This window comes from Pristis pectinata, chromosome 7, assembly GCF_009764475.1.
Source record: "Pristis pectinata isolate sPriPec2 chromosome 7, sPriPec2.1.pri, whole genome shotgun sequence".
Classification (NCBI taxonomy): Eukaryota; Metazoa; Chordata; class Chondrichthyes; order Rhinopristiformes; family Pristidae; genus Pristis; species Pristis pectinata.
The window spans coordinates 18,940,008-19,516,723 of record NC_067411.1 but is presented as its reverse complement, the minus strand read 5'-3'; the positions used below and the strand labels follow the sequence as shown (position 1 = coordinate 19,516,723).

The window sequence follows — 576,716 nt, the reverse complement described above, 5'->3', positions numbered from 1 at the left end:
TCCTCCTGCATTCCAAAGACATTCTGGTAGGTTAATTGACTACTGTAAATTGTCCCTGGTGTGTAGGTGAGTGGAAGAATCTGGAAGGAATGGATAGGGTGTAGGGAGTATAAAATGGGGTTAGTGTAGGATTGGTGTAAATGGGTGCTTAATGATTGGCACAGACTCGCTGTCTGACTCCATGACTCAGATCCACGCCAGCTTTACGGCTTGGTATGGCAACTGCTCTGCCCAGGACCGCAAGAAACTGCAGAGCTGTGGACACAGCCCAGCGCATCACGGACACCAGCCTCCCCTCCTTGGACTCTGTCTTTACCTCTTGTTGTCTTGGTGAAGCAGCCAGCATAATCAAAGACCCCACCCACCCGACACATCCTCTCTTCTCTCCTCTTCCATCGGGTAGAAGATACAGGTGCCTGAGGGCACGTACCACCAGACTTAAGGACAGCTTCTACCCCACTGTGATAAGACTATTGAACGGTTCCTTTATACAATGAGATGGACTATGACCTCACGATCTACCTTGTTGTGACCTTGCACCTTACTGCACTGCATTTTCTCTGTAGCTGTGACACTTTACTCTGTACTGTTACTGTTTTTACCTGTACTACATTAATGCACTCTGTACTAACTCAATGTAACTGCACTGTGTAATGAATTGACCTGTACGATCGGCTTGTAAGACAAGCTTTTCACTGTACCTCGGTACAAGTGACAATAATAAACCGATACCAACACCTGTCCATGTGATAGCTAATGCTGTTGCTCATTATTGTTTCTGGAAGTTTCTCCAGTAACATTACAATGTTGCAATTCTCAGACTGATGGGTGGAAGAAGCCTGGGCCCAATTTCCTCCATTATGTCTCTCAGCAACCTGGAATGTATCTTCCTGAACCATGTGACTCTATCCTTTATAGTACCTTCCCTTTAGCAATTTTTAATCCATTCACAATCTCAATTCTATATCTGTTGCCAAGACTCCTGCAGCATCTTTGTTCTTGCTAAAGAACTGATGTAATATACCCAGCCATGTCTTCTGCCTCCATGAACACATTGAGGCTGGATTAATGGCCTGGAGACTTGAGTTCAAATTCCCACAGCTAGGGAATTCAAATTCAATTAATTTCATGCAAAAAAAAAGCTAGTATTGGTAACGATGAACATGTAACCATTGGATCTTCACACAAAAGGTTCACTAAAGCCCTTTGGGAAAGGAAATCCTTGTGAAACGCTATGATGGTGGAGGAACTCAGCAGGCCAGGCAGCATCCGTGGAGGAAAGCAGGCGGTCCTGACCCGAAACGTTGACCGCCTGCTTTCCTCCACGGATGCTGCCTGGCCTGCTGAGTTCCTCCACCATCATAGTGTTTTTCATCCATTTTCCAGCATCTGCAGTCCTTTGTTTCTCCGGTATTGCCGCCATCCTTGCCCTGGGCTTTGCAATATTCTGTCCCCATAAGACTGTTGATGACTTGTATCTCCTCTATTGGATGGTCTAGCAAGGTATTCCCTTCAAAGGGCCATTTTGGAATAGGCACTGGACCTTGCGAGTGATACCCACGAAAGAGTCGAAGAAGCAAGATAGGCATGCAGTGGAGATGTATGTGAAATGGCACAGCAACTATACGTAGTTCTGCATCGCAAATTACCAGCGATTCCGGGACAGAGTTCTGAAATTCAGCACCTGTTGCTGAAGTCTTCATTAGTTTGCAAATGTCATGCAACAAGAAACAATTGTGTTGGAGTGAAGAGGTGCTGTAAACCTTGCTCCACTGGGGCGGAGACGCGCAGAGACACCGGCCTTCGGTTAAGAAGCCAATCTGTGCCCGCGGTTAGCAATTCAAGGAGCCGCAGAGAAACTACAGCTGATGCGGGTGGGTTTCTATTTTAAGAAAAGTCCTTCTCTGTGCTAACAAGTCAGTCTGTGCCATAGAATGCAGTTCCCATCCATTCGCCACTTAATTTTACATTTCAATTTAACAGAGTTCTGCAGTTTGTTGAAATTTTTTAAAAAATCTGCTAAGCATATGAAACTAAAACTTTAAACCCTGTCTCCTTAAAACATTTATTTCAAGGAAGCCATACGTTACTTTCTTTTCCTCTAAGGGAGCAATACATAGCAAGCGTCCATAGTATTTGACAACTGCGCCCAGCTGAGTGGGCGCAAGGTGGCTGGGCTCGGCGGAGCCGAAACTGACATGGACACTGACTCATTCGCTCGCTGCCGGGCGAACAGGGAAGTGAAAACTGAAAATGAATTTCCGAGGAAACGATGCGGCCAATGAAAGTTTGCGAAAGACTTCCGCAGTCGGCGATCGGGTCCCGCCCAGGCGATGTTGTAAATTCTGAGGAACAAACACGAAAACAAATCGCAAGGGGGGAATTTCCAGTCTTCCGGCCTCTTCTTTTACTTTCGATCTAATTCTGCAACTGGCAGGACGGGGGACTTGTGTTTGCCTCTGGACTGTTTTTTTTTCCTGCATCAACGTGACCGTCCCGCTGTCAGCCACTTTGGAAAAAAAAGCCCAGGACTCATTTGGAAGTGGGGATCTGGAGGTAATGAGCGGGTTTTCTCAAAGATTCCGAATGCATTAAACTTGATTTGGGGGAAAAAAATAGATGCAGGGGATATGGAAGACTTTGGTGCCTTTAAAAAAACACGAGCCGGCCCGCTGCAAAAGGAAAACGAAAAGTGTTTCCAACTTTTGCGCGAAGCTTTTTGTAGTTTTAGTTTCGTTTTTAGCATAAACACTTCTGCAAAACAACTAATGTTAATTTAATTAATGTGGGATTTGGACCACTGCCGATCACGCAATATGTTTGCTTAATTTATATTTCCCTACAAATTAATGCTAGGGAGGTTTTGGATTAAACTGGCACTATATATCATCAGCAATTAAACTGGCACAGTACATCGTCGGGTTCGTTTCTTGAGATTGTAGGACAACTGTAAAAAGCCAAGAGCTGATCGTTGCCCCTTTTCACAGTCTGCGGATTGAAACATGGAGGAGCGAAATTACACTTTCGGTTTATTGGTTCTCAGTTTATAAAGACACCAGATAGAAAGAATCTGAAAAACAGTAAGACATTATAAATGGAGCCGCATTAAAAGATAAAATGTGAAGGAGTTCAGTGTGCAATATTTTGCATAACACTACAATTGCGTCAAGGTATATTTATAGGACAACATTCCCTTGAAGCTGCATTAAATATAGAAATAGCATTGCCATTCATATAAGGTGTACAGATTGACTTAAGATTCTAGCAAAAAGAGATTAGGTTGCAGTAATATGTTTTGGAAGCTTTACTTTTATTTATTTTAATATGTTTTTAGTGAGTAACTCACTTCCGCCTTCTGAGCCTCTCGAGATCTGGGCGCGCCATGGTCCAGGCTGCACTTTGATTGACTCCTCCGACGACTAATGAGACGCTAGGACTATGATTGACACTTGCAGCAGGCAATGATATGGCACCGATTCGTTGATTGATGGCTCTTACAGCCAATGAGTGCGTTCTTTTAATGCACAGTTCTGAGGTGACGTAAGCCGCGGTTGCGTTACATAATTCGAGAATTATAGTTCCAGCAAAAAGAATGTTAGCAGAGGGTCGGTTAGGGAGATGTCAGCATGGAAGGATATGTTTTTTGAAAAACTAAATTTAAGTATTTTAAGTCCAAAAATATTAAGGACTCTTGTTTAGTCTGCAGTTAAGAGTACAGTACACAGTGCTGATCTCCATATTAGAAAAGGATGTAAAAACACTGAACAAAGTGCAAAACAGATATGCCAGGATGATAGTTGTTTTGACAGGCTATAACTGTTAACGGAGGCCGAGGTGGCTGAGGCTGCAGAAAGAGGAGACTGAGAGGTGACCCAATAAGAAATTTGTAAAATTATTAAGGGTTTAAAAAGGTCATTCCTCATATTGGAGACTCCAATCTAAGTGGCTATCAATGTAAGAGAGTATAAATCCAGTAAGGAGCTCGGTAGAAACAGTTTTACTCAGAGAGTGGTAAGAACGTGTAGCACCATGCAGTATGGAATAGTTGAGACAAATGACACTCAAGGCAGAGTTGGATAGCTGCTTGACAGTGAAATGGAAGGGTAGAGTGAAGTAGGGCGGGAGCATAAACATCAGTGTTGGTAAAATAATCTGTTTCTGCACTGTAAAGTCTTAGGTAATCTTAAATGCACAATGTAAGATTGCTATAAAAGGATTTTAAAAAATGAAAACAAACCTTTTTCAAGGAGAATGATTGCATATGGGATGAAGATTTTGAAAGGCATGGAAAACACATTTTAAAGGAATGGAGGTTAAATAGAAGATGAGGATTGTGTGGATAAAGACAACCTGGCGGGTGGAATAATCTTTTATTTGTGTTATTAGGGGAGTAATGTGGTGGGGATTGGAGGTAGGGGCAGAGCTGGGATTGGTTCTACCACTCTTTCACCGCAATTTCAGCAGAACGCTGGAGTTATTGTGGAGGGATCGGAAAGAGTTCTTTGAGATGTGGGTCACAATGTTACGCCCCAAATTAGGCAGATTCATTCAGCCATTGTGTCAAAATCCAATATTCCTGCCACTTTGAATCATATAATTATGACATAAATGTGTGCATATATTAGTGTAAACAATTGTGGCTTAAGGATAGGGCGGGCCTCATGTAGTATATTAGAGTTTCTAGCTATCTATCATTCATAACATGGTTTAAAAGGATACAGTTGTGTCAGTTCTTCAGGTCTGAATGTGAATCCTACCAGAGCCATAAAATGCATAAAATATACAGTGCAGAATCCAGTAAAAAATTAAAATGAAATTGCTCCAAAAATAATGAGAACATATGATGTTGATTCCCAAAATAGTGGGATTGGCTTCGCACCAACTTTGAATCAATGTAATTGCAAAACATTGCATGTGCAATTCTCGATTCTAGAAAACGATAGGGTCTTTCAAGAGACTGTAAGATAGGTACATGGAGCTGAGTAAAATAGAGGTCTATGGGTAAGCCTAGTAATTTCTAGGGTAGGGACAGGTTCGGCACAGCTTTGTGGGCCAAAGGCCCTGAATTGTGCTGTAGTTTTTCTATGTTCTATAACAATTTTTAGGGTAAAAGTATTGATAGACAGCAACAACTTGATCTTGTATTTATATAGCAGCTTTTAAGTGAAGCTTCATAGGTGTGTCATCAAGCAAAACGTGACCCAGAGCCATTTAAGACATATTGGAAGAGGATAAGTTTTCAAAGAACATCGTAAATTGGGAAAGACACTCAGAAGTTTAGGGAAGGAGTTCTAGAACTTGGAATATTGGTAAGGAGGAGCTTTTGAAATCTGGAATGCTTGAGGAGCCAGAAATGGAGAAGTTGGAATAGTCGGGTGATTATAAACAACAGATTGCTGAAGTTGGAGCCTGTGAGGGGTTTTGGAGCACAGTGAACGTGACTTGGTGTGAGTTTGGACAAGGGCAACATTTGAATTATGGCTTTGGGAGGTATTATTGAAGGAGTGTTGGCATATTAAAAATCAAAAAAACTGCAGATGCTCAAAATCTAAAGTAAAACATACTATAGGTCAGGCAGCATCTGTGAACAGAGAGATATTTAAGTCAAAGACTCTTCATCAGAACTCTGGATCATCCATGAATAGATCCAAGCAGGAATGGAACTCCATGCATCTGCTGAAACCACAGTGAGAGATTGGCAGAACCACTCCCATTTCCCATTTCCACCACATGGAAGCATTACTTCCTATGTTACACTGCAGTGACAGGTATTCCACCCATCAGGTCCATGTTGTTGTCTTTATTCACACAGCCTATGCTGTTTAGGAGGGTTGATAGTTGGAGTTAGGTCAAGATTACATCTAGAGTGAACAGAAACACAGAAGAGAAGCAAGTAGGGAATAACCAGGATTGTAATGATTGCAAAACAGTTGTTAAATCCCCTTAAAAAGGCAGTGAACTTAATACCTTCTCAGTAATTGACATCCATGATAATGATAGATGGTTAGCTTCACTTACCCAGTATGGGAACTATCTGAATGCTACTGGTGTTAGTAGTATTAGAATTAAAAGTTGTTTCCATTTTGCAAGCATATGATTTTAAGAGTGTCATCATTTTAGTAGGAAAATATGTAATATATAGCAGCTTTCAGTGCAATCAGTCTGAGAATAACTAGTTTTCCATATATCAGGCCATCTTCCTATATAATACAATACACAAAAAGTGCTGGAGGAACTCAGCAGGTCAGGCAGCATCCATGGAGGGAAATAAACAGTCGGTGTTTCAGGCCGAGACCCATCATCAGGACTGGAAAGGAATAGGGCAGAAGCCAGAATAAGAAGGTCAGGGCAGGGGGAGGACCACACGCAGGCAGGTAATAGGTGAGTTCAGGTGATAGGCGAGTCCAGGTGATGGGGGGAAGGTAGGTGGGTGGGAGAGGGGGAGAAGACGTAATAAGCTGAGAGGTGATAGGTAAAGGAGGCAAAGGGTTGAAGAAGAAGGAAACCGGTAGGAGAGGGCCTCTACAGTATATGTGCTGTAAAAACCACAGGGAAAATTATTGAAAATAATGTTGAATGCACACACTTCTTGAATATGTTAACCTTTTCTTGCTGGAAAATTCCAGTACACCTATGAGATGTACAGCAATGCAGCATCAACCATTGTTTTGGTGATTGGTTCTCTGCTGAGGGCATTGTATATTTTTGGTATTAGCCAGTACTATTTTTGGAGACTTTTTTTGGCAAGGTTGAAGGCCATGGGTACAATTGTACAATTGGTGGTAGGAGAAAGGGTATTGGAAGAAGGTGGAAAGGGTATATCAGGACCATTATTAATAGAGGCACAGTCCTGATGCAGGGTTTTGACCCAAAATGTCATCAGTTCCTTTCCTCCCACAGATGACACTCGACCTGCTGAGTTCCTCCAGCAAATTGTTTGTTGCTTCAAGATTATCAATGTTGTTGGGGGATTGAGGAGGGGTTGCAATCAAGGTTGGCAGAATGGATGTTGTTGGGGTTGGGGGGTTTAACTATTGGGATCAGATCTGGCTGAACAGACAAGGGTGGGGTGGTGAGGTGTGTCTCAAGACTGGGAGAAGCAGAATAGATGTTATGCAGGGAGGGGTATGTGAAGTGAGGTCAAGCCATAGGAATGGGTGTCCTGGGGAGTGGGGGAATCGGGGCCAGCAAACTGGATGTGAGTTGAGGGGGCAGAATTGAGAATGGGACCAGTGGGTTGGAGATTGGCTGCAACAATGGAGGTGAGTCAGTTGGGTGGCAGATTAGAGGGCTGGACTCAGGAGGTTCTGGGTGTGTGCTGTAGGCTGGAGATCAGGGAGAGGTGGAAGGATTAATGCAGTGCAGGAGAGAGCACTCTGAAGCATGCAGCTGGGTAATTAACTTACCTGGCTTGTGTTGTCATCCAGAAATGTAATAGCAAAGCTTAATTATCCCAGGCTGCCTGACCACAGGCAGAAAAATGTGGTCCAAGTTCCCCTGCAATACCTCAAAAGAAGTGTTAAATGGGGCATGATGTCTTCCTGGTGAAAATTGTGTTGGGGAACAAGGATAATTCATACCCACAGGCTCCTGTTTGAATTTCTGATGTGACCTAGTAAAATGATTTTCAATTGGTCAAGGCTAACAAATATTAGCATTATATGTTTGAGTTTACAGGCAGCTGATATTTAAAAGTGACTTGTGCAAACAGCTGCATTTTTAAACTAAAGTAAATGGTGGCATTTAATAAGTGACACCATGGTTGGTGTACTTCAGTTGTTGCATGAAAACTAGAAATTAGTGTAGACAAGACATTCTGCAGCTGAAAATTTGGAGATAAATATTATTTCTTTATTTTATGTCATCTAAATATTAAGACAAAAGTATAACCCTGCCTCAGTTTTTGGACAGTTTCATGTACAATGTTACAGAAAAGACTTGGAAACACTTCAAAAATATGTTCACTATAACATCAACATGCCTGTAGAATTGCTTCAGAAGTTCTTTTGTCTTGAGCATTGTAAGCTCAGTAGTGGCAATATTATGGATCTTATTGCAAGATTTTAAAACGCAGCATGGCATTTCTAATGTTTTATTTATTAGTTCACAGGTTGTTAAAGCTGCTGACAATGCTGGCATTTATGGTCCATCCTTATTTGCCACTGAGCAGTTAACAATCAACTATTTTATATGTCCATGCTTACATTAGAGCCCAGACTGGGTGGGCATAACAGATCTGCTTCTCTGACGGACATCAGTGAACAAGATGGGCTTTAATGACAATCCGATGGTTTCATAGTTGCCATTACTATTAATAACTATTTTTTTTAATATTCTAGATTTATTTAATTACTTTAAATCTCTGATGATATTCAAACTTGTGTTTCTAGATAAGTGGTTAGACCTCTGGCAGCTTGTCCAGAAACTTATGTTGCTGTTGACTAAGTCCAGGTCTACAGTGAGCTGAGATTTGTAAATTTTATCTGTGATGGTTGAAGAGGATCAGCCATAAGACTGCCTCTAGCTTTTTAGCTTTTTAGCCCGTTGCTGGCTGTATCTTACTTTTCTGACCTTCCATTTTCTCAAGAAGTTGTAAATATTATTAATTAAGCATGTAATTTAAGTTTAGTTCTTTTTTAATTCATGGCTTCCCTAATTTTAATGTCAGCTCAATGTAAGTTTTTCGTTGATAAATATGTCTCCTTCCACATATGTTGGGTGTATGGTGGGGCATTGGGGAGGAGATTATCTTGCTACTTAATGCCGTCATTTGGTAGGAAACACCATTTACTGGATGCATTTCTGTATAAACTACAGTGCAAACTTTTAAACTAGAATAATGTTAGAATCTTTGAATCAGATTTGCACTTGATAAAAAACAAGTTTCTTAACAGAAAGTCTTTCAAACAAATCATTCAGCCCACATTTCCTTTTTCCTTTCAGTTAGATGGTTGATAATCACCTTGAACATACTCAACCACAGTGTTTATATTTAGGGTTTGAATTTTTTGATTTTAACCAACATAAAAAATAAATTACCTCCTTAGAGAAAATAGAATTTTCTTCTTGTATAAAATTCCATGCCAGCAATAAATATTAGCCTTGCAGATTTTACGTTTTGCTTTCAGCATACTATACGTGGCTTTTAAAAGATATTTATAGACTACTGACCATTACCATTTCTCAGTGATATGCAGAAGTCTGTGGTCTGCATAGTGTAAGAAGTTGGAAGAGTAAAAACATAGATGGAAATATAGCCAGGAAGAAAATGTGTAAGCAATTATATGGCAAAATGAAAAAAAAATTAATGGGAAATCCAAATTAGTCTATATTCTGAAATTGTCATTTCATAGAATCATATTGTACAATGGCTACAGCTCAGAAGGAGCCCATTCAGCCCATTATATCCATGCTGGCTTTCTACCAGAGTAACTCACTATTTTTGTGGTTACTGGCAAAACTGCTGGTCAGATTTCAGAACACGTAAAGAGTGCGTCACCCATAAAATTAAAAAATGTACTCTCAACCTCTGGAGAAGCACAGATGTCATTAATAGAAACTAACTGAAATGATAGGAAAGGGTAAGAAGAGAAGAATGATCTTCATTAGTATTTTTGGGCATTGGTGCAGTTGGGAATAATGTGAATGGACCCTTTGATCAGTTTTCTCGTAAAAGAACCAGAGTGAATACTGTCACCTGCACACTGGCTTCATGGCAAGTAATTGCCAGGAGCTTTTGCAATACCAACTGTGAAATCTGTGAATTAAAAGGAATGACAGTTACCCTTGCTAAAAGCTTGTAGACATATGGGAAGCAAGCTATAAGTGTCCCAATTATATGATATGCAGATGAGAATTAAATTGGAAGAATAATGCAATGACTGATGTGAAAATAGTGCAAGAATGTACACATGTTCACACTTGCAAACTGAAATTGTACATTATCTTCAATGAACAAATCTTAATCCATTTCTATTTCCTTTGGATGTACTCTTTTACAAACAGTTAATTTCATTTAACTGTGTGCATTCAAATTAATGTCATGACAGCTGGTGCAGTGCACTACAGTGTCTCAACATATGTTAGCAGGTTTTGATCATGGAGCAAAATATCCTTCCCCCTCTCCCCAACAGCCCCCCACCCCCACCCCTGAGAGTTGAACCATTTTACCATATTCCTACCATCATTTTGATAGTGGTTTCATTTGTCATTTAATGCATTTTTAAGATGCTGTAATGATTTCTTTTGCTGATGGTTATGGTTGTATGAAGTTAGATAAATCACCAGATGATGTGGTGGTGGTGTTGCTGTGGCTAAATTACCAGACTTGTAATCTAAAGAGCTAGACTAATAATCCAGAGACCTATGTTCAAAATGTTTGAATTACAAAGGAGTCAGGGTCAGGGAGAGCACAGTAAAGTGCTTTTGAGGCCAAGACTGGATCAACTATGATCTTATTGATGGTGGAGCATGCCTAAAGGGCTGATTTGCCTACTCTTGCTTCAGTTCTATATCTCTAGACAGGATTACATATTTTAGGTTATATTTAGTGGTGAGGCAAACAATCTGGAAAGTAAAGAACACCTACTTCTAACTTACTCATGTTCTGAAAAGTTGATATTGTTTCTATCTCCATAGATGCTGCCTGACTTGCTGGATATTACTGGAATTTTCTGTTGTGTTTTAAATTTAAGCAAATTTTAAACCTGCAGCAAAAGAATGAGGCAAAACAAAATTTCCTACAAAAACACAACACTCTAAAGTGTGCATCATTTTGTGCCATGCATCAGATAATACTTTTCATGTAAAAGATATTCAATAAATGTATTGGATTGTATAAATCAAACTTTTCAAATCCTTAAGGATTGACATGCTGTGGATTCTTACTTTCATTTATCTAACGAATGTTGGAATTTCAACATTTCTGGGGCCTGGAAGGAATGCCTTTGTCTGTGGTGCTTGTGCATTAATAACATATGTCAAAGGTAAAATTTTAAAAGGTGTTTAAAAATAAATAATTAGAAGTATATGGAACTGCATGATATAACACAAATTTCAGGCAAGATTCAGGTTGTTGCAAATGTTTAGGACAAGCCAGAGTTAAAATGCACTGCTGAGTACAGGTCAAATCCACCTGTACTCAATCCTTCTCACCCCACAGCCGCCAAGCCTTTAAGTGCATGTTGTGATGTTCAGGTGCTTGAGTTTGAAACCAAAGTTCAAAAGCTTGAATGAAAATATTTCAGATATACTGTAACTTTCAATACTGAAAATGAAAAATAAAATAATTTTAAATTTAAATTTTTATTTTTACATTATTAAAAATTTTTATATTTTTTAAATTTAAATTTTATTTACAGCGTCGTAACAGGCCCTTTTGGCCCAACGAGTCCGCGCTGCCCATTTTAAACCCCCAAATTAACCTACCCATACGTCTTTCGAATGTGGGAGGAAACCGGAGCACCCGGAGGAAACCCACGCAGACATGGGAGAACGTACAAACTCCTTACAGACAACGACGGGAATCGAACCCCGGTCGCTGGTGCTGTAATAGCGTCGCGCTAACCGCTATGCTACCGTGCCGCAATGCAGTAAAATAAAACTCTGACATTTGTTATTAATTTGGGATAAATTGTAATTTCTATGATTAGGTTGGTGACAAGAATCCGTTTTTATTTTCAGCAGTTCTATGTGCACTTATTATGTGGCTCATTAGGTAGTGTAGCGGTTAGCGTAACATTATTACAACGCCGGTGACCCGCTTTCAATTCTGGCTGCTGTCTGTAACGAGTTTGTATGTTCTCCCCGTGACTGCATTGGGTTATCCTCTGGGTGCTCTGGTTTCCTCCCACAATCCAAAGACATACAGGTTAGGAAGTTGTGGGCATGCTATGTTGGCGCCAGAAGCGTGGCGACACTTGTGGACTGTCCCCGAAACATTCTACGCAAAGATGCATTTCACTGTGTGTTTCAATGTACATGTGACTAATAAAGAAACCTTATTCTTAAATCTTAAAATCAGGTTTTCCTTCCATACAAAAAAAAAGTTTGATTTTAATTCCTATCCTTTATTCCTGTATGTGACTCTCTCCACCATTCTTATTTCTTTCAGTGACACTCCAGACCACATACCCACCCCCCATATCTGACAGGAAGGTCATCCTTATTCCGCATGCCACCCTCTCCAAGTCAGAGACTGTTCTGACTGCACAGTCACATTTAATTTGCAGGTAAGGAAAATATCTGTCTTAGGTTGACTGACCAGTTCATTTTTTTTTTGGGGGAGCTCTTTCTGAATTTGGAATATTTACGGTTCATAGTTCTGGATTGGATTAATGTAACGAATTGGGTGAGGAGCAAAACTGCCTCAACATATTTGTTAGATATCAGTTTCAAAAGAACATTGTCTTAGTGCATCAGTAGCATTTCCATTTCCCACAAAGGCAATTCTAAATGGATCTGCCAATTTAGAACAAAGTTATGACCTCTAGTTTGCTATGGAATCAAGGTTACTGAGGGCTAGATTGACTTAATTCAAAATTGGCAGAATGCATTTGAAAAATAATTTGGAGTTTATTAGCCTACTAGTGAGCAAGACCACATGTCACGAATGCTGTCCATCACTTTGAAAAGACTTGCAGGCGTGGTTGTTGCGATAGTTTTCTGAATAATTTAATTAGAGCTTGTAATCGGCACACTTTGTTGGGGCATTGTTTGGAGGGTTCTTCCTTTCATTTAATCAATGTGGTTGACCATTAAATACAGTCTAACATGACCGAGCATGCCACTCAGTTCAAGGAGGATATTTGGGGATGGCTCCCCAGATCCTGAAAGATGAACAAAAAAAATAAAGTTACTTTTTTTTTATAAATAGCAAAAAACCTGTTTCTCACTTCCATGATTTTTCCACTTATGCAAGATGGATTATATCTGATTTGCAGTGGCTCATACAAACAGCAGGCACAACAAATATAATGCAACACACACAAAATGGTGGAGGAACTCAGCAGATCAGGCAGCATTCATGGAGAGAAATAAATAGTCAACGTTTCAGGTCGAGACCTTTCAAAGTCTCTACCCAAAATGTTGACTGTTTATTTCTCTCCATAGATGCTGCCTGACCTGCTGAGTTCCTCCGGCATTTTGTGTGTGTTGCTCCAGATTCCAGCATCTGCAGAATCTCTTGTGTCTACAGAAAGTATAATGCTACTATTTTCAACATTGACATCATTCTGCTTCAGGAACTCAACCTATATCTTTCCTCAAACGGTATATTTGAGATGCAAATTAGATGCTGTCTTACTTAAGCTCTAACTAATTTTTGTGCCATTTCTTTCATTGTGTTGCTTTATCAGCACCTATTATAAATCAAAAGAGATCAAGTCATCCCAGCCATTAGTAGTATCCTCAGAATATTTAACATATCATGTGGATTAATATTTTTCTGCTGATATAATATTCACCAGGTTACAATACTATTAAATTGCTTGAGCATCTGTAGGAAGGACTTTTGCATTAGATAATAAACAAGTTTGCTATGAAACAGTTTTTGGGTGCTGTAACTATCGTGGAACAGCATGGTCAGAGGCCAGCTATTTCTGGAGTGCAAGTATTCATTGCTATAGCTGGGATGTTGTCTGGTCCTTCATCTGTTGCTATATCTAATGCTCTCATCCATAGCATGATGTCACATGGAATGAATCGAATTGGCTGAAGACTAGCTTCTGTGATGGAGTTGCTCTTGGGAGAAGCTGAGTTACATTATCCACTTGGTGTCTCCAACTGGATACAGTTGCAAATATGATGCAAATAAGCCTCCATGATTAAAGATGAGGATGTACTTGGAGCTGTTTCCACCCAAGAACTGTATATTTGTCCACTACCATTCAAGATCCAATGTGGCAGGATTGTGGAGGTTTGATTTATCCATTGGCCATGGAATTGCTTGACTCTGTCTGTTTCATGCTGCTTTTGAGGTTAATATGCACGTTGCAGCTTCACCAGGTTGGCACCTCATTTTTAAATGTGACAGGTGCTCTGTTCCTGTTGTGTCTCATTGACTGTTGCTGTCAAGGACCATGTCTGAATCATGGTTATTTGGACTAACACCAGCAAGGTAATAACAACACCAAGCACAGTTATTTATAACCTCTGACACAAGGAACTCAGTTTTACTTCCTCTGTTTGAAATGTGCATGGAGAAGCAGCGTCTGTGTACAATGGCTGGTATACCTCTGTGTAGTCACCACTTGAGATTTTCACAGTTGTTATTAAAATGTCACCTATCTTCTAATTCCCTGTATTCTCCGTTTCTTTTCCTCTTGAAGTAACATTGTTTTTCCCAGATTCCCACTCTGAATGAAGAAGTCGATGAATTACCATTGCTTGAAACAGAAAAACGATTATATAAGTCATTTGTTTGAAATTGTCACATTTCAAGGAAGCTTAAGTTAACCATGTGTGTTAATCAAGCTTACAGCTTATATTATGTAGTACTTAATATTAATAGCAATGTTTATAATGTCTTATGCTTTAGGAAGGATGGATCTGAAAAATGTTGTGTAGGGTCATCAGATCTGTAGGAGGATAGTTTTCCAATAACCCCCTCAGTCTGCAGCAAGGTTGATTTCCGTCTTTAAATTTATAGACCTTGGTGTTACTTGCTGAATACTTGAGTTTTGGTGGCATTGAAATATAAATACGTTACATAATAAGAGAGTATGCAATGTATAGTTCTTTACTGTGCATATCGGGCAAATGAGCTCCTAGAGGGGTAACAGTGAGGGAGTATGTATGGGATGGAAGAGTAAGAAGACCACACACCTAGGGGTAAAAAAAGGTCTAAATGGGGTGGGGAGCAAAATGATTGGTGGTTGCAAATACAAGATACATGTGGCAGTATAATGCAGGTTAATAAAGCAATTAATAAAATCAAAATACTATGATTCATTTCTAGAGGAATGGAATTAAAAGTAGAGTATTTGCTCACAACTCTGGTAAGATCACTTATTTACTTATTATAACACAGAAGGAAGCTATCTGGCCCATCGAGCCCATGCCATCTCCCTGCAGAGTAATCCCATTAGTCCCATTCTGCCTCTCCTTATTTTCCATGCAGCCCTGCAACTTTTTCTCACAGGTGCATCAATCCTGGTTCTTGTACTAAAAGGTAATTTACAATAGCCAACCTACCAGCTCACCTCACATTATAGTAGAAGGACACGTTGTCCATCGAGGTTGTCAGAGCGATCCTGTCAGTCCCACTCTCCCACTTATTTACATGTACCTATTGTCACTCGCATAGCGATCAGTCCCCCCCTCATTTTCCTTCTACGCACCTACACCAGGTGTGATTTACAGTAGCCAGTTAAAATACCATCACGTCTTTGGGATCTGGGGCAACCTGGCCAAAACCCATGGAGTCATGGGGAGAACATAAAGTCTTGGAGTTATACAGCATGGAAACAGGCCCTTCGGCCCAACTCTTCACAAAGGACATTTCACTACATTATTTTCATAACAATAATTCTGTTTTATAGAATTGACGGAGTTTAAAGTTTATTAAAATCTTTACTGATTTTCCAAAGTTTGTAGATTAACTGCAACCGATGACTGATACAGATATACTTAAAGCAATTAGTACAGGAAATACCTTCATAGAGCAAGGTCATTTCTAATGAGTCACCCAATCCATGGATAAGCCTTGCTGGGCAACCATGGTCCCTCAATGTTTGAAAGCAGCCTTGGCATTTTAATCAGCTATTTCATGAAGCATGTAAGACGTCAGCAATACCCACATTTCTTAGAAAAAGAAAAAGAATAGATAGAGTTGGAAATTGCCACGTAATTTCCAGCATCAAGACAGAAAATGAGAATTTGGAAGAAAATTTCTAGAAAAAAAGACCTGAACTGAAATATCTTTTTAAAAGACAGAAAATGAAGAGGCAGCAGTCAAGATAAATAAAAAGACAGAAAATGAAAGTCAAAATGCAAAATGGATTGGGAATGGGGAGTGGGAAACAATCTGTTGGGCTGGATTCTCCTCGTGAGGGGATCTAGAACAGGTTCAGGATAAGGACTCTTTCAGTTAGTCTGGAGATGCGGAGGAATTTCTTCTTTCAGATCATGAATCTCTGGAACTGCCTAGCTCAGAGAGCTGAGTCATTGAATGTATTCAAGGCTGTAGGGGAATTGAGGGTTATGGGGAACAAGCAAAAAAGTGTTGAGGCCAAAATCAGATCAGCCATGAAATTGAAAAATAGAGTGAGATTAAGGGGCTGTATTTTTCATATTTTCTCATTTCTTATATTCCCTTATGTCACAGGAGGTCATTCAGTCCATCAGACCTATACTGGCTCCCACAGCATACCCATTGGTCTCATTCCCCCACTTATATGCCTGAAACTTATTCACGCTCACATGCCTGTCAACTCTCTCTGATGCTCCTGTCACTAGGGATATTCTACAGTACTATCATGTCTTTGGGATGTTAGAGGAAACTGGAGCATTGAGGGAAACCCATACAGTGTACTTTTGCTCCTGTATTTAATATATTCTCATATTACGAAAGGGACAAATTTGCAGAGGGGAGAATTCAAGATATCTGTAACACCTATCTTAATACTGGGCAAAAAAAATAATCTTACATGTTTAATTTTAGGTTCTGTAGCTTAAAACATTGAACTACTGCATTGGTTGAAACTTGACATCATGCTTTTTGGATGATATTCCCCTTGTGATATTAAGTACTGTTTACGCTGAGATATTAGTCATAGAGTTTTACAGAACGGAAACAGGCCCTTCTGCCCAACTCATCCATGCCGACCAAGACGCCCATCAAAGCTAGTCCCATTTGACCCATATCGCTCTAAGCCATTCCTATCCATGTACCTGTCCAAGTGTCTTTTAAATGTTATTATTGTAGCTGCCTCAACCACTTCCTCTGGCAGCTCATTCCATATTCGCGCCACCCTCTGCGTGAAGGAGTTGCCCTTCAGGTATCTTTTAAATCTTTCCCCTCTCACCTTAAACCTATGCGTTTTATTTTTTGATTTCCTTTCCCTGGGAAAAAAGACTTGGTGTATTCACCCTATCTGTGCCCTTCATGATTTTATACACCTCTATAAGGTCACCTCTACAGTCTCCTGTGCTCCAAAAAATGAAGTCTTAGCTAGCCCAACCTCTCCCTATAACTAGCCTCCCTATAACTTAAAAATGACTAATGAGAAACCTTGGTGAATATGTACATTGTCTTTTATTTGTTTGCAGTTATTTTGCAATATTCAACAGGACTGGAATATTTTGTTAGTTTTGCATTACAAAGTGGATGTTAAGAGATCAATCAAAATTCTAGTTTTAATACCATCACCATGGCATTAAGTAAACACGGCCCTGTTCCAATGAAAAGATTAAATAAACACAAGGTGTTGACTGTTTAACCTACAATAGCACCTACAATATATGGCAATGGATCCAGATTTAAACCATAAGAGCTATTTTAAAGCTAACGTGGATCAGGATGTTTGAATACTGAAAACTTGACAATGTTGTCTTTTGTTGGATCGGAAAAGAGGTTGTTGTAACAGCTTTGTTTTGATTCTGTTTAATTTCCATCATAGTGACAATTGATAGCTTGTGTTTGTCAGAGGTAAATTTTCCAGATAGTAAAGGTGAATGCTGAAAAACTGTAACAACGTTCAGGGTTTTATGGCACGCAGGGAATGTTTTCCTACTGCATTGGTTACAAGTGAACTTTTATAAAAAGTGAACTTTAGTCCATGTTAAGGCAAGGGACATGAGTGCTAGCCAATGATACATTCACTTTAGGTCTAAATTAGCTTCAAACCAAAGTCCCTTGCTACACTGCCCCTAAAGCAAGTTTTAACATTAACCTCAAATTCGTACTTCATGTTTCATTAACGTTACACTATCGGTTTGCAATGCCAGCTGTCGCAGTGGCCTCCAGCCGGGATTCAGCATGTTATGATGCAGCTGGGTGATTAGTGCTCTGAAGTGAAATGGTGTTAGACAACCGGTGGTCATTTTGTATTTGACACCTCATGGATGATAACTTAGGTGTCACATAAAACATAGAACAGTACAGCACAGGAACAGGCCCTTATGCTGATCTAATTTAAACTAATGACACCTAATTAAACTAATCCCTTCTGTCTGCACATGGTCCATATCCCTTCATTCTTTGCATATTCATGTACCTATCTAAAAGCCTTTTAAATGTCCCTATCATATTTGCCTCCACTACCACCACTGGCAGTGCATTCCAGGCACCCACCACTCTGTGTAAAACAAAACCTGCCCTGCACATCTCCTTTGAACTTTCTCCCTCTCTCTTTAAATGCATGCCCTTTAGTCAATGTAAGAAGAAATGTTGGACTTGCAATGTATGCCTAGAAACTGGCCATATTTTGAAAATTTTATGCATAAATTGCTCTAGTGATCATTTCCAGATTAATTAGTAGCCATACAGAAATTGCACTTTACCTTATCATGTCTGTGATGCCATCCAATCCCTAACACCCATTCTGCTAGAGGTGTGATCTATTGACTTGCATTTATAATTCATAAAAATCACGGAGCAAATCCTGCAGGAGATCGACTAGGAGGTGTGACTTAAAGGGCCCACATTCTTCCATTGGTCTCTGCATCTGTCAGTCTCAAATTTAATTCATCAGCAAATTTCTAACAGTGTTGCTGGTTGTTTCATAACATATAGCAGCACTTCTGCACAGTTCAGTGCACAGTCACCATGGTGCTATCTCTGCCATGCATGAGCACAGCGCCACTTTGCAACAAGACTCAATTTGGTTTAAGATGAGGGGTGGGAGGTTTAGAAGGTTTCTGAGGAGGATTTTTTCCCCACAAAGAGTGGTTAGAGTCTGAAATGCTCTGCCTGAAAGTGGTGGGGGCAGATAATGGCAAGACATTTAAAAAGCATCTAGACAAGTACTTGAGTTGCCAAGGCATAGAAGGCTATGGACCTGATGCAAGTAAATGGAGTAGTGTAGATAGATACAACGACCAGCAAGGACATGGTGGGCCAATGGGCCTGTTTCTATGTGGTACAACAACTCTGTATCTATGAATCTATTTTCATGGGGTGGGTATGTGGTGAGTGGCCAATCAAACTGAAGGCACTTGCAACCTCCTTGCCACCACCCATCCCCCTCATTTTCCCTCATTGCAGCCTTTCCTGCAGCTGCTCAGTGCCTGCAATAGAGAGAGGCTCTTTGACACCCTTCCTGTGCGTTGTAGTGAAGTGCTATGATCTCTGCCGGTAGCTGACATCAAGAATCGTGTAGACAAGGTTTCAATGCATGCGTCAGGGTGAAAAGCATCCTAATGGTCAGTCCGCAGATTGATCAGCATCTGTCAGCAGTTAGAGTTGGCATCAGGGGCCAGAGTCGACTGCAGGAAGAGCGAGGCTGTGCTCTTCACCAACCAGTTCATCGTCCCTTCACCATCGTCTAAATACCTGAAGGTACTGGGAAGCTGGTGTGAGGTGCTCTTGGTGTTGCTGTACTTGCTGTAGGTATGGCCCATACCCTGCTCCTCCGTCCTGGCAGAAACCTGAGCCATTTTTGTTTCATCTGGGGATCCAAGGTGAAGCGTGTCCGATGGGTCACGATCCACGAGTCCCAAGACAACATGGGGAAAGACATATCCAACATCACCCTCATCCTGATGGCCACTTTTGTGTGTGGCTGCATGAAGCAGTGCGTAGAACTGAAGTGCACAGGCACCAAGTGCTGCTACATGCTGAGGTTCTACCTGTCAACCTGGTGTTGCGAAGGATGTGCCTGACTTCATTGCTGCACCATGTCCCATTCAGTTGGATATTGCTGCACTACCTGTCCTTCAGGAAAACAACATGGATCACAAGTCATCAGGCAGTGGTCTGCTTGGAACATCCTGCAGGCCCTGTTGGAGAATGACATGGTGGAACCTGTGGGATGGTTCCCCCAGCAGACTGTCCAAACCATTTGGCAGAACACCTCATCATCAGAACTCACCAATAAGCACAAGAACTCGCTTGGCTGGCAGTGAGAGGGTGCCTCTCCATCAGATCCTTCCTGCATGGTCGGTCTCGCTCCCAACGCACGCTGCCCTTGCAGCAGCTGTGATGAGAACGAGAAGATCGCCCATCTCTGTGGACTGTGCATTTGCAAAGAAGGTCTGTAAAAGGATGCAAGGGTCCTTGTTGAAGTTCATCCTGAGCAGCTGTGTATCAGAGGACAAGTTGATCTGCAGGCTGTTCTTAGAGATGTACATGAAACAAACATCAAGTGCTCTTGGAAGATCACCAACTTGGTGAAAGACGCACTTTGGTCTGCCATAAACTTGTTGAGTTTCCAGTACAACGAGATGTCTGTAAGTGAATGCTGCCTGCTGGCACGTTCCAGCTTGCAGGAGTATGTGCTGAGGGATGCACTGAAGCTTGGTGCAGCTAGTGCAAAGGCTCTGTGGGGAAGGACTGCAATCTAAGGTCCTTCTGCCACTAGATATAGTGGGGCTAAGGTATGTGTAAAAACCTGTCAAACACTAAAAGTTTTGTATCACCCAAAGAGCGCCACATGGGTGACAATGGTTCTCTGTATACAGATTGTGCTCACACAATAAATATATAGAACTGATAACACTATGAATGTGAAGAAGACTATGCACTTTTATTTGTATTTCTTGTATCTATTTTCACGAGATTTTTAAAACTTGTTTTGCCACTTTGCAGATTTTGTTTTGCTTTTGGTTACCTGATTGCGCTCCAACGCCACATGCAACATTTAGTGCACCAAAAGAGGGTGAATTCCAATTTTCAGGCATTCGAGTTAAAAGTATTTTGAGCATCAGCTTGCATGTGATTCGCATGGAGTTGCAGACCTCTTCTGGCTAAGAGAATCTGATTCAGAGGTGATTGGCACAGAGAAGAATGCAGTGACTTGCAACAATTTGCAGAAAATGGTTTCACAATGGTAGCTCTACAGGATCCTCAGTACAAAATGGGGTAGCTTTGTGTTCTTATAAACCGTGTTTTATTTCATGTAGAATAGATAGATCAATTTTAATTTTTGTAGCAAATTAATGAAGAATTTTGCATCCTATTTTATCATTACAAGAACATAAAACGGTAGGAGCAGGAGAAGGCCACTTGGCCCCTCAAGCCTGCCTCACCATTCAATATGATCATGGCTGATATACCCCAGGCCTCAACTCCTTTTCTGTGCCAGTTCTCCATAGCCCTCAATTCCCCGATCTTTCAAAAAAAATTATCTACTTCCTCTTTAAATTCCCCCATTATCTAGCCTCCACAACTCTCTGGAGTAGGGAATTCTAGAGATTCACCACCCTCTGTTATACATATCATATGGAGAATGCGTACAAAGGTCAGTCCCATGAGCAGCAAGTGATTATGTCCATATGACTTGTTTTAGTGATTTTGGTTGAGGGATAAACATGGGCTCGGACACTATGAGAAATCCCTGGCTCTTCGTCAAAAAGTGTAATGGGTTGAGTTACATCCACTTGAAAGGGCAGACTGGTCATTGGTTTCGCACCTCACTTGAAAGACAACAGCACTAAGTGTGCGATACTCCCTCGACACTGCACTAAATTGGCAACCTAGATCACAAGATCAATTCTGTTAAGTTGGTTTTGAACGTACAACCTTTTGACTTGCAGACAATTGTGCAGACAACTGACCCAAAACTGACATTTGATAGTATGTGATACCTGAGACACAGAATGTTGGGAAGCATCAAAGAGCTAGACTGTTTTGTTGCATGAATCTGCAGACTTGGGGTGAAACCCTGATCATAAAGTGAAAAGATTGTACAGTATGCCATTGAATCAGCCAGTTCCTTCTCTCTCCCTCGCATTAAATCACTGTCTCTTCAGTGTCTGGAATAGTTTGCTTTAACCGTAAATATTATTCAAAGCATATTTATTCAAAATTTATTCATATATATTCTTAGGTTTTTTTTGTAATAAATAGTACTAAAAATAGTGCCAGCTGGTAATATTTAGGATGCACCCTAAACCTCTGAGGGTTTGATGCTGCCGTAGACCAGTTGCTGGTTGCATTGTGTGGTTTTGGATTTGATTCTCTTTACACCTCTAGAGATCAGCATCTCTTTTCTCATTTGTTGTAGAGATCCCCATTGTACCAGCAACTTTACAAATACAAATAAGTTTTAATTACAGTTTACAATAAGTCTGCTATTGTGCACCTGGATGTTTTTGCCTTCCTTCTGTCAACCCAGATGGGATCTTTGACTATTGTAGAATGAGAGATTAATTTCCATTGTAATCAGCAGGAGTCTAATTGTGAAGGTGCTTTTGAACAACCAGTTGATGCATTTTACATGTAGTCCCAGGACACCACTTTAAGTTTTATAATTTTCAAATTTAATCTGGTTGTTCTAGTCTTCAAAGTTAAATAAACATTCCTTATTCCAGGTAATGTTAGGCCGCCATGTATCTTGTCATTCAACCTCAATGAGATATATCAAAGAGAGATAGTTGAAAGCTGAGGAAAATGAATCTTGGTTTCTCTAAACCGCATCCAAACATGTCTTGTCATATTATGCTGCTTGTAGTTGTGGTGCAAGTTATATTTAAGAAGTTTAGGCATCCTGTCCATGCAGTGTACTGTTTCATTTATCAAGAAAATCTTACTTTCTAAATCTATAGAGTGAATTAGAAAATGGGTAAAAATGGAGAGCAATTAAGGGAAACTTGAGAGTGGTTACAAAAGCAAAATATTACACTGGAAATTTGAAATAAAATCAAAAAATTTAGGAAATTCTCAGCAGATCAGGCAGCAGCTGTGGAGGAGTAACTCTAATGTTTCATGTTGATGATTATTCATCAAAACATAAAGAAGAAATGATCTTTGAATACTTGTACTTAAAACTTCTGGGAGTTTTGACTTTCAATTGTACTCACTACTGAAAGTTTGGTTCTATTGAAGCCAATAGTCCCACAACCATTTTACTGCTGGAGATTGAAGTCAAATTTCTCCCATGCCCACACCCACTCCAGTGTTGCCAATAGTGAAAACAAGTGCTAAGTGGGTGCTGTGCTAATAAACCGTGCCATTTTAATGTTTGGAAAACCAAACTCAATGTATTTCTATAATTTTGATATGTGCACCTGATGGGTGAAGCTTCCCACTGAAGTGAAAGGTCAGACAACGTATTTCAACCCCATGTCACCTTTATCCTCTTCTTGGCACCTACGGATACTACCGATGGCAGAGAGTGATGTGCTCGTGATCTATTGGGCTACTCTCTGCAGCTTCTTGCGTTCTTGCACATTCGAATTGCTGTAGCAGACCATGATGCAACCAGTCAGGATACTTTCAGCAGTACATCTGTAGAAATTTGTTTGAGTGTTCGGTGACAAGCACCAGAAAATCCGGGAAATATAAAAAGGAATTTCCAAGGGTGAGCAGAACAAAAGAAAATCCCTCTTCATATTTCCTGGATTTTCTTTTGCTAGAGTGAAAGTAAGAGATTACAGAGGTTAACTTTGCTATTTCTTATTGTAGGTGGCGATGCCTGTGGAGAGAATGCGTATGCGCCCATGGCTAGAAGAGCAAATAAATTCAAACAAAATACCTGGTTTGAAATGGCTAAACAAGGTAAGGTCTCTGCTATGTTCTGAAAGCTACTATGTGAATTGATGATATGGATTAATTTCTTTTAATTTTCCTGCATATAATTTTGGGTTTGAAGCTTCCAGCAGTAACCTCTGGCTTTAATGCAAATCCATTCATGTAGTTCCTGGGTAAATTCTGCTGCTGCTCACTAGAGTGCCAGAATGAGGGATTATATTATGAATTGTTTATCAGGTAAACATTGTCTGATACCCACATATGCACTACAGCTGCCATTCCAATGCCCAATTGCTCTGATTTCTGCCTGTGTGCATTGTCTCACTTTCTCTACCCCGTACGTTTTTGGAACTTTCTCCATAAAGATTTTAGTCTTACCTCCTTTAAAAATCACCTCCTTAACAGGGTCTCATCCCATCCTTTTCTTCCCCAATCTGTACAATTTTGGCTCAAAGTCTGTTGGCTTCAAATTCCCTTGGGCTGTTTCTCTGGATTAAGCCAGTCATTGTTTGCTTTCTCTGCAAAAAATTTGCCAGGAACAGCATAAGTGGCTGAGGGACAGAATTCTGTTCTTCTGCATTGTTTTGCCGGTGTGCTCTGTAGCTGCAAAGTTGCTTCGACTGTGATCCCAGCGGTTACACTGGATCTCACCTGCTTGTGCTTTTGGATGCTGACTTATTACCAGGGTCACCAAGACAGCAAAACACCTGAACAAGAAGCTGCCTGAAACTCCACAGGTGCATTTTAAATCCTGTCAGTCCCACGCTAGTGCTTGCACAGCAGATACTTGGCTCACAGAGTCATAGAGAGATACAGCACAGAAACAGACCCTTCAGCCCACGAGTCTGCACTGGGCATTAACATACAGGATGGCCTGTCCTGGGCCCAGCACATAGATGCAATCACAAGGAAGGCACGCCAGCATCTTTACTTTCTTCGGAGGTTAAGGAAGTTCAGCATGTCACTGAACACTCTAACAAACTTCTACAGATGCATTGTTGAATGTATCCTGACTGATTGCATCATGATCTGGTGCAGTAGTTCGAATGTGCAGGAACATAAGAAGCTGTAGAGAGTAGCCCAATACATCACGGGCACATCCCTTCCCACCATTGGTAGTATCTACAGGAGGTGCTGCCTCAAGAGGACAACATCCATCATCAAAGATCCCCACCATCTGGGCCATGACACCTTCTCGCAGCTACCATCGGGCAGAAGGTACAGAAGCCTGAAGTCCCACACCACTAGGTTCAAAAACAGCTACTTCCCTTCAAACATTTGGTTCTTGAATCAATCAGCACAACCTGAATCACTGCAGTTTAGCAACACTATTACCACTTTGATCACTTTGCACTAAAGTGGAGTTTGTTTTTTTTTTCAAATCGTTTTTTCTTTTAAAAATTGTGTATCATTTATGTTTAATTTGTTTTTCTTGTGAATGCTGCCTATATGATACTATGTGCCTGTGAATCTGCTGCAAGTTATTCATTGCACCTGTGCATACACGTACTTGTGCATTTGACAATAAACTTGACTTTGACATCAACCACCCACTTCCTCTAATCCTAGATTAATCACATTTTTTATTCTCCCCACAATCTCATCAATTTCCCCCAAATACTATCATTCACCTATGCACTAGGAGCAATTCACAGTGGCCATTTGGCCTACCCAATCACTCATCTTTGGAATGTGGGAGGAAACTGGAGCACCCAGAGGAAACCCTTAGTTATAGCGAGAATGTGCAAACTCCACGCAGACAGCAGGCAAGGTCAGGATTGAACCTGGGTCTCTGGCACAGTGAGGCTTCGGCTCTATAGATGTGCCAGTATTTCTTTGGATCTGATGGAGAACATGTATTGCCATTAGGATTCCAGTCCCCCTTGTTTGCTTGAACCCCTGAGATGGCCTTTTTTTTGCACAATTCATGGGGCACACCTTGTTTACCAGGGTGTGTCACCCTTGAAGTTACTCTAGGGGAGACTGAGGCCATGGAGAAGCTGAGACAATTGTACTTGTATTCTCCACCTCACTGCCTGACTATTTATTCCTTAACTTTGTTAGAGAAGATGTGACCGCACCTAACACAACAGCACTTTAAAAAGGCTGGGATGGAAAGGGTTAGCGAGGGAAGCCTAGAAGCTATGATCGTCAAGCACAGTGGAAGCAAGCAATAAGCATTCCTAAGATTACGTAGTCATGATCATTGTAATAGAGTCATCGAGATACATCTTGGAAACAGGCCCTTCGGCTCATTGAACTCATGCTGACCATCAACCACACATTTATACTAATCGTACATTAATCCCATCTTTTTATTCTCCCCACATTTGTCATCACTCATCTACACATTAGGGCCAATTAACCTACCAAGTCTTTGGGATGTGGGAGTTAAGTGGAGCATGGTCACAGGGAAACAGTGCAAACTTCACACAGGCAACACCCAAGGTCGGAATTGAACCTGGGTCATGGTAGAAGCTCTACTCGCTGTGCCACTGTGCTGGCAACTGTTGGTGTTTGTTGGAGCATGATGCATATAAACTTATTGTCACATTCCTTACAACAGTGGCTATACTTCAATAGTGTGTCATTGGCAGTAAAACACTTTGAGACACTCTGAAAAGGATATGAGAGGTGCTATATAAATGTAGGTCTTTCTTCTTTCATAAATTTAACTTTTGGCATTTAAAGCATCCCAGTATTTATTTCTGTGTGAACTAATTTAGCTGCATAACAATGTTGGGAGTAATTTCAAAATAAATAGCCATTGTGGAACCTACAACAGCTGTGAGTTCGGTAGTGAGGAGGTGGGAGAGGTTGTGGTTATGATAGTACATTGTTTCTGGCTAATGTGTTGCTGCAGAGATGCCAGGGTTTGTGAGCATTGATAATTGCAACTTAAAAGAGACTACTTGAAAACATGTGCATATCTATAAAAGAAGACCTGGCCTACTAAGCTGCACTCCTAGTAATCATTTCCACAGTGGTCCAAATGTTGATGAGATCTAGTTGCAAACTGCACTGGGGCAGCAACAAACGTCTCCTGAAAAGTAAAGTAAACTGGGAATTGAGGGGGAAGACTCTCCAGGAGGGGGTAGTCAATCATCTCAGCACAAGGCATCACGGTATGAGTTCCTCAGGACAGTGTCCTATGCCCAACCACCTTCAGCTTTCTCATCGATGGATTTTGCTCCATCACTAGGTCAGAAGTGAAGCTAGTCACTAATGACTGCATGGTATTTGTTTCCATTTTTCAGGGAATGACATAGTGTGTATCCACAGGCAGTAAGACCGAGGCAACATTTAGATATGGGCCAATGACATTCATTACAGGCATTGAGTATTTCCAATGTGGGAGACTCTAAGCCATTCATTTGACTTTTCTATGGAAAATTTTCCCACCATCAATGGCAGGGGTTCAATGTTGACAAAATGTTCCATTGGACCAGCACATAACTGCCACTGTGACTGGAGCAGGTTAGGGGCTGGGTATTTTGTGGCAGGAAAGTTGCCTCCTGACTCCTGCAATGCATTTCAGGACTGTGATGGAATATTTTCCACTTGCGTAGATGGATATTGGTGCAGCAAGAAGCACCCTCCTGCCATTGATATGTTATGGCTACTCGGCATATTACCGATAGGATCCACTCAGCAAAATTTCTTCAGCAGCATTTACCAAACTGGGCATTAGCTGGAGTAGATGGTGCATGGTAATGTCATTGAATCCAATTTCTCCTTCCAGTCTCATGCTGGGATGGAGGAATCTCATCAGTCTTTCATTATCATTGGGTGAGAACCCTGAAATTCCATGTCCAACAGCACAAGGACTATACTTGTTTCAGAAAGTATTATTTACTTAACAATGATTGGCAATTAGGTTGCCAGCAATTGTCAGATGCTGAGGGTAATGGGAGTTTATCAAATGACATGGCTTTCTTGTCCTTAAACCAATGATGGTATTACTTTTTCAGGAAAAGAAGATTTTTCAGATTCCATGGATGCATGCTGCTCGACATGGATGGGATGTAGAGAAGGATGCTCCATTGTTTAAAAACTGGGCAGTTCACACAGGTAGATGAACAACAGGAGTGAGAGAGTTAATTCAAATTTTGATTATTTTTGTTGTAATACTTTATAATGGATTTCTTTAAGTAGTTCAGGTGCCACCAGATATCCTTCTGGTGGGATGCTGGGATTGTTGAGGCAACAGGATTCTTCCAATCTTTCCTGATTTTCTGGCAGGCAGCATGAACTGAAACATGTTCCCCTCATTACACCAAAACTGTCCTGTACAGTGAGCCTGGCTGAGAATTGTTCAAGCTCTCTCAACAAAAAGACTAATATTTAAGTGATGGGTACTTGATGAGGAGCTGTTCCAAGTGGCCACAGTTTGGTAAAATCAGAAAGAATGAAATGTCAACATTCTTTATAGGGAATGTGTATGGAAATGATAGGGAACAGAGCTCTGGGAATTTATCGAACATAATAAACTGGAAATTATATTTTGGAATAAAAATGATGTGGGAAACATTCAGCAGGTCAGGCAGCATCTGTGGAAAGAGAAGCAATTAATGCTTTGGGTCTGGAATTCTTTATCAGAACTGGGAAAGAGAGAAAAACAAGTTTTACACAATTATTTTTGGCACTTAATGAACAGATGTTGAAATACAGCTTAATAACTTCATTAAATCACCAATAGGAGAAATTTGTATTTACAATATTGTTGAATTTAGTCATTTTAGGCTTATATGTAGTAAAAGGCAGTTCATTATCTGCACATTTTAATCATCATGGCTTGAATGACATATCTGCAACAGACTTTTAAAAAAAATCACAGATGCTAAAAGGCTATTCCATTTATTTTTTTTATGTGTTGACAGGAAAATATCACCATGGTGTAGATAAACCTGATCCCAAGACATGGAAAGCCAATTTCCGCTGTGCTATGAACTCATTACCTGACATAGAAGAAGTAAAGGACAAGAGTATCAAAAAGGGGAGTAATGCATACAGGGTGTATAGAATGTTACCGGCTACGGAAAAGCCCAATAAAAAAGGTACTAGAATAAAGTAACAGTTTTCAAAACAAGTATATAATGGTTACTGGAGTGATGATAAAACAGTGAGATCAGGGGATTCAGATAAGATTGTACACTTCAAGCTTGACATTTTAATGGTTTATAACTTTCATCTGGATTCTGAGATTGATTACAGCCTCACAGTCACTGCTTAATATGAGGTCATAAATAAACCTATTTTCAACAAGATAGGTTAAATAGACCACAACAAGCTATCCTTTGTTAACTAATCAGTGTTTACCTGCTTTCTTATCAAATGTTTCAATCACTTCTCTCTTCTGGAAAACATTCTCTTTTCTCTTGAATATGTTTGCATTATCTGTTTAATGTCCCTGGGTAACTTGGTTCAGCAGGCGTTGTAAAGGGCAGTAGGTTGGGGAGGGGTGGTAGGGAGAGGAGTGCTACAGGTCTTTCTTTCAATAATCTTAGCATAAATTTCAACATGGACTCAAACTTTTTTTTAGTGGCTGAGTGCAATAGATAAGTGCAGCTGGTACAAATCTGTGATAAGTTGCAAAGCAAAACAGGGTAGGCTGTTTTGTTATCTGAAAATAACTGAGGAAAGGGTAGATTGGTGCTAAGAAGAAATTCAACACATTTCATATGGCAGCTGAAAAACCAGGAAGAAAATAATAAATCGAAAATGAAAATGATGTGGGACTGTGACAACAAATGATATCAGTTGCCACATTGCTCGGTGGCCTGAGTAAAGCAGATCAGATGCTGGGATGTTATAGGGTCAACAATGAGTTGGAATAGTGAGATAATCCTGGATTTTGTCTATCATCAACTGTAGTTATACATACAGCATTTAATTGTATTCATGAACTTTAGCTGTACCCATACTCTTCACCTTTATTCACATATTTTAGCAGAACCCATGTACTTTGGCTGTACACAACTTTTTAAATTATATCTGCAGATCTTTGTTTCATTGATCTTTAAACTTACTTGTGATCTTTAGACCTTCAATCACAGTTTAATGTCAGTCTGTTTACATCAGTAGTCTGTGTGCATTCCTGCATATAATAATTTGGATAAAATCCCTTTCAATATTTTGCATGAAAAAACTTCCGTTCTCTGAGTCTGGAAATAATTTAAGAAGCAATATTATCTTTGTGTTCCAACTCTGACATCATAAGAACATAATGATAGAGACAGGAGTAGGTGATTTGGCTCTTTGAGCCTTCTCTAGCATTCATCAAAATCATGGCTGATCTTTTACCTCAGTGCCACTCTCCTGTGCTATCTCCATGTCCCTTGATTCTGTAAGTATCCAGAAATTTATTGATCTGTATTTAAATGAACTCATTGACTGAGCCTCCACAGCCCTCCAGGGTAAAGAATTCCAAAAATTTACCAACTACTGAGTGAGGCAATTTCTCTTAATTTCAATTCTAAATATCCTACCCCTTACTCTGAGACTGTGATTCCACAGCCAGGGAGAACACTCTCCCTGTATCCAGCCTGTCAAGTCCTATATTTCAATAAGATCTCATCCTTCTAAACTCTAGAGAATTGGGGCTACTGTACTCAATCCCTCCTCACAAGGTAAATCTGCTATCCCTGGATCCACACACAAAGGCATTGGAGGAACTCAGCAGGCCAGGCATCATCTATGGAGGGAACTGGACAGTTGACATTTCATCGACTCCTTCCGTGGAGGGTATTGGACAGTTGACTGTCCATTTCCCTCCATAGATGCTGCCTGGGCTGTGGTGTTGCACTAGATTTCCAGCATCTGCAGTCTCTCTTGTATCCCTGGATCCAGTTCTAGTGTATCTTTGCTGCACTCTATGTGTACCAAAATTGTACACAGTAACCAGGTGGGTGTGGTCTCACCAAAGCCCTATGTAATGCTGGCAATGATTAAACTAAAGACAACCGAGAACAATTATCCAATTCAAATTGTTTATTATATTTGGCAAATGAAAGCACTGCTATTTTTAAAAAATATTTTTAGATCCTTTAACAACTTCCCTTGGTGTTGAATTTTCTAATTCCTGCAGTATACATTTTATGAAAGTTGGATGTTCTGCATCTATCTTCAGTTGCCAGAACACATCCAAACTGTATATGTCAATGGACCTTCAACGGTCAGGTTGTGACAGAAATGATGTCCTCCATCACTGTGCATTTTTGTTCAAAAACATAAAATTTTTCTTCACAGGAAAGAAAGCAAAAGTGGAAAAGGAAGAACAATGCAAAACAGCTAAGGTGAATAATGTTCCCTTTTCCTTTCCTTATAACTTGGTAGAACCTGTATGTGAGTCCATGAAGAGATTGGGAAACTAATCTTAAGGTCATGACATTGCAGTCTTCAGGAAAAACTATAGCAAGCATGCCTCCTCCCCCCCATTACATAGTTCCGGCACTAAATAATTTTTATTATCTTGCTAACAACAACTCATCCAGTGTCTGTTATTAACTGTTGATGGTTTTGGTGAGGTGGCTAACAGCACTGGCTTTGTTAATATTCCAGAGCAAGAACTCCTAATTTCAGGAGTTTATAAGTATACCAAAAAGAGCAAATAAATCACTATTTTGAATTAATCTTGGATGCAATTCTCTTGTCAGAGCATTATGCCAGAAGAGAATGGTCATTTTTGTCTTCAACATATATAATGGCTTCAGGCCTCGTAACAATCAAAAATGTTTATAAAATCTCAGAGGTTGTGGCAATCAGCAGGATATCTTGCTGTTTAATTTTCTTGTACTATCCCAATACTGCTACTGCCTGGAATGGGAAAATATAGGGCAGGAATATCCAGATCGTACTTTTCACTTTATTAGTAATGGTATTAGTTTATTATTGTCACGTACCGAGGTACAGTGAAAAACTTGTCTTGCATACCTTTCGTACAGATTGATTCATTACACAGTGCAGATATATCGAGTTAGTACAGAGTGCATTGAGGTAGTACAGGTAAAAACAATAACAGAGTACAGAGTCTATAGAGGGAGTCGATGAAACATCAACTGTCACAGCTACAGGGAAGTGCATTGCAGGTAGATAATAAGGTGCAAGGTCATAACAAGGTAGATTGTGAGGTCAAGAGTCCATCTCATCGTATAAGGGAACCATTCAATAGTCTTGTCACAGAGGGATAGAAGCTGTCCTTGAGCCTGGTGGTATGTGCCCTCAGGCTCCTGTATCTTCTGCCTGATGGGAGAGAGAAGAGAGAACTGACAACCACTGTCATTTGTCAACTGAAGTCTTTTTGCTTTTACATCATGATATTTGATCTTCAGAGACGGTAAAAGTGTACAAAATAGTTTATAGGAGATTAGGTGCATATTTATAAAAGTAGCTCTTTATAGAGACAGTTCATAAATTGCCTCAAATGTTTAATGAAAGAGAGATTGCCTCATTGAGGAATTAAGGAGGAGTTTGCTGCTGAATTAAGACATCTTTTTTTTGCAGTGGAAAGCACCAAAATTTCCTTTTGAAGAAAATGAAGTATTGCTAAACAATCATGATCTCTACACAAAGCCCAATATTGTGGTGAAAGAGGATGTACAAGTTCACAGCACTGTGGACAACTTTGTAGGTAAGTCTCATGTATCCAGGTGCACAATAATGGGCCATTGTTTAAATACTGATTATTTTCCATCATATTCTATGTTTTTATAAACTTTTGACAAATATACCTCACAAAACAAGACTTTTTTTCATTTAGAGAGGATATGGTGGTCTGTAACAGTTAAGCTATTTTTACCATAACTCAACAGCTTTTATCAGTCATTTGTTCCAGTGTCCTTTGGTGTTTTCTGTCTGTCATATGAAGTGACAGACACTGTTGATTCACCTGAAGGATAGGAGTTATCTGTTATCTATAGAATGATTCATATATTTAGTGTTAAGCTGTGAAAGGGCAGAAAAGATGTTTTCTGATATCTCCCCATGCATTTAAAATTAGATGACTACCTCTAATATGCTTCTAGAATGAAGTTCAGCACAGAATTGACCTCATTGTTTTGCAGGTGTTTACAGACTGCCATTTTGGACACAGTGGCTATGTAGATAAACATACAAATAATATATTGGGACGACTTCAGCTGTTAATTCTAGTAATACATTGAGGACTTCAAATCTTATTTTTGAATACTACCTTAAAAAGCATTCATATTTGCTATCTCAATGTATGCTTCTGCAGTTCACCAATCTTTATCATATTATCTTTGTTATGGATATGGTTCAGAGGCAGTTAGAAACTGATAAATAGCATGCCTAGCAATAATTTGGTTTTCTTATGTCTAATGCATCTGGTAGTTCTGGTTAGCATGAATAAGCTGATTTTGTTTTCAGCATGATTTGCAGAAGCGATAAAATACGAAAGACTTTGATAATGTAATGGTGGGGAAACCACAGTTAGTTTGCTGTTGTTACCAGACACAGATGAATGGTTTCCTAGAATATGGAAAGTCAGATTATATACTGCTTCAGTCCAAAATGATTGCCTTGAAATGTAGCCACTTTATAGTTTTTACAATACTTTATGAAAACCTGCAGTTTCAGTTTGAAGAAAAGTTTTCCCACAAATATTATAAAATTAGGAAGGCAAACCTGGTGTTGGGGAGTAGGTGGTCATTACTAACTGAAGCAGTGTTGGATATCATTCATACCTTTGCATATTTTTTTTGTGTAAATGTATAATTTTCTTATGAAGTATTTAATTTTGTAAAAAAAATCATGATTGTGTCCGCTGCTCTCTGGGCTTTATCCTTTGGAGGAGGGAGTGTTAGAGGAGTCTGGTGATTTTCTTTTGCCAAGTATTTCAGCATGTCCTATACATATGTTGCACAAGAGCTTTCCCTGCAACCGTATCCAAGCTGATACAATGTGATTCCTTTTAAGAGCTTGGGTATTCTCCAAGTCATGGTATAATAGAAGAACCCATGATTGTCAGCAATCCACCAGATGTCTGCCAAGTGATAGAAGTGACCACAGAATGTGATGACCAACCTGTCAGCACCAGCCAACTATACCCATTACAGATCTCCCCAGTCTCCTCTTATGCAGGTCAGTGTTGCAGTTATAAACCATTTGATGTTATTACCTACTGGCCTCATATATTTCACTCTAAAGGTTTGTGCTCCTTGAATACAAATGTTATAACATATTTCTACCTCTGTGATCATTGTAATACCTCAACATTCTGCTGATAACCCAGATGGAACTATACCAAGAAAAGATAGAAGCACTGACAGGATGCTAAAAGAACAAGAAGAACGTTGGTTGATCTGGTGGGCAGTTTTCCTGAAGTCAGGGTAGGGAGACACATTGAGGTTTAATCATCAGCCAGTCCTGAGTTAGTTAATCACAACCAAACCTCCAGTGTAAAGATGTTACCATTTTCTTGCATTTGAACTAAGGAGGGAAAGTGACAGCTCCTGTCAGGGCCCTCACTACCATTCCTTCGGAGGGAAATTGAGAGCAGGGGTCAGGTGGGGGTAGGGAGAATTGAAATTGGTTGAGGGTAGGGTTGCAGAAGTCAAGAGAAGGGGCAGCAGTGGGGAAGGGACAGCTTTGAGAGAAGCAGTTGCATTTGGGGGAAGAGGTAAGATCAGTCCAGATCCAGAGTCAAGAGGGAGGATTCCAGAGGCGTGAACTGGAGCCCCATCAACATCTCATGAGGTGGACAACAACCAAAATTTCTAGAGAACCAACCTGCAATATCTGGGACTTCCCATCCTTCTCGGATAAGGCTGGATCCTTCGTATAAGGCCTGCTATGGAGTTCATGGCCAGCACAGTTCGCAGTCAAGTCAATTTGGCGCAAGTGAAATCAAGGTGCTTTTGCTCTTGTTGAATAGGCTCTCTAGCATCCACTCTCTAAAAGTTCCACCATGTGATTGAGCTTCTAGCCTAACGACACACACAAAATGGTGGAGGAACTCAGCAAGTCAGGCAGCATCTATGGAGGGAAATAAGCAGTTGACGTTTCGGGTTGACACCCTTAATCAGGACTGGAAAGAAAGAGGGCATAAGTCGTAATAAGAAGGTTGGGGAAGGGGGAGGAGCACAGGCTGGCAGGTGATAGGTGAGTCCAGGTGAGGGGGGGGAAAGGTAGGTGAGTGGGGGAGGGGGTATGAAAGGGAGTGTTGTGAAAGGTGATAGATAGAAGAGGCAAAGGGCTGAAGAAGAAGGAATCTGGTAGAAGAGGGCAGTAGATCATAGAATAAAGGGAAGGAGGTGGGGAATAGATAGGCAGGTCATGAGGGCGGGGGAGGGGAAAGGGAAGGGTTGAGGGGGCCACAGGAATGAGGGAGAACAAAGGGAGTGAGGGACAGGGGAAGGGGGGAGGAAAAAAAGAAAGGGGGGAGAGGGGAGGGGTTACTGGAAGTTAGAGAAATCAATGTTGAGGCCGTCAGGTTGGAGACTCCCAAGGTGGAATATGAGGCGTTGTTCCTCCAACCTGCATCTGGCCTCAATGTGGCGGTAGAGGAGGCCGTGGATAGACATGTCAGTATGGGAGTGGGATGTGGAATTGAAGTGGCTGACCACTGGGAAATCCTTCCTTTTCTGGCAGACAGAGCAAAGGTGCTCAATGAAGTGGTCTCCCAATCTGTGTCGGGTCTCACCGATGTAGAGGAGGCCGCACTGGGTGCAATAAATGACACCCTCAGATTCATAGGTGAAGCGCTGCCTCACCTGGAAGGACTGTGTAGGGCCCTGAATGGTGGTGAGGGAGGAGGTGTAGGGACAGATGTGACACTTTGTATTGTTGCAGGGATAAACGCTGTGAGGGTCATCAGTGGGGAAGGAGAAGTGGGAGAAGGGGATAGCATCCTTGCAAGTGACAAGGTGGGAAGAGATACAGTCAAGGTAACTGTGGGAGTCAGTGGGTTTGTAAAAGCTTCTAGCCTGGTGTGTTTTGACGTTGATGGAAAGGACACTGAAGGGCTGGGATCAATTCTAAAGGAAGAAGGAGGCAGAGTCACTTTTAAAAAAAACAATTATACAGCATTAAAAGCAGCCATTTGCTTCACTATACCTTTGCTACCCTGAAAATAAACTATCTAAAAAGGCAAATGCTCCCGCTCTGTCTCTCTGCAAGTGTTTTCTAGTATTTATCCAGTTCCTTTCTGAATGTTAGAGGCAGTGCATAGAAACACACAGAGTAAAATAAAACATGTACAGTTGCCTTGAGAACTCTGATTCTCATATGTGATGGGTGTGGAGAACTTTTGTATGGTGAACTAAGGTGGTTTGGTAAGCCACAGGAATGTTGACTTAAACTTAAGGAGTAAGTATTTTGCATGCAGAGTTACTGAACTATGAATAGATTGCTATCAAGTAAAGAACCTTAGGCTTCAAACTAATATTTGATATAACCTTGGTGAAAGTAGTCAAAATAGAAATGGTTCCTCCTTCAGCAAGAATGTGGGTGGTATCAAATCAGGAGGGACAAGATGTGTTTTGAGTGGACCTTATGACTTGGTGTAATCGCAGATTCATAGAATGATACAGCATAAAAGGGTACCGTGTCTATCTGGCCTCTTCGAATGAGCTGCGTGATTAGACCTCTGCTCCTGTTCTTACCCCATTGTTTTTCCTCTTCAAATATTAATCTGATTCCTTCTTGAAGGGTATTATTGAATTTGTTTTCATTACTCTTTTAAGCAGTTCGCTCCTAACCGTAAGCAATGGCTTGAATTTATAATAAACCTTTAACATGGCAGGCATCCTGACAGACCAAATTTAGCACTGTGCCACGTAAGAGAATATTATGGAAATGACCCAAAGCTTAGTCAAACAGGTTCATTTTAAGGAATTTCCTAAAGAAGTAGAGCGGTAGAGGTTTAGGGAGCGAATTCCAGAGTTGAGGGCCTTGGAAGCTGAAGCCACAGCCACCTGTGGTGGAGCAATTAAACTAAGGAAGATCAGGAAGCCAGAAATGTAGGAATGGAGATACTTCGGAGAGATTATGGAAATAGGGTGAGGAGAGACCTTGGATAGTTCTATTCAATGATAGAAGAAGGCCATTCAGCCCATCATCTCTGCCAGCTCCTAGAAGAGCAATCCTGTCAGGCCCCTTCCTTTGCTCTTTTCCCAATGCCCTGCAAACTATTCTTTTTCAAGTGCCAATTCAATTCTCTTTAGAAGGCACTGATTTGATTCTGCTTTCATCATCCTTACTGATACTAAATTCCAGATTATAACTGCTCTCCAAGTAACTTTTAGCCTCATATTCCCCACCTTTTGTCTGAAATTCAAAATCCTTGCCTCCTGGCACCTGAACTATCCCCTGATGGAAACAACTTCCCATATTAACCCTCTTTCAACCAGTCATGCTTTAAATCATGGATGAAAAGTTTAAAATCAGGACATTCATTAACCATTTAATTTTCTCTGCCAGTTATCTTATATTTGTGCCCTCTGGTTTCACAGCCTTTATGTGGACAAGAAACAGATTTTCCTTATTTATCTTAATAAATCTACATCAGATTTCCCTTTACGCTCCCTGCTGTAAGGAGAACAAACCCAATCTTTTTAGTGCAAATGCAAAATACTACAGATGAAAAGATATTCACATAATGTGGTTAGAATGCAAAATTCCTTCTCACAAATGATTGCTGAATCATTTAAAAAATGAATTAGATATTTGAGGGAAAGGAATATCATTAGATACCCCAAATGTATCAATTGCCCAAGAAAACATTCTGGTAGAAAATGGTTGAACAGTCATGTGTTGGAATTTAAATAGCATTGTGAGGTGCTTTGCAATGTGTGGTTACATCATTAATCTTCTTCACAGCAACAGGCATAAGATTAACTTCTGCAAATTGGAAAGAGTGACCCATTGCAGGTTGGCCAAGTTTGACAGGACACTTTTTAATGGAGGCAAACGATAGCAGTAGGTGAGCTCTGACTGCAAGCAGATGTTGCAAAGGATGGAGAATAAAAGAGATCAATGTTACTTTAATGGAAATGAAACACTTTTACAAAATGGTGACTCTCCCTTTGAACTAATTTTCACTTTTGTTTGTCCAATAGAAAGTGAAACGGATAGTGTTGCAACCGATGCAGAACATGATGAGGTCAGTAAATAACATGCTGCTTTGTAGTTTAAATAAAAGGGAGTTTATTTATTTGGGAATACTGATTGAGCTTGCCAGAGCTTCTAAAGTTCTCGCAAAAATACGTCCTAATATCCCCTCCAGTGCTGAACCCTGAGCCCTCTGAAGCAGTGATATTTCTAATGCCATCTTTGGCTTTTCCATCACCAGCCTCTCTCCAGGACTCAATGCCTTGCATAGGTTTGATCATTTTTACCAGAAGAAGCGTAATTTGTGTCCTCACTGATTATTTTTTCACTGTGTTATCAATGGTGGATAACATCTTCAGTGGGGGTTGAGATTAAGCTAGCTAGAGGAGTGAAAAGGGGAAGGTAATCAACTGTGAAGTGTTTTGCCCCAGCCTCTCAATATTTTCATCACTTCAGTACTAATGTTCCAATTCTGAATCACAGGTCTCAGCACAGAACAGGATCACTGAATGTAGCCGTGCATTTGTACGTTAAAATCTATAGTGAGCTCCACTTAAAATTAAAGGAGATATTTTCCTTGTTAGTGCCTGGGTGCAGTTGATGAAGAGAAGTTTCAAAAACTACGTGGGTTGTGAAGTCCAGCCCTATGTGATATCTATCTGGTGATTGAAATGATGGAAAATTCAGGCACATTTCATTTACAGACCAGTGCCCTGTCTATACCTGCCATTTGAACTGAACCTAAACAGAGATCAGGACAAATCTGCCTTCTAAGGATCAATGTTGGGTTCGATAGCTTTGACAAAGATTGTTTGTTACAGTATAGAAACTGATTGCCCATCCCGACAGGAATATACTATTTGTTAATGCTTTGCACAAGCCTTCTCCCACCCTACTTTATCTCATCCTTTTAGCATATCCTTCTCCTTTCTCCCTCAAGAACCTACCTGATGTCACCATAAATTTGTCTTCAAGGAGTTTTTGTGGTGGCAGGTTCCATTTTCTCACCAGTGTCCATGAGAAGAGGTTTATCCTAAATTACCAGCTGGGTTCATGAGTGATGATCTTATAGACAGGGGTCACAGTTTTGGAAGCCTCCCAAAAATGGAAACAGTTTTGCCTTCCTTAAGGTCACATGTCAGCTTTCTCTTTACCACAAAAAAGAGCCCCAGCCTGTTTTATCTTTTGTGATAGTTATAGCATCAGGTTTAGAAAGTCTGTTGGAGATATTTTTCTTTGGCTGCCACTACTAAATTAGTGTGAGACAATTGGCCATTGGGTTGAGCTTAGCTCTCACTACTTGTTTTCTCAGTGGAACAGGGCATGTGGAACTGTACAGTCCTACCCCACACATCAAGTGCAGAGACCAAAGGTGAACTTCTACATCTTTGCAGAAGGCAAGTTCACTTTTATTCCTTTCTGTTTATTCAGATGACTGAGAGCACAAACCAAGACCAGACACAATGGCAACAGAGCAACATTGAAGGGAAGGAGTTTCTGAGCAACGTGGGAGTGAACAGTGTATTTTACCCGACCACAGTGCCTTCTGTGACTCCCAATATCAGCAGTATCCAATTTCTAACCAACGGATGTGAGGGATCACCCGCTTACACCTCTGCCACATGCACCAGCCCATCAGTGAAGATTTCCACATCACCTGTACCATCACAGCAATCTTCTTTAAAACATCGCATGGCCGAGAACCGTGCAACTGTAATCATGAAGACATCAGACTTGACCAGAGGCAAGAATTGCTGAACCCCTTTTTGTTCTGAGTAATGTCTCCTTGATCTGATGAGGCTATTACTGGGCTAAAGCTGCACTGTAACATGGATGGACCTTACAGGCCTTAAACATAACTAAAATGTAAATGTGCTGGAGAACTGGAAATCAACTTCAACTGCCATCTCCAGTTCATCAATTTTAACTCAGGACTAGAAGTTTATGAACTATTTTATTTCTTTGAGTTTTCCTGTCGCACTTGTTTATCAAAACAAAAGAAGAAAGCGGCTGGGCTTTGCCTTGGCCACGGACACATATCTGAGCACTCAAAACGGGACCAGTATGGAAAAAAAAACTCATTGTGCCTATCAAACCTGACTGCAGCAGGGGAAGAAATGTGAACTGCTTTGACAGTGTGTAAATTTTTTAACTTTTTGAATGTGAATATGTAAGTAGCGCAGGAAGAATGGAATTTTATGGCCTGCTTTTTGCACCTTAAATCTAGTTTAGCACTTAATGCTGTCACATTAATGGCAAATACATGCATTTAGAATTTAAAGATTATTGTGGTTCAGAGTTTACGGCCTAATCTAATGCCTGCTTTCATTGGTCTCCTTTGCTCAAGCACAGAATTACAATAAGCAGTGTGCAGAAGAAATTGCCTAGATAAAAAGGATTTAGCCTTTTTCTAAAGCAAGCTTTTTATTTTTTTTATCATATGTAAAGGGATTATTTTATTCAGGGTAATTGAATTCTGAAGTGAACATAAATCTTTATCTTTTTTACCAAAGTATGTTTGTTGTTTCTGTTCTGGTTTTATCAGCATAAATATCTGTGGTAAATTGTTAATTTTTTTTTACAAATTTGTAGCAATTACAAACTATCCAATAAAATGTAGCCTCTACATCATTGACTAGAAATAATGACTCTTGTCATCGTGCTCCCTACCTGATTAATGTATCGTGATCTCATTAAATATATAACTTAGTTCATATTTTTAAGGACACCTGGGGAACTCGGCTGACTATTAATGCACTCTTGCGAACCTTCTGATAGTCCCAGGATCTCCTGCAAAAATTACATTTACAAGAATACTCCTGAAAATATCCATACACTCACAAAGACTTCCTAAAGGTATCTGTAAACTCCTGAGGACCTTCTGCACATTGCTGTTGACTTTCTGCAGATATTGACTTATTCCCAGGGACCTCTTACAAATGTTCTCAAGTCTCCAAGGAACTCCTGCAAATACTGGTGCCTGGCAAAGGAACTCCTGGAAGTATTAATGCAATCCCAGCAATTTTGTTCCTGTATTGATGCACTCTGCGCTCCCTGCTACTTCCTGGAGTACCAGAGAGTTAACGGGACTCCCAAGCACACTTCTAGGTACCTCCAGCAAATATTGACACACTTCTACACACCTCCTCAAATTATCAATTTGCACTCTCAGGGATCTTTTGCAACCATTGCCAAATTCTTGAGGACCTGTCACTTGCTAGCACTTTCAGCTCTGAATCAAGGTACTGAGTTCATCCCACACTAAAGCATTGAGTACAAAAATCCTTGATTAGACTCTTACTGAGGGAATGCTGCATTGTCAATGTATTCAGAAAGTTCTATATGTCAGGCAAGGCAAGCAGCAGAAAAATGCAATAATACTCAAAAGAGTATGATAGAGGGAGAGTGCTATATACTGTAGACTTAAAAGTAATTTTATTTCTGTGACTACTGGCTAGGGCATAAACTTTAAGCTATAGGAATGCTCGATATAGTCCTGTTTGAAAAAATGCTTTGAAATATGCATTAGTAAAGTTAACAATGGCACACTGACAGACATACACATACAAACCCTCTAACAATAATATGTTAGTTCCATTGTTTGGGTACTTTATTTGAAAGTGGTACAGATGACTCTAGGTCTTCTAATTTGTTTATTTAAAAAGTTCTTTCAGCTGTTCTATTCCTAGGTTTTGTTTTCTTTGTATTAAATGTGCAAAGGCTACAATCCTTATTCACCATTTGGCCTGAGGACATACACAAATTACACATTGAGTAAAGCACATCAGGCAGCTGGTTAGCTACTTCCCATAACTGGGTATTTAATGAGTTGAATAGGACTCCAACTTACTTGGGCTAAAAGTATAAAAGACAGAAATTACCAACCAGTGTCTTTTTAATATATTTGTTTGTAGGATAAGAGCATCATATCCTCATCGTGCTCATCCCTTGAGTAGCTACTTATATACAGGCACAGGCCGGGTTGGGACCACTGACTTCTATTGCCCGAAGAAAGTTAGTGAATCAACTGGGGTTTCAAATAACAGTGATGACACGACCATCATTGTCGATGAAATTATTTTAATTCCAGATTTTGTTTAATTGAACTCAAGTTCCCCATTGCTAGAAGGGGATTTAAACCCCGTGTATATTTAATCTATTAGCCTAACCATCACACAATGCTTGTTCACAGCTTTCAAATATTGATGGAAGAGATGACCAATATAATGGCAATATATAAAGCTACTCAAATATCAAGAGTATTTATTCTTTGCCTCATCCTCTGTCAAATTTTAATTTAAAAACTTTATTCTTAATTATGTTCTATATAATTTACCCTGAAATATCTTGCTCAACTTTTGCTTACCCTAAATATAATCTTCTCCTTTGTCCTCTAGCTTTACTCTCCAACTGCCATTGGCTGTCTTGGAGACAGGAACAAGTTTTGAAAGCTTGGTTTACATTGGTCAAAAACGAGCTTTCAAAGGTACTTGTCATACCCAGTCAAGAACTCTCACTCTGAAAACTTGGCACTTGGGTCTCTTTCTCCAAGCCAGGACAATGGCTATGAGGCCAGTTTAACAGGCACTGGAATCTGTTGGCTTTCCATCAGACCTTGGTTCCCCACACCTACTCCACCATTCAATAGGAGCATGGCTGATCTTTTTACTTCAGTGTCACTTTCCTGCACTAACCCCATATCCTTTGATTCCCCTAATATCTAAATATCTATCAATTTTCTTCAAATACACTCAGCAACCAAGCCTTTAGTAGAGAATTCCAAAGATATAGCATCTGAGTGAAAAAAAAAATTCTTCTCACCTTTCTTCTGAATGGCTGACCTGTAACTTTCAGACCGTGAGCCCTGGTACAAGATATAACATCAGCTTCACATCTACCTCATAAAGCCCTGTAAGAAATTTGTTCATTTCATTGAGATCACCGCTCATTCTTCCTAGCTCTAGACTATTATCTGCTTAATCACTTCTCATGTGACACACTGTTATTTCAATCTGGTGAATCATTGCTGCACTGTCTCCATTGTAGGTATATCCTTCCACAGGTAGGTAAACCAGATCTGTACACAATATTCCAGATGCAGTCTTAGCAGGACTCTATATAATTGGAGCAAGGCTTATTTAGTCTTGTATTCAAATCATCTAGCAATAAAGGCCAACATACAATTTGCCTTCCTAATTGCTTGCTGAATATAATTATTAACTTTCAGTGATTTGTGTACAAGAACATCGTTTCCTCTCATCTCCAAAACCTTTCAATCTCTTGCCATTTAGACAACGCTAATTTATTTTTACCGAAGTGATGACCTCAGATTTTTCCACATTATATTCCATCTGTCTGGTCCTTGCCCATTCATTTAGCCTGTTTATGTCCCCCTGAGCCTCTCTTTATCCTTCTCACAGCCCATGTTGTATCATCAGCATCAGATTAATATTGCAGGTCAATTCTACCTCATCTATTATACCCCTACAAACAGGAACCTGTTTTTTCACAGGCAGCCATGACATATCCTCCAGGCGTTTGTTGTGTGTCTCAGTGCAGCAGTTAGTCCCACTGCCACACAGCTTCAGGTTCGATCCTGACCTTGGGTGCTGTCAGTGTTTGCACATTTCTTTCCGTGACCATGTGGGTTTCCTTGGGTGTTCCAATTTCTTCTTAATCCCAGAGAAATGTTGGTAAGTAAATTAGCTACTGTAAATTACTCCTAGTATGGTTGGATGGAAAGACAATCAGAAGGGAGTTAATGAGCATATGAGAGAGAACAGGTTAAAGGGAAATAGATGAGGGAATTGGGACTGATAGGAATACTCTGAGAACCAGCATAAACTTGAGGGGCTGAATGGGGCCTTCTATGTTATGAGCAATATGAGTTTCAAGCAGTGTCTTGAGTTCAAAATCTGTGGGTTCAAAGGATCATGAAATGAACTTGGTAGCTTGCAGAAAGTCACCCATGCTACACAAGCAGAACACAGTTTTTGACAGCTTAAATAAACTATATCTGGTATGTGAGAAATCATAACTGCAAAATGGAAACTTGCCAATCCACAGCTATCAGTTGAAAGTGCAGAAAGGAGTGGTCAGATGTGCAAACATTAACAAATACTTAGTGCAATACAGCACTGGCATTTGCAGATTATTTGTTCACAGAAGTCACTGACTTCCAAAATCTTAAAGAAAATAAATTTTTTATGAACTCATTACTTAAATGTGGAAAGTACAGACTTGAGTCATTAGGATTCAGCTATGGATTTTCATTGCTGTGATTTAAAAGCTTAAAACCTGAGTAAATTTTTCATTGGTTAGGGAAAGCTAGACGAGCATTTCCCAAGAAAGTCAGAAATGAACACAGAAAATGCTGCAAACACTTAGCAGTTCAGGCAGCATTTGTGGAAAGAGAAACAGAACTAACTTTTCTGGTGAAAAACCTTTCAGAGTAATAGAGAGTCGTAAAGCCATACAGCATGGAAACAGGCCCTTTGAACTAATGGGTCCATGCCAATGCCCATGGACGGGTAAGAAGTCCATCCAAGCTAGTCCCATTTGCCAACAATTGGCCCATAGCCTTCTAAACCTTTCCTATCCATATACTTGTCCAACTTGCTTTTAAAAGTCATTCTGTTAGAATAATCAAGTGAAGCACCTTGATTTTCACAGCCTAAGGGTTTGAGTGCACTATAAACAAAACCCAGTTCCCGTGTCTAAATGAATACACCGGAGGTGTGCACAGTAATTGTCCTCATAATATTTGAGCCAGTGTGAACCCTCTAATATCCCCAGACAAGTCTCAGAGAAGAGGACAGAAAGATTATGCTCCTTTAACACCTACAGCAACTTTTGGATATGACCTTTAAAAGGCCAGTGGGAGCTGTAGTGAAAACAACTACTAGAAGTCACAGAGGTAGACCAGAACTGCAGCCAGCTACAGGGGCACCGGCTTCTTCGGTTGATATATGCATTGGGCTTTGGTAGGCATGAAGCTGGCCAGCGTAACTGGAAGGTTTAACAGATCTGAAAACCAAAACTAAGAATTCTCACATGATGTTCTTTATCCTGTAAGCTCTAAGTATCAAGAGCAATAGTTTACATTTATATGGCATCTTTACTAAAGTGTTCCATGGGATTTCACAGGAATGCTGCAAAACAAAAATGACACTGAACCGTAAAGGGAGGTCACTCAAAAACCTGTTCAAAGAGGTAGGTTTTAAGAAGCTTCTTAAAGAAAAGGAGAGAGAGAGAGAGAGAGAGCGAGCGAGCGAGATTGTGTGTGTGTGTGGGGGGGGGGGCGCGGGGTGTTGGTTTGGAGAGAGGGAGGTGCAGAGAAGTTTAAGGAGGGTATTTCAGATCCATGAGTCTCGGCAGCTGAAGGCACGTCTGTCAGTTGTGGATAGATTACGATCAGGAATTGATTAGAGATCAGAATGGGAAGAGTACAGAGATTTCTGGAGGACAATATGGAGCTAAGTAGGGACATGGAGGAGGAGGGATTTGAAAATGAGGATAAGAATCTTAGAATGGAGGCATTGCCAGACCAGTATAGGTCAGTGGTCATGTTCGGTGGGTGAATGGAGCCTGATGTGAGTTATGAGGGGAAGTAGAACTATTGATCACCTCCACACAGGAGCAAGTGAAGCCTGAGGCTCAGCCTCATTGTTCACATACCTGAATTTTATTCGCCTTTGGTGGCCAGTGAGACTTACATCAGTGACAGGGAAATTATTGGAGAAGTTACTTAGGGATAGGATTTACTTACATCTGGAAAAGCATGAATGTATTAGGGATGGTCAGCATGGCTTTGTGTGAGGGAGGTCATGTCTTAAAAACTTGATTGAATTTTTTGAGGAGGTGAGCAAGATGATTGATGAGGGTAGGGCGGTGAATGTTGTCTACATGGACTTTAGTGAAGCAGTTGACAAGATCCCTCATGATAGGCTGATCCAGAAGGTTAAGATACATAGGATCTACTGAGACCTGTTAGGTTGGATTCAGAATCGGCTTGGCCATAGAGGACAGAGGGTAGGGGTGGAGGGGTGTGATTCTGACTGGAGGTCTATGACCAATGATATTCTGCACGGATCAGTGCTGGGACCTCTGTTGTTTGTGATATATATAAATGATTTGGATAAAAAATATAGGTGGACTAATTAGTAAGTTTGCAAAATGAAACAGAAATTAGCAGAATTGAGGATAGTGAGGAAGGTTGTCAAAGGATACACCAGGGTATAGATCTGTTGAAATATGGGCAGAGAAGTGGCAGATGGAGTTTAATACGGATAAATGTGAGGTGTGGTGCTTTGGGAGGTCAAATGTAAAAGGACTGTGTATAGTAAATGGCAAGACCCTTAGGAGCACTGATGTACAGAGGGATCTTGGGATGCTCCCTGAAAGTGACAACAGGAGTGGATAGAGTGACAAAGTAGGCCCACAGCATACTTGCCATCGGTTGGAGCATTGAGCATAAAAGTTGGGAAGTCATGTTGCAACTGCATAAAACTTTGTTTCGGCCACATTTTGAGTATATTATGGAGTTCTGGTCACCGCACTGTAGGAAGGACGTGGAGGCTTTGGAGAGGGTGCAAAAGAGGTTCACCAGATGTGAACAACACCTCATATTCGGCCTGGGTTGTCTACAACCCAATGACATGAACAGTGAGTTTTCCAGTTTTAGGTTACCCTCCCCTCCAGTGGGTTCTTTCCCCCTTTGTGTTCCTCTTATCTCCCTCCAGCAGCTGTCTCCACCCTCACACTCCCCTCTCCACACATTGTTCCACTTGCCTCTCAATTTTTTTTTCCCTCTCTTTGTCTGTCTCCATCTATCATTCACCTGCTAACCGTCTCCCAGCTCCAACCCCGCTCCCCTCTCCTACCTGGTGCAACTTGCCTGTCATCTTACACCCCCCCTTCAGTCCACCAATCACCTCAGAGTCCTGTCTCACCACTCCCCTCCTCCTCTTTATTCAGGCCATCTTGCCTCTCCACCCTCAGTCCTGATGCAGGGTTTCACAATTCCTTTCCTCCCACAGATGCTGCTCAACCCATTGAGTTCCTCCAGCAGATTGTTTATTGTTTCACCAGGATGTTGCCTGTATGAGAGAGTATTAGCTCTATGGAGAGGTTGGACCAAATTGGATTGTTTTCTCCAGAGCGTCAGAGGCTGAGGGGCAAACTGATTGAAGTATATAAAATTATGAGAGGCATAGATTGGTAAATAGAGTCTTTCTCCCAGGGTGGAAACATCAAATACTAGCGAGCACAGGTTTAAAGTAAGAGGGGTGCAAGTTTAAAGGAAATTTGCAAGTCAAGCTTTTTTACACAGAGGGTGGTAGGTGCCTCGGGGGGAATTCCAGGGGAGGTGGTGAAAGAAGATACCATAGCAACATTTAAGAGTCATTTAGATTGACACATAAACAGGCAGGGGATGGAGGGACATAGACCATGTGCAGATAGATGGGATTAACTAGATTGGTATCATGGTTGTTACAGACATCTTGGGCCAAAGGCCCTGTTTCTGGCTGTACTGTTCTATGTTCCATGTAACGTTTGTGTTACGCATTTGGATACAGCACTTCTGTGTGACATATTGGCAGAAAATGTGCAACAAAGGCAACTATTTGTAAACAAGAAAATATAATTTAAGTGCATATCAAAAGAACTCTGTTCTTTGAAAAGGAAAATCTCTCAGCATCTGCCCAGCATCTGGCTAGACAATTGCAGCCTTGGTTTCAAAAGTGATCAGAGTTTTCTGCTAGATATTTGGATTTTTGCCACAGTGGATGGAGAGCCAAGTGCACAGAACAAGGTGTCACTAAAAGAAGGAATATGGGACCTTTATACATTTTGGGTTCTCATGATGCCTTCAGAACAATGCAAAGGTAATTAGAAAGAACTTTCATGTACACAAAGTTGTCCATAATCCTAAAATGCAATGTTTCCCAATGTTTTACAGCCCAGGGCACATGTATATTAGTAAAACAATTCTTGAACACACAATTCCCTCTTCAACCAGCATCTTATGCATGAGTAATCAACAACCAACGCAAATCATTTTTTTAATGTGTGACTTATTTTTACAATTCTGCCTATTGTATGTTACTAGTAATAAACTACTGTCACTAATGCCACACCATTGTGCTGTGGGAAACATGCCCCACAAGCTTAATTGCTGTAAACCATTGTAAAGGCAAGGCAAAACATTGAAGTGCTGTCACTGTATTGGAAACACAACAGTCACACAACCAAAATTTCCATTTCCACTGAATTCTAAGAGCCAGCATCATGAGCTGAATGGCCTCCTTCAGTGCTGTATGATCCTGTGGTAAAATGTATGGCATGAAGGACAATTTTTAGCTTCTTAAACTAATGTCTGTTTCATTTCAACGTTGGATTAGAATTGGCAATGATAGGGCAGATCATCTTTCAAGCACTAAGATAAACATGAATTTTCAACTAAATTAATTTTGAAGGTTGGATAGCACTTGCTAAATCTTTCCAGAATCAATTATTTCATACCATTAGCTTGTTCTGCTAATAATTATTTTCTTCCAAGGAATAACATTAAACCATCAACAAATGAACAGAAGATTCAGATTGACTTCCCATTGCATGAAAAAGTATTATTTAATATACTTAAGAGTGTAGTTAGGTTTATTATTTCTGGTGAAAATTAACGTATCAAACACAGCAAACATTCTCAATGATCATCAATTGCAAATTTAAATAAAGTTACTTAAAAATATTATCCACTAAAATTTACTCCTTTCTTTAATGAACACTGGCTTCTCAGTAAATTAGATATATTTCCAATATTTGAGCATTTTTAGAACCTTGTTGTTAAAACCCTTGTTGTCCACCTCCAATTTCCCTTGAGAAGTTGGTAGTGAGTTGTCTCTTTGAACCACTGTAATTCTTGTGATGAAGGTCCTCCCACAATGCTATTGGGGAGGGAGTTCCAGGACTTAGACCTGGCGATGATGAAAGATTGGCAATATATTTCTGAGATGGGTGAATTGGAGGGGGACCTACAGGTGCTGGTGTTCCACACATCTGCTATCCTCTTCATTGGTGGTAGAGGTCACAGGTTTGGGAGGTGCTGTTGGAACAGCCTAGGCAAGCAACAGCAGTGCATTTTGTAGATGATGCACACGGTGTGTACCTGTGGTCCAGGGAATGAATGTTTAGGGTGGTGAATGGTGTGTGTATCAGGTGGGATGCTTTATCCTGGTTTCAAACAAGGCTGAATCATTGACCCAACATTTTTCTCAACCTTTCTTGCCATAAAGTTTCATCTCCCTTCCAACAAACTTACTGTGGAAGTGGAGCTAATCATCAGATTTAATGAGTTGAAGTCATGGAGTCATAGAGCAATACAGCATGGATACAGGCCCTTCAGCCCAACAAGTCCATGCTGACTAGGGTGCCCACTTCCTGCATTCGGCCTATATCCCTCTAAGCCCTGCCCCTCCATGTACCTATCCAAGTGCTTCTTAAATGATATGATTGCACTTGCCTCAACCACTTCCTCTGGCAGCTCGTTCCATATACTCACCACTTTGCGTGTGAAAAATTTGCCCCTCAGGTCCCTTTTAAATCTTTCCCCTCTCACCCTAAATCTATGCCACTTAGTTTTGGACTCCTCTACCCTGAGGAAAAAAAATTAATCATCCACCTTATTTATGCCTCTCATAATTTTAAGCATTTCTATAAGGTTGCCCCTTATTCTCTTATGTCCCAAGGAATAAAGATCTCGCCTGGCCAACCGCTCCTGGCAACATCCTCATAAATCTTTTCTGCACTCTCTCCAGTTTAACCACATCCTTCCTTTCACAGGGTGACCAAAACTGTACACGGTACTCCAAGTGCGGCCTCACCAACGACTTATACGACTGCAACATAATGTCCCAACTCCTATACTCAGTGCCCTGACTGATAAAGGCCAGCATGCGAAACATCTTTTTCATCACCCTGTCTACCTGTGACACAACTTGAACTATATGCTTGCACACCACTAGTCACTGGCCTCCATTCCAAGAAACAATCTTCAACCACCGCCCTCTGCTTCCTACCTCTGAGCTAATTTTGAATCCACCTAACTAGCTCTCCCGGGAATCCATGGGGCCTAACCTTCCAGACCAGTCTACCATACGGGACCTTGTTGAAGGCCTTGCTAAAGTCCAAATAGACAACATCCACTGCCCTACCCTCATCTACCTCTTTGGTTACCTCTTCAAAAACTCTAAAAGGTTCATCAAGCATGACTTTCCATGAGTTATAGATTCATAGAGAAATACATCATGGAAACAGGTTCTTTGGCCCATCAAGTTTGTTCTAGCCATGAAGGACCCACTCAGCTACACTAATCCCATTTTATTCTCCCCACATTCACATCAGCTCCCTGAAGATCCTGCCACTCACCTACACACTAGCAGCAATTTATGGTGGTTAATTAACCTTCCAACTGCATGCCTTTGAGATGTGGAAGGAAGCTGGAACACCTGGGGGGAAACCCATGTGGTTACCGGGAGAACGTGCAGACTCCACACAGACAATATGGGAGGTCAGGATTGAATCCATGTTGCTGGAGCTGTGAAGCTGCACTTCTACTAGCTGCATCACTACGTTGCCCCAAATGAGAAGATGTTCAACCTTTGGTGACAGTGCTTCTGAACTAAGGTTACCCAGACCTCAGTAGTTGTGCTGCAGTATGCAGGCGACAGTATGTTTGTGCATGCTCAGGGACCAAGCTCCAGGCCATTGTTGACCCAGGTACTGAAGCATGCGAGGTGGTGGGCCTTCCACTCAACACCCACAAGACAAAGATTGTCTTCCAACCTGCCCCTACTGCAGCACACTGCCCTCCAATAACACAGGTTCACAATGTGACCCTGGAAACTTGGAGCACTTCCCCTCTTTCAGAAGTTATCTCTCAGTGAAGGCAGATATTGATGCTGAAATTTAACATCACCATCAATATACCAGCAAAGCCTGTGGTCACCTGAGGATAAGGATTTTCAAGGTAAAGATATCAGACCTGGCACAAAACTCTCTGTCTATCAGACAGCAGTGATCCCTGCCCTCCCTTATGCTTCTGAAACCAGGACTACCTTCAGCAGGCATCTCAAGGCACTGGAAATACATCATCAATACTATTTCTGCAAAATGTTCCAAATCCACTGGAAGGACAAACAAACCAATGTCATTGTCCCCCCTGAGGCCAACATCCCCAGTGTTGAGGCCCTAGCTACACTCTGTCAGTTACATTGGGCAGGCCATGTCATTCAGAGGCCTGACACCACACTCCTGAAATGAACACTCTATTCCAAGCATTGTCAATGGGAAATGATTACAAAGTGGACAGAGCAAAAGATTCAAGGATATGCTCGAAACTTCCTTGAAGAAATGCAATGACCCCACTGATTCCTGGGAATCTGTGGCCCATAACAACTCAAAGTAGGAGAAGAAACATTCCAGATGGAATTAAGAACCTGGAGATATGAATTGGGATCACACAGAGACCCTGAATAAGTGGTGGAAAGAGCCAACCACTTCACATATAACCCACTCTTCCACTCTGCTGGCCACTGTCTGCCCCATCTCCCATTTGTGGAAGTGTCAGCAGTTCCCATTTTGACCTCACTAGCCACCATAGAACCCACAAAGCCAATAGTAAGTCATCCTCGATCCCACAGGACTTTAAGAAGAAGGAGAAAGATCTAACAGTTGAATTATATGGTGTATTAAATGGCAATTTTAAAGGCTGACTGAGCATTCTGCTTCAGTTATTGTCCTGGTTCCCACCCATGTCCTGACATTGGCTGTTGCACACAGATAACCTGAAAACCCTGTTCTGAGGAATGATAGGAATTTTGCAGTTTGGAGGAGGGACTTTCATTGTCATATAACAGGGTGCAGAATCAATACTGTTACCATCCTGACTCTTTCACATTTCACAGTCTCTATAGCCAAAAGATAGATGAAAACATTTCACAGCACTTTCTACCAAGCAGCATAGTGTTATCTCAAGTCATGTCAAGTTGAGTTTATTGTCATATGCACAGTATGTGTATGCACAGGTGCAATGAAAAACTTACTTGCAGCAGCATCACAGGCACATAGCAAGGAGCTGTTCACTTCCCAAGTAGCTTTAAATATATGTATTTGCAACAGTGTCCCATGGAACACCCTGCCTCAAGTGCCTATCAAAGATGACTCCTCACTTCTACAGTTGTACCTCCACAGCTGCTCTGTAAAGTCAATGGCTGTTTCCAGCTTCCAACATCCCAGACTGGAAGCAGCTCTGACCGCTATTCTTTCTGTTCTTGTACTGCTCTTTGTTGGCTGCAGAAGTGTAATTTTCCCATGGAAAGTAAATGAATGGCTTTCTGAATTTGGTGGTTTTGCAAAAGGGGAATCGGATTATTGGAGTTCTTTGAAGAAATCACATGTGCTGTGGAAAGAGGGAATCTGGCTGAATGTACGACACTTAGAATTACAGAAGGCATTTGGTAAGTTTCTGCATCAAAGGTTATTGTGAAAAATAAAAGCTCAGGTTGTAGAAGCTGACAAGTGGATAGAGTTTGGCTGGCTGATAGGAAACAGAGAGACAGCATAAGTGTATCTGTACCTGGCTGTTAAGATGGAATGAGTGGTGTACCACAGGGATCAGCGCAGTGGCCTCGACTTCTAACAATTTATATATATGTATAAAATAAGCAAATTTGCTGATGTCACCAAGATAGATAAGAAAGTATGTAGTGAAGACTATGAAAGGATATGTTGTGCAAGTGGTCAACGACCTGGCAAATGGAATATAATGTGGGAAAATGTGAAGTGGTCTATTTTGGCAGGAAAATATTTTTTTAAAAAAGAAGCATATTATCTCAATGGTGAGAGATTGCAGAGCCATGAGATGCAGCAGGATCTTGATGTCCTAATACATCATTCATAAAGGGCTAGCCTGCGGGTACAAGAAGTAATTAGGAAAGCTAACAGAATGTTATTGTTGACTGTGAGTGGAATTGAATAAAAAGTAGAAAGGTTAGGTATTGGTGAGACCACATTTGAGTATTGTGTACAGTATTGGTTTATTGTATTAGTTGGTTTATTGTATTAGCTTATTTTTTAAAAATGTTAATGCATCTGAAGCAGTTCAGAGAAAGTTTATTAGGCTGATTTGTGGAATGGATAGATTGTTTTATGGGGAAGGGTGGAGAGGTTAGGCTCATATTCTCTGGGGTTTGGAAGAGTGAGAGGGTTCTTGATTGAAACGTGCAAGATCCTAAGAGTCTTGATAAGATGAACATGGAGAGTGAGTTTCCTTGTGTGGGGGAACCTAGAATTAGGGATTACTGTTTAAAAATAAGGGGTTCCCCACTTAAGACAAAGATGAGGTGAATTTTGTTTTTCTCAGAGTGGGTCACGAGTTTTTTGTACTTTCTTCCTCAAAGAGTGTGAAAGAAGCAGGATCTTTGAATATTTTTAAGGCAAAAGCAGACAGAGACTTGACAAGCAAGCGGTTGAAAGATTACCATTGGTAGACAAGAATGCAGAGCCATGGTCTTATTCAATCAATCTTGGGGCTGAAATACAGCAGAGAGTGCTGGGAATACTCAGCAAGTCAGGCCACAACAATGGAGAGATAAAGAGGGTTAATGTTTCAGGTCAATAACATTTTATTAGCTTGAGGGACTGAATGGATGACCCTTGTTTCTATGATACATAAATCATCTTCTGAGGTTTACTTGGCTTTTTGATCACATTATTTGACAAGTGTAGAGATGGATCCTCTCCCTGGTCTTGTTCTTTCCTTATCCCCATAATAATCTCCATAATAGTCCCACAACTCACCAAATTCTCTGTAGTTCTCCAATTCCAGTCTCTTGCCAATCCCATTTTTAATCGCTCTACCACCGGTGCCAATGCTTTCAAATGCCTTAACCCTAATCTCTGGAATTTCCTCCCTAAACCATTCTGTCTCTCCAACTCTCTTTCCATCTTTAAGACATTCCTTAAACCTATCTCTTTGACCATGTTTGGCCATTTCTCCCACTAATTACTGATATGACTTGGTGCCAGACTGTGTTTGACAAAGCCTTTGTGCCTCCTCACCTTTTATTATGTTAAGTGGACTATGTAAACGAAAGCTGTTATTGCTGTTGCTGGAAGTACATTAAAAAGGTTAAAACCAATCAGTTAAACCAATGGTGGATTTTTATCAAGTTTCATGTAAGGTGTGGCAGGTATTACTTCCTTGTGCCAAAGGCTGGTTTGCAAAAAAATCTGAAGCAAACTGACTTAACCCACATCATGTTTTTAACAAGCTAAAACAAAGCTAAGTTGGATAGCTTAATAACTTTAACTATCTTTTTTTAATGGATTCACTGTAATTGAGACAGTTTCAACTTCAATACATATATAAATGTCTACCTCAACTGAGATTATTGTCAAAATATCTTTAAAACTATTCTGGCAACTGTTTTAAATTTTATTTATAATTCTCAAGAGCAGAATTGATGAATAGAGCAACATAACCTTGTAATTTCATGATTAATTATTATATGAACAAAACAGCACAGAAGGAGGCCATTTGGCCCATTGTGAGTGCCAAATGTTAGTAAGAGTTTTCCAGCCTTGCTCTGCCAATCTTTTTCCACAGCACTGCAGTTTTATCCCCTCAAATTTTCATTATATTAAATTAAAATTTTAAAATGTTAGAATTTGCAGTATCAGAGGGCATCACGAAAATTAATAATAATGTATAAAGGCAAAATAAATGCTAAGAACCATGGATTTCTTTGGTCTGTATGCATTAGATTATTTTTCTGTTGATCATATGTCCTACTTTACTGGAAGAATGCAGACTCTCAACTGAATAAAGCAAAGGATAATAATATTGCTAAAACCGCATCCCTTTGTGTAACTTCAATACAACAGGTCATCAATTCAGACTATTATTTCTCTCTGCTTCTGGATCATTGGTCTACTTCTGAATTTTTTACCTCATTTTGTCACCATACTTAACTGTGTTGACATGATGCAGTTTCAAGTATGTGTCATTGCAAGAATGGCAATCAGAGTTGTGAATATATGAATACCAAGAAATGTGAATGTGTTTGGCTCTATTTGTGATTTACACCATGCACTGTATAACTACAATCATGATTGAAAATGCTTCATAATGGCTGGAAGAGGACATATTTCCAGAATTTTATTGTACCTGATAATTTGTTTTAGATGTTAATATTTAACTGGATGGTGAGCAATGAATTGAATTTATCTTTTTTTTGCCACTGAGCAGAGTGCAAGGTGCAATCAACAAGATAGCTTTGGTCCTTCAGCTGCACTTTACGTTTTATATTTACTGGTCTAGGACAAGCATGTTACTTAACAATAATCTTACACTTCTGCTATACTTCATCAGTCAGTTATTCCCATTTCCCTCTGGTTTTGTAATTTTGTGAAGAAATGCACATGGGCTGGAATGGTAAACTCCTGAACAAAGTGAATCAAAGCAAAGTACATGAAGAATTTAAAGTTCTGAGAGGCACAATGGTGGGGGTGGGACTAAGGTACCCAACAGATTCATACATAGGAAAAAGAGCACCACATTAAGGAAAAATGCTCACGGCAATACTGTGCACACTGATAGGCATACTGGAGAAACTCTGATATTGTGGACATCCTCACCTCTACTTCCTGTTGCATAATCATCTTGAGTATACAGTCTACTTCTATTGAAAACCACGATCACTAATTATTTCCCTTTACTCTTGTTATTACAGAGAACCATTTCTGGTAGGTCAATCAATGAGACTTCATTAGGATCCTGAGGTGGAATTGAGTGACAAAGCGGAATTTCATTGTGTCTGTGTTGGTTGAAATAGAACTACCCAATCTTATCTGACCTTCCGGTACTTGGTATCTAACCCTGTAGGTCATGGCTCTTTGGTTATACACCCCCCAGGCACTTTTTAAATATGTTGAGGGCTTCTGATTCTATCACCCTCTCAACAAATGAATTCCACACCCTTATTGCATTCTGTGTAAAATGATTTTCTTCCCTCATGACCCATCTAATCCTTCTACTGGTTAATTTAAATCAATACCCTCTGATTTCTGACCCTTCTGCTAAGGGAAATAGGTTCTTTCTATTTATTCTCTCCAAGCCCCTCAATTTTATATACCTTAATTAGACTTCCTCTGTTCCAAAGTATGTAATTCAAGCTAATCCAACCTTTTCTCGGAGTTACAATCTCCCAGTCCTGGCAACATGCTTGTAACTCTCTCCACCAACTCCAGTGTAGTCACACATTTCCTGTAAAGTGGAGACCAGAACTGAACACAGTACTCAAACTGCGATCTAATAAGTTTGCATGCAATGTTAGCATAACCCATGTGCTCTCATATGACAGCAGAAAACCACAGAGATTCTCAGCAGGCAGCATCTGTGGAGAAAAAAGAAAAGTTAAAGTTAGAGATGCATGACCTTACATCAGAATTGAACAGTTCTGACACAAACAGGAAAGGCTGGTTATCTGAAACTGTTAAATTCAGTATTGAGTTTCAAAGGCTGCAGAGTACCTACTCAGAAGATGAGGTGCTGTTCTTCAAGCTTACTTTGGGCTTCATTGGAACAGTGTAAGCACCCAAAGGCAGGATCACCCTTGTGGATCAAATGGAGATTTGCTGCAAAGGAATCCCCCAATCTGTGCTTGGCTTCTCAAATACCGAGTTGATCACATTGCGGGTATTGAATGCAATATACTAATATTTGAAGAAGTACAAGTGAATCACTGCTTCAACTGGAAGGACTATTTGGATCTTTGGATGGTGGCAAGGACAAGGTAAAAATACAAGTGTTGCACATCACCTCCTGCGGTTGCATGGAAAAGTGCAATAAGGAGAGCCGTGGTTGGTGGAGATGGAAGATTGATCCAGGCAGTCGTGATGGGAATGGTCCCACTGGGATGCTGAAAGGGGAGCGGAGGGGAATATATGTGTGTGGCGCTGGAATCTCATTAAAGGTGGTGACAAAGACAGAGATTGCTCCTTTGAATGTGGAGGCTGGTGGAGTTGAAGGAGAAGGGAACACTAACCTGGTTCTGGTTGGGAAGGGAGAAGAGCAAGAAATAGAGGAGACATGTTTGTGACCTGGTTAACTGTGGTAGAGGGGGAAGCCATAGTTAGGGAAATCTGCTTTTATATTCCATGCCTTGGCTAAAAAATGGAAAGCCAAAAAATGGCCTTTTTAACCGACTTATCTTTAGAATCTATCAACATACACACCAAGGTCCCTCTGTTCTTCCACACTTCGCAATGTCCTCACGTTTATTGTATACTCCTTGCTGGTTTGCACCTCACAAAATGTAAAATGCGTAACATAGCATTCTGTCAGGAGGGGATAACAAACTGTCTTGTATATTAAACCAGCTGAGCTGTTGTTTGTAGGTTACACTTAAGTCTTGTTAGCACTCTGATTTGGTGCCATCTGTGAACCATTTGAATCTTTCCACCTTCCATGCACCTGAGGCTCAGTGCCTCCCACTCCATGGGTTCAAGCACCAGCACAGGCCCCAAGCGCATAACCTAGGATGAAACTTGGTCTCGTTTTCTAGCTGTGCAGAGTTTATATGTTCTCTCCGTAACTGCTTTAGTTTCCTCCAAGTGATCTGGTTTCCATCCAAATCCCAAAGATGTGCTGGCGGGTTAATTGGATCCTGTAAATTCCCTCATAGGTAGGTAACTGGGGAAAAAAAAATCAAAAGGGGAGTTGATGAAGAGTAAGTTACAGTGTTACAGGGAAATAAGGAGAAGGGGAACGGAACTAATGGGATTGCTCCCCTGGCATGGATCTGATAGGCTCAACGGCTTCCTATTTTCATTGTTATAAGTATAAGATAAAATAGAAGAAACCTCTGTGTGCCAAGTGACATCTTTAACTGAACATGAAGTACTAGATAAAACAAACCAAAGATAGTTTCATCTCACAGGAACTGTTTAATAAAAGAAATATATGTGATGTTGACTGAAGTAGCGGCGATGATCTAAATCCAAAGGCCTTCCTACATTCTACTGATAATCAAAGGACCTTGACCCTAACTGCAGAGTTTTGCAAATCATTTCTCCTGAGCGTGACTGAAAGTGACTAACTCTGTGCTCCCAAGTTTTGCCTTACTCAATAAACATGAAAACCATGTGGAATTAATCCAGCAGATTCAAATTACACTAATATTCACTACCTTATTGACACTTCTTTGTAGAATAGGAACTAATTGTTGAAGGTGACGATATGTTTGACTGTGTGGTAAGTTGTATAAGTGGCTACCTCATTTCTTTTGATTGCCATTTGTAATTAATCAGTTCCAATAATATCCCAAATTGCTTTACAGCCAGAAATGTCACCTCTGTAGGAAATGTGACAGTCTATTTGCACATAGCAAGGCCTCCCAACCAGCAGTGTTTTAACTACTAGGTGCACTTTACCAAGAATGGTTTGGTAGCACCACCAGTGACTGAACTAAATGCCAGACGGGGCTAATGGTGAGAGAACCAGTACAAGCAAAAAGCTCCTGGACCTTACTCCCCACTGCTGAGCCTGATACAGATGGATCTGTGCAGAAAATACACAACTTTCACACTCAGCTCACTCTTCCTCATGTTGGGTGGTATCACTATAGTGTGGAATAGGAACAGATCTCGTAGCTCAAATAAAAACAGAAAATGCTGGAAATGGGCGTTTACATTGTGGATGACCTGCCCTGTCCCAGCACATAGGTGCAATCATGCCAGCAGCTCTACTTTCTTAGAAACATTAGGAGATTCAGCATGTCACCAAATACTATAACAAACTTCTACAGATGCACTCCAGGAAGTATCCTGACTAGCCTGGTATGGTATGATGGCCTGGTACGGCAATTCCAATGCAAAGGTATTGGTATTGGTATTGGTTTATTATTGTCACTTGTACCGAGGTACAGTGAAAAACTTGTCTTGCATACTGATCATACAGGTCAATTCATTACACAGTGCAGTTGCATTGAGTTAGTACAGAGTGCATTGAGGTAGTACAGGTAAAAACAATAACAATACAGAGTAAAGTGTCACAGCTACAGAGAAAGTGCAGTGTAGGTAGACAATAAGGTGCAAGTTCACAACAAGGTAGATTGTAAGGTCAGAGTCCATCTCACTGTATAAGGGAACCATTCAATAGTCTTATCACATTGGGATAGAAGCTGTCCTTGAGCCTGGTGGTACATGCCCTCAGGCTCCTTTATCTTCTACCTGATGGAAGGGGAGAGGAGAGAGAATGACCCAGGTAAAAGGTTGCAGAGAGCAGTGGACCCAGCCTGGTCTATCATGAACACAACCCTCCCCAACATTAACAGCAACTACAGGAGGCTCCATCTAGAAGATAGCATCTATCACCAACAATACCCACCATCTGGGCCATGTGCCCTTTTCTCGCTGCCACCATTGGGCAGGAGATACAGAAGCCTGAAGTCCCCCACCACCAGGTTCTGGAACAGTAACTTTCCTACAAACATAAAGTTCTTGAACTGACCTGCACAACCCTAATCTTACCTCAACAACAGAACACTACAGACCACCTCTTGCACTACCATGGACTTGTTTCTGGTACTTGTTTTTTTGAACTGATGTCTTGTTTTGCACAGTTCTTTTTCTTCTCTGCCTTGTATAATTTATGTATAATTTATGTTGCCTCAATCTACGTGCCTGCAAGCAAGTTTTTCATTGTATCTGTACCTCACCGGACTTGTGTATATGACAATAAGCTCAACTTGGCTTGACTTGGATTCTCATAGTCTCCACCCTATCACAGACATTCCCTTTTTTCTCTCCATCTTCCCCCTTTTCTGCAACTTAAAACACACTTATTTTCTCACTTTTCCTTATGTTGACGAAAGGTCAATGACCTGAAACATTAATTCTCTTTCTCTCTCCAGAGATGCTGCCACACTTGCTTCATTCAGCATTTTCTGTTTTATTTCAGATTTCCAGCATTTGGATTTTTTTTGCTTCTAATAGCTCAAAACAACATGAGGTGCCATGGGGTATCAGCGGCATTAGAACTGTACTCCAACACAACTTGTAATGTCATGATTTGTCATATTTGTCATTTCAACATTATCGGCAGACCAAGGGTCCAATCTGGAGCAACATCAGGCGTCATAAAGATGAGATGCAGTCTGATGAAGCTACAAAACTGAACTGCACACATACTAAACAGTGACAGCATGAGGGAATAAAAAGTGGAATGAAACCCTACAATCAAGGTCTGTGGTGCTACATCCAGTCATGAATGGCGGTAAACTAGCAAACAGCTATTAAGAAGTATGAAGGGAGAAGGGTTGTCATCGGACCCGTGTCTCTTACTTCATTGGGAAACTGTCTGCCCTGCCTGACATCAATACAGGAAGCCCACTTTCCCATGTAATCTTCCTGACTTCTACGCCTGACTTACGAAGGTCGAGTCCCTGATGGTACTGAACTGAATAACTTCAGCACACTATCTGTCCTGGAGTAACCTGACAAACACAGGAGGCTGGGACTTTGGGGTTAGTGGTGAGCACTGTTAGGCACTTGGATCTGGCCAGGGATTGCTAGAATCTGTGGTGAGACGCATTGATGGGGACTCTATCCTTCAATGAGATGGCCATGATAGAGGTTGTAGGACAAATAGCTATGGAGGCCATGGTGGATAGCAAAGTAGCAGGAAGTTTTCCAGATCAAGGTTTATATTAATACACTCAGTTCTTGCAACATTGCCAATAAGTGGAATATTAACCAGAGTAAACACAGCAACTGACATCACATGGTACAACTTTTCTGCTTGTGCACTCAAAAGAATTATTGAGCCAAGATATTTAAAGCAACACATTGTTATTTTCACAGAAAGAAAGGCTTCATTCTCCCAGAAAACTCTCATATTACAACAAGTTGGTGATCCAAATGCAGAACAGCCTTACTTTCAAGGTGGAAAATTGAACAAAGGACAAGGGCTGTTGACAATGACGTATCAAACCGTTGCTGGGTGAAGGTTAACAACTGCCATTATCTACATTGTCACACTACAACAAGATCCTAACTTCCTACAATCACAGGGATCACAGCACAGAATAAATCTGCTCGTGCCTGAATTGTTTTTAAATTATGGGAGAACATGGAAGGGTCCTTTTTTTAATCATACTCAGGCCCAATCCTTCACTTATTTTTCCAATATATTGATGCTTTTTCCTCTTGTATAGAAATCAAAAATGTCATCACCTTTGCTGTCAATATCCACTCAGCTTTCACTTTCATATGGTCTATACCCAAGTCTTCCCTTCCATTTCTCAACTTCTTTAAACCATGTGCAGGCAGATGGGATTAATTTAGATTGGCATTGTGGTGGGTGCAGACATTGTGGGCTGAAGGGCCTGTTCCTGTGCTGTACTGTTCTATGTTCCATGTTCTCTACTACCATCTCAGGAGATAGGCTAGAGTCAATAATTATTACAGTCTCCCACAACTATTATGACTGTGCCTCCTCCTAGTCTGTTTCCATTCCATTCTCTTGGTTTCTCTGTCATTGCTGTATCTGCAAGTCTTCCTACATCAGTTCTTTTGAGATGTCTTCTTTTCCTTTAAACCTCTCTTCCTTTCCACTGTAGTTGACCATGCTCCATTTCCTGGACTCAACCCCTCACCCCTTAGCCAGAACAAAGATAGGGTTCTCCATGAGGCTGACTGTTCTGGTGGCTCTGAAATGTCCTCCTCCTTCCTGAAACATGGCTTCCCCTCTGCCCTAGTGGAATGGAGCTCTCAATTGCATTTCCCCTATTTCCTGCAAGTCTGGTCTCACCTCCTCTCCTCCAAGATTGAACAAAGATAGAGCTCCCCTGATACTCACCTTCCACCACACCAGCCTTTGCATTCAATTCATTATCCCCTTTTGCAGTTTCCACCAGCTCCAATGTGATCCCACCACCAGTCACATCTTCCCCTCTCCTCCCCTTTCTGCGTTTTGCATGGACCGTTCACTTCATGACTCCATGCTCCACCCTGCTGCCCACACCCACCACTCTCTATCCGTGGCACCTTCTCGTGCAACTGTAGGAGATGTAACATGTGCCCATTCACCTCTTCCCTTCCCACAATCCAGGTGCCAAGTTGAGGCTAGACACAGATTAAAGGAACAGCACCTTGTGTTCCGCCTTGGTTGTCTCCAACCTGATGGCACGAACATCGATTTCTCTAACTTCCAGTAACTACTCCCCTCCACCCTTTGTTTTCCCTTCTCCCACCAGCCCCCATCACCCCATCTGTTTCCCCTCCCCTGCCCTCTCAATCTGCCCATCACCCACACATTCCTCCCACTGGTTCCCCTCCTCACCTCCTTCCCTTCGTTTCATGGCCCACCATCCTCTCCTATCGGATTCCATCTTCTTCAGCCCTTTGTCACTTCCACCTATCACCTCTCAGATTCTTAAATCATTCCCACTCTCCCCCTCCCTCACCTGCCTCTCACCCGTCCTCACCTGGATCCACCTATCACCTGCCAGCTCTCGCTCCACCCCTTCCCCCCACCTTTTTATGCTGGCTATCTCCCCTCTTTCTTTCCAGTCCTGATGAAGAAATTGACCTGAAATGTCAACTGTTCATTTCCCTCCATAGATGCTGCCTGACCTGCTGAGTTGCTTCAGCTTTTTGTGTGTTGCCCAAACAATGATTTCAGGTGAAGCAGCGATTCACTTGCACTTCTCCCATTTACTGCATTCAATGTTTACAATGTGGTCTCCTATGCAATGCAGAAACCAAATGTAGATTAGGTGATTGCTTTGTGGAGCACCTGCACTCAGTTCACAGTGGTGATTGAGTGCTTCTTGTTGTATGTCATTTTAATTCTCTATCCCACTCCTATTCTGATCTGCCTGTCAGTCTGTGGTATCCATCAATGACATAGTGAGGGCCAATGTAAATATCTTTGACTTGGGCACTTTGCAACCTTAGAGAAAGAACATTGGATTACCCAACTTCAGGTAAACTGTTCGCTTATTGTTTCCCATTATCATGCGTAGGTTCCTTTCTCACTGTTTCCATAACATTTTCCCTAACATTTAGTACTCAGGCTCCTTATCACCTGGTCTATCATAACCAATCTCCATATGGTCTTTTGTCTTACACCTCACTTCTCCGCCAGATCTGTTTTGAAAACTGTAAACCCAACACCCTTCCCCCAGTTCCAAGAAGGGTTCCTGACCTGAAATGTTAACTGGTTTTTCTTTCCACAGATGTTTTTTACTGGTTGAGTTCTTCCAGTGTTTGCTGTTTTCATTTTCCTTGTTGTCCTTGTCCTTACCTTCCATCCCACCAGCGTTCGCATTCCCCAGATCAATCTCCATGAGCTCTCTCACCTTCAATGTGATGCCATCACCATACATATTTTTCCTTTCTTACTCCTTTTTACATTCTGAAATGATTCTTCCTCATCACCCTCCAGCCTCTGTCTCCACTTTTATCCTCCAATTCCTCCCACTTGGCTCCATCTGCCCCCCCCCCTTTTCCTTTTCTCTCCCTTGTCTATCTCCATTTATCAGCCACCTGCCTCTGTGTTCCAACCCCACCCTCCTCGTCCCCCACCTGGCAACATTTGTTCATCATTCCTCCACTTCCTCAGTCCACTTATCACCTTCCTGCCCTGGCTCACCCCTCTCTCTCTCCTCTTTACACTGGCTCTCTTCCCTCTCCACTCTCACTCCTGATGCAAGGTCTCGATCCGAAAGGTCTCACCTCCACAGATGCTGCCTGGCCCGCTGAGTTCCTCCAGCAGTTTGTTTCTTTGCACCAGATTACAGCATCTGCAGTCTCTTGTGTTAATCAACTAACCTAACATTATGTCTTTGGAATGTGGGAGGAAACCAGAGCACACAGTGAAAACCCACATGGTCATAGGCAGAACATACAAACTCCACTTGGAAGCAATGAAGATCAAGGTTGAACTTGGGTCGATGGAGCTGTGAGACAATTGTATTTCCTGTGTCACCATTATGGTATACAAGCCTAGACAAAGGTTACTTGATTTCTAACAGTTCCTTATCCTGACGTTAGGCCATGAACCTGAAACATTAATATTGAGTATAAAAGTTGGCAAGTCATGTTGCAGCTGTATAAAAAAATTGATTAGGCTGCGTTTTGGTGTGTTGTGTGCACTTCTGATCATGATATTATAGGCAGAATATGCAGGCTTTGGGGATGGTGTAAAAGAAGTTCACCAGGGTGCTGCCTGGATTAGAGAGTATTAGCTATAAGGAGAGGTTGAACAAACTTGGATTGCTTTCTCTGGAGCGTTGGAGGCTGAGAAGTATATAAAATTATGACAGGCATAGATAGTGTGGATAATCAGAGACTTTTTCCTAGGGTGGAAGAGTCAAATTCCAGATGGTATAGCTTTATGGTGAGAGGGAGAAAATTTAAAGGAGATGTGCGAGGCAAGTTTTTATACACAGAGTTCATAGGTGCTTGGAACTCGATATGATAGCAACGTTTAAGAGGCATTTAGACAGGCATGAACAGGCAGGGAATGGAGAGATATAGACCATATGTAGGTAGATGTTCAGATTAATTTGGCATCATGTTCGGCATAGACATTGTGGGCAGAAGGGCCTGTTCCTGTGTTGTACTGTTCTATGTTTCTGTTTCTTTCTCCACAGGTGCAGCCATATCAGCAGCTGTATGATTTTCAATTATTGATTTTTACTTTTTTCTCTCAATTAAGGCCTGAAAATAGTTTCTGCAATCTTACATCCATCCACAGGTAGTGGTCACACTCTTTGTATCGGCATGAGGGTCTGAATGATCTTTGGTGCTAACAGAGTCTATGATTCACACTGCAGTAAACCACATTTTTCATCTCTCCCTCCCAGTTCTGATGAAGGGTCTGTGACCTGAAAGGTTGACTCCTCAGACGCTGCCTGATCTGCTGAGTGTTTCCAGCATTTTCTGTTTTTGTTTCAGATTTCCAGCATCTGCAGTTTTTTTAGATTGTCAAGCACTCACTGTGCCATCTGCCATTGGGTGGCCAAAGCATTTACCCGTTTGAGGTGGCAAACCCATTTAACATGTAAATCAAGATTGAATGATACGTGTTTGTTCTTTGCTATGGGTGGAACTGAGTATGCCACCCTGGTATAACAGCTTTCGTGAAAATATTTGTGGTTCTGTGGGAAATGGTGAATTTGGAGATGGATATAACGGAAATTCCATGCCCCCGAATCTCTCACCAACATTTACTTTGAATCGGATCGCCAGTTAGGAGCATGGGATTGGCCAGCTCACTCTTTGAAGATGGGATGAGGCAGTGACACCACTGAAGGTATGGGAGTTGTTGATAAAATGCCTAATGAAGAAAGTAATGAAAGATTTAATGGGACCATTCAAACGGAGAATGTCAGGAGAAAGTTTGTATGAACAGGTTGGCTGGTAGAACACAGATCTGAGATATTTGGCAGAAGAAAACAAAGTTGTGATAAGAATGATAGATGCCATCGACCACCATTGTCGGATAATTGGCCACTGTAAATTACTACTAATGTGACTAATGTGTAGGTGAGCAGTAGAATCTTGTTGGGGGGGGGGGGGGCTGGGGTGAGTTGATGGGAAAGTGGGGAAAATAAAACGGGATTAGAAAAGGATTAGTGCAAATTGGTTATTGATGTTTGTCCGGGATTCAATGAGACAAGGGTCCTGTTTCCATGCTGTATGAATCTACAAGAATTTTTTTTGCAGTGAGTGGTTATCAAAGGATAGGGATACCTATTTTATTGTCATTTTAAAATGGGAATTGGATTAATACTTCAAAGGTAATATTTGCATAGCCATGGGGAAAGAGCTGGGAGATGATCTAATTAGATAATAGGCATAGACATGAAGGTCTGAATGATCTTTGGTGCTATCAGAGTCTATGATTTACACTGTAGTAAAGTGCACTGAAGTACTTCACCAAGACTTGGCACTGAAGCACTGTCCTGTTTTAGACTGACTCGCCAGTTAAATTTATATGCTTATTGCTCTTATCCAATCAATTTGATGTTAACAGCTCACTTACCGTGAGCAGGTTAAACCAGTTTTTCAAAAGCCTTTTTCATACAGGCAATCTGATGGTCTTCTCATATTTCAATTGATTGCCTTCTTGATTCCAAGATGATTGCCATTGCCTAATTTGATTGGTTTAGAAGGTTTTTAAAAAGTTCTTCTCAGAGCAGAAGTGGGAAACAATGTTGTAAATTCTGTGTACCTGATCCAACTGCTATAATAGTAATGGTAGAGTTAACTCTAATTGGTATCTCAGCAGAAACTTAATGAGTACAAAGTTTAAAATCCCAGCTACCCAAAGATGCCCTTTGCCCAGTTGTCAATTTTTAAGCAGAAAAGCAGCGTGTAAGGCTGATCTGGATATTAAAATAACCCAGGCCTCAAATTTAGGCCAGTGAGTGAGTTTGCCACTTGCCCCTTCCAGATAAGCAGCTTTCTTGAAACCTTTCTTGTGAACTATAGACGCAAGAGACTGCAGACACTGGAATATGGAGCAAAGAATAAACTGCCGGAGGAAATCAACAGGTCAAGCAGCATCTGTGGAGGCAGAGAAATGTTCAATGCTTCAGGTCAGGACCCTGCATCAGGAGTTCAATTTTAATTTGAACTGTGATGTCTTGTGAAAAGAATTAGGTGGAATTACCTATGGTATCCTGTTAAAACCTCTCAAATGCAGGTAACAACCCAAAGTATAGGGCTGCAGGTTGTGAAAGTGCATGTTTTGTTTGCACTTATTTACTACAAATTCAACACTCTTTGATTGCATTCTCTTCACATAATCAAATCTCATTATTCTTCCCTTCTAAATTCCCATGAAAGCTTTTACTATTTCACATCTACTTGGATGTCAGGCAAAATAAGAGCAAAAAATGATGAAAATACTCGTTCCCCTTTCTGTTCATTTTCTCAAATTACACTCTGATTACACTCCCTCCGTCTTCTCATTCCTCCCCCTACTCTTCCTCACATGTCCTTCTGGACATCCTATTTTGCCAATCATTACCTCAGCATTCTCAGTCATCTCTACCACCCTTAGCTCTGTTCTACTGCATAGGACACATTGGACCTTGTGTGTTGCAGAATATCGCAACATGAAGGCTTCATTCAAAGTTGGTACTGGAAAGCCATGGAGCAACATTTTAATCAGCAGCTTATGTGCTTTAGATTTTTCAGACCATAAGCTGTCAGTATCAGCTGATGTTGAGTTTAATGTAGTGCATTCTGTGCTCACGACATTGTCTCCTCAACAGTGAAGAAACCAAATGAAGATTGGGTGCCTGCTATGCAGAAAACCTCCATTCTGTCCACAGGGGAGGCCCTGAGCTTCTTCCATTTGCCAGTCACTTTAATTCTCCAGGAGACGTTCTGTTTTATTTTTCTTGTAATGCTTACAATTATGTTGTTTGGCTCTTCATCAAAGCAATTTGCCTCGTGGTAGCTTATCTCAAATATTTAATGCTGTGATCCTTTAAAAGGCAAATTCAGCTCATTCCTCTGAAACAGGGCAGCATTTTGATTAATTTTCATCACTTTCCCATAACTCTAGAATTTAAAGAAAGATGGGAACAGAATGGAAATGCAAACTTTTTAATTTGTTTCCTTTATTTAGAAGATAGAATTTTAACAAAGTTATGCAATATACATTTACCTCTAAATGGTTGTCAGTATTCACAGTTGTTGCTTAATAATCCATTTGGCACAAGGAAAAAAAATGGAGAATATACAAAAAAAGTTAAGTGAATTTTTGGATTCATATTTCCAGTTAATGATGGTGGAGGGGGTCTCTGTCTCTCTGTCTTCCAGTCTGCCTGAAAGATATCTTCGCTGGTCAAGCCTTTTCTCAGGTGTCTGGCGAAGCAGGTGGAAATGGGAAATATTGATGATGGTAATCATGAAGGGTGAAAGACTGGAGCTGGAAGAAAATGACTCATTGATGATTCATTGAGCAGTGGATCACAGGAAGGTAGTTAACGGATCAGGGCCTGAGTGCATAAGGGACTGAAGACTCTAGGAGAGACTTTCAAATCTTCTCAAAAATCCTCATTCTTCAGAAGTAGTGCTAATGATTTTCCATCTCAGCTACAGGTCAGCCTATCAGCTTAGTTTACTGCTGGGTGAGAAACAGAAAAATAATATTAGAATGAATGGGCAACACTTCACGTCCCAGTGCAGCTGACCTCTTTGGCTACTTTCAACCTTCCCACTCCCCAGTTCAAAATTGTGAGGATGGTTTGATGTAAAACAAAACACATTTCTGAACTTAAAATGTATAACTAATTATCTGGAATGGGATTTTATCCACATGGCACACTTCCACAAGTAAAGTCACATACAAATTCTCATGAATAAATAAAGGACTATAACATGGTTGGTGCATTTATTTCCTGAGTAACTTTCTGTAAAACTTTAAGTTTTAATTAGATGGCTGAGTTGAACAATTAGCAAGCAACTTGGGAATCTATATTGAAAATATTTCTAAAATAGGTCAAGGGTAGTCATCTACTTCTGATCTCTGCTGAAGTTTTATTTTTGTAGACCAAGGAATGTGGCTGATTAGACTGTAAAACTAGATCTAAATATACTTCAGGATGATATTATTTCCTCCTAAGATACTGGCAGAGCAGAAGTTTTCTTGCTTGCAATGTAATGTGTTAAATGTACACACACACACACACACACACACACACACACACACACACACACACACACACACACACTCAAACACACACAGTTTGCATTTTGTGGTTGGGGGCTGATATTCAAATTACCATTGTAAGGTTGTGTGACTCTTTTCTCCAAGCTGAGATCAATTTTAAGAAAATTTATTATCAGCAAAAGATTCATATAACCAGATGCAAAGAGGTCTATTGATGGAAGAACTGCATTTGCGATTAGGGAATTAGAAAACTAATATGCAAATGATGCACTCACCCGTGATATCTTAGATTCCATAATATGCCTTTGCAGAGAATTATCATAGTGCAATGATTAAGATATTATCAAGTAGTCTACGATTTCACTAAAACTCACTGGGGCATGCAGACAGTTTGCAGAGAGTGAGTAATAACAGGCTCATTGTGGAGGGCAGAAGAAATGCAGGAACAGGGAACTCAGTAACAGAACATAAAACCACAGCAACTGAAAATAAAAAAAAACTGCCAGTTCAGTTTCTCAAAGAAAACCAGGGATGAGCTATAAATGCTGTCCTTATTACATTCCAAACTCTTTCACGTCATTGCTTTGATCCTGATCTCCTTTTATGAAAAGAGTCCTGATGCAGGATTTCAACCTGAAACATCGACAATTCCTGTATGCTGCTCGACCCCCTGAGTTCCTTCAGCAGATTGTTTGTTGCTCCTTTTATTAAATTTAGTTACAGGAAACCCCCAATACATTCCCCATGATTTAAAACTCAATTGACTTTCTAAAGTTTGGTCAAGTTCAGCTTTAAGAAATTCTTGCATCTAAGCCAGAATGCAACTGAAATCCAACCCACAAAGGCTGATCATAACTTTATCCATGGCAAGAAATAGCTAGCAGTTGAGCAGAACCAATCCTCTTAAATTCCATGCCTGACTTACACAACACCTGGTTGAAATTTAGCCTCTTATTTGTATGCAGTGGGCACAACTATTGAACATCATAAGCATTAGCATTCATCAAATGGCTACTTAAATAGGGCTTCATTTGTTTACTGTCTTTTTCTCTCCACAGATGCTGTCTGATCTGCTGAGTTCCTCCAGCATCATGTTTGATGCTCCAGATTCCAGCATCTGCAGTCTCTTATGTCTTCATTTGTCTAAAGTTTAGCTGCTGAATAACGGCCTGAGTGAGAGCGAGGAGAACTCGTGGACAACAAAACCAACGCATCTTTAACAAATAAAACATCTTGAAATGAAGTTCACAGTCCAGTTCATTTGAACGAAGATCCAAGGATGGCACAGTGGTGCAACTAGTAGAGCTGCTGGGTTCAATCCTGACCTCGGGTGTTGTCTGTGTGGAGTTTGCACATTCTCCCTGTAACTGCGTGGGTTTCCTCTGACTGCTGTGGTGTATCTCCCACATCCCAAAGATGTGCTGGTTGATAGGTTAGTTGGCAGCTGTAAATTGCCTCAGTGTGTAGGTGAGTGGTAGAACGTAGGGAGAATTGATGAGAACATAGGGAAAATAAAAATATGGTAATTATATAGGATTAGTATAACTTGGGTGGTTGGCTGGTGCAGATTTGGTGGGTCATAGGGCCAGTTTCTGTATTGTATCTGTGACTTCTAAAGTCTGGTAATGTCTTTGTGAACCAAATACTTGTCTATAATAAATCCTTTCTCACCCAGAGGGTGGTCCGAATATGGAATGAGCTGCCAGAAGAAGTGGTTGAAGCAGGTAAATTAACAATATTTAAAGGGAACTTGGATAGGAATATGAATCGGAAAAGTTTAGAGGGATGTGGGCCAAATATGGGCAAATGAGACGAGCTTAGATGGGCATCTTGCTCGGTAAGGATCGGTTGGGTCAAAGGGTGCTGTTTGACTCTTTGACTCTAAATCCATTTCCATTAGCTAAGATTATAATGATGTTTTCTGATTCTCACCTCTCCAAGCAAGTAATTAATGCTGAATGCAGCCTGCAAATATCCAAAATTGCTCATCTTTCACAAAGATATGGTGCAGTCCAGAAAAGCAATGTTTCTGCTTAACCTTTAGAGTATTAGGTAATATATTGTTGATTTGTCCAGAGGTTGAGTAATTTGCATTTTAATTAACTTGTTGTATAATATCTTTGCCCTTTGACTGAGTCATTAAATCATTGCTGCGAGATATCATTTCAGAAAACGACACCCCCAACAGCAGAAGTACAGAGAATGAAAATATCCTTATGTTCAGCATTATCTGGCACTAATCCAATATTTTTGCCACTAGCATCAAAACAAAGGCACAGGTCGCTGTAACCTCATTGTTTAGGTTGGAAATTTGCAACATAATTGTGCATTTATTTATTGAAGTGACTTGGCCATTAGGCATCTGTACAGAAGTTTTAAGGACTGGATTTACAAAGAAAAGATTCAAATCTGATGCAATTGGATAATATTCACAAATAACTCATCATTCAGTCATCATTGTTTTCTCATGATTGAGCTCTTGAATTTACAGGAAAAATCTGACTTGTGAGCCTCATACACCAGAAATTCCATCAGCACTTTCCCCACTTTCCTGGTATAACTTTGGTGAACCATCTATAAACAAGGTTCCAGTTGACTCTTTGCCAGTGTTACACTGGAAGAGCAGGAGGCAGCCTTAAGGAAATATCTGTTTTGTTTCGTCCTGTTGCTTGTTACTATTCACAGTATCTTATTTCAGTTAGCAACCCTGGCTGTAAATCATTGCCATGGTTGGGTTTGTTTACACTAGATGAAAGTAGGCTAACCTAGTTTGTTGAAACAAATCAACCAGGCAGCCTTGTGTGCTGGTGACATTTTTTTAAAAAAATTTATTTATACAGCATGGTAACAGGCCCTTCCGGCCCAACAGGCCTGCACCAGCCAATTACACCCATGTTAACCTACTAACCCGTACACCTTTGGAATGTGGGAGGAGACCGGAGCACCTGGAGGAAACCCACGCAATCACGGGGAGGACGTACAAACTCCTTACAGACAATGGTGGAGACTGAACCCTGACCATTGGCGCTGTAATAGCATCACACTAACCACTACTCTACCGTGCTGCCCTTTGAGGCAAATGTTCGTCTTAAATCATTGGATGCATTCAATGGGACAAAAGCTGGACTAACCATATTGATAATCTGATTGAAATAAATTAATAAAAAACAAGGACAAAGATTGATATAATGTGGAGAGGTCTGATGAAGGGAAGTATTGGTAGACAAACTAGGTAAGCCTACTTTCATCTAGTGTAAACAAACCCCACCATGGCGATGATTTACAGCCAGGGTGACTAATCCTGGTACATACACCTAGATTATACACCCATAAAGAATTAATTGCTTACTTTTCTCACATTTTTGGGGTTTCCTGCACTAAGACAGTACACAACCCTCATGGGCACATTCATAGATTCTGCTAATACTTCCCTTCATCAGATAATGGGAGCTTTACTGCGAGATTGGATGTGTGCTTTGCCTAATTTTCTTTTCTAAATCACAGTGCTGTAATCCTCTTAAACATGTGCTTAAACCGTTGACCAAAACACATTCTGTTTTGGCTGGCTCAGTGTAAGGGGCAGCTGCAGTAGGAGCAAGACACTTCTTTTCTCTCTATCATTTGGCCAAATAAGCGGTTCCTTCCCCCCTCCCCTCCCCTTCACCTACCTCCAGCATTCAAGGCATATATTCCAGATATCCTGGGATCCTAGGCCACACTGCAGAAGTGTGGCAGGATAGGCAGGATCAACTGTTTTGTTCTATGCCGGGAATGAGTCCTGCCTGCAGCAAGCCTGATGTACCAGGAGCTGGAGGAGATGTGAGAAATGAGCAGTGCGACTTTCTCATTTGAGTGAGTGAAAAGGAATGCAGTGGTAGCTGCGGAATTATGCGTAAAAGGAAGCAAGATCTTTTTGAGACGAATATTGGGATCTACTGACACAAGTCACAGAAAGGAGGAGCACTGTTATTAGAATATTGGAATACTAAGGTAGCAAGATAGGTCATTTGAGAAGATGTAGCAAAATGCTGGGAATTCCACCTCTAAATTCCCAGGCCCCACTTACATATGAAGGAAAAAATCTGATGATTTCACAAGATCAGGAAACACAAGTCTGCTGAACAGGAAGGCATGGTAAGCACAGAGGAGCAAAGGGATAGTTCCCATCCTTAGTCATGTTAGAACTTTTCATTGCAATTAACTATGATTTAATTCTTACACCAAAATCTTTCCCTCCAAATAAACTTATACATTTTTTTCCTGCCTATTGTTTGAACTTTACCTCCTGTTGTCTTGCTAATTCCCTAACTTCCACCATAGGTATTGCTGTCTCCACCTACTTCTTTATCACCTTACAAGCTACATACCCCACCTCTTCCAATGGTACTTCCTTTTTCATCTGCTAATGGAGAGCTGTTGTTGTCGTTTTGCCCCATAATTTGTAAGCAATCCAATCGAGGTTACTCACGTCAACCGTTGTGCACCATGTAATGTATTCTAAAGATGTAGAATTTTCATTTCCTGGATCTGTTTTCCTCTTTTACCTACTACTGTTACAATTCCAAAGTTGGGGTATTGGGTACCATCACCCAGGGTATAGCAACTCTGAATGAGAAAGTGCAGCATTCTACACTTAGTATTCATGAATGAAAAATAGATACTTGCTGGAATCAATGGACCATTGTGGAACAGAATTGGGTGAGTCATTTGTTATTGTGTCAGAAGGTTTATGAGTCAATGCCCCAGTTTGTCTGTAATGTTTCAATCTATTCTTCACCAGTTAGCAAATTTTTCATAAAGATCTTCCAAGAGTGTATTCCAGCAAGGAATCCCCGCTGGGTGCAGTGATTCAGAGTGCAAACTTCAAGAAATAAAAGAGAAAATGTTGGAAACATTCAGCAGGTCAGACAGCACATGTGGAAAGGGAAGCATAATGGGGCACCTCCAATGCTGTCTGTGCAGAATTTGCACATTCTTTCCATGACTGCATGGGTTTCATAGAACATAGTACAACACAGGAACAGGACCTTCGGCCCACGATGTCTGTGCCGACCGTGAAGCCAAATTAAACTTTACCCAACTGCTTGTGCATGATCCATAATGTGCTATTCTCTGCATGTTCATGTGCCTGTCTAAATGCCTCTTAAATGTCACTATCATATCTGCTTCCACCAAACCCTCTGGCAGCATGTTCCAGGCACCTGCCACTCTCTGTGTAAAAAAACTTGCCTTGCATATCTCCTTTAAACTTTTCCACCTCTCATCTTAAACCTATGCCCACTAGTATCTGACATTGCCACCCTGGGAAAAAGACTGTCTACCCTATCTATGCCTCTTATAATTTTAGATACCTCTATCAGGTCTTCTCTCAGCGTCCGATGCTCTAGAGAAAACAATCCAAGTTTGTCCAACCTCTCCTTATAGCTAATATGCTCTAATCCAGGCAATGGCCTGGTGAACCTCTTCTGCAACTTCTCCAAAGCCTCCACATCCTTCCTGTAATGGGATGACCAGAACTATACATGATCTGGGTTTCCCCTGGATGCTCTGGTTTCCTCCCACATGCTGGTAGGTTAATTAGCTACTGTATACATTTGGTATAGGTGGTTGGTGGAAGGATCATTTGGTGGGAGAGGGTGGGGAAAAGGAAGAGAATTGCTGGGCACATATGAGAGGATAGTTTACAGGAGAACGAAGGGGAATAGGATTGATGGGATTATCTGTTGGGAACCAGCATGGATCTGATGGGCCAAATAGCCTCCTCCTACATCATGAAGGGAAACTGAGCACACCTTTCAAGTTGAAGACCATTCATTAGAACTGGAAAAGTGAAAACGGGCTATCTTTATGTTACAGAAAGGCTGCCGCAGAGATAGATAGGACAAACTGAACACCTCTGATAGGGCAAAGCCGGGGTTGCCATAGTGACAATCTTTTTATGAAGCCATCTGGTTGATAAATTAATAATACAAGGAAAACAAACAAAGGGACATGTAAAAGCTGCCTCATGTCCTTTTATAACTTAGTTGTTAATTTGTAGCTTAAAACAAACTTGTTTTCTCTTTTTTTTCTGGTTGTGATAAAGGGTCTTTGACTTGAAATGTTACCTCTGTTCCCCTTTCTGTGAATGCTGCCTGACTTGAGTGTTTCTAGCCTTTTTTGTTGTATTTCAGATTTCCAACTTTTGCTTTCTGTTGGAGGAACTCACTGGTCCGAGCTGCATCTGTGGGGGGAAAGGAATTGTCAACATTTCGTGTCGAAACCCTGCATCAGGATGGTCCTTTCCCCCCACCCACAGCTGCTGCTCAACCTCCAGAGTTCCTCCAGCAGATTGTTTGCTGCTCAAGATTCCAGAATCTGCAGTCTCTTGTGTTCTTTTTGTTTTATTTTCAGTTTTTTGGTAACAAGAATTAGCAAGTTGCCTGCTAACCTCCTAGTTATTTAGGTAACCAGATAGAATCAGTGAACTAAAGTTAATGTCAGCTGACTCAGAAGCTGTGGAGATATGAATGTGTGGGTTCTGCTGAAGCATTTGCTGTTCCAGCACAGCATGCAGTATCCACGAAATGGCATGTCTACAGATTATGGACTTTGGGCTGTAGGTTATAAATAGGTGTTTTCAATTTAAAAATGTATTTGCTTAATTCAGTTTTGCTATTAGATTTTCCCAATCTTGTAATTTTTATTTGCAGTAGTAAACAAGTGGTAACAAATGGTAAACAAGTTGCCTGCTCGTCTTCTAGTTCATTAGGGACTTGTTAACTGAAGTTATGGTCAGCCGACACAGAATCTGTGAAAGCTAAAACGTAAATCTGTGGGTTCTGCCAAAGCACTGCATGCAGTGCCCACTGACTGCAGCTTCTATAAGGTGAGGGCTTTGGTGAGGCAAGAACACAAAATAGGAGCAGGAGAAGGCCATTCAGCCCCTTAAACCTGCCCCACTGTTCAATATGATCATTGCTGATCTGCCCCAGGCCTTAGCTCCTCTTCTCTGCTGGTTCCCCATAACCTTCAGTCTTTCAAATGTTTTTCTCTCTCCACCTAAAATATGATCTGGCCGCCACCATCCTCAGGGCCAGAGCATTAGAGGTTCACTACCCCCAGAGAAGGAAGGACTTTATGTTAAAGAAAATGCAGTAGAATTAAATATAACTTGTTCTGAGATAATCTGGATGGTGAGATTGTAGCGCTCTTCTCCCTCTTAAAGGGTTTGTTCTAAATTGTAATCTGCTGCATACGTTTAACTAAAACTGTTATAAAGATATGGAGATGCTAGAAATACTTAGTAGGTCAGGCAGCATCTGTGGAAGGAGGAATAGAATTAACATTTCAGGTTGATGGCCTTTCATCAGAACATGGATAATCTTTCCTCACTGGATTGATATTATTCTCTGCAGCCATAAAAGAGAATCTTGAAGGCTATGTTGCCTGCCCAGTTCCAGGGTTAAGGACTGGAATTAGGGGCATGAAGGAAAATATCCGGTTGTTATCCATGGTGGAAACCAATGCAATATATGTGACTAAAAAGGAGGTTCTGCCAAAAGAATACAAGTAGCTGGTGTTCAAATTAAAAAGCTGAACCACATATGTAATAATCTCTGGATTATTCTCAAACTACCTTGAAATTGATATAGGGTCAATAGAATCAGAGAGCTGAATCCATAACTCAAAGACTGAAGTTGGAGAACTGTATTTCAATCCATGGGGCATTGGCACTGGTACTGTGGAAAGAGAAAGCTGTTCTGTTGAGCAGGCTTCGACTGAACCAAGGACGAGTTAGTATATAACTAGAATTGTGGATAAGGCTTTAAATGACAGTGGAGGAAGAAGGATGGTATTCCAGTGTGTAGAAAGTTAAGGAAATAGGACAAGGCAGTAATGATAGATGGAGAAGGGGGTAAATGATAACCAGAGTGTGAAAGGAAGGGACAGTGCATACAACATAAAATGCATTTCCAAATGGGATCAGAGTGGAAAATATGGTACAAAAAACAAAATATAACTACTCTTGATTTGGATGCATGCATTTGTCAAAATAAGATTGTTGAATTGATGGTACAAATAGAAAACAAAACTGTTCTGATAGGCATTACAGAGCATAGTAACAAAGTAGCCAAGGTTGGGAAGTAAATATTCCAGGATAGTTAGCTTTTAGAGGAGATGGGCAAAATGGAGATGAAAATGCAGCCTAAGTAACAAAGGATGTGATAATAGTGGCAGAGAGAAGATCTTAGCTCAGGACAATTCAGCACAGCTCAAGCATTGCCCAATTCTTCAAGCTTCCTTCTGTCCCTTTTTCTGCAAAAAAAAAGTCATGCAGTTCCCGGTGGTGGGGGGGGGGGGGGGGGGGGGGGAAGGTGAGGGCTCAGTTTACAGCTACTGTCCAATTCCCTTTAGCTCATGGCTAACAGGGACATTGAAGACCTCTTGAGTACAATTTCCCACCATCCCCTCCCCCTGATCCCCTGACTCCCCTTGACCCCAAAGACTTCTGATAAATCCCAAGAAATGATCAACTATTTGCAAAATAATCTAAACTTCAGTACCTATAAGGTAAAACTCTGATAATCAAGTATCCCTTGGACTCTGGTTGTGCCAGACTAGCAGATTTTCCACACTATTGGATGTTACTCTTATTAATACCCAAATGCACTTTTATTTATTTATTTTTCATTATTACACATAATACAGTGTATAAATTTTCCAGTGAATCCAGCAAGTTTAAAGGAGTGGGAAATGTACAAGTACTCCAGACCCCGGCTCCAACCACAAACCTACCTGCACTCCTGACTCCTGAAGGTTTGGACCCCAATCCCAGCCCTAGCCTCACTATGCACCTCAGGCTTTGCTCAGACATCTCACTTGCACTCTGCACCCATAGCTCACATTCTGGACTAATGAGCAAGCCAGACCATCAGGATTTCAGAACAATTGGTTGCCGGATTATTGAAATGTTACTGTATCTGCACAATTCTGCCTCAAAATCAACCCAATGACTGAACCTGTTAAGCACTGGCATGCCTATAGGTGCACGGGAGGATGGAAGTGAATGAATTTGGGATGCTTGACTGCAAGCCATTAAAAACTCCATTATTTACCAATACAGTAAAACTCAAATAATCCATGACCTAATTGTTCCGAAATTTTGATGGTTCATGGTTTCTTGATCAACCCTGATCGTTTCTTGTCTTATGAGGATAGGTTGGGTGAGTTAGGGCTTTTCTCTTTGGAGAGAAGGAGGATGAGAGGTGACTTGATAGAGGTGTACAAGATGATAAGAGGCATAGATTGAGTGGACAGTCAGACACTTTTTCCCAGGGTGAAAATGGCTAACACGAGGGGGCATAATTTTAAGGTGATTGGAGGAAGATAAAAGGGGATGTCGGAGGTAAGTTTTTTTACACAGAGAGTGGTGGGTGCGTGGAATGCACTGCTGGCAGAGGTTGTGGGGGCAGATACATTAGGGACATTTAAGAGACTCTTAGACACATGAATGATAGAGAAATGGGGGGCTATGTGGGAGGGAAGGGTTAGATAGATCTGAGGGCAGGATAAAATGTCAGCACAACATTGTGGGCTGAAGGGCCTGTACTGTGCTGTAATGTTCTATGCTCTATGTTCTATGTTGAGCATCTGGCTCACTGGGTACTGATTCCTGTGCTCCTTTTGACACATCAGGCCCCAATTTTCACACTCTCTTTAAAAGCTTACCAAAAAATATACTTCTGTGTAACATCCAAAACAGTGAATTAAAAGTATGTTGTAGTATTATTTGGAAATAAAATCCAGCTCTGTACACCTGCCAGTCGAGTACCACCAAAATATCGAGCGTGGTGGTTTAACGGCGTTTCACTGTATCAGCCCTTTCTGTCCACTTCCTCTCTCCTCTTCAATCCTTTCTCCCCTCTCCCCATTCTTCTACCTGCCCTTACAAATGCATACATTCGCTAATCCTAACATTTTCAACAAATTGAGGTAGCCAGAAGCTGATGGTCAAAGAAATTTGTTGGGAAACAGGCAGGTAAAAACTAGGCATTGTTTGTACAGAAGCTGAACACAATAAATCACTTGAACAATCCCAGTCCTGTTTTTCCTCATGATTATATATTCCACTTATGACTGAAAGGTGATGTTTGCTGTGGTCACTCTCTGAATTTGGAGACCAGCCTCAATGCTGAACTAATGGTCCCCATTTTAGGTAGTTTTGTAAGCTCTTTGCAACAAAAATCTTTGCTAAATTTGACATTATTAAACATAAGCACGTTATAAAAACCCTGGGCAAAGACAGGCTGCAAAAGATATAAAATTTATATAGTTGTCTGAAGAGTTGTGAGCTTTTGCTACAATAATATTAGGTACAATCATTAACTCAAATTTCCAAGCAAATGACCTGTTTACTTTCATCTCCATGCAAGAAGAAAGCTAAGGGGGCTACTTACCATCTAGCTTGTACTTTACGAAGAACTTTACTGCTGTACTTTGCTCCATAATTGCTGACAAGAATGTTTACACTGCAGAGAAACCTTAACTCAGATCAATTATAAATGTAACTTTGTTGCCTATCATTAAAGCAGGGTGCACCCAAAGTTCACAAAGCTACATATTAAATAAAGAAAAAGACTTGCATTTATATTATGCCTATCAGAATGTCCAACATCCCAAAGTTCTTCACAGGTAATGAAGTACAGTCAGTGTCATAATCATAGGATGATACACCTCAAAGAGAGCTTTTGGCCCATTGGACATTGCTGGCTCTCTGAAAGCAGTGTTCAATTATTTTATGAGTAAGACAATTGCAGGAGTATCTTAAAGCACTGTTGTCATTTATTTTTGATGCCATGCAATTATTTACCTCCGATAAGTAGTCAAATTCCTTTTGAATCGTCTTCCACTACCATTTTGGGCAATTCATTCTAGGCCATAATAACTTGCTGAGCGAAATCTTTTGCCCCACCTTTGCCTTTATTCTTTTACTAATTGTCTTCTCTTATTACAAATTCTTCTGCCAGTGGAAGCAGCTTCTCTCCATCTATTCCATCAAAACCTTGTAGACTATTGTATTCCTCTAAATTTTGGCTTAACCCTCTCTGTTTCAAGAAGAACAATCCCAGTTTTCATATGACTGAAGTCCCTGATCCCTTGCATTCCAGGATTGTGCAATCTCCAAAATTTTAACACCTTCCCTAAAGTGTAGTGCTCACCATTCACAGCAGTATTCCTGCTGACACTCAACCCGTGATTTGTATAAAGTAATCTTGTTTTTCTACTCTGTGCTTCAGTACATAAAGTTAAATATCCTAAATGATTTTTTTTCCCAAATAAAATGGACTTGTCCTGCTGCCTTCTAAAGGCTCTGTACTTGAGCCCAGGCTCCTTTAAAATGTACCATTTAGAATAAAGCTGTTTCTGAATAAGGATGTTTTGATAATATCTTTAACCAGATGGGCTTAACTTGTGGGGCAATTGCATGCAAGTTACTCATAGGAAACACCTGTAACCATGAGTATTAGCTTACAGTGTAGAATGTAGAAATCTGCATATGCCTCTTGTGCAATGTCTTGATTTATAAACCTTTTCACGCAATCATACCTCTGGCTTCATACAATAGCTGACACAAGTACTGTTGTTTCGTTGTTAGCCTTGGCTTAGTAAATAGCACTCTTGAATCTGAGCCAAATGTTTCAAATTCCCTCCTGAGATATGAGCACTAAAATCTAACACTCTGGTGCAGTGCTGATAGGGTGTCTTTTGGATAAAGCGAGAACCCATCCGCTCACTCAGGCAGATATAGATGACACCATTTCGAAGTAGTGCTGGTGATTTTCTATTGTATTGCTCTTTGTAAAAACTTCCTGTTCATTATTGACTGCTATATTTCCTACTCTACAAGTGTGACTGACCTTGAAAAGCACATCATTGACTATGAATCACAGTTGGACATTTCAAATTCATTAAAAAAAATGTTTTCTTATTTTTTTTGCAATAGTCACTGTTACCTTGTTGCAATCCATTTACAAGTTGTATTTATATATACACTCATGCATTGACTACAATGGCTGTACAACAATTACTTGGTTTCATATTGTCTGGTGAAAACCCCAGTTTCTTTCTTCAATAGGCTTGCCACTTTGCTTCCTCCCCACCCAAGTTAAATCAATAATATCCTTGTTGCACTGTTGATTGTTTACCTTTCTTGAATTGGATATGTCAGCCACTGCTCACACAGTGGATTATTTTTCTAAGTGTAAGAGCAAGGCAGGTGCATGAAGCACTGACATCTTATGGGCTACCGAGAAGAGCAAATTAATTGAAGTCCATGTCACAACACAAGACACAGCTGTGTGGCAAAATACAAAATCACAGGGTATCAGATATGCTTTATACATTACAAAAAATGAAAATTTTTAACTTTTATTCAAATAATATTGGTAGAGATTATTCTCATAAAGATTGTATCAAAATGAACCAACATACTAATTCTTCAATGCTTCCTCAGAAGCACTTTGATGACTGAAGAGCATTTTGGGCCAAAACAACAGGCACAAAGCTTATTTTTAGTTCAAAAAAGCTGCAGAAGCTGGAAATACAAAACAAAAAACGGGAAGTGCCAGAAAAACTCAGCAAGTTGGGCAGCATCTATGGAGAGAGAGAAAAAGTCAACATTTAGGGTCTGTGACCCTTTGTTAGAACTGGGAAATAGAAATGCAAATAGGTTTTCCATAGGAGGGAAGGTGGGGGAGGAATGTGTAGAGTAAAGGGAGTGTCTGTGATAAGAATAAACTACTTATTTGTTGTTATTGTAAATAGTCCTATAAATGAGAACACCATTCTGTAGCGCTTCATTTTGTGATAAAGGAGACAAGTTAGAATGGTGTTTATCTAGTGCCCTTCAAGTTACTCGCAGAATACATTAAAGCATTCTACAGCCAATGATTTATGCACAGCAGGCTCCCACAGACAGAAATGTGATTTTTTTTATTAATTAGTAATTTGTGTTTGATTAGTTTTAAGAGTTTAACATCTTGTCTGAAAGACATCAAATGTTAAATACCAAAGCTTAGGTTAACATTCTAGTCCAGTGCCAGAGATATCATTTGTGGATATCTGACTCAGAGAGTAAAGCACACCTTCAATACTGAACTGAAGTGTCATCCTAGATTAGCTAGTGCAAAATGGGTGATAGCCAAATAACAGCGTGTCATACATATTTCTTGATCTTTATTTTGGTTCAAGTCATGACAGTGGATGCAAAATGAACTGCAGACACATTAAAACTTGTTTTAAACTACTGGGAAGAGCAGAGATCCACTCCAAGGTGTTTCAGATAACTGAAGGGATCAAGGTTGCAAGTACCCAGGAGCCACAATTTATTTTCTATAAGTGGAGTCGAGCCATGATCCTTTCCAGCAGGAATGTGGATTTCAGAAAGCTTCATCTGTTGGAAGGAGAATTCTTGGTTACTTTTGTTTGTTTTTTCCTCCACAGCTGATTGAGGAACCTTGAAAACTAAAGTGAAACCACAAGGAAAATTAGGCATGGGAACTTCCTTGACTGGAGAGAAAAGGGAAATTAGTTTATCCGTCCCACTGCCAAAATAGCTCTGGTTTGCAGGTCTGGGCTTCTTGCCAGTTTAAACCACCACATTCAGCCATTTTCCACAGCATATCCTTCCCTGCTTTACTAGTGCTTTCTTTGTGCATCCTAACACCAAAGCCAATTTTTCATATCTGTATTCAAAACAAATCACACTGGAGTTTCACAGAATGTGAAATACAGTTGCTGGTTATACAAATCCCCAAACAAATTCTTTATCATTATGGAAAATAAGGACTATGTTCTCATGGTTCTTTACCCAGATTAAATTCCTTGTTTTGTTTTAAAGATACATATATGCAACAGGGCTTTAAAATCATTTGTTACTGCTTTTTGACAATGCTTTATTAAGTAGTTGATCTTCAGATCTGCACCACAATTTCAGGTCTAGCTGTTTCTTGTATGATAAACTGTGCCAATTTACATGTTCTTATGGCTGTCTGTCCATATCCCACTGTCATTATCCAGCTTGAAATAAAAGAGTATCCTGACTGGTAGTCCTAAAGCCATTGATGTGTTAAAGTTTCCTACTGTCACATCAAAGGAAATGTGGCAGCTGATTTACACACAGCATGTTCCCACAAATGTGCTAATCAACAGATGACAGCAGAGAACAGCTTAAAAAAAAGTTCTGAATGTCCGAGACTTCAGAGCAGAGGACAGCTTAAAAAGAACAGGAGGTTCGTGACTTGTGAAGAGGAAGGCAGAATTCAGTTTAAAGGAACAGAAAGACACTTACATGATCACAATTATGCCAAAGACTGACCTGACAAAGTCAAAGTTGAGCTTATTGTCATATGCACAAGTACATGTGCGCACAGGTGCACTGAAAAACTTACTTGCAGCAGCACCACAGGCACATAGCATCAGATACACAACATTCACAAGAAAAAAAGCATATAATAAACATAAATTATACACAATTTTTACAAGGAAGAACACAATTAGAACAAAAAAAAGACAAAGTCCATTGTAGTGCAAAGTGGTCATAGTGTTGCTCTACTGAGGCAGTGATTAGGGTTGTGCAGGTTGGTTCAAGAAACGAATGGTTGAAGGGAAGTAGCTGTTCTTGAACCTGGTGGTGTGGGACTTTAGGCTCCTGTACCTCCTGCATAATAGTAGCTATGAGAAGATGGCATGGCCTGGATGTTGGAGACCTTTGATGATAGATGTTGCCTTCTTGAAGCAGTGCCTCATGTAGATACCAGGTGGGGAGGGATGTGCCAGTGATGTATTGTAGAAGAAGTGAATCAAAGGGTCCTTTCTAATTGGCCAAGTGCATTAGCCCCGGGGTGTAGCAGGTTAAAAAAAATAAATCCAATTCAAATTAATCTATTCTAATCTAATCTAACCTAATTAATTAGAACCGAAATGGCTAGGCAGGTGATGTGGTGCAGCTGCTAAATATGGAAACTGGTGGGTTGTATTGTGGTTCACGGTGATCATATCTGCAGCAAGTGTTGATTACTTGAGAAACTTTGGCTCAGGATTGAAGAGCTGGATTTCAAGCTTCAGACGCTGATGCATTAGGTAGAGGGAGGGTTACCTGGATGCTGCATCCAGGAGGCAGTCACACGTCTTGGATTACTTTCCTCAAATTTGATCAGTGGTCAAGGACAGAAGGGTGTGACTGCAAAAAGGGCAAGCAGAGGGATCCAGAGGGTAGTTCTGGAGAAGTCTCAGCCCTTAATCTTATCTAACAGGTCTGCTCCCTTTCGGATGAGTGTGGGGATTGTAAAGAGGCCATGTGAACTATCCATGCCTCTATTCAAGTAGGGGGAGAGAAGAGAAACATACTGGTCATAGGAGATGGCATAGTTAGGGAACAGATATGGTTCTTTACAACAAAGAAAGAGTCCCAAAGGTCGTGTTGCTTGTCCATGCCAGGGTTAGGATATCTCTTCTGGGCTAGAGTGGGAGTGGGATGATCCAGTTGTCATGGTCCATGTGGACACTGACAACATAAATTGGACAAGGAAGGAAGTTCTGCTGAGGGATTATGAGTAATTCAGGGTAAAACTGAAAAACAGAACCATTGTGGCTCTGGATTTTTACCTGAGCCACATGCAAATTGGCAGAGGATAAATAAGATTTAAGCCTTCCTTAGTAATGTACTTCAGTGTCAATCTAGGTTTTTGTGTTTGATTCTCTGGGGTGGGATTTGAATTTAAGAGACAATAGCACCACCATTTGAGCCACAGCTGACACTGAACATTAGGTGCCTGAGAGCTCTGAATGTAAACCTCACTTCAATTTAAAAGCCCTGAATCAGGTCTCTTTGAAGCTTCCATTTCCTTAAAGGAACTATTCCTACATCTTTGAGATTCTCCTTGTAACAAATAGCTCAATGTTTGGTTTGAAGCTCGTAGTCTTCAGCTGCACCTTTGAAAAGAATCTAGATTAAAGGTGAGAGAGTAGAAATTGTACAAATCCAGCTAAACCTCCATGCAGTGGCATACTCCGAGATTATGTGGGCTCTATCAGGTGGGGCTATACCTGTAGCGCTGCATCATAGGTGCCATGGTCACCCTGATTACACCCTATCAGAGACATCCCTCCTTCCCCACCCTTCCTGCAGCTTAACAAGCTTCTCTTGTCTCCTTGCCAGTTCTGACAAAAGGTCTTCAAGCTGAGCATTAACTCTGTTTCTCTTCCGACTGATGCGGTCTAACCGGCTCAATTTCCAGCATTTTCTGATTTTCTTTTAGATTTCTAGCATCTGCATTTTTTTGATATTTAGATAGGTGCCCAACCTTCGATATGGGACAGGTTTATAGCTAGGTCAACACAAAGACCTTGCATTCTTCCATTTCAGTCCTGGCTTGGTTCATTCCACAGACTATAAAATCTCTCTGTTTGATCTCCTTTTCATCCTCAATCTCATTGAGCAGCAAGCTCATCTTCCAAGTTGCAAGTTGAGAATGGAACTATTAACAGAATATGATGGAAGTTTCAAATTAGTACAGAAAAAGCATCACCTTTCAAAAAGAATAGTTGGGTATGTGAGAAATGTTGTAAGGTGGGAGGAATTCCTTCAACAAATGACTGTAAAAGGAAACGGGGCTTGATTTGCAGCAACAGAATATGGGTTAATAGTGACCCCTCTAGATATAGCCTGGATCCTTATGTCAAGCAGCAGTCAGGAAAGTGTGCGATAAGCAAGCTGGTCAGGAGTTGCTAAGAAAGATAGGCATTGGTCTGGCTCAATTAAAACTAATCTTTGAGCTGTAGAAACAAAGTAATTGTGAACAATGCAAAACAAAGTAAAAATCTGATTAGCTGATTAATTGTTTTAATATAATATCACTGGAAGTAAAATAAATATTCTAAAATTAAAAACATCCGAGTTTTGACATTTTAATTGTCAAGCTGGGTCCTGTTGCTTATGTACATCTGGAGCTGACCTGTTGTAATTAGTGAAGTTGAAGATGTTTTTTATGTTATAAGATAAGATATCTTTATTAGTCACATGTACATTGAAACACACAGTGAAAGGCATCTTTTGCGTGGAGTGCTCTGGGGGCATAACCACATGCCATTGTAATTGTTATATGAGCTCAATTACTTTCCTTCAGCAGTACTGAGGGCCTTTGCTCCCTCTGAGATAAGACAAGAGGAATATAATTGGCCTTGGCTCAGTCTGAAGTTGGGAGTACAACCATTGATCTCATTTTGGTTGATCCCTGGGCCAGGGAGAGGAGAATCTGTCTTGGTTCTTCCCCTGATCACAGAGGAGGAGGAGGTTAGGATTGGGGTAATCAGTGGTGCCATCCATAACGGAACTGTCTGCTGACACTCGCTGTCTAATCTAGCAATCGGTGAGTCGCTTGGAAGGGGATCTGGAGAGCTCTCAGTGCTTGTGGAATCAGTAAATACAGATTGAACCAGACAATAGATAGTTGGTAATGATTGCATTAACTGTATTATACCTTTATTATAATATAATATAAAATAATATATCTTTATTATATCTGTATTATAACTGATTTCCGCTTAATGTCAGTAGCTTTTTGTGTGGGCTATTTAATGCAATGGGCAGTTAAAGAAACTTGTAAAAATGATGGGAAAGTACACCCATAAATTAATAAAGAAATATCAAAGAATAGCAAATGAATCTTTTATTCCCTTGCTTCAATTTCATATCAAAGATCTAAACTGGAGATTTAGCATATGCACCTAAGTTTATAAGATGCGGGGATGGGTCTTGCCTTTGAACTCTCTTGCATTACTCCAGTCCAAAGTATATTAACTATTGTGAAGCTGAATTAATCACATCAGGAGGATAGTGAACTGCTAAGTGAATTAGTTAACCCAAAACATTAAAGCTGAGATTGGCCACACAAGGACAGGAGGCATCAATATTTTTCTTGACACATCGATGAAAACATTATTAATAGCATTTTAAAGTTAAGCTTGCATAATATATTGGGGGACATTTGAAAGATGTTGTTGTATTTCAGTGTCAAATGGGTTTTAGTATATTTTGCTTGCACCTTGTATCTGAAATTGCACACAGCTTTGTTAGAATGTAGAGGAGTCTGCGGGGATGTTGCATTTTTCTGAAGGAGGCTTTGAGTACATCCTTTCACCTTTTCCTCTATCTGTCTGGTAATCTCTTACTGTGATAGAACTTGCAATAGAGTGTCTGTTTTGGGAGTTTGATGTCAGGGATGTGATGTTATGAATGATGTAGCCTTCTGGAGGATTTTGAGAAGACGGAATTGGTAGCATTTTTTGAGGGCCCTGAGGTGCCGGCTGTATATGAAGATCACTGGTGCCCTGGAGACCATGAGTTTTGCGGCAGGTCTGAGGTCTTGATCTTCAGTTACGCATTTGACCAAAGATTGTGCTGGTACATTGGTGGTGAATTTCATCATCAATGTCTGCCTTCTCTGAGAGGTGGCTCCCAAAATATGGGAAGTTGGCTACTTCAACAGAGGTAAGTGGTCATTTATTTATGGGCTCTGTGGGATCTTATTATTTCCAAGGTCTCACTGTGAACTTTCATTGTTGGAGGGCTGTTGGTAGCCAACCTTTGTCTTATAGACTTTGAGTGTGGGGTTCATCTTCTTGGATGCTTCAATGAAGTTTGCAGTACATATTCAGTATATCACTGCCAGTTTCAAACACAGACAAATAATATTCTGAATCTTCAGGTGTATGAATAGAGCTGAATGGTTCTGTCTTTGTCTGGAACACAGATTCCCTCTGGGGAATCCTGCAACATTCATGTCTTGTTTCCTGAGTAATCTTTTCTCATCCTAGTTTAGCTGCTCTTGCATGTAAATGAACTCTACAATTGGCAGCCTTGGTTCAGTGATAGATGTCTTGCCTCTCAGCTTGAAGGTTATGGAGTTGAGCTCCATCCTTAGGCTTGAGCAGATAAGGTAGGTTGAGACTATGATGTGGCACTTGGGCAGTTTTGGATTGACGGAGGTACTGCTTTGAATCAGTGGACTGGACCATATTCAGGGATTCATCTTTGGATCTGAATGAGTATGCCACAGCTGGTCACTGACTTCATCAAGAACTGCATAGATGAGTGTGTGCTGTCGAGAACATACTGAATTTTCCCGATTTGCAGTCTGCTGAGGGCTAGATCTGTAGTGTTCAAGACCAGCGATCTCAAACCCTACGAGAAGTCCAGGTACAACCTACGGAAGGCCATCATGAGAGTGAAAAGGCAATTCCGTGTGAAGTTAGAGACACAATTGGATGCATGATAGTTGTGGCAGGGTTTGCATGCCATTGCTTCCTACAAGGTGAAACCTAACAGCATAAATGGCAGTGATGCTTCACTCTTTAGCAAGCTCAACGCCTTTTATGCACGCTTTGAAAGGGAGAATTACACTACACCTGTGTGAATCCCCACAGCATCCAGCGACCCTGTCATCTCTGTCTCAGAGGCCGATGTCAGAACATCCTTCAAGAGGGTGAACCTTCATAAGGTGTCAGACCCGGACGGTGTACCTGGCTGGGTACCGAAAACCTGTGCCGACCAACTGGTTGGAGTGTTCAAGGACATCGTCAACCTCTCACTGCTGCAGTTGGAGGTTCCCACCTGCTTCAAGAGGGCAGCAATCATACTGGTGCCCAAGAAAAGCAGGGTGAGCCTCCTCAATGACTATTGTCCAGTAGAATTCACATCTATGGCGATGAAGTGCTTTGAGAGGTTGGTCATGGCTAGAAGTAACTCCTGTCTGAGCAAGGACCTGGACCTGCTGCAACTTGCCTACCACCATAACAGGTCTACAACGGACGCAATCTCACTTGGTCTCCACTCGGCTTTGGAGCACCTAGACAACAGCAATACATACATCAGGCTGCTGTTTATCAATTACAGCTCGGCATTCAACACCATCAGTCCCTCAGTGCTAATCAACAAGTTTCAAAACTTGAGCCTCTGTACCTCCCTCTGCAATTGGATCCTCGACTTCCTTATTGGGAGACCACAGTCAGTGCGGATCGGTAGTGACACCTCTTCCTCGCTTAGCCCACTGCTCTGCTCTCTCTGCACTCATGACTGTGAGGTGAAGCACAGCTCGAACGTCATCTATAAATTTGCAGATGACATCAGTGTTGTTGGTAACATCTCAGACGGTGACAAGGAGGCGTACAGGAGTGAGATAGATCAGCTGGTTGAGTGGTGTCACAACAACAACATCACACTCAATGTCAGCAAGACCAAGGAATTGATTGTGGACTTCAGGAAGGGGAGGTCAAGAGAACACACACCAGTCCTCATTGAGGGATCAGTGGTGGAAAGGGTGAGCAGCTTCAAGTTCCTGGGCGTCAACATCTCAGAGGATCTACTGTATACCGGGCCCGACACATTGATGCAATCACAAAGAAGGCATGCCAGTGAATGTACTTAGGAGTTTGAGGAGATTTGGTATGTCACCAAAGACTCTTGCAAATTTCTATAGATGTACAGTGGAGAGCATTCTGACTGGTTGCATCACAGCCTGGTATGGAGGCTCCAAAGCACAGGATCGCAAGAAGCTGCAGAGGGATGTAGACTCAGTGAGCTCCATCATGGCACAACCCTCCCTGCCATTGAGGACATCTTCAAGAGGCGGTGCCTCAAGAAGGCGGCATCCATCACTAAGGACCCTCACCATCCGGGACATGCTCTCTTCTCGTTACTACCAACAGGGTGGGTACCTGAAGACCCACACTCAACGATTTAGGAACAGCTTCTTCCCCTCCACCATCAGATTTCTGAGCAGTCTGTGAACCCATGAACACTACTTCGTTATACCTTTTGTTTGCGCTATTTATTTATTTTGTAACTTATAGTAATTTTTATGTCTTTGCACTGTACTGCTGCTGCAAAACAGTAAAAATTTCACAACATGCAAGTCAATGATAATAAACCTGATTCTGATTCTTTTGACAAGTGGAGGCCTTCTCAGTTTATAGGGGAGATATGGCACAGCTTTGTCTGAAGAAGAGAAGGTTAAATGTCATGGCCGACCCTCAACCAACGGTGATAAAGCAGCCATTGATTTGTGTGTTCTGCAGGATCTTACTGTGTGAAAAATGCTTCCTTGTTGGCCGACAAAAAACAGTGAACTAAGTAAAGCCCTTTCAGAAATCCTGAGCATTGAATAAAACCTTCTCACTCTGCCCTCCAAAACTTGTAAAAAGTGTTGTGATGTATTTCACAAATTAATGTTCGACTTTAGCTAACCTGCCAGGTTTCACATAGGAGACCTATTTTTGAAGATCTCTTCAACTTCCTATGGAAATAAAAAAAACTCACAATTCTGGAAATCTGAAATAAAAACAGAAACTGCTGAAAACTCAGCATCTGTGGATGGAGACACAGAGGTAGCATTTAAGGTTAAAGATCCTTCATCAGAACAGTCTGAAACCTGAAATGTTAACCCTGTTTCTCTTTCCACTGGTGATGTCTGATTTTCAACTTCTTAAACCTTTGAAGACTTGTTAGACTTTGAAGACTTGAACACTTCTACCTTGATTTGAATGTCAAAGCCAATATTTTCCGTGTGTTAGGTATCGATTTTCCAGAGCGCCTAAAGCTTTTTTCATGTACTTCTACTGGGGTACCGGTGGAACCTGAAGAGAAATGGAGGAAACTTACTTTCAGCTGCTTATGCTGCTTCCTCCCTGTAGCTGTCTTCTGCTGACATACTAACAAAGGCAGAGATACTCCATATGGAATTCTGAACGGCAGATGCATTTTAATCAAATTAGGTGTCACATGAATCATGGATGTCACACATTTTCAACTGGCATGGATCAGGGAGTTTATTATCAAGTTTTAAACAGCCAACTGGCAGGCAGCTTATGAAATGCTAACCTTTTCTTTCTCCAGTCTTAAATGTTGATAACAAGACAGTGAATCATTCAGCTCACCTTTCGTAAGTACTCCTTGTTCATTCAGGTAGTTTGCAATTCATTCGGGTGGTCCTGAAAAGCCTTAAACAACCACCGATGGAAACAAATGAGAATTCCAAGGCTGGTTTGTTTCACTCATCTCCTTAATGGCCTCTGTTAATCTCCCAGCATTCCAGCACTAACCCTTCCAGTTTTCACAGAATTTAGTGCTATGATTTAAATGGCTTTTTTATACCATGTTTCATCCAAGCTCCACCAGATTATGTCCCAACGACAACAGATCTTCTCCTAATCAGGCCACCAGATGAATTCACAAAACCAAACATGTCAAGTGTGAGCAATTCCTTTCTTCCCTTTATTAGCAAGGCTCAGACTATGAGAAGCATGTTTGAAGCATGTGTGGGAAGGTAAAGGAATTGTCAATGTTTTGGCAATGCTCCAGCATCTGCAGTCTCTTGTGTCTCAGAATTAGAGAGGACATTTACAAACATGGTACTCAGGGCTAGAGAAGCTTGCTAGCAACTGACCACACTGGGATGGTTTCCCCTGAAACAGAGGAGGTGTGAGGGAGATTTAATTGATGTTATGAGAGGCTCAGGTGGCTGATCAGTTAAAGCCTATTTCCCTTATGAAGGAAGTTAATACCTAGGAGGCAAAGACTAGAAAATGTAGAAGCTTAGAACTGAGAAGAGATTTTTCATCCAATATGTGGTGGGGGTCTAGAACTCAGTGCCTGAAAGCGTGCAGGAGGCAGAAGTTCTCATCATGTTTAAAACATATTTGGATGATCAGATGAAGTAACTTACACATCTAAGGACCAAGTGCTGGAAAATGGTATGAGTCTCAAGAGACTTTTATCAGCCAGCAGGAATATTATGGGCTGAATGCTCCGTGCAGTAAATTTCTATGGTTCTAGGATTTACAGGTATTTACATGTAAACACACACACGCATACTTATGTGCACGAACATGTACATGTTCGTACATGTGCACGAACAAACAGAAATGCACAGACATGTACACACACTGCTGAGGCAGCTGAAGCTTTGTCATTGTTGAGGAGTGCACAGCGAGGGCTACTTTGGATCCGGCAGTCACTTTCAGTTTCTATATTCACCAGGCTCCCATCCCAGTTCTTAGGAAATTCATTATACATTCCAGCAAACATGTATTTCACATGTTGATGCATTGCAAATGAAATAATGTTTAGATTAGTATGTGAATTGCACACATATTTAGAACCAATGGATATTTGTTGTGTGTTTCAACTCTGCGCTGTTTCATGTGAAGTGTGTAACCTACTCTCTCCCTTGGCTGCATTCCCTGAATATGCAGCAACTTGCTCCATCTCTATTCATATGCCAGAAAATGAAAAAGTTTGCAAAATGCTTAAAGCTGCACTATCTCACCAGACTATGGTTCTGAATTTAAGATCTCAGACCTCCTCCAGTTCAAATCTTTTGTACATCCCCCATTCTAATTAATTAACTACTCATGTCTGTGCCTTCAGCCTGAAATTCCCTTACTGGAGCTCTCTGTGCCTCCCTCTTTAATCCAAGTTTAAGGTGCTAGCTTTTGGTCGGTCCCAATGTTTCCTTATGTGGTAGTGTCAAATATGGTTTTATAATGTGAAAGAGACCTGAGCAAATTTAACTCCTGAAACTCACTACATGCCGTTGGATATCTTCCCACCTATCCGAGGAGGAGGGTAGTTGTTGTTGGGGAGGGGAATGAAGGGTTGGTGGAATCATGTGACAGACTTGTGAGGTTCAGAGATTACCTGCCACCATCTGGTAACTCCACAGTACAGACCGTCTCACAGGAACCCGTGGCACCTGCTGATGCCAATGAAACAGTAGAGGCCTACCAGTGTATTGTGAGATCGAGAAGATTACCTTCAGTCTTGTTCTGGCCCTGATCAGCTCCCTCAAGGGATGGTCTGGCAGGAACTAACTGCCATTTCTTACTCAATCTTATCAATAAAGATTCCATTAGGGTCCTAGTGATGTTAACCTGAGCCAACATAATTAAAAAGGCCCCTTCTGGTTTTGGGTGGGTGCTCTTGTAGCCTGCAGTGAATATCCTTGTGGGTCATATCTCAGTGGCTCCGTGTTTTGGGTGTCTTAAAGGCCCATCCTCCTGACGTCTAATGTTTAGTCCACAGCTCTGCAGATTTCTTTCTCCCCTACATAACCCATTCACTTGATCTAATCCAATCTCCTGCTTACTCCCAACAGGCTTCAGTTATCATTTTCAAGCTACTATTTAATTCCAGGTACTGGTAAATTGTTCCTTGGGTCCAAAGCAAAAAGTAATCTCTTTTGCTGCTATTTCCAAAATTGTTTCCTCAGTCAAAAGATGTAACTTGCATCTCTGCAAAAGCTTTTCTAACGCTATATAAAAAAGTCTCCTTTTGCAATAATGGCTTTGTTAGGTAGGAAACTGCTCTTGGTTTTCCATTATAGCTACACTTGAGGATGTGTGAGTTCCGTATTTCTCTATTAAGTGGTGACTTAAAGAAGCTGGGCCAAAGCCAATGGACAGTGTACAACAGTGTCAGAATGACATGCAGGCTAAATTCTTTCCTTTGATAAGTCCAAAACTTTCCTTTTGAAGTTTCCTTAATGTGAATCTGATGAAGGAATTTGCTTTCCTACCACTGCCCCAGCCAAGTTTGGCTTTGGTCCTCTGGTGTAATAGCGACACCAGCTGTGCATTCATGCCCATTACCTTGCATGGGGGAAAAGAATTTTGGCCACAGGGGCAGAACCCAGGAAAACTGTAAACAAGTGTGTGACCCAGAGTGGTCCAGTCAGGGTGCAGAAATAGAAAAGCTCAATGCTGTTTTGCCTACAATTGCATAAAATAATAAAAGGATGTTGTTCATAGAAGTTAGACCAGTGTATTTTGTGTTTGAGATAAATTTATTAAACACTTTTTCTTAAAGGAACAAAGAAAGCTCAGCTCATGCCCCTTTGGGAACACTGCAAATCACTTTACAGTCAGTTTGAAGAGTAGCCACTGTGTAAGGTATGATGTGTAGCAGTTAACTTGTAATCAGCAAGCAAATGGCAATGTTATAATGACTAAATTATTTCTTTTGGTAATATTGATACAGGAATGTATTGGCTGGAAAGTAGAGAAGCAGTGAAACTGAATTCTTTAGAGACCAGAACTGAGAGACCAGAACTGAACACATTGCTCCAAGTTTTGATTGACCGTCATTTTATACAACAGTAACATGACATCCCAACTCTTGTACTCAATGTCTCGGCCGATGAAGGCAAGCATGCCATACGCCTTCTTCACCATCCTGCCAGGTTATTTCTCATCAACTTCCCAGGGATCACCATTGACTAGAACTCAACTGGACAAGCCACACAGATGAGAGCAGGTCAGAGGCTGGGTATTCTATGGCGAGTGATTCATCTCCTGGCATTGAAAAGCCTTTTCACAGCTGCAAGGCACAAGTCAGAAGCATAGGCACAAAGCACACATTCCCCTCTTCCCATTTCCCTGCAGCCCTGCAACTTATACTCCTCCACAAGCCCATCAACTCCCCTTTAGTGTTTTTTTTTGCCGCATAACTACTTTAAGGGGAAATGTAGAGCGACCAATTAACCTATCAGCACATCATTGGGATGTGAGAAGAAATTGGAGCACCCATCAAAAACCCACACAGTTCAGGGAGAACATGCAAATTCCACACAGACAGTACCCAAGGTCAGGATCGAACCTGGGTTACTGGAGCTGTGCAGCAGCAGCACTAACTGCTAGCTTGGACATTATAGCCAAATGGCTGCTGAATGCTGGACTACCTGGTGCAAGCAGGACTGGAAATGGGCCCAGGGTCCCATTGAAACTAGATGCCCAAATTTTACTCACACAGAATGTGATTGGGTCAACTCTGTAGTCATCGGTCCCTGCCTAACACTGGATTTTGGGACCTGGGAGTACCATAGAACATGGAACATTACAGCACAGTCCAGGCCCTTCAGCCCACAATGTTGTGCCTGTCACAGTGACACAGTTGAATGGTGATTCCTGTCACAGTATGTTGACAGGCCGACTAGAGGGAATGCCGTATTAGATCTAGTATTGGGTAATGAACCGGGTCAGGTGACGATCTTTCGGTGGGTGAGCATTTGGGAGACAGTGACCACTGCTCCATAACCTTTAGCATTGTCATGGACAAGGATAGGAGCAGAGAGGATGGGAAGATATTTAATTGGGGAAGGGCAAATTATGAGGCTATAAGGCTAGAACTTGAGAGTGTAAATTGGGATGACATTTTTGAAGGGAAATGTACAATAGAGATGTGGTCGGTGTTCAGGGATCTCTTGCAGTATGTTAGGGATAAATTTGTCCCGGTGAAGCAGAGAAAGAATGGCAGGGTGAAGGAACCATGGCTGACAAGAGAGGTGGAACAACTAGTTAGGAAGAAGGCAGCATACATAAGGTGTAAGCAGCAAGGATCAGATAGGGCTCGTGAGGAATATAGGGTAGCAAGGAGGAACTTAAGAAGGGGCTGAAGAGAGCAAGAAGGGGACATGAAAAGGCTTTGGCGAGGAGGGTTAATGAGAATCCCAAGGCTTTTTTCACGTACGTGAAGGGCAGAAGGATGACGAGAGTAAAGGTAGGTCCGATTAGAGACAAAGGTGGGAAGATGTGCCTGGAAACTGTGGAAGTGGGTGAGGTTCTCAATGAATACTTCTCCAGTATTCACCAAGGAGAGGGGCCTTGATGACGCTGAGGACAGTGTTGGTAAGGTTAATGTTGTGGAGCATGTAGATATCAAGAGGGTGGATGTGTTGAAGCTGTTAGAAAATATTAGGACAGATGAGTCCCTGGGGCCTGACGGAATATTCCCCAGGCTGCTTCATGAGGCGAGGGAGGAGATTGCTGAACCGTTGGCTAGGACCTTTGAGTCCTCGTTGTCCATGGGAATGGTACCGGAAGATTGGACAGTGGCAAATGTTGTCCCCTTATTCAAAAAAGGTAGTAGGGATAGTCCAGGGAATTACAGACCAGTGAGCCTTACGTCTGTGGTGGGCAAGCTGTTGGAAAGGATTCTAGGAGATAGGATCTATCAGCATTTAGAGAATCATGGACTGATTAGGGACAGTCAGCATGGCTTTGTGAAGGGAAGATCTTGCCTCACAAGCCTGATAGGGTTCTTTGAGGACATGACCAGGAAGATTGATGAGGGTAGTGCAGTAGATGTGGTCTACATGGATTTTAGTAAGGCATTTGACAAGGTTCCACATGGAAGGCTTCTTCAGAAGGTCAGAGGGCAAGGGATCCAGGGAGGCTTGGCCGTGTGGATTCAGAATTGGCTTGCTTGTAGAAAGCAGAGGGTTGTGGTGGAGGGAGTGCATTCAGATTGCAGGGCTGTGACTAGTGGTGTCCCACAAGGATCGGTTCTGGGACCTATACTTTTCATGATATTTATTAATGACTTGGATGAGGGGGTAGAAGGGTGGGTTAGCAAGTTTGCAGACGACACAAAGGTTGGTGGTGTTATGGATAGTTTGGAGGACTGTCGAAACTTGCAGAGGGATATTGATAGGATGCAGAGCTGGGCTGAGAAGTGGCAGATGGAGTTCAATCCAGAGAAGTGTGAGGTGGTACACTTCGGAAGGACAAACTCCAAGGTGGAGTACAAGGATAATGGCAGGATTCTGGGTAGTGTGGAGGAGCAGAGGGATCTGGGTGTTCATATCCACAGATCCCTGAAAGTTGTCTCACAGGTGGATAGGGTAGTTAAGAAAGCTTATGGGATTTTAGCATTCATAAATCGTGGGATCGAGTTTAAGAGCCGTGAGGTAATGATGCAGCTCTACAAAACTCTGGTTAGACCACATTTGGAGTACTGTGTCCAGTTCTGGTCACCTCATTATAGGAAGGATGTGGAAGCATTGAAAAGGGTGCAGAGGAGATTTACCAGGATGCTACCTGGATTGGAGAGTATGGATTATGAGGAGAGACTAAGGGAGCTAGGGTTTTACTCTTTGGAGAGAAGGAGGATGAGAGGAGACTTGATAGAGGTATACAAAATACTAATAGGAATAGATAGAGTAGACAGCCAGCACCTCTTTCCCAGGGCACCAATGCTCAATACAAGAGGGCATGGATTTAAAGTAATGGGTGGGAAGTTCAAGGGTGATGTCAGAGGAAGGTTTTTCACCCAGAGAGTGGTTGGTGCTTGGAATGCACTGCCTGGGGTAGTGGTGGAGGCTGATATGTTGGTCAAGTTCAAGAGATTGTTAGATAAGCACATGGAGGAATTTAAAATAGGGGGATATGTGGGAGGAAGGGGTTAGATAATCTTAGTCGTGGTTTAAAAGTCGGCACAACATGGTGGGCCGAAGGGCCTTTATTGTGCTGTATTGTTCTACGGTTCTATGGTTCTAACATTTTATCCTGCTCTAAGATCTATCTAACCCTTCCCTCCCACATAGCCCTCCATTTCTCTATCATTCATGTGTCTAAGAGTCTTTTAAATGTCCCTAATGTATCTACCTCCACAACCTCTGTCAGCAGTGCGTTCCATGCACCTGCCATTCTCTGTGTAAAAAACTTACCCCCTTATATCTTCCTCCAATCACCTTAAAATTATGCCCCCTCATGTTAGCCATTGTCGCCCTGGGAAAAAGTCTCTGACAGTCCACTCGATCTATGCCTCTTATCATCTTGTACACCTCTATCAAGTCACCTCTCATGCTTCTTCTCTCCAAAGAGAAAAGCCCTAGCTAGTAAGACAGATCGATGAAACAATTATAATGTTTTTAAAAGCAAGGAATGATATTATAGAAAATATTACTTGCACCTTGTGGGTACTGGTTTACATGATAAATGGGGGATCAGGAGCACCACATGAATGTGTGGCAACTGACAGGTGAGTTCCCGAGTCCACAATGCTTGATGGCACCAACAGAGAGGAAGCCCTTTCCTCATCACAGATGACAAGCAAACAGGGAAAGGTCAGAGTGTAGCCAGCCTTGACCAATGGGATCTGCACCATTGTAACCATGGCAAAACACCGAATGTATGACCCATTGCTTGCTAAGTTCAGTGTCGGACTGCAAGTTCACATGGCCACGAAGGGACATTATTGCATGGCTCGGCTGTTATGCTAATGAACCAATCAGCGAAGTCATTGGAATGTCAGAATCAGAATCAGAATCAGATTTATTATCACTGACTTGAAATTTGTTGCTTTACAGCAGCAGTACAGTGCAAAAACATAAAATTACTATAAATTACAACAATAAATAAGTAGTGTAAAAAATAAGGAATTACGAGGTAGTGTTCATGGGTTCATGGACTGTTCAGAAATCTGATGGCAGAGGGGAAGAAGCTGTTTCTGAATCAGTGAGTGTGGGTCTTCAGGCTCCTGTACCTCCTCCCCGATGGTAGTAACGAGAAGAGGTAAAACCTCCATTTCAAAGCATACAGGTCTCCCCAAGGAAACATGCCAGCAATACACAACAAGTGTTGGAGGAACTCAGCAGGTCAGGCAGCATCTATGGAAGGAAATAAACAGCTGACGTTTCGGGCCGAGACCCTTCATCAGGACTGGAAAGGAAGAGGGCAGAAGCCAGAATAAGAAAGTGGGGGGAGGGGTAGGAATACACGCAGGCAGGGGATAGGTGAGTTCAGGTGAGGGGGGAAGGGAGGTGGGAGGGGGAGAAGATGTAATAAGCTGAGAGGTGATAGGTAGAAGAGGCAAAGAGCTGAAGAAGAAGGAATCCGGTAGAAGAGGACAGTGGACCATGGAATAGAGGAGGGAAGGAGAGGAGATGGGCAGGTTGTCAAGGCGAGGGAAGGGAGCCACAAGAATAAGGGAAGACAAAGGAGTGGGGGGGGGGGAAGAAAAAGAAGAGGTGGTGTTACCGGAAGTTAGAGAAATCGATGTTAAGGCCATCAGGTTGGAGACTCCCAAGGCAGAATATGAGATGTTGTTCCTCCAACTTGCACCTGGCCTGAACGTGGCAGTCGAGGAGGCCATGGATAGACATGACAATATGAGAGCGGGATGTGGAATTGAAGTGGCTGGCCACCAGAAGGTCCTGGCTGTTGTGGCGGACGGAGCGAAGGTTCTCGATGAAGTGGTCACCCGATCTGTGTCGGGTCTCACCAATGTACGGGAGGCTGCACTGGGAGCACCAGATGTAATAAATGACACCCTCGGACTCACAGGTGAAGCTCTGCTTCACCTGGAAGGACTGTCTAGAACCCTGACTGGTGGTGAGGGAAGAGGTGGAGGGACAGGTGTAGCAGTTGGTGTGGTTGCAGGCATAAGTGCCAGGGGGTTTATCAGTGGGGAGGGACGAGTGGACAAGGGAGTTGCGGAAAGCAGAGAGGGGGGTGAGAGGAAGATGTGCCTGGTGGTGGGATCCTGTTGGAGGTGGAGGAAGTTGTGGAGAATGATGTGTTGGATGCGGAGGCTCATGGGGTGGTAGGTGAGGACAAGGGAGTGGTCCTGTCACTTGTAAGGATGCCATCCCCTTCTCCCAGTTCCTCTGCCTCCACCACATCTGTTCCCATGATGAGACTTTCCATTCTAGGACATCAGAGATGTCCTCCTTTTTCAGTAAGCGGGGTTTCCCTTCAACCACCATCAATGCTGCCCTCACCCACATCTCTTCCACTTCCCACACATTTGCCCTTACCCCCTCCCCCCACCAACATAACAGGGACAGGGTTCTTCTTGTCCTTACCCACAACCCCATGAGATTCCGCATCCAACACATCATTCTCCACAACTTCTGCCACCTCCAACGGGATCCCACCACCAAGCACATCTTCCCCTCACTCCCTCTCTCTGCTTTCCGCAGGGACTGCTCTCTCTGCAACTCCCTTGTCCACTCGTCCATCCCCACCGATAACCCCCTGGCACTGTAACCACACCAAGTGCTACACCTGTCCCTACACCTCCTCCCTCACCACTAGTCAGGGTCCCAGTTAATCCTTCCAGGTAAGGCAGAGCTTCACCTGTGAGTTCGAGGGTGTCATTTATTGCATCCAGTGCTCCCGGTGCGGCCTCCTCTACATCGGTGAGACCCGACGCAGATTGGGTGACTGCTACATCGAGCACCTTCACTCCATCCGCCACATTAGGAAGGATCTCCCAGTGGCCACCCACTTCAATTCCACATCCCACTCCCATATTGACATGTCTATCCACGCCCTCCTCTACTGCCATGTTGAGGCCAGGTGCAGATTGGAGGAACAACACCTCATATTCCACCTTGGGAGTCTCCAACCTGATGGCCTCAACATTGATTTCTCTAACTTCCGGTAACCACACCCCTTCTTCATCCCCTCCCCTCCCCAGACTCTTCCCTTAGTCCTGTGGCTCCCTTTCCTTGCCTTGATGACCTGCCCATCTCCTCTCCTTCCCTCCTCTATTCCATGGTCCACTGCCCTCTCCTACCGGATTCCTTCTTCGTCAGCCCTTTGCCTCTTCTACCTATCACCTCTCAGCTAATTACATCTTCTCGCCCTCCCCCACCCACCTCCCTTTCCCCCTCACCTGGACTTGCCTATCACCTGATCTCACCTATCCCCTGCCTGCGTGTGCCCCTCCCCCTCCCCCCACTTCCTTATTCTGGCTTCTGCCCTCTTCCTTTCCAGTCCTGATGAAGGGTCTTGGCCCAAAGTGTCGACTGTTTATTTCCCTCCATAGATGCTGCCTGATCTGCTGAGTTCCTCCAGCACTTTTTGTGTATTGTTCCAGATTCCAGCATCTGCAGAATTTCTTATGTCTCCGAAAACATGCCAGCAATTGTGGGAAAAACAGGCATCTGAACACTGCCATTGGACCGGCCATTACATTGATTTCTTGGGCTATGTACCTGTAGCTTTTATCACAAAGGGAGTGATACCAACAGGGTTCATATGGCTTAAGTACTGCCTGACCCTCGTCTACTACATTCTATGGTGGTCCACTGTAATAATGGTAATTAATTTTACTTCCAAAACATAGCAGCTCCTGAGAAGCCTTCATTCATGTGGAGCAGCTGAAAATCTCCCAGTGGTCCCACAGTTTTGGGAGGAGAGGGAAGCAAGTCCTGGCCTGTTCTGGTAGAATAAACAGAGCTATAAAAAGAGGTATTTTTTTGGCAGTTGCATGTATCACAACTGGAAGTCACTGGACACTTCAGATTCAGACAGTACTTGTGTGTTCGGTTCCAGGTGATCTCAGGAACACTGCACTTCCTCATCTAAGTTATCCTGAATGCAGTGCTGCTAGTCCACGCTAATAAAACAAAGTTGTTTTGCGTTGGTTAAGGGCACAACAGGTGCAAGTGGAGTGAGTAATTCAGGCAGAGCAAGTTCTTGGGCTGAGGGCTAGCAGATCACTCCTATTGTATTTTTGCCCCAAAATGTCCCAAATCAAATTCTGTGCTGGTACAGTCTTCTCTGAAGACAGTCTGGAATAATTAGATACATTGCATTGCAGGGCTTCATCAAGATAACACAGATGTTCTACAGATGTTGGAGCTCAAGGCAATTTGTGCCTTGTGCCTATGCTCTAACTTTTCCTAATGAAATGAAATGTCATCATTTTGAAAAGTTAACTCTGTTCCTCTCTCCACAGATGCTGCCTGACCTGCTGAGTGTTTCCAGCATTCTCTGTTTTTTTTAACCTGTAATACAGTTGGGTAAGTAAACTGAACATCTATGCAAATTTACCCACTCACCTGATGTGGAATGTTACTGGCAAGGCCTGTATTTATTGGTCAAACCCAATTTCCCTTGGGAATACAGGTGATCTGCCCTTTTAGCCACTGAAGTAGTGTCTACCTGCACTGCACTTTCTCTGTAGCTGTTACACTTTATTCTGCATTCCATATTGTTTTCCCTTGTACTACCTCAATGAACTGTGTAATGAATTGATTTGTATAAACGGTATGCAAGACAAGCTCTTCACTGTACCTTGGTACAATAATAAACCAATTCCAAGGTTCTCCCTTAATGTTGTTAAGTTGTCAACCACTATGAAAGAACACTTATACATTTCCAAGTTATGATAATGTGTGATCTTTTGCCTTTGCCCTTCATTGCAGCAGTTAAGTATTTTTTAGAGGTGCTATTGAAAAAAATCTTGGTGAATTGATGTAGCCTGCCTTGTAGGTAGTACACCTTCCAAAATCATCCCAGGTTCCAGTAAATATATCTGATTTAGTTGGACTTTTATATGTGGAAGGCAACAGACAAAATATCCTTGAAGAAACCCTAAAATCTTCCTCAGTGGTGCTGCAATTAATGTTAATTATTCCTGTTACTGCAGCTGCTGTAATTAATAGAAATTATTCTTATTAGTCTGGGCTGTGGAAAATTGAAAATCATCTCCTGCTGGGAAGATAATTGCATTAAAACAGAGACATGATCATTTCATGTCTGGGCAGGTTACGTCTTTTTAGAGTCTGCCTATTCAATGTTCCCTATGGATTTTTCAGTAGATCTTCAATTGGAAAAGATGGGAACATCTGTAGAGATATACAAAAAAGGGGTAATGTTTTGCAGAATATCTCGGTTTCTAGGTCCACAGATGGTGCCTGAGCAGCTGAATGTAATGTAGGAAATCCATTAATATTGTGCAGGGAATCTACAATCGCCAGAACATTAATATGGTTGTTTTAAATGTTTTGTTTGAAGTCACTTTTACAAGGAGAGGCAGTGCATGAATTAGAGTTATTTATTTAGGCAACATACATTTATTCAGGTAGCCACATGTTGATTCCAAGAATCTTTTCCCTAGACAATCACTTCTCTAATTCCTTCTCAGGACAATGACTCATGCTTGTCATTATGCCCTTTGTGTTGGTTAAGCTTCGGATGCTGCCTCCTTTGACCCTATGCATTCAGACTTACCTGATCAGCAATTTACTGTATTATTGCTTTGCCCCAAGACTCACATTAGTCTGTGGACATGGAACCTGTAGACACCCTCCTTCACTCATGATCATAGAGCCATAGAATTGTTAAAGCACAGATGGCCTTTCACCATATTGTTTATGCAGGTTCCTGGTAGAGAAATCTCATCAGTCCCATTCCCCACTCTTTCCCAAAACCCTGTAAATTATTTTTCTCAAGTGCCTTTCCAAGTCCCATTTGAAGATTTTGATTTATTATGTTTCCTCTATCCTTATAGACAGCGAGTTCTTTGATAACCAGCCTCTGGATAACAAAAACTTTTCCTTCACATCCCCCATGAAGCTTTGCTAAAATTTTAAAACTGTATCCTTTGGTCCTTGAACATTCTGCCCATGGGAGCAGCTGCTTTCTGTTTATCCTACCCAAACTAGCCATGACCATGTACTCCCCTCTCACATCTCCTTTCCACATACACTGCTCTGAGGATAACATCCCCAGCTTCTCCAGAAGAGCTTAAATCTCTCATCCCTAGAACTATTCCAGCAAAGCTCTTCAGCAGCTTCTGTAGTACATTCACATTACTCACATCCATCCTAAAGTTTGGTGACCATAATTAGTCACAATTAATTACCAACTCTCCACATTTATAGAATAAGATTTATTTATGTCACAGGGGTATATGAGGTAAAGACAATTATTTCTTTGCTTAACCGGTGGAAAATAGAGATGGCGATATAATTTTATTTTCCCAACCAGAAAACAATCTACTTTACCGTTGCTGGATATATCTTTGAATAACTTCCCTGCAAATGTCATCAGCAGAATTATATTCATCTCTACATTCCAAATTCTCCTGAGTTGTAACTGTGTTATCTCTAACTTACTGTGAGCAATGTGACTGTCCAAATTAAGCTTCAAACAACTGTGAATAATAAGCATCTATTACCTTTCAGCGGTACAAGATTTTAGCAAGCCCTCACTAGAGGGCGCTGGAGAACACAAATACTTCATCTTTTCTAAATATAAGACACAGAATTACAAGAAATTTCAGTCCAACTAATCAGTGCTACTCCCATTCAAACACCGAGCACACCCTACAATTCTTTCCTTCCTCGTGTTTATCTAGCTTTCACTTAAAATAAATAACATTGATATACTTAACTCCATTGTTTGTGAGCTCCTCTTCCCTGGGTAAAGACACTTCCCTTGAATTTCCTACTGGATTTCTTTAAGTGTCCAGAATTGATTTGATTGACGTATTAAGGGGAGCTGGTAGACAAACTATTTCTGTTCTTTGAGGAGTCCAAGACTAGGGTACATAGCCCTAAATTTAGTGCCTGACCTCTCATGAGTAAAGTTTGGAAACACTTCTACACACAAAAGATGCTGGAAATGTAGGGAATGGCTAAGTCAGCTGCCCACAACACCTGTTCAAGACTATGTCCCTTCCATCTAATGGAGATGCACAAGCCAGATCAGTCAGCATGAAAGAGAGTTGTATTTTAGTGAAGATTAGGGCATCAAAGGTAAAGGTGAGCCAAAAGCAAGCTGCTGGAGGAGTTCAGTGGGTTGAGCAGTATCTGTGGAGGCAAAGGGATGGTTGACGTTTTGGGTCAAGACCCCTGCATTCTGAAATGTCAACCATCCCTTTGCCTCCACAGATGTTGCCTGACCTGCTCAGTTTCTCCAGCAGTTTGTGTTTCTTGCTTCAGATTCCAGCATCTGCCGTCTCTTGTGTCTCCAAAGGTGAAAGTGATATGTGCAGGAGGGTTGGGGGCTTGATGGGGTAGAGACAGGGATGATAGTTCCCAAGCTGGAATTCCTAAAAGCAGGGGTTACAGTCACAGAATAAGGGGTTGGCCATTTGGGACAGAGATGAGAAGGGAGTGAATCTTTGAAATCCTCTACCCAAGAGGTCCAAGGAGGCTCAGTCACTGAGTAGTTTCAAGATGAAGATCAGTAGATATTGAGACAAGGAATATGGGGTTAGTGCAGGAAAGTGACACAAAGGTAATAGATTATCTGCAAACTTACTGAATGACAGAGCAGGCTTGACGGGAGGGGTGGTGGTGAATAGAATACCCCTGCTTTCAGTTCTTATGTTCTTATGTTGAAAGTCACAGTAGATGATGAATTCAAGGCAATAATCATGCAGAATTTACACGGAGATAAAGGTCAGGGGAACTTGGTCGGGCAATAAACTTACAGGAGAGAGAGCATGAACTGAGTTGGTGCTTGAAATTGTTGAGCAGAAGTGCTGAAGCTGAGCTGGAAGTGATGAAGATACCTGGGTAGAAAATGTTTATCATTCTTGGGTGACTGCAGAGACTAAGGATTTTAAATGAGAGATGAAAGAGGGGAAGCAAAGCATGATACTCAAAGGAAGAGAAAGTGTCAGAAGAGTTGGGGGAAAGGCTAAATTATGGGCAGTTCGCTCTGCAGGAAGGGAAAGAAGGAATAACCAGGTGGATGGTTTCACTTGAGGATAGGTGTCGTTAACCTCAGCTAGGTTTTCATCCAGGATAGTTTGTCCAAGGGTTTAGCCACAATAAGCTCATGAATGGCAAGAATCTTGTTCACAAGTAAATAGGCAATTTGGAAATATGGAGAGGTGTGCTTAAAGCTGATCAACTGATTGATCAACTGAGATGGGATGGGAGGAAATGGAAGGGCAAAAGTTTTCCAAGATTAATCCCTAGTGGGTGTGCTGAGCAGGGAGGGAAGTCACCTTGCAAAGCTGCAGCGATGGGTGCAGGGGTGGCACAGTGGTTACATTATCAGTCCGGTAACAACCAGAGACTACATTCTTTACCCATGGCAACTGTGGAAGTTAATAATCTGGAATTGAAAATAAACAATCATAGGAAATGATGACCCCAAAATTAATGGATTGTCATAAAAAAATCTATCCGGTTCACTAATACTTTTCAAGGGATGAAATCAATCATTCTTACCTGGTCTGGCCTATATGTGACTCCAGACCCACCAATATAGTTGATTCATAAATGCCGTATGAAATGGCCCTGTAAGTAATTGAGTATGATAGTCCCTAGGAGATACAAGAAACTGCAGATGCTGGAATCTGGAACAAAAAACACATTTCTGGAGGAACTCAGTGGGTCAGGCAGCATCTGTGGAGGGAAAGGGATAGTCAAAAATTTCAGGTTAAAGACCCTGCATTGTTTGTTTTTTTCATGCTGATATGGAAAAAGAAATAAATGAGGTGGGCCACTCAGCATCAAGATAGACACTGAATTTTGACAGAGTAAAACTGGTCCCAGCAAAGTCAACATTGTAAAGTCCTCACAATCATCTAAGCAGTGGAGACTCAAATGGTTAAGCCTCCCCAAAGACTATTCAAGCAAAAGCCTGATAGGTTCATACCATACAGACTACCTGGACAGACTCCTTCATCACAGTCCCTGGAAGGTGTGGTACAATGGTACAGTATATAGGCAGGAGGGCTTTTCTTTGCGATTCCTCAGCATTGACTCCAGACTCCATGAGTCTCATGTCATACGGTCAACACAGGCAAGGAAGCCTCTTACCTTCTTCCTTCAGCTGACAAATCAGTGCTCTCCATGTTGAACGCCACTTGGAAGAAGCACTGAAAGTAGCAAGGGCACTGACTATACTCTGGATTGAGGACTTTCAATGTCCATCATCAAGACTTGGCTTGATAGCATCACTAGTGCCCAAGCTGGCCAAATCCTGAAGGGCATATTACTGGACTGAGTCTGTGGTAGGTGGTGAGGCATTTGGTGAAGGATAAATCTACTTGACCTCATCCTTCATCAAGCTAACTGTGGCAGATCTCCATGACAGCACCGGTAGATGTGACCATTGCACACTCCTTATGGATACAAAGTCTTACCTTTACACCGAGTTCACCCTTCATCGTGTAATGTGGTGCTGGAATCATGTGATGTGGCATAGATTTAGAAAGATCTCTCAGCTCAAGGTGGGGCATCTGTAAGGTGTTGTGGACCATCATCAGCAGCAGCAGACATGTGCGTCACCACAGTCTGTAACATTATGGCCCACTATATCCCCCTTACTATCTGAACATACGAATAAATGTATTAAGCAGGATACACCTCTCTGACATTAAAGTCTGTTCCACCATTTAATAAGATCACGGATGATCTAACTGTAATGTCAACTCTGCCCTTCCATCTATCCACAGTAACCTTTCACTCCTTTGCTTATCAAGCATCTATTTACTTCTGCCTTAAAAATATTCAAAGATTCTGCTTCCACCGCCTTTTGACAACTCTCTGACAGAAAGAAAATTCACCTCACCACCATCTTAAATGGTGACCCTATTTTTAAATAGTGACCCCTGGTCTTAGATTCTTCTACAAGAAGAAATGTACTGGATGGAGCCATAGAGCTGGGAAACAGGTCCTTCAGCCCATCATGTCCATGCCAACCATCAAGCATCCATCTACACTAATTCCAATTATTCCCTTTCGTGCCCCCATCAACTCTGCAACTTGGATTGTCTGGGCACAGAAGGCTATATTCTGAAAGATGGGATTAATACGTGTGGGCGCTCATTGGACGGCATGGACGTGGTGGGCTGAATGGCCTGATTCCATTCTCTATGACTCTTTGACACCTGGGGGAAAGCCACACCATTGGATCACAGGGAGAATGTGCAAACTCCACACAGGCAGCACCAGAGGTCGGGATTTTAACCCAGGGCACTAGAGCTGTGTGGGAGCAGCTCTTACCAAAGCACCCAAGGGGAACCCACACAATCGCAGGGAGAACTTGCAAATTCCAAACAGGCAGCACCCAAGTCAGGATTAAACCTGAACCTCTGGAGTTGTGAGGCAGCAGCACTAACCATTGTGTTACTGTGCCACCCCGATAATGCATTGGGAAGAGAGTGGAGACAATAGGACAGAGCTCCAGAATTAGAGATTCCATACTGTGGAGTTGTCACAGAACATTGAGCAGTTCTCCAAGTTTGAAAACAGGTGTCTGGGTGAGTGAGGACCAAACTTAATGTAACCCATATTTCCATTGGCTGAAGGACCAGGATAATGAGAATTGGCCATGGGGTATAAAAAATGGCGAGGAAGTTGAATGTCGAAGGTAATCCAAATAGGATCTAGAAGTGGCAGCAAAATGATGCATATTAGGTATCACACCCATGGAGAACCTCTTACCTGGACCCACTTGTCAAATAGAGAATGCCGGAGTGTTAGGATAAGATGGGTTCCATTTAGAAGGGCTAAATGTAGAGAAACATAAGAAAGCCCTTAGTTGTAACTTATGAAGAAAATACTGTGCATTAAAAAAATTCTTTCTGTCACATGGTTTTAATAGAGCCTGTCATTTCAGGTCAAACGTATATCAAAAAAATACTCTGAATTTTGATGTAAATTGGATAATGCCTTTTCTGCACAATGAAAATTTGAAAGATGACACAAAATTGGAGAATTTTCATTAAAGGAATAAAATACAAGGATGCTGGTTAAAGTGAAGGAAAATATTGTTTCAGTTACATGAGTCCTGCTGTTTTTGGCTCGAGCAGAAGCAGCAGTGACAGCTGCCTGGCTGAAAACATTCACCAGCTGCACTCCTGGATGGAGGAATATAAATCTCCTCCATTCCAACAATCACATTTCCACAAAGCAGGACACAAGTCACAGAAGGGGGGCGCATTCCACTGGCACATTGGAGAGAACAGCCTGACTGAATAGAGTGGCACCTGCTTGAGAAAAAATATATAATGCTTGACAAGTTATTTTTGTTTAACAGAAAGAACTATGACCCTTTTTGGAGAGTGATATGTCAATAGTTACATATAAACATATGAATTAGGCAAAGGAGTCGGCTCCTCAGCCCCTTAAGCCTACTCCATCATGAAGTCATGGCTGATCTCACTGTAACTACAGAATTCTCCAGTTTCAAGTAACCTGCTCCCCCCTTGACCCTTTCTCTTTCCTCCTGTTCTAAGAGACATAAGAGGCATAGACCGAGCGGACAGTCAGAGACTTTTTCCCAGGGCGAAAATGGCTAACACAAGGGGGCATAATTTTAAGGTGACTTGAGGAAGATATTGGGGGGGATGTCAGAGGTAAGTTTGTTACACAGAGAATGGTGGGTGTGTGGAACGCACTGCCAGCAGGAGGTTGTGGGGCAGATAACATTAGGGACATTTAGGAGATAGACACATGAATGATAGAGAAATGGAGGGCTATGTGGGAAGGAAGGGTTAGATAGATATTAGAGCAGGATAAAATGTCGGCACAACATTGTGGGCTGCAGGACTGTAATGTTCTATGTTCTATTTAGTTCCTCCTACACACACCCAACTCCCTGCTCCTCTTCAGCTCCTTATCATTCAGTTTTTTCCCCTTCCACCACCTATCCCATCTGCCCATCACCCATATACTCCTTCCGTTGGGTCCCCTCTCCCCTGCTGTTCCCATCTGCCCACAACCACCTCCCTTACTTGGTCCCACGCTCCACCTTCCTTTCCTATCAGATTTCATCGCCTGCAGCTCTTTGTCACCTCCACCTATCACCTCCCAGCCTCTGTCGCTGTTTCCGCTCTTCCCTCCTCCATTTCTTATCAGCCCCCCCCTTACCTGGATCCACCCATCACCTGCCCACTCTTGCTCCACCCTTTCCCCTCACCTTTTTATACTGGCTATCTCTCCTCTATCATTCAGTCCAGATGAAGTGTCTCAACCTGAAACGTCAACTGTCTATTTCCCTCCATAGATGCTGCCTGACCTGCTGAGTTCCACCAGTGTTTTGTTTGTTGATGAGGAAGGAACATTGTTTTCAATACACATCGTTTTTCAGTTGCAGACTGCTATGAAGGAATTGAATGGGTAGGTTAACCACATACTGGGTCATGAACCACCTTTAGTTCAGACAGGTGAACAAAAAATGCCATTTGTGAGTCTCAAAAACAGACTGTCAGCAAAGACTACTTAAAGACCATTATCTTCCAACAGGCCGGGTAATAAATAAGGATAGAAGGGAATTGCAGGGTATTTGTGGATGTGGGCACCCACTTCTGTCCTGGAAATGATGGGCTCCAGACTTCACCTTGAGCCATGTGCAAGCTTGCAGCTGGATTCCCATCTGCTGCTTGATATCTAGTGTATCAAGCTTCTCGTTACTACCATTGGGGAGGAGGTACATGAGCCTGAAGACCCACACTCAACGATTCAGGAAACAGCTTCTTCACTTCCTCCATCAGATTTCTGAACGGTCCATTGAACCCATGATCACTACCTCATTATTCCTTTTTTTTTTTGCACTATTGATTTACTTTTGTGATTTATAGTAATTTTATATTTTACACTGTACTACCGGAAAACAACAAATTTCAGGTCATAAAGGTCAGTGATAATAAAGCTGATTCTGATTCTGATTCTGATTTGGAAGCTTTCAGCAATCCTGCCAATCAATAAGGCCTCTTACTACAGACTACCACCTCCTCTATGGACTGCCATTGAACTCCTAATCTGAATTGTCTGGAGCTGAACCCAGCCGTACCCTAGTATTTATTGGTCTACCATTTTTCCTCTACCTGGCTCCAATTCACTGGGTGTAGTAGTCAGTCGCTACAGGAAGATACTGCCTCTAGATTAAGTTCACAGTACATGGTTAAGTACATGCTCATACTGCCTCTAGGTTAAGTTCACAGTACTGAGAGATGGCTGTGAACACTGGAGTTGGTGAGGTGCTCCCACTTTTATATCTGTCCTCATGCTCACAGTCACTTCTGGCCCTGGTCCTGGCTTTCTAAACAAAGCAAGGCAAAGAATGGGGTCACTATGAGAGGAGGTATGCAAGTAAAGGGTGAATGGTTACACCATCAGCAGCTTGCAAATATGGGAAGAAGTGGGTGCAGATGTGAGAAGGAGGTATCTCAGTGAGCACACTGAGGGAGCTCTGAGCACACTGAGGGAGCACAGTACATTGAGGGAGCTCTGAATACACTGAGGGAGCTCTGAGCACACAGAGGATCAACTGCGAATCACTGTACGGTTATAGCACAGATGGAGGCCATTCAGCCTATTGAGAATGTACCAGCTCTATGTAAGAACAATCCAGCTCATCTTCCTCACCTGCCTTCTCCCCATAGCTCTACAATTTCTTTCCTTTCAGATACTTACCCAGCTCTCTCGCAGAATGCCTCCACTATCCCTGGCAATGCACTCCAAGTGTCAACCACTAGCTTGGTAAAAAAATGTTTCTTCATAGCACCTTCATTCATTTTGACCCTTCCACCAACAACACTTGCCTCCACCCACTCTACCTGTCCTCTTTGTTATTTTAAACAAATCTACCAGGTGTTCTTCAAACACCTTGGTTCCATGGAGAACAATTGCAGCTTCTTCAGTCTCTCCATATAACTAAAGTTTCCCATTTTGGTAAATCTTTTCTGCACCCATCCTAAAGCCTTTACATCTTTCTAAAAGTATGTCACCCAGAAATGGACTGAATACTCCAATTATAGCTGAAGCAGTGTTCTATAAATGCTCATCGTGACTTCCTGGCTCCATTACTGTGCCTCTATTTTTAAAGCCCAGAATCTGGCAGCACCTTTAACCATTTTTTTCAACCTGTCCTATTACTTTTATTGAACTAAGCACACATTATCTTCAGTTGTCCCTGTTCTTGGGCCCCGTTTAGAATTGTGCTTCTAGTTTTTATTTCCTCTTCTCATTCTTCCTACCAAAACTTAACACTTCATATTTCTCAGCATTAAATTCCATCTATCCACCCATTCCACCAGCCTGTCTAAATCTTTTTGACGTCTATTACTATCCTCCTCACAGTTCACGATGCCTCCAGATTTGGTGTCATCTGCAGATTTAGAAAATATACCTCGTGAAAATGTATCACGTTCAAATCATTAATATATATTAAGCAAAACAGTGGTTCTGATACTGACTCCTGGGAACTTCCGTCCAGTTCAATAAACAACCTTTCATCACTACACTCTGTTTCCTTTCACACAGCCAATTTTCTATCCATGCTGCTATACATTCTCTTGTGCCTTGCCCTTCAATCTTGATGACAATTATGTGGCAGCTTATCGAATGTCTCTTAGAGTCCATATATAATACATCATCAAACTTCCTTCATCGAACCTCTCCGTTATTTCATCAAAAAACTCTATCAAGTCAGTTAGATACAATTTATTTTTAACACATCCATGCTGGCTTTTTCTAATCAATCCACACTTGTCCAAGAGATGGTTAATTCTGTATTTGATTATTGTTTCTGAAACTTTCCCTCCCACTGAGGTTAAACTGACTGGTATCTAGTTACTGGATTTATCCCTAGTCCTTTTTATGAACTACGGTGTAAATATTTCCAGTTCTCGAGCATCTCCTCTGAATCTATGTATGTTTGGAAGATTATGGCTAGGCTCTCTGCAATTTCTTTCTTTGTGACCATCAACAACTTAAGCTGAATTCCAGCCAGACCAGACAATTTATTCACTTCAATTATAACTTTCTCGTACATACTCTATTAAGCTACATTTCCTTTTGCTGTGACTCTAGCAGCATTTTCATTTGGTATCTCAGCCATGCACTCTCCTACCATGAATATATTTCTTTTTGGTTGAAGAAAAGACCCACTTACACCCCTTTTCCTCTTCACATGTCTATTGAAAATTTTGGGCCTCCCTTTTATGTTTGCTGCCAGTCTTTTCTCATTCTTTCTCTTGCCTCTCTTATTTTCTTTATCACTTCCCCTGAACTTGTTATAGCTTTGTTCTCATTTCATTTAAAAATTTGACCTCTGTTGTAAGCTCTTTTTTCTTGCTCTGTTTCACTCTGGATCTTTTTGGTCATTCATTGAACTCTGGGTTTAATTTCTCCCCCAAGGAAACAAAGGTAGAATGTAGCTTTAAAGGCCTCACATTGTTCAATTAGATTTTTGCCTGTCTGTTATTCCTTAAAGAATGAAGCGGTCCATTTCCCTGTGCAAAAGGTTCTGGTAAACATTTAGTAACGCGATGATAAGTGATCAATACTATTTACCAATATGTGTGAGGTGACAACCATCTGCAACAAGAAAGGTTATAACCATGCCAACCTGATATTTAATGGGAATCCTCCACCATCAATATTCTAACCAATAAATTGACTGGAACAGCCAGATTAAATACTTTGCCTACAAGGGTAGGTTCGAGACAATTCAGCAGCAATTCTTCATCACTCTAGGGAGTCTCTCCCCACCATCTACATGTCACATCATTAGCTTGATGGAACATTCCACTGGATGAATGCAGCTCTAATAACACCCAAGAAGCTTGACACCAATTAGGACAAAGTAACCTGAGAATTATTGCTCTGCCTCCACCATAAACATTCATTTGCATCACCACCTCAGCACGTGGCTGAAGTCTGCACCATCTACGGAATGCACTGCTGCAACATGCCAAGGTTTCCTCCACAAACCATACCATACATGTGACCTCTACCAAGGAGGGCAAAGGCACCAAATACATGTGAGCATCTGTAAGATCACATCCAAATATTCTATATATTACACTGACATTGAAATATGTTTCTCCATTACAGCTGAGTCTAATACTGGAATTCTCACACTGTGACAGTATATTCAACATCGGGACTGTAGCGGGTCTATAAAGCAGCTTCATACCAAGGGTGAGTAGGAGTGACTATTAAGTGCTGACCTTACAAGAACTGACCATACCCCAAGAGTGGGGGCCAGGCCTTGAGGCATTGACAACTTCTGGTTCCAACTGCCTTTCACCCACACCCTACACCTTCTGCTTCTCCTGTCATTCTCCCAACTGGTTCCACCTGACCCTCATCCCTCCCTTCTCCTGTTTCACTGATCATCTTCTTTACTCATCAGATTCCAGCATCTGCAGCCTCTTGTCTCCACTTATCACCTTCCACTTTGCACTTTCCAGCTGCTGTCTCTACCTCCACCCTCCCCTCCCACCAACTTGGCTCCATCTGGCCTCTCTTTTTTCTTACCTGTCTCTACCTGTCACCCACCAGCTGCTGTCTCCCAACTCCACTCCTACCCCTCCCCCACCTGGCAACACCTGCCCATCATCTCCCTCCTCACCTGGTTCCACCTATCACCTGCCAGCCCCTGCATCACCCCTCCCTCTCACCTCTTCATACTGGCTATGTCCCCTCTACGTTCTCAGTCCTGATGTAGGGTCTCGACCCAAAGCATCAACTGTTCCTTTGCTTCCACAGATGCTGCCTGACCTGCTGAGTTCCTCCAGCAGTTTGTTTTTTTGTGTGAAGGGTTTGGATTGACCATCAACATCAAGAAGACAAATGTGCTTAGGATAAGCTCAGGATGTGCTTACTGATAGATGTCAAACCCATTTTCAGAATATAAAACAGTCTTGCTCGAAATGGAACATGTTTTTCCATACTTTGCTTTCTTCATTTGTTGACATCAAACCTACGAATTTGCTTATTTATCTTCTCTCCTGTACAGTATTCCCCAGTGAGATGATGGGGCAGTTATTGGGATTTCATCCTATAGTTTAAAATGAAGCAAAATTAACTGGATGAATTAACCAAGTGAGAGATGGGTTAAGAAATAATACATTGCAGAATGTACTCCCACACACCATTTACTGGAGCTTGCTGATTACTTCAAATCATGGCTCAATAACCAACAGCAGTTTGTTACCTGATGCTGAATTCAACACACCATTGCAGAGCTGCAGCTGTTAAATACAGATTAAGCAAGAGAGTATGAACTTAGTAGAGGACACCATGCTGCAAGTATACCAAGCCTACATCCTGAGTTCACTCCTCAACCATAGTGAGGCCTGGACCATATATGTTAGGCATGAGAAAAGGTGTTTGGAAATCTCACTGATGTGGGAAATTGTTCTCTCTTGACAGTTTCAACAGAAAAGTTCTTCTCTGGTGTTTATTTTCTTCTCTGACTCTATTCATAGTGGTATGTTGTGGCCTATTGGAATCAACTGCTCTCTTCTCTGAAAGTGACAAGGATGTTTCTATTTCAAGCAGCTTGGACAGTTTGATATCCCTTCCAAGGGCTTTTCATTGAAGTTGTTTTGCTATTCACCCTTCAATGATCTGCTTCTTCAGCTCTCATTCAAGACCAACATACGACAATTTAATTTATGGCAATTTAGGACAAGTTGTTTCAGACGTGCACAATATTGATCAATTCAACCTTTTCCTTCCTGCTTTGAGTAATAGAACACAATTGTCTCATATACCACATACTGCTATGGTGTGAAGCAGTTTTTGTTCCTACAGAATCATTAATTGTAGATGACCATGTTTCATTAGTATCCTGTAATTCTTCACCATTACAGATTAAGAAGAATGCTTTTATTCTTACATTATCTATGAGTCCAAATCTTGTTTTACCTGCAAAACCATTCTTCTCCATAGGATAAGGTTGAGGATGGTTTGGAATGCACATCAAATGGCTTGAGGTTAGACATGGTTCTTAATATCTTAGTGGTTTATTAATGCAGTATAGGGTGCAGTGAAAGTATGGAGCATTGCTGTTCATTTAAATGTATATTCTCAGTGTTGGTTGACTTACAGAGACTTGATTTAACATGATTAAGTGTGAGAAGTTGCCTCCTTGGCAGCTGCAGAGTTAAGTGGTAGGCTGATTCAGTTACAGACACAGCTGCAAGAAATACTACACACCGAATCAAAAAAGAATGACAGTAAAAGTTCATTTTGGGTGGTACCACACACACATGTTCAAGCTGACAGCAATTAAATTCCCAGGTCCTTCATCCTTGTTGCCAGTGTAAACTGTGAATGAGTTGACCTTTGTATCTGATTAATTTCTATGTAAAACAATATTTTTCTATGGAGCACCTGAGACAATTGAAATGCTCAGGTGTTGCTCAGGATACACACAATCTTACCGAGGAAATAGACACTCGTCTCTTATTAAGGAAATGTATAACATAACCTTACATCATTAGCATTAATTAATAACATTACAACAGTACATTCCAAAGTCTAAGTCATTAATATAAATTGTGAATAAAAATAGTTCCAGTACTGACTCTCGTGAGACTCCATTTCTCACCTACATCACACTGAATAGCAACCCTTCACCTTATTCTCTGCAATTTCTCTTGAAGCCAGCTAGCTATCCAATCTGAGATATATCGCCTGATTTTGTAGGCTCTCACCTGATTTATTTTATATAACATGGCAACTTATCAAAGGTCTATTGAAAATCCATTGTGTTTATCTTGCCTACTTCTTAATAAAAATTGGCACATACTTATTTAAGGGATAAGCTGGCTCTATTGACTGCTACAGCTGAAAATTAATTTACCACAAAAAATAAGCATTTCTATCAGTGTCTGGTTCTCCGTTTTCATGTAACCCAATTTTAAATAACTGAAAATAACGTTAACATCTCCACACAACTGTATCCCAGTTACTTTGATGTAACGATGCTGCCTGTATAATTGGTTTACTGACTGGATCTGTGTGAGGCAAGGTAGTTTTAGAGTGGCCACTGAAATATATGTAGAAACAATGACCCAAACCTTCTACCATGTGAAACTGACAATATTTATCTCTGTAAATCTGTGAAAGTTCAGGATTCTTGCAAGTATTGAATTTCCTTTATTAAGTTTTTTATTAATATCTTTAACATAGAATGTAGAATATAGAAAACCTACAGCACAATTCAGGTCCTTTGGCCCACAAAGCTGTGCTGAACATGTCCCTACCTGAGAAATTACTAGGCTTAACTATAGCACTCTATTTTTTCTCAGCTCCATGTACCTTATCCAAAAGTTTCTTAAAAGACCCTATCGTTTCCGTTTCCACAACCGTTGCTGGCAGCCCACTCCACGCACTCACCACTCTCTGAGTAAAAAACTTACTCCTGACATCTCCTCTATACCTCCTCCCCAGCACCTTAAACCTGTGTCCTCTTGTGGCAACCATTTCAGCCCTGGGGAAAAGCCTCTGACTATCTACCCGATCAATGCCTCTCATCATCTTATATACCTCTATCAGGTCCCCCCTCATCCTCCGTCGCTCCAAGGAGAAAAGGCTGAGTTCCCTCAACCTGCTTTTCATAAGGCATGCTCTGCAATCCAGGCAGCATCCTTGTAAATCTCCTCTGCACTCTTTCTATGGCTTCCACATCCTTCCCTGTAGTGAGGTGACCAGACTGAGCAGAGTACTCCAAGTGGGGCCTGACCAGGGTCCTATATAGCTGCAACAATACCTCTCGGCTCCTAAATTCAATTCCCCGATTGATGAAGGACAATACACCATATGCCTTCTTAACCACAGAGTCAAACCTGTGCAGCTGCTTTGAGTGTCCTATGGACTCGGACCCCAAGATCCCTCTGATCCTCCACACTGCCAAGAGTCCTACCATTAATACTGCACTCTGCCATCATATTTGACCTACCAAAATGAACCACTTCACACTTATCTGGGTTGAACTCCATCTGCCACTTCTCAGCCCAACTTGCGTCCTATCTATGGTCCCACTGTAACCTCTGACAGCCCTCTATACTACCCACTACACAACCAACCTTTGTGTCATCCGCAAACTTACTAACCCATCCCTCCACTTCCTCATCCAGGTCGTTTATAAAAATCACAAAGAGTAAGGGTCCCAGCACAGATCCCTGAGGTACACCACTGGTCACTGACCTCCATGAAGAATACAACCCTTCAACAACCACTATTTGCCTTCTGTGGGCCAGCCAGTTCTAGATCCACATTGCAAGGTCTCCTTGGATCCCATGTCTCCTTACTTTCTCAATAAGCCTTGCTTGGGGTACCTTATCAAATGCCTTGCTGAAATCCATATACACTACATCTACTGCTCTCCCTTCATCGATGTGTTTAGTCACATCCTCAAAAAATTCAATCAGGCTCGTAAGGCAGGACCTGCCCGTGACAAAGCCATACTGATTATTCCTAATCATAGTTATACCTCTCCAAATGTTCATAAATCCTGCCTCTCAGGATCTTCTCCATCAGCTATACCAACCACTGATGTAAGACTCACTGGTCTATAATTTTCCTGGGCTATCTCTACTCCCTTTCCTGAATAAGGGAACAACATCCACAACCCTCCAATCTTCTGGGACCTCTCCCGTCTCCATTGATGATGCAAAGATCATCGCTAGAGGCTCCGCAATCTCCACCCTCGCCTCCCACAGCAGCCTGGGGTACACCTCATCCAGTCCCGGTGACTTATCCAACTTGATGCTTTCCAAAAGTTCTAGCACCTCCTCTTTCTTAATATCTACATGCTCAAGCTTTTCAGCCTGCTGCAAGTCCACACTACAATCCCCCAGATCTTTTTCCATAGTGAATACTGATGTAAAGTATTCATTAAGTACCTCCGCTATTTCTTCCAGATCCATACACACTTTCCCACTGCTGCACTTGATAGGCTCTATTCTTTCACACCTTATCCTCTTGCTCTTCACATACTTGTAGAATGCCTTGGGGTTTTCCTTAATCCTGCCTGCCAAGGCCTTCTCATGTCTCCTTCTGGCTCTCCTAATTTCCTTCTTAAGCTCCTTCCTGTTATCCTTATACTCTTCCAGATCTCTAACATTACCTAGCTCTCTGTACCTTTTGTAAGCTTTTCTTTTCCTTTTGTCTAGATTTATTACAGCCTTTGTACACCATGGTTCCTGTATCCTCTCGTGACTCCCCTGTCTCATTGGAACATGCCTATGCAGAACTCCACACAAATATCCCCTGAATATTTGCCACATTTCTTCTGTACTTTTCTCTGAGAAAATCTGTTCCCAATTTAAGCTTCCAATCTCCTGCCTGAGAGCCTCATAATTCCCTTTACTCCAAGTAAACACCTTTCTAGTCCATCTGTTCCTATCTCTCTCCAATGCTATCGTAAAGGCGATAGAATTATGATCACTATCTCCAAAATGCTCTCCCACTGAGACATCTTACACCTGACCAGGTTCATTTCCCAATACCAAATCAAGCACAGCCTCTCCTCTTGTAGGCTTATCTACATATTGTGTCAAGAATCCTTCCTGAACACACTTAACAAACTCCAACCCATCTACACCCCTCACTGTATGGAGATGCCAATTGACGTTTGGGAAATTAAAATCTCCCATCACAACAACTCTGTTATTCTCACACCTTTCTAGGATCAGCTTCCCTATCTGCTCCTTGATATCCCTGTTACTATTGGGCGGCCTATAATAAACACCCAGCAAAGTTATTGACCCCTTCCTGTTCATAACCTCCACCCACAGAGACTCCGTAGACAGTCCCTCCATGACGTCCACCTTTTCTGCAGCTGTCACACTATCTTTGATCAACAGTGCCACTCCCCCACCTCTTTTGCCTCCCTCCCTGTCCTTTCTGAAACATTTAAAACCCAGCACTTGAAGTAACCATTCCAGTCCCTGGGCCATCCAAGTCTCTGTAGTGTCCACCACATCGTATCTCCAAGTATTTATCCAAGCTCTAAGCTCATCCGTCTTGTTCACAATACTCCTTGTGTTAAAATAGACACATCTCAAACCGGTCTAAGCACGTCCCTTCTCTGTCACCTGCCTATCCTCCCTCACGTACCTACTACTAGCTTTCTCTATTTGACAGCCAAGCACCTCTTCCCCAGTCTCTCCCGTTCGGATCCCACTCCACAACAATTCTAGTTTAAACTCTCCCCAGTAGCCTTAGCAAACCTCCCCGCCAGGATATTGGTCCCCCTGGGATTCAAGTGCAACCCGTCCTCTTTGTACAGGTCATACCTGCCCCAAAAGAGGCCCCAATGATCCAGAAATCTGAAGCCCTGCCCCTTACTCCAATCCCTCAGCCACGCATTTAACCTCCACCTCATTCTATTCCTATACCCACTGTCACGTAGCACCGGCAGTAATCCAGAAATTACTACCTTTGAGGTCCTGCTTCTCAACTTCCTTCCTAACTCCCTATAGTCTTTTATCAGGACCTCATCCCTTTTCCTACCTATGTCGTTGGTACCAATATGTACCACGACCTCTGGCTGTTCTCCCTCCCTCTGCAGGATATCTTGGACGCGATCTGAAACATCACGGACCCTGGCACTTGGGAGGCAAACTATCTTCCGAGTTTCTTTCCTGCGTCCACAGAATCGCCTGTCTGCCCACCTAACTATAGAGTCCCCTATCACTACTGCCCTCCTCTCTCCTTCCCTACCCTTCTGAGCCACAGGCCGGACTCTGTGCCAGAGACGCTGCCACTGTTGCTTCCCCCAGGTAGGCTGTCTCCCCCAACAGTACTCAAGCAGGAGTACTTATTGTCAAGGCGTACAGCCACAGGGGTACTCTCTAGTACCTGACTCTTTCCCTTCCCTCCCTGACTGTAACCCACTTGCCTGACTCCCGTGGTCCCGGTGTGACCACCTGCCTATAACTCCTGTCTATCACCTCCTCATTCTCCCTGACCATAGGAAGGTCATCAAGCTGCATCTCCAGTTCCCTACATTTAATAATAAACATTTAATAAATTTTGAATCTTTGTGAATGTCAGAGACATTCAATCTCTCTTACAACTTTGGCAGCCAGACAAGCCTGGCTGTGGTGTAAGCATGTAACAATGCAGGCAGCATCCAGGTAACGACAAGGTCCCATTCCTGAGAACTGTTCGCAAGTCGGAAATGGACAAAAAACAGTGTGTGGGAGAGGATCACAGAAACATCTGTGACAGGAGCATGAGCAGGCGCGGGGAGGGCGAGCAGGTGTGCTCTGCTCGGCTGGACCCAGCCGCCCCTAATTGTTGCAGCTTGGCACGGGGGGAAGGTAGCCACTCTAAAACTACCTTATCTCACACAGATCCAGTCAGTAATTACATCAAAGTATCACAGCATCATTACATCAAAGTAACTGAAATATAGTTGTGTGGAGATTTTAAAGTTATTTTCAGTTTTTTAAAATTGGGTTATGTAGAAACGGAGACACTGATAGAAATGCTTATTTATTGTGGTAAATTCATTTTCAGCTGTAGAGTCAATAGAACCAGCTGATCCCTTAAGTAAATATTTGTCAATTTTTATTAAGAAGTAGGCAAGATAAACACAATAGATTTCCAACAGACCTTTGCCATATTATATGTAATAAATCAGGTGAGAGCCTACAAAATCAGGCGATATATCACAGGTTGGATAGCTAGCTGGCTTCAAGAGAAATTGCAGAGAATAAGGTGAAGGGTTGCTATTCAGTGTGGTGTAGGTGGGAAATGGTCTCCCAATTGCTTGTCCCTTATGTACGGGGTGCCCATAAGTCAGGAGATCGTAATCCATGGAGGACCTTTATAACTTGCTTGTCACTTTCCATCAGAATGTTGCTCGGGTCCTGGCCGATCATCTGAGCGCTCAGCTTACCTGGAGAGGTTCACATCCAGGGGGCCCACTCCAGATAAGAGCAGGATTGGTGGGCAGGTGGCTGGTGAGTTCTGGCAGCTCACCCTTAGGTGGAAGGTCAGTATAGAACTAAATTGCAAATTGTGTTCCAGGATGAGATGAAGCAGGATGGGAGGACACTTGTGTAGAACATAAACACCACCAAGGAGCTGTTAGTCAGAATAGCCTGTTTCTGTGCAGTATATTCTGTCTATTCTATTGTAAAGTAAAGCTGAAAAGCCATCTGCTCAGTCTATCAACCGCACTGTGAGATGGACTGTAAGTAGGTCAAAATTACCTTAGAATCTTTGTAACTAAAAGCAGCTCAGCCACAATAGCTATCTTAATGTGTATTCCAGTGGGGTTCCATAGTCTTCAGATAATTCCAGGAATTCCAAATTCCATCCTGGCTTCCAAAGATAAGAACAGCCATGGTCAGAGAATGGACTGTGGCAACATATGAGTGGAGTCACTGGCATGTACTACTGGGGTGAAAACTGACCAGGGATTTTTGTTCCATTAAATTTGTGACTTTATGGATTATCAAGGTCATTTGCAAGAGCGTACTTGAAAGCTTATGAACACATGCAATAATCATTGCACTGGAACCCTGCCTGGCACTCAGGATGCATTGCCAGGAATTAGAGTGCAAGTAGAATCAGAGGTTTAAAGGGTCATTAGAGCAGTATATTTAAATAGATATGTGTTACTGTGAGTGTTGCTGGCACAATTTCCCAGTCCACCACTTTCCTGGCACATTGTCTCTTCTTGTTTATGATGGAAGCTGCTCTCCCTCCCTCACTTTGTTTGCACAGCTCTCCCCAACCCAGAGATTTCTCCATGGTAACTGGGGAGCAACCTCACACAAGGAGCAGCCACTAATAGCCCCCAGCAACAGCCCACACTCACCATGCTGGCCTGAACTCGACATCTCAGTGCTGAGTGGCCACACCGCTCACTTCAGCCTGCCTAAAACCAATCACCACAGGCAACCTCTGACATTGTCTCACTCCACAGTGAGCGGTGTGGCATTGTTTCATTGCTCTGGGGGCACCAGTGGAGGGCAAGGGTTTGTGACAGATTCCGGAATGGTCAGAGTGGGTGTCTTTCTTCAAGTAAATTGGTAAATCGGTTTACTATTGTCACATATACCGAGGTACAGTGAAAAACTTGTCTTGCATACTGATCGTACAGGTCAATTCATTACACAGTGCATCGAGGTAGTACAGGGTAAAACAAAACAGAATGCAGAATAAAGTGTTACAGTTACATAGAAAGTGCAGAGCAGGCAGACAGTAAGGTGCAAGGTCATAACGAGGTAGATTGTGAGGTTAAGAGTCCATCTTATCGTACAAGGAACTGTTCAATAGTATTATAACAGCAGGATAGAAGCTGTCCTTGAGTCTGGCGGTACGTGCTTTTAGGCTTTTGTACCTTCTGCCTGCAAGAGGGGAGAAGAGAGAAGGTCCGTGGTGGGTGGGGTCTTTGACTATGCTGGTTGCTTTACTGAGGCAGCGAGGGGTCTAGACAGAGTCCATGGAGGGGAAGCTGGTTTCTGTGATGTGCTGAGCTGTGTCCACAACTCTCTGCAATTTCTTGCAGTCACAGGCAGAGCAGTTGCCATGCCAAGCTGTGATGCATCCGGATAGGATGCTTTCTATGGTGCATTGATAAAAGTAGGTGAAGGTCAAAGGGGACATGCCAAATTTCTTTAGCCTCCTGAGGAAGTAGAGGCACTGGTGAGCTTTCTTGGCTGTGGCATCAATGTGGTTAGACCAGGACAGGCTATTGGTGATGTTCCCTCCTAGGAACTTGAAGCTCTCAACCCCCTTGACCTCAGCACCATTGAAGTAGACAGGAGCATGTGCACTTCATCCCCCTTCCTGAAGTCAATGACCGGCTCTTTTGTTTTGCTGACATCGAGGGAAAGACTGTTATCATGACACCATGTCACTGGGCTCTCTATCTCCTTTCTGTTCTCTGACTCATCATTATTTTGAGATATGGCCCGCTATAGTGGTATCATCTGAAAACCTGTAGATGGAGTTAGAGCAGAATCTGGCCACACAGTCGTGGGTGTATAGGGAGTAGAGTAGGGGTCTGAGGATGTAGCCTTGTGGGGCACCAGTGTTGAGTATGGTCGTGCCGCAGGTGTTGCTGCCTATCCTTACTGATTGCAATCTGTTGGTCAGAATGTCAAGGATCCAGTTGCAGAGGGAGGTGTTGAGTCCCAGGTCTCGGAGTTTGGTGATGAGCTTGCTTGGAATTAGAGTACTGAAGGCGGAGCTGTAGTCAATAAACAATAGTCTAACGTAGGTGTCTTTAATGTCCAGATGCTCCAGAGATGAGTGTAGGACCAGGGAGATGTCGTCTGCTGTAGACCTGTTGCGGCAGTAGGCGAATTGCAGTGGGTTTAGGTTGTTGGGAGGCTAGAGTTGATGCGTGCCATGATCAGCCTCTCAAAGCACTTCATAATGGTGGATGTCAGAGCCGGTAGTCATTAAGGCACGTTACCTTGTTTTAGGTACCAGGATGACAGTAGTTTTCTTAAAGCAGGTGGGAACCTCAGACTGAAGCAGGGAGAGGTTAAAAATGTCTGCAAATACCCCTGCCAGCTGATCTGCACAGGATCTAAGGACACAGCCAAGGACAGCATCTGGACCAGATTGTTTCTCTGGGTTCACTCTCCAGAAGACTGATCTCACACCCACAATGGTGATGGTGGGTTCAGGTGCATTGGAGACTGTTGGGCTGGGTGGTGACATTCCAAGCTCCCTTCTGTTCAAAATGTGCATAGAATGCATTAAGCCCATTGGGAAGGGATGCGCAGTTGTCGGCAATGCTGTCCGACTTTGTTTTGTAGCCTGTTATAGCATGCAAGCCCTGCCTCAACTGACCTCTGATTTGGGACTTGATTTTAGATTGTATTGTCTCTTGGCATCCCTGATAGCTTTACGGAGGTTATTTCTCGATTTCTCGTATAGGTCATGTTCACTTGATTTGAATGCCACAGTCCTAGACTTCAGTAAGGAGTGGATCTCCCGGTTCATCCATCGTTTCCGGTTTGGGAACATCCAGATTTTCCTCTTTGGTACACAGTCCTCAACACACTTGCTGATAAAGTCCGTGATGGTGGTGACATACTCACCTAGGCTGGCAGCTGAATCTTTGAATGTGGACCAGTCCACTGACTCAAAGCAGTTGTGTAGAAGCTCATCTATTTCCTCAGATCAGCACTGTATGACTTTCTGTATTGGATCCTGCTGTTTCAGTTTCTGTTTGTATGCAGGGAGAAGGAGCACAGCCAGGTGGTCTGACTTAGCAAAGTGAGGGTTAGGGGGTGGCTTGGTAGGCATCCTTGATAGTTGTGTAGCAATGGCCAAGGGTGTTTGGGCTCCTGGTGGGACAGGAGACATGCTGGTAGTATTTTGGTAACACGGTCTTGCAGTTGGCCAAGTTGAAGTCACCGGCAATAATGAAGAGGGCCTTTTCAAGGGTATCCCTTTCCAAGGCTGTTGACCACAGAGTACAGTACATTGAGTGCAGGCTTCATGTCCGTCTGGGGTGGGATGTAGACTGTCATCAGGATAGCTGAAGTGAATTTCCATGGCAGGTAGTATGGGTGACACTTCACTATTAGATATTCCAAGCTTGGTGAACAGGAACCCGCCAGGACAGTCATGTCCGAGCACCATTAGAAAGCAGACCCCTCTGGCTCTAACTTTGCCTGAGGATGCCGTACAGTCTATCTGGTTAATTGAGAAGCCCTCAGGTTGTATGGTGCAGTCAGATGAAGCAGGGGTGAACCACATTTTGGTGAGACATAGCACTCAGCAGTCCCTCAGTTTTCTTTGGTAGGTCAGTCTCGCGCTTAGTATGTCAACTTTCTTCTTAATGGCCTGGATATTCGCTAGTAGTATGCAGTTGAGGGGGAGTCTTGAACCCACTCTGTTTCAGTCTCACCTGCAGCTCAGCCCTTTTACCACGTAAGTACAGAGGGGTATGTACCTGTGCATGCTTGGGCTCTTGGGCTAAGAACATGATGACATGGACTCTGACCTCATGATCTACCTTGTTGTGACCTTGCACCTTATTGTACTGCACTTTCTCTGTAGCTGTGACACCTTACTCTGCACTGTTATTGTTTTTACCTGTACTACCTCAATGTGCTCTGTACTAATCAAAGTAACTGCACTGTGTAATGAATTGACCTGCACGAGCGGTATGCAAGACATGTTTTTCACTGTACCTTGGTACAAGTGACAATAATAAACCAATACCAATTATAACAAATTGGAGAAGTAGATTGGGAAGCAGATTTTGGAAAGATGTAAAAATAACAGGGTTATTATCATGAGTGATTTCAACTTCCCTAATATTGACTGGCACCTCCTTAATGTAAAGGGGATAGATGGGGCAGAGTTTTTTAGGAGTATCCAGGAAGGATTGCTGACACAGTATGTGGACGGGCTGACTAGAGGAGAGGCCATACTGGACCTAGTACCAGGCAATAAGCCTGATGAGGTTTCAGATCTCTTGGTGGGAGAGCATTTTGGATACAGTGACCATAACTCCTTGACCTTTACCATAGCCTTGGAGAGGGATAGGTGAAGATTATATGGGAAGGTATTTAATTGGGGAAAGGGGAATTATGATGCTATTAGGCAGGAACTTGGGAGCGTAAATTGGGAACAGATTTTCTTGGGGAAGTGCATAACAGAAGTGTGGAGGTTGTTTAGGGAGTATTTGCATGGGGTTCTGGATAGGTTTGTCCCATTGAGATAGGGTAAGGATGGTAGAGTGAAGGAACCACAGTTGACAAGAGACGTAGAATATCTTGTCAAGAGGAAGAAAGAAGCTTACCTAAGGTTTAGAAAGCAAGGATCAGACAGGGCTCTTGAGAGTTACAAGGTAGCCAGGAGGGAGCTTAAGAATGGACTTAGGAGAGCTAGAAGGGGGCATGAGAAGGCCTTGGTGAGTAGGATTAAGGAAAATCCCAAGGCGTTCCACACGTATGTGAAGAATAGGAGGATGACTAGATTGAGGGTAGGGTCAGGGATAAAAGAGGAAACATGTGCCTGGAGTTGGAAGAGATAAGGGAGGTCCTTAACGAATACTTTGCTTCAGTATTCACCAGGGAGAGAGACTTTGACATTTGTGAGGATGGTGTACAACAGATCAATGTGCTAGAGCATGTCGACGTGAAGAAAGAAGATGTCCTGGAACTTTTGAAAAACATTAGGATAGATAAGTCACTGGGGCCATACAGGATATATCCAAGGTTATTACAGGAAGAGAGGGAAGAGATTGCTGCACTTTTGGCAATGATCTTTGTGTCCTCACTGGCCACAGGAGTAGTGCCAGATGATTGGAGGATGGCAAATATTGTTCCTTCATTCAAGAAAGGGAGTAGGGATAACCCTGGGAATTATAGACCAGTCAGTCTTACTTCAGTGGTGGGCAAATTACAGGAGAAGATTCTTAGAGACAGGATTTATGGCCATTTGGAGAAGCATAGGCTGATTAGGGACACTCAGCATGGCTTTGTGAGGGGCAGGTCATGCCTCATGAGCCTGATTGAATTCTTTGAGGATGTGACAAAGCACATTGATGAAGGCAGAGCAGTGGATGTGCTGTACATGGATTTCAGGATCCAGGGAAACTTGGCTGTGTGGATTCAGAATTGGCTTGCCCATAGAAGACAGAGGGTGGTTGTAGATGGAGTGTATTCTGCCTGGAGGTTGGTGACCAGTGGTGTTCCACAGCAATCTGTTTTGGGACCCCTGCTCTTTGTGATTTTTATAAATGACTTGGATGAGGATGTGGAAGGTTGAGTTAGTAAGTCTGCAGATGACACGAAGGTTGGTGGTGTTGTGGATAATGTAGAAGGTTTCTGTAGGTTACAACAGGACATTGATAGGATGCAGAGCTAGGCTGAGGAGTGGCAGATGGAGTTCAACCCGGAAAAATGTGAAGTGATACACTTTGAAAGATTGAATTTGAAGGTAGAATACAAGGTTAAGAGGGATCTTGGGGTCCACGTCCATAGATCCCTCAAGGTTGCCCTGCAGGTTGGTAGGGTTGTTAGGAGGTGTGTGGTGTGTTGGCCTTCATTAGTCAGAGTATTAAGTTCAAGAGCCGTGAGGTAATGTTGCAGCTCTATAGAACTCTGGTTAGACCACACTTGGAGTATTGTGTTCAGTTCTGGTGGCCTCATTATAGGAAGGATGTTGAAGCTTTAGAGAAGGTGCAGAGAAGACTTATCAGGATGCTGCCCAGATCGGAGAATACGTCTTACGAGGGTACATTGAGTGAGCTAGGACTTTTCTCTTTGGAGAGAAGGAGGATGAGACGTGACTTGATAGAGGTGTACAAGATGATAAGAGGCATAGATCGAGTGGACAGTCAGAGACTTTTTCCCAGAACATCAATGGCTAACTCGAGGGCGCATAATTTTAAGGTGATTAGAGGAAGGTATAACGGGGATGTCAGAGATAGGTCTTTTATACAGAGAGTGGTGGGTGCGTGGAACACACTGCTGGCAGAGGTTGTGGGGGCAGATATATTAGGGGCATTTAAGAGACTCTTAGATAGCCACATGAATGATAGAGAAATGGGGGGCTATGTGGGAGGGAAGGGTTAGATAGATCTTAGAGCAGGATAAAATGTCAGCACAACATTCCTGGGCTGAAGGGCCTGTACTGTGCTGTAGTGTTCTACCTAAATTAGCTCTCTGTGGGAAAGCACTGTGGGGGTGCCACTGTAAGCATATTAGGAATGAATGCATATGCATGCATGTGTATGATATGCAGTTGCTTATAGAGCCCCTTTCAAAAGTGATCCAGTTTAAAGAGAAACGAAGGACTGAAGATGCTGGCATCTAGATGAAAAACACTATGATGCTGGAGGAACTCAGCAGGCCAGGCAGCAGCCGCGGAGAAAAGCAGGCGGTCAACGTTTCGGGTCAGGACCCTTCTTCAGGAGAAGAAAAGTCCCTGAAGAAGGGTCCTGACCCGAAACGTTGACCGCCTGCTTTTCTCCACGGCCTTGTGATCCAATTTAAATCTCTGTGCAGATTATTAATTTTTTATTCTTTATCCTTTTATTCATTTTTTATTCTCTCCCATGAATCTTTTCCTGGCAAAGCCTGCATTTACTTTCTTTGAAAAGAATGGATTGCAAGGACGGGGGTTTGGAATCATTAAACAAGCCAACACCAGACATGTGGTACCAGATTTCCTTCTTCAAAAGGCATTGATGAGCCAGATGAATATTTTTAAACGGAGCAGTAGTTACGGATAGTATCTTTAAATTCAATATTAATTAATTTGAATGTAACTATACCAGCTGCCCCAGCAGGTTTTGCATTCAGATATCCGGACCGATAAGCCTCTGGATCCCTGGTCCAGTAAAAAAATATGAAATGTCACCGTCCCCTTTGGGGTATATCTTAAGTAGAAAATACTGCATCCAAAATAATTGTTTTCATTTTTCCGACAGTTTAATTTTACCACTCCAGCAGTTTAATTGCAGTATAATGCAACTGCGCATCTTTATTCAGTAGAAGTTAACCCATTTCGCAATGAGTTTTGGTTAAGATAGTGTAACTTCGTGTGCACGTCTTTTTTTTTCTCTGTGCTCTGGTATGTTTCACGGAGCTTCCCTTTACAGATAGTTGAACTGTCGGCTCGTTTCACATCAGTAGCCTACATCGACCCAGTGCCAACACCACTGCGGCACAGTTTGGGATTACCATGGGCAGGCACACGGCTCTTGGCGACATCATTTTGATTGCTCTTCTCGCTACTCCGTGCCTCACAAACCGAAAACTACTCGTTTTCCTGATTGATGGATTTCGCTATGATTACATCGGTGAAAAGGAGCTGGACAATTTACCGGGGTTCCGGGAGATCATTGAAATGGGCGTCAAAGCTCAGTACTTAACTCCAGACTTTCCCAGCAATTCATATCCTAATTATTACTCCCTGATGACTGGTAAGTGATTTGCAAAATGGAGATGGCGTTAATTTTTCGACAGTGAAACACGCTCGGGTTATCAAAACCTCCAGAACAGAAATATTAAATGACCACCTGTGAAAAACAAAAAAAATCCATGCAATTAGTTACAAACTGTGTAAAGTGGTATATTCACTTTTGAATGTTGAACAGTATGTAGTGTAAATTTAATTACAGATAAATTACACTAATAATTGACACTTATACAAGTGTTATTTATAAATGATGATTGTGTTGACTGTTCACGCTCCGTGCTAACCCATGACTGGCTATTTTAGCCAAAGTAATCGGCTGAGTCGCCGATTAAAATGACCACATGTTGAATTAGCTTTACACTGATTGTGAATCTTGTTGTTGGGGGTTGTTTCCTTTCACAATAGCGTAGAATGGGGTTCATTAAAGGCGCCAGCAACATTAGCTGACCCGGGATTTATACAAACCCAGTGCGGAGAAGACGGAGAGGAACCGGCCTCCGTTAGTCCCAATTGTTGAAAGAAGCAACTGCTGGGAGAGTGGATTTCTGTGAGGTTTAATTAAGCAAACATTTCCTTTCTTTCGGTTCTTTTAATTTCGAAAAGGCCGTGCTAATCAGGTATAGGAAGATATCAAGGTTCAGAGCACAACAGATGTGTGTTGACTTTGTCCCAGTGGGCAAAGGGGACTTGAGGAGGCAGCAGTGAACATTGGAAACAGGAGCAAGAGGAGGTTATTTGGCCCTTTGAGCCTGTTGTGCTACTCCTCAAGATCATGGCTGAACTTTACCTCAGTGCAGTTTACCAACACTATCCTCGTAACCCTTGATTCCCTTAATGTTGGAGGCTGAGGGAGTGACCTTATAGAAGTATATAAAATCATGAGGGTTATAGATAAGGTGGATGGTCACGGTCTTTTTTCTAGGGTAGGGGAATCTAAGACTAGGGGGCATAGGTTTAAGATGAGAGGGAAAGATTTAAAGGGGACATGGGGGCAAATTTTTCACACAGAGGGTGTATAACCATCAGTGGGTACAGTTATGACATGTAATAGACACTTGGATAGGTACATGAATAGAACAAAGATTAGAGAGATATGGGGCAAATGGAGGAAAATAGGGCTAGCTCAGGTAGGCAACTTGGTTAGCATGGACAAGTTGGGCTGAAGGACCTGTTTCTGTGCTGTATGACTCTACTGAAATCCATCAATCTCTGTTTTTAAATGAACTCAATGGGAGGGCCTCCTCAGTCCTCCAGGGTAGAGAATCCCAAAGACTTCTTCTCATCTCAGTCTAGTCTTTATATAACCCCGAAGTTCTAGACTCCTCAGCTAGGGGAACCTGCATCCAGCCTGTAAAGCCCTGTTAAAAATTTTATAAGTTTTGATGAGATCTCCTCTTGTTTCTCTAAACTTTGGAGAATACAGACCTAGTCTACTCAATCTCTCCTTGTGTGGCAAACACAGTGTCCCATGAACCAGACTTTGCTGCACTCCCTCTTACGGCAAGTATTTCCTGAAGATACTAAGGTTGTGCACAATAGTCCAAGTGTGGTCTCACAGAGCCGTATATTCTACTCAACTACTCCTGTATTTAAACCTTCTGTAGTAAAGGCCAACATACCATTAGCCTTCCCGATCATTTGTTGCACCTACATTGGGCTTTCAGTGACTTGAGTACAAGATCCCCTGGTCCCTTGAACAGCAACAGTACCCAATCTCTCACCACTTAAAAGACATATTCTGCTTTTTTTGGTGCTCCCAAGTGGATAACTTCATATTTTTCCACTTTATCTGTCATGTTCTTGTCCATTCAATCAGCCTGTACATGTTTTTTACATGTTTTTTCATTCTTTTCATGGGATGTGGAATTTTCGGCCCAACTCATCCATTTCAACCAAGATGTCCACCTAAGCTGGACCCATTTGACTGTGTTTGACCCACATCCCTCTAAACTTTTCCTATCCATGTACCTGTCCATATGTCTTTTAAATGCTATTATTGTAGCTGCCTCAATCACTTCTTCTGGCAGCTCGTTCCATATTCGCACTGCCCTCTGTGGGAAGAAGTTGCCCCTCAAGTCCCCTTTAAATCTTTCCCCTCTCACTTTAAGCCAATGACCTCTAGCTCTTGATTCCCTTTCCCTGGGAAAAAGACTGTGTGCACTCACCCTATCTGTGCCCTTCATGATTTTATACACCTCTACAAGGTCAGAAGACTCTAAGAAGATATGACTTTGTCTTAAGTGCAGGAAAGAACTTTTTTTTTTTACTTGGCTTTTTTGGTGGTGGTCATTGATATGTGGAGAACTTGTATGGAGCATGTGCCATTGCTCAGAACTGTAGCTATGCTCAGGTAAGCTGATTCACACAGGATCATTCGACAGATGTGAAGCATATAACCAACATGCCCAAGACATCAACTGTCCATTTTAGATGCTGCTCAGAATGCCAAACTAAAGGGGGCTTGACAGTTTAGCTGTAGATTGATCTCCTTCATAAACTGGGTGCTGACCATCCCTCTGTTATATTAGTTGTCATTATGCCCTTCTAAAAAAAAATTTTGAAGCATGTTGCGATTATCACCCTATGTAAATTCTCACCATTCAACATAATGGCTGCATTAAGGAGCCAGCATATGTACTAAAAAAATAACAATCAGAGACACAAAGGCTTGATTTGATGATAAATCATTCAGTACATGTATTGATTGAGGCTGGTACTTGTTTGTGAGTGATGCAGAGCCAGCAGATCTGAGTTATACTGCCAATCCTGCATTGCTGTGCAGGCATGCATACTGTACACGTCTGTAGAGTTCAGAGTGTGCAGGAAGTATATAGCAAGTCAACCAATATCCATTAACAAAATAAAAGTAAAAATAACACCTAGATACTGATCCTGACACCCTTCCCTATCAGAGATCATCAATTGGTCTTTCTTTCTTTCAAGTCAAATTTATTTTCATGTACACAAGCACGTTGAGGAACAGGTGCAATGAAAAACTTGCTTGTAGCAGCATCACAGGCAGGTAGGTACAGACAACACACAGAATATAAATTATATATATTATACATAACATTATACCATACAGTGAAAAAAAGACTGTGCAAAAGCAAGAAAAAACAAAGACGCAATTGAAGACAAGTCCATGGTAATGCAAGAGGTAGTCCTTAGGATTCCATTGCTGAGATAGGATTATACCTGTGCAGGTATGTTCAAGAACCTGATGGTTGTAGGAAGATCGCTGTTCCTGAACCTGATGGTGTGGGATTTCAGATGCTGGTGAAATCGGCATACATTTTCGGAGATCCCTATCTCTAAGAAAGTAGAAGACACAGTTAGAAACCAAAGTTGCAGATATCTTCAATGGATTCTTTCCACTAGTCTTAATTAAAAAAAATAACCAACTTGCATATATATAGTACCTTTCATGACCTCAATACCCCAAAGAACTTTACAACCAATTAAGTTCTTTTGAAGTGTAGCAATTGTTGAATGTCAAAAACACAGCAAGCACATTGCGATAATGACCAAATAATCTATTTTCGTGATGTTGTTTTTAAAGGGTAGTTATTGGCCCAGACACCAGCGAACGCCCTCCTGCTCTCCTACAGGATAACATCCTGAGATTTTTTACATCCACCTGAGAAAACACTCAGCTTAGCATGTCATTTAAAAAGCAGTACCTCTGTCAATGCAGCATTCTTACAACTGCAGGATTTTATTTTCCCTTTCAAATTTTCAGAGTGAAACTTGAACCCACAAGCTTTTCACTCAATGTTACCAACTGAGCCACAGCTGACACCCATTAATGTGGCAACTTCTAGTTAGGGTTAATAGGTTAAGTGGGAATGAATAAAGGATGTGTTATGCAGAAAGTAAAAATATTAAATATCCGCAAGGCTCCTGGGATGAAGGGAGGAAATTAGTAATGCTTAGTTGATATTTTTACAGAGTCCACAGGTTTGGTTCCTGAACAGTGCTGAGTTAACTGATCTTAGTTAGGGTCATAATAAAGTTCCACAATTGACTTTAACAAAAGTCAGTGAGTTCAGCAAGTGCTTAAGTAGAGAAACCTCTTCTAAGTAATTCTTTTTATTTACTTTACTAAGTCTCGCATGCAGTGGATCAATTTTCTTCTCTCTATTAGAATAGACTTCAGAGCCTATGATGAGTGAACATGTTGGCAAAGTACCTTTATATTTTTACACACTGCAAATTGATATAATTGGCTAAAAGGTATCAAAACTAATGGAGACAGATTACATAAAGCCATAATCGGTAAATCTCATGGCTATTAATATTTTTTTATTAATTGTTGCTCTTGGATAAGCATAAACTGATGGATATATTACGGTCTATTTAGTGAACTGTACATCAAGAACAATTCCTGTTTATTATGGTTTGTCTGTGCTCCTTGCAGGACATCATTGTGATGTGCACCAGATGGTTGGAAATTTTATGTGGGATGAGAAAACGAACAAGTCCTTCCTGATTGGTGAGAATGAAGACAGTAGACTGCCTATGTGGTGGAATGCATCAGAACCAATCTGGGTTACCATGATGAAGAATAAGAGAAATGTTTACATGTATTACTGGCCAGGTTAGTATTTCAAATCACACCAGCCTTTCCACCCCTCTTCATGGGTAATCTAACACAGCTGATGTACACTGAATTGTTACAAGCAACCGACTATAGCAACAAAAGCACTGAATGTGTACAGCTGGAACACAATCTTTATGAATGATTTGGACAAGAAAATCAAGTGTAGTAAATCCAATTTTACTGATGGCACACGCTTAGATGACAGTGGGGTTGTGAGGAAGTTGTGGAGATTTCAGGGGGATACGGATGGGCTAAGTGAATGCGTGAAGAGGTGGCAGATGGAATAAAAAGTGGAGAAATTTGGCATCATCCAGATTGGCAGAAAAACTAGAGAGGAAGAGTATGTTTTAAATGGTGAGGAATTAAAAGGTGTATTCAGAGAACTTCAGTCACTTTGCACACAAATCAACTGTAAGTTAACATATAGGTTCAGCCAGCAATTAGCAAGGCAAATGGTATGTTGGCCTTTATTGCAAGAGGATATGGGTACAGGAATAGAGACCTCTTATATAGAGCCCTGGTGAGACCACATCTGAATGATCATGCATAAGTCTGGTCTCCCTTTCTAAGGAAGGATATACTTGCAACTGAGAGAATGCAGTAAAGATTCCCCAGCTTGATTCCTGGGATGGCAGGTTTGTTGTATGGAGCAATTAGACAGACTGAGCACAAGTAGCTGAGCTGCAAGTAGATTGTAGTTCTATAATCGAGTGTGGGAATTGGGTAGAAACAAAAATAAAGCCAAAGTCGAGTTTATTGTCATATGCACAAGTACATGTACACACAGGTACAGTGAAAAAATTAGTTGCAGCAGCGTCACAGGCACGTAACATCAGATAAGCAGCATTCACAAGAATTAAATTAAATAAATTATACACAATTTTTACAAGAAAGAACACAATTAAAACAAAAATTCCATTTTAGTGCAAAATAATCAAAGGCCATAGTGTTGCTAAACTGTAGTGATTAGGGTTGTGTCGATTGGTTCAAGAACCAAGTGGTTGAAGGGAAGTAGCTGTTCTTGAACCTGATGGTGTGGGACTTCAGGCTTCTGTACCTCCTGCCCGATGGTAGCTGCGAGAAGACGGCATGGCTCGGATGGTGGGAATATTCAATGTTGCCTTCTTGAGGCAGTGCCTCATGTAGATACTAGGTAGGGAGGGTTGTGCCCGTGATGCATTGGGCTGAGTTCACTTCTTGCATTCCTGCGCATTCGAATTGCTGTATCAGACCATGATGCAACCAATCAGGATACTGTACATCTGTAGAAGTTTGTTAGGAAGGGTAGCATGAGAGGATGGGGTACTGTGCATTGCAGAGCCTGGAAGAATGAGAGGTATCCTCATTGAAACACACAGAATTCTGATAGGTAGATGCAGATCTGGTGTTTCGGTGGGTGGGACTTTTTGATTCAGGGTCACAGTAAGGATCTGGCCTATCAGAACAGAAAGGAGAAAAAATTCCTTCACCTGTGTGGTGGTAAATCTTTAGAGTCCTTTATCCAAGAGGGCTGTGGAGGCTAAGTTACTGAATATATGCAAGATAGATATCAATAGATTTTCAGATATAAAGGGAATCGAGGGATATGGGTTAGGACAGGAAAGTGGTGCTGAGGTAAATGATCAGCTGTGATCTTATTGACTGGTGGAGCAGGAATGAGAAGCTGCATGGCCTACTCCTGCTTCTTGTTCTTTCTGTTCTCGTACAAGTATCTCAAATAGATTTCTTTTCATCTGCTCTTTCCCTTCAGCCTTCCCTTTTCCCTCTTCTTGAGGATTGTAAGGACAGGAGCAGGAGCAAGCTAATTACCCCTCAACTATAAAATAAGATCTTGGTTGACCCAAATCCATATACCAGCTTTACCTCCATGTCTTGTACCTGGATTATCAAAAATCTCTCAACTTTAGATTTGAAATTCAGTGTAAGTGGCAATTGTCTGACCATCAATTGCCATTCGCGAAGAAAGTTCCAAATTTCTTCTATGATAAGACAAGATAAGATATCGTTATTAGTCACATGTACATCGAAACACAAAATGAAGTACATCTTTTGCGTAGAGTGTTCTGGGTGCAGCCCGCAAGTGTCGCCACGCTTCCGGCGCCAACATAGCATGCCCATAACTTCCTAACCCGTACGTCTTTTGGAATGTGGGAGGAAACTGGAGAACCAGGAGGAAACCCATGCAGACACGGGGAGAACGTACAAACTCCTTACAGACAGCGGTGGGAATTGAACCCAGGTTGCTGGCGCTGTAATAGCGTTACGCTAACCGGATAGGAAGGTTGTGACTGCCCTGGAGATTCACCAGAATGTTGCCCAAGACGGAATGTTTCACCTGTGATGAGAGACTAGATGAGCTGGGATTTTTCTTTGGCGGGGGGAAGGCTGATTGTGACCATTATGAGAGGCGTTGATCGGGTAGAGAGTCTTTTTTCCTATAGTGGAAATGTCAAATGCTAGAGGGCATAGGTTTAAGGTGCGAGGGGGTAAGTTTAAAGGAGATGTACGAGGCAAGTTTTTTGCTCATAGAGTGGAACGTGCCTGGAACATGCTGCCAGGGAAGGTGGTGGAAGCAGATATAATAGCAATGTTGAAGAGGCATTTGGACAGGCACGTTAACAGGCAGGGAATGGAGGGATATAGACCATGAGATTAGTTAGATTGGCATCATGGTCAGTACAGAAGATGGGCTGGCGGGCCTGTTCTTGTGCTGTACTGTTCCATGTTTCTTATAAAATGATGAGGTTCATAGATAGGGTAGTTTGTGGAAAATGTTTGCCATAGCATAAATGTGTATGACTAGATGTCAGGGGTAAGAGTTTTAGAGGGGGTTGAAGAAGAATTTTTTCATCCAGAGAGTGGTTGAAATCTGGAAGGTGATGCCTAAAGGGTTGGTGGAGGCAGGTACTCTCACAACATTTAAAAAGTATTAGATGAGCTCTTGAATCACTGTGGCACAGAAGGTTAGAGACCAAATTCTGGAGAATGATTTTAATCCACCTAGGTACTTGATGGTCGGCATGAATGCTGAAAGGCCTTTTTCTGTGCTCTAAGTCCATGACTCTATGACTTTCCCCAGAGCCTTCAGTCACATTTTCTAGTTTTAAGTTTCTCTGCTGATCACAGTCTGTTAAATTGGAACCTTCTATGGTACATTAAGCAAACCACTATGGTTCCTTCAGCAACAGCTCCTGATGCAGGGTTTCGACCCAAAATGTCGACAGTTCCTTTCCTTTTATAGATGCTGTTCCACCCACTGAGTTTCTCCAGCAAATTGGTTGCTGCTCCAGATTCCAGCATCTGCAGTCTCTTGTGTCTCTGTAATACATTACCTTCCTGTCTGGAACTGATACCAGTGTCCCCTGAAATGGAACCCCTCTTCCCCACCCCACGTGCATCTCTCTAATCAGCTTGTTCCTACATTTTTGTTTTGCACCTGGATTGGGGCATAATTTCATGATTCTAAGCCCTGAGGCTCTATTCTTTAATTCTCTAACTCGACCTGCTGAGAATTTCCACTATTCTCTGTTTATATTGCTGATTTCCAGCATCTGCAGTGTCTTCTCCAGTTTGAATTTCCCAGTTCCAATGTTTTTATTACTCTTTTTTTGTCATTCTATTTTGATTTGTCTCATTTACATTTCCTCCCGACAGGTCACCCGTATTTATCCAGCCTTCACTCATTCAGCACCACCGCTTGTGTCCTTCAGTCTCCCCTGGTCTCCACCCTACCGCAGACATCCCCTTTGTGCTTTCCGCCCCTCTCCCCTCTTTGCAACTTGATCTTTAATTTTCTTAGTTTTGATGAAAGGTTGATAATCAGAAATGATAACTCTGTTTCTTTGCATCTGACCTGCTAAATACTTACAGTAATTTGTTTTTATTTATATTTCATTTTGCATTAAGATCTTTTTTTTAATGATACCTAATATTTTGGACTTTGCAGTTAAACAATGGGCAAAAAGTCAAATCAGTGCCTCAAGACTGGATGAACCAGCACAAATATTGAAGGCAGGGGGCAGCACCTCCTTTGCACTCTGACCAAATTCTTAACTTCACACTCTATTTAAGGATCAGTTCACCTCAGAGCACTCTGTGCAACCATTCTGTTAGACTTTTGAGCTACACATAACTCCAACAGACAGCAGAAGCATGAAGATACAAGGGGATGAAGGGAGAATAAGTGAAGCAGTTGTGTACCAACAAAAGTAAGACACAGAATATTCAGCAGGTCAGGCAACATCTGTGGAGAGAGAAAAAGGCTGGTGACATTTCATCAGACTTCTAATAATAGAAACATTCTGGAGCTTTACTTTTGAAACTTACGTGGTAAATTGGTTTATTATTGTCACATGTACAGAGGTACAGTGAAAAACTTCGTTTTGCATGTTGTCCATACAGATCATTTCACTACAACAGTGCATTGAGGGAGTACAAGAGAAAACAATACCAGAATACAGAATGAAGTGTTACAGTTACAGAGAAAGTGCAGTGCAGGCAGACAATCAGGTGCAAGGCCATAATGAGGTAGATTGTGAGGTCAAGAGTCCATCTTATCGTACTAGGGAACCATTCAATAGTCCTATAACAATGGGATAGAAGCTGTCCTTGACCCTGGTGGTACGTGCTTTCATTCTTTTGTATCTTCTGCCCGATGGGAGAGGGGAGAAGAGAGAATGACCGGGTGTTTGGAGAGTTATTTAATCACAAGTTATTTTTGTGCTCCTGAGTCATAATGTGCAACTCTGAGTCTGTGGCTGAACTGGCAATGGGCAAAGTCATCTGTGGCTCATGTCCATATTTCCTTTACGTCCAGCATGTGGGCTGGTTCTCCAGCTATTAGTGCCAGTTCACTAAACTACTCACTTCAGTTTGGAAAACAAAATCACAGCCATTCTGATGTACTTCTTATCACAAGCTTTGGCATGAGTTGGAGATCATACCCAGACCCAGTTAGGTCCGATCCTAGGTGAACATTGAACTTTCTGGGTGGTTGTGCCATGTCATTCACAATAGAGGACAAAATTTGGGGCAAGAATTACAGAGAGACCCTGTGGGGTTATATCATGTGCACCTTTTGTATCAGTGAACACCAAGCAAGGCTAGAGACCCTGGGCTCCTGAAAAATTGGGCACAAAGTTTAGTTCTTTCTTTTAAGCCCCATGTTGGGGTTGTCAATCAATTACAAATGCTTGCTAGGGGACCTGGTTTGCCATCCTCCCCTGGAGCTCACCCTTACAGCTTCCTGGAGTTTCTGCTCCATTTACTTATATTTAATGTATCACTAAGAGAGATTACTTAATTTTTCTGCTGTTGCCTATTACATGTTCTTACTTCTAACATCATAGAAGAGTCTATTATTTTTCAGATTGTCGATGATCACAAAATAATTGCATTAAGATCTCCATGTTTCACATGTTTGGAACCCTATTTTAGTGATTTATTTACTTATTGTTGCAGTTGCTGTCTCAAAAGCATTTGACAGTGTCTGTATTTGTCTAGTTCCAGGTACTTTCCCAATAAAGTGGATTATGCTGAGAAGTTACTTACTTATTACAATGAAGAAGGACCATTTAGTCCATCAGTTCCATGCCAACCCTCAATAGAGCAATCCTATCCATCCCATTCCTGCTCTCCTTATTTCCCTGTAGTCCTTTAACTTATTCCCTCTTGCCTTCCCATCAACACCCCTTTGATCCTTTTTCCATTGCCTACTCTAGGGGTAACTTGCAGAACCAATTAAGCTAACAATATCTTTGGGATTCAACAAGGGATCACCGTGGATGGATTGATGAAACAGACTAAAAGCCTATGGCAGTTTTAAGTTGGTACCCAGTTACTACACTCTTAATTCATGGCTTTCCATCAAAGCTATTCTTTCAAATTACTCTATGGCATAATTAGACATCCAATCTGTAGCAGTTAGCATAACACTATTACAACACCAGTGACCCGGGTTCAATTCCGGCCGTTGTAAGGAGTTTGTATGTTCTCCCCATGACTGTGTGGGTTTCCTCTGGGTGCTCTGGTTTCCTCCCACATTCCAAAGACGTTCAGGTTAGGAGTTGTGGGCATGTTATGTTGGCGCCGGACAAGTGGCGACACTTGTGGGCTGCCCCCCAGCACATTCTCAGTAACGCAAAAAGATGCATTTCACTGTATGTTTTGATGTAGAGGTGACTATAAATAAATATCTTACCTGTGCTTCCCAACCTTCAACCATTCAGCCAAGAGACTTCAAAAGCTCTTTTGAACATCTTACAACTCTGTCCCATCCTGTTGATAATTTGATTTTACCTTCTACTTTACTCAGTGCACACCAGGAACACTTGCTACAATGTTGAAGCAGTTCCCCCATTAAATCTTATCTCTTCAGGCAGTAGGTGAACAGCTTAAATCTTTTTCTTTGCAGGCTGAAGCAATGTGGGTTACCTTTGAAAGTCCAGTATTATTTCTTAATATGACATCATCTGATCCAAGATTAAACACTGCTCCCTTTTGGAAAATCTCTTCCTGGCTTTCTGTCTTGCATTCCTTGGTAGAATCTCATTTTTCTTAGCATGGATAGGATGGGCTGAATGGTCTCATTCCTGCATTGTAACTTTCTATGATTGTAAGCATCTCCTCTTTGTCTTTTACCTCAATCTCTCTTTAACCTTAAAGGTAATGTCTGGAGTGCCCTCCTTAAATTTCTCTGTCTCTGCATCTTAAACATGCTCCACAAAGCTTTCTTTTTGAACAGGCTCTGAGTAATCTGTCCTAATAATTTCTTTTTACCTCAGTGTCAAAATTCCTTTGCTAGCTTCCTCTGAAGAGTCTGGGGATGCTCCACTGTGTTAAAGGTGCTATGTTGTTAACGGTTACGAAACTATTGGGTTTGGCTTCCACAACAACTTATAATGCCTTTAACAAAAAAAACCCAAGAGATTTATCAAAGAACGTTTAACTCCAAAACGCAATAACAAATGCTAGGTTTAGTGACTGATTGCTTAGTTGAAGAGAGATCTAGAAAGCTGGAGTGGTTTAGGAAGGGAAATCCAGAACTGAGGTGCTTTGCAACAAAAGGTACAGCTGTCATTGGTAAGGGGATTAAAATGGGATGCTCAACAGGCCTGAACTGAGAGACAAAAATAACATGCAAGGCTGAAGGAGTCTGTAGAGATAGAGGTAAGACCTTGGGGGCTTTGAAAGACAAGAATAAGAATTATAAAATATATACAGAAAATTGAGATGTTGTGAATTTAAACACTTGACATGACATTGAACACAGGATGAATAGAGTGCAGAGTGAATAGAGAACAGTGTGATATCAACAGCATAGGTTACGATGAGCTCAGGTTTACTGGGGTTAGAAAATGGATGGCTGGCAAGAAGAACATTTGAGTCATTACATCTAGAGGCAGCAAGGGCAGAGACGAGGCTTTCTGAGCTGAGCCGGGGAGATTTATAGTCAGGGATTCAATGTGATCAGTAAAGGTGTTAGGTTCATGTTCCAGTTTTCCTTGTGTTGAGACGTACCCAGTTCGACTCAACTTTTGACCTTGTGAAGCTGACAGGGAAAGAAATATTCAGGCTGAGCAGTATTTTCAAAATCACTAGGCCATTAAATCTGGTGAAACAAAATTGAAATTTCCCAAATGGTCGAAACCTTGCTCTGAGAAATGGAAAGAAAACTAAAATTCTCCAGGCAGTAAGTTGAACAGCTCATTAAAAAAACAGTGCATCAGATTAACATTAAACTTAAGCTTCCCATTCCAAGTCACTCCAGGAAAATGTCAAGAAGAATTTTACAGGATGATGACTCTTTAAATGCAGGTACGTCTCTGAGGAAAGGGGTGAATGATTAATGGTAGAGGTTAGCAGACTACGAAAAATGTGTTGGTAAAATAATAATATATGGATCTTGCCTCAAACACGCTGATGGAAAAGACCTGGAAAACTCTTTACCAAATTGATTCTGAAGTTTCATTATCCTGTCTAAACTGAAAATAGAGGGCTTATGGATAATCAGTAATGTAGCCTAAATTACCTAACAGTCTGGAAGATTAGGGGTTTAGATTTCAGAACTGAGTTAAAGGTGTGGCTGTGAATTCCATCCAATTTGTGTCCTTATGAGAAATTATGGTGGTGGTTTGGGTGACCAGTCCTTTGCTATTTGGTTAGGATTGTCCTGACCTATGATGATCACGTCTCCATCCCATTCTGAGTGACGCTGAGACAGCAATTGTGCTGGAGACACTTTAGGCCCAGGATTTGTGGTCACTGGTGAGCTGCCCGTGGTCACTGGTGAGCTGCCCAAGTTCACTGTACAACTCAGAAGAAACAGAAGAAAGCTTACCCTTGGTTCTCAGAACTCAGAAGAAAGCCAGCCCCTGTGGTCCTTCCGCCCAAACTTGTGACTAGGTGCTGACTCCAAGGGTCACAGTGAGTCCTTGTGCATCAGCAAGGCCTTTTATGACATCAAAATTGGTGGTGTAGTGGACAGTGAAGAGGGTTATCTAAATTTACAAGGCAGTCGAGACCAACTTAAGAAGTGGGCCAGAGAATGGCAAATGGAATTTAACTCAGTGAGTGCAAAGTGTTGCACTTTGGTAAGTTAAACGAGGGCAGGACTTACACAGTAAATGGAAGGGCCCTGGACAGTGTTGCAGAACAGAGGAATCGAATGGCACACATACATATTTCCCTGGAAGTAGAGAGACAGGTAGAGAGGGTGGTGAGGAAGGCGTTTGGTATGCCTGCTTTCATTGGTCAGAGCATTGAGTACAAGAGTGGGGAAGTCATGTTACAGCTGTAAAAGATGTTGATGAGACTGCACTTGGAATACTGTGTGCAGTTCTGGTCGCTTGGGTACAGAAAGGATGTCAATAAGCTGGAAAGGGTGAAGAAAAGATTCACGAGAATATTACTGGGACTGCAGGGCTTGAACTACAAGGAGGGAGTGGATAGGCTGGGACTTTTCCCCCTGGACTGTAGGAGGCTAAGGGGTGATTTTGTAGAAGTTTATAAAATTAGGAGGGGCATAGATAAGGTGGATGATCACAGACCTTTTCCCAGGGTAGGGGAATCTAAAACTAGAGGACATAGGCTTAAGGTGAGAGGGGAAAGTTTTAAAGGTGACCTGAGGGGCAAATTTTTCACACAGAGCATGGTGGTAATATGGAATGAGCTGCCAGAGGAAGTGAGAGACATGGGTACAATTAAAACATTTGAAAGAAATTTAGGCAGGTTCATGGATAGGAAAGATTTGGAGGCATATGGGCTGAATGTGGAGAAATAGGACTAGTTCAAGAAGACGATTTGGTTGGCATGGATGAGATAGGCTGAAGGGCCTTTTTCCATACTACATAAGTCTATAACTCTATGACTCAAAAGGCTGGAGCCAGAACAAATCCCATTGATAACTGCTGATAAAAACTCTGATGGCTCAGGGTAAGCCATACTCTTTGGCCTAGAGAGCACTGTTAAAACTGACAAAACATTGAAGAAATTGTACTTAATGGTAATAGATGTACATAATGGTTGGGTGCCTACAACTGTCTCAGATATGAGCTTGTTGCAAATTTCAGGACCCTCTAATGTCACTGAACTGATGTTACAGGTTTTGTTTGCATATCACTGTGTGCAAAAGAAAATAAGTTATTCGAATCTGAGTCTGGCAGACCAAGAGCTATGTGCTGGATCTGAGCTCTCGATTTTTAAATACTCTTTTCCTCATTGGCTGTGCCGGCACACTGAAGGCAATGCTATGTTTTCTCATTGATATTTCTCTTCATTAAGAGGTGGCCCAGTATCTGTGGCAGGATCATGGTTACTGGGTGACACAGAGCAGAGAAATCTGCCAGAACCTACTTTCACCAACTCTGCAATGTGACTACCTGCTTTTACAATGCCAGCTTCAAGCAACATTGAAACAGTGTTTAAGAAAAAAAATGTTATTTGGAAAAATAAGTCAGCACTTGTTAAAAGTGGAACTTATGTTCTGTATGGGTGTGACTACTGTGACCCAGTTTTTAAACGCAATGCACCTGACTTTATCAGTCTGAAAGATTGGTCAGCTGTGGGTTTGCGAGGAGGGTGTGGCGAAAGATGCAGGGGTCCTTGTCACGTTTCATCCCCGGCAGCAGCGTAACAGAGGATTCTCTGATCTACGGGCTCTTCCCGGGGACACACACAGAGACGGACATCAACTGCTGCTGGAAGGTCATCAACTCGGTGAAAGATGCCCTTTGGTCTGCCAGAAAATTGTTGGTCTCCCGGCACTGCGAGATGTCCGTAGGGGAATGCTGCGGACTGGCACATTCCAGGTTGCAGGAGTACGTGCTGAGGGACACACTGGAGCTGGGTGCAGCCAGCGTGAGGGCTCGGTGGGGAAGGATGACAGTTTAGGGTTCTTCTGCCACAGGAGAAGGAGGGGCGAGGTCAAGCGAAGAAGCCGCTCAAATGTTGTAAATATGGGATTGGGGTATCACCCCAGGGAGCCACACGTGTGGCATTGGTGCTGTGTTTTTTATATATAAAAAGGTAACACTAAGAATTGAACTGTACACGAATGTAAAGGTTTGAACAGTTTTATTATTGTATATAGTTTCTTTTATTATGAATAAAGTTTATTTTGATAAAAAAAAATTGGTCAGCCTGTGGGGGAGAGATGTGAGCAGACCTACTCTTTCCCACTATTTGTGAGACTTCTCTGGCTACAGGAGCACGTTCAGCCACATGAAGTTAAGAGGGGGTATTTGCTGGTTAGCAGTGGTCTGATTTGGCTGTACTGGCATCAGATTGTCATTGCATTCTGTCTGGTGTCACAATCTACCTGTTCTGTATATATCTGACAGACATTCACAGCATGTGCTACTGGTCTAGTGAGGGTGACTCTCATGACAAACAATTCGGCTTCCTTTTCATCCAAATAGGTGTATTGAGCCCCTGAAATTTCACCAAGGAAAATAGTTAATTTACAAGCAATGCAATTCTTTGAACTTTTTCTTTGTTAGTGGTGATCATGGTGCATGTGGTAACAGCATGGAGGTAGCCAGCTGGCTCAACTGGTCTCAGCAGACATTTGTGTTCCACATCAACCTCCTCTCATCCACTTTGATCTCTGGAAACCACATCATGAAGAATATATTCTTTGTAGAAATTCAAGTCCCTTCTCACTGGTTCTTACCTGCCCCATTGAAATCTATTTTTTTTTCATTCATTCAGTAGATAATCTACTTTCATGCAAGTGTACATTTTATTGCAATATTGTAAAATAATGATCTAATTTCTCACCCACGTGTCTCAATGAATTTATTGTTTGTTGGCTCTCATTGGAAACTCAGGCTCATACAGCGTGGAAACTGGCCCCCTAGCCCACTGAGTCTGTATCAAATCAGTGCCCCAAAACTGTAGTTCTACCTCCAATGTCTCTCTCTCTGCTGGGAGATGAGTTTTGGTGAATATGTCCAAATGTTTTTTTATAGGGAGCAAGGGCTAGAAATTTGGTTAAATTCAATCTTTTAGCATTCTGTGTATACAAATATATTTTTTCCCGGAGTGTAATGTGTTTATGGTGAATTCGGGGTTGAACTCAGGTGTCCTGAGCAGCTCCTGGCCCAGCAATGGGAACCAGACTTGTATAAGTCTCCTTTATTTATTTACCTCTGTTCCTTCTGCAACTTGACCCCCCCCCCCCCCTTTCCTGCAAGGTCCCATTCCCAACTTCTCAAACTCACAACCCCCACTTGAGACCCTTCAGTTATTGATCCCTTGGCTCTGATCACCTGCATTGATTGTTTCACAATGCCCGCCACCTACCCCCAGTTAACATCCACCCTGCACAAACCCTGACCTCTGAGTCCCAAATCGCCTTTGGTTACTGTCCAATTTTTCCCTGGCACTCTTTCCAATTCATTCTTCTTTCCCCTGCGACTGCCCTAACTCAGCCCCAGCCCCAGCCCCAGGCTTGCCTGTTTTCCTCCGTGTGCTCTGCACTGGTGCAACATGTGAAGGAACGGCCTTACCCTTGTGCCCAGGAGCTCAGCACCACTGAACTTCAAAGTGGTGGGCCCACGACCGAAAGGTTTGTTGGTGAGACATGCTGCTTCTAATTAATGCAACTCAGATGGGCAGCAGTGGATTTCTAAAGCTAAAGTCAACAAGGAAGGCTATTGAATCATTGTTTTTGCTTTATCAGGTTGTGAGGTTGAGATTCGGAATGTGAAGCCAACATACTGCCGGGAATACCACTACGACCTATCCGACAGCAACTTTGAGGCTGCCGTTTCAGATGCTATTGATGTGCTGAGGTAGGACATCTTGATATACCACTCCGGGATCCACTGTTACTTTGATTTTGCTGTCCTATTTTGGGTGGCCTTCTGGAGGATGGGCATAGAGAACCTCCCTTCCTATTTTTTTATCATCTCTGAAGTTAGTTCTGCCAGATGTGCTCTTCCCACAGTGCTAACATAGTGACATCAGGAGGCTTAATATTTTGTCATTTCTGCTCCATTTATATTAAGCTGACTGCCATCTGTATAAACAGGCTTTCTACTTGATGCTGTAGGAAGTGAATGTGAATTTAAATAGCCACTGGTGACTCAAACTGTAAGTTTTCCCACCATTCTGTGGATGTTATTTTCTTAATTTATCACTGCTGAATGCTTCATTCCCACTCTCACTTTTAGTCTAGTTCTTCTGCTGCCTTTTTCATTCCACATCGCCAATCACAAGAACAAACAATCTGCTGGAGGAAAGGCGGATAGAGCAGCTGAAGGAGCACAGTCCTGATGCAGGGTTTCGACCCGAAACGTCAACAATTCCTTTCCTCCCACAGATGCTGCTCGACCCGCTGAGTTCCTCCAGCAGGTTGTTTGTTGCTCCAGATTCCAGCACCTCCAGTCTCTTGTGTTGCCAGCTTGCTCTTATGCTGTGAAACGAGCTCATCCAAAATGTTGGTATTAGCTTTGGGAAAAGTATTCTGCTGTTGCCTGTCATTACCTTCCTGTTGAGATTTGCCTTCAGCTTGTTCCTGGCAGCAGGGAGCCCACCATGCATATTCCATGAGCCATGGGATGATTCCATTGGTATCGGCGGTACTGTATAACATACTCCACTGTATAAAGACTGTCTTACCCATTTTCTGAGTCTTACATGCACTTCAAAATTTCCCCAGGTAATACCAGTGAACCTCAGCTGACTATGCCAATGCTTCCCAAATCTCTTAAATATCAATTGACTAAACCAGAATTTGAGTTCTTGCACAAGGTGTGTTGTGGCTACTTTTAACCCTTGCTTTGAGTAGGTGCAGTATTTGTGCTTATGGACTGCACTGTTGTCATTTCAAGCAGTTCTGTCTTGGAAGTGCCTTCCTCTAATAGGCGAGTTGGTGAAGATATGGCTGTGTAAGTTACCTCATGATCTGATGGAGGTTCAATAAGTCCTCGAATCAGCTGTTTTGGTCACCCTTGCCAGTGGACATGTAACTTGGTAATCCACATTGCTATTTGTGTCTCCAGCTCTCGTAAAAGGAAGGACAGCTTATCGGTTGGAGGGAAATGGTGATTTCCTTGTATTTTTTTGATCCAAAGCCCTGAAACTTTCATCAATTTTTATGGACTCCTAGAACCACTTCCATTGGATTAGACATTCCTGTTTGGGGTGTAAAGTATAGTGATTATATTACTGGATTTGTGATCCTGATACCTAGATTTTTATGAACACAAGCGCAAAGCTTGTCATTGCATTTGGACAATTTGAGTTCTCTTTGAATCCTCCATGTAGTCAATGTTATTCAATGCACATTAGCATGGGAATTGCTATCACAGGATATTCTGTATCATGCGATGTTGCTCTGTTACTGTGCATAACATGGTTAATATTTTTTCACGAATTTATTCATGGGAAGAGACATTGTGGGCAATGCCAACATTTAATATGTACCTCAAATTCCCCTGAACTGAGGAAGCAGGTAAGAGTCAACCACACTGCTGGGTCGAGAGTCACATATGGAGCAGAGGACGATGACAGATTTCCTTCTCTGAAAGATACGAATAGTGCAGATAGGTTACAAAATCTAATAGTTTTACAATCACCATTACTTTTTTCTTACTCCCTGCCCCTCCCTGGTTTATTTAATTACTTGCATTTAATTTTTGTACTTGCTGTAGGGAGAATTGAAATTGTGTCTGTGGATGAATGGTTGCAGCTTCTGGATTTTAATCTGTTAATTTACCCACCATGCTGTCATCTTCTTTTCACTTAGTGATAATGTAGAATAAAATTATTATACTAAAGCTGGTACGGTTTTTGTTTAAAGAGCATGAACTCTTGTGCTCAAAGACCATTAGAAAATTCCCTGTTGTAATTACTTTTGAATTTGTGTATATATTGGAACTTACCTACAAATATTTCAGTTTTCTTCAGTCAACTTTGTGTTGCAAGACAGAGGAATGCCGCAAGTCTTAAAACAAACAGCTATAACCGCGCACTAGAGAAAAATGCTCTATGTCATAGAATAGTGAGGTGTAGATCCTCCATGCAGATCACTGTGGAGGTGAGAGGAGACAATACTAAGCAGGGGCCATGCATGGCGGAAGGAGAGTCCAAATGGAGCTTAAGTTTTGCACCTGCCAGTTTCATAAGGCCAATGGCTGAAGCCTAAAACCAGGCCTTACTTGTGAGCTGCACAAGGCCACCAAAGAAGATGTTGCAAGTATGCAGTAGTCAAAACCCCAGTCAGAGAAGAAATAAAATATAGCAGTAATATGACTTCTGAGTAGTGGATGAAAATTGAACTCTTGTGAATTGAATAATTCACACTGTTTGATCTACTTCTGTTCTTTTTGTACATTTTTTTCTTACAAATACTGAGTGCATTTTCTCTTTGGGACAGTGTATAGTTCTGAATGCACCCTGCGTATTCGGTGTGATAATAAAGCAAGCAAGCAATTATTCTGTCATGGAGCAGTGAAATTCTATCATTAATCATACAAATAACTGGTTACAATTTAAACTGGTGACCAGGATAAACAACCCGGCAGTGCATTTGCTGATTTGTGTACCACTCAGAATGTACTATTGCTGCTGATTTTAATCTAGTGTGTCATATTTCTTGCTGCTTTCTTTGTAACTAACCTGCGAGTTAACCCTTCAGCTGTTGAGTAGGCTGTGAATTCCAACAGTTAATCTAATGATTCGGTCTGTGCAAGCCAATTAATATTGAAAATGTATCCTGTGGACCAAAGCTGTTTACTTGCATATTATTAAGATTGCCACAGTGATAACTACACCCATGCCATTTGATGTGCACTCTGGGTCATCCTTGATCCATGAACCATTGAGAAAAGTGGATTTGCAGGTTTGAAATGGCAGTGACAGGATCTGGAACCACAGATTGCACAAGAAAACATTTGGGTTATACTAAATTATTGAAGAATTACTAGGCATTTCTAAACCATGATTATCTAGCATACCGATCAAGATAACTGTATAGAAACAAAGGCTGCACTGACTGCACATTGCGCTCCACAGCTGAATGTGCTTTTTGAGACAAATGTGTTCCAAGAGCAGAAACTACAGATTATTGAAAGATCCGTATCACAACAACTTCAAAGAGCCTCTGAAAAGGATATCAAACTGCTCTAAATTGCTTGGGTTAGCAAGATCAGTGTCAATTTCAGAGATTAAAGCAATTGAGGAAGAAAAACCACAAAATACAATTGTGAATTTGATTATATTTACATGGTAGAACATATTGCTTGAACCTATCCACAGAGAACCACACTGAGATAAGCAGAACTCAGAACAGTGCTATTATGCTGGTGACTGCTATCCTTGCAAAGCAGGATGACCTGCTAGGGAGAAATGGTATAAGTGGTTTGGAAAATTCAACCATTTTGTGGCAGTTTGATGCTCAGTAAACTCAGTGCATCAGACCTCATCAGACCATGTAGTAAGTATTGAAGCCAGTGTAGAAGTTAGCAACAATGCTGATTATCCTCAGCAATATACAAAAAGTGCTGGAGGGACTCAGCAGGTCAGGCAGCATCTATGGAAGGAAATAAACAGTCAATGTTTCGGGCCGAGTCCCTTCATCAAGACTGGAAAGGAAGAGGGCAGAAGCCAGAATAAGAAGGTGGGGGGAGGGGGAGGAGCACAGGCTGGCAGGTGATAGATGAGTTCAGGTGATAGGCGAGTCCAGGTGAGGGCGGATGGGAAGTGGGTGGGGGAGGGGGGAAGGAAGATGTAATAAGCTGAGAGGTGATAGGTATCCTCAGTATGCATTTGTTATTCACCACATTTATCAGAGCACTTGGCCATGGGTGGCAACTTGTGAATCATATAACAGATGATGAGTAGAGAAATCTTCAACAGTTTTCACTGTTGTCCTTCTCTGAAGAAGTACCAGGATATTTCCTTATAAATGCACACCTTTGACAGTTCATATCTGGTTTCATTGCAAATGGCAATCAAGCCCAAATGTTGACACAACATTCTATGTAATTGCAGTAACTGTGATACTCAGGTGCAGACACAGTGTTATATCATAAGATCACAGAAGCAGTACCTATGACAGACCCCATGGTCAGAAAGTAAACATTGCAGAAAAGCGTATGATTTATGTGAAGATGAATGTCATGTCCAAAGCACTGACAATGAAGTTGCAGTGAAGCATGATGTTTAATACTTGTGTATTACAGCAAAGCCAAAAAGGATGGAAACTGGTCATATAATATGCATCTTCTAGTGATGTTGCACATACTTTGCATGACTTGAACAAAGTTTGCGATGAACTCACCATTGCGCCTACTTCACATCTTATGCTATGAGGTTGTAGATCGATAGAGAGTTGTGACTGTGAGCCACATGTAGACTGGGGCTATTAATATAAAAGATCTTTATTCAAAATGACAAGCAGGCATTCCAGAGAATTTCTCTTGTGAGAATCCCAAATATTGAAGTTTTATAGTCTCTAAGCACAAGGATATAAACAGCCCAAACATTGATTGACAGAACAAATGTCTTTAACCATGCATTAAGTGACAGGATGGCCACTTAATCCCTTCCCTGATCTCATCCTGGGAGTTTCAGTGAGGGCCAATTAACATAAACACTCATTTGTTGTATTTCCCTACTTAGCTTGCAATAGTGCAGACCTGGATTGTCGCACCCAATGGGTGTTTTCAATGTCCTTAACCTATCAATGGATGCTACATTGTTTAATAAAGTACCTTTGTACAAATGTCAATAGAAGAGATTGTCTTAAGTTTCTAAACTATTTCTCTTAAGTGATAGTGTCGGTTTGATTCCTGCTTGTAAATTACATATGAACGGGGTTTTTTTTTGTAGCTTGTTTTCCATGTGTATTAATGGCTGATATCCATGTAACTCCTGATTAGAATTGACATTCAACCCCTAACAGTGTGAGAGGGTTATAGAATGATACAGCACAGAATTGGGCCCTTCAGCCCACCATGTCCATGCCGACCTTTTTGCCCATCTACTCTAATCCCATTTGCCCACATCACATTTGTCCATCACATTTGTCCATCTCGACTAATCAAGCACTTGTCTAAATGTCTCTTAAATGTAGTGATTGTATCTGAGTCCACCACCTCCTTTGGCAGCACATTCCAGATATCAATCATTCTCTGTGTAAAAAAAAACTTTCCCCTCAGATCCCCTTTAAAACCCTTTCTCTCACCTTAAATCTATGCCCTCTTGTTTTAGGTACCCCCATCATGGGGAAAAAATTCTGATTATCTACCCTATCTAAGCCGCTTCTAATTCTATATAGCTCTAACAGGTCACCCCTCAGCCTTCTTTGCTCCAAGGAAAACAAGCCCAGCATATCCAATCTATCCCCATAACTAAAGTCCTCCATTCAGGCAACATCCTGGTGAATGTCCTTGCAGTCTTTCCAGTGCACCACATCCTTTTTTTCTAGACTCTGACCTCACGATCTACCTTGTTGTGACCTCGCACCTTATTGCACTGCACTTTCTCTGTAGCTGTGACACTTTACTCTGTACTGTTATTGTTTTTACCTGTACTACGTCAATGCACTCTGTACTAACTCAATGTAACTGCACCGTGTAATGAATTGACCAGTACGATCGGTATGCAAGACAAGTTTTTCACTGTACCTCGGTACAAGTGACAATAATAAACCAATACCAATATAGGTGTGGTGAACAGAATGGCACACAATACTCCAAATACAGTCTAACCAGTGTTTTGTAAAGTTGCAACATAATGTCCCAACTTTTATATTCTATTCCTTCTTCATCACCCTTTCTACCTGTGTTGCTACTTTCAGGGTACTATGGACTTGAACCCCAAAGTCCCTCTGTTCAATAACATTCCTAGTGCTCCACCATTTACTGTGTATATCTTACCCTGTTTGATTTCCCAAAATCCATCATCTTGCACTTGTCCTGCCCAGTTTTCCATCTGATTTGTATGCTGCTGTAGCCTTAGACTGCCTTCTTCATTATCCACAACACCACCAACTTTCATGTCATTGGCAAACTTACTAAACATACCTCTTACATTCATATCCAAGTCATTAATACATCCCAAACAACGAATGTCCCAGCACTGAACTCTGCAGTACACCATTGGTTGCAGGTTTCTAATCAGAAATGCATTTCTGCATCACCACCCCCTGCTTCCTATCACCAAGCCAGTTAGCCAGCTCACCTTGGATCCCATGTGAAGGAATTGTGTTATCATGCCACTGCACTAATGCAATGTGCTACTGACGTCAGTCAAAAAATGCCATCGTGAAATTGCAAAAAACATTCATTGTTAAGTGAGAAGTCATGATTTCAAGGAATGTGGGAAATAGGAACAGGAATATGCTGTGTAGCCCCATGACCCTGCTCTGCCATTCAATGTGATCGTGGCTGTTCTGAACTAGCTCTGAGCTCCACTTTACTGGCTCAACTCCCCACTGAACCAAGAATTTATCCATCATGACCTTGAATATATTTGACCTGCACTGGTCTCATGATTCTTTGAGAAAATAAATTTCTACTCTTCATCGTCTTAAAAAGTAGGCTCCATACTTTGAAACTGTGACCCCTGGTTCTAGGTTCCCCAGCCAGGGAAAACCTCCTTAGAGCATCTATCTCATCAATCCCCCTCAGAATCTAATTGTCTAACCTGTAATGACTATAGGTCCAAACTGGTCAACCTTTGATCATAAGACAATCCCTTTATTACAGGAGCCAATCTGGTGAATTGAATTGAATTTGCCTCCAATGCAAATAATAAGACCAAAACTATACACAATAGTCCAGGTGTGGTCTCCCCAGCACCTTGTGCAGTTGTAGGAAGGCTCCGTCCTTTTCTTGCATTTGGAGTCTTGGAGTTATAGAGAATGTAAACAAGCCCTTTGGCCCAACTGCAAATAATGAGGATGGATAATGGACTGCCATTCAACAGTGATAACATCCTTCACTGTCAGTGAATCTGAAATGGATAACCACAAAACTGGCATAAAAACTAAGTCATTTCAGTTGATGCAACAGCCAATGACTTTGCATCCTGAAATCCTTAGTTGCTATTCATCAAGTAAGCAGAAATGTTCTTCATATTAGATAGACTTTGTAACAAATTGATATATAGAATGAGAATTAGATTTCTTTTTCAATTTATGTGGCAGAGACAGTAGTTTAGTTATTGCTGTTCTATGTTAGTGCATTTCATTTTTAAGAGTGTGTAGTTCTGAGCATGCCCAGTATGTTGGGTGTCATAATAAAGGAAGGAGCCACTTATTCTACATCAGGTAGCAGAGAGTTTGTTGAATTAATCACATATATCAAAGGCTTATCAGTTCCAGTTTGGAATGACCATACTGATTTTACAATGGTGGCAAGGGAAAGGTGGTGGAACATTGCAGCTGTATTGTGAAACTGAAAATTTCATCTAATTTTCCATTCTGAGGTTTGTCAGATCAGCATTGTGATGACATGTCCGTATACTACCAGATGTTAAATCAGAAGTGGCATCAGATTTTTTTTATCATATACAAAAATTGATATGGTGTGAAAATAGATGCTATAAATATAAGGCATAAATAGCAATTAGAAGAAGCCATCAGGAAAATTACATAATGTCTTGGAAACATCTGTACATTGTGCGGATGATTAATTTAGTGTTGTGTGATGACCTAGTTTGGGATTTACTTGCTTCAAGACTTGGGCAACTCAGCTCAATGAGATCGATTGCTGTTCAAATACAATCTAAAACAGCTGTAGAAGTCCAAGAAAAGATGAGAAATTGGCATTTCTTTCACATACACGTACTCAGAATTAACATCCTGCAATTGTACCGGCATTGCTAGCTGGAGAGTTCAATTTTATTTAATCTTAAGCTTCAACTTCCAAAGTCATGTGATTGTACATTCACATACAGAGAATTTGATTTATATTTGACTACTGGTGTTCACATCCAGGAACAAGAAAGATTGTTCCAGAAACTCAGTGCCCACCAGAGAAAGCTGGATTTGCTGTATACTCTATTTTTTTAATTAATACATGGAATATTGGCAAAAACATATCCCTAATTGCCCCTGTGATTGTGGTATCATATTGACACTCCATATGAACCTACTTCCATGGTGTTATTGAGTACTTTTTATGTGCTCTGATAGTAATGTGTGGTTTCTTGGCTATTTTAAAGAGTCAACCATTACTTTGGATCTGGAATCACATAAAGCCAGAATGGTTACAGGCAGTACAGTTCTTTCCCTAAAGGATCATACAGATTTTTAAACAAACTGACAGCTTCAGAAACACTGTTACTGATGGTCGGTTTATTAGTTAACTGAAATTAATTTCCCCGGCTGTAGTGGACTTGAAATTGCATATCTAGATCATTAATTCAGACCACTGGATTACTAGTCCAATAATTTAACTACTATAAAACTGCAGCCCCTTTTTTGTATAGCTGAAGATACAGGAAAATAAGGCAGTTTTCCTTGGCATACCATTGTACCAGTCTGTTATTATTTAAAATGTTATGAGCAAAGTTAAATACTTTAGATTAAAGCTATGCTCTATCATAGATTACTGACCACTTTGTGTCTTTTATTTTCACTAAATATTCTCAGGGTATGGATAGCAAAGGAAAAGGCAGTTATTACAGACTGTGGTCACATTCCACCATTGATGGAAGAATTGAAAACTTAAACTGGTAGATGAGGTGTCACTTTACTTTGTCCTGGAATTTTTGTGTTCTTGTAGCTGGTCCCATATAGGCAATGGATTACGTTTTGTCCCATTGCTATCTTGTTCCTTTATAGACAGTGGAGAGATTTTGGAAGCGAGAAGGTGAGCCATTTGTATAGACTACCAGTCTCTGCTCTGTTCCAGAAACTACAGTATTTCTATGGTTGGGTCCATATAGAGGGAATGGGATAAATTGGATGGCATTGTATCTGATCAAGGTTGTCAGATTTACCCTGGTTAGGGACAATGGCCAAAATCAACAATCTGCATACTGTTTCCTGGACATAAGTGGAAAATTAGTCAGGAATTCTGCTCCTGCTCTTTATCTGGTGATCCTCAGTAGAAACTTCTTTTGTAAGGGTGCCAAGTGATTACAAGGTTTCTGTCTTATTGTATTAATATGACAGAGAACTGATTAAGATGCTGGAGTTATCACTGCATTTCTGTTAGTATGAGTCATTGCCTTTGGGACAGCTGATATCATTGGACCCTATTTGGATTGCCAAAACCTTTTTTTCACACGGACGCTTTTCACATCAAACTGTGTTCTGATATACTATGGAGGAAAGCAGATCACCTATAACAAGTACACAGTGTCTTCTTGTTTTTGACTGTATGGTTTTTGAAAATGATTGTCCAGCTGTAGCTGATGGCTTTCTCAAGAGTAGTGTTTAACAGTTAATTATTGGCTTTGTTTTTGCAAAAAAGATTTTTCAGGGAATTACACTGCCAAGCACCCTTGGAAAACTTTAGCTTGAACACAGCCAATGAGTGTTGGCTTGCATGCAAGACTCCAAAGCCCAGCAATTCTGTTCTGGGTATCAGCAACAGCCTTTGTTTGTTTCTCTTCTCAGCTGGCAAGCTCTTCCCATGCACACAAATGGATAATTGTGCACCAGTTAGCTCACAGTTAGTAGTAGTCATCTGCACAGCTTTCCTGCTGATTTTCTGAATTCTATAGCTTAATGGGGATCATTGTTCTTTTTGCTGAGTATCACAAGAAGAGGAGGCCTTGTCAAATGTATGCGGGGGGGGGGGGGGGGGGTGGGGGACGTGGAAATGATGCTAAGCTCAACCAAGAAGCCAAGATCAGTTTATATAGAAAAAAACATACTTTTTTAAAAGGACAATTTAGGTTTAACTGTCTTCTTTGCACCGTGTGCTCTGTTCCCTTGTACAAAGAAGAGGCTCCCACCACACCCAGGCCATGAAGTAACTAGGGACATATACCAAACTCCCACTGTAAATCTTCCTTCACTAAGCCTTTACTGATGGGTAGTCTCTATGTGGTCTGAGCCATGACCGTTAACCATTGCCAAACTTGATTCAAGGCTATGCTCAAAGTCTCATTAAAGAAATGCAACATCCTTGCTGACTCCTGGGAATCTCAGACCCATAACTGCTCAAAGTGGAGAAGCAGCATTCAAGAAGGTATTGAGAATCGAGTCCATGCATTGGGAGCATACTGAAGCCCTGCGTAAATGGCAGAAAGAGTGCACCATGTCACAAACTATCCACCCTCTCCTCTTGTCAGGCACCCCTTGCCCATCTGTGGTAGAATTTGTCCTTCCCACATTGGCCTCGTTAGTCACTTCAGAATTTACAAAATGTAGGCAAATCATCCTTAATCCCCAGGGGCTGCTTGAAGATTAGAGATTATACAGAGTTTATTCCTCCAGCCATAAGAGGGTGCCATTACACTTCTCTTTCCTCAATGAAATGTTACAGATCATTATTCATATAGATATTCATACAATTCATTTGAAATTATATCTGTTTACGATTATTATGTTGCATTTTGGTAGCAAAAATTGATAGCAAGAAAGTCATGATTTGAATTTCGAGCCCATTGTGAAATATTCCTTCTCTTCTTTATCTTGCACATATATTTCACGCTCTATAGCAAGGACCCTTGGTAACTTTGATCCTCCCTTGTCCACCCACTGATGTGGGTGCTCCCTCAACATTAACAATGGGATAACAAGATGTGAGAGGCACTTGGGGTGCATTCATCCACAGGAAGAAGGCCTGATGTGCCAAAACTTCAGTGGTCATGTAAACAGGATAAGCACAATTGAGATATTTTAATAATTCTAAACAGGAAATAGCAAATTCTAAAATCACAATGACCCAGTTCAGAAAATTATGCCAGATTTATGAAAAGCTTTGCTTCTCTGTCATTTATGTGTGATTTGGTCATTTCACTCATTTTTGCCTTCACAATTCCAAATCGGTCATGGTTAGATCAAGTCTGTGCCTCTTTCTACAGTATAAAATTTTGATACAGGCCAGCTTGCTGCACTGTTGTAATTTTTTGTAATAAGTAACAATGGGAACTGGTGTCCCTTCCCATTCTTCAAGCATTTCAAAATTGCCATTTAAAATTTTAAGATTGTAGCAAAATGACATGATACGTGATCCTGGAATATGAACTGTACATGTTAAAGATGAGGTTGCCATTATTTAATGGTGATTTGTTATCTGATTAGACAGGGGAAAGCAGATATGGCTGCAGTGTACTATGAGCGCAACGATGTTGAAGGTCACCATTTTGGCCCGTGGTCGAAGCAGAGGATTGAAGCCACCAAAGCATTGGACGAGACTTTAAGAAAAATGAACATGAAAATTAAGGTCAGAAAAATGTGTGGCTGCTTCATTAATACACCTCGTCCTTCTTGTGAGACTCACTTCTTCCTCAGCAGAAGCATCGCTCAATTTTAGATTCCTTGCGGGTAATGTTGAGTTTGTGTATCATTGAATCATAGAAAGTTATGGCTTTTTAAGTATTCACCCTTGTACTTTTTAATGTAATGAGAGCTCCATCTTCACCTGTGACATTCCAGACCTCCATCACAAATTTAATGAATTTATCTTTTCCTCAAATCCTCTCTACCAATAAACTTAAATCCATTTCCCCAGTTAGCATCCTTCCTGCTATCGAAAAATGGTGATACTTGTTCACCCTGTCTAGGCCTTCCATAATTTTATGCTTCTCAATAGAGTCATACAGCATGGAAACAGGCCCTTCTGCCCAAATCGTCCATGCCGATCAATGGAAGTTGGGAGAATACACACCAGTCTTCATTGAGGGGTTAGCGATGGAAAGGGTGAGCAGCTTCAAGTTCCTGGGCGTCAACATCTCAGGGGATCTATGTTGGACCCAACACTTTGATGCAATCATGAAGAAGGCACGCCAGTGGCTCTACTTCATTAGGAATTTGAAGAGATTTGGTATGGTCACCAAAGGCTCTGGCAAATTTCTACAGATGTACGGTGGAGAGCATTCTGACTGGTTGCATCACTGCCTGGTATGGAGGTTCCAATGCACAGGATCGAAAGAGGCTGCAGAGGGTTGTAGACTCAGCCAGCTCCATCACGGACACAACCCTTCCCACCATCGAGGACATCTTCAAGAAGCAGTGCCTCAAGAAGGCGACATCCATCATTAAGGACCCTTACCACCCAGGACATGCTCTCTTCACATTACTACCATCGGGGAGGAGGTACAGGAGCCTAAAGACCCGCACTCAATGTTTTAGGAACAGCTTCTTTCCCTCCACCATCAGATTTCTGAATAGTAAATGAACCCATTAACACTACCTCGTTATTCCTCTTTTGCACTATTTATTTTTGTAACTTATAGTAACTTTGATGTCTTGCACTGCACTGCTGCCACAAAACAATAAATTTCATGACATATGTCAACGATAATAAACCTGATTCGATTCTGATTCTGGTACCTCTCACCAGATTTCTTGTTCCAAAGAAATCAGCCCAGCCAAGACAGTCTCTTCTCATAACTTTAATTTTCTAGCTTTGGCAAAATCCTCATAATTCTCTGCTGCCCCTTCTCTAGTGCTGTCATATCCTTCCCATCATGTTGGGAGCAGAACTGTACACAATACTAGGTTGATTTTGTGCCTCCTATAGTTAAGGAAGTATCCTTTGTGCCTTCTTATCAGTCCATCATGCCGCTATTCAGGGATCTGTGGATATGCACTCCAAGACCCCCATAGTTCCCTTACATTTAATAGTATCCCATTGTTTTCCCTCATCCTGTTTTTCCTCAAATGCTTTAGCACACACTTCTCCAATTGAATTAAATTTATCAATTGTGTGCTCGCCAAACCAGTCCATTGAAAGCTTCCTACAGCTGAGAACATTCTGCTTCAAGATAACCACTCTGCCAATTTTGATAACATCAACACACTCCTTAATCATGGTGCTGGTATTTAAGTCCAAATATATATTTTACAGAAAGCAAGCAGCCTAGAACTGAACCCAGTGGAGTTCCAATGTATAGTGTTCACCCTCCAGGCACTAAAACTGAATTGACCATTGTACTTTGCTTTCTACCTCTGAGCCAGTTTTTAATCCAATTTGCCATTTTTCTCTGGATCCTGTGGGATTTTATTTTCATGATCTATCTGCCATGTTTGTCAAAATCCAAGTATACTACATCAAATGTACTACTCTCATTAGTACTGCTTCTTAATAGCTCAAAAAATGCAGTTTAGTCTGTCATCACCAATTAACTGGACTCTGACAACTTGCACTCATTTCTCAATCACACTTTATTTACTTTGTGCACAAGGAAAACAGTCCAGCCCCTATCACCAAACTATTCTAAAGTTTAAACAAAGAGTTGACTTTTTAAGCAGATGTTGACCAATTGAAATCTTTGGTCACCTTGGAATCTTTCATTTGCATATAAAAATACCAATCACGTTCCATTAATAAAGGTGTTAGTAATCAATAGAAACTATGTTAATGGCCAATAATACCTTAGCGTTAGTAAAGTAATTGTCTAATAGTTAGTGTGTGCCTCGCATCTTTCCTTTGCATCCTTATCTTGTCTTGGTATGCCAGATGGCTTCGGGTCCCAGGCTGTGCAAAGGGGAGTTATGCTCTCAAGGACTTTTCTTGCCTCAGTTGACTGCACACTGTCAGCAAACTATCTCTGCCTGCACATCATTTTAACCCTCGCTTTGCCACCCCATCCATAGTCAGACACAACCTTTCCTTCACAATTTCATGCCAACTGTCTTTGCTTAACCTGTGCATCTCTAAATACTAATCTATGTCTATGCTATTGCTTCCCAAACTTTACTATTCATTTACATCTTTTCTCATGACCACAGGCACTGAAAGTCTGAAATAAAATCAAAAAATACTCAGGCTAGACAGCATCTGTGGAGTGAGAACATAACGTTAATGTGTTAGATTGATGAACTTTCATCAGATGATTATAAATTTATAGTCTCAACATCCATTGCACATTTGTTGATTAGGGTGGATAATTATTAATCAGTGTAATCTTAGGAAGGATGAGAAGGTGCAGAGAAGAATTACTCAAATGATTCAAGCAGTAAGAAGTTTCAGCTACAAGTTTAGAATGAAGAAGTTGGGGTTGTTCTCCTTGGAGGAATGGTTGAGAGGTATTTGATAGAGGTGTACATGATCATGGTGAGTTTTGATAGGCTAAATAGAGCAATATTGTTCCTAATGATTCAAGGATTTGGGGTACTCATTTAAAATTTTGACTAAAAATTACTTGGAGGTTGTGCAGGAAATACCTTTTTAGCTGGTTGTCAGGAATATACTGCCTATAAGGATGTTGAAAACCGAATCAATTCTTGCCTTCACATGGAAATAGGATAGGTAACTGAGAGAGAATAATTTGTAGAGCTGTGGGGAAAGAGCAGGGGAATGGAACTGATGGGATTGTTCCGTTGGATCAGTGGGCTGAATGGTCTCTTCTGCTATAACAATTCTATACTTCTATTAGATATTGAATTACACCAACGTTGGTTATTAGGAACAAAACCAAGTAGGTCCCAGGAATGAAATGGTGATACAAGCCTTCTGTTATACCGCTGAGATAATTTTGAGACTGCCCCATAAAACGAAGTGGTACCCATTGACCCCTGATGATCTCAGTGCCACATCGTCCTATGGTCAAGCAAGTGGAAGGTCTACACTTGAGTCGAAATGTGGGTTGCATTTTCAGTACAAAGAGCTGAAGGAAAACTGTTTAAATTTTGCTTTGCATCATTTGCAGTTGTACTGCTGCCAGCACTGAGTCAAAGCTGTGTGAGGCTGTCCCCGAATGTGGCCTCACACTGGTTACCTAAATACAATGTGCTGTCAGCTTGACAATGTCATTCAATGTAAAGCCTGCGTGTTGTGCACATGCTGTTGATGCCACTGCAATTCCTTTGTGAAGAGTTGTATTTTGTTAGACTGCAGGAGTTCAGCCACCTGATTAATATTAAGTTGGACAGTGAATGTGGGAGAATAGGCAACAAACTAAATCTCCTTCCCATTATTGTGAACCTACATAGATCTGTACCACTCTCAGATGGCTGAGCAGAATAATTTCTTTTGGATGTTCACCCTAATCCCTGCCATGAAGTAAGTGTTAGTTTGGAAAGTAAGGCTATTTTTATGTCCTTTTCATTTTTTAACCTGTGCTGAGCTTTAAACCAAGATTGCTTACTTCCACCTCTGTCCTGTTGTCCACTTTCAACTCTACCTTAAGCCTACCACTGGTAAATTATTTTTACATGTACCTTTATAATCTCCAAATTCAACTACTCTAATGGTCTCCTTACTAAATCTCTCTAGAAACTCCAACTTGGTCAAAGCCCCACTGCATACTTCCTGCCTGAATCAAGCACAGTCCTTCCCTGACGTACACTGGCTCCCTGTCTCTAACACCTTCACTTCAGAATCCTCCATTTTCTTTGTAAATCCCTTTGAGGGTTTTACCCACATATCTGCCACTTAGGGACATGGGATCAGGAGGATGCCATATAGTTTCTTGAGTCTGATCTGCCATGAGAAGAAATGTGTTGCAAGCAGTTCAGAGATATCTGTAATAGAGAAGTTGTCTTATGAGGAAAAGTTGGACAGGTTAACTTGTGTCTGCAGGAGTTCAGAAGAATGAGAGGGAACTTGAGTGAGACTTATAAAATCCTAAGGGGTCTTGACAGTTCGGATGTGGAAGAATAATTCCTCTTGTGGGAGAATCTAGAACTAGATGTCACTGTTTAAAACAGAAGCAGAGAGAGGAAGTATTTTTCTCTCAGTGAGTCATGAATCTTTGGATCAGTATTCCTCAAAGCACAATGGAAGGAGAATCCTTGGATGTCTTTAAGGTGTATTTGGATAGATTCTTGGTAAGCATGGGAGTGAAAGGCTACTGGGGTAGGTAGTACTGGGAGTTGAAAGGTTATGATCAGATCAGCCATGACCTTATTAAATAGTGGAACAGACTCCAAGGGCTGAGTAGCCTGCTTCTGCAAATATCTGTATAAAATCTTGGCTGGCCTGAGAACTAACTATATACAATTGAAACTTTGTCCTATATCTCTTAATGACTTTGATCAACATAATTCTATCAATTTCAAATTTAAAATTAACATTTGCTGTCGATTGACATCTTCAAAAGGGAATTCAACAATTCTGACATTTTTTCCCTATCTTTACCAATGATACCACCCCCTCTCCTCCATCCCCACCCCACCAGCTTCTTTGAAAACCTTGGGTCTAAATAGCCCAAAATTTTTGATTAAATCATTACTTAACCTCCCAAGTTCCTGGGAATATATCCCTGATTTGCATCATCACCTCTTATTTAACCCTTACTTAATGATACCTTCCTCTGACCTTTGCTTACATTGCAATCTCTTAGCCTAACCTGACTTCTCCCTACTCTCTGGAATTTCTGCCCACTTTTCTCTTCACTTTAAAAAAAAATTCTCAATTCCTGTCTATCATCACCAAAAGATCAGTCACCATTCCTGTACTTATTGTTCAAATTTTGTGAAGGACCTTGGGATTTGTTTTATGTTAGGCTGAGAAAATGCTGAGAATAATATCAGTTCACATATTCCAATATAAGTTCAACATGATGGTAATTTTTTTGCCACTGCACCAATAATAGCTCTTGAACCGATCATGTGCTGGAACCGAGCTTGTGAACTTGAGTCACACTGCTTGTTTTAATTAGAGAAATGGTTTGTTATTGGTGAAAGTTGGATCAGACTGCAACCATTGTTGACAGACTAAAATCGGTATGACTTAAGTTCTTGTTTTTTACATATCTCTTGCAATATTTATATTGTGACCGCAGGTTCCAGAGCATTGCTCAATATATTACTAAAATGTGTCCATTCAAAGTGACACATTATTTTATAGTGCAACAGTGTGAACCACTGTACTACTTCTTGTACTAGAATCATTGAATCAGAGAATAGTACAGCACAGAAGGAGGCCATTCAGCCCATCGTGCATATATTGGCTTTCTATCAAAGTACTTTGCTAGTTTCACCCACTGGCCCATTCTCTGCAGTCTTCCAAATTTTTTCACCCCTCTATATTAATCTAATTCCTTCTTGAGGTCCACATGGAAACTGCCTCTACCACACCTGCAGGCAATGCTTTCCAGATTCCAACAACAAGCTGTGTGGAAAAGTTTTTCCTCACGACACTCTTAAATTCTCTTCCCCTTTATTTTATACCTGTGACCTCTAATTCTTGACCGCATTAGCAAAGGGAACACCCTCCCATTATCCAATCCATCCAGACCTTTGATAAGTTTATATACTTCTAACAGTTCTCCCCTCAGCCTTCTATTCTCCAGAGAAAAGAGTCTTAGCCTCGCTAATCTATTCTTGTATCTGTAGTCCCTCATTCTACAATCCATTCTCATTAATCTTTTTTGAACCAGAAATGAATATTTTAATTGAAGCTGGACCAGTGTTTTATAAAGATTCAGCCTGACTTCCCTGGTTTTGTACTTTAGGTTTTTATTGATGAAGTTCAGAATTTTTATGTCTGATTCACTGCTTTCTCAACCTGCCCTGCCACTGTCAATGATTTGTACATGTATGCGCCAGATCTCTCTGCTCCTGTACCCCTTTTAGAGCAGTATCCTTTATTCTATATTGTTTCTCATTCTTCCTACCAAAAGGCAGCACCTCACATTACCCCTCATTAAACTACATCTGCTATGTGTCTATAAATTCCACTAGACTGTTTATATATTGCTGTAATCTATCGTTATTCTCTCCGCAGTTAACAATAATGCCAAGTTTTATATCATCTGCAGATTTGGAAACTGTGGCTTGTATCCCAAGTTTAGGTCATCTAATACAGATTAGAAAAAAGCAATTGTCCTATTACCAATACCTGGGGATTGCCACTATTCACCTTCAAAATAAAAATTCACCGAGTGAGGGTAAATGTTAAAACCAACTTTCTTTGCACTTGAGCATACCTCTTTTGAGCTCTGAAATGTCTCCATTATCTTCAGTGCGTATCAGATTCAGCTAAATGAAATGTCGCTCCTTGAGTTGATGAAGGGCAAAGAGGAGTCTGAATCCAGTGTTTCCACATCCTTGCTCCAATATTTTCAGATGCATTTCTAAAGGAGGAAGTGTATTCCCTCTTCTCCCTCCTCCCAACGGGCAAAAGATACAAAAGCCTGAAAGCATGTACCACCAGGCTCAAGGACAGCTTCTGTTCCGCTGTTATCGGACTCTTGAATGGACCCCTAGAATAATAAAATGGACTCTTGATCTCACAATCTACTTCATTATGGTCTTGCCCTTATTGTCTGCCTGCACCGCACTTTCTCTGTAACTGTAACACTTTATTCTGCATTCTGTTATTGTTTTCCCTTGTACTACCTTAACGCACTGATGTGATGAAATGATCTGTATGGATGGCATGCAAAACAAAGTTTTTCACTGTACCTTGGTACATTTGACAATAATAAATCAAATGCCAATTATTTGTTTTAAGATCTCCATATATGGAAAGTTAAACAGAACACAAAACTTACTCTTTTGTACTTTAACAGGAGGTGGGACTCCAAAATGACTTGAACGTTATTCTGTTTTCGGATCATGGAATGACAGACATTTTCTGGATGGAGCAGGTTATCGAACTTGATAGACATATAGACATGACAGATATATTGGTCATAATGGATCGAGGATCTGTGGTGAGCATATGGCCTCAAGAAGGAAAACTGAACCAGGTAGGCATTAAACAATTGTAGCACATAATCACAAGGAATTTGAGGATAAATTTTAATGTTAGCTAGTTTAGTGCATGTTGGGTAAATTTGCCAATCCCATGCTCTCAGCAGGGACATGCACTAGAAATGCTGGAATATTATGGAACTAATACATAGATTTGTCATGTATGGCTCCTTATCAAATTGTCTATGGCAACTTCATTGACACATCCCTCCCACTTTTTTGGCTTTATGTTAATCTTGTTTGTTCACTGTAAGTATGTGAAATGTCCACCTCCACCTCAGTGTATTAGCCTGTTGTCCTCTCAAGGGACTGTCATCCTATTTGCTGATTTGACCATTATCATACAAGTGTAGTGTCACGAACCAGCAACAAAAGAAACACACTGAGCAGAATTCAGTGTTAAAAACTATTTTATTAATCACTACTTATGATAATACGTAAAATAAAAGTAAAAATGTTAGTATGTTAGAATTCAAAAATGTTAAACTTTGAACGTTAACCCCAAAACTAAACTCGTCGTGTGTGTGTGTGACAAAGTCCAAAACTCCCAGTTCAGGAATGGTTCTTAAAGTTCAGTTCTGCAAGCCAAAAGGTGAAACATGAGCAAGGGCTTCTTCAACAACCACCGTTGTCAGAAGATATGACGTAGACGTAGAGAAACGTAGAGAGTAAATACGAAATCCAAATGTTCCACGATGGAACCCAAACGACACTTCAGTGTTTACTCGGTAGTGACTCCCTCACCCTGAAAAGCATCCGAATCGTGGTCGTCCACACACAAATACCTGTTTCCTTCTACAGGTCAGCAACAAAGTGAACTCCACCGGATTACTTCTAACTTCCATACATGGATTTCAGTGGCAAACACAGTTATTGTTTCTCATCCATTGATAGAGAAAACAAGCAGGCTGATGTCTCTCTCCCTTCTCTCTCTCTCTCTCTTCTTCTTCTTCTGACTTCTTCAACAACGTCATTATGTCCTTTATCTTCTATTGACGTAAGCACGCCCCACACACACATACACACACACTCTCTATCTTAAAGGGACTTTCACTGAGTCCGTAACAGTAGCGGTTAGCAAAACGCTTTACAGTGCCAGCGACCCAGGTTCAAATCTGGCCGCTGCCTGTAAGGAGTTTGTACGTTCTCCCTGTGTCTGCGTGGGTTTCCTCCGGGTGCTCCAGTTTCCTCCCACATTCCGAAGACGTACGGGTTAGGAAATTGTGGGCATGCTATGTTGGTGCTGGAAGTGTGGCAACACTTGCGGGCTGCCCCCAGAACACTATGCAAAAAGATGTATTTCACTGTGTGTTTCGATGTACATGTGACTAATAAAGGTATCTTATCTTATCTTACTTTGATAGGAACAGTTGATCAGTATTTTGAAAGGTTAATGAATGGGTTCCACTCCTGTAATGATCTGAGCATCAACACATAAGACTTTGGGGATGAATCCAGACTTGGTGGTCTCATGGTTGTTACTTCTCCAGCAATTTATATGTCTTGTGGACAGCCATACCATAGAGGTTCAGTGACAGAAACCGTTAAATTCCAACAAAAACATGGTCAGATTAGTGTGATGACCATCCTGTTTGCATTTGTTTTAAAATGTTGTTTAAAAAGCCTTTTGGTTTCTCACAGCATGGATATGAAACTTGGTACATTTTTGTGTGTGAAGGTCACAAAAATGCCTTCACAGTACAGCTGCATTACCCCTTAAACATTTGTTTATTTTAAATATGTTCTTGCTGCAGGTTCAGCTACAGGTTCCAGTAATCAACTTAGTGAAACTTGTGGAATCCTCTCTAAGACAAATACGTTCTTCCTTAAAGAAGCCAAATCTGTAAATAGTTCTTCAAGTATACACTATTCCAAAGTAGTAGGTAGTTGTAACTTTGTCAGTCTTAATTGAAAGACTGGTTCTTATAACTGAAAATAGATTACCCCACAATTAAAACAGCTTTGAATTGAAACTGTTAATTTTGTTACTCATTTAACATGATTTTTAAAAACAGTGATAGCTTGTTGAAGGTGTACCAAAGTTAACCAATTGTATATCATCTCTTTGATCTTGCCAGGTGTACAGCAGCTTGAAAAAAGTAAAGAAAATGAGCGTGTACAAGAAAAATGAAATTCCAGACCGATATCATTATAAAGGTGGAAAGTTTGTAGCACCACTTACTCTAGTTGCTCAACAAGGATGGTTTATTATTGAGGTACAGTGAAGTAAGCTCATGATTATTGTTATTCATTCACAGGATGTGATCATTTGTGGCAGTTAAGGGTCAACCATATTGATGGGTCTGGAGCCACTTAGAGCCTAGCTTGGGAAGGATGACAGATTTTTTTTCTCTGAAGGACATGAGTGAGCCAGATGGGATTTTATGACAATACAATAGTTTCATGGTTTCTGTTACTGAGCTGGCTTCTATAAAAATTCCAGCTCATTTTATGACATGACTTTGTATCCCACCATGGTACTCGGGGAATTTAATCTCTTGTCTCTGGATCACTGGTATGGACTACTTAAGTCCAGTAACTTAACCACTACACTACTCTTCCCTACGATGAAGGCAGTGCAATACTTACTTCATAAACTGACAGATTTGCATTCAGTCTTTGTGTTCCACCTATTGGGATTATTTTCCTCAGAGCATTAAAAGTGCAATATCATCGAGTTCTTGAGAAGTTTTGATGAGTAAATTGGGAGAAATCCTTCTCAGATCCAGAATGCATTACCTGAATGAATGGAGGATGCAGATTTCAATAGCGGCTTTCCAAAGGAAATCAGAAAACTAATTGTGTGGTAAAAACTTTCAGAGTTGTAGGGTCAGAGTCTCTTTGAAATACTGGCTGGAGAACAGAGGTTGAATGGTCCTTTTCTAGTTCTGTTCATTCTATGAACGTATGAAATGTTTGATTTTGTAAATGAGTTGGTGTGTTGTGTATCAGAACTAGCTTTATATTTAATTCATAGAATTCATCAACTTGCAAGAGGTTTCATCTTATCATCAACTGTTGTGCATTCCTTCAGTTGATATTGCCACTGCCATATCAAACAGTAGGAAGCTGTATTAACAGAAGATGAAAATGAGACTAGAAGTGATTTCTTTTTGCATCAAGAAATGGCAGATACTGGAAATCTGAAACAAAACCAGAAAATGCCAGAAGCACTCAGTAAGTTAGCATTATTTGCATTCTTATGCAGCCCTTCATAAGAAGAGAATTTCTATAGGTGGTTTATTGGGCTCCTACAACTTATCGGAGATGTTTGACTGCCTTAATCACAAAGCTTAATCGGTTATTTAAGCAGAGATATTTTTAACACTTGTTAGCTTTTCCATAGTTATATTCAATTGTACTGGTTCAACATTAAAGTTCCACCACTATCCATTTGAAGGTCTTCATGGTCCTGCAGCTGTTAGTGCCATTGCCTAACAGATCCAGGACCTGGATTTGATCTTGACTTGGGTGTTACCTGTGTGGAATTTGCACATTTTCCCTGAGAACATGTGGGTTTCCCCAGGGTGCTTGGGTTTCCTCCCATGACCCAAAGAATTGCTGGTAGTTAATTGGCTGTGGAACCTTACCATTTATTTTAGGGAAGAAGCATCAAAGGGCAATTGATGGACATGTGCAAGAGAGAATGTGGCTGGGGTACAGGGAAATAGGAGAGGAGGGATGAGAATCCTTTCCTAAGAGCTGGCATGAACTTAATGGGTCAAATGGCCTTCTTTATCATTATAAATATGAAAAGTGTAGCTAAAGTGAAAGTAGATCCCTTGGAAGGTGAGAAAGGGGCATTAATATTGGGTAATGTGGAAATGGCTGAAGCCTTGAATGACTACTTTGTGTCTGTCTTAATGGTGGAGGACATGTTTAACATGCCAAATAGAGATGTTACGGATGCGATGGGAGGTGAGGACCTCAATACAATCGCTGTCACTAAAGAGGTAGTGATGAGCAAACTAGTGGGCCTAAAGATAGATGTCCTCTGGTCCTGATGGGATGCATCCCAGGATACTGAAAGAAATGGCAGAGGTTATAGAAGACGCACTTGTGATAATTTACCAAAATTCTCTGGACTCTGGGCACATCTCGGCAGATTGGAAGACAGCAAATTTTATGCCACTGTTTAAAAAAGGATGTAGGCAAAAGGCAATTAACGAAAGGCCAGTTAGCTTAACGTCTGTAGTCAGGAAAATGCTTGAAGCTATCATTAAGGAAGAAATAGCGAGACATCTGGATAGAAATGGTTCCATCAGGCAGACGAAGCATGGATTCAGGATGGGCAGATCTTGTTTGACAAACTTATTGGAGTTCTTTGAGGACATAATGAGTGCAGTGGATAGAGGGGACCAGGTGGATGTTGTATACTTGAATTTCCAGAAGGCGTTCAATAAGGTGCCACATAATAGACTTAACATAAGATAAGGATGCATGGAGTTAGAGGTAGCATGGATAGAGGATTGGTTAACCAATAGAAGGCAGAGAGTTGGGGTAAATAGGTGTTTCTCTAGTTGGCAATCAGTGGTGAACAGGGTGTTGCAGGGATCGGTGCTGGGCCCACAACTGTTCACGATATACATTAACGATTTGGAAGAGGGGACTGAGTGTAGTGTATCTAAGTTTGCTGATCACACTAAATTGTGCAGTGGATGCGTAGAGTCTGCAGAGAGATATAGATAGTTTAACTAAGTGGGCAAGGGTCTGGCAGATAGAGTACAATGTTGGTAAATGTGAGGTCATCCACTTTGGAAGAAAAAATAGAAGAAAAAATTATTATTTAAATGGTGAAAGATTGCAGCATGCTGTTGTGCAGAGGGACTTGGGAGTGCTTATGCATGAATTGCAATAGGTTGGTTTGCAGTTGCAATAGGTTATCAAGAATGCTGGTCTTCATTGCTGGAGGGATTGAATTTAAGAGCAGGGAGGCTGTGCTGCAACTGTACAGGGTACTGGTGAGGCTGCACCTGGAGTACTGCATGCAGTTCTGGTCTCCTTACTTGAGGAAAGATATACTAGTTTTGGAGGTGGTGCAGAGGAAGTTCACCAGGTTGATTCTGGAGATGAGGGGGTTAGCCTATGTGGAGAAATTGAGTTGCCTGGGACTATACTTGCTGGAATTCAGAAGAATGAGAGGAGATCTTATAGAAACATATAAAGTTATGAAAGTGATAGACAAGATAGAGGCAGGAAGGTTGTTTCCACTGGTAGGTGAAACTAGAACTAGGGTACATAGCCTCAAGACTAGGGGGAGTAGATTTAGGATGGAGATGAGGAGAAACTGCTTTTCCCAGAGAGTAGTGAATCCGTGGAATTCTCTGCCCAGGGAAGCAGTAGAGACTACCTCATTAAATATATTTATGACACAGTTAGGTAGATTTTTGTATAGTAGGGGAATTAAGGGTTATGAGGAAAAATGTGGATAACGAGAGAGGTTAAGGCTAAAATAAAAGCAAAAGGAAGGACATACAAGGAAGCAAAAATTAGTGGGAAAACAGAAGACTGGGAAACTTTTAAGAACGTACAGAAAGAAACTAAGAAGGTCATTAGGAAAGAAAAGATGAATTATGAAAGGAAGTTAGCAGATACCATTCAAAAGGATACTAAGAGTTTTTTTAAATATATGAAGAGTAAAAGAGAGACACTAGTTGATATAGGACCAATTGAAAATGGTGCGGGAGAGATTATAATGGATAACAAAAGAGATGGCAGAGGAACTAACTGAGTATTTTGCATCGGTCTTCACTGTGGAGGACATCACCTGATAGGGGTCTCAGGGGATAGAACTGAGTTCAGTCAAGATTACTAGAGAGAAGGTGCTCGGGAAGCAAAATGGACTAACGTCAGATAAGTCTCCCAGACCTGATGAAGTGCACCCTCGGTTTCTGAAGGAGGTGGCTTTAGAGATTGTGGAGGCATTGGTGATAATTCTCCAGGTATCAATAAACTCTGTCATGGTTCCGGATGACTGGAGGGTTGCAAATGTAGTTCCACTGTATAAGAAAAGAGTGAGGCAGCATAGAGGAAATTACAGACCTATTAGTCTTACATCAGTGGTTGGAAAGTTATTGGAATCGATCCTCAAGGATGAGGTTATGGAATATCTAGAGGTGCAAGACAAGATAGGTCCAAGCCAGCATGGTTTCATGAAGGGAAGATCCTGCCTGACCAACCTATTGGAGTTTTTTGAGGAAATCTCAGGTAGGGTGGATAAGGGAGAGGCTGTGGATGTTGTGCATTTAGACTTTCTAAAGGCCTTCAACAAGGTGCCGCACAAGAGGCTGATTAATAAGATGAGAGCTCATGGAATTACAGGAAGGATATTAAAATAGGTGGAGCATTGGCTGATTGGCAGAAAGCAAAGGTTGGCAATAAAGGGATCCTGTTCTGGTTGGCTGCCAGTTACCAGTGGTGTTCTGCAAGGGTCGGTATTGGGGCCCTTCTTTTTACATTGTACGTCAATGATTTAGATTATGGAGTAAATGTTTTGTGGCTAAGTTTGCAGATGACACCAAGATAGGTAGAGGAGTAGGGAGTATTGAAGAAACAGGAAGGTTGCAGAGAGACTTAGATAGTTTAGGAGTATGGGCAAGGAAATGGCAGATGAGATTCAATGTTAAGAAATGTGCAGTTGTACACTTTGGAAGAAGAAATAAACGGCAGATTATTATCTAGATAGGGAGAAAATTCAAAGTACAGAAGTGCAAAGGGACTTGGGGGTCCTCGTACAGGATACCCTAAAGGTTAACCATCAGGTCGGATCGGCGGTAAAAAAAGCGAATGCTATGTTGGCATTCATTTCGAGAGGTATAGTGTATAAAAGTAAGGAAGTGTTGATGACGCTCCATGGGGCAATAGTGAGACCTCATTTGGAATACTGTGTGCAGTTTTGGGCCCCTTATTTTAGGAAGGATGTACTGATGCTGGAGAGGGTTCAGAAAAGATATACAAGGATGATTCCCAGAATGAAAGGGCTTACATACGGCTCTTGGACTGTACTCACTGGAGTACAGAAGAATGAGAGGGGACCTCATAGAAACATTTCGAATGTTGAAAGGAGTGGATCGAGCAGATGTGGCTAAGCTGTTTCCCTTGGTGGGTGAGTCCAGGACTAGAGGGCACAGTCTTAGAATTAGAGGGTACCCGTTTAGAATAGAAATAAGGAGAAATTTCTTTAGTCAGAGGGTAGTGAACTTATGGAATTCTTTGCCACATACAGCCCGATCATTGGGGATGTTTAAGGAGGAGATTGATAGGTACCTATTTAGTCAAGGTATCAAGGGATATGAGGAAAAGGCCGGAAACTGGGGCTAGATAGGAATAGTTTAGTTTAGCTCATGGAGCAGACTCAATAGTATGGTATTGGTATTGATATTGGTTTATTATTGTCACTTGTACCGAAGTACAGTGAAAAGCTTGTCTTACAAACCGATCGTACAGGTCAATTCATTACACAGTGCAGTTACATTGAGTTAGTACAGAGTGCATTGAGGTAGTACAGGTAAAAACAATAACAGTACATAGTAAAGTGTCACAGCTACAGAGAAAGTACAGTGCAATAAGGTGCAAGGTCTCAACAAAGTAGATCGTGAGGTCATAGTCCATCTCATTGTATAAGGGAACCGTTCCATAGTCTTATCACGGTGGGGTAGAAGCTGTCCTTAAGTCTGGTGGTACGTGCCCTCAGGCACCTGTATCTTCTACCTGATGGAAGAAGAGAGAATGTCCCGGGTGGGTAGGGTTTTTGATTATGCTGGCTGCTACACCTGGACAACGAGAGGTAAAGACAGAGTCCAAGGAGGGGAGACTGGTGTCTGTGATGCACAGGGCTGTTTCCACAACTCTCTGTAGCTTCTTGAGGTCCTGGGCAGAGCAGTTGCCATAGCAAGCCATGACACATCCAGATAGGATGCTTTCTATGGTGCATCGGTAAAAGTTGGTGAGAGTCAAAGGGGACAAACCAAATTTCTTTAGCTTCCTGAGGAAGTAGAGGCGCTGGTGAGCTTTCTTGGCTGTGGCATCTATGTGATTTGACCAGGACAGGCTGTTGGTGATGTTCACTCCCAGGAACTTGAAGCTCTCAACCCTCTCGACCTGAGCACCATTGATGTAGACAGGTGCATGTATACCGCCCCCTTTCCTGAAGTCAATGACCAGCTCTTTAGTTTTGTTGACATTGAGGGCAAGGTTGTTGTCATGACACCATTCCACTAAGCTCTCTATCTCCTTCCTGTATTCTGACTCATCGCTGTTTGAGATACGGCCTACAACGGTGGTATCATCTGCAAACTTGTAGATAGAGTTAGAGCAGAATCTGGCCACACAGTCATGAGTGTATAGGGAGTAGAATAGAGGGCTGAGGACACAGCCTTGTGGGGCACCAATGTTGAGAATAATCGTGCTGGAGGTATTGCTGCCTATCCTCACTGATTGTGGTCTGTTTGTTAGAAAGTCAAGGATCCAGTTACAGAGGGAGGTGTTGAGTCCTAGGTCTCGGAGTTTGGTGACAAGCTTGCTTGGAATTATTGTATTGAAGGCAGAGCTGTAGTCAATAAACAATAGTCTAACATATGTGTCTTTACTGTCCAGATGCTCCAGAGCTGAGTGTAATGCCAGGGATATGGCATCTGCTGTAAACCTGTTTCGCTGATAGGCGAATTGCAATGGGTCCAGGTTGTCTGGTAGGCTGGAGCTGATGAGTGCCATGACCAACCTCTCAAAGCACTTCATGATGGTGGATGTCAGAGCCACTGGTCTGTAGTCATTGAGGCATGTTACCTTGCCTTTCTTTGGTACCAGAATGACAGTGGTCTTCTTAAAACAGGAGGGAACCTGAGATTGAAGCAGGGAGAGGTTGAATATGTCTGCAAATACTTCTGCCAGCTGATCAGCACTAGATTTGAGCACATGGCCCGGGACACCATCTGGGCCAGGTGCTTTCCTTGTGTTCACTCTCCGGAAGACTGATCTTACGTCCTCCACCGTGATCACAGGTTCAGCTGCATTGGTGGCTGTCAGGGTGGATGGTGACAATCCACTTCCCTTTTGTTCAAAACGTGCATAGAATGCATTAGGTTCATCAGGAAGGGATGCGCTGTTGTTAGCTATGCAGCCCGACTTCGTCTTGTAGCCTGTTATGACATGTAAGCCCTGCCATAACTGGCGGCTGGTCAGGGACTCTATTTTGAGTTAGTATTGCCTCTTGGCATCCCTGATAGCTTTTCGAAGGTCATACCTCGATTTCTTGTACAGATCAGGATCACCAGATTTGTGTGCAGCAGTCCTCTCCTTCAGTAGGGAGTGGATCTCCTGGGATGGGCGTGAATGGGAGTGGATGGGCCAAATAGCCTACTTCTGCTCCTTTGTCTTGTGATCTTGTGAAAAGGCAGGTAGGTGGAGCTGAGTCCATGGCCAGATCAGCCATGATCTTAGTGAATGGTGGAGCAGGCTCGACGGGCCAAATGACATACTCCTGCTCCTATTTCTTATGTTCTTTTAAGGTATAAAGAGACTAATATGGAAGTAAGGAGGACCAATAATTTTGATTTGTGAAGCTATAGACAAATGGACTTTGGACAGCTGGATGCAGCATATGAAAGACAGTTATAAACTGTTAGCCACATATATCCCAGTACATTGTGAGTGCTCAGTTTTTAACCAGCCTGTGCACATACATGCCAAAGCACTAACTCAAACAGCAATGCATTTGTCATTGCCTTGCCAGGTCTAAACAGTCTGCAGGCTGTAGCATTGACTGATCTACATTCTGAATAAAAAAAAGGCTGTAGATTTTCTACTGGCATCCTAGAGGTAGAATTCTTGATGGGAGAAAGGATTGCCAGTTGTAAGATTTAACGGATCCGCTGAATGATTGCCTGTGACTAATTTCTTTCAGTTCTTCTCCTTTCTTTGTATTTGTCAAATATGTTTTCATTTAAGTTGCTTTAAATTCCTGGGTGTTAACATATCAGATGATCTGTCCTGGGCCCAGCACATAGATGCAATCATAAGGAAAGTGTCTTTCTTAGAAGGTTAAGGAGGTTTGGCTTGTCACCAAACACTCTTAGCAAACTTCTACAGAGTATCCTGACTGGTTGCATCGTGGTCTGGTACGGCAGTTCGAATATGCAGGAACGTAAGAAGCTGCAGAGAATAGTGGACTCTGCCCAATACATCATGGGCACATTCCTCCCCACCATTGGCTAGAATCTATAGAAGGCGTTGTCTCAAGAAAGCAACATCCATCATCAAAGATCCCCACCACCATTGGCCCATGTCATCTTCTCGTAGCTACCATTAGGCAGGAGGTACAGAAGCCTGAAGTACCACACCATCAGGTTCAAGAACGGCTATTTCTCTCCAACCATTCGGTTCTTGAACCGACCAGCAAAACCCTAATCACCACTACAGTTTAGCAACACCATGACCATTCTGATCACTTGTACTAAAATCGACTTTGATTTTTCTTGTTCTAATTGTGTTTTTTTGTCTTGTAAAAGTTGTGTATAATTTATGTTTAATTTATATTTTTCTTGTAAATGCTGCTTATACAATGCTGTGTGCCTGTGATGCTGCTGCAAGTAAGTTTTTCATTGCACCTGTGCATACATGTACTTGTGCATATGACAATAAACGTGACTTTGTCTTTGATTTATATCCCCTATTTTATGGGCTGGTAAAGCTTCCTGTCCAGCATTGAATTACTTACATCCACCTGCTCAGCTGTCTAGTTACAGAGGGAACACATACACAAGCCAGGCTCCTCCTACATGCAATCTCATCCCAAGAAAACGCTCCCTTACTTATCTTTGGATACATGTGCATTCCCCCTTTTCCACAATCCTGCTTCCTGGCTCTGCTATGACTCAGCTGTGTTTTTTTGTGTGGTTGAGTTTGCTAGCAGCACTGAATTGCCTCATGTTTATAATTCAAGAATATACAACTGAGGGTGACATGACACATCTGATAAGACAGTCTTCACTTTGTGGTTCAATGGTTTTAATGTAGCTTCACTTGCATTTTTTATCTGTCCTAAGTCCACAATTTTTCTTTCAATCAAGCTCAGCTCGCCTACATTCACAATCCGTTGTTTGTGCATGCGTATGTATATCAGAGTATAATAATATTTCTCACAATAGAAGGAGACTGTCATGACCTATGACACCAACAACTTTCCATCCAAAAGGTGCCCAGCCTGTCAGTCAGGCTGTCTATGGGTGGGAACATTCTGCAGACAATTCAGGAATCATATTCTTCAGGATTTTTCCAATCTCACAACCACCCGTTGCACAGAACTCACCGCCAGCCTAAAATGCAGGCCAGTGTTTGCTGGAGACAAAAAAAATCTTTATGTATCTTTCAACTGTGCTGAAATAATTAGAGCTTCAGTTATATATGTGTTGATGCAATGAAAATCACAGTAAAACGATCTTTTCCAGCAGCTCAAGGTCACAGGTGTTTATTTTCTTTCAGAATATACAAAAACTGCCTTATTGGAGAAACGAAACAGGGAGCAAAAACGGTTGGCAGCATGGATGGCATGGCTATGACAATGAGCTGATGGACATGAAAGGATTCTTTCTGGCATACGGACCAGGTAACATCACATGCAATGCCCTGGTTGTCATCTGATATCCAAAACTGAATTCTACATCGCAACATTTAAATCCAGCAAAAGAACTTACATTTATCTGATAATTCCATGACAAATAGTGGAATGGAATGCATTTTAGCAAAGGAAGGGGGGGTCAACATAGAGCAATGTGTGAAGGAACTTTGAAGGTCAGAGAGAAGGATTTTTAAGGTGTAGCGACTCACCGCACCGGCATCGAACCGGCTCCTGACATCGCGACGTTGTCGGAGGCCCCGATCCAAGATGGCGCGGGGCCCTCCTTCTTCCCCAGCGTTGGGCTGGGAAAGCCCGCAGGCGGGAAGGTCAGGTGACCCGCACATGATGTCAGCGCGGGAACTGTAGCGCGGGAAGTTTTCGGCTATTAAAGGCGCACTGCGCCCCAGTCGGCATTCGACCTCTGATTTCGAAACCAGCGACTCTCTGTCTTCATTTTGTAGTGTGTTTCTAGCCGCTACAAAGGATACTTTTGAAAAATTGGAGATTGTGAAGCAAAGCAGATTTGAAAGGGAATTCTACAAGATGGAATGTCATGCCAGATAGATTTATTAGTTCCAGTCATAACACTCTCTCAAACTGCCAACCGTTTAGCTATTTTTCTGGATTTCTGCTGCAGTTACTGATCTGTTCACCTTGTCTCTACTTTTGATGTCCTTGTCCCAATTTAAACTTTGGTCTCCTCCTCCTTGGTCACCATCATTGTTTTTGATGTTAAAAAGAGAGCTAGAACCAGAAATAATTCTATTCTGTGGTTAATCACTCTGAAGCTGCTTACTGACAACATCAGGAGAAAACAACTAGTTTCAGTGAAACAAAAATGCTTGAAACAGAGACCTTCAGTATTTTGGCCATGTTATTTTCATTCTCTGCCTTAGGAAGCATTTAAAACCCATTCTTAATTTATCAAGTAGGGGTGAACTTCCTTCCTGACGCACTGCAGTGTCAGTGGTGTCAGTACCCACAGTACTGCTGAGGGTAGGAGCTTCAGTAAGGAATAGCAATGTATTTAAAAGTCAGGAGGGTGTGTGACTTGGCCATGGTATTCTCATGTACCTGATTCCCTTGTAAATGTATAGAGGTCCTCTCCAGCTTACAAATGCTCGATTTATGTACAGTCGGTACATATGAACGAGCCTTTGGGAGACCGGTGGAGTGGATTTGCCGGCTGCTGTGGGGCTGCAGGTGACTGTTCTTGACACCAGCTGGAATTTTGTCACATCGAACCAAAGAAGAATACTTTCTAGTTAACATGTTGATGTCCACTTTGTGAATCCTGTTCAGAGACACACTGTCTGGGCCAGTAGAAGTGTCCTTTTTAAAACACTCAATAGCATTTAAAGCCTTGTCTTTTAAAAAAATATCATTAATAGCCTGAGATAGGCTCGGGCTAAATTTGTTACTATCAGCTTTATTATTAAGAATGGCAAAACGAGATTTAAAATGCTTCTGCAGGCTACCTGTTCCTATGGGACAACCCATCTCCACAGGCATCTTCCACCATGTGGGAACTTGGTTCACAGCCACACTTCTGACTTACGAACTGTTAGGGTTGCAAACAATTCTCAGGAATGGAACCCTGCCATAATCTGGAGAGGATCTGTATGGTAGAGGCCTTGGTTTGGGAGGACTATTTAAGAAGACTTGGTGTGTTGCTGCGGTTCATTTTGTAGATGGAACATACTCTGAAAATGTTTTACCAGTGGAGGGAGGGGCAAATATTTTGGGTGGTGCCAATCTAGCAGCCTATTTTGTACTGGATGGAGTCACTCTCCTTTAAGTGTGCTGGAGTTACATAAATCCAGGAAAGTGGAGAATATTCCATCATTCTCCTGATATAGTTTGTAGATGTTTGAAATGGTTTGGGTGTCGGGAGATGAAAGTGAAATACTTAACAGCCTCGATCAATATAACAGAAGGGCTAACCCTTTACTGGAACATAATTTTTTTTAATATTACATAATATTTTGACAATGGTCAATGCTTCAAAATAAGTTTTAAACTAAATCTGTGTTATGTGTTGTTCAGATTTCAGAATGAATCACAAGGTTCCTCCGATTAGGGTGGTTGACGTGTATAATGTCATGTGTCACGTTGCTGGAATGAAGCCATTGCCAAACAATGGTTCCTGGCCCCAAGTGGAGTTAATGCTGAAAAACAAGGACATTGTGACCTTCAGGGCAGAAGCTAGTATCACCATGATGACAGTAATGCTCGCCTGGATCCTTTTCTAAAGTGTTTTAAAGTCCTTTCTAATTTTTTAATTTTAATCAAAATTTTTGAATTTTGGCAAGATTGTTGTATTTGGTTATTTTTCCATTTGCTTCTAACATTGAATTATGTAATGAAACCTTGCACTTGTGTTTCTTTTAAATTATATTTTTGGGGAAAGATATATTCTAAGACTTTGAATTTCAACACAACAATTGCTTAAGTAGCATTAGTGAAAATGACTTAAATGATAATTTATTGCTTACAAGGAGGAAGATGGCTACCTTCAGGTAAAGGGTTCCCTTTCAAGGTTGAACATTTGCATTGTGTTTATACCCCAAATACACTTACTGTGAAGGTTACACCTCTCTTGATAACTGTTCACATGGAGTGGATCATGATAATGGTTCAGCTGTATCTCAGTTGGATTGCACTCACCTCTAAGACTGCTGGTTCAAGTCCTACTCCAGAGACTTGAGCACAAAGTTTTTAAACCTGCACTTCAGAGCAGGGCTGAGGGAGTGTGTTACCCTTGCTATCCTTTGGATGAGACATTAAACTGAGGCCCTGTCTGCTTTCAAATAAAAGATCCCAAAATATCCTTTTGAACTGAGGAGTTGTCCCTCATGTCTTGCACAATGTTTAGAATCAGAATCAGAATGATGGAGCTGGCTGAGTCTACAATGCTTTGCAGCCTCTTGCGATCCTGTGCATTGGAGCCTCCATAACAGGCTTTGATGCAACCAGTCAGTATGGTCTCCACTGTACATCTATAGAAATTTGCAAGAGTCTTTGGTGACATACCAAATCTCCTCAAACTCCTAACGAAGTAGAGCTGCTGGCATGCCTTCTTCATGATTGCATCAATGTGTTGGGCCCAGGATAGATCCTCTGAGATATTGACGCCCAGGAACTTGAAGCTGCTCACCCTTTCCACCATTGACCCCTCAATGAGGACGGGTGTGTGTTCTCCTGATTTCCCCTTCCTGAGTCCACAATCAGTTCCTTGGTCTTGCTGATGTTGAGTGCGACACATTGTTGTGACACCACTCAACCAGCTGACCTATCTCACTCCTGTACGCCTCCTTGTCACTATCTGAGATTCTGCCAACAAGAGTAGTGTCATTGGCAAATTTATAGATGGCATTTGAGCTGTGCCTTGCCACACAGTCATAAGTGTAGAGACAGTAGAGCAGTGGGCTAAGCATGCATCCTTGAAGTGCACCTGTGTTGACTGTCAGTGAGGAGATGTTGTTACTGATCTGCACTGACTGTGGTCTCCCAATAAGGAAGTCAAGGATCTAGTTGCAGAGGGAGGTACGGAGGCCCAGGTTTTGAAGCTTGTTGATTAGTACTGAGGGGATGATTGTTTTGAATCAACATGACAAAAACATTTTCTACTCATTATTGCAGTGTTGTTCTTGGGAACACTACCGACCCATGTTCCCGACATTGTGCTAACAGTCCCAATCCCTGATCCAGGCCAAACACTGGGCCAACATTCTACAGCTGCACGCCTTTCTCACATACCTGACCTCCAGCTCCCAGCCACATACCCGGACCATGCTCCTGACTCGTGGCTCCAGCCACATACATGGCCCACGCTCCTGACCACACACCTAGCCCACATTCCTAATACCTGGCTCAAGCTGCATGCACATCTCATGATCCTGATCCCTAGCTCCAGCCACACACTGGGGCCCACGCTCTTGGTCCCTGGCTCCCAGCCTTTGTATCTGGGCACACACCCAGCCCACGCTCCCCACCCTCGCCTCCGGCTGTGTACCCAGCCCACATTCCTGATCCCAAATACCAGCTGCCCACCAGGTCCACGTTCCCAACCTATGGCTCCGGCCACACAGCCAGCCCATGTTCCTGACCACTGGCTTCAGATGCACACACGGCCCACCTTCCTAACCCCCGGCTTAGCCAATGCCCAAGGTTAAGTTAGTACACAAGATTATGTGAGCTAGCGCTGTGGTGGGAACTGGGAGCTTGTGAGAAATGAGTAACTTCAGGACCTGGAATGTCAGGACCCTTGTGGACAATTCCAACAGAGACAGATCTAAACACCCTTCTGCTCTCATAGCACAGGTACTCAGATGCTTTGGATTGATATCACCATACTGAGCAAGCAGCTATGGCCAGAGGGGGCCAGTTTAAAGAATGAGGTGACAGGCACACCTTATTCTGGATGGGCAAACTAGAAAAGGAACGCTGTCTTCACAGAGTAAGTTCACCAAAAAAAAACGAGCTGTCCATTATCTCCCTGCAGAGTTATCAAGTGTTTTATCCCCTTTCTGCTCACTCGAAATACATTGGGTTGGCCATATCGTTTGCATGACCACCAGACTCCTGAAACACACTCTATTCTGAGCTCTGTTATTGGAGAAGGTTACCAGGCAGACAGAGAAAATAAATTCAAGGATGTGCTCGAAGTTTCCTTGAAGAAGTGCAACATCCCGACCAACTGCTGAGAACCTCTGGCCCAAGACCACTCAGTGAGAAGAAGGAGCATTAGGGAAGTTAATGAGAAGCTATCCAGCTGCCTGCTCCTTCAGCCACCTCCTGCTCCATCTGTGAAAGGCTTTGCTGTTCCCATAATGGCCTTATTACCTCAGAAGCCACAAAACCGAGTGAACGCAAGTCAGCCTCGATCCTGAGAGACTGCCGAAGATGGAGAAGAAGTTGTTCACGAGATCTTCTTGTGCATAAATAGGCAGTCATGTTTCCTAAATTGCACCACTGCATTGAAATTACATCATTGGCTCAGCTAACCGAAGGCCATGAAAGTTGCTATGTAAATGCAAATATTTCTCCTTTTTGGTGGGGACTCCGGCAGAATTTTTCCCCAGCAAGCCAGATCCTTGGCCAGCACAGGGTGACAACCTTGGCCTTTTATTCTATTCCAAGTAAGTTGTACGTGAGGATCAATTTTGTCTTGATGAAAGGTGAAAAATTGCAAGATACATCATCCCAGAGCATGCACCAGTCACAGGACAGCTTTCATTGATGCTGCCTGCCTTGCTGATGCAAAATTCCCGACTGTGCTGTAGGTAAGTTTGTTCATTGTTAAAAAAAGGATGCTTCAAGAGTGTCTCCAGTGTGTCTGTGGAGAACAATGAGGCATGGGGAAATGTTCCAGAGCCACTGGGAGGTGGAGAGCAAAATAATGGAAAAGACACCCAAGGAAAAACAAAACAGAGGGAAACAAATCAAAGAAAGAGGCCTGTTCCAGGCTGGTTCAACAATCCGATGACTATGAGTGCAGAGAAGCTCATCGCAGTTACCCTGATGAAGGGTTGTCAGAGAAACCTGGAATCTTTCTAATTTATGTCCCTTCAAATGAACCTGTGCATTAGGAAAGCAACTTCATCTTAAAGAAGCTGACAGGTGTTTTTGAAATTGAATACTCCACTGAATACTTAAATTATCAGACCATTCAATAGAAAATGAACATCACCCTTCCTGAACAGTGCCTCATTGATCTCGGCTCTCCAAATCAGACCTCGGAAATTGTAACAACAATAAATGGATTGAATGCTGCCAAAGCACTGATTGGTTTCTTGCTGAATTCTATAAAGTTTTTCATTCCAAGCTAAACGTCATTGTTGTTGGAACAACTCCTCCATGCGCAATAACCGAGTGAAGTGGCAATCGTGTACCTCTGGTCCTCTGGTTCGGCTTCCCAGTCCAGCTCTCAGGAGCTGCACGTTGAGCATTTTGAGCATTGTTGCACTTTGGCCTTGAATGAGAGGTTCCTCATGCTCTAAAGCATCTTCTTATGAGGAGAAAATTTTCTTGGTCCCAGAGTCTAACCATAAACCTTGACACTTTGAAACTTATGTAAAACACACACAGCATCTATATTCATTTGATCTGGACAGAGAGGGCAGTTTACTTTTGCCATTTCCCACATGGACAAGTGTCATTGAATGTTCTGCTTTAGCTCATCCAATCATTCCAGCTGACCATGAACAAGCCCAGGCTGCCAACATTCAAAGCTGGCTATAACTGCAAAAAGCTTGGATGCTTCTGCTAAGACTGTCAGCTCTTGGGCCTGGAAATTCCCAACCCATTCCCTCACTTATTAACCCTAGATAACCTGTCCTGTGTAAGCTGCATATAATTACTGTCATGTTAGTAATCTGAAAGGATGCCTAACCCTAGCTGGCCTTCCAGCCTTCTCCCCAGTCTAGTGAAACAAAGAACCTGTGGAAAGAACATCAACACTGGCAATCAACTTCTTCACTCTTGTATTATCCTGTCCTTCTGATAAATTGAAAGCGAACGCTCCTTCCAGGAGCCAGTAACTTATTGCTAACTTCAGCAAGTTCTGTCCTCTCAACATCTGTTGGTGCTCAGCCTGCAGACACCTTTGGTGACACAACAGTGGTGCAGCAGGTAGAGCTGCTGCCTCACAGCTCCAGAGACCCAGTTTCAGTTCTGACCTCTGGTGCCGTCTGCATGGAGCTTGCATGTTCTCCCTGTTACTGCGTTGGTTTTAAGATGGTGCAGCAGCACAGCTGCTTCACAAATTCAGCAATCCAGGTTCAATCCTGTGTGGAGTTTGCTGTGGAACGATTTTTACTAAATTGGGCATTGCAGCCGGCCAGTCCCCCACCAGGGAGAGAGTATGACGTGCTCCCTGTGTCTGCGTGAGTTTCCTCTGGGTGCTCCAGTTTCCTCCCACATTCAAAGACTTGCAGGTTGAAAGGTTAACTGACCACTGTAAATGGTCCCAACTATGTGCATGAGTGGGTAGAATTTGGGGGCAGTTGATGGGAATGTGGCAAGAATAAACTGGGATTAGTATAGGATTAGCGTAAATGGATGGTCCTCTGATTCTGAATGAATGTGTCCACTCAAACTTACCTACTGACTCAGACTTCAAGTTCCAACCAACCATCAGGGATTGACACACAGGCCACACGGACGTTCATCTGATCTACTCACCTGTGGTCTCAGACACAAGGAACATCTGAAATTTAAAGGCCAGTACAACTGGGGTGTTCCTGTATTGTGGTGAAACTCTCCTTCTCCCAGCATACGTGGTGGGACAAGTGCTAATCAGAACACTTAATGTATAGATTCTCTCTGAAATTGGGAAGAGTTGCTGAGTAAAGGCATGAAGGCTCCTACATCCCCTCTACCACTCTCTCATCATGTCCTCTCTGGTCCTGAATTGTTAAGAATATACAAGACTGCTTCATCAATGTGAAATGTGTTTTATTCTTTTGATAGATAAAAATTAATTAAATTAGTGGAATCTGGATTGTTATCATTACAACTGTCTCTGTTTTACCAATCAAACTTACAAGATGCTGGTTTGTAGTGATTAACTTATCGAAAAATGAACTTCTTAAATTAAAAACAAGTTGCTAGAAAGAATGGATAATTTGTCACAGAATTTATCATAAAACTGTTTCATTGTTCAATTTGAATTAAATGCAAATATTTACACAAGTTAATCTGATAATTTTGATTTCATATTCTCCGTTGATTTTATATTTACTGACATCACTTCCTATCAAAATTAAAAGGAACAGAAGCCTAGAAACTGGGTTTCACCCTTTTATGGTGCTTTATGCTGTAATTGCATTTCACACTGACATAATTTTTTTGTTTATTTTTTTGGTCTATATTTTAGATCTGGTGTTATGTAATGAGAAAAGGTCAATTGATGACTCAGTAGTAGTTAAGGCTCTTTTAAAGAACAAAAATCATGATTGAATTTTATAAAAACATTGAAAGTGATTTAGTTCAAGAAATAAAGCAAACTATGAAGTCATGAGATGTAAGTTGGCTTTAGTAGTTTGAAAATTACATTAAAAGGTGTGGCAGTAAATCAGCAATAGCTAACATTTAAAAAAAACTAAAACATAGTTTCAAGTTAATGTATATACCTTTAAGACATAAAAAGCAAAAGTGGTGCAGCTGTGGTTATCAAGAGAAGGTAAATAAAGTATTAGACCAAAGGATAAGACTTAAAACATTGCTAAAACAAACAAATAAACTTGTGAATTGGGAAAGTTTCAGAATTCAGCAAAGGAGGACCTTGATAAAGAAAGGGAAAGTAGAAATGAGACAGATGTACTTGGTCAAAATCCAGATCAGATAATTGAAGCGTAGATTTTGGAAATTATTCCTTTCATGTACCCAGAATGGAATTTCCATTCTTGATGATGAGATTGTCACAGTGGAACACTCGGAACTTTCAAGTCCTGTTTATATCTTCTGGAGTCATATTTAGTTTGTGTGCAGTTCAAACTCTAGCCCAGATTAAATGAACAGATGTGAGCTGGCTGTGATGGTTTGGTCAGTGGGACAGATTAGCAAATGGAATTTAATCCAAAGAAGTGTGAGGCACACCAAGGTGAGGGAATGTACAACAAGTGGCAGTATATCGAGTGGTGCAATTTCTTTATTATTGAGCTGAGCTAAAGGATCTTTGATCCCACTCTTTGCTTGAGCATACTTTGTGGGCATTGGAAGGTGTCTGAGAAGTCTCCAGACAGTTGTGAAAGAAACAGTTGACTGTTTCTTTTTCCACAGAAGCTGTCTGAGTAATTAATATCAAATGAGTCTTGGAGTCTATGTCCACAGATCTTTCAAGGTAGCAGGACTGCTCAATAAGATGGTTTAAAAAGTATATATGACACTTTACTGTATCAACTGAGGGACAGAATATAAGAGTTGGTGTCAGGGGTATGCTAAAACCTCATATAACACTGGTTCAACCACAGCTTGTGTACTTCCTCCAGTTCTGTTCCCATATTGCAGGAAAGAAGTGATTGTACTGAGAAGGCATAGAGAAAATACATGAGGATGGTTTCAGGACTGCATAATTGTAGCTATGAGGAGAATTTGGCTAGGCTAAGGTTGTGTTCTTTAGACCAGAGGAGGTTTAGGGGAGACTTAATTGAGAAGTACAAAATTATGAGAGATGTAGGTAGAGTAAATAGCAGAGAGGTCAAAAACCTAGGTCATAGATTTAAAGTTAATGGCAGAAGGATTCAAGGGAAGAAAAGAAAACAAGCCAACCAGAGGGTGAAGGAGGTCTGAAACTCACTGGTTGAGGGAGTGGTAGAGACAGAAACTCTCACCACATTTGGGAAGTACTTGAAGGGCTATGACCTGCAGGGCTACAGACTTAATGTGGCAAAGTGAAACTAGGCTGGGTGGTTTCTTTTGGATAAGATGGGATGAATGGCCTCCTTCTCATCCATAAACTTTCTCTGATTCTATGCTGGGGAAGAAGTTTAGCATTTCATTAATCTTTAAAGAAAGGGATTCAGGACTAAAAGGAATGCTCTCTATTTGAGGTAAATGATCAGAAATGGTGAATGTCAATTTGTGTATGTATCCAAGCAATTGGAGAGGCAGCTAATGGACTCTCTGGGATGGTAATGGACCTCCTTAATGCAATAAAGGTGATGCCACAAGGGTGTAAAAAGGACTGTACTCGGGATACTGACATGGGATCCAGACACATATTGATTTTTTGTGCCACAGGAAATACATTTTGGGTGATAACATAAATCAGACATTATTGCACTGGCTAATTCATCTCTTTGAATCATACACCTTCGAACCATCCGCCCCACTCCTTGCCTCCAAAGCTGAATCCCACCAATCGGCTCCTCCATCCCCCAATGATTTCCACAGGGGAATTCTCTCCCCCATGGATAGTTTCTGCAAGTGATCCCCCACCACACCATGGTACAAAGATTGGTGGAGTCATTGATAGGGTGGAGGGTAGTCTCACACTACAGGTGATATTACTGAGCTGGTGCAATGAGCTGACAAGTGACAGATGGAGTTTGATCTGGATAAATGTGAGGTAATGCATTTTGGGAGCACTACTCAGTCTGGGATATACACCATGAATGGTAAGGTCATAGGTAGTATTGAGGAACAAAAGGTCTTTGGAGTGTAAGATCATAGATCCTTGAAGGTGGCAGTGCAGGTTAATAAGGCATATGGGATATTGGCCTTCATTAGTTGGGGCATTGAGTACAAGAGCAGGGAGATTATGCTCCAACTTGATAAAACATTGGTCGCACCTAAACTGGAGTTCTGCATGTAGTTCTGGTCACCATGCTATAGGGAGGAGGGTGGAGAAGGTGCAGAGGGGATTCACCAGGTTGTTGCCTGGGATGGAGTATTTCAGTAGTGAGGAGAGACTGGTGAGGCTAGGTTCGTTTTCTCTGGTGTGGAGGAGGTTAAGAAGTGGCATGATTGAGATAAATAAAATTATGAGGGGTATAGATAAGGTAGACTGAAGGAAACTTTTCCCTATATCAAAGGTAGATAAAACTAGAGGACACAGATTTAGGGTTTGGGGTAAGAGATTTAGAGGAGATCTGAGGGGGAGCTTTTCCACCCAGAGAATGCTGAGTATCTGGAGGTACTGCTGGAGAAAGTGGTGAAAGCAGTGTCGCTATCAGTATTAAAGAAGTGTCTGGACGGTCACTCGAATTGCACGGGCATAGAAGGCTATGGGCCAAGTGCTGGAAGATGGCACTAATACGGATGGGTGCCCATTGTTTAGTGTGGATGTTTTGGGCTGAATAGCCTGTTTCCAGGCTGTATAGCTCTTTAATTCTATGACCATTCCACTCAGCAGGATCACCTTACCCCCCCCCCCCCCCCCCCCATCTCCCTACCACCCTTGGTCTCTTTCTGCTCAATCCTCTCCCCACCAATTCTGGTCTTCACTCCACTCCACATCTACAACCATCTCCCCTATCTCATCTTGATTCAGTACCCAACTGGTCTATTCCTCCAACCAAAAGATTCTGGGCTGTGTAGGCAATAGAATTTTTGCCTTGCTTCCCTTGAATGAAGCTGGTGTAGACTCCCAGTGCTGCTTATTTGGGGAACTGCAATTTCTAGGAAAAAATTCTTTAAAATTTTTCTCAGCATCTCCAGTGGTCTCTTCAAAGACCACTGTTTAGGACTCACTAGAACTGGCAAAACTAGGCTCTTACGGCTTCTGGTCAATTGCACTTGAATTTTGCATTAGGATTTGTCCTCACTTACCTTGTCTATTTACACATTGCTGAATATGTCATCAGAAGGGTCCTGGTTGTTAATGAGGTGGCTGAGATTTGTTCACCTGCACATTCAGATCATTCATCAGGAGCAAAACAGATGAGTTGAATTTCTATTCCCCAGGATGTTAAAATGTTGGATTTGCTGTAGCCTCAGTCCTGCTGAGTAAGCAGCAAAATGCACAGCTGTTCAGTTGTTGGCTGTGACAAGACTGAAACGACTGGCTAGGCAGTGCAGGGTGAAGTCCCCTTCCTCCGATGAAATTAGTTTATAAAGGCCATCCACATATGCAGCATCATTGAGCAGCTGTTCCAACATTCACTGAGATGGATCATTATCATAGCCTGTTGGACTGGAAACTAATCCAGCATGTGTGCTCAGAGACCTTAATAGTGTGCTTATAGCATTGATGGAAACCATCAGGCTTGTAAGTCATTCCTACTTGCCAAAAGAAGCCCTTTTAACCATGCTCAGCAATGGGCTTTAACTAGTGGCTATTTTTGTATGAACATTAGTCCTTGTGCTGAATGAAATCCAGTAACCTTACATCATTCCTAAAATAAATTTACATGCCTAGATCTCACAATGCATCATAATCTATCTTTGGCACAGTCTCCACCTGTTCCAAACATCACATTAAGGATTGTCTGGTTTTGTGGTCTGGAATTGGGTTTGTGTCTGGAAATACTTGGCCAGACGGACGAGCCCAAAATGCTCCTAATATTGGACTTCAGGACTCATTGGATTGGCAAGTTGCTATCAATAAAGTGACCAGGCAGCTGTTGAACTGTCATAAAAACTTAATTGACTTACTCTAAGTGGGTGAAGCAGCCAACCTATAGGTTACTGCAGTCCCACCACGACTTAATTAACTGCCCACTGAACGGGTCAGCAAACCATTGAGTTGCCAACATGCAGTATTCTGACATGGAAAACATTGCAAGGAACATTACAGGTGCAAACAAAACTTGATATGAAGCCATATTAGTTGATATTAGCACAAGTGAGGTAGGCTATAATAAAGAGCATCTCATTGGAAGAGCGGGCAGTAATGGGTATTCCAGAGCTTAGGAATAAGGCAGCTCAAGGCACAAACCTTGATGATGAAGTGATAAATACTGGCAGTGTGCAGGAAGCTGGAATTAGACAATTACAGAGATCTTGAAGGATTAGAGAGCTGGAGAAGATCAACCAGATGCATCACTGTTTGGTATGGCAACTGCTCTGCCCAAGACTGCAAGAAATTGCGGAGAGTCATGAACGCTGCCCAGTCCATCATGAAAACCAGCCTCTCTTTCAGTGACTCTGTCTACACTTCCTGCTGCCTCAGCAAAGCAGCCAACATAATCAAGGACGCCTCCTACCCTGGTCATTCTCTCTTCTGCCCCTCCCATTGGGCAGAAGATACAAAAGCTTGAGAATGTGTACCACCAGGCTCAAGGACAGCTTCTATCCTGCTGTTATAAGATTCTTGAATGGACCTTTTATATTATAACAGTAAACTCTTGATCTCTCAATCTACCTCATCATGGCCGTTGAACTTTATTTGTCTACCTGCACTGCACTTTCTCTGTAACTGTAACATTATATTCCACATTTTGTTTTTTTTTCTTTTGTACAATCTCAATGTACTTATGTACAGAATGATCTGTCTGGATGGCATGCAAACAAAAGCTTTTCACTGTATCTCGGTATATGTGACAACAATGAACCAATTCCCGACTACCAAAGATTAAAGAGAATATAACCAGGCTCACAGACTCCAGTGATTCAGGAAGATCCTCTGCCTTCTCAGTTCCAAGAAGACTAATGAATATCTAACATCCCAGGAACCACCACATCCCAAAAAGTTAAGAAAACTCTGTTATAGAACATTCATGTCCAGAAGATGATTAAGTGCAGTCTCGTTGTGCCTGGCAGCCAAATGGAGAGTGCCACTTTTGCAAATGCTAATTCCTTGACAGCTTCCTCAATACAAATCAGCAGAGCATGGACCCAGCATTGCGTTAAAAACAAAAGCAACAGCTAGACTATTTAATGCTCCAGCTCAGAGACAAAGGGTCAGTTTCCATATTTCCTTACCACATGGAGGGAGGCCATTTCAGTCCATCAAGTCTATGCCAGTTCACAGAACAATTCTGTTCCCCTATTAATTTTTTCCCCCTGAAACATGTTCTCCATCCCTTCCCATCAAACGCCTCCAGATTCCACCACTCACCCTAGGGGCAACTTACAGTGGCCAATTAACCTACCGACCTACACATCTTTGATATGTGGAAGAAAACTGGAGCACCTGGAGGAAACCCATGCAGTCACAAGGAGAATGAGTAAACTCCATACAGACAGCATCTGAGGTTAGGATTGAACCCGGGTTGCTGTAGCTGTGAGGAAGCAGCTCTATTAGCTGCACCACCTCTTCACAAGGAGCTCTTACTGACACTCAGGAACCAGATACTTCACTTCTTCCCGTCACGGGGCAATACTTAGAAGGTTAAAATTGTAGAGCACTCAATTGCAGGGCCTGTTTAAGTGAGCCAGCTGTATAAGTCTAATCATAGCAATGTTTCAGCAAGGATATCTCCTGCATGATTGGAACGTCTTCTTCTGCTCTCACAAGAAGATATTAATAACCACTACAATTCCCATGTATACACTTTTTAGCTGTGGTAATGAAAAATCTTCCTGCCAAAAATCTGGAACAAAAACCTTAAAAAAAATAAACAAACTGCCAAAAAAAGCACAGTATATCTTCAACTTTCACAAGGCCACTTTCAACCATGTTCAATATAAAGTACAGCTTCTTTCCTTTAAAACACTGACTTCCTGTCAGAATGGACCCTCCTGATCCTCCTCAGCTGTTTTATATAGATGAACACTTCATTACAGCTTTATAATATTCTGGTTAGGCCACATTTAGAGTACTGCATTCAATTCTGGTTGCCTCATATTGGAGGGATGTGGAGGCTTTGGAGAGGGTGCGGAGGAGGTTTACCAGTATGCTCCCTGATTTGGAGGACATGTGCTATGAGGAGAGGTTCTGTTTTCTTTACAGCGGCAGAGGCTGAGGGAAGATTTGATAGAAGTTTATAAAATTATGGAAGGCATAGATAGACAGCCAGTATCTTTTTCCCAGGATTGAAATGTTTAGTACTAGAGGGCATGTATTTAAGATGAGAGGGGGAAAGTATAAAGGAGATGTGCGAGGCAAATTTTTTACACAGAGAGTGGTGGGGGGCTGGTATGTCACTGCCAGGGGTGGTGGTAGAGGCATAGGAGCGTTTAAGAGACTCTTAGATAGGCACATAAATATGCAGAGAAGGGAGGGATATGGTCAATGTGCGGGGAAGAGAGATTAGATAAATTAGGAGTCATTGGTTTAATTAGTTTGACACAACATCGTGGGACTGAAGGGCCTATCCTGTGCTATACTGTTCTATGTTCTAACACCATAACTCCTGCAGGGAAATTTTTATTCTGCATTCATTTAGATTTTATTTCTAAACATTATTGGATAAACAAAAAACTGTCCGGTTTTGTAACCCATGATAATCTTCTCTTTGATACTGCTGCAAGGTACTTAGTGCGGCATATTGGCTCAGCTAGTAGAGCTGGTGCCTCACAGCTCCAGCTATCTTGGTTCAACCCTGACCTTCATCACTGTCTGTCTGGAGTTGCAAGGTCCTCCTGCACTCAGTTTCTTCCCACACCCCATTGTCATGTGGGTTGGTAGGTTGATTGGCCTAATTATTTAGGTGAGGGGGGTAGATTCTGGAGGGAATTGATGGGAATGTGTGAAGAATAACATGGGATTAGAATAGGATTAGTGTAAATGGGTGTCTGATGGTTAGTGCAGATTCAGTGGGCTGAAGGGCTGGTTTCCTTTCTGTATGACTGCATGACTTTGGGATGTGTAAGGTGTTTGACCCTTCTTCATATGTTCAACAAAGACACTGAAAGTGCCCTTTACCATCAACTTGAATGGTTGCAGGGATTTTGCTTCCACCCCATTCACCAGAAGTCCTATCCAAGTGCAGATCCCATGTTGTGAGAATAAATATTTCTTGGTATCAGTTCTAACTTGACAGTAGATCCAGATCAACAAATTCTTGGCCACGATTTTAACTGAAGATATGCATGTGGTTGTTGGATGCTGAGGCAGGCGACAACCATCTTCCCCAAACCCATGTGGATCAGGAGGATTTAAACTCCAGGCATCATTTAAACTATCTGAATTCAGACACCTGCCCAAATCTGGTGGGGATGATAAGGAGAACCGAAGCAGAATTTCAGGTGATCAGGGACTAGAGACAACAAGCCTTTGCTCTAAATAGTTTTGGGAAGGCCCTAGGTTTCCTTTTGGATCTTGAAGGAGCAATCTTGCTCCTACTCTGTGAGAAATTAAAATAATATACTTAACTGGATCTTTTCTCGCCATACTTCTTGCTACTGGGTTTAACTGGAGGCTCCAGTTTGAAGGTCAATGCAGAAACCAGCAGATAAAATCGATAAGACTGTATTGGGATGATGTTTACATATTAAGGCAATCTCCAGTTAATTGAGCCTCTGCCCCACAGCAACAGCAGCCTGAGTTCAATCGTGACCTCAGGTGCTGTCTGTATGGAGTTTACTCATTCTCCTTGTGTCTGCGTGAGTTTCCTCCAGGTGCTCCAAGAGTTAAAATGGTATTGGATGCAACTATAATTGTCCTCACTTCAATTAATCTAAATCCATATTTGCCCCCTCCACAGATGGTGAGTGTGGACTTGCTGCAAATTTTTAAAAAAGCTGTAGGCTAAGTTATGATTACAGGAGAGAGTTAGGGTGGAGGGCACTGAGCCTCAGGGTCATTACTCATTCTTACCTTGTAAGAACGTCTTCAGTAACCAGGAATGTATCTCCCAGTTTGTTGCGGTGCTGAATTAACTCATGGTTTTCAAGAAGCCACAGAATCATACAGCACTGGAGAAAGCCACTTGCCAGCTACTTAAAGGAATTATCCAATGAGCCCCAATTCCCTGCTGGCCCATAACTCTGCAATTGTTCCTCCTTCTTCCGTTTTTTAATTATTTTCACTCTGACAGGTGGGATGCGGTGGATGATATTCAGTTACATCCTGACAGTAGGGACTGGCTTGATGAGTCAGCAGAACACCTGCCCTCTATTTGTGTGCAGCACATTGCTACGGACCCCTACTATCTCCTCCTTTCCATTACTGGTCCAGATATAGCAATGCAGGAGAACTGGACAAAGTAACAAGCACTGACCCTTCATTGAATGGGGCAGTGGTCACATCAGTGGTAGTGAAGAGAAAGATATTGGCAGCTCAGAAAAGAGCCAGAAATAGGATGGTGGATCTTGTCTTTAAAATTTTCCTCTCAACTATTTTCTAACTTGAAATCCAACAGATTTATAAAGGAAAATTAAGTCTACCTAGCATCGTCTCCTATGTACTTCTCAATTTTATGTCGCCCTAATTGATAAGATACTTGAGATTTTTCTAAATGAGCTGCTTTGGCCATTGTGTCTGGACAATTTACACTAAAGGCTATTACTACTTAAAGGAAGATATACACATACATATATATATTATGTACTGGACCGGAAATCCGAACAATGGGAATTCAAATCCCACAATAGTAGTTTGATAATGTGATGTCAGTTTATAAGAAATTATTATAATTTACAATGCCATTGAAACCATCAGATTTTTATAAAAACCCAAATCTTTCTTTAAGGTCTTCTAGGTAAAGTAACCTCTGTCTTTGCCTGGCTTGGCCTGAATTTGATCTCACACCAAAGAGATTTGCTTTCTGAAGTAGCCTAGCAAAGAACTTTTATATTGCCACCCACTCATGGGAGCCAGCAATTTGTGCTTCCAATTCCTTCATGGCCTTGACCCTCACATCCTCCATACTTGCAACCTTACGAAATCCCTGGGTTCCCCTAATTTTGAGATATTCCTGCACACTCCCAATATTCATCTCTTCACCACCACCTGCTGTGTCTTTGGCTTGGTGTTAAATTTAGCTTGGTAATTGCTTCTGTGAAGTGCCTTTGGGATGTTTTTACTTAAAAAAAAGGTGCTGAATAAATAAAAACTGCTTTTGTCAGTAACATCTTCAGCCTGAAAATAAATGTATAAAACTGCATGGAGCACAATACTGCAAGAAACATGATGTAAATTTCAAATGTTTTAATTTTGTGAACAAATATTTTCACAACAGTCAAATTAAAATATATCAGAAAGAGCTCCCTCACGATGGTTAGCACAGCCTTTGAGGGGCGACCCGATCAAACAGTCCATACATACCATAGGTCTGAGTGAACTCATCTCAGCCAGGGTACTGCAACTGGCTTCCGTAATCCCGGGCTCCCAAACAGCACAATCACTATTCACTGTCCAGTACTTGTTCATAAATGTCACCAGTAATAAGAAGCTGGATAATAATTAAATATCACTTGGCATTTAGAAATGAAGTTAATCACCCAAGTCTTCTATTTCTTTCATACAAATAGTTTGGAAAAAAATATAAATCTAGTTTGAGGTTAGTTAGTGAATTCAATGCTATGGAGAGTGAGATTACCTCAGTAAAGTCATAATCTACTTTATGTAGACGACAGAGTGTTGTTAAGAGTGGATGGTTTGATCAGGGTGCAACAGAACTTCTTATAAGCCACCTGTGTATCAAATGAACTTAGTGACCAAGTCACGTTTAGATCCCAAAACCAGGTAGCTTTCCTACTGACCTAGAGAACTTGGATGTTTATTCTGGATGGTGACTTCATCTCACAATTTTCTCCAGGCCTCTGCACTGTCAATCAGAAGTTAAAACTCCAAATGGTAAGGCTAATTTTTACATTTGCAGTTAAGACTCTACATCAACCCAGAAAGTCACAAAATATTTAACAGTTTAAAATTCTTCTTTCACAGATCGGTACCATTCAGTCTTCTGTTATTGAGTAAATTAATCATTTTTCCAGATTTCGGCTTTCCTACACATTTTCTTTCTTCATGTGATGCTAAAGCAATGGAAAGGAAGTTGTGGGCTGTAGCCTCGTGAGAATTTTCGGAATCACTTTTTTGTGCACTTATGAAAAATACATTGCCTCTTTTTTCCTGTTTGAAGTTACAAGGAGAAACAAAAGATTACTAGCATGAAATGAAAACTCATACGATGCCACTAAGTAAAAGCACTGGATTTGCAAAGTTTCTGTTTGAAAATTCTATAAATACAATCAATTTAAACATATAAATACAAGTTAAAAATATTTGTAAGGCTCCTAGGTGGAATTTTCCAGTCATTGGTAGGACCTCCTACATATTGAACAGTCTGTCATAAAACTGCAATTTTCTGTCCAAATTCCAAGGCTAAGTATTAATGGGAGGAAAACTGTGGGCAAGGCATCTTTGATTTTCCAGTGAAGTGCCATTATATATGGGAATTTTCCAGTTATGTTGGGTCTTGTAAAATTCCAATTATTCAATCAATACGCTTGCCTGGAACAGTTACACTCTAGGAATCTTTGCAGTGGCAATATTTCTACATAACTGTGGTAATTGCTTATGTAGTTCCCACCTGGAATGTTCTCTACTAAAACATGGATATTTTCTTTATTGATCCACCTTTCCCTAGTTCATTGTTGACTGAGTATCAGCAGTTCATTGACTATTGGAACCAGTGCGATGTCTAACAAGCCATTTGTTATGGAGGAGAGGAAAAGAAATCAAAATACCAAATTTGCTTTACGTGAATAGTACCAGCACATAGAGTGATAGTGACCTTTCAGTTTGGCTCGCTGACCAACCCTTCTGTGTTTAAGGGCTGTGGAGACTTAGAGGCCATTTGTGATGGTAGAGATTTCAATTGGCCTGGTTCATGTATAAACACTTAAATACTTGATTGTGAACAAATGACAACAGAGAGGATTTTAAACACTTTTTAAAGGGATATCACATTTCACTTTTTACATGTTGAGGGAGCCTTGATATTAGGCCATGAGACTTTCTGAGACACTTAGTGAAGACTTCACTATCAATCTTATTCTCAAAATTCTCTGAGGACTTTAAGTGACAAAAAGGTGCTGTCTACTCTACCTTATTGCAGTTACCAGGCTTTTAGTGGGGATTCCTCCTTGCTCTGCAGGAGGATAGGAAGCCAGGCAGAGAAGCGCTTGTTGCTGCAAGAAAGAGGGACAGAGGGCAGGAAGATTCCCTTCCCAGTGCTGAAGGATATCTGTCCTTCTCTGGATCAACTCTGGTGCTATGTTCAAGAACCCTGTGCACCCTCCTTCAGCACACTCCACACCTTCGGTGGAATTGAGTGCATGCAGTCCACTCACTCAGCTCCACAAATTAGCCCTTGAACACCAAACCTCACGTGTTGTGGTGGCAACAGGAATACACAAATTATGGAAATCAGAAAATTGAACTGAAAAACTAATATTTAAACAGGCAGTCTTTGTAGCTCAGTAGAGGTTTACTTCCTGCTTCAGTCTTTTCACCAGCATTTGGACAGACAGAGTCTGATCAGGGAGAGTCCGCATGGCTTTGTGCATGGAAAATCATGCTTGACAAACCTTTTAGAGTTTTTTGAAGAGGTAACTGGAAAGGTAGACGAGGGTAGGGCAGTGAATGTTGTCTATTTGGACTTTAGCAAGGCCTTCGACAAGGTCCAGCATGGTAGGCTGGTCTGGAAGGTTAGATCCCATGGAATCCAGGGAGAGCTAGTTAGGTGGATTCAAAATTGGCTCAGAGGTAGGAAGCAGAGGGTGGTGTTTGAAGGTTGTTTCTCGGAATGGAGACCAGTGACTAGTGGTGTGCTGCAGGGTTGGTGTTGGGATCCTTGTTATTCGTTATTTATATAAATGATTTGGATGTGAATGCACAAGGTTTGATCAGTAAGTTTGCGGAGGACACAAAATTAGGAGGTGTTGTTGATAGTGAAGAAGGTTATCATAGATTACAGGGGCATCTTGATCAGTTAGGGAAGTGGGCTGAGGAGTGGCAAATGGATTTCAATACATATAAGTGTGAGGCGATTCCATTTGGAAAGTCAAACCAGTGTAAGACTTATACTATGAATGGTAGGGCACTAGGGAGCATAATGGAACAGAGGGATCTAGGAGTACAAGCACACAGTTCATTGAAAACAGCGTAACAGGTAGACAGGGTGGTGAAAAAGGTGTTTAGCACTCTGGCTTTCATCAGTCAGGGCACTGAGTATAGGAAGTTTGGGACATTATATTGCAGTTGTAAAAGTCGTTGGTGAGGCTGTACTTGGAGTACTGTGTACAGTTTTGGTCACCCTGTTGTAGGAAAGATGTGGTTAAACTGGAAAGAGTGCAGAAAAGAGTTACAAGGATATTGCCAGGACTAGAAGGCCTGAGTTACAGGGAGAGGTTGGCCAGGCTAGGTTGGAACGTTCCTTGGAACATAGGAGAATGAGGGGTGATCTTATAGAAATGTTTAAAATTATGAGAAGTGTAGATAAGGTGGACGGTAACAGTCTTTTCCCCGGGGTAGAGGAGTCCAAAACTAGGGGGCATAGGTTTAGGGTGAGAGGGGAAAGATTTAAAAGGAACCTGAGGGGCAACTTTTTCATGTAGAGGATGGTGAGTGTATGGAACGAGCTGCCAGAGGAAGTGGTTGAGGCAGGTACAACAGTATCATTTAAGAAGCACTTGGATAGGTACATGGGGGGGCAGGGCTTAGAGGGATATGGGCCAAACACAGGAAATTGGGACTAGCTGGATGGGCACAGTGGTTGGCATGGGCTGGTTGGGCCAAAGGATCTGTGTCTGTGCTGTATTGCTCTATGACTCTATGACCAAAATAACCCCCATTGGGTTAACATCTGCATAAACAAAATGTAGTGAGAGCACATTCAACATTGCTAGATGAACTGTACCAAACAGAATGCCTACCACATGACACATCAGAATTTCCCTAGTTGACATACATCTCTAACTTGCATTTATCAATTTTTATTCCTAATTTAAGGCTTTTCTAAAGTTGTTACTGTTTGGAAAAATGGTGTATTTTGTATTTAGTAAACAAAAACTTAAGACAATTGCATTAACTTTTAATATCTAGAGTGAAGTGCAACTAAATTGGTAATGACAAAAATCACACCTGCACAATAAACATCACCCTTTTCACCCATGGTTTTACAATTCTGCATACTTTCCCCACTCCCTCTCCCTTTCCCTACCCTCTACCAAGTTACCTGATCATGCCATTGGTCAACGTGTTCTATTATTTCTCCAAAAACAAATGCAATTAGTCAATAATTCATGCAGAATACCTCTATTATTTAAGTTGCATTCTTAAAGCAAATGCATTGTTGACATATAACATATATTTCTAACAGTATATTTTATTAGTGTTAAAAATAATCAATGCCTACAAATATCTCAAGTTTGTAGTGTTGTGATTTGGGAAATACGACAGGCCTCCCGTTCCATACTTCCAGCAGATGGGAAGATAGGTACAAATGAGACCAATGCTTGATTTGGTAAGATTGGATTGGCAGTAGTTGGCACTTATACTTGAGTCAAAGTCAATATTCTGATTTCATGGATTGTAGCTTAAGACGATGTGGGATGCTTAACAAAGGAAATGATGTCAATTCCACAATGTAGCCAAAGATAGTGGAAAATGTATTCGAAGAAAAAGGAGCCAGAGCATTAATTTTAATAAGAATTTGGTCACAATACTACATCCAGTGCTTCTGTTCTCCCTATGTTGATCCTGACTCACAGAAAGCTCAGGTCAAAGAATAACAGCCATTGTTTGAGTCTTAACTCTAACCATCGTTCCTTTCGAGGGCACAATTCATTCCTGGAGAGGTAGGATGACTGAATTTGTTTGATCCCATGTTGAATGCATTGCTCTACCTCCATATTAATGTACAAATTTTCTTCTTTGGCAATTGATGTGCTGCCATTGGACAGCCATTAAAAGCGATATTGGTTTGGAAAATCACCTGCAGCCTCACATGATGTGGCTGTAAATACTCGTCCCAGTGTGATTAGAAATAAAATTCTTTTGACTTTTACTTATAAAACTTGAAATGTATGCTTTTTGAAATATATAGGTTGATACTGAGCTGTGTCATGTCTATTAGAAGAAAGCCATTCAGCCCATCAGGTCCATGACAGCTGTCAGCAGAGCCATCCCATCTGGGTCAATCCACTGTAGCCTTGCAACATATTCTTTCTCTCATGTCCATCAATTCTTCTTTGATCCTTTTTGCTGTTTGGGCTAAGCTACAGTATCCAGTTCATCTACCAGCACATCTTTGGAATCAACAACTGGAGGGCATAGGTTTAAGGTGAGAGAGGAAAGATTTAAAAGGGACCTGAGGGGCAAATTCTTCACACAGAGGGTGGTTGAGGCAGGTACAATAACAACAATTAAAAGATATTTGGATAGGTACATGGACAGGAAAGGTTTAGGGGGATATGGACCAAACACAGATAATTGGGATGAACTTAGATGGGGACTTTGGCCGGCATGGACAAATTGGGCCGTAGGGCCAGTTTCCATGCTGTAACACACTATGACTCTATGGGAGGAAACCAGAGCACCCGGCAGAAACCACACAGTCTGGGGAGAATGTACAAACTCCACATAGGCAGCACCAAAGGTCAAGATTGAACCTAGGTCCCTGGAGTTGTGGGCTGTCACCACTGTGCATAGTAACTGTTGTGTCAAATTCCATAACCTACCATTCTGTTATTGGGTTTAATTTTGTTCTTCAATGGGTTAATGCCTTTAAAACATTTGGCAAAGGAATTCCCATTTAATGTGTTTTCTGTTATTATCACTCGGAATGACTTAACACAATAATAAAACGATCAATGATTTTTTTAAAAAAATTACCTGATATTTGTAGGTGTTTGGCTCCCGGATATTAAAGTAATCCTTCTCATCAGCAATGGGATTATCGTCAAGAGAGTTCAAACTGTATTTCAGAGTATATTACATAGTCATCAGTTTCAGCAATGTAATGAATTAAACTATTTTACAGGTAGGTTTCAACTTCTGATTTCCACAGAAATGAGATTACAAACCTTTGCTGGTCAGAACAAGTATCTTCATTAAAACAGCTGGTCACTTCAATGAACTGAGTTTTATTCCAAATTGGGTTTGATCTGGAGGTCAAAATTTAAAAGAACACAAGAATGTACAAAAAGCTATTCAGCCTTTTTGGTTTGTTTTACCAATAATGAGATCATGTGACTTGATTCTATAATACCTGCCAGTTCCTCATGTCTCTTAATAACCTCAGTTAACAAAAATCTATCAGTCTTTAGGATTTAAAATTAACTATTCACCAAACACCAATTGCCATTTACTGTGAAAGTTCCAAATCACATGGGACTCAGAAGGAGGGAATGTTGGGCTCAGGGGAGGGAGACCAGATATTGGGGTTTTAGGGAGATTAAGTACTAGGCTCACATCAGCAGTTTGGAACTTTGTCCTATCACAGGTTGCTCACTGGTTTACCCATTAGTAAACGATGTCACATTCAGATGCCATTAATTTTTCAGCAATATCTGGCCCATCAATCCATAACCTAGTGCAAAAGAAGTTTACCAGGATGCTGCCTGGATTAGAGGGCCTGTGCTATAAAGAGAGGTTGGACAAACTTGGGTTGTTTTCTCTGGAGCGTCAGAGGCTGAGGGGAGACCTTACAGAAGTTTATAGGTTTTGAGAGGTATAGATAGAGTAGACAGCTGGGATCTTTTTAATCAGGTCAAAATGTCTAATATTAGAGGGCATGCATTTAAGGTGAGGGGGGTAAGTTCAGAGGAGATGTGTGGAACACGTTTTTTTACACAGAGAGTGGTGAGTTCCTGGAATGCGCTGCCAGGGATGGTGATGGAGGTGAATACAATAGAGGCATTTAAGAGGCTCTTAGATAGGCATGTGAATGTGCAGAGAATGGAGGGATATGGACGTTATGTAGGCAAAAGGGATTAGTTTAGTTAGGCATTTAATTACTAATTTAATTAATTTGGCACAGCATCATGGGCTAAAGGGCCATGTTCCTGTGCTCTACTGTTCCATGTTCTATGTAACCTACTTGCTGGTATTTGCCAGTGGTATAGCATCTCAAAATACTTTGCTCAAAAAATCTAGGAAATTCATGTTTGACTTCACCCTTCTGTGGTATACATGTTTGTTCCAGGTACATCAAAAACCATGGGGTTCCTTTTCACAGAGGTCAGCTGTGCCACACTTATTGATGAAGCAGCTTTCAATTTTCGTTGATACCTTGAGAAAAGATATTGATGTTAAGTATTTGCAGAGGTACTTTCTCAACCATCTTAAACTGATCCTCGTAAGGTTACTGAAGACCCTCATAAAAAATTATTTTTAGTTCTGATTTTAGACCAAAATTGCATTTATATTACTTTTGCTAAAACAGCATGTTTTCTCATTTTTAGCATACATGGCTAGTACTATTATCCTTTATAAATGTAACAAATATTTACCTCATGGCTGCCTGCCAATTAAACAATGGTCTGTTTTGGGTCATTTTCTTCACTGAGTATAAATTGGAAGGCTAAAAACAGGCAATAAAATTCCTCCAGGAATAGAATGCTTAAATGATGCCCCATCGGGGGAAACCCACAGAACAGTCTTGAAAGCTTTCCTGGATAATTCCTTCACCAAGCTCAGGCAACTGTCTAGCTCCATTGTGTCACTGGACAATGTATTATACATATACAACATTGAGTGTGTTACTTATTTAATTTTGAGCCTGTGTCCCTGTTTAAAAGCATCTTAAACTTCTGCATAAAAATATTTTAAAAGAGTGGTTGAAGGGGAAAGGAGAGATTTAGAAGAAAGTGCACCTGCAGAGAGTATCAAACTCAAGCAGATTTCAGGCCCATTCAATGTGTTCTACCTTGATCCAGATGCACTTAACAAAGCTGTAATTGAAAAACTATGGATTAAACTAAATTCATGGGAATCCAGAGTAATTCTTTAAAGTAGTCAATAAATTGACTATAAGTTAGAGAGTAAAGGTGTTATTAGTGAGCTGGGTGCAGCAGGAGTCAGCGCTGGTATCGCTGCTGCTTATAAATTACTTCAGTGATTTGGATTCACACACCCAATTCAGACCAATGCAACAGATAGTGAACAAGGTAGGTAATTTAGATCTGGCGTCAGAATGCTGTACATGTGACAACAAATTAGTGGCTTTATATCTCTTGTGATTTCTATTTCCATTGAAGGCATTTGAATCTCAGCTTGATTGTCCAAGCCACCTAATGCCTTTTACACATGGCACCCTACACACCTGGAAGATCAAGGTTTCCAAATTGTCAACCATTGTACTTATTTCGGAGATTGGGCTGAGGACATTGTTACTAGAAGTTTGGTCCCCTCATTGCGAATTTAATCCCATAAAGATTGGTGCCACAGGGCTGATTTCCTTCCCTCTCATTGTGTAGAGCCAGATATTGAGCCTGGATATGTGGGAAAAGAAGAGCAATCCGTGCTAACAGAATCATATTCCATATTGACTCAGCAGCTCAGCGAGGGGTGAGAAATTTTAAGGGTAACTACATTTAACATATTGCAGCAGTGTTCCTTCCACCATTTACTAAAAAAAGGTTTTGAAATTACAACATACAATTTTATTGTGTGAATACTTGAGTCATCCATTTCAAAGTTCACTCTCCTATGATAGTTGTGAGTCAAACATAGAGGTATAAAAAAGAGGCAGGACTACACTGTTTGGCCCTTCAGGTCTACAATCAGGGCTATCCTCTATCTCAATACTTTATTCCCATTCCCTCCCATACTCCCTTTTTTGAATCTAAATGAAATCTCCATAAAGAGAGGAACTTAGTATTATAGGATATTACTGCACATTGTTATCTTTAAGCTAAAATTTATTCCTAGTTCAGCAACTAGTAGCCAACTAATGACACCTCCCTGCCACCTCGCCAGCAGAGCAACTAACCTTTGTCTAATATACACAGGGAGAAGTACAGCCAAAGCAACAGAAGTTATGTTGGCAACAGCTAATATAGAAATCACTCGGTGCAGGTTTGCTTTGTTATCAGATTTGAGATGAGATGAGAGAGAACCCTGGAATGAAAGGGAAACCAAATTACTCAATTTGATTAGAAGAACTAAAAGCAAGGCCATTAACAATGTAGTGAGGTATGAAATTAAGACCAGTTAAATTCACTTACCACCGCTCTCAAACCTAGGTCAATAAGGCTGGTAAGAGCAGAAACATTTTTTTCTATCTCTCTAAAAATAAAGATATCTCTGTTACTCCCAAGAAAGCAAAACATATCCTGTTGATCTATATTACTTTTTGTAATTTAAAGAAAACTTAACAGAGACAATAAAGGCTAAAACAAATGCTTATGTCATAAATTTCAAATAAAATTATTAATCAAGATGATTGCATGATTTTTTTTCAGCCTCTTTATTTATCTTAGGAGTACAAAGTCTTTTAAGGACCTAAGAAATAGAGATTTCAAGTTAGTTACTCCATCTAGGCCTGATTATACAACAGGTATTCCTTAAAAGCATGAGAAGCTGTTATCCCAGACCTTAGTAAATGCTCTTATTAAGGCATAAACATGCCACATCCTTTTATATTTATGTGTAGTGCCCTGATGGATATTAGAAGAAGACAAGAAGTTGCTCAGTAATCCAGATTTCACCAATTTAAAGATGTCCCCAGGAGTTTGGAAAGTTTGGTAAATAGATTTTGACAGGAAAAGGGGACCCTTCTCTTTGGACAGTGGAGAAAAGTAAGGAAATATTTCTGGTGTTCTAACCAACATATAAAACACCCAACATCCATTCATTACCTCAGAGCTGCTTGTGGGACCTTGCTGAGTGCATGCTGATTGCTGGGTTTACTAGAAAAGTCAGTGGCTATCTGTCAAAACATGTTAATTGTTTATAAAGTGCACGGTATGGTGTGACAGGCACTGTAATGTATCGGTTAGCGTAACACTATTACAGTGGCAGCGACCCAGGTTCAATCCCGGCCGCTGTCTGTAAGGAGTTTGTACGTTCTCCCCGTCTGTCTGCATGGGTTTCCTCCGGGTGCTCCAGTTTCCTCTCACATTCCAAATACGTAAGGGTTAGGAAGTTGTGGGCATGCTACGTTGGTGCCGGAAGCGTGGTGACACTTGCGGGCTACCCCCATAGCACTCTTGGCAAAAGATGCATTTCACTGTGTGTTTTGATGTACATGTGACTAATAAAGATATCTTATCTTATTTAAAGTGCTCTGAGATGTCCTGTGGTCATGAATCGTGCTGTATAAATATAAATCATTCATTCTACCTTTTCATTTGAGTACCAGAATGAGTCAATCATTTTCTTTATTACATTGCAAAAGATGTCATCTTTATGTATTCCTTTAGGGACACGGCTGTTGTTGTTGTTGTTATTATTATTATTATTAACTGAAGTTTTTAATTAAAGATGAGCATTGAGCTCTTCTGATGTATATGGAACAGCCTGAGCAGGTTCCTCTTTGAAATTAATGTACAAATACAAAGGGATTCAAAGTAAGTCATGAGAAATACCCTCTCCCTTTTTTTAAGCAGTAGAACTAATCATGGAAATAATGTTCTGATGTCTATCTTTGGCTGTTTTAACTTTTTCTGGAATTAGTAGAAGATTCTCTCTGTTTCCTTTGCAAGAATATTTGTCAACTCAAGTGATGGCTTGGGTTTCCTCCTGGGTGCTAAAGTTTCCTCCCACAACCTGAAAACATGCTAGTTGGTAGGTTAATTGTAAAGTACTGCTAGTGAATGTGGCTGAGGGAAGAAATGGAAGAATGGACACGAGAGAGAATACATCACAGGGAAATGAATGACGGGATAGTATTGCTCTGAGAGGCGGCATAGACTCAGTGAGCTGATTGATCTCCTTCTATGTCAGAAGGAATATGAAAAATCTTTAGGAGATATAGTTAGAGCTAGAAATTGCTTAAAATGTAGACAGACTCACTTGTTGTACAAATGATTCAGATCAAGGCAAGACACTCGAAAATCATCACTTGTGGGGAAGGTGGGTTCAGCTGGTACCAAAGAGACAAGTGGAACAGACAACTCCCTACCACCTAAGGATATGCATAAAGTTGCCAGTCCAGAAGCTCAGCTCTGAATTCCAGGGAGAGAGTGATTGACCCAACCACACCAGTTATACAGGTAAAGAAAATACATATAATGTGCTTCATGGCTCCAGCATATCCCAAAACATTTTGGGATACAAGATTCCACAGGCAGTAGCAAAATAATAATTAAATCATCTGTTTTAATGATATTGTTTGAATGCTGCATAGGCGTGGATGCCAGAGGAAATTCTCTTCATCTCTGAGAGATACCCCTGAGAGAATAGGTAGGACCTTAATTCAACACCTGATCAGAGAAAGATAACATTTTCATTAGTACAGCACATCTTCAATATCGCACCGGTGTCAGTCTTGATCATATGCTCCTGACACTGAAATTGTATGCACAAACCACTAATGAGATTACAACTACAGTCACAGCCTTGCGAAAGATTCATACAGACACCAACCTACTCTATAGATCTAATTCTGATAAAGTTTAGGTTGTCCAGAGATTAAACCCAGAAATAACCTGAAAAGCTGTAACAAGCTCAGTCTGTAATTACTGTTGTAATTAATACTCAATATCCATCAATGCTGATTTGCAGTGATGCAGTTTGAAAACTTTGTTACAATACTCATTTATCAAGTAGATGTCTATTAATGATTTGTTCTTCAAATTACCAAATGCTTTATACTGCATCCTCTGCATGCTTTCTATCAACTCTGTTTATAGGCTTCATGATTTTAAATACTTCTATCAGATTCTTTTGCAAGCTTATCTGTTCCCAGTAGAATAATGTCACTGTATCCAGTTCATTCACTTAACTAAAGACATTCATCCCTGGATTGTTTTAGTAAGTCTCTTCTACACCACTTCCAAAGCTTTTACATCTTCTCCAATGTGCAGTGGACAGAATTGGACATAATACTCCAGACGTAGCTGAACCAATGTCTTTTAAAGATGTCCTTACTCTTATACTCAGTATCTCTGTTCATAAAGACAGGGCTTGCAAATGATCCTTTAACCACCTCCTCAACTTGTCCTGCCATTTTTAAGGAACTATGCAGATATTTCCCAGATCTCTCGGATCTTGTACCCCTTTTAGAATTGTGCCTTTTGTTTATGTATGCTCTTCTAATTATTTCTACCAACACTTTGCATTTCACATTACTTCCATCGACCACCTATCTACCCATTATATCCGCCTATCTATATCTCCTTGAACCCTATTGTTACTTTCCTCAAAGTTCATCATATCTGCATATTTCGTCGCCTGTAAACTTGGAAACTGTGCCTTGTACACCATCCAAATTGTTAACTATATTACATGAAAAGCAACAATCCTAATACTGAGCCCTCTGGAACTCAACTATACACTTCCCTCTTAAATTGCAACTCATTTTAATCAAGATTCATTTGGCTTGGACACAGCAAGTTTGACAACAGGAAAAGTGGAAGCCTTTTATTTTTAATGGAACTTATACTCAGGCAATTAAAATAATGCATTAAAAGATAAAATGCAGAGCGAGTCTCAGTAAGGATACATTTTTTGAAGTGATAAAGCATTTCCAATAAAAGACCAGGCAAATTACTTTCTCTCCTGTTGCACCTGAAAACATACATAACATGAAGAGGTGCTCTGAAGAAGTACATGTGGAGGACACTCATTATTGAGAGCTGGGTAGGTATGATTAGTTTTTTGGATGAAGGATCACTCAGGTAAGGGTTGGATGAACAGCTGTGAGAGAGTGAGAAGACTTGGGCTTTTCATAATTACTCATTTAACTCATTTAGATCCAATATTTTCATCCAGGTAATTTGGTTTGTGCACCAACTATGTACGTATCTGAGCATGTTGTAGATTTAAACTGTTGTAGATCCTGGGTGAGAAAGAGAAAATTTTTATATGCAACGATTAGAGTTTGTTGGAAATGCAACGTCTTGAAGGAGTAATGGTTTCATGTTTAGTTGTGGCTTTTGGAAGGAAATTCAATGAATATTTGAGGGTTACTATTTTGCTGGACAAGGTGAAAGAACAGAGGAATGGGATTGAGTCATAGAATTATAGAGAGATATGGAACAGGTACAGCTTTGGCCACTGAGTCTGCACCAACCACCTATTTACACTAATCTGGCATTAATCCCATTTTATTTTCCCCACATTTCTATTATCTCCCCCAGATTCTACACTCACCTACATATTAGTGGCGATCTACCTTGCCCATTAACTTACCAACCCACACATCATTGGGCTATGGGAGGAAATTGGGACACACGGAGGAAAGCCATGTAGTTACAGGGAGAACGTGCAAACTCCACACAGACAGCATCTAGAGGCTAAAATTGAACCTGGGCCTCTGGCACTGTGAGGCAGTGGCTCTACTACCTGCACCACAGTACTCTATAAGAACTTGCTCTACAAAGGACCACCATTGACTTGATGGCCTCTTTCTGGACTGTAATGATTCTGATTCTATATGCCGAGAAAATTCTGCCCTCAAGGTTTTATTTTAATATGTGATCACGTTGACAACAAATAATTGTTAGATGACACTTCATTTTCCTTTTGACAAATGAATTAATTCATTCACTCAGTAGTTGGTTGAGGAAGTTAACTTTAAAATGAATCCAGATGGTATGTGAAGCAGTTTAGTGAGCATCTTAAGTATCATTTAGTCCCATATCAACACTGGGAAGTGAATCCAGATGGTACCTGAGGAATTACAAGTGGGAATTAAGGTTTCAGCTGATTCCTTGGCATACATTTGTTTGATAAAATCAAGTGTTCTTGTGAATTGGAATTTGATCATCTGGTGACTGGTGGGTCAGCATGAGAGAGAATGAAAACTGCCTGGCTCCCTATACCGCAGGGAAGAGAACTTTTCTCCCTTATCCACTTTGACATTGTAGAATATCATAGAGTCATGAAGTGGCATTTCAGCCCACCATATCTATGCTGACTATCAAGTACCCACAGATACTAATCCGTTTACCAGTACTTGATCTGCAGTCCTCCATAGATTTCCTGAATGAGTTATTTTACTGCGTGTTTCAATGTACATGTGACTAATAAAGATATCTTATCTCATCTTATCCCTATCTATCCTTATTTGTTACAAGAACCTCCCCAACATACCAGGATACTTGTCATTGGTATACAGAATCTCAAAACCAAGAACAGTGAAGATTTTTAGATTTATGCTGAAGGAAGACAATTCCAGATTTCAACTCAAATGCAGTTTTGACTGTATCACAGCACAAGCTTTATGGCTTGGTGGCAGATTCCCCATGAACATGTGGAAACAAATCTGCTTGATTTTTTAAAAAAATCTCTCACAGAAAAATAATCAACCTGATATTACAAAGCAAGTATTACTTGATCCAACTCTGTAAATGTCTTGCTAACTGTACACTTCATTATGACAGATTTTTGTTTTAAGAAATTAACCAGTTTCTTCACAGGACTTTAATGAGCTTCATCCCAGTCATGACAAACTGCAGAGCATTGATTATTTTTTGTATTCACAAAGTAGTGCAGAACTGTAAAATGGTGTAGAATAGATCGGTGATGGTGGTGTGCCTCAGTTTTAAAGGAGAAAATAACCTATTGCTAATAAAATATAACAGCAATATCTTCCACCCTTCTATAGTTTAGATTGCACCTGAACCAATGCATTGTTTATGCCATTTTAAATTTTGTCCTTGAACTCCCGCAAAATGGGAAAGCTGAAACTACTGCAATTACTCCAAAGAAAAGCAGGACAATTTTCCCTGAGAAACACAGGAAATGGTGAATGATTACATAGAAATTATGTGTCGCAAAGCACTCTCAGTCATTTATAGTAGTGTAACAACCAGGCTCGAGGAATTACCCAACCATCTGCATTTATGCTGGAAATAACGTTGTCACTCAATGAAGCGACTATCTATCCTTTCAATGCCTCTCATAATTGTATACACCTCTATCAGGTCGCTCCTCAGCCTCTTAGTCTCTAGAGAAAAGAATACAAGTTTGGCCAACCTCTCCTTATAGCTAATATACTCCAATCCAGGCAACATCCTTGTGAAACTTTACTGCACCCTGTCCCACGTCCTTCCTGTAAAGCGGCAACCAGAACTGGCCACAATAATCCACATAAGATATCTTTATTATCTTTATTAGTCACACGTACATCGAAACACACACAGTGAAATGCATCTTTTGCATAGGGTGTTCTGGGAGCAGCCCACAAGTGTCGCCACGCTTCCGGCGCCAACATAGCATGACCACAACGTCCTAACCTGTATGTCTTTGGAATGTGGGAGGGAACTGGAGCACCCGGAGGAAACCCACGCAGACACGGGGAGAATGTACAAACTTCTTACAGACAGTGGCCGGAATTGAACCCAGAACGCTGACACTGTAATAGCGTTATGCTAACCGCTACACTACTGTGCCTGCCCCCAATGTGGCCTGACCAAAGTTTTATACAATGGCAACATGACTTCTTGAGTTTTATACTCATTGCTCCAACTGATGAAGGCAAGCATGCCGTATGCCTTCTCTACCATCCTATCTAGTTTTGTTGCCTCTTCAAGAATTTTTTAAAAATCTCATAAAGAATTTATAAGGATTTCTATTTAAACTAACTTCAACCATAGCATGAGTATCATTAACTAGTACATGATTAGTACTAGTACTAGTACTTCTGATCAATCAGATTCTGAATATGTATAATGCTGGTAAGCTCACACTTGTCCTACAGTGAATGTGACATTGCAACCTTCTTGAAGATGAAAATGTGGAGTTAACATCCTAGGTCAATAGCTTTATATCAGAACTGGGAAAAGTTATGGCTAAACACATTTTTAAGATGCAGAGAAAGGTGGAAAGGAACAAGAGAACAAATGGGAATGAAACAGGCTGAATCTGTGAATCTGAAATGTTAAATTTGTTTCTCTTTCCACAGATGCTGCCTGACCTGCTGAAGATTTCCAGGATTTTCTGTTTTTATTTCAGATTTGCAACATCTGCAGTTTTCTTGATTTTCAGAACGAAGGGGAATTTCCGTGATTAGGTAGAAAGCAGGGGAGATAAAATGACAAAGCAGATGGTGATACAAGGCCACAGGGGGTAGCAATGGGACATTAATAAAAAAACAAAGATATGCCCAGAGGAGGTGCAAGTGGGAGTTACAGAATTCAGTGTGGATGCTGGAGGACAGGAATGTACCTAACTGAAAGTTCCTGGTGTTTACACTAAGCTTCAGCTGAACAGTGAAGGAGGCTGAGGACAGAGTGGTCAGAGTGGGAGAGAGATGGAGAATTAAAATAACTAGTGGTCAGAAGTACAGGCTCATCCTTGCTGACTGAGTGGATGTATTCCACAAAGGAGTCAACCAATCTGAATTTGGTCTTCGCAATGTAAAGAAGACCACATCATGAGCAGCAAATGAAGTACACTTGATTGAAACAATTGCAAATAAATTATTGTTTCACCTCAAAAATACTTGCGGCCCTAGATGATGGGAAATGAAGAGATAAAAGGGCAGGTGTTACATCTTCTGTAGCTGTATGGGAAGGTGTGTTAGCAATGATGAAGGAGTAAACTATGGCACACAGTATGCTCTGTGGCCATAGAATAAAGGATGCAGAGTTAGTGCAGCCTTTAATCAGAGTGTATTGTAATGGTCTCCATATGGAACTGCATTTTTCCGACAAGTGCTATTCCCATCTCCAACAATATCACTCAAACTGATTTTACTCCTTTTTTCCCCATGTCTCCACTCAGCCAGTCTGATTATTAAATGCTAGCTTTTAAAAAAAAGAGTTGACTGTTGTGCAATTATAGTCTCAAATTAGTATCCAGATCTTGTAAATCTTGAAAAACTAACTACCCTTGAAAAGTTGGAGATGAGCTACCTTCTTGAACTACTGCAGACCTTCTGATGGAGGATTTTCTACTGATTGGGTCTACTGGGATTTAGACTCAGTGGCAATGAACAAATGGCAATATATTTTCGAGTACTAGTGATGTGTAATTTGGAGGGAAACGGGCATGTGGTGGTGTTTCTATGCACAAGAAACTCTTGTTCTTCTTGGCAGTAGAGATCACAGGTCAAAGAGATTCTGTCACAGTAGCCTGGGTGAGTAACTGAAGTGTACTTTGTAGATGGTACATACTGCGGCCACACTGTGTGCTGATGGTGGAGGGAATGAATGAATGTTTAGGATGGTAATTAGGGTAGCAATTGAGCAGCTTTCTTTATCTAAAATTGTGTTGATTCAGGAAATCGTGTCAGTGGCATAATGACTGTAAAGATGCATACTTCTCCAAATGACTGCCCAACAATTGAACCAGAACCTTTATTTACTTGTCACCCATGCTTAATATTGTCCTGATCCCTGTTCATTCAAGCACTCCCCAACTGCAACAATAGCAAGATCTAATTTCTGCCAATTGATTTTATGGCTGAGATTTAGATTTGTGCCTGACCAATTGCAGGCCGAAAGGAAATTTATGGACCAAAAGCTTCTGCCAACTAATCCCTTCGAAAGAGGTAATAAAAGTAATTTTAATGATTAAATATAACACTTACCCTCTAATAACATCCGGATTGACAACAATGCCTTTGTCATCAATGAAATATATGTCCATAATGGTCCTTAAAAAAGAAAGACATGAATTTATACAGCACCTTTCCTCACTGGTAAACTTTCTTAAGTGTTAAAGGCCCTTGAAGTACTTTTAAAGTCCATTACTGTTGTAATGCTTGAAAAACAGAAACCAATTGATACATAGCAAGCTCCCACAAACAGCAATGTGACCATAGAATCTGCTTTAGCAATGTCCAGTGCAGATAAATTTTATTTTATTTGGGATAGTAAATTTTATTCTGGATTACTGTAGTTGTTTTTCAAAATAGCATTATGGGATCTTTTATATCTACCCAAGAGAACAAACAGGGTTTAACCCCTCAGCTAAAGGACAGCTGAAGTGTCAACCCAGATTACATGGCTAAGTGTCTGGAATGGGATTTGAACCCACAATCTTCTGAACCAGACACAAGACTTCTAACCACTGAGCCACAGCTAAAACAACTCAAGGAAAATAGAAGTTATTTTATCAAACATGATAAAGGACACGGCACATATCCGTAAGCACTGCCATAAAACAGATATATTGATGTCTGTCTAGTCAAAAAAAACATCTGCCTTCCATTAAAATTTGCAGAATAAATGTTGTCATATCTCACAAAATGCAGGAAGTATGTTTCAGTTTACTGGAGTTTTTAACACAAGAGGTAGTCTTACAGCATATTTGATAATATTGTAACGTGACTCATGAAAATCTTCACTAACCTGAAAATTATTAGGATTGGGTATCACTCCATGAATCATTCATTGCCTGAAGCACCTGATACACCAATCAATGTACATGCAGAAACTTCAGTGTGACACTAAAAAACCCTGAAATTGTAAGCTATGACCCAGACTGACCCATTTTTGTATAACAAATGTAAAATAAGCATACTGTAATCTACCCATGATAATGTAATTTTATTCTGCTGTGGTTTTCAGGAAAGATGAAAATGACTTCCACGTCACATTAGGTGATTAGATGATGTTCCTCTATTAAAAATGACTTGGGCAATGAGGGTATAGCATTACAAATGGGCTGCTCATGAAGTGTGACGATACAGCTGGGAGAAGTAGTCAGGCTAACCATAACTAGAAACAGGATAAGCCAGGCACACGGAGGGTGAGGAAAGAGGGGGCTGTGCTTAATGAATACCAACTCGAAGAGGAAAAAAATGATGTCTGCCTTGGGTTATCACAGAAAATTACAGCATAGAATGATGAAATCCAGTCCATTGGGTGCATGATTGGAGATATTTTGATGGCTCCCACTTCCCAGTTCTCTGGAAGATTAGGAAATTTTGTCCAACAGCAGCTCAGTCTAACAGTTGGAGTAGAAGATGTCAGTTCAACAGTGAGAGTGGAGGCAGAGTGGAGAGGCCAGTCCAAGGGGCAGAGTGGAAAGGTCAGTCTGACAGCAGGAGTGGAGAGGTCAGTCATTGATAGGAGTAGGCAGGTCAGTCTGAGGGCTGCAATGAGGAGGAGATTCTAATGGCAGGAGAGGGGCTGCTAGTCTGACAGTGGGAGTGAAGATATCAGTCTGATCTGACACCAGGAGTTGAGAGACCAGTCTGTCAGTAGGTGTGGAAATGCCAGCTTGATGGCTGCAGAGATTAGTCATACAATGGGAGTAGGGAGATTAGTCCAACAGATAAAGTGGAGAGACCCATCCAGTGGTCAGAGTGGAGGGACCAGGCCAGTGATCAGAATGAAGAGACCTGCCCAGTGGTCAGAGTGGAGGGACCAATCTGGTGGTTAGAGTGGAGAGTGCAGTCTGCCAGTGTATAGGTGGGGATTGAGATAAGCTGAATGTAACCCCATCTGCAACATTGTTCGTTCTTGGGGTTTTTGCTAATCCTGATCAGGTTGGGATCAGAGTGCTTGCCATTGATGATCATTAGTATCTGATGAACCATAGTGGTCTCCTATGTGTACCTGCCAGCAATGTGATCAAACTCTACTTCAGTGGAGCTCCAGACAGGCTGATCCCTGTCTTTTTTAAGAAAGAATAGGCAAAGCTTCCAGAAACACTACGAGCTCTATTTCTGGTATTGTTCTTTGCCTTGGTCAAGTGTTTAAGTTACTTCACTACTTTTCTTTAAATACATGTTAATGTAATTAAACAGATATGATTAAAATGGAAGAGATAAAATGGGGGCCACATTCTACTAAGGTTCAGAAGGAAACTTCACAAAGATTTGAGGGACATAGACAAAGAGAAGGGGCATGTGGTTTGGGATATTCAACTAACATAGGAATAAAAAAATTAAGGAAGGAGGTACTTCAAATATTTTATTGAGTAACAAGATTAATGTGTAATTTATGTTGGTTTAAATTTATGTTAACTTATGTTTGTTATGTTTGTACTGTACTATGCTGCTGCTGCAAAAAGCTAATTTTCATGGCATTTGTACCCTGTGTATGTACAATAAACTTGAACTTGTTGAAATTGGGGATGGAGAGGCCAGTCTGGTAGTGGTGCTGGTGGGTCCTTCTTGAATCACCACAGTCCTTCTGGTGAAGGTACTACCACAGTGATGTTGGGGAGGGAGTTCCAGGATTTAAACCTCATTGCATAGAAAGACAAATGGTATATTTCCAAGTCAGGATGTGGTGTGACCTAAAGGGGAATCTGCGGGCAGCAATGTTCCTGTCTGCCTGCCGCCCTTATCCTTCTTGTTTGTAGGGTCCGAGGGGCGTTAACCTGTCAGAATTATCCTGATCTCTAGGAATGGATGATTAATCTCCAGGACACTGTTGCACTCAGCCAAAGGCAAAAACCATAGAAGCATGAAAGATTGTACTTGTTTTGCAAATTTCCTTTTTTTTAATTGCTCACAAAACAACAATGGGGAAAATGGCAGTTTGAATAAGTCAAGATTCAGTCAATTAGGCAATAAAGAATTGATTAGTTTTCCAACTTGTGTGGCAGGGCAGCATGCTGCAATAATGGGTGAGCTTATCAGCCAGTGGCAGGAGAGTGGGGTGAGCAGTTGGAGACAGAGGCCATGGGAAAATGTCTAACTGGTGATGTCAAATGGAGTTAACCCGAAAAGCTTCTCTTTTTATTCAATGGAACAGGGAGCAGACACAAGGTCACTGGGAGACAATTGTTGCTACACTGTGATAGGGAAACGATTGTTAGTGGCTCAGCAGGTGTAGACCACTGCAGTTTGGCTGCCTTTAAATAAAGCATATCGTAGAAGGATGTGTGGGGGATGGATGGTGTGGGGAAGAGGTTTAGTGTGGTGGGGTGATGCAATATTGAGCATGACCTCCATCGTTATGTGTAAGCTGCTAGCAGCCTTCTCCAGCAAGCACTAGGAACTACAAAGTCATATTTTTTATTATTAAAAAAGCCAAAGATAAAAAATAGTTTTTGGCAATACTAATCCATTTTTTTGAGATAGAGTCATTTTTTATCCAGGAGGGGCTTGCGCTGATCTGGTGCTGATCGGAGAAATCTATGGGAATCCTAGATGTTTATTTATATGTGACATAAGTTGCTGTGTCCTCTTCAGGTTGACAACAGAAAACCCATCAGCAGAAATGTGTGTATTGCCTTTTTGTCTTTTCAGGAGGAAAATGGACAATGTTTAATTGTGTGTCATTTCCATTTTTCAGGAGCTATCTGGGAGCTGGACAAAGGAATGTCGGCTCTATTATTCCACTAATGTTCTCAGTTTTTATACGTTCCCCAAGTCTGTGTAAGTAATTCAGCCTGACATGGCATTAATGTAACATTTGACAGGATACTTGTACTGTTTCATATTTAGATTGTCAAGCACAATAAATATTTAAACACTACACATTTTGAATTAATTCAGAACTATGTACCAGAAATTCCCTCAGTTTGATGGATGTTTCTGCGGAAACAGGACAGCAGAAGCCCTGAGGAAATTCCTGGCGCCAAAGTCTAAAGTTCTAATAAAATGCAAATGCCTAACTTGTTCATGCCAATATTCGTAAAGAAGAGGCATATCCCAAACTCAACTAATTTAGACTGGCTCTAATTTTTCATTAAAATATTCAAATCAAATTGATGCAGACTTTTTGTTCCCACAGGAAAGAAACAAAAACATTCTTGATGTCTTTTAGAATTTTTTCCTGACAATTTACCCACCTTTTTAAGTTACTGGTCTTGATTGCTGGTAAAACTTTTGATACAACCACATTGGTTCCAGGCACAGCAGCTTCTAAAATGCTACAATAGAACAAGCATTGTTCAGATCTACTTGGAAAATACTTGTGTTGTATTTAAATGGGTTATATTTTATAATTTTATGAAGAGGATTAGAAGGTAACTTTAAACTGCAAAGAAATGACTAACTGGACATGTGCAGGATTAGATTTCCCAAGAGTCAAAGCAGTTGCAACAAACATTTCAAGTAAAGAGAAGTACTTGTAAAAACAAATATAAGAAATAGAAGCAGGAGTAAGCCATTTGGCCTGTTCCATCATTCAATAAGATCATGGCTGAACCTATGCTTCGAGTCAACTTCCCTCATCCCAATCCTTTAATCTCTTTATTCTCCTGATATCCAAATATGTATTGATCCTTGAGTGTACTGAGTGACTGAGGAACCATGGCATTGTGAAATCCATCATTTCAAAGTTTCACGGCACTCTGCGTGAAGAAATTTCATCAGATTTGACACTTATCTTTAAACTAGTTCCTAGTTCTAAACTTTCCACTGAGAAGTCTCCCAACACTTAACCAGTCAGTCCATCTTAGAATCTTGTATGCTTCAATGAGATTACCACTCATTCTTCTAAACTCCAGTGAGTAAGCATAGGCCAATTTTAATATCCCTTCATGGTTTAGCCCCAGGAACCTGTCTAGTAAAGTTCTGCTGAACTAACACTAACTCTGAAAGAACATTGTTTTTATCATGCCTATGATCTCCATGGGGCAGATCTCACTATTGTTACACAGGCAAACCCAATAGTCAATTTGCACCCAGCATGGTCCTGCAAACAGCAATGAAATAAATTAATCTGTAGGTGTCGGTTGAGAGATGAATGTTGGATGGTTACATGGATGACTCTCTGCTTTAGGAGCTGGTTTAGAACAAGACCAATGGAGGGACCAGTTTTCAGCTCATCTGAAAGATAACACTTCCAAAGAGCAGTGCTTCCTCATTACTGCACTGAAGTCAGAGAGTTATAGAGTTATAGGGCAATACAGCACAGATACAGGCTTTTCGCTACAACAAGTCCATGCCAACCACAGTACCCCCCAGCTAGTCCCAATTTCCTACGTTTGGACCATATCCCTCTAAGCTCCGCCCCTCCGTGTACTTATCCAAGTGCTTCTATTGTACCTGCCTCAACTACTTCCTCTGGCAGCTCGCTTCATATATTCACCATCTTCTGCGTGAAAAGGTTGCCCCTCAGGTCCCTTTTAAATCTTTCCCCTCTCACCCTAAATCTATGCCCCCCCCCTTGTTTTGGACTCTCCTACCCTGGGGAAAAGACTGTTACTGTCCATTTTATCTATGCCTCACATAATTTTAAACATTTCTATAAGGTTGCCCCTCATCCTCCTATGTTCCAAGGAATAAAGACCTAGTCTGGCCAACCCCTCCCTATAACTCAGGCCCACGAGTCCTGGTAACATCCTCATAAATTTTTTCTGCACTCTTTCCAGTTTAACCACATCTTGTCTATAATACGGTGACCAAAACTGTACACAGTACTCCAAGTGCGGCTTCGCCAATGACTTATTTAACTGCAACATAACATCCCAACTCCTATACTCAGTGCCCTGACTGATGAAGGCCAGCATGCTAAATGCCTTTTTCACCACCCTGTCTATCTGTGACGCCGCTTTCAATGAACTATGCATTTGCACTCCTAGGTCCCTCTGTTCCATTACACACCCTGGTGCTCTATCGTTCATAGTGTATGCCCTACGCTGGTTTGACTTTCCAAAATGCATCACCTCACCCTTGTCTGTAGTGTTATTTTAGATCACAGGGTCAGATCTAAAATGAGAAGCAAACTCAACAATTCACTTCTTTGGAAGCAAGAGTGACTACCATTCACTCCAAAACTCTTTAATCATGCTTAACTGACCTCTTGGGGCAGCATTTTCTTCACTTATTTCTGGACTCCTTCATTGGTATCCCTGGGTTTGTTCAATCCCAATAACAGAGTAAGCAGTGAGATGCAATACCATGCAGTAGGATGGACATGCCCCTGGGAGGACTTGAAACTAATTTTATATCCTATGAAGCCTCATTAGTTCCCAGGAAGCAAGATCGATGAAACCTTTTGCTGATAACTACCCCCTACCTTTCAGATCAGTGCCCTCCTATAAATTCTACAAGGTATTGAACATTTTTGATATGTAGACCCCATAACTTTGCCCTACCTCAGTATTTGTTTCTCCATGAGGAGTACTGTTCCTGGCAGCTTGTCAAAAACTAATTGTAATTTACTGCTCCCATTAACGACATAGACCTAAAGAGAAAAATCAATCTCAGTTACACGTAATGAATGAAACTCAACTACATTTGGCCAATATGTGGATAGATTTGTCAGAACCTTTAGGGTGCTATTTAATGCCAGGAAAATATTGGCCCCAAATAACATTGAATATGTCCAGGACAAACCTCTGCACCAGTTGTAACAATTCTAACTTTTGTTTCCATGAGGAGTCTTGTCCTAATTTTGCAAAAGGGGAACTGAATGGAAAGCAGGAATTTGACAAGCTGTTGGTAAATATTTCCTCTGCCTAATATAAAGCAAATTATTAATATCAGTATTTCTGCATATTTTTGAGAAGGGAGGAGTCACTTGCTCCAAAAAATAGCCAAGGCAGAGGCACGACTGGGGTCAGAGCCTGTGATCCTAGCCTGGTAGTGTCTCCAATGAGACCAGATACACTGGTCCAACAAACAGTTGATCTAGGGTCTGATGAGGTGTCAGGGCTAGAGTGTGCTTGGATCCGCCCTGGCACACTGGAGCACTCGCTCAACATAGTATTTGGAGTGTTAGCCTGATTCAGGTGTGGCCTGTTTCATTTGCTGAGTTGTTGTGAATGGAATTGAATATCATGCAACGTACTGCAAACATCCCCACTTCTGCCAAGATTATGCTGTGCCCCTTATCACATTACCAGTTTTGACAAATTGTCATTGATCTGAAATCGTTAACTCTTCCAACAGATGCTTCCAAATGTGCAAAACATATTCAGCAATTTCTGTTTTTATTTCAGGTTTACAGAATCTGCATGCTTTGTTTGCTTTTCAATATACAGAGAAAGTTTGATATTTCAGTGAAATGGAAGCTTACTTCTAATAAGTGATGAACAGTGTTGCTGGGTTTTCCCCCATCAACGGCGACAATTTTTATCTTCCAACATCCCTTTAGAGATAATTCCAAATGATTTTTTATCCTTAAAATAAAAAATGAAAGAAGTATTTGCTATGAATTTGTTCTGTTTAATTGTCAGATACACACAATTTGTCCCTGAAGTTACACCACATCTGGTCTCTCGCACATGCCCAATACCTTTTGCAGCTGCACTGACCGCTGTGCCTTCAGTTGTTCTGGCACTAAGCTCTGGAATTCTTGGGTATAGTGATGATACAATGGCTAAGTTACTGCACTAACAAGCCAGAGAACTGGCTTCAAATCCCTCAATAGTAGCTAAATTGGTAAATTTGTTCAATTAATAATCTGGAATTTAACCAACAACTAATCTTAGCAATGACGGCCTCAAAATTGACACTGGATGGTCATGAAAATCCATCCGGATCACTAACATCTTTCAGGACATGAAATCCAATGCTCTTACCTGGTCCGGCCCATATGTGTCTCCAGACCCACCAATGTGGTTGACTTTAATGGACTACTCGGTTATACTATTACTGTTATGTTCCTTAAAACAAACTTCTTTGCCCACATTTTTATCTTGTTACGTGGTTTAGTGTCAACTTCTCTTGGATAACACTCCTGTGAGGAGCCTTGAGATGTCGCACCACATTTAAAACCACATTACAAAGTAATAAGTTCAATAATGCAATTAGAAGTATCTCTAATGGTTAGAATGCCAATCTCATTACCACAGGAAGTGACTGAGGTAAATAATGGAAGTGTTGAAAAAGAAACTGGAGGAGTACATAAGAGAAAAGGGAATAGAAAGACTTGCTGAAAGCCTGAAGTGAGGTGAATGGAACAAAATGAGCTTCATGTGGAATATAAACACCAGTACTGGCCAGGTGGATTGAATGGTCTATAGTGCACAAATCTGTCAACTGTTTAATAAAAGACATTCTTGTAAGCCATTTCACAATATGAATTTTGCAGAGGCCAGGGGGAACAAGAGAAGTTTGTTAAAATATCTTCCACACACATCTCAATAGCAATATAATGTGTTGAATGATCACTACAATTTGTTTTATTCCAATTGCAACGTTCTTCCAACAGAGGTATATACTGACATAAATAAAACAGAGAAAAAAGAAATGATTTGTCACGGACATTTTAACTATTGGACCTCCTTCAAATAGAGCTGTACTGACTTTTACTTAAAATTCATTTTCATGATCTGCCCTTTGCTTCTATTGCCCATCCTGACTTACCCTTGAGAAGATGGTAGTGAGCTGCCTTCTTGAACTGTTGCAGTCCTTCTGGTGAAGGAAGAGCAGGGACTTGGGAACATCACTACCTGCAGTTTTGCCTCCAAGTCTAGCATGATCTTGACTTAGAAATGTATTAAAGCAGCACTCTTTAGTGTTGATCTTCCTGAGAGTTGTCATTAAACTCATCCAGGCAACTAGGGAGTATTCCACAATACTCTTGACATGTCATGTATATAAAGATAAAGCCTTGGAGTGTCAGGAGTCGCTGACCTCCTCTTGGATTCATATTTACGTCCCTGGTCTAATTGAGTTGCTGGTCAATGGTTACCCGAGGATGTTGATGGTAATGCCACTGAATGTCAGGGGTACATGGTTAGACTGCCTAGACAAATATGGGTTCTGTGAGAGTTGATTGAGTGTGGCAGAGAGCTACAGCCAGGCAACCATTTGTGGCAGAGTAAAGAAGAAGATGCAATGCAGTCAGGATTCCTTGTGTAGCCCAGAGGAATGTTCCTGCTCCTCTTTGCCCCCAAAGAAACTGTAAGAGGATTGGCTCTCCTTTGTTGATCTTTGTTGACTGATTTCCCTGAAGAGTTTGGCAAATGGTGCCAACATCACTATTGCCAATTAGAATGGCCTCAGTGTTACTGGGGAGATGGAGAAGTTGTGTAAGAAGCCAAAAACAATTGAGTATGTTGCTAAGGATGAGGATGTATTCCATATGTTAAAGTCTTTAAACATTCCCACTCCCTGATCCACACTTCCCTGGCTTGCATAGATTAATACTAAGACCCGAATGAACCTCAACACTGGAATCTGAATGAAAATGCCCGTTAAAAAGATGAGTGGCACATGTGCCAAATGATGCCACTGAGTGCCACACTGCTCAGATTTTACTGTACGTCCTATCCTATTCTTATTGGGTGGGCAGTCCAAGTAGAGAGTAGGTGGTTAAGACAGAGGCTGAAACATTCAAACACTAATAGAAATTGAACCTTTTGTGAGTTTTCAGTCATTCATTAATAACAGCAGATATCGGAGTTATATGTTACCCACCGTAGACTGCCTTCCCACATATACTTGCTGTTCAAAGATGTTTGAACATAAAAGGATTCTGTTGTTGTTTTGTTGACTGGTGATGCCCCCGGCACAGTAAAATTGACTTCTCCAATGTGGAATGTGATAGCACCATTCTTTCCAGCATCACGGTCAGTGGCCTAAACATACAGAAATATTACCATTGCACAGCTAACCCTGCTACTAATAAATGAAATTGATATGTTCAGTTCCTACAGTTAAAGCTTTATATGTGTGATGGCTAGCTGATATTGAAATACAATGGCGGGAAGGAGCTACAAGAAATGAAACTGTATAAAATTTAAACAGAACAGTAGAGCAGGTGTAGGGCAAACTCAATAATTGGCCAGGGGATAAATAAAGTTAGGGAACATAAATGTAAAAATATGGTAATAATGATGGCAGGGTTGAGCTTACAATCAGGTGAGCCATGATCTTATGAAATGGTGGAGCAGGCTTGCGGGACAAAATGGCCTACACCTGTTCCCAACTTTTACATTTGTAAGCATATATGTTAAAAATAAAGTTAGAGTCATTGCTGAAATGAACACACAAAATATTGGAAATATTCATTAAGTCAGGCAGCACCTGTGGAAAGAGAAACAGATCCGGGAAAAGAGAGGAAACAAGTTAATTTTAAGTTGCAGAGAAGGTGGGGGAAGGATGGATGGGACAAAGGAAATATCTTGATAAGGCAAGGCCAGGATTGTCATGGGGATAAGTTGTATAGGTCATCTGATCAGTGGGCTATTGAGTGCAGTTGGGGAGAGAGAAAAGTGGCACAAAAGCTGAGATGAGGGCAGTTAAAGAATGAGAATACAAAGAAATGTGAAGAGGCTGTTGGGCATGAAATAAAAACTGAGTCAATATCACTGAAAGACAACTTATAGCAGAAATAGCCAGCTCTAATTCAGAGAAAGTGTGTTACTTGAAGTTGTAGAATTCAATATTGAGTTCAGAAGGCTGTAACATGCCAAGACAACAGATATGGTGCTGTTCTTTATTAAGAATTGGTATTTCATTAATGAAAAAATTGTTTCCATTAATGGGAAGAAAAAATTAGAGGTCAGCAGTATAATCAAGTAAGACATCAAATGGGGAATTCGGAAGAAGTTTACTTACCCACAGAGTGGTGAAATTGCGTTATTTTCAACCGTAGGAAGTGACTAACGTGAATGAAATGGATGCATTTAAGGACAATACGTATAATGGAGAAGGGAACAGCTGATTATCCAGATATAAATAAATGATATAATGGGAGGCAATTTGAATGGAACACAAACACTACATGGATTCACTATTCTGAATGATATATTTCTATGTTGTGTATTCTATGGTCCAGTATGTCTATGCATATACAAAGAGGTTTGGATGCATATTGCATGAGCAATGACAAATTCACATGCAGTGTAAGCACCAAATGCATTAATTATGTAGAAGTGGTCTTTCTTGCACTCTTATTTAAAAGCATGTATCCATATTTTTCACTACCAGGCATACTATCATATTTGTAGTTGAACACTGAAATATATTTCATGGAATGTCAATAAACCCCTGGATTATTCTGAGGTGGATCAATTTAGCCTTGGATCTGAAAACAGAATTGCTAAATTGCCTCCAAATGCTAACATATTTTCATACAATATATGTACTACTCTTCAATTTGGAGATGAATCCTATCACTTCTCTCCATTTGAAGAGCGAGAAGAGAATTGTCATCACCAAGTGTTTAATTTTCATCGAGCCGAAAGGTTAACTGGTATCCAGCAGCATTTTTTTTGACCAACCTCCTTGACTATTTTTAAGTGCACAATGCTATATGATGCAATGAATTTTGACTTGGGTTATGTTGTATAACAAATCTCCAGGTGGGGTTCCACCTACCATCATCTCCTCCCCATCTGGTTCCACCCATCACCCACCAGCCTCCATTCCACCCACCCCCCTCGTACTGCTATATACCAGCAATCTTTCCCCTTCCCTCTCAGTCCTGATGCAGGGTCTCGACCTGAATCATCAACTTACACTTCTTGCCTCCATGGATGCTGCTTGGCCCACTGAGTTCTTCCAGTGTTCTGTTTGTTGTTCATGACTAGATCCCCATGCAGGGCACACATCTGCCACTCTGAGTGGCAGTTCAGTGCATTCATCTCAGGCTTGGGAATGTTCAGTGGGAAGGAGACAATAAGTGAGGAAATGTCCTGTGTTCTGCATGCTCTATACCTTCTGTGGCTGGGAGATTCCTCTGAGCAAGAACCTGCTGCATTTTCTGCAGTCTGTGGTATCTGAATCCCGAATAATTTCTCATCCATCTGCACTATTCGTGGTAGACTTATCCTGGGAGTATGCTAAGCCCAACTGTATAGCCAGGCTCAGATAAAGTATGCCAAAACAATAAAATAAAATATTAAAAAGAGTTGACGTAACCTACCTCTAACACTGCAACCTCTAATCCCTCAGTGACAAATTCCAACACAACAACTGCAAGAAAACCACAAACAGACATTAGGTACCTTACTTTTAGTATTGGTCAGATTAAATCCCTTTAAAGAAACACATCTAGCTATAAATTTAGAAAACTTGTAGCCAAGAAACAATTATGACTAATTTTTAATGGCAATTGTTTTTAGCATGGTAAATTATAATTCCCCTAATGTAGAACCAATGACTAAATATAATTATTTGAAGAATAGCTGGAAATGCAAGAACTGTGAAAACATGCATAATGACACAAATTAGTGATAATAGTCTGAATTATATATTTCTATTTCATATTAACAATTAATTTAAAACTGATGCTATTCTTTATCATAACCTAGTAATAAATTACTATTATAGACCTTACAGAATGTCAACACATTGAAAGGATACAGATATTATAGAGGTATAAAGACAGTCATTTAAGCAAGTTAGCTCTCTAAATTACCACCAGTAGCAATTAACCCAGTTAGATCCAATTACAAGAACATAAGAACCAAGGCTAGGATTAGGCTACTTGAACCCTCAATCATGCTCTATCATTTAGTTAGACTTTTACCTCAAATGTGCATTTTTATACTAAGCCTATATCTCTCAAAATCCAAAAATCTCTCAACTTATCTTGCATATACCAGTGACCAACCATCCACAGTTTTTCTGGATAAAGAATTTCAAAGATCCACAACATTTTCAGTGAAGAAACGTCTTATGTTAATCCTAAAGGGCTGATATTTTACCTTGAGACTGGAACTGCTCTGGTTCCAGTCTCAAGGTAAGATATCAGTCCTTTAGGATACCCCAGTCAGGGCAATCATCCTCCCAATGTCTACCTTCTTGAGGCCTTTGAAAATTTTATAATCTGGAAGTTCTGGTGTCATGGTTGTGCATATTGGACAATTGTATTTTGATGAAATATCTTCATGAAAGAAAATTGCGGACTTACTGCATAAATTGAACAGTCTACAGTTTTTCTTCTCGGTCCAAATGAATCTGATGTGCTAATGCACAAATTCGACCTGACAAATGCACTGGGCTTCAGCTGAATGCAAGACATGTCTGGTGCCATTTTCCACCACACAAGTGTGACCTGCAGATGACACAGGCCACGCAGTGAAGCATGAGTCCTGAGATAGATAACCTTCTGCTTTGAAGTTCTGGGTCATTCTTCCTTCAGCAGACCAGAACTGTACAGTACATAGTCCTCTGGATATGTTTTTGGCAAATTCCTATGTACCTGCAGCAAGACCAGTTGGGCTAGAAATTTGGGTGTGCAGAGCTTTTTTTTAAAAATGATTGATTTTTTTGTAGAAGCAGAAGATAACTTTGACCACTTGTGGGTTGCACTATGCCATTCTGGATATTTGACTAGGCACTTCCCATTGCCATTCACCTTTATGCTTTTGATATGATTTCCATGTCAAATGTAATCAATCATCTCAATACCCATGCAACATCCCTATAAGGTTGTTCTGAGCAGCAATTTTTGACAGGCAATGGACCAACTAGGTAGTAATAATGCAAGTCTGAATGGGACTCCATTTACATAAGTCTCAACACTTCCTTGCTTTCCAAACCCTAACCCCTCCACAATACTAGCCCTTATTGGCCCAAGTCCCAATCCCTCTAATCCCACAAACTGGTTGTCCTGATGCTTTGAACTCTCCAGTTGTCCCAAGCTCCTGAACTCCTCAATCACTCTTCCCCCCATTAACAGAACAAGGCTCTCGTCCACCCACAAGATGCTAATCATTGGCGAACAATGTCTGCCTCAGTGCTTGGAGTGTGCAAAAGCAGCTCAGTAGTGTCCAATGCCTTGGGTCTTGACTTCCAGGGAAGTTTGCAATGGCAGGCATGTAATGGAAATGCACAGCACAATAACCTTATGGCATACCTTTTAGATTACACATCAATTTCTAGGCTTTTTACCTTCATGCTCCCATCCTTTTGAAAGGAAATGATTAAATTATAATTTGCTTTCAATTGTTTGATGTAACTGTGTTAACTTTTTGTGATTTGTGAACAGAGAGACAAAAATCTCTCTGGACACCTGCACTTCAATGTCTCTCAACTTTCAAACAATGTCCTTTGTTCTCCATCTTCCTGAGCAAACTCAATAACTTCATAATTCTCCACAAAATATTCAATCTGCCACATTCATGCTTACTTACTTAATCTGTATACCTTCATAGCTTTCAGCCCTTCTTACAATTCTTACAGGTTATTTTCTCAACTGGCTTTATATTGTCAACAAACCTGGATATTCAATCCTTCTACAAAAGCCACAGAAGTAGATTGTAAGTAGCTAAGGTCCAAATTCTAATCCTTGCTCTACCTCAGTGATTGCATACCACCAACTTGAAAATGACCCATTTATTTTTATTCTCCCCATTAACATATCCTTGCCCTGTGAAAACATATTATCTCCAATCCCATGATTCGTACATTTGTATAATAGCCTTATGTATGGTAGCTCACTAGATACTTCTTTAACATCCTCATTTACTACATTCAATGGTTCTCTCTTATCTACCTTACTATTTAATTTCAAAAGACTCTAATAGATTTGGAAAACTATTTCCTTTTCATAAATGCAGATCAAAAATGTAGATCCTAAGCAAATTATGACTTTTCCAAGTACTCTGTTATCATGTCCCTAATAAGAGATTCTAGTGTACTTCTTTGCCCAAAGAAGGATATATTTACCTTGGATCCAGTGCAGAGCAGTTCCTTATGCTAGTTCCAGGAACAAGGGAGTTATTCTATGAGGATTTAGTAAGATTGACTTTACTCGCTGAAGTTTAGAAGAATGTGAAATGATTTAGCAGAAACATCAGATTCCGAGAATTGACTGAATAAATGCAGAGGTTGTTTCCTCCAAGTGCGGAAACTGGAAACACAGCAGATTGTCTCAAAGTGAAAGGCCACCTATATAGCCCTGAGATTAAATTTCTTTGCTCAAAAGATTGTAAATTGTTGGAATTCTCCTCCTTAAAGTTCCATGGTGCTCAGTCACGGAGTACATTCAAGGCTGAAATAAATAGATTTTTGGACTGCAAGAGAATCAGGGAATATGGATATGGTTCAAGAACAAGAATGAAAATGATTGGCTAAAGAACCAAAAATGACATAAAGAAAAATGTTTTATGGAGAACACCATTAAGGTATAGAATATAAGAGCAGAATCATTTGCAACATTCCAAATGGGACTTGCATAAATATCTGAAGGGAAAGAATTTGCAAAGCCATAAGGAAAGTATAAAGGAAGTGGGCCTAGCTGGTTTGTTCTTACATAGAGCTAGTATGGACTCAGGGGCTGAATGATCTCCTTCCATGCTGTAACCTTTCTGTGATTCTGTTAGCAAGGGGTAGTGGGGTTGAGGACTTGAGGCCCAGAAATTGGGTTGGAATGCTTTGTTTGGTAAGAAAGTAATTTACAGAAAATTAGGTTTTAAATGCATTTATTTGATGTTTCCTCCTCAGACAGATGACTAACATGTTTGAGATTGTTATATTTATGGTGATAGTCAAATCAGGTATGGAAAAAATGCTAAGTGTGTGGGCTCAGGTTGGGTTTGGGTCAGATTTAATTTTATATGTAGGCAAACTTCAAACAGAATGAGACGACAGACTCAATGGGTTTACACCTGCTTAGAACCATAAAACCATAGAACAATACAGCACAATACAGGCCCTTTGGCCCACCATGTTGTGTCGACCTTCTAACCACACCCAAGACTATCTAACCCCTTCCTCCCACATATCCCCCTATTTTAAATTCCTCCATGTGCTTATCTAACAATCTCTTGAACTTGACCAACGTATCAGCCTCCACCACCAACCCAGGCAGCGCATTCCATGCACCAACCACTTTCTGGGTGAAAAACCTCCCTCTGACATCTCCCTTGAACTTCCCACCCATTACCTTAAAGCCATACCCTCTTGTATTGAGTATTGGTGCCCTGGGAAAGAGGCACTGGCTGTCCACGCTATCTATTCCTCTTAATATTTTGTATACCTCTATCATGTTTCCTATCATCCTCCTTCTCTCCAATGAGTAAAGGCCTAGCTCCTTTAATCTCTCCTCATAATCCATACTCTGTAATCCAGGCAGCATCCTGGTAAATCTCCTCTGCACCCTCTCCAACGGCTCCACATCCGTCCTATAATGAGGCGACCAGAATTGGACACAGTAGTCTAAGTGTGGTCTAATCAGAGTTTTGTAAAGCTGCATCATTACTTCGCTGCTCTTAAACTCGATCCCACAATTTATGAATGCTAACATCCCGTAAGCTTTCTTAACTACCCTATCCACCTGTGAGGCAACTTTCAGTGATCTGTGGATATGAACCCCCAGATCCCTCTGCTCTTACACACTGCCCAAGATCCTGCCATTCACCTTGTACTCCGCCTTGGAGTTTGTTCTTCCAAAGTGTACCACCTCACACTTCTCCGGATTGAATTCCATCTGCCACTTCTCAGCCCAGCTCTACATCCTATCAATATCCGTCTGTAAGCTTCAACAGCACTCCACACAATCCACAACACCACCAATCTTTGTGTCGTCTGCAAACTTGCTAACCCACCCTTCCACCCCCTCATTAAATCATTAATAAATATTAATAAAAGTAGAGGTCCCAGAACCGATCCCTGTGGGACACCACTAGTCACAGCCCTCCAATCCGAATGCACTCCCTCCACCACAACCCTCTGCTTTCTACAGGCAAGCCAATTCTGAATCCACACGGCCAAGCCCCCCAGATCTCTTGGCCTCTGACCTTCTGAAGAAGCCTACCATGTGGAACCTTGTCAAATGCCTTACTAAAATCCATGTAGACCACATCTACTGCACTACCCTCATCAATCTTCCTGGTCACCTCCTCAAAGAACCCTATCAGGCTTGTGAGGCAAGATCTTCCCTTCACAAAGCCATGCTGGCTGTCCCTAATCAGTCCATGTTTCTCTAAATGCTCATAGATCCTATCTCTTAGAATCCTTTATAACAGCTTGCCCACCACAGACGTAAGGCTCACTGGTCTGTAATTCCCTGGACTATTCCTACTACTTTTTTTGAATAAGGGGGCAACATTCGCCACCCTCCAGTCATCCGGTACCATTCCCGTGGACAATGAGGACTCAAAGATCCTAGCCAATGGTTCAGCAATCTCCTCCCTCACCTCACACAGCAGGCTGGGGAATACTCTGTCAGGCCCCAGGGACTTATCTGTCCTAATATTTTCTAACAGCTCCAACACAGCCTCTCGCTTGATATCTACATGCTCTAGAACAGTACCCTTACCAACACTGTCCTCAGCGTCATCAAGACCCCTCTCCTTGGTGAATACTGAAGAGAAGTATTCATTGAGAACCTCACCCACTTCCACAGCTTCCAGGCACATCTTACCACCTTTGTCTCTAATCGTACCTACCTTTACTCTAGCCATCCTTCTGCTCTTCATGTACAAGAAAAAAGCCTTGGGATTCTCCTTAACCCTACTCGCCAAAGCCTTTTCATGTCCCCTTCTTGCTCTCCTCAGCCCCTTCTTAAGTTCCTTCCTTCCTACTCTGTATTCCTCACGAGCCCTATCTGACCCTTGCTGCTTACACCTTATGTATGCTGCCTTCTTCTTCCTAACTAGTTGTTCCACCTCTCTTGTCACCCATGGTTCCTTCACCCTGCTATTCCTTCTCTGCCTCACCGGGACAAATTTATCCCTAACATCCTGCAAGAGATCCCTGAACATCGACCACATCTCCAAAATACATCTCCCTTCAAAAATGTCATCGTACTTTACGCTCTCAAGTTCTCGCCTTATAGCCTCATAATTTGCCCTTCCCCAATTAAATATCTTCCCGTCCTCTTTGCTCCTATCCCTGTCCATGACAATGCTAAAGGTTATGGAGCAGTGGTTGCTGTCCCCCAAATGCTCACCCACCGAGAGATCTGTCACCTGACCTGGTTCATTACCTAAAACTGGATCTAATATGGCATTCCCTCGTCGGCCTGTCAACATACTGTGACAGGAATCCGTCCTGAACACACTTAACAAACTCTGCCCCGTCTAAACCTTTGGCACTAAGCAGGTGCCAATCAATATTTGGGAAGTTGAAGTCTCCCACGATAATAACCCTGTTATTTTTGCATCTTTCTAAAATCTGCCTCCCAATCTGCTCCTCAGCATCCCTGTTGCTACCGGGGAGCCTATAGAATACTCCCAGTAGAGTAACTACTCCTTTCTTGTTCCTAACTTCCACCCATATTGACTCTAGAGAGGATCCTTCTACATTATCCACCCATTCTGCAGCTGTAATAGTGTCCCTGACTAGTATTGCCACCCCTCCCTATCCCTTTTAAAACACTGGAAACCAGGAATATTCAATATCCATTCCTGCCCTGGTGTCAGCCATGTCTCTGTAATAGCCACAATATCGTAGTCCCATGTACTTATCCAAGCTCTCAGTTCATCTCCCTTATTCCTGATGCTTCTTGCATTTAAGTAAATGCACTTTAGCCCATCCACCTTTCTACTTCAAGCTTTCACTGTACCTCGGTACAAGTGACAATAATAAACCAATACCAATACCAATACTTTTATACCCTGTACTCTGCTTCTCATTCCTCAAAGCCTCTCTACTTGTTAGATCTGACTTTTCCCCATCCCCTTCTTCCTCTGACCTACCCCCTGGTTCCCATCCCCCTTGAAAACTAGTTTAAACTCTCCCGAACCACCTTAGCAAACCTGGCTGTGAGGTTATTGGCACCCCTTGGGTTCGGGTGTAACCCGTCCTCTCTGTACAGGTCCCACCTACCCCAAAAGAGATCTTAATGATCCAAAAATCTAAAACCTTCCCTCCTGCACCAACTTCTCAGCCACACATTTATTTACCATCTCCTCCTATTCCTACCTTCACTATCGTGTGGCATTGGCAGCAATCCCGAGATTGCTACCCTTGAGGTCCTGTTCTTCAGCCTTCTGCCTAGCTCCTTAAACTCACTTTTTAGGACCTCATCCCTCTTCCTACCTATGTCGTTGGTACCAGCATGAACCACGACTTCTGGCTGTTCTCCCTCCCGCTCAAGAATTCTGTGGACCCGATCAGAGACATCCCGGACCCTGGCACCTGGGAGGCAACATACCATCCGGGATTCATGCTCACTGCCACAGAACCTCCTATCTGTTTCCCTAACTATTGAGTCCCCTATCACTACTGCCCTCCTCTTCTCCACCCTTTTCTTCTGAGCAGAAGGACCAGTCCCAATGCCAGAGACCTGGCTACTGCTGCTTGATCCCTGTAGGTCATCCCCCTCAACAGCTTCCAAAGCGGAAACCCTGTTATTGAGGGGAACAGCCTCCAGGGTTCTCTGCACTATCTGCCTGTTCGTTTTCTTTTTCCTTTTCTCTCCCCTGACAGTCACCCTTCTATCTACTTCTTACGACTTTTCCTAATGAAAAACTTTTCTCTTTCCCTCCTTCCTTAATTTTAACGAACCATGTTGTATACTTATAATATATTCTAATAAATGCAGATAACACTGACAGTAGATGCTGCTGATAATAAAAAGCACAAAATGGGATCCAAAGAATGACATAAAGTAAAATCGACTTTGCTAATCTACCCTGAATAAATAACTCAAACACTTAGCGAAATATTAAGATGTTCTCATGGGAGCAGTAATGTTGCCAGGAACACTTGAAGGGGGGGGGGGGGGGTGGGGGGGGGGGTTGTGTGCAGAGAGACAAAAGTGGAAGAAGGCATTGAATGTGTGAGCTTCCTTTTATTTCAGAAGTGGATTAGAAAGGGAGCAATGACCTGGAGAAAATCTCTGGCAAAAACAAAACAAATGCAAAGCTGAGAGATAACAAAACAAACCCAATTTAGCTCACTGAACAGGAACAAGCATCCCACAATCCTGGACATCTTTTCAATCATTTAACCACTTCTTGCCTTGCATTCAAGCATCTTCCTGTGTGTGCATGCCTTTATGTACTCCTCATTCTGCTCCTTTCCAAACAACTTTTCTTTGAAAATTCTTTCAGTTCTGGGGAAGGGTTAACACTCAAATTATTTCAGCTGTCTTTCCACAATTTGTGGTTTTATTCCTCAGTTTCTGTCTTACCATTTTAGATTAAATTCAGCCGTTATTTCCAGTCTCTGTATATTTTGAGAGAAATATAAAAAGCACTGCAGTAAAATACAACTATACCAAATGGGAGGCATTCTTGGTAGCATTTCACCTGATCCTGCAAGCTGCTGCCACGGCATGCAGCTGTCTGTTTCCAATTCAATGCGACATTCAATAAGGTTAGCAGACTGCTCAATGACAAGGAAACAGGTCAACCACAAGAGGGAGAAGCCTTCCTTTTCACACTCTCCCTAAACATCCCAGGATCCTGCAAAGCAGTAATGCGTCTGCTAAATAAAGCATTGTATGTTACTCATGTCAGTCTTGTGGTTTGTCAGTGAGATATTACATATTCAGTCTGGGCACCATTGGTGCAATAGACGGGCTCCTTGGTCAATCTTCACATCATTCTGATAAATTACTCGGAAGTTTATTCCAGAATACAATTGCCCATTCACTAGTCCCTCTATAGAAGTTCTTTCTAACAGGCAGAAATTGTCAATGGAAGCATGGGATGTGTGCAGATGATAAAGCAGGAGGCAAGCATACATTTCACTCATCAGTGGGGAGGTCCTACCCCAACAGGGTTATATCATACTGGGTCTTCACAGGGCGAGACATCCCGAGAAAAATAATGGACACTGTTTGTCCATTGCATTTTGGCCCAATGTTGTAATTTAAGGAAGGCCACTGTTCGAGTGGAATACCTCCTCTAAAGCGCTAGTCAATGGCATATCTTGTGTTGAGTAATGGATTTAAGTAATATTATATATTATTTATTCCGTTGAATAAACTTCCTTAGATGAGTGAGTATAATTAGACTTACAGCTCAATTACTTCTCCACAGGTCAGCCACATCTCAGTAGTCAAGCTGCAGTATTTGGATGACACTTGTGTTCAGCAGAACTCAGATGCTGAACTCCAAGCCATCATTAATGCTTGTGCTAAAGCATCTACTCAACGTCCACAGAACAAAGCTCCTCTCCCAACCTACCCCCGTTGCACCATGCAGCCCTCTGATAAAAAAGGTTCATGCTGAGACCCTGGAAAATGTGGACCATGTTCCATATCTCAGGAACCACCTCTTGGCAAAAGAGGACATTGATGATGAAATTCAGAACAGGCTTCAATGGCCAACACAGCTTTTGGATGACCGAAGAAATAGGGTATTTGCAGATCAAGATCTCAGACCTGACACAAAACTTATGGTCAGTTAGGCAGTAGTGATTCCTGCCCTCCCACTCACTCTGAGACCTTGAATACCAACAGCAGACATCTCAAGGCTGTGGAAACAGGCTCAAGTTATGTTCAGTCAGCTCTGCTGGGCTGGCCACATCATTCGCATGCCCAATGTAAGTTTTGTGATATAGACACTCTTTTCTGAGTTCTGTCATCGGAGAGTTTATCAGGTGGACACAGGAAGACAGCCTCAAAGCCTTATTGAAGAAATAAAATATCCCTGCTGACTCCTGGAAATATCTGGGCCATGAGGTTCAGCAGAAGTATTTGGGATGATATTGAGACCCTCAAGTCTTGACATCGGGCACACTCAGAAATGGACCACTTTACAATCTGTCCATCCGCCTCCTCCCCATCTGTGGAAAAATCTGCAGTTCCCTCATTGGCCTCATTTGCCACCTCAGAAACTACAAAACCGAGGTGGAAGTAAGTCATCTTTGTTCTCAAACAACTGCCTACAGAGAACTGTTTTTCAGACAACGTATTAACCAAAAGTGTGTCTGATCTCTTGGGTGATGAGAAAGAAACATCCACTGATGTGATCTAGATAAACATTTAGATTGTTCCTGAAGCTGTGGCCAAGGTTCCGATCCTTAACCAAAGTCAGCAAAAGCATATTCAATTATTTTCTGTTTGTGGGATCTGGCTGAGTGCAATCTGGTAAGAACATCTGTATACGTGACAAGAAAACTATATTTTGTCTCTGAAGCATTTAGGACATTGTATAGAAACTAAGGGCTTCTGTTATCTCTACATTTTATTTTACACTGCTCACTTGGCCAGTCTTCCACCTTACAGCTTCATTTGAATCTTTACTACCAGTATCCCCATTCACATGGTATCCCATTCAGCCATCAATGCACACAGAGTACTCCTGCTCTGGTAATGCCACGATATCAACATTTTCATTTTTATGTTTAAATCTCACGATGATGCATTTATGTACACTATCTAAATATTCAACAGACACGGGAAATGCTGGAAAAACCCAGCAGGTCAGACAGCAGGTCTGTGGAAAAAGATACAGTCAATGTTTCATGCCTGCAATCCTTTACGAGAATTGGGAAAGAGAGATATGTGTGTTAGTTTTCACTAGGAGAGAAGTTGTGGGAGGTTGTATAGAAAAAAGGGAATGTCAGTGATAGGATGAGTTGAGAAACAAAGGACTGCAGATGCTGGAATCTAGATAAAAAACATGATGATGCTGGAGGAACTCAACAGGCCAGGCAGCACCTGTGGAGAAAAGCAGATGGTCAACGTTTTGGGTCAGGACCCTGTTATGAGAAAGGTTCTTTTGGTATCTTAAAGATAAAGGTATCTGGTCACACAGTCTTTGTACTTCAAAAGGAGGGTTTTATTCACAAAGACTGACGTGAGAACAGAATGTGAAGGAACAAATGCACCCTCGCACACTCGCACTAGGGTGATCACAAAACGTGGCGGGAGTCGCAACAGGGGTGAAGTGCACACATGCTCACACACACACAACGAACTAGTACAAATGATCAGGGAACAAACAAATGCGTTGTCTGGACCCCCTGAATTGGGACAAACAATGGCTCTACGTGACTGGGAATCTACTCAGGACGCTCCTAGACCCCTGTAGAAGTGCACCCTCTCACCTGTGGTCTCGACCCCAGCAGCAATCGGAAAAGAGGAAGAGAGCCCACGTGTACCATCTTTTATAGGGCTGTAGCGGGGTGGAGCCCGCTCAGGTGACACAAGCCAATGATTCAGGGTCAAGAACAAAGGTGGGTTATGAGCCAATCCTCAGGTGTGCTCTTTAATGGGTGGGGCAGAGCCAGACACTTGATTGACAGTGGTGTCGCCTCAGACCTGATAGGCAATGCTATCATCCAACCATGGGGATCGGTAGTGTTGTCACTGTCATCTGACCCCTGGCGTTTCATACTACAGACCCTTCTTCAGGACTGAAGATAGGAACAGGGGAAGCTCAATATATAGGAGGGAAAAGCAGAGCAATGATAGGTGGACAAAAGCTTTTGTCTACCAACCCACGCCGCCTCCCCTCTTTTGTTCACCTATCACTGCTCTGGTTTCCCCTCCTATATATTGGGCTTCCCCTTTTCCTATAAGGGAATGCCAGTGATAAGACGAGTTGAAATGGATAATTGCTATCTCATTTCTGAAAACTGTGCCAGGTGTTCTAATTTTTTTCTGAGTGAACAAAAGTAGTAGGTTGACCCCAAAATCTCTGCCAGCACTGAGGAAACATATGCTGGACAAGCTGTTGCATCATTTGTTGTGGGACTGATACTGGGAAAACATCAGCCACGCTGAAGTGAACCATCCACAGAATGTCTGGGCTAATTTTCTGACAGTTGCCTTTTCACCCAGAAGTAAATGCTAGCACAATCTAGTCCAGATAAAGCTCTTCCTGCATGATCTCTAGGGCCTAGAACCCTTTATCTGGTGGGTGTGGATATTGGTTGAATTAAAATTTTCACTATTGGGATTAGATTGAATTTTTCAAGGACACCAAAGCCTAATTGGGACTGGCAGATCTGTCACAATCTAATAGATCGTTCAAATGAGTTTGAAGGATTCAAGCAGCCTGCTCCTGTTCCTATGTTCATGATACCAACTCTCTTAAGTGTTAAAAAAACTTCAACAACTTTTCAGCACAACCAAATAATAGCAAGTTTCTTTCTTGGAACTGCTGGAGACATGCAAGCCTGTTCAAATAAATCTGAGTAATATGGCTGTATTCTTAAGAGTCCCTTATGATTACCCACACTATTAAAGCTGTTCCCCACCATTTGCAAATTTGTTATATGTATTCCACAAGTATTTCCCAAGATCTGAGTACATACCAGTCACGGCACATTATTAGGCCCAAGGGTGGTACTGACCACAATCAATCACCTTTGTAGAAAGATTTAATGATGTTCTTTACTCTGGAAGCCAGGAAGACCGAAACTGGTTGCACGCAATTTTGTTTTAATTTGAGCCGTGATGGATGCAAAGTGATTCTGGTGTTGAAACAGGAGGCAGAGCGAGGAAGCTGGTTGTCTGGCTGTGGGTGGCAATGTCCCAGGGAATTCTGGGAGCCTCACAAAGGAAACAAGGGCATATTGTCTAGTGAGGGGATGTGAGTGTGAGGAGGTTGACATAAAATTGCGAAGAACCTATGGAAACCTACTACCCAGCCAAATGTCTGTGCCAGTATTTATGTTCCACACAGGTTTCACCTCCATTCTAATGACATCCTACTATCTTTTCATGTCTGCATCAAACCTCTCACCCTCTCACCTCACCTACCACCACCACCTGGTCCATCAATATGGCCTGTTTCATCCATTCCATGGACCATACACAATCACCAGGTAAAGAAAGTTAGCCTGGGTTTCTATCAGTTCTGCAAGTGAGTTCTGATGTAAACCCCCAGGTTAGAATCGTTTGAAGCTGTCAGGATTTTATCCTTTCTGTGCCTGCAGCAAACTGTGGAGGATGGAAACTGATACAGCTCGTACACGATGGGGAATACATCATCATGGCTCGATTGGTGAAAAGCCATTTAATTGAGAAATTCATCTTGGGAAGGAACAGGAGAGGATTTGTACTTTTGGTGCAACCTCCTATTATGTACCAGCAGGACATTAGACCTTCACTTGTGGACGATGTTGGCCTTATACATCCTGCTCTTAGATTCCTTCTGATTCTTCTCATGAAATGCTTCCCAGTTACCAAGGAAGGTCTGATAAGTATTTAGCCTATTTTATGTAACATTCATTAAAGGCTATGCTGTAAGTGAAATCTTGTCTGAAGTATATTTTAGTGCAATCACAATAGTTTGGTTGTCAACTTTACAATGTGATCGTAATAAAGTAGGTTCTCCTAATGCCAGCTGGTCCACACTCACTTATTCCCCAGTTCTTCCTTCATAGTTTTCCTTTAAAGATAAAAGTTTTCTTTTCAATTAAGAAGGGAATTCAAATGAATTTGGGAAATGCTATCTAATTGGGGGTAAGTGTAGACAGGCAAAGTGCAGGGTTTGTTTATGCTGTTTAGCCTTAGCTGATCTAAAGGCTATGCTGAATGAAGGTAAAGCATTTTCTTTTGGAGGGAGTTGTCTTTTTATCTTTGGAAGCTCTGAATACCTGAAGGTGTTTAGTTTGTGTAGTTGGTGCAGTGATTCCATTGTAAACAAAGGTATTCTGTGTAATTTGTAAATCACAGAATAGTTGTACTTGTAAACACAGGTATTCTGTGATTTACAGATGTTCAATGTACAAACTTTACAATAATACCACTGACTCTTTGGGGTGTGTGTCTTTGATTTATAAATCTAATTTTCGCTATAACAAATAGCGCTCCACTCTTTGCACATTGGGAAAACCCATACCAAAGTACTTGATATGCATTTCACCCAGCCTTTTCAATTAACAAAACTTGGCTTAATGAAATGTTTTCCAGGAAACCATCCCTTTTGTAAATCGAGGAATGGTGGTAGTGTGTTGTGGTTCTAAACCCAGTTTTGCATTTATGTCTCCATGCTCTCCTGGTAGCAGGTGTAGGGTTGGCTGCCTCTTTGTCAGTAGGACTGAAGTGCACCTCTTATTCATTGCACCAGCCCTGTCAACTTTCACCATTTGAGCTCTCCATATTAGCTGTCTGGTCCTGCCTAACCTCACGTGTATCTGCCTTTGTGCTGAGGTGACTGGATGATGTGGCACTGCCATTAACCTCTGCTGTGATACATTCAATGATCAGATCTTTTAGCAGGAATGAAGTTTCAATAATCTTGCAAGACATCACTTGACACCATGTTGAAACCTCTGAATCATCTCCTGAAAGTCAAGGCCCAGGGATTGTGTCAGGCCTTTAGCTCTATGTGGTGTTACATCTTTGTGCACAATTAATGAACTTTAAGTTATGCTATGCTAAAGCAGAATGGAAGCATAACCTTCGGTGGAGTGTAATCATTGCTGAAGCATCAACCAGTTGGACCAAAGGGCCTGTTCCTATGCTGTAAATCCTGTGTCATCCTGAATAAAAAGGCAAACCAAAGATTTACTGAAGTGAAATTGAGACGGTGTTGTTGCAACTGTTCTCATCGTTTCTTCTCAAATGTAGAGCCAAGTTTCAGCCTAATCTAATTATTCTAAAATATCATTATGTTCTTTCCCTTAAGTTGATAATCGTCACTTACCTTTTCTATTTTCAGTTCCAGAAAATATAGGTGCATTGTCATTTTCATCAGCAATGATAATTTTAACATGCCCTGAAAAATACAAATAAATAATTAATGTCATTCATACTGGCAAACTCTTAACAAATGTTTGGGGAATAAAAGCTCAGCAAGGATGGATTGATTGCCCTCTGGTAGTGGATCACTGTAAAACCTGGCCATGGGATTATGTGGGAGTTAAAGGCCTATACTAATTGGACGTAAACCCTGGGGCCTTGACTTCCAAGAGATGGTTGTCAGGATTCAACATGGTGTCAAGTGATGTTTTGCAAGACGATTAGACTTTCATTCCTGGCTTAAACACAGACAAGATTAACAGGGAATTGTCATACCTTGTACAACTGCAAAAACCTAAATTTCTTAATGCTGCTTGTACAGGATTATGAGGTGGAAATAGAATTGCATGAGAATCAAAAGCAGGGTATCAATGGGCGGTATCTCGCTCACCCTCACCCTTGCCTAACAGTCACTGCCCATTATTGCCCATGGTCCACAACACACTGTCGATAATGCTGTTGCAGCCCTTCCACAAGAAGCAGTGGCTTGTGTGCAGTGACAGAGTCCCAGGATATGAAAAGCAAAGCCTTGCCCATGGACTAGACTTTCCTGTTGGTTCTTTGAAGGCTTCTGCCATCAGAATGCCTTGACACTGTTTCCAAATGTCTTGCATAAAATAATAATTGCAAAATATTACATTATTTAAAAATGGTTGTTAAAAATTAAATTTGAAGTGATAAACATATTTAAAAATTGTTTTCATTAATTAAAACATGCATGTTGAAAAGAGGAAAATAAACAAAAATGTTACCTAAAATTTCCTTTTAAGTGAATCTCAGCAACACCATTCAAATGACTGGGCTTCACCAGGTAAGCTGGTGTAAAGCTGAGAGGCCAAAGAGGCCTGAACTGTATCTGCCCCTTTGGCTCAGCAGATAGAGGTGAGATGTGCCTGCATCTGACTTCCAGAGTGTTCCTGACTTCTGCACGCAGTGTGCTGGCATGGAAGTCTGAACCCATCAGTCAACCTACCACGTGTTCCAGATCAATCACTATCTTGGAACAGGTAGCCCAGAAGCTGAATCAAAATTCATGTTTAGGCCTTAACTAAATAGACTGGATGTCAATCCTTTGGTCAGTAGGTTCCCAGCAGGGTCTGCCCTATTCCCCTCCCCCTATATGTAATTCTGTGGGGCTTGGCAGAGGTAATTGGGTAAGGAGGAGGTGACTGGCATGGATATGGCTGTGGCTTTCAGAAGTGCAACACAGTGGAGGAGATTATTTCTTATGTGTGACCACTCGGACCAATGAACAATCCTAAGTGTGGTAAAACTGGTTCAAGCTTTTATTTACATACAGATGTTCAATATTTGTTTTGGGAACCTGACCCAGTTTCTCAAAGATGGGTCCGATTAATTTAGTGTAACCAAAACTTGTGTGAATTACACCCAGGCTGTTGCAATGGTAAAGTCCTACGCTTATAGGAAAAGCACCTAAGCAGTTTCTAGACCGCTGTTGAAATAGAGCTGACCTTCCTCACTCATGTTTGAAGAATGCACAGTGTTGTAGTCCACAACTTGTACTCTGAGCAAAACAGCTTGAACACTTTCACGGTCAACAGGGCCACTGTAGACCAAAGATCCGGATCTCTCTGTCAGTTGAAACCAGTTCTTACAGAGCGAACTATTCATCTTTCTCCCCTTCTCATCAAGACACTCAGTTCCTCTGATAAAGAAGTGCAATTCTGCATCTGTGTCCGGATCGAAAGCCTGGATTGTAACAATGGTAGTATTGATTATTCCATTTTCATTTGCAAACACATTGGAGAGTGAACTTCCAATTAGAATAGGAGCCTCATCATTTGCATCTAAAATATCCACTTGGATGGTTGTGTAGCCGGTGTTAGGATCAAACCCGAAATCAATGGCTGCTACAGTTAGTCTATATTTCCGTGGACCACCATCATAATCAAGCCTGGTCTCTGGAGTTACATGGATACATGCAGATTGCTGCAGCTCTCCTCTCCCAGTGCTGATAATAAATTGGCCCCTTGCCCCATCTTCAATTCTGTAGGTCATCAGCCGGTTTGAATCAGTTACATCACTGTCCAAAGCACGTACCTCAAAAACACACCGATCTAGAACAAAATATTAAGTTGACTTATTTCGGTCAAAACTGGTCATTCCATTGGTAAACTGTACCTACATCAGAATATGCAAATTCTCTGTGTTTAATTTAAATTTACCTCTATTTTAGGTGCAAGGTTTTCATTCAGAAATGTATGCAGTATTTAAAAAGTTACAATATTTTAAATAATACTTAAGTTCTGCTAAACATAAAATAACCAATACTTTTGCTGGTACAAATAATGTGAAATACTATAAACCACTTCAGGCAACAAAAATAGTCTGTATCATTCTCTACTAGTGGTTGTAAACTTTTTCCAAAATGTGAAACGTTTAAAAAAAAGCTAGAGTCATAGAGCACAGAAATAGGCCCTTCGGCCTAAATGGTCCATGCCAACCAAACTTCCCATCTAAACTAGTCCCATTTGCCTCCATTTGGCCTGTATCCCTCTAAACCTTTCCTCTCTGTGTACCTGTCCAAGTACTTTTTAAATGTTGTTAATGTACCTGCCTCAACCACTTCCTCTGGCAGCTCATTCCACATACAACTATATTTGTTCTTTGGATCTACAGGTCTAGGAGCATAGTAGTTAAATTATTGGACTGGTATCTGAAGGCCTGGACAATTGATCACACAGCAAGAGTTTGAATCCCACCACAGCAGCTGGGGAAAGGCACTTCTAGTGCATATTCTCCCTAATAAAAAATGGCCTCAGGTTCCTTGGGGAATCCTGCCCTGGAGCTAAATGTGGGCTTCCTTCTTGAACACCTTGGCAATATAGGCTGTTTTAAACCTCCAAAGGCACAAGTGAAATCCACTTGAAGGCCCAAGTCATGAATGTTTCAAATATTATTTCAATGCAGCATCTGTAAAAGAAAATGATCTCCATGATACAGAACCTTCCATGACCACAGGACATCCCAAAGCACTTTACGGCCAACAAAGTGTGGTCAATGCAGCAATTTAGGAAATCAAGCTCTTTGATGTGGTCTAAAAGATGCAGTGAGGTTATTGCAAAGAGCAAGGAAGATTCAGTTGGTGTTCGTGCCAGTAATTATCCCTCCTTCATCATCTCTAGAACAGAATTATTTGTTCATTATCAAAATGCTGTTTGTGGGATCTTTCAAGCAAAAACTGACCGCCACATTTCCCACATTACAGAAGTAGCCATTCTTCATTGGCCTTGAAGTGCTTTGGAATATCCAAAGTCACTATATAATTGGAAATCTTTCTTTTGATTTACAAAAAACATTCTATGATGTTTAAACCACTCCATTGGAATGTGCCCAGATTTCAGGTTTTTCTGAGTGCAATGGAAAAGAACTTCTAGGCCCTTGTATCACATCACATTGTGGGGATTCCACATCTGTTGTTTGTGTGAACAATTATTCTTACCAACCCACTGGATGAAAAAAATTGTCAGTTTCTCGCTCCTAACACATAGACAGAAAAACTGATTCATTTCACAACACTGGAGGTATGTGGAACAAAATACTGCCGACCAGAAGTTTATTTTTTAATTTTCAGTAAATTTAAATCAGCAAAACACAGTTCATCCTCACATATTTAACAGCAACCCTGCTCCTTTAATTCAGCTCCATTGTAGACAAGGCACAGCTGCTACAATAAATATATGTTTAGTGCAAGCAACTGAGGATGAATTTACACCACTTAGAATTTAATTACATCTCTATCTCATCAACAGTTCTTACCCTGCTGGTCTTCAGGAACAGCAACAAAATATGTGCTTTGGTTAAAAACTGGACCATTGTCATTCACGTCCTGTAATATAGGATATTAACAGTAGTTTATTCATTTGATCAAAATACACTGGCTGGGCACTAATTGTTAATCTACAGCATTGTCCAATGATTACGCATCTTCCATCACATAATCAATGGAATGAACCAGTGAGTTGATCAGAAATGTAAAATAGACTTCTGAGACGTTTCAGGAACTGAAATGGGCCATTCAATCCCTTGAACCTGTTCTTTTGTTCTATTAGATCATGGCAGTAGGATAGAATTGAACAGTGGCCAGGATTAGGGGAGATGAGGACTACCTTCAGTGGAAGTCACAATTGATGCAGGAGATATGGGGCTGGAAGCTCATCCTAGGGGAAATGCAATGTTAATGATAGGGGCAGTTTGGATCAGCTTTAGACAGTGGCTTGGTATGGGATAAAGTTGGTGGCTTGAGCATTATGTGGGGCTCAAAGCTCTAACCTTTCAAGTTCCTAATACTAAATTGGAGTGAATTTTTTGACATCCAATACTGTCGAGGCGCAAGATTTGACCTCTGAAGGCAAATTTAAGAAGAACCTTGAGACTGATACCAGGCATACGGACTGAGTTATGACCAAGGAAGAGTTCCATCCCCTCAAGCTTGCTCTGCCACTCATATAGACCATGACTGATCAGCACCTTAACTCCTGTTGCTGTGAAAATAATGATATCAAAAACTACATATTTCATAATATGCAACATGATTCAATGAATGAATAAAATTCTCTCTGATGCATTCTTTTATTAATATTTTTACCCAGCACAGCCTTTTTAAAGCGTAGGGTCAACTCAGAGTGTGAATGAATTGTTGTCTCACTCTCCTTGCTAAAACTTTTTCACCATTGACAAGGCACACCAGGATTGTGATGGAATACTCTCCACTTGTCTAGATGAGGGCAGCGCTACTTCCCTTGGACAAAGCAGCCAACTTGATTGGAACCCCGTCAACCATGCTAAACATTTGTTCCCTCCACTACCCACTCACGGTATATACCATCTGCAAAATGCACACCAATTTCTTGCCAAGGCTATTCTGACAGCACAGTCCAAACCTCATGACCTCCAATGCCAAGAGGAATACAGACTTCAGGTGTATCGAACACCACCACGTGAAAGTTGATCTCCAGACACCACCATTCTGACTTGGAAGTACATTGCCATTCCTTCATTGTTGCCTGGTCTAAATCCTGGAATTCTTCACCTACAGTCTTTCACCAGAAGGACTGTAGTGGTTCAAGACAATTCAACATCATCTCCAATTCCCAGCATGCCACAGACTGTGTATGTGCTCTGTGAATAATCTCCCAGCATGCATTAGCATTATTCTCTCTTCGAAGCAATATTTTTGGCTGAAAGTCCAGTAATCATGAATTTGGTTTTCCAAATGATTTTCAAACAAGCTTAAATGTGAAATTAGAACCTTTCTTGAGACCGATTTTGGGAGTTAAAGTGCATCAAGTTTCTTCAAAAAGGGAGCCTGAGAAAGAGGCTAAAAGGTAGTGGAATGGATAATGACAGACAGAGAGGTAGAGGGAAAGTATAGAGGTAGATGGACAGGGAGATCATGTATCGGAAAAAAGGAGTGGCCTGGGTTTCCCATCGTGATCTTGTGAGGCATTGGGTGGAATAGCAGCAGAAAGTGATGGTCAATTTGTGATGAGATTGTCCTAATTTTCATTTCCCTCACTGGGATTACTGCTAGCTGCTCTCCTCCACTGAATTGAATGGAATGTGAGAAGGTGAGTCCAACAGGCAGCCACTGGTTTTATGCTGGAAACTGAAGATAACTTTCTCCTCCACTTTCTCTACTGTCTTTGGGAGGTCATTAAACAAAAAAAAACTTTCCAGGTCTTTACAGATGCAAATCAAGCTTGAAAGAAAGACATACATTTAATCTTAAAACTGAACACTTTCTGAATGTTAAATGACTGAGAGTTGGCATGACTTAGTTTTAACAGAGGAATAGATGAGTAGTGCAATATCACAATTGAAGTCTGAACTATAGACTACTCAGAAACATTGCAACTGAAATTCCACTCACATGTAATGTAAATGACTACTAGAGAACAGTATAAAAGTTTAAATTACTAGATTAAAATTTTGAACCGCTCCCTCTGGATTCAAATATGAATTTGAATTCTGTCCTGGCAGCTGGGGAATTTAAATTCAAATAATTAAATAAAGCCTGGAATTGAAGTTAACCTTAGTAATGATGGCCATGAAATTACTGGATTGTAAAAAAACAATTTGGTTCACTAATCTCCTTCAGGGAACAAAATATACTGTTCTTACCTGGTTTAGCCCATATTTGAGGAGCCCAGAGCCGCCAACAGGGTTGACTTTTAATCAGATCAGAGGCAATCAGTGATGTACCATAATTGCTGGCATTGCTAGTGACAACCATATTCTGCAAACAAAACTTTTTTTAAAATCTAGAGACAAGTACATTTTTTATTATCATACCTCCACTGTGATGGCAACTTGCACTGTGGAACTGAGAGCTGGATTACCGCCATCTTTGGCTTGGACAATCAGATTAATAATTCCATTCAAAGAGACATCCATGGATTCTCTGTCCAGTGGTTTGACCACAGATATTACTCCATTGGAACCATTGATTATAAAATATTTAACAAGATCTCCATCAATGATCGTGTAAGTAATTTCACTGTTTGGGGAATTCGCTTGGTCCCTGTCAAAAGCCTGGAAATGATAAAGTACAAGAACATTAATGAGTTTTGGGATTATTGTTGTAAATCATATTAACTGGAAGATGAAAATTGATTGACTACATGCCAATAACTTGAGTTAAACATTGAAGATCAACTCAAGGTTAACAGCTTAACAGATGATTTAGTGGCTAAGCATTACTGTATCTGAGTCCATTCCTGGAGATCTATCTATGTGTGGAGCTTTTCTTTACCCAAGCACGAGGGGTGACGTTATAGAGGTTTATAAAATCATGTGGCACCCAGATAAGGTGGAGGGTCTTTTTCCCACGCTCTGAAATGACTGAGGGCACATTTTCACACAGCGGGTGATGGGTTTATGGAACGAGATACCAGAGAGTGGGATATAGAACAAGTTGCCTAGAGGTGGGTACAATTACAATGTTTAAAAGACAGGTACATTGTTAGGAAAGCTTTTGAGGAATATGAGCCAAATGCAGGCAAATGGGACTAGGTTAGGTTGGCACTTTGGTCAGCATGGACGTTGGGCCAAAGGGCCTGTTCTGTGCCATATAACTGCGACTGTGACCAGTTGTCAAGAAAAACAGCAATGGATGCTCGAAGTCTGAAGTAGAACTGAAAATGCTGGAAATACTCAACAGCTCAAGCAGCACCTCCAGAGAGGGAAACAGAGACAATGTGTAAGGTTGATGAACTTTCGTCTGAACTGCGTGCAGATTGAACTTTTCGTAGAGGAGAAATATTTCATGGATTAGACTCTCCACATTTTCTATTTCATCAGGGCCTTATAAGGTTGCCACTTCCACAGAAATTCTATTGTCTGATTCTGAGCTCTTTATCCAAGAATGGTGAACTGGAGTATGTCATGTCAAATCTATATATGATCCAAATTATAGTGAATAATATGAGATCAAAAAGCCTGTACTGATGAAACAGATTGCATGGGACAATTCATCCCAAGTATAATAAATAGTGTTTTAATAAGTACTAGTTTGGAAGAAATTAGGGCTCATTAGGAGTCAATGCTTTGTCAAGAGTGCTTATTAGAAAACTCATTCAAAGTGGGTTACAGCCTGTTTGTACCAACCAGCTGTCTTGGCTTTGTCAGCATGATTCTGGAAGGTATAATATGAAATTATTTACAGAAATTATCAGTGGAATGGGGACATGGCCACAGAACAGGCTTCGACAAAGCATGCATCAGTTTGATAAGGAATTGGAGATGATGTTGCATATAACCACTTACTTAGCTAATTTGCCCCTTGGAAATTAGTCAAAAACCTAAACATGAGGTGTTCCTAGTTGGGCATCTAAGGTGGGAACGCCCATCTTGGTAGCTGTCATGGAGTCACACAGCATGAAAACAGGCCCTTCGGCCCAACTCATCTTCCAACGATTGGATAAGGGAGTAGCTGAATTGGTGATAGATTTGAGAACTTCCATGTCACTAAGTTCACCTGTAAACATGGGCACCCTGCAGTAAAAATGAAAGGCTCAATCAGGACTACAGGGGACAGCTCAAAGCAAACTACGGCCTCCAAGAGAAGCAGAGAGAGAGTGAGGATTGCTGTCAGTTGCCATAGATTAACTGTCATGTTGTAATTATCACTTTGCAATAAACTAGTAACATTTCATTATTGCTTAACCCTCTGGGTAATCTGTGACCTTTATTAAAAATTAAAATTCTTTTAAAAGATTCTGAGGTAATTGAACCATTAATCACTCTCACAGCATAAATATATTACTATTCTTTTGATGTTCAACAGCACACTCTTGGACAGACCTTGGACTAGATTGTCCACATCGGTTACTACAAAGAAAACTAAAGAGAAATCAACTCATTGATGCTGTTCGACATACCCATGCAGTGTAAGAAACCACAAATTGCATTTGCAACTTAACAGATCAAAGTGACTTGAAGGTGATTTAGTGAAGGGGTCTGGTGATATTGCAGCAACATAACAAGGTACTTAAGTACCGCTAAGTCAAGATCCCTGGCCCCATTTAAAGGAATAAATAAAACACTTGGCAGCACTTGCTGTGGTGACCTGATGAGATTTGCCTGCCTCTATTCCATAAAGTCATGTAATAAAAATCCTTTGGCACTGATAAAAGAATTTGATTCATGACTGGAGAATTCAGATGCAAAACCATACTTGCAAGCTTCCAGACTTCCAATGAAAACCTATACCAAACATTGGAGTTCTATGGTAGTTAAATTACTGCAGTATTCCAAGAGGAAAAAGCCACAGAGTTTTACATTTTTAGGGAAAAGGAGCTGAATTTGATCCCTTAATAACTTTGGCTCGAAAGCGTCAATCACAGGCAAACAATGAACAATTGACCAAACACTGGGACACAGAAGTTAAGTTGTTGGACTATTGACTCAGAGAAGTGAGTTTGAATCCCATTGAGGTAGCTGAGAAATTTCAATTCAAGCAACTAAATAAATCTGGAATTTAAAATAATCAATAATAGCAACCAAGGAATTACTGGACCGTTGCAAAAATCCATTGGGTTCATTATCTACAGGGAAAGAAATCTGACATCCTTACCAGGTCTGGCCATAATGTGATCACAGACCCTCAAGAGTATTGACTCTTGACCCACCCTCTGAAATGATGAGAATGCCCTTCATGTCAAGGGACAATTATGGAGAGGTAATAAATCAGTTGTCATTTGCTCAAGCTAGTTCAAAATGTTGGAATTGGAATTGATTTATTATTGTCACATGTACTGAGATACAGTGAAGAGCTTTTGTTTCTGTGCAAAACATCCAGACAGATCATTCCACACACAAGTACCTCAAGGTGTTTAAAAGGGAAAACCGAATGCAGAATATGGTGTCACAGTTATAAAGGAAACGTGGTGCAGGTAGACAAATAAAGTGCAAGGGTCATGGCAAGGTAGACTGAGAAATTAAGAGCTCATCCTTCAGTGTACAAGAGGTCCATTCAAGAGCCTGATAACAGCGGGATAGAATTTCAAATCCCTGCACATAAAGTGTTTTTTAACCATTTCCGATTACGTTCCAAAGTCCGAAACCCAATCAGCAGAAATACTTTCCTGATATCTCCCAACCATGCTTCTTCATGTCTTGAAAACCTCAATAAAATTGATCCTTAACTTTCTAAATTCCATTAAATATAATCCTAGTTTCTCACCTTCTGCCAGAGTGCAGTGACAACTGTGGACAACGGCATCACAAACACAGTCTGATTCATCCAAAAGTTAGAATTGATTTTTCAGAATTTACTACATACCTGAACCTGGACAATATTTTTAACCTCATTTTCCTTAATAAATCCACTGTAACTATTTCCCTGGAAAACAGGCACTTGGTCATTTGCATCAGAGATGGAAATGCGTATTTGTGCATTGGTTGTGAGACCTCCGCCATCCCTGGCTTGTAATGTGACGAAAAACTGTGGTCTTGTCTCCCTGTCCAAAAGTGTTTTATTTTTTATAAAGAACACACCGAATACTGGGTCCACATCAAATGTCTGCAACCTGTTATAGTTGAAGCAAAACATAAATAAATATCTGATTAGTGGTTACTGGCCAATGTTTTGATTCTTAAAATTTTAAATATTGCAATTGAAACAAAGATATTAAGGCATTTCAGCTTCTAGACTAATCTAAGTGATTTATGGAGGTGGAGATGAGTAGTAGGGATCTGAGTGGATTTATCAGATACAACAAGAAAAAAACTATCTCAGCAGAATCTGTTGTAAATTTATTTGAAAAGTTCCTATGTCATAATTCTGGTATTTGAAAGCTATAATCGAGCCCAATATGGACTGAATTTTGAGGGCTCTTACTTTGTTAACATTATTGCACAGAAATTCATCTGAGCCTGTTAATGAAACCAAATTTTTGATTAGCTGTGGAGTGTTGGCCTTCATTAGTCAGGGTATTGAGTTCAAGAGCAACGAGGTGATGTTGCAGCTTCCTAGCATTCTGATCAGACCGCACTTGGAGTATTGTGTTCGATTCTGGTCGCCTCATTATAGGAAGGATGTGGAAGCTTTAGACAGGGTGCAGAGGAGATTTACCAGGATGTTGCCCGGATTGGAGACCATGTCTTATGAGGACAGGTTGACCGAGCTAGGGCTCTTCTCTTTGGAGAGAAGGAGGATGAAAGGCGACTTGACAGAGGTGTACAAGATGATAAGATGCATAGATTGAGTGAACAGTCAGAGACTTTTTCCTAGTGCGACAACGGCTAACAAGAGGGGACATAATTTTAAGGTGATTGGAGGAAAGTATGAGGGGGATGTCAGGGGTAAGTTTTTTACACATAGTGGTGGGTGCATGGAACGCACTGCCTGCAGAGGTTGTAGGGGCAGATACATTAGGGACATTTAAGATATTCTTAGATAGACACATGAATGATAGAAAAATAGGGGGCTATGTGGGAGGGAAGGGTTAGATAGATCTTAGAGCAGGATAAAATGTCAGCACAACATTGTGGGCTGAAGGGCCTGTACTGTGCTGTAGTGTTGTATGTTCTATGTTCAAACCAAGTTTCTTGCAACACTCCATTGGGCATACCATTTCACAATAAAAGATCATTGTTAACTAGTCTTCTACATAGTCTACTTTTTGCTCTTGTCCTTGAGTCCTAACCTTGTGTAATAACTTTTTATATGGGACTTTTGAAAATCCAAATATGTCATAACCAGTAGCTATCCACCATGTTGGTTAAACCCTCAAATAACTTTAATAGATTTGTCAATCTTTCCTTTTTTTCCTTTCCTGATTTACTTAATCATATTGTGATTTTTCAAGCGCCATAATAATAAATTCTATCATTCAGCCACTACTGATGTCAGGCTAACTGGGCTAGTATTTCCTGTTTAGCCTCTTTCACCTTTTGTGAACAAGAGAGTTATATTTATTATCTTCCAATTTAAGAGAACTGCTCTACTTTTCAGGGACTTCTGAGAATCAAAACGAATATATCTGCTATCTTTGCAGCCAACCCTTAAAAACCTAGGATGCATGCCAAGAGCTCCAGTGGGCTTCGCAGCTTTTCCAGTGCTTTTTCTTCATCAGTGTTAATTGTTTCAACGTTTACCCTCAGCGGTCCCTTCGGTCCCCATAATTTCTGGTAGCTTCTTTGCATCTCTTCTCTGAACCCAGATGCACAATGTTTGCTTTCCATTGCAGCTATTTCCTTACTCTGCATTATAATTTCTCTTGTCTACCTCCTCGGAAATCCATGCTGGTTTTCACTAATCTCTTGCTTTTACATACTTATTAAAGTTCCTGTAATCTGTTTTTATATCTCTTGATAAATTAATCTTGTATTTTTCCTTCTTTATCAGTTTCTTCCTCATCCTTTCCTAATTTGTAAATGTTTCCAGTCCTTTATCTCATTGCACTTTTTAGCAACACGATTAAATTATTCTTTTAATTAATACTATTCTTACCATATCTGATTAGCCATAGTTGTACCACTTCTCCAGAGGAGGTTTAGCTCTCAAGAGAATGTACATTTGATGATACTGATGAATTATTCAGTCATTGGTTGCCTTCCTTTACTAACATCACACCATTTCATCTCATTTGCTAAGGTCATTCATCCAACTCACCACAAATACCTCTGTAAATGTCATTGTTAACTTATTTTTAATTCTCATTGTTAACAGTTGCAAACTTAAGAAGCCGAGTTTCAGACTTAGTCACTCTCAAACTTAATGTGAACATTCCAAGATGACAATACATTCACACTTGGTATTCAACAGAATTGTGACCTTTGGTGATTTGACATTGGGCCTACTCTGACCAGCGTCACCATGGACGGCTAGATGTAAAGATTAGGAAACTTACACACTGTCAGATCCAAAAAGTTGATAGGTTATCTCACCAAAATGTGCACTGTCAGCATCTGTAGCCTTTGGGTGCAAAAAAAAAGATGAATTAATGTGCTGTATGTGAAGGATTCTGAATTATCATTTAATAAATTCTCACTGCAACTTCTTACTGTAATGCAAGTCACATTGTAGCCATTTGTGCTATCTTCTGGGACTTCGAGCATAAAGTAATCCTGGTTAAACACTGGACGGTTGTCATTTCTGTCTGTTATGACAATACGAATATTTGCAAAGGAACTGAATCTTTCTTTTGTCTCCAATTCAATGGCAAAAATCTGCAAGAATAAAATTCTATACTTTGAGAAGCTGTCAGTTTATTAGACAATCATAAATCATGCAAGTGAGTGGTCAGCTGTTGGCCACAAAAAGACCACAGCAAGAGACCTTAGCAATTATAGAGCACTTTTACCTTGGGAAATAGCCTCAAGGTATTTTATTGACATGGGAAAAGCATAAAAAGGACAAGAAGATGGAAGGGGGAGGACATGTTCAAGAAATGGGAATCAAAGGAGGAGATTTAGGTAATGGTGTGAAGAAGTTCAGGGAGAAGTTTTCAAGGCACTGAGACCAGATACCTGAAGGTACTGTCACCAGTTTTGGGACTGTGAATGCAACACAGCACAAAGGGAGGATAGAGGGCTGGAGAAATTTACAAAGAAAGAAGTGAAGGTATTTGAACCTGAGGGTGACAATTTTACAATTGAAGCAACGGAGCACCAAAGTACATGGGCAAGGAAAGGGATAATGGCAGTAGACATTTGAACGGGTTGAGTGTAAGGCATGGAGAGGCAAACCCAGACAAAGAAAGCTCTGTGTTCTCACTTTGGTTTATTCAGGGGAGTCTTATTCATGGGCAGATCACGGTGCAACAAGAAAATCCAGGCAAAGCCATTTGAAAGCATACTTTGAGAAGGAAACAACTTCCATCCAAAGTTCTTCGCAAAAAATCTTTCCGATGCTGTTCTGGGCAGAAAGTACAGCAGAAAGGAAACTTGTCTCAAGGACATCATAGTGGAAATATGGACCAAATAAACAAAGGTATATCCATTACATGCTATGTGTTTTAAAATAATTATTTTAAATAGATCAGAGTTTTGGCAACTTAATAATAAATTAAAACACTTTGTAATCTAATTTATGAATTTACTCTTGCTTTCTTAACTCAAGCAAACCAATGAAATTAACTAAAATTTTTATAATTGGCTTTTGTTGGAACAGCATCAATCTTAAGAGGCATGCAATTGCTCTGCAAATATTTGCTTGAGCAACAAAACAGACATCCATTGTAAACTGCCTTCTCCGCTTTACTGGGCATAAATAAAATCATTCAATTGGATCAAGTCTAATGTGTTGCTACATTAGTGAATAGACTTGATTGAAGAACAGACAACAATGAAGTATTCAGATATAAGAACTTTATCTTCATTAAACTCCTCTTGTTTTCTCCATTTCTTATCTCTGCATCTCCTTTCAGCATAAAACCATCTCTATATTGTGATTCGTTGTGTATTATCCTTCTCTCCACCCTACCCTACATTGTTAACGAGGCTTCATGTGCCCTCTTCATCCACACTTGGAAACACTGTTTTTGTTGGGATCTGCAAACGTTTAGCTTGCATGTGGATCTGATTTTCCAGAATGCAGCCATTAGCATTTAAGGCAAATCAGTCTGATCAAAGAGGCATCAACCAGCTATTAGGAATATTATTTGAGTACGTAAAGACATGGCAACTCTTTCAGGCGTGAGCCTTTGAAGTTCCTTTTTGTGCCTATACCAATATGGTGGGCATTACTTAAGTTATAGCATATGCCTGTGAACGTCATCCTCTATATAAGATGCTTTGGCACCAGGTTAACGCTTGTGAAGTGGCTGTAGTGTCAATGTAACTCTGATATTGACTCTGTGTAAACAAGACTTCCAACAACGGTATGGCAGTGGAGAAGGAAGAGCAGCTAGGAATTTAAGAGAAATCACATATTATGAGTTTTCAGCTGGTGACACACTTATTTATATTTCATCTATGAAATCTTCTGTGGAATTTCTCATGGTGAATTTGATGGAACACATGCACATTGATCAGGGGTCTGGGGTTACAGACCTACATTGAAGACCCAGTACAAAGAAGCATCAGAAACCACCAAAAGTGTAGTAACAGTCAAAATTCAAAACTGAAACCAAACTTTTTGGCCATAATTTTGCATAAAATATCTAATCAAAAAAGGGCTCTACTTTGGACCAAAAAAAATTATTATCCTGAGCAAACTACCAAAGAAAATCATTTAGCATTTTGTGAAGCACCTTGTGAAGCACTGTGAGATGTTTTGAGAACGTTGGATACAGTAATTCAATGAAGATTACATGATTTCCACTTTACAAATGAAGCAGGATCTTTGGATGTGTGAAGAACAGTTTCATCCAACTACACATCTGCATGCTGGGTGTGTGAAATTTACTGTACTTTGTAAACCGGTTGGTCTCCCAGGGTGTTGTCTGTGGTGAGTCGGAGAATAAAGGGCCTTATCTCATGCAACATATAATGGCAAAAGCATGCATTTACAATGACCAATCATTAAACTCTATTTGAGAGAGTTACTGATACTTGCAGATTTGAAATCCTACTAAGTGTAAATTTTCTATGGAAGTGGTAGGTTGTGACTACTATAACTGGGACAAGAAGGGAAAGAAATAAAATAAAATGCTTGAAGTAACTGTGGAGAGAACAGTTAATGTTTCAGGACAATGACCTTTCATCAGAGTAACCCTTCTGATGAAAATCATCAACCTAAAACATTAACTTTGTGCCTCTCTCCATAGATCCTGCTCACATGCTGAGTATTTCCAAAATTCTCTCTTTTTAGTCCAGATTTCTAGTATCTACTGCTTTTTACTTTGTTTTAAGAAAAGATAGAAGTAGTTTGTGGTGTTAAAACTGCAATTGCTTTAGCTGTTTTTCATTGTACCTGTACCTCACTGTACTTGTGCACATGACAACAACTTCGACTTGAGAAGATGAGGTGTTGTTCTTTGAGCTTGCTTTGAGTTTCATGGGACTAGTATAGGAGGCTGAATATAGAGATGCTAGAGTGGGAAGTGATAGGTGACCAAAGTCATGGAGTCACACTTTCAAACAGAATGCATATGCAAATCTGCAAAGCAGCACCTGGTCTGCATTTACTTCCCCAGGATGGAGGAGACCATGTCATGAACAATGAATACTTTATTGAAAGAAGTACAAATAAATCACTGTTTTAACTGGAGAGAATACTTGGGGCTCTGGAGACTGAAGATAAAAAGGCAGGTAGAGTATTTCCTGTGCCTGCACTTTTATCAGATAAGCCTTGTCCAAATGACAGCACGTCCAACACTGCTCCTGTACTGGACTGGGGCATGAGCCTGAATGATTAGCTCAGACCTCCGGAGTGGAATGTGAACCTAAAGAATAGAGTGAGCCACATCTGACAAAGTCCATGAACTCAGAACATCCCGTTCTGCTTTACAGGCAACCACTGAATAGCTTTTGAAGTACTTTCTCTGTATTGAAATGGAGGAAATGCCACAGTCAATTTGTGCATGACAGGTTCCCTTGTTAATGCACTGGGATGTCAGCCTGGATTATGTGGTCAGGTCTCTGGAATGGATCCTGAATGAGGCTGGAAATTTCTACCTATCAAACCATACCTGACACAGCTGAGAATTCGAGGACTGGAAAAACCATTAGCTTGCATTGGAATCACAGAAAAACACAGCACAGGAGGCGACCTTTGGTTCATCATGCCTGCCTCTTTGTTGGAGCTGGCTATTAATCCCCTCCCTTGATCCTTCCCCATGTTCCAGTAATTCTTTCCCCTTTGATTATCCAACTCATTTTCAAAAGTTCCAATTGAAACTGTTTCCACTGCCCTCTCAGACAAGGTTTCCCAGATCAAAAGAACTCACTGTGAATAAAAAGGTTTCCTCAAGTCGTCTTTGGTTTCTTTGCTGATCATCTTAAATCTTTATCGTCGGTTCCTGACCTTTCCACCAGTAAAAACACCTTCTCCTAGTTGTCAATCCGCCAACCTCATTCATGATGTTAAAGAGTTCAGTTAAATCTCTTCTTAAATTTCTCTGTTCTAGGGAGAACATCAGCTTCTCCACATAACTCACTGCTGTTATAACTCTAATAAATATCCTCTGCACCCTCTCCAGGCCATGAGATTCTTTCCAAAGGTGTGGTGTCAATAACTGAATGCAACACTCTAGCTGAAAGTTAAAAGGATTACATGATTTTTTAATACTTTCTCTCTGTCTTCAATAAATTGTATTTGTGGACCTCCAGGATTCCTCTATTCCAGCACTCTCTTTAAAATCTGATCAATTTATATTGCCTCTACTCATGCTGCCTCCCAAAATAAATCACTTCCCATCTCTCAGCGTTTAATTTCACCTGCTGCGTATCTGTCCATTTCATGTCTTTCTTTATCCTGCTGAGGCCTGTTTGTAGTCTCTGTTGTTTGTTACATTTAAAGGGTAAGGTAGCACAGTGGTTAAATTACCGGATTAGCGTCCAGATGCCTGGACTAGCGATCCAGAGACAGGAGTTTAAATCCCACCATGAAAGCTGGGGAATTTAAATACAAATAGTGAAATAAATCTAGACTAAATGTGAGAATCATTGATGGTGATTGTAAAAACCACTGGATTGATATTTAAAAAACCTTTCTGATTCATTAAAGGTCTTTACATCACACAGTATGAATGAATAAATAAAACAGTTTTATTTTGTATATGAGCTGTTTTCAACTTTAAGAGGTGCGTAAAATGAGATACCACCTGGTTGCCATGAATGGAGTCAAAGCCAGGTGTTAGCCATGATGACCTCGATGAAACAAGAAATTTCTTGTGTCTGAGGCTTTGAGTGAAGCTGCACCTGCAAGTGAGGCCTTAGAGTTCAAGCAGCTCTACTTGCCTCCAGGATATTAACAGTAAGCTGAAGCCCTTCCACACAGTGGCAGAAATGTTTTGTTCAGTAAAGTAAAGAATAAAAACGTGAATGCTGGAAACCTGAATTTAAAATTAAAAAATGCAAGTGGAGGTACTGCTGAACTTATACATGATTGTAAGATAATGTGCATGATATTAGTTAAGTCACACATGAAACAGTTCATGCAGTTTTGGGCATTGAATTGTACAGAAGGTACAACATTGGATATAAATGCAATGCATTGCTTTAGAATCAAAGGATATAATGGCAGAATAGGTTAATTTGGATGAGATGAGTGACTTGGGAATTTAAGGCTACTTACTGAGAGTTGGAAGCACATGCACTGAGGAGGACATGCCCTGCACCTATTTAAACATACAGTCATAAAGTGGTACAACACAGAAATGGGTCCTTTGGCTCCCTACATCCATGACAACCTTTTTGTCTATCTACACTAATCCCATTTTCCCACATTAGGTTCAAATCTTTCTATGCCTTGCCTATTCAAGTGCATTTCTAAATGTCTCTTCAACATTGTGGTTGTATCTGATTCCACTAACTCCTCTGGCAGTGCATTCTATATTTCAACCTCTCTCTGTGCAAAAAACTTTCCCCTCAGACCATCTTTAAAATTCTTTCCTCTCATCTATCTACTCGACCTGTATCTTTTATAAATACCTCTATCAGCAGCACCCCCACCCCCTCCCCAATCCTACACCTCCTTTATCCTCCTTCTCTCCAGAGAAATCAGGCCCAGCCTAGCCAATCTTTCCTCATAACTAAAGTCCTGGAATCCAGACAACATCCTGGTGAATCTTCTCTGCACTCCCTCCAGTGTAATCATGTCCTTCTTATAGTGTGGCAATCAGAACTGCATACAATGCTCCAAGTGTAGTCCAACCTTTGTTTTGTAAAGCTGCAATATAATGTCCCAACTTTTATATTCTATGCCCTGATCTATGAAGGCAAGCATGTTATATGCCTTCTTCACCACCTTATCTACCTGTGTTGCCATTTTCAGGGAACTATTGACTTGAACTTGAATATGCCTTTGTTCACCAATATTTCTGCTATTTCCTGCATATTTCCTACCCCTATTTGACTTCTCAAAATGCACCATCTCACACTTGAGAAGATGAGGTGTTGTTCTTTGAGCTTGCTTTGAGTTTCATGGGACTAGTATAGGAGGCTGAATATAGAGATGCTAGAGTGGGAAATGATAGGTGACCAAAGTCATGGAGTCACGCTTTCAAATAGAATGCGTATGCAAATCTGCAAAGCAGCACCTGGTCTGCATTTACTTCCCCAGGATGGAGGAGACCATGTCATGAACAATGAATACTTTATTGAAAGAAGTACAAATAAATCACTGTTTTAACTGGAGAGAATACTTGGGGCTCTGGAGACTGAAGATAAAAAGGCAGGTAGAGTATTTCCTGTGCTTGCACTTTTATCAGATAAGCTATCGCCTCCTTGCTATCGACAACACCACCAATTTTGGTGTCATCCACAAACTCATGAAGCTCACGTCTTACATTCATACGACAGCAGGGTGATTGTTCTCAAGAATTGCAAACGTAAGATTAATTATGAATCTAAGACAGCCACATTTTTAGGGAAAACATACAGGAGTTATGAGCAACTGCTCAGGATGTGAGCAGATGTGTACTCTGCACTCAGTCAACAGGAAACTGAATGGAAAATGTTAAAAAATTAGCACATTACTTATTTCCACCAATTGTGAATTTGTACCAAACATGGACAACTCACTCCTAGTTCCCCAGAAAACTACAGAATCCTGAAAAATATAGTTAGCATATTCCAGAATAATGTGGAAATTACTTAAGAAGACTTTAAGAGTCATTTTCTTAGAAACATGGAATGTCAAAGTACAGAACAAAACTGCTTGTCCCATTCTCTTTGTGTTGACTGAAAATAAAACAATGCTGTCCATGTCCTGGTCAAATGACAACATTTCACGTACAGAACCAAATGTGAAGGGAGTTTCTGTCTCTGTCATCCTTTCAGACACTGAGTCCAGACTATTACTATACTCTGGCTGGAAAAAATTTCTCATCAGATCCTTTCTAATACTCTTTTCAATTTCATTAAATCTCAGCTTACCTGGTTGGGAACAGTGACAACAGTACTGAAAGAGCTCAATACTATCCAGGGCAAAATTACCAACCTGAATGGCACCCATCCACCATCCTAAACGTTCACTTCCTTTACTATAGCTATTGTGTGTACAAAAGACAAGATGCATTGCAAAAGTTTGCCAAGGGTTCCTCAACAGCAACTCCCAAATCCATGCCCCTACACCCTAGGACCAGGTCAGCAGGGAAATACCACCACCTGCAGCTTCCCTTCCAAGTCACACATCATCTTGGCTCAGATGTACTTCAGTATTGTTTTCTTCATCACTGAGTCTAAAACCAGGAACCCACATTAGGAGTGTCACAAAGACTATAGAGTGTGTCCTTTGTCAATGAAGCCTTGATGATAGAAATGAATAATGTTATAGTCTGGGAATGCAACACCAAGCTCAACAAATTCAAGTAATGGTTCTGTATTCCTATTTAATGTTCCTCTACATTCATCTTTTATTCCTTTACTACCATCCCTCAACTATCATAACATTAATTTTATCACCCCTGCCTTCCTCTTGTAACATCAATCCATGTGACTAACAAAGATATCTTATCTTATCTCTCACGTGTTTCAGCTCTGAAGAAAAGTCATTGTTCTGAAACATCACTTCATTTCCCCCTCTGCTGATGCTGCACAACCTACAAAGCATTTTCAGCACTTTTTAATGTTATTTTTTAATCCTAGAGCATATTTTAAATCTAAACTATCAATAACTCCAGTGTCCTGGATTTGATCCTGACCTTGGACAGTGTCTGCATGGAGTTTACACGTTCTCCCTATGACTGTGTGGGTTTTCCTGGGTGCTCTGGTTTCCTCCCACATTCCAAACACATGCTGGTTGGTAGGTTAATTGGCGGCTGTATGTTGCTCCCGGTGTAGGTGGGTAGCAGGAGAATTGGGGAGGGGGCGGGGAGGAAGGGGGGGTAGATGGGCATGTGAGAGAAAGTAAGTTACAAGGAAAATACTTGGGAGAATGGGACTCATTGGAATGTTCTGAAAGCCAATATAGAAGTGATAGGCTGAATGGTCTCTTTCAACATCTTTAGAAAACATAAGAAAATATATATATACCATGAAAAGCAAGGGAACTAGCACTACAGAACCACCAGCTGCTAAAACACCTGTAGAGCATTATCATTGGCTTCCTGCCATTATGTCAGTTTTGAGTCCAATTTGCCACTATACCCATGCATATACTTCACTGACCAGTCACCCAAAATGTTGCTCAGATGGATACAGAAGGCCTGAATGCTGATTGGATCCTTTGGCGACGCATCCTGGGCTCTTATTCCAGTGTCACGGGAGCCTGGGCTTACTTTCACAGCTTCCTTTGTCAACTGCAACGATGCAGCAGCTCACTAGCCTGTGAATCAGAAGATTGTGGGTTCAAGTCCTGCCCCAAGGATCTGAGCACAAGCTTTAGGTTCTTGCTCCTGTGAGGCACTGAGTACTGGATTGTCAGAGGTGCAACATTTATGGATGACACCTTAAGACCCTGTGTGAACTCTCAGTTGAACATTAAAAATGGCAATACTTTGAAGAAGCTCAGGGAAGTTATCGCCTGGCTACTTTCTATCCCTTGACCAATACATTGGGGCTAGATCATGCCTAGTCCTAGACATTGTTTCTTTCAAGGTGGCTCCTGGTGCAGTCTTTTGCTGGGATTCCAGCCCCCAACAACTTGGTGTGGCCCAGGGAGGGGTGGGGGATGTCTCAGCACAGGCAGCTGGCTGAATTCACAGAGCAGCTTTGGCGGCCAGTGAAGCCCGACCCCAGGCTCACTGGCTCTCAGAGCTGTCGCTATTGCAGAATGTTTGATATTCACAAATATTCAAAATCACTCGGGACTTGTTAAAAAATAAATGTAATGTCAAAGGAAAATCAAAAATAAATTGTAATATTTAGAAGCTGAGGCACACAAACATGCATGCATGCACATATGCACACACACACACACACACACACACACACACACACACACACACACACACACACACACACACACACACACACACACACACATGAACACACACACGAGGACTGCAGTAATTGCAGCAGGTTAAACCTACTGCAGGCTAAGAAGGCAGAATTCCCAGTCTGAGAGCTGGGAAGCCTGAGGAACTTCGTGGTGTCCATTGGACTTTATGTGGACTACACCAGTGGACAACATGGTCAGCTAGAATTTGAGAGGCCATGCAGGAGTAAACTGCACTTGGCTGCGCTAGGTACTGGGAACTCCACAGAAAAATGAGGATAAGTCCCACTTTAGCAGTGGCATCAGGCTGTGTAGTCATGCCCTGCATTATCTGCTCAATATCACACTGCTGTTTGGGGGTGTTTGCACGTGGAATTGGCCTGGTTAATTTCACATCAGAAGGGCTTCCTTGGTTGCAAGAGTCTTGGTACATCCTGAAGTGATGAGAGGCACTCTGTTAATGGAAGATCTTTCTTTCTTTTCCCTATTCCACCTCTGCTTCTTCCATGGCACCACGTAAGAAGAAAAAAACAAGGTTGTATTCTCATAAAAACACTATTAGGCCCATGGTCGGACTCTCTGAACCGTATCCATCTATCTCGAGAATTACCTTAAGGGTAGAAGATGGACCTGGTCTCTGAGAATTTGTGGTTGCACACACTTACGTAATCGTGGTGTTTGGAACTACATGGCTGAGAGTCCTTTGGTTCTCTCCCATCTGTTATCACGCTGCCCCCATTAATGTTAGGTCCGACCCCATTTGTGGCTTCTCCTTCATTTCCTACAAGTTGGCAAAAGATCTTGGCCCCAGTTTCTAGTACTTCCTGTAAGTTTTCCTGTACATTTCCAATGTCTGACCAAAGTCTATGATTTTTCTCCAGCAGAAACCACCAACTAAAATGCAGACAATCAAGAATGGAGAGGGAGACAAAGAGCAAAAGATGAAGGCTTTGTGGAAAAAGAAACAATAACAATAATTGAAAAACTGTGCAAAAGCTGTTAATCTGATATCTAGTTCCATCCCAAATCAAGTCTTCTGGAGATCTTTGATGTGAGAGAGGAAGCAATACTCTTCTCATTGCAAGCACCTACCTAGTCTCAAACCTACTGATACCTACCACTCTTCTACCACACCATGTATGCACAAGTATTTAACTGGAGAACAGCTTACTGTACATAGTTCATATCCCTTCCTGCCCCACTGTCTCTGCAAAGTAAAGCTAACTTGTTTTCTCACTTTTATCATGCTGATGAAGGGTCATTGACACATAATGTTAGCTCTGTTTCTCTCTCCACAGATGCTGCCTGACTTGTGGAACATTTCTAGCATTTTTTGTTTTTTTCCCAAATTCCAGCATCTGCAGTGATTTGACTTTCAGTCACTGCTTGAGATGTCAGACAAGCAACTAATGGTCATAGGCTCATGTGGCTAATTGGAGGACTGAGTTTAATAGATAAGGTAACTTAAGGACTAAAACCAGCAGAAAGCATTCTTGAAAGCTTCAGGATTATTGAGTGAAGGGGAGCTGCTGTACCTGTTCATATAGTTCCTGTCCTAACATACGGTGAATTCAAAGGACAACCAGACTTGAACAACATCATTATGAATGTGGCTCCCACTGAGCATTTTGCAATCCTGGCAAACTTGAATTTTACCCTGATATTTCTTGAAGGCTTCATATTGGGCATTGACCCTTGCTTGTGAGGTGTGTGTGAAGCTAAAACATAAGTTCCTTTCAGCCTCCTACTAACTAACTAACAGATTGTCTCTTCGCTTAATAATTTCACTGTGCTATTTGTAACAACACGTGTACAATTACAATTATGCTCAGTGTGTACATAAATGCTCTCTATTTTATTGCAGTATTACCTCAGAAAGCTGCTCAGAAATGTTTATATTTTCTAAACATACAGTATTTCTCAGATTACTTCTTTGTAAAGGCTGAAATATTGGCTTTTCACAGCCTGAAGCAAAATAATGTCTTCCAACTGAGTGCCAGTATTCTGCTTGCAATTACTTGTTTAAGAGCAGTCTGTCTGTTCACAGAACTAAAGATGAAGGAGCACAAATTCTTCTGGACTAAATGTATCGGTGAAGATTTCCTCTGTTTGGTATTTCTTGTGAAATTGTAAACCTGCCCAGGCAGACGTTAACTCTCTGTGTTTGGCCTTTAGATGATTATGTGATGGAGCATACAGAGGAAAGTGAAGCTGTAATCCATACTGCCTGGATTTCCATCCATTCACCGCACTGAGCTAAACAGTAGTGGTCAGACACAGAGCTCAGGTTCACTCAGGTGAAAGGCTTGATCTCAGGAAATGACTATCATATGGTTTGCAAAGCTGGATAGGGTGAGGGCAAATGTCCTAATATTGTTCAAACAAAAAAACTTGCACGGAATGATAAATCAGTCTTTGGTCTCTTTCTTAATCTTGTTCTGCGTTTTCCACAGCCAAGATCATGATTTCACACATATGCAGGTCTATCCTTCCACCATTTCCCTCAGCTCCTTCATTGCCTCCTGCTGTTAAACCCTGATTACCTAATATCAAATTGCTAAATTCTTTCAGTTCAATGTCAGCAGAAACAAAGCCCGTGCACAAATTTCTTCCTTGTACTATTCTTCTTAGTCAGCCTCTCTGACTGAATCAATCCAATCACAATCCTGGCATCCTATTTAATGTTTGGATAGACTTTGTGCCGCGATGTTTGGACATTCATCACCCAGACTGCTACTCCCTCAAAAATCTTGCACTTAAAAATTGCCTTGCCTAGCAATTCCACTCTGATGGCACAGTCTGTTTCCTTACTCTCCAAAGCAGTAACTTCAAAATGCATGTAAACAAAATCTCTCTATGACCTTTATCAATCCTATCTCTGTTCTAGAGTCTTCTTTCAACACATTCTTCAGACCCAAGTTTCGCTGAGTTTCTGGTCACTCTTATCAATCCTTCTGTTTGTCAAGTAGAGCTCATGTTCCTTCTGCACCAGTTCAAACTATGTTTGAAAATTGTTGATAGTTGCACTGTTCTGACAGTGAAACCATCAAACAGGCTCAAGCAGACATCATACGGACATATACAGTATATGAATTAGGAGCAGCAATGGGCCACCTTATCCCTCAAGCTGGTTTGCCATTTAACATTATCATGAATGTTCTGACTAACTTCAAATCCACGTTCCCATTTAGAGGTAGTAACTTTTCACCTTCTTTCTTATCAAGTAATAATAATAATAATATTCGAAGAGTCTGCTTCCACTGCCATTTAAGAAATAGTGTTCCAAAATCCCACAACCCTCTGAGAGAGAAAAATTTGCCTCGTCTTATTTTTAAACAGTTACCCCTAGTTCTAGACTCTCCCACAAGGAGAAAAATCCTCTTCACATCCACCCTGACAAGACCCTTCAGGATCTTGTTTATTTCAATCATGTCTCCTTTCATTCTAGCAGGTACAAGCCTTGCCTGTCCAACTTTTCCCAATAAGACAAGTTGCCCATTCCAGGTTTTAGTCTAGTAAACTGAACTGCCTCCAGTACAGTAAAGCAGGGGAATAGCTGGACAGTGGTAAAGACTGCACTAATGGGATGTTCTATGAAAGTAGTCTAGTGGAATTTCTGCAACCTAGTGGATCTTTCCAACAGAAGTCATATGAAGCTATTATCATTGTTTCTATTGACCTAATTTGGGCTCTGTCACAGTCATACTTTAAAAGCACCTTGTATCATTCTAGCAAATTCTACAGAAACATTCCAACAGAAAAGAAATCAAGGACCCATCAGAGACAATATTAATAAAAAAAACTGTGAGACTTATTGATGTGATTGTTAATTCACTGTCCATCCCAGTTGTCCTTACATTGTTAGCTTTTTAAGTGATGTCAGAGCACTAGACGAGGTAAAGACAGTCAAATTCACCTGCTGAAGGAAATTAGTTAACCAGATGGAATTTTCCAAAAATTCATTGGCTTCATGGTTCCCATTAACTTTTAATTAGATTTTTATCTCGTATATATTGTTTAGAAACAAAAACATAAGATTATTCATTAAGCTTTCCCAAAGAATCTCACAAGACTGTATTGTACACTCTTATGTGGGCATCTATTATGAATGACTCCCAGTTTTTTTAAGGTTGACATAGAAATTGACCATTCTCAGTATATGCATTGACTGAAGGTTTTTAAGGGCCACTCTTTCGTCTTCCCACTCTGATGCATTGATGGAAAAGTATTTACAAGACAGAAAGCCAAGGAAATCATTTTAGGAAGAGTGAAAATAAATAGATTTTATCCTTTTGTTTAGAAAGAAAGCAGAGCAAAGTTAAACATACACTTTTCAACTCTTTCTCAAGTAACTTTGTTAGATAAATGGCTACAATTAAGGGTTCATTTTCAACTAATTGGTGCATGAATCTTGATACTTTTGCTTGGACCTTGCCAATTAATGCTGGCAATTCTGAATAGAACCACCAGCATTTACCAATTTACTGAAAACAAGTCCAGGACTTGCTTGTGGTTATTAGATGTGGAAGTCACACATACTAATAGATTCAGAATGTTGAATTTGTCAGTTTGCTTCACCACTGGATTTCATATACACTCCAGCATGGATCCCCTTTGCTAAGATTCTTCAACATTTACACTGGGGAGTCATTTCCATGATCTTAGGGTTATAAATAAGACAGTTTATTTATATATTTAATTATTTATGAGTTTTTGGTTGCTTTAGCTAACTTACATTCTAATTTTTCAACAGAATTTAAAATTGTAATTGTTCACTTTTAATTGTTTTTAAATGTCTCTGAATGTCAGAGCAATTACAAACTGTTAAATGAGCCTAATAATGTTTGCAAAAGTGGGAACTGGGCTTTGACAGAGAACTTACGGACTGTGTCCCAGGGCATCCTGAATCCATTGGACCAGCAACATGGACTTTATATCCAGATCTGGAAAGTATTGGCACAGGGAGAGCTCAGGTGACAATTCATAGTACAGACCAGTAAGGTTAGGCATGTTGAAATTTTGCTTAATTTTAATTTCATTTATACCTTTTAATGTATTCCCAATGTGATGGAAGCTACATCTCCTCTGCTTATGTGTGAAAAAATTCACATGAAAAGATTCACTAGTTCTGGGTGGGTTGTACTAATTGTCTAGTTTGGAAGACAATTACCAAAAAACACCTGAATTCAAATGTAACTTCATACTCAGAATCCTTTTTTGTTGCAAATACTATATTGGGAACAGTGAGCAGTTTTTCAAACAATGTATTATTGGATGAAAACCTGTACTTAATCTGCCTGTTTAATTTCTTAAATTAAATTATGGTCATATATTGGAAACATATTCAATTATTAATTTGCAAATCTATTTATGTAAAAAGGTACCTAAGGAGAAAAGGACTTTTTACCTATCTATCTATAGGAATTTTTAGTTAATTTATTAAAGTTAATTCATGTAATATTTCTATTATTTTACTTATTTATTCATGACTTGGGAATGTAGGCCAGAATGTACTGCCTATCCCAAATTACTCCTGAACTTCAGATGGCAGTTAAGTGTCAAGGGAAGATGAGAGAGAGAGAGAGATTGCAGATGACCTTTCCTTAAGAATATTTGTGAACCGAATGCTTTTTATGGCAATCCAGTAGTTTCATTTTCACAGTCACTGGTGCTTCTTTTTATCACAGATTTCCACTCCTGCTTCTTTTTCTCATGTTATTATTAAATTCCTCAGCTGCTGTTGTGAGATTCAAACATAGCATCAGCCTAGCTCTCTAGGTAGAGTCCAGTAGCTTAAGCATTATGTTCATGTACCTTTGTTTATTATTTAATACACTTTTAATTCTGTTAAATGTATTAATTTTCTGGAAACCAATCAGCATACTTGCTTTGCTTTCTTTGAACATTTCACGCCCAAGTTTTCCAAATCAATTCATTAACAATGTTTCTTTTAATCACCATTAGCAATGATTAGCTGGTAAATATAATTAAAAGATAATTAGTTGAACACACCTGAAACTGTAAGAAATCATTCCTCTCAAAGTCTAGTGCCTCAGAGTTTGCCACTTGGATTGTTAACATCCCCTCATTGTAAACGATATTTCGATTCAAATTAAAAGCTGTAGAATCTGGTCCTTGAAGAAATGCTCCAAATGTTCCATTGTTGCCCTATTGAATGGGAGAGGTGAAAAATAATTGGGCTCAGATATATGGAAGATGTCCTTGATAATTAAAAATATCAAGTTAAAATGAAATAAACCAACTTGGTCTAGGTCTTGTGCAAAAATGTGAAGAATTGGCATGCCATTAGCTGTCTCTTCAGGCACTATTGCACGAAATGTGTCAGTAGATGTTCCATGCATTGAATAAAATATTGGCTTATTGTCATTGACATCAAGTATTAAAATTGTAATTGTTGTTGTTGCTGTAGCTGAAAGGTCCTTAATACCGTTGACAAGTTCAAAAGCCTGAAATTAATTTAAAAAAAAACATTTTCACTTCATTGTGATTAAAATCAGTGGGAGTGTTAAGATGTTCAATCAATGGAACAAAGCAGCTCCAAACAAAATGAAACCTAACTGTGTCTTCAGTTTTGATGACCTACTTTTTCCTGTTTTCAAAAATCATCCAAACATGCGCAAAGCCTAATCTTGTGTGACTCAAGTACTTTTTAAACTGAGCACCCTCTGTGGCTGACATCAGCTTTTCAAAATTAATGCCTTGTTTTGCTTCCACAGCGGATTTTGCAGGTTCTGAGTGCAAAACTACTGTATGAAGATTAAAAAGGAAATGCATGCACTGAATCACTTCATTATTCTGCATGTTACAAAGGGAAGCAAAACAGAGGACTACCCATAACCTACTCACACAAATGGAGAGAAACAAAAGGAGAGTTCTACAGTTTGTTTACCCTAAGATTGCAACTACTCAGCAGTTTTAACTTTAAAACAGAGGAAACAGTAACGAATGAATCACTGATACATGTGCCAAAATTTTGGACAACAGAAACAGACAAGTAAATAATACAAACATGTGAAAACTTAGGCATGGTTAAACAAAGAAATATAATAAATCATTGCACTTGGGTTTTACACTTGTGGTGTGACTTACAGTGATATCAATTGTAATGAGTTCTTCCATATTTTCTCTGTCCAACATAGAGGCAGTAGTGACTTTACCAGTTACGTTATCTACTTTAAATGTACTGGTACCTAAAGTGAGAGAATGAACAAATGTGTATGCAGCCCTAATTACATTAAATTAGATAGAAAATACCACACACAAATTAATTGTTTATCCAAGCAATCCATATGGTGATTTGTCTTAGTCTTATATGTCTTCCCAGTTCTCATATCCCTATATCTTTCGATTCACGCAGCTTCCTGTCAACCTGTTGTCAGAAGATCAGATGATGCCAATCCTCTGCCGAGGATTTCTGGATGCCTCCAGCCAATGGAAGCATTTTTTCATCATGCCAGCAGGCTGAAGTATCATAGAACATAGAACAGTACAGCACAGGAACAGGCCCTTCAGTCCACAATGCCTGTGCTGACCGTAATGCCAAATTAAATGAATCCCATCTGTCTGCACGTGATCCATAGCCCTCCATTCCCTGCATGTTCACGTGCCTGTCTAAATGCCCCTGAAACGTCACGATCGTTCTGCTTCCACCACCACCCCTGGCAATGTGTTCCAGGTACCTACCACTCTCTGTGTAAAAAGATTAACCACACATCTTCTTTAAACTTTTCCCCCTCTCACCTTAAAGCTAATTCCTCTAGTGTTTGACGTTTCTGCCCTGGGAAAAAGATTCTGGCTATCTATCCCCACCAATGCCTCTCATAATTTTACAAACCTCTATCAGGTCTCTCCTCAGAGAAAACAATCCAAGTTTCTCCATCATCTCCTAAAGCTAATACTCTCTAACCCAGGCAGCATCCTGGTGCATCTCTTCTGCACCCTCTCCAAAGTCCCCACATCCTTCCTGCAACGGGGGTGACCAAAACTGCACACAATACTCCAAATGCAGCCTAACCAAAGTTTTATCAGATTTCATGTTACAACATGCCTTCATTTATAGGCCCATTACACATAGAGTCATACAGCAGGTGTATGTACGATACACTCCAGAATCATCAGTCACTTTGTCTGCACTCAGTCACCATTTTTGGTTTTCTGTTATGGTTCAAATGCAGATGGCACCATGGATTGTCACAGACTGTAGGAATTGTCGTTACTGTGGGGACACTGGGCCTGCAGGCTTCACTGCCTATGGTCACACACTAGTTTGACTTTGAGGGAGTGGAATTGGTTCCATTATTGTTCATAGCCGTATTGACATATGGTCCCAACAAAGCAGTATGTGTGAAGTCAGTGATGGTCTGCATCATGGAAAAGCCTGTTATCCCAGCAGATGTGCTTGGTTTCTCGGAAGAACTAACTGAAATATGGTCATCTTCTTTGAATAGAGTGCCCGACTGACCTTCTGTACTCACAGTGGAAGAAATATATAAAAGGAAGTATAATAGTTAGTTTGATGGCCACAGGCAATGCTATCCTTGCCCTGTTCTGATGCTGAAGTTGTGTCTCAGCTGATGAGAGATTTTAATGTATTCATCCTTAGTTAAGCACAGATATTTAACATGTTCAATTGCTTGCTGAACTGCATGGGAGATATAGCATCCCACTGAGGACCGTCTGCTTCACTTCATCCTCCTTCTGGCACCATCTTGTCCTGTTCTGCATGCACTGAGCACGGTCTGCCTGCCATGCTGTATTGTAAGAAGACTTAGCATGCAATCCATGACTAGGGGAAATTCTTTTCACAAAATGCAAAGTTTGCAATACTTCTTTTAGAATTTGATCTCCACCTCCTTCTGTACTTTTGAAGCATGAGTAAATATAGAAACCTGAAGAATTGTAGCAACAGTCAGTAAAAAGAAACCAGCAACAAATACACAGAGATAAGGGACAAGTAGCAGACTGGATTGTTAGATCATTTCAGGATAGAAAGCAGAGAGTGGGAGGAAAGAGCAACTATGCACAGTGGGAAGTGGGGACTCTGCATCTCACAATGATCTGGACTCCGGAACTGAATGCAACATCTAGATCTGTGGATGATTCCAAGTTGAGAGGGATAGACTGTATTGAGCAGGTCGGCAACACATTACAGAAGGATGTTAATAAGTTTGCAGAGTGGGCAAATAATTGGTAAATGAAATTCAACACAGATGAATGTTCACTCTGGTGGAAGGATATTACTTGGAAGGTGAAAGTTTGGGTGGGACAGAGGAACAAAGGGAGCTAAGAGTACACATAAACCCATCACTAGAAGTCGAGGGTGGGAAAGGATGAACAGACTGAGTCTCTTTTCTTTTGAGAAAAAGAAGCCGCAGGAGTGACCCATTCAGGGGTCTTTAAAATTATGAAGGATTTTAATCGAGTGGATGCCGAGAGAATATTTCCACTTGTGGGGAAGATCACAACCAGAGGCCATCATTATAAGACAGTACTACTTGGACCGGGTCCCCTCCTTCAACATCACAAGATTCACCATTGTCAAGAACCTCTATTGAAGCGGCCACTTGAATACTGTGGCTACAAGAGCAGTTTCAGAGGGTGGGCATTCTGTGACACACATCCTGACACACTCAAACTTTCTACCATCTACAAGCCACAAGACTGGAGTGTGATGGAAAACTTTCCACTTGACCGGATGAGGGCAGCTCCAACAACACGCAGGGAGCTCAGCAGCATCCTGGACAAAGCACTCTTCTTGATCAGAATCCCACCTTCCACCCTAAATATTCGTCACCGTCACACACGCCGCTGCAGTGGGCACTAATTACAAAAGGCCGTGTGTTTGCTCATCTTGGCGCTCCAGCAGCATCTGCCTAAACTGCAGTCTCTACCACCAAGAAGCTCAAGGACAGCAGGTGCACCACCTCCTGCAGGATCCCCTCCAAGTTGTACACCATCCTGACTTGGAACTATATCACTGGCTCTACAGCATTGGGGCTCCATACTGGAACTTCTAATCCAAAATATGATTGCCTTCACTAGATGGACTGCAGCGGCTCAAAAGGGTGGCTGATCAACTCCTTCTCAAGGGCAGTTAGAAATCGGTAATGCATTATGGAGTACAGAGTGAGGAATAGTTCATACGACACATATGGAAGACCTTTATAAATCAGACATTTCCTCGGGGATGATGTAAGATTGGTTGGTATACTATTTTTCACCTTGTGTTCTAATTCTGTGGCTCTTAACAGATTAATTATATTTTACATAACAAATGTTTGCTGATTACTTGTATGTTATGGAATCCTTACTTATCCGATGTATTTATACACAGAGATTTTTTAAAATTCTCCTGATAGAAAGGGAAGAGTGCTTCCTAGGTTAAAGATGGATAGATAAGTATCCTCTGTTGTGTGTAATAAACTCACAATGTTCTAATGTAGCCACGTTGAACTCTGCTTCTGAAGTTTGTTACCTTTGACTCCTGAAGCCTAAATTTGTCAGGGAATCCTAAACAGACATTAGACCTCTCAATAAGCACAAACAAGTAGTTCATATATATTTCTGCATGACTGATAATTTTAGATCAGATGCTTCTCAGGCCATCTTGAGGTACAGGATCCAGAAACAGGGTGAGAATTGATGCAGTTTCTGCTTCAGTGTCATCTGTTCTTGTAACTCTACTTCCAGTCTCCTCCACAAAATCTGAGAGAATGGACTAGTCTGGAGTAAGAATGCTTTGCAGATTTGTCAAAGATGCTCAATAACACATGACAGAAACTACCCTTTGAGGAGTGAGGAATTTCAGTATTAATTACTCCCTTGAGTGAATAACAAACTGGGATCAGCAAGCTCATGACTACCAGACAGTTGTCCGTAAAGAAATTATAATTGCTTGGCTTATCATACAACTAGCATCTAGCACATTTATTACTTACCATTAATGCTGTATGTGATTGGGTTGTTAATACCTCTATCTCCATCAATTGCTGTTACAGTGATAATAACTGTGTTCTAAACAAAAAAAGATTTATATTTTGCTCATGTTTATTGGAGGTCATGTTTAATAGCTTCATAACATTTCAAAATTAGTGTGATAAATTGATTTCTTGGCAAACATACCACAGGTAAATTCTCTGGAATTCGAACATGATAAACTGAGCTTAAGTACTCTGGTGGTTTATTTGGTATGTCAATCACATTTATGATCAGTCTTGTAGTTGAATATTTTGCTTCTGGTTTGCCTTGATCCTGTTAAAAGAAAGAATTTAAGCTTTCAATTTTCACCACGCTAGGCTGACTATTTAACATGAAGCAGTTAGCTTTGCAAAGAGTTCTTATTTGCCCTTCTTAATAAACATCGGGATAGCCTTGACCAAATGGCTCCTGAGACTAAACCTCTTTTTTAATTTGCTGAGAAACCTAATCAAAGAGCAAGGGACAGTGCCAAGGTAAAGATAGGGGAGAGAATTCTTGTGGGAAGAAGACGGATATAAGGGATCAGGCACTGCTTTGAACCCAGTGAAAGAACGAATTAACACAACAAATGGACAACTTTCACCCTACAAGTTACAATTTGGATCTCTCTATTGAATACACACATAAATGTTTGCATATGCTACTTTTGATTGGTTTGTTTGCTTTGGAGGCAGAATGGTGGGTGTTGTGTCTTATCCAGTTTAGTTCTTGGGTTATCCATCCAGTGACAAGCTGTTCTATTTTCTCCTGTCAAAATTAATAATTTAATTCAGTTTCCACCAAGACTTTTGGAGCATAATCCATTTAGAATGTAAATACATTTTACAAATGAAGCCTTGTTGATTTATTGGAGTGATCTGTCCCATTATTACTTACCACTGCCTTGACAAGAACCTGGTAAATGCTGGCTCTTGCAAATTCCAGCTGACCTTTCAGGAAAACACTGCCATTTTTGGATATTTCGAATAACTCAACATTATCTGAGGGTATAAACTGAGCAAAAAAATATTAAGAGGGAATGTCAACCAAATATGCATCCTTTATGCAATCTAAATAAAGTACTCCGTCTGATATATAAGGGAAATAACTATTAAGGTATAGAAAAAGGAATGGATAAATAGTTACCTCTAGAATTTCATACGTTACTGAACCATTATTGCCTCTATCAGAGTCGCTAGCAAATACTTTGAATATCTCCATTCCCACTTCTTCATTCTGCTTCAAAAGAAAATAAGGGTCCTCTTAATAATATGTTTTTCAAAGCAATTTGGCAATTATTATGTCAGTTTTGACAACATATAATTGACTATAGTTTAAAGCTGCATGCTTAAAGGGATAGAGTTTGGCATGTAAAACTGGCTACCTCTGCGACATCTGCTTGATAAGGTAACCCTTTAAATGCTGGTGCATTGTCATTAACATCTTCAATGAATATATGGAGCGTCTTTTTCACCTACATGTACAGAAAGAAGAGCCATAATTAAATGGGAAACCAGGTGAAAAAAGACAACAGATATACCAAGCACTTGGCTGAATCATATAATTTCTCTATTACTGCTCTTCATCTTGATTCTTAACAAAAGAGAAACTAAAATGCAGTATGATCCAAAGAGAGGTAATTTAACATTATTTTTGAAATATGACAGATAACTTCTCCACCAGTGTTGCAAGCAGGAACCATGTTAACACAGAAGAAGAAACCCTTCATGATGGGATATCTCAGGAGGAATCATTCAGGAGTTCCTCTCACCTGGCCAATCTATCATTGTTATAAATTTAGTCATCTGGAAGCTGCCCTTGTGGAGTTCTATTAAACACTTCACAGAAATCACTCAAACACTTCACAGAAATCACTCAACTCAAGCTTCATTCAATTGACTTGGAGCAAGGGCTTTGAGAGTGGATTCCCAGACTGGGCAGAAAGGAAATGTGACTAAAACATCATTGATTGTTATCGATGTTACCTACCAGTGCGTTTAATCCATCATCAACAGTAATGGTTATTCCAAAATGGTCATTGCTATTTGCATAGATCTGCAAAAGGGAAGACTGCAGTTATGCAGACAAAAGACTTAAAATACATCAAATAATTAAAATTCAAATGTAAATTAGTTTTAATGGATTGTCCAGTAAATTTCTCTGCACTTCTTCTGTTTGCTTTATTGGTAAAGCAATTAACCCCATTGAAATATGACTAGAGGGATTTCAGACAAATATGTTATCTGTGTTACAAATTTCATGTGAATTGGGGTTACCTTTAAATCTCCCACCTTGAAAACAACTCAGAGTATAGATTGCAAAGCCATTGTATAAATTGCCTGAACGTTATCCTATTTCCAAATGTTCATCGCATTATAGGGTCATAAAATCATAGAATTGTAACAGCATAAAAGGAGATGATTCACCTCAGTTGGTATGTGCAGGTCATCTGTAGAGCAATCCATTTTGCCATTCTTCCCCAATGTCCTTGCAAATGTTTTCCCTTTTGGATTGAATGAATCGGCATCCACCGCACTTTCCGGAGTGCTCTCCTGATTATAACTACTCACTGCAGAAGGTTTTCTCTCACATCACCCTTGCTCTTTAGCCTCTCATTTTAGAGCTGTGTCATATGTTCCCTGACTTCTCTGCATATGGAAAACATTGCCCTCTTTTTCTTTATCCTAACCCTTCAGGATTTTGTTCAATACTATCAAATCTCCTCACATTTTTCTGTTCTTACTATTTTTTTTCTGTAATTCCTCTAGTGTATTCACATCCTTCCTAAATTATTGTATCCAGAATTCAGAGCAATGTTCTGGTTGTGATCTAACCGGTGCTTTCTGAAGCCTTCTTTACTCTGTCTCTATTTATGACACCCAGGATGCTTGCTTAACATTCCTGCTAGCTTCAAAGACTTAGGCATATGTATACCCAGCTCCCTTTGTGCCCACTCTAGAATTGTATTGTTCAATCTACGCTGCCTGTTTGGTTATCATGTCAAAATATGTAATTTCTTTCTTCCCTGCATTAATTCTATCCAACACATGCGTTTCCATTCAAGCTTTTCCATGTACTCTTGAGGTCTACCGTTATCCCGCTCACAGTTTACCACACTTTCCACCTTTGTGTTATCTGTGAATTTTGGAAATATTACCATGAACATCCATATCTAAGTCATTAATGTATACCCAAAAGGGTGTGGTCCTGGTACTGACCTCTGGGCAATACTATTGTCTACCATTCTCCAGCCTAAACCACTCTTCTTTCTGCCCCTAAGATATTCCTTATAAATGCTGCCAATGAGTCATTCATTTCATGGGCTTCAACTTTTCTAGTCAGCCTTTTATGACCAAAACTTTCTGAAAATATTCAGCATCCACCATGTTATCTTCTTTCATCATTTTCTGCTTTGTTTTCAAAAACTCAATCAGATTAGTCAAATGCAATCTGTCTTTAATAGTGCAAGTTCTCCTGTTATTAAATTCAGATATCTCCAAATGCCTAATGACTTTTCCCTGACTATTGTTTCTAAAGGCTTCTCACCAAAAAGGTTAAACTGATTGCAAATAGTTGCTGAATTTATCATTGTGCATTTTTTAAACTAATGTATAATATTTGTTACTTTTCTTTATATTGATCTTTAAATAGCCACCCAGCCAATCTGCTTCATGTCAAAATATAACCCCCAGGACCTCTAAAGCAAATGTAAAATGGGTAACTCTGCTCAAGGTAAAGGCACTAACCTCTAGGCAGTTGACATTTGAAACAGTGAATTAGGTCACAATTAGTGGTGAACAGAGCCGAAAGAAATAAATTTACAGCTTTGGAGTCTCATTTCTTCAGAACAAAATTAAAAAGTTGTGGATTTTTTTTAAAGTGTATGTTTTTCTGCTGTTTAAATTTCTTTCTTAATCTCTTGCGCACATCTTAATCTTTATTTTGATTTTACTATAATGATTGCAATGCAATTTACATATCCTCTTACTTAACCATCTTTGAGAATTGTTCAGTCTGATTGGTTGTTTAGTGTTCCTAATGCTTGCCATGTTATTGGGTCCCATGGATCCAATGCAGGAGGTCCCAAATTCAAAGTGACATAGAGAAAGAGAAGGTATGCAATCTAGAGCTGGCTAATACTTTGTGGGTAGTTTCTTTTGAGGTCAATGTCAAATATTATCATTTTGTCACTGTGATATTTGACCCACTGGCTTTACTTTTAAACTCTTGGAATTTTGGAGTGGTGTCCAAGTTATAAAAGTTGAATGAACCAGCTGTTCTGGTGTGCTAAATAGGTCTTCAAGCTGAACATTTATTGCTTGGGACATTTTACCATATGTGACTTATTCAAATCAAGCATTAAGATCAAATCCTTTGCTATGACATATTTCTTAACATTTTTGTTAGTCAGAGAATTTCTCATGGTTTCATGTCCTGCCAACACAAACAATATATCGATCAGATAATTTAATGTAGAACTGGAATGTTATTTCAAGATAATTATTTTAAGATGAAATTAGGCACAGGTCTTGATAATGAGAAACAATGGATGAAGAGGGGGTTCTATGGAGTTATTGCAAATGATAATGACCCTGCATTTCAGAAGTTGTTGACCGTACATCTGCAAAAAGGATTTGAAGTTTCTTTTGAGTGTTGTATTTTAAACACAAGCTGCTTTCCAAAGGTGAGTCACATAATGCATAGAAAAGGCAGAAGCCATTACTCAGAACATCAGGGAAGCACGGAGATGCATGTTAACACTCCTCATTCAACGGAAGCTGAAGTGAGGAGAGTTGGCGATTCAAGTGCAGCAGAAGAGCAACCCATTGGCTGCTCATCTCATTTTTACCAATTGCAGTTCCCCTCTATTTCTCCCATACCTGCCCCTCAATGTTTCACTTCATGCCTTCTACCCTCCTTCCTTCCTAAGTTGTATGGATCTGCTCTGATAAGATTACCAGGGCAAAAATGTTTTGGGCATTTGGGGTCTACATAAAAGGTGCAGCTCACTCACTATTGGTTGATATTCATTTGCTAATTTTGATTAAAAAAAGTAAATATGAGTAAAAAGTAGATGATCCAAGCGTGAATAAACAATTAATTTCTGCTTACTGCACCTCCAATGCTGCACCATGAGAGCACAGTGGTATTGGTATATTATTGTCACTTGTACTGAGGTACAGTGAAAAGCTTGTCTTACAAACCGATCGTACAGGTCAATTCATTACACAGTGCAGTTACATTGAGTTAGTACAGAGTGCATTGATATAGTACAGGTAAAAACAGTAACAGTACATAGTAAAGTGTCACAGCTACAGTGAAAGTGCAGTGCAATAAGGTGCAAGGTCACAACAAGGTAGATCGTGAGGTCATAGTCCATCTCATTGTATAAGGGAACCATTCAATAGTCTTATCACAGTAGGGTAGAAGCTGTCCTTAAGTCTGGTGGTACGTGCCCTCATGCACCTGTATCTTCTACCCGACGGAAGAGGAGAGAAGAGAGAATGTCCTGGGTGGGTGGGGTCTTTGATTATGCTGGCTGCTACACCAAGACAACGAGAGGTAAAGACAGAGTCCAAGGAGGGAAGGCTGGTGTCTGTGATGCACTGGGCTGTGTCCACAACTCTCTGCAGCTTCTTGCGGTCCTGGGCAGAGCAGTTGCTGTACCAAGCCGTGATACATCCAGATAGGATGCTTTCAATGGTGCATCGGTAAAAGTTGGTGAGAGTCAAAGGGGACAAGCCAAATTTCTTTAGCCTCCTGAGGAAGTAGAGGCACTGGTGAGCTTCCTTGGCTGTGGCCATCTACGTGATTTGACCAGAACAGGCTGTTGGTGATGTTCACTCCCAGGAACTTGAAGCTCTCAACCCTCTCGACCTGAGCACCATTGATGTAGACAGGTGCATGTATACCGCCCCCTTTCCTGAAGTCAATGACCAGCTCTTTTGTTTTGTTGACATTGAGGGAAGGGTTGTTGTCATGACACCATTCCACCAAGCTCTCTATCTCCTTCCTGTACTCCCACTCATCGCTGTTTGAGGTATGGCCTACAATGGTGGTATCATCTGCAAACTTGTAGATGGAGTTAGAGCAGAATCTGGCCACACAGTCATGTGTGTATAGGGAGTAGAGTAGAGGGCTGAGGACGCAGCCTTGTGAGGCACCAGTGTTGAGAATAATCGTGCTGGAGGTATTGCTGCCTATCCTCACTGATTGCAGTCTGTTTGTTAGAAAGTCAAGGATCCAGTTACAAAGGGAGGTGTTGAGTCCTAGGTTTTGGAGTTTGGTGCTTAGAATTATTGTATTGAAGGCAGAGCTAAGTAATAGTTGTGGAAGGTTAACTATGCCAACCCCAGGATATCACTGCCGGAGTTCCTCTTGCCAGTATCCCAGGCCAGACCGCCCTCAGCTGCTTCAGATGTGGGGATATTTGCTGAGGATTGTACAATGGTCAAATATACTTGAAACTCCTCTGCAAATGACGCAGCCTATGCAGCACAACCTGCAGGCATGGCAAGCAACATACATACCACAGAAATGTCAGGAAATGATCAACTTCCACAATTAAGAGTCTAACCACTTACCCTTTACATCCAATGACATTATCATTGCTGAGTCCCCCACCATCAACATTGGCCAGAAATTCACCTGGACCAGACACATACAAACCATGTCTACAAGGGCTGGTCAGAGGCTGAGTATCATCTCCAAAGCCTTTCCACCACCAACAAGGCAGGAGTCAGAAGTCCTCTCTTGGATGAGTGAGACATCAACGAGTTACAAGAAGCTTGATACCATCCAGCATAAAGCAGCTTGTTTGATTGGCACCCCATTCCACCAGCTAAACCACTCATTCCCTCCACCATGGGCGCACAGTGGCTGCATTGTACCATTTCCAGAATGCACTACAAATACACACCCAGGCTACTCCAACAGCACCTTTCAAATCCATTAACTCAACCAGCAGGAAGGACAAAGACGGCAGGCATGTGGGAACGCCACCACTTCAGGTTCCCCTCCAAATCAGATTTCATCCTGAGTTGGAAACATATCACCGGTCCTTCATTTTCACTGGGTATGAACCCTGGAACCCCTTCCCCAACAGCATTGTGGGATTACCTGCACCAGAAGCATTGTAAAGATTCAAGAAGGTGGCTCACCATTAACTTCTCAAAGGCAATTTTGTGATAGTGCTAGAAAGGATGCAGGGGGGATTTAACAGGATGTTGCGTGGGATGGAGTAGAGACTGGTGAGGCTAGGTCTGTTTTCCCTGGGGTGGAGAAGGTTAAGAGGGAAGATTATTGAGGGGTATAAAATTATGAGGGGTATAGATTGTGGGACTGCAGGGAACATTTTCCCCAAATCAGAGGTAGATAAAACTAGAGGACATCGATTTAGGGAAAGGGGTAAGAGATTTAGAGGGGATCTGAGGGTGATCTTTCTCACCCAGAGAATGGTGAGTACCTGGAATTCACTGGCTGAGAAAGTGGTGGAAACAGAATCGCTGACAGCATTTGAATCAAGCATTTGGAATTGTTGAGGCATAGAAGGTTATGGGCCAAGTGCTGGAAGATGGGATTAACACAGATGGGTGCCCACTGGTCAGCATGGACATGCTGGGCCAAATGGCCTGTTTCCATGCTATATGACTCTATGAGTCTAACTAGGGATGAGCAATAAATGCTGGCTTTTCCAGCACAGCCCAGATTCTGGGAAATAAATATATAAATTAATAGAATGTGATCCTGAGATCTGGATCAACGATCTGCAGACATGTGTTCAATCCCATCACAGCAACTGGGGAATTTATATTCAATTGATTATGTGAATAAAAATAAACTTTGAAGGAAATGATAGAGTCAATGATGGAGGGCAGCACAGTGTCACAACAATTAACGCTGCTGCCTCACAGTTCCAGGGGCCCAGGTTCAATCCCGACCTCAGGTGCTGTCTGTGTGGAGCTTGAATGTTCTGTCCATGACCTTGTTGGGTTTCTCCCAAATCCCAAAGATATGTTGGTAGGTTAACTGGATACTGTAAATTATCCCTCAGTGTAGGCAAGTGGCAGAGGAACTGGAGTTGTCGGGCATGTGTAAACAAGAATGAGCTGCGGGATCACGGGGAAATACGGAGGTGGGAAAAGGAACTGATGGGATTATTCTACTGGGAGCTGCCATGAACCTGATGGGCCGAATGGCCTCTTTCCCATTATAGTACATCACCATGAACCTACTGGATTATGCTAAATCATTGAAAACAAAAACATTGCAGATGCTATAAATCTGAAATAAAGACAGAAAATGCTGGAAATACTCAGCAGGTTAGCATATGCCCCAGCCGTCCCTCCATCATGAAAGGTCATCAACGTATAATGTCAACCCTAATCCCCTTTCCACAGATGGTATCTGACCTACCAAGTACCCCCATTACTCATTACCTTAACCCTAACCTTACACCAGAACTGGCCAGTTTTGACACCTTGAAAGTGATGTTATCATATTCTCAAATTCGCTTATGTCATAGAAGGAGGCCATTCAGCCCATCGAGTCCAGGCCAGCTCTCAGTGCATTCCCGCTGGTCTCATCCCTTCACTTATTTCCCTTTAATCTATTCTCTCTCATGCCTCTGATTCTCCTGCAAACCAACCTAAATTAGCCAATTAACCTAACAGCCAGCACATCTTTGGGATGTGTGAGGAAACCAGAGCACCTGGAGGAAGCCCACATGTTTACAGGGAGACTGTGCAAACTGCACACAGATACTAACTGCTGCATCACAATGCTGCCCCTCGTCACCAATCATCTGTTTGCTAGATTTAGTTTGGTTTCCACTTGAACCACTCAGTCCAGACTTCATTGTGCTCTTAATTCAGACATGAGTGCAAATGCTGAATGCCAGTAAAGAAGTCTTTCACTTCCCTTGGCAAGGTGAGATATTGAGAACATGAGCATAAGAAGTAAAAGTATGAATAGGATATTTGGCCCTTTACACCTCCCTTGCCATTCAATAACATCATGGACGATCTTTTACCTCATCATCACTTTCCTGCACTAACCCTATTTTCCTTGATACTATTAATATTTAAAACTCTATTGACCTCCGTCTTGAATATACTCAGTGAAAAAAAATGAGCTAAAGTTAACAGTGCTGTGAAGGGAGAGCAAGACTTTGCTGGCCTTTCGCCTTTAAGATCTGGGTTCATCTTGTTGGGCTGGGTATCTGCTGGCTGCCAGAATCCTGAATTTGGACAAGTGGAATATAGAAGAAAACTGGGTCCAATCTGGATAGCTAGTATAAGAAATAAATGTTGCATTGATGCAGGAAATGCCTTAATAACATGAAGAAGAGGGAGTTTGCTAGACATTGGATTGTGGTGTACATAATATGGGAATGTGGAACGCTGACCAAGTGCCTGGGATGTGACGGATTGCACCTTGACAAACAGAAGAAGTGGAAATTAAGGAGCAAATGCATTATTTTTTGAGCTGCCTGATAAACCATACAATAGGCCAGAAAATCCAAATGCCAACTGATAGAATGGTTTAGCAGTCTCCCTTAGTCCCACTGATGGTAGGGAGGGTGTTGAAATTAGTCCTTATTGATGAAGCAAATGGACAATTGTGAATTGATGGTTGTTTTGCAACGTCTTGTTGTCGAGTAGGCTGCAGATTGACATCATTTGTTTGATGCAATTGATGAAGACCAACTTCACGCAGCATCACAAAGCCAAGGGAAACATTGTCTTTCATGTAATGAATGAATTATCTTTCCACCAACACCAGGCAAAAGATGCAATAAAAAGAATACAGTCATCTCCATTGCCATAGTATTGCTGCATAACCGTAAAATAATGGTAATTTAGTAAAAAAAAACACACAAACCTCTCTGTCAATGGCTTCTTTAATAGTTACATCACCACTGGTGCTGTTCACTGTAAAGTAAACTGATGCTAATTCTCCCTCCAACCCATACAAAAGTGGATCGCCATCTTTATCTTCAGCAGCTATCCGGAAAACAGATGTACCTGGAGTGGGAATATGAAATGACAATAAGATATGAAGATACTGATGGCCAGTAAGTGAAGAGAGATGGAATGGAAGGGTTAAAGAGGAGGATATTAGTAGGTTTTTACATCAGCACAAGAACAAAGATAAAGTGATCAAAGTAAAAGGGGATTGATGACAGATGTGATAAAGGATAAACTGAGTAAGAAAGACTGACTGAAAGATCTGATACAATTGGATTCCTTTTTGCTTGAGTAACATGTTCAATGTTATATTAGGATGAACCAACAAAGACCCAGAATTTCCTGGCAATAACAAGTTTCTGGCACTCACTGTTCACTTACCTGCTAAGCTGTACTTAACTTATGCAAGTGCACTGGCAAAACTTCCTCATCACATTCTTACAGTGTGGAAACAAGCTCTTAGAATCATGGAATCATCAAATCACAGAATCACATGGCACAGAAAGAGGCCCTTTCAGACCACCTAATCCATGCCGACTTTGTTGCGCATCTATACTAATCCCTTCTGCCTATATTAGGCCTGTATCCCTATATACCCTTCCTGTCCGAGTACCCGTCCAAATGCCTATTAAACATTCGGCCCAGCAAGTCCACACCAACCATCATGAATACGTCTCTACTAATTACTTGTTATTTAATTCTCTGTATTTTCCATTAACTCTCCCTCAATTCTACAGTCACCGGAACATCAGAGACAATTTACAGTGGCCAATTAACCCTCATATCTTTGACTTGTGGGCTGATACCCATGTGGACATCAGGAGAACGTGCACACTCGATACTGGTTAGGATTGGATCCAGTGGAGCTGGAGATGTGAGGCAGCAGCTCGATTAGTTGTGCCACTGTGTCACCGTGTAGAAGATATTGCAAGTCTTGTCACCGTTCTGTAAAATATCCCATCAGGTGACAGGGCTAGAACAAGCCCTTCCGCCACAGAAATGCTGAAGAAACTTTGCCAACTGGCTGTCACCACAGCCCCAGATTAGCCGGATGTCAAGACTGTCAAAAACTTGAATGTTTGTTGATGTCTCATGTAGAAACATTTAAAACCTTCAAAAAATATGTAAAAGCAAACCAATCTTTTTTTTTTTGCAAAGTAAAAACTAATCAAAAAAGCCCTTGAAAACATTTCAAAATTTTAAAATAAAGTCAATTAATTAAAAATATTAAAACGTAAAACTTTTCTAAATACTTCCCAGCCTTAGCTTTTCATTGAAATGAATAGGGTCGTTGTTCCTCTGCCAGTCTAACCTGGGGCATGGTTGGTGGCCAGGTTCCCTGGCGTAAGTTCCAAGGAATTCCAGGAAGCTGCACTCCACCACAGGAGTCGAGGGTGAGACCAATGGCCGAACATGCTTGGCAAAACCCCAGCAAATATTGGCCAGGGTATTTGGTTCTCTGCATTCAGGTGAAACTCCTGAATTTCCCAGCACTTATGATAGGAAATGCCTGCAGAGCCTCCAGCACTTCTCGGGAAAATAAAGAGCTGCAGTGATGACTTTTCCTTGATTCATTTTTCAAGATTTGTTCATTTTTGGCAAGGCTGGCATTTATTAACCATGCCTAATTGCCCTTGAGAACGTGGTGGCTGAGACACATTCTTGAACATTGCACTCCTTCTGGTGAAGGTACTCCCACAACATAGCTGGGTTGATAGTTCCAGGATTTTGACTCAGTGATAATGATATATTTCCAAGTCAAGATGTATGTATTGGAGAGGAATCCACATGTGATTCCCACAAAATAGACATATTAAAATTCATTTTGACATTTACATGTAGTAACAAAGCTAGTAGAATGAAACCACTCTCATAATTCCACCCAGCGTCTTCAGAATGTACAACTGAGTGCCAACTCGTTGCTGTAGGTTTCAAATGCTACAACCAAGGAACAGCCCGTTGAACAGAACATCAGTAATCAGACATTGCAGGTTTAGCAAAGGTGTGAAAAAATAAACTGTCAGGACAGTTTTTTTATTTGGTTCCATTTTGTTTCTCTTAATGTGACATCAAACTCAAACTTAGTAATATTGGAGGAGAGAAGTGAAAGATCATATGTTAATTTAAGTTTATGTAACTTATGTTTGCCACATCTATAATGTACTGTGCTGCTGCTGCAAAAAGCTAATCTTCACGGCATTTACCCTGTGTATATATGCCTATGACAACAGTAAACTTGAACTTGAGCCAGATCCACGGGCAGCATAAGGGAACCAATATTAGACTCCCCTCCCTCACTAGCTACCCCATTATCAGGGTTCTATGTCTCACGCAGTTGAACTACATCATCTGCATTCCTGACACCAAACTCCTGAAACAAACTCTCCACTCCAAGCTCCGTCATGGCAAGTGATTTCCAAGAGGATAGAGAAAGTGCTTCAGCTGTGTACCCAAAGTCCCCTTGAAAAGAAGTAACATCCTCACTGACTCATGGGTCTCCCTGACCTGTGATAATTCACAATGGAGGAGCATCTGGGAAGACATTGAGAATGTCAAGTCTCTTTGATAGGAGAATGTGAAGGCCAAGCAGTAAAGGACTAAAGAATCTCCAAGATAACCCACCTACCTGTCCAATCAAACACCGCCTGCCCACTTCTGGCAGACTCTGCAGCTCCCACATTGATTGCATCTTCCACCTCAGAAACCACAAAACTGGAGTGGAAGCAAGTCATCTTCAATCCCTCAGGATAGCCCAAGAACTGGACAGGCACAGTTACAGTTACAGTTCTAGAACTTCAATCAACTTAAGTTTACCTTTTGGTGCATCTTCAGTCACACGTACAACAGTCATGTTTGCCATAAATGTCGGAGCCAGATTTTGCGACCAAATTAAAACAGACTTTTCTGTAAAACAGTTATAACAGTGCTTAAAACAAATTATTTCAACTTTGATACACTATAGAAGTATTGCACAGTATGAGTTGAAAAACTTCAGTTGAAGATTAATATGTGAGCCTTCTGAATGTTTCCTGACCCACTTGACACTGTTGGATTGCATATTTTCAAAATGGTTATAGTCTGAAAATGATGTATTGGCCATTGCATATGCTCTGAAAATCAAATGGCATTGATTTGCACTTCTAGATGGCATTGAGCTACACTTAGAAGGAATAGGTGATTTTGGATCTTTGGATTTTATTCATTAATAGGATGCAGGTTAACTGGCAAGGCCAGCATTTATTGCCCATCCCTAAAAGGTGGTGTTGAGCTACCTTCTTGAACTAGTGCAGTCTCTGTGGTGAATACAGTGCTGTTGAGTAGGAAGTCCAAGGGTTCAGACACAGTGACAGTGAAGGAACAGTGACGTATTTCCAAGTCAGGACTGTGTGTGACTTTGAAGGGAACCTGCAGGTGATGGTGTTCCATATACTTAAGTTCTTGTTCTTCTTGGTGATGGAAGCTGCAAGTTTGGAGAAACTGCTGAAGAAACTTTAACAAATGTGCTACCAGGGATGATAGTGGAAGCAGATATGATAGTAGTGTTCAAGAGGCCTTTAGATGGGCACATGAATATGCAGGGAATGGGGGGCTATGGATCACGTGTAGGCAGAAGGGATTATTTTAATTTGGCATCATGCTTGGCACAGACATCATGGCCCGAAGGGCCTGTTCCTGTGCTGTACTATTCTATGTTTTATAAATAGCTGCAATACATTTTGTAGATGTACTTGGTGCTGCTCCTGGCTTTTCTGCACATCACACCAAAATTACTCTCCCAGTTTGATGGCCATTGTAGAGTGTGGGGAATATGTCAGCCTACGAGATTACAGAGTGTGAAGGGATACCACTCAGTGGATACCCAGTGTTTATCTGCTAGTTTTGTTCTGAACTACCCTGTTTAGCACAATGGTTTGGCTTTTGGAGATGGAAATTGTCCTCAGTATGAAGAAAGGAAGAACTGAGAGGTGGTTACTACCACTAATGGTGATATGAGCAGATGCATCTTCAATAAACAGATAATTCCAAATAGATATAAGTTTTCTTTTAGCTTCTATTTAGTTTTCTCGCCACCTGTTGTAGAACCAGCCTGGCAGCTCTTCCTTCAGGTTTGGCCAGCTCAGTGATGCTACTAAACCACACTTGGTGATGGACTTTAAAGTTCCCCACCCGTAGTATGTTCTGTGCCCTTGCTACATTCAGTGCTTCTTCCAACTTGTGTTCAACAAGGAGGAAAACAGATTCATCACCTGAGATAGCGTGGCAGGTGGACTTAGGAAGGGAACAAGAAGGCAAAAGAAAGAGGAGCAGAAATAGGCCATTCAGCCCATTGTATCTGTTTAACAATTCAACAAGATCATGCCTGATTCTCAAACATCATTTTCCCACCTTGTCCCCAAAACCCTTGATTCCTTTAATATCCAGAAATCTATTAACTTCTGCTTATTCCAAAAATTCACCACACTCTACATGAAGAAACTTCTCCTCATCTCAGTCCTAAATGGCCTGTTCTTTATTTTGATACTGTGACTGCTAGTTCTTGACTCCTCAGCCAGTGGAAACATCCTGCCTGTATTCAACCTGTTGAATCCTATAGAAATTAGTACATTTCAGAGGTCCCCTCTTCATTCTTTTATATTCTAGAGAACAGAGACTGAGCCTCCTCAATATCTTCTCATTTGACAGGACAGCCGGCTCAGGAATGAGTCTGGTTTCTTTCGTTCACTTTTGATCTGATGCCACAAGTCAAGTTGAAGACACCCAGAGCCCCTCCGTATCTACTGCAATATAAATCTACATAACAAAAGCACATCCAACTCACCATATGCAACTTCAAGTGTATGGGATACTCTGTATTTGTGATGGATGGTTCGTCCACTTATCATTCATAAGTTGAGCACATAGGTAAAATCACTTACGTGAAATAAGAATGAAGCAGATTGCAGAAAAACACTGGAGAATTTTCCTTTGCTCAGCCACCATTTCTGAAACTGTCTTTAAGCATGAACACCTATAAAAAAGATATTGTGTTCAATATTGCCATTAAACATACCTCTCAAATATATGCTTACACTGTAAATTTATTCCATTTGCATTTTCTCACTATTTCTCACTAAAATACACATCAGAAAATCTGAGGGATGAGAACTATTGAAGATTTATGACAAAGGAGGCCATTTGGCTCATTGTGTCCAGGCTGCTTAAGAAACAGTGATCCAGCCTAATCCATCTTCCAGCTCTTGATCCAGTCATGACCTTCAAGTACACATCCAGGCACTTTTTAAGTGTGATGAAGAATTCTGCCTCTCCCACCTTTTTTGGCCCCTACCAAACCCGTCCCAGACTCTGGGTGTACACATGCTTCCTTATCTCCTCTCTATTCCTTCTACTTTTAAATCTACGTTCCTGGTTTTCAACCCGTCTGCTAAAGGAATCAGGTCCTTCCTACTTACTCAATCTAGAAGCCCCATAATTTCAGATGCCTCAGTTAAGTCTTCACGAAACTTCCACTTTTCAAAAGAAAACAACCACAGTTTATCCAATCTTTCCTCATAGTTAGGTTTTTCCGGTACTGGCGACACCCTCGATAATTTCCTTTGGACCCTCACAGTGCAATCACATCTTTCCTGTAGTGTGGTGACTAGAAGTATCTACACCTCTCAAGAAGTGGTTGAACCAGTGTTGTATACAGTTCTAATTTAATCTCCTGCTCTTACACTCTATACCTTGATTACCAACGGAAAACATCTCACATGCTTGGTTAACTACCTTTTCAACCTGTCTTGATATCTTTGAGAATCTCTGGACATTTGCTCTTTCTTTTCTTCCATATCTGTTAATACTGGACATTAACACAGTATTGAAAAACTGAAATACAATAACAAGAAAAGTTCAGTTTCTAGATTCATAACAAATTAAGTCATTTTAGTGCTCCTGTACTTCATTTGAAATATGTTCATTTGCATTCTTGATTCCTTGTCCATTCATTCACATGAGCTTTGCAAAATTTCATTCCTTTCTCAGCTGAAGTCCAGACTATAGTTCAATTCTTACCTTTGGTTTAAGAACTTAATTAGGAAGTAGAAAATTAGCATCCAAATTTTGACATTTCCGATCTCCTCTCAATTTTCCTCATTGGAACAGCCAATACCTGGACACAAATTTGCACTTTATTAAGTGTCTTCAAGTTTTTACTCTGTGGACCTCTCTGTCCACATTATCTTGATTCAACACATTTCCCAGGGAATATTCTGCTGTGATTATTGCATAAATCAACCAAGCAGCAACAATGTGTTTCAGTGAAGCAGTCTGGAGTAACTTCTGGCACTCAACTCAACTTAGAATTGCCATAGCAACGCGAGCTCTTAGTACCCATTAAATCTAGGTTGAAGCCAATTGGGAACTCCAGCACATCACAACTAATCTCCGTCAAGAGACAACATGAGGGCAGTCGGTCGTGTAAAGTACAAAAGTAAATTATTCTCACAACACATAGATGTAATATATCTTCAAGTCCAACAAATTAAGAGGTTTATGAAAAATTGTCTTGTGACAGTGATTATTTCTGCAGCAGGGAATGGTTTTATTCATAATAGAATACTAAATATATACTTTTTGGAGCAGTAACAAATTTGCATTTCCTGAGAGATGTTTTTCTTGAAACAAATAGATAACCATTTAAGGTCAAGTGGTGTTTCTCATCCCCAAAACCTTATGTGACTCTTAGAAATTTTCATTTTAAATGACTTTGTTGCAGCAGCAGAACTATGATACCTGTGGAGCTGCCATGATCTGTGCAAAAATGATCTATAGTACTGAGGTAGTCTACCTCTTTCCTCAACTGCTGATATTAAAGTAAGTGCTTGTTATGTTACCAGATGTCTCTGATGGAAAAGATTAACAGATTCAAATGTTTAAAGCGGAAATCAATCTGTTCCTGGAAAAAGAATATAAATTCTCTTAAAAGATCAGGAACCACATGATGGCTAAGGGGAATTATTGCAAAAAGTACAGGAAATTTAAAAAAAAGTGGTGGATGTGGGCTGGAAATAATATAGAAGTGATTTAGTGATATCTGAAGTGAGTTTTAGAATACTTGTATGGTGGTCAAGAATTGCAAGAATTGTATTAAACAGGCTTGGTGAGCTACAGGCACATTTAACTATGTGGGATCATGATTAGAAATAAGAAATTTAAGAAAGCAAAGTAACTATAAACCATCCAGTCCTTCAAGCCTGCTCCACCATTCATCAAGATCATGTCCGATCTTCCAGCTTTGTGGAATTTTGCTGCATATCCCTTTATTCTCTTAATATCCAGAAATCTATTTCTCTCTGTTTTAAATGAACTCAGTAGCTGAGTCTCCAAGGTTCTCCTCATCGCAGTCTTAAATGTCTTACCCTTCTTCTGAGACTGTGATCCCTAGATTCTTCTGCCAAGGGGATTCTTCATCCTCTCTGAGCCCAGCTGTCAAGCCTGTAAGAATTTTGTAAGTTTCCATGAGATCTCCTCTCATTTTTCTAAACTCTAGAGAATACTGGCTTAGTCCACTTAATCTCTCCTCATATGCAAACCTACCATCCCTGGAATCACCCAATTGAATCTTCATTGCAATCCTTCAATGGAAAATGACCTCCTTGCCTAGGTAAGGAGACCAGAACCATGCTCAATATTCGACATGCAGTCTCCCAAAGACCCTGTGTAATTACAGGAAGGCTTCCTTACTCCTGCATTCAAATCCTGTCGTGATAAAGGCGATATCACGAGATACCACTTGAGAGATACCACTTGATACCACAAGTGGTATCTTGAGATGTTTTCTATTATTTCATTGTTAATAATGGACTCTAGCATTTTCCCCACTACTGACGTAGGCTAACAGATCCATAGTTCCCCATTTTCTCTATTCATTCTTTTTCAAGTACTGGGGTTACATTAGCTACCCTCTAATCCATAGGTACTTATCCAGAGTCCAAATAATGTTGAAAATTTACCACCAATGCATCCACTATTTCCAGGGCCTGTTTCCTTAAGTACTCTAAGATGCAGGCCATCAGGCTTTGCAGTTTATTGGCTTTCAATCCCATGAATTTCCCTTGCATTATTTTCTTATTAATATGAATTTCCTTTGGTTCCTTTCTCTCACTAGACCCTAGGTCCCTAATATTTCTGGAAGGTTATTTACATCCTCTTGTATAGTGATGGATCCAAATTATTTTTTCATTTGGTCTGCCATTTCTATGTTGCCTATTATAAATTCCCTCATTTCTGACTATATAAGGCTTACATTTATCTTCACTTATCTTTTTTCTCTTCACATGTCTAATATAAGCTTTCTTGGTCATTTCTATGTTCCCTGCTAACGCTAATTGTTTTATTTGACCCAAATGAGCTTCCATGCCTTCACATTTTTGGGTGGGTGAAGTGATATTCTGTGAACAAAATACACCATATGAAAGAGAAGTTACACACAAAAAAATGTAATTACTTGGCCCTTTTTATTGTCTGTGGATATCCTAATGTTCTTTATTCCACTAGAAACTTTCAAAATCTCACAAGTGTCAAAGAGTTAATGTGATGTTACTGTGAAATGCCAACTTTTTTTCACTTGTCATGAAGCTTGTGTTCTGGTCTTCCTGAAAGGTGCTCAGTGAGAACTTTTTGCAAATCTCAATACTTGTCCTGGGAATCTGTCCTTTCAACCTCCATCCAGTTGAATCTCCTTCTGGATCAGCAACTCCTATATTTCAATGGAGAGAAACAGCTGCAAGGAACCTAGGAATTAGATAAAGTACAATTACTTTATTGACTTTATTCAAATGTTTTTAATCTTTGAGTAGTTTAACCTTTTGTAATAATCTTAAATAGTTTGTCTAGTTTTTAATACTCTTGATTGCTAGAGATGTTTGGAAACATTTAAAATTTTTGACAGGTTAGTGAGCTGGCTATGCTGGACTCAAGTCCTAGCCAGCTGACAAATTGTTTCCTGCATTCTCGTGAGTAGGGCTTGACTGGAAAGGCTTTGCTATGACTGGTATCTGTAGGAAATTCTTACCAGTGGTTCAGCACCAGTACAGTTTGTATTTCACGGAATTTATAGATATTTACGACATTGGAGGCTATTTGGCCCAATGTGTCCATGACAACCAAAAACACACTTTGGATTTAATCCCACTTCCTTACTCTTGGTCCATAGCTTCTAGTTGTTGAAGTGCTCAACCGGGTACTACTTAAAGTGTGCTGTGGGTTCCTGGCTCCATCATCTTTTCAGGTATTGAATTCAAAGTCCCATTTCTTATTGAGTAAAATTGTATTTCCACAATTCTTTCCTAATCTGTCTACCAGTTAACAGATCTACACCCTTTGATTACTCAAAACAAATCAGTTCTCTTTCTTTAATCTGTTTAGGTATCTCATAACTTTGCATTTCTCAATTAATTGCCATCCCCTCAACCTCCATTGTTTCAAAGAGATACTAGGCAGATGGTGACGGGGGAAGGTTGTTTTCGGGAGTGGAAGCTTGTGAGCTGTGGTGTACAACAGGGATTGGCGCTAGGACCCCTGCTGTTTGTTACATACAATAATGATCTGGATGTGAATGTAGGAGTTATGATTATTAAGTTTACAGATGACTTGAAGAAGGCATACAGGATACTTGGGGTCATGGAGTCATACAGCACAGAAACAGACCCACCATGTCCATGCCTCTTATTGTACCTATCTACACGAATCCCATTTCCCCACATTAGGTTCGCAGCCTTCTATGTCTTGGCAATTCAAGTACTTGTCTAGATGCTCCTTGAGACTATCTGCTTCCATCTCTCCCTCAGGCAGCACATTCCAGATTCCAACCACCCTCTGTGTAAAAAAAATTCTGCCTCAGATCACCTACTACCTCTCACCTTAAACCTATGCCCTCTTGTCTTAGACATTCCCACCATGGGAAAAAGATATTTACTAAATAACTTTTCTATCCCCTTATAATTTTATGTACCCTCTTTCACGCTTGCCTTATTTGCCAGAGCAGAGAAGTAGGGTACCATAAGACCCTAAGACATAGGAGCAGAATTAGACCACTTGGCCCATCGAGTATGCTCCGCCATTCGAGCGTGGCTGATTTATTTTCCCTCTCAAACCCCATTCTCCTGCCTTCTCCCCGTAACCTTTGATGCTCTTACTAATCAAGAACTTGTCAGCCTCCGCTTTAAATATACCCAGCGACTTGGCCTCCACAGCTGTCTGTGGCAATGAATTCCACAGATTCATCACCCTCTGGCTAAAGAAATTCCTCCTCATTTCTGTTCTAAACGGACGTCCTTCTTTTCTGAGGCTGTGCCCTCTGATCCTAGACTCTCCCACTACTGGAAACATCCTCTCCACGTCTACTCTGTCCAGGCCTTTCAATATTTGGTAGGTTTCAATGAGATCCCCCCTCATCCTTCTAAACTCCAGTGAATACAGGCCCAGAGCCATTAAACACGCCTTCATACATTAACCCTTTCATTACCATGATCATTTTTGTAAGCCTCCTCTGGACCTTCTCCAATACCAGCACATCCTTCCTTAGATATGAGGCCCAAAACTGCTCACAATACTCCAAATGTGGTCTGACCTTTATGTTATGTAAATAATTAGTTCAGTTATAGCTGGAGTACTGTGTTCTCATGGTCATAGGAAGGGAATGTTGGTCTGGAAAGGATGCAGGTTCACCAGGATTTAGCCTATGATGGAGCAATTCATAAAGTATTCAGAGCACTGGAGTCAATACTGTTTCTTGGTGGAAAGCCAACAGAGACTGGATTTGATTTCTTTGATCAGAGAAAGCTGAGGAGGGACCTGACTGAGGGGATATGAGATGAAAAATGGGATTAGTGAAACTGGGTGCTTGATGCTTGCTATGGATATGGTGGGCTGCAGAGTCATTTTCTGTGCTGTACAACTCCAAAAAGAAGCGCTACAGGAAGTGCAGTTGTCTTGTAACTCTGTTCAATCCTGCCGTCTGGTGCTGTTTGCATTGAGTTTACATGTTCTCCCGATGACTATGTGGGTTTCCTCTGAGTGCTTCGGTTTCCTCCTACATCCCAAAGGCATGTTGGTTATTAGGCTTATCGGGTGCTGCAAATTTCTCTTAGTCCATGAAGTTAATTCAAAATAAGGAGCCAATTCTTGAAGACAGGATATCAAAAGCACAGTTAAAGAAGTGGATTTAAAGCAGGGTTGGGAATCATAAAGATTAGGAATTCAGAGCTTAGGAAATTAACCCCAGAACACAGAGCCTTAGGTGTAATCACATTGAATCAGTGACGGATTTAGACACATTACCTTGTCTTTGAGGATTCTTCTGCAGTTTTAACAACATATCCACATATTGGAAGCACAATGATATGGAAAGGGGAAGGGATGGAGTCAGGGGAGCAGAGAGTTGGAGTGGTGGGGGAGATTATATGGAAAGGTACTTCCTGAAGTTGAGATTTAGGAATGAATCGCACACAATAACGTGTTGCGGGTTCAAGTGCTCAGATATCAGATTGGTTGGTTTTGTAATACACTTATAGAGCCAAACCAAGTGAAAGTTAAGCTGTATGAGTCCTTCCAGAGGGATCGCTGAAGATCATAGTGTAGATCTTCTTCCAGGCAATTGTTGCCAGATATTTTGGAATATATCCAGCTTACTAAAGTTCTTTTGCAACAGCAAACCAACATTTAATGAGTTGGAACCTGGAGGTGTTCCATTTCATCTTTCATTATCAAGCAAGTATGTCAACTTATCAAATTCAATGATTTCAGATTGTGGATGCTATTTATTGCCGTGATAAATTCCAATCACTGAAAAAGATTATTACTTAAATCTATATCCATTCCCATATCTGAGTAAGATTTTAAGACATCTAATTCCCCAGCACTTAAAATTGGCTTTTTTTTAGTATCACCACAAATCATGACTCGAAATTGATTTCTTTAAATGTGATGCTGACACACATCTTTGGTATTTCTACACCCCGCTGCAATTTAGGTCAAGGCAATTGAGAAGACCCCTATCCTGTTTCAAAGCATTGTTTCAGTATTATAACTGGGCTGAAATATTGCAATTTTAACAAGATCACCACTGTATTTGAAGAAAAAAGAGACCTTTTGCTTTTTATGAACAATTTTAAACATAGATAAAAATGCCATCAGTGGTAGATTTAAACATCATTCACACAATGCCACATCACCCACCCGAAAACATAAAGAGAGAGAAGCAGAAGAAGTGAAAAAAGTAGGAGAAACATAAGAAATAAGTGCAGAATAGATCATTTGGCTCCTTGAGCCTCCTCTGCCATTCAACAAAATCATGGCTGATCTTCAAACACTATTTTCCTGCCTCCCCATCTCCTTTGATTTCACAAATATCAGAAATCTGTGGATATCTGTTCTGAAAGCAATCAACAGCTGGGTTCTACAACCCTCCAAAGATTCACCATCCTCTGAGAAATCTAAGCACTGGAGAATACAGAGCAACAAATAATCTGCTGGAGGAACTCAGCGGGTCGAGCAGCATCCGTGGGAGGAAGGGAATTGTCGATGTTTTGGGTCGAAATCCTGCATCCATCCTGATACAGGGTTTCAACTGAAAATGTCGACAATTCCTTTCCTCCCACAGATGCTACTCGACCAGCTGAGTTCCTCCAGCAGGTTGTTTGTTGCTCCAGATTCCAGCACCTGCAGTCTCTTGTGTTTCTGCTGGAGAATACAGCCCTAACCTACTCAATCTCTCCCTATATGACAGACCTGTTATCTTAGGAACCAGTCTGGTGAATCTTTGCTGCAGTCCCCTCTATAGCAAGTATATAATTTATAGGTAAGGGGACGAACATTGTGCACAATACTCCAGGTATGGTCTCATCAAGGCCCTATATAATTATAGTAAGATATCTTTACTCTTGTGCTCAAATCCTTCAGTAATAATTTATCTTCCTAACTGCCTACTGCACCTGCAAGTTAGTTTTAAGTGACAGTTCCCTTTGAAAATTAGCATTTTTCAAACTATCCCTATTTAAAAAAATACTCAGCATTTCTTCTTTTTACCAAAGTTGATAAGCTGATTTTTCCATATTGTACTCCATCTGCCACAGGACCAAGCAAAAGACTTCTGAAAATCAAAAGATGCACCATCCTCAGGTTCATTCTCCTCTACTCCTTAGATACATCCTCAAAGAACTCCAATAGATCAGTCTAATGTGATCTCCCTGTCCTAAATTCACGTTGACTCTTTACTCAGTGTGTTGATATCATGTCTTTATTATGGATTCCAGCATTTCCCAATTACTGATCCAAGCTAACAGGTCAGTAATTCCTTGTTTTCTCACTCTCTCCTTTCTTAAATAGTGAGGAGAAATTTGCAATCTTTTGAATTTTGAAAGATGATAACCAATGCAAAAACTGTCTCTCTATCCACCTCTTTAAATCTCTGGGTTGTAGATAATCAGGTCCTTAGGCTTTTATCAGTTTTTAGGTTCATTAATTTCTCTGGTCGTATTCCATCTTTTATTTCCACCTTTGCACTGCAACCTCAGTTCTCCAGTATCTTGGGATGTTTTTGTGTGTTGTCCCATGAAGACAAACACAAAGTATTCTTGTCTGAAGTATTGCAGTCCAGATGAAGGGTCTCGCCCTGAAACGTCGACCATCCATTTCCCTCCACAGATCTTGCCTGACCTGCTTTATTATGGATTCTAGCATTTTGGGTGTAGCGTCAGGTTCCAGCATCTGCAGTCTCTCGTGTCTCCACGAAGTATTTCTCTGCCTTTTCCTTATTCACTATTATAAATTCACCTGTCTCTGTCAATAATTGACCCATATTTGCCCTCAGTAGTCTTTTCCTTTTTACATATCTTTAAAACTCCTACCATCTGCTTTTACATTTCTTGCTAGTTTCATTTCATATTCTATTTTCTCTTTCTTTATTAATTTCTTGGTCATTAAATTCTAAACTGCTCAGGCTTACAGCTTTTTGTGGAAGCTTTGTAAGCTTTTTCCTTAGACCTAATGCTATTATTAATTTCTCCTGTAATCCACAGCTGGACCACCTGGAAGAATGTACATTTGTTGCAAATTGAGTATTATTTCTTGAAATGCTCATCACTGCCTGTTCACAGCCATGCCCTTTAATGTAGTTTCCCAGTCTACCCCAACCAACCAGCTCTGCATATCTTCATAGTTTCCTCTGTTTAGATTAAAAACATCACTTTCAAACTTAATCACAGAATCATAGAGAAATACAGCACGGATACAGGCCCTTCGGTCCACCCAGCTAGTCCCAATTTCCTATGTTTGGCACATATCAGAATCAGGTTTATTATCACTGACTTATTACATGAAATTTGTTGTTGCCTCCAAGCCCCGCCCGTCCATGTACCTATCCAAGTGCCTCTTAAATGATACTATTGTACCTGCCTCAACCACTTCCTCTGGCAGCTTGTTCCATATACTCACCACCCTCTGCGTGAAAAAGTTGTCCCTCAGGTCCTTTTTAAATCTTTCCTCTCTCACACTAAATCTATACCCCCTAATTTTGTACTCCCCTACCCTGGGGAAAAGACTGTTACCATCCAGCTTATCTCTGCCTGTCATAATTCTATAAGGTTGCCCCTCATTCTCCAGACCTAGGTCTGACCAACTTCTCCCTAAAACTCAGGCCCGCAAAACTGTACACAGTACTCCAAGTGCAGCCTTACCAACGACTTATAAAACTGCAACATAATGTCCCCAAACTCCTATATTTCCTATACTCAATGCCCTGACTGATGAAGGCCAACACGCTAAACACCTTTTTCAGCACCCTGTCTACCTGTGATGCCACTTTTTCTTAAAATTTTATTTACAGTGTGGTAACCAGGCCCTTCCGGCCCCACGAGTCCGTGCCGCCCCATTTTAAAACCCCAAATTACCCTACCCGTACGTCTTTAGAATGCACTGTACTCCTAAGTCACTTTGTTCCATTACACTCCCTAGTGCCCAACCATTCATAGTATTAGCCCTACACAGGTTTGACTTTCCAAAATGCATCACCTCACACTTACCTGTATTGAAATCCATTTGCCACTCCTCGGCCCACTTCCCTAATTGATCAAGATCCCCCTGTAATCCATGATAACCTTCTTCACTAGCAACACCACCTCCTAATTTTGCGTCTTCCGCCAAACTTTACTGATCAAGCCTTGTGCATTTGCATTCAAATCATTTATATAAATAACAAATACAAGGCCCAAACACTGACTCCTGCGTCACTGGCCTCCATTCTGAGAACAACTTCAACCACGACCCTCTGCTTCCTACCTCTGAGCTGATTTTGAATCCAGCTCTCCCTGGAATCCATGGATCCTAACCTTCCAGAGCAGCACACATTTAATGTACAATTCTATCATGTTATGATCTATCTCTGTGGACCATTTACAAGATTATTAATTAACCCTAAACCCTTAATCAAAATTACCTGCTCCCTACTATACATTGTTAGTATAATTTGATTTGTCCAGTCTATATGTAAAGCCTCTCAAGTATTACCCTTGTTCCATGCACCTCTAATTTCCTCTATTATGTTGTAACCCTATATCAAAGCTATTCTTCAGCAGTCTAGAAACAATTTCGACTGATATTTTCCTGCCCCTGCTACTTCTTAGCTCAACCCAAAATGATTTTAAATTCTAAATTACAAGCCAAGAACCAAATATAGTAACTATTGTACCACTGACAGAAATACACAACAGGGAAAGATTGGCTATATTCTTTGACTCACTACGTGCATTGTCACTGGAAATGCACCATTTGTATGTCCTATTTGCTATGGTGCACATATTTCATAGAAAGGCCCATTTCAACTACCTTATGCCTCTTTTAGATGCCTTGTAGTTTGGCACACAACAGCCAAGAGTTAGAATATATATCATCTTGTAATTCCACAAGCTGGCCGCCTGACTCAGACATAATTTTTATCTCAAAATAACTTCTGAAATGTTTACATCAACAACTTTTGGTAATTTAAGCATTGTAAAAAATATGCGTTGTCCAGCACAGATACAAACATACATTTAAATTGTCTAGTGTATATATTAATGACTTTATTAAAGTTCTTAACGAGATGCTGGAGGACACTCAGCAGATCAGGCAATACCTGTGAAGGGAAATGGACAGTTGATGTTTCAGGTTGGAGACCCTTCATCAGTCCAGATGAAGGGTCTCGACCCAAAATGGTTGACTGTCCATTTCCCTCCACAGATGCTGCCTGACTCGCTGAGTTTCCTCCAGCATCTTGTTTGTTGCTCCAGATTCCAGCATCTGAAGTCTCTTGTGTCTACTTATTAAAGTTGTTTATTGAAAGTTTTCAGTCTCTTCTGAAAGCTTGGACTTTATTTTTTTTAAATCTAGAGCAATGGGAGTCAGTTTTGGTTTCTTTATCTGTGTGGGTACTATATGGCTAATTTCCCAGGTTACATCCACTTTGTTCAACAAGTTGAACTGATGGAAAACTTTCCTTCAGTTTCTAGCACTTTCAGTATAACAAGTTCACATAGGAATTCCATTGATAAATGAGGGCAAAAGATTTCTTTCTTACCAAAACTAATACAAAATGTAAAGAAACATTACAAGAACGAGATGTAAGACTTTTAAAAATTAGGAGTACGCAAAGGCGAGGTTTTTAATTAAAGATTGCACGAAATAAAATATGTTCCTATTTTATGAAAAAGAAGGCAAAAAAATCGTAAAATGTTAAAGAAACATGTTATTTAATGGCTTTAAAGTAAATAACACAATCCCAAAGGGAGATCCACACGAACTACAATAGTAACAACAGAAATACATTTCACACAAAGGGACTTTTAAATAAGGAACATTAAAAAAAAATCCCTGTTTACAGTTTTTCAAGTTATTGTACTAAGCATGACATCTAAACGCATCATTTTACAGTATAATACACTTACAAAACAAGCTTGTTACAATGTGCTATAACATAATCCAGTAATGTTAGGGAAGACATTCCATGAACCAAAGTTTGGTAATAAATTGTTTTACAATATATAAAACACATCTATCTGGATGACCAACTGCAACCAGAGAGACATTTTAAATGCTTTTCTTTTGTTATTTTTAATCAGTGCAAACGTATTTATACAAGGCAGTCTCGGCTGCTCTACTCCTTTCTGCTTGAAGAAAAAAGCTGTTTGCATTTATAATCATTAAGTTCATACTATACTCATAATTCATTCATTCACCCACAAAAACAAAGTAATCTTTGTTCCTTCCAAATTAATCTTTAAAATAGACCAACCTTTGAACACTATCTCCTCATTAAGATATCTATTTTTTAATGCTTTGACATGTTTCAAAACAAGACCATGAACTTAAATGAACATTGTATGGAAGTCAACTCAGTTTGGAACCCACACTTCCAGGAGTTAAAGCACCAGCGTTAAAATTCAGAAGCAATCATCTGGTGAAAGCTTGTTTATGAGATGGTAACAGAGATAGGAAGAGTGGGCAGGAGAGGGAAGGTGCAGAAAGAGGAAGTCATGCTACATTGCAGTCTCCATTACCATTTCATAAAAGCCGTGGAGGTAGTTATGTGCAATATGAACAATATCTTACCTAGAGTGGAAAAAAATGTTTGTGTTACATACATTAAAGGTCATTTCGGATCTACCACTGTATATAAATTTCATGTATCTCATCAGCAATGTCTTGTCGTTAAGATCTTATCATGGATGGTAACAGATCAGGCACATATGTTATTAACATATATACATTTTATATTAAAAATTCTCTCATTCTGTAGAGTTGTATTTATAGCAACAATTTAAAAACAAATTTCACATTTTGTTTTGTTGTCATAATTTTCAGTTGAACCAAATGAAAGGGGAGATAGCTATAAACTAACGTATCCCACTACTCTTATTGCCTTGAACACTTTTATATGCCTGATATATGTGTTTATGATATCACAGAGATATTACATGATTTGGGTGCACTGGAAATAGTTACGCGATTCCAAATGATTAAAAACATTGCAAGATTTTTTTTTGCAAAGACCTCTCACCTATTGTGGGATAAGGCTCACGGAATACAAGGTGAAAGCAAACTCAGTTTAAATGAAGAAACAAGACTAGAGGACTGGTTTCAGTTTGAAGCATGTGAGAGATTGGGACACAATCTGCTGCTCTGGTCCATAAAAGCCACAATAATGACGTAATGCGAATCATTTAATGGCACCACAGAACACAAAGAGACTAAAGGGCTGTCACAAATGAAAATACAGACCTGCTGCTATGCCAGTATTGGTGTTAATAGCAAACATAATATCAGGCTGCATGTGCCACCATGTGGCAAACAATCTTCTATTACCTTTTTATCATTAATGCGGCATCAGGCATTTGCTTTCTTCACAAATGTCTGCAACACTGTGCAGGTCTGAAAATGTCATCCAAGAATGGTAAGTTTCCGTCTATAAAGCAAGTATATATTTCACGGTATGAAAAGTAATTAATACAGTTAAGAAGGAGCCGGTGGTGGCAATATATTAATGGGGTGCAGGTGAGGTTTAAGTTGCTCAAACTTTGATCCTTGTAATGATCGAAATGCCTCAAATGTACTGCTAACTCACTCCGTGCAATGCAAAATAAAACAATTTTTGTTCAAATCTGGAGAGATGCTTATTCAGCAGCATTTCTCTGAAGCATATTTATTTGTACAAGAAAATAATGCACATCAAGTTCACATATATTGGTGTAAGATTTACAGCAACTGTAAAACTTGTAGCAACTTTACTGTTGTTCTATATGGTTAGCTTTCAACAACTTCAATAGTGATTTATATGTACAGTAACACAACCAGATGTATATCTTATACAGTAAAAAAAAAATGATACATTATTTTATCTTTTAATAGTGCAACATATATCTGTTGGTACCACACAACTATTATTAACAACAACATTTATTGAAATAACTGACGCATAGAGTTGAAGATAATATCTTCAGTGTGTAAGACTGTCACATAGGTGCTCATCCAGATTTAACACATGCACTGGTTTCGCAAAATCACTGAGGGAGTACTTTGCTGGCTTGATAATGTTCTAAAGAAGATTATTTCTAAAAATGAAGTTTTGATAGAATATCATCAGAACCCAAAGCCAAGAAGTGCAAAACAGTTTGTGCTTTTTTTTTCTTCTTTACCAAAACCACAATGGACGTTTCATGCAGTATGATGTAGGCGAATGCCATGCAGTAAGCTGCATTACCCACTCAATACCTAAAGGATGAAGAAGTAAAATTAATAAGTACTTATGGAAACAAAAAATCTCCAAGTCATAGAAATGGCTTCTACATGTGGTTTGCATGGCCTTTGTAATGTAAGAGCATGCCCAATGTGTATCAAATAACAGTTGAAGTGCAGGTATGTGATTGCCAAGGGTGCAGTACAGAATCTGCCACTGACATCTACTACTGAAAGCACTCAAACACTGGTAACAGAAGCTAGACACTTCGCGGGCTTCTGCAGTTTCTCAGGTTCACTTGGTGCAGGATCTGCAGTTGCTCGGAAACTGAATTCAGACGTGCCTCCATGTCCCGGACTAAGAGTGGGGTTCTGATGTCTGTTGCTGTCTAATATGCTTGAGGTGTTAGAGGCCAGACTTTCACGAGTACTGAAAGACACCATGGATGGAAAAACATTAATGCTCCCAAACACTAATGTCACAACATTTAATCCTTCACAACTTCTGGCCCTCTTGGGTAACACTACTCAAAGAGGCCTGAAGCATAGACAATTTGGGAAACTTAAATACCAGTGTAGTGCATTAGAGATTGTTCTTCTGAGGGTTTGGTGGTGAGGCATGATGGAGGGTACAGATTCATGCTCAGGTCATAACAAAATATTCCTGCAGTACTTCTTACCTGTAATATCAGAATTTGACAGTTACTTTGTGCAGTGACAATACTTGGTGCTGTGAGCTGTCATCGAGGATTTTTCAATTTTTTTCAAGGATTGCACATCCTTCACAGTTGTACTTACCTATTTTACAAATGACAATAAATGTGCTTTTTTAAATCATCCTTCTGCCATCTCAACTTTGCTGAAATCATAACATTCACTTGTTGTAAAATGAAAGGGAAGTTAAAGAAGAGAGAAAAATAAAACCAGGAGGTTGACAATGAAACAGGCATGATGCACAGATTTCTGACCAGCTGGACAGTATGAAAGATTATGTTAATATTGCAATAACACAGAACTTAATGTGTGTTCACTGTCTATGTTGCTTCCTGCTGCATACTTTACTTATGCAGGATTAAACAGCGGACTAGAAATGTCAGTGACTTGGGTAAATCTAGCTCATTATATTGAAAGTCTTTACTCCTTCTGTACTCCACTTTGTTGTGTGTAAGTGTCTTAAATATGTCTAGTCCTATCCTATTTGCTGATGGGCATCTGTTTCAGCATAATAAGCAACCATGTAGTTAGTCGCACTGAGTCAATCCAGAAGAATAATCCAAGGATAATTTTCTAGCTCTGTGACTGGTCAAGATTCTCTTCCAAGGAACACACTGGAGTTGGTAATGTTCTGCTTGTGATTCCCCAAGCATTTAAAATAATGATTTGAAAGTCATGAACGCCACATGTTGGAATTTCTTGTACGTGCTCTGAAGCTGCATGAAATTGGAAAATTTCCCCTACAATGTGGCTAATAGATGTACTCTTGGGAAAATGGGAATAATGCATATGCAGAAAGCTCCAATGTTTTATTTACTTGTCCACAGGATGTGGGCACGATCAGCAGTAATCACACATCCCACATTGAACTGAGTGGCTACGTAGGCAAGAACAGCAGATTTCCTTTCCTGAAAGATATTAGGGCACCAGGTAAGTTTTCAAACAGCATTGTGTTGGTCTCCATTCCCAACATGAGCTTTTTATTACAGATGTATTTAATGATTTACATCTAACTTCCTCAGCTGCTGTGATTGGGATTCAAATTCAGTCCCTGGATCACAGAAATTTAAGACACAGAAGGAGGGCTCTCATGCTGGCAAAAATAGACTTTAGGTTAATCCCACTTCTTGCTCCATGGTGAAGCTCTTCAAATGCCCATCCAAATATATTTTGAAAGTGTACTGAGGGTTTCTGCATCCACTGCTCTTTTAGATGCAGGTTCTCACGAGTTATTACATGGATTCATTTCTTTCTCAAGTTCCTTCCAATCCTTCACTGACTAATTTAATTCTATGCCCCCTAGTACAGACTCCTCTACTAATGGAAGTAGGGTATTTCTTTTACCCTGTCCAGGCTACACAAAAATGTAAACCCCTCAATTAAATCTCTCTTCAATCTCCTTCGATCCAGAGAAAAACCAATTCAGATTAGATGGTCCTTATAATACAATCCTCTGGGGCCGTGCTCCTTTGTCTTTTGTTTCCTCCCACATTCATTCCAGAATGAATTCTATTTGCCACATTCATGCCCGGAAAATCCAGCCCATTGCTACTTTCCTAAAGCTTAAACCTTATTCTTCACTTAAACCACACTGCCAATTTGGTAAATGTCTTAACTGTGGCCACTACAAACAAGTCCAGATCAAGGGGCTGACTGGCCTACTCCTATTTCTTATGTTCTTACTGCTTATGTACACCATGAAAAGTCCAAAGCCTCTCACCATGCCTTCTGGAACACCACTGTATTCTGCCCTGCAGTCACTAAATCTCCAGTTGACCATTATACTTTGCTTTCTGCAGCTGAATCAACTTGTAAACCCAACTTGCAACTTTCTCCTGAAGCCCATTGCATTTTATTTACCTGATTACCTGCCATATGGGACACGTTTAAACACCTTCTTATAATCTGTGCACATCTATCCTAATATTCTTTGTTGCCTCCACAACACAGGCAGTTAAGTTAATCAGACACAAACCTTTGTTCCTTGACAAATCCATGCTGACTGTCCTCAAGAAGCTCTTCGTTATAAGTCTTTCCAACAATTTGCCCACTGCTTACACCAGTTTTTTCTAGTTTGCAGATACTTGGTCTACGTCCTTCTACTTTCTTAAATAACAATGTCACATCAGCAGCTTTCCAAATCTCTAGCTCTATATCTGCAGGCAAGCGCATTGGCAAATTATAGTCCAGGCTAGTGGGTATTTTCTCATTGCTTTGTTTAAAGAGATGGCGTACATCTCCCATATGAGAAATGATTGAGCAGACTAGGCCTGTACTATGCAGAGTTTAGAAGAATGAGAAGAGATCACATTGAAATTCACAACATTCTTACAGGGCTAGAAAGACCGGATGAAGTTCTCCCTGGCTGAAGTGTCTAGAACCTGGGGTCACAATCTCATAATTAGAAAAAGGCAATCAGGACTGATAGGAGGAGATACTTCTTTATGCAGAGATGGTGAATCTCTGGAAGTCTGTATCCCAAAGGACTGTGGAAGGTCAGCCATTGAACTGAATCAGTTGATGTCTGGATATTTAAGGGAATCAGGGATATGGGTAAAGTGCAGAAAATGCCATTGGGGTAGAAGATTAGCCATGAACTTCATAAATGGAGAAGGCTCAAAGAGGTAAATGGCCTACTCCTAATCTGATGTTTATCCAGGCCTGGTGATGGATCCACTTTTGAAGATGATAAGATTTAATATGTCCTTTTTCTCTGTGCTCCTCATTGCCATTACTTTACATTCTTCTTCCTTAACGTCAATGTTTATATTATTCCCCGCCTCTGTGAAGACACTGCAAATTATTCACTCCAAACTTTTGTGTCTATCATCACATTCTGGCTGCCATTTTGGTCTCCAATAAGACTCATTTTTTTTCCTTTCTATTCTGTTCTCCCTTCCCACGTTTATTAGACAGCTGAAGGTTTCCTTTGATTTTACCTGTCAAGTTCTTATGCACCCTTTATCCTCATTTCCCTTTTAATTTCATTCCTGAACCATATACACTCCTTTAGGCTTTGTGTGACTTTGAGCTATCAGTATCACCACCAAAATGTTTAATTTGACATTGGACATAAGTGTGTAATAGGAGTAGGAGTATGCCTTTCACCCCTGCTCTGCCAATCAAAAAGTCCAGAGATTCAGTGCCTATAGTCTTTTCATCTTAGCCTGAAGTGCACTCACTGACTAAATGTCCACTGTCCTCTGTGGTAGAGAATTCCAAATAATTATTACACATTTTAATTTTAAGGTCTCATCTAAAATTCAGCACAATAGCATCTGGGCAATGGCTTAAAGCAGCAGTGTGCAGGCTAGGGGTAAGAGAGTGGGCTTGTCAATTTTGTGTGACCCCAGGTACCATATTCTTATTCCATACAAGGCCGTATACGATAGAACAATGTTGCACACTAAGTTCCCAATTATTAGTGTTCAGGTTTTTTGGTAAAATTCAGTCATGTAGCACAGTAAGAACATTGTGTTATGTGATAGAATTTCTAGAATTCTACATTGTTATACTTATCCAATGAAAAATAAGCTGTGGTGCAGGGTTTTGATATCTGCAAAACTATTTTGGCAATCTTGGTGTCAGAGAACCTTTGTGTACAATTAGCTTTGAAAAAACTAGAATGAGAAATCCATGTTGAATTATTAGATTTTACAATTTTTCATAAGAAATAACAACAGCATATTCTGATTCGTTTAAATATTCCTTCAGAGGATGATGGCATTACTGTGAAACCCAAGTTTTAATACCCATTTCTAACGGTCCTTTTACAGAACAGCTTACTAGGCCATTTCAGAGGATTGAAAAATTCAACCGCATTTCTGTGGGCTTGGAGTTATAATCAGCTTGGACCAGGTAAGGATGGCAAATTAGCTTCACCAATTAGTAAACCATCTTAGTCCAATCTTGCAGTTCCATAGTTCCCACTATTTATTCCAGATTTATTTAATTAATAGTATTTAAATTCCCCAGCAGTTATGGTAGAACTGGAACTCATGTTTAGTCTAGGTCTCTGAATAATCACAAGGCTACAGTACGTCTAACTTTCTATGTCTTATTTTTCACTTTTTCAGGTTCTGCTCCTGGCCAGAAGCAATCACCATCAAGATGGTAGAATTTTGGGTTTTTATTCATTATAGAATTTTGGGTTTTTATTCATTATTTTTTAAAATAATTGAAAATCTGGTCCGATTTTTGATTTTTTTTATGCACACATGGGACGACAAAGCCAAGATTTATTGCCCATCCCTAATTCCCTTTGAGCTGCCTGTTTGGTAAAGGTATTCACACTATGGTGTTAAGTGGGGAAGTCCAGGATCTTGTTCCAGCATGAATGAAGAAACAGTGATAAATGTATCAGTCAGGATGGGGTGGGATTTGGAGGGGCTCCTGCACATGCAATGCATTTGTTATCCTTGTCCTTCTAAGCAAGAGATCAATGGGCTAGCAGAGGTGCTGCTGAAGTAGCCCTGGGTCATTACTGCAGTCTATCTTGTAGGTTGTGCACACCATGACCATGGTGCTCGCTGAGGCAGAGGGAGTGAATGTTTAAGGAATGGACACTTTGTTAAATGGTGCTGAGGTTACATTTATGCAGTGAAGTACTGCATCATAATCTTTACGATATCTATATGTTGGATCAGTTTTGTGGAGTCAAGAGGTGAGTAACTTGCTCTTCACAAAGTCAGAACATTTTGCTATGCTACCTGCTTGGTTTGCATAAAATTGTCAGTTTATCTAATAATATAATGAAACAAAGCAAGAGAAATATATGATGACTGGAGTACATCACTATGATTAATTACATTTTATGCTAGATCAAACAATTCTTCATTCTTTATTTCTAAATTTTACAGGTTTTATCTTGTATACATTGCATTAGCTAATTTTGAAGTCTTATACCATGAAACATTCTACTACAAGATCAAAAAACTTAAAAGCTCTCAAATGAGTGACTGTGCTGGATTTACATTTACATGCTTACCGTGGAGAATTAAATCCACTGTCTACCGTTATACTGCTGCTGTCCATACTATCTAGTCGAGCAGAATGTGAAGCTTTCTGACTGGCGCTGGTGTCACTTTCCTTTGGGCTCAGGAGAGTTAGATGCTTCTCAAACTTTCTCTGGAGACCCTTCTCTTTCTCTCGTTCTAGCAACCACTGCACAGTTCCACCATCTTCTCGGCTCTTACCTTCCTGTTGGTTTTTGTTGGTGCCATCTTCTGAGTCATCATCAGATACATTATAATAATCAAAAGAAGACTCTGGATGTCCTGTCATGTCTCCGTGTCCTGGCAGTGATTGCACTGCACTTGTTAGACCAACAAGGTTCTCACAGTTTGTGTGAAATACTTCTGATGGTTTATTGTGTTGTGGTTCATATAAAGAAATTCCAGGAGGTTCCTGGCAATTATTCTCCACATGATTTACAGTCTGAGTTTCAGACTGTGATTTAAACACTTGTCCATTTGGCAACGACACTGTTGATGCCTGTGCAGTTACAGGCAAATTAATGCTGTTCATATCCATTTTTTCAGGATAATGCTTCTGCTGCAGTGACAATTGTTCCAGCTGTCCATTCACATTTTCTTCAATGGGTGGGTGTTTCAAGAATCTATCCAAAGGGGACAGCTTCTTAACTCCATCAGACAAGGTCAAAGCATCATAATCTTTAAACAGATGTTCATCATTACATTTAGCTGATGGAGAAGATACAGTCCGAACCGTCTCCTTGGATGCATTACACTGAAAGTAATCGTCTGCTTTTATGTCAGCATCAGAACAACTAGGATCATTGTAATTAGGCAAGGTTTCTCCAGCTGTAATGGGTTCCAGTGGATTGCAGGCATTGCTAAGGCCTGTTGAATTATCAACATCAACACATTCAGGTATACTTGGCTCAGTAATATGATTTGAATGTGATGTCAGCCCTGATCTGTGATGACTGAGCAATTTGGAAGAACGCAATTTGTCATTATTCAAGTGGCTTTCATCCATGTTACATCCTTGAATCTCTTCTGCAGTGCCTGACAAAATAGTGCCAAGGGGTCTATTCGAATTATCCATTGATCTAGACCGTTCCTTGGCTTTGCTGGTCCTATCATTTCTTGATTTTCTGTCTTGCGTATGGCTGTGGCTCCGATGTACTTTGGATTGTAAACTTTCCCTGGAATGTTCATGAAATTGGCTCTCCATCCTTCTCTTGTATAGATCACCTGACACATCCCACTCTGGGGTCACTGGAAAATGAGACTCAGCCATATTTATTTTGTCGTATGTGACAAAGCCGTTGTCACCCTTCATTTCCATACTTGTACTTTTATCACATGGGGATCTGGTAACTGGATCATAAAACTCATATTCTCTGGACTCTGTTACATCTAAATGAGTATCTTCCGATTGCTCCCCCTTAGGAACCCTTGACTTGCTGTGTGATCGGGACTTACCATGGGGCTTTTTGTGGCCTCTACTTTTTTTGCTTTTGCCACTATGTTGGGCAGAAGAGCCTGGTTTATTTCGATGGGCCTTATCTTCTTCAAGTTTCTTCATTAGCGCCGTGTGCTTCATGACATTCTCCACTGTCAGGTCTGGGTTAATGCGTTTAATTATCTCCTGTTCTACCTCCCTCGGTATTGAGGTCGGATTATCCTCGTCACGTAGAGGCCACTCCTCAGGAGGAAACTGGGCAGAAAAATTCACCAACTGTTTTGACTTGTCTTTCTTAAAGCTCAATCTGAACAACTTCAGACCAAATTTTTTTGGTTGCTTTTCTCCATCCTTGGGTTTTGGCAACGTTTCAGTTTTATATGAACAGTTAACCGTACTCTTACTTTTTTCAGTGTGAGTTATTGGCATCTGGCTGAAAGAAGGAGGACAATAGGAGTCCTTACAATCTTTTATTGATTTCTTCTGAAGAGTAGATGAGTGATTATGAAATTCCTCTCTGAAGCAGTTGCAAGAATCGCAATGGTTTCGGTGATGGGCTCTGTCTCTGAGGCAGCCAGAGTTAGATGGAGTTATAGTCCCTGGCTGTGGTGAAGTACATCGCGATCTGTCAGGTATCCTTTCATCCAGGTGATACCATTTGCTATTTGTTCTTATTAAAGAAGGTGTAATAAAATAAGTCTGTGGAGTTACAATAAAATATCCATCAGGAGTTGGGTAAATTTTTCGCTCTCTTACAAGCATATTCAATGTATGGCGAAGAATTTCTTGACTGGGTGTTGGAACCCCTATAATAAGAAAGGGAAAAAGAAGTTATGCAAATCTATTTACATAAATATTTTGTTTGCACACTTTAGTTAATACTCAAAATCTTATTATGCCTTACATTATACTACAAGCACATTAAAGGAAACTATTATGATTAATATCATTCTGGTTCTATGGTGCAGAAGCTTCAGGAAGTTCATTAACAAACAGAGAACAATCATGGAATGATAGCCTCCACTACATATCAGAATCAGAATCTGATTTATTATCACCGACTAAAATGACATGAAATTTATTATTTTGAGGCAGCAGCTCAGTGCAAAGACATAGAATTACTATAAATTACAAAAATAAATAAACAGTGCAAAGAAAAAAGAATAACGCAGTAGTGTTCATGGGTTCATGGACCGCTCAGCAATCTGAAGGTTGAGGGGAAGAAGCTGTTTCTGAATTATTGAGTGTTCAACATATTCAAGATTGTGAGTTTTTAATCCATACAATTACTGTTCCCGGAACTGAATATGTGAAGCAAACATAAAATTAGGTCATTCTTCAGTGAGGCCGCTCAAATGTTGCTGCCTAGATGAAAATGGACACTCCATCTGCCTTGTCCTGAGGGAAGAATGCCTCCTGTCGTGTGAGCTCCAGTTTGGTACAAAATGATGATTGGTAATATGTGTGTTGTTTTCCATTTGAAGGACTTACGTGCTGTGAGACTGGTTTTGCTGAGTAAAGATAAAGGATAAGAAGAGATCTTTAGGCAAAGGAATATTAAAATTGATTTATGAGGAATGATTAATTAGGTTGGGCCTACTCACTGGGGTTCAGAAGAATCAGAGGTGAGCTTATTAAAACATACATCTCTGAAGAACCTTGACAGGATGGATGCAGGGACAATGTTTGCTCTCATGGGACATCTGGATGAGGAGCATAGCTGCAGAATAAGATGTTGCCCATTTAAGAGGAGGAATTTCTTCTCTCAAAGGTCATGAATCATTAGAATTCTCTACCTCAGAGACCTATGGAGGCCAACTATTTGCATGTATTAAAAGGCTTAGATAGATTTTTGGACTATATGGGAGTCAAGGATAATGGGAAAAAGGCATGACCGTGAAGCTGAAGATCAGATATGCCATGATCTTATTGAATGGCAGAGCAGGCTCAGGGAGCTGTGCTTTTTTTACTCTTATGAAAAAATGATATGAGAATTGTTTTAGAAACAGAAGAAGTTTTGGTAGGTTATTTAGTTTACTACAGGAAAAACACAAGTCATATTTTAGTGATCTTAACATCAGAACCCAAAACACTGGTCCATTGTGGCACAAGCCTATAGCGTCAGTGAGCTTCTGTGTGGAGTTTCTCATTGAAAGAAGTTTTAAACTTTGACACTCATTGGACAAAGAGATAAGCATAGGTTAAGCACTTTTTGATAAGTGAGGAGAAAAAGTACATTTATATCAACTGACTCCAATATGTCATGTGAGGAGCTCAACAACTGGCCATAAGAGCAGATTAGACAGACATGTGTTCAGACAAGGAAACTGAAAATTGGCAGGGTTGAAAAAACAATAAAGACACAAGTATGGCTACAGTCTGGAGGCTGCTCCAATGAGTTACTGGGTAAATATGCCATTGCAAGGTAGACAGAGGAAAAGATTCGAGAAGAATTCAAAGCCGATTTGAAAAATTGCACCATCCCCACTAATCCCTAGCCCATGACCACTCAGAATGGATGTGCATTTGGGATGGTATTAGTATCATGGCTCCATGCATTAGGAGCACACAAAAGCCTGAGTAAACCACAGAAGGAGCACATAGCCTCACAAACAACCTATCCACCTACCCACCCCTCCTGCCCCATTTGTAGAAGAGTCTGCTGTTCTCACACTGGGCATAAAACTGGAGTAAAAGCAAGTCATCTTCAATTCTGAGTGACTGTCTAACAGAGGAAGAAGAAGAATACTAATGGCGGACATTTAGTCAGCATACCATGAGGGAATTTTGTGGCTTTTCACAAAATCGGGTTATTTTGTGGTGGGAAAATCTCAGTCTAGACAGGAGCATGGATTTCAGATAGAGACCCCTTCTCTTTCTTAGGCTGAACATGGCTTGCTTCCACTGTAGTTCTATGAATTTTGAGATGGCTAAAGAGTCCAATGTGGAATCTGCAGATTCTGTCATAGGCAGGATTTGAGGGGGTGATTGGATGGGTATTTAAGAATGCTTTGTATTCTTTCCACTGTGTGCACTTGTCCACTGTGTGCTCATAGAGACATGAACCGATCAGTGCCTCTCTGTATGCTCCTTTTATATTGAGCAGTCCAGGGATTCCTGTAGGTAAGTGTTACAATTTGCAAGGAGATTTTGAGAATGTCTTGCAGCAATTCTCTGCTGTCCTGGAAACGTCTTTTTGTGAAAGACTTGGAGTACAGTGCCTGCTTCAGAAATCTGGTGTCAGATGATGTGATCTTCTCACTGGAACTGGCTGAGTGTGAGTAGTGCCTCGATGCTGGGGATGTTGGCCTGGGAGAGGATACTGACATTGGTTCACTTAACCTTCCGGTGGATTTGGAGGATTTTGTGGAAACAGTATTAGTGATACAAAAACAGAAAACACTGCAAACACTCAGCAAGTCAGGCAGCATCTGCAGAAAGAAAAACTAAGTTATCCTTTAAGTCAGAGACCCTTCACCAGAACATTGTTAGTGAATCACTCCAATCTTTTGGAGTACCTATCTTTTCCATATTGCGGGGATCATAGCTGCTTGGTAGACCATGAGTCTCGTATCGGTTTTTAAGTCTTGGTCTTCAACCATTCTTTTCCTCAGATGGTCATGGGCTGTTATAATGCAGCAGAGGCGATAGCGAGTTTCATCCACTATGTCTGCCCTGGCTGGGAGCTGGCTTCTGAGATATGGAAGGTGATCTGCACTCTCCAGGGTCTCATCATGATTGTTGAAGGTGGGGCAAATTGGTGTAAGTTGGTAGCGGACTTTTGTCTTCAGGATGTTTATTGTCAGGTTCATCCTCTGCTACACTTCAATGCAGGAGTCAACAATAACCTGGAGCTCTCCCTCCAACTTTGTACATACACAAATGCCATGTGTGACCTGCAAATTGACGACTGAAAGTTGAATAGTTTTCCACTTGTTCCGCAGCAATGGCAGATGAAATTTAATCCTGATAAGTGTAAGGCCATGCACTTTGGGAAGGAGTAATAAGGGGTAGCACATAAACAATAAATGGTAGGGTAACTAAGGTATGTTGAGCAAAAAAGACTTTGGTGTTCAGGGATCCCTGAGGGTGGCAGCACAGGTAAGTAAGAGGTGAAGAAAGCAAGTGGGATACTTGCTTTTAATAACCAAGGCACAGATTATAAGAGCAGGGAGGTTATGGTACAACCTTATAAAATACCAGTTAGGCCACAGCTGGAGTTTTGGTTGCCACAGTTCTGGTTGCCAAACAATCAGAAGGACGTGATTAAGGAGGCAGAGGAGTTTCACCAGGATGTTCCCTGGGATGGAGCATTTCAGCTATGTGGAGAGACTGGATAGACTCGGTTTGATTTATCTGTAGTGGAGGAGTCTAAGCAAGGACCTGGTTGTGTATACGGAATTATGAGGGATGTAGTTAGGGCAGATACTAGGGAACTCCCTTCCTAGTGGATATAAACATTCTCAAAGCACTACTTTGAACAAAGAACAGAGGTGTTCCCCAGCCAGTATTTATCAGTAAACCAACATCACTAGACCAACTATCTGATCATTATCTCAGTTTTGTGAGCTTTGCTGTGTGTAAGTTGGCTGCCCCTTCCCAATTTCTTTGGATCTGAGGTACTTTGGGATGACCCCATGGTTATGAAAGTTGCTCTTTCACAAGTACAAGATTTTTGCTTCCCTCTGCCATCCCAGAAGCAGTGATAGTCCTGCAGCAGCTGTTGAGATTGTGAAGTGGGGATCTATGCCACTAGAGGCTCTACACTCCTTATTTGTTGGAAGTGGTGCAGCCACTACTGAGACGCCTTTCACTGGCAGCACTATTACACTGTCTGCAGTTTCACTTGTCTTTCCACAAGCAATAACCTTGAGACTGGCATTAAACCAATTTTACCTTACTCTAACTGCTTGGTTTGATAACATTTCTATAAAGAACCCTAGGGCTAATTGCAAGGGTAAAGGCCTATTTAATTCAAACCTATTGCTTTTGTAATGGGCACATAAATTAGAGGTTCCACGGCTACACAATCAGAGAAGAATCAAGCACAGAAAAAGGTCTCTCAGCAGAGCTCCCTGAAAGAGTTAAACAAATAATCCCAGTCTTCTACTGTTTCCCTGTAGCCAGAGGAATTATTCCTTTACAACTGCTCACATACTTCCCCTTTATAAATTAGTACTACATCTGTTACCAAAAACTTGGAGGCAGCACCAGAGCATAGCGGTTAGCGTCACGCTATTACAGCGCCAGCGATCAGGGTTCAATTGCCGCCGCTGGCTGTAAGGAGTTTGTATGTTCTCCCCGTGATTGTGTGGGTTTCCTCCGGGTGCTTCGGTTTCCTCCCATATTTCAAAGATGTATGGGTCAGTAGGTAACATGGGTGTAATTGGGCGGCGCGGGATCGTTGGGCTGGAAGAGCCTGTTACCGTGCTGTATAAATCAAGTTTTAAAGAAAAGTTTTATATCACAACTCGCTATGTTAAAATACTGGACACTGTGTTAACATCCTTGGTTTGTGAGAAACATAGGAATATAGGAAATAGGAGCAGTGGTAGGCCAGTTGGCCCTTCTGGCCTGTTCCACCATTCAACACCATCGTGGTTGATCATTATCCAGTTCCAGCTTTCTCCTCACATTCTCTCGATGCCTTTAGCATTAAGAAATATACCTACCTGCTTCATGAATAGATTTAATGCCTTTTATGTTAGAAGATTCCACAAGTTTATCACCTACGGGTGAAGAAGCTTCTTTGGTGTTGGTTTTAAATAGCATACCCCATATCCTGAGGCTGAGACCCCTGCTTCTGCATTCCCACCCACTGGGAACATCCTCCCTGCATTTAGTTTGTCTACTGCTGTCAGAAGTTTTATAGGTTTCTATGAGATCCCCTTCACTCTTCTGCTCTCCAGTGAATAGATTTCTAATTGATTGATTGCTTCTCGTGTGTCAGTGCTGCCATCCCAGGAATCAGTTTTGCAAACCTTTTATATAAAATAAAATGCTGAAAATACTTAGCAGGCTAGGACTGGCGTCGTGTGGAAAGAGATGCAGAGATCACATTTCAGGTCCAAGACCCTTCGTCAGATTTGGTCTAATTCGTAAGATTGTAGTTAGTAAACTAAACTCGGGAGAACAGACCTTTCTTGTACTGAAGATCTTCCACACCAACTCTGTTTCTCCCTCCACAAATGCTGCCTGAACCAGCTAAGCTTCCCCAGGATTTTCTGCTTAGAACTTCAGTACATTGGAGTGTGCTGGTATCATGGTGCAATTGACCTGAACCATTTTAAGTCAGGGATAAAAGAATTATCCAGGCTTCCTGTTTGCTATCCAGCAATTCTTAATGGAAGCAGAGAGTGAGGAGCCAAATAATTCCCTGGAAAATCAAAACAGAATTAAACTTCTACTCAAACTGTAGAGGTTAGCATCTGTGCCCCGTTAGTCTATCTAATCTATTGCCCAATAACACCATCTAGCAGGCAAAAATGAAATGACTCATCAATCACACTTAACTACATCCACCTGGACAAAAATATGAAAGTAAAATCTATTACCCAAAGGGATTTTATAATTCAGAAGCCAAGACAAAGGATGCTGAAATTGGATTTGAGAATCCTCACAAATTCAATGACTAAATTGATATTAAAACTTAACAGCAATTAAGTGAAGAATTCGTCTTTGTCTTACATAGAGGAAATCTACCTCCAGTCCAAAAGTTTACTTAATAACAATCAAGTCTGACGGTCTGTACAGAATATTTGAAGTTTAATGTTGAAGGGTTAAAATTTCAGGTAAGTTGGATGGGTTGGAGTATTGTGCTGCTGGCAAGTGAGTGGGAACATTCTTATTGTGCAGGGATAGGCATCACACCCCCCACCCCTCCTGGCCCCTACCCAAGAAAGAACTGTGGCACTGAGTTTACTGCAATTTCCAGAGCAGTGTTAACAGCCGGATTTTGATAAGGTTCTGAGCTGTTCTAGTGGGGAGTGCTTACTGTTCCAAGTCTCATGCAGACCTCACAAGTGAGCAGTTTAAAATATAAAGTTACAGAGCATGGAAACAGGCCCTTCAGCCCACTGACTCCAGGCTGACTATCAAGCACCTATTTATTCTAATCTTACACTGATCCCCTTTTTTTTAATACTTCTTCCCACATTCCCATCAATTCATTCCTGATTTTACCACTCACCTACATACTAGGGGCAATTTACAACAGCCAACCTACCAATCTGCACGTCTTTGGGGAGGAAACCGGAGCCCCCAAAGGAAATCCACGCAATCTCAGGGAGAACGTGCAAACATCATGCAGACGCACTGGAGGTCAGGATCGAACCCAGGGTGCTGTAGTTATGAGGCAGCAGCTCCACTGTGCCATTGTGCTACCCTGAGGTTGCTTTTATAGCAAGTTTCTGATGACTGCTCTAAGTGTGAGCTTCCCACTACAAACTTCAGTCAGGCTGTACTTTTTGTGTTTGATAATACACCATCTGTGATTGAGGGCAGGTCCAAAGGTAGAGAGGAACCAAGGAAAATGATGATCTGGGGGTGGGTTGGTGGTGGTTGGGCGGAATAGTTATTGTGTGGAGGATGGGGAATTGAAGAGCAAGAATCAGATTTGGGAGAGAGAGGCTAATGTTCAAGGCAAAGATTTGGGGGTGGTAGGAGATAGGGTTCAGAGCCCAGGATCATGGGGAGGGGCAGGGATATGAGGGACTGGGAGTGGACGTGGGGGTGGAGGGGAGAGGCTGTGATTTGAGGCTGAACGTTGGGTGGGGGAAGAACTGGGGCCTAGGGCCACGGTTTCAGGGTTAGATCTGGCTATCAGGTAAATGGCTGAGATCAGGGAGTGTTATGTTTTACAGAATAGGACATCTATCAAAGGCCTTAAGATATTGGAAGTGAGGAGGAGAGAGACGTACAGAGTGGAAGTAGACCCCTCAGCTCTGCACCAACCACCAAGCCCCATTCACACTCATCCCATTTTATTCTCCCATCAACTCCCTTAGATTCAAGAGTGACCAATTAACCCTGCAACCCACGTCTTTGGGATGTGGGAAGAAAACTGGAGCGCCCACTGGAAACCCACGTGGTCACAGGAAGAACATGCAAACTCCACAAAGACAGCAGGGGAGGTCAGGTCTGATCCTGGATAGCTGGGTCAGTTTGAAGAGGAGAGATGGAGGCTACAAAGAAATAATAACATGTTAAGTGACTGGGAGAAGATCCTGCCAGTGAGGATAATGTGGGAAAATGTAAAATTGCCCACTTTGGCAGAAAAAAAATAGCATTTATCTAAATGGTAAGAGACTGCAGATCTTGGAGATGCAGAGGGATTTGGATATCTTACTGCATGATTTGCGAAAGGCCTGCAGGTTGGCACAGAAAGTAATTTGGAAAGCTAACAGAATGTTAACATTTATGATGAGAGCAATTGAAAATAAAAATAGGGAGGTAATGCATCACCTAGATGGAGAAAAGTTGAGATCACACCTGGAATACCATGCACATTATTGATCTTATTTGAGGAAGGATATTAACACACTGGAAACAGTTCAGAGAGGGTTTACTAACTGGAATGGGTGGGTTATCTTATGAGCAAAGGTCGGACAGGCTAAGCTTGTCTCCACTGGAGTTAATAAGGGTGACAGGGAATTGAAACACATGAATCTAGGGGGCCTCAATCTTGTGGAAGATTCTAAAACTGGGGTCATCATTTACAGATATAGGTTCAGCCATTTAGGACAAGTATTTTTTCCTCAGAGGGCGGTAAGATGTTGGAACTCTTCCTCAAATGGAAATAGAAGCAGGGTCTTTGAATATTTTTAAGGCAGAGGTAAATAGATTCCAGATAAGCAAAGGGGGTTTTACTGAGGGTGGGTGGGCATGTAGAGTTGAGGTAACAATCAGATCAGCCATGACCTTTTGAATGGTAGAGCAGGCTCAAGGGACTGAATGGACTGCTCCTGGTCTGAATTTGTATGTTCATATGGTTGTTCAAATATTAACTTACAGCTGGACTAAGCACAGTGCATGTCATCTGAGCTTCAAAGCAACAGGACATTTGTACTGCGGAACTGTATCAGATGCATTCTTACAGTGAAGCAGACAGCAGTAAGTGTGACTGAAAAGATCTTAACATGCGGCTTGTAATTTGCCCTGATAGCCACAGACTTCCCCAGGTGAGAGGCCACAGAAGTCCATGCCTACTTAAGCACTCTCTGCTAACAGCCATAAAAGATGGGAGGCTTTGCTGTTGTGAGGTTTACTGCTGCTTCAAATATGCAAATAAAAGTCATCCCGGAGGTCGGGATGCTGTTGGCATGTAATACATTGTAAACTTGGGGTTGTAGTATATTTTATATAATCCCACAAAAGGAAAGATCTCTCTTCAAAGTCTGCAGTGTATATCTAGTACTTAAAAGCTTTCCGTATAAACATGAGTGACCACAATCTACCAGAACCTCCACCAGGTCATGGTAAACATTAAAGTTAAATGTTTGGTTATGTCTGAAGGCTCATGAAATCTTTGCAAGCTAATTCATTCTTTGATCTTGATCTGCATGTCACTGCAACCACAGAAATGGTGAAACAGAATTTATAGTACTACTGTTAATGCCCTGTAATCTCAGCTTGATCCTTAAAATAATGGCACTCTGTTAAAGTCAATCCACCACTGCCAAGTATGCTTTCCCCACTTGGCTGTAATCCCGTGTTCAAGTGCGTAAAGGCTCACCCAGTGCTTAGCATCTGCTACTGCACCCCCGTCCCTCCAATCTGGCCTTCCCTTTCCTCTTCCTCCCCCACCCACTTTTCTTTACACCTTATAGCTCTCTCTATTTTTGAAGTCATTATCCTGAAATGTTAACTCTGTTTCTCTAGCACAAACCTTCCCTGATCCCACTGAGTAGTGTTCTTTCAGTAGAACACAGTTCTACATGTTGCCGTCAGGTCTCTAGACTGGGATAGAACCCACAATCTCAGTGTTAAGGCTGCTACAAACAGATAAAAATCAACCAGGGTTTACAGTGATAGTGAAGGTAGGAATAGGAGGAGGTGGCAGATAAATGTGTGGCTGAGAAGTTGGTGCAGGAGGGAGGGTTTTAGATTTCTGGATCATTGGGATCTCTTCTCGGGAAGGTGGGACCTGTACAGAGAGGACGTGTTACACCCGAACCAGAAGGGGGCCAATATCCTCGCGGCGAGATTTGCTAGGGTGGTACAGGAGGGTTTAAACTAGTTGTGAGGGGAAGGGAACCGGAGGAGTAGGTCAGAGGAAGAAGGGAATGGGGAAAAGTTAGATCAAACAGGCAGAGAGGCTTTGGGGAAGGAGAAGCAGAATACAGGCTGTAAAAGTAGTAAGATAGATGGACTGAAGTGTGTTTACTTAAATGCAAGAAGTGTCAGGAATAAGGGGGATGAACTGAGGGCTTGGATAAGTATGGGGGACTATGATATCGTGGCTATTACTGAGACGTGGCTGACGTCAGGAGAGGAGTGGATATTGAATATTCCTGGTTTTCGGTGTTTTAAGAGGGATAGGGAAGGGGGGAGAAGAGGGGGAGGGGTGGCGATACTGGTCAGGGACACTGTTACGGCTGTGGAAAAGATGGATGTTGTAGAAGGATCATCTCTAGAGTCCGTATGGGTGGAGTTAAGGAACAAGAAAGGAGCAGTTACTCTACTAGGAGTATTCTATAGGCCCCCCGGTAGCAGTAGAGATATAGAGGAGCAGATTAGCAGGCAGTGTTTGGAGAGAAGCAGAAATAACAGGGTTATTATAATGGGAGACTTCAACTTCCCAAATATAGACTGGAACCTGCTTAGTGCCAAAGGTTTAGATGGGACGGAATTTGTTAAGTGTGTCCAGGAGGGATTCCTGACGCAGTATGTTGACAGGCCGACTAGAGGGAATGCCATGTTAGATCTAGTTTTAGGAAATGAACCAGGACAGGTGAAGGATCTATTGGTGGGTGAGCATTTGGGGGACAGTGACCATTGCTCCATAACCTTTAAAATTGTCATGGACAGGGACAGGTGCAGAGAGGACAAGAGGTTTTTTCAATTGGGGAGGGCTAACTACGAGGCTATAAGGAGAGAACTTGGGAGTGTAAATTGGATGTCCTTTTTGAAGGAAAATGTACCATGGGATGTGGTCGATATTCAGGATCTTATGCAGGATGTTAGAGATAAATATGTCCCGGTGAGGCAGAGAAGGAATGGCAGGGTGAAGGAACCGTGGGTGACGAGAGAGGTGGAATGACTTGTTAGGGAGAAGAAGGTAACATACGTGAGGTATAAAGCAGCAAGGTTCAGACAGGGCCCGTGAGGAATATAGGGTAGCGAGGAAGGAACTTAAGAAGGGCTGAGGAGAGCTAGAAGGGGACATTAAAAGGCTTGGCTAGTAGGGTTAAGGGAAAATCCAAGGCCTTTTTCAAGTACGTGAAGGTAGGAGGATGGCTAGGGTGAAGGTAGGTCGATAAGGACAAAGGTGGGGAGAATTTTGCCTGGAGGCGGCAGAAGTGGGAGAAGTTCTCAATGAGTACTTCTCGTTCGGTATTCACCAGGGAGAGGGGTCTTGATGATGCGAAGGGAGTGCTGGTAGGGGTAATGTTCTCGAGGTTGTTGATATCAGAGAGGAGGGATGTTTTGAAGTTGTTAAATAATATTAAGACAGATAAATCTCCGGGGCCTGACGGGATTTTCCCCAGGCTGCTTCGAGAGCTATGGAGGAGATTGCTGAACCGCTGTAAGGATCTTTGAGTCCTCGTTGTCTACGGGGGTGGTGCCGGAGGATTGGAGGGTTGCGAATGTGGTCCCCTTGTTCAAAAAAGGTAATAGGGATAGGCCAGGGAATTATAGACCGGTGAGTCTCACGCCTGTGGTGGGTAAGCTGTTAGAAAGGATTCTAAGGGATAGGATTTATGAACACCTTGAGAATCATGGACTGCTTAGGGACAGCCAGCATGGCTTTGTGAAGGGAAGATCTTGCCTCACAAGCCTGATAGAGTTCTTTGAGGAGGTGACCAGGAAGATTGATGAGGGCAAGTGTGGTGGATGTGGTTTACATGGATTTTAGTAAGGCGTTTGATAAGGTTCCTCATGGTAGGCTTCTTCAGAAGGTCAGAGGCCGAGGGATCCAAGGAAGCTTGGCTGTGTGGATTAGGAATTGGCTTGCATGTAGAAAGCAGAGGGTTGTGGTGGAGGGAGTGCCCTCGGATTGGAAGGCAGTGACTAGTGGTGTCCCGCAGGGATCGGTTCTGGGACCTCTACTTTTTGTAATATTTATAGATGACTTAGATGAGGGGGTGGAGGGCTGGGTTAGTAAGTTTGCGGACGACACTAAGATAGGCGGTGTTGTGGATAGTGTGGAGGGCTGTCGGAGCTTACAGAGGGATATTGATAGGATGCAGAGCTGGGCTGACAAGTGGCAGATGGAGTTCAATCCGGAGAAGTGTGAGGTGGTACACTTTGGAAGGACAAACTCCAGGGCAGAGTACAGGGTAAACGGCAAGGTACTTGGCAGTGTGGAGGAGCAGAGGGATCTGGGGGTTCATATTCACAGTTCGTTGAAAGTTGTCTCACAGGTGGAGAGAGCAGTTAAGAAGGCCAACGGGATGTTGGCTTTCATAAGTCGCGGGATTGAGTTTAAGAGCCGTGAGGTTATGATGCAGCTTTACAAAACTCTAGTTAGGCCACACTTAGAGTACTGTGTTCAGTTCTGGTCGCCTCATTATAGGAAGGATGTGGAGGCGTTGGAGAGGGTGCAGAGGAGATTTACCAGGATGCTGCCTGGATTGGAGAGTATTGAATATGAGGAGAGGCTTAAGGTGCTAGGGCTTTATTCACTGGAAAGGAGGAGGATGAAAGGAGACATGATAGAGGTATATAAAATATTGAGAGGAATAGATAGAGTAGAGAGTCAGCGCCTCCTTCCCAGGGCACCAATGCTCAAGACGAGAGGTCATGGCTTTAAGGTTATGGGTGGGAGGTTCAGGGGAGATGTCAGAGGGAGGTTTTTCACCCAAAGAGTGGTTGGTGCATGGAATGCGCTGCCTGGGGTGGTGGTGGAGGCAGATACATTGAACAGGTTCAAGAGCTTGTTGGATAGGCATATGGAGGAACGTGAGATAGAGGGATATGCGGGAGGAAGGGGTTAGGTAGTGTGAGGGTGGTCTGATGGACGGCACGACACGGTGGGCCGAAGGGCCTGTTTTGTGCTGTATGGTTCTATGGTACAGTGTATGAAAATTACAATTTTAAAATTGGATTTACTCCAAGTAACGCTTGTTCACAATGTTCCATATTTGCATATTGCTGCTCCATGTACTTACATTGGCTATTAATTATAAAGTTAATTTGTGTTAACAGCTGTTTAGGAAACAGGCCTTTCATGTAGCATCAAATCACATATGGCATCTCTGTTGATCTTGTGAATTATTACACTAATACAAATAAATTGCTAAACAATTATTAGTGAAGGATCCAGAATCCAACATCCTTGTGCCCGGCAGCTCAAAATATGGCTTTTCATTACTGGTTTACTGAAAAACTAGTTTATTTTAGATTTTATAGCAGTTCCTGCACAATCGCCTCACTAAGGTGCTGCTTCGTCTGCAATTCTAACTTTGGTCATTTTGCTCCAGGGACAGCCATGGCTCAGGTTGTAGCAGCTCAACATTGAGACTGTGGATTCAATCCCAGTCTAGAGACCTGACAGCAACATATTGACCTGCCATCCCAGTGTGTTACAGAAGGAGCACTGACTTGCAGTGGGTCTCTCCTTCTGCTGTAACATGAAAACGGAAAATGCTGGAAATACTCAGTGGGATCAGGGAAGGTCCGTGTCCAGAAAAACAGAGTTAATGTTTCAGGTTGACCAGAAGTAGAGAAAGCTTTATGGTGGAAATGTGAGAGGGGTAGGAAGAAGAAAGGAATCATCTGTGACGGGTCAACAGTTGGAGAGGTAAATAACTACATCTCAGGTAGATGTTCCTGTACTGAAGAGGAATGTGGGAGTTATTCTTTTACCCTGGCCAACAATTAATCCCTAACCAACTTCACTAATTGTATAGAAAATGAGATTATCTGATCATGATGATAATACTGCTTTGGTAGCTTGCTGTGCACAAATTAACACAAATTCCCATGGCTATTTGCTCTGTGCAATGGGAAGGGTTAATCCCTGTTGGTATATCTCAAGATTGAGAAAGGAAAGTCTTTCCTTCCTTTCCAAGTTTCAGTTTTCTTGGCTCTGGATGACTGGAACCTCAACAGGTGGGACTACTCCATCTGATGCATGCACCGGAGTGGTACAGTGGTGCTCATGCAGAGATAATCTCCGCCCTCCCCAAACTACGATGCGAGGTGAGGAATGGGGCAAATGCTATGGTAGGTGAGCGAGCAGCATGAGGGTAGGGGAGAGGATGCAAGGCCTGAGACGACTGCATGAAGCCAATACCTAATTCAAATTGAAGGTCAGCTCAGGAGCCCCCTTTGGCCCAGCCTGGGCTTCTTAGCTGTCGGTTATTCATGTGGTTTCATCTCATGACGTATTATGTCAGACGTGTTTATACAACGAAACCTTCTAGAATAGATCTAAGCAGAGATGGCAATCCTAAACCTTGAGTTTTCATTTCACGCTGAGATGAGCTTCCAACCACATTTCTGTAACATCGTCTGACCCCATTTTTGCTGCAGATCTCTGCTACTGAAACCCTCATCTTTGACTCTGTTACCTCTAGACAACTAGTCCTTGCCTCCAGGATGGCCTATCAAGCATCCACAAACTGATTTCTGGCCCAGCAGCTGTTTCTCCAAGCCATTCTCATTTTCCTATAAATCCCTGATATTCCTAGTCAATTATTCTCTCCTGTTTATCTTGAAAATTGTGTCAGGGGCTGAATCTTGTTTAGCCATATTTTATTTTGGACTGAAGCCTGTATTTTCTTTGGAGCCAGAACAGCTTTTGAGCAAAGTTAAGGGCTAATGCATGTGACAGATTTGGGTTGTTTATTTTTTCCTGTTCTATTCCCCCTGCTGTAATGTCTACAGGCACTAAGGCAACGCTTCCAGTCACTGTCCTCTGCCCAAGAATCTATATTGAGAATTGTGAGGCCATGCAACTACTTGGAAGGAAGAGGCAGTTGTTTATGCTTTGCTGCAAAGCCTGATCTTGCCGTCACCTGACTTTAACACAGAAAAATGTCACTTCACATGGAGATATGATGGGAACATATAATGGGAAGGGCTTTCAGCACTGGGAGTTTAGGGACACCAGCAACCAGAGAAGGGGGGATTGGGAGCAATATCAGAAGGGGTGCGGAGGAAAAAATTTCTCCTTGTCTCAATTCTAAATGGCCTACTCCTCACTCTGAGATTGTGATCCCTGTTTCTTGACTCCTCAGGCAGGGGAAACCTCTTCCTTGCATCCAATCTGTCAAGCTCTGTAAGAATTTTGTAAATCTCAACGAGATCTCCTCTCATTCTTCTAAACTCTGGAGAATATATGCCTAGTCCACTCAATCTCTCCTCACATGGCAAACACTACACTCCTGGAAGCAGTCTAGTGAGTCTTCATTGCAGACCCTCTACCGCAAGTATATGATTTTTTTTAGGAAAGAAGCCAAAATCATGAACAATACTCCATGTGCAATCTCACCAAGATCTTATAAATTACAGAAAGACATCTTTACCCCTTAATGAAAATCCTCTAGTAATAAAGACCAACATGCTTATTGCACCTGCATGTTGCCTTTCACTGACTGGTATATGACGACGCACAAGTCCCTTTGAACATCAACACTATCCAATCACTCGTGAGATAAAAAACACTCTGGTTTTCTGTTCAGTGTAGTGGATAACTTCACAATTTTCTACATTATATTCCATGTGCCATGTAATCTCCCACCAAGTGAGCTTGACTAAATCACCTTGAATCCTATTTACATTCTTCTCCTTACACACAATGCCTCCTAATTTTCTATCATCAGCAAGCTTGGAACTATAACACTTGGTCTCCTCACGGATGTAGATTGTGAAGGGTTGGGGGCCACGCACCGATCTCTACAGTACCCCCTAGTTAGAGCTTACCTGAAAAAGCCCTATTTATTCCCACTCTCTGCTTTCTGTCCAATAACCAAGTTTCAATCTACGTCAGCATATTAGCTCTAACTCCTTGTATTCTAACCTTGCTGATCAACCTCCTCTATGGGAAAATCCAAATACATCACATCCATTGGCTCTGTCTTATCTAATCTACTAGTTACGTTTTCAAAGAATGGTAGTAGCTAGTAGAGAGGAAAATCAATAAGTAGAATTGGCTTAGGTAGAGCCAAAACAGAACAAACAGCAGACAATATTAGGGTAGTTCCATATAGCTCCCCCAACAATAGCAGCGATGCAAAGCATAGTCTAAAGCAGGAAATTAGAGATGCATGCAACAAGGCTAATACAATAATCATGAGAGATTTCAACCTACATAGAGACTGAGCAAATCCAATTTGCAGCAATAGTGTGAAGGATGAATTCATGGAGTGCCATCGAATCATGGTTTTCTAAATCAGTATTTTGAAGAACCAACAAGTGAACAGGTTATCTTAGATCTAGTGTTGGGTAATGAGAAAGGGTAATTGATGATCCAGTTGTTAAGGGGTCATTAAGGAACAATGATCAGAATATGATAGAATTTCATATAAAAATTAGTGATTCAGTTAAATCTAAAACTAGATGTTAAATTAGAATAAAGCAAACTATAAAGAAGCTACATTAAAAGACATGACAGTAAACAAGCAACAGTGCACATTTAAGGAGTTAATGCATAGCTTATAGGCTATATACATCTTTTCAAGGCAAAAGAGCACAAATGGATAAGAGAAGTTAGCTCAAAGAAAAGTTAGCTCAAAGAAAAAGGCATATAATGATACCAAAAAAGTATACCTGAAGATTGGGAAATTTTCAGAACTCAGCAAGGGAGGTCCAAGGAGGACCAAGTAAGGAATGAGAAAGTAGAATATTCCCACATGGCAGGCTAGTCTGGAAGGTTAGATTGCATGGGATCCAGGGGAAAATAGTAGATTGGATTCATAATTGGCTCAGTGGTAGAAAGCAGAGGGTGATGATCAAGGGTTGTTTCTCAGACTGGAGGCCTGTGTCTAGTGGCATGCCACAGGGGTCGTTGCTAAGACCTTTGTTGTTTGTAATCTATATAAATGATTTGGATGTGAATGTACAAGGCATGGTTAGTAAGTATTTGGATGAAACTAAAGTAGGTGGTGTTGTCGATAGTGTAGAAGGTTATGAAAAATTACTGGGGGACCTTGATCAGCTAGGTTTGTGGGCTGAGGATTAGAAAATGGCTTTCAATCCAGATAAATGTGAGGTATTGCATTTTGGAAGATCAAACCAGGGTAGGATTTATACAGTGAATGGTAGGGCCCTGGGCAGTGTTATGGAACAGAGATATCTAGGAGTGCAAGTGCATAGTTCATGGAAGGCGGCGTCACAGGTAGATACGGTGGTGAAGAAGGTATTTGGCACGCTGGCCTTCATCAATCAGGGCATTGAGTATAGGAGTTGGGAAGTTATGATGACCTTGGTGAGGCCGCACTTGGGAGTATTGTGCACTGTTTTGGTCACCCTGTTAAAGGAAAAATGTTATTAGAGTAGAAAGAGTGCAGAAAAGATTTACCAGGATGTTGCCTGGACTTGGGGGCCTGAGTTACAAGAAGAAGTTGCATAGATTAGTACTTTATTCCCTGGAACGTAGGAGATTGAGGGGTGACATGATAAGGGGTACACACATAGTGTAAGCACAGACTTTTTCCCAGGGAGGGGATGCTAAAAACAAGAGGGCATAGATTTAAGATCAGAGGTGAGAGATTTAAAAGGGACATCAGGGACAGTTTCATCATGCAAAGGGTGGTGCATATTTGGAATGAATTGCCAGAAATAGTGGTTGAGGCGGGCACAGTAACCACATTTAAAAGCCTTCTAGATAAGTGCATGGATAGGAGGGCTTTATAAGGCTATGGGCCAAATGTGGGCAGGTGGGACTAGTTCACTGGGCAACACAATCTGCATGGATGAGTTGGGCTGAAAGGCCTGTGTCCATGGTGTATGACCCTATGACTCTACTATGAGAGTGTGCTTATGAGAAATGCAAGTACTGCGTGTAGCAGCTTCTAAAGATATGCGAGGATGAGATATGGATATGATGTATGCTTTCATGGTCATGGAAGACATCTCTAAAAACTTTTTGGAGATAGTGGAGCACTAGAGTGAATAAGGAGCTGAAAGTAATTAGTATTAGTAAAAAAAAACATATTCTGGAGAAATTAATTGGATTAAAAGATGATGAATCCCCAGAATCTGATGGTCTGCGTCAAGGAGTTTTGAAAGAGGTGGCTATGGAGATAGTGAAATCATTGGTTATGATCCAAAGATTCCAGAATGGTTCCCACAGATTAGAAGGTAGAAAACGTAATCTAGTTAAGAAAGGAGCGAGAGAGACAACAGGAAACTATGGACTAGTTAGCTTGACATTACTAGTAGGGAAATTGCTGGAATCAGTTATTAACAAGATGGTACTGGGCACTTTAAAGCGGATTTGTGCAAGGAAAGTGATATTTTACACATTTGTTGAAGAGATTTGAGATTGTAATTAGCAAACTAGACAAGGCTAAACCAGCGCATGAGGTGTATTTGGACATTCAGAAGTATTTCCATTAGGTTCCACATGCAAGATTATTAAGAAAAATTAGAGTACATAGTATTGGGACTAATATATCAACGTGTATATGAGGACTGGCTAACAGACAAAAGTACAGAGTAGGAGGAAACAAGTCATTTAGGGCTTGAAGGTTGTGATGAGAATTTTGGCACCAGCTATATGAATGAGTTAGATGAGGAATTAGGTGTAATAGATCCAAATTAGCTGATGTTACAAAGCTAGCTGGCAGTGTGGGCTGTGAGAAGGATTTTGAGAGGCTTCACCAGAGTTTTGACTGGTTAAGCGAGTAGGCAAGGACATGGCAGTGGAGTAGCCCAGGGATCAGTTCTTGGCCCTCAATTATTTACTCTTTATATTAATGACCTGGAGGAGGGGGAAGAGTGTAAGGTATCCAAGTTTGCTGATGACATGAAAATAGATTGAAGGGCAATTGTGATGAGGATATTGTAATTCTACACTGAGTTATAGACAGATTGAGTGAGCGAGCAAAAACTTGGCAAATAAAATTTAATGTGGTGAAATATAAGGTCATGCACTTCAGTAAGAGGAATCAAAAGGCAGATTATTATTTAAATGGAAAGAGACTGCAAGTGAATGAAATACAGAGGGATCTAGGTGTCCTTGTGCATGAAACACAAAAAGTTAGCAGCAAGTAGTTCAGAAACAGATGGCATATTGGTCTTTTTTGCAGAAGGTTTGAAATTTATAAATAGAAATTTTGTTACAATTGTAAAGGGAGCAGGTCAGGGCATACCAGCAGTGACGCACACAGTTTTGGCCCCCTTACCTAAGAAAGGATATAATAGCATTGGAAGTAGTCCTAAGGAGATTCACCAGGCTAATTCCTCGGATGAAAGGGTTGACATCAAAAGGGGTAAAAAGGTTGGATCTGTATTCTTTGGAGTTTGGACAAATGAAGAGGGAACTTGTAAGAGGAGGCATGAGAAGGTAGATGTTAAGATATTTTCAATAGCGGGAGAGTCTTAGATGAGGGACGTAGTGCATGATGTTTCCATCCCAAGTCCTGGCAAGAGGGGACTTAAGAGGGGGCATGAGAGGGTAGATGTTGAGATACTTTCACTAGTAGCAGAGGCTCAGACGAGGGGACATGGTGCATAAAAGTTCCACCCCAAGTCCTGGCACTGGTGGCACTGTGCCTGTTCCACTAGCCTTCCACCTCCATTTCCATTAGTAGTCACGCACTAATGCAATTACAAAGGGCAATTGTATCTCTGTAACCCTGAGGCACCAATAAGTTGGCTTCAGTAATGATGAGTACTGGTGATTACTATAGCTGAAATAAATTACTTGTCAGCCAAAAAGTAATACATACAATCATACATTAAATATGCAGGTCATATCAAAGAGTAAAATTCCTAGAAGTTCATTTGCATGACCTAGTTATTTTTCAATGTGATCTTTCCCAGCATGAAACACTATTTCAAATATGTTGGCTAGTCGCTCTGGAAGTTTGTACTGGGCACCTCTAGGTCTTACACATTGCTGTGCCTTTGATGCGATTATGCATGGGATGACATCATTACAAATGCATTGTTTCTCCTGGAGCACTGCAGTGTAACCCACCCTGGGAATGACATTATTGGGCATTCCTGAGATTACTGGGTCCTCTCCATCCCACTCTGGACTGGGACCGCTTTCAGGTAAATCACTTTTTACCTTTATTTATTCTCAATGCCTCCCCAACACTGCACTGATAAGCCCACTACCTTCCTAGTATCCACATGATCCCCTGGCTCCCTCCACCCTGCATTTCCTGAGGCCTGACCTCAATCTCTCAATTGTGCCACTGGAGTGTGCAGCATGGGTCCAGTGACCAAGCCAGTCAATTCCACACCACTGCAGCACCCATCCCACATATCCAGAGGCCGCGGTAGAATTTCAAGGCCACTGTGCTTTACTATTGAGGCAATTTAGCAAACCCAGAATGAGATAATAGAAGCCTGCTACACAAACAACTCTGCAAATTGAATAATGTGAAATCTAAACTAAACTACCAAAGTTCTGGATGCACTCAGCAAGTCTGTTAAAGGATGCATTACACCAGAATTGTTCACCAGTTTCATTTGTAAATGAAATTCTCCTACTGTGAATTCCCAATATTTTCCATTATTTATCCTAAACAAGATTTGTAGAAAGCAAAATCAGGAAGAGATTTTTTACCCTATTTTCTTTTCTGGTATTCAGATTAATGCAAATAGTCCCAGCATCACTGATATACCACCCAGGTGTACTGCTTTCACTGCGGGATTTCTGCAGTGACACCAAGTTCGATTTAGACATGTTTAGCTTTAAAAGAAAACAACAGGGAACATTCTTCATTGAATTATACAATCGTACAGCTCAGAAAGAGACCATTTGAGCCATTGAGGTCATGCTGGTGTGTAGGAAAGAAATCCTGTCAGTCACATTCTCCTGTTCTTTCCCCATAACCCTTAAAATTATTCTCCCTAACTCCCTTCTGAAGGTATTAAACTGATCTTGTTTCATCCACTCTTACAGGCTGTGAGATCCAATTCATAACTACTTACTGAGTAGGAAGGTTTTTCCTCACATCTGCCTTATAACTATGGCCCAAAGATTTTAAATCTGTTTCCTCTGGTCCTTGAACCATCTGCCAATGGGACTAACTTCCCTCTACTTCCCTAGCGAAACTCAATATGACCTTGCACACCTCTATCTAATCTCCCAAACCTTTTTGCTAAAAGGGGAAACAACACCAGCTTCTCTGCTTAATCTCAAAGTTCAAATCCCCCATAAGAACAAAGGAAAAAGCAGGAGTAGCCTATTCAGCCCATCGTGCCTGCTCCATCATTCATGAAAATCATGATCGATCTTTCTACCTCAGTACCACTTTCCTGCACTAACCCCATATCCCCTGATCTCCTTAATATCTGAAAAGCCATTGTTTTCAATAAACTCAGTAAGTGAGCCTCTATGACCTTCTAGGGTGCAGAATTCCAAAGATTCATCACACTATGGATGAAGAAATTTCTTCTTGTCTTTGCCCTGAATGGCTGACCCTTTAGTCTGAGACTGTGACCCCTATTGTAGACACCACAGTCAGTGAAAACATCATCCCTGCATCTACCCCATGAAAGAATTTTGCATGTTTACTCAACCCTGAACCATACTAGTAATGCTAAATTACCACAATAAATACCACTTTACTACTGTAAGTTACAACAGTAACAGCAGAATACATTTGCAAAGTTATTGCTGAAAACATACCTGGAAAGCAAGTGGCTAAATGCTCCATGAGTGCCTCATGTGTGACTGGTTTCCTTGAAGCATTCATTGCTGAGATGGCCAAGCAAAGAATTTCCCCAAGTGGTATAAACTGTGACTGACTGATGGGGGACATACTGATTGGTGACACATCACCTATGGATCAGATACAGAAATAAACTCAATTAGATTTATTGTAAAAAGACTTAAACCATATTTATTCCATTAAAAGGCATATTGCCAAGTATCCAAAACTCATAAAATGAATCAGTATTGGTCAAGCTGTGTGAATATTAACTGAGGCAGCTGAATTAAAATGAATCACATGTGAAAAATAAAGATAAATGTTGGAAAGCTGGCATAGAAATCTAACCTACATAAATCTTGTGAATTAATCCCTTATTACTATTCTGTGACTCAAAACACAGTGCAATATGAAATCAATAAATCAATATTTATACAGAATAGCAGCATTGCTATATGTAGGCTTAGAAATTCATCTGTACAGTGCAATGTTTTTGAATGCTGCATGTAACAACATTGCATTAATACAGCATAAAGCAATTTCCAAATGGGTTGATGTCGTCATTTGTAAAACTAGACATTGTTGTGAAAATTGTGTACCCCAACACTATTTTTCCATTTTTTCAACAGCAGTGCAATTGCAAAAATTCATCTCGAGTGAGATTATTAACCACATAGGTTAGAATCATGCCTGGCACTGTTCCCTCACCGGAGAACCTGCTTTTAATAATGCTGAAGGCTCTTATTGAGCAACAGTTGAAGGGTAAGGCACTATCCCTCCAAAAGCCATAGACAAGAGTGCTGCACAACGGTCTGCCAAGCATACCTCAAACAGACTGACCTAGACAAGGATCCCAGTCACTACTCCTCCAGATGGTTTCAGCATGTTCACCCTCAAAATTAATTGACCAGCAATGGCAAACTAAATCCAATTATAAAAAAGTGGGTCCACATTCGTCAGATTGAAAATAAATACAACACTGGAGGAAGTCATATAACCAGGAGGTGGCATATGTGGCAGGAAGTTTCCAGAGAGATGTTTGTCAGGGCATGAGTGCCCATTGTAAGTGCCTGCAACAAAGCCAAATGCTCCTTCTGAGAATACAAAATGTTGCATTCACTAAAATTATCAGATTCCTCACTTCACCAGCAGAGCCTATTTTGACTTTTACAATACAACAGAGTATCCTATGTGGTGTATCTCAGCATGGACAGCCTGCAAGGATCCCGAGGCAAGTTGTTTAAGTGTGAGAGTCATCCTGACTTTGGTTTTGAGAATTGTGCAGGCACTTGCGTTTGTTTCTGAGGTACCAGAAAAACTGTTCTCAAAGTCAGGCTCACCCTCACAATCACAAACCTTGCCTCAGGGTCTTTGTGGCCTGTCCGTACTGAAATGTGTAGGTTACTCTGCTGCTCACCGCTGCTTTGCAGAAGTCAGAAAAAACTTCTGCCAGTAAACCTGTGTTTACTTCCCAGGGCAGGGGAGTTTAGAATTAGAGGGCACAGGTTTAAGGTGAAAGGGAAGAAATTTAAAGGAGGTCAGAGGGGTAAGTGTTTCCACACAGAGGTTATCTGGAATAGGCTGACAAAGGAGGTGGTAGAGGCGGATACAAATGCAGCATTTAAAAGGCATTTGGGTAGGTACTTAGATAGGAAATGTGGGCTGGGATATAGGCCTAATGCAGGCATATGGTATTTATGATAGATAGGCATTGTGGTCGGCATAGATGAGGTGAGCTGATCAGGCCTGTTTCTGTGCTATATGATTCTATGATTCTAAAGTGGGGAACCTTCCACTTATGATCACTGTGAACTTTGTATTCACACTTGGAATGGGGATTTAGCTGCAGGGCAGAGCTTCCAAAGGTTGCTAATTCATCGTGGGCACTCATACCCTTACAGACACTTAGCTGGCAACATGAGCCACAGGGAGACATTAAAGACTGCAGATGCTGGAATCTGGAGCAAAAATAAAACAAACCGCTGAAGGAACTTAGTGGGTCAGGCAGCATCAGTGGAGGGAAATGCACTATCAATGGTTTGGGTTGAGACTTTTCATCTAGATGGCTTTTGAGCCTCAAGGAAGCTGCCTTTTACACACACTGTTCTTCAAAAGCCTGTGCATATTTCACTCCCACTTTGGGAGGATCCTACCACCTCCCCTCCATCAATGCGTCATGCAGCCCCCAGTAGCTGAAAGAGCGCTGTCTATATTATTCTTCAACCCTCTAAGGGCTAATTCCTTATGTCAAAGCTACTATTGTGGAAAATTCAACCCCTAATGCCTGTTGAACCCGAAACAGAGTAGTGTTGCATGTGAGAACTTGAAGACACTATTTTGGAACTGGTGCTAATGAATGTTTTTAAAGCACTAGTGAGACTTTTAACATCATTTTAACATGGGAGTAATGGTGCAGACCAATTTCTAGGCTATAGTCTCTGTGGTTTGTGCAGGGCCAGCTGATTTCAATGCAAATCACAGGAGTGATCTTGGCTGGGCTCAGGTTATGAAGAAAAAGCATCGGCTGGTGAACTTACTCCCCACTGTATCAAGCCACCTCTGAAACAAGCCTACGTATACAAATGCTGGACAAAGGTGTGCTTGCACTCTGTTGTGACCCCTCTGCAGTTAGATGCATTACTATTGCCATTGGCCAAATCAATTCATTACCAAACTCAGCAAGACACTGGGCTGGTGTCTGCCCCTACCTTTGCAGGTACAGTCAGCAGTTCAGAAGGCAAATGGCATATTGCAAAGGAGTTGGGGTTTAGAAATAGGGGAAAAGGACAACTAATTTTCACATAGCAAGATCCCATAATCAGCAATATGATGTTGTTCAGATAATCAATGTTCATGATGCTGTAAAAGGGATAAGTATTGGCCAGTTCACCAGGGATATCTCCCCTGGTTTTCTTCAAGATAATGCAACGTGATCTTTTAATTTGCCTGAGCAGGCTGACTGGACCTCAGTTTGACTTCCAGTTCAGAAGGTGGCACCTCTGACAAAGCCGCACTCCCTCTGGGTTGCCCTGCTGTATCAGCCTTGGTTTTTGCCTTCAGAGCTCTGGAGTGGCACTGGACCCTGGGACATTTTTTCATTGTACAGCATGTAACTGACTGAGCCAAAGCTGATTTGGAAATACAGGTCCTCCCCAGGTTATGAACACTCAACTTACATACAGCCTGTACATTCAGATGAGAGTTTGGGAAACCAGTGAGATGGATTTGTCTGCTGCTGGGGGGCTGCTGGCACCTCCTGCTGTGTTTGCGACGTCTGAATAGTTTGAGTTAAATGCCCTGGTTTAACGACACTTTGCCCTTGGTTGGCCTATGTTTTTATTTAAATATGTGGCCACCCGGCCACATTTCCGACTTGCAAACTGTTCAGCTTATGAACAGTTCACAGGATCAGAACCCTGTCGTAACCTGGGGAGGACGTATATTGCCCATCCATCATCGTTGTTGCGGATAAATCCTCACTCAATAGCACTGTGGGAATACCTTCACCAAAAGCAATGCAGCTGCTCAAGAAGGAAGGCCACCACCACCTTCTCAAGGGCAATTGGGGATGGGCAATAAGCGTTGGCTTTTCCAGCAATGGCCAGATTCTGAAAAATGAATAAATAACATGCAAACACACTGCTGGCAGCTGTGAAGTGTGTGGAGTATTTCTGCAATAGTTCTGGAGAAATAAAAATTGTCAGTTTTTTTATTGGTAACATATGCTCCCTGACTGGGCGGGACACTGAACATTACTGCAGGATCACAAAAAAAATGTTCACTAATCCAAGCTCCTATATGTAAAGACTCTATGAACATGATTACAATCAGAAAGGCCAGCAGAAGTAACCTATCACCTTGCTGTACCTCAAGATTAGCACAATGATTTATGCTTTATTTGTGTGGAAGCTGTTGCTACTTTACTACAATGACACAGTGAATATTGTGACAGTGAAGTTCAATCTGTAAACCTGCACATCTGATGTCACGTATTGTTTGCTAGTGCATCAATACGGACAAGCTCTGGCACCAACTGAATCCCTCTTAAATACTATTGATTTCCCATGGCAGAAATAACCCATCAGGTGGACAAATCTCTTCCAACTTACAGATATGCATTAGTTTCTTAATACCTTTAGGTTACCAAATGCATGCACAAACAGGTTCAGCGTTTATATCCCAAAGTCAAAAAAAAATTGCAGATGCTGGAAATCTGAAATGAAAACAGAAAATGCAGGAAGTACTCAGCATGTCAAGCGGCATGTGTAGAGAGAGAAACAAATGTTTCCAGTTGATGACCTTTCATCAGACGAAAAAATTTGGTGAAGGTTCATTGACCTGGAATGTTAACTCTGTTTCTCTCTCTACAGTTGCTGGCTATCATACTGAGCATTTCCAGCATTTTTTATTTCAATTTATACTACAACATTAGCAGTAAATTGTAGACCTCAACTGGTAATGCAAAACCACAAACAACTTGTTATTCTCCATTAATGTGTACTTTATTCACAATTGTCAGTATCCTGAACATGTTATGTAATGCCATTTGTTTAACAATGCACCTCATTTGTTATTTTTGCTGCACAGTTTGTGATATTATATTTTATTCTACAAATTATTGGTCTACTTCTTGGCTCTACTGGAATAATATCTTGAAAACTGAACCGTAATCATATATATTACTGAGTGAGTTGGGGATTAGTACAGTGGTTCCTTCCTCATGCATATTATGGTATTTGGAGGATATTTTTGCAATTTGTACATATCTTAGCATGATTTGCAGAAAGTCTGACTGGAGAAAAGCAGGTCAGGATTAATTGGATTTTTCCTTTTCATTGTTTACCTTTCGCAGTTGCAAAAAAATTTAAACTGTCACATTTTCCTGACAGGAAGTTGGGCTCAGTAGCACCTACACTGGTAATCATCAATACCCACAACATCTTCACAGCACCTTCTCATACAATGTGCCATGCCTGTCCTTTTATCTCCTGCCTTCCCACCAGCCAGGACCACAACACTCTTTCCAGGTGAACCAGTGATCTACCTGCACATCTTCCAAAGTAGTGTAAGGTATCCACTGCTTGTAAGGTGAGAGAAGAAACCAAATTCAGACTGAGTGACTGCTTTGCGGCGGACCTCTGTTCAGTCTACAAGCGTGACCTTGAGCTTCCGTTTGTCTGACATCATAATTCTCCTTCCCATGCCCAGTGTGACCTGTCTGTCAGAAATCATTATAATATGCAGCCACCACAATGTTGATGTGCTTCCTGGATTGCAAGGGCTATGAGTTAATTATGCATGTAGTCGCTGCACCTGTCCTTGGGGGGCTTTTAATTTAGCCCCCTCTGTCTCCAACAATTAAGACTGAGCGAAGATTAAATTCCATGAGTTCAGCAAAATACAGCTGTAATTAAAGGTCTGACATTAGCGAAGGGAAACTCCAGGTCCATTTTGATGGATTTTCCTGCTCCTTTGGTCTAAACCATTGACTGGAAATGTGGAGCTAGGGGGATAGGAGCAGCAAAGTGTCAAACAGAGAGGTTGGTAAACCCAGAAAAGACTTCCCAAAATGTTCTCCCTTAAGTTGGATTTCTGCTGGAGGTTAACAAGCTGGAGGCCTTTTGGACCACAATCCTGCTTCACAAAACTGAAGACTATGCGAGTGGGTTGGTGTATTTAGGCATTGAGAAAGATCACTGAAGGAAGCAGGTGAGGCTCAGAACACAGGAAGGAAGAACAGCAGAAGGTGTTATGGAAGTTGGGAGGGGTCTCTGTTGTGGGTGGAGTAAGACTTGAATGTGGTGGGGGATGGGATTGAGGGAAAGGAAGATCAGGGGTTAAGGATATTTATTGGGTACCTGGTTATACATGGAATTAACACTCCTGTTCTTCTCTGCTCACAAGCAATGCTGTAAAGGCATTTACCTTAAGGATTTAACCCTACTTATTTAGAATCAGTAGCTGGGTTTTCCAAGGCTTGAGTAACCCAACCATCTATTGTCAAAAATAAAATGATTATTAAATGAAGACAGGCAGCTTTGTTGTAATCCTTAAATAACCAATCTGCTTCCTGTGATTGGACTGGTAGCCTGATCCTTGCCCAGCAGGTGTTACAATAAAAGGATAAACTCAAGGTGAATTAGGCTCCCACACCAATTACCAGCTTGGCACTGTGGTATTGCAGGAGCTGCTCACTCAAAGCTCCAGCAACATGGGTTCAATCCCGACCTCAGGTGCTGTCTTTGTGAAGTTTACATGTTCTCTCTGTGGCTGGGTAGGTCTCCCTAGGTGCTCCAGTTTCCTCCTACATCCCAAAGATGTGCTGATAGGTTAATTAGCCACTGTAAATTGCCCCTAGTGTGTTGGTGAGTGGTAAGAGGATCGGGGATTGTTAGTGGACATGTTTGAGAGAATAAATAACAGGAAAAATGAAGGGGAATGGGATTGATGGGATTGCTATGAGTTGGCATAGACTTGATGGGCAGAATGAGCTCTTTCTAGTAAATATGAAAACATGGAAAATCTTATTTAACAACTGGGCAAGAACCAAACCAAACATTTTTGGAGTTAAGATTCATTGCTATATTTGACATCATACTAACAGTGCATTTAATTTAATAAATTAATATTAACACTGTACATATTTAAGTTTTAACTAGTTTACTCATCCCTACCTCTAGCTCCTGAAGTAAAATGAAACAACGATTGGAAAAATAGTTAGGTTCCATTTATAGTGATAACTTCATTTTATAATGAGCATTAACACAGCAAAATTATCTCGAGGTACTTCACAGAGCATTAACGGCTGTTGTCCCTAAGAAGGAGATGGGGAGAAGGGAGAGTCAACCTTCAGTGGATGTTAAAGGAGAAGACCGGGGGGACAGGTCTTAGGGAAAGAACTTCAAAGCTGGGCCCTGGATGGCTGAAGGAGGTAGTGATCTCTGCAAATACAATCCAATTACTTGAAGAGATTATTCACATAGGAAGAGGAGAATATCGCTTCCAAACAAGAGCCATAGTGGATGGTGCATTTCATATTTATTTTCCTATGGACAAAGAAACATGCCATTTGGCCCATTGAGTCTATGCCGGCTTTCAGAGCAATCCCATCAATCCCATTTCTCACTTATTTCTCAGTCACTGATTCTTTCTCAGATGCCCATCAACTTCCCCAGATTATCATACCACTCACCTACACTGCAGGTAACTTACCAACCAGCACATCTATAGGATATGGGAGGAAACCCCCGCAGTCACAGGGAGAACCTCCAGACAGCACTAGAAATCACGATCGAACCTAGGTTGCTGGGACAGTGTAGCAAGACGAACTCTTGATCTCTCATTCTACCTCATCATGCCCTTACACCTTATTTATCTACCTGCACTGCATGACCTCAGTAACTGTAACACAAAAACTACATTCTGATATTGTTTTTCCCTTTGTACTAACTTGATGTACTTATATTTGGAATGATCTAGCTGGATGGCATGCAAAACAAATGTTTTCACCACATCTCAGTACATAAGCCAATTACCAATAGATCTCTGCCACCACCCATTTGACCATGCTGGCCACTGCCATGTCGACTGCTCTGATGCTTCTTTTATGCCTGTACCCCAACATACAATCAATCTCTGAGGCCACTTTTCTTAACCATGGAAAGAGGGCTTAAAAAGATACCTAGAGCTGCTACAGTGTCAAATGTATTGTTAATGAGTTTAACGAAGAAGCAGTTTTACTTTTAGGGAAATGTGGAACATAAAATTGATGCTGGGTTGTAAAATTCACCTGGCAAAGGGCTGAATGGCCTTCTGTAAACCTCTTTTGAATGTGAATTCTTCCTCCCTACTTAGTCCACTGACCATTCTCAGCGTGATGTACGAGTCATAGCTCAGTCTGAATTTTTGTCCAAAACAACATTGCTTTGTAGATATAGAGCAAAGTTTATTGGCAATTTTTATCAGGTCTACCAGTAGAATTAAAAACAAACTGCTGGAGGTCCTGATGCAGGGTCTTGAAACAAAACATGACTTTTCTTTCCTTCCACAGGTGCTGCTTGACCCACTGAGTTCCTCCAGCAGTTGTTTCTTTTGCTCCAGACTCCAACATCTGCAGTCTCTGGTTTCTACCAGTATAGCTACTCAGGTAACAATGGTGGATTTCCTGTGCCTGAAAGTTTAAAGGGCTGTGCATATAGCTGGTTTGCTAACTCTCTTTGTGATGTTCACCACTGAGTTGCAACATTGTCACTACCCCAATGTGACAATGACGCAGAAACGTCAGCAGCCAGGCAGTGTTATCTGATGCAATATAAATGGACGGTTACTTCCTAATTGTGAGAAAGCCAGATCATGTGCTGCCAACACTCTTTTCTTCTTTGGCAGTTTCTTGGGGTTGAGGATGAGGTTTCCACTCTGTGGTTCTGAGGTGGCTGATGAGGTCAATGCAGGAACTGTGAATTCTGCCACAGGTGGGGCAGGAGGTGCCTGGAAGAACCCATGAGTAGGTAGAATGGGAGGTGGTGCACTGCTTCTGCTCTTTTCACTGGGTCTCCTCTAATTCCTGGCAAAGGGACACAAGGTTCTCGGTGCCAACCCCCAATGCTCCTTTTCCATTATGAGCAATAAAGGACTAGGAATTCCCACAAGTTGGTGGGGATCAAACCTGGCATAACCTCCTGGTCTACCAGGCAGCAGTAATGCCTGCCCTCCTGTACACTTGAGACTTGGATTAGTTACAACAGACAACTCAAAACACTGGAGTGGTACCATCAACACTGTCACCGCAAAATCCTCCAAGTCCACTGGAAATGAACCAACGTCAGAGTCTACCCACATTGCAGCATCAAGGCTCGAGGACACTCATCTGGATCCTGTGGGCAAGCCACGTCACTCACATGCCTGGCACCAGATTCCAAACTCTGTCACAGGATGAAGTAAGCGGGAGGACGGAGGAAAAATTCCAAGGATGCTCCTAAAGCCTCCTTGGGAAAGTGATGTTATTAGTCCAAAGCATAGTCAAAGGCTGAGGATAAAAATTGGATGTACCATTCATCAGTCAGGGTAGGGAATCAATTTTTTAAAAAAAATCAGCATCTGGGGAAAATAAGAAGAACCTATTTTTGTTTAAAGTGAAGATATGAGATACTGCAGATTCTGGAATCTAGAGCAACAAACAATCTGCTGAAGGAACTCAGCGGGTCGAACAGCTCCTGTGGAGGGAAAGGAATTGTTGATGTTTTGGGTTAAAACCCTGCATCAGGACTGAGAGTGGAGGGGGAAGATAGCCAGTAAAACGAAGAGACGGGGAGTGGAGAGGCAGATGGCCCCTGTCTTATCACACCCCCTCTTCTCTTTATACTGGCTATTTCCCTCTCTACTCTCAGTCCTGATGTGGTGTTTCGACCCGAAATGTTGACAGTTCCTTCACCCAATGCCCACAGCTGCTCAACCTGCTAGCAGATTGTTTAGAGTGAGATGGATACAGTGATGATTTTACAACATTCTGACACATTAACAAGCATGTAGCAGCCGCTTCTTTAGGAGGATCAGATGGGTTAGGTTAGCCGTTTCCATCGCAACAGGTAAAATTGCAGCCATCTGCCTCAAATCACAATGAAGCTATTTACAGATGTAATGAGACACCTCACTTTGCCCTGAAAGGACTATTCAGGTGACACTGGGGATTATGGTTGGGATCTTCTGGTTAAAAGCATCGTATTAGAAATTATAGTGATTTATCTCATGTTCTAGCCCAGAAATGTGTCCTTATGAACATTTTATGATCTTGATGATGAAAGTTTTTGAAAGCTTGATGAAGCTTTTTTTTTCCTATTCATTGTTTTCATCTGTTACTGATTTGGAAAAATAAACTTTTCTCTGGTACGTTGTGTAAATTTATTTAGATTAAGAGTACATTTACGAATTGTTTAACCATCTAGTTTTATTGGGTGAAATTGGGTAAATATAACTTGTTTTGGGAAGCTAAAGCAAATTTGATGCAGAGGTCAACAGCTGCACCGGAACTGTCAGGCCAAGCATCCATTCCTGAGCCTGGACCTCATTTATATGGAACCTGTAACCTTCACACACGGGAAGCAGCTCATAGTGAACTGGCACCACAGATCAGGCTTGTTGCTATTAACAGCGGACGTCTGGTAGGTCCTAGATGGGAAGGGAGGTGATCCTCCAGTAGTCCCCTCAGGACTGCTGGCCTGGCTGCAATGTGGTGTGGTGCCAGCTATACTGCAGGCTGATCTATTTCACATCTATTTTGCCTGATGAAGACGCAGGGGCATTTGGCTCTAAAAGGCAAGTCCCTTCAACACCTGGCAATGCATTTCCGCTGGGCTGGAAAAGCTGGTTTATCATGTACAGGAAATTAACATTTGACAAACTAAACGAATAGATGGATCAAAGTATCAAATCAATTTGATAAAAAGCTTCACGAATATCAGTACCACTGGCAATGAATTATGCCACCAAGAGATCATCACTTGATCTAAACTGGATGAGGAATTTTACATCACAGATTAAATTATTTTACATTACATCACTTTACATTCATTCAAAGCAGAATGAATCCTGCTTTGATTGTATTTGATTAATCAGCTGCAGAGAAAGAAAAAGGCCAAACTGTGCTGGTATCATGTCAATCAGATGAAACCTGAGAAAACCCAAATACCACACACTTTTACAGGTGTATCAGGCTGCTGCATACATGGAACTGGCTGGATTGCAACAGGAAGAGATAATTCCTAGAATGACTCACAAGGTATTAATTCTGAACGTACGGGAGCTGATGTTGGTAATGTGATCCCTTTACAACTAGGGGAAGAGTATAAGGAGGAGCCCATGGAATCCAGAGGGCTGATCTCTACCACACAGGGGCAAAAGGTATTCACGCCGACAAAGGTATTAACACCAGGCTTCTAAGACCAGGACTACTTATAGCAAGGGACTGGAGAGATGTCACCAGTACCATTTCTTCAAAATTCTCCAAATCCTCTGGAAGGATGAGTGAACCAACAATGCTCCAGGGTATCGATGCTTCTGGCAATAACAGCAGTGAAGGTAGGAGAGGAGGGGGAGTTGCCCTATTAATTAGGGAGAACATCACAGCAAAACTTACAGAGGATATCCTGGGGGGGAATGTCCAGCAAGGCCATTTGAGTAGAATTTAGAAATACGAAAGGGGTGATCACTTTGATGGGATTATAATATAGGCCCAGCCAATAGTCAGCAGGAATTAGAGGAGTGAATGTGTACGGAAATCACAGATAGGTGTAGGAATAATAGGGTTGTAATAGTAGGTGATTTTAACTTCCCTTATATTGAATGGGACTGCCATAGTGCTAAGAGATTGGATGGGGCAGAATTTGTGTGCTACGTGTCTGGTCAGGAAAAAGGAGGCATATGTCAGGTACAGGCAGGTGAGATCAAGTGAGTTCCTTGAGGAGTATAAGGGATGTAGGAGTACACGTAAGAAAGAAATTAGGAGAGCAAAAAGGGCCATGAGATATCCCTGCAGATAAGATAAAGGAGAATCCTTAAAGGTTCCGCAAGTATATTAAGACCAAAAGGGTAGCTAGGGAGAGAGTAGGCTCCCTTAAGGATCCATGTGGTAATCTATGTGTGGAGCGGCAGGAAATGGGCAAGGTCTTAAATGAACACTTCTCATCTGTATTTACCGGGGAGAAAGATGTGGAAGATTGTGAGGTCAGGGGAGGGAACAGTAATATCCTGGAGCATATCAACGTTATGAAGGAGGAGGTGGTGGAGGTCTAGAAACTCGTAAAGGTGGATAAATTCCCAGGGTCTGATCAGGTGTGTTTTAGGATGTTATGGGAAGCAAGGGAGGTAATTGCTTGGGCCTGGGTAGAGATTTTTGTATCTTCGTTAGGCACAGGTACCGGAAGGCTGGTGGATGGCTAATGTTGGGATTATCCCTTTCTAATTGCAAATAAATCCCATCTCTCAATTTTGAGAGATGGGATTTATTTGCATTTAGAAAGGCAAGGATTGATTAGTCAGCATGGCTTTGTGCATGGGAAATCACATCACATGAATTTGATTGAGTTCTTTTGAAGTGACCAAGAGGATTGATGAGTTGGACTTTAAGTATATATGGACTTTAGCAAGGCCTCTGACAAGATCCTGTATGGTAGACTGGTCTGGAGGTAAATTATTGGAAGGTGTTCTGAGAGATTGGATATACAAGTATTTGGACAGCTAAGGACTGATTAAGGATAGTCAGCATGGCTTTGTGTGTGGTAGATGGTGTTTAACGAATCGTGTAGAGTTTTTCGAGGAGGTTACCAAGAAAGCAGATGAAGGAAAGGCTGTGGATATTGTCTACATGGACTTCAGTAAGGCCTTTGACAAGGTCCCACATGGGAGGTTAGTTCAGAAGGTTCAGACACTAGGTATCCATGGAAAGGTTGTAAACTGGATTCAAAATTGGCTGTGTGGGAGAAGACAGAGAGTGGTAGTGGGTGATCGTTTCTCAGACTGGAGGCCTGTGACTAGTGGTGTGCCTCAGGGATCTGCGCTGGGACCATTGTTGTTTGTTGTCTATATCAATGATCTAGATGATAATGTGGTAAATTGGATCAGCAAGTTTGCTGATGACACTAAGATTGGAGGCGTTGTGGACAGTGAGGAAGGCTTTCAAAGCTTGCAGAGGGATCTGGACCAAATGGAAAACTGGTCCAGTAAATGGCAGATGGAATTTAATGCAGACAAGTGTGAGGCGTTGCATTTTAGAAGGACAAATCAAGGTAGGACGTACACAGTAAATGGTAGGGCACTGAGGAATGCGGAGGAACAAAGGGATTTGGGAGTTCAGATACATAATTCCCTGAAAGTCACATCACAGGTAGACAGGGTTGTAAAGAAGGCTTTTGGCATCCTGGCATTCATAAATCAAAGTATTGAGTATAGGAGTTGGGCTGTTATGGTGAGGTTGTATAAGACATTGGTGAGGCCAAATTTGGAGTAATGTGTGCAGTTCTGGTCACCTAACTATAGGAAGGATATGAGTAAGATTGAAAGAGTGCAGAGGAGATTTATTAGAATGTTGCTGGGTCTTCAGGAGTTGAGTTACAGGGAAAGATTGAACAGGTTAGGACTTCATTCCTTGGAGCGTAGAAGAATGAGGGGAGATCTAATAGAGGTTTACAAAATTATGAGGGGTATAGACAGAGTTAATGCGAGTAGGCTCTTTCCACCTAGATTAGGAGAGATAAGTACAAGAGGACATGGCTTTAGGGTGAAAGGAGAAAGGTTTAGGGGGAACATTCTTCACTCAGAGAGTGGTGGGAGTGTGGGACGGGCTGCCATCTGATGTGGTAAATGCGGGCTCACTCTTAAGTTTTAAGAATAAATTGTATAGGTACATGGATGGGAGAGGTCTGGAGGGTTATGGACTAGCTGCAGGTAAATGGGACTAGCGGAATAAAGTTTAGGCACAGGCTAGAAGGGCTGAATGGCCTGTTTTCTGTGCTGTAGTGTTCTATGGTTCTATGGAAGATTGGAACACATGGGATCCAGGATGAGCTAGCAAATTGGATACAAAATTGGCTTGGTGGGAGGAGAAAGAGGGTGGTAGGGGAGGGTTGTTTTTCCCGATTGGAGGCCTGAGACCGGTGTGCCCAGCTGGGATGGGTACTGGGTCTTTTGTTGTTTGTCTTATGTATTAATGATTTGGATGAGAATGTAGGTGGCACGATTACTAAGTTTGCAGGTAACACCAAAATAGGTGGTACAGTGGACAGCGAAGCAGGTTGTCTAAAGTTACAACAGGATATAGATCAATTGGGAAAGAGGGCAAGGAAATGGCAGATGAAATTGAACTCAGACAAGTGTAAACAATGCAATTTGGGAAGTTAAACTAGAGCAGGACATAAACACAATGGCAGGGACCTGGGGACCTTGTTGAACAGAGAGATCTTGAGTACAAGTACATAGTTCTGTGAAAATGGTGACACAGTTAGACAGAGTGGTGAAGAAGGCATATGGCATGCTTGCCTTCATCCGCTGAGGCAATGAGTATAAGAGTTTGGACATCCTTTTACAGTTGTACAAAACACTGGTTAGGCCACACTTGGAGTATTGTGTGCAGTTCTGGTTGCCACACTATAGGAAAGATGTGATTAAGCTAGAGAGGGTGCAGAAGAGATTCATAAGGATGTTGCCTGGATTGGAGGGCTTGAGCTATAAGGAGAGATTGGATAGGCTGGCACTGTTTTCCCTGGAACATAGGAGGTATAGAGGTATATAAAATAATGATAGGCATAGATAGGGTAGATAGCCAGAGTCTGTTTCCCATGGTAAGGGTGTATGAAACTAGAGGGCATAGGTTTAAGATGAGAGGGAGGAGGTTTAAAGAGGATCTGAGGGGTACATTTTTCACACAAGTGTAGTTGCTATCTGGGATAAGCTGCCAGGGCAGGTGGTGGAGGCAGGAACAGTAACAACATTTAAGAGGCATCTGAACAGGTACTTGAATGAGCAGGACAGAGGGATATAGAATTAACACAGGCAAGTGGTATTAATATAGATAAGCATGATTGTTGACATAGACACGGTAGGCCAAAGAGCCTGTTTCTATGCTGTACAAGGCTATGATTCTATGAGTATGTCTAGATGTCATTTCCTCAAGTGTATTAATGATAATGAGGCATGAGAAATATTGGGGAACAACATTAGCAATCCCACTATATCTCAGATGGAAGGGGCAATTCGATTATGTTGGAACAAGTGGTGGAAGGAGTAAGGGACATTATTCTTGTATTGGGATTGCCATCATACCAAGGCCTTCTCTGCACCCCAGAGCCCTATGGAGATCAAACTCTACAACAAAAGTCCATAACTCAGAAAAAGGAGGAAGAAATGGGAGAGAATACAAAGGGCAAACGTCCACCAATGGTGCCTGTAAGGGATCAGAGAAATAGTCCTCTGGTTGGTGGAGTGACACACAAAATGCTGGAACTCAGTGAGTCAAGCAGATTCTATGGAGGGAAATGGACTGTCTATTTCCCTCCACAGATGCTGATTGACCCGCTGAGTTCCTCCAGCATTTTATGTGTCGCTCTAGATTTCCAGCATCTGTAGTCTTTCTTGTGTCTCCTCTGTAGATGGTGGAGTTCAGCCTTTTTGATTGATTATCGGGGACAAAGGCCATACACATAGCACACATAAATGAAAGCAAGCAGGATCAGGAATGAGAGTCTGGGACAGAGTACTGTATTTATGGTAAGACAGACATGTTTCCCAGGATTGTAGGGCAAACAATTTTTATAATCACAATTCTGCTCTTGATCAGAGATTAGAAAGTGAGAAAGCATAGAGGCTGCTGGATCATTGTTAATGTGCTGAGTGTTCATTATTGATCATGCAAACACATACATTGATGTGTTTGCGTGTTCAATGTAAGTGTTTGCATGATCAATCATTTACAGCATTCCTTTGTTTTAAACCTTTGAAGTTGAAAAGTCACATAAGATATATATCATTGACTTTTAAACTTTCCTGGCTGTTCAACCCTTGAGAGTAAGTCATATTTTGTAACTGAACTGGCTTAAAGTGCATGAATGCTCTGACTTTTAAAGAGTTGCATGAGGTTTGGCAACTTTTGAAAGCCTTTTGATTTACACAAGCAGAAAAAGAGAAAGAGATTGAAATGAAAAAGTTGTTAAATGTTTGTTAAGCCTGCGAAAGACTCTGGAAAAAGTAGAACACTTCTCATATTCTGGGAGTCACCTGTCAGTGAAAGCAGACACCAGTGATGAAATTCGCCACCTTCAATGTGCCAGTGCAGAATTTGGTCATTTGACGATGTTGAAAGCTCAAGACTTCAAACGTGATACAATACACAGTGTTTATGAGGCAATAGTCTTCCCAGTACTTCTGAGACTTAGTCCACCTACAGCAGGCACCTCAAGGCACTGGAGAGAAATCACCAGCGCCGACTCTGCAAAATCCTTCAAGTTTACTGAGGCCCCATTTGTACTCAGTCACATCTCTTATGCAGGCCACGTCACTCACATGCACATCAGACTCCTGAAACAAATTCTCTAGTCTGATGTCAGGCATATGTGCTGTTATCATCTTAATCACATGAAACTTGTGTAAACCTAAATACAGTTTTGTCATGGGCGGAGCCATGAGCCCATGACCACTCAAAGTGGGAAAGGAGTATTCAGTATAGTGTTGAGAACCTCGATTCCATTCCATACAGCGGAAGCCCAGTGAAGCCTGGCATAAACTATGGAAGGAGTGTATCACCCTCCAAACTATCCACCTACCCTACTTGTCAGACACCTGCTGTCCCATCTGTAGTGGAGTCTGTGAGTTTCACATTGACTTCATCGGTTACCTCAGAACTCACAGAACCAGAGTAGAATCAAGTCATCCTCGACCCTGAGAGATTGCTTAAGGAGAAGTCATCTGTGCTGGGAGGAAATTTGAATTAATCCAACGTTCTACCTAAACTAACTATGTAGCAGAAAATGAGGTGCAACAAAGGTAAAGATTCTGTGTTATTTTGTGTTAAATAAAGTTGGAGGAACTCTAATAGGCAGGGTCCCTTTAAGAAGCTATGTTAATGTGAGAGCAATGCGAAGCTCCACTTACTATTTCTCTTTTCATTTCTCCTTTGGCATGAGTGTTAAACTCTCACTGGAAATTATTTATTTAAGTTTTACAGTTATTTGCAAAGATTCCTGAAAACACAAACCCGTTTCTCTTTGTTTTGTCTTAAGCAAGTGCTCTTTTGTTTCTTTTCCTTTTTCCCTATTTTAAAGCTATTGTGTTTTAATTAATAACATTTGTTCTGACTAATTTTTGGCTTAAAAGAAAAAAATTGGCTGAGGCCTTGAAAGTTACAAAGACTGAAACCAAAGTAACCCTTGGACTCCTAAGGAGAGCCACAATGGATTCAATTTGTTTTAAAACCAGGTGAATTCAATACTTTGGAATCACAACAGGCAAAAAAAGATGTCCAGGTTCGAGAAGTTAAGAATTTATCTGCAGACATCAAATGACACAGCATGGTGGCAATTTGAGTTGAAGGGGTTTCAACTTAACACATTCAGGATTGTTTGTTATTTTCCAAGACAATCTCCAACAAGGAGAAATTTACCTGCAGTCTAAGGAAATGATCTAATCTTAATTTAAAAAACGTGCATTCTGGAGATTTCCCTAGTTGTATAGAGGAACAAATTCTAAATGGGGAAACCAAACTGAACTCTAACAAAATTTGTTTTGATTTTGGATTTTGAAATAAAAAAAGGACAGTGCAATATATTGTGGTATTACTGGGACATTCCTTAGATTTAAATTAATCTAATAAGAATGTGCTAGTAACATGGTCCTTGTGGGAATATCTGATTAATGTTTTAAAATCGTCATGGAAACACTGTGTTAGACTAGAGGGCATGGGTTTAAGCTGAGAGGGGAAAGATTTAAAGAGGACTTGAGGCGTAGTTTTTTCACACAGAGGGTGGTGGGTATATAGAATGAGCTGCCAGACGAAGTGGTGGAGGCAGGAACAATTACTGTGCTTAAAAGACATATGAACAGGTTCGTGGATAGAAAAGGTTTGGAGGGATATGAGTCAAATGCAGGCAACTGGATGGCAGCTTGGCCGGTATGGACAAGTTAGGCCAAAAGGCCTGTTTCTATGCTGTACAACTCTACAACTCTAATAAAGTTTTTCCAGAGCTGCTGAATAAAATGAAATTATAACTTCAATCATATATTTTGAAACACAAACAGAGAAGTTCCTCCATCAAATAGAAGGTTTCCTGAAATTGCCTTTGAATGGGATGAAATTACCCGGGTATACTTCATTTTCATTTTAAAGTTAGAACTCAGGAATGGTGTAGTTAAGAATAGTTAATTAATTACTTTCTCTTGGAAGTAAGGATGGTAAGAAAAGATATACACTGTTGCAAAGATTAATGGAAAGCCAGAGGGATGGGAAATCTTTAGAAACCAGCAAAAGGTGACAGGAGAATTGGTGATATTGTTGATAGTAAGGACCGTAGTCTTAAGCTACAGGATGACTGTGATCCAATGGTAAGATGGGCAAATGGAACTTAATTCTGCTAAGTGCAAGGTAATATACTGTGGGAGGATTAATAAGGCTAGGCCATCAGCTGAGCACTTGCATTGCCAGAGTGTAGAAGGATACAAACCAAATAGTGGGATTGGTGTGGATGGGGGCTTGATGACTCACATGGACATGGTGGGCCGAAGGGCCTATTTCTCTGCTGTATGATCCAATGACTCTATGACTAAAAAAAATAAAGTAGTGAGTACAGTATTAGAGTAATAATATAGAATACAGGCTTCTACTGGTCTATGAAGACAGTAGCTAAAGAAATGTTGGCCCCCTAAAGGATAATGGATAGTTAATAATGGGAAATGGCGGAACTGCAGAGATGCTAAATAATTATTTTGGGTCAGTTTTTACGATAGAAGACATTGATCTCAATAATATAATCAATGGGCCATTGTGTGAGGGATGAACTTAAAATAATTTGTATCACTAGAGAAAAAGTGGAAGGCAAACCAATGGGGTTAAAGGCTGAAAAGCTCCCTAGACCTGACTGCCTACATCCTAGATTCTTAAAGGAATTGGCAGCAGAGATACTGGATGCATTGGTTGCAATCAGCCAAAATTCTCTGGATTCAGATTGAAAAGCTAAAAATATAATACCGCTACTCAAGAAAGGAGTAAGACATAAAACCGGAAAATATAGGTCGTTTAGCCTAACACCTGTCCTTGGAAAAGTGCTGGAATGCATTATTAAGATGGTAATAGGACATTTAGACACAAGAAAGACTGTAGATGCTGGAAATCTGGAGCAACACACAAAGTACTGGAGGAACTCAGTTGGTCAGGCAATGTAGGACATTTAGAAAATAATACGACAATCAGGTAGTTGACATGTTATTATGCAAGGGATATCTTGTAAGACAAATTTGTAAGAATTATTTGAGGATATAACAAACAGAGTAGATAAAGGGGAACCAGTTGACAGAGACCATTTGGATTACCAGAAGGCATTCGATATGGTGCTACAGAAATTACTGCACAAGATCACAAGGCGTTGGTATGGATGGGGAAGTGGCTAACTAACAGAAAACAGAGTCAATATAATGAGTCATTTTTATATTGGCAATCAGTAACTAGTTGGGGTGCCACAGGGATAATTGCTGGGGCCTCAACTATTTATGATCTACAGTATATTGATGAATTGGATGTGGGGACCAAATGTAGTATAGCCAAATTTGCTGATGATACACAGTTAGCAAATTGTGAAGAGGACACACAAAGCCTGTAAAAAGATATAGGCAGCTTAAGTGAGTGAGCAAGAAACTGACAAATAAAGCATGATGTAAGTAAGTATGAAATTACTCACTTTGGAAGGAAGAGTGAAAAAAGTTATTTAAATTGAGTAAATAATATTGTGGTACATCAGGATCTGATGGTCCTAGAACATGAAATACAAAGAGTTAGCAAACAGGTACAGTAAGTAACTGGAAAGGCTAATGGAATATTAGTACTTATTGCAAAGGGTATGGAGCATAAATCTAGGGAAGCTTTGATGCAACTTTATAGGGCACAGGTGAGACTGCACCTGAAATACTGCATACAGTTTTCATCTTCATATTTAAGCAAGGACGTGCTTGCACTGGAGGAAGTGTAGAGAAGGTTCACTAGGTTGAACGTTGGGATGAAATGGTTGTTGTACAAAGGAAGGTTGAGCATATTGCGCCCATAGTTTGGGAATGTAAAAGAATGATAAGTGACCCTATTGAGACATAGGAAGAGTGGTGGGCTGTGAGAGGATGTTTCCCCTACTGAGGGTATTTAGAACTAGGGGGCATAGTTTCAGAATAAGGGGTTTACCATTTCAGATGGAGATGAGGAGAAATCTCTTAAACTCACAGGATTTTGAATCTTTGTAATTTTCTACCCCAGAGAGCAGTGGAGGTGAAGCTATTGGATGTAGAGTGTTTCTATGACTTGAAAAGTCCACTCTTTATCTCTTCCTACTGATGTTTCCTGATCTGCTGAGTGCTTCCAGCATTTATTGATATATTCCTATTTGGGAAGTTATTGTATAATTAAGATAGACAACCTGATGGCAAGCTTGGAAAGGCAGGCAAGAGAGACTAATGATCTTTCTCTGATTTCTTAAAACATTCCTCTACTGTGAGAAACACACACAAAATGCTGGAGGAACTCAGCAGTTCAGGCAGCTCCCCTAACCTTCTTATTCTGGCTTCTGCCCTCTTCCTTTCCAGTCCTGATAAAGGGTTTCGACCTGAAATGCCGACTGTTTATTTCCCTCCATAGATGTTACCTGACCTGCTGCGTTCCTCCAGCACTTTGTGTGTGTTGCTCCAGATTCCAGCATCTGCAGAATCTCTTGTGCCTCTGCTGTGAGAAAAATATAGGCTCATGAGATTTTTACGCTTACTTGTGAAGCTGCTGTTGTTAACAGAGAATGTTATGAGGCCCCTTTCAGCAGTGTGTGGGTTTCTGTGACACTTTGAGGCTCACTCACTCTGTGACACACAGAGCATGGCCCTTCTGCTTTTACTTTACAGAAGCAGGCAACTGTGGATTGACTGCACATTTTTCCGAGCACACAATGCTGTGGATTCACCGACTATCCAGTCACTTACTGCTAAAGAGAAACATATGTCTGTCTCAGCGGTGTACTGTTTTATTGGCCTGCATTATGAACTTAAAACCTAATGCGTGTGTCTCGAGACCACAATTTTAAACTAAAGCCATCCTGTTGTGCTCTTTTTGTTTCATGCTTTGATTCATTTTGATGCAGAAGGTAGCGCCTGCATTAAAAGTGCAAGCAGGCTGAACTTAAAGTAGCCAGAAAATTATATAAATGAGGGTCAAGCACTGAATGGAATAAATTGGACAACTTTTTGGACAGCTCAATCAATTCAACTGCATCTGGTACTTTCTTTAGAAATAATAATTTTGCATGATGGAAGTATCAGCTAGTCAGGTAGACTAGTTGCATTCTACTCAGGTAGAATCTGTAAAAAGAGAAGCAGGTTTAGTGTTCCACTTCTGATGAAAAATCATTGAACTGCAGCTTTAACTCTCTTTTCTGTTCCTTCAGATGCTGCCTGATCTGCTGAGTATTTGCTGTTTGTTTTAGTGCAGATTTCCTGCATCTGCAGTATTTTGCTCCAGGTGTGCACAGAGAGATGTTTGATGGTTTTTGCTGCTTCCACTTTAATTTATCTGGCTCCAAACATGGGCGGTCTGGTTGGGTTGCATTCCGGAACTGAGCATGAGTGAGATCAAAAAGGAAGATACTACACAGTAGGACAAGCTGCATGGAAGAGAAAGCCAGCAATTGAAAAGATGCCATATCCATAGAGGATCGTTGAGCTGACCAAGGAGCAATGTGTGAGGCTCCTCTGCTTTGCTAAGGAGGTTGTTATCAAGTATCTCCTGCAGCTGTAAACTACAGCCTCAAATCACAGCATAGACAACACTCTCTTAAGAAATTAGAGATGCTGGTGCACCTTCTTTGTGGTTACATCTACGTGATGGGCCCAGGGTAGGACCCCCGAGCTGATGACATCCAGGAACTTGAAGCTGCTCACCCTTTCCACCACAGACCCTTCAATGAGGACTGGTGCATGTTCACCTGACTTCCCCTTGCTAAAGTCCACAACCAATTCCTTGGTTTTGCTGAGCATAAGACCATAAAACGATAAGACACAGGAGCAGAATTAGGCCATTCAGCCCATCGAGACTGCTCTTCCATTTGATCATGGCTGATTTATTTTTCCCTCTCAACCCCATTCTCCTGCCTTCTCCCTGTAACCTTTGACAACCTTACTAATCAAGAACATATCAACCTCCACTTTAAGTATACCCAATGACTTGGCCTCCACAGCCGTCTGTGGCAATGAATTCCACAGATTCACTACCCACTGGCTAAAGAAATTCCTTCTCATCTCAGTCTTAAAGGGACATGCTTTTATTCTGAGGCTGTGCCCTAGGGTCCTAGACTCTCCCATTACTGGAAACATCCTCTCCACGTCCACTCTATCCAGGCTTTTCAGTATTCGGTAGGTTTCAATGAGATCCCACCTCATTCTTCTAAACTCCAGCGAGTACAGGCCCAGAGCCATAAAACGCTTCTGATGCATTAACCCTTTCATTTCTGGGATCATTCTCATAAACTTCCTCTAGATCCTCTCTAACGCCAGCACATCCTTCCCTAGATATGGGGTCCAAAACTGCTCGCAATACTCCAAATGTGGTCTGACCAACATCTTATAAAGCTTCAGCATTATATCCTTGCTTTTATATTCTAGTCCTCTCGAAAAGAATGCTAACATTGCATCTGCCTTCCTTACTACCAACTCAACCTGCAAGTTAACCTTTAGGGAATCCTGCACTAGGTCTCCCAAGTCCATTTGCACCTCTGATTTCTGAATTCTTTCCCTGTTTAGAAAATAGTCTACACCTTTATTCCTTCTACCAAAGTGCATGACCGTACACTTCCCTATACTGTATTCCATCTGCGACTTCTTTGCCCATTCTGGGGCCAAGTCCTTCCACAGATTTCCTGCTTCCTCAACAGTACCTGCCCCTCCACCTACCTTTGCATCATCCACAAACTTATCCACAAAGCCATCAATTCCATCATCCAGATCATTAACGTATAACGTGAAAAGTGGTGGACCCAACACTGCCATCTGAGGAACACCACTAGTCACTGGCAGCCAACCAGAAAAGGCCCCCTTTATTCCCACTCTTTGCTTTCCACCAGTCAAACAATTTTCTATTCATACTAGTACCTTTCCTGCAATACCATGGGCTCCTATATTGTTTAGCAGCCTCATGTGCAGCACCTTGTCAAATGCCTTCTGAAAATCCAAGTAAATAACATCCACTGACTCTCCTTTGTCTATCCTGCCTGCCTGATGTTGTTATTACAACACTACTCAACCAGCTGACCCACCTCACCCCTGTACGCCTTCTCGTTACTATATGGATGACACCAGAAACATCTTGAAGTGCTCATTACACCTTCAAGCTGATTAACTACACACAGAAGAACACAAGAAAATAGGAGCTGGAGTAGGCCATATGGCCCCTCAAACCTGCCCCAACATTCAATATGAACATAGCTGATGTACCCTAGGCCTCAACTCCTCTTCTGTGTCAGTTCCCCAAAGCCCTCAATCCCCTGATCTTTCAAAAATTTATCTACCTGCACTTCAAATACTTTGAATAACCTAGTCCCCACAACTCTCCGGCATAGAAAATTCCAGAGATTCACTACACTCTGCAAGAAGAATTTTCTTCATACCTTGGTTTTTTAGGGGCGGCATGGTGGTGTAGCGGTTAGTGCAACACTATTACAGCACCAGCGATCAGGGTTCGATTCCCGTCGCTGTATGTAAGGAGTTTTTACGTTCTCCCCATGTCTGCGTGGGTTTCCTCCAGGTGCTCCGGTTTCCTCCCACATTCCAAAGATGTAGGGGTAGGTTAATTTGGGTTTAAAAAATGGGCGGCACGGACTCATTGGGCCGGAAGGGCCTGTTACCACGCTGTAAATAAAATTTTTAAAATAAAAAAACATTTAATTGACCAACCGCCTATCATGAACATATATTCCCTCCCACTAGTGAAAACATCTTGACATCTACCACGTCAAGTCCCCTTAAAATCTTATATGTTTCAATAAGATCACCCCTCATTCATCTAAACACCAAAGAATGCAGACCCAACCTGTTTCGTCTCTCTTAAGGGAGGCAACCCTCTCATTTGGGAATTAGCATGGTGAATCTCTTTTGGACTGCCTCCAATGCTACTCTGTTCTTTCTTAGGTAAGGGAAGCAAGTTTACGTTAATATGCTTCATGGTCTCAAAATAAGGGGTCAGCCATGCAGGATCAAAATGAGGGGAAAATCTTTCATCCAGAAGGTAGTGGGTTTTTGGAATTTCCTCCCTAAGAGGGCTATGGAGCCTCAGTCACTAACTATATTCAAGCCAGCAATGAAAAGATTTTTTGCACATTTAATGAATCAAGGGATATAGGTTAGTAAAGGAAAGTGGTGCTAAAGTAAAAGATTGGCCATAATCTCATTGACTGGTCTAGCGAGCCCAAACTTAGGATTCACTTAGGCGTGCCACAGCAACAAAATATAACGCAATGAGTATTGTGTATCCAGGTGAATGGTAGCTCTCTTTCCAGGTTTTGCTATTTCTCCGCAGAAGTAAAAAAATCATTGAATGTTATGCAAAAACAATTACAAACCCTTGACCTTAGATTACAATCTGACAAGAGATTCAATTGACCATCAGACACTTTCTGACACAACATTGATTCAGCAATAGTCTATAGTCACTCCTGACCACTGTTACGTGTAAATATACCATAACGTTCCTAGTCTAACATCAACAAAATTTCACTCTCTTTGATTTTTGTTATATAAGTACAGGTCCTCCCCAGGTTACGACAGGATTCTGTCCGTCAGAAGTGTGGCTGCGAACTGAGTTCCCACACAGCAAAAGATGCCTGCAGCCCCGCAGCAGCCGGCAAATCCATCCCGCCCGTCTCCCAGACACTCATAGAACATAGAACAACTACAGCACAATTCAGGCCCTTCAGCCCACAAAGCTGTGCCGAACATGTCCCTACCCTAGAAATTACTAGGCTTACCCATAGCCCGTCCGTATGTACGGGCTGTACATAAGTCGGGCGTTCGTAAGCTGGAGAGGACCTGGGGTGACTAAAAGCTTGGGAAAAGTGGTTGGTTTTAAGCAAGGTCTCAGAGGGATTTTAAAACAAACCAGAATTACATTACCTATCAACACCTGGTTCTAATGTCTCTGCAAGCCAGTTCATCAAAATAAAACATGTGTTCAATTCCCTCACTTCAAACACTTTATTTTAGACACAGAGTTAACCATGACCCGTGAGGATGGTCATGGGAGATGTCACTGTTTACATTTAAAGGAATTGTTAATCTCAGCTCTGGGGAGAAGCATTTTTTTATCTTTTACCTTCTCAGCCAAATGATAATTTGAAATGAACACATCCTCCAGCATGTAAAAACAGTGTGTCTCACATGTCTGGCTAACATTCCTCCCTCAACCAAACATAATAAAGGGAGAAAACCTGGTTATTTCCTGTTGATGATATTTTACTGTGCAGTGTATATCATTAGTCACTGCATTCAAAGGTGTTTAACTATAACTGTAAGCTCCTGAGTTCATAAAAGCTTTTATTTAAAAGCAAATCTTTCTTTTCCCTTTAACTGTGGCATTGCCTATATGGAGTATGTTTTGTAATACTTGCTTTAATTTACTCTGCAACATTTTGCATGTTTGATACCTTGAGGCTGAGATCTACTGCTCAAAACTAAAATAAGGACTGCATCCACTTCAGTAACTTTTTATGAATTGTTATGCAATGAAAAAAATGAAAGTTTGTTTTAGGAGAAAACACATTTATTTACATCTTCTCATAATAAATACAGCTTCATCAATATTTGTGTACCCACTTCTCTTGGTACTTCACACTTCAACTTGCCATGTTCCAGTATTGTCCAGCTTGGGAACTTTAACAACATTCCACTTTCAACAGGGCAAAATTCTGCAGCAATGCTTATGGAAAACCAAATAAGCCTAGTTTACTGAAGTCCAAATTCATGCAATTAGTTGTAACACTCGTGGGACTTGGAGCTCTTGGCAGATTTCTATCATTAAATTGTATCTGTTTTGCATAATTTATTCATATTTGGGGACTGAGATTAATTTGATGCTCCACTGAGTCTCAGAAGCACTCAGTTCATTTTCTAAAAATAATTTGCTACAATAATTTTTTCATGATGCTGGCCTCAATTTCTATCCTTGTGATAAACTGCAAATATAAATATATTATTAAGTTGTTACCTTTGAAAGGAAGCAAAGCAAAATTGTTAATGATTGTTGATAGGATCACCATATTACAGAACTAATGATTGTATTTAGCTTTATTAAAAATCTTTCTTTCCTCCATAATTTTCTTATCATCCCTTTCCTTCCCTAAAGTCAGTAACCAATACTGGATCTAATTTCTGCAGGAACTTAGCATCCTCCTAAGAGCTTTAAGCAAATGGATAATTCTTATGTAAACCTGGATGTAATATCTAAGTGCATTAAAGCAGAGTTTAGCTCTGGCCTCTTCTTCTAATGTAGGGAAACCAGTATATAGCAACTCTTGGCTAAGTAACAATTGAAATTGGGGGCCTAATTCTTCTTCTCCTGAGGAACTTAATGCCATCCTACCAGAGAAGCTATGCCGGATGGTAAGCAAAAGAGAAATGGATCAATGTATTGGTTAAGGGCCAGCCATGGCTGGTGAGTAAGGTTCTTGGGAGTTTGGGATAGTAACAAAACAGATAAAAACACAGAAGGATTTATGAAGTCCACAGAGCAGGACTCTAGAGGTGTAGTTTAGGGAAAATTGAGTGAAGAAATTGATGAAGAAGAGTGGGCAAGGACACTGGGACACTGAAGAAATCCAAAAGCAAGGATAATGGAACTTAAATGTTTAAATAGTGTAGGGCAAGGCAAGGGCAGAAATGAAGGAAGTTCAGAGCTGAAGATATGGGCTGTCGTATTCTGACCGATGGAGTGATTCATGCATGAGGAATTACTGAATCCAAGCCTTGAAGCTTTAGAGTTTCAGCAGTAGGGGGAAAGAGCAAGAAGCTAACAATACAAAGTTGAGCCAGCCAATTCAGCAGAGACCAATGATTGAGCCTGGAATTTCCTGGTCTGTGAAAATCCAGTGTAATACATTGAGCCTTTGGGAGGCTATGTATGCATATTCTTCATTTTTAAAGTGCTAAAAAGACACAAAGCTATAAACTAGCTTCATGGTAGGTCGTTAAATTATCAGATTTATGGAAATATATATGTCTATAAATATTTAAACTTTTGACCACAAGGACAACAGGGAAAAGTTCCTGAAGCCCGGTGAAATAGAGGAATGGGATCATTAACATCAATCTAAGGAAAGGAGATTACTCTGTGGTTTAGCATTTCAACTGAAAGATGTAACTAAATGGGGTGCTCATCAATAAAGTGTTGAGCAGAAGATTTATTCCACTGTGGACTGGGATCTATTGAATTTGTCAACTGCAGAAGATCCTCATGGATTTTATAATTTGTGACAATGGTGAAGGGAAATGGGGTAAAAATTAGACCTTACTTTTCAGGAGTAGAAAGTGAACAAAAAGTACCCATTTCTGAATACTGGCAGGCCTGCCAGGTAGATGTGTAAAATGTATCCAGACCATATTGGATCAAGTAATATTCAGGTGTCCCTAGCATTATGTATCAACCCTAACAAGCATTAGCCACTACATGTATATTAATATTAGCCCTAATGTTTGTGTTATGACCTCTGAACACTGTGTATGCTGTACTTTCTCTGTCAGTGGTTCTTAAGTTGTGCCAGCAGCCTAACCTGGAAAGATCTCTATTGGCTCCTGCTAACAAGTTAGGGTTTCTCTTTTAAGTTCACCTTCACCACAGCGTTGCAGATCACCGTTATTCTAGCCCCTCTTACAATTCTCAGACCTCACTCTGCAAAAATTACTGCCAAATTGGTCATCTTCAAGCTAGCTGTTCTCCCAGCTAGCACCCTCTCAGATCAAAGACAGTTCTTTGACCTGAAATGCTCATTCTGTTTCCCTTGCCACAGATGCTGCCAGACCTGCTGAGTGTTTCCATTATTTTCAGTTTTTGTTTCACATCTCCAGCACTGCAGTTCTTAGTCTGCACAGGTCTCAGCCTCAACTTTGTACTGTAAATGATTTTTTTTTAAACACTAGGTTATCACACAGGTTTGTGTGATCAGTAGTGGTGTGTTACATGAGGCAAAGTTTCTTGCTCAGTCAGTCTTGCCTTTGAGCAGAAGATTTTAGGACTTTATTTTTTCATTTTTAAAGTGAGCAGGAAAATCACATAGAACAGTACAGCACAGGAACAGACCCTTCAGCCTTTGATGTCAGTGCCAACCATGATGCTATCTTAAATTAAGTCCATCTGCCTGCACATGATCTATATTCCTCCATTCCCTGTCTGTTCATGTGCCTGTCCAAGGGCCTCTTAAATGTTGCTATCGTATCTGCTTCCTCCACCTCCCCTGGCAGTGCGTTCCAGGCACCTACCACTCTCTGTGTAAAAAAGCTTTCCGTGCAAATCTCCTTTACATTTTCCACCTCTCACCTTAAAGCTATGTGCTCTAGTATTTGACATTTCCACTCCGGGAAAAAGACTGAATATCTACCCCATCTATGCCTCTCATAATTGATATACTTTGATCAGGTCACCCCCTCAGTCACCGATGCTCCAAGTTAGTCCAAATTCTCCTTATAGCTAATACACTCTAATCCAGTCAACATTTAGGTGAAGCTCTTTTTAACCCTCTGCAAAGCCTCCACATCCTTGCTATAAAGTGTCACCCAGGACTGCACACAATCCTCCAAATATGGCCCAACTAAAGTCTTGTGTAGCTGCAACATGACTTCCCAACTTTTATACTCAGTGTCGCAACTGACCAATGAAGGCAACTGATGCCCCATGCCTTCTTCACCACTCTACCTACTTGTGCTGCCACTTTCATGGAGCTATGGACTTACACCCCAAGATCCCTCTATATATCAATGTTACTAAAGGTCCTAGCATTTATTGTGTACTTTCTTCTTACATTTGACCTCCCAAAATGCAACACCTCACACTTGTCTGGATTAAACCCCATCTGCCATTTCTTTGCCTATACCTGTAATTGATCTATATCCCACGGTATTCTTTGACAACCTTCCCCACTGTCCACAACCCTGCCAATAAGTTGAGCATAATTGTACAGTACATTTTTATTTTCAAAATGTTCCTTCTGATGTAAAATAAACATTTGTCTGGACTTTTTCCATGGAGGCTTATTCAACACAAACAGCTCTTCAAGCCCAGCATAGCAACTTACTAATTGTCTTTACAGGAGACACAAGAGACTGCAGATGCTAGCATCTGAAGCAACAAACAACATGCAGAGTCCTGATGCAGGGTTTCAACCCAAAACGTCGATAATTCCTTCTTGCCCCCCCCCCAGAGATGTTGCTTTACCCACTGAGTTCTTCCAGCAGATTGTTTGTTGCAATTGACTGTACAGGGCTGTCAAGCAGCAGTTAGGTAGTATACTCCATCTCTGAAATTCAGTTCTAACATAGTACTATGTAGCATATCTAGCAGTACTGACCGGTGACGAATTTCTCAGCAAGAATTCAGCCACTGTGGTCTGTAAAATGGAGAATTAACTTCACTCTGTCTATTGTCTGAAGCACCAATGCATATGTAGAAATGAGCACACTTACGGTGTCCCAATCAGAACTCACCCAGCAAAAGCAGTCACATTAATGGGGCGGTGAGTACTTATCCCTCAGATAATCCATATATTTTGTATAATGATATTTAACAAAGCCCTGTTTATCCATCACCTCTTACCTGCCTCACCTCTATTGTCTCCAGTCACACAATTTTATATTTCTTGTTCAATTCTTTAGATCCGAAAATGGTTCTTTTTACCGTAAACTCCTCCAGACCTGCAACACTCTGAGATTACAGTCCTCCTCCAATGTAAAAGCAGTAGAAATAGGAGCAGGGGGCGGCCATCTAGCCCTGCAAACCAGCTCCACCATTCAAGATCATGGCTGTTCTTCAATCGCAGCACCACTTTCCTGAACTATCCCCTTATTCCATGATTCCCATATAATCCAGATCTCTGCTTTTAATGAACACCATGGCTGACCTTACCCAGCGGACTCATGTAAAGAAATCTAAAGATTCACCACCCTTTGAGTAAAAAAAAGTTCTCTGCATCTCAGTCCTTAACAGCCTACTACCCCTTATTCTCAAACTCAAACTGCAAGCAAGTTTTTCATTGAACTTGTACCTCACCATACTTGTGCATATGACAATAAACTTGACTTGACTTGAACTGTGGCCCCTGCTCCACCTCCCAGACTGCTGATATTTTCAGAAGAACGAAATAGCTAATTGCCATCTGTAGAATGCAAATCCTTGATCTATATGCTATTCAACAGTACGACAGGGTCATGACAATATAACTATGAGGCAATTATGAGAAAGATCATGCAAAGTTCACAATATTTATCTGATTTAGACATGTTTTCCCTGAATTTGAAAGAGGATCCCATTCCCAAATCTTCCTATATAATTTCTTAGGTGTAACTACATAACATCTGCCCAAAAACAAACCCTTTGGACAGAAATTTGATTGTATGGTGTTGTTTATTTCAGTGTTAGATGACTGAAAATGGATGTTTTAAGGAGCAAAACATGATAATGTCCAGTTCTGGGTTGTTTTGCATCACTTCAAAAATTCGACTGGCCATTTCCAGTGTGAGTCAATCTTTGTAGATCTGATACAAATTCTGTGTCAGAGACCGGGGACAATTGTCTATGTACCATTCCTTTTAAAACACTGTGAGTGAAATTAGATCACATTGCCCTCAGAATGATTGTCAGTGGTCAATCCTAGACTAGGTGTTAATGGTACTTTGCCAAACCAGGACTCTTTTTAAGGCAGGTACCTACCATCCTTCAGATATCCCCCTCCATCCCATAAGGTATGACAAACCGCCCCACCACTCCAACTGCTCTCAATGTACCAGTTGTCCAATATTTCATTGGCCCCTGGCTCACCATCCAACCCACCTCTGGCTCCGATCCTCCAATGGCTGAAGATGCTCATCCCATCCTCTGATTTTCTAACTCCTCATTACCCTGGCCCCAACCACCCCTCCCCAACAATCTGCTGAGTGCCAACCTGCTGAACTCCATGATGGAGAGCTTGATCTCCATCTCCCCCATGTACTGATGCCAAACTATGCATCCTCAAAGGCTGAATCCCACCTCTCCCTACCCCATCCCCACTGGACCCTGCTTATCCCTCCTTTGGCCTCAGCTCCCAGTGAAGGTTAGAGTGGTAGGATCACGACTGAAATGATTGCAGGCGCACCAAACATCAACTGATATCACATCTTTACCAGCACAAAACCATTTCTGGGCCACAAAGAGGTAAAATAAAAATAGCTACATTACCGTGTCACTACAATGTAGTAGCATGGCCCTTAAACATTGAGAGTAAACAGTCAGAGAGGTAGGCTGCGATTTGGAGTGTTAAGTAGCAAGTACAGACCTGTTCCCTTTAATCACACAATTGCCATGTTAATATAAACTTGGAAACCACTCTTAAAAGAGAATCACTTCATGGAATAAACATTTAGTCGCAAAGATTGTCAGAACTAAAGATTACATTGTTAATTACGATAACCCTGGTTCTTGATAAAATGCCACCCTTTATAGACCGGAAACCTCAGCTGGTAAACAATGTTGAATTCTGCAGTCATAAGAATTCTAGGTGCAATAATCAAATACAGCATTAACAAGAGATGCACGGCACACATCCACTCACTGAATCTTGAGCTTAACAAATATTAAATCATAAAAGCCCCTTCTCTCATTTGGATCACTCCTAATTTCCTCCAGCAATCAGCTACAATTTTGTTTACATGTTTTCTGAAAACCAAATGGGAAACTGCTACTGGCACACAGCAGCCAGCACAAGTATACAGAGAGAAAGATGTTTGAACACACAATTAACACTCACGAGCGGGAAAAAAAAATCCACATGCAACCTGGTTCTGCAGATCCAGAGCATGGAATTTCTCTCTGCTAAAAGAGCTGCAATTTGCAGACGTTTCTTTCAGCTTTTCAACCCCCGCAGCCACGAGCAGCTGGGAAACACATGACATCATCACTCAATTTTATCTGTTGTTACAGTTTAATCAGTTCACCTCCTCTGCCCTGGCCTTCCAGCATTTCCACACTGTCTGAAATCCTTGTGCAGCTCTCAAGCGCAGCCACATTTAGGCGTTAATGCAGCAGGGAAACAAAATCCTTCAAATTTTTACTCTCCATTAGCAGCTTAGTCCCCAAAAGAGTCCGAGGCATTTCTTCAATGGAGCCTTCTCGTGTATTCACTTTGTGCTTTTACCCAGCATGCCCCGGCCATATAAAGACAATAGAGGTGTGACCATTTGCATTGTGATCTGGTAGGCAAATGTTTAAAAACTCCTTCCAATAATGGCCATTGACACGCTAGTGGGCGGCCTGCTGCACCTGTTGGCATGGCAACAAGGTTTGGCTGCTCTTTAACCTAGCCTTAGCACTTTTCTTCTATCCCACGGCCACAGGCAATTAAAAATTTAACACCCAAGTTTTGCAGAAGGTATGAAAATAAACAGACAGTGTTAATTGCTTGCTGCTGTCTATACCAATATTGTCTGGAAAAATAAACAGACATATTGTTATAGCTTTGGAATACTTTATATTAATCATTAAAAGGACATCAGTCTATCAAGGCCACTGTTGAGTCAAGAAAATGCCACTTTCCTTGACATACGTATTGCACAAAAGCAATGCGTGTCTGCAACTTTTTCTCAATTACACAGCATTTGCAAAAACTATTGGTGACTGTAAGTTGTACAGTATGAGCATTAGAAATTTTGCATTATCACCAGCTTCTATTTGACTCTTTTTTTAATAACACTTGCTTCTGAGTGCCAGTATTGTTGCCCAAAAGTCTGCAGGCCATGAGTTCAGGTCTCACTCCAGAGACCTGACCCCAGACACAAGGCTTGCATCCCAGTTCAGTGCTGGTGGATGAGCTTAGTCTTTAGAAAGAGGCATTAAACTGAGGATGTATTTGTCTTGGTGAGATAGTCATAAAAGCTTCCCACAGCTTTAGCAGAGCAAGAAAGTTCTCTTGATCCCTATCAAAGACACAAAAACAGATTATCTGACCATTATCACAGTGCAGTGTGTGGGATCTTGCTGTACATAAATTGGCCAACACATTTCCTACTTCACAACAGTAATTGGCTGTAAAGCACTTTGTATCATCCGACGATTATGAAAGTTTAAATACTGTCCTTTTCATTGATCTGATTTGTAGGTCTATATCTTCACAGGTCAATAATGTTGCTGGCTTCCTTTTTGGTTTGGCTACCTATACAGGTCGTCCCCAGGTTACAGCAGGGTTCCATTCCTGTGAACTGATTGCAACCTGAACAGTTCGCAAGTTGGAAATGTGGCCATGAACCAAGTTCCCTCACAGCAGAAGATGTCTGCAGCCTCACAGCAGCCAGCAAATCCACCCCGCTGGTCTTCCAAACACTTATTCATATGAACGGGCTATACATAGGTCAGGCATTTGTAAGCTGGGGAGGACCTGTAATCGGGAATGCTGCTGATGGAATAAGGATTACATGTCAGTCATCAAGTGCACTTTTTTAATGCAAAAATACCTTGTGAGGTTTACATTACAGGGGGGAATTACGCAGGTCTTCTCTTTGTGGGACACACAGTCTATTGGGGATAAGTGCATGTGTCACCATTCCACTGGGATCATTGCCAGGAAAGATATCACCTTCCAGGATAACGTGCAAGGCACTTAGATGCCAGGGGACAACCAGATCTGGCGTTTCTGTGATGACCCCCATGGAAGAATAGCTGCACTTTACTCCCTGCCTATTCTTCTACATGAACAATAGCCAGCTGAGCAATACAATTGGGACATGTGTTTCAATTCCGGCCGCTGTCTGTAAGGAGTTTGTACGTTCTCCCCGTGTCTGCGTGGGTTTCTTCTAGGTGCTCCAGTTTCCTCCCACATTTCAAAGACATAGGGGTTAGGAAATTGTGGGCATGACCGGAAGCATGGTGACACTTGTGGGCTGCCCCTAGAACACTTCTATGCAAAAGATGCATTTCACTGTGTGTTTCGATGTACTGTACATGTGACTAATAAAGTTATCTTATCTTAATGATAAATGGTATTCAAGGACTAAAAAGGGAGGTGGAGAATTAATATTGAAATGTGAAATAATTAGAAAATTAGAGAAGGTTTACTAGACTTACACCTGGAATGGGTGGTTCATTTTATGAGGAACGATTGGACAGGCTAAGCTTCATTCTGCTGGACTTCAGAAGAGTGATAGGGGACTTGAGACAGATCCTGGGAGGTATTGACAGCGTTGATGTGGAGAGCATGTTCTGTCTTATGGGAGAATATAGAGATTCATTGAAAAATAAGGGGTTGCCTATATAAGAAAGAGAAGAGGAGAAACATTTATTCTCCCAGTGGACTGTGAGTCTTTAGAAAAACATGGTGCAAACAGAGTCTTTGAATATTTTTAAGACGCAGGTAGGTGGAAGCATTGGTGACACGGTTAGTAGAGCTCCTGCCTCAGAACTGTAGTTACCCTGGTTCTGAGAGTCTGGAGTTTGCACATTCTCCCTGTGATTGGTTTTCCCTGGTGTTCTGGTTTACCTGAATATCCCAAAAATATGTGGGTAGGATAATTGGCCAATGTAAATTGTCCCTAGCATACAGGCAAGTCAGGAGGAGTTGATGGAAATATGGGGAGAATAAAATGGGATTAGTGTACAATCAGTATAAATGGGTGTTTGATGGTCAGCACAGACTTGGTGGGCTGAAGGACCTGTTTCCATGACTCTATGACAAAGGGCTGAAAGGTTACAGTAGGATAGCAGACTTGAGGTTACAATCAGATCAGTCATAATCCTATCAAATGTCAGAGCAAGTTTGAGGGGCTGTATGGCCTATTCCTGCTTCTAATTTGTATGTTCATGTGTGATACTCCCATCATATGAAGAATCCTTGCACTAGAAAGCAAAATAAGGTTCAGCATTCTCTTATACCTCTGATTATTATCTTTAAGGTAGGCATGAAACCATTAAACATAAGTAGCTTAGTTTAACCTCATCTGAAAAGGCAGCACTTACTTTGGTATGGAATGTCACTTAAGTTTTAAGCTGAAATCAAATCAATCATTGAAACCCACAACTTCACTGTGTTTGTCCACCACGATGTAACATTCAGGCTTCCAGTTGAAAGTCAGTAACATTTCGACAAGGAGATTTAATGCCATAAACAGTGAGAGATCAGGTTAAATAACTCAATACCCTCACGATGTCAGCCGAGCTTCTAGGGTGTATCGTACTGCTTTCTGCATTTCTGTGTTCATCAAGGTGGGCCTTATTTCAGGGCCAACACCAAGCACTCCCTGGTCCAGCATGGAAACCCAGAGCAAGTCTTTTTCTTTCTGTTCATTTGTAGATCCATATCTTCATAGGTCAATGGCATTGAAGGTTCCTTTTGAAGTCTGGCTGCCAACACTCAGGAATGGAGACACAAGAGACTGCAGATGCTGGAAAATGCAGCAAAAACAAACTGCTGGAGGAAGTCAATGCGTCAAGCAGCATCTGTGGAAGCAGAGGAATGGTTGATGTTTCAGGTCGAGACCCTGCATCAGAATTGGGAACACTCAGGAATGCTGTTTTCAGTATTTCCAGCATCATCTGTTGATACTCAGTCCATCTCATCTTTGCTGATCCTTTGAAAGAGCTTCCACTTGATGGCTCTTGTTCCATAAAGCTACTTTTTTTTCCCTTTCAAATATTTATTCAATTCCCTTTGAAAAATTCTACTGAATCAATGCTCATTATTGGTTTAGGACTTGTAACTCAAATCATTCCAATTTATGGCAAAAAGTTAAAATCTCCTCTGACGTCCCTGCTCCTCCTGCTTATTTAGTTGATTACTTTAAACCTCTGCCCTGTCTAGCAGTGCTCTCTGAAGCAAAGTAGAGCAACCTTGAACATTCCCAACTGTAAGGTTGAGTAATTAATTTGAGCTTTAAGACATTAAGTCAAGTGTCCATGCAAACCCATGGATGAATGATATTCTACTGCAGATGGTGTACTAAGCATTGTGCACAAAATCTGGTGAACCTTTGGCTTTATGTGTGATTCTGTACAGAATCTTCTGCTTTAAATAATGGGGTCTATTTGGTACAGTCTTGCCCATGAATGGCAGATAGGCAGGAGTGGGACAGTGTGGCAAGAGATTTTATTACATAACTCCAACAAGAAATACTGTGACATTATTCTCTTGGGCAACCATGCTGAGTTTCCCCAACCTCACTTCATGGAGTACCCACTCAAATAGAAGTGATCTTCACTCTATAAAGTCCAGGAAAATGAAAGGACTCTTATGAATGAAGTTTAACTGACAAAGTAAAACAACATTGTAAGTTCCATGATTCAGTTCCTCCACCACGATTATCCTCAACACTGCTGCCCCACAAGGCTGTGCCCTCAGGCCCCACTCTACCCCCTCACGAATGCATGACCAGATTCTGCTCTAACTCCATCTACAAGTTTGTGGATGATACCAATGTAGTAGGCCGAATCTCAAATAATGATGAGTCAGAGTAAAGGAAGGAGATCGAGAGCTTAGTGACATGGTGTCATGACAACAACCTTTCCCTCAATGTCAGCAAAACAAAAGAGCTGGTCATTGACTTCAGGAAGGGGGGCAGTGCACATGCTCCTGTTTACATCAATGGCGCTGAGGCTGAGAGAGTTGAGAGCTTCAAGTTCCTAGGACTGAACAATTTACCAGTTTAGAAGAACATCCAGCATAGTTTTAGTGGACAAACACATAGATATCTACTCTTTACTCAAAAAATCCTAATAAAAATATGCTTGCTCCCCAGACCTCAATAAGCCTATGCTGGACATTCTTCTGAAACTGAATCGTGGGACTTCAGATGCTGTTACACCTTGTGAATTAAACATCATTCTTAAGAGTTTTTTCATAAATTATTACAAAGGGATTACCAGTTACTTTGGTGACACAAAAAATTCTGCAGCTGCTGGAATCTGGAGCAATACACAAAAAAGTGCTGGAGGAATTCAGCAGGTCAGGCAGCATCCATGGAGGGAAATAAACAGTCGACATTTTGTCCCAAGACCCTTCATCAGGAATCTGTTAAATTTGGTTCCCATTCCACAATGGCTCAAATTTAAAATTCTCACCTGAGTATTTCAATATAATGTAGAAATGCCAAGGTGGTATCGATAAATAAATATTAACCATGAACATCCAATTGGCACACTAATGTCCCCTAAGGAAGCATACTTGCCATCCTTACACATTCTGGATGTGAGTAATGGGAGACCAACACCAACAACCTTGCTTTTTAACCGTGTTGTAATCAGTTATAATTGAACTAATGCAAAGAGTAACCATGAAGCATCTAGACTTGGAAATATATTGTCATTCCTTCACCATCACTGGGTCTACATCCTGGAACTCCCTCTCCAAGAGGACTGTGAGGATACCTTCGCCTGGAGGATTGAAGCGGTTCTAGCAGATAATTTACCAGCTCCTTCCCAACAGCAATTGGGGATGAGCAATTAATTCTGTCTTGACAGCATTATCCTCATCTCATAACGGACTTCATATTAGCTTCACTGGCTGCAACTGACCCAGATCATTCACATTACCTTCCCAAGCCAATGAGAGATAAGGAATAAATTTTAATTTGAGTGAACATACACTCCTCTTTGCGGTATATCACTGAAGAATGTAACGAGGACAGCAGTATGCAGTGGTACTACCACTGAGCCAGCTGCCATAATGTTTTGTGGCTGGAGATGAAAGAACAAACTCAAAGGATTAGCTTTTACTGATGATTGTATAGGGCCCAACATCATTCATAGTTCCTCAGATAATGAAGCCATCCATGCCCACATGCAGCAAGATGTGTTTGCCATATGGACTTCGAATGATAAATGGCAAATAACATTCACACCAAACAACTGGCAAGCAATGACCATCTCTGTCAATGAGTAAAGAGCATTCAATGGTATATCTTCACTGAGTTTCCCAACAGGGATGATAAATGAAAGAAAACACCATTGGACCAGCCTTGTCAACGTCACAGAACATAAAACATAATAGAAACAGGAGTAAATCTGCAACACCACTCTATAACAATTTGGCTGATCTGCTAATGCTTTACAGCGCCAGTGACCCAGGTTCAATTCTGGCTGCTGTCTGTAAGGAGTTTGTACATTCTCCCCGTGTCTGCATGGGTTTCCTCCGAGTGCTCTGGTTTCCCCCCACGTTCCAAAGATGTACGGGTTAGGAAGTTGTGGGCATGCTATGTTGGTGTTGGAAGCATGGCGACACTTGCAGGCTGCCCCCCAGAACACTCTACGCAAAAGATGCACTTCACTGTGTGTTTTGATGTACATATGACTAATAAAGATATCTTATCTTATCTCAGGACCATTTTTCTGCATTAAACCCATATGCCATGACTCCCTTAGTATCTAAAAACCTACCAGTTTTCACCTTGAATATTCTCTGTGACAGCCTGCACAGACCTCTTGGGTAGAGAATTCCAAAGATTTTCTATGGTCTGGGTGAAAACATCATTCTTGCATTAGGCCCACATGATTTTATATGTTTCCATTTGCAGTATAATATTCCAAGTGTGGTCTCACCAGGCCCCAAATAAACGCAATAAGTTTTTACTTATTCACAATGTACTCTTGTACTCAAATCTTCTTTCAATAAAATACCATTTGCCATCCTGATTGCTTGCTCTATCTGCATGTTAACTTTCAGTGATCTATGTACTAAGGGCACCCAGAGTACAAATCATGAGTGTGATGGAACACTGTCCACTTAGATTAATGACAACAAAGCTGAAAATGCTCAAATGCATCCAGCATCATGTACTTGATTGGTCCCTCAACCACTACTGTCTAAACGTACATGTCCTCAATCACCAGTGAGATCATTGTCTGGTGACCAGCTGAGCACTAGTCAACTATTCTCTTTGTAATCCAGGGCATGCGGTGCCTCTGCCTTTCCGGACAGCTCAGTTAATTCAGTGCCGACCAAACTTCCAATAAACTATCCGTGAGCCGGCCATATATCAGAGAAGCACATGAAACATTGCTATGTCTTGCAAGAAAAGTCAGCGGCACTGTTGTTAAAAACGAGCTGAAAGCAAGCAGCCCTCCCTAACATGGCTTCCCTGGTGCTATCACAGGCTGTGACCAGGGGCTGTTTTGCAATGTGTCAGAGGCTGCACCCTTGATACAGTTCCAAGACTGCAAATGGGTGCAGAGTGGTTGACTGACTGGAACAGTGAAGGGAAGTTGGAGACTGGCTCCATGTGGCACAGGACCAGTAGAATTAATTATGACCAAAAAAAAACAAAGGGGAGTTGTTGCGAGAGAGTATAGGTTATAAGGCATTAAGAAGGTGGGGGGCTGGGTAATAGGATTGATCTGCTAGAAGCTGGCATGAACCTGATGGGCTGAATGGCCTCCTTCCTTAAGAAAGTAAATCAGGCCTGGCAGAGGTAGTGGTCAGGCTGGTATGAGTGGAACTGAGCAACCATCTCACAGTGTTGAAATAAGCTTCATAAAAGCTGAAATGTGCAAAGCTGAGAATAAACTCAACCACAATCTGCAACTCCTGGAAAACTGAAATGAGGAACCACAGGCCCTTATCTAAGCAGTACTGAGCAAGTGGTGGGTATCTGAAACAAGAGCCTGGTGTCTACCAAGAGGTGAACTCTGAATGGTGGGGGAGGGGAAGTGTAGTCCTGAGGTCAGGAAATCAGGCAGAACAGGTTTTTCAAATGTCCAGCAGTATCTAAACGCAGGGCTCCTTCACATTTAATTCTGTCGAGAGCTTTCCTTCAACCAGCTTGCTCCGCAGGGCAGAAGTTTATGTGAGAAGGTTGAGGTATTAGCAGCAACTTGGGTCCTGAAAGTGGCAGCCATAGAAGGGAGCCAATGGTCAGAGGGGGTCGTATAGTGGTGGTGGGGAGGCTCTGATGGTGGTCGATGTTGAGGACTCTGGTGGAGGTGGTGGTAATGTGTGCAGTGGTGTTTGGAGTGGTCCGATGATGGTTTGGAAAGGGATCCCACAAAGGGAGGGAGAGAAGACTTAATGGTTGCCAGGGGCTCTGGTGATGTTTGGTGGGGAACTGAGGGAGATTATGAGTGCTCTTACAGCATTTGGTGGTGTGGGATGTGGGGTAGAATCTACAGAGGGTGCCGGGGTCTGATGGTGGTCGGGGATGGTCAGTGTGTGAGGGGCAGGGGCAGAGAAGTGTGGATTGAGTGGGGTGACAGACTTTGTCTGATAGTGTCAGGAGTGTGTAGGTTCAGTGGTGAGGTGTCACTAAGCAGACAGATCGCAGGGCGGAACATAAAGGAGCCACTTACTGGGCGTTTTGTTGGTCATGGAGGAAACATTCAGGAACAGTATCCATCCTGTCAAACCCAGAATGGATGATTCCTGGTCAAACATGGGATGGATACGGCTCCTGGTCAAACATAGGACGGATATGGCTCCTGGTCAAACATAGGACGGATATGGCTCCTGGTCAAACATGGGACAGATACGGCTCCTGGTCGAACATAGGATGGATATGGCTCCTGGTCAAACATAGGATGGATACAGCTCCTGGTCAAACACAGGACAGTTACAGCTCCTGGTCAAACATAGGAACACACAGTGCCATAAGACAGACATCTTATGTGGATTCAGCCCTCCTGCCTCCATTAAGCCGTTGAGTTTTCTGAGACCTACAATATCTTAACAAATAGCCTAAAACACAATTACATTGCTGCAAAGCAGGTACATCACGTGATTCTCCTGTCCAATCAGGGTCAAAAATATGTACACGTACATGGATGACAAAGAGAACAACATGTTCTCACTCCAAGATACACTATGGGGCCCAGGAAACTAACTAGCTGTCTTTGAAACAGGATGGCTATTAAATGAAGGCAGGCCATCTCATTATAATATCTACAAGACTAATCTGCTTCCAAGACTGGATTTATTGTGATGATCTTATTGAATGGCAGAGAAAGCTTGAGGGGCCAATTAGCTTATTCCTGCTTCTATTTCTTATGCTTCTTATTCCTTCTGACTCCTTCGGTTTATTGTACTGTTACTGATGCGTTTTCGCAGCTACTTTGTATAGTAGAGTCAGCCATGACTCAGTTCCTGAACCAGATGCTTGCTTTTTAACCACTGTCATGACATCAAAATTTTTGGGAGTTTGACTCAGCTCAATATTTCTCACACACTACAACAAAACCTCCATAAATGGTTTTATTGGATGTATTAAAAAATACATCTTCTGATAATAAATTAGAACTCCTGCTTTTCCTCTGCACTTGATTGGCAAGGGTTGACTGTAAAATTTCTTTACTGTCATTTCTGCACAGATGTACCAAATGCAAAAGGAATAATTCAAACCAGATAATTCTCCAGTCCATATGACTCCACACAGCACTGGACAGTGTGCACTTTTCTACAAAACCATTGGTAAGATTTGATTTGATTTTTTTTGTAATTAAAGAGAAATATACCATTTCTATCCTCCCACATTCCAAAGACGTAAAGGTTAGGGGTTGTGGGTATGCTATGTTGGCGCTGGAAGCATGGAGACACTTGCGGGCTGCCCCCAGAACACTCTACGCAAAGATGCATTTCACTGTGTTTTGATGTACATGTGACTAATAAAGATCTCTTGTCTTATCTTATATACCATTTCTATCCATTTTGGATTTTGATCCATGCCCTGGCACACTCACCTCTGAAGTGGAAGGTTGTGAAATTAAATTTTGGTCAGATATCTTAGCACATTAGACAGGTATGTCGTTTACTGCTTAACATTATCTGAACACTTACCTTGTTTCTGTCTGAAAACTTGTGGAAAACTGTAGTAGTAACCACAGTTCAAAATATACAATATTGGTTGTTGAAAGTCTTGGAATATGCAGAGGACATGAAAAAATGTGGAAATAAATGCAAGTTTGTTCCCTGTAACTCACCTTGACACCATTTAGAAACTAAAGACCACTTTCGTCTACTGTGCTGTGATTGATGGAAGCTCTGATTGTAACAACTATAGAAAAACTTTGTTAGCCACAGGTGAGGTACCAGAAAAGTAGAGAATGGCTAATGTTGTGCTTTTATTTAAGAAGGGCAGCAGTGATAAGCCAGTGAGCCTTACATCAATGGTGGGAAAGTTATTGGAAGGGATTCTGAAGGACAAGATTTATTTGCATTTGGAGAGTCAAGGATTGATTATGGATAGTCAGTATGGCTTTTGCCAAAGGGAAATTGTGTCTCACAAGTTTGATTGAGTTTTTTGAAGAGGTGACCAAGAGGTTTGACAAGGGCAGGTGAGTAGAGATTGTCTTCATGGACTTTAACAAGGCCTTTGACAAGGTCCTGCATGGTAGGCTGGTCCAGGAGATTAGAGCACATGGGATCCAGGGTGAGCTGGCAAACTGAAGACAAAATTGGCTTGGTAGGAGTCAGAGGGTGGTAGTGGACGGGCGTTTTTCAGATTGGAGGCCTGTGACCAGTGGTGTCCCACAGGGACTGGTGCTAGGTCCTTTGTTATTTGTCATATGTATCAATGATTTGAATGAGAATGTATGTGGCATGATCAGTAGGTTTGCCAATGACACCAAAATTATTGGTATAGTGCACCATTATGGGGAACTCACACAGGAGAGGAATTGAAGCTTGGGCAGATCAGCCATGATCACCCGTTTCATCGAGACAAGCACTTGAATCACCAAGGCATAGAAAGCATCCTATCTGGATGCATCATGGCTTGGTACAGCAACTGCTCTGCCCAGAACCGCAAGAAACTGCAGAGAGTTGTGGACACAGCCCAGCGCATTACGGACACCAGCCTCCCCTCCTTGGACTCTGTCTTTACCTCTCGCTGTCTTGGTGTAGCAGCCAGCATAATCAAAGACCCCACCCACCCAGGACATTCTCTCTTCTCTCCTCCTCCATCGGGTAGAAGATACGAGAGCCTGAGGGCACATACCACCAGACTTAAGGACAGCTTCTACCCCATTGTGATAAGACTATTGAACAGTTCCCTTATACAATGAGATGGACTATGACCTCACGATCTACCTTGTTGTGACCTTGCACCTTATTGCACTGCACTTTCTCTGTAGCTGTGACACTTTACTCTGTACTGTTACTGTTTTTACCTGTACTACATCAATGCACTCTGTACTAACTTAATGTAACTGCACTGTGTAATGAATTGACCCGTACGATCGGTTTGTAAGACAAGCTTCTCACTGTACCTCTGTACAAGTGACAATAATAAACCAATACCATTACCAATACCAATATCAATAGAAGGCTACGGATCAAATGCTTGTGCTCCTATTTTCTTATGTTCTAACTAGACAGCTTGCAACCCTCTCTCCATAGATACTACCTGACTTACTGAGTATTTACAGGTATCCTCTTTTATAGCAGCTGGGTAGTACATCTCATAGTTCCAGCACTGTTTTATCCCTCTCCCCTCTCCTTATTAATCACCTTCCACTTACAACTCCTCTCGATAGATCAGCAATGATAAATAACAATTTACTATCCCTTGAGACAGCACCAACAGCCTTTGAGTCATCTGGATTCTCTTAGTATCTACCCTATCACAGGCATTTACTTTGTTGGTGAATCCCTGAAATTCTTAATCCCTTGGGGTTGTGAAGACTAGATTACTGGAGACGTTTAAAAAGGAGGTAGATACATTTTCGAAAGATAGGAAACTCAGGGCTACAGGGAACTGGGAGTTGAGTTCTGTGGTAGATCAGTCATGATCATATTGAATGGCAGGGCAAACTTGAGGGGCTAGGTGGCCTACTATTTTCTTGTGTTCTTATCTACCCTCAGCACAGATTGGTTAATAACCATGTGAGTATGAGACAGAGAACGAAACATATGAAGAACATTTGCCTCTCATGGCAGTCCAATACACTGAGCAGCTAATTAAAATATTTTCTTGTTCTACTGCTCTCTCAATCCCTCCCCATCGTTGTAATTTAAAACATGTTTGGTTTCTCACTCTTTTGATCCTGATTAAAGGCTACTGATCTGCAATGTTAATCCTGCTTCTCTCTCCACAGATGCTGCCTGATCTACTGAGTATCTCTCACACTTTCAGCTTTTATTTCAAATTTTCAGCATATGCAGTTTTTTCGCTTTGAGAAAAGTTGACATTTTAAATGTATGACATTGTTAAGCCACACATTCCAGATGCTGAAACCAGTTATAGGTTCACTATATTTGCAGCCATCATAAAAATCAGCCATGCAATGGTCTACAGAATGTAGTTTAGAATATTCAGAAGGATTTAGGAGAGTAATCAAACGTGGAAAGTACGATTACATGTTTGGGGAAAAAATATGAAGGTCATTAATTTTAACAGATGGAAGAGACATACCAAAGAGACCTGGAATCTGCCAGCAAAGCAATTTTCCACTTGCTTGTCTATGTGCCTTTTATCCAGGAAAAGGACAATGATATGGTGAAAAATATGGCTTAAAACTTTAAAGCAACCACAACGGTGCTATTCTCTCTTATTTCTAGTGCTGTTTGGCTGTGTCAATGGAGCAGGATTCACAACATTGGCTAGTGTTATCGTTTTATCAAAGAGAACCTAGAAAGGTAACTTAAATAAAATGCTCACTGCAGTGTTAATTCTCATAAACACCACAAGAAAACAGCAAATTAATTCTAGTTATTTATTGTATTAATGTTCTAATGTGGAAGTTAGCTGCTCACCAATCTGACAGATAAGTATTAACTCAGTTTGCTGATATACACCAAGTGAATTTCAGTGGTGTTCAACAAAAAATTCCAACCAGTAAATGGGAGTACTGGGAGAATGTGGGTAAATGGGGCTAACATGGATAAGTACGATGGTTGGCAAGGGCTTTGTGGGCTGAAGGGCCTGTTTCTCTGCTGTAAGAGTTTATGTGGATCAACAGCTGGTTAAAAGACAGAAAATCAAGAATAGGAATTAATAGGTCTTTCTCAGGTTGGCAGGCTGTGACTAGTGGGATACCACTTGTTACTTGTTACAGCAGTAGAGGCCTCAGGTACTGCAGGGATCAGTGCTCGTGTCGCAACTGAGGAGACCAAATGTGACATTTCCATATTTGCTGGACACATAAAACTAATGAGGAATGTGACTGGTAATGATGATGAAAGGAAACTTCTGGAGGATATAAACAAGCTGAGTGAGTGGATAACTATATGGCAGAAGGAATACAGTGTTGACAAATCTGAGGTTATCCATTTTGGTAAAATAACACTGAAAAGCTGAGTACTTTTTAAACAGTGAGAGACTGGGAAATGTTGACATTCAAAATGACCTGGGTGTCTTTGTATGTAAGTCACTCAAAACTAACATACTTTGATGGAATTAGGAAGGTGAATGGTACATTGGCCTAAATTGCTAAAGGATTTAAGTTCAAGGTAAGGATGTCCTACTACAATTATAGAGGACCTTAGTGACACCACACGTGGAGCACCATGCACCATTCCCAAAACAACTTGCACTCACTCTGGAGAGAATACAGCAAACAACCTGCTGCGATGGCAGGACTGTTTAATGAGGAGAAAATGAGGCAGCTCGCTCTCTTTTCTCTAGGATTTAGAAGAATGAGAGGTGTACACATTAAAATGTACAAAAGTCTTTGAGAGTGTGACAGGATAGATGTGGGGAGGATGTGTCCCCTGGCTAAGGAGTCTATAACTAGACGGTCACAAGTTCAAAATAAGGGGTAGGAGCTCTGAGGGTTGAAATACAAAGAACTTTCTTCACTCAGCACGGTGAATCTGGAATTCTCTACCCTGGAGTGCTGTGGAGGCTCTGTCACTGACTGAATTCTAAATAAGGACTGATAATTCTTGGATATTAAAGGAATCAATGAATATGGAGATCAGGCAGGAAAATGGTGTTGAAGTAAATGATCATAAACGATCTTGTTAAATGATGGTGCTGGCTCTGGAGGTTAAGTGGCTTACTCCTGCTCAAATATTCTTATGTTCTTAAATCATGCAAGCCCCTGCCTCACTTAGTACTGTCAAAGAGTTCTATACACTATACTCCTTGACCAACTGCACAAGTTTTATGAATAGTAAACTATGTAATGAAACCAATGGTAAGTTATATTAGAGTTGTGAGTTAATATTTCAACATATGGAAACATGCAGTGCTTAACTGAAGATACTGTGTTTGTGAGAAACACATTTGCCATGGGGGTCAAGATCGATTGGTGAAGCACATTTCCAAGGAGGAATTGTACAGTTTCAAGGACTAAAGATGTATTTTGCCAATTACATTATGTGGTCTGTGCATAGGATGGTCATTGGCCGTCATTGTCTTGAGCCATAAAGGAACATAAAATGGTTTGTTCACACTGAATTATTTCTGCACTTGAAGAATATTGTTATCCTGGCAGAGATCTTACACTTCAAAGTTGAGAAGTACTCAAAATTGGACTGGACACCATGAACTGATCCTTCTGACTGCTCATTGTTTCAATACTTCCTCAAATCTACATATCTAGTTGCCTTTGAAACTCTAATCAGTATTATATCATTTTTTTTTGTCAGAAACTTGGCCCCATATTTAATTTTGTTTACCACAAACTCTTCCTTGTGTACAAACACAAACAAAAGTCTTCCACCTGCCACTGGCAGTATGTTTTCTGAGGCTCTGGGTGCAAAGATCCCACTATTTGAGACAAATTACGTAACATTTACAGATTATCCATCCACCATCTATTCTTTAGACCGTAGGTTATCTGTTGGACCTCACTCTTCAGGTATCTGTAGGATTGTTAACCTTGAGATTCAGTGGAGTTCTCTAATGAAGGACATCTTGCACTTGTGGTAAAGTTGCTTCTGAATCTCCTGGCCATTCTCATCAAACCAATTGGAGTGTTTTCCAGAAGAATGGCTAAGAGTCTCTTCAAAGGTGCTAATTATGATAGAATTCAGGATGGTCCAAATGCTGTGGAAAGTATAGTTTCTGCTAGTTGGTGGTCACCAGACTGTCTATGAGGCATGCCATAGAAGAGCTCTCTCAGTGGGGTCCTTGAGACTTACAACTTCAATTTTCTTGTGGCAACATTTCTGTTTGCACATCAGGCTGAAGAAAATTAGAGAGCAGATTAAGCAGTCCAACAGTTGTCAGCAATTGTCAAGGCAGAGGTGATGTGGGCATCTTTGTAGTCTTTTGCTCAGATGATGGATTACTGAAACAAGTGCCAGTCTCTGGATCAGGGTGTTGCTATGATATCTGGCACTTAGTGATAACTATGTCATGCTGGGATTCTTCAGTGCCATCAAAATCAACTCTGGCCCAAATCCCAAGACGCCACCTCCCTGACAGTCATAACTGGAGGGAAACTTGTGCAGGACAATGAGGCAGTCAGTGACTATTTGAAGAGGCCTTTCAAAGAACTCCTCAATCAAGACTGTGTCCTGGATGAGAGGGCCCTCAACTCTACTGAACAGCAAAATATCCGGTCCAACCCTCACCACCAAGAAGTAAAAAAGAGCTCAGGAACAAACTGTATCCCTGCTGAAGTTCTAGAACTCAGCACAGAGGAATGTCACTTACAAATTCACAACCTCTCCCATGTCAGGTAAGAGAAGGACATTCCAGAGTATTAATGAGATATTGCAATTGTGACTATCCTCAAGTAAGGAGAGGTATCTGATTGCATAAATATGTCATCCCGCTGTGTGCCAGAGAAAATCATCACCAGGGATATTCTCAACTGCCTCCTCCCTGGGCCTAGAAGCTGCTCCCTGAATCGCCATATGTCAGCTCCAAGATAGGTAGGGAGCAGCATCAAACACTATACCTGGCCATTTTTGCCCTCACAGAAGTCTTTGAGTCTGTCAAACGAGTGAGACTGTGGAGATCCTTCTCAAAGTTATCTGGCAACTTACTTCACTGTCTTGTATTTGCTTCATACTGGCATGCAAGACATGATCTTAACCAACTACGGCTTCAATCTCAGTGTAGACTGACATGAAACAAGGTTGCATCATCACCATAACACTTTCTCACTACTTCTTGGTACAACTTTGCACTTCACCTCCAACAAGCTTCCTGCTGGCATGGAGCTAATCTGCAGGTTCAACAGGAAACCAAATTATTTCACTTCCATTCCAGAACATGGGTTGCCCATCTCAATCATCAAACTGTAGTGTTCAGACAATATTTACATATATAAACAGTCGGAGGACACACAGAACATAGAACAGTGCAGCACAGTCTGGGCCCTTTGGCCCACAATGTTTGCTGGCCTATATAGAAACCTACTCCCTTTCCTCCTACACAGCCCATAACCCTCCAAATCATTGTCAACTCACTAAAGGCATACAAGAGAATGGATCTTTTACTCAACATCTGCTCAAAATGGTCCTCTGCCAACCAGGCTCCACCGAACAACACCATTCTCAGACAATAAAGATCTAGGATGAGGCCCTGGAAAATGTATTTGGTATCTCGGAAGCCACTTCAAAGTAAAAGCTGACATCGATGAAGAAATTCACCATTGCCTTCAATATGCAAGCACAGCGTCTGGTGTCTGAGGAGAAGAGTGTCTGAAGATCAAGGCCACAAACCCAACACAACGTTTATGATCTACTGGGCAGCAGTGATCCCTGGCCTACTTATAGCAAGCACCTCAATGTCATCTCCTCAAAATCCTTCATGATTGTCAGCATCATCTCCCAGGCCAACATCCCCAGCATTGAGATCGTAATTACACTCAGTTGGCTTCAATGGGCAGTCCTTGCTGCTCACATGATTGATACCAGACTCCCAAAACACACTCTCCATTCTGAGCTCCACCTCAGCAAGGGATTACCAAGTGGAAAGAAGAACGTATTCAAGTATGTTCTCAAAGCTCCTTGAGAGGTGTAACATCTCCAATGATTTATGGGAGTCCCTGGAAAGAGAACATCACCTCCAAAACTACCACCCTCCTGTCCCATCAAACATCTCCTGCCCCACCTGTGGCAGAGCCTGATGGTTCTACATTGGGCTCATGAGTCACCTTAAAACTGGTCAATCTTGATTCATGAAGGATCACTTATGAAGAAGAATATTCCAGATTATGGGAATATTCTTTCTCTTAGGCTACTGACCGTACTGAACCATGCTTCTCTTTCTCCATCAGATAGTTGGTAGAAGAAGTAATCGCAAAGCTACTGAAGAAAGCCCTACAGTTTAAGTCTGTGATCTTCCATCTCCTCTTGCTGTCAGCCGAGAGAGAAAGGTAAATGCCTCATTGTCTACACTTCTAACATCACAGTGTTCTCACTGAACCAGGGTTGCTAGATAGTGTTATAGGCCACAGTTTTCTGAATCTATTTTAATCAGCCCTCAAAGGCACAGGCAGGTAATTTCATCTGCTTTACTCTACAGCACAATTCAGATTTTGATTGCTGCCTTGCACTTAAACTTGGCCAGTGGAAAATCTTGCTCAATAACTCTTGAACTTGCTAATTAGCAGACGTTTATGGCTAGCCTCTACCACTCTACCAGGCACAAGAGTTTCAGGAACTTCCAAGGTTTTTTTGAACTGCATTTTTTAAACATTGAGAAAATCTTTCTCCCCCACATGCTGTTCTTGTTGACGTACATTGAGTCCTGCTCAGGCAAAGCTTTAACTTTAAAATTCTCAGTCTTGCTTTCAAATCCCTCCAGGGTATCATCCATTCCTAACCCTGTGACCTCTTCCAAATACCTTTATTAATGTCCTTGTGTATCCCTGATTTTAATTGCTTCACTATTGGTGTTGGTGGATTCAGCTGCTCAGGCCTTAAGCTCTGGAATTCCTTCCTTTAACCTCATTTCCTCACTTTGCTCCTGCTGAAACCTACATCTTTGTTCTAAAATCTTTCCTTAAGTGATTCAATGTCAATTTTTGGTTTGATAAGGCTCCTGTAAAATGCCTTGGGACATTTTTGTTTGCTCTGTTAAAGATGTTAAACAAATGGAAGTTGCTATTATTGTTTTCTAGCTATGAAGTCAAGAAGGTGGCAATAAGAAGGGCTTCAAAGTTTATGTGTACAGGCAGAGTTTCTTTTTTGTACGAGGACTTGAGATTCCTCCTTTTCTGTATGAGTGTTTGAAATTCCTCTTTAATCATTTTTGGAAATACGTATCTGTCTACTCTGGTTACAAAAAAAACCTGACATTTGTGCATTAGGTCATGTGAAATCCTTAGACTTTCCAATGAGTTCCTCGGTACAATTACTGTAGAACTTTCCAAGCTTCAGATGACCTCCAAGGTCAAATCCACGAGATGCATGTCAAGCAGAAGAAATGCTTGGATACAGCAGATGAGGCAGGTATAATAAGCTAGGGAAGATAACTGACAGGAAGGAATAAACTGTGAATGGTGCTTCGTCAGATGCTAATCAAAGAGCAGATTAAACCATATGACAGGTGATATATTACCCAGCATGAAAAATCACTGTTAATATAATTTGGAGTGGCAGAAGTAGCATTGCAATATTAATTTATAACATAAGGATTGTGTCTGCCATTTCTGAAACTTTAGTAAATGATGTCATTACATCAAAGCAGTATGATAACATATTTTGCATTTGCACCAGTCACCTGCTTCATCATAGCCCCATTTGTTACACATTAATGGCTCCCTGCACTAATCACTGCTTTCTAATATGGAATGATTCTCTTTCTCTCTCTATTCTTTTAACTAATCTAGAATACAATACCATGAAAGAAATTGTCACAGAGGTTGGTGAAGCAGCTGTAGGAGGGCGTCAATGATCAAAAGAGCCTTTTATTGGATGCATTCTAGGCTACAGAGAGGCAGAGGAGGATGGTGAGCAGGATCACAGCCACAAAGAATTTCATCTGGGATTGAACTTTCTTTCTGAGAAAAGCCAAGAGCAATATACAAAACAGCTGGAGGAACGCAGCAGATCAGGCAGTATCTATGGAGGGAAATGGACAGTCCATAGCATCTCTGGAGGGAACCGTCTATGACAGTTGCTGCCTGACTCGCTGAGTTCCTCCAGCGTTTTGTGTGTTGCTCCAGATTCCAGCATCTGCAGTCCCTTGTGTCTCCATAAAGCCAAGAGCAGACAAGATGAATTTAAATAGGGCGGTTTGAACGAGGTGAGCACAGGGTGGTGTTAGCAGTGTTGGCCCTGACTTGACAATAACTGCTCAAATGGATAGTTCATGAGTCTCAAGCTCAGTCCAGAACATCAGTCACTTTTCCCCATTTGTCCGAAGGAACTTTTCCAGTTCATTAATGTGAACAATGGAATGGATTTAGGAACAGGAAAACAAGGAGGTATAAACCCAGTGCATGTGCAATTAGTTGGCATTAACAATAGCATATTTGTTAATTTAGTTGGGACCTTTCCCATTACCAGTGTGTACTGATCAGTATAGCCAAAGATACCAGTGAGCCAGGTCCAAAATAATTGACATCAGAGGCATCCCTGAAGCATTAAGGACAAATCAGCCAAGTAGAAGCATGCTGCTTGACTCCAAGTTTCCTGGCACTATTTGTTCAGGCAACAACTTCACTCTTTAAGTTTGCTGGGTAACTCTGGATAGATTTGCATCAACCGGGAGAGAGGAATAACGGCACCGGAGTGAGGCGACTTGTTGCAAGCTGCTCTCTGCAGATCTACTTTTACTATAATCATTCTACTCTTTTAAATCTACCCTGGACTACCTCAAAGCACTGTGAAATGAATTGATCTGTATGAACGGTAAGCAAGACAAGTTTTTCACTGTACCTCAGTACAAGTGACAATAATAAACCAATTCCAATTCCAATTCCAATAATCTGTCCATTTTATTTTATCTCACACTGACTGTTAGATTCTCTAAGTGCCCCATTAGTGGGTTTGCACTTTTGTTTAGTCTGTTTTCGTATGCTGCAAAGTTCACAAAGGGTTAGAGGTGAACTACAGATCATTAAAGTGTCGGACATATCGGATGTCTGAAACAGTTAACACATTGTTAAACTGATTGGGTTTTCAGAATTCTTTAAGTACAATTAAATTTTTACAGACTACTTCCCACGATTTTGACTGGAGAAGTGAAAAAATGATGGATAAACAACCATATTATAAACAAAACTGGATCAAAATGAGAATGCTTCAACAAAGGGGTATTGTATTTTAATGGCACTGCAAACTGTGGGACTCATCAATCATTCCAGTTTTGCCAACAGCTTATTTGGGTAAACTAGTTAATAATTACTATTCTCAGGATTAGATGGCCCTTTGAAATTTTATACAGCAGCAATTTACAGAGAACAGAACACTGGAGCCTTAATATTTAGATATCCTAATTACTTGAGTTCAGGCTGGGACTGGTCAGTCACACACCATAATAACAGTGAAAGCAATAGCAATAGGCAACTTTTCTCTGCCTAACTAACTGGAAGTGTCAAGATCATGTTCTATGTACATATTGGTATCACTGGTGAACAGCACTAAAGTTATTGTCTGATAGTTCCTCACAACCACCAACCTCCTCGTTAAGTTACAACAAAGGAGGCTGGAAAAGCTCTTTAAAGTCCCTGACAACTTATTTGGTGTCAAGTGAATAGGGGTTTTCCCGTTCCTGCCTTGTCTATTACAGTGTTGAAAAGTCTGCGACTGCTAACCGAATGGAGTTGCACAGCAATAATTGGCTCTTGTGCTGCAGAGAGACTTGACTTGCGTGATCAGGTGCGGGTAAGAAGTGTTGAAAGGTTCACTTAAATGCCATGTGAACAAATAAATGAGGTGGCTTTCTGCCACTAAACCACTGGGGATTGGACGTCAGAGCCACAAGACCACACATATACAGAAAGGGTTCGTTTCCCCATCAGACAACCATTGAGTGTCTGAGGCTACAGAACCTGCTGCACATTTGAAGGAGGATAAAAGGTCATTAAACTAAAAAATCAAATCCTGGGTCCTGCACCGGTTACTGGTCGAGTAAGGATTTGCTGCTCTGGCTTCAGAAACAACTGCTCCTCCCCATGCTTGCAACAGAATTTTCAACCTGCATGCTTGCTTGGAACAAGAAGAGAAAGGGCTTTCCTCAATAGAACAGAAATAAAGACTAGCCTGATCAATCTGACAATCTGTAAAGGTTTTAGAATTACCTTGTGCCTACATTCGTCCCTCAACTAGAATTAGAAAAAAGTCTTGCATTAACATAGCACCTTTCACAACCACAGCATATCCAAAAGTCCTTGATAGCTAATGAAGTATTTATGAAGTGTTGGAATGCAAGAAATCCTGCAGACAATTTTCTACATATTCTGAACAATGTTCTAGCCTTCAAGTGCAAGCTGAATTTTGTTTTTAAGGTATTAATAAAAACTGGTTTGGCCTGCAATTCATCCTCCATCTAATGAATGCTTGCAATAGAAGTAATCAATCCTGAATAAGGTCTCGGCATTTGATTTGCTTGAAGTCATTAAACTTTTTTAAATTGGTTTGGTGAAGAGTTAATTTTATTCTCAGTTTAATAAAAGAGAGCAAAGCTCTTTTCCTCATGAAGCAAGTTTGTGTGTAAATAACCATTATTGTATGATTGATTGTTAAACCTCTAATTAACACTAAGAACTACAGGAATTACAGTTTTGGAACATGCACTTCCTCAGAATGTAATTTTGTGAACTGGAACAAAAGCAATCAGAAAATTCACTGCACCTGTAATAATTGAATGTTGGTACTTGCAGCCAATAAAACAATTTATGGGAATAAGTGGCAGAAAGATTGTTGATCTACATTTAGCTTGAGACAATGCCAGAGGCATTTGGCAGGGTTAGCTCCAGTGTGCACACAGGGCAGGGTACTCCAAGACTGAACAGAATGTAACAGCTGTGATACTGCTTTTAAGGAACCAGCATTAGGTGTCACAAATAACCCTTTGGAGCATGCATAAAAGTAGAAAAAGAAAAAAATACTTGAATTTATAGAGCATCTTTCACAATTTCAGGACAATTAGGCCGCACAGTGGCACAGCTGGTAGATTGGCTGCCTCATTGCACTGGAGAACTTGGGTTCTGTGTGGAGTTTGCATGTTCTCCCTGTAACTGCCTGGGTTTCCACCAGGTGCTCCGGTTTCCTCTCACATCCCAAAGACATGCAGGTTGGTAAGGTTAGTGGGCCACTGTAAATTGCCAACAATGTATTGGTGATTGGTAGGATCTGGTGAGGCAAATATGGGGAGAATAAAAATGGGATTAATGCAGGATAAATGTAAATGGGTGGTTGATGGTTAGCACAGATGCCATGGGGAAGGGCTTGTTTCGTTGTTGTATTTCTCTATGACTCTATAACATACTAAAACTCTTCACTGCTTCATAGCATTCAGTTACAATGTAGGAAAGGTGACAACTAATTTGCACGCAACAAGCAAAGTGATGATGACCAAACCAATGTAAATCCAGTGATGACCAGAATAACATCAACGTGATGATGACAAGACCAGACAAACCTCTATTTTGGGATGTTTTTTTCTGGCAAGAATGGGGAATTGCTGCAATGGGTTATTCAGATTTCTGAATTTGCAAAAGAATCAGGGTTCAAATTTAGAGTGTTTCTGCTCTTTCACTGGATGTATAGTAGTGAGCCTTACACAACCTCATTTCCAGAGGTCAGGGTCATCAATGTTAGATCAGCAGTAAGCCAACTTACGTGACTAACACAGCTCTCCCAGGTGAGGGGAAAGGAAATAATTGATGGATCTTGACATATGAAATCAGCCAGTCTATCATCAGTTTAAGCTTTTGTTTACAGTGGATATTTTAAATGCAATCAATTGTTCTGCAATCAGCTGGATACACAGAAAGTGTATTTTAGATACACACTGCCTTGACTTGGAAACACTGGAATCTTTGCCAATCGCATTGTGTGATCAACAGTCATAGAGTCATGGAGAATCACAGAAACAGGCCCTTCAGCCCACTGAGTCCACACCAACCATCAACCATCCATTTACATTAATCCTACATTAATCCCATTTTTTTATTCTCTCCACATTCTCTTCAACTCCCCTGAGATACTACCACTTGCCTACACACTAAGGGCAATTTATAGTGGCCAACTAACCTAACAACCTACATGTCTTTGGGATGTGGGAGGAAACTGGAGCACCAGGAGGAAACCTACAAAGCCTAAGGGAGAACATGAAAACTCCACACAAACAGCACCGAAGGTCAGATTGAACCTGGGTCTCCGGTGCTGTGAGGCAGCGTCTCTACTAGCTGCACCACTGTGCCACCCGTTCTGTGAATGCACTTAACAGCAAGTTATCCTCTTTTCCCCAGCCCCTTAGAACCTCTGAATACCATTGATAAACAGGCTGTAATTGCCAGATATCATTTGCCCCTCATAATATGGAAAGGATGCCTTCCTGATTTTCCTCTCCACCCACTCCGGAAATACACAGGAAATTCTGTCCATGGTTGTATAATTATCATTGAAATAGCATTTTGTTTATATTCATTTATGGAATGTGGGTGTTGTTGGCTATTTATCGCCCGTCCCTAGTTGCCCATGAGAAGATGGTGGGAAGCAGTCCTACTGAACCTCCAGCAGTCTATCTGGTGAAGACATTCTCACTGGTATGGAAGTCCTAGTGCTTCCAAATCAAGAGAGGGTGCAACTTAAAGGAAACCTTCAAGTGAGCCTGGGTAGGAGACGGCATAGAGATAGGATGTGCTGTCAAAATGGCTTTGGCAAATTACCTCAATACACTTTGAAGGTGGTATACACCATTGCCACAGTGTACTGGTGATAGAAGGGGTGAATGCTTAGGTGAAGAATGGGACGCCAATCATGGGGGTTGCTTCATCCTGGATGGCATTGTTTCTTATGGGTTTTTGATCCCAGTATGGTGTTCACACAGACGAGTGGAGAATGCCTCATCAAAACTCCTAAGATGTTTTGCAGTTGCTGGAAAGACAATGGAGAATCAGGAGGCAAAACACAAGATACTGAACTCCTGACCTACTCTTGTAGCAACATTATTCAAATGACCAGTCCAGTTAAACATCTGTTCGATGACAACCTCCCTGGATGTTGATGGTGGGAACATAGTGAAAGTAAACTTTGATTCATTCATGCATAGGATGAGCCAGCTTTTGGTTAATTGACCACTGAACTCCCTCACTGCTGCAATGGAAAATACAGAAAATCCATTGACAGGACAGGCGAATCAACATCAGCAAATCCAGCCTCAAGGCTCTGATTGCATTCGATCAGCTCTAATGGATCACTTCATTCTCTGCACGCCTGACACCACACTCCTGAAAAAGACATCCTACTCCAAGCTCTGTTAAAACAGGAGAACAGAGGAAATGTTTCAAGAACGTTCCCACAAACTCATGGAAATCCCTAGACCAAGAATCCTCAATGTGGATAAAGAGCATTTGGGAAGACACTAATCAACTTGAGTCTCCAGTGATAGAAGTATATGGAGAACTAGAAGTATGTGGAAAACAGTGAAGTGAGTGCACAGTGTCCCAAACTCCCTAACTATCAACACTGCAGGAATACCTTTACCAGATGGACTGCAAGTGATTCAATAGGACCTCCTGCTCCACCTGTGGATCCCACCTTGTCCTCATCAGCCACCCCAGAACTAGCAGAACTGGAGTGGAAGTAATTCATAATCAATCCTGTTGAGAAGACTCAAGTGTTAAGTTTCAGAAGTGGGATTTGAACCCCTGACTTTTTTCCCCTTAGAGGCAATATTGTTGGGAATAGTTGTCGTAATACAATCCACATTCTAAAAAAAATCAATACAAAACACATTCCTCTGAATCTCCTCACACTTCCGATGATAATTGTCAGTATGTGTTCCCTTCATGACATAAAAGCAAAACATTGCAGACCTTGGAAATCTTAAGTAAAACCAGAAAACGCCAAAAACATTCAGCAGGTCAAGCAGCATCTGTGATAAGAAAGTTAGAGTTTATGGTTTTGGTTGATGACATTTCATCAGTCTTGCTGATGTTTCCAGCACTTCCTGTTTTTATTTCTTTGATGTTAGATCACTGAATAATGTAAGGATTGGTTTGAATGTTTGCAATCCCACTTCTCTACTGTGGGAATCTTCATTCACTGGTGTGGAGGCAGCCTCATTCTGACAGAACCTCATGGCCAGTATTTAAGAATATTGTTTGGCAACATTGCATCAACCAATAAGCTAAGGTGGAGTGTTGCAAATGCCATAGCAAGCTGACAAGTTACTCAGAAAATAGACTGTATCTGAAAAATGTACTGAACAGAAACTAAAGCAACCTTTCCCAATGAAAGCAATATCACCTCCCCTGACAGATCCAATGAATGGAGGATTAGTCCATTTATATTTTGTGAATTAAATCAATCCATTTACTACAGTATGGTCACTAATAAAAGGAGAAAATAGTGAAAAGATGAAATGATTTGACAAAAGATCATTGATCTTTAACATTAGCTCTGTTTTCTATCCAGAGATGCTGCCTCACTGCTTGGCATTTCTGTTTTTATTTCAGATTTCCAGCATCTGCAGTTTTTTTTACGTTTTCAAGTAAGATCATCAGCTTGATTGACAAAGGAATTATCCATATGCCGCCAGTCAAATGCAGCCTAACCTTATATAGGTAGGTTCCTCCACCATTGTTGTTGCAGCTTAGACAGGTGCTGAAGGAAGAGAGCTAGAATGCCACCCAAAGGTGAAAACCTACAAAGTTACTAAAATAACATAACTTTAAAAAGTGGCCTTGTTTAGCAGAAGTTTGATTTCATCTTCTATTTGATGAGATTGAAACACCAGCCAGAATTGGAAGACTGGAGGGTGGTTAATGTTGTAACTTTATTTAAGAAGGACTGCAAGGACAAGTCAAGGTGGTGAGTCTGACATCAGTGGTGGGAAAGTTACTGGGGAGGCAGTGATACTGAGAGTCAGGATCTATCTGCATTTGGAAAGGCAAGGAATGATTAAGGATAGTCAGCATGGCTTTGTGCTTGGGAATCATAGCTCACAAATTTGATTGAGTTTTTTTAAAGAGGTGACCAAGAGGATTGATGAGGGCAGGGCAGTACACATTGTCTACATGGACTTTAGCAAGGCCTTTGACAAGGTCCTGCATGGTAGGCTGGTCCGGAAGGTTAGATCACATGGAAAGTTACTGGGGAGGCAGTGGTGGATTTCAGGAAGTCAAGGAAGATAGATCTTGGTCCAGTGTTCATTGGTGGCGAGGCTCTGGAGAGAGTCTCCAGTTTTAAGTTCCTGGGGGCATACATCACCGAGGACTTTTCCTGGGCAATACACACCTCAGCTGTCATTAGGAAGGCACAGCAACACCTCTATTTTTTGAGGAAATTGAGGAGAGCCAGACTGTCTCAGAACATTCTGGTGAACTTCTACTGGTGTGCGGTGGAGAGCATCCTGACATACAGCATTACTGCTTGGTATGCCAGCTGCACTAGGAAGGAGCAGAAGGCTCTGCAGAGGGTCATCAAGATGGTCCAAATCATCATTGGGACTCAGTTACCAGCGATGGAGGACATCTATCAGGCTCGATGTCGGAGCAGGGCTTTAAACATCATTCGAGAACCAGCTCACCCTGCTCACTACTTTTTTAAACTACTCCCCTCTGGTAGGCGATACAGGACAATACATGCACACACTACAAGACTGAAACACAGCTTTTTTCCCAAAGCTGTTAAATTGTTGAACATGGACTGACACCTCCTATACATACATACATACACATACTATGTCCTCCCCCCTTTACCGGCTGGACTCATCATGGTATTATTTAATATATTGATATTGATATGCTGCTGATTATCATTATTATTATTATCATGGTTCATTTGCACACTGCCTTCTTATTTTTTTTATACTTTATATTTGTGTAAGTATGTTTGTTTTATTTTATAGTTATAACTGCTCTTATCAATTTACTGTTTTCGTTTTTATTAGGCAAGGGAGTGCCATCGTAATCTTGTTGTGTTGTTGTTGTAACAGTACAATGACAAATAAAGAAATAATAATAATGAATCCAAGGTGGGCTATTCAATTGAATACAAAATTGGCTTTGTGGAAGGAATCAGAGGGTGGTAGTGGAGAGTTATTTTTCAGATTGGAGGCCTGTGACCAATGGTGTGCCACAGGGATCAGCGCTGGATTTGTCATATATATTAATGATTTGGATGAGAATGTAGGTGGTGTGATTAGTAAGTTTGATGATGACACCAAAATTGGGGGCACAGTGGACAGTAATGAAGGTTGTTTAAGACTATAATAGGATCTAGAGCAACTGGGAAATAGGGCCAAGGAATGGCAGATGGAATTTAACTTGGACAAGTGTGAAATGATGCATCTTAGGAAGTTAAACTAGGGCAGGACGTGCACAATGAATGACCTGGGGGTGTTGTAGAACAGAGAGATCAAGGGGCACAAGTACATAGTTCCCTGAAAGTGATGACACAGCTAGACAAAGTGGTGAAGAAGGCATATGGTATGCTTGTCTGAGTACAAGAGTTGTGACAACTGTACGAGATGTTGGTGATACCGTTCCTTGAATATTCCAAACAGTTCTGGTCTCCATACTATATAAGGTTGTGATCAAGCTAGAGAGGGGAAGAGAAAAGATTCACAAGGATGTTGCCAGGGCTGGAGGGCTTAAGATATAAGGAGAGACTGGATAGGCTGGGTCTGTTTTCCCTGGAGTAAAGGAGGCTGAGGAGTGACCTTATGGAGGTGTATAAAATCATGAAACACACAGATAAGATTGATTATCACAGTCTTTTTTGTAGAGTAGGGGAATCTAAAACTAGAGGGCACATGTTTAAGGTGAGAGGGGAAAGATTTAAAGGTGACATAAGAGGCAAGTTTTTCACCCAGAGGGTGGTCTGTATATGGAAAGAGCTGCCAGAGGAAGTGCTAAAGGCAGGTATAATTACAACATTTAAAAGTCATTTGGACAAATACATGGACAGAAAAGATTTAGAGGGATATGGCCAAATGCAGGCTAATGGGACTAGCTCAGGAAGACACCTTGGTCGGCATGGACAAGCTGACTGAAGGGTTTGCTTCTGTGCTGTATAATTCTATGCCTCTATGACACTCTATAGCATAGAATTTTGGCACATTGCTTACAATTGAGAGTCAGAAGCCAAGAACAGCAAAATGATCATCAGATGATGCTTTTCTGCTGGCCCCTTCCTTCTGTTTACAATACCTGGCTTTCTTGGGGTAGTTAGAACTTCTCTCTCTTCCTTCTCCACAATCCTGGTCTCTGGACAGACCATTGCTGGCTCTTTCTCACTTTTACTTCCACCAAGTCAGTAAAATTAGATCTCTACTTCAAATATGTCGCTTGCCCTGAAAACCAGGGTGCACAGTATTTAAACTCATTTGAAATTCTGCAAGCATCTTCAGCTTGCCACTTACCCTCCTTGGCTTTCATAAAACTCAGATTTCTGGGCCTTTGTTCATGACAAAAACATTTCATTGGTTATAATTGTCATGAACCTTTGCTGAATCCTTTCCTGTGACTGATCATCTCTTCTTTTGACGTAGATGGAGGCCATTTGGCCCATTCAGTTTGTGCCAGCTTATAGCTGTCCTACAATGGAGCATGTTACTTTGTGTTTAATCTTTGAACTTAGGTCATATTTGTTGAATTTTGATATCAATTTCTTGCACAAATCTTTGACCCAAAGGCCATAAATCCCATCTGCCTTCTTAAATAATGCTTTACTTCTATTTATACTCCTGTGTTTAAAAGTGCATCATCTGCAGTTCACTCCAGAGAAACTCTTGATCTCTCAATCTTCCTTGTCATGGCCCTTGCACCTTATTTGTCTACCTGCATTGCACTTCCTCTGTAACTGTAACACTATATCCTGCTGTCTGCATCTGCAGTCTCTTGTGCTTCCACTTCTGCATTCTCTTTTGTTTTCTTTTTGTACTATCTCAATGTACTTCTGTATGGAATGATCTGTCTGGATGGCACGTAAACAAAGTGACAATAATAAACTAGTTACCAATTACAATTTCTTCACCCTGTTGCCAACAAAGGCATATTTCCCTTCATTATTTTTATGTATGTAGACAAACTAATAAAGCTACAGCACTTCACAATGAGGACATCTACTCGTTTCAGCAGTGGCACTCTGGCTGTTTAGGTGATTACATTCAAAGACAGTCTGCTGCTCGGCTGAAATGTGGGGACAGTTAGCTGTTGTGAATAAATTGCTGGTTTTTCTGATTCTAGATGTCTATGGATGTGGTTGAGGGAGGAGTGTAGCCAAAAACTATGTGCGGGAACAAAACACAGGTTAATTTTTCTGAAGCTACTAAACCATTACAGGGTTAAGACAAAAAGGGTGAGGGAGGAGAAGAGATAGAAGGGGAATCAAACTGCATTCACCATAGGCATGTGAAGTTGGAATTGTAATGGAGCAGATACCCAAAAGAAAGATTTTTACTTTGATATTTCAGAACATGCCAAAGTGCTTTACAACCAATGAAGTACTTGTGAAGTGTAGTGTCTGTTATCATAGAATCATAGAGTTACACAGTACAGAGACAGGCCCTTCTACCCACCATGTCCATGTTTACTATTAAGTACTTATTTACACCAATCCCATTTACCAGCACTTGGTCTGTAGTCTTCAATGCTTTGGCGATTGCCTAGATAATTCTGAGAGTACTTGCCTCCACCAGCCACACAAAGCAATGTGTTCCAGATTCCAAACACCCTCTAAACCCCTTACCCTATTTCTATGTTGCATTGTAGGAAGTATAGCTACCAGCTTTCAAACACCGAGGTCCCACACAAAAAAAATCAGTGCTCCGTCGTGACAAGATAAACTGCTAAACAAATGATAAATATTGGCCAGGGCACCATTGATAAGTCCCTGCCTTCAGAATAGTGCCATGGGCAGAGGACAGATACATAAAACACCAGCACTGGGATCTGTCAGTCCATGTTTTAACTAAAACTGTCCAAGGTTTAGTCTCTTCTTCTGCGCTGTTTCCACGTGTCTGCAGCCATTCAGAATCAGAATCAGGTTTATTATCACTGACATATGACATGAAATTTGTTGTTTTGTGGCAGCAGCAGAGTGCAAAGACATAAAAATTACTATAAATTACAAAATAAATAAATAGTGAAAAAAAGGAATAATGAGATAGTGTTCAGGAGTTCATGGACCATTCAGAAATCTGAATTCCACTTTTAGTCCAATTATATCAACATGCTCCTGTCTGCAAACTAACTCTTGCTCAAAGTTCCCAGGCATCCCTGCACCTGATCTGAAGCAGCCAATGTCTAGCAGAGTACACGATGCACACACACATACACATATATTGGTGGTTTAGGGGAGAATGCTGGCAGAACCTTTTCCCTCCATTTTGCACTGGATCTGTTCGTTTCTACCCTCACTGCCACTGACAATGGATGCTTTAAGCTTCAGCTGTGAATCCAGACCATCTCCCCTACATAGCACATCAATAATTATTTACACAGTCCAGGCTGCAAAGGGTGGACTTAAAAGCCAGCATTCTGTGCCAAGGTTTTGTGTTGTCAGGGGATAATTAAGCCACTCGATATGCTGCATTTGGGAGAGATCGGAAAAGAGGGCAGGGTAGTGAGAGACAGTCTGGAATTGAAGAGCTTTATATGCCTTTGTTCTTTTGTATTGCTTGTCCCATCTATAACCTCTGTGGGAGTTGGTCAGGGAGTATGTGGGGGTGATCTCTTAAAGAAAAATTATCTACAGGCTTGGCAGGAGTGTATGAAAATCAAGCTTTTCAGCAAACAGACTTCACCAATGGCCAGAATATTTTGCCAGACAACACCTTTCAACAGTATGTTATTATACAACTGACAAGGTCACTTCCAACCACAAATTACACCATTATGTGAAAGCTGTAAAACTAAACAAGCCAAATGTGATGATTACAACTGAGTAATCTGGTACTAGACGAGAAGTTACATTCCTTATTCTTTGGAAATGCACTTAGCCTCAGCTTCCAATCTTTCCTATTGAGCTGCAGACATTAGGGAATGTATCACTCTAATTTACAGATATTATATTCCTCATGCATCAAACTACAGCATGAAACAGCAGCAAGGTTTTCCTGCAGAGTGAGCAGAAGTGTTTGATGTACAAAATATGTTATCGCTGCTGCTGCTGTTGTTTTTTATAATTGTCAGCGTGCACAGTTCGCAGAGCTGGTATTGTCTGGTAAATATCACAGCAGGTTAACATGAGAATGTAAGCCCCTCCGATAGCTCAGTAGAAGTGTGCTGAATCTGGAATGTACAACACGGGAAAATCTGTCATTCTCCATCCGACTGGGCCCAAACATCTTGATTATTCCAATTTGATTGAATGATATGAAGGCAGGAACAAGAAAAAAGCTATTTAGTCCAGTGAGCCTGTTCCACCATCCAAGGGAATCTGGCTAACTAGATTCAAGGCAATGGGGTTAGCAATTGGAATCACCTACAATCAGTCCCTGAGTTCTCTATATAGTGCATGGTGCAGTTCTTCTACAGAAACCACATCACTAGACTTCACCCTTATCCCCGTGCTGACACCACCACCACCTTACCCAAACCAGCTCCCTCACAGCTGATGGTGAGCATGTCGCCTCTGATCAATCCCTCCCATCCCACAACATACCCAACACTGACCCTTGAGGTAACGATGCACCTAGCCAAAGCTCAACAACCTCTCCTCATTCCACAATGGCAGATCTAATGAAGGAAATAGATTTGTGCACAAAGTGACTGGGGCTTTGCATTTGGGCCTTGAGCGCAATAGAATTTTTCATTGAGGCCCATGCATAAAAGGTTCATTGACTCACCTTCTATCACCAGCTCTGCACGGTTAGGTCAGTGTAGTGAAACCACCAAGGTATCAACTATTGTTTGGAAAGGAATGCCAAATATCCATCATTCACTGCTTATAGAGTGGCTTTCTACATTCATTCTTTAAAGGCTCGGCTCAATTTTTTTTGTTTGGAGGAACTGACAGCCTAATTAAAAAGTCATTTGGCTCAGTACCGATGATCATACTCTCAGAAGGCTGCTCCTATTTACTATTTCAATGGTATTTCCTTCTCTTTCTCCCTCATTGCTTCTCCAGCTTCCTCTTAAATCTTTCTGTGATCATCCTAACCATTTCTGGATGATTTGACTGCAGGGTTAAAAACTCTTCCTCTGCCTGCTCCAATTGCACTAATAATTCCTGAAGTCGAGTCAGACTTTTACCTCTTATCATTTGCCCTCCAGGAAGAGGATTTTCTGGGAGGAAAGGCTCCTTTTTCTCATGGTGCAAGGTAAAAAACTCCTTTTAAAGCTTCGGGACCTACAGATTGGCATTAGTATTGGTTTATTGTTACGTGTACCGAGATACAATGAAGACACAAGAGATTCTGCAGATGCTAGAATCTGGAGCAACACACAAAGTGCTGGAGGAACACAGCAGGTCAGGCAGTATCTATGGAGTGAAATAACCAGTCAACGTTTCGGGTCAAGACCCTTCATCAGGACATACAATGAAGAGATACAATGCCATCCAGACAGAGCATGCGACGCATAAGTACATTGAGGTAGTGAAAAGAGAAACAGAATGCAGAATATAGTGTTGTAGCTACAGAGGAAATGCAGTGCAGGTAAACAAATAACAAATAAAATGCAAGGGCTGCAATGAGGTAGATTGGGGGATCAAGAGTCCATTGTTAGCACATGAGGTCCATTTGTGAAACCACACCCTGATGTGGACACTTTCCTAGTCTTAAATGGAATTTAACAGTGTCTTTCCTAGTGTTAAATGGAATCCTAATTAAAAGAAATACAGGTCAGATGTCATCTCTTGGGGGAAAGAAACGTAGTCAATGTCTGCAGTTGACGAGCTTTCTTCAGTCCCTTCTGATGAAAGTTTATCAACTTGAAACAGCAAACAATCTGCTGGAGGCACTCAGCGGGTCGAGCAGTGTCTGTGGGGGGGAAAGGAATTTTTGACGTTTTGGTTTGAAACCCTGCATCAGGACTAAGAGTGGAGAGGGGAGATAGCCAGAATAAAGAGGAGAGGGGGAGTGGTGGGACGGAAGCCAGACGTGATTGTTGGCCCCTTTCCTTTCCCCCCACAGGTGCTGTTTAACCCGCTGAGTTCCTCCAGCAATTGTTTGTTGCTCCAGATTCCAGCATCTGCAGTCTCGTGTCTCTCTTTCGACTTGAAATATGAACTCTTACAGATGTTGTTGGACCTGGAGAGTATTTCCAGCTTTTGCTGATTTTACACATAAATGCAGAGTTAAATAAATGTCTAACACTGTATTCATTTAGATATTGAAACCCTGAACCTGTCTAGCGGCTGTTTAAAAGATCTTAAAATGGGCCTTACACTTGTATTGAAACAGAAGCTGATGCCTCCTGAACTGATCAGTGATCAGATGTCTAGTCTGATCACTTAGTTCACAAGTGGCATATCCATACTGGAGGCTACCACTAAAAAGACATTTACCTTGGAGTTCATCCTTGGCTGGTAGGATGAAACATGCCTACCAGCAGTGATTGTGTACTATATGCCATTTCCAAAATTCACTTCCATTGAAGTTAATCCAGAGACACTGATATATAGTGCAGTCAACAGAATTTCTGTGACCAGTGGACACTGTATTGATGTGATGTCTCTGGAATCACTACTGTTCACCCAATGAAAAGTGGTAATTTCAGGTAGTCCTCGAGTTGACCTTGATTGTACACTGAGGAAATTAGGTGCAAACCAATTCATCTCACGTGGTCTCCTCAATGGATGACAATGTTTGAAAAAGTGGGTAAAACTGGAGAGCAAGGAAAGGGTAATCGAAAATACCTATGGGTGTAATGTACAGTTTAGGAGAAAGCTTAAAGCAAAACAAAACTTGGTCATATCAATTACAGCCAGAAATAATTAATTGTGATACCTGGTGAAAGTAAAGCAACAAACTTTATTGGAAAATCTCTGTGAAACAAAATTTCTAGGAGCCTTAACTTAATCCTTTGCTGTGATGGTAACTGTTAAAACAGACTTCCACACATCTTGATTTTTCTCATGATCAACTACGGCAGCTTTCCAGAAATTAGTTTGCAGCAAATACTGTATGTTTTCTATAGTGAGAAGTGAGAGTGAGTATGGTGTTTCTTCCTCTTCAAAAAGGACTCTGACCTCTTGTCTGCTCTGAAAGTTGCTGCCAATCAATGCCAAGCCCAAAGCTGGTTTAGCTGGATGGAAATCAGAACCATTTGTAGACCAAAAGCACCTTTCCCACTTTCACTCCCCACCACTGAAAATAAACCAACTTAAGAATGATTTGACTGAAATATTTTTGGCTAGTCTAGTAGATTTCCCTCATACTGTATTTCTCAAAATACTGTTACATATATTAATGCAGATTTAAGAGCTCTCTCACATACACAACCACCACTTTTGCTATTGCATGGCAAATGAAATTGTAGACAAAAATAACTTGTATAGAACAATTCCAATAATGCTGTTCATCCCATTGTGAGTTTCTAATCTCATTTTATCGTGACAACAAATGTTAACAATATTTCTAAAGCTTTCCATTGTGAAACCATTCAAGACTTAACATTTTGAAACTCTGACCACTTCTTATTCTCTCTGTGCCCTTCATTTTGTTTGAGTTGTTCACTCCACACTGTTCCCTCGCATCCCCGTGCCAGTTCTGAGCCTGCTCTCCCATCACGCAGGTCCTCTCTACTCTCCAGCTCCTCACGATCCACACTGCTAAACCCTTCATCTCAGCAGGTGGCATTTACCCCTTTAACTATCTTTATCTTCAGTACCTGTGCACAACTCATAGCCAGCAATCTCGAATTTAAGAGTGAATTTGCCAGGATTTACTAAGTCTAGTGGCCAGCTCTGGTTAATAGTTTTGACGATAAACACATTTTCAGGTTCTCTGTTTTTCATCGATCTGTGATTCTGCCTCAGGGAAGATGAAGATTTATCAGTCTAAACATCTGAGAGGACATGATTGGGCAATTCGCAATTCCACATCATTTAGGCTTCTCCCAGTGAGTGTAGCTCCACAACTGGACAATCCCCACTCACCTGCAAAGTTTAACACCCATCTCTGCAAACCGACCACCAATTCATTCTGGAGTCCCTTCTCAGTAATTTAGCAAGAATTCTGGGAAGCTGATACTATGGGGTTTCTTGACCACCAAATCTCTCTCCCTCTCAAACATTTCTGAGTACAGAGAGCAGTTATGATCTGGAACTCACTGCCTGTAGGGGTGGTGGCAATGGAATCAGTCAGGGCTTTGAGGGTATTTAATTTGCAGGGCTATGAGGAAAGAACAGAGAAACAGGACTGATAGAATTGCTCTGCTAAGAATCAGCACAGATTTGATAGGCCAAATAGCCTCATTCTGTGCTGTAATAATTCTGTAGTTCACTCCTTATCTCACATGCTTGGGCCTTTGGTACTAAAAGGAGGAGAACGACTCCAGTATTGGCCTTTATCTCTTGCCAAAAGTATATCGGAATGAATGTTTACTTCAATACAGAGTCTGTGATCATATCAGCTGTAGAATAACTTAATGCTGACCTCTCAACTGAGATATTAACATTTTAGATATTTATCTGCCTCAAAGGATTTGGGGAAACAGTGCATGTGGCTGTATTTATAGAATGATGCCTTGCAGCTTCTAAGTACAGTCACTCATTGAGAGTGTGGGAATTGCAGAACATTTTGTGTTAATTTGAAAGAGACTGACATAATAGACATGCCTGCACACTGGAACATTATTACAGGACAAAGCAATGGCTGCTCCCTGGGTGGCAGAGTTCAGATGGAGTTCTAGTGGAGAAGAATCCGAACGTGCACTGCAACCGGACTCACAGGTGGGTCTTGTGGTGCGTGGAGCCAGCTGTCCCATGGACATTGGCTGTGCACTCACTGACCACAGAAACTCCAGTGGAGGGCAGGACTTGGAGGCAGGCTTGCCACACATGCTGGCCTATCTAATGGGTCTGTCTTTAGAGAAAGTTTTCTGACTGTGCTTTTCGCTGGTTAAGCCGAAGCTACATCAGTGGAAAACAGAAACAGTCACCCCTGATAGTGTGAATTCCATTGGGGTCCATATTTACGACTGCTCTATTGTCTGAAACAGGCCAAGAATGCAACAGGGCTCAGGAACAAAATCAGACACCAGCAGCTTTCAATTAGCTCCCCCGGGTCAAGGGTTATACTTGCAACCTCCCAATGCAGGTTTATGTAATTTTGACTGGGATGGGGAGAAGCATTTTCTGGGCATGCACTCATTTAAGTGATGTCACTGTGGGACCAGTGAGCTTTTTAAGTGGATAATTTATGAGCTAGCTGACACTGCCTTTGGAACCTATGTTTGCTATCGACTCACAAAGTTGTTATTGTTGCCTATCCGGTGGTGTAATCCTGTAACGTCACTTGTGAAGACTGTAGAACAACAGGACCCCAGCATATTGGAGAATTGGCTTATTATAAAGTTGTCATTGATATTCCCAAAACGCATGAGTTTCACCTAGTTTGCATATGAATGCAACAATGTCCTAGAATATTAAACACATGGCCTGAAATCTCCCTGGTGTTCTTTGTTTGGAATTACTGCTGGAAAATCACTTAATAATTTTTGGTTCTTTTACATTGTTTTTATATATTATTTCTTCGGTCAAATTACCAGGCAGACAGAGAAAAAGATTAAAGGATGTGCTTAAACCATCCTTGAAAAAATGCAACATCCTCACTGATTTCTGGGAATCCCTGGTCCTAGATCATTCAGAATTAGAATCACGTTTATTATCACTGACTTATATGATGTGAAATCTGTTGTTTTGCGGCAGCAGAGGGGAGAAGTGGAGAAGAAGCATTCGGAATAGCATTGGGAACCTCGAGTCCATGCATCAGGAACACTCAGAAGTCCAGAGTGAAATGCAGAGGAAGTGCACCAACTCATAAACTACCCTTCCACCCATCCCATCAGGAACCTCCCGCCCCATCTGTGGAAGATGCTGGAGTTCCCACATTGGCTTCATCAGCCCTTGTCAGAACCTACAAAATTGGTGTGGAAGTAAGCCACCTGACAATAAAGGTCCATGATATAACCCTGGGAAATATGAACCACTTTCCATATCTTGGCAACCATCTGTTCAACGGTTCCCTTATACAATGAGATGGACTCTTGACCTTGCAATCTACCCTGTTATGACCTTGCACCTTATTGTCTACCTGCAATGCACTTCCCTGTAGCTGTGACACTTTACTCTGTATTCTGTTATTGTTTTTACTCTGTACTCCCTCAATGCATCGTGCAATGAATTGATCTGTACGAATGGCATGCAAGACAAGTTTTTCACTGTACCTCGGTACAAGTGACAATAATAAACTAATACCAATACCAATCTCTTAATGAAGACAGCATCGAAAATGAAATTTACCATCACCTTCAGTGCATCAGCACAGGTTTTGGTCAACTGAGAAAAAGGGTCAAGACATCAAAGATCAAGACCTCAAATCTGACATAATACTCATGATCAACAGGCAATGCTGATTCGTGCCTTCTGCTTCAGATACTTGAACTACCTATAACAGCTACCTCAAGGCACTGGGGAGATGGCACCAATGCCATCTCTGGAAAATCCTCCAAGCCTACTGGGAGGAAAAATGAACCAATATCAGTATCCTCTCCTGGACCAAAATCCTTAGCGATGGGGCCTGACACCGGACTCTTGAAACAGACATTCTTTTCGGAGCTGCCGCAGGAAATCTTTACCAGTTATACAGAGGTAAGGTTCAAGGATGTTCTCAAAGCCTCCTTGATAAAATGGAGCATCCCCATTGACTCCTGGGAATCCCTCGCTCATGACTGTTCAAAGTGGAAAAGGAGTATTCAGGATTGTATTGAGAACCTTAAGTCCATGCATCAGGAGCACCTGGTAAATGTTAAAATGAGGGCACCACCTCACAAAATATCCACCTATCCATCCTGTCAATCACCCCCTGTCCCATCTGTGGAAGAATATCGAACATACAAAGCAGGAACAGGTCCTTTAGCCAATGATGTCTATGCCGACCATGCCAATCTAACTAATCCCATCTGCCTGCACAAGGTCCGTATCCCTCTGTTCCCCGCCTGTTCATGTGTCTGTCCAAATGCCTCTTAAACATTATTAACGTATCATTCCCACCATCTACCCTGGCAGCACTATACAGGCACCTACCACCCTCTGTGTTAAAAAAAACTTACCTTGTAAATCTTCTTTAAACTTACCCCCTCTCACCTAAAAGCTATGCCCTCTAGTATTTGACAATTCCACCCTGGAAAAGGACTCTGTTTATCCACCCTATCTGTGCCTCTCATAATATAATGTATTTCGATCAGATCATCCCTCAGCCTCCGACGCTCCAGAGAAAACAATCCAAGTTTGTCTGACCTCTCCTTATAGCAAATACTCTGTAATCCAGGCAACATCCAGGTGAACGTCCTTTGCACCCTCTCCAAAGCCTCAACATCATCCCTATAGTGTGCCGACCAGAACTGCACACAATATTCCAAATGTGGCCTAACCAATTTTTTATACAGCTGGAACATGACTACCCTACTTTTATACTCAGTACCCCGACCAATGAATGCAAGTATGCTGTATGCCTTCTCTATTTACTTGCTTTGCCACTTTAAGGGAGCTATGGACTTGCACCCCAAGATCCCTCTGTAAATCATTTCCTTGAAGGGTCCTACCATTTACTGTACACTTTCCTCTTACATTTGACATCCCAAAGTGCAACACCTCACATTTGTCCAGCTTAAACTCCATCTGACATTTCCAACTGGTCTATATCCTGCTAAAACTTTTGACAATCTTCCCCACTTTCCACAGCTCCGCCGATTTTTGTGTTGCCTGCAATTCCCTCAACAGCCTTTTCAGTCCCACAGATCTGGAGTGGAAACAGATCATCTTTCATCATGAAGGGCTGCCAAAGAAGAAGATACAAAGCTGGGTGACAGAGTGCATTTTGAGGAGGACACAGAGAGTTTCACTGATAATCTGCAGTGAAGATGGGGTGGAAGGTAGTGGGAACAGGATGTAAGTCAATAACTTAAAAGGGATTTACTCAGTATTTGGATCCAACTGCAGATCTGATGTTATTATCAGATCAGCCACACTCTTAATTAATGACAGAGGAAACTCAAGGGGCCAAGTACCTACCCCTGCTTCTAATTTACGTATTCATGTGAACTGTCTGAATCAGTGGCCTGGGGCAAAGGAATTTTAAGTGAGCAGTGTCCAAACATGCACTGATCACAATTAGATGCCATTGGAATGGGTGCACTTGTACTATAGCATGCCATATGTGCAGAGGATCCAGAAGTAATTTGGTGAACTCTTTAATTCACACAGCAGGTACTTGATTGCCCTTAGCAGCCTGGTGTTGATAAAATCCCATTGAATAGTACAAACAAATACTGCTCTTCTCAGTAGAATTGCCAGGCCGTAATCAGTTAAAGGGCCTTTGGGATCTTGCTGTGCTTAAAATGGTTGCTTAATTTCCTACACAATGACAGTGACTTCGTGAGCCTTAAGGAACCTTAGGGTGACCAGAAATTATTTGTGCATGTCTTTCTTTTCTTTCTTTCATTTAAGATTTCAGAGTGAATTCTGACCATCTGAAATTCTGCTCAGCCTTCTCTGTAACATAAAACTAACTTGTTTTCGCTCTTTCCCAGTTCTGACAAAGGGTCTTTAACATGATACGTTAACTGCTTCTCTTTCCACATATTTTGTTTGACCTGTTGGGTGCTTCTGGCATTTTCTTTTTTTGTTATGGGAGGTCAGGGAACTCTCCTTTAAATTGCCCAGTTACGCCAAGTAGCATTGTTAAAACCTGCTTGGCTGAGCCGACACAACAACACACATGCTGCAGAACCACATAACATAATCTCTCCCAGCAATGCTGTAAATGACTTTGCATAGAATGACATCATTGTGTGCATATCTGACATGGAATACCTGTTCAAGCACAGTTCTTGACAGGAAACGCCTGGTTAAATTTCTGAAGTTGCACAATTTAATGTGGAAATCACATTCTATTCCACGATAGATCAATTTCCATAGGAATTGGAATGAGAAAAAGCAGGGCCACATCACTGAAATTCTACGCACTGATCTTTTAAAGGGTGTCTTGTTACCATTAATATTTTCACATGACAAAAAAAATGCACAGTCCATTTCACACATCATCTTCCTTATTGTCACAGTGAAGTGTCGGCCTGAAGACATACTCCATTCCTGGACTGAGGTTTGGAATCAATAACCTTGGACTTCAGAGGCAAAAATACTACCAACTGAACCAAACTGACAGGTGTCAGAATGAACAAATTCTTCAAACTGTAAAAAAACTGTGAGAAATTACTGCAAAAACTGTAAATGTAAATAATGGACATCGATCACTTTTCTTACCGTCATTAATTTTTGATTAGTCACAATTGTAAGTTATGAGTGACTTTCAACAGGCCAATTCAGAAAAAATTGAAATTAAAGCACTACATTACTGTCAGTTAGAAATCCCACCTTATGAAAGCATAGTGATATTGTGCTTCTCCTGATAATCTTCCTGGTTCAGTAGCAGAATTGGGTTGCAGCAAAACAACTTCTATCAACTGCATCACAGTGCACTTCCTGTTCAAATAAAGTCTGCAGAGCAGGCTGCCAGCACTCTGAAAGTGGCAACACAGGTAGACAAAGTGGTGAAGTAGGTGTATGGCATGCATGTCTTCATTGGATGGGGAACTGAGTATAAGAGTTGGGATGTCATGTTACAGTTGTACAGGAGACTGTACCTGGAATATTGTGTTCAGTTCTGGTCACCATATCATAGGAAGGATGTGATTAAGTTAGGGAGGGTGCAGAAAAGATTCACAAGAATGTTCCTAGGATTGGAGGGCGAGAGTTATGAGGAGAGACTGGATAGGCTGGGACTGTTTTCTTCAGAGGGAAGGAGGCTGAGGGGTGACCTGATAGAGGTTTAGAAAGTTATGAGCGGCAGAGGTAAGGTGAATGGTCATAGTCTTTTTCCCAGGGTAGGAGCATCTAAAACTAGGTCAGAGGGGAAAGATTTAAAGGGGACCTAAGAGGCAAGTTTTTCACACAGAGGGTGGTGGGTATATGGAATGAGCTGCCGGGGAGGTGGTAGAGGTGGGTATAATTACAACATTTAAAAGACATTTGATCAGGTACCTGGATAGGAAAGGTTGAGAGGGATTTGAACCAAAGGTAGGCAAATGCGACCAGCTCAGGAAGACATCTTAGTTGGTATGGATGGGTCGGACCAGTTTCTCTGCTGTATAACTCTTATGACTCTATAACAGTATGGGAAGGGAAATATTGTCCTCCCACACAGAGTGGTGCAGCTAGTAGACCTGCTGCCTCACAAGTTCCAGTGACCCTGATCTCTGCTACTATCTGTGTGGAATGTTCACGTTCTCCCAGTGTTTGTGTGGGTTTCCTACAGGTGCTCTGGTTTCCTACCATGTTCCAAAAGTGTACATGTTGGAAGGTTAATTGGTCACTGTAAATTGCCTCTAGTGTGTAGATGAAGGGTAGATCCTAGGAGGTTATGGGGAGGGTTTGATAGGAATGTAGAAAGAATAAAATGAGCTAGGGTAGGATTACACAAGAACATAAGAAATAAGAGCATGAGGAGGCTATCTGGCCCATCGAGCCTGCTCTGCCATTCAATAAGATCGTGGCTGATCTGGCCGTGGACTCAGATCCATGTACCTGCCTTTTCCCCATAACCCTTAATTCCCCTACTGTGCAAAAATCTGTCTAACTGTCTTAAGTATATTTAATGAGGTAGCCTCTACTGCTTCCCTGGGCAGAGAATTCCACAGATTCACTACTCTCTGGGAAAAGCAGTTTCTCATCATCTCCATCCTAAATCTATTCCCCCGAATCTGGAGGCTATGTACCCTAGTTCTAGACTCACCTACCAGTGGAAACAACCTTCCTGCCTCTATCTTATCTATCCCTTTCATAATTTTATATGTTTCTATAAGATCCCCTCTCAGTCTTCTGAATTCCAGCGAGTAAAGTCCCAGGCAACTCAATCTCTCCTCACAGGCTAACCCCCTCATCTCCGGAATCAACCTGTACTGCCTCCAAAGCCAGTATATCTTTCCTCAAGTAAGGAGACCAGAACTGCATGCAATACTCCAGGTGCTGCCTCACCAGTACCCTGTACAGTTGCAGCATAACCTCCCTGCTCTTAAATTCAATCCCTCTCGCAATGAAGGCCAACATTCCATTTGCCTCCTTGATAACCTGTTGCACCCTAGTGTAAAACCTAGTGTAAACCTGGGTGCTTGGTGGTTGGCTTGGTCTTGGTGATGAATGTTGCTGGAAATTTGGGGGATTCTAAGCCGCACCTAATTTTTACCTGTAGTGAGGTAGACATTAAATGAGCAGCTATTATCAGAAGCAGATAATATAAGTTTCAGAGGTTTAATTTAGAGAGGTGGTTTCAGAAGACCTCACTGCCTCACTTCCTGTGTTTTTTTGCCACATTATCTGGCAAAAATCTACCTTAAGGGAATGCTGGAGGAAGAAACTTCTCCTGAGTACCGAAGGCTAAGGGAGAAACACAACCCTCTCTATACCCACCCACTAACCAATCCTCCCCAATTCATAATTAGATAATAGCTGTCGAAGAACATTGTGCCGAGGATCAAATGAGACAGGTTGGCCGGGAAAGTGCTGCGATCGATCATAGGTGTGCTATACGGAGTTGTGTGGTGGGTTTGGATCAGTGGCTGCAAGCTGCAGGCTCACCAAGGCCTGCTGTTGGATTGGCATGACATCTTTTCCCTTGCATGCACCATTGTCCAAAAGGTAAATGCACATTCAGGACTGAAGCCTGGTCCTGAAGATCAGGGGGTGGTAGAAGGGGCATCGATCAGTGCATGGAATGGGATGAGGGAGGTGATGCAGGTGGACTTTGGTTCACCCTTGTAACTATTGATAGTTTACTGGGCAGGAGGTGTAGTGGTGGTTGTGGGGTGGAGGTTGGAGCTTCTACTGTGGGGAAGAGAAGGATGGGATCTGGGAGTGCTGGAGGAGTGGGACTCGGACAGTTATGGGAAGTCAGCGCAGAACAACACTATAAAAACAGGGTTGCCCCAAAGGTGATGAACAATGGTTATTCCTCAGCCCAACATGGTCTAATTTCAGAGTAGTACCACAATGAGATCCCACTGATTCTTTGAAGGGTAAATCAAACCACCCCACCCAGCGTACCCCACCACCCCTCCCATCACCATCTCCAAAAGGAACATCACATTCAAACATGGCTTATGTCAGGAAATGCCTGATGAAATTTCTGTAGTAACACCAAACAAATGACAGTTACTGCACTTCATTTCAGAATTTTGTTCAGAATGGAACTTCTGGCTATTTTGTGTTAGGGAAACTGGTTCTCTGTGGCACATTTATTTCTCTTCTACTCTTTTAAAAGAAAGACATGCATTTCTCTTGCACCTTTTATGACCTAATGATCTCTCAACATGCTTTAAGGACCGTGAAATTACTTTCCTCTGAAGTGTATCCATAACATAGGTAAACTTGCAAGATATTTTAATTTACAACTTTTCTAACGACAAAAGACCCATTCTTTCCAGAGTCTCCTTGAATGTCTTTTTTGGCTTCTGAAACTGTAGCACATTTTAGCAATGAAGTATATTGGCAAAGAGTCATATAGAGACTATGTCACACATGAACGGACATATAAGATGAAGGGTCTTCAACCTGAAACTTTATAAAACCTCTTTTTACAAATGCTGTCTGATCTGCTGAGTGTTTCCAGGATCCTCTGTTTTCATTGTGGACATTTTTTATTTACACAAAACCAAGCAGCAGCACGGTGTTCCATAGTAAACAGTAAACAGGAAAAGGAAAATCCCTTTATATTTTGCAATCAATGCTCTGATGGATCTCTGAGCCACAATCACATCAGCTTGAGATTTGAGAGATCAAGCTGCCTGTCTGGCTGTCCTAACATTTAATACGATGTGCAACTGGTTTTCTGCCAACTCACTGCATCGTGGGGGTTGCTGCTCTGTGCAAGCTGTCTTGATGAGGTCATTGACTGTGCAAAGCTTACTCTATCAGATTCAGCAGCTGAAAACCAATAATAAAGCAGTGGTCCTGCTTGGTGTTAAATTACTAAGAAAACAAAGGCATTTATTTTCCCTTAAAAATCACAGGGGATGTATCCAGTCTACTGATAATCTCCAAGGTCTGCAACTAATTCCACATCAGGTATTAAATGAGAGGAATTTTAGTTCTGAACTGCAGACAACTACCTCAGTTCAAAAATGTGCAAAAGGACATGTACAAATCTGGATTGTTAGCTGTAATTTAAATAGGTCTACTAATTGTGCTTCTATATTCAAAATTTTTTACAATATTATGCTGTGATAGAGGGAGTGCAATGAAAATTCACCAGATTGATTCCTGGGGTGGTGGGCTTGTTATATGAGGAGAGGTTAAACAGAATGGGATTATATTCCTTTGAGTTTAGAAGAACAAGAGGTAATTTCATTGAAATGTTCAAAAATCTTACAACATTTCTCCTAGCTGAGATGTCTAGAGCCAGGAGTCATGGTTTCAAAATAAGGGAGCGACCAATCGGAGTGGGAAGGGGGAAAATTTTCTTCACCCAAGAAGGTGGGGAATCTTTGAACTCCTCTATGTCAGAGGGTTGAGGAGGCTCACTCAATAAATATATTCAAGACAGAGACTGATAAATTTTTAGATATTAAGCAAATCATGGCATATAAGGTTAGTGCAGGAAAGTGGGTCTGTAGTAAGGAATCAGCCATGGACTCATGGAATGGCAGAACAAATATAAGTGGCTAAATGTCCTATTCCAGCTTCTGTTTCTTATGTTCTTAGGCAAATAATTACATAAAATCTTACTGACTTTGAATAAGCCATTTGTGCCAAGTGTTTATACTCTGATTAAGCTTCCATCTCCTCCATCTACACATACATTTATTCCTTCCTCCCCCAGATATTTTCTAGTTTACCTCTGTTGTGTCTCAACCACTCCACATGGTAACAAGCGCCAGGTTCTCACTATACTCTGAGTAATTTCTCTTGACCTACGTATTGGATTTATTAGCTAGTATCTTCTATTTATGGGATCTAGTACTGACTTGAGGTGAAAACATTCTAGAAAACTCAGATATCAAACCTCTCTAAAAGGTCATCTCTGATCATTTTATTTTCTTCTCCTTATAAATCTTTCTGGAATTTCTTCAGTCGTCCTACTTACATGTTTTGTTGACATGGAGACTAAAGCACTGCACATTTCTCATGAATATGGTTGTACATATCTGGAATTGAACCACAGTGCTTGAAGACAGATTAGCCAATGTTTTATCATTCAACTTTATTCTTCCATTATAACTGTGAATACACCTTTGGCATGCAGTTAGGTACAAAGTGCTTTGGAAAGCCCTAAAGTCATGAAAAGTATTGAAATTATTCTGTTTTCAAGCTCCCCTTGCTTTGTAAATTGTTTCTTATGAAACCTAAACTTTTGTTCTCAAGTGTCTTTTGTACAAAAATGAAATGGATGATAATTATAAAAATGCGAATTTATGTCAACTGAAGCAAAAGTGGATTTTGTCTTTGATCTACCACTGTATAGATAAAATATATTTAGATTATTGCACCATTCTTGTTTCAGGAACCTGTTTTATTCAGCAGTTAAAATGCAAGGTACCCTTTGCAGTGGAAGCAGAAAAAAAATATTATTTTTCAAAGGGAAGTGGATAACTATTTGAAAAAATAATACTTATATGGAACATGGAAAGGAGAGGGAAAGGGAAGTAAGTGGGCTGCACCTCCTGAGAGCCAGTAGTAAAGGGCTGAATGCTTTCTTTAGTACAGTTAAATTCCATGACTAATTAAATTGGCAGTATTAAAAAGAAGTGAATAATTGACCTCCAAGCATAGGGCATAGACTATATGTTATATGTAGTGAGAGAGGGAAAATGAGGGGGGAAACATACCTCCGTGATACAAAGACTTTATCAACTCTTTATTCCAAGGAGCTTTGAATTATGTTTTGATAATTTGGTGCACAGAAGCATTCCAGAGCTCAGCATTGCACAATGAGACTGGCTGTGTGAATGCCCTGTTGCCCTTGGAAACAAGCATTATTTTTCTTAATCCTTCAGCCTTAAGCAGAAGAGTACTAAAGCACGTAGATTCAGCAACTTCACTGGCTAAGCTTTCTGCAGCATGTCCAGACGATAATTCTACAATTTGCTGCACAATATGTTACAGAAACAAATTTTGGGCCTAATATTTTCCACTCTGAACAGCAGTCAGAGAAGTGCTTACAGTCTTTTGTTTCCCTTTCTCCCCAGTGCTGTGCCATGGTGAACTGAATCAATATTTTTAAATTATTTTGAAAGCCAAGTATTTCTTTATTAGCACAAGGGTTTGTTATTTTCAAAAATCCAATCCCACATTAAGACTCAATAAATAACATACTGGGAAAAAAAAACTATTGCATTAAAGTTGGCCTGATCTGTATTTTAAATTGAATGGTAAATACCTTTCAATTCTAGCAGAAGTTTATTATAGCCAGCGGTATATGCATAGAGTCATAGAATTGTACAGTGCAGAAACAGGCCATTCAGCCCAACTTGTCCACATCAACCAGTGGGCACCCTTCTATCAATTCCATCTCTCAGCACTTGGTCCATTAGCCTTCTATGCCTGGGCAATTTAAATGCTGTCAGCAACCCAGCTTCAACTAGTCTCTCAGGCAGTGCATTCCAGGTACTTACCACTGTGGGTGAAGAAGGTCCCCTTCATATCCTCTCTAGATCTCTTCCCCCTTACCCTAAATCTATGTCCTCTAGTTTTATCTACTCCTGTAAGGTGAAAGGTTTCCTGTAGTCTGTCCTATCTATACCCTTCATAATTTTATATACCTTAACCATGTCCCCTCCTAACCTCCTCTGCTCCAGGGAGAACAGACCTGGCTTCTCCAGTCTCTCCCCATACCTGAACTGCTCCATCCCAGGCAACATCCTGGTGAATTTCCTCTGCATTCTCTCCAGCGCTATCACATCCTTCCTATGGCACGGTGACCAGAACTGCACACAGTGCTCCAGCTGAGGTCTCACCAAGGTTTTATAAAGTTGGAGCATAACCTCCCTACTTCTGTATTCAATTGTATTCAACTGATGAAGGCCAATATTCCATATACCCTCCTAACCATGTTATCTACCTGTGTTGCCACCTTCAAAGATCTATGGACTTGTACTCCGAGGTCCTTCTGTTCCTCAATACTCTCTAAGACCCTACCATTCATTGTGTATCTTAGCCTCATTAGTACTCCCAAAATGCATCACTGCACATTTGTTTGGTTTAAACTCCATCTGCCGTTTTTCAGCCCATTTCACCCACACATCAATATCTCTCTGCAGCCTAAGGCTAATTTCCAACTGTCAACAATTCCGCCAAATTTCATGTCATTCGTGAACTTACTTATCACGCCTCCTACATCCACATGCAAGTCATTTACGTACATTACAAAAGCAAGTGTCGCAGTGCCAATCCTTGTGGGACACCAGTAGTCGCAGGCATCCAATTGCAAAAAATAACCCTCTACCATTACCCTCTGTTTCCTATTGCCAAGCCAGTTTTGGATCCAGTTTTGTATGGTAATTGACATCTTCTCCCCCTTCTCTATCCTGAATTTGCTCATCATTCATTGGGTATCCTTCCATGCAGCCCTTCTATGTTAATTACTTCAATTATCTTTCTTTCTTTCTTGAAGGTAAATTGAGGACAGATATCAAGACATATTCTTTACACAAGAATGATCAATATAAGAAATGGACTCCAACAAAACCTGGGATTGTACAATAAACAATCAGACTGAGCAAAAGAATCACAAAAAAAGATGGAAAATATGGCTTTTGTCCTCCATAATTGTCTTGTGATTTTACACTAAATTCTGAATTACTAATGGAATACTTTTCATTCTCTGTTATACATATAAAAGAAAATTGGCTCCGAGTCTGTGGTTGTGAGTAATATAGTATGATGAAAATATTTTGGATGAATTTCAAATTTATGGTGCATCCGGAATGGAGCATTAAGCAATCAACAGCAACAGAACATAGGCAGAGAACCACTCAACTTCTCCACAACATGCTTTATATTTCAATATATTGTACTTATAAGAATTTAATCTCAACTATGGACTGAACATTAGAAATATGAGGCAAAAAACAAACATACAGCCCAACAAGCTCAGTGCCCACCATCTGGTAATTGCATGATATAACTGATGGAGTTACTGACAAACTAAAGCAATCAATCGTTATCAATTAGCATACAACAGATGCAGAATTTACATGAGGAAAATGCCGGTGGTGGGAGAGTTGCCAACTCTTGTACAGAAGTTCAATTTTAATTAGTACAGGGCTGCTATATGCCCAGCCAATGACCATTTTGATCATGGACCCACAAGACCGAAATTCATTACTGCCCGATGCCCAAGGCAACAGGTCTATCATTTGACCACAAATCCATGTGTGAGTTTGGACTAGGGAAGAGGTGGCCAGCAGATCTGGGGAAGATAGTGGTGGCTGGGGTATGTGGGGAGGTGGGGAGAACCTAGAGACCCAGAAATGGGGATCACCCCTCGAGAAGCTGTTTCACAATGGGAAGTGGTTGGTCAAATTTTCATAGTGTGTGATTTAGCCTGGAAATAGTCCCAAAGGCATTTCACTCTGGAAGTGAGCAGTCTTCTGAAATGCAGTGTCTTCTTGCTACTCCTTTCCTTGTTTCAATATTGATTATAGAAAAGTCCTGCAAATAAATTGCTACCACAATAGCCTTACCCCAATCTGCAACAAAAGGGTGGCAGGATTTATCAAGAGTACCAATAAGTGTCATCTACCAGAAACTTGTTCCTTGACACTTAATTTAGGATCCACAAGATCCACTCAGCTCCAGATCTCATTACAGCCTCGGTCCAAACATAGACACCAGACCTGAATTCCAGAGATGAGGTGACATTGAACTAGGTCTGCCGTCAAGGAGGCCTAATAAAACTTAAAGTCAATGGGGATCAGGGTAAATCACTGCAGTGCCAAGGATGTTATCTAATACAGAAGGAAGATGGTTGTAATTATTGGGGATCCATTATCACAACTCCAGAACATCACTTCAGGATTTCCTCAGTGAAGAGTCCTAGGCCCAAGTATCTCAAAAAATAACCCCAATGACAGCCAATGATATTACATTTGCCATATCCCTTACTGTCAACATCCAGCAGGCTACTTTTTAATTAAAAATTGAACTAGAACAACCATACTAAAACCATGGCTCTAAGAATATATCAAAAGACTAAAAGACTGTTGATAGTGAAAATCCGAAACAAAACAAAATGCTGGAAATACTCAGCAAGTCAGACAGCATCTAAGCAGAGAGAAAGGGAGTCAATGCTTTAGGTAGATGACTTTACATCAGATCTGAAATGTTAATTCTGTTTTTCTCTCCACAGATGCTGCCTGACCAGCTGAGTGTTTCCAGTATTCCCTGTTTTTATTTCAGTCGCTGGGTATCCCACAGTAGGTGTCTTGCCTTCTAAGTCCTCAACTTCCATTTTAGAATTGTGATGATGTATCCATATTCAGTGAAGCATGGTGACAAGCTCATACTTCATGTTTTCTCACCCTAAACAAAACTATTGTCTCCCCCATCCCAGACCATGTTTGTGTCAACTAGTTTTAAGAAAAGTATATGAGGAAAGAATAAAGAAAGAGCTTCTTTTTACTTCCATCAGCCTTTCACCAAAATTAACAAAGAGAGGAGTAAATGTTGTAATTTCTGTGTTGCATATTTCTGTGTCTTCAACCTTCTACAGCCACGTAAACCTCTAATTCTGTCCACCTGTGTAGTCTTACTTAAATTGCTTCACCTTCCTCTGCATTGGTCCAAAGCAATATCAATCCCTCTTCAAGTCTCTCCCTTACTCTACAACATAGGAAGGTTAATTGGTTTTTGTAAATTACCCCTCGTGTATCTGGGCTACTGGAGCATAAGGTGATGTTGGAGGGGAATTAATAGGGATGTGAAATGAAAAATAAGATTTCTGTAGAGGGGTGCTTCATGGTCTGTGTGGACACGGTGGGTTGAAAGGCCTATTTCCATGCTAAATTACTCTAAGACTCTACCTCCATCCTCCAGGATACTCTTTAAAACCTCTTTGATCATCTCTGATCATCTGCCATGAAAGCATCTTAAACATCTTGGTGACAGATGACAAACTCCCTATTTTACTGTTTATTGTCGTGTCTTGATGTACTTGAATACCATCACTGCTAATATTATGTCAGTCAGTGCCCCACAATCCTGAACTTCTGATTTAGTTCGTGGAGTTTTCATTTTCCAAGAAAGGGGATAGAACTACTTAAAATCTGGAATTTCATACCCAAGAACACAGTGGGTGTACCTTCAGCAGAAGGACTGCAATGGCTCACCATCACCTGCTGTAGGGCAACTAGGGATGGGCAATAAATGTTGGGCTTGCCATGGACCCCTAAATCCCAGAAAAAAAATCTAATATTGGTAATTTAATCATGGATCTTTCAACTAAGTACATGACTCCAATGATCAGTGGAAACTTTGAATAAGCAGCTGAAAAATGGTGTCTGCTGATCTCTTCCCAAAGTTATGCAACTATGGAAATTGCCAGAACACAATTTCAAGAGGATAATCTTGGAAGTAGCTACTAACTGCTGCCATCAATACATTGCTTCAGGTCTCAGCTTTACTTAATTCTAAAAGTAAATTAGAGAGTTGAGCTTCTTGATACCCTATTGAATAAACAGGCCACATATCAATGCAAAGCGCCAGGCCTGGATATAATACACTTTCAATGTTTTTGGTTGATCTTAGTCAGAGCGGTAATACCGTTGATGAAATGGCCTCAAAACGCCAGAGTAGGGCAAGATCTCTGGGCTCCCTATCACAATCCAGTGATCCCACACATACCTTTGTTGGATGAGCGTGAGATCAGACTCTGCTGAGTTAGGTCTATGATGAAGAATCCCTTTGATATTCTAGAGGTTTGCAAGGAACAATTCCATGATCTGATGATACCTAATGTGACAGTGAATCACAGAAATGCCTCAATGGAAAATAGGTCAGTGGGAAATAGAACAGGTAGCTATGCCTGATTCAGAAGAGAAGGAACAAAAATTCATGTTTATTTTAGAAAAGCCAATGAAAATAATTGACAGTTCAGTACAATCAAAACTATTTGGCAGGCTGTGATTGTGCTAAATGAAGAGTTGTCAGTTGCTCTTCTCTGTCGGGTTTTGTAATAGCTAAAAAACCTTGCGCAATCTCTTTTCCTCCAAATTATGAATGTGTGGTAAGGAAAATCAATTAAATTTTGCATTTAAGATCACTGCATTGGCCTTGTGTATCTTGGGATATAATGATTCTGGATAGTTTCTGGTTACTTCCAGAAGCATTAAATAATTATAAGAACAGCAACTTGTATTATGGAATCTTTAACACAGCAAAGTGTCCCATTTTTGAGATTAATTAGTTTGAGAAAGCTACCTTGAGATTCAATGGCACTTAAAATATACTGTAATAAAGAAATCTTATATTGAGCATTGCTTTCAACTGAGATTAATGTCAGTCATCAGCAACATATACTCTAATTTTAAAATGCATTTGTCACCAACAATCCTTTGAAAGGTCATAAATCAATATGGCATTGCCAGTAACATTACAAAAGGTAATATCCATCAGTCCAGGAATTTTCAAGCCTTAAGTACAGCAAGCCACGTACAACATTATTACTATCCTGAGTGTAGTTCACCTTTATATCTATAAACTAGCTCTAGGATATTTAGTGCTCTAAAGATACTCCATAGATTATCTGACATAAGCATCTGACAACTTGCATTCTGTTACCTGCCTTATCGTTCACCAGCTGACTCAGTCATTCATGAATGAATAACGGTCTTGTCTTTCCAACACAGTTTAATTGTAAAAGGATTCTAAAAACAGTAAAAGAAATTAAGCTAAAATTAATTGCACGAACAGAAAACAACTTGCTCACTTCAGGGTCCTCCCACGTACTAGTTGATGTGTGACAAAGAACATATTTATCTTAAATCACAGCAGGTTTTTTTTTAACATGATCACTTCCTATAGGTTTCCTGTGAAGAAAGCAACTTCCTTAAGGAAATGAAAGAACGATTACTTAGCTAAGCCTGAGTACATTAATATTTTTACAGCAAGAGTATTGATCATTAGGTAAAATTGTCAACTGTTGGATGTGGTGTGTTTCTCAGTAATACTATGTGAAGTAATTAACCCTCTGGTCTTTGAGCTCTGCTTTCACTTTGCTTGGTATGGTACTAGATGAGGATAGTTGGAATCAAAGGTTAGAACTGAAAATAAACAGTCTGAGTTCATTCTTTTTGCATTTGGGCACTGTGCTGTCTGATTCTATCCTGGATCAAGAGGCAAATTTGTCATTTGTGTCTGCTGTAACATCTGGTTTTATTTATCATTGTTCTACAATGGTGATGGTTTGCGAGAGTTAGAGCAGTAGATCAAAATGGGGCGGGGAGGTACATTGATGAGATAGCTGAAAATAACCATCTGCTAACACTGAACTGGAATACTCCCCCATAAAACAGGCATAGCCCATGGATGCATGATTTGTTCCTTTCAAATACTGACCCTACCAGGACAATGGTTACCCACACACAATAATCAGTGCCTTCAGAAGGGAACCGCATCGGTACTTGAGAAAGAATAATTTTCAAGGGTATGATGAAAGAGAAGAGAATGCGATTGACAGGATTGCTCTTCTAGGAACTGGCATAGGCACAATGGCATGAATAGTCACCTCCTATGCTGTAACAACATGTGAGGTTAAAATAACTACCAATGAGAAGAACTCCGCACATATTTAGTCCCATGGGCAAGGAGCCCATACCTCTAGCTGAGGCCAATGGTCTGCCACTTCCTCATTATGCTTTAATTTAAATGTTAACCTGGGCCAGACATGCATGTGAAGTGCAAATGCAGGAACAACTCTTGGATACAAGCTGGGTGACACTGAGCTGAACTTTTTTTCAGAACTTATGAAAGCAATCAAAAGAGAAAAATAGAGCCCTTTGTATACTTTTTCCCTGCTGAGTATTACATGTGCATTTTTTCCAAGCAGAAATATGGGCAGAATGTATTCTTGTTTAATGGTATATAATTATTAAAGGAAATGTAATTGAAAATTATTGTGCTATCCAGATTCCAAATTTTAATATTTTCAGCAAGCAAACACACATGCCATGAATAAAGCACTTATGTGTAGTATTATTTCAGATCAAATCGTGCATGTGGGCAAAATTCTAGGGGATTTTCTAAAAACATTCCTATGTGACCACTATAGCAACAGCAGCTAAAAGCAAATATAGGTTTCCTGCATCTGCCAAAGCCATCAATTACATTTGCCACTTCCTTTGAAAATACTTGGCACTTGCTCCCAGAAACACTGGAGAAGCCCACGTACCAAAGCAGGATAATTCAGTCAAACCAAGCTCACCACTTTCTTGAAACTAGATTCGCACACTCTTGGATTAACTTCAGTCAGATTTAGGCTTTTCTTTGTGAAATTAGGTCAATTCAAACTTAGAAAACGGAGCTTTCTTAAAAAAGATTCATTAATGCGATTCAAAAACTCTGGCCATTTTACTAACAAAATCATAGCTTGTCAGTACAAATTATCATTAGCATTGATGCAATGCATGTGATAGAATTCAGTGTTTATCTGGAGTCAGCAAGTTGAAATAACAAACTGGAGTTGCATTACAGGGCACTGTGATGGCTTAGTATCAAGTCCCACGCTACAAGTCTCCACAGAACTGATTCCTGCTCTCAAGCCTACTTTCAGGTGGACTTACTGAACACAGGATTAATATTTCTCAGTGGAAAGAGGGAAAATTAGAAAATTCAAGTTGTTTTCATCAAATTTCCAGCAGTTAACAGTGCAGTGGGAATGGCAGTAGTTTGACAGCTACTACTTCTGCTGATCGTAGATGGCACAAAGTTCCCCTATAACGCCTATACCAAAAAATCCTCACAAGTATTTTTAAAAATCCTGAAATTTTCTTAGTCAGCATAAAATCTCAGCTGAGTACGAAAGAAATATTGTATGAACTGTATTTTGATCCAAAATAAAATTGCAAATCACTTTTAACTGTTAACTTAAGCACCGTAAGAATATGCTTTTGTAAATTTGGTCTACAATTCCTGTGCCGTATTCTGCTTTGTATAGTATTAAATGTGCATTGTTGACATTGGGACTGAAGGCTGGAACTGACTCTGAGGTGAAGCAGAGGAAGATTATCATCTCTGCAGATTCTCGATCCCTATCAGTAAGGTCATGAACTGACTTCAGATTCAGGCTGTACTTGCACTATACAACCACACACCTGTCGTAAACTGAAACCACTTTGCACTGACACAGGCACCCTAAATGCAATGTTTAAGTTCGACAGCGGTTAAGTGGCAAATCAGAGATATGCACAGCAGTATAAAATGTAGCTGTATTAGTGGGCATTTATTTTATGATTTGCTGAAACTAGTGTTATTAATTTAAATGTAGATAGTCCAACAGCTTCAAATTCCAACTGATAATTCCCCTACATGTACCAACTGTTTCAAAATAAAGGATTTTCAGCTGCTGAAAGATCAATTTCAGAGCCTGTAATTCTACCCGATGGTATCAAATGTACTACGGATGGTGTGGTAAACCTCCTCGAAGAACAAACACATGAATGAAGGGTGGGAGGGAGCTGCGATCAGCACCATTCAGGAGGATTCTCAGTAGCTCATTGAATGACAAAGAAAATTAAGCCAGTGCTAATGCAGAACTAATGTAAAATCCTTAAAATCCACAGAAGATGGATCCTGCTGTTGTGACAACAAATTCCAGGATCCCATCACATCGGTGTAAAATCATTTCATCCTTACTCAATTATTAAATTTTTGGCTAATGTGCAATTGTAATTATTTTGGAAGATTCTAACATGCATCTTCCTAGAAGTCAAAATGGAGGATATCTGCTTTTGTTAACATTAATCAGGACCATTTATGTTATCACTCACACATGTCAATGTACTTCAGCGAGCAACAAAAGCATTGTGACAGATCCTCACTACTCCCTCCAGCCCTCCACCTCCCCGAAAGCAGCAAAATTGTCTACGAACCTGAAGTCAGATATCCCCTGGATGCAGAAGAAATAAAGGGTGGTGGGAAATGCTTGTGCAAGCGGTAGTCCTTCTCACTCCGGGACCTGATGCGGTCCGAAGCCCGGTCTGAAAAATCCGAGCTAGGCCAAGCTCGGCGTAAGGTTGTACTCCGTGTTTTCTTCATTTGGAGGCTGCACGCAGTCTAATCCACTAGCAATGTGAGTCGGGCTCCATATCTCTTGCTGTGCTCTACTTGGTTAGAAATAAGTCAACGTGCTGAAAGAATTAGCAAACATTCTGGCACTGCCTCCTTCACACAGCGAACCGCAGATCTGCTCCTATGTCTTAACAGATCCAATTTTACACACATCCCACAATGCAATACACTTCATTTAAAATCACCACTGCTTATAGCTTCCAGCTTCACATAAGGAGAAAAAAAGCACATAATGTGGCTTCTGAGCTAAAGAACAGCCAGCGATTTGCAGCGTGAAAGCCCCAGGATCCCAGACAATAGCTCGATTCAGCATAGGAGTACTTGGCGAACTGTGAGCCAGAACACAAAAGGCCCAAACAAATTAGAAACCCAGCCTTGGGTTTTGACCCAAACAGTACACCCAGGAACTTAAGGATGCAATGTCAATCCACCCTGCCACAGGATTAGTATAATGCTTTGAACATAGCGAAAGTGGTTTGCTACATAGAGCAAAATCCAATCAATGATAAAGGATGAGCAGAATACATAAATCAGAAACCAATCTTCAGTTCAAATACCCTGCAGCTGCTGCCACACAGAGAGAATGCGCGCGTGTGTGTGCAGCTGAGGAACACTGTTCCTGCAGGTATCTGTGAATCAATCTATTCCTGTGAGATTAGCAACTAATTAAAGCCCAACGTCACAGCTGTATTTTCTTTCACTCTCCTCACGAATTTCTCAGAAACCGGTTTCCACTTCGGCAGGAACGGCTGGAGTGCTTGTAGTTCCAAATGTTTAGCTTTCAGTTTCGCGAGGCGCAGAGTTGAGTCTGTTCTGTTGCTGTGACTGCCTTGCTGATGAATGGCTCCCTGCTTCTGAATACAGTGAACAGCTATTGAGGGGCAGGAAACGAGTCAGCCACCCAGTCCCATGCTAATCAAAGAGCTGTCTTATGTCAGACGCACTGATTCCGACAAGCTCCGCAGTTTTAATGCACAACCCTCAGGCCGACTGCTAAGCTGGCCAGCATCCAAGAGCTATAATCAGAATTAGTGTATTTACACATAAAACTGGATATCTTAGGGTGGCCCAATGTGCATCGTAAACAGAGCTGTAATTTGGTTTTCACTGTTTAAAGCAGTGCTGGTAGTCTGCCTTTCTAATCAGCTATTTTTTACAAAAATTCTGTCAAGACTTGGAAGGCAGGGGGTCGGCTCATGTAACAGCTGTAATAGACTCCTGACACTGGAAAGTAACTAAATTCATCTGTAATAACAGCAGAAATAGAAGCAATAACGACCTGCTGGCTGTTAACAACTGACACAACTACCCTATCGCTTGCAATATCCAAAAGCTCTCAGTTTCATTTCAGCTGTTTTCCGACACAGAAAATCACTCAGTGCTGTAAGAATATGGAGCACAAGGGGGGAAGCTGGAACAGATGCAATGTTATCCTTTGCACTGCACAATATAGCAAGTCTCTTGTGAAAAATTAATCAATCATGGTTAGTCCTTCTACTGCAATGTGAAAAATAGCTTGACATATTGATTATAATTAAGTGTTTTCCTGCAAATTTATTAGATACAGAAAATAAATTAAATAAAGAGAGTGAACAGTTGGGACCTTACAGGAAGCAGTGATGGCTCCTATGTACTGAATGTAAAAGTAAGCAGTTGGAAAATAAACAGGTTTCAAATTTGTTAAATGTACCTTCTTGAGGAAGAAAAGGAAATGGAATTGGGTGGACTGCTGATGAAATTTAGTCTAAGAAGGAGGATGGGGAGGAAACTCATTCTGCAGTTGAGTAGAAGTTGGTGGGGGAAAGGTTGGCATGCTTGCATTCATACTGAGAGGTTGTTAATGCAGTTAAATGTTAGCACATTCTTTATAAGTATATTGTTTTCAATTACGAAACAAGTATTTTCATTTGTAATTTTCTGTCATTACATTTGGAACACTGAATATCCCAACTTTCAAACCTGCTTTTTAACTTTATCTATTGATTGTAAATTGCAGGCAAGACCAGAAAATCATAGCTGCACCTTGGTTAAAAAAACACCCAGAAGCAAGGTCCTTGACCTCCTGCAGAAATCATCAGAAAATGGATTATACTCCATTTAATCAGAGACAGCAAAAAAAGCCATAGCCTTAGCCTGTAAAGGAACACCCAGGAACAAGAGCCTAGACATCCTGCAGAAATCAGAAAATGGATTTTATTTCAATAAAATAGCAGGAAATAAGGTTTTTTCAATAAGACCTGGATCTAGTTGTGACCATTTCTAAAGCCTTAAAAAAAAGAGATCCCATTTTCCATTTAAGTACAGAAATGAGATGGTAATACTTTATCAGTTTGCCACTAGGGGTGTGAGAGGTGAATGCATGATAGTTGTACAGAACTTTCAAAAATTTACATAAACCTGGCATGAAATGCACACAGAATTCAATGATAACAGAGGAAGCGCAGAAGATAGTATTCTACTGTCGAGCCAAGGTAACTACTCCAAACAGAGCCCTGGGGCTCAGAGAGTTTTCTGTAATTGAGAATAGGGTGGCGCACCCCTTCAACCTGAACTAGCCTGCAACAGTCTCCACCACTGACTCTGGCAAGGATTTTAATCTACCACTAAATGTTTTCTTCTAGAAGAACTGAACAATGTTGGAATCTACTTTAACAGAACGAAAACATATTTATGAGTGCAGATTTGATAGCTTGCTTTGAATAAAGACCACATATGATATAGTTTGAAACTGTACCTGTGCACAAATAGGCGTAAGAAGTATTTGTGTTCTGCTGATGTGATTATGAAGGTGTTGTGACACACCCTAATTTATAATTTCTTATGATGAGCAGGAATCACTTGCAGCCAAAGGAAAAACAGCACAAATTATATAAGCAGCACATTCTATATATGTTAACCCAGCTCAGAGACTGAGAGATCAGGGCATCACAGAAACATGAACTACTACCTGTGCAGGAAGGTAACGGAGGATATTAACCCTGATCCTAAAGATCCCATGTGCATCTGAGTGCAGACACCCAAAAGGGAAGTTTTTTGGAGCAGCAGTATGTAAGGCATAATGCCAGTGTTCAATTTCAGAATGCTTTCAAATTTCATAAGCACCCAGGAGAAGGTCATTCGACCCATTGAGTCTATGTTGGCTCTGAGAACAATTCCATCAGTTCTATTCCCTCACCTATTAATCTATTCTCAGCTCCTGATTCTCCTGCTACCCACCTACATTAGGGGCAATTTACAGCAGCCAATTAATCTACTGGCATGGCTTTGGGCTGTGTAACAAAACTAGAGCACTTATAAGGGAGAGGATATCTGATTTTGATTTTCATCAGATGTATGGTTCCACTGGGCTTCTTCAAAACTCTATTACCTAAAACCCGGGAAAATCAAAATATAGTAGCTTTCAAATCAGCACCTTGACAGCCTGAGTTATACTTCCTCACAAATCCAACTACAGACCCTAAGACATGTTTTTGTCCTTTGCATTAGTTCTTAATGATAGAGAAGGAAATAATGTTGCTCATTAGTACACTATGACAATATAAATACCACACTATTAGATGAACACAATATGAACACATGATAGATACAAATAAGTATTGTAAGACCATTCAATCTGTACAAAAAGAATATACTGTTGTTTCAATTATAGAATTTATGCATAATTTAATAAAAAGTTCATCCTTGTGTTAATAAATCTTTGTTTCAACAAAGATTCTAAATATATATTTTCTTAGTTTGAATCTTTTCTATTTTACTGTTGACCAATTTAAAGTAATATACTAGCTCTGTCTCTCCAATACAATCTACTACCTTATATACATCTAAATCAGCTTTCACTTTTATCAAGTCTATCATGATCTTCCATTTGTTCTTCATTCTATGTGACCTTCAATTGTTTCTTGCACTCCAGGAAACTTCACAATCTGCAGAACACAGGGCGCTATAAAGTACCTTGTGACGAACACACAGAATCACAGCACATTGCAACCAGCCGTTTATCCCACCAGGTCTGTGCTGCTGTTCTGCTCCACAAGGTAATCACACTAATCTTATTCCTTTCCTGCAATTTAATATTCTAAGTTTTCAAGTAATTATTTAATTGGATTATTTATGGATCCCACTTTAACTGCAGTTTGCGATGGAGACATCCACATTCAAGCCACATTTTATAATTTAGTCACACTTATAAATTCTTCCCATTATTAATATGCTCTCCAGCTTCCATTTCTCTGACCATTTTTTAATTCATTCGTTCACAAGGTGCAGATTTTACAATCAAGGCCTGCATTTATTGTCCATTCCTAAATGATCCTGGAATGAAGAGGCTTGTTGGACCATTTCAGAGGGGCAGTTAAAAGTCAATCACATTGCTGGAATTGAATTCATACGTAGGCTAGACTGGATAGGAGAGGCATACTTCCCTCCCTGAAGGACATTTGCAACAAGTTAGAATTTCTTGACAATCCTATAAGTTCATTGGTTACTATTAACTGGCGTTTTATTCAACATTTATTTAATTACCTGAATTTAATTTCCCCAGCTACCTTGGTAGGATTTGAAGCTTCAGTCGTCTGCTTGCTAATCTAGTAATTTAACAATGGAAATCATCCATTGCTATTTATCTAATCACAATAATCAGAATTTTATTGACCTCCAAAAAGTGGGATGCAAAATCAAGTGTAATCCCAGAGAAGCATCTAGCCCAGTGGGAATGAGATACTGTGAGTTACAGTGATATCTGGAATATTAAATCAGCATTATTTTAATGGAATTGGTAATCTTACTGCTGTTAAATGAGTTCTTAAACAATACACAGGTATGTGAAAAGAAGCTGTTGGAAGTTAAGACAATCAGAGAAAAATTGCTAAAATCGCAGTTACATGTAGTTGTACCCTTCACTAGCATGTCAGTTTTATTCAGAGATACCCTTTCCTACTTTGTATAGTCCAGGAAACACTGAAGAAAATTTGCAACTAGTTACTTTAACAGCTGGTCATAGTCAGCAAGCATTCAACACTTTAAAATTAGAGCTTGGATTAAATTGTTGTTGAATAATATGCATGCTGACTGTATGGCAGCTGTTACCGTGACCAGCTGAAAATTTGCTTCATCCTTAGGCAGCTTGAAAGAGGAAGAACATGAACACTCAAAATCGTATTGCTGATTAATAAAGTGATGGCAAGCAAAGAAATTGTCAGGAATGTTGTGCTCTGGGCTAAAAATCACAGGATTTGTCTGGGAAATCCGTACGGCATCAAATCAATTGCCTTTGCCATGAGAAAACATTTTGCTTTTCATGGTATAATGTTCCAGTCTTTGCAAAACAGCATCCGGCATAGAGTTGACAAAAAAACTGCAGATGCTGGAAATCTCAAATAAAAACAGAAAATGCTGTAAATATTCAGCAGGCCAGGCAGCAACTGTGGTGAAGGCAACAGAATTAATGTTGCAAAAGGGAAAAGCTTTTATAGTTAGCTAGCTAGTTGGCAATGCCATGGGAAATACGAACAGATGAATTAGGTGCAGGAGTAGGCCACTCAGCCCTGAGTTTGCACTGGTTGATTAGTGTACAACATCAATTCTGCATTCCCGCCTACACCCAGTAAACTTAGGCATCCATTTTTCCCCATTCTTGAAGATATTAAAAGACTCCAATTCCACTACATTTGTGGAAGAGAGTTCCACAGACTCACAACCCTCTGAGAGAAAAAAAACTCATCTTTGTCTTACATTTTTATCTTATTTTGAACACACTAAGGATGAGTTTTAATTCTAAAGTCTTCCACAAAGAGTTATATCCTCTCCACATCCACCCTGTCAAGTTTCCTTAAGATCTTAGATGGTGGATATAAAAATGCAACTTCTAGTATGTCCTTCATACTGGAAAATGCCATGCTTATGAGCTCATGCACAATCTGGGCCAATTCATAGATCTTACTGACAAAAGGTCAATAAGTCACATTTGAACAAGTAGTGATCCAACCAATGAACAGGTAGAATCATTGAAAGAAGAGTGAAGGAAGCTGCCGATCCAGCTGCACACAGATTTGGTCCCCTTACCAACAAAGAGATATAGTAGCATTGGAAGCAGGCCTAAGGAGATTCACCGGGTCAAATCCTGGGATGAGAGGATTGTCCTATCAAGAGGTTAGGTCTGTACTCTTTGGAGTTTAGAAGAATGAGGGATGACTTTACTGAGACATATGAGATCTTAAGGGGGCATGACAGAATGGATGTCAATACGTTTTCACTAGTGGGAGAGTCTCAGATGAGGGAACATCGTTTAAAGACAAGGGGCAGCCATTTGAAACTGAAGTGCACAGAAATTTCTTTTCAAAGAGCGTGATTAATCTCCGCAATTCTCTACCCCAGAGGTGTGTGGAAACTAGATTAAAAATATCTAAGGTGGAGGTAGACACATTTTTGAAATATCGGGAGATTGGGGGTTACGGGGATCTGGCACAGAAGAGGAGTTGAGGTCAGTGCAGTTCAGCCATGATCATACTGAAGGCCGGGTGGGCTTGAGGGGCCAGGTGATCTGCTCCTCCCTGTATATTCTTGTGCTCTTGTGGTTTCTTGGTGCTTTCTTCCAAGGTGGATTTAGTGATTTTACAAGCTTTCTCAGCAATACCAGTTCACCTCAGAGAAACGTGGAATGGTCCTCATAGCATATATAACAAGCTAATTATTTTTTGGAATGTATTCATTATAGTTCTGGCCATCATTTTGTCTACATCAAAGTCCCTCAAAGAGCAATGGGGCAGTTGATCTGTTAGGAAATAGCTTTAAGGTGAGAGGGGGAAAGTTTAAGGGAGATGTGCGGGGCAAGTTTTTTTTACACAGAGAGTGGTAGGTGCCTGGAATGGGCTGCCAGGGGGAGTGGTGGAAGCAGATACGATAGTGGCATTTAAGAGGCTGTTAGATAGACACATGAATATGCAGAGAATGGAAGGATATGGATCCTGTGCAGGCAGAAGGGATTAATTTAATTTGGCATCATGTTTGGCACAGACATTGTGGGCTGAAGGGCCTGTTCCTGTGCTGTACTGTTCGATATTCTATTATTAAGGAACAGCAGGAGGCCATTCAGCCTCTTGAGCGTGGTTGGCATTCAATGAGATCAGGGCTGATCTGCGACCTAATTCCATATAGCAGGACTTACACTTATTGTTTAATCTTTGGTAATAAAATTTGAATGATCTCAGATTTAGAACGTAGCAGTGTTTGGCAAAGAGAGCTACAAATCACTACTACCTCTTCTGTGTAGAACTGATTCCTAATGTCATCACTGAAATGACTGGCTCTGTTCTGTAGGTTGAGGAATAAATTTGATCACAGCAGCAGGAGATGTCCCTAAAAGGAAATCTTTAGATGCTGCCCTCTCCCAAAACGACTATCCCCTCAATTAATATCCACCTTGTAATCATGGGTGCACAGCTGACTGTCTCAGCTGAGGTGCCAGGTGAAGTAGACCATTTTAACTCTGGCGCCTGTTCTACCATTCAATAAGATTATGGCTGACCTTTTACCTCAGCACCACTTTCCACTACTAGCCCTTTATCCCTTAATTCTTTGGTGATCAGATTCTAGGTAACAAGTGATTCAATTAAAACCATTACCATGATGTTGCAAGATCACACTTGTATCGACCATCTGTGATACTTCCCTCCTGATATTAAGTTCCATTGAGGTCATTTAGACAACGCTAATAGGTAGATTCAGCATCCCACGAGGGAGTCCAGGCTCTGTTTGGCAGTCATTGGAGCTCTCACCAAAACTGCCATGTTTAGTTCCACCACACTCTCCAGTGCTGACTGCAGTGTGCTGATTCCAAGTGAAAAGACACTGCAGAGGGTGGAAGGAGATTCTTCCACAGTTTCTACAATAAGCCTAAAGCATTGAGATGGACCATCTAATACTTTGTGCATGCAGGGTGGTTTTCCATTTTACAGGTGGCTATGGAGTATTTATACCTATTCTGCTTGGCAGAGTTGGAATGCCACCATTAGATACATCTTCCCTCCACAGCTTACTGGTTCACTATTTGACCTCCACCACCATCAGCTACTCTTCCCATAACACTTTCCCTTGCAACCGCAGGAGATGCAACACCTACCCTTTATCTCTTCCCTTCTCATCATCCAGGGATACAAACACTGCTTCCAGGTGAAACAGTGATTCACTTGTACTCTTCCAATCAACTGTACTGCACTTGGTGCTCACAGTTTGGTCTCTTCTACACTACAGAAACCAAATGCCGATTGGGTGATGGCTTTGCAGAACACTTCCACTCAGCTTGCAAGAGTGACCTTGAATTTCCAGTTTCCGGTCACTTGAATTCTGCACTGCACTCCCACACTGACCTCTTCTTATTTGGCCTCTTGCACTGTTCCAACAAAGCCCATCTTAAGCTCAAGGAATAGCATTTCAGCTTCTGTCGCACCCTCTCAAAGCTAAACAGTCAATTCCACAATTTCAGTTAACCAGACTTTCCAGTTTATATCAGAACTGACCATTTCTGATGGAAGGTCATTACTCTGTAAGGTTAACTCTGTTTCTCTCTCTCTCTACAAATACTGCCTCACTTGCTGTGTATTTCCAGCATTCTATTTCTACTTAGTGCAACTGCTGTGCTTTGCAGCTGACTTCAACACAGTTAGCATCATTCAGTCTCTCTCATCCTATTACATGCACTTTCTTTGTTATTTTCACTTCTCCCCATCACTGCATCTTAAAACATTTTTGATTTCCAACTTCTCCTGGCTCTTATGATAGGTAATCGACCTGAAACATTAACTGTTTCTCTCTTCACAGATGCTGCCTGGCCTGCTGAGTATCTCCAGTACTATCCTTTTCACTTCAGCGTTGGGACAGGACTCTGTGTCCTTCAGGCCACTCTATGACATGGCTATCTACGTGGGGTAGGGACGGGGTGGGGAGGAGGAAGACAAAGGTTCTATTCAAAAAATACCCCATGGAGATGGTAAAAAACTATGCCCCTCTGAATCCTAGCCCCTGCCTAATTCTTAACTCCTTGGTTGCTCTTCCAAGAACTTTCTTCTAAAACATTTATATGGACCAGGTCTGGGTAAATCTCCCTTCCTTTCCTTAATACCCACCTATCTAAATCCACAATAAATAAAGTCTTTGGTTTGTAATAAAAACAAATTGTACTTGCACAGAGTTAAAGACTAATCTGATTAAAGCATACGAGCCAAATGTGTAGAGGAAAAACACAAACAACTCAAAAATGGCTTATCAGGGAATTTAGAGCTTAACTTGTTAGGTTTCAATTCTACTAACTGTCAGAATTTGGAAATATTTACCAACATTTGGAAATATGTTAGTGGGAAATAGGTTACTGTCACTGAGCACTTGAACCTTTTCAAAACTCAGTCTTGTACAGTATTCTGCAATTAACCACTTATTGCAAAGTGCACCTGCTCTATAGAAGCACACTGATGGAACATTTGGTAAACAGGTTAGAAAAGGATTATCAGCAAAGCAAACAAACAAGTGAAATGGGACAAACATTGCCCTTGTAGTGCTAATCTGGACTGGGCCGATTAAGATTGCTTTGGAGGAATGAGAATTTGGCCCTAATATGCCTCTAAATCAGACTGTAGCTCTTAGCATTTGGAGAGACTAATTTCTGTTGGCGAGCTGTCGAATTAATATCATAGGCTGGTTTCATTAACAAGAGGGAAGTAAAGCAAAAGGTTGGCCATTGACTCACCTGTCTTATCAACCTCAGGCTTTTGAATAAGGTTTAGTTATCTTTACTTCCTTACATACATCTGAACAACCAGTTAAAGGTAAGGCAAAAATACTTTTTATGAAGCAGCAAATATACACACTATACTTGCCGTACACAGAGATTCTTACTTTGCCCGTCCCCCAACTGATTCAAAGATGTTTTCTTGAACTGTGCTTTTGTTTCAAGGTGCATCTGATATAAAATCTCAATGATTATTAATTTTGTGATCTGTAAGGACTCTTGAGTTCATGACATCAGGCTCAAGGAATAACCAAATAATTTCTGATGGCACATTGCAGTAAAATCCGTTTCATATCAACAGGCAGGCCACTGTTATTGATTAAGAATTACTCTAATAGGCAGTGGCAAGCATGGAACCCACTGCAATTTTACAATATTATTTATCAACAGTTGGAAATGTATTTCCATTAAAGAAGAGGAAACTGGAAGCCAACTTAATGTACAAAACAACAAATACTCACAAACACTTTAATTTCCAGACATATTGAATAATACACCTGCATTTTTATATCATCTTGGGAATTTCTCAAAGTGGTTCAGAATCAAGAGTGCAGCAACCAATTTTGTGTACCAGCAAAGAGTAAATAACATGGTATCTGAATAACAGATTGGTCCCTATGTAAATATGGTGCATTGGTGCAGCTAGTCCAGCTGCTGCCTCACAGCTCCAGCAACCCCGTTTCAATCCTGATCTCCAGTGCCGTCTGTGTGGAGTTTGCACTTTCTCCCTGGGACTGTGTGGGGTTTCTCTGGTTGTGCTAGTTGGTAGGGTAATTGGCACAAGTATGGGTGGTAAGAGAATTGGGGTGAAATTGATGGGCATATGAGGAAAAGTAGGTTTCGGGGAATTAGGTGGGGGAATTGGATTGCTCTGAAAACTGGCATAGACTTGATGGAAAAATAAAAATTTGCAAATATTTATGGGTTACTAAAACATCCAAGAAAACAGTGGTGTAAAAGTTCTGGCTGGGCAGAAGTAGCATCAACTTTGGAACTCAGTACCTTTCATTTGTATTGGTGTTCTACAAAGTACATGGTTGCAGACCAAGAGCTGGTATACTGGAGTACACCGAATAACTTTTTTGGCCAATGTGTACACAATGAAACAAACAGCCTAGTTTATGCCATAAATTTCTATGATTCTTTCACCTTCCCTCTCATTCCTAAAGTTCCTTCTGACAGTAATGCAACTGCAGTATCAATGTCGCCTAAATACTGTCATCACCAGTAGCTTCACCAGAAGGACAACAATGGTTCAAGAAGGCAGTTTACCACCACTTTCTCAAGTGCAGTTAGTGTTGGGCAATGAATGCTGGTGTTGCCAGTGCCAGCCAGACCCCATAAGATAAATAAATGAAATAAAAAGCACTACCTAAAAATTCATTGAGACATATCTGTCATCCTCCATGTCGGGTTATCCAAGGTCAAATGGAGCCTGTGAGGTCCACAGTCTACCCTGATTCTGGCACCAGTTCTTCAAACTTCCTACGGTTGGAAAAGTCAACCTCATGACTGATGGATCATCCGGGAGCAAACTTTACACAAATCAGAAAGGCCCAGACATATTGACAGGCTTAAATTTCCCAGTTTTAAATAAATGTTCATGGACAGGGTTTTTTGGATTTTTCTTGTAGAGAAGGGCATGCATATTTCCATTATTAAATATGCTGAAGTGAGTGGTTTTGATAGATGTACTCCAATTCTAGCTCAAAACTTCAAAGGTATTCTGCTCTATAATATGTCTACTATGTATTCTGTGTTATTCTGTAAGTAACTGTGGATCCAAGATGCAGCTACCCTTTAATTCAGGGCAGTACTTAAAAAATATTCTTTGACAATGGGGTTCAATTACCTAGTAGTTGTATTGTACTTGAACTTTTTGTGAACATTTATTCTATCTTGCTTCATAGTACTGATTTAACAGAACACTTACAGAAATCTGACTTTACACAAATTCTCCCATACGTTTTTAAAGCATTTTCAAGCCAGAAATAATAATCATCGTAATAATAATAATGTTTCATGGCATTCATTAATGACTGGATGCAGTATATATTCCATTAGTTTAATTACGGGTGGTATTAGGGTGATTACTCAGTGAAATGAAAGAATTATAGCAAGCATATGTAGAACAATACAATATGGGTTACAATACAAAACATGTTTCTGACTTATGTAGAAATTGGCTTACAGACAGTTCTCAGGAACAGAACCTTGACGTATCACAAGAACTAGAGCGAGAGCAAGAGCGAGAATGAGAGCGGGAAGCAGTTTGAAAAGGTAGGCCCATTGTTGTTGTTCTTGTTGCTGTAGTGAGTTGATAGGCCTTTTGATTGGCTAATTAGCCAATAAAAAGAAGTTAGGGTCAAGCAGAGTGGTCATTTTGGAGTGGTCATTGTTGGAGTGGACAGTGTTAGAGTGGGGAGCTGAGGCTTTAGCTAAAGAGGCTTTGGCGTGAAGAGGCGGAGTAGGTGAGCAAAGGCTTCTGGTAGGTTCTTTTTCTTTCACCGTTATTTGTAATTTTCTTTGTATAGAACAGTGGTAATGGCAGTCAGGGCAGAAGTATGCTCCTCCTGTAGGATTTGGGAAATCAGGGAGACCTCCAGTGTCCCTGATGGCTTCACCTGCAGGAAGTGCGTCCAGCTGCAGCTCCTTACAGACTGCGTTAGGGAGCTGGAGCTACAGCTGGATGAACTCCGGATCATTCGAGAAGCTAAGGAGATAGGAGTTACCAGGAGGCAGTTACATCTAGGGTCTGGGAGGTAGGTAGCTGGGTAACCGTTAGGGGAGGGAAAGGGAACAGGCAGTCAGTACAGGATACCTCAGTGACTGTTTCCCTTGAAAACAAGTATATCATTTTGGATGCTGTTGGGGGGGGGGGGGGGCGGAATGAGTCACCAGTAGAGAGCCACAGCAGCCGGATCTCTGGTGTGGAGTCTGGCTCTGTGGCTCAGAAGGGATGGGGGTGGGGAAGAGGAGTGTGATAGTGATAGGGGATTTGTTTGTTAGGGGGACAGACAGGAGACTCTGTGGACAAGAACGGGATTCTCGGATGGTACGTTGACTCCAAGGTGCCAGGGTCAGGATGTCTCAGATCGAGCGCACAGCGTTCTTACGGGGGACAGCAAGGAGCCATTGGCACCAATGACATAGGTAAGATAAGGGTTGAGGTCCTGAAGAGTGAGTATTGGGAGTTAGGAAGGAAGCTACAAAGCAGGGCCTCAAGGGTAGTAATCTCTGGATTGCTGCCTGTGCCATGCACCAGGGAGGGAAAGAATAGGAAGATACGGCAGACTCATGAGTGGCTGAAGAGTTGGTGCAGGGGCAGGGGTTCAGATTTATGGATCATTGGGATCTCTTCTGGGATAGGTATGACCTGTACAAATGGGAACCGGAGTGTCAGATTAGAGGATGAATCAGTTGGTGTAGAAGTAGATGCAATGTATACAGAGAAGGTGAGGAAAGAGAGGCAGGGGACAGGGCATAAATGTAATCAGTTAGATGGGTTGAAATGTGTTTACCTTAATGCAAGAAGTGTTAAGAATAAGGGTGATGAACTTAGAGCATAGATCAGTACATGGAATTACAATGTTGTGGCCATTACAGAGACTTGCTGTCGCATGGGCAGGAGTGGCTGCTTGAAGTTCTGGAGTTTAGATGTTTCAAAAGGGGATAGGAAAGGGGATAGAAGGGTTGGGGGCTGGCATTGCTAATCGGGGATAATATCACAGCTGTAGGAACAGAGGACATCATAGAAGGATCGTCTATTGAGTAGTGTGGGTGGAAGTCAGAAACAGGAAGGGAGTGATCACTCTACTGGGAGTATTCTATCAGCTCCCAAATAGCCATTGGGACACTGAGGAGCAGATAAGAAGGCAGATTTTGGAAAGGTGCAAAATTAACAGGGTTGTTATGGGAGACTTCAATTTCCCTAATATTGATTGGCACCTCCTTAGTGCAAAAGGTTTAAATGGGACAGAATTTGTTCAGTGTGTACAGGAAGGATTCCTGACACAGTATGTAGACAGGCCGACTAGAGAGGCCATGCTGGATCTGGTATTAGGCAATGTACCTGGTAAGGCGAAAGACTTCTTGATGGGCAAGCATTTCGGGGATAGTGGACTACAAATCCCTGAACCTTTAGCATAGCCATGGACATTGAGAAGAGCAGATATTATGGGAAAGTATTTAATTGGGGGAGGGCAAATTACGATGGTATTAGGCAAGAACTTGGTTGCGTACACTGGGAACAGACATTCTCTGGTAAATGGACCGCAGAAATGTGGAGGTTGTTTAGGCACCACATACATGGGGGTCTAGTTAGGTTTGTCCCGCTGAGACAAGGAAAGGATGGTAGGGTGAAAGAACCATAGTTATAAGGTAGCCAGGAAGGAGCTTAAGAAGGGACTTAGGAGAGCTAGAAGGGGACATGAGAAGGCCTTGGCAGGTAGGGTTAAGGAAAACCCTAAGGTGTTCTACACATATGTGAGGGACAAGAGGATGACTAGGGTGAGGGTAGGACCACTCAGGGATAAGGGGGGGGGGGGGGATAAATGTCTCTGGAGGCGGAGGAGGTAGGGGAGGTCCAAAATGAATACTTTGCTTCAATGTTCACCAATGAGAGGGGCTGAGATGAATATGAGGTTAGCGTAGAACAGGCAAATATGTTGGAGCATGTCGAGGTTAAGAAAGAAGCAGTGTTGGAGCTACTAAAAAGCATTAGGATAGATAAGTCCCCGGGGTCAGACAGGATATACCCCAGGTTACTATGGGAAGCAAGGGAAGAGATTGCTGGAGCAGTAACGATGATCTTTGAATCCTCCCCGGCCACAGAAGTGGTACTAGAGGATTGGAAGATGGCAAGCGTTGTTGTATTGTCCAAGAAAGGTATAAGGTCTAATCCTGGGAATTATAGACCAGTGAGTCTTACATCAGTGGTGGGCAAACTATTGGAGAGGATTCTTAGGGACAGGATTTATGAGCATTTGGAGAAGCATAGTCTTATAAGGGATAGTCAACATGGCTTTGTGAAGGGCAGGTCATGCCTCATGAGCTTAATAGAGTTTGTTTGAGGAAGTGATAAGACAAATTGATGAAGGTAGGGAGGTGGATGCGGTATATATGGATTTCAGCAAGGGGTCTGACAAGGTTCCCCATTCATTCAGAAAGTCATGAAGTATGGAATCCATGGTAAATTGGCTGCGTGGAATTGAAATTGATTTGCCACAGAAGGCAGAAGGTGGTTGTAGAAGGGGAGTATTAGACCTGGAGGTCAGTGACAAGTGGTGTTCCACAGGGATCTGTTCTGGGAACCCTGCTCTTTGTGATTTTTATAAATGATTTGGATGAGGAAGTGGAAGGATGGGTTGGTAAGTTTGCAGATGACACAAAGGTTGGTGGTGTAGTAGACAGTGAAGAAGGTTGTTGTGGGTTGCAACAGGATTTAGATAGGATGCAGAGCTGGGCAGAGAAAGTGGCAGACGGGAGTTCAATCCGGAGAAGTGGTGAAGTGATACACTTTGGAAGAACGAACTTGAAGGCAGAGTACCTGGTTAATGGTAGGATTCTTAGCAGTGTAGAGGAAACAGAGAGATCTTGGGGTCCAAGTACACAGATCCCTCAAAGTTGCCTCACAAGTGGATAGGGAAGTTAAGAGGGTGTATGGTGTGCTGACCTTCATAAACCAGGGATTGAGTTCAAGAGCCAAGAGGTAATGTTGCAGCTCTGTAAGACTCTGGTTAGACCACACTTGGAATATCGTGTTCAGTTCTGTTAACTACATTATAGGGAGGACGTGGAAGCTTTGGAGAGAGTGCAGAGAAGATTTGCAAGGATGTTGCCTGGGATGGAAAGTATGTCTTATGAAGAGAGCTTGAGCGAGTTGGGGCTTTTCTCTTTGGAGCGACAGAGGATGAGAGGAGACTTTTCATAGAGGTACTGTATATAAGATTATGAGAGGCATAGACAGAGTGGACAGCCAGCATGTTTTCCCCAGGGTGGTAATGGCCAATACTAGAGGTCACCCATTTAAGGTGTGTGGAGGGAAGTTCAGGGGAGATGTCAGAGGTAGTTTTTTTACATAGATAGTGATGGGTGCCTGGAGTGCACTGCCAGGGATGGTGGTAGGGGCCAATATGATAGGGTAATTTAAGAGACTATTAGATAGGCATATGGACAAAAGAAAAATAGAGGGTTATGGGAGGTAAAGTAGAGAGGGGGATAGATTGAATGTGGATAAGGTTTATATAGGTTGGCACAACATCGTGGACCAAAGGGCCCATACTGTACTATACTGTTCTATGTTCTATGTAACCCAGGGACTGCCTGTATAAGATTCCAAGTGGAACTGACTGGGTGGATGCTGAAAGGATATTTCCATTCATGTTGTTATCTAGAATTTTAGGGCATAGTTTCACAATGAACAATTATCTATTTAAGACAGATGAGTAGAAATCTCTTCTCCCAAAGGGTTGTGAAATTTGGAATTCTCAACTCCTGAGAGCTGTGGAGACATATTCATTGAATATATTCTAGGTGGAGATATTTGAACTACAATGGGGTCAAGAGGGATGGAGAAAGAATGGGAAAATGGTGTTGCCATGATCATACTGAGGTGGAGCAGCTTCAGCTTCAGTTGGTTTACTCTTGCTCCTATTTCTTATCCATGTGCACCAAAAGGCTCTTCATTTAGTATGTTATAGCAGTTACACCTCAAAAGTATTTCAGTGCTGTTAAGCTGTACGGGATGCCTTGAAAGGTATCTGAAAGGCATTCAGTACAATACAGTGGAATATCTTCAATCTGAACTTCTTTGGACCGTGCTGTACGAGAACTATGGATAAATTTGTATAATGCATAACAATTTTGTTAATGTTAACAGTCATGTTTTTGTGTACCTATTGAATCATAAACTGTCATTTGCATCTTACACAATCTTTTACAGGCAAATAAATAGTAAGAACTACATAAAACATATTTATTTATTAAATTCATTAACATTTGTAAATATTTTTGAAAAGTCACTGCTTCATAAAGTACGAATTTCAGGTTTCTTCAAACTATGGACATTTTGATGAAAATCTACAATAAATGATTTTTTTTTCCACAAATGACCTATTGACCTCTGACAGCTAAATATTTTGCAGAATAGTGCATTATTAGCAGATTTCTTCATTTTTTTTTACACTTTGCGCTCATGAGAACAGAAGGTTCCAAATGACCAGCACATGGGTGGTGAAGTCTTTCTTGTAACACAATACTGAGACTGGTGCAGAGCTGGTGTTTTATTATTCAATCATTAGCAGTATCATCTAACATGAAAAGGAAGATTTAATCACACTTGGTTATTTCTTTTGGCAGCTTGTAACCCATTCTACAATGAAGTTACTGTCTTAATAATTACACTGAATGCTGTGATAATATTATACGGTATTGATTCTTGTAATTCACTCTACTACTTCTTGTTTTCTTTACAGAAGAGTTTTTGTCTGCATGTTAAAATGGGAAATAAAACAGAATTTTAACTGCACCCTTGTACCTCCATATCTTGGAGATGTCCAGGATGTTTAGCACAAGACACCATCCTTTTATGGGGGTTGAAGTTCTCACCAGGAACAATCACCCAGCATACTTCCACTGACATTGTTTCCATCAAGGAGGCTGCATGACTGTTTGGTGTCCAGACCTTGGACTAATTCCTTCTCCGAACATCAATCTACTCATTAGAGGATTCTGAGTGCTACTTAAAGGTATCACTAGTCATTACCTGCGAGAAGCTTGAAGACAACTTTTGACTTTATGGTACATTTGCTAAGACCACTGTTCCAACACTGACCCAGGAAATTAAGACATAACTTCAATACATCTTTCAGGAGCTGTAACCTTTCAGGCTCTTTGGAGAAGGGATGAATTTTAGTAAGGTCTGTAACGATCATATCAACATCATTTCTGAACAACTAGTTACAATTCTGCTCTGTTGTGACAGCTTATGCGTAATATTTAAAGGCAGAGTATCATGTAGCCATTTTCACAGAGTTCTGACCTAATTCTCCTTGTGGGAACTTTTGACCCTTGGGGTCACATTTCCATGCACGGTCAAATTTTTCCACTTCCTGCTATTACTTTCATGTCAAACTCAAAAAACTAGTACTGCTTCAGGAGAAATAAATTCCCCATTCTGATCTATTACACTAGTAAGGGGCTAGCAATACAATACCAACTCTTAAGAGGTGAGGAGGGCTACAGGTTTGAAAATGAATCCAGAAGTGTATAGGGGAGGTGCAGCAAAGGAAGGCTCAGCCAAAACATACACAAACTGCTTGGAAGCCTAGAGACACATGTTTAGTCAGTAGTTAAATGTTATTTTTGTGCATCATAATGTTTAAATATTTTTCAAATTTAATTCAAATAAATTATTTATTTTGGCTACTAATTAATATTCACTAGAATGACTTCAACAAGCAAACAGAACTTTGATATTAAGTCTCATTGGAACTGTAATTCAATATAAGCAAATGAAAGATATAAAACATTACAGGGTTCATAAACTAATCCCCTACTCCTAGCAGGGCTTTGCACGCAAAGGCAACATGAGCTGGAGAATTTGTGCAGCAGTACCAATCTTAACTTATGGTCACTTCAAGTGCATCTCCATTAATGCCAAGAATATGCCACTGTGTATGTAGAAAGAAACCTAAATCAACCTCTTCACCCGGAAATGTGTTTAGTTGCTTTTCAATTATAATCATAATCTTACAAATTTAATCTGGCAAGTGGAATTAATTTATTTCTAAGGGGATAAAAGTAGCTTTGCTCCTTAATTTATTGGCAGTTATTAATTAAATACAAAAATAGTCATTCTCACACGTTTAGAAACATTTTTATTTCAAGACAGCATCCACCTCAATTTTGCCATAGTTTCCCCGATAGTCAGCTAATCCACATAGCTCTCTAACAGGAGAAAATTGATTAACATCATGCACATGCATTCAAATAACAAGGAATTTGAGATAAAAGGCTTACTCTTTACCAAACATTGTTGAGTCACTGTGATTGAAAAGTCCCCGCAATCTAGGTATAGCCCACCAACCCCAGTAGGAAGCTGGTCCAGATTTGGCAGCGTCAACTTGATAAAACTCATGGAAAATGTGTAGAGAATACAAACGTTGCTCCTGCATTGCCAAGATTTGAACAACATTCAGATTAGCCAGCATTACTTTTAATCCGCAGAACCATAAATCCAACTGAGTTTGCCCCAGCCTGTTTATGTTATTCTTTGTTTGAGGTCATTCCACTTTCCAATCGTTCCTTGAGTCTTGTCTTTAAATATTCATTACACCAATATTGACAAGAAGCAGAAGCAGGAAGGGGCAATGTGGTCCCTTCTGTTCAATAAGATCACAGTTGATTCCATCCTCCGGGTCCACTTTCCCTTCCTCTGCATCCACAAACACCTATCGATCTCAGTAAGATAATCATTGATTAAGCATCCCCAATCCCCTGGGATACAACAGTTATGAAAATTTATGACCTTCTGACTACAGAAATCGCTCATCATCACGGTTCTAAATGGCTGAGGCATGTTACAATACTATGACTACAATTCAAAATTGTGAATTCCACTGGACTGCCCTCCTAGCGCTGAAAAAAAGTGGTACCATGTGATCCAATTCCTGAGCCACAAATTTTTAATGTCTATTTCTCAGTATGTACGCTCCCATTCTTTCCAAAATATTCTACAGGCCCAGTAATTAAATACCTGGTCCATGTCTCCTACAAATAAAAGACAGACCCCCGATGTTGATGGAGGTAGATTGGGCAAGTAGTGTTCTATTCCTTGGCAGTTCAAGTCCTCGTCTAGATACTTCCTAAACATTGTACAAGTACCTGACTCCATCCCCCACTCCTGAAGTAAGTTCCAGATTCCAATCAACCTCTGGGTGAAGAAGTTCTTCCTCAGATCTCTTCTAAACCCCTTACTCCTTATCCTAAACCTATTCTTCTAGCTTTAACACTTCTATCCACACTCCTCATAATTTTGTATATATCTATCCCCCCTCAGCCTCCTCCACCTCAAGGAAAAAACACAGCCTCTTCATGGTTGCTCATAACTGAGGTGCTCCAATCCAGTCAACATGCTGGTAAATCTGCTCTGTGCCTTCTCCAATCCTTCCTATAATGTGGTCTAATCAATGGTATATAAAGGTGCACCATAACCTCCCTGCTCCTATATTCCATGCCCTGGCTAATAAAAGTCAAATATCTCACATGCCTTCTTCATAACCTTATCTACCTGTGCTGCCACCTTCATGGATCCTTGGACTTGCACACTGAGGTCCCTCTGTTTGTTAATATTCCCCAAGGCCCTAGCATTCATTATGTATGACTCACCCTTATTAGTCTTCCAAAAGTGCATCATCTCGCACTTCTGCCATTTCTCTGCCAATATCAGCCCATTTCTAACTACCAAAAAAAATTGTATCCCATTGGATGAAGCAAGTAATTTGCAATAAGAATAGAAAATGTGGAAAATGCTTAGCAGGTTGGGCAGCACTGGTAGAAAGAGAGGCAGATCTGATAAAAGGCCTTTCACCTGAAATGTCAATGCTGTTTCTCTTTCCACAGATGCTGCCTGACCTGCATTTTCTGTTTTTATTTCCTATTTCCAGTGTCTGCTATTTTATGATTTTCAAATAAACTGCAATTTGATCTAAAGACTGGACTGAAACCAAGCTACTCAAGGATAGGGTTGCTTATTTCAGAAATGAAAAGTGTTGAAAGCTGTGAGACAATAGGGTAAATTTTCTCCTGTACATAAAGCTACATAAACAAATAAAATGTCACTGGTTTCAGCTGAGGGTTTTGTAAAGTAATTTTTCTTCACTCTTGCACACAGAGGGACGTGCATTCTAAAACTTGTTTTACATTCCAGACCCTGCCCCCCCCCCCCCCCCCCCCCCCCCACCCCATCACAATAGAACAAAATACTGGTAAATCCTGCTGGAAGCTAAAGCTCAGTGAGGCATCTAAGCTGCCGTGTGCTAAATCCTTCCATAATGTTGAAAGTACACAGAGTGTCCTTAATCTGATATTGATTAAAACCCCGGCATGTATTCAAGTAATCAGAACTTTTGTTCTTCAAGCATCAGCCAAAATATACATAAAATATTCTTCTATATGGTATATCAAGGGAATTACAACATTATGTGCAACAGATTGGATATCTGAAACTGCAGGCAATTGCGCAAAATGCTGGAAAAACAAAAATTGCTGAAAACATACTCAGTCTGCCTGCTTAATATAAATACAAATATTTATTACATTGCTATTTGCAAATTAATGTTTATGTTTACCATCCATATTGCCATGTAATCCCACTTTTCAGAAAGGAGGAGAGAGAAAAGGGAGAATTACAGGCCGCGCTTGGAGTATTGTGTACAGTTTTGGTCACCCTGTTATAGGAAAGATGTTATTAAACCAGAAGGAATACAGAAAAGATTTAGCAGGATGTTGCCTGGACCTGGGAACCTGAGTTACAAGAAGAGGTTGCGTAGACTAGGACTTCATACCCTGGAACATAGGAGATTGAGGGGTGACATGATAGAGGTATATAAGATCATGAGGGGCATAGACAGGGTGAAAGCACATAGTCTTTTTCCCAGAGAGGGGGTGCTAAAAACAAGAGGGCATAGGTTTAAGATCAGAGGCAAGAGATTTAAAAAGGGACATCAGGGGCAGCTTCCTCACACAAAGGCTGGTGCATATTTGGAATGAGCTGCCAGAAATAGTGGTTGAGGCGGGCATATTAGCAACATTTAAAAGCCATCTACATGGATAGGAGAGGTTTAGATGGCTATGGGCCAAAGGCGGGCAGATGGGACTACCTCGCTGGGCAACATAGTCAGCATGGACAAGTTGGGCCAAAGGGCCTGCCTCCATGCTCTATGACTCTGTGACCATGCTGTATAGCCTGACGGTATAAGGAGAAATGGTAGAATTTGTTATTAAGTAACAGGTAACAGGGCAGTCAGAAAGTAATGATTAGATTGGGAAGAGTCATCATAAAGAAGGGAAATCATGTTTGCCAAATTTGTGAACAATTTTTAAGCTGTAACTGGTAAAATTAGTTAGGGGTGCCAGTGGATGTGGTGTATTTGGACTTTCAGAAGGTCTTCCATAACCAAGATTAGTTAGTTAGTTTAGTTTATTGTCATATACACCAGGGTGCAATGAAATTCCTTGCTTGCATGAAGCTCACAGAGTAAACAGTATGCATGATAATAATAAATACATCAATAGATAAACAAAATTAGAGCACATGGGATTGGGGATAATGTACTGGCAAGGACTGAAACAGAAAATAGAACACTAGACAGACTCAGCGGGTCAAACAGCATCTGTGGAGGCAAAAGGTGTAAGTCGACATTTTGGGTCAAGACCCTGCAGCAATACTGAAAGGGAAGAGGAAAGAATGCCAGTGTCTTACAGTATGAGGGAGGGTTGGGACAGAGGCTGGCAGGTGATAGATGGAATTAGATGGGGAGGGGATGATGGGCAGATGGAGCCAGATGGATGGAGGGGAATCAGAGAGTTGAACAAAGGGAGAAGAAAACTAGGTGGACAGGTGAATGTGTGTGGGAGGAGAACTCAGGGGGTGTGAATTATCTTGAAATTGTAAAAGTCAATGTTCATACCATTGGATTGTAAGCTAGCCAAGCAGAATACGAGATGTTGTTTTTCCAATTTGTGTTCGGTCTCTCTGTACTATGGAGAAGGCCAAGGGCAGACAGGTTGGTGTGGGAGTGGGAAAGAGAGTTAAATTGACATGTAACCAGATGTCGAGATGGCCATTGCAGAAAGAGCACAAGTGCTCCGCTAAACAGTCACCTAGTCTAATTCAGAGGAGGTCACTTTGTGAGCACCAAATGCAGTTGACTGATATTGACTGAGAACTGGTTAATGACAGAAAAGAAAGAGTGGGCATAAACGGTACATTTTTGATTGGCTGTGGGGCCTCAGCTGTCATAATCAATATAAATGGCATGAATGAAAGGATCAAGTGTAATATATCCAAGTTTGCTGATGATACAAAGCTGGGTGGCATTGTGGGTTGTGAAGAGAATGCAAAGGGACTTCAGGGGATATAAAGAAGCCAGGTAACAGTACAAGAACATGGCAGATGAAATATAACATTGAAAAATGTGAGGTCATCCACTCTATTACAGAAAATAGGAGTATGGTGTATTTTTTAAATGCAGACAGATTGAAAGGTATTGGTGCTTGAAGGGCCCTGGCTGTTCTTATATACAAATTCCTGAAAGGTAACATGCAAGTACAGCAAGCAATCAGAAAGGCAAACGGTATGCTGTCTTTTTTTGCAAGAGGATTAGAGTGCAAGCATGGAGACATCTTGCTCCAATTATATAGGGCCCTGGTGAGACTGCACCTGGAAATATTGTGAATAGGCCCAGTCTCTCTACCTAATGAGGTTTACCAGGTTGATTCCTGGGATGGGGTTTTGTCCTATTAGGAAAGATCAAGCAGACTGGTCATATTCTCTTTAGATTTTTGGAAGAATGAGAGGAGATCTTATTGAATCATACAAATTTTTGACAGGATATAAAAGAGTAATTGCAGGAATAATGTTTCCCCAGGATGGGATGCATAAAACCAGCGGTCACAGTCTAGAAAATAAAGGGTTTGCCACTCAGGAATTGAGATGAGAAGAAATTTCTTCAACAGAGGGTGTTGGAATTCTCTACCTAGGCGGGTTGTGGAGGTTCAGTCACTGAGTTTATTTAAAGGAAACATTGATGGATATTTGGACATTAAGGGACTCTGAGGAAGTGGAATCAATGCAGTATAGAACATGAGGTTAAAAAAATGCAGCCATTGTCTTACTGATAGTGAAGCAGGTATGAGGAGTTAAATGGCTTACTCCTGCTTCTATTTCTTACGTTCTTATGTTATTACCAGTCCTCCGCAGTTTACGACAGGGTTCCGTTCCTGTGAACTGGTTGTAACCCGGTCAGTTCATAAGTCGGAAATACATCCGCGAACTGAGTTCTCAGGAGGCAGAAGATGCCAGCAGCCCCGCAGCAGCTGGCAAACCCATCCCACCGGTCTCCCAAACGCTCGTTGGTATGTACGGGCTGTACATAAGTCAAGCATTCGTAACCTGGGGGGTAACCTGTAATTACAATTGGAAAGGCTCATAGTTTGATAATTCCTTCAGCTACGAAATTCAGTGATTGTCTTAAGAAATGACAAACAACAGGTCACACCAGGTTAACATTTCAGGTGAATGACCCACTTCACCCTCCTGACGAAGGGTCTTTGACTCTGTTTTTCCTTCCAAAGATGTTGCCTGACCAGTTGACTATTTCTAGCATTTTCTGTTTTTATTTCCTATTTCTAGCATTAGCAGTTTTTTGATTTTCACATCAGACTTATGAAGGGAGACGTATGCAGCCTTTGTGGAATTTACATTTAATTTATTTATGTATTTTGATATAGTAAGATAACTTGATACTAAGATTTACATTATACATGTACTTATACAGTATAGTTATACTTTGTCTAATTTTTATATATTATACAATTGCATGCTATTTCTAAGTAATGTTACAGACAATATATCTGGTACATTTCTCTTGCTTATGTATTCCAGCTCTAATTATTGTGAAATCATTTTGGATAGTGCATTCCATGTGTAAAACACTATCTATCAAGTAACTGACTTGGGGTTGCAGGTATGCTTTGTTGGTGCGTTAGCTTTGTATTGGAAGACTAATTTGCTCACCTAATTGCACATTTCACCAAAGCAGATTTATTTACTTAACTGAAAGATCTGCAAGCTTGGATTTATTTTTTTTAAGTGCCACAGTTGCACTTGAGAAGTACAAATTCACACTACTATATAACTCCACAGGAATCCTCCAGTCAGTTTCAAAAATAAACACAGAACTATTTGTTTAAGGGGGCTGATGGTCTGGTTCAGTGACTATGATCATAAATCTCAGCTGTAATATTTCCACCATGCTGGCAGAGGTCTTTGGAAATGCATTATCTGTTTAAAAAAATGAGCAGCTAGGAAAAGTTATTGGAAAGAAGTTATGCACTTAGCAAATGATTACTGAGGATTTTGGTACAGATCTCTGTTACCATCTCTGGATCTGCGTACAAAGATTATCTGTCACATTAATTTATCATTAGGAAAACGACTGTTCACTTCCTGAGAAAACTGTATATCCAGATCTATCAGACTGTCTTTTTGTTTAGTGCTTTACAAGCTGATGACACTGGGCCCCATTGGCAGCCTCAGCTGCACTGGAACAACCATTCCACATAAAAGTTGCATCAATGTCAGGGATCCAGGGTAGTGTGGTAGTTCATGCTGCTGCCTCGCAGCTCAAGGGGCTCACCCTGACCTTGGGTGTTCTTTCTGTGACTATATAGATTTCCATTGGGTGCTCTGGTTTCTTTGCATGTCCCAAAGATGTTATGGTAGATTAAATGGCTGATTGAAATTACTCTTTGGTGTAGTTAAGTGGTAAAATAATCAAAAGGGGAGGTACCAGGCATGTAAGAGAGAATAAGTCACAGGGACATAAGGAGAAGGGAATGGGATTGATTGAATGATTTGATGGGAGCTGCTATGGTCCCAATGGGTTGAATGACCTCATTCAGTGTCATATTAAGTAAGATTGGTGTTGCCAAGGAAACAATTCTCTTTCTTTCACTTTAGCTATTGTCAGGTCCCTCCATTAATGCTAAAACTATAAATCAAAACCATGACCTGCGATCTGCCAGTGAAATGCTCCTTAAAATTGAGGTTTGGCTCCTCCAAAGGCACAGAGCTGTACAGGACAGAAACAAAATCAATCTCTTTTGGCTGGTATCAATAGGGTGATAGTAGGAAGGCTACAATTAGCCTCAGGTTCCGTGGACAAGCATAGAGAAATCAACCAGGTTATCCGCTGTGGGGAACAATTTATGATTCCTGTTGAAACTGGGTCTTGGAAGGTCAAATGAGGAAAGGATCAGATTCAACTGCAATGCCTCTTTCTGACTGAATAGACTGCTGATGCTCACTCACATGAATAATGGGCATTTGGGCAATGTGCCAGAGTGTAATCAGCATCCATGTGATTGTACTCCAATGGAGAATCACCCATATCAGGAAAGTGCAGGAGGAGAGAAAACTGGAACAGCAAATTTGGAAAAGGTTTGGGAGAAGGGTTCAGGTTTATTTTTGTTTATATAGGAATTCAACTTAAAAATAAATTAAAATCAGTAATCAGCCAGAAATATTTCTGGGCTAGAAAAGCTTCAGAAAACCTAAATAATCTTGAGTGAACCAGCATCACAAAGGATTTAAAGAATATTACTGCTCATGAAGCATTCACCACATGTCTAGTTAATAGTAGGCTTCTCTCATTCTTCCTTAATGCCAGTTTCAGTCAATATAATTTAATTTTTCTCAGCCCCGCACAACATATTATGAATATGATTATTATTTTTATCAGTTCTTGTTTTATGGTCAATCCTGAATTACTGAACCTTGTTCCTTGTGTATCTTTTAATAGAAATTGATCAACACTTTCTATCTGTTATTGTAATCAGTAGTGTTGCACAAAGAAAATTCTTAACAGCAGAACACAATTCAAGGTACGAGAGCAGCGTAAGACACTTCTGCATACAGGCTGATAAAACTGGTGAGCAGAGAGTATGTAGTGTCACAGACAGATCTTGGCAATGGGAGAAGAGAAAAAAAGAAAGGGAGGAAAATAACAAAGAGAATTCAAAATAAAATGTAAGATAATAAGGTGTTAACAAAGGAATTCAGCAATGTTTCAAATCAAAGACCCTTTGTTAGCACTGGGAAAGTCTTTGATTCTATTTCCCTTTACACAGATGCTGCCTGACCTGCTGAGTATTTCCAGGATTTTCCATTTTTATTTCCAGCATTGGCAAGTTTTTTGGATTTTCAAATTAGGATATATGCTTCTTGGAGGGGAGCACCATTTCCCCTAGGCACCAAGTCATGATGGACAACAAGAAATTACTCAAACTTTAGTACTCTAGAACTCCCTAATAACCACCACTGTTAAAACACTAACACCATCCCAACACAACTTCCTGAGGAAATCTTTCACACAGTTGTTCATGAGAACAGCTGTGAGGATGTGGTATTTGTTACCAGATGCACCTGCCATCCCTTCAAACAACATCTAATACTGTGGCTTTGGTGAGATGGACAACTTCAGGACTCTCAGGAAACCTGTGCACACCAGATCCCAAATTCCTGCTTCTTAGGTTCAATAAATAATTACCACATTGAATCCCCAACCCACATCTGCCAATGCATGTGTGTGGTTTGTAAAGAAGTTTTCCTCACACACAGCCCAATGGACTCAGGTTAAATATGGCACATGGTGGGTTGGTGATAGATTTTTGATATGGGATCACTTTGGTGCATTTAACTTCCTGCATGTCCTAAAATGAACTACTCACAGATATTAAAAATTCCCATAGATTCACAGCTGATTAGAGGGAGAGAAAAAAACTATGATTTTTGCACTTCTGCAAATTACACACTAAAATACTTCTCATTTTGTATTACATGTGCATCTGTCATGGTGTGAAAATGCACTATATGTCTTTCTGCTTAGTTATTAAGTCAAAAATTGAGTCTCTTCCAACTCTGTGTTAGTTGATTTTAATTAGAACTGTGGTGGGGGCTAGTGACCTGGTAAATCTCCAAACTCTGTTGCTTGATCTGTAGTTGCTTGAAATTGTAAGAAGGATGGGATCAAGCTTTGTTCTGAAGTTCTCCCATTCTGAATTAGCTGCTCCTATTTGCTTTTGGAGAACAGGCAATGAACAGTCAGACCAAGGCATTAGCAAGCAGCTAGGACAAGGAAACCATAGCTCAATGTGTGTCTGTAGTGCCACTGGGAGAGGGAGCGGAAACTCAGAAATAAAACATCTGTGATTCTGAGTGGTATGAGGGTGTCAGTGGCCATGTGGAGGGGTTCAGAGCTATCAAGTTCAATTGCACCATTTCTCTTCCTAGTTCACAGGCAATGCTGGAATCTTCCAGACACCAGTGCTTACTTTCTAATAACTGCTGACTTTTCCCAGACCCAGGAAATCTAGAGCGAAAAGGTGACATGTGCAACCTCTTAATGAGCAACCAGCCTCCTGGTAGCTAGTTGGTCATTCAACTCCCATCCTACTCCATTTCTGGGTGAAGCTGAGGTGACACTGGCTGCAAGCATGAGGTTTTAAATGATTAGTACTTCTCACTTGACACAAGCTCTGCTGTTTTGACAGTAAGAGAGGATTGTAATCTCCCCTTTTCCTTTCATTTATTTATTCTATGTATTAGCTCCACCTGCTCTCTAATCTGGTTGTATACTTATATCCTTACAATGAAATGCTAAATTGATGGTCGATTTGGTTTGTTATAAAGATCCCATATTATGAAGAAATGCAGTGGTCTTTTTTTTCTGTCCAGCTGGCCAACAATGACCCTTTAATCATTATCACCAAAACAAATTGCCTGATCATTACCACAGTGTTGTTTGTAGGAGCCTGCTTTATGCAAATTAACTTCCTCGTACCATATTTTATAATGCTAACCACAATTCAGAAATTATTTCCTTGGCTATAAAGAATTTTGTGACATCCCAGAGTCATGACAGGAACTATATAGATGTAAGACTTGATATTATCTACACATTATATTTTTATGGCATTATTGCTATTGGTTTATTATTGTCATCTGTATCAAGGTAGAGTGAAAAACTTGTCTTGCACACCGTTCAAACAGATCAATTCATTACACAGCGCATTGAGGTAGTACAGGTAAAAATATTAACAATACAGAGTAAAGTGTCACAGCTACAGGGAAGTGCATTGCAGGTAGACCATAAGGTGCAAGGTCATAACAAGGTAGATTGTGAGGTCAAGAGTCCATCACATTGTAAAAGGGAACCGTTCAGTACTCTTATCACAGTGGGATAGAAGCTGTCCTTGAGCCTGGTGGTATGTGCTATTACACTTTACATCCCTTTCCAACACTTGCAAAGTTAACTTATTTTTCCCTATGAGACAGGTGTATAATACAAGTCCAAAACTAGACTAATCTGTGCGGCAGGTAATGCTTTACAAGTACAAGCAGTGGAATTGCACAAAGCAAACAAATATAGAGCTGTGGCCTGCAGAAAATCAACGTACACAAGAGAACAGAGGTGTGAAAGGGATTCAACCCACAGCCTGAGCCTTGTGCATGCTATTGCTTTCCTGATTTTCAAAGTTCTCAGCCATCCTTGTTGATGGACAGCTGGAAAATAATTCTGATGGTGAAACGAAGTTTGATTGTCCAAACTTTTGCATTTATACTTTATATATAAATTATATGAAAATTCCTGCACTATTTTAAAAAAATATATTTTCCTCCCTCTTCCACTAGCTCACTCACGCATTTCCTTCCCAGTCTGAGAAAGAAAGTAGCAATAAACTAGATAGGGCACAATATCGATTACCACTTGCTTCACTGCCTACTGCTGGTATTTGTGTGACATTTCATAGTTTGTTATTTGCATGGCTTTATCATTGCTATCACAATGAAAACCAAGTACGTATCTCCTGTGCTAGCTCTAAACTGGAAAACTGTAACTGGTGATTGATACCAAAAGACAGTATTCAGTGATAAGAGGAACAAATATAATATCAATTATAAATATTATTTTGAAAACGAGAACTTGTGTTGAAAGTTGTTTTGCTTAAAGGCACAACTTTCAAGAAAATAACCATGATGTTAAACGAGGAATTACTGGATTGCCTTTCTTGGCCTCCCAAAATCTTTAAATCCAATAAAGTATCTTGAAGTGTTACAATGTGGCAGTGAATTTTCCACAGAAAATTTCCACGAACAGCAATATGACATTGACCCAAAAATCTGTCCTTTAATAACAAGTATTGAGCAGAATGCAAAGAATGTTGCTCACCTTTAAATAGTGTCATAGAAATATTACGAAAAAACAAACTGCTGGAGGAACTCAGCAGGTCAGGCAGCATCTGTGGAGGCAAAGGGACAGTTGATGTTTTGGATCCTTACTTATCAGATTCCAGAATGTGCAGCCCTTTGTTGTCTCCACTCATCACTCCCAGCTTCTGTCTTTACCTCCACTCTTCCCTCCCCCCACCTGGCTCCATCTGCCCATCAACCCCACCTCACCTGGTTCCACCTATTGCCTGCCAGCTCCTGCCTCACCCCTGCCTATCTTCCCTCTACAATCTCAGTCCTTGTGCAGGGATTCGACCTGAAATGTTGACTATCCCTTTGCCTCCACAGATGCTGCCTGACTCGCCGAGTTCCTCCAGCAGTTTGTTTTTTTTGCTCCAGATTCCAGCATCTGCAGGCCCGTGTCTTCATAGAAGCATTTATGTCTACTGCAGAGAGCAAATGAGCCTCAGTTTAACAAGACTCATGAAGCTTTCTCCTTGATTTTGTCCTCAAGCCTCTGCAGTGGGAATTGAACCCACAGTATTGTAAATCAGCAGTGAGAGTGCTATCACCTGATGCACAGCTGAAACTTTAAATAGAGACTTTTTGGCTCACATTTAAAAATGTTGGACTGCCAACAAATGAAGCATGAATATTATGAAAAAAAGACTGCTAGAACTATGGCTGTAGATGTATTTAAGTCATGACAAGTTCATCTCCCTTTGCACTCTCACTATAATTATTTTCTGTATGTCATACACAAATCTATTGGGTGTCAAATTTCACAGAGAAATGAAGTAAGTTACACAAGGTGATTCCAGAACTCTATTTAGCAATCCTGAAATATAATGCAATAAAATGGATTTAATTATCCAGCCAGCTTGAATGAGTGATGTGGTTATGGCTGTTTTTTTTCTGAAGACATATTTAGCTGATGCAAGTTGTTTTTGAGTGCTGTTGATCAACTTTTCTGACTCATCTAAGCTGGCATGTATGCTTCTCCAATTTTCATTGAGGTGGAAGTGATGAACACTCTTGAAGAGCCAAGGTAATGTAAAATCAAAGAAGTTGTTTATTTTTATTGATAAGATGCATGACTGAACAGAGTACTAATTCCAGACTTCTGAGCTTCTTTACACTTCCCTTAACATGCAAAACAACAAAAACTTCTATATTTTCTGTGTCTGCCAAATAAATGCTCCACAGATTTATATTAATGATTTTCCTTAAAAGGGAAGACAACTTTATGCAGGATGAATTAAAGTAAAATGTCATTAGGCTGCCATTTCTGCTGTTCAGCAGAACCTCAGCATTAGCTACATAGAAAGCAAGCACTAACAAGTTTGGCATTTACTTACCTTGGGACGCAGAAGTTAAATATTCAAGCTCTGCTACACTGACAAGTCACAGTATTCTTCATGCTTTTTATTTTACAAAGCCTGTGATGGACACAACATGTCACAGCAGCACACTGCTTTAGTTTGGCAATCTTACGTTCAACGTCTATGATCTGCACAGGCTATAAATGAATAAAACATTTAGAGCTCCCGTGGCTTTTATAAATTACTAATGCAACGCTTGTTCTTTTAAGTTAGTGAGAAAGCAAAGAGGCCATGTCAGACAGTGGCACCTCTGTAACAAAGCATCACAAGGAGCTCAGTGAATTAAATCATGCTTCAACACACAAAAATGACCTCAGTGCAATGTGGAAAGCTCTTAGAAAAACTGTGTTAGTTAGATGCCTGAAGGTCACCTTCTACTTTTACAATGCTCCAGTTTAGCCAGTGGTCAACAGAAGGATTTTTCTTTCTTGCTTATTGTTTATCTTTTTCTTTTATCTTCTCCTGCTTTAATTCTTCCCTGGTTTATACTTCCACGTCCCTGGTACCACATCCAAGTGCACATCATTCACGTATGATCTTTGACCCTGAGTCCAAGCTGGCCTTGTTGAATATCTGCACATACCCATCCATCAAGGGTTGCTCGATAGTTATCAGGAATCTCTCGTATAGAAACTGGGTTTCACCAAATGGATCAAACCAAATGAAATGTCGCACAATGTTATTAAGCACACACATTCTTTAGCTAAAAGGAAACTTTTATGTAGAGCTTGGTCCTGTTGCATTAATGTCTTTTGCCAGCTGGGAACTTTCTCCATAGCAGCCTCAGAGAGTGGTGGATAAGGCTGCCACTTATTTCCCCACTTCATATTTCCTTATAACACTGGCCATTCAGGCCAGTGAGTCTATGCTAGCTCACAGAGCATCCTCATCAATCCCATTCCTACACTTATTTCCTTGTAACCCATTCTCCCTCACATGCTCATCAACTCGCTCCTGATTCTCCTGCCACCCATCTACAGTAGAAGCAATTTACCGTAACCAATTGCCGATTAACCTACTACCAGCATATCTTTCGAAGGTGGGATCAGCAGACCCAAGGTAGTGAGACTCCCTGCTTCAGTGTGTTAGCACACACGAGGCTGTTCTTTCTTCCCAAGACTTACGTGCGAAGGATGGAACTGGTTATCAGCAATAAAAAGGATGGAAATCAATCTGGTAAGTTTCTCCATTATGCAAATATGCAATTCTCTACATCATGTGAGGTCTTCTGCAAAAAGGTGTAATGCATCCTGCACACACTTTGCACTAAGACAATGGACAGCACCATTTACAAATCATAGTTGAATTCACCCAAACAAAAACACTAATCATCAACTTCAACCCACTAACAATCCACACCTATCAGCACATGAATCACCAGTAAACTTGCCCTCCTTAAATATAAACAGAGTTTGATATCCACTTGGGATGTGATTACCAAATTTGGGAGCCTCCAGGAACAAAATGTTGCACTGCTCCAGATAATTCCAGAGAAGGATCAAAGGTGAATATTGAAGAGTTGGGGCAGTCAAAGAACAATGAAAGAAAAAGGATTGTGAAAGAACAAAATCCTCCTGAAGTATATCCGACCACAACCCGTAACACTAACAATGCTAAAACTACTTGTAACAAGAAGCAATCTGGCCTGTATTTATTCACAGTTTCCTTGCACTCTCAGGTAAGCAGAAAGAAGCAGTCATCAAGTATAAGGGAAATTGGTTCCAGGCAACAGGTGGGCACACTAGTTGAAAAATTCGTTGGCACCAACAGAGGCAAGTTAACCAGTTGCTGTGCAGCATGTCAGTGATCTTTACAGTCAGAGTCCCTCAGCGCCCAACATCCAAGGCATCAGGGAACCACTGAATTAGGCATACACAAGGAAAGGTTGTTCCTTTCCTGTGGCAAGCACAGGAAAAAATTACTTCACCATAGATAATGTTTCAAAATAACTCATTCTGCTTTTTAATGGGCTGAATCAAGCCATGAGTGATTGCTGGTTCCAAAGGGACCCAGCAGCATGCAGTTATCACAGATAGGTACATCCCAGATATTCACTTCTACAAATCTACGCCATCCAGACCCAGCAATGGACCACAGTCACGGGATTTTCAACACAGAGACCATTTACTTATTTTAATTATTTATTAATGTTTATTTAATACATTTTTAAAAAAATAAGACCATAGGACATGGGAGCAGAATTAGGCCATTCGGCCCACTGAGTCTGCTCCACCATTCGATCATGGCTGATTTATTTTTCCCTCTCAACCCCATTCTCTGACCTTCTTCCCCTCTCAACCCCATTCTCTGACCTTCTCCCTGTAACCTTTGACGCCCTTACTAATCAAGAACCTGTCAACCTCTGCTTTAAATATACCCAATGACTTGGCCTCCACAGCCGTCTGTGGCAATGAATTCCACAGATTCACCACCCTCTGGCTAAAGAAATTCCTTCTCATCTCTGTTCTAAAAGGAGGCTCTTCTATTCTGAGGCTGTGCCCTCTGGTCTGAGACTCTCCCACTACTGGAAACGTCCTCTCCACATCCATTCTAGCCAGGGCTTTCAATATTCATAGGTTTCAATGAGATCTCCCCTCATTCTTCTAAACTCCCGTAAGTACAAGCCCACAGCCATCAAACGCTCCTCATACATTAACCCTTTAACCCCCCAGAATCATTCTCGTAAACCTCCTCTGGACCCTCTCCAATGCCAGCACATCCTTCCTTAGATATGGGGCCCAAAACTCCTCACAATACTCCAAATGTGGTCTGACCAATGCCTTATAAAGCCTCAGCATTACATCCTTGCTTTTATATTCTAATCCTCTTAAAATGAATGCTAACATTGCATTCGCCTTCCTTACTACCGACTCAACCTGCAAGTTAACCTTCAGGGAATCCTGCACTAGGTCTCCCAAGTCACTTTGCACCTCCAATTTCTGAATTCTCTCCCTGTTTAGGAAATAGTCCACACCTTTATTCTTTCTACCAAAGTGCATGACTATAGACTTCCCTATGCTGTATTCCATCCACCACTTCTTTGCCCATTCTCCCAATCTGTCCAAGTCCTTCTGCAGACTCCCTGCTTCCTCAACACTACCTGCCCCTCCACCTATCTTTGCATCATCCACAAACTTGGCCACAAAGCCATCAACTTCATCATCCAGATCATTAACATATAACATGAAAAGTAGCGGACCCAACACTGATGCCTGCGGAACACCACTAGTCACTGGCAGCCAACTAGGAAAGGCCCCTTTTGTTCCCAGTCTTTGCCTTCTGCCAGTCAGCCAATCTTCTATCCATGCTTTTTGCCTTTTTAGTTGCCTTCTGTTAGTTTTTAAAAGCTTCTCAATCCTCTAGCTTCCCACCAATATTTGCAAATATTGTATGCCCTCTTTTGCTTTTATACTGTCTTTGACTTCCCTTGTCAGCCATGGTTACCTTATCCTCCCTTTATAATGCTTCTTCTTTGGGATGAAATGATCCTGTATCTTCCAAATTACTCCCAGAAACTCCTACCACTTCTTCTCTACTGTCATCCCTGCTAGGGTTCCCTCTCAATCAACTTTGCCCAGCTCCTCTCTCATGCCTTTGTAGTTACCTTTGCTCAACTGTAATGCAGATACATCCAATTTCAGCTTCTCCCTCTCAAACTGCAGGGTGAATTCTATCATATTATGATCACTGCCTCCAAAGGGTTCCTTTACATTCAGCTCCCTAATTAAATCTGGTTCATTGCACAACACCAAATCCAGAATTGCCTCCTGTCAAAGGGTATCAGGGGACTCTGTGGGAGAAGCCTGGTGGTATACCAGCTGAGGCCTTAGTTGCCACCAAAACCTTGACACCCAACTCTGGGTTTGGGAGGACCAGGATGATTGGGCTCCCCCATCTCTACCATGTTGGTACAGGCTTGAGGAGATCATAGGGAATGCATTGGGGTGACAGGTCAAATCAAGCACAAATCTAACCATTAATTTTTCTATTATGGGACCTATAGTTTTGTAAATATTTTCTGTTAATTTTAACTTCAGTGAAGAATCTTGACAAAAGTGATACATCTACATTTCCTCTGTAAAACACCAGTAAAATCTGATTAGTGTTTACTTTGTTGAATTGTCATTAGACACGAGAGAAACCATCTGCTTGGATGATGTATTATAATGGTTTAAAAGTTCATGGTCTAAGATGCCTAATTCTGAATGAAGAAATATAACCAATTAGTCTTTGAACGAGATCTTCAAAGATGTATAATGTTCTGTTTATATCACAGTAATGCTTTTGCTGAGAATTTATTTTCCTGAAAGCTTTCGGAGAGCAATTAAAATTAAATTGAGTCTGTAACAATAAATGGTCCAAGTCTCAGCTGTTGTGTGGTCTAATAAAGTAATTCAGACGTACAAACGGATTTAGCAACCAACTATTGCAGAGTTTCAAGTCACTTAAACCCAATTAGCTAATGGTCCAAACTCAGCAATAAGTGAAATACAAAATTCAAATAACCATAGCAAAAAATAATTCAAAATGTTTATAACAGCTGGACTTTTAACAGAGTTGCTCTGATCTGCTGAAGTTATCCTGTTGCTGAGAAATCTCAAATGAACTAAACAGAATCAAATTGGTAGTCATGCTTGAATTTCATGATCAACTAAATGTCATGCAGGCAAAGGTGCAGACTCATGTGGTTCCACAGGTCTTGAATACACACAGGTTCCTCATTTGAGAGATTAACATCAGGCTGTTCTGTCATGAGAACCATGCCAGCTCTCGTTTGCAACCCCAGTGCCCATAAGTGAATATAGAAAGTGCAGGAGTGAGATTAAAAAGGAAATTAAGAGAAGTGTAGGGCATATTGGGAACCAAAGAGTAACCTATGGAGGTCATGTAAGTATGTAGGTTTCTTAATGAACACCTTGCAGCTGTATTTACAAAAGAAAGGGATGACGTAGATATTGTAGTTAAAGAGGAAGAGTGTGATGTAGTTGATGCGACAAGCAGATTAAAAAAGCAGCTTTGGAAAAGAATAAATCGCCAGACCCAGAAGGAATATATCCCAGTTTGCTAAAAGAAGCAAGGGAGGAAATTTCAAAGGCTCTCACAATCTTTCAATTATCCCTGACTGCAGGGGTAGTACCAGAGGGCTGGGCATCACTAACATTGTACCACTGTTTAAAAAGCAAGGTAAGGATAAAGCAAGTAATGACAAGCCATTCCTTTAACATCAGTAGTGTTGAAACCAATTCTGATTGTTGCTATAAAGCTTTCTGTAGAGAAATACAGGTTACTAGGAGCAGTCAGCATAGATTTGTTAAAATAAGGTTGTGCCTGCTCTGCCATTCAACATGATCATGGCTGATCTGCCTCAGGCCTCAACTCCTCTTCTATGCTAATTCCACATAACCCTCAAATCCCCAGCCTTTCAAAGATTTATCCACCTATTCTTCAAATTGGTAGTCATGCTTGAATTTCATGATCAACATGATCAACATGGCAGCACAGTAGCATAGCAGTTAGCGTCATGCTATTAGAGCGCCAGTGATCGGGGTTCAATTCCCGCCACTGTCTGTAAGGAGTTTGTACGCTCTCCCCATGACTGTGTGGGTTTCCTCCAGGTGCTCCGGTTTCCTCCCACATTCCAGACATATGGGTTAGTAGGTTAACATGGGTGTAATTAGGCGGCGCGGGTTCGTTGGGCCAGAAGGACCTGTTACCGTACTGCATAAATAAAGTTTTAATAAAGTTTTTTTAAAAACCTCCAATGCTCTTGCCTCTACAACCTTCTGAGATAGAGAACTCCTGAGATTCACCATCCCCTGCGGAAAAAAATTCCTATGTGATTCAGTTTTAAATGACTGTCCTCTTATCTTGTAAGCATGTCCCTTGTTCAAGACTCTCCCATTATTGGAAACATCTCAACATTGACAATGTCATGGTCCTTTAGCATTTGTTGTGCTTCAATAAGATCACCCCTCCTGCTTCTAAACTCCAAAGAATATAGGTCTAACTCTTTTAGCTATTCATGATAACCCACCAGTCCCAGAAATTAACCTATTGAGTCTCTTCTGGACTGTCTGTAATACTGGTTTTCCATGGGGATGGAAATTCGACGCAGCACTCCAGGTGTGGTAGTACCAAGGACCATACAATTATAGCAATCCTTTGTAAACTACAACCCCTTAGCAATAAAGGCCAATTTGCCATTTGCCTTCTTAACTACCTGCTGCACCTGCATGCTGACTTCTTGTGTTTCATGCACATGAACACCTCTACTTATTTCTAGTCTCTCTCTGTTAAAGCTCAGTTTCACATGATTTATACACCATGCCAAGAAACAACCTTTTTAGAAACAATCCTTTATTTAAGATGCTGCTGGCAATGAATACAATTGCTTAGGCTTTGCAAAGTTAAAGGGTTCACATTCATGTTTGTTAGTTCTCTTGATAATTCATCTTGATTAAAGTTATAAACTGAACAATCCTCTTTCCCAACCCTAATTACAACTGTGCTATTCTCTGAACCTTTTAGATGAAAACCATCTGCTTTTTTGCTCATTCATCTTCCAAGTCTCCTCAACTGACTGTTGGTTCAGACATTTCCAGCCAGTCCCATCGTATTCATTTTCATTATCTGTATTTTTTTAAGCTCACTACAGTTCAACCCTGCATGCCTTCACCAAACCCAGCCTTGAAGTCAGTTATGCTGCAGAAATGAACCTTGTTGAAATGCTGGCTCACGGATAAACTCATACATTGATCTCAAGAATCTCACAGTTACCTGAATGAATGTGGTTCGAGTTTGATTGACAATGTCTATCAGTAATCAGAGAAAAATTCAAACAGCATTGAATCTGTTGGTTGGTCAAATTTTCCCCACTTTTAATGTGCCTGCCAACCCTCCAGCACACTGTGTCTGTCACCTTCTCAATGCAGCTTTGAACAATACCACGGTAATCTCCTCCAGGTGGATGGACAGTTCCTGCAAAAATGTATGTTAGAAACTGACTGTTGTGACTATTATAGCTGCAGGGCAGACTAGTCAGAGCCACTAAGACATCCTCATAATCCGGAGATATCATTTGACTTAACTCCATGACTATTTCCTTTGCTTTTACAAAATGTTTAGCTAGACCTTGATAATTCATCTTTGACTGGTAAAGCCTTTCATCTGCCTTTTCCTAAATATCTTCTCTTGCACTGCTTGCATCTTCTGAACAAATGTGAAATAGTAATGCATTTTAAATTTGCTGGAAGCATTCTTTAAAAAGCAATTTTTGTGATGTGGACATTGTTGCCATTTAATGCCCATTCCTAACTGCCCTTGAGAAAGAGGTGGCCAGTCAACTTCTGGAACTATTCCCATACTGCTGTTGCATAAGCAATTCCAGGATTTTCCTCAGGACATTGACTGCTGCAGGAGTTCCTCAGGGAAGTATCCTGGGCCAAACCATCTTCAAATGCTTCATCAATGACCTTCCTTCCAAGTTAACTTCAGAAATGGGGGTGTTCAGTGATTTCATTCTATCTGCAACTCCTCAACAAATGAAGCAGTCCATGCCTGCAAGCAGTAAGATCCAGACTACATTCAGTTATGATCTGATAATTGGCAAGTGGCAGTTGCACTGAAAAAGTGCCAGCAATAACCAAATCCAACGAGATTCTAACCACTAACCCTTAAAAGTTCAATGATGTTACCATCACTGGGAACCCCACCATCAACTTCCTGGGAAGGGGAGTGGCATGGGGGTCACCACCAGCCAGAAACTCAGCTGGAACAGTCACATAAAGAGCACATCAGAGGCTGGGCATCCTGTGGTAAGTGGCTCATCTTTTGACAACCCAAACCCTTTCCCTGCTCCGCAAGGCATGTCAGGAGTCTGAGGGAATACTTTCCGCTTGCCAGGGTGACTGCGGCTCCAGTATCACTCTAAAATCTCGATACCAGCCAGGGCAAAACAGCCCACTTGTCTGGCACTCCATCCACCACCCTGAACGTTCATTTCCCCCACAATCACTGCAGTGTCTCACTTTGGCTTCTCTGACAGTATCTCCCAAACCTGGAACTTTAAACATCAGGAAGGATGAGAAGAGCAGGCATTATCACCTGCAGGTTCCTCTTTTGGCAGGGTCTAATTCTTCCCCTAACTACACTGTGGGAGTACCTTCACCAGGAGGACTGCAGTGATTAAAGAAGATGGCTCACCACCACCTTTTCAAGAACACACAGTGACATACAATAAGTGCTAGCCTTACCAGCAAAGCCCACAATAGGAAAATCAATAAATTAAAAATAATATTCAGACCCAGCAATAATGAATGGACAGCAGCATATTTTCAAGTGAAAGTGGTACACAACTTGGAAGGGAACCAGCAGGTGATGGTGTTCCCCTGCATCCTCTGGCCTTGTCCTTCTTGCCAGTCAAGGACACAAGTTCAGTAGGTACAGGTGTCAAGCCCGAGTGAGAAAGGAAAAAGTATTTTGTTGCTTTTACACATTGCAGCCATGGTTCATTGATGGCAGAGGGAATGATTGTTTAGGGTGGTGGATGAGATGCCAATCAAGCGGGGTGCTTTGTTCTAGATAGTGTCAAGCTCCTTGAGTGTTGCTGGAGCTGCATCCAGGCAGGCTGGATTAATTCCATCATGTTCTTCAGCCTTGTAAATGATGGTAAGGCTCTGCAGTATCAGGAGTCAAATTACTCACGGTAGGGAACCCAGCTTCAGACCTATTCTTGTAGCCAAAGTATTGACGTAGCTGGTCTTACTGAGATTGTGGACAATGTTGATGGTGGGGTATCAGTGATGGTAATGTCATTGAATGTCAAGGATAGGTAGTTGCATCTCTTGTTGGAGGTGGTCATCCTCGGGCACTTTTGTGGCACAATTGTTAACTACCATTTATCAACCCATCCCTAATGACTAATTAGAAAACCTGGGTAATATCAACCAAGCTGAAGCAGCTACATTGTATAGGGTTTAGCATCTTGTCAAAGACATCTTAATGGCAGTCATCCTGTACACACTGAGAACTGAAACTGGTGAGTGATGGTATCAGGAGTTAACTCATGAATGGCTTCTCAACTTACTCTACCACTTCCATCTTCCTCTGTGTTATTGGGATGCCAGTTCATAAAATCTACACATAATAGAAAGTTGCTCATGCTTACATAATGAGAAGGAGCCCCTGGAGGTGAGTAAAATTCCTATACATCTCATTAAGCAGTGCATTGTAAATAGGGCAGTAAATGAGCTTCAGCTGGACATCTTGAAGTCTCAATTATTCACCTTTGAACTGACCACACTCAACAATGAACATAAAATAGAACAGTACAGCACAATGTTGTGCCAAACTAATTAAGCTAATGACAGCTAATTAAATTAATCCATTCTGCCTGCACAAGGTCCATATCCTTCCATTCTCTGCATATTCATGTGTCTATCTCAGAGCCTCTTAAACCCCTTTATCATATCTGCCTCCACCACCACCCCTGGCAGCACATTCCAGGCATCCACCACTCCGTGTAAAAAAAATTGCCCTGCACATTTCCACATTCACATCTGTACTTCTGGCAAATTATTTGGGTTTGAAACTAACCTATTTAATATTTGATACGATTGCCTACTGAATCCAAAACTGGTGAGAATTCAGTGACAGAATTCAGATTTGACTAAATGCATGGATTCACCATTAGTTTGCTATGACCTTCATGGCAACTGCAGTGATTGTTTTGAACTGGAATAAAATATTGTTTCAAGAAAATAGGTCAACAAAGATTGATTTATTATAGTCATTTTTGCTTCCAATCTGTGTTTTATGGTCAGAGTCCAATTGTTTTATTACCTTGCAGCTGATTTTTATGGAAAGATTTTCTCAGGACCAATTAGAACAGTAAGTGGAAGGCTATGAAAGCCAATCGCATTGTGAGAGCCAATCACATTGATTGAAGGGTGCTACTGGAGCCTATCAGTTTATTTCCATTGCCATTGGTAAAGGAAGTTAGAAGAGGAAAATATTAAAATAAGCTGGGGCTTCTGAGACTCGGGATGTACACCCTTGCCCTCCCCTCCCTCCCAAAGAACTAAAATAATAAAGATGATCGGACAGAATATGACTTTTAAAGATCTTTGCTTTCTGGATACTTTTGTCCATATCTGAAAAATGAAAGGAAACTAAAAGCAATGGGTGCATGCAGGCAAGAAGGTCAAGGATGGGAACCATACTCCAGGACCTGACCTCACTCAAGTGATTATTGTCAATGAATGCATCTTCAAAACTCACTTCCTTTCAACCATTAACCTCAGATGCTGCTTGATTCACCAAATCCTCACTTTCAACAACTTCTATCCCACTCTCCACGACATCCCCACACATCACACAGCTTGCACACGTTGTCAGATTATTCAACCTTGTCAGCCAAAACACTCAAGAAAGACAGGCTGGTTGGTAAGCTAACTGGCTACTTAAAGATCCCCCTAGTGAAGGTGGGAGGCAGGAGAATTGGGGGAATTAATGGGTATATGAGAGAGAAAAAGTTTATCAGGAAATATTTGGAATAATGGGATCGATGGAGTTGTTCTGAGAGACGACATAGACGTAATGGCTGAACATTGTGAGAAATATAAAGTGCAATGGACCCTCTAACCCTCATGGAAAAGGTGCTGCTGTTCATTACTGTAGTGAGGCTGGCACCAATAGCAGGGCTGAAACCATCAAGGACGATGACAGATTCATCAGAGAACCCTCCTTTACATATCCCACCTCTCACTCAATGCACGTTCCTTTCTGATTTACAAGCTGCACATACTTTCTCCTCACTTCCAGTGACAGACAAACTGCTGGAGGAACTCAGCGGGTTGAGCAGCATCTGTGGGGGAAAGGACTTGTCAATGTTTCGGGTCAAAACCCTGCATCAGGCATTTCAACCCAAAACATTGACAATTCCTTTCCTCCCCCACAGATGCTGCTCGACCCAGAGTTCTTCCAGCAGATTTCTTTCACTCCAGACTCCAGTCTCCCATGTCTCTATTTCTCCTCACTTTGCTATTGCATCACTCTGTCTCATATCACAGCTCAGAAACTGTCACCAGGCATCTTCCAGGCCAGGAACAAGGCAGATCTGCATGTCATGAGCCACCAAGCTCTTGGCAGGGCTGGGGCACACACTGCTAGTTTACCAGAGATCAAGGTCACACACAAGTTCTACACAAAAGGCTTAGACAAGTGCTATCATGGGATGGGCTACAGAACAAGGATGATGGGTGGGCATGCTGAGGAAAACATGCTGAAAAACCAAACTAGACTGTCAATGAGCATGGAGAAGATCACAACCAGCTTGGCACAGAGCTTCCCACAGGTACTTGGACAGGTACATGGATAGGAAAGGTTTAGAGGGATATGGGCCAAACACAGGCAAATGGGACTAGCTCAGATGGAAGTCTTGGTCAACATGGATCAGTTGGGCTGAAGGGCCTATTTCCGTGCTGTATGACTCCATGACTCTGTTACCTCTAAACCTTTCCTATCCATGTACCTGTCCAAGTACCTTTTAAATGTTGTTAATGTACCTGCCTCAACCACTTCCCCTGGCAGATCATTCCATATACTGACCTCCCTCTGGGTAAAAAGATTGCCCCTCAGGTTCCTATTAAATCTCTCCCCTCTCACCTTAAACCTATGCTCTCTAGTTCTTGATTCCTCAACCCTGGGAAAAAGACTGTGTGCATTCACCCTATGTATGCCCCTCATAATTTTATACACTTCTATAAGGTCACCCCTCATTCTTCTATGCTCCAATGAAAAAATCCCAACCTGCTCAACCGCTTTCCATAACTCAGTCCCTCGAGTCCTCATAAATCTCCTCTGCACTCTTTCCAGCTTAATGGCATCTTTCCTATAGCAGGGATATAGAAATTACTTTCCTATATCATAACTTTCTAAGATAAATGAAAATATAAAAAACAATTCTTCATATCTGAAATAAAAGCGGCAAGTGTAGGAAACAGTCAACAACTCAGACACCATCTGTAGAAAGACAAATAGAGTTAATGTTTCAGGTTGAAGGTTTCGGGTCCAATGAAGAATCTACAACCTGAAACGTTTATCCTGTTTCCCTTTCCACAGGTGCTGGCTGACCTACTGAGAGTTTCCAGCATTTTCTGTGTTCATTTGTAACTAATAAAAAAAACAGAAGTTTGATAGTGTGTGTATGTGTGTGTGTGTATATATACATATATATATATATATATATATATATACACACACACACACACACACACACACACACACACACACACATATATATATATATATACACACACACATACATACATACACACACATACATATATATTATACACACACACACACACACACACACACACACATATATATATATATATATATATACACACATACATACATACACACACATACATACATACATGCTTTAAAAAAAGTGTGGAATGCAACCGTCCCACTGTGAACATGCCTCTTGTGATTTTCAGAGGATTTTGTGGTGTGCAAGTACCCTGCATGGATTTATCAGCCTGTTAAACAAAACCATTCCCAGGCTCAGGCAGCTCGGCTATGAAAGGGAGGATGGAGTGTTGTCACAAGGAGGAGCCTTTAACTGTACTCCTTGAGAGGAATAGAAATGCTCTCCCTAGTCCCTCAAGAAGATTTTTGCTCCCACTATGGATTGCAAATTCTTTCTCTACCCACCTGGCCCATGCCAGGACCCTCCATGAAGGCAAATGTGGCTGGCGCTCCTGTACCCCAACTCTAATATTCTGCTTTCACTCCATGCTGTGATGGTCCCTTGCCACCCTCTGTAATCTCTGGATTTTCCATCTCCCAAGGTCGCAAGGTCCTTCCCAACAGCTGGTTTCCCTCCCAGTGATTTGGTTACTGTGGGTGAGAAATTGTAGAAAGTGTATAATTGGGTCCTGCCTTTAAATTCAGCAGCGCATATGTATCCATGTCTTGACAGATTATACCCCCACTACTGCACACCCTAAAATAGTGGCAAATCCTTACATAAAATAAATCCTGTGTCTGCAGTAGTTACACTCTGCATCAGTAATCTCTACATCAAACACTAGAAATAAATTGCAACTTTGGTTACATTAAAGGTGATTAAATGTTGGTTGTGCCCACTGCTCAAACAATGACAAGCCTGCATCTTAGTGTACTTTCAGTCTAAGTTCAATTTTCTGTCAGTTGAAGCAAGCCACTGGATTGTTCATCACTAATGGAGACTGAGTTGGATTAGACAGTTGTGAGACAAATCAGTGTTAATCTATTGATGATGTGTTGTTATAGTAGTAACCCTGCTTAGTAAAAAGAGGAGCACAGCACCAGAAAACTGGTGGATGTGCATGGCTGAGAAGCCAAAGGTGTGCAGCTACCATCTGAGGAATTATGGCTGAATGCCAGAAGATCAGAACTACAACCTAAACTTCGTTATCATTCCATAATTCCTGCACCCATGGCTCTTTTTCAGTTATGAGCGTTTCTTAGAGTGGGTTAAGGTTTTTTGAAGTCATTATTAGCTTTAGCCAGTCTTTGTTGTGCATGTTTTCACAACTATCTACTTTTGTCTCAGAGGCACTTTGTCTATGGATTGAAGAAGGATTTCTTCTATGCTCCTCTACATAATCCTCCAATAAATGCAAAGAGGCATACTAATGTTGATTGCAGCTCATAAGTACTCTGTACCTGTGAGGCACTTTAGGATCTACCAATGTAGTGACAAATATTAAATAACTGTGGTCTTTACTTTTATTCCTTTTATTGTACTGATACACAGTTATGATCGAGACAAAGCATGCAAATGAGGAGCAGGAGTAGGAGTTGGCCTCTCAGCTTCTCATGGCTGCTCCACCATTTAATAAAATCATGGTTAATCTGATTGTAGCTTCAAATCGGCATTCCTGTCTACCCCAGGTGACCTTTCACTCCTTGCTTATCAATAATCTATCTACATCTGCCTCAAATATAGTCAAGGACTTGGACAAGGACAAAGACACAGCTTTTTGAGGACAACAGTTCCAAAGAGTCAGATCAGAGAGAAAACTTTGCCTGATCTCTATATTGTGCCAGCAAATCCTTATTGTAAACATTAATCCCCGCATCCTAGATTCTCTTACAAGAAAAAACATCCTCTCTGCATCCAGCCTGTTAAGGACCCCATAGATCTTATGTTTTAAAAGATGAGCATTAGTCAGTAGCTATAACTGTCCCCTTCTCCTCTGCATTGCTCTTAACCCTGTTTAACAGTTTTCCCTTGTAGCTCACTCATACACAAAGTACTCAGGCAGATTTTAGTAACTCATATACTTGGAATCTGTTATTTCTTTTGACTGAAGAACCCTATAGCTTTACAAGAAGAATCAACTTTTCAAATACAACACATTTCACAGGCTGCTCTAAATATTAAGAATTAAAACTATTCAAGCAGCAACTCATATAATAACTACAATAATAATCCTTTGGCTCTGTGAAAATCACTTTCTGCTTTTCATACATCAATCTGTGTGTAATTTTTTGTCATATTTCAGGGCTAGATTAAAAATACGTTGCTTGTCAGTGTATTGCTATTGAATGCTGTCTTTCAGTTAGCAATTGAACTGGCAGCACATGTCTGAACCTGGAGCTTTTTAGTTGTATTTAAGTGGAACTTACTCAAAACACTTTCCATTAAAACATTACTGTGAAACACTTTCTAACACTTTAAAATTTGTAACCATATCCCTTTTGTCAAATAAGGCAGATTTTGGAATAAAAATGAAAGATGCCATTTAGGATGATTCTGAAATTATACCTGCAATCACAGATGTGCATAAGCCTTCTGTACCAAACTGCATATGTTGAATCAATACACAAAATAACTAAGTATATGTTGGGGCATGCACAGAAAGAACATCATTGCCAAATCAAAGCATGGAATTTGTTTGCTTAAATCAGTGGCACCTCTACACTACACATTGTTGCTTTGCTTGGAATAGGTTCTGTTCTAGTGTTGATTTCTGCTACTCCAGAATTTGTGCTGTTTAGATTGCAGGGCAGAATACCGATCATCCATGGCGACACTGTTTCATGGCTATACTGTTGTTGGGATGGGTGTAAAGTGAAGCCATGTAAAAATTGCACTGTTGGACTGGACAGGCCAGTTGCCTGCTCAAGCAACTTGTGGCCAGGAAAGAGATGTTAGCCCTATTGCTCTTCCAGCAAAGTGTAAAACAAAACACCATCACAGAAGTAATAATCAATGCTTTAATATATACAATATTATCTGTTGGTAAAAGCAGATCTACCATTGGTTACTGCACTGTAAAAACAAAGGCAGCAATAATTCTTTTAAAGACAAGAAACTCCTGAATGTTCAACCATCCTACTGGATTTGAATTAGTCAGTAATTTTGACTTGCGGGTACTTTAATCTGATTGACCTTCAAATTAAAATATATATATTGTCATCTTACTAGGTATTCCAGTAATTACTCTAAAGTCTTCACTGAAACTGTAATTTAAAAAATTTCATTTGTAATTTTATTTGAATTAAGAGGTGAAAAGATTAAATATTACTGAATATTAGACAATGCAGAGATAAAGGAAACACAGACTATCACTGGAAAATAAGCCAGGGAAGGCAATAATTCAAAATAAAAACTGACTTTAAATGACAAGATTAACATTTCTTTACTCAAAGACCAATTAAAAGATAGGATAATTCAACAGAAGGGCTGTACAACAAAAGCATTTCAGTTTAAAATGTAGTTGGGTAATATACTGAGACAGTAGGTTATTGAGGAATGTGCTTCAGTGACAAGATTGATTACTGACAAAGGGAACTCAATTTGCTCATTTGATGCAATTGATTCAGAAGGAACATTCAACTTAGTCCCACCCTGTCTCACAACATCCACCTGTTTTTTTTAAACAATTCTGAATAACCTCTTCTCAATCTGGATTTTCTTCGTGTTCTTACGAAAAAGACCACAGGAGATAATGGCTTGAAGCCAAGAGAAACTTACACGAAAGTTGTAGTGATAATTAATTCTGGTAACTGTAGGATCCTGCATATAACCAATGGAGGAGTGACCTGGTAACCTCTTTTGAGGGTAGTTATTTGGCAGAACAGTGTTAATCACTACATTGGGAGGAATCCCTCTTCTTACAGCATTGTGGGAGCACTTGTATTTGATTAATGGACCCGAGAGATGACTAACTTCTACACATTGAGAAAGGCTGCTTGGGTTGAGTAGAGCGAGGGAAGACTGTGCGGTAAGTGTTTCTATTGTCCAACACTGGCACATATCATGAACACTATTCGAAGGGATTGGGCAACTCATTGCTAGTAATGCAGGTCTGGGAATTGCTTTCTCTTTCATCCAAATTGTAATCTTCATCAATGAAGTGAATAACCCTGACTCACATATGCAACATCATGGCCTAAATTCTGAAGGGTGGAACCTCCCTCTCATACTCAGTGCTTGGGACTTCCTGCACTTGCCAGGTTTAGATTTCCAAGGACAACTGTACTGGGTTTGATTGGCATGTCCTTCTCATTGCCAGGGCCTTGTGTGAGCTAACTGGGTCATATGGACAGAGCAGAACAAGACCCACTCAATAAACTTACTAGTTATTCATTCACTGGATGTGAGGAAGCATCACTGGCTGGGACTGCATTTTTTGGCCAACTCTCATTGTCTCTGAACTGAGTGATTTGCTAAGCCCCTTCAGAGAAGAGTTAAGTAAAAACCACATTGTTAAGAAAACTTTCACTGCTGCAAAAGCCACAATTCTAGCTTTGCTGTCTATCAAAGCTGCCATGCATTGAGAATGCTTCTGAATGGCCCTGATAATTAAAAACTGATAAAAATGAAATAAACAGTTTAGTTTTAAGAAGTGAAAATTTTAAAAGAGGTCATCACAACACACTTAAATTATTACAGGAATAAATCATTAAAATGTGTAATGTATTTTCTTTTTTATTTTACTTCCATGCAGCTGAAAAGTTGCCATTGCAGTGGATAGGTTCATGGACCAGGATCTAACAGGAGATTCCCCATAATAAATGCTGTGAAATCTCAGCAAGTTTCTGCTTTGTGCAGAGTCAGCAGGTTCAGGAATCCTGCAAAAACAAACTGCCAGAAGAACTCAATGGGTCGAGCAGCATCTGTGGAGGCAAAGGGATGGTCTCTAGATTTTTCCTCCAGATTATTTTGCTCCAGCATCTGCAGGTTCAAACCTTATTTGCATTTTTGGGGGTAAACACTCATAGCCGAGCATCAAAGTGATTTTTTTTGAGGATGGTTAATTGGGTACCAAACAAATTAACTGATTTTTATTTGATGATGTCAAGCTTCTTGATGGCTGTCAGAACTATACTCATTCAAGTAGCTATTCCATCACAACTCTAACTTGCGCCTTGTAGTAGGTGAACAGGCTTTTAGTGTCAGGAGGTGAATCACTTGCTATAAGATAGCCAGCCTCTGATCTGTTCTTGTAACCAAGATGACTGATCCTGTAGAGTTTCGGCTCAATGGTAACACACAGAACAACAACAGTGGAGGACTCAGTGATGGTAATGTCAATGGTAGATAAGCAAATTCCCATACTAAACTCTTGTGAATATTAGTCATAAAATTACACCCTAATATCTCGTAACACCTAAAATTTATGTACCAAACAAGCTAACACAGCAAGAATCCTAGCACAATGCATTAACCCAATAATTGTTATGTATTGGGCAAAGGTGCTAAGGTTATTTAAATCCTAAATGTACTTCAAATGAAACTCTTAACAAAGGTGGAAGTTAAAGATATTATGGCACTACTTTTAAGAAGATGAAGGGAGTTCTCCCAAAGTCTAGGTAAATCTTTAGCACTTACCTAACATTACATAAAAACACAGATCTGGTCATTATCACATTACTATTCATGGGAGCTTGTGGTATGAGAATTGCCTCTATTTTTTCACATCACAACAAAGACTGCACTACAAAAAAAGTTAAATTTAAGGCATGCTGGCACAGGCTGAGGTCATTAAAGATGCTGTATTAATCCAAGGCCCTCATTTACTTTAGACAGGGCTGTTTTTCATTATTATTCAAGGACTCAAATTATACTCAGGTTTATACTTTAACAGCGATACATCTAATCCAGATTTAGAATAATTCCTTATTATAGGATATGGTGGGTGAGTGCCATGTTTTTTTGTAAATTATGAAAGGAAAGTACTAGAGTTACTTACACTACTGGGGGATATTCGATCACTGGCACATATGTTGGAGCTGTCAGATTCCTGAGGGTCTATTGCCAAGTTTGCCTGTTTTCTCTCTGAAGTCAGCATATGAATAATAGTGGAAGCATCCAGTTCCCTATTAGTGAAATAGCAAGCTTATGCCCATGTGCTCTATGCAAGCAGGAGGCTACATTTGCATCTTTTGGTGATTAATTCCACCAACCCTAAGAAGCATCTCCTTTAATTTTCCCTCTTTGTAAAAGGAATCAGGATCTGCATTAAGCACAATACATTTGGAAATGATCAGGATAAAATGCAGAACAGATTGAAATTAACTACCAATTTACTGCTCTCTAGTGAGATTAATTAGTCAATATCCTATTCTTTTTCTTTTCCCCTTATTCATTTACAGATTTGCATGTCATGGGAAAGACCTGCACTTATTGTACATCCTGAATTGTCCCTGAGAAGTGGCAGCAAGCTGCCTTCAGCCACTGCAGTCTGCAACAAGGGTCAGACACAGTGCTATTGGATCAGAAGCTCCAGCACTTCAACACAGTGCTGTCAAGATGGCATGCTTGGTTTATTATTGTCACTTGTACCAAGGTACAGTGAAAAGCTTGTCTAACAAACCGATCGTACAGGTCAATTCATTACACAGTGCAGTTACATTGAATCAGTACAGAGTGCACTGATGTAGTACAGGTAAAAACAATAACAGTACAGAGTAAAGTGTCACAGCTACAGAGAAAGTGTAGTGCAACAAGGTGCAAGGTCACAACAAGGTAAATCATGAGGTCATAATCCATCTCCCCAGGCGGTGGTACTTCCATGTGCCTACCATTCTTGGCGTTCTCATTGGTAGAGGCGTGGGTTTAGGGAAGTGCTTTCAAAGAAGCCTTGCAAAGTTGTGGTTGCTGTGGTGCATCTTATGAATGGCGCATATTATAGAGTCATAGAGTTATACAGCACAGAAACAGGCCTTTAAACCCAACTCATCCATGCCGACCAAGGTGTCTACCCTGAGCTAGTCCCACTTGCCTGCATTGGGCCCATAACCCTCTGAACCTTTCCTATCCATGTACCTGTCTGGATGTCTTTTATATGTTGTAATTGTACATTACAGTGTCTGTGCACCAGTTATGTTAGGAATGAATGTTCAGAGTGGTGGAAGGGGTGCCAGTCAAGAGGTTTGTCGTGGATGGTGTCAAAGTCCTTGAGTGTTACTGGAGGTGAACTCACCCAGACAAATGAGGAATAATCCAGTGATAGAAAGGCTTTTGACAGAGAAAAGATCAGCCACTCGCTGTAAGTGATCCATCATATGAAATTTTTTTGAAGCAACATATTTCTATAGCTGGTCCAGATTAATTTCTTGTCAAAAGTAGCCCAAAGGATGCTGATAATGGTAGTCACTTGAGTAGTATGAATGCTACTTCACACAAAATATAATACATAGCATAAATATTGACAATTCATCAGTCCATACCTTAATGTTCTCTGGACCTTGCTGCACGTGGACCTGAATTGCATCATTAAAAGGTGTGAAAGGAATTGAAGGCTGACCATCGGCAAGTTCTGATCTCATGATGGAGCAAACGTAATTGCTAAAGCAGCCAGAAGTAGTTGGGTCTGGAACAATTTCGACCTCTGCAGTAATATCATACTGTCATTGGGTCAGAGAGAAACAGCTTAGAAATGGACCCTTCAGCCCACGGAGTCCACACCAACCATCAACCACCCATTTACACTAATCCTGCATTAGTCCCATTTTCTATTAAAACATAGAACATTACAGCATGGCCCACAATGTTGTGCCAGACTACATGAACACCTCCTCCACGTTCAATCTAACCCTTCCCTCCTGCACAGCCCATAACCCTCCATCTTTCTTATTTCCATGTGCCTATCTTCCCAACATTGCCATCAACTCCCACAAGATTCTACCTCTCACTAGGGGCAATTTACAGTGATCAATTAACCTACCAACTCGAGCATCTCTGGGATGTGGGAGGAAACTCATGTGGTCATAGGGAGAATGTGCAAACTCCACACAGATTGCTCCTGAAGTCAGGATTGAACCCTGGTCTCTGGCGTCATAAGGCAGTGGCTCTGCTAGCTGCGCCATTGTGCCATCCAGTATCCTGGGTCTGAAATTAATATCCTCCAACAAAACCAGTAAATAGTTTTCCCTCAACTTAAACTGACATGAATGTAAGAATTTACCAGGGTTCTTTAGAAGCCCCACTCAGTCAAATGCAGTCTCAATGGAAAGGGCAGTAACCTTCACCTCAGCTCCGGAACTTGGCTCCTTAGTTCATGTTTAAACTAAGGCATGATGAGGTCTGGACCTAAGTGGTTTAGGCAAAACCCAAACTGGGCACCAGTGAGTAAGCCTTTAGTAGTGCTGCTTTTCATCATTGTGAATAACAACCTCTATCACTTGCAGAATTATTCTGCAGTATAAAAATGGTTAAACATTGAATAAAAACTCTTATGGGAGAAATGTAGAAAAATACAGCTGTGGAAACTTAACAAGCAAGAAACTTCAATTCTGTGAATCTATGTTACAGAAAAAAATCTGCTCCCAGCTTGTAATGATCAGAGTGGTCTGATAAAATGGGGCCACATGGATTTATTGAAGACAAAACTTTTCACAGGAGCTAACATTCCAGGCTTCCATGAGGAAATAACAACAAAGACAGGAGGTACATCTTAATGAAAACACCAGAAGAACAGGGCATTGATGGCCAATTAAGTAACTAATGCTGCATCTACTTAGGATAAAGAACAGGAGGTATCAACAGTCGGAGCTACAGTCATAACTGAAGTCAAAGGCTGGCTCGTCAGTCAGCTTGGGACTGACTAGCTGAGAATTGCTTGTTCAATATCCAATCAATATAATTCAATATACAACCATCAGCTAAATTGGGGATGTGTGAGTTGACCGTAGCTTAAGTGATTTATAATAGCGATGGGAGCACTGAGAGTATCTACAGAAGGTACAACACATAATTTCAGTAAAGCTGTGGAATTAAAACACTTGGTCATGTGTTTTGTTATAAATTACAAACATAATTGTGCAAAAGTGCATAGAAGTGGAAGTCCTCAACTTCTCATAGCTGAGCACAGGTGATATCCTAACTGCAACTTGATGGAGCAGGTTTGGTAACAGTTATGTTCCAAAATTTGCCCACTGAACTTCCAAGGTTCAAGCTGTTGCATTGAACAACTCCATTCACATCACTGAAGAGGAATGGTTGAGAAGGAGAGACTATTTTCAGGTAATTTACATTTCTGTAATTAACTGAGTTTACTTCAATGCTTGTAATTGTGCTCTTCTAATGTTTATGCTTTATTTTAAAATATTTCAATATCGCAGTGATTTTTAACATTTTTAATAGCCCAATTAATTTTTTTAATAGTATTTGAACATCTGTAAATGTCAGAGACATTTAACATCAAGGTTAACTAGGGATGGTCAATAAATTTGGCTTTGCAATGACATTCAACCAGTTGGTCTTAAACCAACCAGCAAAACCCTACTCACTACAGTTTAGCAACACTATGACCACTTTGTTCACTTTGCACTAAAGTGGACTTTGTTTTCTTTTGTTCTAATTGTGTTCTTTCTTGTAAAAATTGTGTATAATTTATGTTTTTCTTCTGAATGCTGCTTATATGATGCTATGTGTCTGTGATGCTGCTGCAAGTAAGTTTTTCATTGCACTTGTGCATACATGTACTTGTGCCTATGAAAATAAACTCAACTTTGACTTTGACATCCATATCATGTGAATGAACAAACATGAAATACTTTACTCTCTGGTCCTGATAAACTTGGAGTCATTCTTGTGAGCCCAGAAGTAACTGGATGTTGTCCGGGCTCAAATGCAGCTGCCCACCTACAAACCACCCTCACCCCCATCTTCATTCATCCCAGCCTTCCATTCTAATGGCCAGATTGCCCGGCTCTGTGATGTCCTTGGGGCCATAACATAGGTGTGCAGCGTGTTGGTGCATGCAAATGAGACTTGACACTTAAAATTCACCAGTCCAGCTGCCCAAACAGTAAAATTCCAACTCCACCCATTCCCTATAACATAATTGGTAGAAAATTATCCAAAGCTCTATTATTGTTAGACGCTACTTTAAGTGTTGATAATTGCAAATTTACCCCAAGGCTTTTTAAAAAAATATTTTAGGCATGCCCTGGCATATGGTTTTTGTGACTATACATAGTGTCTCCCCCTCCCCCACTTAAAAAATTCTCCTTAACTCTTTAATAAAACTCACTAATTTTGAATAACTCTAGTCTATTTTTGTATTAGTAGCATCTGTGAGGAATATAGTTCTTAAGCAAAATGGATCAGACAGTGCATTGGTTACTGCTGCGAAGCTGAGCTGTCACCCTAGCATGTTATCAGTGGTGGGTGAGCCAGAGACCAAGATTGGAAAGCTCTTGTGGAACTGAGCAGCAAACGCCAATGCTTTCAACAAAATTCCAGCTAGAAGTGTTGGTACTTGGTTGCACAACGTATTGCAGCAACAAGTCTGCAGAAGTCACAATGTAATGCCATGCACGTTCATTCCTGCTCTCCGATGAGTATATGATCTCAGTGGTTTGATAACTTGCTGCAATGAAGGATGTGGACCAGTCTAAGGCAATGATCATCAAAAGTTGCTTTTATCTACCTATCATAGGTAGATAGGTGGGAGGGATCGTCCAGATGCACTGTTTACCCTTCTAGGGAGTCACAGAGTCATACAGAAACACAGAATGGAAACGGGGTCTTTGGCCCACCTAGTATGTGACAATCATCAAGCATTTTTACACTAATTCTACCCTAATCCATTTTATTCTCCCGACATTCCCATCAATGCCCCTCTAGATTCTACCACTTATCTATGTACCAAAGGCAATTTACACTGGCCAGTTAAACTACTAACCTACACATCTTTGGGATATGGGAAGAAATGGGAGCACCAGGGGAAACCTACATGGTCACAGGGAGAATGTGCAAACTCTACCCAGTCAGCTTGACCATCAAGACCACTAGGAAGTAGATAAAGGAAGAAAGAAATGGGAAGAAGACAATTGGCAATAAAAATGAGGACTGGCATACAATGAAGATATATATTGATAATAATTACTGATATAAAAATATATTTTTGATTAACTGATACTTCTCCCACATAAGAAAACTGTTTAAATTGCAGGTGACATGACTTGATTTCTATTTATAATTTTACATAGTAAAAGAGGCACCATTAATTATAGGTGCTTGAAACTGATGAAAATGTAATGAGGTACAAGGTCCCAAGAGGCATTTAAAAATCTGCAATTCAGGAAAGTGACCAAAGCAGTAATTAAACGGCTAGGTGCATTGGTCCTGCCTGCAAGGCAATTATGAAAGAATAAATAAAACCATGAAAAAAAATTTAAAAAGAACCATTGGCTAGAGCTCCCTTCACATATAACATTTATTCCTCCCTCTGGGCAAGTTCATGGTGAGCACATGACTTCTACCACAGAATAATTGCAACAGATGTGGGAATTTATAGTCAAGTAAGTAAAGTCAAAAAGTGTTTCATTTAGCATTCAGTGAAAAAAACAAGAGTTGCCTGGTCCAAACAGTAGTTGATGTGACTTTACACTTGTGACTTGATCACAGAGCAAAACAACCTCAAGGACAAGACTGGACTAATAAGATGAAGGATCAATTAATTCTGAGGAAGGGAAGATTCACAAAGTAAAACTTCTTTACCCAGTAGTAGGGATGAACCTGTTTATTCTTTCTTAAGGTAAATTTGTTGTTAGAGGAATTGGAAAGAAGGCACAAAGAAACTTTCCATCCCTTGAGATTGGGGGTACATTAACATAATGATAATGATTAAGTTACTGGATCAGTATCCACAGGCCAGTATTATTAGCCTGGAGGCACAACTTCAAATCCCATAATCCCAGTTAAGTGTCAGTAATAGTGAGCACAAAACTACCAACTGCTGTAAAGACCCCTCTGGTTCACAAATGGCCTTTGGTGAAAGAAAACTGCCCTTGTTATTTATCTGGCCTATACATGGCTCCAGGCCTGCAGCTTGACTCTTACCTGCCCTCTGAAATGATCCAGCAAACCATTCAGTTCAGGGACAATTTGGCAAGAAAGGTTGATGTTGTCAGCAAAACCCAAATCCCATGAACAAATACAAGCCTTATCATTGATGTGGCATCAAAATCTTGACCAGTGTTGTGCTAATGGCACCCATCTGTATCATGTGTTCCTTTGATCTGGAATGGATCAATTCTGCTAAGGGAAAAAAGAGCATTCCCAAACCACCATTCTTTCCACAGGCATCTTATCTCATATCCTAATGAAATCTCCATCTTCAAATCCACCCCCCCCCCCCATAACGTAAAATGTCTTGCACGGCACCTGAAACCATGACATCCTAAAATACCAATGAAATGTTTTTGAAGTGAAGCTACTGTTGTCATGTTGGAAAGGTGGTAATCAATTCATATCAGCAAGCAGCAAGCACTACCAGGGCAAAATGTCATTGACCAGATAATATTTATCAGTGATGTTGTTTGAGGGCTAAATATCGACCAAGTCACAGGGAGAATCCTTTCTTCAGAGTAATGTCATACAGTCTTTCACAGCCACCCCTGACACAGCAGACAGACTTCAGCTTGGTGTCTCAACCAGAAAGTGGGCACCCCCAATTCTACTTCACTCTTTCAGTACTGCACTGGAACAGCCACCTAGATTGTTTACTTAATCCTCTGGAACCTTCATTGTCCACTCTGTTCCAATCATCTGCCCTTTGGAGCCTTCAGATGCCCCACACTGACCCTTTGGAGAACATTCCCAGTCTCTCCACTTCTGAAACTAGTTATATCTGATAATACCTAAACTGATATTTTAATGTTCTTACTTCAGACTTCTTTCTTCTCTAGATATAATATTTAATCTGGCAGATGAGTCTGGAATGTCCAGTTCACTTACACGTAAAGAGGCTTTCTTGTACTTAATTACAAGAAAGCATGCAGATGTGATATAGATCAAAACTCACCTTTTGGATCAAGTTCTCTGCATCCAATTGTCCCAAAGCTTGTTATCAGTTTTAAAGAATGTATTTTTGTCACTGTCAAGGACAATGGATTTTTTTTTAAACCTTGAAGGCAATTTATAAATTCAAGGCTTGGTAGAGATTTTCCTCAGGACATTAATGGGGAAGTAACTCCTGTTGTGAGCTAGGAGCTACAAGCAGTACTGGTTCTACTGTGATTTTGCACCAATCATCATGATTAGGAAGGGAATTCTTCTTCTCCTTACAAACAAGAGCTCAAGAAAGAATTACAAAAAAGTCATTTGACAAGGTCTAGCTATACCCAAGTTGCATCAGACTAACAAATATCTATGTACGGGGACCCAGGTACTTTGTGAGAGCTTCTTGAACCAACCAGTGGAAATGGATTTAAAGACATTGTCTTTAGCCAAGTTGGCTTTTATTCCACCTTGGAAATGTATCCTCGCAGGGATACCTTGTGACAGCTATGTAGTTGCTTTGAGAGTTTTATAAATCGAGGAAGAACTCATGTGTACAATTTGCCAATTAAGTTGGAGGGTGGCTATGTAATTGAATATAACACAGTAAGCAGGTTTTACATGATTCAAGATGTTGACACAGGTTGAAACTCTCTAACCCGGCACCCTTGGGACCAGACTAGCTTTGGACCACAGAAAATCTGGACCACAGAAATTGCCCCAGTGATCTTCCTCTGAGCAAGAGAACTGTTCTTTTTTTAAGTATAGACACTCCCAGGTCATGGAAGGGTTCCAAGAACTGTCCGTAACCCAAAGTTGCCACAAGTCAAAAACACTGTCGGCTGAGATTGCCAACAGCTGAGATCACAAAAGTTACAAAGGTAGATTCATTAGCTACAGGTTAGTACAGATCTTAGTTAATTTTAGATCTTAGTTAGATCATAGTTAGAGTTTCAACCTGTACTACACTGCACTTTGAGGATGTGCTCTCAAAATGTGAGTGTGTGAGACTCACAAATACCTCCCCACACCCAGCTCACAGTGCTTCATGCCTATCCTGCCAGACATGAAGTATGAGCTTAACTCTGACACATGCATGTGTTCCTTTAACATGGACATCTTGTGCAAACTTTCAGCTCCATCCATTAGGCTTGCTTCCTGGATGAAATGAATCACAATGGAAAATTAGGGAGTACAATTCACTCTACTGCTGACTAGTTTTGCTACCCCAAGGGCACATAAAATCTTCAATGACATTAACAGCAAAAATCCTACCAAAGGTCAGTAGCAAAGATACTGGGCCAGGTCTTCAGAAGGACTATCAGCAGCAATCCATGTATCTACCTTCTGCCTTTTCTAACAGGAACTTTTTTGGAGCTGTGACCATCTTGTTTGCAAGGAGAAGAATTCCCTTCATGTCAATTGATGCAAAATCATATTAGAATTCATAGATGGCAAAAAGAGAATGAAGTACCGAGCTATTTGCTCAGGGATGTTGATGAGTTGCTGAGCTCTCCACAGAGAAGCATTGGCTTTCAAAGTGTTCTGGGGGCGCCGCATTTAGAGGCTCTGAGATTCCGTTTTCTAGTTGCCACACAATAATTTGTCATGAAAGGAAACCATTATTAACACCCTTTTCAATGTGTTGATAACAATGTCCTGGAAGATACTTCGCACTTTCCAGCTGACTATCAACAGAAAAGTAAAACATCTGAAACAAGAAGGATTTGTTACTTAGGACATGATACAACTGTCTTTTCATGCAATTCCAAGGCAAGGCTCATCTTGCTGCACCTACAACAGCTGCCAAGTTTTGTCTACCCTTAAACTCAGTGTAGTCTCAGAGCAGATCAACCACAGACATGATCTTTTCCCTGTGGCAACGTCAAGAATAGAGCAGAAAGTGAAATCGATCTTCACCTTTTTCAATTTAATCAACACTGTGAGTCAAGCTGACTTATTTGCAGTAATATATAACATAGGATGCCCACCATTCCAGTTGAGTCTTATATGGTCTTAACATGACAACATAAGAAGTGCTGTTCAGTATGATGGGTCTACTTTGGACAGTTTTGAGGTTTAACACAGTGTTATTCTCTTGAACTTCTACAGATGTGCTATAGAAAGTATCCTGGAGACACAAGAGATTCTGCAGATGCTGGAATCTGAAGCAATACACACAAAATGCTGGAGGAACTCAGCAGGTCAGGCAGGATCTATGGAGGGAAATAAACAGTCGACATTTTGCATCTCAGTCTGGTATGGCAACCACTTTGCTCTGGTCCTCATAACTTGCAGAGGGTGGTAAACACTGCTCAGTCCATCACAGGCTCATCACTTCCTTCCATCCAGTCCATCTTTAGGGTGTGCTGCATCAGGAAAGCTAATAGTATTGTCAAGGTTGCCTGCCACCCTGGCCATTCCTTTTTTGACCAAGTTCAAGAACAGCTTCTTCCCCACTGCTATCAGATTTATGAACCAATTACCTCTTTCACATCCCTTCCCAGTGGTGTTGCCACATTCTCAAACCTTTAATTCTACCTCTTCCATTATTGTCACTTTTGTATTTCTTTCTGCACTACTATACTTTGAACCATTCCGTTGTTTTGTGCTCATCGCTGTATTTATTTTTGTATTTATTATTGCCATGTATACTGCTTACTCTGTGATCTTCACACGAGCAAGGAATTTCATTGTACCCTAGTGTACTTGACAATAAACTAATCAGAATCTGAATTTGTTATGTGTCCTTGCTCCTACACTCTTTAGAATCTTCTCAGACCTGAGCATTCAAAGGAATGGAAAGTGAAGTGTACAGTACCTGCAAACAAGCTGAGATAAATTGGTAAATTCATTTATTATTGTCACATATACCGAGATACAGTGAGAAACTTTGCTTTGCATGCCATCCATATAGATCATTTCATTACAACAGTGCATTGAGGTAGTACAAGGGAGAACAGTAACAGAGTGCAGAATAAGGTGTTACAGTTACTGAGAAAGTGCAATGCAGGTAGACAATAAGGTGCAAGGCCATAATGAGGTTGATTGTGAGGGCAAGAGTCCATCTTATCTGTACTAGGGGACCATTCAATAGTCTTATAATAGCAGAATAGAAGCTGTCCTTGAGCCTGGTGGTATGTGCTTTCAGGCTTTTGTATCTTCTGCCCAAAGGGATGGGGGAGCAGAGAGAATGTCCTTTGATTATGTTGACTGCTTTACTGAGGTAGTGAGAAGTGTAGACAGAGTCCATGGAGGGGAGGCTGGTTTCCATGATGTGCTGAGCTGTGTCCACAACTCTCTGCAGTTTCTTGCGGTCTCAGGCAGAGCAGCTGCCACACCAAGCCATGATGTATCCAGATAGGATGCTTTCTATGGTGCATTGATAAAAATTGGTGAGGGTCAAAGGGGACATGCCACATTTCTTTAGCTTCCTGAGGAAGCAGAGGCGCTGGTGAGCTTTCTTGGCCGTGGCATCCACGTGGTTGGACCAGGACAGGCTATTGGCGATATTCTCTCCTTTCAACCCTCTTGACCTCAGCACCGTTGATATAAACAGGACCATTTGCACTGCCTCCCCACCTGAAGTCAATGACCAACTCTTTTGTTTTGCTGACATTGAGGGAAAGGTTGTCGTGAGTGTATAGGGAGTAGAGTAGGTGGCTGAGGACGCAGCCTTGTGGGGCACCAGTGTTGAGGATGGTCGGGGCAGAGGTGTTGCTGCCTGTCCTCATTGATTGCGATCTGTTGGTCAGGATGTCGAGGATCCAGTTGCAAAGGGAGGTCTTGAGTCCCAGGTCTATGAGTTTGGAGATGAGTTTGTTAGGAATTACAGGATTGAAGGCAGAGCTGTAGTCAATAAATAATAGTCTAATGTAGGTGTCTTTACTCTTCAGATGCTCCAGAGGTGTGCGTAGGGCCATGGAGATGGCATCCATCTTGAACCTGTTCTGGCAGTAGGTGAATTGCAGTGGATCGAGGTTGTCTGGGAGGTTGGAGTTTCATGATGGTGGAACTCTAATCCGCTGCAACTCAGGCAAAGAGTGAAGACAGAATGCTGCTGATTGGGGAGCTTTTATTCACTTATGGATTACCTTTCAAGAGCTTGTCAGGCATTTGCTCTCATCATCAGCATAGAGAAACTGATTTACACAGAAAGGGAGCTTCAGAAGTTCTGTCATTCACCTTTAGTGAGAATCGATTAGAAGTAGTTCAAAAAATTGGCTATATAGGGCTCAGCAGTGATCACCAACCTTCCACTTGATGAAGAATGATGAAAAAGTTATGATCACCTTTAGCTGATTAACGAAACAGCATGGAACAACTCCAAGCTCACCATCGGAACGATGATGCCAGTATACAAAGCTTGTGTAGATAGCACTCGTGAGTTTGGCGGGGGAAACACACACAACTTTTGCACTCCAACAGCAAGTGCTAAACAGTTTCTGTGCTGCTTAAGCCACAAAATCAGCATCAAATGGCAAGGTAGGGTCACCATCCTAGAGATTCTTCAAAGGGCAAATTTACCAGTTTTGGTGCCCCATCCAAACAAGGACAATGGTACTGGTTAGGTCAACTGAGCAGATTGGAAATTTTTGGACATGCTGTACAGGAAACTGTCAGAAGAGGATCGAGAAGCCCCAAGCTTCATCAGAAAGATGTATAAGAGCAAGGGAAGGAATTTGGAACTGATAGAAAGCCCTGGCCATTGATCAACACTTGTTCCATCATTGCCCAGGCAGGGCATCAAAGTCCACAACAGAAATTGTCTCCAACACCTTGGAGAAAAGAGCCTGTAAGAAGCCTGCACCTTCTGAGCTATCCAATTACAACAGAGCACTTACAAGCACTGCCAAGGAGGATACAAATCTTGGACTGGATTACTTAGCCACATGAAACAATGCAAGCCATCCACTGTTTCCTACAGGCAAGAGGATGCCAAAATATTTATTATTCAACACTTTTAAATTTATGAAGCTACCTACATTTTAATCTTGCATCGTATTTATATTTAAATTTACTTTCAATATGGAAACAGAACCATCACTGATACTTCACCAAGATGTAAAACAGTGCGCAGCAGAGGCTATGTGAATCAGAGCTGAAATTAATCGAATCCAGAACACCACCTTGTGGTTCAACTGAGAATTATTATTGCAATAGCAACTCATCATATCCAGGGTATCAGAAAACATGACAATTAATCATTTAATTTTGAAATTGTGTGTAAAAGCAGAAAATAATTTGCATGTAGCAAGATCTTACAAATTGCCTATAAATGTTCATCAGTTTTCTGGTGTTCGTTAAAGGATGAAGAACTTAATCATGGAGTTGAAAAGCAAAGAAACAGGCCCTTCGGACCCCCATGTCCATGCCACCCGTTGAACATTTCTACATTAATCCTATTTACCTGCATTAGGTCCATAGCCTTCTATACCTTGGTGATTCACATACTTGTTAAACGCTTCATAAATGTTATGAGAGTATCTGCCTCCACCTCCTCTTCAGGCAGTGTTTTCCAGATTCCAACCAGCCTCTGTGTGGAAAAAGTACTCCCTCAAATCCTCTCTAAACCCTCCTACCTCTCACCTTAAACCTATGCCGTCTTGTCTGAGGCACCCCTACTGTGGAAAAAAAAAGATTTTTACTATCTACTCTATCTATGCCTCTCATAATTTTATACACCTCTCTCAGGATACCCTTCAACCTCCTCTGCTCCAGGAAAAACAAATACAGCCTATCCAATGTCCCCTTATCACTGTAATACTCCAACCCAGGCAACATCTTGGTGAATATTCTCTGCAACCTCTCCAGGGCACATCCTTTCTGCACTGTGGTGACCAGAACTGCACATATTACTCCAGGCATGGCCTAATCAACGTCTTATAAACTTTTATAAGTCTCATAATCCAAGTACACCCAGGAGTTTCTTCGAGTCAGTAACATATGTTTAATGTGGAATCAATGTTGAAGATTGGCAGCAGACTTGTATACAGCAAGGATCCAGAAATGCTGGTTGAGTGATACATATCAGTCAAAGCACAGGAAAATGTTGGCCAGTACTTGGGGAAAACTTCTTATATGCCCAGCAACAGACTGCCCGAGAAAGTCAGCAGGTCAAACATTATATCTTTTGTCTCCTTATATGCCCATCCTTATATGATGGGCCTTACATGAGGCCTTACACACCCAATTGAATAAGTAGATGATCCCTATAATGGCTGCTTATGTCAAGCCACAGTTATGTGAAAAGAAACAAGATTTGCCCTTCGGGGTTCCCTCCCCAAAACCAAAACTGGAGCATACAAGAGAGGAGGAGGCAATCCAACAGAACACTGAGAACAATACACCAGTACAAGTTGAGACCAAGACTGCACATATTTCTTGAAAGCTTCTAAGCTAAGACAGTCCAGCCCTATCAGATAATAACCCAATAGATTAAGGGCTGAGGGGGAATAGAAGCATAGCAGATATGTGACTAGACTAAGAAATGAGAAGTCAGGATGAGCTCAATTTCCATCACACCAGCTGGGGAAAGTAAATTAAGCTAATTATAAAATCTCTAACAAAAATATATAACCAGTAATAATGGCTATGAAATATACCAAAGCCCACCTGGTTCACTCATGTTCTTGGGGAAAGAAAGCTTTCCTTATCTGATCTGATGAACTGTGACTCCAAACTTCAAACAATGCAGGTGATCTTTAACAACCCCTAAAGTGGCCTAGGAATTTACTTAGATCTCCATGACTGTCCAAATATTCCCATTATGTTCCTTCAATAGGCAAGAACAGTGATGTACAGTCTGGGGGAAGTTGTTTTGGAATTTCCGTCATTGACTATGGATACCATGAAGTGTTTGGCTATTAGGTCAAGCATGGTCAAGTAAAGACTTGGATCAGGTTAAACACAGAATGAACTGTCCAGGAATCCAAACTCCGAGAGTGATTACGTTGTGGAACTCACAACCACTGACATTAGTTGAAAGAAGTACAATGGAGTAAATCAGATGGCCACAAGAGAGAACAAGAGGTCTGCTAAAATATGAGATGAGAGGAGAGTTATGTAAAGTATAAACACTAGCATAAACACTATGCGCTGAATGGACTATTAATGAAGTAGTTTCTCAATCTCTGCTTCCAAATGGTCAGAAGATACAAACCGAGCACCACAGTGTTTTAGTGATCTAGTTTTAAGACAACTGGTAACAATTGCAAAAGTGTAAAAGTCTACCTGTTTTGTTTTTTGGGTAGATTTACAATAAATAAAACTCACATTAATCATCCTTGTAGCCTTACAGTTTCATCCTGCGCCTCAGAAACAAACATTGTTTCTTCACATTAACAAAAAAAGCTACCTCGTGCACTCTCGAGTTTTGAGCTGGAGTGGCGCATTTCAACTTAAAAGCAGTGAGTTGCTTTATAAATGTGCAAGGTACAGGAGAGGCCGTCACAATGATATTATAAGATTAGCAAAATCAATTAAAAAGCATTTTAGAAGGGATGAACAGTAGATGATGCCCTTTTGTTTTTATGACTACTTAGGGGACTGAGGAGTCTGGTCCTAGAACTGTAGGCACATTGGCAGCTGTTGTAGATGGCGTTAAAATGCTTGTACAGCAATTCAAATGCACAGGAACGCAAGAAGCTGCCAATATATCATGGCACATCCCTCCCCAACATCGAAAGTATCTGCACAAGGTGCTGCCTCAAGAAAGCAAAATCTATCATCAAAGATCCCCACCATCCGGGTCATGCCATCTTCTCGGAGCTACCATTGAGCAGGGGGTACAGTAGCCTGAAGTCTCATACCACCAGGTTCAAGAGCAGCTATTCAGTTCTTGAACCAAACTGCACAACCCTAATCACTACCTCAGTATAGCAACACAATGACCACTTTTGCACTACAATGGCCTTTGTCTTTTTTTGTTCTAATTGTGTTCTTTCTTGTATAATTTTGTATAATTAATGTTTATGTTTTTCTTGTGAATGTGATGTCTCTAATACTATGTACTATGCTGTAAGTAAGTTTTTCATTACACCTGTGCATACATGTGCTTGTGCATATGACAATAAACTCAACTTTGACTTTGAAATCTTGAATGCTACTTTTATGATTATATAAATTAAAAACATAGCCCAGAAGTATATCTTTTGTTTTCACCCAGGACTTGATATAATTGGAATTACTCTTAATTTATTGCAAACTATTCTGTTGAGCAGATATCTGAAAATAACTTACTATGTATGTCTTTATTGAAAACTCCACCTGCAGTATCTGGATACTGACACAAGGTGGCAGGGCTGTGCCTTACCAAACATGATTCAATGCCATGCAGGGCTGTCGTGGCCTAACCTGCCTTTAAACACCATCTGTAACAGCTGCCAATGCGTCTGTACTTCTGGAACCAGACTCCACAGTCACCTAAGTAGCCACAAAAAAACAAAAGGGTATCATCTACTGTTCGTCCCTTCTAAAATGTTTTGCACTTTCTTGAACTGCTGCATTCCGTGTGATAAAATCTCTTCCATATGCAGTGACCATGAAAGAATGATTACATGTGTTCAAATCAAGGACGTCACCATAAAATTAATGATCTATATATTAAATAACCAGCACGCCATCTTTGTACAATAGATGAACTTTTGATAGGTTTTTTTCATTTTATTGGATTTCCTGCTTCTTTTTGCTCTGCAATGCATGGGTTATGACATCAGCCAAAAGAACATCATGGGCTGTCACAAGAAAGTTTCAAGCAAGTAGTCACTACTAAGGCCAACAATAACGTATGTGTTGGAAATGAAGAACTGTCAAAATATTTTAACAGTTTTGTACAATACTTTGCCATATTTCATTCCTCAATTGCTCACCCATTTTGCTGGAAAATCCCACATTGGAATGTTGAGGGAAAATATCAGTTCTTCCGCAGGCCATCTGGGCACTACGTACCCATCAGTTAACTGCACAGTTCATATCTCACAGATTATCAGTATGTGCAATACTTGGGGCAATTACAGAAGTAAGTGTTAATGGCCTCAATGAAATGCTACTTCATGCTGAGAGTGAACTTGAAAATAAATTATTTTGTAAATCAAGCTCCATATAGTCTAATATTATTTATGTGGTAAAAGCAGAATAACCTGTGATAACGTTCTTTGCACGGTTTGCTTCTAGAGTCTGTGATTGGTGTAGAAATCAACCCCAAACTATGTAAAAGGATTGTATTTTGACACTTGGCTAATTTCTCCCTGAACATCATGGCTTCTTCACTTTCTTTTACTGTTATATGCTTATTATATGAGTCAAAAACAATAGAAAACCACAATTTGAAATAAGAACTGTGTTGAAACTTGTACTAAATTCCATTAACATTTAGCTCAGATATACCCTTACGGTAATAGTCTAATGCTTTTAAGCACTGTATCTGGCACTCTGCTGGAAGTGATAATTGAAATTCATGCCACGATGCAAGTCAGAAATTTAGAACTAAGCTTCTTGGATAATTTGGCTCGTACAGATATAATCTAATGAGATCAGCAAGGATTGCAGTCTCACCAGTGTATGCAAACACAGCTGATCTCTGGTGGGATGATAGAAATTATTCTGTAAATGAAAGGGAAAGGAGCAGATTCCTTTCAGTTTCTTCACAGCAAAGTGGCCATGTAATCCTAGGGATTGTGATCACCACAGGTCTCAACGAGGCAGTTGGGATTCAAGTCAAAGATACCTGTGAGTTCCTGTCTGATGCAGTCATCATCAGATTTCACAGATGATAAGTTGTTACTGCTGGAGGCATCACTGTGGACAAATGCCCTGTACAGCATTTTGATTTTGCACAGTTTAGGGAGGGGAATTGGAGGATACCTTCCAACGGCAGCTCTCTTTCCTCTGAATCAGAAGGTTGTGGGTTTGAGTTCAGACATCTGAGCACAAGGAATTGCTGCACTGTTGGAGTTGTTTACCTCAAAATCCACTGCCAGTCAATAGTGCTGTGTACTACATACACCCCCACGGTGGTGTACTTTGCCTTTCCAACTCATATCAGTGAAATTTATTTCAGAGGCAGAGTACACCATTAAAATTAATGTCACCTATAGTATGGGTAATTATTTTTGCACATTAAAATGAAACCCCATATGCATTCCTGGGTAATTGTGAACAATCCCATGCCATGTTTTTGTGGTGTCTGGGTCAATCACCAGTCCCTACCCCTCAGACCTCACTGAAACAGATTGTATGACAGTAGCATTCTGCTGCTAGTGAGAAGGTCCCCTCTTTAAATTGGATGTACAATTCTTACATTGCAATTGTAGGTGGAAACAGAATCAATCAGGGCTTTTGAAAGGGAATGGGATGTACACTTGACAGAGAATGACTTGCAGAGTTTTGAGGAAAGAGTAAGGAAGCTGACTTCAATTATACAGGGCGTCCATGAGAGACCGCATCTGGGGTATGCTGCACAATTTAAGGAAGGATGTTAAGTGAGCTAGGAGTTCAGACAGGGTTTACTAGACTAGTACTGGAATGGGTGGGTTGTCTTATGTAGAAGAGTGAGGGGGACGATTGAAGATTGTGAAACCTTGAGGGGTCTTAACAGAGTGGGCATTGAAAGAATGTCTCTTGCTGTGGGAGAATCTAGAACTAGGCATCATTGTTTTTAAAATAGGGTCTGCCCATTTACAATGGAGACAAGAGGACTTTTTCCCCTCTTTGGGGATTGTGACTCTATAGAATTCTCAAAGAATAGAAGGAGCTGGGTCTTTGAATATTTTTAAAGCAAGTGGGTGAAAGGTTATCATATGTAGATGGAAATGTGGAGTTGAGGTTACAATCAGATCAGCCATGACTTTATTAAATGGTGGAGATCAAGGGGCCAAGTGACCCACACTTGCTCCTAACTTGTGTGTTGGACTGGAATGTAAGTGATGGGATCCATTGCGGCATAGCATTTTTCCTTTGTGCACTCTGTTGTTGTATCTGGAACTAAGATTCAGTCTGGGAGACCGGGTAAGAGAGTGGAATGGTCATCAGATGCCCTGTTGGGGTCTGAGGGTGGCATCACTGATCAGATTGGGGTCAAAGGTGGATAAGGGCTGGTTAGGGTTGGTGTCAAGCACTTTGGATCAGGACGGGGAGATGAATGGGCCAACAATCAACACCTTGGCAGGGGGTGAGAAAATGTCAGAAGGTCAGGGCCCCAGGTTAGGGAGGGAGATCAGAAAGGACGGATCAGTGGTACATTCCATACTCACCCTCTAACCTTCAGGGCTCCACCCCCCACCAATCCAGAGAGGCACTACAGAAAGAAAACCAACAATAATCACTCTTGGAGCAGCTTGGACTAATTACCCCAACGACACTCTCACATTGGTGGAAGAGTGGAAAAGGGAATGTGGTTAGTGAGCAAGATCAAGTACCTTAACTCAATGCATACATAAGGAGAACTGTTTGAAAAGGACAGACAAGAATGCACGGAAGTACCAGCAAAAGAGTAAGATAAAATGGATACTGCTGATAAACAAATGCTACTAACATATAATCTTTGGCCTGAAACAACAGTCTTCTTTTTAGATTTTGAAAAGTTTCCTTTTTACCTTATAGGTCTTGATTCCTACTATGGTAAGCTTCAGTGGTATCATGGTTATTGCAATGCTTTAGGTGGCAATCATTCTTCATGTTTTAATGTTTTCTTTCATTGGAGGTAATTTTCATCTGAGAGTAATTTTATCCTCACCACATGCCCAACATAGAGATTCATAGAGTTATACAGCATGGAAACAGGCCCTTTGGCTCAACTCGTCCATGCCAACCAAGATGCCCATCTAAGATAATCTCATTTGCCTGTGTTTGGCTCATCTCCCTCTAAACCATTCCTATCTATACACCTGCTTAAATGTCTTTTAAATGTTGTAACCGTATCTGCCTCTACATCTTCCCTGGGCAAATCATTCCATATACCCACCATCCACTGTGAGAAAAACTTGCTCCTCAGATCCCCTTTAAATCTTTCCCCTCTCACTTTAAACCTGTGCTCTCTAGTCTTAGATTCCCCTACCCTGGGAAAAAGACTGTGACTGCCTACCCTATCTACGTCCCTCATAATTTTATAAACTTCGAAAAGGTCACCCCTTAGCCTCCTTCGTTCCAGGGAGAATGGTTCCAGTCTATCCAATTTCTCCTCATATTTCAAGACCCCCAGTCCAGGCAATGTTCCTGTGAATCTTTTCTGCACCCTCTCCGGTTCTGAAGGTTTACTTAACTATGCTTGCATCCTGAATAACTGCATGATCTTGCTCTCAATTATGGTCCGTTTCAGACTTACTTTTAAAGTAGCACTTACAATTTATGAAAGGTCATCATAAAGATGAATCAGATTAATAATTTATTAATCTGATTCTGTGATTGAGAGACTCTCCAGAGTCACAATAAATAAAGCCAAGGCATAGGCTCTCCCTGCCCTTACAGGTTAATATAATAGACCCACAATTCCATTTTAAGAACAGGAACACTTCCACAATATCTGGTCTAATGTTGGTTTCACCCATCAAAACAGATTAGCTGGTCATTCAAACAGTCTGCTGTATGTAATTGACTGATTTAGTTTCCCATATAACAAAGACTGCACTTCAAAAATAATCATGGTCTTAACACTTCCAGATATACAGAGCACATAGGAAATATATTGATTTCTCTGGGATTAATCTCTGCATCATGACTAGTTCTGAATACACCTTAAATCAACTTAGTAATATATTGTTAAAATTATATAAACTAAGCAGATGTATAAATCTTGTAAAGTTAAGGTAATTTATACCCCAAACGTTCCTTTGGAAGATGAAAACCTGAACCTGCCCATACCTGTCCACATTACAATGTATCATCTCCAAGTAGTCCGTAAGGAATTTAAAAGCCTTACGATGGTTAAGCTTTGGTGATCAGAAAACATTCTTTACTGCTAAACTAGTGATTAATCTTGCTGAGGCATTTTGTTAGCAACAGTGTTGCTTTGTTCACGTTCTTGTAATTTCTCACATAATAAAGGTTCTGGAGCACTACTACTATCAATTTATTGCCTCCATTTTCTGATATGGTACAATTACTATCAACAGACAGAGTGATTTTATCAGCCAGTAAATATGTTGTAATAGGACTGAGTTGAATTAGCTCTGCAGAGTCATGCCGTGGTCATAACATGGACTAGCAATGAGCCAGGGATGGTTTGTTTAGGGAGGGGGTGCAGTAGTGGCAGGGATTTTGTAGCCTGCCTCTCATATACTTCAAACATTCCTGCTGCTCTGCATGACCCTTGGTTTCTCTTCACATTGACCAAGTTGGTATTCGGTGCATCTTCGATCAGTTTGCCAGGATGACTCTGAGTTTCCAGTTGCCTGCCATTTTAACTCTCTATCCCACATCCACTCTGACCTGTCTGTGGTAACACTGTTCCAATAAAGCCCAATGTAGCCTAAGGAACAGAACCTTACCTTCCATCTGGACATGTTAAAGCCCTTGGTGCTCAATATCAAATTCAACAAATTCAAATAACATTTTTCCCCCCTGTTTTTGTCAGAACCGGCTAGTTCTGCTGCAAGTTTGTAATATTAGCTCAGACATTCTCTCTTCAGACTCACTGTCTGATGTGCTGGCCATTTCCACCATTTTTTGTTTGGTTTCAGGGTTCAGTGACAGCTCTGACCTGCATTTCACAGCTTTTGAGTGTGTTTTTGTCTACTTTCTCTCTCACTAACTACCCTCGTTAATCTATTAACCAGACAGCTCCATAAACATTGGGATCACCTGAGCAACCTGGACTATCAGGGCAAAAGGGATTATCAGGGATCCTTCCTACCTCCACCCTCCCCGCAGGTTAAAACTGCTCTGCTTTATCATTTTCCCAGTTTTGATGTAGGGTCGTCAACCTGAAAAGTTCACTCTGTTTGTCTCTCCACAGATGTTGCCTGACCTGCTGAGTGTTTACAGCAATTTTTTTTGTGTTCTCATTACTGGCATTCAGCACACTTCCTGCTTGCTTCAGAAATTATACATGTTCCTAAAATCTGGACAGCAAGTGAAAGAATGTGGTTATCTGATGAAAGTTCATTGACCTGAAATGTTAACTCTATTTCTCTCTCCACAGATGCTGCCTGACCTACCGAGTATTTCCAGTACTTCTTGTATTAAAATATAACCATCATAACTGTTGATTCCCATTTTATTTTTTTCTCATTTGAAAAGCTTCAGAAACCCTTTAGCACTTGTCCACAGTAACATAAACTGTAATCAGGAATTTTCTTTAGAGAAGGGGAGGCACAGAGCTGCTGCCACACACTGCAAGAGACCTGGCTTCAATCCTGACCTTGGGATCTCTCTGTATGAAGTTTGTACATTCTCACTGTAACTGCATGGGTCTCCTCTGGGTGCTCCGGTTTCCTCCCACATCCCAAAGATGTGCAGGTTGGTAGGTTAACTGGCCACTGCAAATTGCCCCTAGTGTGTAGGTGAGTGGTCGAATCTGGGAAGTTGAAAGGATGTATGGAGTTGAAAGGATGTAGGGAGAATGGAAGCAATTAATGTAAGATTAATGGAAATGTGTGGTTGATGGTCAGAGCAGATGCAGTGGGCCAAAGGACATGTTTCCATGCTGTATATCTCTGTGATTACAGGCATCCCAATGTAGCAAGCTCCTGAGAAAAGCCTTCGAGTACTTCCTAGGACTGCTGTTGTCTTGGATACAAGTTAGGAGGCATACAGGAGTGAGATAGATCGGCTGGTTGAGTGGTGTTGCAACAACAACCCCGCACTCAACATCAGCGAGATCAAGGAAATGATTGTAGACTTCAGGAAGGGGAAGTTGGGAGAACACACACCAGTCTTCATTGAGGGGTCAGCAGTAGAAAGGGTGAGCAGCTTCAAGTTCCTGGGCATCAACATCTCAGAGGATCTATCTTGGGCCCAACACATTGATGCAATCATGAAGAAGGCACGCCAGCAGCTCTACTTCATTAGGAGTTTGAGGAGATTTGGTACGTCACCAAAGACCCTTGCAAGTTTCTACAGATGTATGGTGGAGAGCATTCTGACTGGTTGCCTCACCGCCTGGTATGGAGGGTCCAATGTGTAGGATCAAAAGAGGCTGCAGAGGGTTGTAGACTTAGTCAGCTCCATCACAGCCACAACCCTCCCCTCCATTGAGGACATCTTCAAGAGGCAGTGCCTCAAGAAGACGGCATCCATCATTAAGGACCTTCATCATCCGGGACATGCCCTCTTTATATTACTACCATCAGCGAGGAGGTACAGGAGCCTGAAGACCCACACTGAATGTTTCAGGAACAGCTTCTTTCCCTCCGCAACCTTGTTATTCCTCTTTTGCACTATTTATTTATTTTTGTACCTTATAGTAATTTTTATGTCTTTGTTTTGCACTGTACTGCTGCTGCAAAACAACAACTTTCACGACATATGTCAGTGATAATAAACCTGGTTCTGATCCTGGAAGTCACAAGGATCACTGTATAAACAGATGCTCCCTACAGAATATTTAGAGGAGATTATACTTGGAGATGAGAGTTGAAAAAAACCTCATCACTGGAATATGCAATCAAAATCTCTTTTCAACATGCATTCCCCATTTCAGGAGACTGAATTTGAAGTGAAAATTAAGATTATTGCAAAATAAAATTATGATCATTTTGTCAATTTGCCATCATCTCTATAATTTTCAATTCATGAATTGCTCGCTTTAAATTCCACTCCTGAACAAAGAGATAAAAAGAAGTGACACTGTTTTGCCTTCTGCTATTCATACCAGAACTACTATTTTGCAATAATAATTTCTACTTGCATTTGAGTGCCACAATACTATTTTAAATACATCACTGTAAATGTGTGGAAATGAATAAAATGTTTTTTGATACTCCAAAATCAGAAAGCTACCATATGTCTTTTTAGAGATAGTGGAATATATATTTTGGGTTATACCATCGAAAGGTAACTGCTCAAAGAGTACATGTTGCAGAAATACAAAAGGTTCTAGTTTCTGTTATCCAACTATAAATGTAATAATGAAGTAATGCTATACATAGACAAACTCAACCCATCAATCTCTCGTGTGGGAAGCATATCTCCAAAGATTCTTCCTGGATCAGCCACAGCTCTTTTTCCACTCAGCTCCAGTTAATGATATGATGAGCCCTGTGTGCAAGTCAACCATCATATGCCAAGTCAATTCAAATCAGTGATGAAATAAAGCATATAATGGAAGCTCAGATATTTCAAACAAAGAAAATGCGGGTATTCTTGGCATATAGAAAATAGGACTGACCTCTTTGGAAAGGGGAGGGGGGAGGTAAAATTGACAAAAAGTTCAATGTTCAAAAGAAGGGGAAAGAGGGAAGAGTGTATGAGTCACTTTGATGATCAGGTGAGAGAATAGAGGGTGTCAGCAGCAAATAGAGAAATGCTGGGAGAGAAATCTGGTTACTTGACCTGAAGTGGAAAGAGGTCCTAAAAGGCAGGAGACAAGTGAGGAGTAGGATGGAATGTCAAATAACCAATTAAACTTGTCCAAACCAGTTAAATATGGGCAGAGGGAGTGCAGAAACCTAAGCAAATATAGATGAGACACTACCCTGGACTCCTTCTATCTCTATTCGTTTGACGAGAATGCCACCGCCTGGCATTGTGAACCTGAAACTCACTCCTCCAAATAACCACAGATATCAGTCGATATAAATCCTTCAGGACTGAGATTAATAGTTCTTTTTGATAATTTCCAATAAGTATGGAACTGAGGCAGGCAAATGGAATTGAAGATCAAATCAGCCATAATCTAACAGAATAACTAAACAGACACAAAGAACTGAAAGGTCAATTCCTATTTAAACAATTGGATGATTTTTTTTGATATTTTCCTTCAAAGAGCATAATAAGTTACACATAACTTACACATGTAAGAATACACACACATGAAATGCATCAAAGATATGTTTTCATGTCAAAAAAATTCCCATACTTTCAAGTCTGGAGCCTTTACTTAATGCAAAAACCATTTTCAGTAATACCTCTGTTCACATTGACCCTAGGTGATACAGCTGCTTGTCTCAGCCCTGACAACAGATAATTATGCCAGACAAATCAGACTTTAAACCTTGTACATTCTGGAAGCCTGACTTGTTCCTGCAGGCAATCAGCCACGACAAAAACAAAATCCCCATTGTAGGATGATACAGTAAACCTGGACCAGCAAACAACTCAATCCCAAATACTTCTGTGTTCATTTTCATCTCATGAAACCTATTTAGAAAACAGGATAAATAGATATCCACTGCCTGAGGAGATCAGTGCTCCATAAGCATTCCACCCTGCTTAAATGTAGGTTTTTTTTGGCACCAATATCCTGCCTGGTATTCATCTGAACACCATCTCAAAGCCTCAGCTTAAATCACATTATCATGCAGGTCTGTTGAAATATTTAACACAGCTGATATAAATACAGTTCCTGTTACATTTACACTGTCAGCATGATTCTGCTTATGGCAAGTGATCAACTTTAATTGTTTTTGTTAAATGGTTTGTACTTAAAGGATGAACATGAAGATTAACTGAGAAAGATGCAAAATCTTATTCTAACTTGGAAAGTTGAAATGCTAACATTTTATACATAATTGCTTGTCACTTAATATTACGTCATGCAGCCACTTTCAATTCATGGAAATGGGGATAACATACTGGCATTGATTGAGAACTGGTTAATGAACATAAAGAATGGGAATAAATGGGTCTGTTAGTGGATTATCTCAGATTTCAGTGGTTGGCACTAGCTATTTACAATCTATATCAACAGGGGTTCAAATGTCATATTTCTAAGTTTACAGAATACAGATAAGCCACGTCAGTGGACAAGAACATTACAGATGGAACATAAGAACTGCTGCACAAAACAAAAAAGCAGAGTATCCTTTTAAATGGTGACAAATGGGGGAAGTTGCTATTCAAAGTGGCCTGAATGTCTTTATACACAAGTCACCGAAAACTAACATGCAAGTGAAGCAAGCAGTTAGGAGGGTGAAGGGTATGTCTGCTTTTATTGTGAGAGCATTTGAACACATGAGTAAAAATATCTTAATGCAATTACATAGGGCCTTGCTGAGACTGCACATGGAGAATTGCGGACAGTTTTGGTCTCCTTATCTAAACAAGGATGTACTTGCCATGGAGGAAGTGCAGCAAAGATTCACTAAACTAGTTCCTGGGAGGGTACATTTGGTAGATATAGAGAGATTGTGTAAACTAGGTCTATGAGCTCTATGATGAGATGAGGAATGAGAAAGAAGCAGCTTTATTAGCTTTTTTGTCAAAATAGCAAGTATCTATGTTTGCATATGTTTTTCTACATGCTATAAAAATAATCAATTCTGAGATACACATAACACAATCTTAACAGTAGTCTGCCACCATGCCTGCTACTATCCAGTAACTAACCTGTCGTATATGTAATAAACAACAACCTTGTCTTAAGAGGAACAATGAGGAAAAAACTCATATCACTTTCATTGGCATAATAGACACAATACATGATTATATTTTCCCAATGCATTTCAACCTAATTGGCACTATTGTGTCCAAGGGTTTGAAAGAACAAAAGAATTTCTTTAATTACATAACTAAGCATTAAATGGCAGAGGTTTAGTCTCTGTCTCGTTGTAAAATTGCCAGATGAATTACAGGACTTGTGAGCTTCTTTCTCATTTGAAACAGCCACCCAAGCATCATTTCCTGATTCTAAAGTAAAACAAAGAAAAGCAACTGTGATACTGGTCTACAGAGGGTAAAAGCACCACCATTGCAATGAAGATGTTCATATTTATTCAAGATTGTTTTTGGCTTCAAAGTCCTAAGGTGCTTCAGCGACGATGAATTATTTTGCAAATAAAAACTAACCAAGTAATTCAATCTTTCAGGAGTAGGCTGAGGGACAAACAATTACCATGCAATCAGAAAAAAAACTGTTCATTTTCAAAATCTTCAATGACACTATTTGCCATCACCTGAGTGAGCAAATAGGGCCTCAACATAATGCTTCATCTGAAAGGCAGACTGCTTAACAAATCAGAATCATCTACAGCTTGAGTTAACGTCCTCAGATCCTGTGCAGGTCAGCTGGTGGGGGTATTTGCAGACATTTTTAACCTCTTCCTGCTTCAATCTGAGGCTCTCACCTGCTTTAAAAAGACCACTATCATCCCGATACCTAAGAAAAACAAGGTAACATGCCTCAATGACAACCGCCTGGTGGCTCTGACATCCACTATTATGAAGTGCTTCGAGGGGCTGGTCATGGCACACATTAACTCCAGCCTCCCATATAACCTCGACCCACTGCAATTCGCCTACCGCCAAAATAGGTCTACAGTGGATGCCATCTCCCTGGCCCTACACTCATCACTGGACCATCTGGACAGTAAAGACATCTACTTTAGACTATTGTTTATTGACTATAGCTCCAACTTCAATACTATAATTCCAAGCAAATTCATCTCCAAACTCCAAGACCTGGGACTCAACACCTCCCTTTGCAACTGGATCTTTAACTTCCTGACCAACGGACCACAATCAATAAGGATAAGCAGCAACACCTGCGCCACGATTATGCTCAGCACTGGTTCCCCACAAGGTTGTGTCCTCAGTCCTCTACTCTACTCCTGATACACTCATGACTGCTTGGCCAGATTCTGCTCTAACTCCATCTACAAGTTTGCAGATGATACCACCATAGTGGACCATATCTCAAATAACGATGAGTCGGAGTACAGGGAGGTGATAGAGAACTTAGTTACACGGTGTCATGACAACAACCTGTTCCTCAATATCAGCAAAGCTGGTCATTGACTTCAGGAAGGGTGGGGGGGGGGCAGCGCACATGCTCTTGTCTACATAAACGGTGATAAGGTTGAGAGGGTTGAGAGCTTCAAGTTCCTTGGAGTGAACATCACCAATAGCCTGTCCTGGTCCAACTACGTAGACACCATGGCCAAGAAAGCTCACCAATGCCTCTACTTCCTCAGGAGGCTAAAGAAATTTGGCCTCCATTGACCCTCACCAATTTTTATCGATGCACCACAGAAAGCATCCTATCTAGATGCATCATGGCTTGACACGGCAACTGCTCTGCCTGTGACCGCAAAAAACTGAAGAGAGATGTGGACACAGCTCAGCACATCACAGAAACCAGCCTCCCCTCCACGGACTCTTGTCTATAATTCTCACTGCCTCGGACACCAAAGACCCCACCCACCCCAGATATTCTCTCTCCTCCCCTCTCCTATCTGGCAGAAGATACAAAAGCCTGAAAGCATGTACCACCAGGCTCAAGGACAGCTTCTATCCTGCTGTTATAAGACTATTAAATGGTTCCCTAGTACAATTAGACAAATCCTTGACCTCACAATCTACCTCGTATTGACCTTTCACCTTATTGTCTACCTGCACTGCACTTTCTCTGTTGCTGTTACACTTCATTCAGCATTCTGTTATTGTTTTACCTTATACTACCTCAATGCACTGTGTAATAAATTGATCTGTATGAACTGTATGTAAGACAAGTTTTTCACTGTACCTCGGTATTTGTGACAATAATAAACCAATTCCAAAACTGATTCTAATTCACCTATCACACTTCTGGGATGCACTTCCAGTGTAGTGGTGAAGCCAGCATTCAAAAGGGAGCTGCATAAATATCTGAAAGGAATACATTTTCTGGATTATGGATAAAGGATGGTGAACTGTGACTGGCTGGCGTGCTCTTATGTAGAGCCAGTATAGACTTGATGGTTAAAAGATCTCCTTCTGTAACCATTCTGTGCTACTGACCTCCACCTCAGCATCTGTAGCATGATAGCTAAATCTTTGTTCACATACAGATCTCTCCAAATCCTCCCCCTATTCTTGTCTTCACAAACTTCTCCAGTCTGATTTCTCCACTCAGCCTTCTTATCCAACTCCATGCTGTTTCACTTTCCCTTTCCCCCAGGTTTACCACCAATGATAGAGCCTTCATCTTTTGACTCCACTCTTCAATTCAATCCGCTCCTCACCTTCGAAGTCTATGTCTTTTATCACTCTTGACAATACCACCTAATTATCCTACTCCTTCTAAAATCTATTCAAAATGGAGAATCAAAATGACTTTACTCTTGCAGAGTTCTCCACTATCAATGTCCTGGGGATCACAAATGACCAAAAAATTGGATCAACCCCATAAATACTGTGGATACACGAGAAAGTCAGAGCTAGACATCCTGGGCTGAGTGATTCACCTCCTGATTTTCCTAAGCATTTCCACCAGCTACAAAGTACCACACAGGAGTGTGATGAGGTACTCTCACTTGTCTGGATTAGTGCTGCTATAACAACACTCAGTAAGTTCAATATCATCCAAGAGAAAGTGACCCACTTTAAACATTCACTTAGCCCACCAATGGCACAGACTGGCAGTGTGTTCCATTTACACAATGCATAATGCTTTCAGCAATTGACCCATCATAGAAAATGGAGTACTAAATAAAATTGCTCAAAGTAAATTTATTTACTTATCATTTTTAGGTGAAATTGTGTTGCAATGCAAGTTAGCATGCCTGACCTGTTCTTGACATCCAGCACACATCTATTATTATTCAGGAAAAGCATGTTTCTGAGCTATCAAACTCAATTCTCCACAAACTGGCCATCAGTCTCAGTAGAACTAGGAGCATGCCAAAGTATGTTCTTGCTTTTCTCACTATTTAAAGAGACATCCTGCTGACATCGGAAAACCTGACTGGGCAGTTCCTGAGCTATCTGTAGGCTGCTCATACACTTGCAAAATTGAAATTACTATAACTGGTGGTGCATATTTTTCTCAACATTTAGCTGCTGAGCTGCTCATTCAATGGATGCCTCAGTTGTGGCATCACTGGTAGCACTCCAGCTGTACTGGAAGCTTACACACAGGCCACAAAGGGGGGCTCAGGGACCACAAGGCAGATGGCATGGATATGCCCATCTGAGAAGAGCTATTCCCACACACTGATCAGAGGCACCACATTCTACTTGGATCTGTCTGATGAACAGTGCATTCGTACTCTAAGGTTTTCCAAGGTATCACAGTATGTCAAATGTACCATGGCACAATATTCAGACAACTCTTGTTGCAGCAATGCCAGCAGCTGCCATACCAGCATGACTTATTTCTACATACTGATTTTATGTTACTTCCCCCAAATGTGAATGCATCTGAATGTTGCTAGCTTCTCAAGGTTGTTTATAACAAAACAGAATCAAATAATACATAAATTGAAAATCATAAAATTTGTCTCTAACGTTACAGACCCAGTCTCTTTCCTGTTTGACAAAACTTGTAGGTGGGTTTCAATGTCCTAGCCCTTCATCACATTTTCATCTCTAGCTGCTGCAAGGTGGCCCACAAGAAGCTCTTGCTCTAAATGGGCCAGCTTCAGACAACTGCCCATAGCCAGTTGAAGCAGCAGTCTGTGACAGCTGGCAGTGGAGCACAAGTGAGGCAATGGTGGGGAGTGAACTGGTGACTGCATGAGGGGTGATATCATTGTCCTGACTCAACACACTGAGCAACCTCTCAGGGGACTGGTTAAACATTGGTGCACCAACCTACTGGCATTTGCTTCCATTTCAGAATCACTTCAACCTCAGTCATTTAGTTCTATAGGATGTTTGCAATGATTAAGTTCAGAAGTCAAGCTTCAAGTCATCATCAACTCATTCATTGAAACAAACAAGGGAATAGGTCTTACATTTAACATCCACAAAAAAAGGTCCTCTACCAAGCTGCCCTTTCTATGCAACACCATCTGACATTAAAAGACCGCAGTGAGACCCTGGAAAATGTGGATCACTTCTCACATCTCATGTAGCGCCTCTCTATGAAGGCAGGCAGCGATGTTAAAATTCACCATTGTGCCAGCATAGCATTTAGTTGTCTGAGGGAGAGTGTTTGAAGATCAAGGCCTCAAGCCTGGAAAAAAAAGCTCGTGCTCTCTAGGTCACCTCCTATAGACATTGACTACCTCAGCAGACACCTCAAAGCACTGAAGTAGTCAAGGTCAAGGTCAGTGTGTCCTCTTCCAGGCCAACATCCCCAGTATCGAGGCCCTCATTACACTCAGTTGGCTCAAGTGGACAGGTCACACCCTGCACATGCCTGATACCAGACTCCAAAAGCAAACATATCACTCCATTCCATCATGGCAAGAGGTTACCAGACGGAAAGAGGAAATGATTCAGGGATGTTCTCAAAGTTTCCTTGATAAACTGTAGCATTCCCACCAACTTGTAGGAATCTCTGGCCCATGATTGCTCAAAATAGACGAGTAGCATTCAGAATACCACTGAGAACCTTGAGTCCCTTCATCAGGAGCACAAATAAATCTGTCAGAAACAGCAGGAGTGCACTCCCTTCCAAACTACCCACGTACCTGTCCCAACAAGCACCTCTTGCTCCACATGTGGCAGAGTTTGCAGGTCTCACCTTGGCCTCATCAGCTATGTCAGCATGCACAGAAATGGAGTAAAAGCAAGTCATCCTCAATCATAAGAATTCTCTATGGAATGGTGCTCTTGGAGAGTGTCATCAACTTGAGCACTATAGCAATTCAAGAAGGCAGCTCACTACCACTTTCTCAAGACCAAAATGGAGGGTGATAAGTGCTGGCACTGCCAGCCACACCATATCCCAAAAATGAAATAAGACATTACAGAGTTATGCACTACTATATTGTTGTTCACTTCTAGTTTGGTCTCAGTTGTGGAACAAGCTTAGGGGCTACACTTGGCCTCAGTACCTCTGAGGGGCCAAGACAGAGAAAAAAAAACACTTTTTTTTTCACTCATTATTCAGGGGCGCTAGTTGGAAAATGTACATGCATACAGATAAATTGAAAATAAGATTGGCATGGCTATCATATATTCTCTGAAACAATCTGATGACATTACTTCATCTCAGTCACTCAGCTGAGCAAAGTACTTGAGGGCTACAAGCATCCATGGAACTGCACCCCGGCATCTTTAGACATTCCAAAGGAGGATGGAAAACTGCTCATTAAAAACATACACACATTTTGAAAGCTTGAAAGTATTTATTAAATAATACAAGTGTAAAATGTTTACATGAGGTCTATTAATTGTAACAGAAAACCAAATTGCTCCTCTTTTCCATAAACATCCCAGTTTTCCAAGAGCCATAAACATCTGAAGAACAAATGGCACTGTTCAACCCGATTCTTACTCCTCATTCAACCTGATCCCAGCTGACAGCCATCAGAACCCATCCTTCACATGGCTCATGAATTCCATTTTCAGTTACTAATAGGATTTAAAATAAGAGTTAATTTTAGGAAACAAGTGCCTTATTTCTTGCACAGTCCATTCTTAATTTATGATGCAGATATAAATATTGATATTTTCTCATGAATTTAAATTACCTGCATCTTCTAAGCAATGAATCTATCATCTTCAAAGAAGGCCAGTCCTTTTGGGACTTATTTTGGAATTAAATTTTCTGCAAATACTGCTTGTGAGTTTTGGCTATCTCCAATGCTGGAGCTATGGGACTCCATTAATGTGCTTTTATGTCGGGCCAGGATAGCAGAAGAGAAAACAAACTGTTTCAAAAAATAGATGTGGTCCTGCCTTTGCAAGATCAGCAACATATGGAGTCATATTATTATTCAGATTCTCTTTCATAAATAGCAATAGTAGCAAGGCTAATCTTCACCTCCTATTAATGTTTTGAACTAATCCCAACACTTTCTGGTTTAGGACAAAAATTATGGTGGACTTTAGGGTAATCCACTGTAAACACTCTGTAGCTTTTGTTGGTTGAGAGTTGACAGGTTGTCTTGGAGATACAAAAGAGAACAGCTACAATTGTGGGGTCAGAAAGCTTTGACATTGATTTTCTTGCCACAATGTCTCCATTGACCTTATGTTTTGAGGCCCTGTTGGTAAAGATAATAACGTGCATTAGGCAGCAATCAGTCCAGCAGTCATCAATACTTTTCACAGAATGAGAGATGCAGGCATCTTTGCGGTCCCTTGCTTGGACAACAATATAAGCTAACAGATACCCATGTCTGGACAGGGTGGTGTTGTCATGAGATCTTGTGCTTGTCCATCTGATGATGCAGTGTGTTGGTTTGAGAAGACTGTGCTCCAAGCAGGAGAAGCAGCTCTTGGAACTAACGTTCCCTACACCTTCCTTGCCAAACATGCCTTGCCAGAGGTTTGCGTCTTTTCCCTTTCTGGTTAGTTTGCCTCCCTCTGCGACCCAGACTAGGGTTTTCTTCCCCCAAAATCGAAGTCAATGTCCTCCTCATCCTCATCTGCAGCTTCCAGAGCTGGGCATGTGTGCTGGTAACAGTAGTGTGTTGACTTCATGTTAGAGTGAGGTGAAGACATTCACTATCAAGATTCACAGTGGGGTTCTGTAAAACATGGAACACCTCTCATATCTCAAGAGCCATCTATCAGCAAAGGCAGACATCAGTGATGAAATTCACCATCACTTTCAATGCACCAATGCAACCTTTGGCACACTGAGGAAAAATGTGTTTGAAGATCAATACCTCAAATCTTGCACAAAACTCTTAGCCTACTGGTCAACAGTGATCCCACCCTTCTATATTCTTCTGTTCCCTATACTACATATAGCAGATACCTCAAGACAATGGAGAGATACCACCAGCACTGTCTCTGTAAAATCCTCCTAATCCACTGACAGGAAAAATGAACCAACATCTAATTATATTCAGTCATCTTCATTGGGCAGGTCGTATCACTCAAATGCCCAACATCAGACTCCTAAAGCAAAGTCTATTTGAATTTTGTCACAGGAAGAGATTATTAACCAGACAGTAGAACACATTCAAGGATATGCTTAAAGCCTCACCGAAAAAATACAACACCCACATGTATAAAAAACCTTGAGTCCATGAAGCACAGCATAACGGTTGGAAGGAATACATTGCCTCACAAATTACCCACCCTCCCAACAGGCACCTTTTCCACAATGGCCTCATCAATCACCCACAGAACTTGAGAGGAAGCATCATTGTCAATCCCAAGGAACTGGTTAAGAGGAAGAGTACAAAGATGCAATGAACTTTTCCCCAACTTCTTCAATGGAAAATTGGGTTCTACATCCTTCCATATATTCCTTCTTATGTCTTAAAAGCATACTTCAAACATGCTTACAACCAGTGACATTTACAAACATCTGGTCATGTAAAAGATGTATAAGCCACTGCATTTCTCAATATCCTATAATTCAAATATGACTATTCAAAACTAACAGTAAATTAGCAATGTAAATAATTTAGTCAAATGGCGGCTGAATAAGGTCAGAGAGGACAATGTTTTTGCACTGCTTATTCCTGTCCCCTCCACCTCACCAAACAGGGAATTCAGGTTCCAAATTAATGTTAAAGATTGAAGTCAATGGAAAGAGTCTTGGGCAGAGTACATGTACATTTAACATGACTAACATGAATGAATTTCTAGATAACAGGGTCCAGAAGAAGGACTTCATGTCAGTGTTGGCTCACTGAAAGAGCCTTACGATTTGTATCATTTCCCCACTCTTTGCCAGTAACCCTTCCCAACATTTCCCTTTCTATCTATCCAATTTTTTTCCAACAGTTACTGCTGAATCCGTTACTACTACACTTGCAGTCCAGATCATAACTTATGAAAAGAAAATTCTCATCTCCACCCAGTTTATTTGGCAGTAATCTTTAATCAAACCTTAATGTAAAACTTAAAATATTTTAAAGTTAGCTTCACTTCATGTTCCAGTTGCATTTCAAGTGACTGGAAACTTTCTTTTGAACATAATCTTACACTTCCCATTTCAAAATGGTTCAGGTAATTTCACACCTGAATTACTTTACAGTTTATAGCAATCTAGAGGAAACACTCCTTCATGTGAGCACAAATTAGACATTATGTCTGGTTACTAAAAATAAATAACATTATTTAAAAGTGGAATTTTATGACATAAATTGGATTTTGTTCTGTTCGAATAACAGTTCCACTGACACTCAAGATTGTTTTGATAATACACTTTAAAAAAATAGTATAACCCCATGCAATGGTTTGAATTTTAACTAGCAAAGCTCAATTACATGTTCCACATGGACACACTGCACATGGACTGACTCCCATATCATTTATTTTTGCTCAGTGATTACAATCCTTCTGAATTGTTTAACACTGGCAAAAAACGTCAGTTATTTCCTTCAATTATATTAAAATCTCGCACACCTTCCTGTAAATTATGTGAAATGTTGAATTTTACTTTCCTTTAATAACAGAACCTTCCGACGATTAATGCTCTGTTCCTTCCTGCATGGAAATTTCAGCGGTCCGATGTGCTTTGTCTGACATTGTACTTTTTATTCTTAACTGCATCCGTGAATGCCTTATCTTTGAAATGGTTGGCTGAGCTTATAGAAATTAAATGTAATCCAATGAGTACTTTAACTTTACAAATAAATATTGAAATAGTTCACAAGGTTACAATAACATAAATGATAATACAACTCAAATGATTTGTAAATGATCCATCAGGATGGTATTAGAGAAAATGCCTTTTCTTTAAAAGAAGTCATTTAGAGAATCACAGTAGGATATCAGCAGGCAAGACCATTCAGTCCATTGAGTTTTTGTCAGCTCTCTGCAAGAGTATTCTATCTGCCTATAACCCTGTAAACCATCCCTTTCAAGTACAGCAAAACTCTGGAGCCCCAGCTCCTGCACTCCTTCTAGCACACCATGTGATAGGGGGAGCACAAAACCACACCCTGGTGTGCTAAAGAAAGCATGGAAACTAGGGCCTTGATGTGTTAGAGGGAGCATGGGAATCAGAACCCACAGAGCCACATATCATACTATTGGGATTTCCAAACAACTGAATTAGTGGATTATCGGAGTTTTATTGTATTACTATTCTTTTTAACCCCATGATCAAATCTGCCACCACGACTATCCTTGTTTCTCTCTCCAAGGATGCTGCCTGACCTCCTGGGCTGGGAGCCTTACAGTTTGTTGTATCAATTAATAATTTGAATATGAACATAGGTGGTATGATTATTAAGTTGACAACATCACTTTTATAAATGTAGGTGGGTTGAGAGATTTAGGTCTCAGATACAAAAGCCTCAGAACATGTAATTGACAATGTGATTAAAAGAAGTCTATGTGTTACCTGGATTTGTAAGCAGAAAAAGAGAACATAAAGACAAGTTTATGCCAGTAAGTTAAATGAAAATTAAAAAAAAATACAAATGCTGGAAATCTGAAACAAGATCAGAAAATGCTGGTAACATTCAGCAGGTTAAGCAGCATCTGTGGAAAGGGAAACAGTGATCTGCCACTAATTCACCATTGTCACTTCCACTGTAACCTTTCTGTCTGTGGTCTCCTGTATTGTTATAACGAGGCTCTACAAAAAGTTTGGGGAACAACATTTCATCTTCTATCTGGGCATGCTGCAGCCTTTCTGACTCGATACTGAATTCTCCAACTTCAGGTAACTCACTTTTTCTTTGTGTCTGTATCCAAACTGGCCATTTCTGCCTGATATCAGTTTGGCTCAGTTTTTCTCTTTTTTTTGTCTAGTCTGGTCCGCTGAGCATGTCACACAGCCTTACCATTATCAACACATTATGAAGGCAAAGCCAGTGTCTAATCTCATTCCATAAAGGATATTCCCTTTGTTCTACATTCAACCCCACCTTCTCCACTACCTAAACCAACTGATTTATCTTCCTCTTTCCCAGTTCTGATTAAGGGTCCCAGATCTGAAATATTAACCGTTTCTCTTTCCACTGCTGCTGCATGACCTGCTGAGTATTTCCAGCATTATCTGTTTTGTTTTGCCAGTGAGTTACCAGTTAGGCTTCCACAGCCTTTCTAAAGCCTTTACATGTTTTCCTAAAGCTGGGAGCCAAGCTTCAGGAAAACATGTAAAGGCTTTAGAAAGGCTGTGGAAGAAGTTCAGCAAGATGTTGGCAGTTAAGGCTGGAAAAGTTAAAACTGTTCTCCCTAGAATAGACAACAAGAAGTGGTCCAACAGAGATGTCTAAGGTCGAGAGTGGTTTTGAGCAATAGAGAAAAATGATTCCCTCTGGGCTGAATGGCTTAATTCTGCTCCTGTATTTTATGGTCTTATGATGAATGGGTCAACAACCACAGGTCAAAGAGTCAAGAGCATTGGCAAGAGATCCAGAAGTTCTCCAAAGAGAGTTGTGAGGTTCTGGAATACTACCTGAGGAAGTGATGGAAGCTGATTCTATACATAATTTTTAAAGGGAGTTGGAAGGGTAGGAGAATTAGAAACAAAGTTTAAAGAACAACGATGTGGTAGTAAACAAGAAGGTCTTCTTACAGCACTGGCACAAGGGTCAAATAGACTCCTTCTGTGCCATAAACTTTAATGATGTTTTTTTCGCTCAAGTAATCTCTCTGCGGCCATGTATCACGAGGGCAACAGCTGAAGGAACAGCTAGGAATGTCTGAAATCCAGGATCAACTTGTTTGCTCAGCAAAGAAGACTGCTCTGAAACATTTTCATTCCTCTTACACATTCAAAGCATAGTTTAGAAGGTATCAATGTGACATGAAACTTCAAACCATCAAAAGCTGGTAAATGTTTTCTTTGTACAAATTAAATCCAATAAGCTTAGCCCTTCATGATAGCTGAAATGGTTTATTCAGAGAGGCATTATATCCAGTGACTAATAAAGCTGCACACACTGAGATGATTTCAGGTTTGATTCTTACCCTCTGTGCTAAATAAAGCAATACCTCTGACAAGACCCTGGAAATAGGGGAACCACTTTCCACATCTCTGGAGCCACCTCTAATCAAGGTAAGCTTTCATCATGAAACCTGCCATTACATTAGGTACACTAGCATAGACTTCATCCATCTACATAAAAGACTATTTGAAGATCAAACTCAGCACAAGGTTCATAGTTTATAAGGAAAGAGTGATCATCAGCCTCCTGTATGCTTCTAATACATGGACTACCAACAGTAGGCAATGTGTCTGAATTTACTGGTAAGATATGCAAACCAAGATCAGTATCCCCAGAATTGAGCCCCTGATTATCCTTAGTTGGACTTGAAAGGGCAGAGTCTACATGTTTACAGACTTTCGAAACACACATTCTATTCTGAATTCCAATGTGGTAAGAGATTAGCACGTGGATAGAGAGAACAGTTGAAGGATGTTCTCAAAGCCTCCTTGAAAAGTGTAACATCCCTACCAATTCATGGCTACCTGGCCGAAGACTGCTCAAAAGTGGAGATGGAGCATGCAGGAAGGCACATAGAACCTCCACTCCTTGTGCCAGGAACACACAGAAGCTCAGCAAAAGTGGCAGAAGCCCACCACCTCTCACACTACCCACCTGAATGCCCTCTATGAGGCACTTCCTGCCACTATAAGGCAGAGTCTGCAGGTTCCAGGGTGGTCTCTTCAGAACTGAGCACAGAACTGAAATGAAAGGGAGTCATCCTTGATCCAACAGGACTGAAGGGAGAAGAAGATAAGCAAAGGCAGCTATACTTAATGGACTCTTTGAATAGCTGATGTGGGAGAGCATCTTCACTTCCACTGCTTCTCTGTGTTTAACTTGTAGAGTTGAAGAGTTGTACTGCACAGAAGCAGGCCCTTCAGCCCACCAAGTCCACACCAAACATTTTGCCCATCTATACTAATCCTATTTGCCTGCATTAAATGCTTCTATGCCTTGCCTATTTAACTGCCCGTCTAAATGCCTCTTAAATGTAGTGATTATACTTGATTCCATCACCTCCTCTGGCAGCGAGTTCCAGATATCAACCACTCTCTGCACAAAAACATTCCCCTCAAATTCCCTTTAAAACTCCTTCCTCTCACCTTATACTTATGCCCTCTTGCTTTTGATACCCCTACCATGGGAAACAGATTCTGACTATCTACCCTAACTATGCATCTTATAATTTAATGAACTTCTATCAGGATACCGCTCAGCCTCCAAAGAAAACAATCCCAGCCTCTCCGATTTATCCTTGTAACTGCAGTCCCTCATCCCAGAAACCACCCTTATAAAGCTTGAGTGGACCCTCTCTAAAGCCTTTACATCCTTCCTATAATATGATGACCAGAAATGAACACAATACTCCAGTTAAGGCCAAACCAATATTTTATAAAGCATCAGCATGACTTCCCTGCTGTTATATTCTATGCCTCTGTTGATTAAGCCAGAAATGTTTATGGATTATTAACTGCTTTCTCAAACTGTCTTGCCATAGTCAATGACTCTTGCACACATATCTTCAGCTCCCTCTGCCCCTGCATCCCTTTTAGAACAGTATCATTTATTCCACATTGTCTCTCCTCATTCTTCTGATCAAAATGCATCACCTCACATTTGTCAGCAGTGAGCTGCACCTGCCAGATATATTGGTGGGACACTGTAGTAAATGTTCACAATCAACAATAAAACATGTAGATGTTTAGAATTTCTTTAAATGCAAATAATAAAAATACAGACTACAACTGTCAGGTTGAGGGTCAATGGTTGACATGTGCTGTTCAATCACATAAAACATCTCAAACTTATCACAGTGCAAAACTCTACCTTACAGTCTTCAAAAAACTATTGTTCTCACATCTTTGTTGAAGATAATTTTCTCATTGCACTTGACAAAAATATGCAAAGTTTCACTTAAACATCATGCAAAGTGGAAACTCAAATTGGAAGTAGTGCAGACTGATATGGAGTCTGATTGTTCATCCATTCTTATTACTGTCATAATTATTAGGTTTGCTTCATTACATGAACAAAATATCCACCACCTGTGGGTAGACAAAGGTAAGTTCACTTATCAAGACTGACCTGCACACCATAATGGCTGGACCATCATGACCAGACTCTCCGGGAACAGAAACAAAAGCAGGAAAAGGCAAACTAATCAGGGTAAAGAATAATTTGGAAAATTCCTCATATTATTTTCTCAATTTTTTAAATGACATAGAGGGTAGCTTTCGCTCTATTGAGTCTGCGCTAGGTTCTCAGAGCAATCCTGTCAGTCCTATTCCCCCACTTATTTCCCTGTAACCTGTTCTCCTCCACTTACCTACAGTTAGGATACTGACTGGCACATCTTTAGGATGTGGGGGGAGAAACCAGAGTACTATGTGGTCAAAGGAAGAATGTTCATACACATAGCACCCAAAGTCAGGTTTAAACCCAGACTGCTGGAGCTATGTGGTAGCAGTTCCAACTGCTGTGCCACCACACTGTCCCTTTTCAATACATTCAGGTGATCTAATCAGTTGAGATCGCATGAAAAGATGTAATTCTCCTCAATGGATGTTTTCTACAAATTGCATATAGATGTTGCCTTAGAGTTAAGTTCAATAATCAGAATCAGATTTATTATCACTTACATATGACATGAAATGTGTTGTTTTGCGGCAGCAGTACAGTGCAAAGACATAAAATTACTATAAATTACAAAAATAAATAAATAGTGCAAAAAAAGGAATATTGAGGTAGTGTTCATGGGTTCACGGACTGTTCAGAAATCAGATGGCGGAGGGGACGAAGCTGTTTCTGAATTGATGAGTGTGGGTCTTCAGGCTTCTGTAACTCCTCCCTGATGGTAGTAATGAGAAGAGGGTTATGTCCTGGATGGTGAGGGTCCTCAGTGATGGATGCCACCTTCTTGAGGCACCACCTCTTGAAGATGTCCTTGATGTTGGGGAGGGTTGCGCCTGTGATGGAGCTGGCTGAGTCTACGGACCTCTGCGGCCTCTTGTGATTCTGTGCATTGGACCCTCCATAACAGACTGTAATGCGACCAGTCAACGCAAGGAAAATTCATCCTGTGATATAAAGATTCATCCTGTGATGCCTCAGGAAGAAGAATATCCACCAAATTTTCCCATTCTCAATCTTTAGCTAATAAATCTGTTGGAGGTGTGCATATGTACATCTCGTTAGGAATCAGCTGAGCTGAGCTGAGGTGGTCCCATTGTGAAATAGCCCAATGATATTCACTGTCAAAGCTGACACATAAGTAATGGTTTCTTGTATAAAATCCAATAGGTGTCCCAACAAACAATTAACATGATCACAAAGAGGGAGGGCAAAGTGTAACTGGCTAAGGAACCAGTGACAACAAACCATAACAAAACTAATCCAAGCAGTCGGAAGCTTTAAATGTTGGCAGCAAATAACAGTGAAATGGGAAACCCGTAAAAAAGCTGAAACTTCCAGGAGCAAATCGTCAAGCCGAGACAGAGCACAACGAAAGAAAACACAATTAATAATAAGTGTTCATACTCTTAATATTGTTGCATTATTATTAATTCCTTAGAGAAATTAAAGTAACCATTACTGTAGATTACTGTGTAACCATCAGTACCCCAGTTTGTTGTTTTTATTAAGTTTATTGGGTCAATTCATCAAACATTTCAAGCTGTGCAACCTGACAGAAATAAAGATTGCTATCTTTCAAAGTGGAACTGCTTTGCAGTGAACTCTTTCATAAACTGAGTTTAAGGATAAAGTATTGCAAAGTCCTGCATTCAGAGAGGATAATTAATAATTTGAATAATCATATCAGGAACTCAATCGCAGAACATCTGCCTCAATAGGTGGTCCCCAATTAAGTGTAAAATTGCATCCAAATATACTTCATTGCATATCTGTTTAAGTCGAGCTTTATAAATAGCCATGCAAGATGCTAGATTATTTTGTTGGTCTTTTGAATGTATTTTAATTAATTACTTTTAACACTTCTCTTTCCCAGACATATTTCCAGGCATTTGAAGAAATGACACTATCCTAGGATCACTGATTACTATCTGCTTTACTTTCAAGCCAAAGTGGAGGTGAGAGACAACAAACCATCATGCTAGTAAGAACCTTATCTACTAAGTGCTTCAAATCCAAAATTCCCCCCAATGTAAACTAAAGGAAGTTTGCTCCTGCCTCTTTCAAAATGTGTTCATCAATCAAAATTAGCTCAACATTCAAAATTAGTTCTACAGTCAGTGTGAGAAATATTACTGAGTAAATGCTCTGTTCATTCATTACAATATTCAGCACCTACCTACTGTGATCAGATTTATGTTTGCTCCTCACTAAAATCACTGATCCATCAAAGCATTTCTAATGCCAAGGCCTGCATTTTTTTATAAATCAGATTCAGGCATTTATCATTATTATGCAATCCTTGAGTTCAGGATTGTGTTTCTTGGTTACTATAAAAGATGGGTTTTCTGCTCAGCAGCTTACAAGACAAATGACAGCCAAGAATCAACCAGGGTTTCCACTTCTTCGGCTGACATAACGCCTAATGCATCAGTGGATTGTGATATGGCAGCTAAGATGTGAGGTGAATTTCTCTAGGTTTGACATGGACACCAGAGAGACCAGATGAGTGAAGTGACTTGGATCATAGAAGGTTATCAATGAAAGTATATTTTGTTAATGGGATTGGCCAGCTTAATCAGAGGCCCTGAGGACAAGCAGTCTGAGTGGTCAAGGCAGAGATTCTCACTGTATTTAAGTACCGAGACAAGCACTTGAATCACCAGTGCTTAGAAGGCTATGTACCAAGTGTCTGTAATGGGATTAGTACAGAGAAGTACTTGATAAGGTCAGCATGGACATGGTGGATCGAAGGACTTGCTTTTGTGCTGTATACCCTCATGAGTCCAAGGAGATATGATGACAACTCCCTCTCACTAAGTATTGCAAAGTGGTCAGAAGTACAAAGCCATCAGAAAATTGGACTAAATTCTGCTGCACTCAGGGATCCAAAATCCTTGCATAAATGGTTTGGTTATTTTCCATTTACACACTTGGGTGTACGTAAATATGTTGCTGCATGCTCACACATAACAACACTGACCATACATAATAAAGGTTAATTTCTCAGTGTTGTTCCATCCGTGTGTACCTCCACATTATTTGTCTGTATCACTGACAGTTTGGACACTAAAACTAAGTCTAATAGAAACTGTGTTGAAGTAAGTGCACTAGGTCGTCATCATTGGAGAAACGGGGCCTGGGTAGGTGTGATGAGGATGGGAATTCCAGTCAGCCAGAGGTTCCAAGCAGGAGTGAGGGGTGGGGGTTAGGAGGGTAATGGTTAGATGATAAACATGTGACTTACCTTAAGAGGGCTCCGAATTTGGGTCAGCGCGAGTGGCACAGGTTTGTTGCAGGAGTAATGAATATTCCTCATGCTTTGGAACAACGTGGTCTAATTTCCCCAGCTATACTCCAAATGGAGTGCTGCACAGGAAATAGCGTCGCTTGACTCAGATCAAATGTAGAAATGTGATTCACAGTGGGAAATGTGCTGTTGAATTTTTGGAGTGGTGTAAACTGGCACAAAATGGTCTCCACTCTGTTTCACTCCGGAAAAAGTATATTTTCAATCACAAGACACTGAAATAAATGGTACCACAGGAACTCCAGTTCTCAAACTACAGTTTTTTTCAGTTTTTTAGTTTTTTTGAGAGTGAGATAGATCAGCTGGTTGAGTGGTATCACAACAAAAACCTTGCACTCAACATCAGCAAGACAAAAGAATTGATTGTGGACTCAGGAAGGGGAAGTCGGGAGAACACACACCAGTCTTCATTGAGGGGTCAGCAATGGAAAGGGTGAGCAGCTTCAAGTTCCTGGACATTAACATCTCAGAGGACCTATCCTGGGACCAACACATTGATGCAATCATGAAGAAGGGATGCCAGTGGCACTCCTTCATTAGGAGCTTGAGGAGATTTGGTATGTCACCAAAGACTCTTACAAATTTCTATAAACGTATGGTGAAGAGCATTCTGACTGGTTGCATCACAGCCTGGTATGAAGCCTTCAATGCACAGGATTGAAAGAGGCTCAGACTCAGCCCTCACGGACACAACCCTCCCCACCATCGAGGACATCTTTAAGAGGCGGTGCCTCAAGAAGGTGGCATCCATCATTGAGGACTCTCACCATCCAGGACATGCCCTCTTCTCATTTACTACCATTGGGGAGGAGGTACAGGAACCTGAAGACCCACACTCAACGATTCAGGAACAGCTTCTTTCCTTCTGCCAATCAGATTTCTGAACGATCCATGAACCCATGAACATGACCTCATTATTCCTTTTTTTTTGCACTATTTATTTTTGTAATTTATAGACTTTTATGTCTTTGCACTATACTGCTGCCACAAGAACAACAAATTTCATGTCATACGTCAGTGACAATAAATCTGATTCTGATTCTTATTTTAATAAAAATTTCAGATAGTAAAGAACAGCAAACTCATGGAGGTTTTAAAGAAATTTTTCCCAGTGCTGAGCAAACAAATTAGTGTTGAATTCCAGACATTCCTGGTTACTCCTTCAACTGCAGTCGTTCCTTGTGTACTGCTTAAAAAGAACACTGCAGCAGTTTTTTTTGGAATCAAAAGCAAGTTGTGAAACTTAACTTATTGATAAAGAATATTATCCTAACTGTAATCATGGGGAGAGGAATTTTAATTCCTGTCGACAGGTGCATTCCTGAGCAGGTGGGGGTTTAAGTGTTTTAAACAGCCGATAAGTACAGCTTGCAGGAGACACTCACTAGTCCACAGGTTGTTCTGAGAATAAGCTTTGTTGATGTGTTGGAACAGCTGTGTGCAAGAGCTTTAGGGTGGTGCATCAGATGGTGGCTAATATTCACAGCCAATTGAAGCAAGAATTGATGGTCATACTTTATCAGTGACTGTCAAAGTCACCAGCAACCCCATCATGTGATCATTGCCCTTGTTGAAGCCATTTGCCAGATCTCATAGTCAGGAGTATCTAAATCTATAAGAGCCGCTTGGCAGGGCAGCCAGATACATCAACTTTTCCACACGAGGCCAGTCCAAATGAGCAGGCAGCTTCTGCTCTCGCTGGCTTCCCATGTGCATAATTATCACCAGATGATATTTCTGTTGGTATGGGCAAGATTACCTGGCATCTGCCATGATGCCCACATCCTGTGGCAATCCCCCCTTTCCTCATTTAATTTGTATGTTGAGACATAGAGTCATACAGCACAGAAACAGGCCCTTCAGCCCACCAGGTCTGTGCCGACACCAATCCTACTTTTATTCTCCCTATATTCCCAGATTATACTAATTGCCTACTTACTCATGGCTAATTAACCTATCAAATAGCAGGCCTTTGGGACATGGAATTTGGGAGGAAACCGCAATATCTGGAGGATATCCACACAGTCACAGAGACTAAGTGCAATATCCATACACACAGTGCCTGAGGTCAGGATTGTACCGAGGTTGCTGGAGCTGTGAGGCAGCAGGTCTACTATGATCGGTGTCCAGATGCTTGGAGATGAAGGGTACTGGTTTAAACAGTGGTTGTTGATGTCTATGACAAACGCATACATTCCAAGTGGTGGAACACAAAGTTCTTTGCATGATGAGATGGAAAAGAAATGCAGTGGGAGGAGGAGGGGAATGTTGATAAAGACAACACGAGAGGTGTAATGCACATAAAGTGCTGGAAGGTAGGATTAATATGGATGGGTGCCCTCAGGTCAGTGTGGATATGGTAGACTGAATGGCCAGTTTCCATGCTGTATGACTCTCTGACTGCTGGACAGAACATGCTCAAAATTTTCTTTGGGTTAATCAGACCATCCTAGCTTCCCACATCCATCATTGCTCCCCACATGAAGCAATCCTGCAAATACAATGCACACTCTCTGCAATATTCTAATGCTTGGCTTCAGTTCACATCTCACCGTTCCATACAATGTAAAAGTTTCTTGTTCCACCACTAGCCAACAATGTTGCACATTGAAAAATGGTATTAACTAATAGTATTAGTGTTAAAAATAACAAGTAACCGAACACTTTACCATTATGTAAAGTGTCTGTGGCTTCAGCAAAGCAAAAGACAGGCTGCTAGGGTCCCTGTTGATTGCTGAGGTTGTCTGGCAAACATCCTATGGATTTTTAAGCCTTACAGAGCCTTGCTGAAGAGCCCTATACTGGATGAGGTTGCATGTCAGCGGTAGAAAGAGATGTAACGATGTTCACAAAGGGAAAGGGATAGGTGTACCCGCATGGTAGGTTGACGTGATGGTTGACATGATAAAACAGATTTATGAGGGCAGACTGAGTGGCTTGGAGTAATGCACAACTGGGTATGATGCATACATCAGGGTGAATGAGTCACTGCTCTCCTCCCTCCACACCTTACAAGGTCATAAAGTTGCTTATGGCACTGAATCCAAGAGCAAAGCTTGTGCTGCTCACTTCAGTGCGAATCTCCAGCCATCTCTTCTTCTTCCCACCATGAGGGAAAATAGACCCTGACATCAAGTGATGGGTCAGTGAAGCCCTTGAGGCTCCTGCAGGGCATTTCCTTCTCTTCCTGTTGTAAACCAGCTCCAGAATTTATCAAATTTTGTGCCTGCAATGTGCTCTAATCTTAAATCTAAATATGAACATTGCATCAGTTGGGCCATTAGCACCCAAATACTGACCATGGACCCCTATCCCCCACCTAGGCCCAATATTCAATTACCAGTCACCAGTTTTTCCAGTACAAATGAAGCAGTCACGATTTTTAATTTATCCCCCACCCTCACCTAAGCCACAACACAAGAAGCAGATACCGATTTAATCATCAGTTATTGGCAAGATAATGACAAAAATTTCAGAATCAGAATCAGGTTTATTGTCACTGACAGATGCTGTGAGATTTGTTGTTTTGCGACAGCAGTACAGTGTAAGACATAAAAATGACTACAGGTTACAAAAATAAATAAATAGTGCAAAAGAGGAATAATGAGGTAGTGTTCATGGGTTCATGGACCGTTAAGCTGTTCCTAAAATATTGAGTGTGGGTCTTCAGGTTCCTGTACCTCTTCCCCAATGGTAGTAATGCAAAGAGGGCATGTTCCGGATGATGAGGGGCCTCAATGATGGCTGCCGCCTTCTTGAGGCACGACCTCTTCAAGATGTCCTCAATGGCGGGGAAGGTTGTGTCCATGATGGAGCTGGCTGAGTCCACAACCCTCTGCAGCCTCTTTCAATCCTGCGCATTGGAGCCTCCACACCAGGCCATGATGCAACCAGTCAGGATGCTCTCCACTGTACTTATGTAGAAATTTGTAAGAGTCTTTGGTGACATACCAAATCTCCTCAGACTCCTAATGAAGTAGAACCACTGGCATGCCTTCTTCATGATTGCATCAATGTGTTGGGTCTAAGATAGATCCTCTGAATTGTTGACACCCAGGAACATGAAGCTGCTCACCCTTTTCACCACTGACCCTTCACTGAGGACTGGTGTGTGTTCTTCCCGACCTCCCCTTCCTGAATTCCACAATCAATTCCTTGGTCTTGCTGACGCTGAGTGCAAGGTTGTTGTTGCAACACCACTCAACCAGCGGATTTATCTCACTCCTGTATGCCTCCTCATCACCATTTGAGATTCTGCCAACAACAGTGGTGTCATTGGCAAATTTATAGATGGCATCATGAGTGTAGAGAGAGTAGAGCAGTGAATGAACTAGGCTTTATTTGAGATGAGATTCACAAACATCGGAATCTATATTTAACTTCAATTCTGCTGCTGGCATTGTTCATTTCAAAAAGAATATCCGATTGATCCCACAGCCGTCAGAAATAAACCCTTATTTGGGGATTATAAATAATGTGGAATGGATAAAAGTGGGGTATTATAAATTAATCTCATTAGATGCCTTTGTAATGAAAATCAGATCCGGAATAATTCAGTACACTCTTCAATCTATTTGCACTTGCTTGTTTCCACTAATGACATGTACATTTACTGAATGATCTTTTTCATACATCCCATAAAACATTCCCCCTTGATTCCTATTTCTAGACACAAAAATCCCTTACTGTTGAAGAAAAATTGCAATGATATTAAACAAATTTATTGATGTGGTTGTTATCACTGTGTATAAAGATAGGTGGAGTTAAAGTATATCAATTCTATTTTCTAAATTAGCCTCTTATTAACTCGGTTAATTGCCTTTCCTATAAAGATTACAAGACTGCACAATTTCTGGGAAGAAACTGCAATGAGTAACAGTGAATGAATCACATTGATACATTACTGATTTAACTTCAAACGTCCCTTAACAATCAGCATGTGACAATGTGTTAATCTGGTTAGCAGTATCATCCTGATGTGTCAAGAGACTGAAAAGCAGGTATCTTAGTATAGGCTAATTGTTGAATGCTGCTGTATGCAATTCAGTTCTGAATACTACTATTGCTCCTTTTATATACAAGGAATACACAAAACAAGCTTAAAACAAAAGCCCTGCAGTGACAAGCTGGAGTGGTTGGACAGCAATGCCTCTGGAAACTGACCACAGTGACTAGCAGTAATCTTTCAGTCACACTGATTTTATTCAGTTCTCCAACAACTGTATATACTGAAATAAATTATATTCTTGAAAATCAAAAAAACTGTGGACACTGGAAATATCAATTATATTCTTGTTTGTTAGGGAGCAAGGAAGAAAATTGGTTAATTATTTCAACAACAGGTAAAAATTGGTTAATTTATTCAATGAAAAATAATGCCAAAGTTAAAAAAACACCACATAGAGAAATATAAAACGAAATTTTAAATGGCCATCTGTTGTGTGTACCTTGAAGTTCCACAATAAGCCCATTTCTTTGCTTCAGCTGATGACAACATCCCCTGCAATGGCTTTGGTTATGTTATGAGGTGACTGAGACAGCAGTAACTTACTTTGGTCGTCCATTCTAAAGATTCCACTGAGAATGATCTAATGGTACCTCAAGGTCATGCAGAGATACACCAATCCTATGCTCCTCTCCCAGGCCAACATCCCCAGCTCTGAGACCCTAATTACACTCAGTGTGCTCACCATTCAGTAGGCCACAGCCTTCACTTGCCTGACACTAGAATCCCGATAAAAGGAAAAGAAAAAGACCGCCAGGAAAAGAGCTCTTTTTCAAAGGAAAAGAGCGCCAGGCAGAGGGGGGAAAGATTCAAGGATGTGCTCAAAGCCTCTGAAAAAAATGCAACATCCCCACTGCTCCTGGGAATCTCTGGTCCATGACCACTCAAGGTGGAGAAAGAGTGTTTGGGATGATACTGAGAATCTTGAATCCATGCATTGGAAGAATATGGAAGCCCAGCATAAACAGCAGGAGTGCACCACCTCACCAACTAAAATCTCTCCCATCCAGTCAGCCCTTCCTACATGGGTCTCTTCAGTCACCTCAAAACCTACAGAAGTCGAAGTCAAATTTAAAGTCGAGATTATTGTCATATGCACAAATACATGTCTGCACAGGTGCAATGAAAAACATACTTGCAGCAGCATCACAGTTACATAGCATCATAAAAGCAGCAGTCACAAGAAAAACATAAATTAAACATCAACTATACACAATTTTTACAAGAGAGCAAATTTTACAACTAGAACAAAAAAAAGTCAATTTTAGTGCAAAGTGATCAAAGTGGTCAGAATGTTGGTGATTAGGGTTGTGCCAGTTGGATCAAGAACCAACCAAAAGCAGAATGGGAAGAAGTCATTCTCGATCACAAAGTATTGCCTAAGAAGAAGATCCGTGGTTGAGTTCTTTCCCCCGACATTAATAGTTTAGATTCCATCACAGCAAGCATTTACTTCAATCTTCATAACTTTGCTTGTTTCTCCAGCTGCCATACAAATGTGCATGTGACTGGGCAAGTAAGGGACTCAAAAAATGGAGAGGGAAAGTAAACAGGGAACTATAGACTGGTTAGCCTAGTGTCAAAAGATTGGGATTATAAAGGATGTGATAACAGGACACTCAGAAAATAACAATGGGATTAGACAAAATCAGCATGGATTTATGAAAGTATGACAAATCTGGTGGATTTTATTTTGAGGATGTAACTGGTAGAATAGTTAAGGGAGAATTACTAGCTGTGGTGTATTTGGATTTTCAGAAAACCTTTGACAGAGCCCCACATAAACAGTTAATGTGCAAAATTAAAGCACATGGTATTGTGGGTGATGTAGTCACAAGGATTGAAAAAATGGTTGATAGACAGGAAAGCCAGGAAAATAAATAGACACACAAGAGATTTTGCAGATGCTGGAATCTGGAGCAACACACACAAAATTCTGGAGGAATTCAGCAAGTCAGGCAGCATCTACTGAGAAATATAAACAGTCGACGTTTCGGGTCGAGACCCTTCATCAGGACTGGAAAGGAAGAGGGCAGAAGCCGGAATAAGAAGGACGAGGAGGGGGTAAGAGGAGGTGTCCTATGTCCGTGACACTTCGCATGCCCTCCATCACTTCAACAACTTTCAGTTCCCTGGCCCTGACCACCTCAATTTCACTGTGGACGTCGAATCCCTGTACACTTCCATTCCCCATCAGGAAGGCTCTCGACTTCTTTCTCAACAACAGACTCAATCAGTTCCCCTCCACTGCTACCCTCCTCTGTCTGGCAGAACTGGTACTCACCCTCAACAACTTCTCTTTCGGCTCCTCCCACTTTCTCCAAACTAAAGGTGTAGCCATGGGCACTCCCATGGGCCCCAGCTATGCCTGCCTTTTCGACAGCTACATGGAACAGTCCATGTTCCAAGCCTACACCAGTAACGATCCCTGACTCTTTCTCCGCTACATTGATGACTGCATTGGGGCTGCTTCCTGCACCCGTGCTGAGCTCGTCAATTTCATCAACTTTGCCTCCAACTTCCACCCTGCCCTCAGATTTACATGGTCCATCTCCGACACCTCTCTCCCCTTTCTGGATCTCTCTGTCTCCATCTCAGGAGACAGATTAACCACCGACATCTTCTACAAACCCACTGATTCCCACAGTTATCTTGACTACACCTCTTCCCATCATGTCACTTCTAAGGATGCCATCCCCTTCTCCCAGTTCCTCTGCCTCCGCCGCATCTGTTCCCATGATGAGGCTTTCCACTCCAGGATATCTGAAATGTCCTCCTTTTTCTGTAAACGGGGTTTCCCTTCCACCACCATCAATGCTGCCCTCACCCACATCTCCTCCATTTCTGGCATATCTGCCCTCACTTCATCCACCCCCCTCCCCCGACATAACAGGGGCACCTATTCTCACCTACCATCCCATGAGCCTCTGCATCCAACAAATCATTCTCCGCAACTTCCACCACCTCCAACGGGATCCCACCACTAGGCACATCTTTCCCTCCCCCCACCCCCCCCCCCCCGCCGCTTTCTGCAGGGATCGCTCTCTCCACGACTCCCTTGTCCACTCATCCCTCCCCACCGATGACCCTCCCGGCACTTATCCCTGCAACCGTACAAAGTGCCACACCTGCCCCTACACCTCCTCCCTCACCACCATTCAGGGCCCTACACAGTCCTTCCAGGTGACCTGTGAATCCGAGGGTGTCATTTATTGCATCCAGTGTGGCCTCCTCTACATCAGTGAGACCCGACGCAGATTGGGTGACCGCTTTGTCAAGCACCTTCACTCCATCCGCCACAAAAGCAAGGATCTCCCGGTGGTCGGCCACTTCAATTCCACATCCCACTCCCATACTGACATGTCTATCCACGGCCTCCTCTACCGCCACGTTGAGGCCAGATGCCAACCTGACGGCCTCAACATCGATTTCTTTAACTTCCGGTAACCCCTCCCCTCTCCCCCTCTTTTTTATTTCTCATTTGTCTTCCCTCATTCCTTTGGCCCCCACCTCTCCCTCTCCCTTTCCCCTTCTCCTGCCCTCATGACCTGCCTCTCTATTTCCCACCTGCTTCCCTTTATTCCATGGTCCACTGCCATCTCCTACCAGATTCCTTCTTCTTCAGCCCTTTGCCTCTTCTACCTATCACCTCCCAGCTTGTTACATCTCCCTCCTCCCCCACCCCCACCCCCACCCTCCTACCTTCCCCCTCTCACCTGGACTCACCTATCACCTGAACTCACCTATCACCTGCCTGAGTGTGCTCCACCCCCTGCCCTGACCTTCTTATTCTGGCTTCTGCCCTCTTCCTTTCCAGTCCTGATGAAGGGCCTCAACCCAAAACGTTGACAGTTTATTTGTCTCCATAGATGCTGCCTGACCTGCTGAGTTCCTCCAGCATTTTGTGTGTGTTACAGGAAAAAAAAATGTGTTTTTGGGGGGGTTTTTGGGGTTGTGAGCAGTGACTTGTGAAGTACCACAGGGAGCATAGCTTGGGACCCAGGGTTCACAATATTCATTCATCAATATACATCAGTGAGCCATGTGTAATATTTCAAAGTTTGCTGACAACACAGTAGGATTGAGTTGTGAGGAGGATGCAAATAAGATGAAAAACACGATGATGCTGGAGGAACTCAGCAGGCCAGGCAGCATCTGTGGAGAAAAGCAGGCGGTCAACGCTTCTGGTCAGGACCCTTCTTCAGGACTGAAGGTAGGAAAAGGGGAAGCCCAATATATAGGAGGGAAAAGCAGAGCAGTGATTGGTGGACAATAGAGGGGAGGAGGGGTGGGCACAAGATGGTGATAGTGGTGCAGGTACGAGATAGCGATAGGCAGGTGCGGGGGGAGGAGGGGAGAGCAGGTCCACTGGGGGATGGGTCAAAGGTAAGGACAGAAAGAAATATAAAAAGGGGTTAGTAAAAAGAGAGAGAGGCTAGGAAAGGGAAAAAGAGAAGCATGATGGGGAGAGGCTGTGGGGAAGTGGGGGGGATTACTTAAAGTGGGAGCATTCAATGTTCATGCCATTATGCTGCAAGATTCCAAGACAGAAAATGAGGTGCTGCTCCTCCAGTTTGCACCTGGAATTCAGTCCATGCCGTTAGGCAAACTGCAGTCCAGCATCTGCAGTCCTTTGTTTCTCTTGGATGCAAATAAGATACGAGGCCTGCCAAGTGAGAGGACAATACACAGCAGATACACCATGAATGAGAAGATATCCACTTCAACAGGAAAACAGAAAGCAGAGTTTTATTTAAATGGTGATAGATCAGGAAGTGCAGATACACAAAGGGACCTGGCTGTCCCAGTCACCAAAAGCAAACATGCAGATCTGGCAAGTAGTGAAAAATGTTGGCCTTTACTGCAAGAGGTGTTGAGTACAAAAGCAAAAGTCATAGATCGTGCAGGGCCTTGGCGAGACCACACCTGGAGCATTGTGTGCAGTTTTGGTTTCCTTACCTCAGAAAATATATATTTGTCATAAAGAAACTGTAATGAAGATGGATTCCTGGGATGGCAGGTCTATCATGCTGGATCTCATTGAAATGAACAAAACCTTGACAGGACTAGACAGACTGGTTAGAGGGACAGTGTTCTCCCTCCTGGAGGGTCCAGGACAAGGTGTCACAGTCTCACGGTACGAGGTATGACACTTAGGAGTGAGATAAGAAGAAATATCTGCATTCGGAGGGTGCCGAATCTGTAAAATTTTCTAACCGCAGAAGGCTGTAACACCTAAGTGGCTAAGTATATTTAAGAAGGAGATGGACAGATTTCTAGATATAAAAGACATTGAGGTGTGTCGGGAGAAAGCAGGAATAGATATTGTAACAGAGGATCACCTTTGATTGCATTAGCTGGCACAGTAAGCTCAAAGAGTCAAATAGCATTCTCTTCTACTTTCTGTTTCTCCCATTTTTCTTTCTCCTCCAGATTCAACAGTTCCTGGTCAGCCTCTCACTCTACACCTCATGATGCAGAGTGGGAGAATGGGGGGGTGGGAGGGAAGGTGGCGGGAGGTAAAGCAGGGATGCAGGTCCTCCTCCCCCATTACCAAATGAAAAAAAAATCACAAGATTTTAGACTCATGTGCAAACTTTGTCCCATAACACTAAGGACAGGGGTACATGTCCCTTGAAAAGCTGGCAAATTTAAATTGCCCCACATCCAAAACATTGTTGACCACAAAGCATTTCGGAAGAAGCATGTCTGGTCATTGATATCGATTTACATTGTTTCTCAGACTCCTAAAGCACCAACAAAATTCCTGTACTTTGTTTAAATTGTTTCATGCCCCCATCTTTATAAGCTATTTGGGCGCTCCTACCCTCTGGGAATATGATGTTAACTTTTGTCAATCTCCCATGCTTTTGACCCACCATTGGCAACCATGCCTTCTGCCTCCCCCCCCCTCTCTCTCCACCTCCTCTTCTTTTACAATCCTCTTTGATGGACCCTTTACTTTATCTGATAATTATATCTGATTATGCTGGTGAAACTCCTGTAATGTATTTTTCTACATTAAAGGCACTATGTTACTGTTTTGTCAGTTATGACAAAATGAGATTATAAAGTATTATTATCGTTACACCTGGTTCCTTTAGGTATAAACAGCTCCCTTTTGAAGGCTTGTGTGTTGCTTTCAGAAGAATTTTAATCTGTATTTGGTATCAAAAATGCAACGTTCATATTACACTTTATTATCTAAGAACATTTTCATTTTCTCTGTGCCCCTGTCAAGTTAGATGGTTTGCCTGTTGTCAAGCAGATAACGTGGCAATGAACCTTAAAGCAAATGAACGTTTTTTGATCTGGATCAAAGAGCATAGCAAATGATAAAACCAAACTTCAGAACAGTCGAATGAACAACTAAATAATAGAGGAGGCAATTTTAAACTTAAGCTTTAAAGCTTATAGAATGTGAAAAGTAGGAATGGCAGGAAACAGATGAAGAGTTTGACAATTTTGATGCTCAGGGAAAGAGCAATTAAAGCAAAAATTAAACACAATCCAAAAATTGCATGTGGAGGGATTCCAGTGAGAGCTAATTAAAATCATATACCATTGGACTTCTGATCTCTGCCCTCCCAACCAGCACTAATCCCAACCCCTGTCTCCACCACACTAATCAATAAACATTTCTTGCAGATCCTCTGCTGAGTCTAAGCAAGAGACCACTAGAAAGTGAAATAATTAGATATTGTTTAAGACCTTTGCTTAGATTAGTAATTTCAGTTTACACTAATACTTATTTAAAAAAAATTAAAATATTTAAGCAAGGAATCCAGGAAATTCAAATGTAATGCTCACTCCATTTGGAGCAACACACACAAAATGCTGGAGGAACTCAACAGGTCAGGTAGCATCTATGAAGGGAAATAAACAGTCGACGTTTCGGGTCGAGACCATTACCCACCTACCTTCCCCCTCTCACCTGGACTCACCTATCACCTGCCAGCTTGTGTTCCTCCCCCTCGCCCCACCTTTTTATTCCGGCTTCTGCCCTCTTCCTCCCCAGTCCTGATGAAGGGTCTCAACCCAAAACCCTGACTGTTTATTTCCCTCCATAGATGCTGCCTGACCTGCTGAGTTCCTCCAGCATTTTGAGTGTGTTGCTCCCGATTCCAGAAACTGCAAAACCTCTTGTGTCTCTCTCCATTTGGATTACTTTATTGTCTTAAGATTGTTACAGTTCAGGCTTGCCACAATTATCTTAATCCTTATTCCACCAGCAGGCTCAATTCTAAGAACTTAAATTTGGATACTTACACATAAAGGGAATGGGATAACATGCTCAGTTTCCTACCACATGTGGTACAGTGTACCAGAGATATTATAGGCTATCATATTCACCTGTGAACTTCAAATATAGGAATGGCTAGACTTGTTAGGCCACTGAGCTCAAGATTAAAATTAAAGTACAATAGAGGATGTCTGGTTGAAATTCTTTGGTACTGAGCAGTGTTCTGATTACCGATAAATTTGGATTATAGATCAGTGCTGGTTTTGAACAGCTGACGTGTTCTTTAATGTTAGTTTTATATTACATTATATTTGGTAAGTAAATAAATACTATAAGAGTAAATAAAACCTTCATAAAATATTTATTTTCTTTAGTTATTTATTAGATGTCAATATTTGTAAATATCTCCCATAGAGTCTTTTGTTTGATGACATTCCAATGTTGGACATTTCTGGACTATGGTTACTCTGACTAGAAATCAGTAGAATAATATTTTGTAGCCAGGGTAATTACATCAATGCACTAACAAACAGGGGGAAAAATAACTGCTGGAGAAACACAGTGGACCAAGCGGCATCTTTTGGGTCGAGACCCTATATCAGGAGCTGAAAAGTTGACTATCCCTCTGCCTCCACAGATCCATATCAGTGGTCAACCTTTTGGGTCGAGACCCTATATCAGGAGCTGAAAAGTTGACTATCCCTCTGCCTCCACAGATTCCCGTTTGGTTCTTTATTTCCTCTTACCTATACTAAGGGATAATTTACAGTAGCTAATTAACCTATCAGGACATGGGGTAGAAATCAGAGTACCCAGCATAAAACTACACAAACACAGGGAGAATGTGTGAACTCCACACAGACAGCACCCAGGGTCAAGAATGAATCCAGACCCCCGGACCTGTAAGGCAACAGCCTTAATTTATATTGCACTGCCATGCCACCTAATTCAACCTGGAGATGTCCAAATGCAGAGATCATGGAGAACTTAGGGCTGCAGGAGATTACAAAGCAAGGAGGGGACAGATCTGAAAACAATACAAAAATGTTTTAAGTCAAGCCTTTGCAGAACCGGGAAGTGATGTAGGCCTGAGCATTGGGGTGAAGGGGAATAATGAACTGTGAAAATCTGTAGTTTTTCTGGATGAGTTTTTTACCATTGATTTCACACTTTTCCCAATAATGTTTCCTTTCTTCTGCAGGTATGTTCACACCCAATACCATGAGGTATTCTGGAACATTGTTATAGATATGGGGCCTGACATAAGTTATTGGTGATATTGGGCAGGCAAGCAAGCCAAAGTTGATCTGTATGCACAGAACATTTGGCCCATCTAAGGAAAATAACATGGCTACCAACATAAGACATGCACTGAATACATTTTTACCACTATATTCTGAGATTTGCATGCAAGCATGAACAGGATGTGCTGATATCAGATGTGTATTCATATCCAGGAATTTGGAACCAACTTCAGATTCCAGATAAAATCAAGCTGGCTTTAAGCTATGAACATATGACCACTCTACACTTGGATGAATTGATCTCACAGCACAGGCTACAGCACAAAGGCTTCTAAGAAATGAAATATTATTCCAGTGCATTCAGTCCTCACATGCTTCACAATATCTGGATGCTTTAAAAATGCTATTGCCTTGCAACACCTTCCTATAGAGTTTTCACAATGAACCTCTTAATATTGTCATTTACAATTCTTTTCAGCCTAAGATTCACCTGGACACTCACTTGGCTGTTGACAGGTTGAATGGACAACTGTTTGTGCACTTCCGCAAATGCCTCCTACTGGGCACAAGATACATTCACATCCTAGCAACGTTCAATATTCCTGTCTCTTAGAAACACTGAACAGTACAGCACAGGAACAGGCCTTTTGGCCCACCATGTCTGCGCTGACCATGATGCCAAATTAACCTCATATCCCATCTGCCTGCACATGGTCCGCATCCCTCTATTCCCTGCCTGTTCATGTGTCTGCCTAAATGCTTCTTAAACATTGCTATCGTATCGGCATCTACCACCAACTCTGGCAACATGTTCCAGGCACTACCACTCTCTCACATGCCTCACACATCTCCTTTAAACTTTCCCACTCTCACTTTAAAACAATGCCTTCTAATATTTGACATTTCCACCCTGGGGAAAAGTCTCTATCTACCCTATATAAGCCTGTCATAATTTTATATACTTCTATCAGGTCATCCCTCAGCCTCTCCAGAGAAAACCATCCAAGATTATCCAATTTCTCCTTATAGCTAATACTCTGCATTCCAGGCAATATCCTGGTGAACATCGTCTCCAAAGTCTTCACATCATTCCTGTAATGCAGAGACCAGAACTGCACACAATACCTCAAATGTGGCCTAAGTAAAGTTTTATACAGCTACAACATGACTTCCCGACCAATATAGACAAGTATGGTGCACACCTTCTTTACTACCTTATCCACTTGTGTTGCTACTTTCAGGTAGCTATGGATTTGCTCCCCAAGATCCCGCTGCACATCAATGCGCTTCTGGGATAGGACCTGGCAAGTGCCTGTGTATTCCTAATCTATGGTACCAAGCATTGGTACTTCGCTAATGAAAAAGATTAAGTCACCTAAAAATAGGCGCATGCAAGAATAAAACTGGTGACAGCCTTTATAAAGGTTGCCAATATTTTCACAAACTTTTGTCAGGAAAGGTGAACATAAATGGTCTACCAAGAATTCAACAAATAGCAAAATAACAACAGTTGATGGCTGAGGAAATAGCTTGATGGTGTAGGATGAAGTGGAAGAAAAGCCGCTATATGGCACAGGCCTGAAAAGAGCCTCAACCTGAGTAGATAAGGATTAGACTGACCCACTGCATTCACCCATACTGGCAACAACATGATGCAGACTGCAGGCGGCTGGAGACTCAGAACCTGTGCAGGCAGTTGTGCAGGGAATTGCCAAGTGAGTGAGCCACTGCTGGTAGTGTGTAGGTGAGGCTAATATCAGGTGGGTATTGATACCCTCCAATGCTTATTATCTCTTCACTGCTCCTCTTCCTCCTCTTCCTGCAAAAGTAAGAGGTTAAGGGACATCATTATCCCAATATTGTCACAATCCAAGAGTTTTTGCCTTAAAACTACCTCCGCAACTAAGCGAAAGCCAGGAATAAACAGAGTGGGAATAAAATATGTTCTGAATTATGCTGCTGCTTTCAGCATCCAAGTCCAACACATTTCTAAGAATACAATATGGATCTTTGAATGAATTTCCATAAACACCACATCCCAGCAAATTTTATATGGTGAGTAAAAGATCAGGAAACTGTAGAAGTTTAAGCAATGTTATTGGAATGTAATATTGTTTTAATCAAATACAAACCGGTAGCCACTTCTGGCATTAGCACAAACCCAAAGATGATGCATAGCATTAAAAGGATAAAATCTGGTACAATGGGTTTGCATAGTCAACATTTAAATGTACATAAATTGAAAGTCTATCGTCCTGTTCCTTGAGGATGTACAGTTAGTTGCATGAATGACCTTAATTTAAATGATCACTACTCATATGCATCAATCCTGTTGACAGCTGTTTTTATAAGATTCTTGAACAGACTTCCTGTACGATAAAGAACTCCTGATATCTTAATCTACCTTATCATGGCACCTTGCACATCATTTGATTACCTGCACTGCACTTTCTCTGTAACTGTAACACTATATTCTGCATTCTGTTATTTTACCTTTCTTTTTACTTTTTGTACTACCTTGATGTACTTATGTATGGAATGATCAGGCTGGATGCCAATCAAACAAAGCTTCTTGGTACATGTGACAATAATAAACTAATTGCCAATTAGCATCTGCTGTTCTTAGCCAGGATATGCGGGGGGAGGGGTGGGGTGAGGTGACACAAGTGACCATGGCTGAGAATTCTAGCTGACTTTCTCTTCTGTAACCTAAGGGTACTTATGTAAATTATTGCCCCCTACTGCCAGCTCTGCTGCAATCAAAATTGCAGTGCATACCATGGATTAGTGTTGGGATCTTTCCAGTCTGCTCACTGAATGTGGTGGGGAATGGTGAAGTAATTGTAACGTCTAAATATACACTTAATTGTTTGCTGCTTCTAAATCCTTTCCCTTGGATGTCTAACCTGTTGGTTTTGAAGTGAGAACCATGGCTTATAGCTCCAGGAAATGCACTTTGAAGCAGGTAGCTAATCAGGAATACACATTGACTTTGCCCTTTTGTGTACAGGAATGTAAGCCAAAACTTAAAAGTTGCTTTTGAGGCTACAGTCTTAGATCAAAAGCCCTATATTTTGGTGCAGTCCAAACTAGTACAGCCAACTGAAACCAAACAATGTCACCATACAAAATAGATTTAATTTTAAAAACAAGAGTAATGCCCTGAATCTCTTTGTTGCTAAGAAGGTAACCATGGTAATAAAGTCATGCAAAGTTGTACAGGAGTGTGGCAAACTATTTTTGTAATGCTTTGCTACCGTGAAACATGATATCTATGCTTTGAAAAGATTTCCCGAAAAAAATGGTAGCATAAAAAAGGAATTGCTTATGAATATATACCCATAAAGCTTAACATCTGCTCATATGACTAAGATTATAAAAATTCAGAAGGGTAATGATCCAGGGAAATGGGAACAGAGTAACCTACCCTGCAATCTGTTTTCGCCACATTTCATATCATTCCTTTTGGAACAAGGAATAGAAGATAAAATATTGTGGAAGTTCTTCCTTCATCAGGGGTTTCACAGAGCACAAAAGCTCATGGACTATAATAAAGTTCTGCAAATGCCAAACAGCAATAGAATAGTTACAGGATATGATGCAAGTCCACATTTATATATTCACACCAACCAGTTTCCTTTCAAGATAAACATTCAGTAGCAAGAACAAATAGAACTTTCAGAACAAAACTGAAAACTTAAGTAACAATGGAAAGTTAAAAACCAAGGAATCTCAATGAAATATCCTTATCGTGTCTTGAAGGAATGTTACTTTTGGAATAATTTGGCTCACTTTGACATCAATGTTAATTTCCTATTTATAACACAGGCTGTACATTTAAGTGAGTATTACAGTAAAAGTATTTACTTTCTGAAAAAGATTGTTAATTAACCAGAAAAAAATACAAATAAAACACATCTGATACAGCTGATTAGTAACCTGCAAATTAAATGCTTCACATGCTGATTATCACATATTGATCACAAAACTATAAGATTGCCATTAAAACCATCTAATTCACCAATGTCTGGCTGGGGATAAAATTTGCCACCCTTATGCAGTGTGGCCTATTTGTACATGCAGACCAAGAGCAATGTCATTAACTCCAAAATGCATTTCCCAAGTGCCCTAGCAAGACACTCAGCTGCAACAAAGTAAGATCAAGCACCAAACTCGGTCAAGGCAAAGTCCTCACCCAGGCAACTGTGCAAAAATCTCATGAATATCTGAAGACTGGTGTCTAAATTGGGAGAGCTCTCCCACAGACCACCCTCAGAATTAAACCTTATGTCCTGAAGTAGTAACACAGGTGGGTGGAAGTAGCCTTTGGAGCCCTAAACACTGACTCCAGAGCTCATAAATGTGGGGAGAATAAAAAGTGGAATTAATGTAGGATTAGTGTAAATGAGTGGTAAATGGTCAATGCGGACTTGGTGGACTGAAGGGCTTGTTTCCGTGTTATTTCATTCTATGACTCTGTAAAGAGTCATGACACCAGGTGAAACATCAGCAAGGAAACCTCCTTCTGGCTACTACCTATTGTCTTTCCTCATCTGATGAATCTGTGCTGATGAACACTGCTTGGAAGAAGCACAGATTGTAGCAAGGGCATAGAACATATTCTGGGTGGAGGAACTCAATGTCCATCACCAACACTGGCATGGTAGTACCACCACTGACTGAGCTGGCTAAGCCCTGAAGGACCTACCTGCCTGATTGGGTCTGTGGTAGGTAGTAAATTAATAAAAATAAAGAATAATGAAAAATCAAGGAATAGATAGCTGGAAATCTGAAGTAAAACTAGAAAATACTAGTAATACTCAAAAGGTCAAGCAGCATCTGTGGGAAGAGAACAAGTTAACATTTCAGATCCAAGGCCATTTCTGGCAAAGTATCTTCCTGTTGAAACATTGACTGTTTCTTTTTCCATAGATGCAGTCTAATCTGCTGAGTATTTTCAACCTTTTCTGTTTATCTAACATGAAAGATAAACCTATTTGACCTGATTCTCTCCAATCCACCTCCTGCAGATGCATTTGTTCTTAGAGTCATGGAGAGCTACAGCAGGGAAAGAGGCCCTTTGATCCACCAAGTCCTCACCAACCATCAGCCATCCATTTACACCAATCCTACATCGATCCCATCCTCCCTACACTCTATATCAACCACTCACTTACAAACTGGGGACAACTTGCAGTGACCAATTAACCTACCAACCTGTACATCTTTGGGATGTGGGAGGAAACCGGAGCACCCGGAAGGAACCCATGCAGTTACAGGAAGAACCTGTAAACTCCACAGAGACAGCACCCAAGGTCAAGATTGAACTGGCGTCTCTGGTGCCACACCTAGTCAGGTTCAAAATGGCCTGATTGGGCACTCCCAGAACTGCACTAACATCTTGTACCTTGGCAGAACCAGGTGACAAGATTCAGGGTTAGAGGATGTGGATGGAAAGTAAGTGGAAAGGGAGAGTTAGTGCGTGGGTATTGATGGCATCAGTAGGACTGACTGCTGCACAGTCCTTTTGGAGTCAAAGTCCTGCTTTCTTATCAAAAAAACACCCTTCATCATGTTGAATAGCACTCCCACTATGCTAAATGGGATAGATTCAGGCAGATCAGGCAACCCAAGCAGACATGAAGTGCTATCAACTATCAGCAGCAGTAGAAATATACATCATCAAAACCTGTAACATCATGGCATACCATTTCTCTCACTCTAACACCACCATTAAACCAGGTTCAATGATGAGTTGGCAAGGGCATGCCAGGTTTCGCACTAGATCATCCTAAAAATGAGATGCTGGTGGCAGCTTGGCAAAGCTACAGCACAGGAGTACAAGCATGTAAAATCAAAACAGCATGAAATAGGCAGGGTTAAGTAATCCCACAACCAATGGATCAGAATATACCTCTGTAATCCAGTCACATGTTCAGGGCAATTTCCTAAGCCCACGATTAGCAGCTGCTTCTTCCTTCCATCTATGGTCAGAAGTGGAGAGGTTTACTGATGATTATGCAATGTTCAACTCCATCAGCAACTCCTCAGCAAATGAAACAGCCCCTGCCTGCATGCAACTAGATCTGGACAACATTCAAGTATTGGCTGATAAGTGGCAAGTAACATTCACACCACAAAAATGCTAGATAATAACTATCTCCAACAAGAGGGGTTCTCACCACCAACTCTTGACAATCAATACTATTAACATCACCAAGCCCACCACTATCAACCTTCTGTGGTCATCATAGACTGGAACCTCAACTGGACCAGCCATATAAATGCAATGGTTACAAAAGCAGATCACAGGCTGGTTGATTTAGAAATAATATGGAAAATAGGAGCAGGTGTAGGTCAACTGGCCCTTTGAACCTGTTGGCCATGGCTGCTTATCCAATTTTAGTATTTCTTTCTCTCCTCATCCCTTGGTTCCAAGGCCCTAAGCACAATATCTAACTTCTTAAACAAGCTGAATGATTTAAAATAGGGGGATATGTGGGAGGAAGGGGTTAGATAGTCTTAGGCGAGGTTTAAAGGTCAGCACAACATGGTGGGCCGAAGGGCCTGTATTGTGCTGTACTGTTCTATGGTTCTATGATTTGGCTTCAATTGTTTTCTATTGCCGTGAATTCCACAAGTTCACTCTCTAGAAGAAGAAATTTTCTCGGTTTTAAGTCTTTCCCCTTGGCTGTGACCCCAGGTCCTGGAATACCCTGCTATCGTGAATATCCTTCCTGCATCTAATCTGCCCATTCCTGGTAGATGTTTGAGGGTTTCTATGAGATCCTCTCACTCTTCTAAACACTAGAGAATAGGCCTAATTGAACCAATCTCTCTACCATCCCAGGAACCTGTCCTGTGAATGTTCTCTGAACTACTTCCATATCAGGAACACCCTTCCTCAGATAAGGAAACCAAAACTGCACACATTACACAAGGTGCAGTCTCACCAAAGTCCTGTTTGTTCCCTGCAAGACATCCTTGTTCCTTTACAAGTGACCATCTATAAGCCACCCACTATCTTCAAAATGCATTGCAATTACCTCCCAAGCTACCTTCACGGTACCTCCCAAACCCATGATTCCTATTGCCAAGGACAAGAATTTTTTTAAAATCCAATATTAGGATGGCATTGGTTCTGCACTAAATGCTCCACAGGAACAACACTTGCAATTTCCCTCCAATTCACATACCATCTTGACTCGGTAATACATATCACTATTCCTTCTTCGTCACTAGGTCTGGAACTCCCTGCCCAACAGCATTGTGGGAATATCTTCGCCAGAAGGACTGAAGCAGTTCAGAAAAGCTCAATACCACATTCTCAATGGCTGATGCAATTCTCATATTTGAAAAGCAAACACATTCTCAGTTTGTATGAGGGCAACTTGGTAAGAAACCCAAGGAAATGTTTAGTTATTTTTGGACACAGAAAATGCAATCTCACCAGTGGTTACTGGAGCTGAAACATAATTCATGAATTAAATGAATGCTGGAAAAAGAACGAAGACTGCATAGAAAAGGCAGACTATGCATTCAGAGTAGAAGCAGAGGAATAATCCATCCAACTTCTCCCTTAAGAACTTCCTTAAAACATCGTCAACCAAATTTTAGGTTGCCCTAATCTGTGGATCAGGGTCAAATTGTGTTGATAATGCTTCTGCTTAGGTAAAGTTAATACATAAAATCAAATTGTTTTTTTTGCTGTTGATTGTGTGAAATGAGGAAGATTATAAATTTGCAGTCAATTCTCTTACAGAAGCTTACTTTTTATAGTTTATTGCAGTTTCACAATATTGGATTTGAAAGATTAATTTAACAAAAACCATCTGGTAGAATTTGACAGCACCAAGAGCAACAACATCTTCCATTTGTAAAGGACCTTTAATATTGCCAGAACCTCCCAACGTGACTCACAAGAATGCTGTCAAACAAACTTTGAAAGTGAGCCACAAAGAGATATTGGGGAAGTTGATCTAAAGCTTCATCAATGAGGTGGATTTTCAGCAACACTTGAAAGAAGAAAACATGGTAGAGAAGCAGAGAGGCTTTAGGAGTGAATCCTGGCACTCACGGTACTGCTGGCCAGTGGCGACATAATTAAATTCAATAATTCCTTAGACCAGAAATGGGGGGGGGGGGGGGCTGCAAATGTGCTAGAAGAGATCATGTAGGTAGGATGTAAGGTGACCCTGGGGCAGTTTGAAAACAATAATAAAAGTTTAGAAATGGAAGCATTGCTAAACCAGGAGCCAATGTCATCAGAAGCATAGAGGGGATGGGCAAATAGCTTTCAGTGTGTTAGGATATAAGCAACACGCCTTAAATTTATTTAGGACAGATGAAAGGAGACCTGCCTTGAATAGTCAGAACTACACATAATAGATGAGGAACTGATGTGATGAGGCAGAGTTGGAACTAGGTGATGTTATGGATGTTATGAACTAAAGGGTTGTGTAAAAAGAAGTGGATGGTCCTATCTATCAGTCTTCTGCCAAATGGGTTAGATTAAACTGGCCCAAGTTCCAGGTGCTGGAAGGTGACGTTGACAATGATTGGGATCCCCTTTCCAACAAACTCATGCTTGCCTTAATTTGGGAATGATGGGCCAGATCATGCTCGATCCAGCTCCCACACAAACCTTCTTGCAGTTGCATTTTAATGACCCTGTGGGTGCTATTATGCAAGTGGTTTCACTGCCACTCACTCCACAGAGTGGAGCACTCCCACCTGGAACATCTAAAAAAAAAGTTCAAAGGATTTAAATAATTTAACCACAAAAGAAACATTAAAACTTACAATAAACATATTTAAATGCATTCAAGTGTGAGAAATTAATTACAAAAAAACCTCTTCATCTGCATTTATTTTTCTCAGTCAAGGTATTGATCTCATTCAAAGTCATCAGCAAAACCAGCACTGAGTCCAGTAGTGGTCAGATGTGCCAGAAGCTGATCACCAGGTTGTCACTGACTTCCCACCTTGCAACATGCAATCATGGAGATCAGGAATGAGCTGAATCACTCACGATCCAGCCCAACATGACTGAGTAAGTCTTGTAATCCAGGTCATGTGCACACTAATAAATCAAATGGATTGTCGGGTTTTGGCACCAAGGTGTGCTATTGGTGATGCACACAGCCAGCGGTTCTGCGTTGGATAAACTGTACGTGCAATACTTTGCTGACAAGCATCTTACTGTTGGGGACTTGCTCAGTGAAGGAATAATATTCCTTACTCCTTCAGTGGTGTAAAGGACCACTGCCCCTTATGGCTCCACTGCCCAATTCAGCTCCAAGCCTTTTTTTTTCCATGAGTGCAGGATAAAAATTCACAATTCCCTTTAACTGCAACTGTCACCATGAATTACAAAGGTAGCACAAGGAGCAATATTCCACCCCCTCACTCTGCCTTTTATCTACAAGGTGCTATGGCTCAGGAAGCTGCAGTTGCATATTCCCACCTGCCTGCATCATGACCCCATTTCCCTGCCAGTGCTCAGAGCTGTGAGACCTGACATGCTCAGTGCAACATCTACATTTTGACTCGACTTCAGACAAATTTCGGGCTGAGGGAGCCAACTCTTTGCAGAACCCTGCCAAAAAACAATGTTAATATTTGAAGAGTGACCTTCACGTGTGGCAGGAAAAAAGCCTGCAGGCAACAACTGTATTTTTTTTAAATAACAATTTGTCTATGCCTATTCAGCTGAAATGACAGGGTTTCCTTTAACAGCAAATTAACTAAGATCAAATTGTGCCTAAAAGGAACTTTGATTCATTTATGCAATTTCTATGACAGTGAATGCCTATCAAAAAAATGTAGTATATCAACATGTCTTTTATAGTCAGGTACAACCTAATGATCAAAAGTGACCTTCTAGTCTCTTTTTCTACTGCCTCCCCTAGTAATCATTCATCCATTGACATGTGGATAACAAAGCCTGCAGTCTTTCACCAGGTTAACCAAAGGGTGAGAAGAAGGTGAGCCTTCACTTGGCTTCAGTAATCGGTTAACCGGGTCATTAGTTTTTTGGGGTAATCTGTTGGTATCATTGTCATTTACCAAAAACAGCTATTTTTGCAGTTTTTTTAAAGTAATTTAAAATTACAATAGCAGGATCTGAATTCAAATCTTATGGACATATTACATAGACATTTAACCAATCCACTACCATCAACTACTACCCACTGTAACAAAGAAAGGTTTAATTCTATATAAATCAACCAAGCAACTGTGTACATAAGCAAAATCAGTTTACTACAATGGGAGAAATGAATGGGGGAATGTAATATATATGAAGATGTAAGGACATTTTCATTATCACCAAGATTGATTATAAAATTCCAAATATCTGAATTCCTAATACCTTGAGTATACTGGTAAATGGGAATTAAATCAATGAAAAATGGCAATTGCCAGAGTCTGAACATTAAGAGGTGCTTTTGAAGTTGGTGCTACCATTGCTAAGATATTTGGAATTACCTTTGTCAGCTTCCACACCATCAACATCCTAGGGCATAGTGCAGGAGAGGGGGTGGGAGATGAGGTGAGGTCACCATTGACCATAAATTTCACTGAATCAGGCACTTAAATACTGAACTAGTACCTAGGCATCCTGCAATGCTGGATTCCCCAAAGCTTTTCCGGAACGTGTGTGGCACAAGTTAGGAGTTTGATAGAATATTCTCCTCTATCAGGAAGAGCACAGCTCCAGTGGCACTCACAACATTCAATATTATCAGGAGGGAGTACTCCAATTGATGGCAATTCATCCAACAACTTAAAACAAAGAGCAAAAAAATGCAAATGCACAAAATCTTAAATTAAAGCAAAAAAAATACTGGAAATAGTCAGCAGGTCAGGCTGCACTTGTGGAGAGAAAAAAATGGAGTTAACATTACGGGGTTAATGTTCTGATGAAAGATCACTGACCTGAAACCACAGTCCTGTTTCTCTCTCCACAGATCCTCCTCCCTGCAGAGTATTTCCAGCATTTTCTGCTTTTACAATGACTTGTGTATGCAATCTATGAAATGCACGGCAGCAACTCACCAAAGTTTGTTCAACAGCACCTCCCAAAACTGCTACCTCTGCCATGGAGAAGGACAAAGGCAGCAATGAAATGGGCAGACTATCACCTGCAGGTTTCCTTCCAAGTTACACAGAACCTTGACTTAATCACTGTGTCTTTGGAACAGCACTGTAGGGATTTCAGCACAAGCACTGCCACAGTTCAAGATGAAACCCCATCAAACCTTCTCAATGTCAACTAGAGGTGGGAAGTAAGTGTTGATTTTGCCAGCATTACCCATGTGCATGAACATAAACCACAAAAAGAAACTTTGTTATGCTGGTGGTCAAGTTATAATTTACTTGGATTGTACATGACAGAGTGGGAAAACGTTAATTTCACATCTTTGCCCATCCATCTTAAAGTGTCAGAGTTTAGCTAAAATACATTATACTCTTAAAAAAATTTACTTTGCCTTAATAGTGTGTCCTTCCTCAAATAAATTAAAATGCAATGGAAAGATCACAGAAGAACCTTAATGGTTTATGTTTTACCCTTTTGGTGCACACATTTCAGAGTCAACTTTAACTACCTGTTGGGAAACACAATGGCCGAGGAAACCAGCACCAATCAGGCCAGCTGAGCCCACAAGGACATCCACCCCAAGCTTGGTCAGAACCAGAGGCAAAATAATCCTTACTGCACAAAGAAATTCTTCTTCAGTCTGGTTATAAAAACGCTGAACATAAAAATTAGAAGCAGGAGTAGGTCACGTGGCTCTTTATGCCTGCTCTGCCATTCAATATGATCATGGGGGCCGTGCATTAAAATATCATCTTGGTATTGTCCTTCCAAAAGTCAGTTCCATTGACATTAACAGAGCTAATTTCCAAGGGTGTTTAATCAAAGGAAAAGAGGGTAGTGAAGGAGGGGAGAGGCGATGGGAGGCAATTCTGGACCTAGGAAACTGTAAGGCCACCAATGTGAAGGAATAAAAATCAAGAACACCCAAGTGGTCAGATGTGGAGAGGCCCAGAAATTTCTCAAAGCTGAAAGGCTAGAGGAGATCACAGAGGTAATGATGCAGCTCTATAAAATTCTGGTTAGACCACACTTAGAGTACTGTATCCAGTTCTGGTCGCCTCATTATAGGAAGGACGTGGAAGCATTGGAAAGGGTGCAGAGGAGATTTACCAGAATGCCGCCTGGTTTAGAGAGTATTGATTATGAGGAGAGACTAAGGGAGCTAGGGCTTTACTCTTTGGAGAGAAGGAGGATGAGAGGAGACGTGATAGAGGTGTACAAAATATTGAGAGGGATAGATAGACAGCTAGCGCCTCTTTCCCAGGGCACCAATGCTCAATACAAGAGGGCATGCTTTAAAGTAATGGGTGGGAAGTTTAAGGGAGATATCAGAGGGAGGTTTTTTACCCAGAGAGTGGTTGGGGCATGGAATGCACTGCCTGGGGCAGTGGTGGAGGCAAGTACATTGGTCAAATTCAAGAGATTACTAGATAATCATATGGAGGAATTTAAAATAGAGGGATATGTGGGAGGAAGGGGTTAGATAGTCTTAGGCGAGGTTTAAAGGTCAGCACAACATTGTGGGCCGAAGGGCCTGTATTGTGCTGTACCGTTCTATGTTCTATTTAACAGCAAACGCAAGTCCTTGGAAATCATCTGACTAGTAAAATTCAAAAGCGACTGAAATCATTTCAAATTCAAGAATAAGATCATCTCTTCAATTATGTACAAAATGGCACCTTGTGGCTTACACAACTTGGGATTGGTGAGGGCAGCAGAACCTGGCCACAGTCAAGTGAAGTGAAGAAACGAAACTTGCCCTTTGTTTAACAGGAGGCCTGATTGCCCGGGTCCAGTTCTGATAAACATCAGCAGGGGCAGGAACACGTTGGTAAGTTGGGTCCTTCATTGTTAATGTGGATCCACCTGGGTTTTTCAACATCAAAAGATGATGGGAACTTGGAAAACAGCCCCATGCTATATGCTAGGATTCAGGCAATCATTTCTCACATAATAAAGCACTTTAACATTAGTCACACAGCCCATTATGAGAGAAAATATGCTAAAAAAATTGCGATCAAAACTCATTCTTGAAGCTAACAGAAAGTCAACCTTGCAATTTATTTTTCCCATGGTTTTCTTTATCAGATGGAAGACACATCAATAGGGATAGATATTAATTATCAGGGGAGATTGACCTATTGGCCTTTGTGAATGAATAGACTAATGGAGTCATGGAGTCATACAGCATGGAAACAGGCTCTTTGGCTCAACTCATCCATGCCAACCAAGGTGCCTACCTGAGCTAGTCCCAGTTGTTTGCATTTGGCCCATACCCTCTAAACCTTTCCTATCCATGTTCCTATCCAAATGTCTTCTGAACACCGTAGTTGTACTCACCTCTACCACTTCCTCTGGCACCTCATTCCACATACCCACCACCCTTTGTGTGAAAGATTTGCCCCTCAGGTCCCCCTTAAATCTTTCCCTTCCTACTTTAAACCTGTACCCTCTTGTCTTAGACTCCTCCAGCCTTAGAGAAAGACTGTACCCATTCACCATATCTATGTACCTCATGATTTTATAAATCTCTATGTCAACCCCTCAGCCTCCTTTGCTCAAGGAAAAATAGTCCCAGCCTATCCAGTTTCTCCTTATATCTCAAGCCCTCCAGTCCCAACAATATCCTTGTGAATATTTTCTACTGAATATTAAGCAGCTGAAAAATCTGCTTAGTACCACAGATTGTAAATTCTGCATTCTAAATTATAGATCAATGCAACAAAGCTACAGATTCTCATTAGGTTGAAGGTCCATATTTTTTCCAAGATTTTACGCAAGGTAATATATTGGTCCATATTATATACATCTAACTTCCAATGGCTTTACAATGCACCTATCACAGAATCATTATAGCACAAAAGGAGGCCATTCAGCCCACTGTGTCTATACTGGTTTCTGATAGACCAATCCCTTCAGTTCCATTCCCCATTGCCTGATGATGATAGCATGTATAATGAAGGGGGTAATGCCATGTTACCATTGCTGTGTAATGTTACCCATCTTCCCCCTTCTACTATCATCCTCCTTTCAATATGGTTTGGAGCATGTAAATATCATATGTTACAAATTTTGTAGATATTGTTGGTTAAATCCTGTAGGACCAAACAATTTACACAGCATTCCACTTACCCACACACATACGCCTAACACAGCAAAAAAGAACAGTGTTTACACTTATGATTGTAGCATTATCTATTTAAAAAGTGTCTGTGATAACCCATGGATGACAGAGGATGTGATATAAAACTGAATCTATATTACTGCAAAGCAGTTTCACATCATTGGAAGTGTTAATGTAATTTGGGAGTCATATCAGAACACTTCAAATCCTCCAGAGACACACAACATCCCACTGCAATGACCTGACCAGAAAATAAAATGGTTACAGTAATAACTGTAGGAACCATTAACAGCATCTTCATGGGGGCAACAACGCAGTCTTTCCTGAATGATGGTCACTGTAGCCTTTGCCCATGTGAATCAGAGCTCATCCCATAATTAGTGAGAAACAAAATGGTACGTGTCACAATATGAACCAATGTCTTTGAGCCAGCTATATGATTCCCCATACTTTGCTGAGGTATACCTATAAATACAAGTATGAGGTTACCGCTAGGAGGTTTATACAACAATTCTGGTGCAAACCAATCTGCCTTGCACCTTTTCATTAATTTTCCTCTGTCTCCTTCATAACCATTTATATGAGTGGCCTCATTATGAAATTAATTTGCAGCACTAATTGGACTAGAAAATCACAATTATTAAATAAAATACCTGCAGTGCAATAGGGAAAGAGGAGTGTGAGACTAATTGGATAGCTTTTTCAAACAACAGGAATAATGGATCGAATGACTTTTTCCACTGCAATATGATTCCAAGGTAACAAAGTTCTACTTGCCAGTAAAAAGCAGAGAAATCCCTTTGAGTTGCATCAAATAAAATCAAAACCCAGGTGCGGTCTAAAATGGGCAGCCAATTCTTCATTGCCCATTCTGTGCCAGCATCCAAAACTAAATTCTGCCCTACGATAGTAATAACGTTTAGGCATAAATACATTCACACTGTTTCCTGCCAATTATTAATCAATGCATATCTTAACAGAAGTTTTCAGAAAACTGAACTAAAAATAGTAACTTGATTTCCTCCATCCAAAATGCCAGAAGTGTCTTTGAAAATCCTAACAGGTTAGTTAAGAATGACTTTCATTTCCTCAATCTTTGCCAGCCATCCTTTCCTAAGTGTTCAGCCATTATGACTAGAAAAAGGATTTTTCAAAAAGACATTGTAAGTGATGTGAATGCAACTCACTCATAATCATGACAACATTCAGATAATTACCAAAGTGGTTTCTACCAGAAAAAGTAGGACTTTAAATTCCTACCAAATCATTAATTCAAGTAGCCTAAATTACACTCAACAAAACTCAAGTCTTAGTTTACAGAATTTCTAATTCTTCACAAAAACAACTATATGTAGATATAACTTTGCAACTTTGCACTTCAGGTGTTAAAGATTACAACACAAGAGATTAAATACATTGCAGGACAATTCTTCTTTATTTTCAATGCATTGCATCCACTTTTGACCAAACTTCCCTCGCTAAATACATCAATTCCACTGACTACTTAAAAATACTGGCTATCTAGTTATGTTCAAGGTGAACATTTTGCTCATTATTTATTGTGTGAAATGTGGCAGCTATATACATTAAAAATATACTCATCATGTCTCCCATAGACAAGGAGATTGCAGCACTAATATGAATATACCCACTTTCATTACAATAAATATTCTAAATTCAGCTCTTGTAGAATATAATGACAAGAGTATTAAAACAAGAGCAAATCTCCTCTCACACAAATGCCATAATGCAGGTTTTAAATTCTTATTAACAATGGCTTCACAGAACATGCAGGAAAACTACTAGTGGCTCAGATTTTTATCTTTCCTTTTGAAGATATTAAATGAAAATAATCTTTACAACAGATCAAAGCTTTTAACTTCATACAGATGTCATGTTATCACAAGACAAAACACTGATATCAAGTGAGTTCTTAAGTAAAAGTTTGCAATCTTTGCAACTGGCTGTTGGCAAACTGATACAAGTTATTTATCAGTATCCTTCTTGAACTAGGAAGTCATTACTGTGTTACACAATGTTTCCTAATACATCTTTCTCAATTGTCCCATTTTAATAAGATATCGAAATATTAATAGTTCACTGAAAAAAAAATTGCATGGCTCCCAGCTGTCAAAAATCAACTGATTAAATGCTTCTGCACAAAAAGATGCTTTTGTTCCAAGTGTTTGTCCAAATTCCACTTGTACAGTACATAGCAGTTTCAAGGGTGTGACTTGGCAACTAATTAAAATGCATAGTTTGGTGCAGATTATTTGAAATTCTTTAATTAGATATATTTCAAATTATTCTATGCAGTGACTCCTAAAAATAATCTTGTTCTAACTATAATTGGAACGTTTTGCTGCAGCAGGAAGAACACTATAATGAGAGAAAACTTTAATTCATATCAAAACAATTACACTAAAGATCAGTATTGAAATTAGTACAGAATATCAATGACCTTGGGAACCTCCTAGTAACCTGTGCATTCAGTGACCCCAGTTTAAAATTTATTACGTGACCTTCTAGAGATACACCATTAAACTACCTGAGTCATGTTTATTATGACTGAAATAAAATGACTCAACACATGCTGTTCAAAGAATCCTTTGCAAATTAATGGTCTCAATTTCTGTTCGTTTGAGATTTTTATATCATTTCTTGTATAGCAATGTGTTGTCAAAGGGCAATTGTAATTAACACGGGTTACCCAGTACAATAATCATTGCTTAAAGTAAGGGCAGACTACAACTATCATTTACAAGATGCATTCTTGTAACTTTTCACAAATGTTTCCAATTTAACTCCAAAATTAAAAGCTTTGTGACAAGATTTTAACCTATTGTATATATTGTGACTACAACCAAATAAAGTTCAGGATTTAATTTGAATGTACTTACAGTATAACCTCAATGTATAGATTGCTGAACTTTGTTTAGCCTATTTATTCAAGCCAATAGACCACAATATGATCTCCACAGGCAGGTGGCAGAGCAACTAAATGTTTATAATGTGTGTTACCATGCTGGCTCCTGTACATCATTGCAATTGTATATGCTTGTAGGAACAGCAGCAGACTGCCATCCATTCAGCCACCTAGCTACCAATTACGGCAGTACTAAATGGACGGTAACTATACACAATAACATGGTAATAATGCCTGTTAATTTTAATACAATAGTTCTTGATTTGGCCAAGTCTGCTATTCTAAAGACCCGTAAAAGGTACACGTTTTATTATAACTTTTTAGTTAATAAAATCCTGAAAAAACGATGTATATGTTCTTTGTCAACCAATACTTCATAAAATATCAAGCTATTCAAATAATCGCTCTTTGTGTGCGTTAACCGCAAAATTATATATCTAAAGGGTATCTAGTCGCTCATTGCACGTCCACATAGTTACATCCTCACTGAGTCATCTCAACAGGTAAACAAGCTGTGCAAACATTACTGGCTTTGGTTCGGAAGTCGTTTTGAGAAGCTGGAATGATTTTGCTGTACCGCTGCTCTGCCAGAAGAAATACGGCAAAAGCAGTGAAACCATTAGTAAATATTTAAATATAGCCAGTGTAAACAGCAGACTGATACTGCGCGCGGTGAAAGTTTTATGTCAGGGTTCAAAACAAGAAATGACTTATTTGCATTCACCAAGCCCCGGGAAGTGATGTGCATTAGCATCAGTGGAGAGATCACTTAAAACTTCCCATGCATCTGTTAAAAGCTAAACTATTTTACATTGCAATGTGCAAGATGTTTTGGCTCTATATTTTAGTTCAAGGCCTAAACACTACTGCCATAAATAGTTCATGACACCCAGCAATTGGAATTAGGTAGGGAAGGTTACCTAGTTAGTGTACTCTGGCAGTAGAGGCCAAGTGTTCAAATCCCTGGACAAATTGTGAGGTAACTGAAGTACATATGATTTCCAGGATTTGTCAACGTGGATCCCTGTGTGGGTCAGGGATCCAGTGGATGCCAGAATGGGCACTGTCCACACTCACCCAGGTACTTTATGTCGAATCCCTTGGGGGGCTTCAGCGATCTCCTCACCCAGGCCTCCCTCAGCACCTCCAAATGCGACTCCTTGCCCTGGATCAGCAGGACGTGCTTATCGATCCAGCCCAGGAAGAAAGCCTCCGAGATGGCGTCCGTCACCCGCTTGTTCCAAAAATGCTGCATGTTCTCCGCCTTAAAGTCTGCGAAGATCTCGTAGCCGGTGTGTTGCCGCTGTATCTTCTCGCTCGGCGCCACAGCCGTGGTCGCGCCTGCCCAGGACAGCACGACGGCCAGCGAGTGAGGAGCTATCTGCAGAAACTTGGCCATCTTCTCGGGCATTGCAAGAAGCGAAAATTAAAACAAAATTCCTAGATCTGGAACGATTAGCAAATCTGTGGCGGGGCGAACAATGGTAAAACTATTCGCAGAAGGCACCAGTCCCCTCCAGGTAAGGATCCCCGCAGGTATGAGCGCTCTGCATTTCCTCGCGCTGACGTTGACTGGCGTGGAGGGAGTCCGGAGCAAGCCCCGGCTCTGCGGCGGCAGGTGAGCTGCGGCCGGCTGGAGGTGCGCACCGCAGGGGCAGTCGCCACCACCACCCCGGCCAGACTGTGTGCCGGCGCTCCCGCAGCCGTATTCCCTTGTTGCAGTTCAGTCCGTAGTCAACAGGCTTTCAGCCTGCGAGCACCCTCTAGCCTCACGCAGTCTCCTCCTGGCTGATCATCACTCCCCACCCACTCCCTTGTCCACAGCCAGCCCGCTCGGCCCTTCTTCACTCGCTACTGGCCTCGGCTGCGAGGAACGCCCTTTTCTCTCAGCCCCCAGGTCACCCCCTCATTCCCCACTCCATCCGCCTCCCTCACAGCCACTTTCGGCTCAACCCTCAGCCACCCGCTCTCTTCCTCCTCATTCATTCCCCTTCCCCCCTCATTCCCATTCGTATGCACTTGCCAACCGCCCCTTCTATTTCCCTTCCTCCTTCCCACCCCTCTCTTTCTCCTTTCCCCCATCCGCCCCTCCATTCCCCCCATCCCTCCTTTTCAACTCTTCCCCCTCCCTCCCTGGTTCCCTCCTCCTCTTTCACCCTTTCTCTCCTCCCCTCCACTCCTTCTTCTCAGTGCTTTTCTCCCCTTCTTCTGCCCTCCTTCATCCACCCATCCCTCCTCCTTTCCCAAGTGACACCCACCTCCCTCTCTCACACCAGAGGTCAACATGCCAAATGCACATTCAACCCCCTCCCTCAGCCTCTCTTCCCACATACGCCCTCCACTACTGGGTCACTGGTATAGTGCACACTGGCCTCTTTTGTTAGTTATGCTGAGGCTGTGCCCACCTGTAGTGAAGTGGTCAGGAAAAGCATTTGCACCACAATCGCCTGGAATAAATTTGCTATTCCTTTATGAATGCAGCTTTTATATAAAGGTGGACAATATAAAAAATCTTGTCATTTGGGAATGTTACAATGCCTTTCACAGCCAATGCAGTTATTTTAGATGCATCATGACTGCTTTATTATGGTAACAGAACTGTAGAATTACATGAAACCTCCTCACACAATTCAAATAGGAAAATGACCAGATCTTTTTTATTCTACATGTGGTAAATTGTAGATTGAAGTCAATCACTTTTGATCTTCGAAATAGTGCCATGGGACACCCAGTTTGTGAACCCTTTACAAGTTAATCTTTGGGATCAGAGGAGGAAGACATAGTGTTCTGACAAAGGGTCTTCGACCTGAACCATTAGCTCTGTTTCTCTTCCCACAGATGTGGCCTGACCTGCTCAGCACAGCATTTTCTGTTTTAATTAAATTCATGGAGTCATCCAGTACAGGAACAGGCCCTTGGCCTCATCAAGTCTGTACAACCCATCAAGCACACACTTACACCAATCCTGTTGTACTACTGTATTACTGCAGTCCACTTTGCTGATTACTGAGATGAAATTAAATGTGTAACGAAACACTCCTTGCAATGGCTCTCTAACTCCTATCATCCCATCAATGACAATTGTGCTGTTCCTGTCACATAACAGCACAAGTCATCACGCTGTTTGACTGATAAAGAAATATGACATGGCTTGTAATTGAAGTAAGGTTAAATTATTTTGATTTGTCATAAATTACACAAGTAGTTAAATGATATAAAACAAAGAGAATGCCATGATAAATGTCTTGACAATTAGAAATAATTTACTGCGTTATCACTGTTGTTTTCCCATTAAATGTTATGAGTATTGGAAAAATGATAGTTATTCTGTTGGTAAGAGCATCTCTTCACCCCACTAGATAAAGTGGTAGTGTGAAATGGTGCAATTTGTTTATAAAGTCACATACTTTTGGCACAATGTGTAAGTCTCCTGTGCAATGTGACAGGGTACAGAGTTGAACTTGCACTCACAAATCTGAGTGTGTAATCTAGGCTGATTCATGTGATCCACCAATGTTAAAGAACCTGCCATTGAAAGACAACCTTTGGCTAATATTCCTTGTTCAGGGAAGTTATGGGCATGCTATGTTGGTGCCAGAAGTGTGGCGACACTTGCGGGCTGCCCCCAGAATGCTCTACGCAAAAGCTGTATTTCACTGTGTTTCGATGTACGTGACTAATAAAGAAATCTTGTATCTTATCTCAAAATAACATTAACAGTAGATTAAATGTGCACTCACATTTATTTGCGCAACAGCTAATTATATGAAAGTGTTTTGTGAGTGTGACAGGGCAAAGTGCCCAAGTATACTCAAACAATTCATCAGGAGGTCAGACAGTATCTTTCCATCAGGAGGTCAGATACCTTTCCATTGATGACCTGTAATATTAATTGACCTTTTGACAATTATTAGCATTTTGATTTTCATGTATTCAATAGAAATATCCCTCTGTTAATTATCTCTAACAGTTTTATTTAAGATTCTTCCCATTTAAGGGAAGTATATTTTGAGCTTTGCATTTTATCAGGACATCATAAAATGTTTCACATCGAATTAAAAGATGAAATGTAGGGAAACGTGAGAGACAATTTGCATGTAACAAGGTTCCACAGACAGCAGTGAGATAAATGCAACATCATCTGTTTCAGAGGCACTGATCAGGCAATAGGTATTAGCCAGAACAGCAGCAGAACACCCTTGTGATTTGAATGGTATGATGGATCTTTTGCATCCAACAAAGAGTGTAGGAAGAATATTTGATATCATGACTCTTCTTAATAGAATATATTTAATGGATAATAAACAGGTAATGAGGTATAAACCTTTAAGTTGTTACTGGTCTCAGAAATAGATATTGGTACTATGATCTTATAATTCTGAGGATTCCTGTCACTGAGCCAAGACTGTTATAATTCTAATTGATTTTCTTTCTCCAAGGGGCTGAAATTCAAGTTTTGTAAATTTAAGTTGCAGTATAATTAAAACCAGCTTTTTCTTCCCCATCTCTTGGTGGAGGCTTAACTTGCCCAACTTTGTTCCTGGAATCACCATCTCCTTTCTCTCTCCTTGTCATTCCATTCCAACTCCCAGCCACATCAGTCGGTCGTAGTGTAAATATGCGTTTCCTTGGCCCCACCTGAGTGAGCAAAGCCTTGCATGCTTTGGTCTCATGCTCGCAGAACTCCAGAGCAGCTGACAAGTACATTATGTAACATGTTCCTCCAGCTCATGCGCTATTCACTGTTTGATAAGCCAAACCTGCATCAGACACAAAAGGATTGGCATCAACCTGTCTTCAAGTTGAAGGCTTCCAGTAATTGCAATATATTATTCTAGCACATGAAAGCCGCCCAGGCTCAATCTGTTCTCTAAAATCTCATTAAAATGATTGTGAGTCTCCAATGAATTATACAATTGCAGGAAAAGGAACTGCAACCAAGCAGTTTCATAATACATTTAGTTTCAATAGTTAATCCCAAACCAGAAGCCCTGGCTGAACCAGGAGATTCACAGTCTGCTGAGGGCTAGATCTGTGGCATTCAAGACCGGTGATCTAGAACCCTACAAGCAGTCCAGGTAGGCAAGACTTATGGAAGGCCATTGTGAGAACGAAAAGACGCACGACAGCTGTGGCAGGGTTTCCCTGCCATTACTTCCTATAAGGCGAAACCTAAGAGCATAATGACAATGATGCTTCACTCCCTGATGAGCTCAACGCCTTTTATGCACGCCTTGAAAGGGAGAACAACACCACACTTGTGTGAATTCCCACAGCATCTGGTGACCCTGTGATCTCTGTCTTGGAGGCGAATGTCAGAACATCCTTCAAGAGGATGAACCCTCGCAAGGCATCAGACCCCAACAGTGTACCTGGCAGGGTACTGAAAATTCGTGCCAGCCAACTGGCTGGAGTGTTCAAGGACATCTTCAATCTCTCACTGCTGCAGTCTGAGGTTCCCACCTGCTTCCAAAGGGCATCAATCATACCAGTGCCCAAGAAAAGCAGGGTGAGCTGCCTCAACAACAATCGCCCGGTAGCACTCACATCTACTGTGATGAAATACTTTGAGAGGTTGGTCATGGCTAGAATTAACTACTGCCTGAGCAAGGATCTGGACCTGTTGCAGCTTGCCTACCGCCACAACAGGTCTATAGCGGACGCAATCTCACTTGCTCTCCACTCAGCTTTGGAGCACCTAAACAACAGCAAAACATACATCAGGCTGCTGTTTATCGATTACAGCTTGGCATTCAACACCATCATCCCCTCAGTGCTAATCAACAAGTTTAAAAACCTGGGCCTCTGTACCTCCCTCTGCAACTGGATCCTCGACTTCCTTATTGGGAGACCACATTCAGTGCGGATCGGTAGTAACATCTCTTCCTCGCTGACAACACAGGTGCACCTCAACGATGTGTGCTTAGCCCACTGCTCTACTCTCTCTACACGCATGACTATGTGGCTAGGCACAGCTCAAATGCCATCTATAAATTCGCCGATGACACCACTGTTGTTGGCAGAATCTCAGATGGCATTGAGGAGGTGTACAGGAGTGAGATAGATCAGCTGGTTGAGTGGTGTTGCAACAGCAACCTCGCACTCAATGTCAACAAGACCAAGGAATTAATTGTGGACTTCAGGAAGGGGAGGTCGGGAGAACACACACCAGTCTTGTGGCAGTGGAAAGGTTGAGCAGCCTCAAATTCCTGGGCATCAATGTCTCAGAGGATCTATCCTGGGCCCAACACAATGATGCAATCACGAAGAAGGCACACCAGTGGCTCTACTTCATTAGGTGTTTGAGGAGATTTGGTATGTCACCAAAGACTCTTGCAAATTTCTACAGATGTACAGTGGAGAGCATACTGACTGGTTGCATCACCGCCTGGTATGGAGGCCCCAATGCACTGGATTGAAAGAGGCTGCAGAGGGTTGTAGACTCAGCCAGCTCTATCATGGACACAACCCTCCCCCCACCATCAAGAACATCTTCAAGGGGTGGTGCTTCAAAAAGGTGATGTCCATCACTAAGGACCTTCACCACCCAGGACATGCCCTCTTCATGTTACCACCATCACAGAAGAGGTACAGGAGCCTGAATACCCACACTTAACATTTCAGGAGCAGCTTCTTCCACTCTGCCATCAGATTTCTGAACGGTCCATGAACACTATCTCGTTATTACTGTTTTGCACTATTTATATATTTTTGTAACTTAAGAAAACAACAATTTCATGACATGTCAGTGATAATAAGCCTGTTTCTGATTCTGATTCTAATTAGCAAATGGGACTCTCGTAATTATTAAGTCAAATTTCATGGGTGCTAAGACCAGCTGTAGCTGTTTCTGTATTCAACAAAACCAGAAATAGAAACTGTTTTTCACTGATAAATACATTTACTTTCTCTTGGGGCAAGCATGCTGCTAGCAGTGCATTATGTATTGACCATCCTTGGTTATTCTGTGAAGGTACCTGTTCACCTGACTGAATTGAGTGCTTTGCCTGCCACAAGAGGGCATTACAAGTCAATCACCTGGAGTGAAGTCCAAATGCCCATTGACAGACTGCCACATAATTAATGACCTTGTTTTTTTTTGTGTGTTATCAGCCCATGAATCAACAAATTTGTTAAATATAATCTTACAGTTTGCCTGTTGAGACTTAACCCATGATTCTGGGATGCTGTCCCAGAAGAGTCTAAGAATGATATGACTCTGATTGTTTTGTTTTAAATCTTGGATGATGTCAAAACTTTGTAATTGAAGAATAAAATTTGGTTCCAACACAATATCACCTAACTGCCACGAATCAGCTGCAATGTCAGAATTTGGGAAGACATTTCATGTCCAATTTCAAACAACTCCAGAGAATCTGTCACTGTAAACTTTCCAATAAAATAATCTCACATCAAAAATGTTTTCCAATAACATTTAAAGCGAGAAAATTTCTGTGATTATTTAGAAGCTCATTTCTAACTGTCAGAACATTTATCTTTTTTTTTCAGGCGACATAATCATGTAGTTAGCAGAGCTGCTGCCTCACAGCTCAAGCAATGCAGATTCAATCCTCAGCACTGGTGCTACCTGTGTGGAGTTTGCACATTCACTGTGACTGCATAAGGTTTCCTCCGGGTACACTGATTTCCTCCCACATACCAAACGTACGGCTTGGTGGGTTAATTGTCCACAGTAAATTCCCCCTAATGTGTAGGTGAGTCGTAGAATCTGGGGGGAATCTATGAGAACGTGGGGAGAATAAAATGGGTTAGCATAGGATTAACGAAAATAGGTGCTTGATCACACAGTCTTTTTCCCAGAGAAAGGGAACCAAAAACTAGAGAGTATAGGTTTAAAGTGAGAGGGGAAAGATATAAAATGGATCTGAGGGACAACTTTTTCACACAGAGGGTGGTGCATATGTTGAACGAGCTGCCAGCGAAAGTAGTTGAGGCAGGTACAATAACAACATTCAAAAGGCATTTGGACAGGTACATGGATAGGAAGGGCTTGTAGGGGTATGAGCCAAATGCAGGCAAATGGGACTAGCTTGGTTGGACATCTTGGTTGACATGGACGAGTTGGCAGAAGGACCTGTTTCTGTGCTGTATTACTCTAGGATTCTATCACAGGCACAGACTTGATGGGGCAAAGGGTCTGTTTCTAAGCTCTATAGCTTGTTTTATACCATTTTTAACTACATATGTAATTTATAGCAAACCAAAAGAATTCATTGTTACTGGGATTTATTACATACTATATTATATTTCTTTATCAGTCAAACAGTAATGTCTTTAGTGGTAGTCACTAATGGTAGTGTCTTTCCATGACAACAAAAACACAACTGTCATGGCATATTATCAACTGTGGTTCATTTGATTGCATTCTTCCTGCTGAGACTGGAGGTTAAGAATTTAAGTTTTACTTGTGGAACTTGAACACACAATTCATGCTCCAATGGGAAATGAAATTTCACCGTCAAATGAGATGTTAAACTGAGGTCCCTCCTCCTCTCTTATAAGAACTTAAAAGATCTTATGATAATTTTTCAAAGAAGTGCAGTGGACTTATCAGCTGTGGCCAATATGAACCCTACTTAAAAAAACAGGTCATATGTCTGCAATCATTCTACTGTGCACAAATTGGCAACAGCAGTTATGGTTCAGAAGTCTCTTTGAAGTGCTTTGAGCAATCCAAGGAAAACCGTGAAATGTCTTATATAAAACTAAGCCTTTCTTTAATTCCATTCATTCATAAACTATTTATTATTACTAGAATGATAAGTAGTACCCAAATAACCTTGCCAAAAAAGGTAGGTGAAGGATATTTTCAGATGGAACTTTGAGCAATTTGTGGAAACTTGCTGACTAGGTTGTGCACTCAGAGTTTACTGAAGGATCACCTCATAGATTCATAGAGAGATATAGCTTGGAAACGGGCCCTTTGGCCAACCGAGTCCATCAACCACCCATTCACACCAATCCTACACTAATCCCATTTTTATATTCTTGCACATTTCCATCAATGTTCCCTAGATTCTACCCCTTACCTACACTCTAGGGGCAATTTACAGCAGCCAATTTACCAACCCACATATCCTTGGGATGTGAGAGGAAACCAGAGCACCTAGAGGAAACCCACTCATCGCAGGGTGAACATGCAAGCTTCACGGTGACAGCACCCAAGGTCAGGATTGAACTTAGGTCTCTGGTGCTGTGAGGCAGCAGCTCTACCAGCTATGCTGACCAAGCTATCTGTCAATGTAAAAGTAGGAATTTCTAGAAGGCAAATAGTTAAAATGGGTGAGAGAATGTGAGTTATGCAGAAAAAGGTGTGCCATGAATTATTCTAACTGTTGATTATAATTAATGCTTGTATCTGCGAAACATCATATCATATTGAAATATCTAAACTTAAGATATTATATCTTTAATTTTAAAAGTTTACCTTTTTGCCAAAACAGAATAATTTTATAACTGGTAAGGGCTACAGTACACACACTATCAACTGACAATGTGTCAAAAATCATGCTAAAGGCACTAATTACCAGAATTATGTTCTTACTTCTCCCTGTGTAGATTGACACACAGATCATCAAGCTGATCTCAGATAAGAGTTCAGTCTTTGATCTCTGCATAGATATATATATTAAATGCAATAGATGTAATCCGGCAATGAGTATAACTGATTCATGTGCTTCTGTTCTTGTGAGGATAAACCAAATATTAAGTTTAAACTCAAGATCAAAAGTAGAAAATGCTGGAAATACTCCGCAGTTCACGAGGGAACTAGAAACAGGGTTAAAGTTTCAGGTGAAAGTCCCTTCGGGGAGAGAGAAAGAAAGATGCAGAGAGGTTGGTGGTGGAACGGATAGGACAAAGAGAATATTGCTGATAGGGTGAGGCCAGGGTTGTCGTGGGGGGAAAAATAGAGGTCATCTTGTCAAGTGGGGAAAGAAGGAAAGAAAATGACTATACAATGAGAATACAAACATTGGAAGCTCTACTCTAGTGAGAATATAAGCAAAGGGAGATAAAAGTTTTGAAATGCAAGTGTGTGGAGCGTGCCCAGGAGGTCAGAGTATGCCAATGGAGAGAGAAAAACTGAGCCAATATCGCAGATGACTTAGAGAAGAAATGGCCAGTTCTGATACAGATGTATAAAGGATCCTGAACCTATTGAATTTGATACTGAGTCCATAAAGATGCAATATGACTAAATGGAAGATGAGATACTGTTCCTCAAGACTGGGCTTCATTATAACAATGCAGGTAGACACAAACAGATAGGTCAGGGTGGGACTGGGATAGAGAGTTAAAGTGGCAGGTAACAGAAGCTCTAAGTTACCTCCATGCTTGGTTTCTTCAATGTAGAAAAGTGCATATTGTAAGCACTGAATACAGTACATTAGATTGGAAGAAGGGCAAGTGAATTGCTGCTACGCTTGGAAGAGCTGCTTGCGTTGCTGGATGGTGGGAAAGAAAGCAGTAAAAGGATAGGTGTTACATCTCCTGCAGTTCCATGGGAAAGTGCCCGAAGAAAGGAAGTGGTTGCTGGGAACAGAAGAACAGACAAGGGAGTCACAGGGTGAAAATCAACACAGGCACACCTCAAGGATGCGTGCTTAGCCGACTACTCTACTCCCTCTACACTCATGACTGTGTGGCTCAAATGCCATCTATAAATTCGCGGATGAGACCCCTGTTGTTGGTAAAATCTCAGATAGTGATGAGGAGGCATACAGGAGTGAGATAGATTGGCTGGTTGAGTGGTGTCGCAACAACAACCTCGCACTCAACATCAGCAAGACCAAGGAATTGATTGTGGATTTCAGGAAGGGAAAGTCGGGAGAACACACACCAGTCCTCATTGAGGGGTCAGTGGTGGAAAGGGTGAGCAGCTTCAAGTTCCTGGGTGTCAACATCTTGGAGGTTCTATCCTAGGCCCAACACATTGATACAATCATGAAGAAGGCATGCCAGCGGCTCTACTTCGTTAGGAGTTTGTGAAGATTTAGTATATCACCAAAGATTCTCGCAAATTTCTATAGATGTACGGTGGAGAGCATACTGACTGGTTGCATCACAGCCTGGTATAGAGGCTCCAATGCACAGGATTGCAAGAGGCTGCAGAAGGATGTAGACTCAGCCAGCTCCATCACGGACATCACCCTTCTTGTTATCGAGGACATCTTCAAGAGGCAGTGTCTTAAGAAGGCAGCATCTATCACTAGAGACCCTCATCATCTGAAACATGCCCTTTTCACGTTACTGCCATCAGGGAGGAGGTACAGGAGCCTGAAGACCCACACAATAATTCAGAGACAGCTTCTTCTGTTCCACCATCAGATTTCTCAATGGTCCATAAACCCATGAACATTACCTCATTCTTCCTTTTTCTTTGCACTATTTATTTATTTTTGTAATTGACTAATTTATGTCCTTGCACTGTACTGCTGCCACAAAATAACAAATTTCACGTCATATAAGACAGTGATAATAACCTTGATTCTGATTCTCAGTGATCTCTTTAAAATACTGTATGGAGAGGAGAAGATGTGTCTGGGGACAGAATCTTGTTGAAGCTGGTGGAAATTGTGAATGCTGGAGACACAAGAAATTCTGAAGATGCTGTAATCTGGAGCAATACACAACAAGTGCTGGAGGAACTCAGCAGGTCAAACAGTATCCATGGACGGAAATAAACAGTCAACGTTTCGGGCCGAGACCCTTCATCAGGACAGGAAAGGAAGAGGGCAGAAGCCAGAATAAGAAGGTGGGGGGAGGCGGAGGAGTACACGCAGGCAGCTGATAGGTGAGTTCAGGTGATAGGTGAGTTCAGGTAAGGGGGGAAGGTAGGTAGGGGGAGAAGATGTAATAAGCTGAGAGGTGATAGGTAGAAGAAGAAAAGGGCTGAAGAAGAAGGAGGAATCCGGTAGGAGAGGGCAGTAGATCATCAATAAAGGATGGAGGAGGGGAGGAGAGGAGATGGGCAGGTCATTAAGGCGAGGGAAGGGAGCCATAGGAATAAGGGAAGACAAAGGAATGGGGGGCGGGGGAAAGAAGTTAGAGAAATTGATGTTGAGGCCATGTGAGGCCAAGAGGTTGGAGACTCCCAATGCTGATCTGTTAAATATGGAGGCTAGTAGAGTGGAAGGAAAGAACCAGGGGAACTCTGTCTTTGGAGAGGAGGGAGCAGAAATGTGGGAAGTAGATAAGATAAGTCAAGGCTTCTGTCTACAATGGAAGAGAGGAAGCTGTGTTTAGGTAGTCAGTAATTGGTTTATTATTGACACATATACCAAGATACAGTGAAAAGCTATATTTTGCATACCATCCACACAGATCATTTCAAGACATAAGTACATCAAGGTGGTACAAGGGAAAAGCAATAACAGAATGCAGAATATAGTGTTACAGTTACAAAGAAAGTGCAGTGCAGATAGACAGTGGAAGGAAAGGTATTTGTGTGGGAAGTGTCTATATTGGAGCAGATACAACAGAAACACTTGGAGCATGGAATCTTGACAGGAGGCAGGGTGGAAGGAAATATAATCGAGATAGTTGTGGGAATCTGCAGTCTTATCCTCGCCTATCAGCTGAGGTGGAGACAGAGAGATCCAGAAAGGGAAGGAATGAGTAAGAACTCCTCACAAAAGCAATTTGTAATAATTGTCCATAAATGTCAACAATTTAACTTCAGATTGCATAATGTCTTTAAACTAGTATAAACTAGCAAATAAACCAGTCAAATTCAACTTCCAGCTGAACTGTGATAAAATCAATAATCCCCTCAATGATTAAGATTACTGGCTCCTTGAAATGTTACACACCGTGAGATCCAGTTATCAGCACTGAGCTGATGGACAAAAACATCACTTGTGGTGCAAAATATATGCAACAGGAATTAGCTGGCAAACCTGCTGATGAAAGAGAAAGTGGATAAAGCAGAGAATGGTGGAAAACTCAGCAGGGCAGCCACCATCTGGAGAGAGAAGCAAAGTTAAACATTCAGATTGATATCCTTTTCCCAAAGCCATTGAATCTTAAGGATATCATAGATAAAATCTGCTATTTTCTCATATATTTCCATATTAAAAACGTTTGCAATAGAACAGTAAAAGCTGTACTGCAGAAAACAACAGGGTCGTGGTTTCAAAGCATGAAGAAGGCTATTAAATTCGGTGCAGAAACAAGGGACTGCAGATGCTGGAATGTGGAGGAACTCAGTGGGTCAGGCAGAATCTATGGAGGGAAATGCACAGTCGACATTTCAGGTTGAGATCCTTCATCTGGACTGATCCTTCATCTGATCTAGACCAGTTCAGATGAAGCATCTTGACCCAAAACTGTCCATTTCCCTCCACAAATTCTACCTGACCCACTGAGTTCCTCCAGCATCTTGTGTGTTGCTGTAATAAATTCAATATACCATTTGTCAGAAAAGTAGTCTATTGAGCTAATTGCTGGACACTTAACTAGATGTGTTCTCAATGTTAATAAAAGGAAATATGGAATTTTCTTTTAAATCATCAGAGGAAGTGAAGTGGGTTGTACAGTAGAGATGCTCAGTGTTTTAATACAGATAGTGACATTCCTTAAAGGAGCCAATCAGAAACTTACCTGAATGGGTCATGGATGGATGCACATCAGTTGTCCTTCTTTATAATTGGAAATGAAGAAAATTTAATTCAGCAGGAAGTCATTCAGCCCTGGATTTATGGGCCTCTTAGGATTGTTTTATCTTGCTCTTCTTTTCCTGCTTCCTCTGCATGCTCTTTCTTATTGTGCTACTTTAATGTGACAAAGTATTCTAAATTCCAATAACACCCGTGCTAAGACTGACTTGTCATCTTGGCTTCATCCTTGAGTAGAAAACATACACCCAACACCCTTGTGTTAAGACTGCCTATCCAGCTTTGGTCTTGATTAATAATGATCACCCTGAGAAATGAGAAAGACCCTTCCAAAATATCTGACATTCTTGAAGATATTTCTATAACCCTTCTAAAGAAGGAAAAGATAGCAGAAGTGTACTCACCCAATAATTGACACTGAGCCAATGTAGAAGGGAAAGCACACTGGATCACTGACAGCAACTTTGGGGTTTCCTCCTTTTATTCTAGATATATGAAAATCCCAAAACTGCAATCAGTTACTCAGAATTAAGATTTGAATGACAGTTTTGAATATGTGAATAATCATCTCAAGTGCAAAAATAATTAAGCTGTGCGGTCAGAGTTATATTAATATGTCAGAGCTGCATCAAGCAACCTCAGGGAAGTGAACACAAATGGGAAGATGTTAGAGTAGTGTGCTGTCAACCATGAAAAATTACAGAAGAGCTGAAAAGGACATCGAGGGATGATTTACAAGAGAAATTCAGGAGAAAGGCAGAGAAAGTTTGACTCAGTGGGCTAGGGAAAAGCCTAGATGTGACAAAGACAATTGATAAATAGTAAACTACTTGTATGAAAGAATAGTGTGGAAGTTATAAGGGGCAGGGGAGAAGTTCAAGAAAATCAAGAAACTGCAAATGGTGGAAATCTGAACTAAACAGAAAATGCTGGAAACACTCAACAGGTCAAAGCTAATCTTTCAGATTCAAGACCCTTCATCAGAACTGAGGAAGAGAGAAAAAATTTGGTTATCTTGTTCTCTCTTTCCAAGTTCTGACAAAAAGTTTTGAAACGTTAACTCTGTTTCAAGCACATATGATGCTTGACCTACAGAGTATTTTCAGCATTTTCTGTTCATAAAAGAGGTTTAAAGATGTGGTTTCCAATAAAGAAAAAGGAAGCTGGAGACTATCTTTATATTCCAAGATGTTGCCGGTATGGAGGCCAGTTTTTAGCAGCATGGTCCCATTCGGCTTAATATGGTTCAGCCAGATCTGGCAGTGAATAGCTAAAGTAATTGTCTGCCATATCCATTCTATTCTACGTTTATAAGAGATAAATGGTGTAACAACATAACCTCAACATCTGGTGGGTTTATTTAGGGTTAATGATAACTAAAGCTCAAGATTTATATATTTATGACTTTTGTATCAACATCACAAGGACATTAATTATCAGTTAATGTTTTAATTTGCATTTTACATTTTCTCCATTTTTTGTACCATTGAAAGCATCATTTCATGTGAATTTGCAAAAATCACCTTTGAAGTTTAGATATTGTTCTTATTAAATTTTAATCCACATCTATGAATGCTCAAACTTGCAACAAATAAAAATGTAAGCATAGTTAAATTAATGATTAATAATAATAATATGTTGTCCAATGGGAAAGGAGAAATCTACTTCTTTTTTGTTTTACACTTTACAATTGAAATCATTTTACTGCACAGTTCACGTCACTGCATCTGCTACAATGCAATAGACAATATTCCCCTGTAGGCATATCACATTTTAGGCTTCCATTAGGGGGACAGGTCAGATGTCTACATCTTGTTTGATGAAGAAAACTGCCGCAAGCAAACTAAGATAAAGGTAGAGGCAGAGCAAACACTTGTGAAAGCAATTCCTTTGTGATGTCAGGTATCAGAGCCTTGGAATTTGCTGATAATGAAAGAACATTCACTTACACACTTAGCTCAAGATGCCATGCACAATATCAATCATCATCAAGTATACAAAGCAGCATTATTATAAATGTAGGTTTGGTTAACAGGCCTTCAGGTGCCGAAACTAAGTTATGTGCACTCTTTTCTGCTGCACTATCTTTCAGCTTGATAGCACTGTTAAGAGGTCAACATTTTAAAGTTTATTTTGTTTTGGAGCTTGCTATCTTTTTCAGTGCTATCTTTTCCAGTGCAGTATCACAAAGAGAAACTATTTTTTTTGCATTTCAAAGTGATTTTTGCAGATTTTGATAATCTAGTGGGAGAGCACAGAAGTTGTGAGTGTGCAGTCCCAGTTTATCTGCCAATAATTGGAAACAGTATTTGGGCTGAAAATTGTGGGTGCGACCCTGCAGTTGTTCTTACAAGTGCATTCACTGGATAGTGATTGACTCAACACTTACATTCAAATGTAAATTCCTGACCAGATCCTAATTTTTCAATGTTGCTGGGAGGTTGCTATGTTTGGAAGAATATGCTCCAAATGACTGTGAGTGACCAGATTGTCACAGAAAGATTAAAAGTTACTGGAAATATGCTTCTACACTATAGCCAGTCGATGAGGGATGCAATGTAGAGTTTACATTTGATGACAGATTTGTTCACACATTAGTGCTTAACACGTTGATGTAAAATAATACGTATTTTCCCCACACTTCTCTGATGTTTTCCTCCTATGCCTCAAGAAAAGGCACTTTATTTTTATTTATTTATTTTTTACTGAGCTAACAAAGCCAGTATCTATTTCCCAATCCTTACTCCCTTTGAGAAGGTGGTGGTGAGCTACATTCTTGAACCACTGCTGTCCTGCTCGGTACTCCCACAGTGTTGTTGAGTAAGGAGTTTGAGAATTTAGATCCAGTGACAATGAAGGAACTGCTGTCCTTGTTGATGGTGGAGATCATGAGTTTGGAGATAGTAGTAGCCTAAGTGGGTAACTGCAGTGCATTGTGTAGATTGCTGAAACCACTGTGCACTGGCAACAGTAGGAATGAACGTTTAAGGTGGCAGATGGAGTGCCAGTCGAGGCAGCCCAGCTTTTTCTGGATAGTGTCAAGTATTCTGAGTGCAGTTGGAGGTGCACACATGATCACAGGTTGAGAATATTCCATCACGCTCCTGAATTTGTGCCTTATAGATGCAGAGAAAGACTTTGGGATATCTGGAGGTATGTACTTCAAGATAGCCAGATGGCAGAAAGACTTCGGGATATCTGGAGGTATGTACTTCAGGATACCCAGACTCTGACATGATCTTGTAACCCATAGTATTTTGTGGCTGGTCAAGTTAAGTTTCTGGTTAATGTTGACCAATGGTGACCGCAATGATGTTGCCTGTGGAGGACTCGGCAACGGTAATGCCATTGGATATCAAGGCAAGGTGGTTACGGTCTTCTTCTTGGAAATAGTCATTGCCTGCCACAGTTGTAGTGCAAATTTTATTTGTCACTTATCAGCCCATGTTGTCTAAGTCTTATTGTATGAAGGGATGGACTGCTTCACTTGATGAGGAGTTTTGAATGGATTTCAACACTGCACAGTCATCAATGAACATCCCTACTTCTGACTATATGAAAGAAGGAAAGTCATTGATGAAACAGCTAAAGATAGTTGAGCCTTGATGATCTCTTGCTGCAATGTCCCAGGGCTTCTATGATTGACCTCCACAGCCGCAGCCTTTTTCCTTCTTGTAAGATAGGACTCCATCCATCTGAGTGCTTTCCCTTGATGCTCATTGACCAATTTTACCAGGGCTCCTTGAAATGAAACTCAGTCAAATGCTACAGTTATGTAAATGGCGATCACTCTCAAATCATCTCTGGTTGCGATGATGTCTAGAGCCAAGTAGTCATGACAAAACCCAAGCTGGGTATCGGCTGACAGGTTATTAAAGAGTACGTGCTGCTTGATAGCACTGCTGATGACACCCTCCATCACTTGGCCAATGATTGAGAGTAAACTGATTAGGCAGTCATTGGTTGGATTGTATTTGAACTTTTTGTAAACAGACCATATCTGGGCAACTTTCCACAAAGTTGGGTAGATGCCAGTGCTGTGATTGCATGGGCACTGTATGGCTAGAGATGTGGCTATTTCTGGAGCACAAATGATCAGGACTGCAGTTACATGTTATCTGTTCCATAGTCTTTGTTGTGACCGTTGCTCGAATCCATTTCATGATATCAGACCCTGGGTGGACTGGTAGGAATTGGGAAGGAACATAGCAGGTGTGGGTCACCTGAAACTGAAAAATTCAATGTTTCTACCATTGGGCTATAGACTACCCAAACGGAATATGAGATGCTGTTCTTCTAAGTTGCATTTGGCCTCATTGTGGCAGTGGAGAAGGCTAAGGACTGACAGGTCGGTTTGGGAATGGGAATGGGAATGGGAGTTAAAACTGACATGCACCTGGAAGCTCAGGACGGCCACTGTGGACAGAGTGCAGGTGCTCTGCAAAATGGTCGCCTAGTCTATGCTTGATCTCACCAATGTAGAGGACATCACATTGCAATCTCACTGACCCTCCACTCTGCTTTGGAGCACCTAGACAAGAGCAAAACATACGTCACACTGCTGTTTATTGGTTACAGCTCGGCGTTCAATGCCATCATCCCCTCAGTATTAATCACCAAGTTCCTAAATCTGAGACTCTGTAACTCCCTCTGCAACAGGATCCTTGCCTTCCTCATTGGAAGACCACAGTCGGTATGGATCGGTGATAATATCTCCTCCTCACTGACAAGCAACACAGGTGCAGCTCAAGGATGCACGCTTAGCCCATTGCTCTACTCTCTCTGCACTCATTACTGTGTGGCTAAGCACAGCTCAAACACCATTTATAAATTTGCAGATGACACCGCTGTTGTTGGCAGAATCTCAGATGGTGACGAGGAGGCACACAGAAGTGAAATAGATCAGCTGGTTGAGTGGTGTCGCAGCAACAACCTCGCACTCAACATCAGCAAGGCCAAGGAATTGATTGTGGACTTCAAGAAGGGGAAGTCGAGAGAACACGCACCAGTCCTCATTGGGGGGGTCAGCGGTGGAAAGGGTGAGCAGCTGGGTGTCAACATCTTGGAGGATATATCCTGGGCCCAACACATTGATACAATCGTGAAGAAGGCACGCCAACAACTCTACTTCTTTAGGAGTTTGAGGAGATTTGGTATGTCACCAAAGACTCTTGCAAATTTCTATAGATGTACGGCGGAGAGCATTCTGACTGGTTGCATCACAGACTGCTATGAAGGCTCCAATGAACAGGATCACAAGAGGGAGCAGAGGGTTATAGACTCAGCCAGCTCCAACACAGGCACAGCACTTCCCACCATTGAAGACATCTTAAAGAGGCGGTGCCTCAAGAAGGCAGCATCTATCATTAAGGACCCTCACCATCTGGGACGTGCCTTCTTCTCATTACTCACCATCAGAGAGGAGGTACAGGAGCCTGAAGACCCACACTCAATGATTCAGGAACCAGCTTCTTCCCCTCCGCCATCAGATTTCTGAACTATCCTGAACCCATGAACACTATCTCATTATTCCTTTTTTTGCACTATTTATTTATTTTGTAATTTATAGTAATTTTATGTCTTTGCACTGTACTGCTGCCGCAAAACAACAAATTTCATGTACTATAAGACAGTGATAAAAACCTGATTCTGATTCTGATTCTGCAAGCACTGAATGCAATAGACAAGGTTGGAGAAGGTACACGTGAATCTTTGCCTCAGCTGGAAGGGTTGTTTAGGTCCCTGAATGGTGGTGTGGGAGGTGGTGTAGGGGCAAATATTGCAACTCCTACAGTTGCCTGAGAAGTGCCAGGGACAGGGAGGGGTGGGTGGGGATGGATCTGCAGACCAGGGAGTCACAGAGAAAGTGACCCCTGTGTAAAGCAGAAAGGTGGAAGTGGGGTGGGGAGGAGAGGGGAAGATGTAGATAGTGGTGAGATCACGTTGGAGCTGGTGGAAGTGTCCTCTATATTGCCTGGATTGGAAGCCTTTAGGTTTGGGAATAGATTGGACAAGCTGGGCATATTTTTCCTTAAGTGAAGGAGGATGATAGAAGTATATAAGATTATGAGAGGCATAGATAAGGTAGTCAAAATCTTTTTCCCATGGTAGGGGTATCAAAAACAGGAGGGTGTAGGTTTAAGATGAGAGAAAGGAGTTTTAAAAGGATCTGAGCGTTTTACATAGAGGATGGTTGCTATCTGGAACACACTGCCTGAAGAAGTGGTGGAATCAGATACAATTACTACATTTAAGAGGCATTAAGACAGGCACTTACAAAGGCAAGGCAAAGACGGACATGGTCCTAATGCAGGCAAGTGGATTAGTGCAGATGGCAAAAATGTTGGCATGCACGTGGTGGGAAGAAGGACCCATTTCTGGGCTGTTCAACTCGATGACTCAAAATCTGCTGTTGTTTCGTCAACTAAAAATTCTGAAACCGAGATTGATAGATTTTTTTAGGTGCTGGATATGAAAGGTTACAGAACCAAGGTAAATAGATGGAGTTAAGGTACAAATCAGCCTGATCTAGTTGAAAGGCAAAAGGGATTGAAAGTTCTGAATAGTCTATTCCTATTCCTGAAACCACAGATTGATGAAAGCTTCAGGTTCCCAGGAGTGAACATCACCATTAGCCTATCCTGGTCCAACCATGTAGATGCCACAGCCAAGAAAGTGCACCAGCTCCTCTACTTTCTCTGGAGGCTAAAGAAATATGACATGACCCCTTTGATCCTCACCAACTTTTATCGATGCACCATAGAAAGCACCTTGTCCGGATGCATCATGGCTTGGTATGGCAACTGCTCTGCCTGTGACCGCAAGAAACTGCAGAAAGTTGTGGGCACAGCTCAGCACATCATGGAAACCAGCCTCCCCTCCATGGATTCTGTCTACATTTCTCACTACCTCGGTAGAGCAGCCAACATAATCAAAGACCCCACCCACCCTGGACATTCTCTCTTCTCCACCCTTCCATCGGGCAGAAGATACAAAAGCTTGAAAGCACATACCACCAGGCTAAAGGACAGCTTCTATCCCACTGTTATAAGACTATTGGTATTGGTATATTATTGTCACTTGTACCGACGTACAGTGAAAAACTTGTCTTGCATACTGTTCGTACAGATCACTTCATTACACTGTGCAGATACATTGAGTTAGTACAGAATGCATTGAGGTAGTACAGGTAAAAACATTAACAGAGTACAGAGTAAAGTATCACAGCTACAGGGAAGTGCATTGCAGGTAGACAATAAGGTGCAAGGTCATAACAACGTAGATGGTGAGGTCAAGAGTCCATCTCATTGTATAAGGGAACCGTTCAATAGTCTTATCACAGTGGGATAGAAGCTGTCCTTGAGCCTGGTGGTATGTGGCCTTGTATCTTCTACCTGATGGGAGAGGAGAGAAGAGAGAATGACCCAGGTGGGTGGGGTCTTTGATTATGTGAAGCAGATATACAAGAGAAAGGGCCTTCCATTAAACACTTATAGGACAAACATCCTCTACCAACTGGTCCCCACAGCATAACACAGACCACCCCCCCCCTCCACCAGCAAAGGTTCATGCCAAGATCCAGGAAAGTATGGATCACTTTCCATATCTCAGTCCGATCCCTAGAGAAAGCAGACAACAATGACAAGATTCACCACCACCTTTAGTTAACCAACAGAAAAAGTCAGAGAGTTATACACCATAGAAACAGGCACTTTGGCCCAACTCATCAATGCTGACCAAGGTGCCTAATTGCGCTAGTCCCATTTACTTGCATTTGGCCCATATCCATCTAGACCTTTCCTATTCTCGAAGCTGTCAAAATGTCTTTTAAATGTTGTAATTGTTCCCATCTCTACCACTTCCTCTGGCAACTCATTCCATATACCCACCATCCTTTGTGTAAAAACTTGTCCCTCAGATCCCCTTTAAATCTTTCCCCTCTTACCTTAAACCTATGACCTCTAATTGAGGGATTTGAAGAGCAAAACCTCAAATGTGTCGCTACATTGAAGCCAGTGGGGCAGCTGTGGTCTCACTCTTCTCAGGGATGTGGACAGCTTACAGCAGGCTTCTCAAAGCATTGGAGAGGTTCAACAAAGACTGTCTCTACAAAATGCACCATCCACTGATTGGATAAGGAAACCAATGTCAGCATCCTCACTGAGAATAATATCCCCAGCATCGAGGCTCTTTTTACACTTGACCATATCATTCACACCCCTAACATTAGGCTCCCAAAACACTCTCTTCTGAGTTTGGTCTCTGCCCGAGATTACCAGGATGACAGAAGTGCTTCAAGGATATTCTCAAAACATCCTTGAAAAAATTTAACGTGCTCGGCTCATGACAACTCAAAATTAAGAGGGAGTAACTGACCAAGCACTGAGCATTTTGCATCCCCTCAAAAGGAGCAAACAGCAAGAAGAATTACAATTCAGGCACACTTCCTGGGAAATTCATCTCAGAGTCTGCAAACAATTAAGTGAGTTTCAGGAGTCCACGTCAACCCATGTAGTCATCAATAACTCAGAATCTTCCACTTGCAAGAACTTGTCCACCTCGCTCTTTAACACTTGCAGCAAATTCCACATTCAAGCAAACGAAAGAAGTGTCATTTATCACCTTCTGAGCAATATGCCATGAGATCATTCATATTCTGTCTCAGGAAGGTGTCTGCAACCTTGTTGCTCCATCATTTCAATGTGAGGAGATGTTTGAGAGTCAGTGCTGGGAAAAACTTGGATTCCCCACGGCGTAATCAAATCTACTTTTGCTGTAACTGAAAGCAAAAAAACTGCAGATGCTGGAAATTTGAAATTAGAACAAGAAATACAGGAAATGGTCAGCGGCATGTGTGGAGAACTTCTGTGTCTCCTTCCATGGTTGCCACAGCATCAGATCTTGACAATAAAGAAAAAAAAACTCGAAATCAGATGCAATTTATGCATTCACATTCAAATTTTTCTCCTTCTCCCGTTTCCTGGATATGATTCCAATGGTAATTTCCAGTTCCTTAGTCAGATTATATTTATTTGAGAGTCTCAAAAATGAAAGCCAGTGGCATTTTTGACCACCAGTGTGGAGTGCATTGGCAAGTTTAGTCCTATCCTTAACTCTTCCTTGAGAGTCACTGGTTAACAATCAGAACCAGGACCCCTGCACAGTCTTTACTCTCTTAACTTGGGAGTACAGAGGCCAAAGGTAGCCCTAGGGCAGTTTGGTGGCACAGCACTGTTGCCTCAGAGCTCCAGGGGTCCGAGTTTGATCCTTGACCTCCAGTGCTGTTTGTGCAGAGTTTGCACATTCTCCCTGTAACTGTGTGAGTTTCTGCCTTGTGCTCCAGTTTTCCTCAAACATCCTAAAAAATCTGCTGATAGATTAATTGGCTGCTACAAATGACCCCTTGGTAGATAAGCAGTGCATGTGAGAAAGAATAAGTTACAGGGCTACACAGAAATAGGGGAAGCAGGACTGATGACATTTTTCTGCTGGGAACTGGCATGAATCTGATGGGCTGAATAGCCTCCTTCCATATTATAGTAAGTAAGGTCTAACTCATGTGATATGCAAGATGAAGTAGGCATTCTTTTCCAGGCAGTCAATCTTGTATATTCAGCTAACTGAATATACAATATTTAACTAATTCATCTAACTCAAGCCAAAAGTCCAGTAATGGGACCACCTTGCTTTTTATGTATTAACTTAATAATTGCATAGCTCTATTTGGGGACACAAGAGACTGCAGATGCTGGAATCTGAAGCAAAACAACAAACTGCTGGAGGATGCAAACTGATGCAGGGTCTCAACCTGAAACATCAACCGTTCCTTGCCTTGATGCTGCTTGACATGCCGAGTTCCTCCAGCATTTGTTTTTTTTATCTATTTGGGGAACCTATTAGGGAAGTGAAGTTTTAATGTTGTACATGCAAATTTATTCAGTAACTATGAATTTATTGTTCATTTTTTTTGGGCTATTCCATCTTTTCCATCTTAGGAAATTAACTGAAATAGGCATAGTTACAGAAAGGTTTATATGGTGACCAATCCAAAACATGTGTTATATGTAATAAAATGGGGTCAATGCAGGCAAATTGGTGTAAAGTGTCCCTGCTCATCATTGTCCTCAAAGAAATCTGCCCACAAAGATCTAATGATTTTTGACTATTTCCTCTATTTCCTGTTCTTATTTCGAATTTCCAGCATCTGCAGTTTTTTGTTTTCAAGTGGCGTGGGTTAGCCTCTTCGATTGTTCTGGTGTTCAGTTATCAGACGTCCAGCGTCCAACTGAAGTGATGTCTACAAGCAGGCTGAGCAGCCAATCATATTGAAGAGTCCTCACAGACAACAATCCATGCAATGAATAGATCTATACTTTTATACAACATTTTAAACACTATATAACATTTGAAAGACTCAGACGAGAATAAGGTAGAGGCTAATGAAACAAATATTTTTTTAAAAGATAATTATTTATAAAATTAAGCAATTTGGAATTAGACATAACTTTTTAAATTTATGAGCTTTGTGTGCTTCTGTCAAGACTGCTTATCCCAAATAGGTCCTGTGATTGCAATGGTGAGCAGTCTCCTTGAATCCCTTTATCCATTAGCTTTCCAGCATCTGAACATAAGAAAATGAGAAATAGAAGATACTGTAAGATAAGATATCTTTATTAGTCACATGTACATCAAAACACACAGTGAAATGCATCTTTTGCATAGAATGTTCTGGGGGCAGCCCGCAAGTGTCGCCATGCTTCCAGCGCCAGCATAGAATGCCCACAACTTCCTAACCCGTACATCTTTGGAATGTGGGAGGAAACCGGAGCTCCCAGAGGAAACCCATGCAGACACAGGGAGAATGTACAAACTCCTGACAAACAGCAGCCGGAATTGAACCCAGGTCACTGGTGCTGTAATAGCATTATGCTAACGGCTACGCTACCGTGCCAAGACACAAGAGACTGCAGATGCTGGAATCTGGAGACAAAAACAAACTGCTGGAAGAACTCAGCAGGTCAAGCAGCATCTGTAGAGGGAAATAGACAGTCAACATTTCGGGTTGAAAGCCTTCATCTGAAATAGAAGTGGCCCCTTGTGCCTTCTCTGCCATTCAATAAGACTTTGGCTAATCTTTTACCTCTACCACTGCTCAGCACCACTTACCTGCACTCGGATTCATGTCCCTTGGTTTTCTTAATATATCTGGTACTTAATTGTAATTATGGATAAATGGACCATTAAAAACAAACTACACCTCATTCAACAGTTTTAAAAAACTGAAATTCTTGTTAATGTATTGATTTGAAAAAGATTTTCATCTGTAAGAACTCCATCAATGCACCCTATCAAGAAATAGTTTATCACTTGCAGAAAGCTGTGTTTTAACACAAATGTACATGAAGCAACCAACTTCAGTGGCATAAACACTCTATTTTCATCATTGTACTTGGAAAGTCAGGACCAATATAAGAAGCATGTGGCTTAAGACTGATGCTAATTACAGTTGTTGTGGTGTAATATATTATTAAAGTGTAATAATATAAGAAAATTGAATTTTAGAGTAACTAAAAGGCCAAACAAGATGCCTCATTTATTTTGGCACAAGCCTGGAAAGGAAATGCTTCTGTGTCAAGACTGAATTTTTGTACTTAGATTTCAAAGTTAATAATTAATAAGTAACTCAAACGGTATAATTCACTAGCTCCACAATACACTGGACCGGAATCAACATTTTTTCCACTCAGTGAATCTAACAGCAATCCACATAAGCTATTATACAAATCGTTGAGAAAGCTCTTGGTAATTGACTATGGAAGAGAATTTCTACTTACTGAAAGAGATCTGTTAGATTTTAATAGAAAATATAATAACATACATTAACATTCAATAGAAGTTCCTGCTGTTATAGATATGACCTGAGGACAATTTAATAAAATGCAGTTCTCCTTTTCTCCAACATAGAAAATTACAGGGTTATGATAATCCTACCTTGCTGTCACCTTGATCTCAAGAACAAACGTAAGGATAATCATGGGAAGGACTATTTAGTTTTTACTTCATTCATCCAGATCAACTTGAGATTTCTCTCATCGTATCATTTGTTAGGTTTGGAAGTAAACCCTGGGCTGTCAATTGTCTATGGGGAGACATTTCTTGATACCATTTCTATTTTGATTAGTTTAACCTGACAACTCTCTGTTCTTCTCTTGTATTATAAAGTAAGCACTATTTTCGAAACTTTTTTACTTTTACATCTCTTTGTGATTACCGCTCAGACATGTTCAGAACATACCCAGTAATTGTGAAGGATGAATCAGGCACTTGGCTGCAAAGAATGATTCTGAGAGTACAACCATATCAGGCTGTTGCTTGGCCAATTGCTGAGACATCATTCCAATTTAGCCACCCAGAGGAGGACCTTGTAAGGTTGACTAGGCAAGAAGTTACTTTACTATGTTTGCATTTGATGCCTGGGTTGATGGCTTGCCTATTGTTATTCCTTGCTGTGCTTTAATTTTAAATCTCTTTCATTTCAATGGTATTTATGACCCCCTACAGTTCCAAACCCCCTGTCTACTGGAAGGAAACTGCTTCTGTGAATAACACCTTCTGGATTTCTGTATTTTAATGCACTTCCATGATCTCCAGGAGTTGTTATCTAATTTACATTATGAAGCTGTTAGCCACATCATTAATTATACCCCAAAATCCAGTCTAATAATTTCCTCCATTATAATTAGGTAAGAACTGATTTCTAGGTCATCAATATAGTTAAAGAAACACATTTCTTCTCAAAGAAAACAGTGTTTTCAAGGAATATATTCAAAGTTTATATATTTCAGTTTCTTGATGCAAAGATTGAAAACAACCCTTCTGATTTTTTTCCTTTGAATATTCTTGTACTTTTCTCTTTCTTTAATACCTTGGCTTTTTGGATCAATCATTAAAAAATATGAAAACTACATTTAACCAGAATGGGAATAGAAGGGAAAATTTTATATGTTTGTATTTCTGGGGCAGAGCTTTGTCCAGTGAGAAGAAAAATTGGGAATTAGAATCAGTAGATGAAGAAATTGGACTGAACTCCTGAAGGCTAATGCACAATACCAGATTCCAAATGCATGCTCAACTATTCCAGTGCTCTGAGGATCATGATCATGATCACCATTAATAAACATCAGTCCATCTAATGCTCTGCTTTCACATCCTCACTGGCACCAAATCCCATTCATTCATTTGACATAAAGTAAGATAGGACCTTCATAAGACCTTTATAAGATGTCTTTATTAGTCACATGTACATTGAAACACACAGTGAAATGCATCTTTGCATAGAATATTCTAGGGGCAGCCTGCAAGTGTCGCCACTCTTCTGCCACCAACATAGCATGCCCACAACTTCCTAATCCGTATGTGGGAGGAAACCAGAGCATCCGGAAGAAACCCACGCAGACACAGGGAGAACGTATAAACTCCTTACAGACAGCAGCCAGAATTGAACCCGGGTCGCTGGCGCTGTAATAACGTCACGCTAACTGCTGCACTACCGTTCTGTAATCATTATAGCAAAATTAAACATGATTGCACACTTAAAAAAAAGTTAAAATTAGTTAAACAAAAGCTAAATAATTACAAGATACTTATAAAATTAATCACAACTGTACCTGCTTTCTCTTAAAGTTTAAACCATTCATCTAGCTTAAACTGTACCAGACTTGCCAAATACAATTTCCTTTTTAAAAAAGAGGTAGGTGGGAATATGGAGTTGATGTTACAATCAGATCAAGTGTGATTTTCTTGAATGAATGGAGTAGGCTGAATGGGGCTGAATAGCCTGCTCATGTTCCTAATTCATGTGTTAATATGTAATCATATCTCCAGGTTACAGCAACCGTCTTCTTACTCTCTCTTCGCTCAACAAGCATGCCATTCCAGGAATCGATCTGGTGAATCTTCAGTGCACTCGTTTGATTGCAAGTATATCCTTTACTAAGTAGGGAGACCAGAGTATGCAAAATATTCCAGGTATGGTCTTACCAGATATCTTTACGCTCATGTTCAAATTCTCAAGACTGGCAAAATTGAACTAATAAAATAATTGGAAAATTAAAACCAATTTATTCCTTTGGCCTCCATCTGCTGCTCAACTAGTTAACATCTTATCATATTCAGCTGGCCTGTATCACACAATCAGAAAATAGACCATGTGAATTACTCTTAGAAGATAACTGCAGGAACAAATACATTGTTAAAAATTCTTATCCATTTGAACATACAACATAGAACATTAAAGCACAGTACAGGCCCTTCGGCCCACAATGTTGTGCCGACGTTTTATCCTGCTCTAAGATCATCTAACCCTTCCCTCCCACAGAGCCCCCCCATTTCTCTATCATTCATGTAACTATCTAAGAGTCTCTTAAATGTCCCTAATGTCTTAACTGTCAGGTAGAAGATACAGGAGCCTGAGGGCACGTACCACCAGCCTTAAGGACAGCTTCTACCCCACTGTGATAAGACTATTGAACAGTTCCCTTATACAATGAGATGGACTATGACCTCACAATCTACCTTGTTGTGACCTTGCACCTTATTGCACTGTACTTTCTCTGTAGCTGTGACACTTTACTTTGTACTGTTACTGTTTTTACCTGTACTACATCAATGCACTCTGTGCTAACTCAGTGTAACTGCACCGTGTAATGAATTGCCCTGTACGATCGGTTTGTAAGACAAGCTTTTCACTGTACCTCGGTACAAGTGACAATAATAAACCAATACCAATAATGTATCTTCCCCCACAACCTCTGCCGGCAGTGTATTCCACGCACCCACCACTCTCTGTGTAAAAAACTTACCCCTGACATACTCCTTATATCTTCCTCCAATCACCTTAAAATTACGTTCCCTCATGTTAGCCATTGTCGCCCTTGGAAAAAGCCTCTGACTGTCCACTCGATCTGTGCCTCTTATCACCTTGTACACCTCTATCAAGTCACCTCTCATCCTCCTTCTCTCCAAAGAGAAAAGCCCCAGCTTACTCTACCTATCCTCATAGGACATGCTCTCCAATCCAGGCAGTATCCTGTAAATCTTCTCTGCACCCTCTCTAAAGCTTCCACATCCTTCCTATAATGAGGTGACCAGAACTGAACACAATACTCCAAGTGTGGTCTAACCAGAGTTCTATAGAGCTGCAACATTTTGCTAAAGACATTGATGTTCTTCACTGACACATGTTCTACAGTTAGTGTCGCCTCACATTTTTATTTTATGTTCGTCATCATCACAGAGTGAGACATGCCAAATTGCTCTCACCTATCCCCTACTTGTCAGCTTGAGAGCAGTGTTGAGATTGTCTCAGGAGCTGTAAGGAGCTAAATAAGCTAAGGGTAATAATAGAAAATAAATGGAAGCCTTAGTTCAGTAAATTTATTCAGATTTTTTCTTTATTAATGTTAATTATTTTATATTTCTTGTGCTTATTAGAAGCACTGGTCCTTCTTACCTACTCTGCTGGTTACACACAGAGGAAACTTCTTCAAGAGAGCATGTTCAAAAGACATCATTTTCAAGGCCAGCATTTATTGCCCATCCCTAATTTCCCCTGGGCTGAGAAGGCAGTTACTTTGGTGGCTCTGGAGTCATGTATGGGACAGGCTGTATAAAGACAATGGATTTCCTTCACTGAAGAATGTTGGTGAACCAGTTGAAATACTTAACCAACAAACCAGAATCTCATGGTCACCATTATTTTTTTTGGTGATGCAAGCTTTGTTTTTGCAGATTTAATTACTTGCATGGAAATTTCTCAGCTTCCAAAGTAGGATTCAAACTCATGTCTCCAGTTCAATGGTCCAGGCCTCCAGATTCTAACATTGTAATTTAATCACTATATCACCTTATTTCTGTTAGCTTCAGTCCTATTATTTTATTCTGTATTTTCTCCTTACTAATTTTAGTCACTTCATGTTTCTCATTACAGCCTGGGTTCAGCTGACACTTTTTTTTTAATGTCTCTGACATTTTATTATTTCCCAATTATGATTCTCCTGGTTCTGCCTCTAAGAGACTCCCAGTAACTTTCTCTTGTCTCTTCCATTCATAACTTTCTCTGGTATCTTCCATCAATATCTTTATGCAATGATGGAGCAACGAGTCTGGGAGGGGTGAAGAATAAAGGTAAACAATAATATTACCTGTATTGAATGAAACAGTGAGTCTTTCCACTGGATAATTTAATTCTGCTGTGGAGGTGGTTGCTGTGGAGGTGACACCATGCAGACACTGATTGCCTTGATGTTTGCTGGGCTGGAAGAAAGAATGAAAACAGCTGTGCCAGTTGACAGAGGTGCAACACTATACTTTGTAGTTAACATCAATGAATTTTTTCCTTCATGCCACAATATGGAAATATTTTGACATTTAAAGATTTGTATTCATCTATGTTATTTTGCTTTGTCCCTTTGCTAATAATTATTTTACTAGAGATAGATAACTTATTATGAGGAAGGTCTTTGCAATGTTCTGGTAAAATATTTAAATGTGGATCATTCCTTGTTTCAGTCATTCATTCCTACAAATAAAACTTCTCCCTCTCCATTTTATTTGTTCCCCTTGTAGCGGCTGCTACCGCGGAATGAACACAAGAAGCGAGTCGTAGAGTTTCAGAACAGAACTGGTTTATTTTCCCGCCTTGCGCGGGCCTTTTAAGGGAGACTGTTCCTGCCCAATGCAACCGGCAATGACGTATATGCTACGTCATCAAGTCTTTCCCGCGCGCGGGTTCTCCCCGTCGCTCGTGGAAGACAAAGGCCCACCACCATCTTGGTCCTCGCCGCTCCGATGCCGTGCGACCCGGACTTGCCGAGCCAGTTCGCTTACCCGGACGGTGAGTTGCTACTCAACCCCCCCCCCAGAACTGGCGATACAGTCCCCAAGGTCCGCGGGCTGTGCCAGCCGCCACTTAGGGGGTCGGCCTCTGCGTCGCTGCGTTGAAACCTCAACCAGTTGTTGCAGATCTAAATGGGCCGGTTTGAGGCGGTCCATCGTGAAAACCTGTTCCCTGCTCCCTACGTCCAAAATAAAGGTGGATCCATTATTCCGAATGACTCGGAACGGTCCCTCATATGGTCGTTGCAACAGCATCCGAGGTCTGCCCCTGCGAACGAAAACAAACTTACAGTCTCGTAGTTCTTTGGGCTGACGGGATGGGGCTTGACCGTGCCACGAGGTGGGGATCGGGGCCAAGTTGCCGAGCTTCTCGCGCAGTCTTTGTAGGACTGCTGGGGGTTGTTCCCCTTGGTCTCGAAGGGCAGGTATGAAATCCCCTGGGACAACTAGGGGCGCCCCGTACACAAGCTCAGCTGACGAAGCACGGAGGTCTTCTTTGGGGGCAGTGCGTATGCCAAGCAGGACCCAAGGCAGTTCGTCAACCCAGTTAGGACCCCTCAGGCGGGCTATCAAGGCTGAATTCAGATGGCAGTGAAAACGTTCCACTGACCTGTTTGATTGAGGGTGGTAGGCCGTGGTGATGTGCAGCTGCGTCCCCAGCATGTTCGCTAATGCAGACCAGAGGCTGGAGGTAAATTGTGTGCCTCTGTCTGAAGTGATGTGAGCTGGGACACCAAAACGTGAGATCCAAGTTGTGAGCAGCGCCTGGGCACAGGAATCAGTCGTGACGTCAGATAGAGGGGTTGCCTCTGGCCACCTCGTGAACCAGTCCACGATGGTAAGGAGGTACCAAGCCCCTCTTGAAACCGGCAGAGGGCCTACGAGGTCGACGTGGATGTGGTCGAACCTTCTACGGATAGGCTTGAATTGCTGTGGCGGAACCTTGGTGTGTCGTTGGATTTTCGATGTCTGGCAGTGCTGACAATTCCTGGCCCACTCTCTGACCTGTTTTCGCAGGCCATGCCAGATGAACTTGCTGGCGACCAGCCAGACAGTGGATCTGATGGACGGGTGCGCCAACCCATGTATCGAATCGAAAATGTGTTTCCACCAGGCTGCAGGAACTATAGGGCGGGGTTGACCTGCTGCGATGTCACAAAGGAGGGTCTGCTGACCAGGACCAACCAAGAAATCTTGGAGCTGCAGGCCCGAGATTGCGGTTTTGTAGCTGGGTAGTTCGTCGTCGGCTTGCTGTGCGGCAGCCAGGGCCTTGTAGTCGATACCCAGGGACAGGCTGTGGATGGTTGGTCTGGAAAGTGCGTCAGAAATGACATTGTCCTTCCCAGAGACATGTTGGACATCCGTTGTGAATTCGGAAATATAGGACAAATGTCTCTGCTGAGGAGCTGACCAGGGATCAGAGGCTTTGGAGAAGGCGAAGGACAAAGGCTTATGGTCGGTGAAGGCGGTGAAAGGCCTGCCTTCCAAAAAGTACCAGAAATGCCGGACCGCCAGGTACAGCGCTAGAAGTTCCCAATCAAAAGCGCTGTATTTCAGCTCGGGTGGTCTAAGGTGCCTGCTGAAAAATGCTAAGGGTTGCCAACTGCCTTCGATTAGTTGTTCCAGTACCCCACCAACCGCGGTGTTGGATGCGTCCACAGTGAGGGCCGTTGGGACATCTGTCCTAGGGTGTACAAGCATCGTGGCGTTTGCTAGGGCCTCGTCGTTCCAGGTGATGTCCTTGCCCTTACCAGCCATCAGCATGAACAAAGGGCGCAGGATAAGGGCTGCTGCAGGAATGAACCGATGGTAAAAGTTGACCATCCCCAGGAATTCCTGTAGGCCTTTGACCGTGCTGGGGCGGGAAAAATGGCGGATAGCGTCCACCTTGGCAGGTAGGGGTGTTGCTCCGTTGCTGGTGATTCTGTGGCCAAGGAAATCGATAGAGTCAAGCCCGAATTGGCACTTGGCCGGGTTGATCGTGAGGCCGAAATCACAGAGACAGGAATACAGCTGGCGGAGGTGGGAAAGGTGTTCTTGGCGGTCACGGCTGGCCATTAGTATGTCATCTAAGTAAATGAACACGAAGTCCAGGTCTCGGCCTACTGCGTCCATCAGCCGCTGGAAGGTCTGCGCGGCGTCCTTAAGGCCAAATGGCATTCAAAAGAATTCGAAAAGGCCGAATGGGGTGACAATTGCAGTTTTGGGGACGTCATCCGGATGGACCGGGATTTGGTGGTATCCCTGAACGAGGTCCACTTTGGAAAAGATGCGGGCCCCATGTAGGTTCGCTGCGAAGTCCTGGATGTGAGGGATGGGATAGCGGTCCGGGGTGGTGGCATCATTCAGCCTGCGGTAGTCGCCGCAGGGCCTCCACCCGCCGGTGGCTTTGGGGACCATGTGCAGGGGGGAGGCCCAGGGGCTGTCTGACCTGCGAACAATCCCCAGCTCCTCCGTGCGACAGAACTCTTCCTTTGCCAGGCGGAGCTTGTCTGGAGGTAGGCGTCGAGCTCGGGCATGAAGTGGTGGCCCTGTGGTAATGATGTGGTGTTGGACCCCATGTTTGGGCATAGAATTCATAAACTGAGGTGCCAAAACTGATGTGAATTTGGCTAGGAGCTTGGTGAACTCGTTGCCGGACAGGAAAATGGAGTCCAAGCGCGGGGCTGGTAGGCTGGTTTCTCCCAGGGGGTGGGTCTGGAAGGTTGTGGAGTGGACTAGCCGTTTCCCTCACAGGTCGACTAACAGGTTGTGGGCCCAAAAGAAATCGGCTCCTAGGACTGGTCGGGCGATGGTGGCAAGGGTGAAGGTCTAGGTGAAACGGCTGCCGCCGAATTGTAACTGAAGTGTACGGGTACCAAAAGTCTGTATCGTTGTGCCGTTTGCGGCATTGAGTATCGGACCTTGTTGCCTGTTACGAGTGTCGCGGCCGGTCGGGGGCAAAATACTGACCTCTGCTCCAGTATCGACAAGGAAGCGCCGCCCGGACTGCTTGTCCTGAACGAATAGGAGGCTTTGTCGGTGGCCAGCCGCCATAGCTGTTAGCGGCGGTTGGCGCTGGCGTTTCCCTGACTTGCAGGGTGGGCGGCATCGACGGGCCTCTGCACCCCACCTCTGATGGTAGAAACACAGTTGGTTGGCAATGTCGTCATCTGTGTTTCTGGGGTGTGGTCGCCCGGTTGCTGGGACTGGTTCAGGCGGGCGTTGGGCTCGCAGCCTGGCGATTTGGCTGATGGACGAACCGCGCTCACGTTTGACCTTCCACAGGACGTCTGCCCGGGCAGCCACCTCACGAGGGTTGCTGAAATCAGCGTCGGCCAACAGCAGGTGAATGTCATCAGGTAGTCGTTCGAGGAAGGCCTGTTCGAACATTAGGTAGGGCTTGTGCCCCTCGGCCAATGCCAGCATCTCATTCATTAGCGCGGATGGAGATCTGTCCTCCAGGCCATCGAGATGAAGCAGGCGGGTGGCGCGCTCACGACGGGAAGAGGCCGAAGGTCCGAATCAGAAGGTCTTTGAAAGCCGGGTACTTATGTTCCTCCGGAGGGGACTGGATGAAATCACTGACCTGGGCGGCTGTCTCCTGGTCCAGAGAGCTGACCACATGGCAGTACTTTGTGGAGTCGGAGGTGATCCGCCGAAGGTGGAATTGCGCTTCGGCCTGGTCAAATTAGACGCTGGGACAAAGCGTCCAAAAGGTGGGCAGCTTGAATGCCACTGCGTTGGATGCTGCGTTGCCGTCCATTGTGCAGGTCCAAAATCCGTTTGGACCGTCGGGGTCACCAATGTAGCGGCTGCTACTGCGGAATGAACACAAGAAGCGAGTCGTAGAGTTTCAGAACAGAACTGGTTTATTTTCCCGCCTTGCACGGGCCTTTTAAGGGAGACTGTTCCCGCCCAATGCAACTGGCTATGATGTATATGCTACGTCATCAAGTCTTTCCCGCGTGCGGGTTCTCCTCGTCGCTTGGGGAAGACGAAGGCCCGCCGCCATCTTGGGCTTTGCCGCTCCGACGCCGTGCAACCTGACTGCCGAGCCGGTTCGCTTACCCAGACGGTGAGTCGCTACACCCTCCATATAAAGCACATAATTTCAATATTTTGATTGATTTTAATAGCAATAAATTTGAAATTATTTTTAAGATAACAGTTTAATTATCATAATAATCATTAATAATTATGAGTATCGTTTATATTTTTACCTTTCTTCTTCCAAAAAATATACGTTGGTTCGTCGTTATGCCATTGGTATTAAGATTTTGTAGCTTTCCTTACCAATAGATTAGCATTTATTGTTGCATTATGGCTCATCATAAAGTGGGACCTTTATTCTTTTCGGGTGAGAACATACCCTTCCAAATTAGGTATGGCATTACTAGTTAAATGTCCAGTGTTCCTGCTCCATTTCCAATGTCATTTATGCTTGGATTCTGAATGAGAGTGTAATTGTTTAGAAAATATACCAGCTTCTATTGTTGAAGCTTATTCAAATAGAGGTAATTTAAAATTGGACTTCATTAAAGACTAATCTAAAGATTATATAATAAAATTAAATGTCTGATTGTCTAGCATATAGCTCAGTAATGAAACGACCTAGAAATCTGAAATTTTCCATGTGCACTACACTCTTTATCTGATTAAACCATCCCAAGGTGGCCCTCCATAGCCCAAAGAGGGCCTAATTTAATTTTCCCCATTGAAAAAAGATGAGATTTTTTTACAAATCTATTTTTCAGTTATGAAATATTTGGGTGGACCTGAGCTAAGTACTTTTGGTCCTCCTGAACCATTGGTCTTCCTGAAAGTTTGTGCACCGAGTTTTTGCGGGAAACTAGCTCTGACTTAAAACAGTTAGATGAATATATCCATGTTTAGTGAGATACCAAAGAAATGGCCTCAATACTATTACAGTGGCTGTTTACAATGACTCATTTACTTTTGGATGCCTCTGGTGGAATGAGAAAAACTTTCCTTATTAATTTACTTATGGGTAAAGTTCAAAGACAAACATGATTGCCTGGCTGTAGCATCATTAGGCATTGCTTCAACACTTTTGATGGGGATTGGGGGGGGGGGGGCGGTGATGGCAGAAAGTGCACATTTGACTTTTAAACTCACTTTCAATTTGACAAATGTGGAGACCCCAACATGTAACATTGGTTGGGGAACTGCAAAAGAATGAGTTCTAAAAGATTGTAAACTTATTGTCTGGGATGAATGTATGATAGCTCACAAAGCAGCCACTGAAGCATTAGATCAAACTTTTCAAGATCTTCGAAATAATAATAAATTAATGGGAGGGGTACTTTAGTGCTAGCTGGAGATTTTCATTAAATGCTACCAGTAATTCTAGGAGGTACTAAAGCAGATGAATTGAAAGCCTGTATTAAAGTATCATGTATATGGGAAAATGTTAAATGATTACATTTGAAAACCAATATGTGAGTGCATTTGACAGGCGATCCATCTGTGAGAGAATTTCTTTCGAATTTACTCAAGTTAGGACATTGGGAAATTTAACATGAAGATTCACAGGAATGATTTGTGAAAAACTTGTGCAGAATTGTTACATCACTTCATGATCTGATGCAAGCTGTTTTCTCAAATGTCACTCAACAGTAGTTGAGTGAAAGAATAACTTTGTTCATACATTGAATTATATGGGCCACACAACACAGAAATGGGCCATTTGGACGAACTATTCTTTGCTGGTGTTATACTCCACATGAGAAGCCTTTTACTCCTTCCATTTCATCTCAGCCTTTCGTTATATCTTTTCATTCCCTTCCTTCTTGCATACCCATCCAGTTTTTTCTTAAGCAATAAGGAATTTTATAACATTGGACTGGAGTCAGCAAATCACTGGTAAGGACCTTTCAGGAAATCCAGAACTTTTTTTTCCCATGGGAACTCTGAACTTCCTAACAGTTATGTGGGCTCTGACCTTCTTAACAGTTATGTGGCCATATGTGCAATACTGTAACATTTCTCAGGAAAATTTAAGTTAATATAAAAATAAATAGTAAATGTTCCCAGCATGAGTCTTTTCAGAACATTGCTTTACAGAACCTCTCTCCAATCTGAATAGCTATCATTATTCCATGTTTTCTATATTTTATCTATGGAATAGCTGTCAATTTAGCTAGTCCCCAACTCCACATGCCCTAAGCCTACCATGTGGAATGTTATCAAAAGTCTTTAGAGAATTCATATCCATAAAATATACCACATGCATACCCATGCCTATTCTTTCCAGTAGCCCAGATAATGCAGGACCTAGCCAACCACATGGCCTCCATGCTTTTCCCATGCCAGCACTTAATTTTCACGTCCATTGGACCCAATCATCCTTGATGCAAGGCTGCTTTCGCCATTTTGTAGGCAGACTGGTCCATAAATGTCAAGTATTCCTCTTGCCCTGACCAGGAATGCTCTGGTGGTCTTTTGACAGCTCACTGCTGACAGAAGCCTTTGAATGAATTTTCATTGTCTTTGATGATCAAAAGCATTTAAAAAACTATGCAAATAGATTTAATTAATTTATGAAATGCAGAAAAAAGAAAATAATGAATTTACTGAAAACATGCTTAGGTACTGGAAAAAGATTACAAACATTTGATGAAGTAAAAAAAAGAAAAAAAAGAACCACATCATTTGTATTGCTTTTCAGTCAAGACAGTAATCCCTTCCAAATGAATGCAATCATATAATACAGCTGAGGGGCCAAATGCAAAGTGCATCCAGCCCCTCAGATCAATATAGTGGTACCTTTGCCCTCAACTCAGTGGTAAACAAAACAGTGGAGCAGAAGGTCAAGAACAAACAAATCCATGGACTGCTGTCAGTTGGTGGTCTGCTACCGAACCACCAGCAAAAAATCTGCCAACTTTCTTTCCAAGGAATTCCATCAGGTTTGCATAGATACAGTATCCTAGCCTTTTGGAATCCATACTCAAATTTTTTGCTAGACTTTCTGTCTGTAGATGCTCTTCCATCATTTATTTTGCAAAAACGTTCCAGCAATTATACTAATTTATTCCATTTTAAACTTGCCCGTCTGTATTTACTATTGGATCTGATTATAAGATGTGTTCAAGCAATGAGCATAAGAACAGAAAAAACAGAAGCAGGAATAAGCCCCTTGTCTTTGCTCCACCACTCAATAAAGTCTGGGCTAATCTACCAACTCAACACTGCTTTCCTGAACTAACCCCATAACCCTTGATTCTCTTTCAAGCTAGAGATCTATCAGTCTCTGTCCTGAATATACTCAGAGACTGAACTTCCGCAGCCCTTTTGGTTAAAGAATTTGTAAGATTCACCACCCTCTTGGTGAAAAATATTCTTTCTATCTCTGTCCTGATTGGGAAATCCCTTACTTTGAGACTTCTACAATTTAGATCAGGAGAGACCAGGTAGCGAATGTGTAGAATTCTCTATCACA

At 41.2% G+C, this 576,716-nt stretch overlaps 4 protein-coding genes and 1 long non-coding RNA gene across 20 annotated transcripts; 3 read left to right on the top strand and 2 right to left on the bottom strand.

Annotated features, from left to right (window-relative positions):
• Window positions 1–2,317: 2,317 nt before the first annotated feature.
• On the top strand, window positions 2,318–40,317 carry irf2b (interferon regulatory factor 2b). Of its 3 annotated transcripts, XM_052019251.1 has the most exons (10): window positions 2,318–2,556; window positions 12,113–12,230; window positions 23,564–23,656; window positions 27,601–27,700; window positions 28,510–28,686; window positions 30,878–30,924; window positions 32,132–32,258; window positions 33,566–33,730; window positions 37,708–37,751; window positions 39,131–40,317. In XM_052019251.1, the coding sequence occupies exons 3-10, from the start codon at window positions 23,570–23,572 to the stop codon at window positions 39,455–39,457; spliced, it is 1,074 nt and encodes a 357-aa protein (XP_051875211.1). In that variant the 5' UTR covers window positions 2,318–2,556; window positions 12,113–12,230; window positions 23,564–23,569; the 3' UTR covers window positions 39,458–40,317. The 3 variants fall into 3 exon arrangements, with proteins under 3 accessions (XP_051875211.1, XP_051875213.1, XP_051875214.1); XM_052019253.1 differs by lacking the exon at window positions 12,113–12,230; XM_052019254.1 differs by lacking the exon at window positions 28,510–28,686.
• Window positions 40,318–66,238: 25,921 nt separating this feature from the next.
• On the top strand, window positions 66,239–69,690 carry LOC127572855 (uncharacterized). The gene is made up of 3 exons (XR_007956705.1): window positions 66,239–66,369; window positions 67,604–67,763; window positions 69,515–69,690. It is a non-coding gene; the product is annotated as an uncharacterized LOC127572855 (long non-coding RNA).
• A 58,273-nt stretch (window positions 69,691–127,963) lies between these two features.
• Window positions 127,964–183,877, top strand: enpp6 (ectonucleotide pyrophosphatase/phosphodiesterase 6). The gene is made up of 8 exons (XM_052020529.1): window positions 127,964–128,696; window positions 133,110–133,289; window positions 145,474–145,585; window positions 157,006–157,147; window positions 164,385–164,564; window positions 166,647–166,784; window positions 176,047–176,170; window positions 178,229–183,877. The coding sequence occupies exons 1-8, from the start codon at window positions 128,456–128,458 to the stop codon at window positions 178,432–178,434; spliced, it is 1,323 nt and encodes a 440-aa protein (XP_051876489.1). The 5' UTR covers window positions 127,964–128,455; the 3' UTR covers window positions 178,435–183,877.
• Window positions 183,878–193,679: 9,802 nt separating this feature from the next.
• LOC127572647 (cadherin-related family member 2-like) lies at window positions 193,680–286,652 on the bottom strand. Of its 6 annotated transcripts, XM_052020131.1 has the most exons (33): window positions 286,484–286,652; window positions 285,349–285,440; window positions 283,247–283,336; window positions 280,347–280,489; window positions 272,454–272,519; window positions 271,849–271,938; window positions 271,611–271,703; window positions 271,362–271,478; window positions 270,630–270,758; window positions 270,446–270,521; window positions 266,598–266,698; window positions 265,751–265,954; window positions 265,500–265,655; window positions 250,508–250,672; window positions 250,354–250,418; window positions 247,782–248,028; window positions 244,292–244,531; window positions 241,757–241,826; window positions 240,038–240,054; window positions 239,449–239,686; window positions 237,882–237,953; window positions 223,301–223,350; window positions 220,849–221,009; window positions 218,501–218,603; window positions 217,578–217,666; window positions 215,325–215,405; window positions 211,162–211,227; window positions 202,688–202,748; window positions 202,453–202,580; window positions 200,637–200,750; window positions 199,544–199,624; window positions 199,353–199,434; window positions 193,680–194,585 (listed from the first exon to the last, which is right to left on the bottom strand). In XM_052020131.1, exons 1-33 carry the CDS (start codon window positions 286,522–286,524, stop codon window positions 194,394–194,396), a joined length of 3,720 nt encoding a protein of 1,239 aa, XP_051876091.1. In that variant the 5' UTR covers window positions 286,525–286,652; the 3' UTR covers window positions 193,680–194,393. The 6 variants fall into 6 exon arrangements, with proteins under 6 accessions (XP_051876091.1, XP_051876087.1, XP_051876089.1 ...); XM_052020127.1 differs by having other exon boundaries at window positions 239,449–240,054; XM_052020129.1 differs by having other exon boundaries at window positions 239,458–240,054.
• A 12,759-nt stretch (window positions 286,653–299,411) lies between these two features.
• LOC127572737 (storkhead-box protein 2-like) lies at window positions 299,412–540,150 on the bottom strand. 9 transcript variants are annotated; one of them, XR_007956669.1, is made up of 5 exons: window positions 539,817–540,150; window positions 328,797–328,949; window positions 305,379–307,626; window positions 300,358–300,475; window positions 299,412–299,713 (listed from the first exon to the last, which is right to left on the bottom strand). XR_007956669.1 is itself a non-coding variant. In XM_052020299.1 (5 exons), exons 3-5 carry the CDS (start codon window positions 328,927–328,929, stop codon window positions 299,918–299,920), a joined length of 2,571 nt encoding a protein of 856 aa, XP_051876259.1. In that variant the 5' UTR covers window positions 328,930–328,949; window positions 349,197–349,273; window positions 416,117–416,236; the 3' UTR covers window positions 299,412–299,917. The 9 variants fall into 9 exon arrangements, 7 of the variants coding, with proteins under 7 accessions (XP_051876259.1, XP_051876261.1, XP_051876255.1 ...); XM_052020299.1 differs by lacking the exons at window positions 300,358–300,475; window positions 539,817–540,150 and adding exons at window positions 349,197–349,273; window positions 416,117–416,236 and having other exon boundaries at window positions 299,412–300,107; XM_052020301.1 differs by lacking the exons at window positions 300,358–300,475; window positions 539,817–540,150 and adding exons at window positions 349,197–349,270; window positions 416,117–416,200 and having other exon boundaries at window positions 299,412–300,107.
• Window positions 540,151–576,716: the final 36,566 nt, after the last annotated feature.

Excerpts from the sequence above, each read along its gene's own strand:
- irf2b (XM_052019253.1), top strand. The coding sequence starts at position 23,570 with ATGCCTGTGGAGAGAATGCGTATGCGCCCATGGCTAGAAGAGCAAATA. Across the intron at positions 32,259-33,565 it reads CACTGTGGACAACTTTGTAG|AGCTTGGGTATTCTCCAAGT; the intron begins GTAAGTCTCATG and ends ATTCCTTTTAAG. Across the intron at positions 33,731-37,707 it reads CCCAGTCTCCTCTTATGCAG|AAAGTGAAACGGATAGTGTT; the intron begins GTCAGTGTTGCA and ends TTTGTCCAATAG.
- enpp6 (XM_052020529.1), top strand. The coding sequence starts at position 128,456 with ATGGGCAGGCACACGGCTCTTGGCGACATCATTTTGATTGCTCTTCTC. Across the intron at positions 133,290-145,473 it reads TTACATGTATTACTGGCCAG|GTTGTGAGGTTGAGATTCGG; the intron begins GTTAGTATTTCA and ends TTGCTTTATCAG. Across the intron at positions 176,171-178,228 it reads CTTTCTGGCATACGGACCAG|ATTTCAGAATGAATCACAAG; the intron begins GTAACATCACAT and ends TGTGTTGTTCAG.
- LOC127572647 (XM_052020127.1), bottom strand. The coding sequence starts at position 286,524 with ATGCTAATTTTCTACTTCCTAATTAAGTTCTTAAACCAAAG. Across the intron at positions 271,704-271,848 it reads ATCAAGCAGATGTCGCAGAG|CAGAATGAAGAAGTGGGAAT; the intron begins GTAGCCAGTTTT and ends TTTCTTTTGAAG. Across the intron at positions 250,419-250,507 it reads ACAATGTGACTTGCATTACA|GCTACAGATGCTGACAGTGC; the intron begins GTAAGAAGTTGC and ends TTGCACCCAAAG.
- LOC127572737 (XM_052020295.1), bottom strand. The coding sequence starts at position 540,150 with ATGCCCGAGAAGATGGCCAAGTTTCTGCAGATAGCTCCTCACTCGCTG. Across the intron at positions 307,627-328,796 it reads TTTAGCCACTTGCTTTCCAG|GGGTTCCAACACCCAGTCAA; the intron begins GTATGTTTTCAG and ends TTCTTATTATAG. Across the intron at positions 300,108-305,378 it reads AGTGGATTTAATTCTCCACG|TACTCGTGAAAGTCTGGCCT; the intron begins GTAAGCATGTAA and ends GGTGTCTTTCAG.